The sequence below is a fragment of the Calliopsis andreniformis genome, chromosome 4 (assembly GCF_051401765.1).
Source record: "Calliopsis andreniformis isolate RMS-2024a chromosome 4, iyCalAndr_principal, whole genome shotgun sequence".
Taxonomy (NCBI): domain Eukaryota; kingdom Metazoa; phylum Arthropoda; class Insecta; order Hymenoptera; family Andrenidae; genus Calliopsis; species Calliopsis andreniformis.
In genome coordinates, this window is record NC_135065.1 from 4,237,228 (window position 1) to 4,755,244 (window position 518,017).

The window sequence follows — 518,017 nt, forward strand, 5'->3', positions numbered from 1 at the left end:
GCATTGCGCGCGGTTATAAATTTGCTGAAAGAAAATTTTATTATTAGTGGAAAAATAGGAGACACAGAATTTAACACCATTTGTTTTCCTTCTGAATATTTGCTTTGAAAAGGTTACTTTTCTCTAAAGATAGAATCACTGATCTCTTCGTTTTTGGAAATAGTAAAGTTATGTAGTGTAAGTGAAATAGTTCTTTAAGTTCTTAAATTGTGAACAAAAATTAAAGGAGAATAATTACTGATGGACTATGTAAAAAACTTTTGATATTAGAGTTTTAAATATGTTCTAATTTTGTATTCTAGAAATGAGAAAATTACCAATTTTTTTATAAGCTGTTAGAGTCTATTGCAAAAATGAAAATTATATTACACTAATGCTGTTCATACTTTATATTCAATTACGTAGTTTTTATATTTAGGACTTAATATATACTTAGAATTTGAATCAAAACCCGTTTATAGATGCTATTCCAATGATTTCATAAAGACAAATTATTAAATATTGGTGAAATACTATTAAACTTTTTATAAACGACAATCACGATTTTTCGTCAAATTCATAGCCGCCATTTTGTGTAGTTAGAACAAAGTAAAACGTCAATTACATATTCGAAATGACAAAAGTAACCTTCTACTATTTTTCCTTTCATCTCATCACTAAACGAGTATAAAATCCCATATTACTACTTAAGAAAAATAGAAATTCAATAAAAAAACCGTGAAAAATATTAAAAATAAATATACAAACAAATTGAACACAAATTTAATTTCTACCAGTTCGTGAAAACCCGTTTGAATCATTCTGGAACTATCATGGCGTCGAGTTCTCTTTGGCGCCAATGCCTGCGTCTTTAACTCGAACAAGAGATCTATAACAGAAAAAAAAACGAATTTAAAACAACTATATACAAATAAATGTAAATATAATGCAATTACCTAACAACTGAACTTGAAATATATTGCAGAAAGTTACAATTCAATGTACAAAATGTTAATTGATACGACGTGAACAACAGAGAAAAACTGCAAAAGTTGGTTAAACTTTTTTCAAGATATTAAATAAATTTCTAGCCAAAGGTCTATTAATATTAATTAGAAATAGTAATAGAAAGTAGACGAAGCTACTAATAATAAGTGAATGAAAACAACTACGTTGATAGGTAAATGACATACCTTCATAATTACGAAGATTTGAAAACGTCCGAGCTTCTCAGTTGCCAACGAATAAATGACGCCCTCTTGCCACCGCGAGAGATTAAGTAATGGCTGCTAGGTGGCGGGAGGGGGCAAGTTGCGCGAGTGGCGGGAGTTTATGATTTTAAGAAAATGCAGAGTACAAATGTAGACATCTGGCATTTTCAATTTTAATAGTTCTTTTCCTAATCAAGCTATAAAAAAGACCATAGACATACGAAGACTAACCGATAAGTGTACGAATAACGTATATAATATTATTTTAAAATATTGTTTGTATTGTAATTGTGTATGTTTCCCCTTATAAAAATTGCAATTTTGAGGAATAAAAACTTATTTCTCCATAAAAGTTTATAATTTTGTAAAAGTGTACGTAATATATTTGTTAATCTGTGTGTATTTTTCAAATAACTATTACACATAAATATGATGCGTTCATACTGATTCATACCATTTTGTACTGTTCATTATAAAATTGGAAACACCATTTTCAAGTTGGATATCCACTAACGTTAAAATTATTAACAATACTGTTGAGTCAAAGAATACCTCATTTATGTAATTTGATAAAATGGCAATATTTCAATAACAGTATAAGAAAAAACCTTTTGGTTTTAGGGATGTAAAAGGTCAAAATGCACATTCTGAGATGTATAAATAAATACATAAAATGCAATGAGCTACAGTCTTTCTTTAATGACAGAATAAAGATACTTTGAATTCTTTGAAGATCAGAAACAAGGGTCCGTCTTTAGTTTTATTGGCACACCAGGCAAGCCTGAGACCTGGATATAGTATACAACTTATGTACCCAAGTCTCAAATTTATTTGATATACTGACAAATATACATATGTCTTTTTTTTAATTACACCATCAATATTTGTAGTGTTAGACTAATTTAAGAAATCCAGTCAACTACAAATGCAGGCAAAAACTATGTGACTAGGCTCCTTAAATGAAAAGCAGAATGAGTTAAATGTAAAGAAATGAAATAATAAAGATGAGTTAGTACACAACCATAGTAAAGATACATGAGACATATAACATTCCAAAAGCTTTCCCACTAGGAATTACAAAAACCATAGAAAGAAAAGATTAATGAATAAGACTAATCTTTTCTGTGTGGCTTTTGCAATTCCTTTAGGAACAACTTTTTAAACGTTATATATCTTTGAAATATCTTTATTATGTTTATGTACTAACTAAACTCAAGGTTGCCATAAATCTGTGACAATCTTAATTTATAATAAGAAACCCACTATCAAGCAGTATCAAGTCTACTATGTAAAGTACATTTATCTGAAAGAAAAATCTAAAAAGTAAAAACAAAAAGTTCTGTTACAGCTAACATAAAAGATGATAAACAGACTAGTTGCAACATGAAGTTAGGAAGTGCTATAAATTGTAACTTAAATGAAAATAATGGTAAAAGAAAACAGAATACAAGAACAGTTAATTTTTCTGGTAACACAATGTAAAGCATGGCTTAATGAGGAGAAAAAAAGTATGTCTAAGGAGGAACAAGCATCTCCAGAGAAATAAAACCAGTCTTTTTCATCAAATTTTTATAAACATATGTTTATCTATTTATATTATACATTTTTATTTCAGCTCCTGAGCGATTTAGATCACCAATCAAGAAAGTATAAAATTTGTGATTGTAGCATATAGAGTATATGAATTATTTATATATGTTTTTATTTTATAAGACAGATCCATTATATGAACAAATTCATTTACTACATTGCAATTCATTTTTGAAAACAATTTGATTAAAAAAAGTTAATTTAGTTGAGAAGAAAGAAATCCTAATTATACTCTGAATGCAAAATAATAAAAATTTTTATACATTTATTTACTTTTAATACATAGTAATACAAGCCTGATTAAAGAGCGCTTTTCAATCTTGAAAAATTGATAATTTTGAATAATTTTTGATAAATTCGTACTTAAATTTTCATTTATAACAAATTCCTTAATTTTGTTTTGTATTATTTAACTTTAATTATAGAAAAGTGTAAGACTAACGATTCAATAATAAAATCTATAATAAAATTATTCTCGTATACGCCAGAAATCATTTCATCGATCGATTCTTTACTTTGGTGTAAGATAGCAGCTATCATTTCGTGACTACATATTGAGTTGCGCAGATATTTAATTGTATAATATGTAAATGACTTACCTTTTCTTTGAAATGTTGATTTCAGCTGTTGAATTAGTTCCTGAATTATTGTAGCATCATGATTCTTGACAGTACTTTGATTTGAATATGCGCGACATGTACAGATTTAAACTAGAAAAGTTACCATAAACTATTATACATGTAGAGCTATCACCTCACGCACTTTCCTAGAAATTCTATAGCCATCTAGTGTTAAGATTTATGATTTAATTTTAAAAATTCAAATTATCACCTCCATTATCCTAAATTATTATTTACTTATTTATTTATTTAGTCACTTGTTGGATATTAAATTGAAATTATTAATTCTACTGAATATAGCTTCGTTTTAAATAAGTTTTATCTTTAGCGCCAAATTTGAAATAAAGGAAACAGAATGAAATCGGGTATACGCCGAATGATAAATGTTTAATTGAATTTAATTCAATCTTGTTATTTATTTTCACAAACTGTGAATAGATATAAGATTGTAATTATAAAATAAGTTGCAAGTTATTAGATTATATTTAAAATCTATTTAGCTAATTTTCTCAAGAGCAGAAGTATCAAAATGGATGGGATTTCTTGTATCGAACATACTGAATGACAGAATATATAAAATAGTGTTCATATTTAGACAGTAAAAATATCACATTATTATCACATTTTGGTAATTTAATAAACGCCATTGAAAATTATTTTTATCAGTATCTACTTACCACAAGCTTGTTCATTTGATTTATTGTATTTGGGTATGTAAGAATAATATAATTAAACAGTTGTAATAAAATCAACATTTTATTTGAAAAATTGAGACATACACAGATGCGAAAACAATGGTAGCACATTGGTAGCACCGATAAATAGACGTTGAAACGATAACGTTAGATTTAGAGTGATCTACGCGCGGGCTAATTGCTCCTCCGTTTGAGCAGTCAATTACCAACGACAAGAATGCATACACCATCGGTTTTAATAAAAAGAAATCTCATAAATCTTCCATTTTTATTATATGCTTGGCCGCAACAGGTTTATTTTTTTGATAAATAGATCGAAGCACTTTGTTTTCTCTCACATTCGTCACGTCTTTTTCCCTTTTTGCAAAAGGCAAGGAATTTTGATAAACGAAGAGCATTTTTCCTTGCCTTCGTCGATCATCCCGACAATATACCTAAACTTGGAAAGGTTATATATATATATAATATTATGTATATCATACAAATACGCGTATCGATCTGCGATTCAAAGTTTTTTGTATTTCGCGGAAAAAGATAAGAACAATTTAATTAGCTATCAACTATCCAATCATTTTATTTCCTTCTCTCTCTCTTTTTAAGTCGAATTGTCTTCTTGCCTTGACATTTTCGAAAATTGTTACGCAGAGAGCGTAAGGAGAGAGGCGAAGAGTATAATTTATCTTTGTTCTGATATCAAAGATAGTATACGAAATAATTTCATAAATACATTAGACGCATAATCGAAATAATCGCACTCGCGACACGTCGTAATACAGATAGGTAAAAGGAACTATCGGGAATTTAGTGGACTAACTTTCGTGGCCTCTCCATGGCGTTACGAATTAATTCATTTTTTGATTCTTTACATGCCCAGCAGGATCTTCTAGAGTCTCGATAAAATTACATAGTCCAAGGATCGGAGAACCATAACATGGTTCATAATTTAAAAATAAAAATAGATTAAATGTCCAGAGTAATTTTGAATCGAATATTGAAAACAGTAATTGAAATTCAGTAACTCATTTAAAACAAATTACACTTTTTGCTTTGTTACATAATCACGATAAAGTGTAAAGTAACTGATGAACTATATTGGTATTATTGAGCATTTTTTTGTTATACAAAGGTATATGTTCAAACCCTAAATAATGCAAATTACAGGAACTTTGCCAATTATTCAAATAAGTTTACATTGGGTTTCTTAATGTTCACGAGGAATCATTTTCTTGTCGTTTGTACCATTATTTACAGGATATCCTGTATATATTTGAAAATACTCCCTGTTTACTAACTATGTCTCAGAAATAAACTACGCGCCTGTATCTATGTACTAGGGAAATACAATTTAAAATAAGAGTAGTGAACACATTGTATATTTACAGGCTGTCTCAAAATTAAGAAATACATCTAGTGGAATAAATTCTTTATGTTTAAAGGAATTAAAAAATTCTTCACTATTTTCCAATATGAAATCTTTTCAAATTGATCATAGTTAAAGTCTTTGATGCTGACTTCCGGTGCGCGATATTTAAATAGTTATGGTTTGGAAATGACAAATGTTTATTATTCAGTTTGAAATAAACGGAATATAAAATAAAATTTTCCTGGTACTATATTATAAATCATGTATGCTTTTGCTGATGATTTATTTTTCACGTTTTCTCATTATTTATTTCATACTGTATCTATTTTGGTTTTTCAAACATTACTTGATATTCCTTCAATCATTTCTTAAACTGGAAGTTGAGCTAATAATATTTTAATTTTCTAGAAACTGAAAATACAATTGCACACTGCGAAATAATGAAGAATTTTTTTTATTTCTTTTCTCACAATGAATTTATGTATTTTGAGACATCTTGTGTTTCGTGACAATGATCCGTGAATGCAACATCAAATTGTAAAAATGTCATCTTTACATTTTATCCCAGCGAAGGCAGCATAACATTACAAGAATAATAACTCCCACATTTCATCTAATCCTAATGTTCCTTGAATTCTATCTGACCTAAACACTGTAAACACCTCATAAAAAGGAATCGATAGAATCTAAAGTGATCCCATCGTTGGCACTAGAAATTCCTTCCAGTATCTTTTTCCTCAGCAGTGAATATAAAGATTCACTACTTAGCTGTAGCATTAACTAACAAAACTTCCACCCAAACAGAGACAGCTTCCAATCAAAAATCTGTTAAATCAACGTGAATACGAAACGTGGAAACCTATAGGTACAGCAAGCAATTTCGCAATAAAAATCACAATAAATATTTCATGTACAAATAATGAAGTCCTATTATTTGTCCCAACTAGAACTTCTCTAATATATTACTCCTTCCTTAATATCATTCTTCATCGTTCAATAACTATTCTGCTTCTTGAATTTCAATTACAAAACAGCTCGAAAGAGAAACGTCCGATCCAAATAAACGTAAATCCTATCGAACTAAGAGGCTCTTCGACGCCACGAAGTTAATTCACAAGATCAGATTCTTTTTCTCCAAAGATTGCTTCCCCATGGGAAAAAGCTCGTTCCCGCTGCTATCGCGATCCGCGCAGATTACTTTCTTCGTTCTCGAGGATTATACGGTCCTACGCTTTGGCACAAAGATCGCGTCTGTGAAAACGTCGGTAAAGTGGATTTGAGCTCGACGATTATTCGGTAGAAACTCTACTTTCAGGGACACCGGGCGCTAGGTCGGGTTACGGAGTTGTTTATCCGCTGAATAAGAAGGTTCTCGATTGCGAACCCATTCGACAACCTTTTTCTAAGTTTGCTCCTTTCCAGCGACGCGTTCGGGCCGACTCGAGACCTAACCTAAGGGTCGTGGAACACGCCATCGTGGTCGAGGCAGCCCGATAGAGTCGCGGAGGCTTAATCTTTATATATAATATATAATATATATATATACGATAAAATTCAAAAAATACAACCGTAACTACGTTAAAACGAACGAAAGGACAACAAGATACTTATCCTCGTTACTTTCGAAAACGATTCGTCGAACTTGGAGCGTTTCTTTTTTGCGTTAGCGGTTACCTGGTCCCATAGATAGGATTGAGTAACAAAATGATGGTCGAAAGACTTTCGTTGGAAGAAATATGTAGTGTAGTTGCGAAAGAAGGAAATTCTTTGCGCGGAAATGAAGTGGTAATGTTTTATAATATTTTTTATGCGAAGCTTTTGTCGAGATATTGATTTTGAAAATGGCGTCCAGGCAAGCTAGGAGTCGATATAATTTTTTGTTATATGATTTTAAAGTTCACGAAGGCCGTTATTATTTTTATCCCATATTATCGATTTAGAGTGGAATAAGACTACTCTTATGTTATATGTTTAGCTCTAATGATTTTAAGGTTTTCCTTGTTAATATAGACTGATTTTATGAAGAAGATATAGAATTGTAGTAAGTATAGTACGATAATAAAATTAATTTTCAGGAATAATTCGGTGTAGCAATTTTGAAGATATTTTTAAGTAATTGCTATATTTACAAGAGTACTGCAGTCAATGGTATAAACTAATTTCTATTAAAATTACAAAGCAGTAAAGTTTCACAAGTGTAAACAGTAACTGCCTTTGTAAGGAGTTAGTATGCAATGAATTGTTCATCCGACTTTCGACAATTTGCATACACAAAATAGAACAGCTTTCCAACTGCAAAGTAAACCAAGAACGTATATCATACTCTATTCCTTCTGAATCACCATCTCAAGTTACCTAGTGTTATAAAGAGTTCATTAATATTCTTTATATATGATTCTATTCTACTTTACTTTATATATTCAACTTAATTTTACACAAACAATTTCCTTCTTCTTAATTACACTACTAACTTCCTTCCTACGTGGTAATATTTTACATCACATTTTCTAAATGTGAAGTCGCAACAGATGAGTAAGGAATTTAAAGCTCTCAAAAATTTTGACATGAATACCCAGGAACCGCTATTTTATCACTCGATCCTCGTTTCGACGATCGGCACAATGAATAAACATCTGACAGAGCAACAACCAAATCGAGGAGTTTCCTTTTTTGATCTATCGAAGCAATTAGAGGAGTACCCTACGGTCCACGAATGAGACTCGCGAACGAAACCGATAGACATCAATTACGATAGGAAACGTTAAATGGCGTTAAATGGCCACAGAAACCAATGATCGTCGCTAGAAGACGGTCGAAACTGTTCCACGAGTATTTCAACGGCTAAATGATAAAAAATAACGACTCCCGCGATTCTAACGTGCACCAGGAAGCTGACAGCGAACTATGAGTACACGTTTAGATCTAACTCGAACTGAGTGAAGACGAGAGGATTGGCAATGGACAGTCTAACGTCCACTTCATTCGTTGCTCCACGTTATTTATCGTGGACTATCAACCGTTCGACATGTCCTCGATTTGGCAAATGATCCTTTTTTAAAGTTCGTCTCGGCCAGCGTCATCCCTCTAGGACGCTTTTGAGCAGACCTCTACAACTACAGGTCGATCATTCAAATTTGACAGAGAGAACTTGGACAATTAGAACTTTGATACACGGAAGGATCATGGATCATGGTTAAAGAAATTCTGCTGGTAGATCAATTTTTAAATGCATTGTCTTGTGTGTAAAATATCACGAAAGAAACAGTCTTATATCGTCTCTTACATAATCATTGCTTTTCAAATTATGTTTAAATGAACGATTAATCTTAATGACTAAGTAATCACGAACAGTTATAAATGTAATTAATATAACGATATTGAATTCCTTTCTAGTTGTATCCAGTTAATTAGAGATTAACTGGGTCTAGCAAGTTTGCGTGGTCGACCTATAGTTTCTTAAGTGCAAGAGCATTCTCAGTTTTTCGTAAGGTCGAGAGCAATGCTAAGAGCAAATGTCACGAGCCATCGAACGAAGTGCGAAAATTGATTTAAGGATCCTAAGTCTTTACATACTTACGGATCGTCCCATCATGGGACTATTGCTCTTGAAAGCTCATGACAGTCCTTTGCTCTTGCTACTTAAACACACCCTAGAGAGCAACTAGTTGCACAGGATTGCTCTGGTTCGACTTCGATCTGCTACTCCCGAGACCTCTCTTCAGCTGTTTCCCATCACGTTTTCCTCTCTCACTCAGACACGCAGGGACCCAACCCTAAACACTCTCGTCTATCGCGTCGGAGGTAGCAATTCGCTCTCACTACATCAGTAAAAAATTCTTTAAGCGAGTACAGAGCTTCTATTCGGCGTTCATTCCTGCTCGACGCTAATGTCGACGGTCCTAACCCTAGAGGAGTCCGTGGGAAGCAGCTCAAGACGCTCGGGCTCGACGTCGAGCATGATGATGCACATGAAGCTCTTCCCCGACGCCTGATCTCGCGGGTAGATGGTGACAGGCGCGAACTTGTCTACGGTGCCATCGACATAGGCACGGAGCTTCTTGTACACTTGGGGGAAGTGTCTCCTGAGGGACACGCCCCTCAGCTTCAGCTGCCTCTGGATGTTCGTGAAGCTGATCTCCCTGATCCTCTTCGGGGTGTTCTGTCCGTTATTCCCTGGCAACGAAGTCAGCACCAGCATCTCCGGAGACTCCATCTCCCTAGTAATGTTACAGGGGGACGTGGACTGCTGCCTGCCCTGGGGCGAAGCTGAGGACGAGGACGTGTGGTGTCTGCTGCTCGAGTCCAGGTGGATCTTCGCGCACCTGGACACCAACTGTCGCTCCCACTTCACAGCTCCGCTGGTGGGCACTTCGCTGACCACGCAGACGGCCACGTACAGCACCAGCCTGGTCTCCGGGTTGTAGGACTTGCAGAGCCTTATCACCTCGGCGTACAAGTCGGCGCCCATCTCGCTGGCCAGGAGGTCCGACCACCTGACGTATGTAGGCTCGCCCAGGTCCACGAAGCCGTTGTTGATGAACTTCTCCGCCGTCTCGGGACTGGAGAAGAAGCACTTGACAGCCCCACGACCGTGGGACGCGTAGCCACGCTTCGCCAACGCGGAGATGTGCTTCAGCGTGATGGGGTCTTCTTTAGCGGACGACAACACTTGCTTGCAGAGGCTGCCAGCTCGCGAGTGCAGACAGGTCCTCCGATGACGCTCCCAGTGTGCTTTCCTGCACTCCCTTGAGCAGTACAGGCAGGTGCAGTTGTGACAGCTCTTGTATGTCTTCCTCGCCTCGGCCAGGGTAGTGGAGTTGTTGCACTTGTTGTTGCGACACCGGACCAGCTTCTCCGCGGCTCCCATCAGTCCGTTTGCCTCTTGGTTGTTGTCGAAGGACACTCTTCGGTGACGCAGCGGACCTCTCGACTGTATAGCGGACGTCTTCGAAGGGATGGCGTCGCTACCCTCGCTCTTCCGCCGGACCAGCTCACCCACGTAGTACGAGGCTCGCTCCTCAGAAGCTCCCTGCACGTCCATCACGCTCCTAGCGGACTCTGCGACATAGGTTGCAATTTTTGGGTTCATCGATACACCAAGCGGAGGCATGGACTCGTGCCTGCTACGGTCGTACCGATTTTATCGTTTGGATGATGATGACGCAGACCTTTGAGACTTGTGATGAGCAGTGGCAGTGAATGGTCAGTTTGAGATTTTGAGAGGAAAGTATGGCGGTATATGAATGGAATGTGTTTCTGTTACTTGAAGTGCAAGATTGCGTTTTTATGAACTCATTGTTATAGTGACTGTATTTTGAAGCTGTGTCTGATATAAAAGAGCTTTCTTTGTTCTAGAGGAATATTTTTTGGGCCATCATTTGTTTTTATTAAATTCGTTCGAGTGTGCTCTTGTATAGTATGCTTCATTTAAATTAATTGGCAATGGAATCACTGAAATACTCCTGGCCACAAAAATACTACATGATTTATATTATACTTTTTCGGGTATTATATGATATCTGTATTCCTATGTATGACTAAAATTACTTTTGAGTTTGATTTTATTTAATTTTACTTAAAAGTATAAATACTCAAATGGGCATTTAAAGACGTCAGTAAAATTAATTAATAAAGCAATTAATATCATGTTTCATTGTAAAAAGTAACTTGTGATTATGTAATAACTTATTATATTAATATTATTCTTTTTGAAAATAAAAAACATGTATAACAAGCAATTTATTACTATTTTTCATATTTTTCACTTTCAAAGAGCCCCTTATTTTGTACAAAATTAATAATAAAATTTTAACATGGTAACACAACTGGTAAAATGATTAAATGGTAATAAGTCAAGAGAATATGTCGAGTTTGATCTGAAAGAATTCTAAAAAATTGTATAACAACAGATACAGTCATACAGGATTAATATTGACTAAAGATATAAAAATACTACTTCGTGGGAACAATGCACGTCAACCTGTCCGCTAATATTCTTCAATATTTTATTTCTATTTTATTTTCCCGTCACTGTCACGATCTTAACGTTTTCATGACACATCGACTGAATAACAGGACAAATATATACATTCATATGCTACATCGATTTTACTTCTTCACATGTACTTACACATCGCAAAATGAGCCATTTTCTGCCACTGACCTTTGAAGCGATTACCTCATTCGACAAACACCGAATGATTAGTAAGCACATACGCACAGTGCTCCCATCCATGAACGATATCGGCACGATCGAACGTATCGAAGCAGAATAGAACATGAGAATGTAAGCGATGTGTGTATGGAATGAAAATGATTATACCGTGACATTACCCTGTGACTGCAGTGTTAGTATAGGATCCTCGAGAAGTATCGAGGATCGCTGTGGACCACGAGCTTTCAGTGTGGCTTAATTCAGTTAGAAGCGTGTAGAGTAAACGGAGGATGCCTCCATTTTTACGTATACATAAAAAAAAAAGGAAACAAAGAAAAATATTAAAATAATTGCCCTCCCGAGTGCAGTCATACTTCGTGGTGCGGAGAACGAAGTAAAAAGCCCGTAAAGAACGCAAAGTGTTAGCAATAATGAACCAAAGAAAGACGCAAAGGATATAGAACGAAGACAAAAATCTTGAAAATTGCCTTACGACTGTCGTATTCTCTTATTTTGTTCTACTTTTCGAAATCGTTCGCGTCTTCTGCGTTTTCGGCGTTTTCGGTTGTCGTCATTATTGTAATTAGCTCCGGGTCCCAGATTGGCTAGTTTCGGCACCGCTAAATTCGTCTCTGATCGATAAGCCTCGCATGGAGACGTCTGAATTCAAAGGAGGCGAGACGCTACGAATCCGCCTCCCTGAACTTTAGACGCTGTTTCTTCTCTGCAAAGGTGTAAAACAACGTAAGTGGTAACTGAAAAGATTGCAAATTAAAGGAACGTTAAAGAGACATCGCGACGCGGTCTTTTTCATTCCTTTCCCTTCGACCGACGACCGTGTTTCTTTGCTTTCTGTCGTCGATCATGGTCGATCATGGTCGATTATGAGAGAAGCGATTCAGGGGAAGAGAAATGGGTGGGTGGATGGAGAACGATGCAGATGGGTGAAATGGGAACAAGGTGCAGCGAGGACAAGCGTTCATGGTGCACCGTGTCCTTCGACGGTGCTAGCGATCCGATATTGTTTTTTTTTTATGTGATTTATACTTCGTGGATTTAAAGAATTTAGCGAGTTCATTCTTTGTTCTTGTTATTTTAGAGAGAATTTGTGGAGAATAAATTATTTTTTAGTTGCTTTTAGTCTGAACATTGCTTTTGGAAGTTTACGAGATCTGGTGAACTTTATTTTTTTTTAATTATCGTAGCGAGGTTTTAATATCCTGGAAACTGGGTCATAGTTTACAGTAATTATCAAGCTGCTTGCTTATTTCATCAGTAGACTGCCTTTATTAGGAGGAAATATTATTCCACCCCCGTGGGAGAAATATTCTTCTTCCCTGTTTGGGAATTGGGCAATTAAACGATCAAACTGCACTATACTTACACGAGTTTAATCAGATAAGATATGAAAAATGAATTTTCTTTCAAGAGCAAGTTACACAATATTTAACTTAATCAATATTTAATTGATATGTTATCTATTAGATAGAATATTGCAGTAACAGTTGATAGTGATAAGAGGTAGCAGTATCAAATGCACTATTGCATTTAATCCTTTTACTGTCATATTTTTCTTTGTTCTTATTTATATTAATAGGTAATTATAGTCTATTAATAGTCTAGTAAACTACACTGCCACAGTTTCATCGTTTACCTTTAGTAGATTCTATAATTACAACACTTGTTTGCTTATTAATTTTTTTATAATAAATAAATAGAACAATTTCGCCACGAAATATAAGTCCTACTACATACATGTTCAATGGGGTTCTCTTGAAGTAAGTTATCACAATTTTAGCATTTTATTTGACCTACTTTGAAAATAAAAGTTTCGGATGCTAGTGTGTTCACCAAATGACTTCCTTTTGAAAAACTTATAAAAATTTCTCTGAAAATTCTGAAATTTGTTAAGTATTACAAACAACTTTTGCATTTGTTGTTAAAGAAATAATGCAGTAGCCAAGCATGTTTAAGAATGCATACGTAATAATATACAAAGAGTCAATTATCCTAGAATTAAAAACAACTTTAATTTGAGTAGACTATATTAGGTGCTCTTACATGCCAATTCATTGCTCCTCGATACAATATCTTATCTCAAATCAACGAACACTATCATTAATTGCAAATCTATAAACAACGACATCAGAACTTGTGACTTTAATCTTTTTACAAGATCATTAGGTTAAAAATGTCAATAATATTTTTACGATTCCTGAGAGACTCCTGTCTCAGAAAACAATTATTTACAATTCCAGAAAAGAAAATGATTGATTTCTCGTTTTCATTTATTCTCACTGTAAGTAGAATAAACTACCAAAGTCAGACAGCTTATTTCAGAGACACCCAGTACCTAGCTGTAATTTCGACAGAAGTGCATATGCATATGTGGAACGCGAACACCGTCTTTTCCAATGCGAGGGAAATGGAAGACTGTAGAAAAATAGATGCAAAGTAGAGAGGAAAATAGAGAGAAAGGGTAGAAGTATGTGTGTGTGTATGTGAGGGGCGAGTGGCGACGAGGCGAAGAGAAACGCAAGCGGAGCGTATAATTTCAGGACGAGACAGACGAACGGTGGTCCCATGGTTCGAATGTTAACACGATAATTTCACGCTTGCTGATTAGAAAAATTATGCGAAAACGAAAATAACGGAGGACCGTGTTTCATTTTCAGGCTTGCCAGTAAGTACCATTAATTTTTTCAACTTACTCCACATTTTATGGATCCTTGCGTGTTCGTGATGCCGTGAAAATCGTGTCGCAGTACTTTGCCACATAGAAATCTCTTTGAACCCTTTAAATATCCCAGATTGGCATAACCTTTCGAAGTGACGTATCAAATTTCTCTGTGTTTCTCAAAACCGTTTAAGTGACTCGTTATTTTGCAGATATAAAGGGAAACTGAATATACAAATTTGAAAATAATGATACCATTAATAATAAAAATATAGAATACTACAGAAATAAATAGTTCTAGTTTAAGAGATAATTGGGAAAAAACATTTTTTGTATTAAAATTATAGGTCCTTTATGATTATTGTTACACAGTTAATCCATAGATTCCCATATCTATTTAAGTGTTACTAATAACATAACAAGTGTGAGAACAATTATAATACAATTTTCAAAAAGAAACTACTTAATATATTAACTAAAGGAAAGATAAATGAATCTAAACCAGATTCTAAAATTCTAGCAGTAAAATAATACCCACGGTACTTAAATGAAAACCTGATAAAATTAAACACAACTGTAACAAAGTTATGATACAGTCCATCCCTTCCAAAAATTCAACATCAAAGAGTCACATTCATCAGCAAGCCAACATTATACAAACCTCCATAATTTTCCTCCATAATCTCAATTCTGCAATTTCTAATCAAACGTCCCAGTATTGAACCTCCATAATCATTCAACCACTTTACAAATCTCACACTTGCTTCAATAGCGACACAACTTACAAAAGTACCTTTAGCAAAATATTCCTTATATCATCTCTTTGAAGCATGGTAGAGTTAAGAGCGCGGGCTATTTTTTGCTTAAATCACAGTTTCTCAATAATTAAAATAAATCTACATCGTTGAATTTTATAAGAACAAAAAATCTGTGCAACACGGCCCTTTTATTTTCCAAAATTCTCTGCTTCAAAGAGTTAAACTATCTTCCGGATCATAACTTATAAACCACATTTCCCAACCCGTATCACTCTTGAAGCAATCAAATGAAACCCTTCCACCTACCACTAAACATTATTCCACCTGAACCTCGCCTCAAAAGCCCAGAAATTCGAAGCCAGCATTCGTTAACCATCGAACCACCGTCGCGATGAGGGCACACAAACATACACGCACCACAGCCACGCACAGACACAGACTGCACACAGGTGTACAGAGAGCCGGGCAGGATGCACGAGATTAAGTGTTTAGTGCTCTCTCTCGAGTCCCTCGAGAGGATCCGCCTCAGAACGAAAACTTACATAGTCCTCCTACCTTGGAGGTCTTGGCGTAGGTCGCTGCAGCTCTTCCCGGCTTTTGCACTAGCCTGGCCGACGTTAGTTCGATGTCGCATGGTGGCGGATGTACCGGTTACGACGGGTCCTGGCCCAGGACTCGGGGTACGCGACGCGGATGGCAGTCCGAGGAGGGAGTCAAGGACGTCCTCCAGGGTCGTGGAACCGGGGCTCGGTTTGTTCCGCAGAAGAGCTGCCGTCGCCATCGCCTCGTCCGTATCGCTCTGGCCCGATCCTAATCGGTTTCATGCAGGGGTCAAGAAAGAGACAGAGACGTGTCCGCGTCATCCTCTTGGCCTCGAACGGTTCCGTTCGTTTTATCGTGTACGTAGAACGTCCAGTCTGATCGTCTCGTAGGTCAACGTCTGTCAGAGTCTCTCTGTGACCGTGTTTGCGCACGGTGTCTTAATCTGAGCGGTTGCTTCAAGTAGCTGTCGATTGGGACACTGCGCGATGGGAGATGAGTCCCCTGGTATTGTTGCGTAATTTTTACCTTTTGAGGATTCTTTTTGCTTCTTTGGGTGGAACGGGAATTTTGTGTTTTTATTGGTTTTAGTATTGCTTTGGAGGCTACTGATGTCGTTGGAGGAGGTTTGGTTGTGTTTGATTATTGTGTGGCGTTGCTATTATTGCACAGGTTATATTCTTTTGATGTTTTTTTTTTAATTGAAAAGTAATTTTGTGTTAATGGAGCTTCTGGTATTGTTTTCGAGGCGACTGATGCCATTTATGGAAGTTTGGTCGTGTTTGGAATTGTATGGTGATTCAGCTTCCTTTGTATAGGGCGAACTTTTAGGTATATTCTTTTTGTCTTTATGTTGAGCACTAATTTTGTGTTAATATAGTTGTTTGTATAGATCTAGTATTGTTTTGGGGACTATTGCTGATATTAGTGGAGACATGATCGAGTATATATCGGAATGGAATATTGGAAACTAATCAGTGTTTCGATAGCTGTTAGCTACGCTAATCAGTAATCTGACAGGAATGTAAATTTAGTTGATATAATTTACTATGACCATCTACTCTGAAATGTGGTAATCCAATAATTACATGAGCGTTGGAGTCATGAAACCTGTTCTAAATCTTAGATTGCAATAAGAATTGATGGGAAAATGAAAACTGATGATATATTCTTTCCGTAATATCGATAGTTAATGCAAAAGCAGTTTTTAAAGAAATGGTTCTTTCATGAATTTTGTGACTATTCATGTGATTTTGTTGAAGCACTATGACCAATGATAAATTATCTTGGATTGTTGGATGAAGAATTTTTTTAAAACTGTATTCGCTATAAGCTTGTTACTATTTTTCAGATTTTTACCAGTTTTGTATAAACTTGTTTCTCAGAATAAGTTGCAAAACTGGCAAATAAAGGCTATAATTTAAAAAAAAGATAAAATTTTGGTATTTTGGGAATTTTTTACGTTTTTCAAAAAGGACAAAAAAGAAGTTCTACATTTTTAGTAAAGTTAATGAATTTATGAAGACTTTAGTCTCATATGTATAAGTAAAATTTACTCATTCTACGTAATTCCAAAGTACCACTGAATATAGCAACAACTTTATAACGAAGGAAGCTATAGAAGAATACTTTTTCCAAATGATTATTCTATCATTTTATCTATCATAACAGCTCTAAAATTTAGAACTTATAAAAGTGCATAACTTTTCACAAAATTTTGAAGGATTCTGAAGATAACATACAAACACAAAATCCAACTCCCTTTCTCATTAAATTAATTAATTATTAACAGTTTTAGTATTCCACTTCCATATTTACAATCTAATCGCATCCAAAACAATTTTCCCTTAAATGATCTGCAAATTACCAGTTCCTACAACTCACTGTCTATAACTCAGCTTTTCTACTGTCACAAAACTATGTCACAGCAAAACAAGGACATCTGTACAATAGAGATTGTGCAAACACACAACTGTGTGTAATGTACGCATATTCTGTCGAAAGCTTCAGGTTTCGACATAACGAGTGTCACATGACCATCGATTGCTACTTGAAGCATGTTTTACTGAAAGCATGTGCGTAAGGCTCGTCATACGCGAAAAGGTCGAAAAAACCCTCGGTCGACCATCAACGTTCTAGGGTGCTCGTCACGTGTATTGTGGAGTTTGTCAAGGATTCTCCAACGCGCCACTTTTTGGCAGACGCCTCTTATAGCCTCTCTCACAGCTCCCCTGCGACAGGGACTATATCAAATATTCAGTTTTTCTTCACACGCGTGTGGCCAATTGCGACAGAGACCTAGTCGACTCAGACCTCGATAGACCCATGGACTTACAGCAATTTCGATGCTCCTCTTTGCAAATGTCTTACCTCAATCGAGTCGCAGAGAAGCTATGGCTCGCCTCAAGTGTCCTCACATCGTAATTGCTATAAAACTCCTTTGGATTTTTCTCATAACTTCTCATATTAACCCTTTGACTGCGTCAGGTCTAATCTGCCCAACAATGGAGAAAAACAGTATCTGCTAGATATATTTTACTACTATTTCTCACTTCAATAAGACATAAAATGTTCAAAATTATTCAAAGATGCACAAAACTCGACCTCACATTTTTCTATAATTACTGTCTTTGTCCATATTTGGGCAGTGATACTTTATATAGAAGTTCTATCGTACCCATTGACACCTATAGGCGTCAGTATGTTGGGTCAACTAGATTCCCATAGGCGTTAATAGCAATCACAGGATTAATCGACATGGACTATGTTCAGCCAGAGGCTCACAGTTTCAAGTGAACCTTGAATTGTCGCTTGCCAACACAGGGACTCCTAGATGGTCACCCATCCAGATGTAACTAAGCGAGCCAAGCGCAATTTAACTTCGATGATCCAGCGGGAACTGGTGCTCTCTGCGCGGCAGTGGCCGTTGGCGAACAGGTCTTCCATCTCTTTGAGACGCGCTGTAACGAGCACCCAGGCTTTCCGTCTCAGCGAAAGTTTCAGACAAGGCCGTCATTATGGCGAATCGAGCAAAATTCAAGCACACTATTCGCAGAAATAAAGGACAGACGGCACCCGAACGTTCGATGAGACGCTCGTGTTGGGCAGTACGTCCTCGACGAGTCGCGACGACACGCGTGATTTTGGATTTTTTTCCGTCCAGCAACCCTTCCTTAAGTGATATTCTATGGGTCGTGACGAATCTCTTTTACAGAGGGAGATGGATGAAGTTGGCAACGTTTTAGTGGGTTTGGATAGTCTTGCAGCATTTGAGAATAGTGGAGCTATAAATACGAACGAGGGTTTAGATTGTAGAATATTCTACGCGCGTTAATCTTCGTGAATCTTCGTGAAAGTGGGATTAGAGCATTACTGAGGGTCTACTGAGTCAAATGATACCAAAACGATGCTATTTGAAATATTTTTAACGATGCTTCAGCGTTTTCTCGTTGTAATCACAATGATCAATTTCAGTAACGTGTTCCTCAATAATTATTGTATAGACTACTATTGTGTTTCTACCTTATCCAAAATTAAAAAGAATAAAAAACTAATTCCCAGAAATGATGAAAACACCGCCGAACTTATAACGAAAAAGTCCTGTAACATCTTCAAAAGTAGTCCAAACAATATCATGTTTGACATCATTTTACTCAGGAGAACTTCAACCATTCAAAGACATCACTTTCGCACAGAACACGACATAGATCACTACCACTGCTATCAACTGCTCGACTATTCTCCAGCCCTGGTCGCCCATGCTGAAAACAGTACCATGCCCTAGCAAAACCATTCTACAGGGGACCCTTACCCCTTCTTCGGGTAGTGTATCACTTAACGAGGGATCACTGTACATGCTTGGTTCTCAGACATGTGAGGGGGAGTAGGGCTCGCAATGGGTAATAAAAAATAAATAGAAAAGAAAGGATCGGGTGGGAGGGAGGACCATGGACGCCCTCGATTTTTCTTCACCTCTCGTCTACTTCTCTACGGTTCTACGTGTGTACTCTACGTTGCGGGGCACAGCTACGGGCAGCTAGCAAAGAGGCTCGCTGGGCTAGCCTAGTTCTAAGCGAGCACTTTCCCTCGGCGGGACTCACGAAAGCGCAGAAGGCAAAAACGAAGCCGAACGTGGTTCACTTTGAACCGACGTTCACCAGAATATTCACAACCTCGTTCACTTCGCGCCGGAAGGAACGCCGGAAGAGAGTTTCTTTTCTGCTGTTTTTTTTTCCCTCTCTCGGTTTCACGCTCTATTTCCGGCTGGAAATATCGGGCCGACGCGCTTGTAGCTGTGCGCGAGGCCCGCGGATCACGCGGATGCAAGAGCAAGCTGCGGACATATAATAAAAAAAGAGAGAGAGAGAGAGAGAAAAGAGAGAAAGAGAAAAAAAAGGGAACCGAACGAAAGGCTAAAGCGACGGCGATGGCGAAACAAATACCAGCACTTACCGTGACGACACAAGCAGAACGCATCAAACTAATTAATCGATACACGTACCTATACGGGGCGAGTCATTGTAGCTTAGAGTCTTAAATGACCGCTTTGGTTTTGATATGGTGCAAAAAGTGTCTCAGGGGAGATCTGTTCTGTTCGATGGTGCGCATCCAGCACTTGAAAGTAGCCCTTCTGGGGAGGCTTCGTGGGCTTTGAGATTCCCTTGGTTTAGGATTGTCTTGAGTTCCTTTTTGGGGGGAACTGTGGTGCTTTTATTTGGGGTGCTATTTTTCATTCTGTGGATATTGTGAGTAGGGAGCGAGTTGCAGTTTAAGGACTCTAAGATGACCTTGAATCTAGCTGGAAGTGTACAATTTTATTGAATCTTCGATTCTACTATAAATGTAACAATTTTTCTGTATATTATGTAAAAGGTGATCTGAAAGAATAGAAAACTGTCTGCGAACATTATACTCTGTTTAATATTAGTAGAATGCAAATTAAGTCTCAAGAGGTTGCATGTATTTTACTTTGTCTGTTCCCTGATTATAAATATTTGTATTTAAATAAAGATCAGACACACTGAAGATTTACTGAACATTAGTAGAAATAAATAATTCGAAATATGCAAAGGAATCGGTTTTCAAATGATTACTAAAATAATATTAAAATAAATAAAGCTCATATTTTAATAAATGCTTACTTATTTCTGCCAAATTAAAAACTGTTGGCATTTAAATCACCTTTTACATTTAATCAATCTGAACAATGAAAATTTTTAAACTTTATCTTTCTTGAATTTTGCACAAGGACTACTCTGAATGATTTAATTATTCTTATTTAAATTCAAATTTTATTTTTTATTATCGATTATAATTTAGTCATCATTAATATGGTCAGTAATTATCTAACGTAAATTATTGTTACTCCAATAAAATAGCTACTACCAATTATGCATCATTACCTTTTTACAGCACCGTCAAGAAAAATAAAATTCGTTCAACTCAAGGTCATCTAAAAAATATTAATCACAGTCCTTTTCAGCCACAACTCTGCAAAAGAAAAGCACCATGTTAGAAAAAGGAATTCAAGACAACCTCAACCCTTCAAACACTAACGAACACAATCTATCGCTTTCAAACATTCGATGTGCCCCATTCAATAAAACATTCTATTATCTAAGATAGTTTTCTGCAATATCAAAGGTAAAGAAACTATTTAAAGTACTAAGCTACAGTAATTCCCCCTCTACGTATACTCGACTATTCAGGTACTGAAATCAGGGGGAGTGCTATGTCCAGGGTGAGGTAAGATACTTGATTCGAATCAGAGGGAGCATAAAGATAAGAAATATAGATTGGAATGGTCAGGGGTGGATCAGAAAGAGAGAGAGAGAGAGAAAAGTAAAAGATTCATTACAGAAAAATACTGAAAACGTAGGAAAAAAAGGAACGCAAAACGCAAACAACACAAACGGGGTAATGACAATAATTTATTGTTTGTCAAAGGGTAATTACGCTCTACAAAGAAATGATAAATCGTTGGTGTCTGTGTGTTTGTGTGTATCCGAACAATAAGCACGGAATTACTTAAGAAAAAGGCAAAAAGCACCGGCACGCAGAACCGTCCGGTACGAAAAAGGGGTGGGGGTAAAGAGATCGCGAACGAGACACAAGCGAATGGTTCGAATCGATCGAAAGATCGACAGCGGATGCAACGCGTTCGCGCGTTTGGTGGTCGAGGCAAAACGAGCAGAAAAGAGGGGTGAAAAATAAAACACAGAAAAAACTGAGAATATACGTGCTTACCGACGGTTCTGCGAACACTGCACTCGTAATTGGATGAGTAACAATAATAATGGCATAATAATAATAATAATAATAATAATAATTAATAATAATAAGTAATAATGATAATAATAATAATAGTAATATCAACGCGTTTGCAAGTAATAATGAACGGTGTGTAACGAACAATACGTAACTGTATACATATATATATATTTTTTCGTTACTCTAATATATGTATAGACCGAGGAGCTAGCTAGAAGATAAAATATATAAACGTGGACAACTTTACAGTAAACATACAACGAACGCAAAAAAGTCTACTACTGGTACAGGGTGTAGAAAGGGACTATTCAAGTCCGACAAGACGGGGAGAGTTTCGCACAAGGATTCGTGAAGGCAAAAGTACACGTGGAGAGAGCAGAGAAAAGTGGGGGTTGGATCGGGGGTTGGTTCTCGCAAAACATACTCGTGGCGGGGCAAACCTGAGGGGGAGGGAGGTCTTCTTCGCGGGGTCTTCCAACGACGAGGGGCGGTCGTAACAAAGTAACAAAGTTTTCTACAAAACAGTTCTCGATGGCGAAATAAAAAATAACCAAGTGGTGTGTAAAAACGAACGAGGCTTATAAAAAGTCTACTAGGAGGCCCCTCGACTGCCTCGAGGTCCCGAAAAGTGACGAGGCCGATCGGGGGGTCGTCCGTGGAATGACGAGATATGCGGGCAACGTCGACGAAAATCCAAAAAGCGCGTGGTATGTGTTTTTTTATTTCTGGAACGAATTTTGGTCAGTCTTGGTTTTGACAATTGTGCCTGCAAGACGGGAAGGATGTCCTTTGATTTTCATTAGCTTTATGAATTTATTGCACAAAATATTAGATCATTTTTTAAGATGTAAATAGACGAAGTGACATACTATTTTTACAGGTTGACTCATAGTAGCTTAGGAGTTAAATGACTTTAATTTATTTTTTCTTCTCCAAAGTGCAGAAAAGCTAGTCCTTTGAATAGCTGAATTAAATTTTCTCAAAGTTTCATGTTTGATAAAATATTAAGATCACCTTCATCATTCATTTTCGATTAAGTATAATTTTGAGTTTAGGCAGGTATCATTTTGTGGGTAATACAAAGAAAAATTGAATTATCCTAATTTCATGATTTTGAGACAATTTTATATTTCTTTCGATTTTAGCGTTTTTTAAAATTTCTGCCTATTATTTTTGCATTTTAATTATTTTATATTTCAAAAAGTACTAAACATTTGTATCTAATATTTCACACATAATAGCGATCTGTATACTATCATTTTAGGAATGCTTATGAAAATCCAAGAGAGACTCTTCCCACTCCCTTTACGAGAACTCAAACTAATCAACTCCATTTTCTAATATTTTTCTCAATTTTAGAACACAAATGTTAAAGTATAATATTTGTCACCATAACTTTCTGCGTTTTCCCTTCACTTTACGAAATTAATTAATCTGAGTCCCAACAGCCCCAACTGCTTCGTCTTCTAAAAAATTAAAAAAAAAATTTCAAAGATCGTTCTCGAATTCGTCTTCTGGACTCATCGTCGACGTTCAACAGAGAGAATTTCAAAAAGAAGAGCGTGTAAAAGAAAATTAGCCTGACGTGTGCTTGAGTTCTCTTTCTTTTTCTCGTGGTGGCTAAAAAGTGGATTGATCCAGACCCTCGAGCAGCTGATACGTTTGGCTCCCGGTTCACGAGTAGCAAGCTGACGAAAACGATAAACAGAGAGGAGAGATAGCGGTAATCGACGTGGGCGTGTAACTGTAATCATCTGGAGTTTAGCGACTTGAAATAGAAAGCTAGTCAGATCGAAGAGTCGATATAATGTATCGAGCTGCGTGTGGTAAGGGCTACCCTTCGGGAACCCGTGAGTTTTGCACCTACGCTGACAATGAAAGCACTGCGAGTGAATTTCCCATCGAGGGGGTTGCTATCGTAAGCGATACAAAATCGTAAGCTATATAGTTAAAATCAAAGAGTGGATCGATTCTGCGAGATAGGTCGCATTAAATGTCACTCTTTTCGATTTTAACGAGAAGTTTGTACTGCACCGTTTAAAATTAAGTTTAAGTTTTTTTATAACTGATAATATGTGTATTTCTCTATAGAATAGTTTATAACTATTTCGTTGCTTCCCTTTATTATACTACTATACAAATATTTTACGTGCGTACTGTGTTGAGAGTGTACAGTACTTCATCGCTATAAGCTCGTAGTTAAGGATGGTGTGAAAGGTACATTTCTGTGGAGTGGTTCCATTTTGAATGGTCAACATGTGAATTTGGATGATTTTAGGAAATGGTGGAAATAATGACGAGCTTATAACGAAATTTTATGTAACATGCGAATCTTTGAGCCTTGAATATTGTTCTAAACACGAAATAACAGTACTTGCGTAAGAGACTAAAAGTTAATCTTAATACAACGATAATGTGACGCGAAAATTGATCAGAAAATATCTAATTTTTCTTGCAACGATAATTGTCTTAAGTGATAAATTAGCTTTCTCCTAACGTCTTAACTACCTTAATAATTTGTATGTTAATCTAATTTAACAAAATCTGTGATAGCGTCTTCTTAAGTTGCTCGAAAACGTTCGGACGAAAAAATCGCGTGTTTACTTAATTACAAGGATGCAGTGTAATCCTTTTTTCAAAGTTTTCTGAAAGTAACTTTTTATATAATACAAAAAGGGAAGCAGTATACAGGATGATTCAGTATTTTCGAACATCTCAATATTTTAAAGGATAAATTTGAGCAAAATTTGTACATTTTATAATTTTTAAATTATAGCAGGCTGAAGACAGTGATTGACTTCTTCTTTTTATGAGAACTTTGAAATAATAGAATTATACATTTTCTGGTTATTAATTCATAATAAGCTTCGTTACATACTTTTGAACTTATAGCGAAGATTAGAACACATAGAATACCTAAATATTTCTTTTATTGACAGTAGAAAAATATTTCAAAGAGGTATTTCAACATTAGCACAATTTCTCAATAACGATGAATAAAAATATTTAACATTGGTACCTTATTTGTATTCAGAATTTTCAATCATTCAATCATACAAAAATTTAATAAGTATAAAGTATTCTAGACTGAAATGCTAAAGCACTGCAAATTTCAAACGCAGCATTGTTAACGACATTCATTACATTATCATTCACTGAAGCTAAATGAAATTAGCCAACGATCTTCATTAATTTGTAACAATTCATTGCATGAAGTCGAAACATATTTTCTTCTCGTCTATTTGAAATTTAGCCTTCAAAGCATCGACTACAATTAGAATCACCCTGTACATGCCATTATCCAAAAATTGATTCAATTCTCATCATTCAAAATACCTTTGTGCAACGTGTAAAATAAAAAGTAGCGCGCAATTTGTCCGCGCGAAAATCATATATACAATAAAGCGAAAGCGTTCGCGACAACTGAATTGTATCCTCGCTTTTCAACAAATCAAAGGTGACTTGCTCAAAATTTAAATACTCATGCTTCTTCGTACATACACGTATAACAAGGTACAAAAATAATATTTCCTTACGATCGAAATTGAAATCGATACGACGATCAAGCTCGCGAAGTTTGACCCTAAAAAATAACGATCTCGAAGTCACATGGGAACCGTGAGATCATATTGTCCGTGAGGAAACGAGTTACACTTCGTCGATTGAGAGAGCAGCCGGTGCCAAAGACGCCGATGACAGCGGGCGTAATTGACGCAGTCTGAGCAGACCAGTCTCGAAACTACGTCACAAGAGTTTCCAAGAAGATCGTTCGCTGCTCCCTGCCAAGTCGCGGAGAAAAATCGCGCAGAATTCGAGAACACTTCCGAGAAGTGGTCCAGAAACGATATAAACAAGATCTACGATTTATACACAACCGACACTAGGAATTCGTCGAAAAATTATACAAATTGATCACCCAGTATTTCTTAAGGCTCCCCTAGACAGTGGCATTAACCTTCTTTCATCTTAACTACCACAATATCCTATCATCTATTTTTCAAGAAGCTATATGTAACAAGAGTGAAACACTGATATGATTTATAGAGCCAACACTGGGAATTTGTCAAAAAATTACATACACAAATTGATCGGCCAATATTTATAATTTCTTAAGGCTTCCCTAGACGATATTACCTTTCTTCTATTTTTATTACCACAGCGTTTCATCCCCCATTCTGCAAGAACCTAGAAGCATCCTCCTAGAACTGACAAGAACCAAGGCTCGAACAGCTAAGCCATAGCTGCAGTCTCAAGAACCAAAGAAAGAATTTTAAAACAGTGGACGAGCGTCCCAAGCGTCTGTACCCTAGAGGCAACAATGTGTGTAGCGGTTGCAGGCACCATGTAAATCGTCTTCGTCAGCTTAGATCGATCGTAGCGGCGGAACGACGCGTCGAGGTATCGTCTGGTATCTTTGGAACGCGAGCGATCGTGTTCCCTGTGGCCGAAAGAACAAGTAGAAGAGGAGGTTCGCGACTGTACGTGTTCGCTCGTTTGATCTCGTTTGTTTCTGGCTTTCCGCTAGGCGAGCAACAACTCACCGCGGTGATGGCGTGGCTGTTGCTGCTGCGACTGCGGATGGTGAAGCTGACGATGATGATGGTGATGGTGGTGGTGATAATTGAGTGACGAGGAGGGCGACGGGCATAGGCTGCCGACGCCGCCTAGCTGCTGCTGCTGGTGCTGGCCGTCGTCGCGCGTCGGCGTCAGGTCCAGGAACAGACCGGAAGTCGCGGAGTCGACGCAACTGCAGGACTCGTTTGCCGTGGCGTTGCAGACGGGACAGCAGTCTGTTTCTGTCGCCAGGCTCATCGGCGTCTCTGGCGAGTCCACGGGTCTCGTGCCGACGAACGAGCTCTCCATCCAACACAGCTTCACGCTCCCTTCGAGGAGAAGTTTCATTTCATTAGATGCACCATCGAGAAGCCGCCGGCAACGCCGACTGGCTTCTGCTATCAGCTAGACCCGCAAAGGACTCTTCGCAGGAGGCTCGCGGAACCGAGCGGAAACGTGGTAATGCGAGTATTTGCGTTATGTGGATTATCTACGACTTTTTAGGTTCATGGAATAGACTCAGGAAATGCGTTTTTATATTTGCTATGCGCTCATCTTGTGCTGCAACAGGTTTTGGGAAGGCCCTTTTATTTGCGAAGTTATTTAGAAATTTGATTTTTGCAGAATTACTTAGAAATTTCATTTTGCTAAGTTTCTTAAATAGCGCGTTTTTCAGAAAATTATTTAAAAATTTACAAAGTTGATCAGACATTGAGTTTTTCAATAAATTGCTTAGAAATTTACTTTTGTTGAAGTTTATTAAAAATTGAATTTGTGCAGAAATGGGTGGAAACTTAATTCTGTGGAATTATTTAGAAATTTAGTTGTTTCAAAATTGTCTACAGATCTAATTTTGATAAACTTATTCGTAAATTTAATTCTGCAAACGAACACAGAAATTTAATTTTCACAATAATGCTTAGACTTTAAGTACTCTAGAAATTTCTTAGAAATTTGATTTCTATCAAAGTGTTTAAAAATTTAATTCTGCAGAAATTGCATAGAAATTAAGATGGTACTAAATGATCTAAAGATTCAATTTTTGCAAACATATTTAGAAATTTAATTTTGCAAAAGTACTTTTCGTTAGTTTAATTCTATGAAGCTTCTTAAGAAATTAATTTGTACAAAATTTGTTAGAAATTTAATTCTGTAAATTTATATAAAAATTTAGTTTTTAATAAAAAATCTATAAATTTAACTTTTACAAACTTATTCAGAAAAATAAATAACTGTGTAAAATTATTTGTAGAGAGTGTTTTGTTGAAATTGTATTGAGTCAATATGAAAAGCTCGATTCCATGTAATTTATTTGAAGCAAAATTCTGCAGGACTTTTAGGAGTTTATTCTACATGGTTATTCTACTTGTACTCTTGTTCTGAAAAAGAAATATTTAACTTTATCATGTCTCAATGCAGCTTAATTTTTTGTCAGTAAGTAGTATATATCATTAAAAATATTTGCATAGAATTTTGTAGTCAATGGTAAATTAAAAATATTAGACAAATACAAAGAAAGTGTAATTTCATGAGGGTCCTGCAGAAGAGTAGAAGCTTTTTAGAAATATTTAGAATTAGATATGTATGAATCTACTAAAGATATATTAAAACTGTATCTTATAGATACATATATTAATGAAATTAACTACTTATAGGTAAAAAATTAGTGTGGCTAAATCTTCTGCTGTAATTTTTATTCTAGTTTAAAATTTTTAGAACTGACCTTCTTTCCTGACCTTCTACACGAGGTAGGACTTTACAGAAAAGTCTCAGGTTAAGGTAAACGTAAATGATCAGTCTGTTCAGCTTTTCTGAACAAAGATACTATTAACCAGGATGCTATCTTCGACACTAAATGGCTAGATATTCATTACACTAAAAAAAAGAGCGTTTCTGAATATAAGACCCTGTGACCCGACTTTTTCAACCTTAAGGTGAATAGAACGAGCTTCCAAAGTTTGACCATTTATTTCTGGGGTACTTCGCGAAGTCCCATTTAAGAGAACATAAAAGAACGTTACTATCTCAAAGATATTCTTCTTCTGTTATTCTGTCCACTAAATTATACATGACAATATTCTTTGAGTTTAATATTTCACAAATATAAAAACACATTCCCTTGTTCTCGTCACATCTTTGCCGCTTTTACCACGGTTCAAAGTTATCTAGAACCTCGGCAATCCTCAAGACAACACGATTCAACTCTCAGATTAATTCGTATTAGTGAAGCTGATCACGGAAATATTAATCACAACGCAAACAAGCTGGTATACAGGTTCGACACAGTTCAATTACAGTTGTGACGTTACATACGTTATTGACAAGTCGTACATCATAGAACACGTTGAGTTAGTATCATACAAAACGTAGCGAAACCAAGCGTCCACGCATGTTGGGTTCACGCAAACGTATGTATACAGTGTGTTTGAAATATAGCAGGGCTGAAGATACATGTGCATTCGAATATTGATTCGATGTTCGAAATATGTTCCTTCAGCATTAATGGAAAGTTGATTATCGTCCACTATTGCATGGATAGGTTGTAGAGAACCTGCTTTTCGAATCGTCTTGAGTAGCCTAGTCATGATTGCTTGCACGGTTGGAATGTGATAGAAATAAGTTTCTCTTATTGGAATTTTGAATTCTCGAAACCAGAAGTAATTAGGTACACAGTATTAAATTAGGTGAACAGGACGAGTGAACAAATAGTATATTTGCTTTTCAGCTTAAAATTCAAATACAACTCTGTATCCTAGGTGTTTCTGAAAACAAATATTCAAAACTCTATTTATACTACATAGGCTGATCGAATGCAATGTAGTATTAATTCTTTGGGATATCGAATTTTGAAGTAAAAAAAGATTCAAGTTACACAGACATTTTAATTAAAAAAAAATATATATATATATATATTGATAGGATATATTGTAAAAAACTGCACCTCTATTTTAATATTTTCAAATGGAATGAAAGCATCCCAAGATGCACATACAAGTACTAAATCAAAATATCAAAAGTACACACTGATGGTAGCTAGTTCCAAGTTAGTTTGATTATATAATTTTCAATAATAAACTAATATACCTTCCTTCCACTTAACTAAACTTGAATTCGTGGAATATAAGAAAAGTTCATAAGACAAAGGGTCAACATAGCCCCCATATTTTTCAAACACACTGTGCATGTATGTATCATCGGTGAACAGTTACAGTCCATCCGCTAATGCACCGATGTTGATGCGCCGATGCAAATACATCGAGCAGAGAACAATCGATGAAACAGGCGATCTAGAGGCGTCTGTGTATCGAAGGTAACGACAGCCACGTGTTATCTTCACGCTGTTCGCTCGATGTTTGTTTTAATTCCGTCTTAAGGTCAGCGGAGCGTCGGACAAGTTCGGCCGAGAGCAGCGAAGACAGAGGGGTGGCGATTTAAACGACTCGGAGTGATCTATTTCGGTGGCGCGACGACTACGTGGCTACAAGGCTATCGAAATAGCGACCTGCCGACTCTGCATACTTTCAGAGGCGGATTGAGCGCCGAAGAAGCGACGGAGGTCAGATTGGTCGCGAGGGAGCCGAGGATCTTTCCGCCTTTCGTTGGCCGACCGCTGCTTTTCCTCTGCGACTCGACTCGACCTTGCTCGGATACGTGGCTGCTCGGGACGCGCGATTTAGTGTCAAGGCTGCCCCCTAACGCATTTCGGGAATTTTCGTGGCAACCTAGGTCTCGGTTGATTGGCACTGGGGGCTTGTCGCTGTCGATCGCGCGGGACATCTCCATCGCCGCGACGCTTGCTGTGCTGCTCACGGTATCCTTTCGAGTGACACTGTTAACCCTTTACTACAACGTGCCATATCTGCTATGCGAACACTCTTTTCTTTTGAGGTTTATTGATTTGAGTATTTTTAACCATTAGCTGGTGTAGTCATTTGTTTCCTTTTTTTCGTATTTCACACTCTGCAGGGTGTACGAAATTTGGGAGAGTGGTTCTGTGTAATAAAATAAAGCGAAAATTAAGAGCCACAAAATAGCGTTTGGGTCTTAGTTTTCGAGTTATTGGTTATTAAAGGTTCACCTGAGCGCCTGGAATGCGTCTGACTTTGAGACTTATTCTACTACCAGACGACGCTAGTAGAATGAGTCTGGTCAGACGTATCTCATGTGCGCTTTAGACAATTCTTTAATAATTAATATCTCAGAAATGAAACCTTGAATGTATTTCATTGCTTTATATTTTCGCCTAGTTTTGATGTAAAGAATGACCTTTTCAAATTTCTGACACCTGTTGCCGAACACCGTGCATTTAGCACGAAAGAGTTGAATTAAGAATGGAGCAAGAAATAATTTACTGATATTGATCAACTGAAATATTTCAGGCTTTGTGAAGGAATTGTAGAGACTGTATTACTTCTACACAAACCTGGACAAATTTAATTTCAAATCAAGATATATAATAACTGTTTGAAATAATATTTAGATTTTTTATTTTTAATTGCGTCATTTTAAAATATGGAAAACGTCAATATAATTGAATAAAATATAGTTGTCGTGAATTTCAGGGGAATTTAAATTAAACATTCAGATAATAAAAATGTGTCACTTCAATAGACAAAATGTGCAAACAAAAAGAATAACAAAAATTTATTCATTGCATAATCGATAATTTGCCTGTAGGTAAAGAGAAAATTCAATTTTGCAGTTTGGTATTCTAAACTATTCCAAAAACTAAATTTAGAAAAATCTTCCCTTACAAGAAATACGAATTTCAAAAATTGAAATTATTTTTAACATTAACCATTTCGAATTTTTCTCCAGTCTTCTTACACAATACAACTTTTATAAAAATTAGCAAGTGATTCTACATTTTACAATACTATAAACAGAATAAAATTCTCAAAAAACCTCGCTTGAACAGTGCTCTTCGCGTCAAAAATGACTCGTGCAGTAAGGGGTTAAATCTCGCTCGGACCACCAAATTTGAAACACCCTTCTGAATCTCTAATAAAGAATGAAATTTCTCTCTCTCTCATAGTTCAATCTCCTCTTTCGAGGAACCTCAAGATCAGCGATAAGAATATTTGTTCTACCTCACAGTCGCACCTTTCGTAGGGTTCAACCAGCTCGCAAGACTGCTCGAAAAGTCTGTGACAAGAATCGGTGGTGCTCAGTTCTCTCAAACAGAAATCCATCAATTTCGTGCAAGAACATGTATAATACAAAATTAGAAAGAAATCCCTCGGAGCCGTAGAAAGACAGGAGTCCTTCGATTCAGTGAATACATTATATTCAATCAATAATAACACTAACTCCAAATATAAATATCAGCTAAGACATGACTCTTTCAACTCTGATCAATAAAAGCTAGAGTAAGAATGCCAATTTCAGTGTACTGATTAATTTCTGTGTCTCTCTTTTTAGCTTCACACAGAACAAAACGTAACAATATTAAACTAAAACCATTTATGCTTTTTTAATTAAATAAAATATTTTCAGTTTAATAGTGCTACGCCTTGTTACATGGTGAAAATAAAAGAGTGAGAACAGTAATCGATCAGCACACAGTAATTGATACCCTTAAGGTACGTGTCCACCTGAGAGGAAACTATCGTGTGTTGCTCTTGGGAGTACCCTAAGGTAGTATATTCACTATTAGACACTTTGTTGAGAGTAACTCGCAGTTACCTGCCCAGATAGATATACTGAGAGTACTCCTGAGAGCAATTTACGATAGTTTTCTCTCAGGTGGACACGTAACCTTGTCTCATTTCTTCTGTGAAACCTCTTTCCAGCCACGTACAGTAGATAAAGTTGGGAGCTGTTAAGCTGGAGAGTTAACAGAATGCGAATCCTATTGCTTCGAGCAGAATCCATGATCCATCTATTGTCCACTTTCCCTGACACCAGCTAAATCAGCGTATCCTCTCCTTTAGATAATCCAGCCCCTGTGAGTATCTCCAAAATTAGGGATTCCTCACAAATCCTCAAGTAGAATGACCCCAAGGCAGCTAAGCAGAGCTTGCGAAATGTTGCTCCTCTCCTCGCCAACTCACCAGCTCCCAATGGTACAAATTCCAGAGGAGCGTTCCAACGGAAAAGAATGGCGGAGCTTGCATGTTAACGAAGGAGCCGCGATACTTTGAATAGATCCGACCGTTATGGCAAGCACGTTCAAGTGCAGCATTCGCAGAATGAATGAGCCCGCACACGCAGGCGAGGATCCTAGTTCTCTGTCCATCAAAGGCGGCGGTTAGGTTGAATGAGGGCGGGCTTTCGGTGCAATTTTCGTTAGTAAACAGAGCACTGGGGACAGAGATGGCGGTGCTTTGAACCAGCGACAGAAACGAGCGGGAACAACACGGATCGAGAGAAGAGACGAAGAGAGAGACGTGTTGCGTTTTCTTCCTCGCTATTTGCGAGCATTCGATCGGATTGAGAGAGGCGGAGAGTGATTAAAAAACACCCGAACGAACAAGAGAGAAGAGTAGAGAGAGTAGGCGACTAGGTGGGCGCGCGCGCGCAGAGACAGATGCAGAGGCACAGAGAACACATCAAGATGGGAAAACTCAAAATTACCTTTGTCGTAGAGAGTAAAAGTGGTGATGGTTGGTGGTGGTGGGATGGTTTTTGGCATGGGTTGTTTAGTGCTCACCTCTGGGGCTGGTCGACCTTGCTCCGCCCCTGTCGTCCCAGTCTTCAGGTCGAGGTCGAGGCGACAGCCTGCCACCTCCAGCAACCTCCTGACCGCTTTGCACGTAGTGCACAATGGCCGAGGTTACTTCCTTTATCGAGTTCCTCACTTCTAGCTGCTGATTCGTTGTCTGCTGGTGCTGGTGTTGTTGCTGTTGCTGTTGCTGCGAGGGAAAACGTTGTATCATTTCTTTGTTCACAGATATGCTTGGACTGATGAGGGAGATTACGATTGGGCCTAGGATGTCTATTAGAAAAATGACGATGACAGGGAGGAATGGGAAAATTGAAACTGTGGATTGGTTACTTGATGATCACAAAATTTACGTTTGTCTTTCGCATTAAGCTTGAACAAGCTAAATTCTGTTGGGACAATCCTTGAAGTGCTATGAGAGCCCTGAAGCATCAATTTTTTGGTTCTAAAACTCTATTTAGCAAATTTTATATCTAATCACTTTTTCAGACTACTAAGGTAAAAAATGATCCTTTATGTTCCATTTTAAATGAAGGCAGGAAAGATTTGTTGAGTATATCTACAATTTTGCTTTTGTTGAAAGATCAAATGACTTCTAACTATGATCATACACATATCTTGGGAGAAACTTCAATAGAATTTTGCAATTTCAATTAAAAAAATTTGTAAAGCCAATAAAGATAGTAATTTTTGTGAGGCTTGTTTGATGCTACATTTTAGATTATTAAAGGTACAGGAAAATTTTATATTTATTGTTACTAAGTTTACTGTCCAAGTTATGAAGATTGTAGTGCACAAAGGAGAGCAAACTAGTTCTGTCTTGAATTTTTAATTTTTGTCATTATCTATATTTTATAGTAACTATTACTTGCTTTTCTTCGAAACCGATATACTCTATACAATATTATAATTATTATATTTGATAGAGTTATTAAATATTAGATTGGTTTATTCCAGATACCTTATGTTTTGCACAAGCACTAACTACAGATTTCATTAACAGTGAAAGGAGCACATTCAAATGCTCCAGAATTGTTCATGTTTTTATATAACTGCAATCATGAGATTACACAAGCTACTACTGGATCCTAAAATCATACTTATGAATATCATATCACGAAAGAAACTAGATAAGTATGTCAAAAAACGAAATCTCATAATTTTAACTTTTTTATCTATTTTTTAAATATCTATCAATAACAGGGAAGTAGAAGTTTTATAATATAACGAGTTTTATAGGAAACCAATTTTTCTCTAATGAAATAATCGAGCTTTGTTAATAAAATGGTATCGATTGCCGAGTTAACTTTAGAGAGGGGCGTTTCATGTAACAGTCAATTTGTCGCGGGTTGCAAAGGCCACGAGACGCCAAAACCGAGGATATCTGCCAGAATTTCTAATTATAGAAATCTTGCTGCAGTTGCGCGCTGTCTGCGCAAATTAAAAATAAATTGGACAAAGAGGAAAGCTAAGAGAACGTGGGCGGGGCAAGGGTCAGTCACGGTCGTATCGTAGGTTCGAGGCCAAATTTTGCTTTTCAAATTTACGAATAATTCGATACGAGCGAAAACACCGACCTAAAAATAGCACACTGCTTCGAGTAGTTGCATGTTTAATTTTAAATTACTCATTTAACAATGTGTCCATGGCGCCAGTATCTTCGGAGCAGGTTTTCAGCGAATATCTACAGTAAAGGTAAAAGAAATTTTTACCTCAAAAAGTTCACAAATATTGTAATTTACGAAAATTAATTTAAAATTATTTCCTGAAAATGTTTCGAAAAATTAGCCACATTTGTGTATACCTATTCACTGTAATATACTATATTTATTCTATCAATTTAAAAAATGTCTAATATTCAAATTGCAGCCACTTTTTTATGCTGATAAATGTCAAAAATATTCACCTACTACTACTAATTCTGTTTATAAAAGTAACTTGTTTAAAGCAAACCTCCTAATTATTAACCATGTTATTTGACTCAGAGCCTTTTTAAGCAAAATTCATATTTAACTTATGAATCACGTAATGTTATAGTTATCATTCAATCAAGTAATGTAATATTAATAATAAATAAATCTAAATGTCTTCTTCAATTCTAGACAAAATATTTCATACATACATACTTAATCTATACATATACAACGAGTACAAATTATGTGAAAACAATTCTACCAAGACACTTTCACCACTCTCCACGTCAAAAAATATGCAGAATAACAGAAAAAGGAAACATTTTCCTTGCATTATATCTGCTCTCTGACCTATTCAAATCCTACATGAAGTACTTATCATGTCGTCATAAACTAGAGAATATTAGCCAACTTGTCTCAGATGGAACACCCTGTATATCTATAGTCACCCATTCTTATATCTAATATTTATATACCTGCATAAAGAAACGAGAGATATGATCCCTCCCTGTCCTAGGAAAGCCTTATCCAAGAGACTAAAAGAGCAGTTTGTTATTGATTCCTAGTATTTCGTAGGGCTAATCGCGAACCTAATTTTCTAAGTGGTTCAATAAATTACGAACCTTATTTGCTGCCTGCAACTGGGGAAGAATACCCTGAGCAAGACGTTCGGCCGGTGTTCGTGGGTTGGTTAATCGTTCCTGGGAACGCCAGCCCAAGTACGGCTGCCGATGGTTGAAGGACGACCTCGCCGAACTTGCTGGCGAACTTCCGGCACTGTTCAGCAGACTGGTGCTCCATCTCGAGAATACAGGTGGCGTGGGACTTGGACTTAGAAGGGCACCTGTAAACAAATTCACCGAAAGTGTTATCACAGAGCTGTTATGTGTGCCATATTATGATATAATTATCTTATATTTTTGTAGTGTATGTCACAGGGTACTTGTTCATATTTCTGTGCTCGAATCTGTTTCTGAGCAAAATCAGAACCAATCAAAATCATTTTTAGAAAAAAAATTTTGTTCAAAATATGTTAACCTGCACTATTGCTTACGATTTTTGCGATTTTTAAATTTTTACGATTCGACAACCCCTTATTCAGGGGATGATTATATTCCTTGGATACTACTGAAGTAAAATCGCAGAGAAATCAAAATGTATAAGCTCATGTTTTACCACACTTTTTATTGCATTGACTTTTAGTGAATATTAACACTTTGACGACTGCTTGACGCCATTTTAAATCATTTTCGTAACTAGTCGGTCGTCATAGTGTTAACACAAATATGGAACTCTGAACCTTGACAATTTTTCACTAGTATCCAAATAGTGCAATAAATTCTGTCAGCACCGTAAATTCATCATCTTCAATTTTGCATAAAAGATTTTAGAATAAATTGTAGCTAACACATTTATAAATAGGAATTCTTTTTCCCTTCTTTTCAAGAATTATATTTTTTCGACTTGGGTAGCGATTCTTCACGAGGTGCGATATTTCTTATCAAAGGATTACGTTATTTTCTAATTTTAAGAAGTGCAATTCCATTTCACCTATCAGGGTATAGATTAACAATATTAGATGTATACGTGTATATTCATTAAACAAACAGCATATCTTTCTATTGAATCAGTCAACAGTAATTTTGACATTACACTGAAAAACACACGTTCCCTTTAGCTACTAGGTTCAACAGAGGCAGAAAATAAAATTATCGCACGGAAGTTCTCCGATTGTTTACCGAGGAACGCGGTTGGTATGCGATGCAGGCGAAATCTATAGTTTCAAGTTTAAAGGCTAGAGCACGCATACAGCGATACCGCGTTGGAATCTGGACTCGTTTTACATGCGACGCGTTACTTGATCCGTCTTGGAAATGGATTCAGTGGAAGACTTTGATCGACGTTTTTGTAAGTCGAGTAATATGTTGCTGGGGAAGCTTTCAGCAATGGAATATAAAAGCACGTCAGTTGTCTGACACTGGCGTGATGAGAAGGCACGAGAACGTTCAAATTTAATGATACTAGCCACTGATCCGCGATACACTCTGATATGCTTCTGGTAACGAGTTTTAGTGCTTTCTTTCATTTGGCCTCGATAGTATGGTCGACTTAGGGTTAGGCGCATAATTGCGTTTTGGATTATGGCACAGTGGAACAGTGTTGACGCGAGAAATGTTTGATACTTTCGAGGAGTGACGATGGTGTGAATAATGATTTAAATCCTCGAAATTGTTAGGTAATTCAAATATCTATGTGTCTTCACTGTATTTCGTTCTGAAAGTTCCAGTCAATTTTTGGGAATTTGAAAGGATTCTAGAAAGACAATGAAAAAATATAATATTTTGTATAATAGAAGTATTAATTACTAATAGAAAGAATATTTAAAATTGTAAAAGTAATGATGAAAGTAGGGAACGAATATGTACATACATACATATACATACAGAAAAAATTAAAAAAAGAAAAAGAAGCATTCAAAATTATTTGACACTTGTTCGATCACAAGAAATATACATTTGAAAAAAGTTAAGAACCAGTAATGAATTTCATTAAATGTCAAGTACTGTCATTTGTATTGCGTTAGAATACGTATTTAATTACTAATTCATTAAATATCTTACCAAGCACATTAAATAATATTTATTTTTATCCTTTTTATCCTGACACTTCATAGATCAAAAAACAAAGAGTATCCCATGTTGCTCCTACCATCTTCACCCACATCATGCTTCAATATTCACACCGCCCTGAATGCCAAAACAGAAAAACCACAGGAGCAATCTCTCCGCTGCCGCCAGCTCAATCCAGTCAGGCAGTCAGTCTACCGTCACCAGCGGCTGCCTTTTAAATCTCGTAATTAGGACTCTCCCTTAGTAAACTCTGTTCCCCCGTTAGAAGCGCCCTTGAACGTTCTCAGGGTACCTCAGTACTCAGTAGCTAACCCCCAGCGCGGCAAGCGAAGCGTGGGTTGGCTCTGCACATTCCCTGGTCGTCAGCAGACGACTGGCAGGGCCGAGGAATTAATCGAGTTAACTTGCCCTGCTAAATTTATTAGCCGCTTCCTATTAACCATTACCCGCCGTGCCCAGAGACTATCCGCGACTATGTCGTTCGTAGAGAAGTGGAAACGCGCGTAAATGAAATTGGCCGACACTCTGCTCGCTACGTGCTAATTTCGGACACTCCTTGTCTTTTTAACTGGGAGAACAGGCGCGGCGATACTGCGACGTTTTCTGGGAATCGTGCTCGATTTCGATACGAACGTACAATTTTTTGAAGAACTATTGTTGTTGAGGAGGATCAATGGTATCTTTCGTGCAGTCAAGGGTTCAACAGGGGGACAGCAAGAATTTGCTGACATTGAAGTATACAGGGCAGCCCTGAAAATTGGTGTTGAACTTTGGGGATATGTAAAGCCATGTCTACATTGAGGCAATGATGTGCAACATTTTGTTGCATCTTGCTTGTAACGAGGAACTAAAGGACTAAGCGTGTGCGAACATATGTGCACTTGAACTTCTTATTGGTTTTGTGTCTAGAACCTGTTCTTCAAAAGTATCCTACGTTTTTCTTATTTTTTATATGAGAGGAGACAACATATTTCTTGTTGTTGCCTCAGTGTAGATACATAGCTTCATACTTAACAAAACAGAATTTTTTTAAACAAAAACGTGACACGACGATACACTGGGTAATATGAAACATATCTGGCTAGATATTGAAATAAGATGAAGATAAAAAATAACAAAATCGTAAGGTAAGTGTTCCAATACCTCAACGCAAAGATACCAAATGTCCCAGTAAGTGAACAATCTAAAACTGCATGTTCTGATACTTAAATTATGAGGTTCCAACTACCCAAGCTACTATTTTATGAACCTAGTTCTTGTCTTTAATTAGATATACCTAATATATTAGAATTTAAGTCTAGAGCTGAATAGAATTAAGGTATTTACATATAGGACATGGTCAACTAATGTCCCAGTGGACATTTACTTTATTTGAGTCTTCATTCAATAATTATAAGTGTGGAAAAATTTGTAAAAATAGTACTGGGTATTTACATACTTGAAAATAAAAAATTATCAAAAACTAAATTAAAGGAAGCCCTATGAAGAACGAGAATCACTAGACAAGTATGTCTTAGCAATTTTCAATTTTCTTTAGCATACCAGTCACAGAATTAACCCTCAACTAACACAGTGTCACTATTACAATAGAATATATCTAATACAATATCTACAATAATATTATAAAAAATAATCTATAATAGCACATAGAAAATTCACAAATATTCAGTTAATTAATTTCTGTAATAAAATTCATTGACGAACACTTCTCACGCCACCAAACACTATAGTATACCTAAGTATAAATACAGTGACTTTCCCATAAAAATGAGCAAACAGTTCCCTCTCCTCCATTAACAAATTCAATTCGATTCGCTTTGTATCATCGTCAACCGTCGAAAAATCGAACAAAAACGTAGACTAGATAGAGGAACGTGAAGAGCAAACACAAATAGCGATTCCATGGAAGTAGTTACCTGCAGTTGGTTGTCTGTTGGAAGACGAGGAAAGAGACGATAGAGAAGTAGTTTTCGAGCCCAGAGCACGCCATCCTCCGTGTTGCGACGCGTCCGAGTGCCTCTTCAATCGGAAACCATCGCGAGCCGCGGGAGAATTCTTGTACCAATCGGGGACATTCAGCCGCTGCAGAGATCTCTGCACTCTGAGTTCGTGTTCGCTTGGTACCCGTTCACCAACTTTCTGCAGCTCGTTCTCCGGCGGCTGCAAGCAGAAGGCAACAAGTCAGTAATGATGTACAGTCGACCTCAAGGATTTCTTGTCAACAATAACATTTAGAGACTGCACGTGGAGTGCTCCAACAACGAGTGGTGAAACTATGAGGAATGGAGGATCATTCTACCCTTGAAATTTGGGTTATTATAGTCAGAAAGGGGGAGCTTCTGTTTTTAAGTAGAGAGAACTCTGTTTTTATTGTGGAAAGTAGAAAGTGTTCTCCTTAAGAGGCACTGGTGTAGATAGGAATACAATAGAGTTTTTTTAAATGAATTTTTTAACGTCACATTGACTGCGTCTTGGTTCTCAGCGACGACTATTGTAGATGGAAATAATATGATTGTTAGAGCTTATAGAGTGAGGAGTGTTTTAGAAGTGAAAAGACATTAGATAATTGTTTACTATTGTTGAGGTTGTTGTCTAGAGTTTGACGTATTTGAAATTTAGTACGAGGTTTAGGATATTTAGGACAGTTCAAGAGAATATGTTAAATTTAATTTTGTTGGAAAGGGAGTATCATAAAGAGAAATTTTATGTCATACTTTTTATCTTTTTATGTATGCAAAATTAGCATCTGCACTGCTGTGCATAGCTAATGTGCGAAGTCTTTCGAGAAAAATGCAAATCAGGTACTTCATTCTTAATTTCTGAATAATCTTAATGTGATCAGGAAAATCTCTTCTCATTAATTAAACATTTTACTTATATTTCTGTGACGAAATAAAGAATTATTATACTTAATGAAGTAAAGTATTTGATCAATTCCTGCATCATTTATGAGTAAAATTTTCAAGTCAAATCGCGAGAGAGCTAAAAGTAGAAATTTACATACAACGTTGCAATTAATCTTAGTAATTTCTAGGTTTTTTAAGAACGTGAAAACTCCATTAAGTACAGTCCATACATTAAACGTGAGACTACAGCATGCTAATTACAACTTCCACGTTACGCAATTCGCGATTCGCGTTTTATAACGTAATCATTGTGCATTGATGGGATCCTTTTTTCATAATTGTTGCCAATAACAGTCATGCTTAGCATATAACAGATTAAAACCATTTATTAGCTTGCTAAAACGAATTTTCTTAATTTCAGAGTTTTCAACGTAAACTAATACACGAACAAAAATAACCACTATTAATAAAAATTAAATGTCCTATATGCAGAAATTCTAGAAGCTAAAATAAATAAATTTAACCCCTTTACCTACCCTTAACATATTTACAAATAAAAGGCTGCAATTGAAGAATTCAACAAATTTCAACGTTCTTCATCATTAACAAAATACCTAACTCGTTGGTAGCGTCGATGTTCGATACATATTAATAATTCCAAAGTACTCGAATAATCGATACTTTCTGGACAAATGATGCCAGGGAAATATCGAGGCTGCCTGAAATGCAGTGAGTGCACTGATCGGAAAGCACTTGTTCGGGGAATTACCGCTTAAAAGCGTTTCCCAATGTCATGAAGCTTGCGCATAAGGAGAGGAACACATGGGAAATGATCGATCGATTTCCCTGGCTAAAACGTCGGAGAGAGCTCCTGGCGTGATGAGGAGGCGTCGGATGTATAGTGCAAGCTTCAAAAGCCGGATGAAAAGCGGAAAAAATCGTTCGTAGCATTCGTGTGCTGAGTTTCAGAACAAATCATAGTTTCACGTTCCAATCTTTTTTTCGTGAAAGTTTTTATAGCTCCAACTTCGATATGACTCTAATTTCGGGAAAGTTTTATGAAATTATTATCTCTTGGAATTTTGCATATAATTATGATTATGAGGAAGATGTAAGCTTTTTATTGATGAGGTTACTTCGGTTTCGAGAGTAAGTAGGAACATAGGAAATATTTGAAATTGGTAATATTTTTTGAGTTACGACTGACAGTTTCGAGAAACGGAAGTCTATCTTTGCAGGATGTCCAAATTTAGTGTCTGGTTTACATTAGAGCGCATAGCTCGTCTCGAGTAATCAAGATTTGTTTTCGTTTGCAATACAGCTGCGAAAACAGTTTGCGTTCACTATCGAGCGTTTATCGAGAAGTCTAGATCGTTGTCTTTTCGCGACTTGTGCGAATTGGACACATTCGACATTTTTCAAGCGTTTCTTTTTTTTATTTAAAGAACATAGTATTTGCAAAACTCGTTTTTTCATTACCTATTGTCATCCATTAATATTCATTCAACAATATTATATTAACCCTTCCATTCTCACATGATTTTATTTTGAAATATTTTTGCTTCGTTTTTAATTTCACTGATAAAGTAGTAGTTGAGTGAGATTTCTGAAAATGTATAACTTCCAGAAAGTGTAACACTGCAAAATTTATTGACACTGAAACTTCATATGAGAGATATTCTTTAAGATAATAGAAAAATAGTTACAAAATTGTTGTCAAAAATACACGAACCTTTGATGTTAATTCTTCAATAGAGGCTTGTAATATGTTGCTTTGCAAAGCCATTAACATGTTATATAACCTAACAGTATTCTCAAAATCGATCATGGCTGGGTGCAATTCAATTACAAACTGAACGGAGTTTCCTTCAATTTTATAATCGACTTCCCGTATATCGATATTTAAACCTGATAATTCTGATAATTTGGCATATTCACGATAAAAGATAAAAAGCTTATCTGTAAGAAGCTCAAGTTATTATATCAATTCCACAAAAAGAGTAAATATTTTTTTACAGAATGAGTTGAAAAAGTATCTTGAAGATAAAAGATGGTCGTAGAAGGCAAAGATGTGTATATCAGTAATTAAGCATGAATGACTCTAAATATTCATTTTCTTGAAAGTGAAAGATTCTTATTTATGGACTGATCTGAACATATTCATTCCTCTTACGATAATTTCTATAAAAATAAGTAAAAATGTAAACTTTAATTAGAAAATTATTTACTAATGTGAGTAGTTTATCGAATTAGATACATAGAACATTTCATCCACTAAATAGTCTCTTCTTAATTCTCCACGAGCACCATTTATTACTAAATTACTTCCATTAATGGTCTAGGTGATACACTATTTATTTCCCCAATGATGTGTTCCAACTCACTCATAGTATTCAGCTTACCACCACGAATTATCAACAGCTTATCAACCTAGTAATTAACGCCCAAATGCAGGCTGCAGATAGACTTTAACATTTGTAATATCTCTGAAACAATTATTCAGTTACATTCAAGATCAAATTTCCACAATTCTCGTACTCTGGTAACCAGAATCCTCATTCATTATAAACTTATGTGTAATACCTTTTTTTTGAAACAGAACAAATATTCCAACATTTATTCTAAAATAAAACATACAGTTCTTGAAACGAGAAAGTAATTTTTGCCCCATTGTGTTTTAGTGTCAAACTCTTTTATCTTTTTCGCAGCTGTTAAATGCGCCAATGTCTTCGAAAATATTATAACTGAGGAACGAAACCGTAAAAGAGAAGCTATGGGAGAGTCGGACAGAACCAGCGGACATTTTCTGACGCCGTTGTCCGCGCTCAGTGAAATGCACAACGAGGAGCTTCGAGGTCTCGCGTGAGATTTCCATATGGCATACAAAGACGTTAACGGGACCTAATGCTGTCGTGAAACAAAGAATAGACAGAGAGGAACGTGTGGCTGGCCTACGCGCGTATGCTCCTTCGGTTATTAACGCTCCAACAACGGTTCACCATATGTGTGTTCATGAGAACAGGAGTCGAGTGGACACAAAAAGTATTTTCACTCTCGGAGTCATTGGCTCAATTCACTGGATTTCTCTCCTGTAGTTTCTGTCATATGTCACCTTAAAGCTGTTTGTAGCTTGAAAATTAAATAATAGCTGGAGTATAGTAGAGTGTTATAAGAATACTATTTACTGTTACGATAAATTTTGAAATTACTTTGAATGAATTCTGTTCCTGAAAGACAACGTGACCTAAGTCCTTATTTGTTATATTTCAGGAGAGCCAAAAAACAAATGCGATTACCCATTTCTTAAGATAGTATTTGAAGTAATTTATAGTACTAAATTTTCTTCACTTATAACCTATCTTAATTAAATGTCTGTTATTCTAATAGAAGGAAGAAAATGCAGTAAAAAATGGACTTGGGTTGAATATATGAATTAAATATATTTGGGTTTAATACTTGGGTAGAATGCAGAATTAAAATTATTCTATTCTGAGTATACAGATATTATACTACAGTAGGAACTTCGTTAAACAATTCAAGACCAAAGTCAGAACTAAAGTGTTCCTTTAATATTCAATAATAATAATTCAATTATTATTCAATATATTATTCAATATTCAATAATAATTATTATTCAATAATAATAATATTGTCGTAACTCAAGAACCCGTTTCTTTTTTAATTATGTTATTTTGTAATTGCATAGACTTGCATACAAACCTTAAAGCTTAATCATTGCAACATATGCTTATTATTATAACCAATTAAATTTAAAATCAGAATCTTACATATAATAGTACAATTCCTCATTCTGTGTTTTTGCAACATTTTTGTAACAAAGAAACTGATGTCCTTTAAACTAAAACACTATAAAGAATCTACCCGCTATAAACTCGTCACTCGACAGTAACAACCTTACAGAACACTCAAAACGTGTTATCTTTTCAGGAGTGAAAACAAGAAACCAAGAACTGGAACCAGCAAGCTTAAAACGAGAAAACACTCTACTCCCTAATCTCAGGTCCTTCCTCCCTGTCTACCAATCAGAGCATTTCGAGTTAGGAACTTTCGAAACAGCAACATCCCCTTCAATTTCCTCTTTAACCCCAGCAAGTCTCTGCACCGTAACGACAGACCTTTGATACATTTTCCGATAGATCTGAACCGCAGCGCGGAATTGAAATAAAATGAATTTTTCGCGCGCGCGAAGCGTGAAGCAATCGCGCTGCTCTCGAATAGTAAACAGGCGTTGGATATTTTAAAATTCTAAACGAAAATATGAGAGAAGTGCATCGTACTCGGGAAAGAGGGTCAAGGAGAGGCGGGATGATAGAAACGAGTCTACGCGAGCACAAGAGGCTCTCTTCCGATGATGGAGATAGGGAGAACCGACTGCAACGTCCGATGGGATCGATTCGAACCAGCGGCTCTAGCTTTTAATGAAATTTCTTGTCTCGCGAAGGGACGTCCATTTGTAACATTACCATCGGCCCGTTACGATGCCTAGGCACACCGACGATGAAAAACAGCGTACGATTGCCTTATACCGTGGCCACGTTAAGAAACACAGGGGGGACGTATATATCACGCCCACGCGATATTTTGCAATGAAACTCGGTGTATAATTTAAATGAAGTCCTTGCACGCGATCCTAGGCGATCGGAGTAGGAGAGACTGAGAATATGATGGTGGAAAGTGGCGATCTGGTAACGGTATCTCTTCGCTGTAAGCTCGCTGTTATATTTGCTATAGCTTGGAATTATTCGATGCTAATGAAGTTTGATTTTGGACACCTTAACTTGCATCCTTGATCAGGGAAAGTGGGTTATTAATAAAGGAGTTAATTCTAGAGGTCTATTACTGGTTATAAACTTGTGGCCAGTGAGCTGTGTGTTTATATTGAGGAAACTGTTTGTGGAATTCATTAAGGGTTGATAATCATACTTTTGGTACTACGAGCAGGAACAGCGTCAGTTTGATAGGAATCTTATGGATTTGTACTTTTATTATTGGATGTAATGAGTAGATTGTGAAATTCATATTATTCAATTTTATGTTTTTGGAAACGGGACTAAAGAAAAGGAAGTAAAACAAAGATTTTATCACTTTTTAAATATTGTACAATATTTGCACAGAATGTGCATTTTATACTTTGTTGCACATTTAATCCCCAATAATTGCATAACAATCGCAACCTAGTGATCACTTAAGTGGTGAAATATTTTCTGTTTATTATAAACTAAAGTCACTTAAATTTAATTTTTGAATTTCTTATTACGAACAAAATTTATTTAAACGGAATTATGAAGCAATTTTTGCAACACTAATAAGTCTCATTTTTCTATGAATCGTTTTCGAGATCCCAGATTCTTTTTCATTTAGACAGAATTAAGTCGTATGACATGATTAATAGAGTAATTAAGTCCATAATGTAAGATAATAAATTCTGTTTTTGGTAAAGCTACTTGCAATTAGACTAAATTAATTGAATAATTGCTACACACGTTGCAGATGTTTCAACATGCTGCTCGAGTAAAACTACGTTAGTATTTTAAGGGTTATGAAATATTACTTAACATACAAATGCAAATAGAGTTGTAAAAGTAAGAATGCGGAAAAAACGTTAACTATTTAAACCCAAGTAACAACTCATATAGCACCCTGAGATCTATTGCAAGCTTTTAGTAACCATAAAAGTCACTGATATAATCTCTACACCCTTTCTTCTTGTACTATATGATCCATTAGCAGCTCATATAATTCCCTTATTAACTAGAACATTTAACGACACCAAGACCGCAATCACATTAAAATTCTACAACTTTCACAGATGATTACCGACAAATATAGGCAGTCAATTGCTGATAGAAATGGTATACATGATTTCGAAACTATTTAACAGCTTCCTGTTCAGATTAGAAAGATAGAAGCACCGTAAGCTGAAATGAAAAATTACCTCTATCTAAAATCAGAATCACTGCGAATGTACTGTTAGGAGTTTGCAGCTAATACGAGATGATAGTAGAACTACTAAGTGGCAAGAATAAACCCTTTACTTTACGTCTTACTCCTTGCACTATCTGATAAAATATATTTCAGGTGAGTCCAGAAATATATATATAACATTTTTCATTATTACACCTGTTGTTAAGAGTGCAATAAACTTTAATCATAACAGTTTTCTGCATTCTTTTTAGACCCTTTTCCATACCATGAGGTAAATGTCCCAATACCTAAACGTTTAATACGTCAAATGTCCCAGTAAGTAAACAATCTAAAACTGTATGCTTCGATATTTTAATTGTGAGGTCCCAGAAACTGAGGATACTATCATGAGAGACACAAAAGTGCATGTCTTGTTTGAAAAACACATAACCAACTAACCAGCGTGTGCCACTTCTTCCTACGCCATTTTTCATTTTCGCATGACACCTTGGATTCCAGTTACTTTTCGACTCAAGCAACTCGAAGTCAAGTAACTTGACTTGTGTGAGCACAAACTTAACATCAAGCTACTAGACTACAAGTGGCTTGAGTATACGTAGCTCGACGAATCCGAACAAGGCTTACCATGCTTATTGTACACAGTGTGCACACTTTTCGTGCATTCCTAGTCACGACCAGGACATCATAGCTTCTCGGTAACGCGTCGTTACTCAATGCAACGCTGGTGGAATGCCATTGGCATAAAGGAGGGCCCGCATTTCCGCGTCTCTGAGCAGCGGACAGTGGTCAGCGAGCTTAACGACGCGTTCCAAGTGCAGTGGTAAGCGGTTGCATAATGCCAGCGCGCGTCTCTGGTGTCAGACGCGGGCAGCCACAGCGACAGTAACTTCAATTACGACCCCCGTTCGTCCTAGTCGCCATCACGTGTCCTCCGCGTCTTTTCTCGCGGCTCGGGTATCCGTGTCGTCAATTGACGCAAATTGGGGGAAAGCCGCGCCGAAGACGAGGGCACATCCGCCATTAGGCGGCTAAAGACCTCGAGCCGCTGCTTCTCAAGCGCAGCGCACACGTGCAGCATCCGCGATGCACCGAGGCCTGTCCTGCACTTGCAGACGCCTTGGCTGCAACGCGTTCAAGAGAATATTTTTTCGTTAAGAGCTCTTCTTTGCTTTGGTACTCTTAGAGTTTTAATTTATTATAGGGACTACACGGGGTGATCAGTTTAACTGGAGAATTTTAATCATAGCAGTTTTTTGCATTCTTTTTAGACCCTTTTCCATACCATGAGGTAAATGTCCCGATACCTAAACGTTTATTACGTCAACTGTCCCAGTAAGTAAACAACCTAAAACTGTATGCTCCGATATATTAATTATGAGGTCCCAGAAACTTTAACTGAGTGTTGGCAACATTTATTGTTAATGCTGCCAATACTCATTAGAAGGTTTCCAGTTAAACTGATCGCCATGTGCATGGTGTATGTACAGTTTCTTTTATCGATGCAGAATTTACTATAATTTGCATTTATATTAGGACATTGGAGCGTTTGAGAGTTTGTTGTTTTCTATCTTTGCTTATAAAGGTGTTGATGAACTGTTTTCTTTTTTGTATTTAGATAATCATACTACATAGTTGTAGAATGCTACATCCTTCTTCAGACAATCACTGTAGGAAGATACAGTGGCAGATAAAAGAAGGGTTAACGCAACAGGAGAACACTATAAAGAGAAATAATAGAGCGTATAAACACGAATATATCAAAATAAATGGACGTTAACAATATGAAGCACAATATATTACTAACAATGTACAAATAAACTTATATAAAAAATAATGTGAAGTAAGTAAGTGAAACACACCTTTTAATTACAATAATAAATAATAAGTTTGCTGTGATTAATATCAGTGTACAAAACACTCGCAATTTTTCAGCTCAATCTGTAGTAATTACGCCATCTTTAATACCAAATATTAATGTTTGAATTAATATGTAATTTCCATAATAAATATTAATAAAAGAATAATGTTCATTGAAAGCACCTGTCAACTTCGACTTCCTCTTTTTCGGTTCCCCTGCAAACTCGAAGAATAATCTGCGAATATGTTGTAAAAGAGTCTGCTACGACGGTATTGTTGTTAGGCTAATAGCATCAATTACGCGCTAATGATACACTAAGGTCGTGGCAGCTTTGTACGTACAAGCTAGGCACGAAGTCGGTGTAACTAATTTTACGGACCATTAACGCGAGAGTCTTCTGCGTTCAGAGCAATGGAACATGTTCAAGGAACGATCACAGCCGGTGAAGTAATTAATTTAACGAGAGGAAATGATTTCGATGAGTAACTGATACAGTAAAATAACATTCTATGATCACGAGAGTTTAATAAATATTTCTTCTCAGAGTTTGCAGTTACTCGCTGCACTGGTTACTGTAATTATTGTAAACTGACAAGCTACTTACAATAAGGAAAGTTTAATTAACAATTACTCTTCATTTGAGAGGTAGAGATGAAGTTACCGAAGGTTCGCGAAACATTATTCCACGTGGTTAAAAGTGCTTCAGGGATTTCATAGCAGCAGAATTTTTGTTATGAAAATAACTTTTGAGTTAAATAATAGTTCATGTGGAAGAAAGAATCTCAAGAAGGAAATTACATATTCATGAATGAGATCACCATTGCACTTGTTTATTAGATGCAGTCCTTAAATTGCAGTCCACTTTATGGCTTTGAGTTGCAAAGCAAATGCAAAATATTCCGCTACTCCTGCTAATTGGACTTCCTCTATGGACTTCGAGATAGTGTTACGCACATTCGCAAATTCTTTTTTCTTTTCAAAGAAACGCGAAAGGCAAATAATAAAACCTGTTCAGATTTTCCACTATTGTCTCTCACTCTCGTCCTTGTAAAAAAACTTGAAAAAGTCCTCTGAAATATGAGGTTCGCTAGGAGAGCTCTTCAAGTGTAATATTAATAACTAAATTTACTCTGTACGTGCCAATTAGAAAATTATCCAGTTTCTAATTATACTGAAATTTTTAAAATATTATCAAGTTTCCAAATAATCAACAGTTCAAATTTTCAATTGCATAAATTTAGAAATTTTTGAATTTCTACATGTTCTAATACTCGAGTTGTCAAATCTTCAAATAGTAAGATTTCTAAGTTTCTAAAATTTCAAGTAATAAGACGTTTAAATAAAAATTTTCAAATATTCAAATCTTCAAAATAACAAATATTTAAATATTCAACGTTATATCACTACGAAATTTATTATTACGAAATTATGAGATCGTCAAATTCCTCAGATATTTCAATTTTTAACTTTTAAATATTGGAACATTCAAAGCTTATCATAAATTTTCTAATTTAAAATGCTGAAGATTCAATTTTTTAACTTTCAGATTACCGATGTTTTTTATGTTGTCATTCCAATTGCTGTTTTCCAATTCCTTTAACTCTGTATTTGACTTCTAAGAGCTCAACAAAATAATTCCATCTTGGTCTGGCAACGATTAACCAATGACATACGCAAAAAGAATACTGCTTTTCACTATGATGCATTCACATTTATCTGTCCAGAACCAAACGTGCTAACAACATACATCTAAAGACTTTTAGGTCGCGTGTAAGAAGAAATTCTACAGTGAGCGCGCTTTGTTTAGTTCAATGCAAATGTTATGAGTGCTCAGACAGTCGCTGGTTCTCGTCTACTTCACTCCCATTCACTTCTGCGATGGCTGTGTAATTATGGTAAATACCAGCTTTCTATTTAGAGGTAACTATGGTCTTGAATAACCACGCAATATCCTTTAACGCGTAATACGTAAGGTCGTGAAGGTGGTGACACCAGGGAATCGAACACGACCAGGGATGTATCAAAAGCATCAATCGATTTCTGGCTTGTGCGCAAGCTGACTGCACGCTTGGGATCCTGAATAATGAAACGCCATTGATTCTGAAGTACCTGAAGGTTGATTTAATGATGAGCCTCTGTGCCGCGATGGCTCAAATCGTGAAACGTAGAGGAATGCTTGTAACAGTATGAATGGAGTTATGTAATCGAAACTGGAATTTGAAATATAATTGGAATGAATTATTGAATGTATAAAGTGAAGGTAAAGAACGAATAACGATTTCATTAGTTGTGTTATCGATTTTGTACAATTTTTTGACAGACAAATACCATAGATACTATAAATAGAATATTGTATGTTAAAAATTTGAAAAAGTGATTCTACATACTCAAATAAGACAGCAATGAAAATAGTCGAAATTGCGATTGGGGTTTCGTTTTCGTGTTATAGGCGTAAAGTACAAGTGAAATGTGTCTGACTCGAGACTTATTCTACTGACTTGACTAATGCACATTCGCAGTGGAATAACTCCTTAGTCAGACACATTTCACGCGAATTTTAGACGTTTTTGGAACAACTGATAACTCTGAAATGAGGCTTCAAAAGCAATTTCATTATTCTTGATTTTCGACCTACTTGGACGTGTAAAATCACCCTTTACATTTTCTGACACATATTGTCAAACACTCTGTATAATAACTCTAAGTCACAAAATTTACGTTTGCAATAAACTTGAACAAAATGTGGAAATCGATTATGACGAGAATATTTGAAACATAATATAATTGGCATAGTTTTATGTATTAATGATAAACTAGTAATAGTTTAATGATAATCTGCAAGACTGCTGAAGTAATTAAAATAACTGGATTGAAAGTGATTGTATATAAATTGCTTCATCTCGAGAAATCATTTCTCCAACGACAATAAACTCATCAGGTTCTAAACTTTCTTAGCATATCTGAAGTAACTACTCCAAGTTTTCACAACGAAATCACGAATTTACGATTTTGATAATCAACTTTCTTCTATCGAGTTATGATGGAATTCTATTCAAATAATTTTTCTACGAATATAAGAACTATATTCCCTACTTTTTCAAATTTTCCAATTGATCTATACTATCATACAATCGTATTTGTTTAAAATAATCGTACGAAATATTCTCAAAGAAAATTTGTTCTAAATTAAAGAAACTTTAATTCAGTAGTTCCACGTCTTTACTGTAAGTAACCAAAACCTTCTCGAGTTTGCTGGTTTAACCCTTTCACTAATCACTAAAATACAAAAAAATGGTTTAAAAAATGTTCGATTCCTTAATGATCAAAATAACTTCTATTTGTAACAGACACATCGAAACCACCAAATATTAAAAACGATTTTCGCTCGGCCCATATGTTTCATTCGTGCCCCATGAGAAATCCCCTGGAATCCATTAGGACCAATACTTTCAAGATTACTTCTCATGGGACACGAATAATACATACGCACCAATCAACCAAAGAATTACGAGTCACAACTTTTCAACAAAAATTAGTGCCATTTTTCAAATATCCATAAAATCAACAATTTTCATAACCTTAAAATACCGCTAAAGACTACAGTACCTATATCAAAATTTCATAAAAATTCTTCAAGCTGCTCCAAAAAGTACGATTTCTCGTGGATTGGGCCATTGACGAGTTCCCCTTGGTCAGGTGTCGCGGCGCAGCTCGGCGCCCCTGGTGCATGGGCAGTGCACGTGGCACGGTTGGTTACAGTTACACGTGGGCATGAGAGCTGAAGAGCGCCCACACATCGCGGATTCCCGTTCGTCCTTCAAGTTTCCCGCCTGCCACACACGCGGTGTTCTCGCTTCGACCGTGTCCGCGTGTCTCTCTCCTGTCACTTCGTCATCTTCTCTCTTTCTGACTCTCCTGTCCAGTTCACGTTCCCTTCGCTCGACGCAATCACTCCGCCGTGAACGGCACAAATACGTCGCGGCCCCGCTGCAGAGTCCACTTCAACGCTTTCAACCCACTTCGACGATCGGCCGCGTAATATTTCCCAGATAACGCGGGAATATTGTTTCGGTGAATGGCACCGCTGGGAAAGCGACGATTCCTCGCTGGCTGACCTATCGATCGGCGCGATGCCCCTTAATCGAACACCTCGAGCCCGTCCCCTCGTCAGTTGTCACGATAACGAGGATTAACTGGCACAATTTTGGCCAAGTAGACCAGCCACTTCCTTCTGCGGTCGAGTGGAATGTAGCTGATGTCAGTTAAATGGATTTCGTGGCTTCACTCGTTATAAGCTCGCATTGTTTGGGGGGAATGGATATATTGGTGTTGGGGAGTTTCATTTACGCTGCTGTGTATAAATATGGGGACAGTTTTATGTTATTGGAAATTCATGAAATATCTACAGTTTTTTATTTGTACCAGCTGCTATCAAATATTACTCTCATCGGTATTTGTTAACCTTGTATAATCGTCTGAGATAAGGTTTATAGGTGAAATTATATCATAGAGGTTTACTTGGTGTATTTTATATATTGCAATAATGGGGAAGTGTTTAAATACTTGTGCATGGTGGTGGAGATCTTTGAGTAAATGAGAAACAGTAGATAGATTTGACAAAGAAGTCATGATCGTTGCAAGTTTATTGATGAGTCGCGAGATTGAGGAATATTATAGTGTATTTGTCGTCGAAAATGGCCAATGGCTTATGAAATATTTAAATTTTTACAGAAACAAAATTGCTCCGTTTGCAGTACCTTGTTGAAATATTCAAGATTTGCTGTTATGAAAGTGGTGCAAGTTCAAAATATTTTCTAAAATTTATGTTTTCGTTCTTTTTGTGATCTAGCCCATTTTTATACGACCAGTTAACAAAATAACTTTTTTAAAATTTTGAACTTTAAAATTTTAACAGCAGTTTCATAACAACCAACACATTTAAAACTTTGAAACTTTGAAAACTAGAAATTTAAAAATTTTTTGATTGAAAAATTATATAATTCAGAGGTTTGACTATTTCACTATTGAAGATCTTCAGTATTTAATAATATATCAATTTCAAAATTTGAATATGTCAATATTTACACTGCAAAAAGGTGCCAGTAAATCCCCACTACCCAAGCCATCCAGTCTTTCAGCGTAATCGATTAAACAGAGTCTCATAGTAATTATTTCACGAGCATAATCGCGATGGCCATGTTCATCGGCCGCTGCGCAGGAGCAGGTTCATATCAGAGGGGTAATTGGAATTAAACCCCTCTCGACTATGCGAGTCACTTCTCCCCGATGAAGATTCCCCCCCAGTGTGGCGACGAAAGTAGGTCGAATACATACAAGGGATACAAAAAGCAGTGGGTCGCTGGGACAGCGAGGGTAGCTGCTCGACAAAGGGACGCGCGTCTTTTGAATGCCTTCCAACGTGTCGAGAAAGGGCGTGTCGTTATCTCGACTTCTGCCCGTTCTGAAATTGTTTCAGAGGTAGATGAAATTCAGGCAAGGAAGCGTTTTTATCGTGAATCTTTGATCAAGATTTAAAAAAGCCTGTTATAAATGTACAGCGATCTTATCGCAAAAGGAAAACAATAGTAATTATAATACATTCTCTGGTAAAGAAATTCAAGTTCTAGTTAGAACAAAAATTTACTAAATTGCTTATTTTCCTTTTTCTCTTCGTTTCAATTTTCTCCTTTTTCCTTTATGCATTCTAAATTCAATATTCCTTTAAAAGCAACTTTAAGTTCTCTTGAACGACGACTCTTCGACTCAACGAGGACTCTTGTTACTGTAATACTTGCTTTTCTATTGAGAAAGTACTTTTGAAAAAATCTAAGATTATATTTAATTCATAGTTTCATAAATATTTCCGGATATTTATTATATACATATCGCAGATGTATTTCAAAAGTGACACAACTAGTGATCAAAACGTGATTTTTTAATTACAGCTATACATCAGTTTGGTAAATGCACTTCTATTCATTATAAAAAGTTTCCTAGTTAAACATCAAAATTATAGAATTTATTCAAAGAACTCTTCAAATGTAAATTATAAATTATTTAAATAATAACAAGGTATCTGTCTATATAAGATAACTTTCAGCAAGTAAAACTACTCTTTATTTTATGTCAAACTTATACATTTAGCAAATAATTTTTTCTAAACTCATAAATACTGTTTTGCTCCCCCTAAAAAAACATACTTTTTCAAGCTGTGCTACTTTCAATATACATGTGCCATATATCGAAGCAAGTATCCTAATATATCCAAGTGAGAATGTGTTTGCATTATCCATAAGATAGCCCTACAATTATACAAAAATTGTCTTCCCCTTTCATCGCACGTCAAATCAACTACTTCTTCCATAAAAACCCAAAAACTTATCACCTCATTCACTCTGATAATAATTAGACCCCAATACGATTCTCATCGCGCAATCACGACATCACGAAATGCAGAAACGGTTACGTGAACATCGATATATGTTGTGCTCCTAAATTCTGTCGGACAGACAGCTGTTACACCGTCTAAAAACCTTTCTCCAGATTCCTTTCGCGAGACCGACACGGTGTGCAGAGCCTCGTGCAGGTGCACGAACACGCGAATCGATTCGCGGTGTCACGGAAGGAAAACCTACATGCGGCACGATTTCGTCGCGGCTTTCGGGACGAGATAAATGGCCGCTGGCACCAGGCGGCAGCGTTTCGTAAATAAGCCGGAAATGCTGGCCCACCTTCCCAGCAGCGACCAGGTTCCGTAACACCGACGAAGGACGAGCCATGTATTCATAGAACCGCCGAAAACTTTTACACTCTGTGGTTGGGTGGCTGTTCTTCTTAGCCAGACATTCGCGGTTCTTAAAGGGTAGACGAAAAGTTCGTCTTGTGAAACATTGATACTTCCCTTTCGCAGAGGACTTTCCTTTGGTAAGGGCGGTTTGATGACAAAACTTTTCGATTTTTAGGGAACGTTAATTTCAGAGTGAAGAATAAGGTGTTTATAATGAGAGGGATTTTATGGAGGTTGGTTCTGGAGTTAGAACTTTCTTGGTTGTTTTAAGAGCAGTGAATATATAGCTTTGAAATCAGCTTTTTTTATATTTATATTTTCATAGGTAAATTTCCTTTTTTTGATATTAATTGATACTGGATATTTTTGGGGGATATGTGGTTATTATGCTTTTCGTAGAAGGATATTTCTCTAATGATAGAATAGTTAGCTGTTTTGCTCTTTTGTTGACCATATTTTGTATCAAATTTAGTTACTGAACTTCATAAAATGTTTTACAAAATTTACTAACTGACTTCTGTAAGACATACTACTTAAAATTTGCAGTAAATTCTATCGATTTTATTAGAATTACTAGAATTCTATTAATTTTAGTAGAGCTATATTTTACAAATTTTACAATATTTTTCTTAAAATTGTACATCTGCAAATTTTTAATTTTTATTAATTTTCAAATTCATAAACTTTTATACAAAATGTACTTATACTTCTCTATTATGTTCTTCAGTTCAAAAATGGTAAAACGTTTTTACAGTAGTTTCTTTGGTAACATACTATTATCAACTGTCTGAAAATAATTATCGACTCTAACTTACATTCACATAATAACTAGCGCAGCTCGTTCATTTTTGCAAAAGGTGTAATAATATAAATAATATAAGATAAATTGTTATCATTATCACTAGGATTTTTCCTTGACTAAAAATAAAGAACTTCTGACAAAAATTCAAGAAACTTTCTATGTACATAACCATCTATCCAAACAAGTGCTGTAAACTGTAAGTACTGGCAAATGATGATTGTGCTCAGAGTCCAATTTTCCTTGAGCTTGCTTGATGATACTTTCTATTGAGAACAAACTCCAATTGTCTATCATTACGTCTATCTAGATTGCTTTAACGATTCCTTTCACGGTGCTGCTAAATTCAAGGATTTCCTTTTTTATAGTACAGTAATAGAAGCTGATACAGAAGAGCAATTTTAAGTTAAAGATAGGATAAAAATTAGAACTCTATACTTTTGTAGAAATATACGTGCAGTTTTAAAAACACTAGCTTTAGCACAATGTAATAATTAGGTGTATAAATAATAGGTTGATTGGAAACCACTGTCTGATTCTTAAGTACCAAATCTACTTATTGTTATTAGAGAAAACTAGTTCATGCACAATCATGCTCCATGTCATGTCCTTACATCAACAGTAACTGATCATTGTTCTCCTGAATTATGTATTATATGTTATCAAAAATCTGTATTTTTAACACTCTGATAAAAATAGACATAAGTACATTAACCTCAGCAGCTGTAGCTCTAATAAAAGTGAGCGACTTTTATCGAATCTCATTCCTTGTACTAGAAAAACACTAAAATAAAGACCCAAGTTCTGGTCTAAATTGGTCTAAACAGTGCGTGAGAATTAAAGTCATCGATCGTCGATGAGCCTCGCGAGTTCTTTCCATGAGCGTTTCCTGTTCAAAGGAATTCAGCTTTGGCGTGACAAGCGTCAACGAAAGAGTCTTTTTGCGACACGAACGCAAGTGCCGCGGATACTTGTCCTAACAACCGACACTTTGCTTTCGCTTTGTGCTAAAATCAAGCAGGAGATTAACGCAGCGCATAATGCGAATACTTTCAGGCGAGCGTCATCGTCCGTAAACGTACACGCGGAAGACGCGTCATTATTCAAACGAGCGAAACGTCACTTCTGCCTGATAACCGGCCACAACTTTAATCCGTTCAACTCGAACGATTAATCCCACGATTCTGCAATGACGGTTCGCTCATGTGTACTATTCAATTAATTTGCATAGCTGGAAGTACTAGCTTAAGACGGCAAAGTGTTAGGGGTGCTCAGTTTATTTATTTGATTAGCCAAAGGGACGAAGTACTCTATTGAAAATCCGGATGAAGAAGGTTATAAATCGATTAATAGTGTTTTATAGTTTTATAAGGTTTCTATAAATAATACTGGTCAAGTACAATGCATCTATATGTGCAATAAAAACTGTTTTGCTTGAACACTTTGGGTGCCATGCAATATTCCCTAAAAAGTCTATCATATGCAGTGATTCTAGCTTAAAGTAAAATTGGTTTTAACTCACTTTTATGTTAACCTTACAATGCTCCTCTTTTTGTAGTAAGTTTAATTATGTTTTGTTGGTAGCATTCAGAATTATGTATCTTAATTAATTGTAATCGTAATCATATATGAAAATTAATATTATTCATAATCATAGGGTTCAGTAATTTCAAGTTTTAGCAAATATAGTAATGAATTTTTAACGAAGAAGCCTTATATGTTTTTAACGTTTTGAATTAGTCTAAAAGACTAATTACTAGTTTGTGAAAATGTCTTCTTTCTGAAACTCTTTATATTAATCTTATTTGACTGTCCAGTTTGTACTGTATTGATTCCCTACTCATACTCTTTAGTACTGGCTATCGTTGAATCAAGAAAAATTTCTTCAACATACGTTTCTTCTACATCCTTCACGAAATTTCAAAAATATTAGTGAACCTCTATATCTAATTACTGAATCATGTAATCTGTGGTTCCTATAATTTTCTTCTGCAATTACGTTAGATAACGTCTATGTTAGATAATACACTAGGTAATACCTTTCATACTTTTATTTTTGTTCTAAGGTAATTGAATTAAAATTGAAATAAAATTAATCCGAAATTGAAGTCTTAAAATATGTTTTCATTTAAACTGAAAAAATAATTTCATGCCTTGTTACTATATAATTTATTTTATTTTATCACATTATATTAAATAGTAGAATAAATCACATTAGCAATAGAATTAACCGAAGTGAAATTCATGCATTAAAATATGATTTTATCAAAATTGAAACAATGTTTCTTATTTTATCCGTAATTATACTCAAATTTTGAAACTCTGAATATAAAAGAAACATTTGTCGAGTGATTGTCTGATGCAACAACAGCCATTAATAACAACAGGTGTTTTATAGATAACATCGTTTCCAGAATAATCTGACGAATGGGGTTCGTGATTAAATGGCTTCCTCGTTCTCTGACGTTTTGTGTAACAACTGAAACTTAGAAAAGTCACCAGCGATAGATCAGAACTGAGAAAAGAACGACATTAAACGAGTATAAATACCGAAGTATCGAAGCTAGAAGAAAAACAGGAATCCGAGAAAAAAAGTTTCGCGATATTTATACAACGCAAGGTTTCGGCAGAAACAACCAATCCAGGAGCGAGAACCGGTGTTCGGAATCTCGCGTTCACGTTCATAAATAAATTCGAAACTAGCGACCCAATTCCAGAGACGCGATTATTTATGCAGTACTACAGTCGAGATCTTACCAACTTCATCAGGAGCTCAAGTATAGTGGATGATGAAAAATTGACGCTTACAAGGCTTCAATAATGAAATTGCTGAAATGAAAATGAAGTGATTGTTCCTTGACTTAAAATTCAATCCAAAGATTTTGAAGTAGTTCAGTGACTGAGTCTGTTAAACTCAGCTCATTCATCAGCTCTGTGAAATGTTATGAAAGGTGAAGAGAATTTATGGTGTCTGAAGATCGGAGAATTTTGCTTTGCAAGATTGAGAAAAATATACACGGAATGGTGTCGGTTTTCTTTATCTTCTGAAAACATTATTCGACGTCAGAAAGTCCTTTAAAGTATTGGAAATTTGGGAATAATACTTTAATACTTCTCAATTGTTATATTATAAACTGCTGCTCTCTTTGAAAATTCACTTTGTATCTTCTTATTTTAAAGCTACAAATATAGGATCCCCTACAAAATATTTAACATAAGTATATAAAACACTAAGCTCATCTAATATGCGAGTTCCAAAATTATTCTCAGCTTCAACTCCCAAAGGACCAAGAGAATAACACTCCCTACTTTTCTAACAGAAAGGCACGTAAATTCTTACATCTCTTAATAATTTCCTACTTACATTACCCTACTTTCAATCTGAAACCTTGTTTACCTATCATTCTAAACCTTGAACGTGACATGCCCTTTAAGACCGATTAGGCAAACCCAGTAATACCTCCACTTTAACATCCAGATTTCTGCTCACTTTAACACTCATCAGTTTCCCCACCAGTTCTCAAAGTGAGCCTCGATCCCCTCATATTTCGAATACAGTAAATAAAATCCTCAAAGAGACATCTCGGTACAAAAGGCTATCCACCTATCTCGAACTTCCAAAACACGACACTTCACGTGCACTGACATAACAACATCCCTTCAAGCCAGCTGTATTCAAAACGACACAAAGTAACTTACCCACCCATCGCTAATTCAGAATCCTCGAGCACAGACGCATCCCGAAACCAGGGAAATCATTCGCCTGGGGATCGATCGCGCGTTACTCATTTCCCAACGACGGGGCGGCTAAAAGATTACGGTAATTGCCTTGGAGGCGAGTCAATGGGCCGTTCCGTTATAGACTCGGTCGCCGCTCGCGCGGAGTATTCGTCAGCCTAGGTGCATGAAATGGAATAAAAGGTCGCTGTATAGGTGGATGCATGCCTATAGCCCGAGACACCGAATCGGAAGCACGTGTGTGTGCAGTCCGACACCGAGTTCTCCCGACTCGACTGTCGGTGTTCGATCAATACAGCAAGAGAGAGAGACAGGAGAGGTAGACAGAGGAAGAGGGGACGAGAGAAGAGAATAGGCAGAGATAGGGGGTATTGTTAAACCAGTGGACACCGCACACCACTAGAACGACACTTGAAACCGTCGATTTTGCGCCCCTTCTCGGTCACCTACTGATACCTATCAACATCCACCACCAAAATACCTCCCCACTCTCGACGAGATGAACTGTCTCTCGCTGAAGCAATCCCCAGCGTTGTAACTTCATTCGCTAGAATTACTCTGACGATGTGGAACGACTTTACTGTTAGGACTACGTCGGAGGAATACCTTTTTAGACGGAATAAGTGTCAAAGTTTTGGAGATATTGGTTTCGATAGACGATGAAGACGCCCCAGGCGAGCAGAATGGGGAACCAGATTGTCAGGCTTCCTGACGGTACTCTTTATCAATGCTCGGAGAGTGAACTTGAATCGGGGACTGTTTTAGAGAAGCATTCCGCATGAATTGTTCTTTTTCAGAGACTGCACCGCCCTTGGAGACATCGGGAGTTCTTGGGTCTGGTTTAGCGGAAGACACTCGAGAGTATCGAGGTACAAATTGGCGTAGGAGTCTTTCAGTGTACATGGGTCCTCGTTACCTTCCTGAAGAATACGACTAATTTTATTTTCTTCAATACGAAATAACGTGGAAACATTGTTGGGAACTTATAATAAATCGATTATAGTTTAACAATACAATATCGTTAAGATTTTTGTAAATAACGTTGGTTACAATTGAGGTTACAACTACCGCGACGAGATGTATATTATCTAGCAATAAATATAACTTATGTGTAACATTACATTCTCATTGTCAACAAAAATAAGAGGGATGTATAGAAATTGGTCCTTGGAAAATGCTGCTTCAGGTTTTGACCCTCTGATTGTTTAGCTCGAGAGAGGCATCAGAATATCAAGTACTCCACAGTTTGGTACAAGTGACACTCGGATAGGTCGTTGTTCTAGTTTATCATTTTATATTTACAATTTTGTTTCGATATAAGCTCGTTGAGACTTTCGTATTTTCCTCGAGCTATTTATTGTTTGGATACAACCTCGTGACTTCAAATTAATTAACAGTCGATTCATCTATAGAAACTTCAATTTTTTTTCTTAGGAGTAAGGGATAGTTAAAATAACAATTTTATTCATTTCTTTTCCTATTGTTTTTTATCTAAAATATAAAAAAGACGAAGTGGCTTAATTCTGAGATTATACTAGATTATCAAAGAGTTAAGTAGATCAGTTATTTTGTGGGAAAAGAATAAACCAGAGTTTTTAGATTATCAGATGAGTAAGCCTGGTTTTGCACGAATTTGTCCCTTCGAATAGAAACTGTGATGATCAGTAAGCTATTCTAGATGAAGCTGTTACAAAACTCTTATCAAGGAGATACTCTGCAACTAATAGAATGATAATAGAAAACTGGTCATTGAACACTTAGTTATTAGGACTACGTAATGCTAGCCGTTTAGATGAGATAAACGTTAAAGTTTTGGCGATATTGGTTTCTATAGACACTGGAAACCGGCAAGAGGAGGAGAATGGAGAATGAGATTGTCAAGCCTCCTGACAATACTCTACAGCGACGTTCCGAGAATAGATCGCGAACCATTTTAGAGAAGCATTCCACGTGAATTGTTCTTTTTCAGAGATTGCATCACCCTTGAGGGACAAGACTTCCTGGATCAGTTCTGGCAGAAGATACTCGAGGGTATTGAACCACAAATTGGCATAGAATTCTTTCAGCGTTCCTCGCTCTCCAAGAAGTCTAGTTCTCATTTCCTCCGACACGAAACGTAGCTTTCTTCTTACTACAAGCTCAGGGCTTGGAATCTTACAACTTCGAAAGTTACAAAAAGCAAGAAACTCGTTCCAAAGATCAAGAACCTGGTATTTGGTACCAGCATCTCTAATCTGTCCTCTCAAAGACCAGGACCAGGTACAATGGCTAGCTTTCTGCTAATATTATGTTAATTACGAGACAACTATTTGATAACGACTTCATAACAGCTTCGTCCAAAGTAATTTAGTTAATTTCCATTCCAAAGTACAAATTCCTATACAATCCTTCATTTAATAATATTAAGGACTCTGGTCATCTTAACCACCAAGGCGCCACTTAAGGTCCAAGGCAGTATGCTTAGTAGCAGAATTTTTCATTTAGCACTTTTCATATTTCCATGTCATTTCTGTATAATATTTTGTCTTCTACACTACTTGTACCTCCTCAGATAATTCACGTCAATATTTACCTATAACCAATTCTTAATTCTTCATAACAACCTCACCGAAATATATTACATACTTCTGAAGTATAATCACTCTACGATGTCTCTCTCAGCTTCCCAATAAACTACTTCCAAGAAAGCATGAATGTGCCATGTGAAGCTGCTACGAAGACAACAGTGTAGGGCGAAAACACTATCGACGAGGAGCTGAATGAAAACCCATTCTCCCGTTTAAGCGTCGCTTTCCTTCGATCCGAAAAACCTTACGTAACCTGGTCGTCAAGAGGAAGACAGAAAAAGGAGGAACAGCAGGGGGAAGAACAAAAAGGAAGAGGGTAACAAACGAGCTTGGGGTAGCAGCGAGCACGAAAAAGAGAAAGAAGGAAACTTGGCGGCGCGTCAAGACCTAGAGGGCGCCACAGAGGACCCCAGAAGGAGAGAGAGGAAATATAGAACAGAAATTAATGCTCGACGGGCCTGGCTGCGCTGCCGATGCGGACGGACGGAAGTTGATGAGAGTTACGCAGGGAGAGGGCACGAGGAGGATGGCCGGAACCCCTTTTAGCTCGCCATTCGTTCCACGTTTCCGTTACAGCGTCGCCAGCGAAGACACGCGAGCGTTCGCGCCAGTCGCGCCGTAAAAGAACAGTTTCTGCTATTGTTTATTCATGAACGCTCCGTGCAAGCGTGTCGCTCCTAGCGTGAAAGCACACCGTCGAAGCGCTGCGTTGGCAATTAGACGGATGAATTTAAAAGTAAAACGAATCGGCGATCATCCGATTGCTTTCCCAGATTGTATATTTATTCAGAGGAACTGTGTAATTTAATCGTCCTCGTTATGTCTTCTGTCGGGAGACTTGTTAAAGTCTTTTTGCTTCTGGAGCTCAGATTACGTGCAGAGGAAAATAAGTATTTAGAAGCTACTGTATAGAGAGGCAGAAGAATTCAGTAAAATTGTAAAATCACATTACTGGCATTGCACTTAATACAACACGAGATATTCTAGTTTGCCTGTATAAAGGAGTATTGGCGTAATTCCTTTCGTGTGAAAATCGATCAAAATTGTCACTTCAACTTGGTTAAAATTGTGTTTACATAGACAGCTTCGATCTTCGAACTTCAGGTTGATCAACTCGGCTACACGACCAAAGTTATCTAATGTAAACGTAGCTTTAGCATACGAAAATTGTCACTCGTACAGGATGGTCCATTTAAGTAAGGTCACCTAGATATCTTCTTTTCTAATTATGATGACACACCAAATATTTTACATGGAATTTGAATTATATGGAGGGACCAATATATTGCAAAGAATGTTTTTTTTCAAAGTCTCAAATAAAATAGTTTCAAATTAAATATTTTTTACATTGTCACAATTAGAATAGATATGTAGCTAGCTTTATTTAAGTGGACCACCTTGTATATGAATGATACAAGACAGTGAACGTGTTAAAAGAAATCACCCTTAAAAATTTCCCGCGCATCGCAGTTTAAATCCGCGCCCCACGAAATCGAAGTCGAGGACGCGCTACCTAATTATAATCGCCGCTTAAAATATATGAACCTCCGAAGTATCCACTGGCAGTGTACTCCGAAGCCTTATGGTAGAACGATAATTTCTTTTCGCTCTGTTTATGGCGTTCACCGACCATCGATCGATAGGGAATTGCGTGATGAACTAAAAACGCACTACAACCGTCGGCGACGGTGCGTGGCTTCAGCTCTAAGAGCTGCCTTCAGCATTTCTGACTCGATTCAATTTTCATTCAATGCTCCATGCATCCCTGTCCTACGATCTTGCCCTCTGCCAGTGCGATTACGAAGACAGATGGGGAAACAGCGAACAGAGAGGCAAGGGGAGGAGAGAAAATCGCAATTACGTGTGTGCGTCGAAGAGCAGTGCTGAATGCGCGCAGTCTGTCGAGGGAAAGTGGCATGAGTCGAGGCAACGTGCTTCGGTGGTCTAATTACAGATTCGACGATGCACCGACGGGGGAGGGTCACGTTGTGGTGACCAAAAGAGCGAATTGAAAACTCCTCGAGGGGCTAATTAGAACAAACGCTGAATGCTGGCAAGACGAAGGAAGGAGCGAGGAGCGAGGAAGACTCGCTCGCTCGTTGACAATCTGTTCGCGTGAGCGTGAAGCATGGTGCGCTTTTCGAGAGGAAATGCATAAATCGAGACGAGTGAAAGGGATTCTAAAAGTAAACGAGACTCCACTCCGGCAGATGAATTCGAAATGAAAGTGCTCCCTTTCTGCTTGCAGACGGCCGCGAGTGCGAACCTGATTTCGATGGTCGGGCTCGGGTGCGTCGCGTTTCGATTGGGTCAGGCAGTGTCAAGAAAAGGGGGATTTGAGTTTTGTGTCTTGAAGCTGTGGTTAATGGACTGGGGAAGTATTGTCGATTTTTGTTATTTGAATATTGTGGACCTTATTAATGAAAGGAAAATTTTGTAGTATTGACAATAATTTAGGTTTTAGTAATTGAAGGCTGAGTTCCATTATGTTGCCTTTTTATTTTTGATAGAAAAATTCTCTTTATTTATTAAATTAAAGTGTGATACAGTTATACATACTTTCTGAGCTTTTATGTTTTGTAAATTATTTGATTTATGCACTGCATCTCTTAATAGTTAAATGATGAGCTATAATGGCGTTGGCGTTTTGCTTTGTGGCAGGAAAATTCTCCCTCATTTCAAATTAAAGTGTGGTACATTCGTCCTTTCTCTCTTTTATATTTTATAATAATCATTTTTTATCTTCAATATATGTTATTCTATATTAATAATTCAATACTCCTTTCCCTCTCCAGAATCTCTGCATATTATCTCTCCTTAACTTTTTGTAACTATCATTAGAAGCAAACTATTCTTTTCATTGAAGCAGCAAAAGGTAATGAATGATTTTTTATTTAAAGAAATTCAAGATATTTTTTATCAGTAGAATATTTACAATAAAAAGAGAAAAGGAGTGAAGATAATTTAAAATTGCAGATACTAGTAAATTTGAGGAAGTAAATATTTTAGATAGTAAACAAAGTCAATTATCTACTTGTATTACTCAACTGTGATATGTTCCCTCCTACGCATTAGAATATGATAAGAAAAGTTGAATGACCTGGAGAGTATTCATCACTGATTAAATTATAAGCAAAAAATGCTTAGACAGTATAAGTTTCAAATGAATCTTGCCAGAGATTAATGATTATTGGTTTTTCATGACCAGTCAATGAGTTATTTACTTGTATAACAATAAAACTAATTTTAACTACATTGTTGTATTATTTGTACGTTAATAATGTTTCATGTATGTTTAATGTAATATTAACCATAGTATGCTTTCATTATTGATTTAATAAAATCGTTTCAATATTCACATCAGATATACTACTATTAGACCTATAAATCTATTAAGAGCCATACCCTTATTGATTTTATCATTTAAAAATTTAGACCAAAAATTGAAATCTATTTGTATGTTACTAATACACTAATTCTACGTTTAATTACAAGAAATCATTCCCAGTAAAATTCAAGAAATTTCAAAATCATACAAATAACAAATGCATTTGTATATAACACCTCAATCACGATAAATGAAACAGATCAAAAGGGAAGCTCAGAAGGCAAAGTGCACACCATTTACACCAAGAATATCTTAAAGGCCATTTTCATCACTTGCTTGATTGTTAAGGTGCCCTGCGAATCAAATGATCTGGATTGCTCCCACGACGTCTGTCCATCATCTAATGGACTGCCCCATGAAGCCTAATCTTACAACTATCGCCCCTTATTAAATGTATCTTCCCTTCACATTTCGTTATATCATAATCTCTCTGATGGACAATGAAGAATATTGAAGCCAAAGTAAAAATATGACCAAAATATTTCATGAATTAACTTTAAATCTTGTAGTAATATTCTTCATAAAAAAATAGGAATTTACATAAACATCCACAGTCTACTGCCCACACTGTATACGAGACATCATCACTATTTTATTTTACCCACAATTTGATCACTGACTTCTATTAACGTTTTCTACCTACTTCTCCTTAAAAATACAAAACATTCCTACCAAACATTCTCAAACACCAAGAACCAGCAATTCAAAATTTCAACAAACATCAACAAACATTCCCGCTCAACCAATCACCCCCCAATTCCTATCATACAACGACCTGCGCCAGGGGTCAACCCGAGGGCCCCGCCAATCAAGCGAGTCTGCCAGGTGGAAATCGTGTTCATCTACCTCGAAACGGCACGGAGGATTCGCGATACAGGTCCAGCCGTTTATCGTGGTGGACGTTCAGCGAAATAGAAAATCGAATATCCCAGCGGTCGGTGTTAAATGCAACCGACCTTAACGACGCCAGCAAGACGAGCGCAACGAGAGACGGGAGAGCGTCGAGGTTGTCGCAGTAATTATATCGGCAGCATCATCGTCCCTAGATCGATGCGGCTATCTTTCACGAACAGGCATAATAGAGCCGCTGCCTGACGAGATATAACGACGACCGAGGAGAAAGCGGGACGCTGCCTCTCGGTGGGTCCGCCAATCGCCAAGACTGTTACGCCTCCTCCCTTCGGCTCTCATTGTCGGCGATGCTCTTAAATTCATGTCCCACAGTTCCACCACGACTAGGCTGGTCGACCCCGTTACATCGACGGCGAAGTAGGGAACTAGCCCTCGAGAACTCTTGCTTGGGTGCCTAGTACCTAGGGTTGGGAGCTAGGTCTTGCTTTGTAATATACGGGGTGCGCCGAAAATCGTGGTAGGAATTAAAAAGGGGTGATTTCTAGTGGTGAAATAAGTCGAAAATATGGAGTGACAGCTTTCGATGGGGGGCTTCGTCTTTGATAAAATTGACTGACTTTCTGTTAAGTCTGAGTGTACTTGGGAAGTAACGAGAGTCGGTTGAAGGGAGGTTCTTGCAATTAGCTACTCTGGGAAGTATTTGAAAACAATGTCATGATTTGTAGCAAGATCTTGGTTTGCTTCTTGCTATTCTTGTTACGTCTAATTAGATTTGAGTTATCAATTAGTTTATATTACTGTTTTCATATTATACTGGGTTGTTTTTAGAGATATGAAAAACTTTGTTAACAAGAGTTCTATGGTTTGAAGCTACGACATGACAGTAATCATTTTTTTGTAGGTGGAGGAATTTTGGAGATTTTAAGGTCATCTTTATTTTTATCTGTTATTGAATGACCTTACACTGTAGGTCGTTGGAATCGTCAGGAATAGAAAAGTATAGAAAAATCTTACAAGTAATTTTTTCCCAAAAAAAAAACAGCACTACATAAACAGCACTACAGTTTCAATAAAAATAATTGTTGGGCCAGTTTGTTACCTTCAAAACCCATTTCTCTGTCCACTGTACCCAGAGGCTACAGAAACAAATTTGTCCCACAAAATATGTTACGAAAAATACGAGGAGCTGAAGAAAAACAAAAACTCATCTCAATTTAGTTCCCATTGAAGATTTTACATAGAAGAAGTTATTTTTGTCATGAGGGGATTAGATCAGACATTTTGCAATACAATATAAATCCCAACTATCTGTAAACAAAATTAACACGAATACTAAAAAAGGTAATGTGAAGGATCAAATGCATTACTAAGAAACAAAATCTGAAATATTGTAATGAACCACAGAACCAAAAAACCGTCAAAAAATTGCAAAGTATTAAAGACACATGTTCTCTAAAAACTGACTAAAAAAGCCCAGAGTTTCGGCTCTGCATAAATCCTTCATGATCCCACCGTGATTGCACGAGTCCCAAGTCGCGTAACCTACGTGGAAACTTCTTGTTTAGTTCGAAAGAACACTCATACTCGCCGACAGAACTTTCCAGTGAGACATCGGTGCCTGGGGAGTCCTGATCGCGAACTCCCCTCCATTGGCGCGGCTGGCGAAATATGGAAAAGAGGCATCGAATCTCGTATACACGTGGATAACACCGTGTTTCTGCTATAATCGTGATGCACGTCAACACGTCGGCCGAGGTTGAAAGATAAGCATCGGGGGACCGGAAAAAGTCCCTGTTCTCTTCGATAAGAGAGTCTCGAATCGCTGCGTACTGATCGAGGTGTCTCCGCGAGATTCGAGCTCGGAGCCACAGGCAAAGAGTTAAGGCGCGTGTAAAATGTAAATGCTATGTATCTCTCGATTATCTACCGCGGAGACTTTGACATACCAAAAGTTCGCGCGTACCCGACGATATGAATTATACAAGCTCGTCGGCTTACACATTGTGTTGACCTTGTTGCATTGGATATCGTCTGTTCGCTGGACAGTTGCTCGACCGAACACGATATCGACTTGGTGTGTTGGAAAATGTACGCGTGGCTAGTGAAACAGCTATCTGAATGCGAAAAAATATATTTTGTTTTACAATAGAAGTATATGAATATCTGAAAACAAATTGGATTATTCACTACTGAAACTTCTTTTCATTGTTTTGCTTTGAAATTAACTATTTAACTAAAGAGAAGAGAAGATTCTGAAAATGTATTATAAGTGCTTTAGCTTTATATTACATTATGTAAATTTATCGTGTATTGTAGTTGTCTTGAGAGTTTTTAAGAGAACGTTTAAGGTATTAACTGTTCGCTGATACGTAATCACTTGAAAATTTTTGATTACAGAGACAAAATATTCAATACCATTTTATTTAGAATAATAAAATTACTACTAACGAGACTGGGAAACATTTTTGTGGGAATGGTTCAATACTACGTGTAGTCTATATATAGTCTATAGACATTAATTTTTGCCAGTTATCGAAGAACTGAATATAGCAGTAACCATAAATTGTCTGTGAACTTTTGACCTCGGTGTAACCAAAAGGTACTTTCCACTCGAAAAACTAAGATAACTACCTACACTAAAAAATTGGCAATTCCTGAGAAAATTGACTCGAAACTAATCAAAGTTTTTCACTTTTCCACTTTTCAAAAGTAAAATATGTCATTCTTGGATAAACTCTATGATGGGTAAAACAATTCGACGTCAATATTATCGTTCACTATAAAACAAAACGTGAGCCAACAAGTGGCATTTGAATACCTTAGAATTTAGAGATTGCAAACTTCTGTGTAAAAATTGTTTCATTAAAAATGCTTTTTATAAGCAGATAACATTGCACACAAAGATCTTTAAAGATTTAGGAACTTAATGGCACTAAAAATTACATAATCAAAAGTGGTACAATGTTTGATTTTTTCTCAATCAGGCAGCCTTTTGAGAACATTGTACGAGGTACCTATAGAAGAGCTTATACACGTGTGCCAGTTCGTGTGGCGTGACCCCATAAAAGGGGAAAAGTCACAGTGGGATATACGGGCTACGATTTTTCCTGCATTATTGCGACGTAGCTTGGGAACTGAAGCTGAAGGGAGTCGTGGGACGTCTGCGCGTAGGTACAGATAATAATACAGGCAACGACTTGTTATTCTATGGCTCTGCACGTGAAATGTTGGCCTATGTAAGCTATTATTCGGGGATGGATACTGTTTTGATCAAATTATTTGGAGAAGTTATTTTCTGTTTTACTGAATATAGAAATTGTAGATTTGATGCTGGTATCTGTGTCTGATAGTGGATCTTTGTGTAGTATTTGTTGACTAGATGACACCAAGTAAACACGTTTAGTATCGAATTTAGAAATTAATAAACAGCTTTGGTACTGAAATCGCAAATCAGTTCTTTGATGGAAACTTTTGACACGAAATTCAATCGCAGCACCTTTTGGTTACTTAAGAATGAAAAATGACGAACAATGATTAAGATAATTAGACTGCATAGTGCAAACATGAAAACTTGCAATAGAGTAATTACAGAGGTGTTCAGTTATAATTACACGCTTTTCTGATCCTCACGCGCAACTGTTTGTGAGGAAACAAGCGCAACTGTTTCATGAATTGTTGTAATCAGAAAATAAAAGCATGTGAAAAGGCCTTCAAAATTTTATTACTGATTGTTATGTTTAAATATTGGAATATCTAACAATTTGAATGTTATTGAAAATTTAGGTCAGAAATTGTTTGCCCCGAGGAAATAAAAGAAATGGTTGAAGCTGAGAGGAATTCATAACCAGACATTTCTACATAATATATTGCTAATCATAGTAAACACTAATTGAACAATCTCACTTGTAATCAATATTATCGGCCTTCCAAGGGTCATGAAAATTTTACACGTAAATCCTTGAAACTTAGATATTAAATTGCATTCTCTGTGTAGTGAACAGGTATTACATAATATCAGTTATTTAATTCCTATCTATCTAGTGAATTTGTGAAAATTAGTTTTATGATATAACAAAAGTATACAAATTATTATTTATACAATTAGTAGTATTATATTATAACTAATATTATTATTTTGACAATTATTACTATACAAGAATAGTATTTAATTTAGTTTACTAGCTAACTAGTTAAGCAAATGATTATTTTTAGAATTTTTTTGTTATTTAAGTTATAAAATCTAGCGATATTATTTTCACTTCGTCTATGTAGTATAATATTTATTATTCTTTGGTTTCCATTACGATAGCCAATAGGAATTCTAGAAAAATACTTATACAACAATTATAATAATAATAATGAATTTTATTGTTAGACAACCACGAGAAGTTTCATATACTGAATCTACGAAGGTTAAAGGAGGTCGAGGAGTAAGAGATTCTAGAGTAAAGAATCTGCAAGTGAAGACATCGCAGACGTTTCAACGTCATCAATATTCTATTAAATGGAATCTAGACCAGCATGATATGTGGCACAATCAAACAGGGAGTAATTTCTCGTGTAAAAATAATTGGAACTCATGGAATAAATTTCCTTTGTAAGGAACATACATATGCTTGTACACATGTACCATTAAAAAAGACACACTTTGGAGATTACCTGCATACACGTGTGTTCGCTTAACCCTGAAGTTAATGACTTGACTTATACATTACAATTCTAGGATACATTTCTATTTATAAACTGAATCTGAATTTTATCAGATGTTCTTAGTTGGCGAACAAAGATCTTTCATTCAACAGAATCTCAGAAAGAAAGTTCAGCAGACTCCGATTAGGAGATGCGATTAAAATCTGTGTATAGTTACCACAGCAGCGCAAAATTCAACGTGGTGTTTCTTGTTAGTACATACTCTAAAGTATTTATTTATTAATCATTTTTCTTTGGGTAAGTAGATATTCATTTAGAAGGAACGTTTTGAATAATTACCTTCAATAAATATCATTTTGAAATAATTTAAAGAATATTTAACTCCGGTTACTTGTGCTATTATCTAATGCATTATATAACAATCTTGCAAGAGTTACTTGAATAGATTAGTCGAATAAATAGACAGTATTATTTCGTCACGAATAGCAAGTAGTTATTATTCAGATTATGTAAGATGACAAAGAAATTAATTAATTCGAGTAATAGAGTATTTACTCACTATAAGTTCAATATCATTTTTATTGTTTCCTGAAATTACTGTTCCATTTTCTCCTATGCTAGCTTGACTTCTGGCAAGGCAAACACGAGACGACGATGCAATTATTGACCCCAGAAACGTGCAACACTCAAGTTCATTGCTGCTAAGGAGTCGCGAGACTATAACGTGTAATCTCTACACTCAAAATCATATTGCAAATTTCGCAACTCCCCTCACCTTCAATCTCAATATTATGTATACGCTGTCACCCATAAGTCAAATAAACTCAAGTAGTTTCCATATGCTGATTCACAATATTACCATACAGAAGCAAAAAGGATAAAATCTCGAAATAAAAACAATATGCATTCATTCATTCCTTGTTAACAATCTATGAGAGAGGTTCACAATATTGAAAATAATTTGAGAAAACGTATATCGAATAACGAAACAGTATACCAGAATCCAAATTAATCACGAATGAAAGTAAAATAAATATATATATTTTTTTGTGACAATCCAATGACAACAGCAATCAGTTTCCTCAATTTTTATTTTCCCAACTTTCCCACGCATAAAAATCATTCGAAACTCCGCCAATTGAACTTGAAAACCATCGGCCAATTATTTCGCGCAGATAGTGCGGCTTAATCGAAATCGCCGTGAACCGCGTAAAATTCAATTTTCATCGCGGCGTGGCTGCAAGAAAGTAAATTGATTTCTCCCACTCGCTAGACGGTGTGAATTAAATCGGCTGAACGCGTGGATGAGCCGAAAGATTCACGGAGCGAAATCTATGAAAAGCCACGTCATCCACGTGAAAGTAGGTTTCTACGGTGCTCCTAGATCTTCTCGAAGAGATGCCATCGGCATCGACTTGACAGGCTCACGGAAATTCGCAAAGAAGGATCGACGGTATCGGGCAACTATAATTTTCGCTTCAGCGATACTGTCGATCAATCGCGCTAAAAGGAACCATCGTGTCAAAGTGACTTCCTGCCTATGATGCTGCGGCGTCCCTTTAAAGTCTGGGACTTGGCTGTGCGTTATCTAGCGCAGAACTTTCGTCGAATTGTGGCTCGAATCAAGGAGACAATCGGGGATTAAATGGAGTTAAGATATTATTTCAAGGCAGTGCTTTGTGAAATTGAATTCATGGAAGAATATACTTCGAGGAAAAGTAAGTTTAGATGTTTTGAAGATTAGACGTCACCTGTGTATGAATGCTGGTATTATTTGCAGAATGTTATTGATTCTCAAATTGATCTATACACATTGTTCATTTTACACATTAAAGCTTCAGTCAATATAAATTTGTGCACTTACCATGCTAGTTAAGGATCAATGCTATTATTGTTCGTGTCACTGCAAGTGATATTAATTATGAATAATGCTACTATTTATGTTATATTAATAGTATTCACAATTTTCGATGAAGATTCCCTAGAAAATAGCACTAGAAACTGAGTAAAATAATAAATAAAAAATGAATCTTGTGAATCTAATACTTATAAGCTGAAAATTTAACTAAAATATTATTTCTAACTTTATTTTCTATGCTAAATAGTTTTTAGCCAAATGTATCTATACATACATATTTATATTTTACAATAATTCTTCTCAAAAGTTTGTATAACTTGTCCCAGAAATTGCATTCTACACATTTCACTTATCCTCCATCTATCCAGTATTTTCTACACTATTCATTTCAATAGAAATTATTTGAAGTAACAAACAAATTAAAACAAGTTTTATTTAAAATTAAGATCCTGAACATATTCTAATAACATTCCCAGTGAGCACAACGTTCCCAACAAAATACTAAAATATTCACAAATAATCACAAATAGAGAATTTACATAATTGACGACGACTGACCTCTATCTTCGCTCTATCTACAATTATTCCACGTACCTAATTTTAAACTTTTGTACTTAACTATTTGCTTCGAGTGACACACATGACTGAACATTCCTTCAGAGTTAAAAGAATCCCATTGTACTGACTGTTTTCAACGGTTGGGGTGATACGGAAATCGGAGCCGCGTCAGATCATTTAATCGGCAAATGTCAAAGGTGAAATCACATATTGTATTGTAATCCGAAAGTTCCAGTGGCGTAAGATATGCTTTAAAATGTTGGAATATACATCAACGTGAGGGCTTATATCTCTGATGCGTACATGTGGATAAAATTAATAGAAATCATTCGAAGAAGTTCTATATAAAATGATCATACATATGGTATAGTATTTTCCTACAGTTCAAGTGGACATCCCTGTTAAGAGGATAATTTTTTGCAAGCCAGTGAATTTTTCTTCTCGAAAGCTGAAGAATACCTCATCACATCTTCCAATTACGAAATTCTCAAGTGTAATTAAATTCAATGAATCTGGAATTTGGGTCATTTTTTAACTGAGAATACCATTAATAGATGAAAATGTTATATTTCGCACTAGATTTACTAAGGAAGCCAAAATAGCGTGTTAAAAACAATATTTGGAATAATAGTTTATTTAAAATTCTTGATTATATTTATTTTGGAACTAAGATCATATGATTTAATGATTTAAGATCAAAAAGAATAATTTATCTTAAATATTTCGTGAATTTCTCAAATTTTTATCCAGAAAATGAACATTAATAGTGTAAAAATAATAAAAATTGCCTCATACTTAGAGCAAATACAAAAATTCGATTAAAATGATTATTAATCTTGTATTTTATTTTATATTTATTTTCAAATACTTATATTTCAACAATGCTCAGACTAAGCAGAAAGTACTAACCAACATGTAAGTGCAGGTAATTGAATAAAACTCTAACTCATTCCAAGATAAAATATTCCCCATAAGTGACAATACTCATAAAATGATCCAGCACTTCGCAATATAATTCCGCAAAGCAGTCGGTTGAGCAAGTCTCCAGCAGACGGTTATCTAACACAGATAAATATCCCTATCTACTCGATCTACCCAGAAGATATACCAACAGTTATCAATCCTGTATTAAAATCTATCAAACAGGAAATGAACAGCGTCAGCTGCAGAAAGTAGGAAAAGAAACCTGAAAAGCAACACGTTCGATCGAACACTGATCGCGACGAAGACCTCATTCGGCTTCCCGACCAGCTCCTTATAATTTATTCTGCCATCTGTGCTAACGTCCCACACAGTGCCTCTTAAGTCTACAAACCCGAGTTCAATACTTAACTCGACCGTTGAGAACGAAACCTCATCGCCGATGCTACACCCTCGATACGCTATCAAACCATCGCACCATATTATCCATACCATTTCCAGCAGCAGAGACCATCTCCCGAGCGCACTGTCGCAGTCCATCGCCAGCCACTGTTAGCACCGTACTCATCAAACCTAATCAAATTGACGATTCGAGGAGCCTAGATCGCACAATTATCACCGTCGATGTAAATAGCTCGCGAGAAACGACACGCATCGCGACGCTTGGCGTTCACTGATAAACGTCTGATAAACGTTCACCTGATTAACGCTACTCATTGCCAGACGCAGGAAGGGAGGGCAGTGCTGACCATATGCTGGCAAGGCGACCCGTGGGACATCTAAACCCACCTCCTCATAACCATTAAATCTCCTCGATACTCAACTCAAAGAAACTCAAAGAAACTCAAAGAAATTCAGAGGAACTCAAAGCAGTCTCAACGCTACACCCAAGACACCTACTCCTCTCCTCAGAGGAGCCTCAATCCAAAGCATTGTCCCACAACCCACTGCAGCACAATGCTTCCCAATCTCACCATACAACATATCACACTCCGCAACTTCTCCCTAAATCTCCCTCGTCTCCGTGACACATTAGACAACGCATTACTTAACAGATAACACCCGAGTTTCATCTGCTCCCAAACAGTACCCCACATCCCATCCCTCCCAGGAGACCTGGCTCTCCGCGGATCGACCGTCCAAGTCACGCAGAGCGCGACCCAGACCCAGGAGTACGGTACGAGGACAGATCTGAAGGTAGAGGGACTCACCTTGACGAAATGCAGGTTCTCCTTGTCGAGGAGGAACTCCATGGATTTGTGTGGCCGTTGGTTGATGGTGGACGCGGCGTCGTCGTCGCGGGGGCTCCTATGGGAAGCGGCGACGGGCGACTGGGGTACGTGGAGGGCGTGCTCTGGCCTCGCTCGCGGGGCGGCCGAGGTGTGGTTCAGATTGAGCAGGCTCCTGGTCTTCTTGCCGGCGGCGTTCGCAGAGGCAGTGGTCGTCGTCGACGGCACGGCCTCGTCGAGGTCGGTCTCGAGCAGGCCGACCGGGCGCTCCTGGGCGGCCTGCATCGTGCGGGCTTTCGCCATCTCGATGGCCGCCGGATTTCCAAGGTCCGTGGCCGCGCGTCGGCGCGACGAAGACGCCGCCGCCGCCGACGCACCCGTCGACGGTCTCGAGCCCAGCGCCCCGACGCGGGGCGGCTGTGGAGGCAGGGGCGGCTTGCTGGACACTGGCGCCCTCCCGTTTGCGCTGAAAAAATCAGCTTCGTGAGCACTGCTGGCTGGTCAGGGTTTCAATCGTCTACCCAATGCCTCGTTCAGATGGGGCGACTTGAATTCAGGGAGACAAGTTTCAGAGACTTGGGCAAATTCGTCAAGCGTTGCTTGATTTCACGTGGCTACGATTCGGTTGAGCTTACTTGAAGCAGTGGGTAGCTAAAATGGCGTCGAAGGAGGTTAATAGGATTTTTGTTAGATTCGGAGTTCACGCAATAGAGATTTGTATTGTTAAAGATTAATGTGTTGTGTTTGATGTCAAGGAAAGTTGGAGAACCTAAATTTGATTTAAAGCTTGAAAAGTTATTTTATTCAAGTTTTACTTGTACAGGATGTCCATGTTGAAGCAGTTTGCTTAAATGTCTCCACTGTTTTTAATGACACGAAAATTGTCCATGTTACAATTTGAATGGTTTCGAAGGAGAAATATTAGAAAAGAACAATCTTTTGTGTTGGATCATTTATTTTAATTTTTTAAAATTTCGTGTTATTAAAAACAGAGGAAATATTTAAGTGGCCTGTTTTAGCATGGGCACCCTCTATATTAGATACATTTGAAGTTAAGAAAAATTAAAGGAACTAAACTTCATTTAAACTAGAAATGGCATGCTGGGGTCTTTCATGACCCCAGAAAAATACCTATTTCTGTTACTATACCACAAAATAGTTGCAAATAAAAACGTTCTTTCATATTTTTATTATTTCAATTTTTTGGTCTTCATTTATACACCTAGACGTATTTCAGTAAATTTTTATACATTCTTTTACATGTAAATAATGTGTAAAAATCATGCTAATATTGAAAGACCCTGTGTGTCACGTGGCAAGTCCAAAAAAGTGTGCCATTTCAGGATTGATGAAAGAATATTTCAAGTCAAGTAAAATAACAAGTTCACATTGGTAAAGTAGTTTCAAGTAACTAGAAGCCAAGAAACTTAACTAATAAGAACCAGCACAGAAACTTGAAATTATATTTCAAGAACAATATTCTAAATAACATGTTCATATCGATAAAGTGATTTCAAATTGCACTATTCCAGAAATTTATTTCTGAATTCACATTTATATAATCCTTGTTCACCCTATCAGCATGCTATCTCACAAAATCTCAGTAAATTTTAATGCACAAGTTTCAGCGACATAAGTAATGGTATTGCAAATATATCATAAGATTAGTAACTTTGTCATTCACAAAAATCCACGAATAGAGTAAGTAACAATGTTTCATGTGACTCGTATCATTTTACATATTGTTTACATTGCGCGTTTTTATTCACCGTTATTTATAACAAAGTTTGTCGATGTATATTTTAATGCAATTGCTCACTTAGTTACGTAGTAGATCGTGATAGCTGCCAACGTGTGAGTAGGTTCAGTAGCCTTGTGCAAAATTAGTGTGGATAGAAATTTGTCATTCGTAGACGATGTCTGTTACTAGTCCTTGGTTTGTATTTAAATATATTTTAATTTTTAAACGTTCAATTGATGTACGAATATCATCATTGAATAAAAGACAATTAACAAAACATGACTTTGTTAAAAACAGTAGACAGATTCTCACATACTATGATTTTCCTGATGAATGATTCACGTACATTTGTAATCTAAATTTATAATTTATTGCAGATACATTCAATGACTTCTAGTATGCAATTTAATGTCTGCTAAAGTCAAACTTCAATGAATGATTTCTGACCTACAATAAAATTCAAGGCTGTCTCAACCAGCTATTTTAAATAAACCCCGGAAGTATTAAACTCACTTATAGAAACATAGCCTTGAATGATCTCATATGTCTCCTTATAAGTTAAGAGAAAAGCATAATAACAATATTTCTTTTTAAAAGTAAGATAAAGAAGAAAATGTTTTATGTTTCACGTATTACTATACAAATATACTTTAATGTTAGTAAAATTTATAACAATGTTAGTACAATTTTCCCAGGTCTGACTCAAAATACATGATCTTCGATGACAAGTGTCAGAAATTTTAAATAGTAATTCCACGTGTCAAAATAAATAAAAAATCGGGACCACTAAAGTTGTGTTACAAGTTTCCTTTCAGAATTCTTAATAGTTAAAGATACGCTTAAAATACCTGCACAAGAAATGTGTCTGACTCGACTTATTCTACTGACACTGCTGCATCTAACCTGACTACTGTACATAGACAGTATAAAAAACCTCAAGATAAACAACAGAACCTCCAGCACTTTTCCAACAACTGATGACTCTGACCCAATGCTTTAAACGCAATATTGTGTTCTTAATTTTGTTTCTATCTTACCACATAAAATGACCTCCCAAAATTTCTAACACCTGTTGTGGTACATCCTCTATAACATGTATAGTAACTCGTTACTATAAAACGAAGGATTAAACGGCGATAATTCATTCAACAGTAAGCGTGCATCACACCGACGCCTCTCCATGTAACACTTTCTCGCCCCTCGTCTGCGTTTTGCTCCCATTGGTTTCTGAACCTCGTCAGCGCAGATTCCCAAGCAATATGCATAGACAAATTTCCCTGTTGTAGTGAATTCGTAGCAGTTTCACGCGATTCGGCCATCAATCACGCAGCGGCTCCCGTTACGCGGCGAAGGAAACGCGGAAGCGAGTGCGCAATAACGTACCCTTGCCTTTCAGACTGAACATCTAAATAATCAAGGGTCACTATCCCCTGTCCGCCAAACGAGGCGTTCCAGCTTCAACGACGATCGCTCGACCAAGGGAATCGCTGGAGAAGATTATACCTTAACGTTGTGCTTCGTTTGGAAATGTGCTTCACGGTTGAACAGTGGAGCTGGTAATTGGATAAGCGCCTGCCACGGCTTAATTGGGGTCTGACGAAGGCCAAGGAAACACCTGGAGCTGTGGGATAATTAGCAGCCATGGCGAGGACAATTGCGACCGGTAGATCGGAAGAAAGTTTCGAGATGGTTTGCATCTCTGCTGGTGAATTGTTCGCTTTTGATTTGGTGTCTGAGTTCTGAGGGTGGTGGAGGAGACTCGAAAGAGTCTGAGAAGAGCTTAATCAGGGAAAGCATGCCACTCCTGTTCAAAAGTGTTAGAATATCTTCCATTTTCATTAGACTTTCACTTTGTAATATGAAGTATAAACTGCAGCATCGTAAGTCATTATTTGAAAAAGTTGTAAGGATTTTTAAGACTGTTTACTATTTGGACTTCAGAAAGTTGGGGTTTTTAGAGGATTATTAATAATATTCTGTAATACATCGTACCACCTCAATAATGTTTTTCAATGATAATGTTAGTCATGAATAAGACTGAAATTATTAGAAATGTTATTAAAACTGAAATTGAAGAATATTGGGACAATAATTTTGGAGAGTAGTAGCGATAAAAGCGGGATCACAGCGAGGTTATTTTATAGCACAGTATAATCTTCTAGATAGAGCAAATTTTTTATTCAAGTGGTTGAGACGATTAAGTTATGATGTGTTTCGGGAAATATGAATGTAGGAGTTGATTCTGTTAATTTTTTTGTAGTCTTTGCTTATGTTAGTGAGCTTTTAATCGTGAGACTTAGTTTCAATATAATTTCAAAATACAGAAAGTTATATAGTTTATGGTAAATATTGAGAGAAATATAATTCTTGGTAAAAAAATAATATACGTGTTTCTAAACAGCTTTAATCTTTGAAACTAATAATTCTCATCCTCATCTTTTATACCTCATTTGAAACTTAATATTTCGTGCATTCATCAACCACCCTCGTCTAATTCCTCAAGCATCCCATCGAGTCTTCAGCACACGAAATACCCTATACATTTGACACGTGTCAAACACTCCTTTTTACTTCGTACAAAACAGCAAAATGTCCATCACTGTTACGATGGCAAGGAGTGTGCTTCGCAGAGGTCACTTTCCCGAGAAAGAATCGACGGTTGAATTTTTACAGACGAAGATTCCGACGTTTAAGTGCGCACTTAAGTCTTTGGAGCGAGGAACGTCTGCGGTTGGTCGTACCGTCGCGCAGGATGGAGTGGGTGCTTAAAGTCAGACAGATCCGAATCGAACGATCGCCTCAATTGCTCTCAATCGCCCGCCTCTACCTTTCTTTTTATTCCTCGACGCAGTGGAAAAATCAAATCATGCGTCGTTACGCGCGTCGGGCTCATTCCGCGTCGTTCCTCGAGATTAACTTCTTTGGGAACATGGCAGACGAACCACTCAGACATCAGATCGATCGATGTCTTCTTCTTCTAATTTTCGAAATCAAGAAACCCATGTGCTACACAGATTCATGGGGACGTGACACAAGAATGCCAATAAACTCATTTTATCTTGTTGTTAATTATAATAATATATGCATATCTTTGAATATAGTTTAATAAAATTGTGTGTAATTCTCAGCACAAGGAGTTCATAAATCTTTATTCTGAAGACTGAATCATTTGTGATGGCAAATCAAATGAATTGTTATTACTAATTAAATTTTCCTTATATTAATAATTTTTGTTTAAAATTAAGTATCCATTGCAGATAAAAACTATATACGTATGAAGCTAGATACATCATTAAGGAAATAATATATTATATCGAATAAGTGGATATATTCGTTACAGACTAGCCACAATTGCTCTAATTACCCGTAATTATTCATTTTCCCTCACTCTAGTCTTTCAGAAAACAAATATGACTCATTAACGCATGAATGAGCTTAATTTACCTATTACACGATAAAAATTCATTCCTTTCATAGAATCACGAGTTTATAGTGAATAAATATCTACTATATTTGACAGAAAAATTACTCAACTTTTTCCAACAGTAATTTTGTCTCCAACGAAATGAATCCAACTTTGACAAGTGCACACTACAAAAATCCATAAGGCTGTTAATTTCGCATACATAACGCAATGTTTTCGTGGTAATCGTACAAAATTAGCATTTGACTTTCTTTCCTCTTATCAGATCGATCGATACGGACAGAAATATCGCGGCAGATGCTGCAACGGGACGGCCAGTCATTAACGAGACACTTTTCCATCGATCAGCCGCACAGGCAGACCTTTCATTAAACGACCAGAAAGGAAGACGTTCAAAGATCCCCCAGGAGCTGTGGTTTATTACCAACCCTCCACGAATAGATCTTATTATGTCCAAGCTGAGTAGCTTTGAGATACAAGGAAGCGGGCACCGATACCCTCGCGAGATGTTACAGAACGCTTCGATAATCTTTGATTTATTATGTCTCGCGATGTTTAAGCGGAATTCGATTTAGATTATGCGCTCGGTTAGCCGTCACTGTGCATCCTGAATACCATTCGTTATGCACTGAGCAATTCTGTTTTATGTGATGCTCTGGAGATACTCTGGGCTGTCTGGCAATGGTAGCCCTTTGAAGAAAGTGGAGTTTTCTCTTTTAGCTAGTATGAAGAGATTATCTTCGGAATTATGTCTTTCTAATTTACGCGTGTTTTGCGCTTAGGTTCTGTCTATTTGTGACTTTATAGAAATTTCTAGGGAGTTAACTAGCTAGAATTAAAACTAGCTAGTATGAGGAAAAGAACAATGATCCTTCTGATGTCAATCTTTAGAGTAGCCTAAGTCTGTGGATATAATCTTGCTCCAGTATTCCTAGAAAGAGGATATCGGGATGAAAAATGGTCAGTTCAAGCCTATCTGATAATCTCTGACTCTCGTAATCAAAGAGTGTTTGAGATTTATCTTGCTCCACTATGTTATTTACCATGATGGCTATATTAAAGTGGAATCACTGAGGAGGGATTCTAAAATATATGTTTGAATTATAATTATGTGTTGGAAAAAAAATAGTGATGATCGAATCATTAGTAATCCTACATTGAGTTTCAATTTAGTATTGAATGACTTAACATGAATAGAAATAGTACGAATACTAAACTATCAGTAGTATTTACTGGTTCGAATACTTATGAGATATAATTTTAAGGTTTGAAGATTCGAAATGATTAGTTTTATAAAAATAAGAAGAAAATGAAGAGGATTATCTCACTTAAAAATCATAACTATTACCAGACATCTCTGTATACCATCAAAATTGTAGACACAGATCTTATTTAAAATACAATAAATTACAAAGAAAGACCATAGAAGACCATAGTGAAAATAAAAACATTGCATCGCAAAGATTCGCATAACTCAGTCTATCCCTCGAGTTTTATTCTTGCAGCATAGTCTGAGGTCATATTTATAAACGCGGCTGAAACAATAATGGAGAATCGTCGAGTACCTTCTCTAAAATTAGGAGAAGCTTTCGAAATCGTCGCGCAATCCTGAAAATGCTTTGGAAAAACTCTCTGGAAATGCTCCATCTCTCGATGATAAAAGAAGAAACACTATAAAGCAGACTTAAAAGCTTTAATTCGAAAAACCGTTTCGCTTTTATGTTTACAATGTACCATTTGTATTGTCAAGAAACCAATACATACCGGAAATTGATAAAATTCTTTGAAAAATTTGTGACAAAAATAACTTTTAAGCAATTGTGATCCTGGTATTAGTGGCAAAGGACTTATTTAATGAATTTTGTTTTAAATTTAATTTTATCTTCAACTATCTTCAATGTAAGCTCTAAATTATACAATTCTAAAGAATTTGTTGAATTTATTGACCTCTTTTCACTGTATAAAAGGAAATAGCTAATTTTGATTTGTTACATAATTTCCTGAATGATATTAATACCAAAACGAAATTCTGAAACGTATTATAAATACGAATAAACCTATAATATGAACCACAAATTGTATATTCTTGATTTTTATCTTCAGAATGCTCTTTAGGTTTCTAGAGGTTCCCCTCTTTAGCCCAAAACCCTACATTTACAAAACTTTCAGACGTCCATCCACTATTGTTATCCAGAATGAACTCCCATTTGTCATCGTACATTTAATCTATCCAACCCCAAAGCTTCCTCAAACTGACATTTTCATCAGATCTGCATTAGGACGTGTGCTCCCATCCTCTCCAATTGGAATACCCATCAGCAAGGGGCGAGGGCCGGATTATATTTCTGCATTGCACGATGCGAAATATGCGAACTGAAGGCATGCGCGGCCGAACGTGCCCACGGTTAAATATACACCTATATGCATGTAGGTGTACCGGCCAGAGTAGCCTTATTAATCTTATTTCATTCCAGCACCAGTCCGGAAGTCGTTCGAGGTGGTTCGAGCGCGCAGCTAGCCGCTCGTAGAATTCTGACTTTTTGTTTCGCTGTCGTTACATAAAGGCCATCGACAATGTCCCGTCTTTTATTCCTTCTGTTTTCTCCTCTCGTGTCCGATTGCTTTTTATATGCTCCTCGAACGTTGCTACAAACTACGTCAAACATGCACGCTAGCTTGCTCGCTCGCCGCTAGGGTCGGTCAATTAAGCCCATGCGGGACCTTAAATCATTCCAGAGCTGGCCAACTGCGCGTCTTTATCGAGCTAAAGCTTTGTATCACAGCGAGCTCGTGTAATGCGAGGCTGTGAGTTATGTTATGGAAATTTGAAGAGAAGTGCTGTTCCTTTTTTGCGTGTACCTGTTGATCACTCGAGTCGCAGGTACTTTCTATGGTAGCAACAGCGACTTTGACACACGGTTAGAGAGAACATATTGATATTTGAGTGTAAGAGAATCGTAGTCGATAAAAATGGTTTTATGAGGTTTCAAATAATTGGCGAAGAGAAATATTCTAAATGTAACGTTTAGTTTTTGATAAATTGTTTCTAATCTGTGGAACTCGTCAAGCTAGAACTGTTAATATTTATCTTTGAAAGACAATATTTAAGCAAGAATGCATAACTAAAGTTCCTACATGAAAGAAATTACTAATTGTTCAAATTATTAAGTTTTTAAATTCTCAAATTTACAAAGTGTCGTGTAGTCAAACTTTAAATATTTTATAATGACTTATAATTCAATAATTTGAGTTTCATTACTATTAAGTCTTTTTTAAAGAAGCGAGTACAATATTTATTTAACACAAGCTAGTCACGATTCTCCCTGGCTCCTAAAATTATTATCTCGTTTTCCATCACTTCTATTTTTATTAATACAGTGTTATTTTATTACAGATCCACGTCTCAGTGACAAGTTTATAGTGAGAGACGCGTTTCTGAGATTAATTTACATGCTAATAGACCAATTGAGTCTTGTCAGAGATGTGAGTAACAATGTATAATAAGCGAAATTTATTTGCTATAAATAATTTCTGTAAGCTCATTGCAAGAAATACATCGTGAGGTAATAGTAAATAATAACTGTAATTTGTGTTAGAAAAATTGGAAGTTTGAAAAGAATGTGATCCAGAAGTTATTTAAGATTTAATATAACTGCTAGGTTTCTAAAATCCATTGATTTTCGTTTTTTACTTACATGTCTAAAATCCATCTGATAGCATGAAATTATAGTAAATTGTAATAAATAATAGTCTTATTAATGTAAAAAGTAACATGAATGAAAGTGTATAAAATTTTAAAAAGTATAATAGGAAGTAAACAACATGTAATGATCATCTCAATGAAAATCATCAACTTGCTCGACACTTTGACTGCCACGTCACTCATGCGTAAGTAATAAGTCTTATTTACATAATACTAAATAGTGTTAACTTACACGACTACGGATGAGCTCAAAGAGAATTTTCAGTAAAAATTACTGGGAAAGGAGAACAGTGTGGTGATCGAAGAATTAATGGAAATCAACCTTATTTACATTTATAATTGTTGTGCATATTGCGATAAACATTCTAACGAACACACCGTGGCAGCCAAGATGTTAAGCAATCTTGAAAGTTACTATTTTGTCTTAAAAAAAGATACATGACAAGATTACACAACAGCTCCATTAATGGAGAGTAATTAAAAAAATTCTAAATACAGCCTGAGTAGGGCAAAATTATGTACCATGTAATCAATTCGATAATGCATGAATGAATCAATCATGATGTAGTCATCAAATGTCACTAACTCATCCATCATGAATTACAAAATGACAACACCTTTCATTCACTCGTTGAATTAATACTAATTCATTCTAAATTAAGGAAATAGAAGTTCATGACTCAAGTAACGATAAACAATTGTATGAATTTTTCCCACAGTGCTCAAATAAAAAATACTATTATAACTATTATTAAAAAATACTAACTTCAAATCAGAAATACTTTGCCATCTGTAAGTAGTATAATTTTCATAACAATTAACAGACGGTTCCAAGCGTTTAGCCTGTGGTTACATATTTCATACATAATGAATTAATTATACATGTACAGAACTCCCACAATTATAAATTCTTATTTACAATTAAATAAAGTAGCCAACTCTCAGCACTGAATTAACTCAAACACTTTCAAAGCTATATAAAACTATCAAACTGGTGTGTCTACATCGCTAGCGTAACAAAAAGCAAAGAATCGACGCATTACTTAACGACTTGATAAAATCGTTGAAGTCACGTCTCTAAATATACAGCCACGACAGTTCGAACGAAAACACAAAAGGGAAGTGGATGTATTATTGCTGGAACGCGGCCCATTTTCCGCAGCTTTCGAGACTCGTTCGCTTCCAGGGCGAGAAACGCGGCGAGGATCGTCGCGTGTACGATCGGGTTCTTAAATTACATTATTCGCAGCTTGCGATGATTCATCGGGCCTAACACGCCCGACACGTCGTTGGAGGAGTAAACAGCCGTGGGATATCGGCCTCGTTGCACTTGGCGTTTCGTTAAACAAACCAGCGGGATTGCAAACTTCGAGTGGCCGCGACTCGAGGGAGATAAAGCGATCCCGCGATTGCAGGGAGGATAACAAATTGCCAGGCAAAGAGTCAACGATACGTCGAGGGAACGCGGAGGAGAAGGACAGCGAGTGCTTTTTGTTCTTCCTGCTTTCACTGTTTTTCGGTGCTCTGGCAGAAAATTTGCAGCTCGAAGTTGCCCACGTTCCAATGGCGAAAAAGACTGATTGTGCGATGCAGCTACAAACTTCTCTTTTAAATGGAGCTCGTTTAGGAGCATGTGTATTGGAGGACGATTCTGGTAAAGTTAGTCAAAAGATTTCAGAAAATATTAGCAGATAAAGTGAAAATAATATTGGAATCGTTTGGTGGCAGGCGTGATGAAAATTGAGTTAAGAAGAGAGAAATGAATTTTTGGAGCATAGCGGAATATCAACTATGCTTGCAGAATTTTATGAATTTTCATTGAAATAAAATGCTGGTATACTAATTTGTGTGCTTGTTCAACCAGTTTTTTCATAAATAGAAAAATAGCATTTGTCAAAAAATGTTCAGTCTTCTAAAGTATTTTTGGGACGTTTGAAACAAAATCAACCTTATATTTTTCTAACTAACAATAGGGTTAACTATTATTAAATTTTTAGTGTTTCATTTTCCTTCTATTTCTCCTACCGATACATTTACTCAATTTCACAATATTTTAAAAACAGGGATATAAATAGTAAAATATACATGAAAGAACATAGTATGCATGGTAGTATCCTAGCACTAAGATCCTTCTGGGAATCGTAAAAAAGTGGAATATCGATATCGTTAAAACGCCTACACGTGTGGAGCCCTTTAAAAGGAACAAGTAGAGTCGAGCCGACGCATAAGAAAGATTAGCCGCAAGGAGCAGGCTAAGCTGATTCGACGAAATTTCACGCGATAAAACGAGCGTTTGTAAAAACTAAACAAGAGGGGAACGATCAGACACGGCTGTCGTTCCAAGAAAATGAGTTCGATCGCTGGATAACGCGAGGCAATGAACGATGGGCAGATGGAGAGTCAGACAATCTTTTAAAAGGCTTAAACGCCGATTCCTAAAATCCCCTTTCTTTCGGTGATAAACAGCATTGAAAGGAACAGTCTGTTGGTGGGCAAAGTCAGAACTAAGCTGAGCATTAGTGGTTGAGAAAGACAATACTACAGGTTAGCAGTTTGTATATTCAAACTGTTTCTTAATAATCAAAATTTTCTGTATTAATTTTGTATTATGAACATGTGTTCTATTATACGTATGTGAGCAGGTACCTATGTTTTTAAACTGCAAGAAAAGTTTCTTTAATACATTCTCATCTTACTAAAACTATATATAAAGTCTGTTTTGTAAGACCTAATTAAAATATACTCAAATTTATTGAGATATGACTTCACCCTTAATTCGTTTATGTTTTGTGAGTCACAGCATTTATATTTACTCAAATTTTAATTTTGTAAAATGTATTTGAAAAATCTACATTTATAAGTAATTACACTGACATTCTAAATTGGATTTTCAACCTTTAAAATCTGAAGATTGGGGTTTGCTACGTTTCGCCTAATGAGAAGAACTTTTGAAGCGTAACATTTACTTTTTAATAATTCTTTGCTAGCTTGTAGAACCCATCAACCTCAATGCGTCAATGACCTACTTTAAAAATGTACGAGCAATAGTCGATAAAACACTAGAAAACTTAAATATTATAGAGTTCAAAAATTTGACTATTTGAAAATTTATACTTAGAACTCTGACTACTGGAAAATTTATACTCAAAAATTTAACGATTTAAGTACTTGAATATTAATCAATTTCAATGTCTAGAAACTTCAAAATTTTAAAACCTTAAAATTTAAATAAATCAAAATGTTTTAGTTTGAAGATTTATATAATTGAACATTCGCAAATTTAAGGATTCGAAAATTTCTAAATCTACAAAAACTACAAGAAGATAAGGCGTACGCTAATTATAAACGATATATCCAACAGAAGAGATGTTGAAGAATCCTCAACGAGTTCTACAAACTGCCAAAGACTCTTTAAAAAGTGAGCGTTACACGTCGACAGCTTCCCTCGTTAGTCCTAACGCAATAAATCTCACCCGAATCCTCGCTCAGACCAAATATTCCAAAGCATATGAACCCCACGTAGGACCAAGCCTCATCCCAGAACTTGGCCATCACCGTCAGCGCGCGATAAAGCTCCTAAACACGAGAATGCAATAATACTAAAAGTATGTGGGTCCGCAGCACGTGCGGGCTTCCAAGACACGCGGGCCGTTGCTCCGCTCAGACTTAAGAGGTCAAGACTTAACGAAAACGCCAGGAGAGAATCGTCGTCCCACACAGCCGAAATAAACAGCTATCCTCTAACGATGACCAGGCGCGATCTGCTTACCAGACCCATCGAAGCATGGGAAATGCATCGTTAGGGGGGACACGATACAGGTTAAACGACGGTATTTGGCGTTACAGAATGCAATTAGGTCGGATCGGGTCGAAACGACATGGAACACGGGACGAGAGTGAAATTCGATTAAGCGAGGCGAACTGGTTCCACCGAGGTACGTGGGGGAGACTCTAACTCGAGGAATGATTTGCGGGGCCGACGATCGGGCGTACGCGAACGAGAGTGAAATCCGTATCGATCGGATGAGCGTGAAGCCTGATTAGGAAGAGGAATTAGAACCGATACACGAAGAGAACTGTCCCGCGAAAGCGACACCATTTAGAGACAGAGGGGTGAGGACTGATAACGTGAGAGGATTTGAGAAAGCGACGATTAAACGAGCCAGAAATATTTGTTTATAAAATAACTGAAGCAGACCTTCTTTCGGTATCAGAAAAGAATTATTAGACTGTAGGTGTTTGTACAAATTAGTACTTTTTTCAAATATAATAATGGAGATTTGTTTCATCTTCTAAATAAAGAAATGAATACTTCAATATATTCTACGTTCCTTTGTACGTCTAAATTTCTCACATGCATAAACATCCATAGATTAAACAATTGTAGAGAAACGAAAGAGGTACATGTGTTGATGTGCTACTTATTTTCTTGGAATTGGACTTCACCCCAAACCTTCCACTAGCTCGGGCTTCTTAGAGTTAATGAACTGTCTCGTTGTGATTTTGTAGGGCACTGTGATATCAATAGATTAGAAGCTTGTTAAGCGGAGTCTCGATTAGTCACAGTCTGTTTTACTCAATCAGAATTAGTAATGTTATTCGATGTAATAGTAACGAAAGTACAATAGATCACTGATTTGGACTACGTTATTGAACTTCAACTATGCATTCCTGAAATGAATCCTTCCACTGCTAGCAAAGTCTATCCTTATCAATATGCAATTGTCAGTGTTTTTCGATGCTTCAACTAATACGTATAAAGGTATAGTAAATGGAGCAATAAGCTTATATCGAGGACACAGTGTATAAACGCAGATGACCAAGGAACATTTGAAAGCACCGAGGCTGGCAGCTGTTCGACTCTTGCTGGCGGCCATTACAAAAGCCTCGGTATCACTGACCTCGTTGCTTCCAGCCGCAGAAGAAAAACATACGCTGGCTCGCGAAAGTGCGTGCTCGAACACTTGTAATCGGGAACGTTAATGAACGAGGCATGCGAGTTTAAATAGAGACCTCGAAGCGTTCGTCTGTAATGAGTGCGCTGCGGAAGTTTACGCGAATTTAAAGTTTTGTAAAGACAATTGAAGAAGTGGAACCTAAATAGAGATTTCTTCTTCTATCAGAATACATGGTGATCCATAGTAGCCTTACTATTTAAAAATCTAATAATTTCTTTTCAATATAACGCATTTTAGAAATTTTTATTTAGATAGGGAAAACTTGTTCTTTGAAAATTCATTGCGAAAAAATTCAGGATAGGATAACAGATAAAATAAATTGAACTTTATTTTAAAAATCAATGCTTCATTGTTTAAACATGGGGCAAACGCTGAAAGGAGTGAAGTATTATTAGTTTTGTGGGTGGATTTCTGATATAAAAATAGCGAGAGGGAATAAAATTCAATTATTTTTATACATTCCCTTGTGAATTTTTCCTGGATTAAAAGTGCAAGAGAAAAATTCCCAGAATCAAAAATAAAATTTTTCAACGTATAGTGAAAATGAAGTTATTCAATTTGTAAATGGTAGTCATCTATGGATCAGCTGGTACAGCATGTTGATGTGAAAGTAATGTCAGTTTTCAACAATACCAGAACGCAGTAAATCAGATATTACTTTTTCATCGACACAATATTATATTGTGTATACCCTAGTTCACTTTCGACCTCTTTTACAACACATTAAATTTGTCATAAATGCATATTGCATGTATATAATCAGTCTTCTAATAAAATACGCATAGAGGTATGATGTTGGAAAATCTTGAAAAATTGTCACAACTTATGCTATTATACCACTTCAAGACATTTATATCTATCAAGTATTACATTTACAAACACTTTCGAAACAATCTTTAACAAATTTCGTTTATTTATATCAGTTAAAGTTATTGTCTCCTGACACTACTAACAATAAGTTGACTGCACTAATTGGTAAATGATATTTATATGAAGGTTCTAGCCGTTTAAAGATGAATTTCGATAGTGATAATATAGCTGAAGATATGGATCATCAAAGAGATAATGAATACATCATTGGTGTGCAGGATATTTAAAAATAACTATTGCATAGGTCAAGCTTTGAGATTTGATATCTATTTAGATAAGAAATTTCAGAGATGGAACTTGAAGATAAAAAAAATGTTTACAATAGATATAAAAGAAATTTTGTAAGATAATATAGCCGATAAAAATTGGTTCAATGTCATCAATGTATACTTTAAATTTATTTTTTAAAAGTTTTCTATCACATGTTCATAATTTTGAATTTCTATGATTTGCTAATTAATATAACCTACATTATACTCTTCGAATGACCTAATTATTGGGATGCCAATAGGTTGATAAAAAAGTGAATGGCCTGTGGATCCACATTTATTAACACTTTCGCCACAGTAAACAAGAAACAAGTGCTCGAACAGCAGATATTTAACAGCTCATAATTATAAATAAAAATTTCATTCTCTTCTTTATTATATCTATTATTTAATTTACGGTAGCGATATAAAGTAAAAATTTATACGCCAATATTATTTGATAATAGATAAGCATAACTACATCTGTATATAACAAAGTGAATCGAAGTGATTATAGTAATTATTTGTAATTATTAATCTAGATCAACAAAATAATTGAAAAATATTAAGTTAAAATGACTTTTAAATAAACAAATGATAAAAAATTCAAGATTCGATGAATTCAAATGTATCCCGAAAATGACTGTCTAACACAAATTATCAGTAATGATATAATTAATATCCAAGGCGATCCCACTAAATATTTTAATGATGCAAAAACAATCCTCAGAGACTATAATCACGTAATCGAAGAACCTTTCATAACTCTATACATTGCTAAATATTACTCGAGCTTTGCCAACATGTCTAACACCACATATCTGACAACGAACGATGACATTCTGAAAATTTGTGTTTAATTTATGTATCTTCTCGCAGACAGTCCCGATAAGAGACATTTTAATAGGTGCATACTTCCTTGAGCCACTTTTCCACGAAAATCCTCTGATATGTCAAGGTACAAACACTATTCATGGCAGATTATTGTATCTGAATGATCAAACAACATACTTTAAGATAAAACCATTGACTATGATCAGAGATGTAAGACTTTCACGACGCAGCATTATGCCCAACATCAGTGTGTCATTCTTAATAAAGCTAGTTGCAATGCTTATGAAACGCTGAGAAATTTCTTCTAAAAGGGCACGACTGATACCCAAAAGCCTCAACAGTGAGAACTGCACCGACCATGATATTTGATTTCCGGTAGCCCCGTAACAAGCACTCAGGTTATAAACAGAAGGCTCGACGTGTGCGCGTAACACATTTCATAATCCGACAATTATGTAAGGCATTACGTTGCCCGTTTTCGAATAACATTGTGCACCTTTACGTTCAATAAATCTATTAATAAGCGATCCTAAACCGGCTTTATCGCGCAAATATTTCTCTGACGACGAGTCCCTGTGTATACGGGCCCGATAAACGAGCATTACGTGGGCGTAGGAGATCCAACTCGCGAACCGACACATTTTTCTGCGCTGCTGGAAAGGCAAACGTTTACAAACGAAGCCCTAGAAGCAATGTAAACCGTGATTCACGGATGGCTCTGTATACCTGCGTGAAACCATGTAAACAATTGCTGAGGTCAAAGTCAACGCTATTGGAGCGACGCTGTTAGCAGTAAACAGAAAGAAAGGGGAGCAAATTCTTGGTGGCCTAGAAACTATTAAGATACTCTGTCTAGGAATATTTTTACTTGTCTGGCAAAACTATACTCACGTGTATTCATTTTGCAAATAAGGACAGTTCTGTATTTTGGAGCTGTCTAGAACTTTGTTCATACTAATCAAATTACTTGAAATTAAATAACTCCATATGCTGAAACTACTTTACCAATGTCGATTTGTTATTTGCTTCACTTGAAATTTGAAGGAAGATTAGGAGGATGTTCATTTTATGGACAACTTTCGTTACATTGCTTAAAATTTGGAAGGATATAAGCTGGATAAACTTTAGTCTGTTTTGGTTCTTTTTCAGCTCAAAGCATCTGTATAAATGTGGTGTGTATTGCTCTGCCTTACAACCACAGGACCAAGTAATCTACTACTCCCCCATGATATTCATTTCTTATTATACTTGTTAACTTGTGAACCGGACCATTCCTTCATTAAGAACATGTTCGTTGTATATAGAATTATATAACTGAACATAATTGCAGACAGTTTAATTCGCTTTGCTTTGAGTAAATACTGTATACGTCTCTATACTGTGCAGTAATGGTTACAAAAATTGCACCACCTTGAAACTATCAATATCTTTGGTTTAACTATTCTATGAACAATAACCGCCTCTTATCTTTTCACCCTAAAAGTACGATGTATAAAACAATTGAGAATAACTACCACGTATATAACATGTTTACATATTCTAGGAACTATACTATTAAAAAATGGTGCAATTTTATTAACCACTGCTATATAGTTCTTCAATTTCTACAGACACTGAAATCAAATTCGCACAGCAAACAACTCCATTTTGCTCAATGCGAAAGAATGTTCTCCAAACAAGTTAACAGGTTAAACTGCCGTTACTCCCGAGGATCACCCATTCTCTTGTCAATCCACAAATTCCAGGCCCAGAAAAGCATCAATCTTCATTCTTTTCGAATGGAGGCACAGTGGATTACCCAGCCCTAGGGTCAGCACATTCGCAACTACAAAAGGGCACGCTACTCCTAATCTCGATCCTCCTATACCTATTTGCTTTCAGGCAGAATCAAGCAAGCCTTAACAAACAAAATAATGACTCACCTAACATTGGAGGAACTCCGTTGAACGTCACTGACGCTCCTTTTGCAGCTCACGTCCGTTTTGCCATCCGCGACGTTCTCCTCCCTCTGCCTCTCTTCTTCGGGCGGGTGCAACGGAATTATGATATAATCTGGCTCCTTCTTCTGCTCCTCTGTCACCTTCCCGCGATTCACTTGGTCGTGCGAGTCACTCTTTTTCTGCATCTCTGACCGCGGCACTTTCGATCTACCACTGAACCGCAGCTTGGAGAACCTCTGCAGGAAGCCGCCGAGGCCACCCTTTTTCCTTTCCTCCTTCGCCATGGTGGCGGACGCGTCGGCGACCGTGTTCCTCTGGAACCTCGTCAAGGACGAGTCCTTCTTCGAGGCTGGCGAGACGAGGGACCGCTTGGTCGTCGCCGACATGGTCGCGTCGTCTACCCTGGCCGCAGTTGTTGTTGCCGCCGCGTTCTCCTCGTGACGTTTGTCGCGATCACCGCGATGATTCGTATCAACTGCCACGGCCACTGCTGGATTCCCACTCCCTTGACTGGGCTCCAGGCCGTCGCTATTGCCGCTACTGCTGAGTGGGGGGGAACGAACACCGTGGACAGTGTGTCCCCTCGCTGTTTCCGCTGCCTCCTCCTCCTTCTCCAGCTCGTGCTCTCTCTCTTTCTTCACCACCGTCTGCTCCTCCTCCTCGCCCGTAACCTTCTCCACGGAAGCCTCCTTCTTCTCGGCCTGCTTTTCCACTATGACCCTCCAGAGCCGTTCTCCAGCGGCGTTGCACAACGAAGGACTCTCCTTGCTGACGCTTCCGTCAACCTCCTCTTTGGCTGCCTGCTCCTGGACCTGGTCCTGCTGCAGAAGACGCTCGAGCTTCTCGGGGTAGAAATCGCTGATAAAGGACCTCTTCGGGCAGCCATCGTCCGCTGATTCGAGGAGTTCGTGGGTTCTTGGGGATGATTCTGAGATGCGCGCGTTTTCGAGTACTGGGGATTTGTCTTGAGACGCGTGGATGTTTGCTCCTTCACACGATACGCCCCCCTCTGGGCTGGAGGTTCCTATGGGTTTGGTTTCCAAGCAGGGATAATCTATCTCGTCGTCTACTACGGGATGGGCACTACGATCTTTTCCATAGGCTGAAAATGTATCCGAGTTTTTTTTTATCTGGCCGAAGAGAGTCTCATCTTCTTGCTTCTTCAGCACCTGGCCCAGTTGGCGCATAGGAACCCTGGTGAATGGACCCTTCGAGAACTGTAAAGATAAATCCTCCATGGACTTGGAGTATCTCCTCGTATCCTGATGAGGTTCGCTAAGATGGAGATTCGACGTTGAGCTACTGCTCATGTGTTGCACCATGTCGTTGACCCTGAGTCGCGAAGATCGCCCTGAGAGTGACTCTTCGAGCTCATCGCACGCGTCCATCCTCTGGAAAGCACCTCTGGAGGACTGTAGAGCCTTTATGTAGTCACACTGTACAGCCAGCTCGTAACTGGCGTTATTCAACACTCGCTTCCTTCCACTAGAGCCACTCCTAGGCGACTTTGGCCCTTTCTCACTGTCATTGCTAATTTCCTTGCGAAATCTGCCCGGTCGGAAGTTTCTCTCATCGATCTCGAACTGCTGAGCTAGCTCGTAACTGGCGTTGTTCTTCACCCTTCGCTGTTTCCCAGAGGGAGTCCTCTGAATTCCATCTATCATTGACAGAGAGTTGTTACCATTTGCGAGGGTAGCTTCTTGGATCTCCCGTTTGAACTGCTTAATGGCCTCGTCGACCACGCCATCGATATCGTTCTCTATGGCGATGGCCATGTCGAGCACGCAGTTTCCACGATCTTGAGTCTTCACGGTGGAGGTGACTTGCTTCTTCTCTCGTGGCTTGGTACAGTGGTCACCAACGCAATCTTCCTCTTCGTTTATCGTTTCCTCAATCTGGTCCATCTTGCCGTCCACCAGCGAACTCTGTGAGGCCTGTGTTCGCACCGAGCTCATCAAAGAGCTCTTTATCTGACCGACCTCGTCCTTCTCGCCGTTCTGCCGAACTTCCTCGACGCTATCCAACCGCTTCTTCTCGTGTACGCCCGTGATCTCCGCCATTTCGTGGTCGTGTAAGTTCACTTCAGGGCACGTATCATCGTACTCCGCGGAGACGCCGCAGAGATTCAGGTCGACGGGCACGCTGGCTACCCTCGTGTAATTCTCGAATAGTATCGACGTGGAGACAAAAGACGTTGCCCTTGAGCTGGTGTACCCTGCCAACGACCGTGGACTGTGTGCGGACTCGTCGACGCTGCTAGGCAGACTGGGCGCGCTTTGAGATTTATCCGTGAATCTAAAATTAAAGCACTCCTCCTTGCTCCACCCTTGACGCTGCTGGTGCTGCCGCGGCTCGTGGTGCTCGAAGTCGTCGCGGTGTTGCGACTGTTGATGATGATGGTGATGATGATGATGATGATGATCGGCAACCATGTTGTTGCGACTGTGCGCCATGCTGCCGGCTATATTTAACCTGGTCTGCAGCAGACGAAACGAACTCGACACGGTCGCCTGGCCAGACTTCAGGTCCAACAGCGTGTCCCTCTTCGACTCGACGCCGATCTCTCGCAAATCAATCGTGTTCCTATAGTCCAAGGACGTCGCGTAGTTGCACGTCGGGTCCCCGAACACCATCAGTCGGTCCTCCATTTCGGAGCTCATGCGACTGTCTTTCAGCAGTCGATCCTCGTCCTCGAGATCCTCCTCATCTTCGTAGTCGTCGTACTCTTCATCGTCGTGCCAAAAATCTCTGCTTGGGAGGAGAGAAACAATCGTCGAAATGCATAGAATGTGAAATATTCAGAGGAATGATGGCGTATACTGATATGTACGAATTGGTTAAGAGATGAAGTTTGTTTATTTAAGTACACAAAAGAGGAAGTCCAATTAAGAAATGCCGAGGGCTCTGGTAATTTCAAGTCTTCTCGAAATTAAAAGTAAAAGTCAAGGAGGTCTATTCAGGGTCGTGATTGCAATAACTTGGCCAAAAAACGAGGGTCATGTAGCAAGCTTTAATTCTAAGAGTCGTTGCCAAGGAAATCTAAAGACCTCCGCGCGACGATCACAAAATGTCATTTATCTTTCGCATAATGTTAAAATCATGCAAAAATATCCAATATAAATATGATAACTGTTCTACAAATCATTTATCCTCTCGAATCCAACTTGACAACCTATCTCTGTATAAACTAATACTTCCTTTATCAAAAGCTACGAGCAACGCCTGATTACTATTACCATAAATCCATGCAGGACACTTATCACTAACAGAGCGCAGAATCTTACCTTGAACGATGGCTGTTTCTTCGCACTCTCGACAGGTCCGAGTTGTGTTTCAGGTACAAAGGCGCGAAACCATTGGTCAAACTTCGATGGCCAAACTCGTCCTCCTTCTGACAAGTGTCCAGGCTCTCAAAGCTCCGGTAAGGCCTAATCTTCAGGAAATGATCCGTGGCATTTCCGTATCCGTTTGGCAGGACTTTATCGTAATCCTGCTCGAGACTGTCAGGTGACGTGTTCTCAGGATAAGAGGCGTTCGATCGATTCGAATACTCCAGCGAATCGAAGCTATAACTAGAGGGTGACAGAGTGGCACAGGTCCTCTCCAGCGACTCGAACTGCAGCAAGGAGCTGGACCTCGAGGAGACGGATGATCTCGAGGACCCAGGCGACGCTGGATAATCCTCGAAGGACACTTGGTGATCCCGATCGCTGGTACCATTGTTTCTGCGACGTCTCTTCTTGGGCACCACCGAGTTACACTCACTCCCGCTGCCATCGTGCCTTTCATCTTCGAGGAAATTAACAGGATGATTAATTATGGTACGTGGTGTTTGTTTTTATATGAAGGAGTTGAGTTTCTTAATGGAACTCAAGAGAGGATGTTTTGACGCCTTTTTTGTGCTAATAATTTGATGAGTCAGGAGTGTGAAATTGGAGCAGATATGAAGTGATATGTATATAAAATAGATAATGTAAAATTGGTTTGGTCAATTTCATTGACCTAATTTTTAGAGCAGTGTATAGGTAATTGTTTTGAATAGTCATTTAGTGATTTTAGATATTGGACTAAAACCATAATTACAGTTTTGTACTATGATAAATAATATGAAGTTTAGTCGGATATTAACATTAATGTTAAAATTACTGGTTCGTAAACTGTAATTTTATCAACCTATACAATTAAGTAAACAGGAAAAACGTGTAATCATAATTCTCTGCTTCAATCATCAAACCTCGTGTTCATAATCAGTACTCTATTACTATACGTACTCTACAGGCCGAAAGGTTTCAAGTACTTGCTCCTGTTCGTTCCAGCTACACTATACTTACAGCAAGTACCTGCATTTAACTTGAAGTTATTTTTCAACAACAATTATACCTAGTTTTCCTTATACCACAAGAATCCAATAAAACAGTGCATTTTAATACTACCACTAGACTTGTGTATTTAATACAGTAATCTATTTTCCTAAATTTACAAAATAATTTCAAACTTAGAGCCAGTAGTGTGCACAACGATCACGCTACTCTACAATTCCAAGCTTCGAGCAAGCAGTCTAATGGCCAGAACCTCGTCAACAAATCGTTCCGAGCGCGAAAGCCGTGACCAGATCGAAAGGCAAATTAGGATCGTTAACGAGCCTGTCGCGCGATAACGTCGCGATCGAAGGGCGTCATTTTGGGGCCCCGTGCTCTCGCGTCGGGAGGCGTTATCGCGGGGCCCGTGTCGTGTTGATCACGTGTCGACATCGACGGTCACGAAGTCGACACAACCGGTGACCGCATAACGCCGTAAGCGCTGCTTCCGGTTGAATGAACCGTAGCTTCCTGACGCGGCGCGGGTAGGAGACACCGCGTGAAACTGGTGGCGGGTGAGCGAACACGAGGATTGGCCGACCCCTCCGTCGAAGACCCACATCCGTGACTCGACTTTATAAACTGGGCCGCGAACAGGGGAATCCTCAAACGGCGCGGGTTTTCACCGAGTTTCTAACGCCGCGAGACTGGATGTTGCACGAGGGGGAATTAGTGGGAGAATCTGCTCGCAGATGTGATCTAAAAGAAGTACCTATTTCTTATTACTGTAAGAAAGATAAGGGAGGATACTTTGACTGAGGACAGTGTGTGCATATGTTTTGAGAAAATACAGATTAATTTGGGAGGAATATATATACATAGTAATGTTAAAATGTTTGAAAGCAGTTTAGTAGAATTTTATAGAGTCTAATTAGAAATCATTTATTGTACTTGAGAGGCCTATTGTTATTATTATTCTATTGTAGTTTATATAGAGTGACTCTCAATAATATCTGAATACCATTATAATTGTAACTTCTAAGATGCATCTGTAAAATTACTATGTTCGATTCTTTCAAATGAGGTGGCTAACAAAACAAACTTTTAATCATGAAATCATATGATTTAAAAAACGAAAAATTCATAATCTTTATTAGAATTTTTATCCCTAGTACAGCGATTTTCCTTTTTCGACAAGGAATTCTCTGAGAATTCTGAGACACACCTGAAGAATGTCAATAAACTATTGGATAAGAATCTCATTCTTTTATACAACGTTATCAAAATTAAAAAATAAAAGCAAATAAGATTAAAGTACACAGTTTCATATCGATTTAATCATATAAAGTGTTTACGTATTTACTTGACGATAAAGAATTTTTTTTAATTTTCTACGATACAAACTGTGTATCATGCGAGAAAAATAATGCAAAAGAAGAGCGAATAAAAGATATCTTCTACATAAGTACTAAAACTGATGTTGATTATTAATTTTTGTAAAAAGTATAGCCAGATGAAACTAATTATAATACCATGTTTTTTTTCATATTTTACTTAATATTAATTGCTAATTACTCACGTATTCCTAATTATTATAATTTTCAAAGCATTAAAGATACATTAGTATCAGCTACTTTTAAGTATAGTTCGGCTGCAAGTTTCAGAAATTTAAGAAAATTATTGTACATGTGAAAATAAAACGAAAATTAAAAATCACAAAATTACTTTTGAGATTTCGTTTCCAAATTATTAATTGTTAAAGAAACACGTAAATGGGTCTGACTTGAGAACTTATTCTACTACCAGAGTGTACTGGCCAGCTCAGATACAGCGCGGGACGAATAAGTCAGTAGAATAAGACGAAGTCAGACACATTTCAAGCGCATTTTAGGGGTTTTTCAGCAATTAATAACTTAGAAACAAAGCCTCAAACGCAATTTCATTATTTATCATTTTCATCTGATTTTAGCATCTAGAATCACCCTCTCGAATTTGTTACACCTGTTGTTAAATATTCTAAACATGTTTATTGAAAATTAAAATTATAATTGAGTTTAGAATTTTCTTAAATAATCAGAGTCCAAAATAATTTGTATTGGACAATAATTCGTAACATAAAAATTAATTAATAAAGACACAAGATTATCAATAAAATACGGATGCGTTGATAACGATTTATTACCAAACCCGCTGACACTATAATTTAAAAAACTGAAAACAATTTATAGAACCAACAAAAAGATTTAACGCCTCTCACATTTAATATACCACAAAATTAGTAAGTAAATACTAACTAATTTCACAGTCCAATTTAAATGCCTAATTTATTCTCATGTATCTTAGTTAAAAAAATACAGACCAACATAAAAATTTTATAAAGAGAATAAACAGAATAAAGATCCATAAAAAGTGTGCTTAAGCTTCTTATACAATTTCGCGAATGCTATTCGATTCAATCTCAGCAAGCCCGAAATACTTTGCGAGCCGTAATAGAAACAATTGAATCAACTCCGCGATCCGTTGTCCCGTCGATTTATTTTTGCATGATCGCATGCACGTGGAATTCAACGGAGAGACCATGGTAATCCTATATGAATCACGTTGAAGGTGATCTAATATTAGATACAGCGGAAGAGAATCGTACGTAGAATCGTACTAGACATACACGCACACACTTTTAATGTTGAATGAAAATAAAAATTGCATTCCTTTCTGACTTTCTAGTAAACGTACGATCATAAACTGCACTATGAATTATGATAGACACTGATGTAATATTCTCTTAGCGAGGTAAACTATTATTAGGCACATCGAACTTGTACTTAGTCCTTTGACGTATAACGTTTGTGGGATGTTGGGGTATCTCACGTAAGACATGTTTTCTGAGAAACTTAAAGTGACTTATTAACAACCTGGTTATTTAAAAAGGGAAGCAGTTTCATTTTAAATCATTTTCTCTTGAGCCATTGTGTATATGAAGAGTTACGTGAAAATTTCTTTTAATGAAATCTTGCATCAAGAACTTCACTATAAATTTAATAATACCTGTTTCTTAAATTTATAAATATAATTTTTCTATAAGTGAGTTCAATAATAATTGTCAGCTTAATTACTTTCTTATTCCAAGGGCAGAAAATAATCGACGACTTTCAATAGAAAGAAAAATCTAGAAATAATTTCGAATCAATCGCTTCGACTCACCAGAATTATTAGATATTTCTCTATTTACTAATTAGAGTTATATCACTTATTAAATCATCAATCTACCATTATCATTATTCTTGCGCAAATGAATATGTTTTAAATTCAACTGGTATAATCGAATTATCTAATTAATTATTCCACGTAATTACTTGCCTATTAATTAATTATACCTACCGCCTTCACACACGAAAGACGTACCGCATAAATCTTCGTTTATCAGAACAAACCGTTCTTTCGATGTAAACTAACCAACCATCCACAAAAATTCATAAAAATTTGTTAAATCTCTACCAGAAACTACAATGAAATAACTCATCTTATCTCTTCCCTCGCTTCTGAATTAATTTGAAGCTAAATTATCAGAATACAACGAACAAGTTTCTTCTATAACTCCGAAGCTAACGAGGAGTTTTTAAAATAAAAGAATTAGCCATAATAAGGGAAATACAAGCGAAGATGTTAACCGTAGAAGATTAATGACCAAGTACGGCGGTTACCGTCTAATTACCACAGCAAGTGACTTGGATCCGCTTGGAAGTAAAAGTACACGATCAAAGCACGATCGCCTTTCTGCAATTCTCGTTCGAGTAAACCGCGAATGCCTCGAGAAGTTATCGCAGGGGAGAACTCGTTAACAATTCTTGTACCGACTGAAGGAACGTAGACGAGGAATCGTTTCAGCCTTAACGAATGACCGCTGCGAAAAGAGAAAGCGCGCGAAACTGGTCGCCTGGTAGCTGCAACCAGCCATACTTGCATACAACGCAGTTGCATATGCTGAGGCAGCTATTCGACATCTACAGGGTGTGACAAAAGTAATGAACACGACCTTTAGTCAGTTTTAGATGGAGATTTTTATGGGGGCATCTTTTCATTTGGAATTAAAGGTTGAAATATTTGTATATTTTAATTTGTTGTATTTTAAAGAAGAGAAACGTTCTTTGACTACTTATAAAATATCTCTCTATTTGAAAATAATACTTTTTGCCTTTTTGTAAAAGGTTAGACATTCAAAGAAACGATTTGCTTTTATAATGGATAATTTTGTAAAAAAAAAAAACTGCAAAAATAGAACTTGTAAATAGTAAAATTTGTGAACAATATAATTTATAAAATGTGGAACTTGTAAACAGAACCTACAATTTGTAAAAAAAAAAAGGACTTGTGAAACAATCCACATTTTTAATGTTATTTTGACATCATCTTAATAGTGCACAGAAAGTGCAGTTTCTGTAAAATTCGACTAATTTGAATGAGTTGTAACAAAATTTAGGTTTTCAGTAGACCTAGAATTCAAATAATTTTTGCTTCAATTTTAACCAACTTCGCTTCGCTTTCTAAAAATCAGTGAATAAAATATGAACTCAGAAAAAACCGATTTACTATGAACACGGTGCTTCTCAAACATTAGCACTGAATTATGGGAAATAAAAGCGAGATATACTATCTTTTTCACTGAAGATCAGCGATTTGCAAGATTCTCGCGAAACAGAAGGTAAACTGAAACATAGAAAGTACATGGTCTCTATTCTAACAACAACAAACAATCTAATTAAACATGTAACTGATATGTCATCAAAAGCGATTTATTCTACAGATAATTAAGCAAGTTTTAATTAAAAGCATTCTGCTTGATAATCTATAGTAGAATCAGATACATACCGATCTTGAATGAACTACGAACTGCACGATTTCATTCTTTAAAAGTCAATGAATCGGGGGATCAACTCAAAAGAGAAAGTAGACCGCGTTGAACAATGTTCATTGCCGCGAGGTGCATTCCCTGCGAAGCGAGAACAAGATTTCACAAGATTCATTCCGAAACGGAATACCGTTCACTCATCTTTAATGTCATAAGACTTGCCAGTTCTTTGGGCGTATTGTGGAGGACACATACAGGAAAGACTAATAATTGAAGCTTGATTCTAATGGGTCTAAATAGGAATAGATCTCCTTCTGGCGAGGGAGTAGTTCCCAAGTGTACGTTCACCCTTTTTGTAGAAGTCTTTAAGACAAATATGGGCAATTTACTTTTGGAGGTCTGTGACTAATAGTTAACAAAATACTAACAATGAGCTTCATTGTTTCATGAAACAGCTTGTTTCATGTATGTCATCTTCTTGAAACATTTGAAAAATAGAAATGTTCAAATTTTTAAATTCTCAAATTTATTACAAATGTTCAAATTTCCAAATTTTCAAATTTTCAAACCTTCAAATTTTCAAACCTTCAAATTTTCAAATTTTAAAAATTTCAAATTCTTGGTGTTTAAAATTTTTCAAGTCTTAAATTAGATATATGTTCACATGTTCAAGTTTTCAAATTTTCAAATTTTCAAATTTTCACATTTTTCCATAAATTCTCAAAGTTTCAAAATTTTAAATTACTAAATACTTAGATATGCAAATTCTTAAATGTTTGAATCTTAATCTTCAAATTGTCAAATATTTAACCCTCCATTGCATGAATGAAGAATACCTCAGCTATTGCATGAATAGATATTTTCTTAATTACTACAGTTTCATTAGGAACTGTGCTTAGATATAAAATACATATTTATTAATATTTAAATAAATGAAAAAATTAAAAACGATATCCTCATGAACCTCTCAGACCCAAGTTATACACTAGAGGGTTAAACATTCCAATCTTCAAATTTGTCAAGAAATTAAAGTGCAACTTTAATTAATAGTATCTTGCTAAATATCAGTTACGCACTACCTAAAATAGAGTTATTAGCATACTAGGCCTCATGAGCTCTACAAAGTAGTAAAGGCCTATTAAAAAGTGAGCGTTACACTTGAGGATCTCTCCTTACAAGGTAGTTAAAAGAAAGCTCAATCAAGATAAATAGCAAATTAAGTGAAGAATTGAAGAAGTTACGATCTAGAAATTTTTCTTCCCGACTTCACGCAACGGTACTATTGCAGAGATTCAGTAAAATAACATTTCAATTTCCTACACCAATATTCGGTGGAAACATAAGCACGTCTAAACTTTATGACTTTATGATTTAAAAATTATTAATGTAAAGAAAAGTAACGAAATTTAAGATATAATATTGTTTATGAATTGTTAGAAGATATTATATATACTTATTATTGTGAAAAATTTCACTCGAGAATTGTTTTAGAAAAATCAACTGGTACTTTATAGAACAGAAGTTTTCTAGCTTCTGAAGATACTTGGATAGAAGCCTCTGAATTTTGAATATCAGTATTCAAATCAATATCAGTATCTATTCATAATAGACATTATAGTAAAGCGTATGAATTATAACCAATTATGCGTAAAAATATATTATATAGTGTTTGAATGATCTCACTTGTAATAAATTTTAACATTTCTGTGCCTAAAGTTCATTATTTTATAGAAAATAAATTACACTATATTTTAACTTTTAATTTGTATTATCTCCTAAATAGTATTTGAATTACTTTACATCTTAAAGGGTGTTACTTCGCACCGTTTGCATCATCCTATCAATCAATGAACTTTGCTTCCAATTTCATCGAATACTTCAGCATTTATAAACTAATAAAATCGAGTAGCAGTTACTAGACCAATGTGTACTACGATCGAAATCAATTTCCGTCAGGCTATTTCTCGACGTAATATCGTCGAGCGAGCGCGAAATTGTTTCAGAACGTAATTTGACGCGTGGCAGTTAGCCCATGTTCGGAATTGCTGCCAAATTGACATTCGTCGGTCCAGTCCAAGAACTTCAGTATTTTTAGACCTATTGTTAGGCTATTCAAGGCACACGACTCGAGGCAAAGCGATATTTTGAATCCTTACCTGCCGACCTTTGCTTCGCCCTGATATGGATCACGCTCTCGTTTTCGGAGTCTGAGCCCACCCAGTACGTGGTACCGCTGCGATCGGAGTCGCTTTGCAGATCGTCGGAGGTCTCCTCTAAAATCGTTTCCAAAAAGTCCACCTGCTGCACTAGCACCGTATCTGTAACAATGGAGATTTCGGTAAATTGTATATGTAGTATTAATTGGAACGTTTTGAGCATGGAGAGTTGTTCGTAATTTCATATTAATTAGGCGAGATGTGGTAAGAAAAAGAGTCGCGTTTAATTGCTAGAGATCTCTGTTTTACGCTTATGTAAATGCAACTGGAGTTTTCTACTTCAGGCGTGTTTAAATCTGTATTCAAATGTATATTCAAATGTAACTAGAGACCTCTAATTCTCAGGCATTTATGTAAATGCAACTTTAAATTTCGCGTCTATTTAAATTGAACTAGAAATCTCTATTTCACGGGTACTTCGGTATGTATTCAAATGTGTATTTAAATATAACGAGAGATCTCTATTCCACGTATATTTAAATGTGTATTTATAACTATTATATCAAACTATTATATTTAGCATATTTAGATGTGTATTTAAGTATAACTAGGAATATCTAATTCATATCTATTTAAATATGACTAGAAACCTCTATGTTACTAGTATTTAAATATAATTGGAGATCTCTATTTTATGTGTATTTAGGTGTAACTACAAATCTCTATTTCACGTCTATGTAATTGTATTAGAATATCTATTTAAATTTAAACACACACGCATTAAATGGATCCATACTTCAATTAGTGTAATTTTTAATATATAGTCCTGGAGTATTTAAATGCATTTATTTAAATTGTATACAGAACAAATATATGTCTATAATTTCTCTTCGCAAAGTGAAATTATGTATGTAATAGGACGTCTATCTTCATAGAAAAAACTATTTGTATATTTTGTATTTGCATTTGTACATTTATTTAAATACAAATGTGTAAATAAATATTCTGTCTTTATCCCTAATAAAATTAACAAAATTCCACATATCTATTAATATCGTTTTTGTTAAATTAAAATATACATAAAATTGAAAAAGAAACAAAGAGCTACTAAATAAATACTAATGAATATTCTGAAATGTATTGATTAAGATGTGAAGCATATGCAGTTATTTAATTTTTCAATCATAGTATATCATTTGCGGCACATTTATATCACGTGAAAACATACTGCAATATGTAGTCTGGAATTTATAAAAATATGTACGTTTTTACTATCAGGAAGCTGTGAGTAAGTTTTTTATCGTAACTATTAACGAAATGATGTAACAGTAGCAATCACGCTGCAATAACAGTCATTCTCTTGATAATATATGATTAATGCTACAAAAACTTAGATAATGTAACAATACGAAAAGATTAAGGTCTTGATTTCTCCTTGAACTTCAAGCTCAGAACAATTAATTTTGTAATCTGTCTGTAAAAAAGTACTAAAAACGTGACCTATATCTCAAAAACAAGAAAAATCAGAATTCTGAAGAAGCAAAATCGATAGTTTAAATAAGGATGTATGCAGTTTGAAAACAAGTAAAAACAATTTCAGAAGCTGAATTAAATGATAAAACAAACAAAAATTAGAACTCACAAAATTGTAGCTGCGGTTTTGTATTTTTATCTTCCAGTCATATTTTAAAAACAGTATAATAATGTACAAACTAGTCAAAAAATAGTATACTGAAGATTCTGTTAATAATTATTCCTTGACGATGAACATCTATGGTAGTTACTTTTAAAACTGAAATCATTTTTAAAAGTACTTGGAGACAAACACTAATAACCATTCAACGTTACATTTGATTCATTTGTATCTACAATTTTCAGTATTCTACATATTTTCTGCATGACGAGTCAACTCGTCTTCCTCAGCTAACAGTTCCTTTATCGCCACGCAAAAGCACACAAGTATTCACGTGTAGAAGATCGTTACAGACCATGACTCCAAGTGCAACCTGGTGATATTCTTCGTCGCCTATAAACGACTGCTTTATCATCATATGAACGTAGCTAACAATTACCTAGTTAGTATGTACAACGCACTGCATATACCGCATAGCATTGTGCAGTGACAGCGATGCACGCACTCTTGAACCGTTAATTCAGAAGTTACTCTCGCGGAAAAGTCCACAGTTAGCACGCGTTTTCATTCAGTTTGAAGAACTGTATAGGAACAAGCAACGATAGTAACTTCAGAAGAGGGAACAAAAATTTCTATGTCTTCATATCTATTATTAAACTCACAGCTAAGATATGTGCTTACAACATATGTAGACTACTATTTTCGTACAGAAATATTAACATAATTCAGAATCATTTTGTACACACTAAAAGATCAGCCTCCCTAAACTATTTAATTAAAAACAGACAGTCGATAACTTCATTGATTGTTAAGAAAACATAGTTTGTAACACTTCATTTGGGCTACTCTGAATACGCTAACTCATCAATTCATTTATAGAGGATTATTAAATTTAGTTGTCCAGATTCTAAACATATTGTATTTCTTGTTATTCAAATTAGAGAAACAGAAAAGAAGTTAAACCTGAAATTTAGACACGATGTAAGTAGATAATACAAGAAAGTACATTGTAGTAGTTTTCACGATTATCTGATTTTCTGAAAATACATACATGTGTAACTAAATCTCTGAATCATCGTATAACCAGTTTAAAGACACAGTTTGTTTCAATTGCATAGTACACTCTAGAGTCAGTACATTTACTAATTATAGTCAATATCATTTGAACAGTTGTTCTACTATCGTTTGAAGAGCTCAACAAAAATGACCCGTGTTAAATTCTATCTTTTCCTAGGAAAGCAAAAAAATACTGTAGTATCTTTTATTTTTGTTCAATCGATTAATGTTGTTTTTAACAGAACATTGTTAATGAGATAGGTTTCATTACGTTAAAAATCTTTATTCTAGCCACTAGGATGCGTGCTTATTAAAAAGATTAAAATTCGGCAAAATCTGTGTTTGTTATGAGTTTCTTTTGTATTAAAATAGATTACGATAAAATTCATTATTTTTCACCAAGAATTCCAAAGCAATCACATGAACTGCATTATACAGCAGCGTTCACGTAAATAATTCCTGTTTCAACAAATTGAAATCACTTAAGGAATGCAAGGAAAACTTCATCGGGCAAGTTTCCTAGCAGCTCAGGTAAGTTTGTTTTTCCATATTAGAGCAAATCGTTTCCTTCCATTTTGCTAAGGGGAAGGAATTATACTTAATGACGATTGTGAGAAGAAATCGTCGTGAAGAACGCAGTCTGTCTTGCACGGGCACAGAGGCACGTGCACCGCTATGGAACACGTCGTGGAAGGAAGGGAACCACCTGTTGCGGCAGCCTGTTGCCTATTCGTTCCGCAACTAGCGGACGTGAATAATCCACGGACTTACACAAAAATAATCGCTGATCTACCTCCTCTTGCGAATATACGCATGTACACATTGGTACTGTTTGGAAAAATAAAACGAATAACAATGCTATTTGTAGGTACTCTAAATTAATAGAAAATAGCATTGGAAGCAATTGCTTGAGAAATTTGTCTAAAATGGTATGCACTACTGAAAGCAGGTGAGTTTTAGCTTGAAGAATACAATGAAATGGGGAGAACGAATTGTAATTTAGCTATAGAAAATATATTCACAATTTTAATTATTGATTACTAGTTAATCATGAACCATGTTGAGGAGGCTTTAAGTAGCCCTAGGCTGGAGGCCCACCATTATAGTTGATTCTATATTTTTAATGTAATTTGTACTTTTTGCATAATGAAGACCTACTATTGTTATTATTCATCTATGTATATGATACTAAACGATGCCTTATCTACCCAAATAGAACCACCTTCCTCTAGAATAATGTTTCTTTTTTAGTTTTATAGAATCTTCTATTTCTGCTCTGCATTCCAGCTGCTCCTTAGTTTTGCACCTAATCCCTAATTCCCTCTCCAGGTCCTTAATCTCCTTTCTTAATTCCTTCTCTCGATTCCTAATCCTTCCCTCTTTTATCTTAGTTTTTGGTAACTCATATATGACACTTGTTGTTAGTTAGTTCCTTCTCCCTTTTCCAAGCTTCGCATATAAAATAATTTTTCGAGTAATATGAACACTGTATGTTCTTCCAATACAGATATATGGTACCTTTTTGTAATAAGCTTACATCTAACCTAAGGAATACCTTTCTACAAACGATTCTTGCTTTGTTACCTTCTTTTCGATTCAACGAAGGTATAAATGATATAAAATCGTAGAATAAATAAGAAGAGTTCAAGATACACTGGGAATAATTATGATCTTGCATAAGAAAAATATTGTACAACTACAAGAAAGTAATAACTAAAGTAATAATACTTAATCATTCGTGTATAATGAATGAAAAGACGTCAACTACACTTGCATCATAATTGGAAGAAAATCCTGAGAAATAAACGTGAAAAACAACTCGTCTAATTAGTATTTACAGAATGAGCTAGATTCAGAAGGTAATCTCTCGTTCTTTCAAAGAAACTAATCTACAGGTTGGTTCGTCTAAACCAAGCTACCTAAATATCTCTTCCTATTATGAAGACACAAAAACTATTTGATATGCAATTTGAATAGTATCAAGAGATCAATCCTCCCAAAAGATGACCAATGTATTCTATATAATATATCAATTTTCTACTATCATTAGTCTCTCAATATTTTTTGTTTTCACAACAGGAAGGTACATTCAACTGGCTTGGTTTAAGTGGTCCACACTGTACAGCTACCTAAAAGTCACTTTTTCCCAACAGACAGTGTATTTCTCAGTCATCTTCAAAAATAATCCCCATGCTAGAAGAAACATCAGAAATTCCACGCGATTATGCATAAAAAATCAGCTGCAGCGATCGTTCAACCTACGTAGAACCCAGAATAATTGATATTCCATGAGATCATGCGAGCGGTTTGGTTTCACTCTCACGGCACGCAATTCGCAAATTGTGTTGTATACAAATTTCACGAATAATCAAGACGTCTTCCCCGGCCATGGAAATTGCACGACCGGCGCCCTGGCGCGGGTCGGTTCCAGTTTTTCATTAACTCTCGCACGCTCGCACACGGTTATAGAAAGTAGTTCGCATCGGGTTTAGCCATTAGCGAGCACTCTGTATGCAAACCCGCGCCATTTTCTACCAGATGGAAATCACGGTAATGATACTAGTCCGCCGATGTCTGAAGCGTGGACGAGGAGAAGGACTTCTCAGACTTTGTCGGGAATAATTAGTTTCCTGTCTGACGTGGCTGGCGTCGAGCGAACCGATACCGTAAGAGCTTATCGCCGATGAACAGAGAGGTGCTACGTGCAAGACACGAACGAGGATCTATTGACAAAAAGAATGAGAAATAATGTTTGAAGTGATGAGTCGCTTCAACTTTTTTACTGTCTCTTTTTTTAACTTCTTGTTTCGTGATGCATATGACGGTTGCCCCTCGTTATAAACTCGTTCGTTTATTGACCGTATTTTTATATTATTCAGAGCGAAGGAAATATCTTCGATAAAATCAAGGTGAACTAGTAAAACACGAGTTTACCTAAGGAAGTTGTTCCTCGCTATGAGCTCGTTGTCAGTGAACGGTGAGCCCATGGCGAAGAAACTTTGTATATTCTAGATTTTAGAGAATGTATTATTACTCTGTCAAACCTTAATGTTCAAATGTAAGAACTAAATATGAAAGTATTAATTACTTGAATTTGAAAATTGTGATCTTGTAGTTTTCTAATAATCTTCTTTTTTAATTACAAAAATATTGATCTGTTTGATCGTTAATTACTCTTATGGTTTCTTAAGTTAGATGATTCAGAGATAGCTACTTCCAAAACGTACTTTAGACAGTGTATTATCGCAACCACAATGAATTCGTTTTGCGATTCAACAAACGGAAAAGACTCTTGTTACGTGCCAGACGAAACAACAGAATGAATTAACATGGCAATAATTTAGTGCGTTTACAGAATTACACACCAGATAATTTGTTTTCAGGTATTATTGAAAACGTAAAACGACCAGAAGTGATGAAAGCATGATATTTCTAATGTAGAAACGAAGCACATGGTATTACATATTTTATTTCTCTTCTATTTTCGAATTCATGAATCCTAGATTATCTTTTCAGATTTTCTTTTGCCCTGAATACAGCCAGTCAAAGTTTATATTAATTTATATATCACGTCTATGTTAGATTATTATTCTAGCGTATTATGTACTTATATTGCGAATTTATAATCATTTTGGATAATACAGAATAAAATTTCGTAACACTATTCCTTGCTGTTGTACTTATAAAACAGTACATCACTGTAATTTTCTTGAAGTATAATTGCAACTCAAATAATGTAATACCAAAAAAGATGCTTTTCACTATAATCCAAACAATTATTACAAAGCACACTATAATTTTTAAGCACTTTGAAATTACAAATGAAATTTATTTCTCTCACTGCCATAAATCTCAATACGTCCTAGTAGATTTCACAAAATATTCGTATTGTATGTATCATCGCAACTGAGGGATACACATATTTAAGTAATTACTTCTACACGAAATATCCCTTATACATACAAAATATAGACGAATAAAATAAAGAAATGAAGTAAACGAAATGTACATCATTGAAAAAGGTACCACATTCACCTGTATATATACAGTAATACCATTAACAATCAAGATGTTACAACAACATACCACCTACCACAGTACATACACATTTCTAAATTTCCAAGAAGTCTCCCAAAATCTTCAAAAATTCACAACCTCTGCCCCCCCTGTCGAAATGCTCAAAACAACGTTTTTCTCCAAATATCGTACGAATCTCGGGACGTCACAGTCGCTAGTCCCGTACTGTTAACAAGGAAGAGAAAGTGAAATGGGTACGAACCATTAGCCCGTAGATCCTCGTGCGTCGGCTGGAAATGAGAATGATGTTGCAGCTGGAAGCCATAGGCCGGAAGCCACGGATTCGGTCCGTTCACCAGATCCATGTCAACGGATTCGCCCAAGGTCGGTGGCTCCTCCTCGTCCTCGGTCGGGACGTCGAGGATCGGCGACGAGGACAGCGTCGCTGTCGTCGTCGTCGTAGTCGTCGTTGCCATCGCGTCCAGCTCGTTCGTGCTCATCCCCAACTGGAGGAGACAGAGACGTAGCCAGCTGTGTTCGATGGCTGCCGATCATTAACCGCTTCGCCGAGCTGTGAACCTTCTTTCCGTTTTTCCACGGGGACCCTCATAATCTACCCTCGAAGTACTCCCAGTGGGTCTTCCTTTTCTGCAAGAACGAATACGGGTCTTAATTCATGCACATTCATCAGTGTTAAAGATACGTAACGTCTTTAGTGTAGATTCTAGAGTCTGGAGAGTGTTAAGTGTTAAGAGATCTAGAGGAGTCTGGAGTCTGGAGAGTGTTAAGTGTTAAGAGATCCAGAGGAGTCTAGAGTCTGGAGAGTGTTAAGTGTTAAGAGATCTAGAGGAGTCTAGAGTCTAGAGAGTGTTAAGTGTTGAGGGATCTAGAGGAGTCTAGAGTCTAGAGTCTAGAGAGTGTTAAGTGTTAAGGGACCTAGAGGAGTCTAGAGTCTTGAGTTTAGACTCGAGAATCTAGCTAGAAAGTGTTAAGTGTTAAGAGATCTAGAGGAATCTAGAATTTAGAGTCGAGAGTCTAGAGTCTAGAGTCTAGAGTCTAGAGTCTACAGTTTAGAGAGTGTTAAATATTAAGGGATATTCGGAATAAAGTGGAACTTCAATATTTGCAGATGAACCTCATTTATTCCAGCCTCTAGGTCTAGCTAAGATACTAATCTATTTCAAAAATTTCAGACTTTCAAAGTTTTCAATTTTCAGAAATTGAAATCTTTCGAAGAGTTAAAGCGCGCAGGAAGACTTTAGATATTAATATCTCCTAAATATGGTTTATTTCCCTATAGTCTTCAAATATACATATTCAATCACTGAACATAGGTCAACCCAAACGAATCGCAAACAAAAACAAATATCACACACTGACGTGTGTGTACATGAACACGTACTTTATTATTCTGATCCTTATCAACAACCCCACATTATTGTTATAAAATCTTGCATGCTTTAAATACTACATACTAAGCCTTGCTCCCTTTCTATAGGAACCAAGACGAGAACTGATCCAAAGAGGAAGTTCAGGAAATTACGTAAGCAGGGAATAAAGCACTAGTTACGAGGACACGTTACACGAGGGGCATTAAAATTATCGCGAATACTTTGTTTAAAGTTTATGAACCGTGGCGCTTGGTAGGACTTTCAATGGTTTCCTTCTCGGATTCCATAGTGGCGGGGATTGGCCGCGAGGTAGTATCGCGGAAATTTAACTGGCTGTTTTATAGGTGAAATTTAATGTCGGTTAGAGGAATCACTAACGGAGATAAGTAGCGACAGGGCTGCGTGTAACATCGGTGACGCAATCAGTTCTGCTTTACAATAAATAATGAAACGGTGCGCGCCACGGAATTATTTATACCTATTACCGCGCTTAATGGACCAACTGTTGCAGAGAAGTACGAGATACTACCGTTACTTAAAGAGACTAAATAACGATTTACTATGGCGTCTTAACGGTATTTTCTTTGACTTTAATTTCGAATTCCGTTTCTGCGTTTTGTCTATCCACGGTATTCTCTATTTCATCTATTACATATTCTGTAGCCTGTGGTTTCGAGTCGTTAAGATGTGTATCGTTCTAGTTAAAGGCTGACCTAACGTGCCTGTTCTAGCTGCCTCGTTCTGGAACTACAGAGATTTTGTTTTTCAATGACTCTCGCCATAAATTGCGGGCTAATAACCTGTTCTATGTAACCGTTCACTGTCAATGCTTTATTTATGAGTTTACGACGTATTTATAAGCACCTTCATCATAAGATTATATGTTTATGCAAATTCAGACTCATAGATGTACAATTAACGAAATGGTACTGAATAGAGACGATATAATGCGCAGGTACATACATTCAAGAAACTATAAAGATTTTGCTTTATCTTTTAAGTATTTTACATTAAGTATATTATGTACCTTTTTGAACACTTAAATTCGTCAGAAATGGGTAAACATCCACAGTGCACTCATAAGGTTTACTCCGACTACTTGCATTCTTAATTCATTTGGAGTTCATAAACTGTGTATGATTTTTTCCTTGCATTGTTGAAAGTCAATTACTGTATACTAATTTCAAAATAATTATTATCTAATAACAGTATTCGAAAAGTCTTTTTTTAGAACGATTTCCAACTCAGCATAGAAAAGTCTATATTTCAGGAGTGAGAAAATTCATTTAAAAAATGTTATTACAGAATTTGTCTACAATGCTACTACAATTGAAAGCTAAATTACAGTAGCAAACAAAAGACAGTTTAACTTAACAGAAAATTAAAAGATATGGGAGATGCAAATATACCATAATTTTGCAAACAAGAACTATGGAATATCTGCATTACAACGAATGAAGAGGTTTTGCAACGGAACGTGCAGAACAGTTATACCGGAAATTAAGAAATTATATATGCATTTCATAATCCATATATCCTCTATTAAAACAAGAAAACCTCATATAGATCTCCGTTTTTTAAATTTGATTGAGCTACATGACATTAAACTTCAAAAATTCAATAAGACTATCACATACCAGCAGAAGCCCCATTCACAAAACGTTAAGAAAGACAATATACCTCTCACCTGATTACTAATCACAAAAATCTCAAATAAACCAAAGTAAACAAACAATGACAATCAAAGTCCTGCACGAACAAAATCTAAACTTTGTTTCATTAAAGCTCCAACGCAAAATCCAACAAAAACACCATCAGAAATCATCATCTAAATAGAACTAAGCTACGCGTAATCACAGGACAGTGAACCTATTAAACACCACTTTAAATTGACCCGGCCAGGGCACGCTGCTTAAACAGATAATAATATCAACGATACCCCAAACTCCTATCACATCCAGTCTACAAAGGCCACACAACGCTTCAGTTCAATCCATCCCACAAGTCCACGCTGGAAAGCCTATATATCCAATCATGAAACAATTTGCCCGTGTATCACAGCGAATCCATTGAACCCCAGTTCTCCCCAGTTCAATTGAAAAAACGTTACACGCGCACGGGAAACGCGTAGGTGTAACGTTCCCCCCCAGCCCCGGAGGATCCAATGGTACCGTACAGATGAGAGATACAGGGATTTCAACGGTCCTCGCTCGCAACTATGCTGAAACGAATACATACAGGGTGTTCCTAAACGTGTGAGACGTTTTTGGAGGATAGGTTCTAGACAAGAGGACAATGGAAAAATTGTATGTGCATATATGCTCAGAGACACCCAGTTTTTTAGTTATACGCTATTATGTGTTGCGTAAAACGTTGACCTAGAGTCCGTACAAAATAACAAAGACATGGAACACTTTTAGAGAGTAGGTTATAGGCATAAAGACAATGAAAATAGTTCAAATAGGACATATGCCCAGAAACGCAGAGTTTTGAAAGTTACAGTATATTTAATATTACCTGAAACCTAAAACGTTGGCTCTTTACTTGCCTGCAAAGTGTCATACTCTCTTGAAGGTGCTACTAGGTCTAGAGGTATTTCGGCCTTTTAACCCTTAATTACTATACCTATTAAAACTTATGTAACCACTATTAGTGGTCTTACAGACTGCTAACGTTTATTGCGTTATTATGAATGTACAAGTGCAAATAAAAAATCAAAATCAATTGTTCTTGACAGGCTCGTAAGTGATGCAGGAAGGAAAATAGATATAAATAAGTAATTAGTAGGGGTCTCACAGACCGACAATAGTAGTTAAAGGTTAACCCTCGGACAACTGACCCTGGGTCAGATTTAATCTGAGTATTTTGCGTATATAAAGAATAAAGAATAACTTTTCTGCATTTTGCATTCGTTTTACTGTCTAACTATCCTTTAGATGTATAGTAATACATAATTTTGGCAGAGAAACTATTTTTAAAATATACAGGGTGATCAGTTTAACTGGAAACCTTCTAAGTGTTGGCACTTATTGTAAATGCTGTCAGCATTGTAAGTCTTGCCACCACTCATTTGGTGTTTCCAAATTAAACTGACCACCCTATATATTAATATGGGTCCAATAAGTCCCAGGGTTTGCCTCTTACGTTGGCGTCGAAGGTCGACCATCCAAGAGTTAAATGAATGACTCACGTTCCTGAATCTTAAAGAAAGTATTACACCATACTGTCTACTATCCAACTATCTACTATCCAAGTCCGTATCTACTATCCAAAAACGTCCCACATGTTTGGAAACATCCTGTATATACGAAGAAGGATCCAACGAACGAGCTGTATAGCGTTAAATATTGCCCCGGGGCCGCGGATTTAAACGACGCGCGCGCGGCAGGAATTCTTATGCAACCAGAAGTTACGCATGCGTAATTGGATAAGGATCGAAAGGTTGTCGCCCTTCACGATCCTCTCTCCCTGAAGTGTCCCGCCAGGAAAAGAGGAAACTTTATTGCGGTCGTATCTCTCTCTCCTGGACCAGACCCGAAAAAATAAATGAAAAGAAAAAAGGAACAGTACGCGTGCTCGTAATTTCGAGGACCTCGCTGAAATCCTCACACAACTGTCCACCCACCCAGTTCCCGCTGCATTTTATTATTCCGATCGGCGGAATAATTGACTGGCTGCCCCAGGACCGTTGCCTCGCCGCGACTTCGGTTAACGACCGCGAAATGCTTGAATTTAATACCGCGATTATATTAATTACCCCGGAGGCCTCTGTACTCAACCAGGGAAAAGAAACGGCACTTGCCTGGAGAGTTCAACTTTAGGGTAGAACGAAGCATAAGGGCAGAATTTTATTATTAACTTTTAACTTTTGATGGAGGGCAGAAACTGATTTTTGTGAAGATATTTAAAACAGTAGAAAATTTCTATGTGCAGGGGAAATTATCGAATTTTATGACGTAAACTTTTGAAAATGTGGTTCCTAAAATGTTTAAATTTATGTTCCTCTGCGAACTCCATTTTAGAAAGGAACATGGTAGATAACATGGAAAAGAATGTTAAGCTGAAGTTATTGAAGTACTTCGTAGAAGTTACTAAAGTACTCTAAGAATCCTGAGTTTAATATAATCAGTAGGAGCCAACTTTCTAGATTTAATGGAACTGTTCTTACTATAGTTGAGCTACCTTTGTTAATTTTACAAAGGTTTACAACAGGTCCTACAAGTCTCCCGTACTTAAATTTACTTAGGAGACTTTTGCAAGATCTATAAGACCACATTTTCCTTGCAGTTCTGACGCCCAAAATCTAGAACTAGAAGGTACAAAATTCTCTTGAGAACTGTAATTTTCGCAGACTTAATTCAGAATATTGCAGTCAAATTGTCTCGTTATAACAGAATTCTCACACATTTTAATTCCTTCGACCTACACTATTTATCAGTTAACCAGAAATTATTTGAAACCGATGGCGACCAAGGTTACTCGTCGCGAACTAACTCGAACAGGAGTTGATCTAGAGTCAAGAGCGACGTAAAGTCTCGATGGGGCATGTGATGCAAGAAGGTTCGAATATTTTCTCAAATTGACGTCACTATTTGTTATGTAATGGACACGCGTGCCCTCGATCATGTGATTTATTGTTCTAATTCGATGTGGATCACGGGCTACGCGTATACATGCGAATTCTGTGAACTTGCTTCCTGGTTCAGTGTTGCAACCACTTGTTGAGGATCTCGTGCGCATGCACTGGGGCGCCTCGTGGAGCGGTTGGGAAATTGTTTTCTGCAACCTGATGATTTGTTTATGCTTGTGCTTTATGATTGTTGGTTGCTGAGATTTCAAGGTGACCTTGCTTCTATTCTTTTCTTTCATTGTGTTGACCCTTTGGAGTCGTACATATAATGGAGTATGATTTATGTACTTATCTGAAGATAAAAATGAATTGAACTTGAGAAGGTTTGTATAATGAAAAATAGTTCATGAGAACTGAAACTTCTGCGTTATTTGCATTCTGTTGTTTAGTTATTTGGAATTGTTTGAACAATATAAGCGGTAGAATTAAGAACAAATGAGTTTTAGTTGTTATACCGAATCGACCTTAAAAATATACTTTTCGTTATAAACTCGTCAATGACTAATAAATCTATAACGAAGTATTGCTGCATTTAGAACATTAATTGCAAAAACCACTGTGCTATAGTCTTTCTTCAACTCTTATCCAGATCCCTTAATTTAAAAACAAAGAGGAAAATATCTTTAAAACCTGAACATGAGAATTCAATAATTCTTCGTAAACAAATTTATGACTCATTGAAACTAAAAGCATTTAGATGACTCCATAACTGATGACTTCATTGAAAACTAATTGAGATGGACGTTGCATGATGTCCTACTCTATTTTTATTATTAAATTGTCCCTTCCAAGATGTTAAGATCATCTTCAACTTCTTCAATGAAAATAACACTTTTTCTTTTGCAGATACTTTCGAAACGAGTATTTTATTTGCAATAAATCTCAATATAAATATTAGATAATATTTTCCTGCAATAGACATGTGAACAAAAATATTTTTAAATACATTTGATTGATATTTTTATTATATCAGTCAAATCTGTTTCAAATTTTGTTCAACTTTATACAATATACAATTCGACTAATTTTTAATCAAATCAGTTTTCCTATTCGCGGAATCATTAAACCAGTGCCATCATACAATTTTACTCTTTATTTTTCTTGAACTTTACTAAATTCATAATAAATTTAAAGCCAATTAAAACTTTATCATAGAATGTCCTTACTGCCATTCCCCTACCGTTACTTATCTAAGCAACGATCGATTAGCATACATTTAAAACCGGACGCTAAAGACGTGAGAAACATTAGCCGCGGAGAAGGATTTCAACAAATGTTTTAATTTCAAGTGTCTGCGGTTGAACAACGTTCTGATGTCATTTGTCAGGTGTCCTTGGCACGTGACTTCAAAGAAATGGACAGAAACTGTTCCATTCCACTTACTAACGTCATACAACTAGTTTTCAGAGCACCGAATCCAGCGACAAGTTACTGTTTAATTCAATAATGCATTGTATACATACAATGCAGTAGAAGTGTAAAATTGTCCCTGGATATGTGTCAATAAAAATATTAGACTGTATAAAAAATATATTCGGTGGACCACTTAGTTTCCTCTCATTTTTTTCTCTTTTAGTACGTTTGAAAGTGCTAGTTCAAATTTAAATGGATAATAGAATACATAACATGAAAAAGAAAATTCTAAATCTAAATGAAAGAAATTGCTTATTTAGGAATTATTTAAATTTTCAAATTGTAAAGTATTAGTTTCTTATAGAAGGCTACAATACTGTAAATTATTATACACATATGTATATTGATTATTATTGTATTGTTATATCATGAATGTATTGTAACATATGCGATACTCGACAAAAGAAAATTTGAAAATCGAAAATCGAAAATATTTACAACAAAAATTCTAAAAAAATTATAGAAATGAATGTATTCTCTATTCACTCTCACCAAGTGTTAGAATTTCTACAGAACAAATCACTGAAATCACCAGTATTAACATACGTAAAATTTAGAATGAAAGTAATTTTACAAGTGTGAGTTAATATCAATGTTAAATTTTTTTCTGTCGCTAATTGCTATATAATAAGATAGTATTAGTAGAACTCTAGAAAGAAATTGTAACAGATATTTAAATAATATATTATACTAAATTATGTCATTACATTTCAAACAGACTCACAGTGTGTTAAGTTTTTCGCTCAGATAGCTAACAAAGTTTACATAGATTAATAGATAAAACTCGTGAATATTCTTAATCTATAATGAGGCTAATTTATTCTAAAACCAACCGATATTATCATTAATTAATTTACTTTGCACGTTCAATAGAATACTATAAAAACTTACATTCACTAAATAAAGTCTTTCTAAATGAACCTAAATCCATATTTCTTATCAATTATCTTAATTACACTTTTTCTTTTAATATCTATATTAAATTTACATGAAGTAGCCGTTCTACGTAACTAATATTCATTTTATGTACATATTAATAAAATTATTTCAAGATTAGCAACTTAATTGTATCACAAAACAGCCAAAAAAGAACTTTTCACTGAAAAAAGGATTAAATATTCCACAAAGTAGAATATCCACATTAATTAAAAGAACTTCGTTTTTACTATTTTTGGTAAGAGATTCTACTATCCAATTAACTTTGCACATGGTACTGGAACATCCAACGTATCATCACGAATTTTCTTTCTTTTTGATAAAACGTTGCACAAGAAGTCAACCGTACAATGACCAGAATCCACAATATGTATACGATTTTGCATCAGGTATCACAACCTTTAACACGTTTCTGTGGATACTTTCACTTTACATAACACGCTTTGTGCAGCAGATACGTCTAGCGATCCGGCAACGATCGCCTGATTAACGTTTATTAAAAATAATAATCGTCCATCGCTGTAATAGAGATATCTGATATACGTCATATACAGATTAAAGATATTGTCCTGCTGGAAACTTTTAATTGATGCAACCTTATCATATTAATACAAACTATCACACTAATTGTCATGCGAAAATAAAAAGCCCTGATCCCCTTATCAAGGTCAAGTTTTTAGATGAAACTGTATCTAACATGTATGAAGCAAAGAATACTCATATTTCTTAAGGTATTATCTGAAAATAAGTAAGTATTTTTTGTAGAAAATCTTTTAGAATATTTCTAAATTGTCTAACATTATAAACATCGTTGGAGTTCGAATTTTCTTTTAAAGTGTTTCTCATCATCACAAGCTGAAGAGTTAAGAAATTTTGAATTTTAAAAAGACTCGATATTCATTATTAGAGTTCAAAATATAAAATCTACTGGATCTCTAGTAAAACATAAAACTCAACAAACTTAGAATTTAACGATTTCAAGTCTCAAGTTTTTTGGGCTATTAAAGAAAATTTATTTAGCTACAATTGACTAGCTTCATTGCAAGTGACAGATAAATTTTTACACAAATCTTTTCTTTCATTAGTAGTTACGAAAAGACTAGACGGACAGTTTTATTGAAATCAATATATTCGCTTGATAATATTTCAATGCAACCTCTCTTAAATTTTAATAAAATTCTTTAATATAGTTTTTCGATTTCAGACATGAAAAGTAGCTGAGAAGCAATTTTTTTCGATTCTGCCATGTGTCGCGGTACTAAAATGCGTCAGCTTTTATTAATAATTTCTCGATAACTATGCGGTAAATCGATTTCATATTTTGTACAAGGGTTTCATGTAATCCAAATTGGTGGTCCTCCAAGTCTGAATGAGGTCTTGGGCTTTCGCGTTGAGCTAAGAGCTACCTCAACAAAATGAAATTTTTCGTTTCAAGTATTTCGCTACTTTCCATAAGAACGCTTCAATTATGTACAAATCTCTCAATACACTGAGCGTATTCCATTCTATACATATGTATACAGACCCGTATGTGCACTCATCACGCAACCACAATAAATCTGGAAACCTACACCTAGGGTAAGAGTACCAATTACATACTGTATGGAGGCCGAATACTGTGCCCCCCTTTTATTTTTACACGTAACATTAAATTGAAAATATTAGTTTTGGTCATAAACTCGAGCCTTTAAATTACAAATTCGAATTGAAGACATAACATTACACTTTTAAAACACTGAAAACACGATAAGTATGCAGTAATTTTCACTTAGGATTTGTTCCATGCATTTTTATGTGTGACAGTAATTGGTGCGTGAACTTCTGTTTGTATTTTAATTAATATTTAAAATGTTCCTAATATTTTAGTCATGAAAAAATTCCTATCAATAGAGAAAATACTGACGTTAACGTAAATACGTCGAGAAGTACGAAAAACTGAAACAACATCGTTTAATTCAACAAAAATTGGGACAGATAACCTTAACAAGCACAGTAATTCTGTAACTGAGAGCCAGACTAACCCAAGTCCATTTTTTTCAAAATCGAATTTTTTAGAGGATCTTACTGCTTTTTCTCCATTTTATTAGAATAATAGGTATTTAGTTAAGTTGCGTTATAAATGAAAGAAATTTAAGAGTATAAACTACTTCGAATACTACGTTAAGAAATGTGTAAGATAAATATCCCAGTAGCTGACCATGTTTCAATACCTAAACACAAACGCTAATTTTACTTCATTTTGAGTCTGAATACTAATGTACTTAATAAAAGAACAAAAAATAATATCATAAAATAGTATATTCAGTTACCGAGGTGCATTTCAAGTATTTTGAAAAAGATTGTCCAGTTACTGAGTCATCTGACATCTTAAGCGTCCAGGTACTGCGACATTTACCTCAATCGCATTTATTTTCCAGCTCTCCCGAAAAATAACAAAACAGGCCTTGGGTCGCATCGATTCTCAGGTACAAAATCTGTACATTTACCCTGCAAGTACCAAAATCATTGAAAAACACCTACACTATCCAATCCAACCCTAAAATCGAGCAGAAATACCCGATTGAAAGTCCCGGCAGCGATTTATCGCGTTATCGCGATGGAAGCCATCGGTACGTGACAACAGTAGAAAGAAGAGCAATAAACGACAATGTGTCCCCCTTCCATCCGACATCCGATGAAATAAAACGACTCGCCTGCGCGCACACTTCGCCCGTGACAGCTGTCAAAAGTGGCGAAGCGTCCGCTCGGCGCGCATGCGCGAGGGCGATCATTCAAAGGAACGAGACGGTAAGGACGACGAGGGGGGAGAAGGAGGGAAGGACAGAAAGGGAAGGGGTGCAAGGGAGGTGGACGATCGCGTAAACACGCAAGCGGCACGCTAGGCCGTTACACGAGCGAGAAGGAAGCGACGTTCTCACGGATGGAGGAAGAGGGGAAAGAAGGTTAGAACCGCACGGTGAATTTCTGAGCGCGACGGTGTGGATACCTGTCAGCGCGCATTCCATGGTCCCAAACAGCGTGCACGCTTATGCCAGGCCAGCGGCCCTCCCTGCCCCTTATCCGACTGACACAGTCACACACACTGGCCACGCACACAGACACAGGGGGCGAAACGGTATTTAAAACGCACGCACTTAGCCTCGTCGCGGAAAAAACGCGTCGCTTGCCGCGACGGTGGCCGCCGGTTGATGATCGCGTGTTGCTCGCGGCGCGAACCCAATCATGGCGCTCGGTTCCTACGCGTTCGCCATCCGAGCGACCGTGAACCGGGACGCGCGAGGACGGCGACCGACGAGCGAGGAACCTGGAACACGGGCGACGCGGAACAATGGAACGTGACTTACACCGCGAGGACGGCGGACCGCGCGAGAGCCAGCTTTACACCGCGGGGTAAATACTAGAACAAAACTTGGCCGCTTTCGCCCGCGGTGCGCGGCCGTGCTGGCCAATCCCCACCCGCGCAACGCCGCCACGTGGTACAACGCTCGGCCAATCAGGGGCTGGTTACGCGGGGCCCCCCGGACGTGTTCGTAAAGCCGGCTCGCTACCGATCGGCTTCTTCGCCTCTCTTCTTGTACCGATTTAACATTTAGACGTCACAAAGGAGCTGCGGCCGACGTCTTTTTGCCGATATTCCTGAACCGCTCTTCTCGTCCTTTTACGAGGCGATCGATGGTCCTTTTAGGCCTGTCCCGGCCGGGGAAATTCGGACGTATGATTCGGGTGGGAAAGACTGCGGCATGATTAAATGGAAGATCGACTAAAATATCTTCGCCGAGATAAACGCGAGGGAAACTCGATGGTTTCACTTGTGGCGCTGAGGAGGACTCTGTGATTGCAAGGCAAAACGATGGTGATCGTGTGTTTCTATTTTTGAGGTGGTTTATGATTCAATGTTTTGAGTCATAATAGCGTCTTGTGGACGTAAGGCTTATTATAGGCTCCAGTTCTTTTTGGAAATAGTTCTGCTCTAATTTATGTGTATCAAAAGGGTCAGTTTTATTTCGTAGCCTTTGGCTGAGACGTTGACTCAAATTTTTAGATAATGTGACTTATTGCATTCTGACATGTAGATCTTTATCTATACAGTATTGCCTCGTTATAAACTCGTTACTATTCAACTTATTTCTTGGACCTACTCTCTCAACTGCTTTCACTCTCCCATATAGCACAGATACGTTTCAATACATCTGAAAGACATCCATTAAAGTCTTAGAAATGTCCAAGAGACGTCTTTAACACGTTCGAAGTTACAAATCAGTATGTCTTAAAAAATATTTATAAGACATTTAATACCTTAAACCTCTAAATTACGTCTATGAGACGTTTAGACAAAAAATAGACGTCTTTAAGTCATCCAAAAGCGTAAGTTTCTAAGATGTCTTACACTTTTGGACGAATCGATGCACAGAAAATTAACGTTCATAAGTTTCTAAGATGTCTTATGAACGTTAATTTTCTGAGGTCTTTAAAATGTACACTGTTGGACATTTTTGAGACGTCCAACATAACGTCGTAAGATGTTCAGGTATAAAATGAACATAAAATAGACGTCTTCAAGACGTCGTGTGCTATCTGGGCTCTCATAAGACAGATATAAGTTATTATTTCTTGAATTCAACATAAAAAGACATTTTCTATTCCTCACAAACGTAATAATTATACTGAATTATAAGCTTATAGAAAGTAAATACTGGTTGCAACCTTATATACAAAAGAAACCTAGAAACAAGTCTTAGAACACATTATCTTTAACAACATGACGTCGAACACGCATCATTTTCTCCAAAAAAAAAGCAAGCTATATTATTTCCTCGTTATGACCTTGTCCCTATCCTCGCTTAAAATTACTCTCTCATTTTCTTCCATAAAATTCTTTGACAATAACGAGTCACCAACACATAAAACAATTTTAAATGTCTACATATTTCTTTCCTCTGCAAACATGTACTAAGTCACGAGTTTACAGCGAGTACTTACTATACTTGGTTCAGTCGTAGCGTAGAATTTCCTGAAGATACTGGATTCTGGGCATTCATAAAGTTTCCTCGTGATCGGTCAATTCTCTCGCGTAATCCTCTCTCGCGTACCTTGTTTATCTCGAGATGCAAAGAGACTCACAAAAGCGCTGCACTTCCGCTGGCGTTCCTCGCATTCCTTTGAAGAAGTGCCGCCCACTATAGACAGAAGATTTCAGCGTTATCGCCAAGCAAGTAGTCTGTTATAATATCGTGCATTTGTGTACGAGACACTAACGAGAGTGTGTAACAGCCACTTTGCTTACAAAGGCTCGCGACACGCAAGCAATTTGAGAGATAACTATGTCTCGATGCACAGCCAATACAATCGACTTAATTGATACGACTGATGATTTGTTCCGCGAGTATAGTCTGACGATTGAAAAGGGGCATTAGTCACGGACGGACATTGTACATAATTAGCTTTCTCGACGCAATATTGTGATGAAACAAATCGTAGCTTCAATATGTTTGTAGACAAGTACAGTGCTGTCTATATTCGTTGTAGTCTCGTGACTGCGGGCAATGAGCTTATGAATTGTAGAAATCACATGCTTTTGAGGTCATATAAATTGATCACATATATTTGTGATGTTGTGGAGATAGAAGGAATATCAGTGACATCAAGAATTCGTAAATATAGTGATAAGTTTATGGTGACTAAAAGTGTATTTGCATGGTATAAACTCGTTGTAATTGTTTTATTTGATTCACTTTCCCAATAATGAATAATTAATGACTAAATTAGCCATGGAAAAGTGTCTCTATATGATTATACCGAATAAAGACTCTTGTTACAAAGTCATTATTCCCCTTAACTTGTAGAATTAGTCTCACATTTCTCTTTATTTCTATATTTGATGAAATAAAGATAAATCATTAATGGAAAATTGACCCCAGACAGATGTTATTATAATGAGTTGATAGTATAACATAGTTTTCATTTGATTTTATATAAAGTATTTTCTAAAACTGCGTAAAATTTTTTAATTTCAAAAATTTCTTGTATTTTAGAAAAAGAAAATTAAATTAAGCTTTTTATTATTTTATTTTTATTATTAAATAGTGGGTGTGAATGTCCTACGCGGTGATAAGCAGTGTCACAATGTCATTTACTACAAAACGTACTACAGATATCATCTCTTGAATGAATACTTGTCAAGTAGCATAAAATGTTAAGTCTTAAACCATCTCGACGTAAATATTATTATTTTTACGTGTAATATTATTAAGAGACATGCACGTAATTATCTCGTTAACTGATAAATCGAAAGTGTGAGAAACGACATATCATACATGACTATATTAGATCATATTATAGTCCCTGTTATAGTCTCACGAATCGTTAAGCTCGTTACTCGTTACGAGCTTACGAAGTTATCCTCTATTATATTAGTACATGGAGTATTAAAGTCAATTTGAATGTTATTGATTCGTACTTGTCTCATCAGAAGTAAAGCTAAAAGGAAATGACGTTAGTTCCATGAAACAAAATTAAGAAAATAAAGAAAACGCTAAGTTTGCAATAAGTAACTACAATTTAACGAAGCAAGTCATTATTTTATATAGAAGTAATTATTTTAAATGTAAACGATGAACTCCTACATAAAATACCAATATAAGAGTATATTTATCGACCTACAATAAACAAGCAAATACTGTATATTACAAATATAGTATCTCTCGTTATTAACTCACTGCTATATCCACTATACTTTAGTTATTATTAGAATCAAAAAATATTGTTTGTACATAGTCAGTCATCACTATTAAAATTCTCAGTACGAACTCATCACTGAACTATAAGTCTGTATCAAATAAATACTATATTGCATAATTCAGTTACATATAAGAGAAAGTTTCTATAAAATACATAAGTATTTGGCATTCATTCGAACAGATGCACATGCAGTGATGAATATAATCAAGGAACTGAAAAGCTCAAAAAATAAACCCCAAAGATTACATGAATTAATATTAGACCAGGAAAAGGTATTATATAATAAATAGTCTAAAATTCAAAATAACGGAAGAAAATTTCAGCCAAGTCATGATTTCATCGGATCAATTACCCTAGTCGTCAAAAGAAAGTAACATAAAGTAAACGATAAAATATTGATAGACAGGTTCTATAAACCACAATTAAGGCTCGTTCAGATTAGTCAGGTTCCTCAAATTCAAGCAATCTGAAAGCAAGTAATTCTTGACAACTTGACCAACCTGAACGTGTCACTTTACTTCATTTGAAATATCATCTTAAGCTTCAAATGCAGTTCAGATTCTTTTAATCTTCCCTTGCCTTAAAACTAAATAGACATTGATTCACATCTATGCACTGCCACGCTTGAGATCAAGCATAATAACTTGACTGATCCGAACAAGCTTTCAGCGACTTCAGAATTATAAGTCTCGATCAGGCTTCTTCGGTTTTCAACAACTGCCTCGGCGTCCTGCGAAAATCGAAGAGATAGATCGATCGCTATCGTGATCCAGTCACCGAAACAAACGACAGGCAGCTCTGAATTCGTCTCGGGAAGATCGTGCAATCCATCTACGAGTTCTGTGTCCGACGACGAGTGTGTAACGGGCCAGTGGCCGGTGGAATTAGTTTCTTTTTTTGAGGCAGGTCACTGACACCGAACGGCGATGGATTGACGCGGCGGGGTCAAGTTCTACGGCGCGCTGTCGACAGAGCTTCCTTCGCGTTTAAAGGTATCGCCAGGCATTCCTTGCGGGATATCGCGTTACTCACAGCACCGCGATCAATCGTACGAACTCAGTCTTTGGCTATGCAACGAACGATGCTAGTCGTAAATCGTTGCGAAAGGCGCGAACGGTATTGCACGCGGTAAGCGGTAACTACGCATACACGTTGATACTTAGAAAGGAGGCAAAAGTGTTTTCAACGCGTGCTAAATATTAAATGTGTCAATTATTTCGGTGGCTCTTTGAAGAATATTCTAATTCTATTTGTGGACCGCGTAACGTTTGTGCTGGTAATCATGAAAGTGGTATACAGGGTGTAACGAGTACACGTTGAGATATTTTAAGGGGTGATAGAGGAGCTCAAATGGAACGCAAGATGTCCTATGACATACTGTCCGATCTGCCTCCATTTTGCAATGATAATGCTTTAAAGTTGATGCACGAGTATGCTAAACTAACAATCAGAGGATTCTTGGAATTTTAAAGACACATTGAGAAGCACAAATAGAGCAAAAAAGTCTTAATAATCTTAAAAAAGTTATATGCTGTAGGATTTACATTATAATTTTTGTTAATTTTTTAATTAACGGTATATTTAACAATAAACTAAAAATAAATCATGTGGCACACTGTACACGTGAATGGTATTTCCTCAAATGTGACATAAGGTGGGAAAATATTTGAATTTAAAGTAGGATAAATAAACTCAATTACTGACATCTACTGGATTACTGTTACTTTAAGCCCTAAGATATTTCATTTAAAAAAAAAAACGAATAAACCTTGCGAATTCAAATACAAAAAAGTTTAGCATATACATAAAACTGTAATTTATGCTATACAAAAACAGCATCTAATCTTTTCTTTTATTATTTTCTAAAGATTTAAGTTAATGAATTAAAAGAGTAAAAACTTTGATTTCCGTACTAACTTGTCCTTACTATTACTGTCCTCATTTCCTTATTTCCTTTGCACTCGAAATATTTTTGTTGAACTAATAAAGTGAATAATAGTAGAGGCCTTAAAAGCCACACTAACTTTTCCTCTTCAAATACACATTTTAATGAATAATAAATAACCAAGAAAAGTATGCTTCTGGTTCATAAATAAAAAGCCTGTGGAATAATGTACAATTAATCCTTAACATGACTAGCATTAAGTCTATTACCCTAGGTACTAGAAACATGTAAATCGAAAGCCATCAAATTAATTTACATAATATTAATATTTTCTTAGGTATGATTTCGATTTTAATAATCTTGTACTGTTCTGAATCGATTAAAATACTGAGATCGTAATTCCGCGCAAAGATACAAGAACGGTAAATAGAAAGTGAAGAGTTCTTATTTAAATTTTAGTTAACATACCTCGTCTTTTTTTGTTGCTTCCAATTTTTCAATTCACAAACACCAAAGTTAAATTCTACGTTACTTAATATTTGTCACTCATTAAATCACCAGTGCATCCAATTGTACTTGCTTCATTCGTTGCACTAGAAACCGTATTTAAATTTATATACATGTTAACTATGTTCTTCTAAAATCTTGAAATCGACCACGATTCAATTAAATGCACTAAGATGCGTAAGTAAGTACGTATGTAAAGTACATGACACATGAAAACTGTTCAGCTTAAGGCGCTGCGTAATTTTCTGCAATTAAATGTAATTTAAATAATTTAAGCATTTCATCATGATATAGAAAATATACATTTATTAGATAAAGAATATACTGATTTAATGAATTTATCCAAAGAGCACAATTAAATATTGCACTAATGCGATAAATATGTATCGAGTGTTTGAATGACATTATATATTTTTAGTTATACATTTATTAATTTAAAATCAACATTTCTCTAGTTATTACTGTTGTCCAATTACTATTACTCAAATATTAAATAAAAGAATGTAATAAATCATTGAATTACGACAGTTAATATGATCTATGGCGATTCATAATTGTCTAAAAAATTTTATCATGTTGGCAACTTAAACGGTACAATTGTACAATCGCTGATTCTATGTCTATGTCAATAACCTATCTATAATAATTATAAAAGTACCAAGTATAGTAATTTTCAGTCTGTTCCTCTCAAAACAATTTCCTCCAGAGTCAAAGCGGGAAATGTATAAGTGAATTCCTGATATAAAAACTCAAATAACAGTGTTTATTATAGAGATAGAGGTTAGTAATTAATTATTGAGACACCTTGAAGAACTCCTACTTAATCCTTTTTTCTCAATAGTGCACGATACCTTCGATACATTCAGAATGGATGATTATGCACCTTGAAAAATGGGCGGCGATGACAGCACTCTTCCAGTGTCTGTATCATTCTGCTACTTACATTTCACTATTCAAATAGCGTGATATTACTCAATGAGATGCAATCGTATCCTATACATACATTACATAAAAATAACCTCCCTTGATTGCGATTGATAAACGAATGAAATTTAAATGGAATAATAGTAGATACCAATTGCATCGAAGAATAACTAAAACGATCGAAAAGTAAAAATTTATAATTATAATTTCAACTTGTGTTGTGAAATTTCTTTGATAAGATATATTTAATATAATTGTAGAATTTACGTAGGTCTCTTTATACACACGATTAAAACAGATTTCCAAGGAAAGTTCAAAAACCCATGATACGCAGCGATATAAAAATTATCTTCGCTTCACGTTTAACCTATGACTTTACAAAATCACTTAACCGTTGTCTCTAAAAGTGTTTCGTATTTTGTGGAGAAGAATGAGATATTCCATTTCTCAATGAATCAATTCAAACATGTTATATTCACTAAGTTGTACATTATATCTCTGATTTTGTTCTTCAATTTCTGTGCACAATTGTTATTCAAATCGTGTACAAATAATAAATCTAGATTTAATTTACAGGGACGCGTTTATTGTATTTCTTTCCTTTATTTCAATGAATTTTTCGAGACACGCACGCCTAATTCGACGCTCAATGAGTCTTTCACGTAACCAAACAAGTCACACCTAATCATTATTCACGACGTACATTCATGTGTGTTGAAAATAACACAATGAAGTTACTCGTTCTTCTATTCTATTATACTGGTGGTTCTTTTACGATCATGAAATAAAAAGTTCTCATATCATTTCGAAATAACTGTTTTCCTTCTTTTGTAAAAAGTCATTCAATTGCTTCGTATTGAAGTATGACTTCAGTAAGAAATATTTAGTTTTAAATATTTACCAAATATAAATGTGTAGTTAAGGTAAAAATTATTTTTTTGTTATATCTTGAATTTAGCTAATTCTAAGTTCAAAAATAATAAATATTGAATTATATTTTGATTATTGTTCCTATGACTTGTAGATGTGTATTGTATAGTTTAAGTACGTTTATGGACAAGCACACTCATAGAGTTGACAACCACAGAAATTGTCTTCATTAAGTCGATTAAGTTCAATTAAATGTTCTTTGCGGTCCTTCTTGACCAAGTCCTCCTTTTAGAGGACTGACCTGAAGTCAAAATATCCGGTTGAACGTCACAGTAAAATAATTTTATAATTGTTGCTCCAGAAGAATGCACTTGCACATATTTTCTTGAATAATTATTTGTCTGGATAGTAGAACATCTGAATAGTGGAAATACAGAAATTTTTTATTATTTTGTAATGCATCTGCAAACATGTGCATAACATATTACATACATATTTCTTTGATTATGAATGGTAGCCCGATAACAGCGTGACGAAGTGCACACGCGGATGTGCCGCTAATGGTTTCCCTCGTTACTTAATCACAACATTTTTAATGAAATTATCTTGTGCAAATAACACGTTAACCGTAAGCTCTTCGCCAAATATGTCAGTTGAACGCGTATGTTTAAAATTTCTCACATATATTTTAACTTGGGACGTGTACATCCTCGTCTTTATCGCTTCCTTAAATCAGACTTTAATTTTATCGCCTGTTCTGGATCTCCTTTGATGCTATGTAGAGATATTCCCTATTGTCGGCAGAACTGATTGTTAGGTGAATCTTCGAATAATTTAAGTTTTTAAATATACATTAGAATTGATGAAAAAATTTAGAACATATGAAATAAAAATTCGATGACATTTATAGATCATCCCAGCAGTCGATCACGAAATTTTGTTTTTGCTTAAATCAGTTCTGTAATATACAACGTATTGTTTAAGCCATCAATTTTCATTTTTCTTTTTTATATCATCTAATATTTATTATTATGTAGCACCCTTTATATTCATTTCACTTTTCTAATCATACAATAAAAAGCACAATAGAATAATTGCGTTTATTATACATATTATCAAACTTCAAAATTGTACATTCTGAATTGAAATTCTTTTTCACTTATTATTAAATTAATTTGGCACTTGTTATAACAAAATATCCCCATGAGAATATTAATTGCATCTCTTTTAATGTTTGCCTACTAGTTACCTCCGATTTTCGCTGGTTTTGTTAATTAACATCCAGGGAACCACAGCAAAATGTTCATTGCGACCAATTTCATGGCAAATGCAAGTTCCACTTTGGCTGATGCATGCCCTCCACTATCTAAAATCATATAATACCACACAACTCGTTACGATTTGAATTGTATAACATATAAAGACAAAAGTTACAGTGGTAATCAAAAAGAAATTTAAAAGTTAAAACATGATGAAAATGCCATAAAATTACAAAAACAACCTGTATACATCAATCACTGACAAGTAGTGTTAGGGAATTCCCTTACAAAAAATCAATACTATCAGCATTACAAATAGTACATATTTAAAATTAAGGATTTTATATACATATATAAACTGATATCGATATTATACGCATAAGATAAACGTTTCAATAGTTAACTATGTCCCAGTACCTGAACACTAAAATTAATTTTATTTAATTTTAAGCTTAAATTCCAGCATACCTAATAAAAAAAATACTATCATAAAATAATATATTCAGCTACTAAGACACAATCTATGCGTCAGGACATGCATTCTTAGGTTGTCCACTTACTGAGATCTTTGACATCAAGCGTCCAAGTATTGAGACATTTATCTTTTCGGTACCATCACTGTATCTTTACTTTACAACAAAGTCATTTGATCATGTTAACATGACTGCAAAGCACTAGTGTGAGTCTAGTATTTTTGAATATCTAAAATTTTTTAAGATTGTCTTCCCTTCAAATGTAATTGGTCAAATTGACCCATACTCGATACACAAATAAACAGTGAACAAATGAATTCCAATAAAACTTCCTCTGTGGTACTCCTAGCTAACTCTGTTGAGTTTACAGAAAACCATCAATTGGCCGAGCACGACAACGGTCCCGCTAACGAAGCGAAGAAATTTAGATGCTAGTCTCCTCCTGTCGACGCTTCCTCACCGTAATCGTAATATTGCAGCGGTTCCGTGGTGTCTTCCTCACAATCCTCCGTAACGGATCTGATCTCCATAGCCTCGTTCTTCCCGAGTTCATTGACCTCTGGCTTACCCTCCAACGCAATCGCTGCGTAATCGGACCTCTCCTCTTGGGTGCGCTTCCTGGGGCTCCAACGACCCCTCGCGGAGTCTCTGAGACCGATCTAGAAAAAGGCAGGAAAGGATTCACGTCTAAGTACTAACCGTAATCGTAAAAGCGCTCTTCATCCGAATCGGTCACCGTCTCTTCGTCGTCCTCGTCGTCGTCTTCCACCTCGTCTTCCTCCTCTTTGTCGCCTTGCGCTGCCCCAGCTGTCTCGTCGTTCTCCTCTTCTTCTTCTTCGTCCTCGTCGTAATCGGTATCGTCGTCTATTCGGTTTCTCGGAACCGACCGATATCCCCTGCCGTTTCCCAAGTCATCCGCCAATCTATTTTCGCGCACACCGTACGCCTCTTTGCGGTTGTAGGCTTGCAGGAGTCGACGTCGCGATGAACGCACCGATTCTGGGTAGGGGATTGCATCTGGAAATGGGATAGTAGCTTAGGTTGAATAATTCAGAGACCACGGTGGCTTGACAATTGTTCAAAGACGTATAACTTTACTAATATTTGAAATTTTTGAATTTTCTTCTGTTTTATTTCAGAAATATTGAGATAATTTGAGTAGCTAAGGTAACTAGAAACTTATAAAAGAATTTTTTTACGATACAGAAATATTAAAAATCTTCATGGACCCGTTTTACAAAGGACGTGAGTAAAAATAAAATTACTGATGCAGAGTCAATAGAATGTTTTAGAATCATCACACTGACAGAAAATAAAAAGAGGAATAAGTCGATCCACTTCGAATCTCCCAATAATAATACAATTTAGGAGCAATGCCTTGGAAGTAATCCACGAAAATGAATTTTATTGATGATGGACTCTTTTGAAGGTGAACTCAAGAAATTCCGTCTCAACCCTTAACTGCTCTGGTGGAATATTTTTCCAAACTTTATTACCAATACACTTCACGAATAACAGTTGATAACACTAGTTGCAAAGTGACACAGGAAACAATGTGACTTAAGTGAATGATTACTGGGACTCTCAAAGAGCTATTTGTCACTAAATAAGAAATCTACCAACAAATATATACTATCTGAGGTTTTACTCAACCCTATAAGAGCAATTAAAGGCTAAAAGTATATTTACCATAATTAAGAATTATAAAATGTTCTCAAAGATAAAATTCCAGGAGATTAAATTTATAGAAATGACCTATCTGTACCATTGCATAGTGGAATGTAGAACCAGTACATTTACGACATGTACTATTTTCTACATTTTCTACGCCAAGTGATTACTCAATTGAGCCAATAAAACGTTGTGACGTGGATCGAACAGTCGAAAGTCGTAAACGCAAGTACCTTCAAACCTTTCACGATCGTCGTCCTCGTAGACCTCGTCGAAGTCGGCGCTATTACCGGGATCGGGCTCTCCTTCGAAAGTGAATGTTCCAGAGTTGCTTGAGATACACCCTTCAGTAGAAATGCAAGGTTCTGTGAACCTAGCTGCTCTCATAATTCCGTCGACGATGTTTACCTCGCAGTAACATTTACCGAAGGTGTCTGGGCAGCTGGAAAAGTTCACACCTTTCGTCATGGACGGGGGTGACAGAGTTACTTCCCCAAACAAGCTCACCAAAATGATCCTGGCCCTATGCAGTCTATGGCTGGCTTTCCTCTGTTAAACGCAATGATAAATGGTTAATGTGTTATTCAGAGAAAATAAAAAATGATCATCTAAGTGGAAGATCATCGACTTTTGGACTGATAATAGATATTGAGAAATAATCAGAAGATAGTTAAAATTAGGTAGTTTGACAAAATTTGTGTTTTAGTCGTAGCTCTTTATTCATACCTTAAACATTATTTTATTAATGTCAATATAACTAGTAGATTTTTTGTATGTTATTTCGTTTCACGTGCAGTATTATTGACAATAAATATTGATTTTTTAAGAACTTTTGCAGGAATAAAATAAGTATTTAATCAAATGTGTATTGTTATTCCTGTCCTATGAAAACTCCCCTGGAAAGCAGTAGAAGTAAAGCTTTTTCAGAGAACTTCTCATGGGACATGTATGGTACTTATAACGATGAATATGTTTGACAAGACATTTATATCTCATGAAAAATAGAAGCGAGTAAAATTCTATTATTGTGAATTATTATTTTATATAGCGAATATAACACTGAACTTATGACAAGAAAATTCTAATTTCATTTGATCCTCTAGGACAGACTCGTTCGACTCCAAACCATGTCTCTACAAAATGTCTGTGATGGACCATGTAAAAATCCTAGGACTCAAATTAACTAACTGAACGAATTTGTTCTAGAATAATCCAAAAAATGTGTTTGCTACTATTTACGTTACTTGATCTTGGCACGAAGCAACAGCTACAACGAATCCTGTGCCACAAGTATTGTTACACTTTGGGGACGACCATCGAGACCACAGAGCATTAATTTCTGCCGGAGTTGAAGTCCAGGGCCCGATTTCTTCGCAGAACTGAAAGTTTCAGCGCATTTTGTGAAACTATATCTTTAAATGGCAAAATTAAAAATTCGAGATCCATTTCCTACGAATACCTCCTTAAGGAATTCTTATTGTAAAATGAAAGCAGATTGGACATTATGTCGTAAGACATTTTATATTCCATTAAAGCTCCCCTATCACCCTTTAAAATATTATTACGTATATTGTATATACGTTCTATATTTAATACTTGTCATTATAACGTGTAATAAAATTACTGGTTGTCTCTGATGGCAATTTGAAGCACACTGGGGGATGTGTATTCCTTTTATCGTCGTCGCAGAACACTGTGCGACACCACAAACACCGCGTGGAGAACATAGTGATTCTGGCAAGGGATTTAAAAAGCACGTAGGAAATCCTAAAAGTTACCATATCTCAAATTTATTGAATTTCAGTTTTAAATAAAATGCTATATAGTTTGAAGTATCATAAACCGAGTATTTTACGCAACCTTTCGTTTTATATAAACCTTGACCAGCTATGGGAATGGTACAGTTGCAATTTGGGGCATTTTCACCTAGTAACGTTACATCGCATAATCGCCTATGCACTCTTGCACTTGTGTTTGAATATGGAGTAGCTTCGGTAAAAGTGCATTCGGCTTTTCTCTGACTGGTCAGTTCGGGTGAGCACAAATTCCAGGAGTGGAGTGTCAGACAAGGACAAATACCGAGAAAAAATTCACCTACTCGGGAATTGTCCAATACTTTGGAGTCGGAAGGTATGCTACGTAATTCGACGAACAACTATAAACGATGAATAAGATCATATGTTGCAAGAAACTTTAATCAACTACAAGAGTATAACAATAAAGATTTCCATAATTGGTGTATGTTATAACATGATAATATGAAATAAAACTTGTTTAAGAAAAACTAAGGGATTGAGATGCTTTTTGCTTACAGCACAAAATCCTTCTCCAATTTCTACGAATGCACATTGCTGAAGATGCAATTGTCGTACCCAACGTGTAATGTCGTAATTCGATGATTCGTCTAAATCTTTAGATACGTATAAAAATGGGTCCCAATTGCTACTATCTGTATTGAGTCCATCAACGATTCGACGAGCTTTTCCACGAGACAGAATTAAAACTATTGATATAAACGTAAGTATAAACATAGCCTGTTGACATCATCGATTGATAATGGTACAAAACGCGGAGATAAACAAAGATGTAATTACTTGAAGTCGGTCCATTCTTTACATTCTATTAATATCTATAGTGTAATGTCTGTATTACTAAAATAATTTATTAAATACTAAACATATTTTTAGATGTGATGATTCTATACCACAGTGTCTAGACCATTTTAAGATACATTTTTAAATTGTACTTTAGTACCTAAAATAGATGTTGAGAACAGCTGCTTGGAAGGAGGCCAGCAGTTCTACAAGTGTTCTTAATTATAAAAATATTCTTGCAACGCCAAACATGACTTGATAAGTCATGTGTCAGATGCATAACGTATCATGTGAAATTTTTATTTTTATTTCAATCGCATACAAAACTTAAATATACTTACATCTATCTACAATATACCTTACAAAATGCATTATCTGTACATTTGACATATGACTTCATTAATTTACATTAATTTATCATTGAATATTATGCAGGATATTTTTCAAGATATGTTTTTGTTACAATGTCTGTACGAAGGTTTGCAAGCGTTACAAACTCTGTACTCTTGCAGCCTATAACTGGGCACCTATAAACAGAAAATATCGTTGAAATTATTGCTTGAACGAGAAACAGAATCGAATTAATGTGACACATACCTAGTCTTTTTATTTATTTTTAGTATTTGTGTAATACTTTCTCGATCATAGGTATGTCCACATATACTATTTTTCACAGGATCTACAATTCGTTTTTTAGAAATGGGATCAGTCACATTTATGTAACCTCCTATTAACTGCATTTCTTCATCAGCATCATTCTCTTCACTGTGTATCCTATCTGTATATAAAAAGATACACACATACATACTATTTGTTAATAGTTATAAAATATTTTTGTTAATTGTAGTTATTATCTTGAACTTACCTAGTAATGCATCAACATGTCTATCAAACTCTAAAAGTTTATCATCGTTAGATGCATTTGTATCTATTTCTGATATAGCCGTCTTATATTCCTACAGTTGACAAAATGTGTCAGATTTTTATTATGTTATTACATCAATAAAGAGTGATATAATTACCTGTTTAATTGCCTCAATATCTGCTTCTCTATCATCTTCATCATCACGACACAAATCCAATAGTCGATCTTTTATACTTTCTGCTGACTTTAACTTTTTGTCCTGTATGCAATTATTTTCCACAATATTTCTAAGTTCTTTTAATTTCTTTTTCTTTTCATCAGCAGCTATAGGAATAATATTAAATTGCGAATGACATAAATTATATTTAAATAATATTAAAACTTTAAAAAAGTTGAGAAACTAATTGAAAATATTGAAATTAGTTTACATAATAATAATAAAAAGAAACGTTTATCATCTGAAATCAAATGGAATTATAAATACTTACTATAATAGGAAATAATATTAGCTGCAGTCTTCGTGTAACAATCATATAGTTCCTGAATTACTTGTTGGGACTGTGTCATCTTTAATATTTATTTTTCAATAAGATACTGAATTTTAATTCTAATATCTATGCAATACTGCGAAAATGTATGTGCAATGTGGAATTCATGTACACAAATCAAGTTATAACGTACCACAGATGTATGATCCAGTGAATCTTTTGCCTTACTATTTTCGTGTCACATTTGATTTATTACAAAAGAAGCATCTTGAGCAAGAACTTTATCAAAACATTTTTTTTTTATTATTAACACTTCGATCTTCATTAGTGTAAATTTGATCAAAACATGGGCAGTGAAACGCTATAACCATCTAGCGGCGACTTTTGAATTACAAAAATTCAAAAGTGCATTATTCATTAATTTGTTTATATAGAATGAATTTAGAATCATTGTAGGGACTCCACACATCATTATGCAATGGTAAAAACCCAAAGAAATTATTTATTTATTACAAAATTACAAAAATTGCATTTAAAAAATTTAACGACATATAAATGGACACGTGGCGCCATCTAGCGATCGTATCTAAGAACTAAAATTAGTTTCTGAATGCCACCGATAGATGGCGCCACGGTACAATTATCGCAATTATTTAGATAGTTTTTGCAATAAAAAAACAATTTCTGCTGGCTTTTATAATTATATACTAATGCATAGAATCTATAAAATGATTCTACATCATTAAAATGCCTATAAATTAATCAATAATCGATTTTCCACTTTTTGTAGTTTTTGTACTCCAACTGTTTTTAGCTCAATTTTTCGAGTTTTCTAAACAACAAATAAACAATTTTCCTGAATTTTTATTATTATGCAGTAATATATAGTGTCCTTTCGATGATTCTACATCATCAGATTGTCCGTAAATTAATATATAACTAAGTTTTCAACTGTTGTAATTATAAACATGTAGTTTTGAATTTATATATCGTATTTCTCCCGCCAGTATAAGTAGCCATGTTTATTCATATTGCGCGCGGCGTCATTCCCTCTATGGATGTCACTGGACCAGGACGTGTATCTCACATGTCGTTTTAAACATATTTCATCCTCTTTCTGGCGATTCCTGACTGTTCATAAAGGTATATATTACTAATTTTAGCATATTATAACCTGTTTATTGGAAAATTTAGTTTAATATCGGTAACTTTAATGAATGATATTCGTGTGAAGAAGTGTATACGTAGTCCTCATTCTTCAATCGCACAATCAACCAAAAAATATCCTGTACTCCAATACAAATTCATTGTCGTTGACAGTCTCGACAAAAATGCGTAGAATAATATAAGATTTTATTATTACTGATGGATTTGTGTTAGAGTATAAAATATTTTTTTGACTCTACGATCTCCCGACAATTGCAATCGCCTTGGGCCCATAATTTCCCTCAGTTTAGTAAATTTTAATAGCTTTAGTAAGTTTCAAGTGCTATTTCTATGTCAATATCTAGTGTAGCGTAATATGTAATTAAGGTATTGTCTATTTTTTTAAATTTCGAAATCTTTTATCTTCCTCGAGGCAAATTGTAGTTGATAGAAAACCGTTGACATAAAATGGCGCGAAGATTCAACTGACACTTTCGATAGGTTTGCATAAATTAATAGAATTCATTAATTGATAGTGCATTTTATAAACTATAGTTATGTTTTTATAGTTTTAAAAGCAAAATATTGTTGAAATTTTATATGTTTTATTAAGTTTATTATATTTTTATATTGCATGTAACAGGTAACTGATAGAAGACGCTAAACAAGCGAGATTCGATAGAATCGCAACTCGAACGATACGCTTGCGATTCTCGAAGCTGCGCGCGCAGCCTACTTCGAATGGAGGACGCCGAAGCGCAGAGCTCATCGCAAAGGTAAGCGTTTTTTACTATTCTTTTTAGTATCATTGCAGAATTTATCTGATATTTATGTATTTCGGAAATATAAGATACTTTCATGTTATTACGCATAAAAATTACATGTATCTTTTAATATATCTTCGAATTACATCGAACATTCGTGTCTGTTTCAAACGTTAGTAATGCATGTACCACAAAATACGAATAATTCTGAATAAATCCTGAGAAATATAAACGAAGTAGTTAATCATTTTAATAAAAGACATTGTAATAATAGTTGAAAATATGGGAACAAACAAGTGATTCCAAATTTATAGCTAATGGTGTATATATCGAGTTTATATAAAATATTTACATTTATTTAAATATGCTTATTTTATATTTGCATTTTTTCTTTGTTACAGATTTTTAATTAACCAATTGGATAACCGTTTACGAAGAAATTTTTTTAGGCAGTTTTTGACCGCGTGCAATGCGGTTGTAGATTCTGTTTATTGCGTAATAGGGACAGTCTTTTGTTATTTTGCTGATCAGTGTTACTCTTACAGTAGTATTCCTTCATGCTTCGATTTTTAGATACACGCGATATTAGAATAGATATTTTTGGCGTGTTTTAAACAATTTCCAGAGCATCGGGAGCTCTGATGACGCGAGTAGAGTCAGTGTTGTTCGCTGGTTGGTAATTTCGGACACAAAGAAGACAAATTCCTGTGTTGGAGAATTCGGGCGCCGGAACGCGAAGAATAATGTAATTATCATTTTATTTAATTTGACCTTTAACTCTTGGCATTAGAAGTTAGAGGTCTAAATTTGAAACTTTGAAAAGAGACTTGCTAATATTTGCCATTTTTTTCATTCCAGGCCCAGCAGACACCCCCTGGGTAATTCATCGGGCTGCCTTCATCCCGTGGGTGTTAAGGTAATGCATGTTTTTGCTTCCTCTGGTCACTCAATCATGTCGTAGGACGCAAAGGTCTGAAGCGACACGAGTGACTGGTTGTACTGTTTTTGTTGATTTGACGAGCACAGTGACCGCGGGTATAATTTATACTTTATACCCGTGAGTAGTAACATTTTTTTCTGTGTATTTATTAGCTCAGGCTAGGGACTTCTTGTATAGCGTGTTTCTGAATGAAGTAAATTGTATTTTATAGTATTCACGTTTGAATAGAATTAAAAGGAATATCAGTAAAATATTATGATTTTACAAAGAAATATCAAAACTTAATTTTCTTTCATTAAAGTTCAATTGTTTGAGAGGAATAAGTATGTTCCATTTCATGTACATACAAGAAGGCATTCGCGTCGGTGGATTTCGTTGTCAAGTAACCAACATGAGCAATAACTTTTAAATTTTCTTTTAGAAACTTTACTTGACAAAGGAATTGTCGAAGATTAAGATTCTAAAATTATTAAAGTAAAATTTTTTCTTGCATTATAAAGTGCTTGTTGTTACAGTCTTTTTCCTTGATAAAGAGATTTTCGAGTAGAGTCCTTGTTTTATTGATAAAGAAATCTTCAAGTAGAGTCTTTTTCTTGCTGAAATGAAGAAAGATTAGAATCATTCTCCTTGCTAAAAAATTTTTATAAAGTCGAGTCATTTACATTAAAAATGAAATTAGATCGTTAAACTCTACACTAATAATTGTTTTTAGTTCAGGATTTTCAGGTACAAATCCCGTACCCATTGCCTTCGACTCATTCACGTGCTCAGGTGCTACTTGGATGGGTGGAAGCGATGGGGTACGACGAACTAGTCATAAGATTTAATAATATTTCTTAGCGATTGGCACTGTGTTAGTGTATCGTGCACGACGTATTTTCCACATGATGTATGTGTGTGGTTAGGCAGTGGAATTGCGTCGGTTCGTAATATAATAAATACTTAACAGAATACGTGCAATCAATGTACACGCACTGTATTCAATACAAACAGTCGTAAAAACACACTTTAATTCAAGTGTTTGTATCATAAATCAGTACTAGCTTTCTATTTATTTACACACGCAATGATCAGTAACCTTTGCCAGTCGATTTCAGGAAAATGGTACGTATTTTAAAGTGTGCTTGTTGTGTGCCAAGCTCGGATGACGAAGGCGTCCCGGGACGTTCTTCCTAGTTTAGGCTTTTGCATCCGAGTGTCATGTGTGAGAACCGTGGAGTGAAAGAGACGGGGGTGGGGGGTCGGGGGTGAATGGTGTGATTGTCTTTTTGCCATTTTTTAAATATAGGGCAATAGGATTAATTAGATAGGTAGGTAGTTTATCTTCTGGTGTGAATGGTTAGATTTAAGTAAGTAGGTCCAGGGCAGGTCATCACAGTCTCTCTAATCGGGTAGGTGCGTTTTCGTGTGGTGACTTGTTTCTGGGGTACTCCATTTAAAGAGTTGAAAGTGAAGCTGGCGCGTTGGAGCATGCCATTGCCTCAGTTTTCCATTCTCAGCTCTTTGAATTCAGCGACATTGCACTGGGGTCGCTGAGTCGCGATCGGAAGGATAGGCTCGAACGTTGTGCTCGAGATTCTGCGCGATAACAAGATCAGAGATTCCTTGGGAGCTCTAGAATCCCAAGCAACTGATGATCGTGTTCTCGTGGTATTCCCAAATTTTAGAACTTTTGTTTGTTCTTGTGGCAGGGCATCTCGAGCACCTAGTCTTAAGTTTCAGGTGGGTGGACCGCCCGAAGAAAGAAGTCGAAGAGTCCCTGCAAGATTGGGAAACTACTAATGGCTTGCCATTCTCGAATGGGGAGTCATTTTCGTTGCTACTTTGTCACTGTGCTCGCTTTTTAGCATGAGTATATGCATGGGTGTATTTTTATAGCGTTTCATAATATTTTTTGGCTTATTTGTGAAAGTAATTTTGAAAATGTAATTTGAAAGGAAAACATAATTCTTTTAACATTTAGAAGACTGAATTGGGCCAGGTATGGGTCACCCCAATTCTCTAACAATGAATTAACTTTATTTTGATTTAGATATAATAGCTTCTCTCTGTGAATTAAATGTATGACGTGAATCAATCACATCTTATAGTATTACAATAAGAACAAAGTCCATGTACTAAAGGCGAACATTAAGCAATTTGATTGACTTTTGTTTTTTCAACTAACTTTGACGTTTTAATTTGATTTGAGTTTTAGTGTCAACATCTTCATTATTAAACGCGAGGACGCAATAAAACCACTTTTTATGAAGTCGGTATTTCAGAATGTGATATACAAACTGTCATGATACTGTCACTAGATGCCAGTACATATCTATTTAGGACAAATCTTTGGCTCCTATTGGATCACTGTGGACTGTGGACATGTCCCCCACTCCTATTCCACTACTATACCACATACAATCGCGTGACGCTGTGACGTTGACACGCGATTGATGTTTGGCGTGGGGTGTAATTTAAATGCATAATTTGTAAATTGTGTAGTTACTATCATAGACTGGTGAATCGTGTTTGGGTTTTCAACAGTGTATCAGTGATGCTAGTGCAGTGGATCAAAATACATTGTATCGTAGACTCCTGCCTTTTTAAGGTTATATTATGATACGAGAAGGTTAAGATATACTTTTTGGAACTGGAACTAAATTATGCCAATGTGAAGAACATTTGGCACCTGCATCAGTTCTCCGAGTCATGGCCGATGACAGTATTACAGTGGTCTCGACGTATGAGTATCATATGGTAAATGCAGAAAACGCACAAAACTCTTCTAAAGAAAATCGAATAAAAGGAAGAATGCCGTCTGATCTAAGATTAATAAGTAAAAGTGACTGGGTCACTGTCGGTGTGTTATGTTTCGTTAATCTTATAAATTATATGGACCGTTTTACAGTTGCTGGTGTGTAGCATTTCTCTTCACATGAAGTCATTATGTGTTATATTGTGGAATTATTCAAAGATTAAATAAACTAAACTAAACTAAACAAAGCTATATATAATTTTTATAGGTGTATTAACATCTATAAAAGATGAGTTTCATATTGGCAACGATAAGTCTGGATTACTCCAAACTGCATTTATTTTAACGTATATGCTGTTCGCACCATTATTTGGATATTTGGGTGATCGTTATAACAGAAAAGTTTTGATGAGCCTGGGTGTGTTCATGTGGTGTTTGACAACATTTGTTGGTTCGTTTATGAAGGTAATCTTAACAATGCTATTTGGAGGGAAAACTTCTTTATAGTTCTGCATTCTTGTTATTTAAAAGAACGAATCTATCAAATTTAAAATCTCTATCTTAGCATCTTTTGAAAATGCTGAATTCATAAGGCAACACTCAACTAATATGAACAACATATTTAGTGTATTAGATAGTTGTTCCTTCCACAAAATAATATTTCAACACGATATACATTTCTTAAACTATGCTCATGATGTGCAAAAAGTTCATAAAATTAATATTTTAAAACTATTTCAGTCATATGGATGGTTTCTCTTATTTAGGGCTTTTGTCGGAATAGGTGAAGCTAGTTATTCCACAATTGCTCCAACGATAATAAGTGACTTATTTGTTAAAAATGTAAGGTCTAAAATGCTTGCACTATTCTATTTTGCAATACCAGTTGGAAGGTACTTTACCTTTTATTTTTTACTTAAATGAATTGGAGTATTGTTTGTTACTGTGACAAATGTATTAGTTATATATAGGACTGGCCCAACTAATCTGGGCAATTATATCTAGGTCATAAAACCATGTAGGTCCAATTTTAGATTTGGTTTAATCAGTACTATTTGTCAGTTTAGCGGTACATTCATTGTAGTAACAAATAATATTTCCTCAGCTAAAAATAAATAATACTTAAAGATTGTATATTAATAAATATACTTAATTTACAGTGGCTTAGGATACATAACAGGGGGTGAAACAGCAAGAGCCACTGGTGCATGGCAATGGGGTTTACGTATTACCCCAATGTTAGGTATAATAGCAATTATTTTGTTACTTACAGTAGTAAGAGAACCAATTAGGGGAGAAAGGGAAGGTGGAGTTCATTTGGCAAGCACTGCATGGTCGGATGATGTCAAAGCATTATTAAAAAAGTAAATATTACAGTAAACATTAAACAATTAAGTACGATAGATTTTCATATAATACATAAAATACATTAGAATCTACTGTATCAGGAATTTAGTTTGTAAAATTATTTATAATTCATAATGTCTCTGTATATTTTAGTCCAAGTTTTATGTTTTCTACTGCTGGATTCACATGCGTAGCGTTTGTTACGGGTGCATTGGCTTGGTGGGCTCCAACATATTTACAGTTAGGATTGGCCTTGCATTCTAATAACAACAATGTAAATTCAGATGAGTATGTATTTCTCACTTGACTTCTGGTTATCTGTTAACTGTAATTGTAAACATTCTTATGTTGATAAACATTTTAAATATTTCAGTGTTGCATACACATTTGGATTAATAGGAATGTCATCTGGTTTAATAGGTGTACCGTTAGGTTCATTCCTAGCTCAAAAATTGAGAGTGAAGTGGCAGCAAGCTGATCCTCTAATATGTGCTATAGGACTTTTAATTAGCATGCCATTTTTGTTCTTTGCACTTTTAACTGCCAATACAAATTCTACATTGTGTTACACATTAATATTCTTTGGACAGTTGTCCTTAAATTTAAATTGGTCTATTGTGGCAGATATGTTGTTGGTGTGTAATTTACAAATTTTTATCTTTGTAGATCTATACAATAAGCTAAGATATATTTCTAGATTTTTTAATTTAAATTGTTACAGTATGTAGTGATACCAACAAGGAGATCTACTGGAGAAGCCTTCCAGATACTTATTGCTCATGCATTTGGAGATGCAGGAAGTCCTTATCTTATTGGTTTGGTAAATATCTAAAATCCATACACATGCTAAAATTTTGTTTGTTAATCTTAGCCAAAATGTTTTTCAATTTTAACATAAAATTTGCTACTCTAAATACAGTATCCTAAAATTACTTTTAAAATTCATCAGTAAGAATTATTACATGAATTAGAAATTGTAGTTTAGCTGCTAGCAATTTTAAATGCTTTTACGGTATATCTTGTTTTTCTTTTTTTTAATTTAATTTCAGTATATCGTCGAATTTTATTAGTTATGATTTTTCTGTTATTAAGCATTTAAGAATGTTTTGATTAATTTCAGTTATCAGAAGGATTAAAAACGATTCTTCATACAGACATGGGTATGTGTGAGTCAGTGAATGACATAAAGGCATCGCACCAAATTCAAGATACACTCGTCGAATTTCGCGGGTTACAATACGCAATGTTTCTTACAATGTTCGTAGAAGTTATTGGGAGTTTGTTTTTCTTCATTACAGCATTGTACATACAGAAGGATAAGGCACTAGTTGATCTTGCAATTGCAGGTGTGTGATACTATGTGCAAATATTTAAAAAAATACTTTGTCTTGGCATCTTATTTGCATGTTAGTATGAAAATCGCTACTAATACAGCTTGGTGTTTGATACATGTTTATGTGTACACAGATATTTATACAAGTTTTATACCTTTTTTATTGTCAGGTCTTTTTCATTGTCTTTTATCAAAAACCTTTTTTGCAAGGATAATGTAGATATTTTAAGAATAATAATGCATTATCAGTTTTATATTAAATATGTAGTAGTACATTATTTTCAAGATTATAATTTATTAATAATAAGAGACAAGTAAATTGATGGTAACATTTAAAATGCTCCTGATATGAGTGAACATTGCATTGTTCTTATTTACAAATGATATTTTTTCAATATTGCTCTTATTAATGGCTCTCGCAAATTACCATGTTTATACTTAAGACTCTCAATAGTGTGATTATTTCTGCACAGTGCATGAATTGTTTGCAAGTTTGGAATTAAATCGACAGATTTTGAGGTAAAAAGTAAGAAAATAATACAGTTTTATTATATTTTTGACACATTAAGTGCTACAATTTTTTTCATAAATATAGTGGAATTATAAAATTTGTTACATACTTTATACAGTAGAAAAACATCTGTAAACGTAAAAAATACGTACAACTGAAACACGCTAAGGATAGCGAAGATTATGCACATACACAATGTTTATCTGTTTTCAGCAGTTGAGTACTTAATGATAGTAGATAATGCAAAAAGGAAAATTAAAAGTAATTAACGTGGCCTTTTATTCATCAATTTTTTTAATAGTTTGTGGCCCTCACCTTGATAAATTTGATAATCTGTTAAGGCAACTGTTTAATAATTTTAGTACTATATGAAGAAAAATTTGTAGTGAAGTGAGCTTTGTTACATTATTTAATCAAGTACATTTTCTCTGTTACATTACATTAGAACATTTTGAATAAGAAGGCATTATTATGACTCATACAATACTACTAATACAAAAAATTAAATATAGAGCATAAAAATATTTCTCAAAACAATTGTAAGGGGTATATAACTAATTTTTTCTAAATGTTACAAATACATTCATGTACAGTTTTATTTATTATTGATTCAAACAGGGTTTGCTATTTTAAGACTGAAACATCACTTGTAGCTTATTCTCTTAATAATATTTTGCTTATATTTATATTCTCTTCTATATATTTTATAACATAATTTTGAAACTATCGCTATAGCTTAGATATCTGAATGGTAAACCCTATTTAAAGATATTAAATCATCTATATCATTCAACATACTATTTTACATGGCCTAATATGGAATGTATGTTGAGTCAATTTTGTGTAATTTGCAAACATCTTTCTTGCAGACAAATATCTAGATACTAAGAATAATGGGCAAGCTGAATCAACGCGTTTATAAATCACATCACTGGGCCTTCCTTGATAGTGCTGTACACCCGGTACATACTTTATTTTCATGATTTCATAATTCTTTCTCTTTTTTCCATTTGATACGATAATCAGTTTAATGTTTTCATTTTTAAAGTTAATTTAATAGTTAAAGTCTTTGTTTAAATTTATAAGCATAAACGCGGAAACTAAGAAGTGAAATAATAATACAAACGGAATATTTATTTTCTGTGTATTCATTGATTTCCATAATTTACTGGGAACGCCTTTCTGTTTTTATTGTCTTTTCAACTATCGTTTAATTATCATTTAATTTTACTCCAAAATTATAATATTCATTTTTACTATCTATTGTTATCTTGGTTTTGAAATAATAATAATACAAACGCAATATTTATTTTCTGTGTATTCATTGATTTACATAATTTACTGAGAACGTCTTTCTGTTTTTATTATCTTTTCAACTATCGTTTAATTTCGTTTAATTATCGTTTAATAATCGTTTAATAATCGTTTAATAATCGTTTAATAATCGTTTAATAATCGTTTAATAATCGTTTAATAATCGTTTAATAATCGTTTAATTTTACTCCAAAATTATAGTATCCATTTTTACTATCCATTGTTATCTTGGTTTTGAAATAATAGTACAAACGCATTTTCTGTGTATTCATTGATATACATAATTTATTGAGAACATCTTTCTGGTTTTATTATCTTTTCAACTATCGTTTAATTTCGTTTAATTATCGTTTAATAATCGTTTAATTTTACTCTAAAATTATAATATCTATTTTTACTACCCATTGTTCTTGGTTTTGAAATAATAATACAAACGGAATATTTATTTTCTGTGTATTCATCGATTTACATAATTTACTGAGAACGTCTTTCTGTTTTTATTATTTTTTCAACTATCATATAGTCTTAGTCCTAATATTCAACATTTTTTACAAGAATTTAAAAACGTTAATGAATACAAAATAATTAAATTGATTATCGAATAAATATTTTCTTTTGTTTGTATTGACCTTTATAAATTATAACTTGTTCATATTTCTTATTCATTCCATTTAGTTTTACTCCAAAATTATAATATCCATTTTTACTACCCATTGTTATCTTGGTTTTGTTATTGGTTCCCTTATTCTGTTCTAAAATTGAAAGGTTTCAGCGATAATGCTGGTAATTCGCTGATACTGTTTATTCTTTATTAATTAAGTGGATTAAAATGTTGTGCAAGTATGTGAGATTTTGGTATCGTAATTTCTACAATATGTTTATACTTTGAGTGAGATAAAACTGATGAAGCTTGCCTACTAAAAAATAAATCTTAAACATTTAACATAAACATGATATAAAAATGTCTTGTTTGTGCACGGTAATTAATTGCATGTAAGGTGCTATAGGCAATAGTACCTGTTTAGTACTAACATTTTTATCACAATATTTCATTTTTGTGTTACATTTATAAAAACACTTTATTGTAAGTAAAAACTGATTTCGAATCCATTGATATTTTCACAATGATATTAATAATTCTTTCAAATTATAGTAATAGTTAACTATTTAATTTTTAACATTGAAATATTAACTGTTAATTTTTACAATACTAAGGTTGTAATTTTATGATTCAAGAAGATTCTTAATGTTACAAGAATAAGTTGATAAAGTTTTTCTGTGTTATGTTTTTTCTTTATAAAATTAAATTTTGCAATATTGAAAACGTAGTATTGTCTGTAAGTGTATTTTAATCGTTGTAAATATGAAACTGTGATTTATTCTAAAGCAAAATATTACTTGTCTTTCTCCTGTGGAAATAACATTGTGTTATTATATATTCACAATCATGTTTCATTTTAGGTGGAAGTATATCAGATTCAATGTGTATATGTACTGATGAACCTGAAAACGAGTCACAAGATGAAGCGCACAAACCGTGATTGGGAATTTCCTAGAAATTTCTTTTTTTGATTATTTATCATTAAAAGTGACTCACATAATGTAACGACGAGCGCAACTAACGCCACTGAAAATATTTTTATTGTTTTCATAGATTTACTTGGTTCATAATAACAATATGTCATTGTCACATAGATAAAATGTTCTGGCTACAGAACGTGCAGAAATATCATTAGTTCGTAATATCCGTGGAGAAGTAATTCTGTTAATAATGTACAGAAGTATTAAGCTTAATGGGAAGTATATTTAATAAAAATTATTTAATAAGCAGCTGTATTATAGGAGTTTCACACTATATTTTTATAGTAGATTTCTTCTATCAAAAACACGTTACTTTGTGTAGTATATAAAATAAATCTGTTTTGAATATGTTTTGTAATAATATTAAAAGTTGATTATTACACTTTAGTACTTACAAAATTCAAACTTCAATATTTATTAGCGTTTAAAGCTATATGTATTGCACATGCTAGCATGGAACATATAATTATGTGCCTTGTATATCAAGACAGATAGTACAACTTCTTCATTTGCAATTATTCTTTGAAAAGTACTATAGAAAGTAAAATAAGAAAATTTACTTAGATTTTAGTAAAATATGAAACTATTTAAAAGGAAGAAAATATTAATGAAATTAATTTTGTATCTAGACATTTTTTATATACAATAAAAATTAGAGAGCTGAAACTCTTGTAATATTTATTATTTCCTAAATATTAAGGTACTATGTATTATATACTTCTGAGGGTGTGGATAAATTCCTTCGGACATATTTCTTAAAACCTTTTTATTTATGTGTATATTAGTAAATATAATTATAATATAATAAAATCGAAAAATGAAATGTTCATTTTTAAACACTTATTTCTGTTAATTTAATTTTTAGGATCTTCAATTTTTATTGTATAAGTCTAAGGAAGCTAAAATACATGGCTGATAATGCTCCATTTAGCATTTGTTCTTTGGTAAAGTGCTACTCTCTGATAAAAGGGTCGAACCACGCTATCGACACACTCTCCATTCTCGGTTCAATGAAATATTATTTCATTGTATTTTATTATTTTTAAATTTATGTGTTCACATTATGAGTAACGCTCCAATTTCGGTTCAATCGTGTGTTAGAAGAGTGTAGCTCCAAGAATTGAGCGTGAGCAGACCGTGAGCGTGTCGATGGCGTGGTTTGACCCTAAATGTTACAGCACAGTGATCACAAATCCTAGAAAGAAAATCACATCACGTTTCTTTAAAGTGATTCTTTTCTTGAAGGTAAAGCATTGTTTCACCGTATACCGAGATTGCGTTGACAGTGTTAATATTTGACAAAGATAAGTCGTTCTTCGGGACCGTCTCTAGACAATGCAAAATATACGTAAATAGTGCACGGTAGATCGTTACAGAGAGAATATCATTATCAGACACTTCAACATGTTCGAAAAACCATAAGCTGTTACAAAATCTGTGAGTGTAAACAACAAGTTAAAAAACATTAATTAACGATAAATTAACGGGCATCGATAATACGCGACGCGTAATAAAAGCGTTTCAAAACTTTCAGAATTCAGTGCCTCAAGAGAAGTTCGCTAACAAAAACTATTAGGGACCATCCTTGTTGCCAATGTATCAAGAAAATTTGAAAGTAATAGTGTCGGTTGCATTTCTTACAAGTCGTGTTTATCAGTTTGCAGCGGATGCATCGCGGTATTTCGTGGTAAACAAAACATTGGAAATTCTCGCGCTGAAGGTCCGCAACTAAAAGTTCTAAATAAAGCCTAGAGGCTGCGGAAGCTCCTGGAAGCGTGCTACCAGGCCTGTATTGCATGTGGATAACTTGCATTAGTATAGCAAGAGAGACATGAGTGAAGCTGATTGGCAGATTACGTTTTATAACCGACGCAAATAGGAGTCAGTCAATTTAGATCGGCAATTTTCAAATTTTGCTGGCGGCTGGCTGTTTCAGTGGAAATTGGTTACGAGCACTGTAAGGGTCGTGGTGGTTTTATCGTTTCATCGATTTCACCGGAAGTACCGCGAAATTGCTCGACGTCTGTTGGTACTGTAAACGTCGCGGCAGTTGAATTTTCTTAGAATTTATCGTCAGAACACACGGAATGTTTTGCCGCGAAGGAAGATAAATGGAAGTGTCTGAAACAACACGGAAAACAAGGAAACAGTTTGCTTTGTAGGTAAGACGATATTTTAGCTTTGTTACGTTTTCTGGTTTTTTGAATAATACTATTTGTGGGAGAGTGTACTGCATCGAAGTGGCGCCCGTAAAAATTACTGCCAGTAAATTCAATAGCGTTGTTAATGTTTTACGACAGAAACAGCCTTTTCTTTCTGGTAAATTTAACAAGAAGGTTCAATTCGATGTTTTTTAGTACATAAAGTAGCACGAGAACTTGTTGAGCATTTGACTAGTCTCGATTTTTCTATAGCTCTGCGTCATGTTCTCGTAAATAAAATAGCGACTTTCTGTAATTGTAAGTCTTCGATCGGATTTTTGAAGCAACAAGTGTGAGTGGGAGTGTAGATACATATTTCATTAAAATTGAGAACTGAATCCGTGTGTATTATTGCAATCGATATTTTAAGACGTGGTTTTTTAATTTGGAGATTACTAATTTATAGTGTCGAACTTCTTATTTTTATCGCAGGCAATGATGAATACATTTTTAGTGATGAAAGTTATGATTAATATTTTAAAGAGAATATGAATGACTGATTTTGAAAAAGAGTCATGGAAACATTTGTGCATACATTTGCAAAAATTTAATTTTTATGATGCTTTACTGCTTTTTTCTTCTTATTTTTCTTTCTTATAATTATTTGATATAAATATATATCCATATGCACGTAGATTTAATCTGTCTGGTGAACATGGAGAAATAATACACAAGTTTGAGTATACGTTTTTTTAATTTTCAACAGAGTTTCTTACATAATAGTATAAAATCGATGTTCATGTTAATTAACACTATTATACATTTTTGTACACTGTACGAATTGCTAATGTCAAAATGAAATCTAGAAACGTACAATTCATTCGACAATTATGTCATAAATAATATATGATATCGCTCATTTGCTGCACAGTGACATGGTTAAAAAATCATAATTATTCAATAAATGGAGCAATAGTTTCGTTTCACACAAGATTGATTTTCTAATACTAATAACTCAAAACTAATTATTTTTAGAGTTATATCATTACTGCAGAAACTGAGCAATATATTGTGCTAATCACAAACCATGTGCTATTTTACCTCAGCTTATTGAAATGGGTTATACAAATAATTTGGAGGGATCATTCATTACTGTGTATTATTCAGTAAATATGGAATTCGTGAGATGGATTCTAAAGGATAATATAAAGTGAAAATCAACAGTAACGAAATTAATGATCGTTTCTTGTTTTCCGTGTTATTAATGTTTCCAAATTCAAATGAAACGCGCCTGTGACATAGCAATCCATCTATTAGAACAGAATTCAATGGATCAGTATTTGAGTGCACAGTTAAAAAAAATAAGCTTATCCAAGGTGAATCTCATATATTCTTCTAACTTCAGCTCAATGCTTTTTTTATGGTACTTGAGCACTCACCTACTGACCTATTAAACCTAGGCCGATGATAGACGAATTTTTAGGTCTCAAGTGCACTTCACCCAAATCTTTACACGTTAATAACAAAGCTACGATTACAATTTTATCAGTTTTTATTTTTTTTATATTTTGTAATATAGAATTATTCTTTCTATTTTCATTTATCTATTATCAAATACTTCATCTGTAATATGAAGTATTCTATTCCTTCCAAATAAATAATATTGTTAAGATAATGTAGCAAATAGAGTATTGAATATAACTGTAAAATAATTGGCCTCAATAATAATTAGTAAATTTCATTCGTACAGTGTGGGTCAACTACTAGATGGGAAATTTAATTATCATAAATAATAGAATGTTTACTCATTATAAACTTGCTATTTGATAAATACAATCAATTTGTAGAGTTTAGAAGGTTACGTTAGTCAAATATTAATTACTTTACCGAAAGTAATAGTGAAAGAAAATGAAACAATAATTGCAGAAAATGAGGGAATAATGATAAATTTGTGGAGAAGATATACATATACAAGAAAATATATAGAGTATTTAACGAAGGTGTCAGAAATTTTGAAAGACAATTCTACATGCTAAAATAAAACAGAAATCAAGAATGGCAAAACTGCGTTTTGGGCTTCGTTTCAGAGTTATTAATTATTGTAAAAACGAATAAAATTCGTGTGAAATGTGTCTGACTTTGGACTTATTCTACTGATTTCGCTGGATTTGGCTTGACTAATGCGCGCTGACAGTAGAATAAATCGCAAGTCAGACACATTTCATGCGAATTTTATACGTTTTTACAACAATTAATAACTTTTCAACATTCAAGACGTTATTTTTGAATGTAGAATTAGCTTTTAAAATCTCTGACACTTGTAGTCGAACATTCTGTATATCAAGATATTAAACAGACGATATTTTTTCATCCCTAATGCTTGAAATGTACAGAATGTTCTATTGTAATTAATAAATAGATGAGAAGTAATAAATACAGAAGAAATTAATCAACCCATATCGCACAGAGACGTTTTAAAAACGTCTTATAAACATTCATAAGACATCGTAAAGGCGTCCAAATTACATTTATAAAGACGTAATTCCAGGAAGACAATACTAGGTGAACTTGTAGTATGTCACAGTATTTTTTCAGTTAAATTACACATTTTACAATAATTTAAAAATGATTTAGAAAAACTCCTAAAAGTGACCATGACATCGTTTTCTAAATAATTTTTTAATTATTGTAACATGTGCACATACTATTTAATTTAAAAAATACTGTGGCATGCTACAAGTCGTCTAGTGTTGCCTCACTAGATAAAACATATATCCTTAAAATATCCAAAAGCGTAAGTTCCTAAGTCCACGTATTTTTAAGACGCCTTATGGACGTAAATTTCGGAAGTCTTTAAAACGTACACTGTTGGATGTTTTTAAGACGTTCAAATCATGTCGTAAGACTTTCAGGCATAAAATTAACATAAAATGGACATCTTTAAGACGTCGTTTGCTCTCTAAGAATAGTAGAACATATTTTTAAATTCCTGAATGCTATAATTTCGTTCCAATTGAAGTCTTTAAAAAATCACCGCAGAAAGGTTACGTCGAACGAAAGCAGTCCTTTAAATGAAATGTAAAGTTCAAATGACGGCCATATTCGAGTCGTAATATCTTCCAGGATGGAAGTTCGAGCTTGCTTCTCTTATACGTTACATTTACCCAGGGCGTCCCAGAGCGACGCCTTTAAGATTCCGCCTCATTATCTCCGGTAAAGGAGGTGAAACTCGCGCTGTATAAATTGAAAGTTCCTGGGCAAAAATCGCTTTGCAAATTACTTTCGCGCAAACTGCTGGACGATCGTTAATTCAATTTCATCAAGTGTCTCATTCGATGGGGGAGGAATTCGTGCGAAAACGACGATTCGTAATCGGCCCTCGCGTATCTAACAGTTTCCTATACTTTGCCCTCCCGTCCCGAGGAAATGGGATTCAAATGACATTCAATCTCGAACATGTGGCAAATTATCATTTTTCCAAAATGATGTTTCCTTGGGAGTGTATCATTACTGCGTTGGAGATTTTAAATATTTAGTAATTTTTTGTTTATTTTATTTATTTAAGGTCGCATCAGCTTGCAGAAGCCATTAGCGATCACGTGTGTTATACATTATTCATGTGTGTTTAGTCATTTCTGCTTGCTTCTTATCATTTAATAGTTCTTAACACTATTTCCAGTATTTCTAAGTTGGAGCAAAAAATAATGTATGACTGTAATTAAGCAATATTCATAGATATTTGTTCCTTTGTGAGTATATTTTTTTAGATAGTTGTCGTTGATAAATTTCAGGGTTTCAAATGTAGAGCCTTGGTTTTATGTTTTTACAATATGTTGTATCATTTCTTTTTTCGAGTTCAGTATTGTATTTTTGACAATTCATCGGTTCCATTGTGGAAAGTGATGTATAGTGATATTGATTGATAGATAGATATGAAATTGTCAGCTGTTTTTAGCATGCCATTGTTTTAAAAAAAGAAGTATTACAAAAAAATTGTGAAATATAGGTGAAATATTATGTACTTAATACTGAAGTCCAATACTTTTAAAATTACACAATTTTTATTTAATCATCGAATTGTTGGGACAAAATTTAGAGTATATTACACAGGACAAATGATTAATATTGGATGTCATTTTAAATTGAAAAAATAACTGGGTAAAAAAATAAAAAAGATGATACAGAATATTTTTGTTTTTTAATCCGAGGTAAATGAGTTTGTTCTGATGGTAATACGATATTTATCAGCTTTAAAATATGATTTCAATCAATGATAGTCATATAGATAGATATTAATATACAGACCTGAATGAACAAATGATGCTTCATGTTTCACAGTTTGATATTTACAATTCTAATCTCTTAATAAAATTAAACAAGAATAGGGGAAACACTTGCACTGTTTCAAACATAACACTAAATTTCTATTTTTTATTTCTGTCATAAAATGACATAAAAATTAGAAGAAATAAAAATTCAATTTTCGCTCCATTGAAAGTTATATTTGTAATACTATAAATTACTTTTCTGCTATTTTCTTATTTCAAATGGGAAAGAACATTCTATACATAGACAATAACGTATTGTAGTAAGTTTATGTTAAGTGACAATGCGTCTATCATGCCTAATGGATATTGTGCTCTTGCAATAGCCATTGAAACATAACACTATAGAATAGCACAATCATTTTGGCTCCTCCCTACTAAGTAGTCGAAGCTTAACAATTTGAACAATTGAATCTGAATAGTGAAATGTGCAAGGCAAATAGCAGTGCAAGCTACACAGTAACATGAAATTAGCAAACAGAGTTATACAAGATTCTTCTGAGACGTTACTTGTCGTAACTAGTCTGACTGATTGACATTCATTACATATTTGTGTTTGAAAATTCAACGTGTTTGCTGGTAACAAATTGAAGATAAAGCATACAAAATTTGAAGCGAGGAACTGTTGAATTTGACAACGTATGTTCTAAATGAATATGTTCATTGTTATTAAAACTATAGTAACAGTAGCATTATTATTATTTTTTTATTAAACATTAGTAACTGTATAATACTTATTACATGCAAATTTGAATATTCTTATTCGAAGGTGTATAATTAATTCTTGATACATTTTAATCAACAACATTTTTATATGTTACGAGACGATTCAGATATTTTTTTATTTTTATTTTTGAGATATTTATAAGTCTTCTCGTTTCTAGACAAACATTAAAATCGTTAAAACAAATTTTAATTCATAAACTTCAGTTAATGTATAAGCTCAAGATGTTAAAAAATGTAACATATTTCATCTTGGAGCCACAAATTTACATGCATACTGTTCCATTAGTCTTCATAATGGGGTCATGGTGACCTCGTTTAGCTAACAAACTAATAGTAAATATAAAAAGTAGTTGCAATCTCAATAAAAGGAAATACTAAATAGTTTCTGTGCATTGAACGAGTATTTACAATATGTCCTCAGTGATTTTACGATTCACTGTTTTCATCGCAGACTGTCTAAGGGCTAAGACACAGACAGTTCGAAATCGATTTTACCAGTTGTTTTACCAACTTTTTTCCACATTTCTCATCGTCGCGTGCGAAGTATCCGATAACTCTGTGGCAGTTACCTTTAATTTTGAAATAACATTCGATGGAGCACTCAACACGAGAAAACGGTCGATCTGTTTTTTATCGCCACCCTCGAAGAGTCTGCCTGGTATCTCGTTTAAACCTTATTCCCTCCTGCCATTGACGTAGACGGTGAACCATTTCTAGGTCGACGAGGCTCGAGAGCCTTTTCACGCGTAATATCAGTCTTCCTCTCACCTGCCTCCGGCTGTTTATCTTACGAATCTTTAACGACCCCTCGGTGAACCACAGTCTGACTCTGTTTTTTAACGTCTGGTTAGCCTGTCGGGCTATAACGTGGTCTACACTACTGAAATTCAGGTCTCCATTAGCGAAGTGCTTTGATCTCGAACGTTTTCTTTCGAATCGACCCCAAATGGAACAGTGTACTTTTCTATGACCTGTGGCTTGGGATGGAAACTTAGAAGCTATTCTGATTGATCTACTTTATGAAATAAGAAACGAGGAGAACTTATAATGTTATAAACAGTAAGACTATATAGTGCCTCATAATCAGTGACATGAGAGCAAAGATTATGAAAGAATATGTCGAAAATTTAAAATAAAATTCCGCGTTTGGTATTGTGCTTTGTTTCCTAAAAGAAAATAATTTTCAGTTTTAGTTAAATATACTGTATATTCGTGCATCGAAGTATAGTCTTGAATAGGTAATTGAGGGATAGAGATAGTAGATAAAGCGAGTAATTAGACTATAAATTTGTCTATGTCAAGTGCCTAAATAAATTTGACTGCATATTTTTTAATTTTTTTAACGTGAAGTCATTTTTTGTTGATACCATAGGTCTGAAACGCGTTGCATAATCCTAGAATACTAATAAAACTAAATAAAATACAAATATTATTGTTAATGTATGCATGGTGTATTCTATGTTAATGTTATTTAATCTTTAACAAGAAATTAATATTAATATTCCAGAATTAATATATACTTATTTACCCTGAAATATAGTTCGAACGAAGAGAATATCGCGAATAATTATTTAAGATGCAAATGTACATTATAATATGTAAAATATATTAAAACTAAAAAATTAATAAATTTAAAATACGGAAGTTGCAGAAAATATAAACAGAAAAAACGGTGTATTGTACATTCTGTTTAGAAAACGAGAACAGTAGTTAAAGCTCCAAAAATGGTGCGATAATGAACTTATTAAGGTAGTGCGATAATGTTGCATAGAGTATGTTGTCGTATTCTGAGAAAGAGATTGAGGGTAAAATTTAATTTTAATCAAAATTTAATCAAGAGTCAATATAGTATCATTCTAAATCCAGCTCAGATTTTGATCGAAGTTAACACTGCCTAATTAAAATTTAGTTCTTGCATTTTCCAGTTACTATACATAGGTAAATGTTTTGTAAAATTTAATTGTTATCTGCTGTTGAAAGTTTGTACCAAAGATAACTCGTCTATTTTTAATTCATTTTTAATACAAATCTAAATCTATTTCGAGTTTAATAATCAAAGCCTAGATTCGTCTTGGATACATCTATTTGTAATCAAAATCTGGTGCATACATAATCCAGGTCTAATGTAGTCTAAATCATGATCTAACACAGGCATAATTCAGCTCAGCTGATCCAATTCCAGCAAACATGAACTAGAATAATCTGATCTACATAAACATAAGCGTAACATAGGTAAATCCAACTTGAACCTAAAGTAAATTTCAAACTTCCTTAGATTTGATGAAATTTGAGTTAGACAAATTCTAAATATAAGCATTGAAATTGTACAGTTACAATAAATAACAAGATTTTGAAAATTTAAGAATTAGAAATATTGAATACTTAAAATTTTAAATATTTAAAATGTAAATAGAGAAGTGTGATTATTTGAAAATTATAGGATTTAAAATTTCAGCAGATTTAAACTTTAAATACTTCAAAATTACTTATTCAAAAATGTTTATGTTTAGAACTTTAGTTACTCCTAAGTTTCAATATTTGAGGCTTCCAAAATTTGCAAATTCCAACAATTAAAATATTGAAAATTTATGAATCTCGATACCTGGAAATTTTCAACTTCGAATTCTGTCGCGCTAAAAAAATAAAAAAGTGATGAAAATGTGATGCAAATTACAACCTAAACTGAAAATGATAGCTACAACCAAACACTTCTGCGCGACATCTTGGTCTCGCATTTGTCCTAACACAATGAACTCATCTCATTTTAAAACATTCATCTCCATGATTAAACATTCAATTTCTACACAGCCCTCCCCTAACTTTTCCATTTCTTGCTCTGTCTCCTCTGACATCGAATCCTCGTTTACTTACGCTCGTCACAGCCCCTCCATAATTTCGTTTCAATTCGGACCATCTCCGATGACAAATATTGGTCTCCCTTTGCGAGCGAACGAAATTTAATCCTCGATAAATTTCATCGACGCGTGCGAGCAGAAGAATCGTCTGCGACCCTAGGTCGATCAAACGGATGGCTCGTCTTAACGAAGCGAAATTCATGATCGGTATCGCGACGCTCAAGCTTTCATTGTTTCGACGTCGCTGTTGCTGCTCGACTAAGGGAAACGGCCAGTAGGAAATCGTAAACCCGCGGCCGATCCGCTTGGAATTTATGGCCGATGAGAACGAGGCTGCTTTTATTATAAGACCTACACGGATAAGAGCGTGGAGAGCAGCGCGATGAACGATGAGATCGTCGAACCTATTGACTTCGAATCTGAAGAGAGAAAAATATTTTTCAAGCGTATCACCTCGAAACGAGCAATCCTGCTGTCTCCTGATACCATCGACTCCTGCCAGTTTCTTTATAAAAAAGAGGAGACTTTACAACCCGATTTGTCGTTTAGATTGTTACGTATGGAAAGTGTTTTTCGTTACTGTCCAAAATATTCGAGTCTCTGTCTGTTAACAGAAAACGCCCTAGCACTTTCGACTCTGAGCAGCTGGGTGGCAACGACGATGTACCAACCGTGAGAAATCCCCTTATATGGAAATTTCTAACGAATTCCCACTCATTTTTCAGCCTGTATAAACCCTGAGGTTTTAGCCTTAATAGGTTCAGAACAGTACTGTCACCTTGACAGTCAAATTTGTCAGAGTTGGTTGCTATTCAGTTAGATCGGGCTAAAGTTCCCTTTCGAGTCTACAGTTTAACCTTATAGAATCCACGAGTCGGTATTAATTTTATTTGGCAATTTCTACGACCACTTTGTGAGTCTCCATATCACCAGTGTGTTAACACCAAGCACTAAAATCATACACTTTATGCAACAACACTACACTATACACTTGTACGTAAAGACTGATTTTGGAATATGCTAAAATATTTATTGCAATTTTATTAGATTGTTTTCAAACTATAATTACCTTAAACGATTCCATTCAATGTTGACAGATCTCCCATGATACTACTTAGGCTCTTAAGTTGTATCAATTAATAATTAACAAGTTACGAGGCTTACTAACATTTCCTGCTGAAAATGGGACATTTCTAATCGATCTTTCTCTAATTGTAAGTTGGAAGCATCTCAACTAAAAGCACCGATGCGAGATACTAATGGTTGGCAACAGCGATTGTAAACACGAGAATCTGAGTACTTATTGAAACACTGTTTGTTCTCTAAGTTCCGTCAAAACCAGCTTTACGTTTCCATGCTTTTGTTGACTTATTTTAGTTTATGAGAAATAACACGATTTATCCGCATGGAAAATATGGAACTGGAACAAAAGTACTGTCGTAGAAAAACGTGGTTCGTTGTTTGCACAGCGCGCAGAGGAAATAGTGGAAACGGGTAGCCAGGAGGCGAGAGAGAGAACTAAAGTAGATTAATGAATTCAATTACGAACGGACCTGGGGGTGTTTCACTCTCAAAGATAGGTGTGCCGGTTGGATAGTATTCGGCTAGAAATTAATTAGATACTATATCTCGATAATTAAAAGGCAGTCTCATTGCGGGGAGTTTTCCAATCGGCGAAACAATGCCGTCTATTTACTCGGTAAATGTTAATTTTTCTTCTGCGGTTTCTGGTACGATTCCACTAATTTCATTGACTATCAGTTTGATTTGAAAACACTCCCAGGGTAGCTAGAATAATTCGAAAGCTAAATAGTATGTGCTTCATGTCGTCAAAAGTTGTTCAATTTCTTTTAACATAGATTTGAGATTATGATACATTTATTTAATTTTCTTCGTATTTATTTATCATAATATTCACTGTATTTTAATAATTGATTTATTTAGTATATAATAAGCGAAATAATCAGAGTGATGCGCTTTTCGTATTTGCATTTTTTTCTAATAAATTCTGTTTCGAGTAATTTTTTCTTTGTTGATCAAACATTCTTCAGAGTAGAATTTAAGTGACTAGTATTTAGACAGACAAGTATTTTAATTGAAAAAATAGTTACTTGAAGTGAGTAAATCTCAAGACAATGAACTGATTTCTACTCTAAATACTAACAAGAACGATAAAAAAGTAGATAATAGAAAAGCCTCGGCCTTCGATTGTATGTTAAAGGAAAGAAATTTACTAGATGAAATTTGTTACTTTTTGAACATTCATAAATTTATCACAAAAATATCATTCATACATATAACTCAAAAAAGTATACTACTCTCCTGAGTATCATAATTTATGTTACACTAATTTTCATCAGTCTTTTTGTCTTGTATCTCTGGATACTAGAAATTCACTAGAAATTCACCTGGGTCTCTAAATATTGCTTCGATCGACAATCGTTTTAGAAAAAAGTACATTTCGTCGAGGAAGGTATACAGAATGGTACGTCATTTTTTATCGTGCTCAGGTATATCGTTTTATTTTCCCAGTGATCGACGCGTCGCGTGTTGAGTTACACGGGGGAAGTTCCATTGAAGCGTGAATCTGTTTTTATCGCGCTTTCCTCGGCTATGCAAAACACGGAAGAATACTCCGCCCGAAGTTCACCCGCACTTGAATAGCTGTCGAGAAATTGGTTGAAACCGATGGAGATCTCCATTTCTACCATCAATTCTTCGAGCATAAAGAACCATCGAAGTCTTCGCGAAAGTAATTTCGCAAAAGTTTTCGCAATGTTGGATATTTTAAATAATATCAGCAGAAAGAATAATATGTATATCATGATATAAAATACTTAAATGAGAACATAGAAAGGGTATCTATTTAGAGGACTTTTTTTTCGAGATTGTTAGGGTATTAACTTTTTACATGTAATTAAATTAGGGTAAAATATTACAATATGTATATTACTGAATTTATGAACTGAAAATACACATAAATCTAAATTTAAATTTAGGAAATTTTATGCACAAGGAAAGTAGAGTTTGAATTTATGGTACTATAGTTATTGCATTATGGTATATTCTAATTTAACTATTCTATTGGTTATTATTATTTTATTATCATAATAATAATTGCAAGTGAATACATTATAAACCAGATACATATATAAATTTAATGTTTATTATTTCTCCATGACGCGAAGTTAAATTTACAATAAAAACATTATTAAAGGGGTTCATTTTTGAAATTAAAATTCCAAATGTGTACACATAGATTAAAATACAACATTTATACATAGAATATAATTATCTATACATATACATGCAGGTTTTCATGCTTTAATCTTTAAAAAATAATTTGTATTTAATTATACTTGAAAATTGCATAAAGGAGCTATTTTAAAACGAAAACAGATATGCTTTCGAGGCAGCAGTATTCTCGAAAGCAAAAGGTAAACAATTTTCATGTCAGGTCCACCTGGAATGTAGTCAATCAATGCAGTTTGCGCATTCTAGGTCAATTTAATCCTTTAAATAACTGGACAGGTTGGATACGTTGGTTGAAACTACGGGGAAATCAATCCTCAAAAATACTCAACGTTTTATTTTCTTCCTGACCTTTAATGGTAACCTGTTGCAACTTTTCACACTTGAAATTTGACGAAAATCGACAAATGAATGTTTTAAAATAAAAATGACAAGAAAACAGACACATGAGGAATGCAAGCTAAATTGATTCATTGCATTGCTTAAAATTTTCTCTTTTTTGAAGTCTCAATAAAAAATCAACCATTTATTGTTTACTTATTTCATTTACGCTGCACAGTGTTTGCAATTTTCAATAATAAAACATTGTTACAGTCGCTCAAAATTGTTTACCTTTGGAAATTGAAAATAAATTGATATTTTTTGTATTCCAAAGAAAAACAGAATTTCAACTTTCGACTAGTACTTGTTTACTCGAGTGTTGAACTTGTTTATAGTTATAAATCTTTCATTGGGTTTGTCTGGAAGGAAGGAAGTAAGGAAGTTGTGCATCCACAAAGTCGAAGGCGACAAATTATTTGGTTAAGCCTTACAAACGAGCTGGGATAACTTGCCTTGGTTTTGCTATAATCTCCTTAAAATGGAGGGTACACCAGACACGGTAACTTCGAGCGTTCTTGATCTAATGCTAATCCACTGGTTGCTGCGTTGCTTCGCAGATCTTGATGTTTTTGGTCAACAGGAAAACAATTTTCCTTCGCTTTGATTTATTGAGATTAGGTTTTATGCGTAAATGTTTACATATAAAATGCATTTGGGGAATGCATTAGTAATCTTAAAATATTTCATGGTTTCTTCTCAAATATATTATGGTTTATTTATATTTTCAAAAAATTTCTTCTCCAAAATACATGAATATGTATTATTGTATTTATAGGACAAAAGATAGTGTTATTTTTTCTAAAAATTGATTTCGTAACTGAAATGGTAGTCTGGTAGACACAGAATTGCTTTTTTGTGACATAGTTTGAATATTGTAGAATATGTTCCAGTGGTTAAAAATTAAAAAATGAAGTGACATGTTTGAAACAAAATTTTTAGGGCTGTAAGTTTCAACAAAAACAGTTTTGTGGGAAAAATTGTAACTTTTTCATATTTTGATCGATGTAGCTAAAACTTTAGGTTGATGTTATTAAAATGTATTGTAATTTAAGAAACAAAAACAGTTTTTTAATGCACGTTTCAAAGAAAATATTTATTTGACATATTGAGAAAGGGATATGATTGAATAAGAACAGTGGTGCAATTACATTCACAACAAAATTTATTGACAGAAACAGTACTACAGTTCTCTTTTTAATTTTTTATATGAGTCATTTTGATCCAAAATGACAACCAAGGATTCATTATTTTTTGAAAGATAATATGAGTTTATGGAAGCGTCTTTTTGTAAAAGAATTGCTAATTATAATTACTAAATACTAAATATCGTACTTTTCAGTATGATATTTCCAACAATTACGTTTCCCATGACTCAATTAATTTACTGCGCATTTTTCTTTCGAGAAGTATTCCTTACGGTGTATTTACCGTATACAGCGAACGTAATGAAAAGTTTAATTAAGTCTTGGTTAGTTGAGCTCATTTAAAAGAGCAGAAACTTCGATTCTAAATGAAATAATATTATATTACCGTAGCCACAATTCAGCTGCTTGAAGCGTGCAATAAAAGAATTGAACTCAAGACACATATTCCATTTCCTTTTATTGTACGGGATCTTTTCGCGAAATTGTTGCTCTATTCATAAGAGAACAAATATAAGGTTCACCATGATAACGTTTTATTTTCTGTTTTATTGCTATCTTTACTATTTCAGTTTTCAGTTTATTGTCAATTTTTATTATAGCAGTGAACAAATATGATCACACTCGGGGACTTAATAGGTTCCAGATGTATTTATCTGTCGTGCAACACTCATTGTCACTGCAAACGTAGGTTGGACGCGGAATATCGAAAAGTATTTAATAATTTCGAAAGGATAACAGCATTAAATCATTCAAGCGAATTGCAGATGCACAGAGATGATTAAGGATTATAGATTGGAGGTTATAATTACGCGAAAAATGTCCCCAGAAATCTATGTCGAATCTGTAGCAATTTGTTCGTAATTAATTTGTCATACTTTTTATTTTTCGCGAATATATTGCCTGTAGAAACGATTGCTTTTGAAGTTCCACAAAATAATAGGGTGTGTAGTGAGATGGAATTACATTTTATGCATGTAGGGGTTGATTCAATTAAAACAGAGGAATTTAAGAATGTACACAAGGTTTATAAACGTAACACAATGAACAATTAACATAAGTTTGCGAATTAATCCTAATAAAATGTAGGTACAGACCATTTTTGCAGTTATATAATCCAGATTATTTATTTCTTGTGGTAAATGGCTATTATGGAAACATAACTTTATTCTTTCCATTAATTAATTAATTCATTCATTAATTTAATTCATTCACTTTCCATTTCACTTTTATGAACAATTCTAGAGTTTAGTATGTGGAGAGACCATGTGAATATAAAAATTTTGTTAATTACTTTTTTAATGAGAAATTATGTAAATTTCATGTCATTGATATATCTGATAAATATTCGTTTCTTATACAGGTACCATTTCTCGATTATTTCAGGAACATTCAAAAAAGAAAGAATATTCTAGGGCGAATTTTTCGGTGGTACGCTCTCTTACAAAGCGTTGTAACACGGAAGAAATACGTAGAACGATTTGTCGTAGTTTCTTACCACACTCATTGCTCCCTGTCGAATCGTACCACTCTCAGAGAGCATTAACTGCCCTTCTTTTTGCCGATCGCGACAATAATTCATTGTGTCAGAATGGAACAAGTACGAGCACCGAACCGAACAGGAAAAAAGTGTTCATGGGAGCATTTTTAACGTCGGTGTAAAATCGATAGCGGAATCGCTTTATAAATTTTTCAATCATGCCAGGCGTCACACGTTGTTTACGTCGATTCTCATGAAAGAAACACTGTAACAAAGAAAACGAGCTGGGCAAACGAAATGTGTTATAAACGTATGTGCTAGTTACTATTAAACATTTTTTGGGATAGTCTTTGTTACGTATCTATTGTTACAGATTGAAATTCCGATTTTTGTATTGCAAATTTCTTATTTTGTTAACAGTGAATTTTCATTTTTTTATCTCATTATTGTGATTTTTATTTTTACATTTTTACTCCTTATTTTATCTTATTATCATGCATTTATTACTGTAATTAGTTTATGAGATTGCTAGTAAAATTAGAAAGACGAGTAAAGTAACTTTGTAAATATATAATTAATTTAATTTAATTCAAAGTTAAACTAAGGAACTTAAAAAAGAAGCAAAGTTCTGTACGTAAGGTAAAAGAGTCAGAACAATTAAAATCTTAATTAGTTTTTAGTTCTTTCTATAGTTTTCCTAAGATATGCTTTTGCTACGTCAAAAATGAAAAATACTCTAGAACAGTTTAATTTTTTGATTTTGCATTATTTTTAATTATTAAATCAATCATCGAGCTCTTCGCCAAAATTTATTGATATATTTAGTTATATATGATTAAAAGGAGCAAGCATAATTTGCTAGTATAACAAGGTGCATAACAGAGGGAAAACAGACCTACCAAATCATGAATAATATATTGGGCGGTTAGTAATTGCAACGGTATTGCAACTGTCGTAAAATCGTGACATTTTTCGGTATTAGATACTTAATAATGTTCTGAAGTATCAGATTTAATTACGTTTGCTGTCAATATAAGAGCTAGTAAATCAATAAAAATTGATGAAATTTTATATTAAAAAGTCAATTTCTTAATCTCCTATATGCATGCAGAATAAGCTATGCAAACGAATCAATTTATATCTAGACTTTGATTAGAGATAAAAAAAAGTTATAGAGGGAAAAAGCCAATGGTATAAAGAATTCGATTTTCCTACGATTGCACTGTTCTATAAATTTAATGAAAAATTTTAAAAATGTCAACAGTGAGACTTTTTCTAAAGCGGAACAGTATATTTTTTTATGTTCATTCAATACAACAAATTTATCGTAAAAAAAACGTAAAAAGATTTGCAGTAGTATTATTAAAAAAGACCATTTTTTCTATTCCTAATCAAATTAGAAATATAATTCGTCCTAATTTCGTGACTCTCATAAAAGATTCAAAAATCCATTAGCTCTAACTCTGAAAAATTGAAATTTCACTAAAGACCTCCGACAATCTCTGTATCAAATCACTTCTACGTTGTCAGCAAAAATTCAAATCTGCCATTTGAGGTCACTGATAAATAATCCCGAAAAGTGTCATTAATTTTAACAAATGGAATACGCAGTTGCCTTCAGTGAGCAATTAAATTTCACTTATATTATACATTCAAATCGGAATTGGTAGAATCTCGTTACACGATTTCGAATGCTTCTCGGCTTGTCGATGAAGTTATGATCTCTGCAGTGTCGCGTCACCATTATGCATATCAGATACATTAGAGAACTTTTTTCCCATCTGCGCTCGGAAACGAGGATCTGTCGGGGAAGTTCCTCACTCTAAAAGTCAAAGGTCGTTCGATTCGTGCACGCGTGCAGACTTTCAAAGATCGCTTCGTTGCTTGAAGCCCTCTGTACTGATCGACAACCCCCTGGTTACAGGTAGCCGCGGAAGGGTCGTGAACGAGGCGCCAGCTCTTGCGAGCAGCAAAACGGAGGGAAGAAGGCGAAGAATCAGCTGCAAGAGGGGTCGAAATCAATCGACGAAGGTCACAACTGTTGGAGGATCCATCTTTCGACGTCACAAGAGATATTGCTCCCATGGAACGAGGATGAGCCCGAGTATAAACTCGATGGTAAGTCCGCCCTTTATCGCCTAGCAATTTGAAAAATATTGCTGCGAATAGGTCGTCGATGATCTGTGTCGAAGACACTAGGGGTAGGAAAATAGCAAAGCTTCATTAGCTGGAAAATTTCGTTGGAACGTGGGAAAGAAAAAGTGTCGGGTATTTGGGGAATAATAAAATGGCAAGGGATGTATGTGGGGAAAGGTAGAAGGTAATGTAGAGCTTAAAGCGAGAGAAGAATAGGAGGGTTGAAGGAGGATGAAGTAAGAGGGATTGAAAGTAGGGTGGAGAATGTGGAGAGATATGTAAATACCGAGTTGGTGCATATGGAATTGCCAGTTTTAGATATTCTCGCATTCCAGTTTATTCAGAAGGCACCAATATTTCGTCCCATTACGAGAAAACTTTCACAAGTCAAACACTTTTAACTTTCTTTTAATACTTGCATAGAGAAACTTCTGATACATAGATTTGCCATCATATTGAATTCTAAACGATTGCTGAGTTTTTCAGATAATATAAGTTTCATAATGCGTCAGCTAAGTAATTTCACAAATAGAAAATTTCATCTTGTCCTCCTCAAGAATTTTACATTTTTGACTTGTGGCAGTTTCTTCGTGAAGATATAATTTATTGACTACTTGTGGACCATTTTTGACAAACGTATGCATGAATGGATCTATAATCAAAGAAAAATCATTCAAACTTTCCCTCTCAGAATTACAATTCTTTATGCACCAATTCAGTACTTTATGTACTAGAAATTAAAATCCAGTATAATAATCATATCATTCACTGCCTTTGACATTCACCGAGGCAGGGTAAAACAAAGGAAACAAAGCGAGAGGCTAGGAAAATGTAAGGATAATAAACCAAGAGAAGTAAACGCGACAGGACAAAGGGAAGCGGAATAAGCGAGTACAATGCAAAAGTAGAGACACAGATGGAGAAGTACAAGAGCGCAGGAAGGACAGCTGAAGAAATAAAACACTGAACGAGTAATAGGACTGAACACAACTAAAATAACTTGTCAAAGAACAAACTTCGGTAAAAGAGACTTATACGCTGAAAACAACGGGCTAACGTAAAGAAAAACACAATATACTTCCCAGGGGAGAATAGGTACGAACTAAAAGTAAAAGCGCTCCAAGGAACAAATGATACTCGAAACAAATGAAATATAGAACGAAGCTGAAGACAAATTGCAGGATTACCATCAGGGCAGGCGAAATAGATCCACTGACAAGGAATATTCGGATGAAGGAGTGGGTAACATAAAGAGACCAACAGAAACGGGATAGTACGCAACGCAGATCAGCGAAGCAGGGAACAGTTGAAGAGAATAGAGAGACAGTTGGGACGAGGAGAACGTGGAGAAGAGAGGATGGTGGCGCATGCTCCTCCTCGTTGTGCACGCGTATGCCAGGCAGTTGCCCTCGTCGGCTCCAGGTACAGGCGAAAATCCATATCAGAGCCGTGTAGCGTCTCCTACGGTCATTGACAGACTCCGCGAGGAGGCCAGGACGTCCCGAGCCTTCGCCACGGAGAACGTCTTCCACGCAGCTTCCTCGAGACTAACGCGCCGGTCCTCTGGAGGAACACTTCCTGCTGTCTGGAGCACGTGCCGCTGCCAGTCGCGTGTCACTGCTCACCGGTAGCTAGTTGAGCCGTGATAAACACTTGCTGTTCAAGTTCCCTCGCTCGGCGTTGGACTCTAACAAGAAGAATAATTAAAACTAGGCTGAAGAAGATCCTGAAGAAAGGACACTTTGCCAATTGATGATGAAGTGAAAGTAATCAAAGAACTAGTAGCTTTAAGAAAGTGTTTGTGCCCTTTGAATGATGATCATAGAAATTTCGAGTGATCTAGAATGAAAGAAACAAATCTTTCAAAGGAGATTTATGCTATTGGATCTCAAATAGATATCGTGGTAAATTGAATCTTGGGGAGGATTTTCGTTGTTAGGGCACATGGATTCTCCAGGATTGTATTTTGTAACAATAGTTCAACGTAGTACCAATATTAGATTTTAAATGTGAATCGAAAGGTAGATGGTGATCGACTGTTTGTTTTGAAAGAACTTGGAAAGGCTTAAAGGGATTCGAGACCAGCGTCGTGTTAACATATAGATGAATCCCAAAGTGAGTCTGTAAAGTTTTGAAACTCGTTTACGAAGCTATTAAGTACCAGCACGAAAGGACTCTCCAAGAAAACAAGAAACGATAACCTTTGTCTGGGAACTATCAATTTCAGGAAGAAGAGCGACAGAGAAGGGGAGAAAGTGTTGAAATCAGAACTACACGCGAGAACTCTGGAAAGTTTCAGCGCGCGGTTCCTCCAACTTTCTGATAGTCTTCTCGCATCAAATTGTAACGCAATTGAAGTCGTCGGTAACCCTTTGTTCGTCGCTTACGAAACAGATCTAACGATGGTGGTTTAACGGACAATCTGAGAAACTTCGACTATAACTGGCACGTATCAGTTACTATGATAGCTGGCTTTGCGCTTCGAGCAGTTTGTTTAATAGTTCCCAACTACTGATAATACAGAGAAGCTGAGAAGCTCTTTGACGGGGGATCGTCTGCAAATAGAAGGAATCAGAATTAGCCAGAGGCGAAAACAAATATGCAAAATTCCCCAACAGTATCATTGCTCGAGGTAATACTTCATTAATGAAAGGCTTTCTGAAAACGGGATTAAACGACCTTTATAGAGTCAAAGGGTATTCAAACACTATAATTCAATTTCACTTTCCCTTACATAGGGAAATTACAGTTATTTGTCTGGGAATCCAGTGATTCTTCTTTCAGAAACTAGAGTGGCATCTTCGCGTCAACCTCTGAGGAAGATAAAGACATTTCATGGGACGAAGAGATTTAAAGTTCAGTGAATCCACTATTGACTATTTAACGATAATCTGAGAATACCTTAGTACCGCTGGTGCAGTCGAAATCGAAGTGACCGCTGAGGACCGCTCACGAGGAAGCATCAAGGAGGAGGAATCTGAAGGAGTATGCCTGAGGATTAAACATTCCTTAAGATCCTTTCGCTAATATCCTTGCCTTTGCCGCATGTACCTCGGATATAGGCGGGAAGAGAAAAGGAGTCTCGGAGGATTAACCAGCCCTCTCTTAATGGCAACGGGTATTAAAGGATCACGGGTGTTACACGCAAGATCCCTTGGATGGCTCCCGCCATCTTCGCTCTGCTTTTTGGGAAGGATACGAAGAAAATAATTGCGTGTCAGTAAGGGGCGAGAAGTAGAGGATCGTGAGGATTAAACGTGCGCTGTAGCCACGCAAGGGGAGTGCCATCCCTTTAATCGACGTTTTTAATTGATACCAGAATCGCGACCCTCTGTTTCCACGCATGACTTGACAGGTATCAATGATGATTTATGGGCCTACGAAGGCAAAAAGCAGGGATTAGCGAGGCAAAGGACCAGCGAGCGTAGGGCCAGCCATTGTTTTGATTTTTTTCCCTCCCCTCCCGGGGTCTCTCGAAAGTGAACGAACTCGGGCGAAGAAGGGTGGTGTTTACCTCGCGCGAGGACACGCTTCGCCTCAGTCGGACATGGCCTGGCAACCGAGCAACGAGACCATCCTCAATGTCGCCGATAATTACGTGCTGAACGCTTTAAATTATATTAACAAGCTGAACGAGTCCTTCAATCCGGAGGCTATCAAGTGTTTCGAACTCAAACACCGGGAGGAACTTGAGTGGCTGTCGCTGGGAAAGCAGGAGAAACAGTCGGGATGCGAGATCAGCTGGGATTCTCTGCTGTGTTGGCCCAGAACGCCTCCAGGAACGTTGGCAACATTACCGTGCCTCGAGGAGCTGAATGGTATCCGGTATGACAGCACACGTGAGTGAAGTTGTTATTCGTAGATAATGATATGACAATATTCTGGAAAGAAGGATAGCGTAGGTTGATTGTTATTAATAGATTGTTGATGCTTATGCAAGTTCATATTTTTTTAAACGTAACTGCAAGAATTAATCCTAAATAGAGATTTATTTCATATTCTAAATATTATTTGTACAGTGTATTTTTCATTTTTAGTAAATAAATTGAATTTAAATAGAAGTTCATTTTGCAAAGGATACTTAACTGTTATAAACGTAGTTTTATGCATTACATGTATTCTTTATATTTTGCACATTATATTACCCATAAGCGCATGAGCATTGCAGTTTTATTATCAATAGCTACTATATTCTCATTGTGAGTGTCACTTTGAGTGAAATAAATTGGTACTAACGTTGCTATAATATTTTAGATGGAAAAATATTTTTCTTAACAGATTTAAAGTATTTTCAAACGAATTGGTTTTATTATAAATTCTCACTGTACTTTTACAATAATTCTATTTTTAATTAAGTTTAGGGAAATGTTTGCACTGAATCTAGGAGTACTAAATGATGATTGAACTTTTAAATTCAAGAAATAAAAGTGACTGAATTTTAATTTAAACATAAAATTTAATTGTATGTTTTAATTAGACTGACTTAAATATTCCTTCTTTACAGGATATGTCATTAATAAATATTTTATTTGATTTAGGAAAGTTTCTTTTGTGAGAGTTGGTGAAACTTTGAAATTTTCTTTCTGTTTGAATTTTTACATTTGTTGGAACGTGTAAAGATTACCTTTATTTCTCATAACGAAGGAAATTCAGTAAATTTACATACCAGTACTGTTAATTTCAGTCGTTTACTTTCTGCGAATATTACCCACCTTTTGCAGATATTATTGATTCCTCAGTAAATAAAAAGAATATTACAGAGAATTGCTTAAAACTTCATTTCAAAGCTATTGATAAATTTATTTATAATATTTTAGAATTTGATAATATTCCAAAACAAAAATACTTATTAAAATCCCTTGTTTAAATAATTTTCCTTAATCTCTCGACCCGAATGAAATTGAGTTCACACGTCATAACGTATCCGAGAGAGTTTCAAGAGAAGTGTACCAACGCCCACATTAGAACATAATTATGCATGGAGATAATTAATAGGTCGGTGTACTGAAACCTCACGGTTCATTTTATGAACACTAAGGGGAACGATATCATAATCGACATAATTTCGCTAATTACTACTTAGCGTTGATTTCGTTGACGTTCATTAGGTCGTATTTCCTTAATGCTGCTCGCGCTAGAATTTCTTTGAACGACTTGGGGAACAATTTCCATGTGAGAAGCGATTAAGATAAGAGGCGAATTGTACATTGGAGGGAAGGGTTTGATATCTCCTTTTCCCAAATCATAATGGTCCACTTTCCTGAAGTCGAATCAAGTTGAAAGCAAGGAAAGATTGCGGGGAAAAGATTGGGGTCGCAAATTTAAAGGGGAAAGATTTGAGATGCTCGTAGGCACTTTCACTTTTCAAACACGCATATCAATTCTTCATTGTTAATCCCTTTGACAACAATTATGTTCTACACTTCACTTTTTTCAATATTCCAATACATAAATAATATAACATAATTAAAAATAATGAAACTAAATATTATTTTAAAAAATTATTTTTTATCTTCTCTTTAATTAAACTTGTATTAGTAAGATGTTGATTTTCCTGCTAAAATTATAACTGTTCTCAAATGAAGAGCATGTATCGTTATATAGCTTTGTATTGACAATAACAGCTAACATTTGAAATGCAGTATTAATAGCTAGCTATGCCCATAGTGATTACATTGATCGTCCAGTTATTCACACCCTGGATCATAGTACATTTTTCGTATCTTTTTCACATTTTTCCAATAGAACGCAATATTGATAAAACTTTTGTAAGAATCTAGGGCATATTCTGTATAGGACGTTTCTCGTATACATAAAAAAACAATAACTTACGGATTATTTCAGGACGGATTTTTGAATTCGCGTGTTCAAATTTTCCTAAATATTTGATATTTTTTGTGAAAATTATGTTTGAGAAAAACTGAATAAGCATGAACATTTAATTACTCGACTAGTTTAACAAAAAATTCCTGTATAATTTTTACCATAACATAGAGGATATACTTATGACACTACAAAAATTTCGTCACTCTAATTTCAGTATAGAAATTTTAAAATTGAGTAAAAAGTTGTTGCGCCACAAATGAGTGATCGAGGGATAAATATAAACGATAAAACTAAGGTGAATAAAAAAGAAAATACACTGTAGTAGTTTCTACAATTAGATAGTAATTTGAACACATGTGAGCCAATCTGACTCACTGTATGTAGAAAGGTGATAAGGGAGCTTAAATAGAACAATAAAACTATGCAGTGATCAGGCATTAAAGTATACACGTATTTATATACTCTAAATACGTATTCACATATTTTTAAAAGAATCCAAAGAATCAAAACAGAACACTATCACCGAGTCCATTTCTTTCGTACTTTAGAATCCATTTCCTAAAATTTTTCAATTAGATTCAAGTTGTGTAATTGTAGTGGTCGCAGTAAAATTTTCAGTTTAATGCTAGTCATCCACTTGGTAGTAGAATTTTTAGGATTGTAACTCCTATTGTGGTTTCTGTAACCATCAATAATATTCAACGATAACAAACCATATAAAAAAGCTTTCACTAAGAGATAAACGTTTTAACCAAGTTCCACTAACTATCCAAACACATAAACGGTAGTGTACATCAATTCCAGCAACATGACCAGTAAAGTCTAAAATTAAAGTTACTTTGCATGTAAAAGGCAATGTCATTATTAAACTTTCTCTTCGACTACCACTCTACCCGACGCACTTTGCAAGTCAAAATTACTAGAAACAATAGTTAACTCGAAAATGCAAGTAGAATTACGTTGCGGGTTCCATGTAAACAGTACGTAACTGTTAAACTCTCGCCACCACTCTTCTTATCGGATTTAATTAAGCTGTTAAACGGTTACCTTCGTGGATTCGCTGCGAAAAAGTTCGAAAATTCTGGCAGTCCAAAGTCTTCGTCGCAACCCCCAACGAATACGCTTCATTCTGAGTCGCGTGATTTCATTTATCCACCCTCCTGTGAAATTGAAAAACGCGCAGCTGTGGGAGCCGTGAATGCTTCCGATGAACATCGACGCTTCGTGAATAAATATTGTTTGTAACTATAGGCTGAAATAAAAAAAAAAAAAGAGGGAACAGTAGGGGAGTGGTGGGTTTCGAATTTTAATGGAGATTGAAATGAAAAATTGGGATTATAAAAATATTGAAAAGTTGGGGAAAGAATATTTATAAAATCGTTTGTTATTGATCAATCTCATATACGAAGCTGAAAAGCTAACTCGATGCAAGTCCTAGTAACAGAGGATATCGCGTAACCTGGGGAATAATGGAAATGGAGCACGTGGATACATCCATTTCTGATGTAATTTTTAAACCATATGCGTCCGTGAAATATCAGACTGCTTCTTAGAGGCAACGTATGCATTGTCAATTTTATCATGGGAATGTTTTTCATAAAGTGGGGCGAATATTTCTTAAAAGCATCTACATACAAGGGAGGGTAAATGTATTCACCAAATAGAGGAATTGCGAAACTGGAAACTACTGATATTACTTTTTTCAATATATTCTCTTTTGACCTGAATATATTTTCCATATCTAGCAGTATTTTTTCGGCCTTCAAAAAGATAAGAATTTTTTTATCTTATTTATTCCCCTTCTATCATTCTAGAAATAAATGGATCCACCTTTGTAGCAATAGCTAATATCAATGTATAGTTTATTTTTTGGCATTTTACTATTTGCATTATTGTAATATTTTTAGATCTATGATTAACACTGTGCGCTTAGTATTTTCTGTTCTTGAAATAACTTCAGTGCTTTTGATGCTCTTAATACTCTTAATACTCTTAACACAGTCGTTACTTAATATAATCTCGTGACTCATTACAAGAACAAGCTTAAATAACATATAATATACATTTAGTCTTGCGTCTATTTTGTAGGAAATAAAACTAATTAAGGGAAAGTCAAACACTAATTCCTAGAAATGACAAAAATTTAAGAAATTTCTACAAGCTCACAACGAGTGAATTCTGTATCGTTCGAACTCTCACTGTTCCTTGTATTCTCAGTATTCTTTACAGACCTCTCTATAATTTTAGTACTCTCAACAAAAAATTCTATCTTCAAATACTCTTAATCATACATTCGAATAACTATAGTGTCCAAGTTCCTAAAATGGCTTGGTACACTTTGCCTCCTCCATATTTCTAGCACATCACATACTCTTAGTTTTCTGTACACTCTCAGCTTTTTAGCACACTTATTCCCCCTTATATCCTCCTTCATTTTCTTGGCACTCTTAGCCGTTCTTTCCACCCTCTCAATTTCTCTAGCACTTTTAGCCCCCTCATTCTACTAGCTCTCAAATTCTCATCTTTCACGGATCGACTCCGTCATGAAGTTTGCACTCAATTACACTTTTCGCACACTGTTATCAACGTCCTCTGAGTATGTAATAACATTATCATAAAATTTAATAACTCTCCGTTTTTATACTCGTGAGTATATCTTTAAAAATAAAATCAACTTTTTACCAAATTTGTACTTAAAGGCGAGCTCTAATGACATTACATTACAAACGCTAAACTTATTCTTTTAATAGGAATTTTTTGACGTTTTAAATGTACTTTATTAACGAAGAGAATTTTCGAAATATAACGTTCTCTTTTTAGTCTGTAGAATTCGTCATTTGAAGTTGCTACTTGACCTTACCTTGTTCAGAGATTTGAGAATTTGAAACTTTAGGGATTCAAGGATTTGAAGACATTGAAGGATGTAAGGATAAGGTATGAGGATATAAGGATTTGAAAAGTTGAAAACTTGGACTCGAAGACTGAATATTTCGAAGACTAGAAAATTTAAAAGTTTGAAAGCTTCACAGAGCATCTTTGTTATATCTTTGTCAGAGCAGATACTTATATGTACTCAATACTTCACACAATTCCAAGCGATAACACGTAAGCTTTACATAGGTCATTCACTATTTACGGCATCATACTTGCAATGTTTCCCTAAAACATTTACTGCAATTAGACCATCTATATTTACGAACGTTCGTGCATGGAAAATGTCCATGCAACGCACGCAATGTCATCAGGAATAATGTAAAATAATAAGTGTATCGTTGAATAATGAAATAGCCAGTAGAAAGCAGCGAAATCGCGTGACAGTCGACGCGAGGAGCAAAGACTGCAAGAAGAAAGGAAAGTTCGAACAATTTTATCAGAAGGTTCGCAGAGTTCTGGTTTGAGGCTGCGATTTAAATTCAACAGTTAAATCGAACGCAAAAGAGGATCTCGAAAGCTCGTAATGCTAGTTAAATTCCGCAAGAAGCCACTGAAGGGGGCGAGATACGTAAAGGCAAAGGGAATAACGGTCTCGGGAAAGCTTTAAAATCGCTTGGTCTTTTTTTCTTGGTAATCGATACGGAGGATACGAGGTGGCTCGTAAGCATCGGCACGCTTCTGACGTGAGTAGCTTTCACTTTAATGATCCATTCGTTTCGTTTCACGGAATCCATAAAACAGACGCGCATACGCGTCCATGGGAATATCGAATCTCGATTTATATACATTTGGATCAGGTGTTACTATGTACATACCTGGTTTACGAAACGCGAGTTGTATCGAGGCTCACATTCTATCAGAAACTATGTATAACGTTAAGCATCTTCGACTCTGGTGTCGCGTAACGTTTTAACCCCTCTGTTCCTCTTTCTTTTTTTTTTAGAATATTTTTATGTCTCAAAATTTATTTCTTACGAACTGGAAGCAATGCTGTATGTTTCTGTAATATTTATTAGACGTTACTTTTTCTGTATTATCTAGAATTTTAGATTGAAGATTGAATAAGAGTTGGTGTGACAGAATACCAGTTTTTCAAAATAAAAAGACGTAGTTAATTTTTTGAGCATTGCATTTGGAATTTTAGTATTTGGTCTATTGAATGTGTGGTAGTTGACATTCTCAAGGCTCGAGTCAATTGTATTATTGCTACAAGTAGGTTCATTAGAATATTTAAATATTTCAGTAATATTAGCTAGTAATTATGTTCGAACATTATTTATTTTTTCAATGCTATTGAAGTTTGAATTCACATTCGAACATTCAAATGCAGAAAACTTTGATCTGTATCCCCAGTCATAGGTAGTACCTTCAGCACTCTAAAGCTGCACTGTTCAAACTTAGCTTCACGAGTCGATTAGCACCCTCTACTCTAACTCTATCTACGTTATTAGGAAAATTATGAGATGTAAATCATTCAGTTTGCCTAGACGAGAATAGAAACAGTTTAAACACAGAACTTAGACAAACTGTAGATAGTGAAATTTCATAATTCTGATCTGAATTCTGAGTATTCGAAAAATTCTAATCCTTCTCAATCAGTAGTAGCTGTTCTTATAATTCACTTTTAGCTCCTTCATTTAATATGTTATATTTACACTGCGAATGTTTTGCAAATTTCTCTTTTCGCACACAAAATTAGAGAAATGGAATCTAACAAAAGGCTTTCACCCTACAAAAATTGTAAAGTGTATTTACCTTTCAGTTATTTTTACATTCTTCCATATTATATGGATTCTGTACTGTGTTGCACATTCAAACTTCCAGTAAACGTAGGTATAAAGGTCCATAGTCTAGCTCTATTACTTGCAATCCCGTCGATCGCACTTTTTCACACATTCTTTCAGCAGATTTCCATTCTCGTTTACAAACGCGCGTACACCGAAACCATTACAGACCTGAAAACCAGAGCAAAATAGACAGTCACGTCCCGTCGATGTAAACAAATTTCGTATGCAGAAAAGCATGGTAGGTGTCAGATTTTCACAAAAAATTGTTACCCTGAAAGCAGAAACCCTGCAATCGTATACCCCAAATGAAATCTATATCTCTCTAAAACAACCAAGCACACCTTTTAGGACGCAATTTCACTGAGGCAACACTAGGCGACTTGCAGCATGCCACAATATATTTTTAAAGCTACATACTTATTACATACACATTTTACAGTGACTAAAAACTTATTTAAAAAAATTCTCCTAAACAGAGCCATGACACGGTTTTCTAAATAATTTTTCAATTATTCTAAAATATATGTATAAGTACTATTTAATTTAAAAAAATATTGTAGCATAGTACACAATGCTTAGCGTTGCCTCAATGGAATCACGCCTTTAGTCAACCTCGTCGTAAGCAAAAATTTAAGTGCTGAAACGAAAGCATGCAAATTAGCGTGGCATTTATTCTTGGGCGCAATCATGGAACACAGCAAGGTCGGTGCTGGTATTGGCCTCGGGTTTTCATCGAAGGTTATTACAACCAGCTCGCGGAACGATGCCACCCGTATCAGATATTTGCATTCGAGTGCTCGCCAGGAATATTCTCGCTGCAGTTGCGAGGCTGCTTGGGGAACGGTTCCCCGCGGCGGCTGTTCAATAAGCCCCGTAAGCGACTAGATTTCCTTTTTAATTAGAAAGAAACACCGTCGGACGATGCGAAGTTAATTATGAAAGTGGCGGTTCGCGCAGCTGCCCGCTCGCGGTTTAAGATCAAATTACATTAGTGTCGCGTAATGTCGCCGAAAGCGAATCACCGCCGCGGTGTGCATCATTCTGTTAGCATTACGGGCCTTTGCAAATACGTCGGCCGTCTAGAAAATGAATTCACGAGGGGGATTTGCTGGCTATTAACCCTGTTAACCGCTGTTGGTCTTTCGTGAATTCATTTGCATCTCGATGAACGATATAGCTCTTCCCATTCTACCCAAAAAAGTCGACAATTGTGACTCTGTGTCGTTTTACACGACTTCACTGGTTCCTTTCGCTTCTGTTTTCACAGCGTCACGCGATGCAGCTTTCGTGTTTAATTAAAGAGTTAACGAGGGTAAATATTTTGAGGGGTATTGTGAGGTGTAAAATAGGGGGAAATGTAGCGAGCTATGATGTTGGTCGCAATTTTAACAAATTTAAGGTTATGCCTTATTTAAAATACACTTTAATAATAGGTGAAGAAGAGTATGTGTATTCTTGGAAGAAGTACATATAGGATGTAAAAGAATGAAGTCGTGATGTTGGGAAACTATGTAATCTTACGTCTGACTCACGGAAGAGTCACATTCCGATAAGGGTTGTTTTCGAGAACTGTTCAAAACAACTGAGTAAGCTTAAGCAAATTTTAGTCATGTCGCTTCTTGTTTAGGACTAAGGGTTCATAGTACTATCCCCCACCAAAACCCAAACTCTTTATATATGTCTGTACAGCCAAAAAGAGGAGTATTGTCACTCGTATTCTCCTACACTCCGAACCTTTGTCAGTCCAGCTTGCGAGTCCTTTAATTGTTGTAACCTTACTGAAATATACATTGCTATATAGTTGAATAGCAGACCTTGTATCATTCAGTCGGGTTCCCAACAGTGACATACGTCACAGTTTTAACAAATTTAAGTTTATATCTTAATTAAAATCTACTGGAGCAATAAGTAAAGAGGAGCATATTTTGGGGTAGGAGTATTATTGTCCCCAATAATACTGTAAGTGCAGAAGTATCCAGTCGCGACATGTTACATTTTTAACAAATTTCAGTTTGTGTTTTAATTAAAATCCACTACACTACAATAGATGAAAAGAAGTATGCATATGTATTTATTTTGTAGAGAAATATCTAGTGCAAAAGTATGCAGTTACGACATAGGCCACAATTTCAATAAATTATTTAGATCTTAATTAAAATCTCCTGCAATCATAGGTGAAAAGGAGTAGCAATATTTTAAGGAGAAGTAAGGGATGCAAAAGTATCTAGCCGCGACATAAGTAACATTCTCAACAAATTACAATTTATATCTTAATTAAAAACCACTGCAACAACCTGTGAAGTGGAGTAGAGAAGTCCATGATACAAAATCCTGTATCCAGTTTCTTTCATAACTTAAATGTTTACAACCGCAACAGAAACAACTCACATTCAGAAAGCCATGAATAATCACACTATCGAGATTCGTGTCAGTCTAGCGCGCACGTGTGTACATATGCATAAATTCAAACATATATTCACGATTCTGTATTCGCACGGTACTTCCAAGGGTGAAACGTGCTCGATAAGAAAGTCGATGATAACCATTCTGTCCCTCCCTGGAATCGTGCGATATCCGCACTTTTTGACGAGGCATCGATTGACACTCGAACGAGGGACAATGAGAGAATACCGACCGCGGTGTTCTGTAACCAAGATCTGCTTTTAGCACCCTGTCATCGAACGCATAACAGTGTCGTAAAGCTACGACCAATCGGACAGCCATTACATTATGCTCTTCTTTTATGTATATATGACATGGGAGGCGTTACAGAGTAGCCTATAGAAACCTAACAGGTCTATAAAATCCTCTAAAAAAAGAGGAATGTTTTAGTATTGGTAAAATAGGTAATTTTTCAGCCTTTAAACTGTGAAAAATTTATGTAGAGTACGGTTAAATAGTAGCAATTAGGGGATGATTTCTCAAAAGAAGGTAAAAAAACATATAAAATAACAGTATTTCACTTGAGGCTAATTTTTTGAATAAATTCAGCGTAATATTTGTTATCATGGTAGATTGGGAGAAACATCTGCAATCTACAATACATGATTTGATTTTGCAGTTTTGTGCCAGGGATATGTAGACTTTTACTTTCATAAATGTGGAGAGTAGATTTCCCATAATTAGATCAGTTTTTATCAAACAAAAAACTATTACTTTTTAACTACCAATTCTATACGTAATATATAGGGTGCTCACGGGTTAAACGGGTTAATGGCTGTCTGCCAGCTGTTTGTCTTAAGCATAAAAAGAAACACGATTCCATTGAGAAACAAAAAATTGAACTTTCGTATCTCTTTAACATCTCCACTTATAAAAAAAATTATTGTCACTAGATTATGGCTCTCCCAAAATCACAAGCTAGTTTTATCACCAACAGCAAACGAGTTAAAGTGGACTGTTTTAATTATTTCACTCTGTACACAAAATATATAAAATAACGAAAGAACTTTTGTTTATTAGAGTAACAAGAGAACACTGTTTTATTAGCATAACGAGATGACACTTTTTGTTAGAATAACTATAGGATTCAGTGTATGCAAAAAATGTATATTTTCATTTAAAAAATAATACAGGTCTTATATAAAAATATGATTCTAGAAATATAGTACTCTTAGACCTATTCATTTTGTAACATTTTTTTAAAATTCATTCAGGATGAAATTGTGTCTTAAAAAAATTATATGGATCATTCTTGTATAACTGGAGACCAAACTAACTGTATAAGTCAAGGTGAAATCGTGGGAAAGTAAAGTAATGAGTTTATATTCGAAATGCGTCATGCTGTAAGAGCTAAGTTTAAGTTTTAACCCCTTTTCGAGTTCTATAAACCTGTTAAGTTCCTAACAGTTCAGTATACACAGACTGTCTTACAGGAAGAGCTAGCGAAATGGTGCAGGAGTGGTAGATCCTTTACATTTCTGAATATCGTGAGCCGTCGTTATAAATCGTCCGAAATGCAGGTCGTTATCCAACCAGTGAAACGATTCCATGGAATTACGGAACGATGATGATCGAACCGTTTGTCAATTTCCTGTTGCGCCGCGCGTTTCAGCTGGCCTTTTAAACGAGATAGGTGTGTTCAGAGTATTGATCACCGTTAAGGGCACTTTTGTAGAATTTCTGCTCCGTGTGTTGAGGCCGCTGAGGAACTGTTGATACGAGTTTCAATGGCACGCGTTTCCTTCGTTATTTGGACACAATATGCCAAGTGGCTTGGAAATTGTGGTACACATGAAATGGAAGTGATTTCTGACGAAATAATGAGTTAAAAATATAGAATAAAATGTTTTCAAAGGGGGCTCTGTTTTTGAGGAAATCGAGTTTGATCTAATATTAATTAATCCAATTGATCTTAAGTCTTAAGTAACGAGCAAATTTCGTAATTTCGAGATCTCACATATTGGAATGATCTATTAGATATAAAAATAGTTTGAGAGAAGCTAAAGTATGTTTGAAATAATTAATGACTTTAGTTATTGCATTAGTTTCTTTCATAATAATTTCGAGAAAGTAATTCCATTTTGTGAAAAAATAAATGAATAATTTTAAATTAATTTTCTGGTTTAATTCTTCAACGACGAAGTATTTTTACCTGTATTAACGCTGTGCAAATGGAAATGAAAATTACATCAGCTGAAAGCTTGTGTTTTTTAAGTTAAATAGTAGGTACACATGCATTTTAAAATGTTGGGAATATTAGTAAAATGTTCTTAGATGAAACTGTAGCGCAGTACATACTTCTGCAGTAGTTAATTGTTTTAATTAAAATAGTAGCTTTAATATAAGACAGCTTAGAACTATACTCAAAAACCAAAAAATAGCATACGCATAGAGGAGTATATAACAAAAAACTAATCGAAACAATTCATTATTTATATTACGAAAAAACTATATTTACTTGAATTAAATTTCTTTATAACGTTTTCCAAAATATAAATCCTTTTATTAGGATATAAATATATATAGTTTTATATCTCAATTTGCCTACGTAGCTACTAATTTTTCAACGTCATCGTTAGAAATATTAGCATATCTTAAATCAGAAAACAAACTAATGAATTTCCTTCTGATTCCCCTGCATACCATCGAAGAGAAAACAAATAATTGAAATGGTATAACGATGATACATTATCCTATCAAAGCATTCTATTTATGCTATCAATAAGAGGGGATCCCTGTGGCAACAGAATATATAAATAAATGAATACATCAACGCTCTAACGAAACTTGTCATTTGAGGGGAGAGTTATTGAGAAGGAATTCGCAGCCGTGTCAAAGTTTGATCAATTTCGTGAGTCACTGCAGGTCCACGGTATTTCATTGTTGCTGGTCGACATTGAGTAATGTATAGAAGGTAGTTTAGTTATCTCGAATAAGGGATAGATATACATACTTGTCAGCCTTCAAAAGTTTCCATAATCCCTCATATAATATCGACAAGTCTGCCTCAAATAAAAATATTGAAAAAATCTTTTCGAAATTAATCAGTTCTGAGAACGTTATTTGCAAATTATGAAGATTCCTGGACGTTCAGATTCGCGACAAAGTTTCTTTTATGCGCAAGGAAATTGCGAACTGCCGTCCACGGATATGAAACGCTCCTTGGGTTGCTCGTTTTCTCAAAGGACGTTGCATGAATAAAGTAGATAAATTGATAACGGCCGTGAAAGCACAGGACGCGACGCGTCGATCGCGAGTTTCGAGAACTCTGAACGTTTTGATCGTGTCGGAGTTAATAACTTTATGCGTCGGTGAGAGTAATTAGATTCGTGGGTTATCATGAATAGCTTCCGTGAAGTTTAGCCGCACGCATTCACGCTGCGGTGTAGGTTTCACCGCGAGCTTTCCAATCCCGAAATTTGCACAAGGTAAAAAGGATTATCAACGTCGCATCGGTCAGAAAGTTCGTCTTTGAAAGCCTTCGGGATCCACACCTCAAACAAATGCCTTTAATCCGCTGGAAATTTCGTTAGGTCTGCGCAAATCGCAGAAAATAGGTTTGAAATATTCGAATGGTAGAGTTTGAAATTTTAGTGGTGCGTTGAAAACTAGAAGAGCTAAAGTGTAATAATTATCGATCCAATATATCTATTGTTCATGATTTAACGACATTACAATATTATGTCAAACTTTGTACATTTGAAAATTTGAATAATGTTCGAATGTTTGAAAATTTGCATAGGTACCTGACTGTTTGAATATTTGAAAACTTTGAAGTTTTTTGAAGTGAAATTTGAATTATGTGACAGAAAATATACCTGAAGTAGACATATCTAATTTAACTCGCAACAGCCAGAGAGGAGAAATTGCAAAGTTCTTAACTTATGTATGTCATTTCTCGCTTTAATTAACTTCAACGCTTCTAGCTAAAGAATTATCATACGATAAAGGATTTAAAAACTGTATAAAAAGGAGATATTATTTTTGCTAGTCGTTTGAAGATAACATACCTCTCATAAACCTTGAATAACTCCATCAAGGACAGAGGAACAGCATTGAAAGTCCTTCTCGCTGCATAAATCATCTTTTCTCTGATCTCCATTACAGATAGCAGGTGTTTTTCGATGTAGCTTGCACGTGAGATTCAAAAGCTCCCTTCGCTACCGTGATGAAATTGCAACTCAAAAGAAACTTATGGTAGATTAATATTGACAATTTTTAAAAATTCCTCCGCTACCAAAAAGTTCCTGACAAGGTTCTTGCTCATTCTTGACGGCGTCGTGTCGAATCGATTTTCGATTTAACACTCGTGACAAGACGTAAATCCAATTATGATCATCGGCCTGTGAGGGCCTCCAAGGACACGTTGCAACTCAATTCCTTTCTTTCTTGCCGCCCCGTGTTATCATAATTGACGTTCTTTCCGTTCAACGTCTCCCGACGGGTCCTCGGTGATCCTTCAAAAAAGAGCAACAGTGTCTTGTCCGACACTATAACGTATAACGTTATTACCATTTTTCCATTTATTGTTATGTCCAAATAAAAACAGAAATCTGGTATTATTAGGTTAATCAGTATTAAGTATGGTCAGATATTTCCATCCAAAATTTTCATTTATGCCAGAATTCTTCCTCTGCTGCAATAGTCTTCATTACAAGTTCTTGATAGTATCATTGATAATCCTAGTACTTAATAAATTTTATTTTTAATCGTGTAGATAAACTGTCATTTATATGTGTGTACGTGGCAGCCAATCTGTTTAATCATTTCAGCGCTATATTCTCTATATGAATTTTGATAAATTGTTCACTACAATCTGTGGAATCTTTTATACCTCTATATCTATATGGATACATACATGGCTTGTATGCAGCAATTCAATTCACGCTACGAATTTTATTCGGTCACGGGCCTGAGAGCATCGTTGCTCTTGTGCCTAGAGATAAACACAAAAGCAATGGTCACGAATTGTTTTTGAGCTCTAGATTTGATAAATATTTATTTTATCAGAGTTATGCAGTGTGCTGACGAGGTTAATTCTGAGTTAGTATAACAGCATTATAAGAGTAGTGGCCAGATTTAACTTAGTTAAATGTGATTTTGATGAATAGGAAATAATAGAATACTTCAGTTCTCAATTTTTGCCAGTAAAAATAACAAAAATGCGAGAAACATCCTATGAAAATATGAATATATATTGGAAATAGAGTATTGTATTATTTTTTTACTTAAATTATTTTAAGTTATTTTACTTAAATATAATTTTTTTAATTAAATTATTTTTCGTAGTTAGATAATTGTTTCATTTCGTGAATAAATATATATACGTGTATTTGTACTCTGAAAGATAGGGAACTCCTTCGTAAGTGGTAAACAATTATTATAAAAGTAGGCACTATTTAGAAAGTTACAAAATAAAGTAGTCTTAATATGAACAAAGCAATATTTTATTAAAATGCGTAATAACATTCTTTGACCAACTTTATACACTTACAAAGGGATGATTCTCGTTCTCCTCAACATATAGCGAACTACTTTAGGGGTCATTTCTTCTTATCCCTTTATTTCTTGGTGAAAGTTGTGTATGCGTTACAAAGGATGAAGGATGGCCTGTACTTTTCAAATTGAATAGGAAGGTGTGTTTTATGGCAAGTTTCATAGCCTGGTTGGGGAAAGGTTCTCCCTCGCTGAGAAAAATAAGTTTCAAGGGAAATAAAACTTTTTCGTAATAGGCTTTGTTTGTAAGACAATCAGGTTTAACGATTTTCGCTTCACCCTTACATTTATCTCATTATTCCTATTCAATTGTAATATTTAACACCAAGAGAGGCTTCTGCGTCTATTTTCACTGGAGCTGGAGACTTAGTAATGTGCAATTTTATCACTGTCTTAATTATTCAAATTCTTACATCCTTCATCTACATTTCTGTAACAAACTAAATAACATCGAAAGGTAAAATCATGATCCAGTACAAGAGAGGACACATACGTGGCCGAAATAAATGCACAGTTTAGGGCTTGGGCCCAATAATAGGTTTATGGCAAGACCTGATGATAATAAAATAAATCGATGGTTCTTGAATGACACAAATGCAAGCAGATGCACCATTACTATTTTTCTCCAGATCTTGAAGTAAACGCAAGTAGCGGTAGTGATCATGAAATTCTTTGGTTGAGCCTTACATTTCTTTCTCTCTTAGTTAGTACCATGAGTCCCTAAAGACTAGGAGTGGGCGGATACCTGAAAATTTCAGGTACCCCTGTCTCGGTTCAGATTTTTATGAAAAATTGTGATACTCGAGGATCCGAAATTTTCGAGTGCCTGCAGTCGAAGTCAGGCCAGGTTGGGAACCAGAAAATCTATGACATTCAAGTACCCCAATGTTATATCGCGGATCGGGTGATTCCTCAATCTGATTTTAAACATATTCTTCCAGATTTTTAAATATTTTCATATTTTATTGAAGAATTCTGCGTCATAATATTGGGGTACCCGAATATTATAAATTTTCAGATTCCCAATCGGCCAGAGCACTACCTGAACCCAAAATGTCAGGAACCCTCCTACCCCTACTGAAGTTCCAAATTCTTCTTGATTCATACACAAATTTCATCTGATTTTCAATCGCCACCTAAAAGTCCCTTCTCACAAAACGGGCCACCAAACTGCATCGGTCAGCACCAGACCCCAGAAAATTCTTCTTCCGATGCATAAACCACTCCACTTACTTCCACAGTAGGAACACGCTGGCCAAGCCTCCCTTTGTCAACCCCATGTCCTCTCCCATCCACCCCCATGCCTCCTCCGTCGGTGCACCGACGTGGAAGTACGTCGTGCACTTAGTTCGCGAAAATATGCTGTTGAAAATGGCTTTCCTTTGAAAGTTCGCGGAACGCAATGAGATAGTCCTTTTCTGCGCTGCCACTGGAAACAACGGCCACTTTGTCGAATCCTCTTCCGCCAGGGGGTTCAGAGAGCATCCGCTCTGTTCGAAAGTTTTCGCATCGAAGGAGGCTGCACGCGACCCCCGCGGAAGGGATTCAATAAAGGAGAGCCCTTCAGGTTGCAGCGAACTGTCAGGTGGAACTTGTCGCAATAAAAGACGGAAGTCGGGAGCGGGCGTGCGTGGGAAACAAGATTTTTACGACGATGTTCGTCTCCTTCGTGCCGAGGTCGAGGCAGGATTTACAAGGGGACAGGAATTGTCCTGGGCACCCGTATGTTCATTTGAACTAGGCGACACGAATTGCGCTGGGTAGGGACGTCGGTTTCAAGGGAAGAGAAACGTCAGCAAGTTCGAGCTCATCTTCTCTGTTCTACACGGCTGCCGCGACGAGTACAGTTGATGCATTCTGGGAATTTGCAAAGGGAAAGGAAGTGTACTAGGTGCTAGTATGGTTGCTGGACCTGGAAGAAAAGGCTAGATGGAATTTTTAAGTTTGTTTCCTTGCTTGAGATTGATTGTACGTGATTTCAGCTGTTGTTTTGGAGTGGAACAAAGAATTGTGTGACAGGTTCAGAGGAAAGACAGATATGGAGAGAACATTTCCTTGTTTCCACTTTTTTTCTTTTTGCTTTGTTTTTTTAAGGATAATTTGTGCAAGATCAGTTCTACAAACTTTGTTAATATTAACTATAATATTAACTATATATATTAACTACTAATAATAACTTTGTTAATTGATATCACGTGTATGTAAATATAATTAGAGAATTTGCATGTATGTAAATCTAGTATTTGGAAGAAAAGATAATGATTTGAAATACTTTAAAATTTGTTGTAAGTAGGTCGCAGGTAATCGTATATATTGTTTAATAACATTCATAAGGCAGGAGCTGCATCTGAAATTTTTAGTTGAAAATGTTAATTATTCTAGTATTCGTGGCATTTGGGTTCACATAATTTCTTTATAACCAGAAAAATTCTATTTAAAGTAAAAATACTGTACGCAGAAGGTTCATAAAGACACGATTTAAAACAAGATTATGGCAAGCTAATTTAGAACAAATGTTTTAAGTGGTATACCGTAATATATAATTAAAGTAGAAGTTACGCTCATTTTTATTAAAATTATCTTTGAAAAATGTTGAGTCTACGTCTTCCATTAACGTAGGCAACTATATTCATCAATTATATATTTCAAAGGGAAGTCATTATTTTTTAATTCTGTCTTTCACAAAATTTCTCATAGTAGCATAATGAAAATCACCTTCTATAAAATGGAACGTGTTTAAATAGAAGCAAAAAATGTAATATTCAACATCAAAGAATGCCCGTGTTAATTTCTCCAGCTTCCAAGGTCCACAGACACGTAAAGCATTAATTTTCATTATGCTTCTAATTATGTTTTGGAAATACAAAGCTTCTCAATCGAATTTAGCAGAAATCGTATTTAAAATAGAGCAAGTATAACAAATTCATAAAATTGAAATTAGAATCGTTACATTTATAATTTATACATTTCATAATTTATGAGCATTAATTTAACATTAATGTTAATGTCTCACTGAGCTTCATGTTATTTATTATGCACACTGACAGTGGAGTAAGTCCCAAATCAGACACATTTCAGACGAATTTTGTACGTTTTTGCAACAGTTAATGACTTTGAAACGAAGTCTCAAATGCAATTTTGTTATTCTTGATTTTCGTTCTATTTCTGGCACTATCGATTTCAAAACTTGATACCTTAAATAAACATGAAATAAGCAGCAATAAGGTATCACACCACCTTATAATGTAATACACACTTGGGTAACAAAAATAAAAAATTACTAATTTAATACGTACGTTTGCTTAAGTCTTGAAAAAAAATCCAAAGAAAAGTGAATTTTAATATTATAATTCAAATATTCGGACCCAAAAGTTCGAGTCATTAAACTAAAATAACTATATTTTCGCAAAGATTTAGAAGTTGACCAGAATTGTTGTTCAACAATAAACCAGATTTTCCTTGCAAAGCTATACATTTTTGTTCCCCGTTCAAAAAGATTCATTTGCAACATCCCCTGCAGAGCGTCGACTGAAAGAATTTTAGACGTGGATCAAAGGCCTCGCCGCAAGGAAAACTGAACTGAATTCACGTAGTCAGTTATCCTGGAACGTCGTCAAATTTTTTATCTGCACTGTTACGCTCGAAACGTGAGAAAATCAAGGTTTATTAAAGAACGGAGACGAAAGTTGTATATTGCGTTCTGGCAAGACCACGTGCCAACAATACGCTTCGTGCCTCTCTTCAAAGGTCTCCAGAGATTTAACTGGAATTCGAGAATAGTTGGATTTGCCTGTCTTCGTGTCGAGGGAAACGCATTTCGTTCGCTTGAAACTGGCAAACTGGGAATAGCTTGCGTTGTTCACGTTGTTTTGGAAATGTGATCGATGGTGTAACTTTGGGGTAGTTTTCGAACTTATATGCTAAACAAAATTGCGGACCAAATTGATATTATAAAGTGTGCTTATTGTTGGAGTGAGTTACCTCTGGGGAGGACTGGGATTGTTGGTCTCTTTAGCGATGAAATAATTAGGGATAGAAAAATATTACGTATTAGTCAAGTTGAAATAATTACGGTGCTGAACTGAGGTACATTGAATTAGTGGTTGTTTCATTTTTGTGTTAGAGTTTTAAAAACGGTAGGTAATTATAACTTTGCAGACTGTATTAAATTTTATTTTGTGAAATTAGTTTTATAAACGAAATTTCCCTTTGTCATTTACATTAGCAAACAAGTTTGAATTAAATTAGTACAGTAACTATGTCAATCCATATAGAAAATTAGAACTAAACGAAAATTGATACCTGTTGGTATGTATTGTAATTGAAGAAATTAAAAAATTTTGAAAGTTCTTACTGTTAGAATAATTAATAAAATACAGATCTAAATTTAGAGAAAAACTAATATAAACGAGCCATGGGAAGGGGTACAGATGGTATCACTGAACATAGTGCTCCAATTCAAGAGAGATTTAAAATTTAAAAATGATTAAAATATTTTAAATAAAATTCTTCATTATAATACCGTTGGACATTAAAAACTACATAACATTTTTAATTCTTCTTCAATATTTTTTCTCATTCATACTTTCTTTTGAAGAATGTTTCCCCATCATCTCAAATTACGAAATTATTTAAAATACTCAAATTTTTAAACGTAAAACAAGCATAATATCCTAACAAATAATGCAACTTTAAATTTTATAAAGTCTATAAAAGACAATTTATAAAAGTCATCAGAAAAATGAAAAAAAATATATATATATAACTGACAATCAGTAATTTTTTCAATAATTGATTAATATTTTAATTACTCAAAAAATTCATGAACGACTGTATTCATGTACAGTAATCTGTATACTCGAATTGAATACATTTTGCTTCGAAACCTCGCTTTGACCCACCTTGAACGTTCGTTACCACGAAAATATTGCCCGACCTTTGACAAGTCCTCCATGAAACGCGTTAATACGATTTCATCGGGCTGGAGATTAAAGGGTATCGAAAAAGGGATGGGATAACCGAAAGGTTTCGCGAGGGGAGAATGTTTGAAATATAGCAATCATCGATAGATTCTTTCGATCGCTCGACGGCTGGTTATAATTGAATTTATGCGTAGACCGATGGGGTTGGTCTTTGCTAACGAAGTCGGTCGAAGAGGGTGCACCCTCGGGGGACAGGCAAAGGACATTTTATAGGCGCATGACTTTGGGAAGAACCAGCCGATCGTTGCTTCCAGTTAAATCAATTAAAGCGCTGCCCTTTCCGCGGACTTAACGAAATCATCTGTAGCGAATGCCTGCGTAAAAGTGTGCTTAGAATACCTTGGAACAACTAACGATGTTTTCGCGTCGATTAAACGTCGCGTCGTTGGGCTACTGGAGGCGAAAGGGTAATTAAATTAATACAACGTTAAATAGAAGGTGTCTCAGAACTGGTAATACAAGCGAAAACCTAGAAAACAATGTACATCGTACAAAAAATATTCTACATGAACAAATAATTTTCTACGTGAAAATACAGGGTGTTTCATAAATACGTGTTAATACTTTAGGAGATGAATCTACATACTAAAATAAGTAAAAAATGTTAGATAAACACATGTCCTACATACCTTACTTTTAGAGTTATGTTTGATTAAAAGAAATGTTTGAAAGTGTTCGTGACCCATTAGGTTTTCATCTTTGTGTCCATTTAAAACAATACTTTCATAATAATCGTCACTAAGTTTATATAACATATATTGCTTATTTCAGTGTGTAGATTCAGCTCCCAAAGTGTGGACATCTATTTCTGAAACACATTGTACAAAATAGAATTTCTGATTATCTTGTTTATTTCCAAGAAAATTGAATTGGAACTGTGATCAAATACAAGCGTCACGGAAGTACAATTTTGGGTTGTTGAAGGGTGTACGGGGTGAAGGGAACACTCACGATTTGACCATTGTCTGTTTCTAGGGCAAGTTGGAAGCGTTCCCTTTTCTCTGTTTACTTCCCAAATACCTAAAACTGTTCTTCGGCACACTCGACCTCGGTTAACCCTTACTATGACAGCTGAAATTATTTCACTGAAATGAAATTGCACTCTGTGCATTGTGGAGTCTCGATGTACCCCATTAATAAAAGGTCCTTAACACTAAATAATTTTCTTTTTTCATAAAGGAACATTTATTCCACTACATGGACCGTCAGTATCATTTTCGATTTAGTGAACAGATTATACATAAGTATATCTAAGAATTTAAGTAAGGATCTGTTTTAGGCTTTAAGGAACTCTCTGCTTTGTACACAAGAAAAGAGGACGTCTTTTGCGATTTTTTTTTGTAGAATATTAAAAAGTGGTTACTTCGAAGCTTTGTGGATATACTTGTTATATATTTTGCTTTATTTTAGAATTTTTGCAGCACACAATATCGAGTGTTTCTACACTTTTGGTTGATCCTGTTTTCGTGTGACGCGTCAAGCTGCGTAGGTAATATCTCAGGAACGAAAAAAATTGTATTCTACAATGTCGACCTTTGTTTTTCACTTTGAATCAGCTATTTTTCGCTTATTTCGCCACTTTTGGAATAGCCTGTATAAGAGAGTCATTAGGGAGCATGACGCAAAATTTCGTATTGTTCATCTACATATACATCGATTTATGTATCGATTCATGTATCGTTTATATTACTTTATATCCATTTGTCTACTTAGAGATAATTGGGCATCAACAATGGTTGAGTTTATTCAGCTTTCCTTGTGTTGCAGTTACAGCTCGCATGATGTATGCGCAATTATTTGTTCTCTCGGTGCAGGAAATTCTACTTTAAGCGTGTAATGTGGTGTTTAATTACGAGGCACAGATCTCTTGAAATATGGGACCTCGTGTGCACTGCTTTGCTAAAGTTGTATGGAGTTTTAGTTACTTTTAAGAGGATTCATTTAGTTTTGTGTGTACGTAGGTGTGCACCTGTATGCATGAAATGGCGCAGAATACATTAATGAAAAGACCAACCGACAATATATCATGAAACAGGACTCACTGGCTACTGGGAGTTTAAAATGTAGGATCTGGGTTATTTTTTTTCATTCGTACTTGCATCATCTTGGGGTGTTTCTAGATGCAAGCAGTAATTTTCGTCTCCTTTGCAAAATCTCTTTCTCAACACTAGGAAGCTTAAATTTACTTTTTAAAACAGGGAAAATTAGACATGATACATAATTCATTTATTTACAAGTGTGAACTGGTAGATAATTTTGTGTCTTTTTTAGATTTGTGGGTTTTATTTCGCTCAGTATTCAATTTGCCCATACTTTGATTTTTATTAAAGATGTTTTATTTTTTAAATTTCTATTCCTTAGGATTTTCATGTGAATAAAAATCCTAAGTCATTTTTCCATGTATTAAATTTGTCATTCAGAAAGTAGTTTTAAAAATTTCAATTTAAAAATTTCTTTGATACGTTTACTTAAACTTTAAAAAGGATACAATAAAAATTAATTTTTCCCTTAAATAAAAATTTAAGAATCCAATTTAGGTAAAAAAAATTTCGAACACTGCTTTAATGAAATTGTTCGGAAGAAATCTCAGTGACTTTAGTCCACAAATCGTACGATCGAAGAGAGGAAATCCTCTAGCTCTGCAGCTCGCTCAATCTTCAAGACTAAATGGATATTTTAGAAGTAAGCATAGGAATTTGAGTGATTTTTGTTGCAGAAAAGATTCAGTTTCAAAAATTCAATATAAGGTTCTTTTGCCAGTTCATTTACTTTCTCTGTTTTACATCTACTTACGAAAAAATTATAAAAGCATTTCTGTGATTGTAAGACAAAAAACAACCTATATTACATTTTCAAAAAATTCGAGTTAAGGTTTTAATTGACATCTAGAATATAAGATCTATATTTTTAAAAAGGAAAAAGGACATTAAAAGAATTTTTCACCTAAAAATTAGGTCGTTTTGTCTTACAACCACATATTTATCTTCAAATGCCACGTATCTCTCATATTCGTTATTTTTAAATTTTTACTACGATATTCAACGTAACATATGAGAAAATACATAGTACTGAATTTCCATTCGAAACACAAACAGTTAAAGCGATAGTATGGGTAATATAAGTTAGCAAAATTTAGTGCAAAATGCACGCTACATGATATACGATTAACGACAAAATATTTGAACAGTTCTTTACGTTGTTATCAATTACAACAATTCGCCCTGATACATTGTGAAGAAATATCGTAGAAGTCAATATGGAATATCGAATTTTATTACATCGAATTTGTTACTGCGTGCATGTAGCGAAGGGTGTACTCGTATATCACTGTTTCAACGTTCCTGGAAATCCGAGAAGCGAAATTGAATGAAATATTCTTCAGTAATACAGATACTCGTTTGCACAAAAAAGCCTTTGATTGCTTTTTTTAATCGTTTACACGCGCAAATCGGAAGTGCTTTCGATCTGTAGTATATGGAAGTAATAAAACTCGAATGATAGGAAATTATAGAAGTGTTTGAAAAATACGAAATTCAGATTCAATTAAATTCAATACAGTGAAATTTGTGTACTTTGTGGAATGCAATATTCTTTTTAATCTTATTATAAATCTGTGTAGGACATGATTATGACGAGGATTACGAAAATTCTATATTCTTTAAAATGATGATTTTAAATTTTCATTCGAGAACTTGAAATCGTTTAAATTTAAACGGATTGAAAATTTAATTTAATTTGATTTAATTTTTAAAAAAGACGCTTTTATGAAGCGCAATACAATGCTCATTGACAGTCAATCAAAATATGTTACTCCACCTAGTTAATACAGTAAAATTTTCTTGCGAAATTTTCACATACAAAATGTCTCGCATGACCAACAAATAAAAAGCAATTGAAGTGATCATAAACAATAAAAATAAAGAACTTAAGAAATAGGGTGCACCAAAATGAAAGATACCACACCATTCAATTAAATCGTTTTCTGAGACAAATCCATTTATTTACCTTTGTCAGACTGCAAACTTTTAATGCAGGCAGAAGTTTCTATTTATGCGAGAAGATAATTCAAATAAATAAGGATAATTATAACGCGGCACGGCTAGATGAGATTCACTCTAAGCGAGACAGGTTTAACTGAAACTAAAACTTTCTCATGAGTCAGGTAAAGAACCGTCACCACAAATTTACAACTTGAGATTGCTCAATGAAACATAAATGCAACCACTGAAGTCCTGAACTTTCAGTCTTCACTGAAACAGTATCTTGAGCAAAATTCCATTGTCGACTTTGCAACACTTTGCAAAGAGTTTAGTATCCAAAGAATGACTTCATCTACACCGAGAAAATAAGAGCAATGAGAAAATAAGATACTTCAAAAGCTTGAACAATTTCATTGAAATTGAATTGATATTTGAGATATAGTAAAGGTAAATAGGTCGTTCGAATTCTCATTACATACTTACTGTAATGAGAAATGGCAGGAAATTTATTGAAATTTATGCAAACTCATTAACAGCATTATAATTGTATTCCAGAAGTTTGTAATTGATAGGAGAGGTTTCTTTCAAAATTGTGTACCTGTGAATAAAATTCTGTAATTAGTAGGTAAACATTAAAGTAACACAGACTTGAATATACAGGGTCTTCGACAACAGGTGTCAGCTATTTTAAGGGGTGATTTTACACGACAAAATAAGACGAGAATAAAAACGATAAAACTGCGTTTCAGGCTTCGTTTCAGAGTTATTAATTGTTGAGAAAACGCTTAAAATTTGCACGAAATGTGTCTGACGCGGGACTTGTTCTACTGACTTCGCTGAGTCTGGCCTGGCTAGCACACAGCGACAGTAGAATAAGCCTCAAGTCAGACACATTTCACGCAAATTTTATGTCATCGCGCCAATTAATAACTCTCAAACAAAGTCCAAGACGCAATTTCATCATTCTTGATTTTCATTCTATTTCAACGTGTAGAATTAACCCTTAAAATTTCTAACACCATTAAAAATATACACAATAATAATCCACATGTTTTTGTTTCAAAACTTCTGTCTCTTTGAACCCTTATTTTTAGATGAAAAAATTCTTTTGAAAAAATGCACTTTTATCGTTTTGAAAGCATAGATTCTATATTCTAGATGTCAAATAAAACCTTAACTCAAGTTTTTTGAAAAGGTGACGCAGATCGTTTTGCCTTACAACCACAGAATTGTCAGGTCTGCTCTTGGGCTAAGTCTTACAGTTCGTTATTAACTTCGATGTCCCTACAGATTAATTATATTTGGGCGCAGTGTAATAATTAGATATGTCTATTGAATACATGTGAGGCAGAGCAGAATGGTCCACTAGGTATTTGTTATTTCCTCCATAATAGGGGAATAGATTTCGCTCGGCATATCCTTCGTAATTATCATCCCTTTGTGATCGATGCCATCAGAGCGTTAAATCGGTTTCAGCGCGCTCGTGATACCATCGCGTTTCATGTGACGATTTCCTCGCGCGAAACATCAAACACTTTGCGAACGGCAACGATGAACGATAAGGGTGATCGCGCGTTAAATCGCGCCGCGAAAATTGGGTCGAAACGACATTTCTACTCGTGTTATTTTCCAACTGGGAATTATACTGGATCGAATACTGGAACTGGACCAGTTTACCAGCAGAAGATTCACGATGACGTATTCATTTCGGTAATCCTCAATTATTGTTCAATCTATCGCGCTTTTATCCTCTTTCACTTAATCTCTTCAATTTTGGGAGATTAACTAAACACACCACAAAACACGAAGCATATTTTCTTGCATTGCGTTTTCATTTTTTATTTCACGGAAAAATACAAATTACAGTCGTATCTAGGCTAGTTATTTCTCTAGAAAAAGATCAATTATTTTGAAGGATGTAGGATGTACTTACTAGAATTAAAAGTATCCTAGCAATTGTGAATTACAATTGTAATTTTATTATGTAACAAAATGAAATAAGTTATTTCGCAGTAGTTTTGAAAGACAGAGACTACGTTTACTGAATCCTATTGATAGAAATTGCTTTTAAATTAGATATTGGTAATAAATGAATAATAAAGATCTTTGCCTGATTCAGCTGACGCTGAATTTTGTCTACATATTGAACGTTCTGTTCAACGTGAATGGGATAAAAATATTGCATGCCTGACGGAGCGATAATAATCAATCGACTCTGTTATCTTGCAATCATTTAAATGAAATGGATTTGACTTTATCGCGATTGCGATGCTCTTCCTTTTCTCTTCGTCAAAGCCGTAACTTCGCTCTCGCGTTTCTCCAATACCAGTTCAAATTTTCATATATCGTCTACCATTTCTCGTGGCAGAGGTTCCATAGAAACTGAGAGCAAGCATTTCCTTCTAGCGGTGCTGGTAAATATCTTTCTGAGAGTAGGAGTCGTTTCGTCTGTTAGCGAAAAATAAATCTTGTCAATGCTCTCAACGTTATCCCCCAAAGAGGTGTGATCAAATATTTTACCGCGAGGCCACCCATCGGTTCCCTTAATTCTCTGGGCAACCACTCGGCGAAGCTTGCGACGGGCTTCACCCATAAAGGGTGAAGTAATACTCAGATAAATCTCGACGAGGAAAATCTACCTCTTTGGCTTTGCGTCAATCATAATTGCGGCAAGATTGATCTCGTCCTTTGCTCCCATAATATCTATGACTTATTGTTAGATAATTCGTTAATTTAATTCTTTGCTTGGGGAAATGAGAAATGTACTGTAAATACTTATTTAGCGATAGGTACTTTTTCAATCTACTGTTTTTATTTTTGATTAAAGTAACATTGTATAAATAAAAGATGCTTAGTCTGACCTGTTAAGGGTCAATTATCCAGAGTTACTATAATTCTTCTAATTAACAAGAATCCTTTTAGTCAGTGTTTTTCTCTTCTTCTTAGTGTCCACGAAGTTTCAAGCAATTCTTGATAGAGAAACTCTACAAAATTTATGAAGTATCTTTTATTGGGGTTCGCTATAACCCTCATAGCTATTCCTCTATGAAGTCCATACTAATATGAGACGAGTCTTGTAACTGTATCTATCTGCTGCATAAGAAAATATTTCAGACGAAAGTTATTTGGTCCAACTTTCGCTTGAAACACTTTTTCATGCCACGAATAGTTTAAAGAAGATTCAAGTGGTATAGTTACTAGACTCACCCCCTGTAGGTTCAGGTATTTAAAGTCGTTCGATTCAGCTTCCCTGCTGCTCCAAAATTCCGCTCTAAGGTAGCTCACGATTTTGTGACTTGCCACAGTTAATCCAGTCTATCAAAGGTCTACCTGCATCGGTGAAATGGACAAAAGGGAGAGTCCCATCGTTTCCGGTGAATTAACCGCGTTCGCGGTCGCAGCAGACTGGCACACAGTTTATCCCCACTATCGTCAGTAAATTAACGACAGCACCCAGCCAGAGGCACCGGCTCCACAATAATTATTCGACGAACCTTAATTACGCGGCTGCGTAAGCACGTGTGGTACCGTGTTTACACATTCATTCTCACGCGTGACACGCGTATCGAATGATGCAACGTGGCGGGGGCCTGAAGCAGCGATTAGCTGATTATTATTTCTGCGTGCACTTTCGTTTTGTTGTGCGAACTAATCGAGTTCAAAGCACTATGTGCACTTTCAAATATTGTTGACTTTGAGCATTCTTTTAGCTGGGTCTTTTCACAGTTGAGTTCATAATGTTACTAGTTAGATGCTATGAGCTTGAGAAGAGTTTAATAAGTTTGAGAAATATTGAGGGTTGTAGTAGTTTATTAACTACTAATCACTATCATGGTCAATTGATTCTTCTTTACTTAATTTTTGAAATATAATTCTCAAATTATTAGGGCGAAGTTTCTTGTACAATTCTCATAATTCGAATAACTAAAATTTTAATCGTTCAAATTCCAATCGAAACGAAAACCATGCAAAAATTTGTATAAGAATATGTGAGCAATTAATGGTTATAAGTCTTCGAATTATTACAATTATTATTTGGAATGTTTGTTTTAATTAATTATTCATTTCTAGTAATATTATAGAATTTCAGATATTAACCGACAAAGATATAGTTATAATTTAATTTAATACTTGTAGTTGAAAATATCACTTGTGATAAATGTTCTATGTCATCAGTAACATAAATAACAAAAGGAAATTCTTTCCCATGAATTGATTTATAATAGAAAACATTTGTTTTTGCATTTGTACTTCTTGTCCGCCAACAAAAGACAAATAATACCTTTGTGATTACGGCTTTGAATTGATTTAGAAATATCTATGCCTTACGTACTCAAGATTCCTGTCTGAAACCAGTCATTCTTTCATAATATTTCTGAAAAGACTTAGTGCCTTAAGGGTTTCGCATTATTCGCTGTAAGGGGTTCGTGGACTTGATTAATAAGGAAAAGAATCTCTTTCGCGAGAAAAAAACGGCGGTCGGGCTAAGAAAGCAGGGAAACGTCGAATTAACGAGGAAACACTAAGCTGGGGTTAAAAGGTATGATAAGAAAGCTGAAAGAAAAATGTGAATAAAGGGAGTGAAAAATGTGAAGAACCATATTTTTCTATTTGCACTCGTTCGCTATAGACTAAGATTTGAATATTCAACGTTAAGAAAAATATCTACTATGTTTCGATCCTGTTTTCAACATTATTTGTTAAATATTAACATTAAACAAATCCATAAATTTTTAAACAGAAAAATTTCTAACTTACTGACAGTAGTTTTCTTCGGTTTTCAGTTTTCTTTCTGAATTCTTTCTTAGCTATCAGTTCTAGTGATTATTTCGTTAGAGTTCTGATCGAACTTGAATATTATTGTCAATATTCGAGAATTATAAGATTGCTTCAATTTTTACTTTGTCTTTAACTTTTATATAAACATTCTCCGAAGCAGAATTCAATCTCGTTTCTCTGTTCTTTTTTATTCTTCTTCAGGTCTTTCTAAGAATAATTTTATTAAAATTATGTTCTTACTCACGATCTTCTGCGATCACATTTTAGCACTAATAAATAAAAAAAAAATGAGAAAAATAAATTAGCGAATTTGACACGTGCAAATAGAATTTTATTGAGTACAATTATTTGTATTTTGCATTTATTCTTATTCACCAACTTATCTAATGCATACATTATTTTTAACATTATTTAATCAATAACCAGATATAAAGTACTAATATCAAACCTAGAATTTAATTATTTCAGAAACATTGACGAAACTAAAAGTTAAAACCTTAATCAAACCAGATGACAGAATAATGTGCTAAATGTTAATTTCTTCTTCGTGCACCCTTTTTCTTTTTTCATTTTCATTCCTCTTGCTATAGAGATCTTTGAGGTTTCTTGTGCGAAACAGTGAGATTTTAATCGACAGAATAGGGGGGCCAAAAGGGGGATCCACTCAAGGAGGAGATCCTCCAGAGCTCGCTGAAAGAGTACTTTAGGAAAATGCGGAGAAAGACGGGGAAAGGAGCAGAGAAGTAAAATTAGGATAATAGAAATAGATTCAGTGGGTTGGGGAATGAAAACGGAGAGGTAACGAATGAGGATCGGCAATCCTCTGAAGGAGATAAGACGACAAATTGAAGAGATTTTTGTTTGAAGCTTTTGAATTTAAATGGTTACGTGACAGACGTATGTAATATGAAACTTCACATGAAACAACATTAAGAAGTAGATCACGTAGAAGAACCCTCGTTTAGATTTATATTTACCAAAATCTTGGTGATAATAATTAAACTGTTTGGTGGTAATAGAGTCACGTAACGAAGATAACGTTGCAACTATGTACTGGCCAAAGGTTTGGAATCGTTCTCTAAACTAAGGAAATTAAAGATCATTTTGTTAAGCACAGTAATTTGAGTAACTAAGTAATCAAATAATAAATAACTGTATTAATCTACTCCATTAGATTGAAACAAAGTAGTATTACTATTTTTACAAATATTCGTTTGAAATTAAAAGTAAGAAACTAGAAAGCAGATTTTCATAACTAGGTGGAAATATTAATTCTTAACTAGTAGGAATCTTAGCCTTCATGCAAATTCAATTTTTAATAATAAGAAGTTGTGAATTTTCTCTATACTATATATTATTAATTATTATTTATATATATTTCAGAATCTTATGATTAGTAATATCAAATGAGTTGAGGATCAGGTTATTTTCTGAACAAACTAAGAATCTCATCCCTTTAAGCCAGAAATGAAAACGATAAAGTAAAATCAAAATTACTTATGATATTAAGTAGTTTAAAATATTAGGAAGTTTATAATACAATTGCGTATTAAAATTAAAAAAGTGAAATCTGAAAATTTCAGCATTTATATTAAATTCCCAGCAGATTAGAGCGGCCATATTGTCTGCTTATGTTATATTAAGTTACTAAAATGGTGTTCATTTTCTGCACGCTAATATCTCCACTACATAAAGTGACTTGCAATTTAATTAAAGATCAATTTTGTAACTACTTTTCTTCATGTGTCGGTGTTATTAGACAACAAGCATCTATATTAATATAAGTAAATCAGGCAGGGTTAGACAGAAGCTTCGTTAATTTACTAGTAATTATAGCGATAAACTTTTGATAGATTAACACGTTGACTGTAACTTCAGTACACATAGATATGCGTATGCCAGTGTATGTGAATGATAGTAACAAAAGTTTATAGTGGATACTGCCATATGAATGAGCTAATGAAAATACATTCATACAAACTTTAATTAAACTCAAAATTGCTATGCTCCACTGTGCACGTCCTGATATAGAATTTCTAGCTAATACACTACAACAGTCAAAGTGTTAATAAAGCTTGCCTTGATAATCGATATTTAGCCCGTTCCGTGTCCCGTGGCATTTATCGAATGTCGAGGCTTCATCGAATGGATAAACGTAATTTGAAACGTAAAAAGCAATTTCAAGCTGCAATAAAAACAGGAAAAACATAATCAAAGCTACGAAGAATTTAATGTAACTATCACAATATTGCGGCTTTACTTTCTTCACCAGTTTTTAATATTCTGAGGAAAACTTGAGACTTTTTTCATTCCACAAATTACTTTCCTTATATTTGTCCTTTTTCATTCAATTTCAAATTATTAAAGAAAGTTTTGAATCGTTAAATTAGCTCGAATAATAAAATATAAATTATGCACAATATGGTGTATCTGCTTAATTAGAAGGGATTTAATGATAATATTTTACCATTTCTTTGAATATATATTCAAAATATTTGCCTTACTCGTAAGAAATGTTTATTGGAAGCCTTGTTCAATATTATTAAAATAGTAACAAGTCAAAGTTATTCTGTACCTACACCTTATTCTTTTAAAAGGTTCAGAGATTTAGATATTTGATAACCTTAAAATGTGAAAATTTAAAAATTATATAATTTAGCAATTAGCTATTTAAATGAATATTTAACAATTTTAGTGCTGAAACATTTCAGTACTTAAAAATTGACACATTTAATAAACTACTAATTTAGTCATTTGAAAATTTTCTCACGGATCCCATCAGAAACTTTAAACTCTACAAATCTTTCTCAAATTTCCCCCTTAAAACTAACTCTGCTCCAGTTCGACCTTTTGACTTCTTCCATCACCTATCTCTATCATAAGAAAGTCTCCAGAAACTTTACGTTTAAAGCCTCCATAAAACTTTCAAAATCGGTAAACTTTCGGCGACACCAACGAACAAGCCCAATTGCAGCGTTACATCTAGAATAAACACAGAAGACACGTCCTCCATGCAAAGGGCAAAGGTTACGTCCAGAAAGGGCATCCATCGCCATGATCCCCGCCATCACAATTCCTGCCCCATTTTCAACGACGACCTTCTGCCATGTCGGCAGGAAAACTGTTCGCCTGAGATCTCACTTCTCTCGAGGAGAGGATCGAATTCGAAATCCTCGGGTCGCCTTGGGACAGGAAGTTGCTTGTCCTCGACAACGCCCGATCGAAGGGAAAGAGAAAAGAGAGGCGGTTAAAACAGCGTGGTTAGAGGGAAAAAGGCACCTTTCTCAACACGTTTTGCAGAGGTGTCTTCTTTTGTACGACGATAAGCGTTACGTCGTAAGCCTCAATGATGGATCCTCGAAGAGGATGACGCCTTCGGGAATTCGTTTCCTACGTCGCGTTCGCAATCCCTCTAAGGTTGAGGATAACCTGGTAAATCATCGGCCTCGCGATGAAGGATAAGTGCAACATGATAGGAAGTTAGAGTTCAGTTAATATAAAAGTGGACATCGTGGATGTTAATTTTGAGTTAATCTTGAAGGCAACATTTTTGTGTCTTTTTATTGAATGAAAGAAAGTGGTTTTTGGTTTTCCATTAAAAGTACGTGTGACGTCAAGAGTATACATTGAAAATGTGAAAATATTGGACTCTGAAACTCTAAAGATCGAAAGTTTAGTAACCTAAAATCGAGGACTTGAGAACTCTAAATGAAGAGACTTGTTTCGAGACATGCCTCGAAACAGGCGATGGGTTTGAAACCACTTGGAATTATTTGGAAACTCTTTGCCTTTTTCAGGATCCAATAAGAGACAAAATGGTTCAAAATGGTCTGGTCTCATCACTTGTAGCGAGACAAGTCTCATCGTGAACGAGGTACTTGATAAGAATGTGAAGCTTTGAAAATTTATGACCCTGAAGCTCTGAAACCCAAAAAATTGACCATTCTAAAACTCCGATAGTTCAAACTATAGAGTTTCTGAAATGATGAAACTCTGAATTTCTGAATGTTAAAGATATAGGACTCTAAAACTGCAACTTTGATAATCGAGGATTTTGTACTCTGAAAGTTTGAAAATTTAGGATTATAAAGCCACGAAAATTGGGAGTTTCAAGATTCTGAAGAAAATCTAGAACTTTTAAAATTTTGAAGGCACGTAAAGATCTAGGATTTTTAAATTCTGAAAACAAATGTCTAAATTCTAGATTTTTAAAAATCAAAGATTCTAAAATTATGAAAATTGAAAATATAACTTTAAATTTCTATTAAGTGAAAAAAGAAATATTTACTTTTTCTTTCTAAAAAGTATGCCCATGTGAAATCAAAATTGATTATTGACTAATGTAGAAACTTTTGAAAAGATATTTTATTTTTTATTTAACTTATACGTAAGTAGAGATAAATTCATTCTTTTGTAGAGGATTAATCTTTGTTCTTCAAAATGGTACTACTGTATTTTTCAAACGATCGAAAAAATAATACGTCAAGCTATAAACCACTTACTTTATATTTAGGATTCAAAAATGTTAAAATTACTATGCCACGCGAAAGCGTTTTATATCATGTTTTGAATAGAATCATTCATTGCACAAAAGAATTGTATTTCATCTGAAGCATTACTTCACTTTAATGCTAATTTCAATCTTCACGATAAAAGATGTCTGGAACGCAATAGGACACTTGGTGTTCAGTCAATCTGAAGACGGACACCATTGTCATTAGCTTTGAAATGCTAGTTTCTTAATGATTTTCTTAAGGCATCTCAGCTTTATCCTCGTTTATTGAAGAACGCTTCAAAGATTACTTGTTATTTTTATTGAGAACATGAGATGGAGTTATCCACGCGAATACAGTGTTTCTTTATTATAAGGAAGAAAACGGCTGAGGGATTAACTTGTTCTAGATAACGAGATACATTATCAATTTATCATCATCTCCATCTTCCACATTTCCGATACAGCGACTCACGAATTCATACAGAGAGAATTATTAAATCCAAGTGTTTCAATTGTAAATAATAGTTTACTTTCCACATTAAAATTCGGGTTTATTAATTTTTCCTAAATTTGAAAATTTATTCTCTGAAACTTCTAAATTCTAATAATCATGATATCTCGAATTCTAAGAATCAAGAACTCTTCAGCTTTGAAAATCAAGAATTCTTAAACTCTGAAAGTCGAGAGCTCTCTAACTCTAAAAATCGAGGAACTAAAGTTCCATCCATTTCGATGGAAATCGAGGAACACTAAAGCTAGGAACGCTTAAAAATCTAGGACTTTGAAGCTCTGAGACTTAGAAGTTTAATTTCTCACCTCCAAGATTTTAAACCTCGTCGAGACTTTTTATTACAAATTTCCTGTTACTCTCATAATTTCAGAAATCATTTTCTCATTCTCTTCAATATTGATCAGTACTCGATCCTTTTGAACCTTCGTAGAAATACACATTTAATGTTAAATTAAAGACGAAGCCGTGCAAAATAGCCGACGAGGATATACTTCCCATTGAAATGGTACGTTCATACGATTTAGTGGCGGTCTAATCGTATCAAGGTCTATACGAGCATATATAGGACTGTAACGTCGCTTGTGTCGACGTTGATCCAGATCGAAATCATGGGAGACACGTGTTCTCGAATGTGTGTTACTATCTAACTCGAGCAAACACCCTCTACTTTACTGGATTCACGTGAAACTGTTCTACTTGTGTTGCATACGGAATGAGGAATAATTTGAGAAGTGGGGAATGGATACACCAGCAGTATCCGCACACATGAATACCAAGCCTGTTTCTGGCATTGTATAGATAATTCGAATCCCTTGGGAAGGCTTACTTTGAGGGTCGAAAGGAAACGAGAGGTTTCAAAATCCTGAGTCCCAACAACTTCACTACCTATATTTGTACTTTCCCTATATTTTTTATTTGTATGGATGTACATATCACATGCATACTTAAAAAATGACACGACTCAAAAAATGTGATTTTTGAATTACAGGTATAAATCAGTTTGATAAATACATCTCTATTCACTATAATAAGTTTGTTAGTTAAACATCAAAATTATTAAATTCATTCAAAGAACTCCTAAAATATAAATTACAAATTACTATACAACACAAAACTATTTTTCGGATTATTTATTCAAGTAAAACTACTTTTTATGTGAATATTGTGTATTTATTAAATAAATTTCTCTTAAGCTCGTAAATACTTAATTTTTTGCTTCTCCTGAAAAACATACTTTTTTGAGTTGTGTCACTTTTGAAATACATGTATATGTAAATTATAGATGATTTGTATGACACATGTTGACTCCAAAGATAATCCAATTTTTGCACGTGTTTCGATATTATGTAACTTCTTTTTGAATACTACATTTTAGTAATTGAAATTAATTCTTTACGTACCTATCGAGAGCCTATTATAATAAACTTATTAATTAGGGTTTTTGAAGGTAAAGTGTTGAGACAAATAATGTGGAACTAATTGAAATGTAATTCATATAGTTCGAATTTTATATCTACATATTTGTGGTTATTTCGATTTTTTTCATTCTCTTGTCCTATTTCTAAATATGAAAGTGTGTCAAGTAGAATATAAAAAAATGTATGAAAAGATTAAAGAGCTTTTCTTTTCTTTAGTAGAGTGAACATATACATGAACATTTACGAATATGTAGCACTTAAATAATTTATGCATGCATACTGTAGGGATCATAAATCCAACAGTGCATCGTCACAAGACCATTACCATACCTATTATCACACCATTATAACATCAGAGACAACAGTTTAATTACAACTTCAGTGCGCAATGTATATCTAAGTAGGGTTTGTGCCAACTCGATCTGCTTTTGTTCAGAACGTTAACATCATGAATCATCAACATTGTAATATTCCGCTGTAATTTCAAATTAGAATCTTCAATATGGCATAAATAGTGTATCCATTGATTTCAGAAGACAGTAGCGTAGAAAATGTCTTTAAATGTTTTAATAACATTGAATGAAATCTCTACTTATGATATAATGAATCAAAAACAAACAAATAAATTAGTAATTTTGTATATATTTGTATAGCATCTACACACGCGCAATGCTGATTCAAAAAATAATATAGGACCTTAATAATTATTCCGATATTTAAATTTTTCGAATATATATTTAAATAGGCATTTAAATTTTCAAAGTTGTAAGTAATTGAAGTTTCAAATACTAAAAGATACAAGTATTTAAATTAAAAAATTTTTAAATTTCGTATAATCAGAATTAATAATTTGCAAGTATTTAAATGTTCAAATATTGAAATTTTCGAATACTTATTTAAATATTTAAATAGATATTCAAATTTTCAAAATTATAAATAGTTGAATTTTCAAATACTGAAAGCTTCAAGTATATCAATTTTAAATGCCCTAAAATTTCATGTACCAGCATTTCACATTTACAAATACATTATTCAAATGTTCAAATATTGAAATAGAGTTTTGGAACTATTTTTTGGTTCAAATTTCTGAAACACGTGAGTATTTCCATCACGTTACCCACTCAGTCTCCTCTGAACTGTATTTTTAATAACCCTCAATCTCTACTGTAATTTGTTATTCCCCGTGTCGACACATAAACAGAGCCTCACGTCCGCTTAAAAAGAGAAATTGCTGAGGGATAACATAAGAGAAACTGCATATTTTCGGCGATGATGATGATGCACGGCCACTGCATATTAAGATAATTCGCGCATGCAGGTGATTCACGAATATTTATGATCGCAGCTAATATCGCGCGATCGCGTTCCATTACGTTGATACATACTTTGTACTTGTGAAACTTTTATCGCGCGAATGTTGGACGCCAATCGTCTGAATTTTTCATGTGGCAGTTACCCTCGCGATAAGCACTGCGCGGTATAACAGAAAATATTGTTGACGTGCACAGTACAGTTTTAACGAAGAAACATCGAGAGACGAGAGAGAGATGAACCTTTCTCTCATATTTATTAATTAATTACGTTTGCAATTTTATAGGGACGAAGCTTCAGTCATTTTGTTTCTCGAATGTATCATATTATATTAATTGTATTAATTCCATAGTTAATCTTTTGATCTGTTCTGCTGTTAACTAGTTCTTCTAAACGATTTGTTTTTCTTTTTTACGAAAAATGTTTTCGTCTTCTCTTCCCTTTAAATTTCTTTAAAGAGAGCCTTGTTGACTGAGAAACGAGATCCTTTTTCGAAATGAAGAAAGTAACAAAAAATTCTTGAGGTGGATCATTCTCACATTTACTTCATTAACTTTCGAGATAGAACATATACATATTCAACATAATATTCGAATAAACTTCAATTTTATGTAGAGAAACATAATTCACGTTTCCAAGAAACTTGAGTTTATGATTTCATTGAAGTCTGCAAGATAGAATTTTCATTTTCTACAAAAAAACACTGAATTACAGAAACATTTTCCCGAGAAAAAGGAAGCTATAATAAAACCCAAGTTTATGTTACAAAATTGTGGTTTAAAACTTAGATCCTCAATATTACAAAATTAAAGACACATGGTTCGTACTATTTCGTTTTTAATGACAGATAAATGTAACCCGACAAAAATCGAAGATCTGAGGGGGAGAATTTCGCCCATAAATTACACTCTTCTTATCCAGATTATTATATTTCATTCGTGATTTTTCACGTGATTATGCTCTCCATAAAGAATACCTTGTCTCGAATGAATTGTTGCTCGATAATAGCTTCAGTTTCCAGAACCATGATCTGAAACTGCCTTCAACCTACGCAACGCACGCCATAATTACCATTCTCAGTAGCAACGTAACAGAATAATACCCAGTCCCCTAACTCTATCTATTAACGGAGTTACCCTCGCCCTGAACGACGAAATTAGCGACAGTCTGACTAGACAAACTTAAATATCGGTCGGCGATATCAGCCGACGGGGAGCGCGATAATTAGCGCGGGCTGTTGTACGAGAAAATTTATTAGCTGGAGAACACGCATCGCTGAAAGCGCGATCGCGGAGGTTGAACTGAGAGAGCAGCGAGGTTGGAAAAAATTCCAGCGACCTAGATTTTTAATCGCGAATCGTGACAGGTTTAAACATTGTAAGATAAAGTTAACACCCCTTAGACATTGATTCTCCATTTGCTCTGATTACTTTATTTTCAGGGGAATATTGGGTTTATTAGTTTCACTGCCAAAGATGGCTATCAGCTAGACGATGATATTATCATTGTCCATTTTTAAATTAAGAAGATACAGGGATAATTCGATATAGGTTCGTTAATTACTGAATGACTTTGGAGCGAGGTATAGGGTGTGGAGTTCGGCTCATGCTTATAGTATGTTAGTTCAGTTTTATTATTGATGTTAATAACATACAATATACTTAAATAAAACTTACGTGTAGTAGGATATTACCAACGAGCTTAGAATGAAGAAGTATGTGTATTATGTTGATACAGCTTTGTCTTGTTATAAAAGCAAGAGAAAATATAAAGACAAATTTCTTTTATTTAAATAATAATATATGGTATATTAACAATGAGCTTATAACAAGTGAATATTTGTAAATTCTCTAGAAGAAACTCTTTCAAAGAGAATAATTTCAGAGTATAATGATTATAGTAATTACAACAAAAGAATACTATATTTATTAATTATTTAAAATTTAGCATAAATTTGTACGATAATATTTCTTTGTATTTTATTTTTGATCTTCTGTAAGCACATGATCTCTTAGTGTCTTCTTGCTTCAAAGTTTAGCAGTCACTAGGACTTTTTTTAAATTAGAATCACTCTATCGCTGACTTATCGCAAATTAATCAAGTCTAAAGGGATTTAAAATGATTGAAAGATTTAGTATCCGTACCGAGAAAAAAATTGTTCTAGTTAATCACCGTATCTCGTTTGTAATTGGCAAGGGAAATCGCTTTTGTGAAATCTCTGTTTGCTAACTCATCGTGCCATGTGTCGTGACATGTGTTACGACACATGTGAGAGTAATGATGAGAGCCTTCAAGAGATTAATGGATGTTCCACTGGCAACTGTTTTTTTAACTATAGATAATCAGGAAAGGGATTTATTGAAAAAATATAGTAGAAGAATTAACGTATTCTAGGTAAACAGTGCCTTATCGTTATCTGTAAGTTTCATATTTGAAGTAGGGGAATCTTTTATCTATTGGTAATGAATCTTCAGTGAGTATTTACATGAAACAGAATAATGTGATTGTATCTAAATTTTATGGTGATCTGGCTCTACAATAAGTTAATGGTTGATCAAGTTTGGAAAATTAATTTTACAACATTTTAAGATTTTACCCTAGAAACGTTAAAACCCTAGTACCTTAAATACCTGAAGATCTGAAATTCAGAGAAAACTTCATTGACCAAAAACTAAAAAACTTGAAACTTGGAGAACAAATTACTGCAAGATTCTGCAAAGTCCTGCGAGTTTACAATTCTTTTTGCCTGTCTCGCAAAATACTTTTGCCTGATGTAAACAGAGCTTTTCACTCCTTATTATAAAGGAACGTAAAACACAATATGACGTGTTTACGAGCAGAGCTTTTATTACCGTAATACTGTCATACTGAAACGAACTCTGCGTAAACATCGAACAACATACACCAGTTCTAAAAATTTCCATTAACCCAGGCATCGACATATCCGTTCATTAAAGCTCGAACATCTTACCTTGAATATGTCTGGCTAAATCGTTATGTACTGGACTTGTGTATCTTACACAAAATTGTTTTTGCTGCCATAGAAAATATACTGCGAATAAGAAAACAATTTTTCCTATAAATAGCGATGGCGTGAAACAAGTGACGACTTTATATTTACTCACGGTTTAGCATGCGAAGGGAGACATACTGCCATGAGCTTCTTGATAAAAACGTCAAGCAAAATTATGGAAGAAACTAGATAGTTGATAAGATGAGGCATTGGGAAGATTATGAGTTTCAAAATTTCTAAGAACTTCCTGAAATGAATCCTCTGAGAAGGTTGTGGTAAATTACTGATCCACATCTTTCAGTCCTAGGCGCACTTTAAGTTTGAATTAGCTTCGATTAGAAAATAAACTCAATATTTAATAGTATATGATGATGCACAAAATTTGTTATTTCAGAATTCAAAAAGTTGGTAAATAATGGAAATAAGTTATAATTATTTTAATGGTTAGTGGTTAGCTTTTTGAAGCATAGATGATAATAATGAATTTTATTAATAAAGCTAGTCGCTCATTTGTATTGTCAGACAAGTTTGAAGAATCACAGAAATAAAAATTGTATATGTAAATTAAGTCGCTACCTTCAGATTTATTTATTTCTACTAACAGTTGCAGTAAAAATACTCAACTACTCAAACACTCTTCTTTCGTGTCTCTATCTCATTTCAGGCAAAACAGCTCACATTTATATGACAATTACTCTGACTGAGAAATTCCATAGTCAAGCTTGAAACTCTAACATATTTATTATTAATATTCAATTTTTATTCATTATTCTATACGAAATTTAATCGAATTCAATTTCCCTTAACTCTTATATTTATATTACTCATATCCTACTCAGAATCCTTCCATTTATGGATGCTTAAGTGAATCACTCCGTAAGCAGGATCGCCTTCAAAATTCCGCAGAGGCAAGGTCCTGCAGTTTCTTGCAGTTTCCAGCGTCATAAGTTTTATTTCTGTGTTTCGATTGGATCGAGATTAGATTTTTCGCTATTTTATAGCCTCGTGTGAGGTTTTCACTGCGAAGTAGTATCTACGAATTACCGTATTACTGACTCCCTAATGCTGGTTTTACGACTCCCTAAAGCGCACTTCAGCAGATTTTTCTGCGATGAAGAACGAAATTCGTCATTTAGTCAGCAGGAAACGCGATATTGATCGAGAGATTCCTGTGCAGAATCTTAACAGTGGGGACTCGTTATCGAGCGACAATTGTTATCCTGGAACGTGAACCGCAATACGTTTGGTATGCAGAACCTAGATTTTCGATTTTCCAATACAATGTGATCGAGATTGAATTACATTCATGATATAAGCACAATGTAGATTTACTGAGGAGGAAAAATATCTCATTTTTCTTATAATAATTGAAGAATATTTATTATATGCGCTCTTCGCTGGTTTTGATTTATTCCTTGTGAGAGGTAATTATCTACTGATTTCATTAACCACCTTCATACCAAAATTCGGTAATTTGAAATTGGGAATCTAATAATGACTGCTTCACAAAATTGGATCAATGGTACAACAACCGAAATTTTGACGAGAAAATTCGATAGTAAAATTTGATTTCAGGTAGATACTGTTATAATAGAATTGCAAATTGAGTGACAAAATTATTCATTTAATGTGTCTGAATATAAGTCACTATATTAAAAATCGCAGCTAAAAAATGATGCGATTCATTTTTAATCAATAAATTAACAAATCATACTATAATTAGCTAAATAATTCGTAAATATTTCTTAATTATCAGTTAGTTAGTAGAAATTTTGAAAATCAGTTTTCTCTTAGAAAAAGGCTTGTAAAACTCACCTGCTATTAATATATTATAATCCTACACAGGTTGGCACTCTTTGAGAAGGAATTCAAGATACATAATAGACCACGAACTATATTAAATTATAACATAAATAACAAATTCTATTCCTTGTAAAAAATTGTAAATATTAAATATAGGAAGGTACTATTTGCATAATTTATGGGATGAGCATGAAAATAAAATAAGTTAGAGTTATTACGCAGTAAACTAAAAGCTCGATTTTTGAAAATGATATGTGCCATTGTTTAAATGGACGAAATATAGAAAAAATTTGCAGGCAATAATATTTGCATAATATGACAATGACAAAAGTGTTCGCATTAGTTCTCAATATATGTATATTAAAATAGTCACTCCCAATGCTTCTCTGGACGATAAATAGCGTCACGCGAAATACGATTAATCTCGCGACCATGTCTCGTGCAGAGGTCATTGTTTGACCAGGAGGTGAGGGAATAATGTCATTGAATAGCTGGATTATTCTCATTACTGCTGACAGATCCACGTATAATTCCTTCGGTACCTCCAGTGACAACATCTCAGTATCATTAGCAGAAACTATTCGATACTCCTAAATAGTCATTAACGTTTCTTAGAGATGTACCAACCACTATCGATCACTGTTTTATTAAGCTTTATATCTGGGTAGTTAATGTTTAAGTAGCACAGTTTAATGATATCCTAGAATAGGTTAATACATATAAATATGGGAACTAAAAAGATGAAGAATTGAAACTTCAAAACAATCTAAATCAGCCTTCTACTAACAAAATTCTTCATACACCTATATTTTAAAACCACCTACTTTCAACTACCAGTTTGACATGAAACTAAAAAATACAACAAACCTGGATGTTAAATGTTCAATTGAACAGGAGTTACACATAAAAATTGAAGATAGTGCAAACAAAAGAAAAAAATCCATCATAGCTGTAAAATCACCCAACATTCTGAACGTATGTGAACAAATTCCACAAATCCCTGTACCAACCAAACACGTTCACATTTTGTACGTACCATTCAACCACGTTTCATCAAATCGGATGCCCTTATCATGCACGGTGATCGAAATAATTCGTAATCGAATCGACCGAGCGGCGTCGAATCGTAGCGCAATTGCAATGAAACAAAGCTATTGCTGGTAAGGTCGCGATGAGGATCGTCCTCGTGGCGAATTGGCGCGGTACGAAAAATCGAATTACGCCAGAGGATTCGATGAACGACGGTCCAGGTACGAGGCAATTACAACGCAGCCGGTAATTCGATTTACCATTTTCCTTCGAGGATAAAATTGAACCCGTCGCCAATTACAGGCTGGCTTTTTTGCGTCGCCGTGACGTCATAGACTTCCGCGACAAAGCACAGAAAATAACGAGAGAACAACGAGCAGACGGATCCCGAGAAAAGGACTATTGCTGATTAGAAGTTCGAACATCGAAGCAATGATTGAATCTCAACGTAGACGGAATGGAGTCTTAGCCCTCGAGGAATCCCGAGCTAACATGCCATTATTGATGAATTTCCATTACTATATGATAGGTCGTACTTCAACAATCAATAAATTTAAAAAAAAAGAAGATACATACAGGAGCAGAATTTTTCTTTATTATTTAAGTTTATTTAGGTTAGTTCTGAGGTGTCAGGATATGTTTATAGCTTTCAGATGTGCTTGTGAAATTATTCATAGAAGGGTAGGCAATATTCTATCGTAAGAAGCAAGAATTTTAACTTAGATTTGAGGAATTCGTAATTTGAAAAATTAAACATATTTATAATTTGATAATTTTAATGTTAGAAAATTTGAATATTTGAATCATTTCAATAGTTTAAATAAAATTTCTCGATCCTTCTCTGGGAACGTGACTCTCGAATATACTACAATCCATTCTAAACCCTTTCGATTCGCTCCACCTCACTTGAACCACCTTCAGCACACTCAGATCTACCTGCGAAGGTCCCGAATGGTCCAGCATCGTCAGCTCGGTGTTAGTCCTTAACCATTTATCATTTGCTGTTATCTGGCGGTGTCAGGGAATTGGGGAATCATATCCAGGGAAGATTGATGAATCTAATGTTATTTTTAGTCGTTTTCTACATGGTAGGTGGTACCTCTGAATGGCCTTGAAAATGTAAATTTCTAAGAAGTATCTTGTTAACAGTGATCGAATGAAGAATTTCCATCAAACTTGGAATACAATATTATTTCAAAGTACATAGTATGTTGTACACTTTAGTATGGAAGTAATAAACGTAGAAAAGTAAATTCAAGCAATATGAATTAATAAAAATTTGAAACCATAAATATTTGTATGTTAAAATACAACAATAATAGTATCCACAATAAAACAGTGGATGAATGAGAGAATGCTTTATAAAAAATATTATCCATGTTCATTGTTCCAAATATTCAGCTTAAATAAATATGAGTTATCTTTAAATAGTTGTTTGAAAGCTACAAAAGTTTGCTTGCATGTTTTCAAAGTTTCAGTAGAAACCAGTGTGGCGAGACACGCGAACTCTGCACAATGCAACAGCTAGATTAAGTAGTTTAAGTCCATGTGTGGTCGTACAGTAACAAGTGGATAAAACCCTCTATGGCCAGCCACTACAGCTGTAGTACATGTCTATTTGTGCACAGACGAAAATGCAATAGCTTGTTCACAAAGCGTGTTGTAAATCGTTTGTTTTTGTTATTTATCTGTTTTATACTTTATCGTAAATATAGATTCATTCGTTGTATCTATTTTTTTAAAATTTTTATATTCTAAATGTTCTTTTAAAAAATACTGTATTTGGTCAGTACAAAACCTGAATCATTAAGTTTCATTAATTTTTATGTTAATTTATACTAAAGAAGTACTTGCATTTTTTATATTTCATTCTCGTTAATTTTTATTAACTTTATTATTTAATATTGTCTTTACTAATGTTATTATTTTATACTTTCTTTAGTACCTTTATTATTTTTTAAAATACAGTAATTAACGTATTATACGACATTAAGATAAATTTTAAATATTTTTTCATACAAATTGTGAAGAACATTCTTGTTTGGAATTTGAGAGATTTTCTTATATAAAATTCTGAAAATTCTTTGATTTAAAAATTGAGACACTTTTCTATACAAAAATTTTAAACTCTTTTCTTAAACAAATTTTGAGAAACTATTTTATACAATATTTCAAAAATTCCTTCCTTTAATATTTGAAAATCTTGTTTATACATATAAAATCTGACATAAATTTGTACATAAAATTTAAGAACTTCTCCTGTGTAAAAATTTGAAAAATGTTGGAATAATCTTTCGTTAATATATTAAAGCACGTCGCGATTCATCCAGTACCATTCATCCCTCCATCTTTAACCATTCAAAGACTCCTGACCCTTCACCTCACGCTCCCCCAGACAGTAGGACTTTAATTGCGCTTAGACGTCCATGGCGGCAGTCTTTGTCGTGCGGTTGACAGACACAAATGATAATTGCGCACGTGTATGAGCAATCTCGAGCAGAGTAACTTCATTTTGACGCTCTCTCGGCATGTTCGAGATGGAACGATAAAGCCCAGGCGTTGGGTCTGTGCTCCGCTGTCGCTTGGAAATTAAACGAGTTCGTGGAATTGTCCCTGAACTCGAGAAATGAAACGTTCCCACGACGGGGAGACAGAAGCTGGCCGCGGCTGGGTCCAAGATCGATCGTTAACGCGGAGGAACCAATCCCCTTGTGTCAATGGCATCACAAAACGTGAAAATCAGCCCCGACGTTGGCACTACAGAACACCCTCGTGAACTCGTTATCATATTCACCATATCTTGGAATTATTCAGGTGCATTAAATGAATTCTGTTTTCTTAAGTTCCGTTTCCCTAATGAGATTAAAAAATTCGTAAGATACACTAAGAATATTTTTTAATATTATTTTACCCCTGTTCAGTTCTCTACACTTGGTTCATCAATGTTTTAACATCATAATCTACCTGTGCTACAATTTCTTGTTTTGTTCTAGAAAATATAGTGAAACATCGACTAATGGAATCTTGAATTCTTGCAAACTTTGTTGTTCAGAATTCCGATTATTTAATGTCATAACAATAGGTCTAGAATTTTAATTGAGAGGTGCATAATGATTTAATAGTAGACTGTTTACAATTAAAAAATTAGGGATTGAGATGTTTCAAAATCATTTTATATTATTGCAAATATATAATATTATTCTTTAAAATGTTTGCATGTGTATATATAGGATTTGATCTGATGTCACAAATAGATAAAAGTCATAGTCGATGGGCGAATTATTGCCAGCAGAATGGTGAATCAACTGGATAGTATTTAAAAATATCAACTGACACGCTCCTATCTTGTGTGACCATTTTATAATCGTCCTTCCCACGTGTCATGCGAATTATTGCAGCTTTCACACTGACACGCGATAACTAAATACACCTGTCATCGAGACAGTTAATTGCAAAGTATCGACTCCCCGCATTCAGTCTCGTTAAATTTTGTTCGCCACGTGCGTGTTGCATATTGAATTTTCACGTGCAGATTTCTTTATTCAGTTAGCCACAATTGATAAAGATAGGATAGATATTTAACAGGCAGCAATGAAAATCATTATTATGGTAATTTATGCTGTACTACGCAGGTTTTGAGAAATGAAGCAAAAAATTAATTGTATATTGAAGAAAGTTGAATTCCTTTTTCTTCTCTTGAGAAATAGAATTATTATTTTGTTTCCATCATTTCAGCTTTGTTTTATCTGTATACTAGTTACCTAAAATAAGCTCGTTGCTATTCTACCACGTCTACGTTGATATATTTATTATTTCATTTAACTCCCTTGGAGTTTGCAGGACAACTGACAAAGTTTCTTTCAAACCGAAAGTTTTTAATCGAATCTGCAGATAAATCAGCGGTTTTGATTCGTTATCGCCTATTTCTATCTGGGATGTTCGTGACAGACTTTGATCACAAGCTATTCCGCGTCAAATAAAGCCTGCGGCGAAACCTCAATATGTGTGGTTAGCCATTGTTAACAAAAATTAAAATTTCAGAGATCTTATTTCTCTTTTATTAATATTTTTAATTTAGAATTGATATTTAAGACATCTTATTATCCAATCATTGTCTATTGTATTATAAAATTAAAATTCAAAAGAAGTTATTATTTTAATTGCTAACGACTTAATGTACCTGTAATTAAAATTCAATCTTCTTATATCTATTACAAGTATAGGGTACTATAGAACGACCGAGCTTCTGCTTAAGATATGATATTCTATCTGAATTCATTGGGGACGCAATTCCCTACACATTAACTTTGAATCGTAATTAGCAGGATGCAGCAGCGATTGTTGCTCGATCGTCCGAGTAAAGCTGCTTTAAGCAGAGTTCGTAGCAGGTCAGAGTGAAGCAGCTATTATTATCTAACAATAGGTAAAATATTCCTAATACGTATTCCATTGATTAAGGACTCATTGGTAACTAAAAAGGTATCAATTAAATGAGCACAATTGAGTCAAATATCATTGAGGATGTCATTTATAATTTCATTCATACGCTCTAAGCATGACAGTATCTTCCGAAATATCTTCATTAAATTCACAAATTCATAAGTAATAACAGAGGTCTTGATAATCACATAAACTATGCTTTCACAGAAAATGTATTAAATAATAACAAACAGCAAGAAAACATATGCTTTTGTTCGGTAAATACAATACTAAATAATAAATATAATACTATATAATAACTATAAATTAGACTATACAATAAACTCAGAGTTAGTCCCTAAAATGACAGTAATTAAATCTTTTACCCTATTTTATTAAAATTTTCATTGAAACATTTAGTTTCACTCGAGACTTAAACTATTAGAATTTCAGCAAGCTTCTAATGAACATACTAACTACAACGTTAGCATAATATCGAAGTTCTTTTCCAAAAGTACACAGTTTACATTCAAAACCCCCAGAAGGTAGCTACTAACTACCATCGTATAGTTACCCAATATCAATATTGTTAATGATTATTAGAATCATTAACAATATTGATACAGACTAACGCAAGGGAAAGGTAACAACAGTTTGTTACTCCCTCGAGGAGAACCCAAGGGAGGATAAACAGCTCGTTATCTTCGACTTTAATCACGCTTACATCTGTAGACGTGCCCAGATAATTAATGGACGATCTTGTAGTCCCGTCGACTTAACTCATTCCTAGGAGTTTAATGTGTTTTCAGCCCGACCATCGTTGGAGACGTTCCAACGGTCGTGGATCTTGGTAGTAGAGCCACGAACCTCTGGAATGGTCTAAATTTTTGTGAAATACTGTTATTCGTTTTCGAAATCTTCCTTCGAAAGAATTCATTCTTGTGAAGTACTGTAAACTGCAAAAATTGTGAATTATAAAAATCATTTGCTTGCTTTTCAAGCAAGCATGATAAGATGAGATTGCTTAAGAGGGACAAACCTTCAAAATTTGTTAATTATAGCGAAGTTATACACCTACAGCCAAACGCTCTGTGTACAAGATGTTGAACAACAAGTGTCAGTAATTTTAAGGAATGATTCTATATGTTAGAATAAGATGAAAATGAAGATAGACGAAATTGTGTTTTATGCTTCGTTTCTGAGTTAAATATTGTTAAGAAAAATCACCTAAAATTCGTATGAAATGTGTCCGATTTCGAACTTATTCTACTGGCTTTATTGTGTCTGACTTGGGACTTATTCTACTGGCTTTACTGTGACTAGCTTATTGTTAGAACTTATTCTACTGAATTCTATGTGGCTGACTTGATACTTATTCTACTGAATTCTATGTGGCTGACTTGATACTTATTCTACTGAATTCTATGTGGCTGACTTGATACTTATTCTACTGAATTCTATGTGGCTGACTTGATACTTATTCTACTGAATTCTATGTGGCTGACTTGATACTTAGTCTACTGAATTCTATGTGGCTGACTTAACACTTATTCTACTGAATTCTATGTGGCTGACTTGATACTTATTCTACTGATTTCTTTATGCCTTACTTAGGACTTATTCTACTGATTTCCTGATGTCTGACTTTCGGTTTTCTCTACTACTTTATTTGTGTCTGATTTAGGACTTACTCTACTGATTTCCCTATGCCTGACCTAGTTACTGTAGGCTGTCAATAGAATAAATCCTAAGTGAGACACATTTCACACGAACTTAGGGATTTCCTTAACAGCAATAAATCTGACACAAAGCTCCAAACGTAATTTCATCATTTTCGTTCTATTTTAACATGTACAATCATCTCTTAAAATTTCTGACATCTATTCACTTCTCTACATCAAACCAAATTTGTTCATTTAAACTACAAACGAAAGAAGGAATTTAGAATTATGAACTTTCCCTTTATACTTCGATGGGACTGACAGATGGATCGTTCGTTCTGCTGATCAAGATTGTAGGTTATTTGACGTAGCGAAATACGTGCGCATACTAGATGAATATCGATCGTCACGGGGAAGCTTAAATCAGAGTTGTTCCGCATTACGGAGAATTACGGATTATAAACGGTGGATTGCTCTGACAGCGGAACATGTGCTGGGTATTAATGTATATTTAGCCGTGATTCAGCTGGAAACAATTCCTGTACTCCGTATTGACGGTGATTCCTGTAATTAAGTTTGATTTTTGAACTGTCTAATCTACAGAAAAGTATGATAATTAATCAGAAACATGCAGTTCATACCATGATATATCGACTTTTCATTTTATTCAGTCTTTTATCCTAACTCAAACTACTTTTATTCTCATTTAATTGTGAAAATTTTATCTTATGTACAAAAAAGTGTCAGAAATGAAGGATTATCAATTTTCCATTTAATTGAACACAGTATTTTCTAATACATAAATTCATCATTTAGCACGAATACTATTGAACAATTGTTTACCCTACGTTATCCAATCAAAAATATTTCTCGTCGTTAAAATTGTTTTAACATGTTCTTTTATCCATCAAAATTGTGATGCACCTTCACGCAACCACAATTTTCAAAATTTAGGTATCTCAATTGTAACCAAAAATTTAGAAAATCGAAGGAAGCCGATAACTGAGTAAGCCCTCATTTGGTAGAGAGAAACGCACCTTCGAGTGTCAGAGGAGGGTAGTTCGCGTAGTCGAATGGGGATGGTGAAGGATATAAATCGAAGTTGCAAACGAGATCTCGAGAATGCATTTGAAACTTGGAAATTTATTTTCCCCGAGCACTCTCTGCTGCTCATGAACATCGCTCGTTGGTTTTTCAAAAAACTTTCTCCTGTTTCTCTGAGAATTTCCGCCAACCTCGACTGTCTCGTCGTCGTCGCAACCGCGATCTCCGACCTCGTGCACATGGAAGCGCCCAGGTGCAACGAGGCGGCAACAACGAATTCGAGAGAAACGAGTTAAGCTCACAACCGCCGCGAAGGAAAAACAAACAACCAACTCGTCTGGTAAATTATATTTCTTACTTTAACTCGTTCATCGTAATTCAAGACGGCAGTGATGAGAGTGGCCCAAGTTAAAAATTAAAGAAACTGAATGTACGACTTCTCTATGCTGATTCGCAATGCACTTTTTGGGTAAAATAACGATAATGAATTGAAGTAATGATTCATAGAAATAATAGATTAACTTATATAAAATAAAATTGGGAATTTTGTCTGATTTGCGTGAATAGTGATAAAGTTTAGTAGCTTTAGTAATTCTAGGGAATATGTATTTTGAGTAGTGATTTGTAAAATCATAGATTTCTGAAAGAGATTTATGGCATAAAGGAAGATCTTTTAGACAATTATAATTTTAAAGGAAATTTAAAGTTCTTTTTAATATTGAGAAACTCAAAGGTCGAATTGTCTATAGTAATAATATTAACTTCTAAATGTTAGAAAATGTTAATTTAATAAACATATTCTATGTGTATAAGATGTTCAACAATAGGTGACAAAAATAAGTCCCCTGTCAGACATAGAAAAATCAGTAGAATAAGTCCCAAGTCAGACACAAAAATATCAGTAGAATAGGTCCCAAGCCAGACACAAAGAAATCAGTAGAATAACTCCAAAGTCAGACATATTTTACGTCAATTTTAGGCAGTTTTTAGTAATTAATAATTCTGAAACGAGGTCTTAAAAACATTGTTATCGTCCTTAATTTTCGTGTTATTTTAACATATACAATCGTCCCTTAAAATTTCTGACACCTGTTGTCGAACACTTGTACGTACACCTGGAACTTATTTTATAGGATGGATCTAATTCACGTAAAAAAGAATAATGTAAAGAGTGTCATGCAAAAATTGATTTACAAGCTGCAACTAAGCATTTTACAACTTGCAAATTAAATTATACACGACTCTCTTTACATGATTTTTTTACACAGTTTAGATACATCACGTAAAATGAATCCTAAGTGTACACAAGGTCAATTCTGTTTGAATCTACGCCGATAACTTTGAAACCAACTAAAAAATGAAGCATTAGATATATTTCAATATTTCAGTAATTTAATATCCAAGAGTTTAAATTTGAATCACCGTGTATAACTTGAGCCATTATCATAATCACCATTCAAGCAAGGTCGCCGATACTAACTTCCAAACTGCCTTGTTATTTTCGTAGCTAGAAAAGAAGAAAATTGCATGATCAACTTGAAAGGAATTCTCCTTCCCCTCTTTTCTACACCCACCTCTCACAAAATTTATGATTTGCTGCTTATCGTTTGATGGAATAAAGTCTGTACTCCCTTCTCTTTTATCTTCTTTCGAAAGAACGAAATCTGTAGTTTCATGAAAGTATGGTCGTTAACTCTTTATAGGTCTTATATTTCGTCCTTATTTTGGCTTCATTATTTCTGTGTCCAGGAAAAGAGAAAGTTATGTAATCGAGTTAAAGGAACTGCTGCCTGCACCGAGGAAACTTATTAGTCACTACTTATCATTCTATGAAATGCTATTAACTTTTGTTTAAGCGAAGAAAGGTCGTCTGTCTTAAAAAATTAAAACCACCAATTTTTAACAATACTTTTATATTCCACATTACTTGTTTATTTTAGAAAGGAAAACTTATATCGTTAGATCGTAGAAAATTTCCTGGTTTCAGAAGGATGAACTTTTTACTGTGGCAAAATTAAGATCGTTAGACAGAGATTTTTCTAAGTCTGCAACTTACAAGGATCGCGTGGGATAATGAGTAACGCGTAAAGTTTTAAGAGGTGCTCGTTAATGACGCGCGGCAGTAACTAATCTGGTTTCTGAAAGACAAGCCAAGCATACAAGTAAACCAAACAATTACTTTGAAGCTCAAATTTGACAATATTTAAAAAAGCTTTCGTAGAACATTTATGAAAAACAATATTAACAACATTCTCTATATAAAATGTCGTAATCTACTTTTCTAATAATTATGAAAAGTAAATGAAATATAGTGAAATAGGTATCTAAATAATTTTGGTCGTGTTAAAAAAATGTGTACCTAATATTTAATGTATTACAACAGCTATCTAAACAAAGGTTTGAAATCGTATATTCCTATAGCTTATAAGAAATTCCATTGCGTTTTAAAACATTAAAACAGAATTTAGTTCTGTCACCAATAATGAAGTTTCAATATTTGCATATATGAATGTTTAAATGTTAAAATATTTGAGTATATTCCTCTATTGTATATGAATATTTCAGTTCGAAAAATTGTAAGCTTGAAATGTTAAAACTTTAAAGAAAAACTATGATGATATTACATCCCTTTAATAATAATCTTCAAGAATTACAATTAACGTCTTTCTGCTAATTAGGTATAGTAACTTCATTTTAATCGGATCGTTAGATTTAAATTTCACTTTCAGCGAGGCGTCACTCATTTTAAAGAAAATCTTCGTTATCATAATGTACTGGACTCTTTCAGATAGGAAATTACGATGCCTCGTTCAAAGACGATTGAATTTACTTCCATAAAAGCTCACGTCTGACAAGCGCAACGTACTGAATACTTTTTTTAATTCTTCTACCCTTATTCGCGCGCCTCTATAAACTGCTCTAATACTCAATTGAACGAAATTGCCATTCTCACGATTTTATTCTCGTTCGAATAAAAAGAACGATTTAGCACTGTTACTCCTTTCCTCTTTTCTTTGAACTTTTCTCACTTTCCTGGACACCGATCCGAAGTTTTCCAGCGAGGAAAGTTCTCTTCTCGACTTGAGTCATTTCCTCGCTTCATAATCAGCATTTCAATTAGGGACAACAACGAACTACGGGGGGTTGAAGTTCACGGGAGAAGTAACGACAAGCTGAGTAGAAAAAATTGCGCGTGTCTTAGCTGGCAAACGGAGCGAAATAACTTGTTCACTGAACAAATTAAAACCCACCGCGTGGCCCTGGTCACCCAGACGTTTATTTCCTCTTCCATTAACGATATTTCATCTCACACTCGATTCTGTTCCTAGTTCATATCCACTTGTGAGAAGAATGGAGAACACACCAGCACCTTCGGTGCACTTTAGCTTTCACTAAAATGAATCGAGAGAATTGTAGTACACGAGGTGTAACAAATATAGCCTTCGATATTTTAAGGGGTGGTGGAAGATCCAAATTAGATCACAAAATTTCCTATGATATAATGTCCGATTTGCCTTCCTTTTGCAATAATAATGCCTTAAAGTTAATATACCTATGTGCTAAACTAACCATCAGAGGATTTTGTAATTTTACAGATGTAATGAAGGGCAGAAATAGAACAAAAGGTCTTAATACATTTCGTTGTATCTCTTAGAATTTAATTCTTGTGAAGCTTTAAAAATACAGAATTCGTTTCCTACAGTCTTCTCGGATATTTCAAGCTTTATAAAAGTTAAATCATCAGAGACACCATAAAATGTATTAAGACTTTTTGCTCTGTTTTTGCTCTTCAATATATCTGTAAAATTGCAAAATCCTCTGTTTGTTAATTTAGTATATAAGATATAAGTATATGAGATAATAGTATATAAGATATAAGATTATAAGACATTTGGTGTTCCAATTTAAATCCTCTAACATCCCCTAAAATATCGAAAGCTATATTTGTTACAAATTATATATATTTTATACGAACTGAAGTTTTAATATATGATATAAAAAATGTCTGTGCAAAAATATAAGTTACTCGGGAGAATATTTTTCCACATGTGGCACTCAATTTTTAATGACTCCTTACCAATTTGTAGATCTCATTAAATAGAGTAAGTACACAATCATCCACCTTTGATGACATGTAGACAAAGTTTTATTGTACCTTCTTGAGAAATTTAAAAATTGAAAATTTGAATGTTTGACAAGTAGAATGTTTAAAGTTTAACAGATTTGAAAATTTGAAAATTTGAAAATTTAAAAATTTGAAAATTTGAGAATTTGGAATTTGAATATTTGAAAGTTTTTAAATTGAAGGATCAGGAAATAGGAAAACTAAAAGTTTTAAAACTCGTATAATTTGAAAATCTAAAAAGTTATCTCCCTTGTTGAATTGCAAAGGTTACTTAAAGAAGTCTCAAGGCTACCATTTAAGAAAATAAAGAGTGTCAGCGAGCTATTTATAGTATTTCCGCTGAACATGTCAGCTTTTCCTTGTAACTATGTCACCACCAATTTACTTTTAAATCCGAAAAGAGATTTCATTTGTAACGGATGTTTGCATTACACGAAATAAAATTGACATTTCCAAGCACACGTGTCGTAAAGGGAAAAGGAAAACGAATAAAAATCTGCAAGGAATATTGAAGCACTAAATGCGTGTTCCGATAAAATTTTGTGTAGTTTATTTGATCTTAAATGTACACAATTAAAAAACACAAAAATAGCTCGAATATATAAAAAACGAAATGATTACATCCCTGCTCTTGATAATATTTGAAACACACATAAACATTCTTTGATATATTTGATAATTTATTATATAGAAATTAAAATTCCACATTAATCGATGATACTTGGTAGTATCACAGCGATCTTTACACTGCGTGCGTTTCAAAAGCATTGACTTACAAATATGGATATTAATATTTTATGTTATACATGTTAAATCCGATGAAAAGTGCAGTGAGGCAAAATTGTATAATAACAATAAATAGGGGACGAAATTATGAGGTGAACGCAGAACGAAATAATAAAATATTTCATTTGTATGGAAGCAAATTAATATTCTCTGTTTTTTTGCTATTTATTACATATCACGATAAGTTAGTTTCTTTCATTTTTGTTACGCAAGTATTTTACACAGTTTAGGAAATTTCTAATATAAATTCCAAAACATTTTTTCTCCTTTTTCTACTGGGGTTTAGTAGTTACCAAGTCCATACAAATAGAACCATTACAATAATTTGAAGCGCGAACAAGAACGCTTTTTCTCGTGTACCAGCAACGTTTCCAAGCTTTAACGCATGTAGGAGGAAAACAAGTTGGAATGTCAGTCCAATAAATGCAATGGAAAAAGTAAGAGACTATTTTCTGAATATTTGCTGAAATTACAAGACATTGTCTTCCAGATTCTTTTATCCCTCTACAGAAGAAATTAAAAATTCCTCTATTCTCTTGTCTCAGAATTTTATGGAAAAACATATTTATAAGACGACAGTTCACATTTTTTTATAGCTACAGTGAAATGTGAAAAAATGTACTTAGTATTTAATATCTGCTCTTTGAAGTAACTATAGGGTTTTGATTTTTGATGAGTATTTTATAATTATATAGCTTTCAGTATTAATCTACATACAGGGTGTCCTAAGTTTAAGGTGCCAAACTTTGTCAGTGGGCTCTATAGGTCTAGACAAAACATTGGTTATTTAGCTATTCTTAACTGCGTCTTTGAAATTTCCCATTTTTGCTTATAACTTTTTAATAAAGCACTAAGTAACCTATATTCATATAACACTTTTTCCTTATCTAGACCCATAAAATGTACTGACAAAATTTGGCACCTTATACCTCAGACAATCTGTATATTATTTATCAAGTTATCTTGGACCTCTTGAACCTTCTGTACTTTTTGGGCCCTTTCAATTCCCTTTGAACCCCTTTTACGCCCTCTTGAACTCTTTCAGTCCTTTTCATTTCTTTTTCATCTCTTTCAAGCTTACTCAGTCTTCCTCAATTTCTCTTGTTCTTTCTCAGTCTTCCTTGCAGCCTCTCTAAGTCCTCAGCGTTTTTAGTTCTCTTCAGTCTCTCTCAAACCCAGTCAGCCACCCTTTTGAACACCCTTGAACATTATGGACCTCTGCAATCCATTTTCCTCTGCTTCTTCCCACTGAAACACACATCCACCCTCTTCCACTTCTTCAAAACCGCTCAAACTTACTCCATCTTGCTTCAGCTGGCACACAACTATCTCAAACGACCCGTGCTCGAGTTTCCCATCAAAGCGGAATATCTTAACTTGGGGTTAATCAATCAGTTCGCTTATCAAAGGTAGAGCAACTAAGGTGTCCGATGTAAATTAAGCAACTCGTTTATATGCGACCGTCCAGACTGTAAACGGCCTTTCCATAGTCTTATCGATTACGCAGCCACTGTACTCGTCGGTCCTGAATAATGCAAATGCGACCGACATCCATCCGCGGTCCACGAATATCGCTGGGTGATGAGATCACTGAATATCCGCGATTTCAGCCACGTCTGACATTTATATTTAAATATTGCTCGGAGGTGGAGTATCGATTGAAGAGCTTGACAATTTCAGGGAGAGAAATTCGTTCGATTGAGTCGCGATGAAAAGTCATAAATGAGAAAATATCGCAGTTAGCTTCGCTCGAAATGAGCAGTGATTTCTGAGATTATTTTCTTACGATGCTTTCAGCTGGAAAAATTCGTGCGAGAAAAGCGTTAGCTAAGAGCAGAATGTGATGAATATTTCTTAAAATCGTGGAACAGGCAAATGTAGCAAGTAAAGAGATAGGGGATGGAAGGGTAATTAATTGTTCCATATTGTTGTAGATTAGTTCATACAGGGATGGTGTTATTTCTTTTCCTGCTTTCATCAGACAGGTATGTCATTCCTGTGGGATTGGTGATATATTAAATGAAAATAGTGGAAATGTTTGCACTCCAGGAGTGGATTTATTAATATTTTCCATGGAGTACGTTAAAATATTTCAATAGATTGGACTATAAAGAAGATGCTAAAAATAGTCCATATAATTTTAACTTTGTTAAAGTGACAAAAGGATTATTGGAATTTTTTAATATCAGAAATTTTTCTTAAAATACCAAGTAACTTTTTTAGAAAAACTTTAAGAAAATTCTTTTGTACCTGCTCTTCCAAATCAATTTATATTATCTCAGAGATATTGTAATAAATTTTTCACGTCCTTCCTTTTTTGGGGCACGATCTCTGTGTCAAAAGTTCTAGACAAAATTCAATTATGAAATTTTATTTGCATAAATCTTAAATCACAAAAGTTTGATGGTATATAACTTACAAAAGAAATTAGAGTTGCAGAGGTTCATAAATATGACAAAACGTTTTCCATGTAAATACCATCTAATTTAATTTGCTTTTCTGAATAAAAAGAATTTAGATTATCTTAAGATTAAAATATTTTGTAAAATGATTAAATCGCTATCATACATATTTATAAGTCTTTGTAGAAGTATCTCCTTGATGGCAAACACACGATGTTTCATAAATATCATTTCACATCGATCAGTGACCTAAAACAACTATTGTCTTTTATCTTGAATAACCAACAAAAAGTATCAAAAATTGCTGATTGTTAGTATCACAATTTCCCTTAAAATATCAAACAAATCTGGCAAATTACGTCGTTGAAATTATTTTCATATTGAGTGTTTTCGCCTTTCCCTTGTGAAACATAGTTTAATATCCCAATCTCAAAACTTAAAATAAAAGCCCACTGTGGTACCATAAATGCCTGAAGTTCTCCAATCTCACCTGATCAATAATCCAGTACGACTACAATCGATTACCGCAAATGCAACACCAATTCGACCAACCGCATACATTCTGGAACACCTATGCATAATAGAACCAATATGACTGTTCAGACTGACAATAGACGCATTATACTCGTGCTGGAGAACTATCACAAGTCAAAAACATATAATTCCTGAAACGATCAAAAACGGAATTTCGTTTTACAAAATTCTGTAATTGCAACACTACAATTCATTTACAAATATATGTATGTAGGTATTATTTATAGTTAGAAATGAATTAGTAAATTTATGTATTAGAAGACACCTCATGTAACGAAGTAAAAATTGAAAATTCTTAACTTAAATAAAATAGGATACATAAAACGCAAAATGAGTAAAGCAGAAATTACAAACACATTACAACTTACACTACACAATGTCATAGTCGATCATACTGTACAGAGCTGGTAAGGTTGCACGTGGAAAAAATGGTCCATGGATCCATATGGTCACAGTAGATAAAATCACCTGATTTCACACGCACTTTCAGATCTAGCGTTTTATTGACCAAACTAATCATAACTACTAGCTGAATCAACGTATTCCCTATACATATATGAAAAATTGCTACTATGTCAAAATGTGTCCCCAGTGCAACCTTACCAGCTCTGCACAGTGTCTACTCAGACTTAGAAGACATACTCAGAGTCGCTAACGAGCTAACAGCTAAGTAGATGTTCAGCTAAAACTAAACAGAAAAATTATATTTCATTCCAGATATTGACACAAATTGCGTTTGCCTTTATAGAGAACGCCAGTCGGTGGTGCAGGCTGGATGGAACCTGGAGCAACTACTCGAACTACAGCCTCTGCCGCGACCTTCGTGAGCCTGCCATCGAAGGCGGAGTGGAAATCATCTCGACCACGATCTACTTCATCGGCTACAGCCTCTCTTTGCTCACCCTCATCGTGGCCGTGTCGATATTCCTCTATTGCAAGTAAGATATTCCTATTCAAATCGCCGTGGTTCTGCTCGATAGTGGTGGGAATGGGCAGCGGGTGAGACATGCTAGAAAATTCTTGGGAAAGTATGTTGGGGTAGGTTCTGATACCTCTGTAGGGAAAATGTAGATAGGATTTCTTATTTCATAGATCCTTTACTGGGGCTTAGTTGCTTCTCGAGGTTTGAGAACGCTTGAACGTGTTCTTAAAGTTACTAACAATGAGATTTCATGCTGGCTGAGTTGATACTCAGGAAATGCTAGGTGAACGCACTGTATCTTACGTACCTGTGGTATTTCAAGGAGGTATTCGTACATCACCCTTGTTTACTTAATTTGTGGTATGTTCAAAAGTTTTTTAGATTTTTTGGGGATCTTTTCCAAGTTTTATTCTAGGCGTCTCTTGTGGTGTATTTAAAGTAGCTTAAATACATACTTGTATTATTATAATAGTATGTTTGATACTGTTTTGTAATTTATTTAACTCTTACTAATACGAATGCAGATTCATAATCTTGTCTTAATAGTAACAGAAAATACACGAGAGTATGAGAAACTGGATTATTAACCAACAGAAACTAAATTAAATAGCATTTTAGAATGAAAATTGCGGTGCAAGCGAGGTTGGATTATTTTCTGTTATAACGTGAAAATAAATTATGAATTAAATGCATTGAATGTGGAAATGCTACCTACATGCATTTGTAATTTTTACAGATATTATTATTTTAGAATATTATAGTATCTTCTAATACAAAACACATATAATATCAAATATTAAAAGTAATATGTAGTATTAAATTCAGTAAATATTCTACTTATTTTAATATTAATATCTGTAATAGTTATATTATTAAAATTATATATTAATATCTAAACTAAAACTTTGGTTCCATATTAACAGTATTAAAGTTAAACGGCAAAAAAGTTGCTTCATGAAGGAAAAGATTTTATATTTTCCCTAATTAAATAATGTTTTAGCTCATTTTGAATCCTTAGCTATGAAAACAAATTTAATGAGAATTAAATTAGGAAAACATTTCAATTAATTAGTTCAACTCTAAAAAAGTCGGCCATATGCTACCTCACCATACTACCATTTTCTCCTCTACGTTCATAAACAGATTGAAACAAAATTCTAATTAGCAGTAATGAATCTAGATCTTTTTAAGCATTTGGTTTCTTTAAATAGTTAATACATACAGTGTCAAACCTCCAAAGAGCAGAAAGTGCTTTTCGCTATACATTTTCTACACGAGAGAAAATAACCATTAGTAGTGTTCCTCCAATCGATTAAATCGCTTGTTTAGTGAATTTCACCGCCAGACCCAACATGCAATGCTCCAGGCGCATAATATTACAATTTTATGCTAAAACGAACCACCAGCAACGACTTCGCCTCCGCTTTTAGTCGACAGGAAAAACCTTCCCTGGAGTACATTTCTGTTGGGGCGGACCACTAGTGGTACAAGAATAAAACCCCCTGACGTAGCATTGATAAAAACGGAACGAAATACCTCGGGGGATTGTACTTATGCAATATGCAAAGCGTTTTATCAAGAAAGCGTCTGTCCAGTCCTTGGAAAATAAGAAAGTCGAATGCAGAAAAAATGGTTGACACGTTCCCTATCAATATTTCTTCTGAAAACTTCTATTGGCGCCATCTTCTTAATTACAGGAATATGATAAGCAGTTGAACTGATTGGGGGATGATTATTAGTAATAAATAAATGGGAGCTTTGAAAATTGTGCTTTCTCAAAAAATCGAGGTTGAAGTGTCGTAGATGTGAATCACTTCATTTAATTTTCATTTGAGAATCTATGTGGAGTGAATAACGTTTCATACGAAAATGAAAATTAATTCACTGGATAACCAGACGCATACAAGATAGCAGAAGTGCTAGTACTGTTAATATCCTGTATAGTGTCATCAGAATACTCAGATATTCAAATTCAATTTGTAGTATAAACGTAGATAGCACAGTGCTTCGTGAATATCCTAACGATATCTAACATTTGCATACATAAAACGTATCCATTTTAGATGTTCAAATTAAAGGTCGTCGACCACTTATCAGCACGATGTATAAACTATCAAATTACGATCGACATTATTTATTTATTACTCACGATAACTTTATACGAATTAAAGTTAGAGAAAGACCTGAAAACATATAGGACAATTTTGCAGTAACAAATTCTATCATTTCATCATACGATTCTTTTCACAGATTTAACGATGCAGTTGCAATGTGTAATTGCGCTTTCCTTTTAATTGGAACCTAGCATTTTTTTTTGCACAGCATAATCTTTTGAAAATAAAATACGAAGTGAGGTTACTGAAAGCTGAATATTTTGTTAGAAATTTCATGATTTTTAAACATTTTTAAATACTCAAATGTTTCAACGTTACGTGGTAAATATTTTCTTATCACTTTTTCAATCTCTTTTATCACATTATTTAATGGTTCAGCATTGAAGTTACAAATACATTTTATTTTTTAAAGTGAGCAAGGAGGTCAAAACGTAGAGTCCCTCCACTAAAGATATTTATTTAAAATATCTCTTGAACTAATGATTTTTTTACCACTCTATTAGAATACTTTTTTTAGAAGCCAAAACAGGCTACTTAAATATCTCCTCTGTTTTTAATGACTCGAAAATTGTCTGTTTCATAATTTGAATGATTTCAAGAGAGGAATATCATGGAAAAACAATATTTTGTGTAGGATCATTTTATTTAATTTTTTAAATTTTCATGTTATTACAAAAACAAAGGAGATATTTAGATGACCTGCTTCAGCTGGGACATCTTGTATGCTTTCCCATTGAAAAAAGTAATGTAACTGTTGAGTGCACATCTATTATTCCACTTAAAAAATAGCCCTATAAATATATCTAATAGGTGTTCACTTTTCAAATCATTAATTATCTTCTTCTGACATTGCCTTTAATTATATTGTCAATGAAGTTACGATTTAAAACAATAACGTAAATCATCCTGTATGGTCTTTGTAATGCAAATTTCTCAATATTCATTACAATTGTCAAAAAGAATTAGAGGTAAAGGTGTCTTTTTTTATAATCAGACCTCTAACATACAATTGAATATCGATTCAACCAACTCGAACATGCGTGTGATTCATTCAGAGAACCGATGAAAAGTATCGATAACTGAATTGACCAGCATGCATAGATAACGACACGCTCAAAGCGCGCGACAGCAGTTTCTTCATCGTACAATAACGAACAAGGAAACTGTATTTCGCTCAGCTTTGAACGTCTGATCATTTATTCACCTTCGTTGAAAGTAGAGAACTTGCGTTCTCATGCGAGATATAGAGGACTGAAAACGCTCTAATGCACTCCTCAAGTTGTGCTTAAATATTTTGAAACACTTACTTGTTCCCTGTGGTAGACAATTATGAAGTTTCAATGGAGTGTTGTTTATTTTATAAGCCATCGTTTAATACCATTTATCTCGATGATTAATTGCACGTGGTTTCGTTCAATAATTGATTAGTGAGATCACAGTATATTTATTATTTATTTGTTGTCCAATATTAATTCGAAACTTAATTTAGGTCCCTTAAATAAAGGGACGCAGTATAATATTATGCATATTGTTATACCATATGTGTATAAAATAATATACATATATGTTTCAGAGAAAACTTAACAGTAATTTCCAAATTTATTTTATCGAGATATTGATACAATTTTCGAAAAATTGCAGAACACGTATTCATATTTTGTGAATCAGCCAACCTGATTTTATCAAGACATTAAATTGTTTCAAAAAGAGAATTTATTCATATAAAGGAAATATAATATATATCAAATGAAATGTTAAAACAAAAAACACAGTATATCGCGGAACTTTAGCGTTCTGAGTAAAAATAAAATAATACGATAAAGAGACAGTAGAAAATTTTCAAAAAGTGGGACATTAAACAGATGAATTTAAAGATATGGAAGGCTGAACGTTTAAAACTATGCAACGTTTAACAAATAGAAAGTTTAAAATCTTATTAAAAAAAATTGGAATATTTAAAACAACCCATCCTAGTTATAAATTCATTAATTCAACTAGAGCTTATATTTAGAATATCGAATTCATAACTTCTTTTTTAAAGTAATCCAAAAACCAAAAAAAGTTTTGTCACCCAGCTCTTTTTTAATAAGTATTTTTAATGTATTTGAAAAGAATGGTGTGTATTAGAATATTACAATGTATACCACAGTTAATTATTCAGAAATTAAAAAGTAAATAAGCATTTTTACGAAAATATTAGCATAGAAAGGTTAGAATCCAAAAAGACTCCTATTACCAATAACTTTACAAGGCTAAGGAATGATTCTACATGGCAAAAGAGGTCGACAATCAAGAATAATAAAATTGTGTTTAGAGCTTCGTTTCAAAATTATTAATTATTGTAAGAACATCGAAAGTCGAGTGAAATATGTCTGACTAATGACTCATTCTACTACCAGCATCAGTCAGGTCAGACACAGCCGTCAGTGGTATAACTCCCGAGTTAGACACACATTTCATTCATACTCTAGACGTTTTTCAACAATTAGTAACTCGAACTCTATTTATATACTAATTTCCTATTTATCTACCAATATCCTCAAAAATAACTACAAATCACCTCCACATCATAAACTCATCAAAAAATACTGAATCATTCTCAACAAAACTTGTCTTATTTTTCGTGAAGAATCATCCCCTTACCCCTTACACCACCAATCCTAGAACACCTCGTATAACATATTGCGCAGACCCACCCTAAGAAACCGATAACGTAAAATAACGAAACAGAAGGAAGCAGTTCGAGCGTTCGTCAGGAATAGCTCGCAGATATTGGCCACGAGCAAAGTATCTATACTTCGTTCACTGGGAGAACGCAGTTGTCGGTTGACGAGTTTTCGTACCCTTTGCGCAGTTCACGCCAACGCTCATTAGTTATTGGCTCTGTCACTCCCGAGCACATCCCTACCCATGAACCCCTTGTTGGGCCCTTGGAGGTCCTACCATTTCTAAAGAAAGTCACTTCTTCAAGTGTTAGCGCATAAACGGTGTGAAAGAAATTTTGAGCAAGCAAACGATATTCTTTTAGATTTTAGTTTCCTCCGAAAGTATTAATGCGGCTCTGTTAGCAAATAAAAATCTTCTTGAATATCGTCTCTGTCGACCGAAAACGTACTGGTGCTAGTCAGAATTCTTACTGCGTTACAATACCATAAACGACCCTAGATTTCCCGTGTCATAAACTACCTGGTCGCATCGAACATTTTGTAGGAAATCCAGGAAACAGTTCTACCGTTGCTGTTTCTTTAGAATCAAATAAGCTGTGGATTCTTTACATTGATATCTCAATAAATATTGTTTCTTAATAGATAGAAACATTTGTTTCATTTGGACACTAGGTATACAGAGTAGAAAGAAGCAAGGCGTGTCCTTTTAGGCTCTTGAATCCTTCACCAATCTCAGTGGAAAAGTCAGTCGGGGCAATGGAAGCCATCTGCGTGAAACGACTGCGTTCTCTCAGTGAACGCAGTATAGATAAATTTGTAGGTCAGATGCTAACGAGCGAAGGTCGACGGCGGGAAGGAAGGAGGAAGGGCGAAAGGAAACGCGGCAATTCCGGAAATGCGAACTGAACCAGGAAACGTACCGAATCCTGCACGGAACTGCGGATATTTTATTAAACCTGCTCGGGGATTTGAAACACACACTTCCGTGGCGAATCCGTGGCTCCCAGCGGATGTAAATTATTGACGCCACGATGCACCGTTCCGCCAACGCTATAAGTGGAGCGCGCGGTGTTCCGAGGAAACGAAACGTGTTGCCTTGACTTTGGTTTGCCGCGGCAAACACGAACCAGGTCCAGGGGAAATCGCCTCGACGCCGTGATCTACGGGCGTCTGTTTATGGATGACGCTGTTACTCACGGAATTTTGAGCGCATGCTAATTCATTGGATTCTGAGTTAAGCTTCTGAACGTGCACCAGCAGCCATCTGTATTCAGACACTTATTGAGAGGGTTTCCTAAGGTGGACATGACTGGAAGCTTGAAGTATCTTAGATGTTCGGAGGAAATGGATCGCGGATTTTTAAAGCTTTAGAAAAATTCAATCGTTAAAAATAGAAGCTAATGTGTTGAGACTTTTTGTTGCATCGCTTAAGATTTCATTTTTATAAAGGCTTGAAAAATGGAGATGTTCGGGGGAAATGGATCGTGGGTTTTTAAAGCTTTAGAAAAATTCAGTCATTAAAAATACAAGCTAATGTGTTGAGACTTTTTGTTGTATCGCTTAGGATTTCATTTTTATGGATGCTTCAAAGATATTCAGATATTCGTTGAAAATGGATCACGGATTTTTGATGCTTTGTAAATGATAAATCGTAAGAGATACAGCAAAATGTATTGAGACACTTTTGCTCTATTTTCACTCTTCAATGCATGTGTAGAATTATAGAAATCTCTGATTGTTAGTGTAGCATATACAATAGGATGTTAATTATTCGAATTAACACTACCTTCAAAATTCACAGTCAATTATTTTTACTTTTCTTAAAATATTACTAAGTGATAATTTGAGGTTTAGTTGAGGTCCTTAAATAGTTTCATCGTTAGTACTTTAAATACCTAAAATTGTAAATAAGATCGAGGAAAATCCAGTTCGAATAATCGACATTCTACTGTAGCCATATTAAAGTATTCTTATTGGAAAGTGAAAACAGATTGGACGCTATATCATAAGACAGTTTATGATCCAATTTGGATCTTCTACCATCTCTTAAACTATCGAAGGCAATATTTTTTACATTCTATATAAATTGTATATTGCAAGCTTCAGTTAAAGCATGAACTCAAATTTTTTGAAAATGTAACTTTTACATTTTTTTTACATTTTTTACCGTTTTATTTTGCTGAAGTCTACTATGATATACTTCTTTTCATTAACTTACCTTCTTTCTAACTTCTAATTTAAAAGCTCCTGTTCAGATTTCACATTTTCAATACAAATTATAAAGTAGCTTGAAAATTTAAATATTCCTACGAATTCAATAATCCTTGACGAAAAAATTTACAAGTCACTGGATATTTTAATATCTCGCAAATACATTATGCTGTAATATATTAAAGTAAATATACGAAAAATTCACGTACACAACATATATATAAATATTAATATTACTCATAATATAGATGCTTCATTTTTACAAAAATTAAAACTTTGATTACATATTTGGATATTGAAAATATCATGAATCATAATAACATAAAAATAGACATGACGAATACATTAAAATTTACGAAATTGATTTCCATAAATATACACTTATAACAGATCATGGAATTTTTAATAAATTATATAAATGTATAAATAAGGGACTTTGTTGGCGGTGAAGTTGTCTCTTGTCTATAAATGGTCGATGTTGAATAATTTGATGAATTTCAGCGAGAAATAAAAATAGAGACGAAGTTGACGGAACAAAAAGAGAACATAGAGCTGTTCAAGCACTCCTGGGCAACATTATGCATAACAACCTTTACAAACGAATGCCTGTTAGGTGAATGGGAACACCGTGAATAAGCGACACGTGACGCAAATAGCTAAAGGCGAAACACTCGAGGGCCAGCGGAATCATAAATTTCCACAGACTTTGCTTATTAGAATAACTTGTCTGCTGTTGGTTGAAAGCTTGCAATTGGTTGCAACCGCATAGACTCGTTAATAAAGCGATGAATGGGAAGTAATGTATGGTGCCAAGAATTTAAAGCAGACTATTGTTTCTGGAAGATGAATGTTTACTTTACTTTATGAAATTGTCTCTGCGTGTTCCTGTTTATTCATAAAGGTATTAGAGTAAAACATAAGAGACAGAGATATAATCTCAGATTCTCAGATCTTCGAATTTTCAAAATTTTAAATTTCAGATTCTCAAATTGTTGCACCTTATAAGCTAGGTCTACACTACGTGTTATGTAACAAAGCTGTGGAACTTTTTAGAAAACGAATAAGAGAGATGTATGTCTCTTCTCTACTTTCTAAAAAGTTACATAACTTTGTCATATAACATGTAGTATAAATCTACCTTTAGATATTCAATCGTAGAAGTTTTCAAATTTTCATATGAAGTTTACAATCCTTCGAATCTTCGTTTTTCCGAAACTGAAGGTTAAAAAGTTGAGATTTGAACGTTTGAATACTGAAAGTTGAAAGATTTAGAAAATTGAACATTTAAAAAAATGAAGATTCGAAGAATTGAGAACTTGTAGCCTTGAAAAATTGAGAATTTAAAAATCTAAAAGCTTGAATGGTAGAACATTTTAATATTTGATATTTTGAAAATTCGAAAGCATGAATAACTTGGAAATTAAAATCCTTGCGAAGTTAAAGATTAAGACATTTGAAAAGTTCAGAGTTAGAAAAGCTACAAATTTTAAAAATCGAAGATTTCAAAATTAGAAAACAATCTTCCCATAATATTACTCATCCAATGCACACATATTTCCCTTCTAAAGTACAGCCCCAAACCTCTGAAATACTTGAAAGCTACTTAATTAGCAATAAGCCAGGACTCCTCTACGAAACGCCGTAATATAATACAGTTATGATCATTTCGGCAAATATCTTCAAAGAATGAAGAAGCAAAGGTATCGTGGAGATCGTTTACAGGATTAGCTTCCTGTTCGCTCGTTGAAGCTTACGAAAGAAGTTGCATCGTTCGCCATTCCCCTCTTTCTCTGTATTCCTCAAATTATTCCGTTCCAGGGGACCATTTGAGGGGTTGTTACTGACCTCTTTACTGGAGGCAGAGCCACGTCTGAAATAAATATGCATAGCCACCGGGTTTCCGCTTTGTTTCTGCGCTGCACGTTCGCAGTTTCCCTGCGCAATTCTCTCGAATAATAAATAAACGCGCTACCTCGTACGTTCTCATCGAAAGAATTATCACGGGCTACAGCGGAATGGAATCCCGGGGCGTCGTTTTTCTCATCAGCTTCGTCTGAATAAGAGAGCGGCCCTAACTAACGATTGTCGGTGAAGAATCAGCAATGGCGAACGGTTAAAAAAATAGTAAAAGTAAAAGCAGTGCTGTTCCATTTCTCTTGCGCCTCACATTTATATTTTAACCTTCTAACTGAGTAGTTTCTGGAGCAGGAAATACAATGCATTCAGTGAGTATGTATTTGCATTAATTCGGTAGCATTAAATTTATTTGTATATTCTCAAATTTACGAAATTTTCAAGTCTAACAGTTTCAGAAAATTCAAATACACGGAGTAACTTTAATTGTTAATACTTTGAAAGCTGCTATTCGTATAGTCTTAAAAGAGAATATTAATGTATCAGCCTGATTAAAAATTCCTTGAAAATTCAATATTATATTTGGAAGATCTTCATCAGTCGAATGTTAAATATTACTAGTATATTTAACATTGGATAGTTTTAATCCCTTTTAAAAAAATCACTGAAGCAGTTTACAAAAAATGTATACGAAAGCACACAAGTAATTAATGGTTAATTATTATCGATAAGTATAAATAATCAGCGATATTTAGTATAAATGTAAGCCTCAATGAACAGTCGTAATTTTATATGACATGAATAATTTACAACATATCACAATAAATACAAACAGTTTTCGCTGCTCGTTAACACTGATACACATCAATAATTTACAATTATTTTTGACAAACATCATTAACCATACATCAAGATTTATGAATGCTAATATCGTTGTTCTCGACATACCTATAGAATGTATATTGACGATATTGATACCAATATTTGCATCGACAATTATATTGACGTTTATATTGTTATATTTTTTCTTTAATACAATTAGTCATTTCATACCAACATTTATATCAAAGTGTGTATCGATGTTTGCACCGAACAATGAACAACGAACCTAGAACAATGAAATTCTTGACTTGGATAGTCGAAATCATTTTCCAGGCGGTAACTCGCCAAACGTCGGAATAATTCTGTTTCGTACCACTGAAATTGTTTCGGTAATTGGTAACGACGTTCTACGTCATTTATCTTGCTTCATAAGCGACAAAACTATGGTCCAACAACTTAAAACAGGTAATTGGATACGCTATTCCTCGAAAGCACTTTTGTTTCCTTTATTCTAATCGCGAAATTTCCAACACGGAACAACTCGTTCGCGACGCTTCCGATTTCGCACCTATGTAAACGGACCGTTTCACAAACGTTTCACTGTGTCACGGAAAAGCGAAATTTAAATTCATGAAAGGAAACGCGTGTGAGCAAACAGAGAACAAGAAGAATCGCTGAAACGAAGCGAATTTTACTTCCCATTATAAAAGATTGTAAAATGAGAAAAGAAAAGAGAATTGAATATACTTTCAGGCTGCACCATCTTGCAGGCTTTGAAAAATACTTCAAATGAGTTTACAAGTTTTCTTCTCGGGTAATTAGTGAATCAAATATTGAGTAGAATTTTTTAGGGATTGGTGGATAATATTTCAACTTTATTTTTAAACAGTGTTTATTATTTAAAGCTATAATATAATGAAGTAATACAGAGTTGCTTTCTATGTATTATACATTTTGAAAGCACTTTGTCAGCTAATGGTCAACACAAAATTGTTGGAAAATAAAAAAATCAAAAATTATTGTAGTAACATACGTAACAGTAGATTTTCTGCGCTGCAGCTTGTGACAATTTTAATAATTGTAGAAAATAAACAGAAGTCAACTTTTAGGGAAAAATTTCTTTTTCCTCTGAAACATTTTTGCGTATTTTTAATACTTAGAAAATTAATCGCATGTAGACATCTATTCACATATTATTATAATAAATTAAAATTACAACAAAAACAGTAATAAAAACCAGGAAAAAATAGTTGCGAAAAATGAAAGAAATAGCGACATATCTACAACGAAAAAAATCTGTGTTTAATCGAGAACAGAAAGTAGGAGTAGTTCTCTGAAAGTTATACATTTGAAAATTCCCTGGAAACTCTAGCATCGAAATTCCATTGAAAACGGACCCAATTCTATGGGTGAAACAGTAAGCGATTATTTTCGAGGCATAAAAACGAAAAGGAAAAGCGACCTCCTGATGTTGAGTACACTCTTTTCGAGCGTCACTTTTCCCACGTTATGAACTGAATATAAAATATCTCCGTGGCGCGTGACTTGGAAAAAAGCCTTTCCTCGATAAAAGAGAGCGTATTTGCTCGCGTCTAATTATGCGTATTGTCGAAGTTACTCGAGAATGAGAGCCATGGAGAGCGATACCAACTTCACGTTTAATATTGCCCTACGTGTACAGCGGCATATTGCGCTATTAATAATGAGAAATAGTCGGGAACTGTGCAACAATGGGTAGCATTAATAATGGAATTTTATTACTGTATTCCGTATTGGGTCATGATCATTAATAATCGCATAAATAATACGTATCATCACAAACTGCATCAATGTCTATTTAGTTATCTTTGTGCAGTGAACGATATCACATGTTGTAACTATCAATTATTCTGTTTCACCAGATATTTAACGATTCATGATGTAAAACAATTTTCGTTCTATCATAGATACGAATATGATAAAATATTACATTAAAAAATAATTATATGTTAAACTCTAACAGGTAATATTCTTGATAAAATGTTGTATATAGTTGTAGACATTGTTTATAAATGACGTAAAAATCAGTGCTCACTGTAATTGTAATTTTAAGAACTCATTAAAAACTAACAATTTTCGAACGCCTCAGAGCGTCAACAGTTTACCCTTTTAAAAGAGGAACATTTTTATGGAAGAATATTTTACTGATTAAATAAATTTCTGTTGCAGGGAGCTCAGATGCATCAGGAATAACATACATACAAATTTAATGTTCACCTACATACTCGCAGACCTGATGTGGATCCTGAACAGCATAATGCAGGTATTTCCATTTATTTTTCAGAAGCCCCTTCCCCATTAAAAATTGCTTGCGCCCCTTTATCGGGTTTGTTTGAAACTTTAAAAAGGGACGAACAGTATCTACACAGCGTGAATTCGTTGCACCTAAATGCGTGTAAAAAGCAGAAGCGTGCAAACGAAGTTTCCAACGCGCTGCGGCGCGAAAAACGTCAACGAAAACTAGAACTCCGCCACTTGTTGCTGGAACGTGATACATGTTGCTATTCCTTTTACTTTTAAATGGAAACGAACGCTGATATAATTTATTCCGATGAGAATATAGTACTAATATTTATGGTCAATTGCGGGGGTGGATTAAAAAGATTGTCGACATGAAATTTTCACAAAGTTATTTGAAATTATAATGATACTTTATTATATGATGTAATTATTTTACGAAGTATGTAGAGAGATGAAAAATTTTAAATAATGTTGGTGTATTTTTATTCAACAAAATTTAACTTTGTTTCCACAAACATGAATTTTATTTTTAAAATAAACCTGGAGGATGTGAGAAATATTAACAGATACGAAGTTTTTTGTAATATATTTAAAGAAATATAAAATTAAAGCTTCTAGGCCCTTGCAACATCTGGAAAATTGTTTCAATAGAAAAAAGCTTTTGTGTACTTAATCTGAAAGAGTAAAATACCCAACTTCTTTTTATTATTAGAAATCAGTCATAGAGTTAAAAATTTTTCGTTCTACCTTATCGATTATTGTTAGATAAAAAGATTATACAGTACAGTATACAAATAAAAGTATTTGAATTTTTAAATCAGTTAAAATAATATGTGCAATATTAATAGTATTATACTATAATATTTAAAATAATAGGCTAAGCTGAATGAATATAGGATACATTTAATTTTTCAAATATTTTAACCCCCACAGATCATTTATAAAATATTTTAATATTATAATACTTCTTGTTTTAGTGGCATTCTTTCCGACGATATAACAATCTGAATAATATTCTTTACTTTTACCATAATTTCTACTATTCCATATTAATCTCATAATGTGTATAATATAAAACACTAATAACATCAGAATTCTCTATTATTATGATGTTTTATATTAGATACATGTTCCATATTAAAGCATATAAATCTATAATATAATAAAATACTACAAAATAAAATGATGTAATATTCATATCTAAACTAAATTCATATATACAATCAAACTGCCAAGATAAAATGTCTTTAAAAGACTCAGAATATGGCTTAGAAGACTACAATATAAAAAAAATAATTCCACTTTAACTTAGAAATTTATCATATCCACAAAATTGATTAAAGATTCCATCTTCCAATAAATATGCCCCATAGAAAAGTTGAAATATCCAATTCATCTTTACACTGTCGAGTTCGTGAACTAAATGAACTGTAGTTCCTCTAATTTTGATAATATCCATAATTCTTCGCTGTATTCTGTAGAAAGCCCTCTTAAGCAACAGTCCTTAACAAAGGTAAGCTTTTTCCTCGACATTCGAGGGGATCGTCAGACAGAGAGGCAGCGTAGCAATTTAGTAGTTGGCCACGGGCGGTAAAAGGCCAGTAATGGCGAGCAATTAGCCGGAAAAACGATTCTTTCTGGCACTGAGAGAATTTTTGACCGATGGCGAGCGCGTTTTCCATTAGTTACTAAATCTCGGAGAGCCCTGTTAACGAACCAGCTGAAAGGAAAATTAATTACGGCCGCTGAGTGGCCGACGCGGCTCCGGTTTTTCGATAATTAAAAGAACGACTAGCGCTGCGAAATCGCTGCGCGAATGCATCGCCAATGAAATTGCGCCATACGAAATTCCCTCGGCTCGCAGCTTTCGATAGCTGCTTATTTTTCAATCGTTCACGATTCAGCGTTGAAGGGACAGCTGTCGCGAAAAATTCTGGTTCATTTTCTACTCTTTATCATACGTTTATTTATACTGTTGTTCGTTCGCGTGGAATAAAACCTCTACAAATTTTTTCCAAATTAAAATCAGTTATATAAATTCAAGTAAAATTAATAGTATTTCAGGTATTTTGTACTCTCTAGCATACGTTTATTCACCCTCCCTTTTGTTCGCATAGAATAAAACCTTCAATTTAAGTAGTTGAAATCACCTAAATACTTGTTACTTTGCTAGAAATAGAAAAGTATATCATGTCATTTAAAAATGTAGAGGTGTCTTCCAAAAGTTCGAAAGCACACTACTTACAAAAAATATTACTGTCATATGATAATCCTCTTCACATTATGCAACTTTCGTTTCACAAGTTTCCTCATATCTCTAAAATAACGGAGACACTCCTGGTGGTTGAAGTTATTGCTCCACCCTGCATACTGACTTCTATTGAATCACAGATTTACTCTACGAAAAAATTCAGCTCGATACAGCTCTACCAGTTCCTAATCGAATATTTATTATGCTTCCAGGTCTCCATGCAGCCTGACGTACCAACCTGTGTGACATTTCTCTTCCTGCTGAACTATTTTCAGCTGACCAATTACTTTTGGATGTTCGTGGAGGGTAATTATCCTTGACCTTCCTCGATATTCTCCATTATTCGCTCGCGTGATTCGACATCTGTGAGCTAAAATGCAGGCAAAATCCAGCGTAGTAGGACTCCGTGTAGCCGAACAATAGACTGATAGATGAATTATGCATTAGATAGAGTAAGCGGACCGAATATGGTTTCCTTTCAGGCTTGTATCTGTTCCTGCTGGTCATGAAAACTTTCACTGGCGATAAAATCAAGCTGAGACTGTGCCTCGTCATAGGCTGGGGTGAGACTTTATAATTTTATTTTCCCTATCTTGCGTACATCTTCCAGTTACGTACTGCAAATATATACTGGACTGAAATTCGGTGAAATATTTCGAAAATGAAACGGGAGATTAACAAATTTTAATCTGAATTTTGTCTAATCTTTTTATGCAAAATAGCTCCTCTACCAGTTCAATCGATTATGAACCACTTTTTAAAATATCACTTTAATGAGCAGCTATTGAACATAAATGTGTAGGGTAATTCCAAGTGAGGTGATTCACTTCCTTTTAGTGTACCACTACATAACAAGTGCAATTACTATTGCAAATAAAAAATATATTTTTAAAGAACAATACATATTGCATAATGATATCAGTAATATCTCGTCATAACAATTGAAATATATCTCTAAACATTGTATTTATGCACTGTATTCCGATAAAGTCATTGTTTTTTACTAAAATCTTAGTTAAACATTATAGAATATACAGAAAATTTTCCAGAGTAATCAATTGTAACACAAATAACTTACTTAATTTCTCCATTTTAAACAAATCAAAGAAACGATGTTATGACTTTAATCAATATTAACTAAGATCACAATAGATGGCATAAAATTCAAGTATATCGATTGAGTCATCTCACCAGCAGGATCATTCTCAGAATTACCCTATGAAAATGTTGTTATTTGTTTTTAAAAATTCAGTATCTCTGAAAGCCCACCTTACTAGTTAAAACTAAAAAATAGTATCTATTTAAACAAAATAAAATATCCCGAAAATAATTGTAATTCTGAAACAAGACATTGAATACTCTGATCGATTCAGAATTCTTCTTTCCTCTCTTCAAATCGGTATAAATCCCGAGACCTCATTTCCCCCGCTGACTACGACAGAACTATCCAAGTAGATCATAAAGGAAAGTGGGACACCCTGCATTTACAGCCACCGATTTATCGATTTAATTTCAGGTCTTCCGATCCTCTTTATCGCAGTGTGGAGTATCGCGAAGTGGCTCGATCAAAACATCACGAACCAGGGGAACCAGGCGAACCAGGTAAGGGAGCTTCGTCGATGGTGTGTATACAGGCAGCCTGACACAAAATCTGGCCACGAAAGCAGCGATGCTAGGAAAACAGAGAAAATGCCTTCTACGTAGATCCATTCGAACCTTGCACCCACACGTTTCCCACTCGACTTTATTCATATCCATCGGGCGCCATGTACAAGAGCAGGCGTAGATGGAATGGAAATTGTAAGGATACAACGCAGCGTTGATCCCAGCTCCCAATTTTGTCTCGTGGCTCACGCCCAAACGCTGCCAGAAATACTGCGAGAGTTTCGGGACGCGATCCTTGTTAACGTGCCAGCAGCGTACGTGACGAGGAAGACGAACGAGACTAGATGAAAGAACTTTTACAGAATCTGTTCATATCTCTGGCCGAGGGAAGAGAAAGTTCTTCTTAGCTGTTCGAAGTCACTGAATGAGTCCTCCTATTGTATCCGAAGGGAATGGCAGAGACAGGTCGAGATGAGTATGGAGTTAGCCGCGTGTTTATGGAATAAATTTCGGAGACAGTTCTTGTAAGCTCTTACAGTGAGTCAAGAAGGTATTTGTACAGTCAGTTTGGGTATAATAGTGTCATATATAGAAATAGTAGATTAGTGGGATTGCTTCGTTGAAGGGATTTTTATATTTTTAAATGATTCTGCATCTGAAAGATTTGGGACTGTCCAACGAAGTAATTGAAGTATTTTTGATTTATTATTTCATTTTTATACGTTGCCTGCCACGTTGTTTTTGAGAAAGCAAGATAGGTAACTATGATTTAATAGATTTTTGAGTAATTTTTAACTATCGTATACTTTACAGTATCATAATTTAATTATGTGCAATGTTATCGTTAGGTGGTAGAAAAGTTTTTCAAGAATTACAAATTGAGAACTAAAGGGTCCACAACAGTGAAAAAAGTCTATTCATTCAGTCCTTGTTAATAATTCTTATTATATCTACTAAAAAGTATAGACATAAATAGAATAGGATATACAAAAAATTCGATAGATGTTAGAAGTTTTCAGGGGTTCACTGGCCTTTTATTCGCTACACTAAAATAAAACAAAAATAGAAAATAACGAAATCTTGTCTCAAGCTTCGTTTCTCTTAGTTATAAATTGCCCAAAAAATGTCCAAAATTCGTATGATACATGTCTGACGTGGGACTTATTCTCCTGCGGATGTGCATTAGCAATATAGGTCAGACACAGCGGTATCAGTAGAATAAGTCATGTCAGACACACTTCAGTGCATTTTAAATGTATTTTTAAAGATTAACAGCTCAGAAACGAAGCTTCGAGTGAAACTTAGTCACATTTACTTCCATCGTATTTAAACATTCAAAAACAGCTCTTAAAATTTCTTACACCTTTGATCAAGCACTCTCTGCAAAAAATGGACCTGTTTTCCTATTAATACTCTCCACAGAGCTCTGACCCAATTTAATCTCCTTCTCATTTCCGTCTGCCAGTCCTTTACTGCCTTCCAAAGTGCAAGAAGATGAAATATGAAATAGGGAAACGGTCAAAGGAAGAAGGTGAAGGTACAGTAGATCAACGATCTTGAGTGGCCGAAAGCTTTCACCTCTCCTATAATCGATACGTCCATATGTAAACACAATGAATGAAAGCTTCCCATAGTAGGTACGTCAGTCACCGTGTATTCACTTCTGACAGGTCTTTCCACCGTTCATATGTGGTAAACTATGTGACAGCGTTCTAATTTCGAGCTGAAATTCCTCAGAATTAGATTCCCTTCAACTGTACCATTCTACACTCTTTTTCATATGGATTCGAGGCACTAAGAGTATCAACATTTTCAACGACAAGTCTCAATATTAATTTTACAAAATGGAAACACAAAATATTACTATGGTAGAGTCGTGCTAGGCTATTTAACTATTATAATATTAATTATAGTTGTCATTATATATAGTTGACGTTAATACCTAAGTCTTGAGAAACCTGTGTCTCGAATCCATAAGCCCGCTGTTACTAACGTCGCTACTGAGGAGATTATAACGAGTAAGATCTGTAGCGTTCAGGCTAATCGATGTCTTAACCGTGGCACCGAAACTAGCGCTCGAGTCAACAGTCGCATACAGCGATAAGAAACGATAAGACTGGCCAAATGAGAATCTTGCGAAAGAAAGTCAATGTTTGTGACGGTCGTAAAGCTGGCCTGGTTTCACGAAGATGCAATGGTAATAAATGGTAACCGCGATTCGCAGGAAGTCGGACTGGGGAAGCATTGTCCCTGGATGGTACCGCACCCTTATGACTGGTTTTATCAGGCCCCGGCTATTTTGGTGCTCTGCGTCAACGTGCTGTTCCTTTTCATGATAATGTGGGTGAGTACCTACAGATTTCATTATCGGCGTCGTAATGCTTTTCGAGTAAATACTAATAATGAGAAGGTCGCGTGGTAATGCAATAAATGGTCCTGCCGTAGTTTGTCGATGTAACGTTATCGTAAGGGAGGAAATTAAATCGTGCTGTGGGTTGAAAAGTTAACTAGTCTGGTTGTTTCACGGGGAAATTGATTCTTGGACGATAAGTGGCCTCCTGTGCGATGGGAATCGTACAGTAATGTATTTTGTGTTTACTTCATAGAGAAATTTGTGTTATTTACTTTTCAGTTTGTAATTGGTTTTTAATTGAATAGGGATTAATTTGTGATTAATAAACAAGGATATGGATAGTGATATCAGTAGACTGTGGATCTTTATGCATTTATGGGAAATTTTAATGCGCAAAAAAGTGCAGTATTCTTATAGAATACAAAAATGTACAAAATATCGAAAGCTAAATGTATTTTATAGTATTTTGGGGTTGAAACAAATTCTTAATTAGATTTCACACCTCTGTTTGTGTTTGTGGAAAATGAAATTTGCATAAACAATCGCAGTCTAGATGCAAGTAATTAAATTTGAGATATATTGTTAAACAATTTTCTAGAGTGCAGTATGTGTTTATTTTTGTTTATTGTATAATAGTTCAAAGGTAGAGGCAAATTTTGCTAAATATTAATATGTCGAGTAACTCGACTAACTAATCGGGGAAAAATTATTAAACAACTTTCTACAGTTCAATGTAGTTTATTTTTGTTTACTGTATAATAGTATAAAATCGAAGGCAACATTTGCTAAATAAGAATGTACTGAATAATTTAATTAACAAATTTGAGATAAATTATTGAATACTTTCCTAGAATTCCATATGAATTCATTCTCCTTATGTTACAATATTATAAAAGAAGGAAGTTCATTTATTTTTACATCTTTATACAATGTTTCAATTTTTACACATTTCTTATAAGGGTACAATCGCAATGTTTCAAATTAAATTGTGTAACTCGTAGAATGTTTGTTTTTAAGAAAAGTGATCGACATATAAATATAACAATCTTTGGTAACTATTAGGTGTGTAAATTAATGTAGTGCCTTTAGATTTATCTATTATTTTATAACAGTTTAAAAAGAATATTATCTCTCTTTATATGATTTAATATAATTTATAAAAGATGTTCCATAAATATGTCACATATTTTTCAGTGAATCTTTGTCAGATTTTAGAACTCGTCAAGCCAAATACATCAGTATCGTTTTTCGAAAATACATGACCAATAGTTTAGAAAATATTAGCAAACAGAGTTGCTATGTGTATCTTACTTTTTTAAAAGATTTTAAAAATTGCTTACTTGGAAGCTTAATTAATTAAATATTTAATACGAAATTTAAAAAGTTGGAAGATGAGAAAATTGAAAACATAAAAAATTTGAAAATCAAAAGTTCGACATATTCCTCAAACTAGCAAAAAAAATATAACATCCAATAAAATCCTCATTAATTGAATTATAAATGCTTCGCGATTCACATCATATTTGACTCTTCATCAAAGAGACCCCAAATTGATTTACACACCTTTTTACATTTTACACAAATTTACACAAAATTTACAGATTTACACAAATGAATAGGTACAAGTAGATATTCTCTATAAACCAAATGTTTGCAATTACTTTACGAATTGTAGTCCCTAAATACTGTCTTGTATTAAAACAAAAGATGCATGAAAAATCTTGCAGATCGAAGGAAATCCCGTCACCCTGTATAATTTTAACGAAAACCACCAAGTGATTACAAACTTTCGGCTGGTAGTATAAGTAATCAACAGAGTCTAAGAAACAGGATTCCATTCCACAGGTCAACCGAAAAGGTTTGCCCAGGATTCTCTGTAACCCGATAACGATTCTATATCACAGGTGCTGATAACGAAGCTCTGGTCCGCAACGAACGCAGAGACGCAACAGTATCGGAAAGCGAGCAAGGCTCTGTTGGTGCTGATACCACTGCTAGGAGTGACTTATGTCCTGGTACTGACAGGACCCACCGAGGGTCAGGTTGCTAATGCATTCTCCTATCTCCGCGCCGTGTTGCTTTCTTCCCAGGTAATGCAATCGATCGAAGTATTCTGTTACGAAAACCTGTTGTTCAACAATAAGTTTGAAAGTCTCTAATATTACTCCTTTCTTTGATGAGACGCACTGTGAAGTATTGGCGGAGCGTGGGCTATTGTATAGATGCTCATAACTCTGTAGAAAAGTTGCATCATGCACTCTAGCTTTGATAATATTTACAAGAGGAAATATAGATCATGCTTTGCCAGACTATATTACATAGTGTAAGAAGATATGGATACTTTCAGTCTTATACCACGTGCCTGATGAAAATGAAATTTTATAGGAGAAGAAATAACTGATTATTTTAGCTTTATGTTTTGTATGGGGTAAATGTCTCAGTACTTGGACAGTACTGATGGTTTTATTTAATTTTGAGATTGAATCCTTATGTGCCTAATACATAGCAATACCTATAGAGCAAAAAAAAGTATTACAAAATAGAATATTCAGCTAGATACTGGAATGCAACAAAGTATTGGAATATGCATTTTTAGGTTTGCTTAGTGGGATATATGTACATCTTAGACGTCTGTGTATTGGGACATTTACCTTAGTTATCTGGAATATTTTTACATAAAGAGATTTTGTGGGATTACATAGCTAATACAAATAACTATTAATTACTACCTATTAACTATTATAAACTAAAAACAGCTAACAAGGAACATTACTTTACTGTCATCTTTTGATTTTGATGAAATTTGGTATGCGAATAGAGCATAGAAAAATAATATTTTTCGATTTTGGTATACTAATCGTATACCAAGTTTCATCAAAATCGGAAAATGACACTAAAGAGATGTCCCTTGTAAGTCTGATACGTGATTTCACTTAGTTTTAAATTAAACGTCTAAATAACTTTTTTATTAAAATAATTCGTTCGAGAATTATAAGTAGATGTAAGAACAATCGAAACCTACAATTTGTTAAAAGTGATGATACCTGATGATATCAGAATGAAGGTATCGATATCGTATCGTGCATCCCATATCATTTGGGAAGTACAAAATATCCAAGTTTCCCCAATTCCACAAAATATCCAAAATATCCATTTAACCCCTGTACTTAATTTATTTAAAAATAATACTGAAATTTCTCGTTATAAGCTCGATACGTTCGACACCCTGTCTCCATATGTTCATTCATAACAATCGAAGAAGAGAAAATGTGAGCATGTTATAAATAAAGAACACACATAGGTACTATAAAATATTTTTTTTTTTATAAACTTGATTAATAATATGCGCTACGGCTTCACCGTTATCCTCATCAGTTTATTCTGTTTCATACTAGCTTCCTTCTTGCTTTCATTTTCTTATCTCTCCACTCTCATCATAGAAGAAGTAAAATTAGCCATCGCAGCGGATTAAATTCAGAATTGTCTTTCATTTCGCTATAATTGCCCCTATAAATCGCGAGGCTATAACGAGAAAACGGTATTTGACTTTTCGTGGAATTGTTCTGCAGCCCCTTCTAGTGGTTCCCAGTTCCCTCAATAGTTCCAATAGCTCTCAGTCTAAGAATCCATATTCTGCGTGCATGTGCGCATTAAGATCGCATGCTTCATATTAATATAATAAATTCTTCAGGGTCTCTTCGTCGCGCTATTTTATTGCTTCCTGAATACCGAGGTTCAGAATACGGTGAAGCATCACATTGTGCGATGGACCACGGCTCGCGATCTGGATACCGAAAGAAGGTATAACAATTGGTCACCCCGTTCGAGAACAGAGAGTATAAGGTATTTCATTCCCCTACAATATCATATTTCTACGATTCACACTGCGGCGGGTAACTCTTGCTCGAGAAAAACGTGTGTCGTTCCACTTAAACCCAGATGAATTTTCAGGACTGCTACCTACAAATAACATATCTACATCATCTTCCAGTTTAGACATAAATCTACAGCACACAGTGGTCGAGATATCCAGAAGTCTGGTCATGATGTTACTTCTCCTGTTTCTCATTTATTTCTGTATGAACTTCATAAGTCTACTTCTAGAAGTTATGAACCTTCAACTTTGAGGAGCTTAAGAGGAATTACAAAATTGTCCATAAACTTTTTAATTATTTTTAGCAGTTCTATGAAGTAAAAGCTTACAAATTTTTTGTAACAATAAGTCGTATAGTTATAAACAAAGGAATTAGATTTCTTTTTAAAATTGGGGATAATTAATTAGATCTTCCATTAGCTTTAACTTTCCAAGATTAAACTTCCTTTACATGATAATTACACTTCCCTTATATTAAAAAATTCATGTGTATAACTATTGTAGTCTTTATTGTATTTTATTAGTAAAATTAATATGTCAAGTTATCAATAATCTCTCCCACATTTCCTCACAGCGTTTCCCAATACAAGAAGTAGCAATCATAAAATCCTAACTTGTATTCCCAATACGAGCAGTCATGTTTTTATCTAAATTCAATAAATAAATTTGTTATCAGGAGAATCCTTATAATCATGAATTATAAATATTTAGATAAATATTATGATATTAAAATAAAAATTGAAATATTAATATTTATAAGATAGCATCATTGTTAGACTTCCAGAATTCCCGACCACTATAGGCCACGTATGGATAGCAACTATTAAAACATAATCCTACAATTTTCAGATTATATTGCCCCCCGTCGAACGCCTACAGAAAAAGAGATTCCTCGGTAAGTGAAACGACGACCACGACCGTGATAGGTTTAAATTCAACCACCACGTTCCTAGATAAGTCGAAGAAGGCGATCTCGGAGGATCTCAACGAGTAATGTCTAAGTGACCACTCACCCCTCCCCTATTTTAGACGAATACCGCCGGTTACGATTGCTGAGGATCGATCGAAATTGGAGGGATTACAAGATCGTTGGATATGCGACAATGCTTCAACAAGTTTATTTGGAAATGCCATTGCGTTAGAAAAAAAAAGAGGCGACTCCCTTTCGTTCTTCCATCCCATTCACGCATTCATTCACATGCCTCCATTCTCTTCGCTCTTTTCTCTTTCGCTTAAAAAAACTCGTTTCGTAAGCCAGGGAAAATCGAGCTCCGTTCGAACGTGCTACCTCTCTCAAATTTCCTCGAGTGGGGCCCTGTAAAAAAAAAAAGGAAAAAGGTATGAAACGTTTTTGAAACCATTCGGAGCAGTCTGATTGAAGTATGTTGTTGTTAAAGTTGGAAATCAACCCTCAGCAGGTACTACGAGCATCGGTGACCTTTTGGTGCCATGAAATTGTCGCAAAGAGCTGATTAGGAGGTGTTACAAAAGTTAATTTTAAATATACTAATCTATTTTACATAATTTAACATGTTTAATTATTTTCCTCTCGCTAGGAAAATCTTCCACTTCAGAATCAGAGAAAAAAATGATGAACGATTACAGGTATTACTTTCTTTTATCTAATTTGGTTTTATACATATAAGTGCAAGCATATAGCTTTTTTATTTTATTATTGTTATTGATGATTATTTATTTATTAGTTAAGGTAAACATTTTGGAAAATAAAAAAGCGATACTTTTAATTCTATTGTCAAGAAATAATTTATTTTGTTACTTATAGGTCAAGAAGCACCATAATCTGTACGTCATAAGTTAGATTTAAATCATAAATAAATAAAGAAAAGCTAGTGTACTAAATTTCGAAATAAATGGTTATGGTAAATTATTTAGCGATGAGACTCTTAAAAAACTACATAGTACTTGCTGAGGGTTTAAAAAAAGATATTTTTCTGTATGTACCAACTGGCAAAGTATTTGCAATTATGACTGGGTAAAAAGTGTATACATATATAATATATTTTATCACTGTTGACAAAGGTACTTTAATCCTCTTCCTTGTACGTATATTTTATTGTTTTAGAAAACTACGCTCAATGCCATATAATTATTCGTTGTTTTTTTACCCAGTTCTTTTTGCAATAAAAAATAAAAACATAATGGTGCAAATATATAAAATAATTATACTTTAAAAAATATGCCCATTAATTAATATACAGGGTGTTCGACAATATTTATCAGAAATTCGAAGATATAATTCTACACGTCGAATAGGACAAAAATCAAGAGTAATAAAATTACATTTAAGGCTTCGGTTCAGAGTCATTAATTGTTTAGAAAACACTTAAAATTCATGTGAAATGTGTCTGGCTCGAAACTTATTCTACTACCAATGTGTACTAGCCAAGTCAGACAGCGAATTCAGTAGAATAAGTCTCAAGTCATATATAGTAAAGTCAGTAGAATAAGTTCTAAGTCAGACACATTTCACGTGAATCTTAGGCATTTTCTTAAAAGTAATTAACAATTCTGAAACGAAGCCTCAAATATATTTTGGACATTCTTGATTTGCTTTTTATTTTAGCGTATAGAATCAGCCCTTAAAATTTCTTATACTTGTCATCGAATGTCCTGTATATAAAAAAATCTTCCTTTAGTTATACTAAAAAATGATCTTGAATATTGATGGACGTGAAATTATAAAAAACACAGAAATAAGAAAATGGAACAAAAATGTTGAGTATTCGCACTGAAGAACTTCTTTTGTAAACTTAATCTTAACTGTTGATTTTATATATATTACAACAATATTGAACTATGTTTCAAGAAAATTGTTTACAAATAAAGAAAAATGAAAATAAGAATTAAAAATAGTTAACAATTTTATGATTAAAACATTCTATCGAGATTCAAGAGAATAAATATTCATAGTAACAAACTGTTGATGTTGAAACTTTATTTTAACTTCGTTGCAACTGAGAGAGCTTTATTAAGTATCGAAAATATATTGTAAATATGTATTAACAATCACTTCCATCAGACTCTGGGCATCACTTTCAAGTCATGTACATATCGTTCAATTTTCATTTCTATGCATCGATGATATTCTCGATCGAACTACTATATTTTACATGTATTAAAAATTTATAAAATATGTTACATAAATCCGCGTGTGTACGTGTATGTGCATATCTATAAAGGCTAAAATCTGTACAGTGATTGATTCTAAGTTTAAAGAACAAATTTCGACTAGCCAACAAGCTACCTTTGGATGTGTACAATGATGAAAGAAGAAAAGAAAAAAAGTATAATATTATGTCTAAAAATAACAAAGGAGTTGGTTACTCGGGGTTCAAAATGTTGTCCAAAGATCCAAAAGAAACTACTATTAGCAACTACGAGGTGAAAAACCGTAAAAAGCGTACCTGATGACAAAACTTTATTTTTATGTTCAAGTATAATCAGAGAAACTCATATTTTATACAGATTAAGGTATACAACATAAGTCGATCAGTCAAAAGTTAATACTTAAAAACCTCTTGAGATGATACATTGAGCCAGAAGATTTTAAAGAAATCCAAAGCATACCGAAAATGTTTAGTAGAATTTCTGAAATCATGTTTGCGCACAATATAAAGTTTGTAAAACCGTCTCAATGAACGAACGTCACATTTTACTATACTGACACAATATATGGTGTTGTATAAAAGCCAAAATATATATTTAAAGTGTTATACAAACACACGTACGAAAACCATGACAAGCAAATGATCTTTGGACCTTGTCACCCCTCAATAACACTATGATCTATTTTACTTTGTGTCAGTGACCTGTGAATGTAATTTATTAAACAACTTCGTATATACAAAATTTATATAGAGACAAATTAGAAAAAGATCATAAACGGTATGTACTATTCGGTGTATCGTCATTTCAAATTACCATTCAGTAAATCTATCTTTGATAAAATGCATTCTCACGATATCAGAATGATTGTTTATATTCGTGAGGTGTTAATACTCGTAAAAGATTTTAAGACACTGTGTCCCAACCTTAATGCAATCTAAATTAAGTTAAATTGTACGATGGTAGTAAATCTGTTTAACAGAAACAATTAAATGCTATAAACATTCGAAAAAGGGCTTGGTTTCCTTTTCAGCAAACTTGGTTAAATTCTCTAAAACGTATGTACGTATACATATATTATTGCTGTCACTGAAAAGAAGACTAGTTTGAAGTTTCAATTGTTACTATTATTTTGCTGAGCAAAATAAAAATCGAAAGAAACATTCGTGTAAAATTCTAGTATGATAAAATCGTAAGAAATACATCAAGAAGCGTAATCTTATACATGGAATGTTACTAACAAAAGAACAAAAAGCCTTGAAAAGACGAATGGTTCTACTATGAGATTACGAAATGAATTAACGAATATATTACGAATCTTATGTATATGAATCATCTTTTTTTTTACATTCAGTGATAATTTAATATTACATTAACAACTGTGTACTGTCCATATTGTTACTGTGTCCACGTTTATGTAAGACCTAACAATACTTTGTACAAGTTTTATGATACAAATATATTACGACAAATTCAGTTTAAGTACCATATAACATTATACTTTAGCGTTTACACCTGTCATAGATTAAACCTTCTCTTGTACAAGGCAATGATCTTATTTGTATGTAATATCATTGAAAATGAATTCTGACTGTTCAATATTCAAAGGTTTGTTTTCCATATGGTACTGGGAAAATAGAAATCTACACATTTATGCACCTCCATCGACAAACATACTTCACACCTATTCACTTTGAAGGTATTAACCTCGAAGTATCCTCGTGATTCTGGTATTTTGGTTTCCCATGAGTGAAGGGCAGGTATCTGTATTTGATCATGTGCTGGAAACGATGTAAAAAACAATTATTCTCCGTTATTATTTACCATCAACATTACAATTAATAATTATCTATCTGATTTAACAAATTGCATACAGGTCACAAGATATTTCATACATTAGAATATTATTTATCTATATTTTTATAGATTCAACAATAATTGCAGTCAAAAACGAATTAGAATTTGGCTAATAAAATTTTACTGCATTAAACTAAATAATATATAGATGTATAATTCTGGAAAGTTTATAAATTTAGGTGAAGTATATTTTAAAACATATACTATGATTATTAATACATCAAAACATATGCAGGCTTTAGGAATATATTGCGTAAGCAGTGCACTGTATGTAACATGTTAATATCATTTCTGTAGTTTTGAGATAATATAAATTGATAACAAATTAAGATGGCTAAAATATCGCAGTTTAAAAAATGGTAACTTCTTACCTTTATTTGGCGTTTCATTGTAATGCAAAATAGTGTTATGAAGTACATAACAAGTATAGGCCAGAATACTGGTACATTGAAACAGTCGAACATAGTACATATCATAGCTATAACTGTCGACTTCATCACAGAATACCAGAATTTAAATTCCGGCAATCTCCTAATAAATGGCCTAAATTCTTCATTACATCTTGTAGGTAATTCTGGACCATCACCATCTATTAACAAACTTCTGTTAAGGTGTCTTGAAAGTAGAGTTAATATTTTCAAGTATTCGATTAATCTATAAATACAACTTGTTAAATTTTAAAAATAAAATTCTAACAAAAACTACAAAAACTACTTACCATCAAAATCCATTGCTGGATCTATTTTAGGAGTAAGGAATGCTATAAATAGGTTCAAATGGTAAATTCCTAATGCATATGTGACTATATACCATCCCTGAAAACAGAGAAAAATAAAGAGATATTTTTGATATTCTTCCAGAAACCATGCTACTTAACTAACTAAATATTAATAACCTACTTGTGAAAGAAATATACGTAGAATAAAAAGAAATATTAGCAATAATGCAACTGTCCATCTTGACACTACATGAGGTGTCCATAGATCCAAATATCTTTGATATAACTGTAATACAAACACAATCACAACATTAAAATAATTAAAGAATAAAACATAAGAATTTTATCCCATACCTGTGATATTCTTCCTATAGCTTGACTAACAACATTTCGTCTTGGTGGACCACCCAGATGCTCATCTTGCATCATCTTACCTTCCTGAAAATATATATTAATTAGAAAGGCGATTAAACTTTCTTATAATCAGCCTGATAATTCCCAATTACTATGTGTGTTAACTTTAAAAACAAGATATTTTTAACTGATTAATTAAAGAAAAATAAATCTATTTAAAGTATAAAGATACTACAAAAAGTTTTAGATAAAACTCAACGATTAATGTGATTCTTCAAAAGATGTTAATAAAAATCTGACTGCAACGAAGGTTTAATATTTCAAAATTAAAATATAACATATTTTTACTCACAGACACTATTAAGAATATCTTTTTCCAACAAACTGCAAAATAACTAAATAATTTATTTTAGAATAATTTGCATTAAACTTTAGAAGTTGAAGTATTTAGTGGCAATATGTAAGACAGCAAATGATAATCAGTTTGAACACTTTGAATATTCAAGATGATTCAATTTCATGACCAAATAAAATAATCGACGCATTATTAAAACCAATTATTACAAAGAACTCAAGGTTGCTTCAACATAAGACTTCTCAAGTTTCCAGAGAATAGTTCGAACTTTTCTCAACGATAAATGATAGCACAGAAACAAAATAAAATTTTTTATTCACACTTATCAATTGCACAAGCATGTTTTATAAAATCAAGCAACATCTTTTACGAGATTAATTGATATCCTCACGAGTTCTTGAAGTCATGGGGACAAATTGAACGATATGCACATAACCTCCCCGTCTCGCAATTACTGCCAGCAATCATTTCGAACAGGGCGATCCGATCAAAATAAACTTGAATTTACCTAAGGTATTTGTACGTTTTCAGCCAATCTCCGTGATCAATTCTCGCCGTTTGTTTGATTAAAAAAATATAACACGTCACAACATTAATGGCATACTATGATTAACCGTACTATAGAATACGCAAGGTACTTCCACTTATCTTTTACTATATTGTATTTGACGAGCGGATGACCATTAAATCTGATTCTTATGTAACGAAAGGTACAATCTACAAAGAATTGTGATTGGTATGGCATTCACGTAAAAATCATCGATTTATGTATTGAAATGAATGCAACTGACCCGTTTCGAATTGTTCGTCTTCAATTAAAATGAATGATTTTGCATAAATTAAGTACTAGCAAACATTTGCTCACCATTATCCCGAAATATGTAGATATACGTTAAATTTACTGCATTATCTATGACAATTATAAGTAAATGAGTACGAAATAAGAATTATAAGCTTTATTTCTGGTTCTATGATAATACAATTCACTTTGCGAGTTATTACGAACATTATTCTAAAATTTGCATCTACATATATGCATATGTGTACATTTATTTATCATTTTCATTGAAAATAATAAATTAACATTATGTTATCATTACAGGAACGTAAATTCTATAAGCGTGTAGTGTTAGCAGACACGATGAAAAATGTCGAAAACAAGGAATAAAGAGAAAATATAATACGTAAAACAGTAAACTGGAATAAAAATAAAGACAAATAATGAAGAGATGACAGAACGCAGTAATATCGAATTAATTGCGACCAGAATTAATGAATCGTCGAAATCAGAAATCAACTCGCAGATATGTAACGGAAATATTCAATTTACATTTGAAAATTGTAACCGTTTCTGGCTCCAAATAAGTGCTGCAGCATAAAAAACAGTTGAAATAAATTTACAAATAAATAAATAAATTTAATAAATCACATTCTTCAAAAAAGTCTTTTCTCAAAGAAAGAATTCCCCGAGTTAATGCTCGATCTCATCGAAACTGATAATACAGCTCGGTATTTCAATCTCACAGCTTCTATTCGTTATAAGCTCTCAATTCTTTCATCATAACCGAATTGTAAAGCACCAGAAATACATATGCAAAATTAATCATCGCGACAGCAGCTTATCTTCTCTTCCAACTGGAGAAAACGAGATAAAATAAAAAAGTTAAGAAGGAAAATACAGACGAGCTCATAGCGAAACAATACTGGTAATTTGAAAGGTCTTTAGCGGGGGCCAACGAAAGCTGATGCCTTTTCGAACGAACGTACCTGGGAAACGTTAAAATTTTTATTTTTAGAAGACTCTGAACTGACAAAAGCGCGGCGCCATATTGCGTGCTTGTGTTTGGTTACTGTTCTGGCGCGTGGTCGACAATTGTTATATTTAATTAATTACCATGTCTGATAACCAGGTAGGCCTGATGATTTTAATGAACGTTTTGTTAGCAGCAACGTCTTGCTGTATAAATACGGCGTAACATCTGATTGTTCAATTATACATCGAGTCTAATCGGTCTAACCTTGCGTACTAGGAGCAAAAACCCGAAGCCGGCCCAGGCGACGCGAATTCCGAATACATCAAGCTCAAAGTCGTTGGAAATGTAAGACTGCATGATATTATCTCCCGTGTTTGCGTATACGTTCGGCAATGCTCGATGACCGCCCTTACCGGCTTACTTTCTTTTTTTTTAGGACAGCAATGAAATTCACTTTAGGGTAAAGATGACCACTCAAATGGGTAAACTCAAGAAATCGTATAGCGATCGTGTGGTTAGTCTTTTTTTTGTCAAAACAGACTCATACATTAGTAATTTGAAAATGATACAAATTGATTTTCAGAATAGATACCTTCTTTTGTGAAAAAATTGTACAAGCTTTTTGTAAACTGACTATGCTTTTTTTTGAAAATGTCTACTAGATGTTTTGGACTATGATGTTTGTAGTAGACAATTAGTTAACTTGAAAAATTTTGTTGGTGAAATTTAGTGTTGCACAATATTTTTGCGAAGTAGTGAACTCGCTTATTTTTGGTAGATGAATCTCTGTGTAATAATTTAATTTTTCGATGGTGTTGAATATTTGATGAAACATTGAAGTATTGTATAGTCTAAAATATAACTTGTAGTGAATATTATGTGTTTAAAGTACAAAATTGTATTTCGTTAGAAGAAAGGGATCATGAACTATCAAATTTTATTTAGGGTGTTCCTATGACGTCGCTCAGGTTTCTTTTTGATGGTAAAAGGATTAACGATGATGAAACACCAAAGCAGGTAAATTCAAATTTATAAATAACTTTTAAATTTCAAAAACCTACATGTTTTGCAAGTAATAATAGTATTTGTAAATTAATTTTAATCATTGTAAAATAATCTTACTACACTAGAAAATACAAATTACTTTTTTCAGCTTGAAATGGAAAATGATGATGTTATTGAAGTATATCAAGAACAAACAGGTGGTCACTACTGAAAAAATTAAGTCTATTATTCAGTTTTAATACCTTTTAAAGTGAAAGTGACTATCATAAAGAAATGGACAAATTTATCAGTATGTATATGTATGTTAAAAAAGAAACATTATGTAATTTGGTTTTTTACGTAACATTTTGATGTGCTGTTCTACATTCCTGTAATGAGACAAGATTAAGGACCATCAACAGTCAGTTTCATATAATGTGTAATTCATCCATGGCAAAAGCAAAACAAAAAAACACGAATCATGCCTTAATGTCGCGAGTTTTGTCCATTAGTAATATCTGGCAATGTATCTGCATTTCACAGATTTTTGAATTCTTAGATTTAGGTCGCGGGAATTTCCGAAAGTAAAGTTTTAGTTTTGTTATCGAAGTACGGTAAATATTATATAATGTGAACATGATTTAACAAAATTGTTGCGTTTAAGGTACGTCTATAATAAAAGAAGTAATTGTAATATTTTCCTTCTGCCTTTTCAATATAATTGTAATAGTAACAAAAGTTTCATTGACTTTAAGAATTTTAAGTGACTACGGGTGGAAATAATCATTTCTTCCTTTTTCTTTATTTAACGATCATGGAGTAGTTCATGTTATGTAAGTAATGTGGATGCTTCTAAGAGAACTACTTGTCACTATTATTGTTTATTTTATCGTAGATTTAAAAAAAGATAAGATTGCAAAGTTCTTATCATTTAAACAATTTGCATAGCAATTGAGATATAAAATTTCGACCAAAGACTCGTAAATTTGTAAAGTTATAATGCTTGTACTTTTTATTTAGAAACTTTCAATCTTACATGGGCATCCCCATTACAGAATACTTACTCAATGATTTAATGGGACAAAATATCTACAAATTGTAATAAAACGTATTCTTGTACAGCTAAGTAACACAGTTTTTGTTCTCATTACTGACATGTTATATATTCACTGGAATTTTTCTTTCACCATTGAATATTGTAAGAGTAGTACTTGATTTTTATAGCAGCATTAACATTTTCGGAAGGAATGAAAGAGTTTGATTAATGAACATGTCTATAGTTAGGAGAAATAAGTAAGATATAGTAATAACATTAATTTAGTAGTATTCTCTTTTACAAAACGTAGAGTATGTTGAATGATAAGAATGCTATCATATAACTAGGTTTCCATTCCCATAATGAAGGCATAAAACAATTTTGATATAAATACCATTGTAATAATGATTAGATCTGTGTTTACTGAACTCCAACTATTTCACAATCATGTTTACATCTGCTTCTATCATAAAATACCTGTAATAACTAGCAAGAAAATAAAAATAATTCATTTTTCTCCATTTATTTTGCATATAGCTGAAAAGAATGCAAATTACGAGGAAAGTTTTTCATTTAATAGAATTGCTTTTATTTATACATTGAACAGAATTGATAATTACTAATATGTATTATTTACTTTTTGTAGCACTTCTTTAAAGTGATATTCGTAAATCCTTAACAGTAGAAGCGGACATTCCTAAAAATAGTTGACTACATACAGATTATCTTGCGTTAACTAGTAATTATAGTATGTGGCGTCCTATCATTATTACATATTTACAGTGACCTACATCTAGAAGAAGCAATTTTTTGCCTCAAACAATCATGGTATCACAAAGAACTCCAAATTTTCAAAAAAAAGCTGCTTGTACAAATAGCGTATCATCGAGTATCAAAGTATTCACGATAAAGTGAAATTTTGAGCACATCTTTTTTTATTACGTAAGCGTTCGCATAAATTGCTTCTTCCGAAGCAATAACAATGTATTCGCCACAGCTCGATCTTTTAATTAGTTTTTATGCACCGGTGCGAAGAAATCAGCAAGTAGATAAATAGTTCATTCGATAAAATGAATTCATATAGTTTAATTATACACAGCCCATATAATATATGCATACAGAAAAATAATGCATCAAAATATTGTCTGAATCACGAGTGGTTCAACTGGATCCGTGACAGTTTTTCTACAGTACTTTTGTCAACTGCTGTAAGGAATTCACATATGGTTAAATCAGAACGGAAGCTATTTTTTTTACAAGAGGTCATTTTACAATAACATTCATGCGATTTTTAATAGTAACAATCTCACTTATCGCTACACTGCTGACTCTGATCTTTTTACTTAGCGAGATGTTAATTACAATATCCTGAACATAATCTGCACATCATTTGCATTACATTTAAGAATATTGCTGTACAGAATTGCTTTTTTTGTTAGAATAGTAATTTTGCCAATTTAACGTATACACGAAAATTTTCCCCTTCACCTTTTACTTAATTAAAGATCCATACGTAATCAATCATTTCTTACTTTGCCTGTATCTGCCTCAAATTTAATTAAAATAAAACAGTTCGTCAAATACAACGATAAATCATACAAGACAATTTAGAGTGGAGTACACGGTTCGTTATTTTAAACTTATTCAGAAACAGAGCTCTTATAATGAAGACGTCAGTCTTTGACTTTTTTGTCATGTTTACAAATCCAGCATAACGCACTTTGTACTTTTCAATTTACAATGATGAATAATGCTGATAAGTCAGAAAAATCTATTTCTGAATAGTGTGAAATGTAAACTAAGGCACTGAAATAAGGATTTTTAATAATTGATACAACAGTTATAATATTAAATAATAGAATGTAGGTAACGGATTCTCTTTTTGTATTTTTTTTTCTTTTTATATTTATAAAGACACAATAATTCAATTTTTCTCACAAACAAAATATTTTATTAACGATGTGAAATTATTATATTTTTCAACAACGTAATTTATCTGTTCCTTAGCGTAACTGAACTTTCGATTAAAAAATTCAATCATTTCCATCTCTGAAGTACAAATGCTAGGCACTAGATAAGTACTTTTCTTTTTTTTATTTAAGACGTAATTTATACATATGTATATGCTCTTAAATAAAATGTACAAAGTTGATTCAGAACATACATTTTCTTTTCAGATAGAATCTTTCAGGTGTTGCGAGACTATAAACAATTTTAGTTCAGCTCTCACCTCGTTACTTATTTTTTTTGTTTTTTACATCTTTTTCTTTATAATACTTTCATTCAAATATTGTGTCTACTTACTTGCATCATAATAAATATATAATATCCATAAAGTATTCGAGCGATCTGTGTTAATTCTTAAAGCGCTGTTACTTCTTGGCGAGGCATTGTATGAAGAAATAAATCTGTTGAAAGTCTTCGACTCGATTGAAAAATAATCGGTTTTTGTAACATCGTAGAAATAAGTCACAGTGAATCACGATGCCCTACCCATGTTTTCTTCGTGTGGTCGAACCTATGTGCCAGCCATTGCTGTTCCAATAATTGGTATCTATCTTGACTTAGGTACAAAGGTTTTCCGCGCCTACAATCAAACATTTACAATTAAAATACATTGTAATGTGCTACCAATATGTTAGCAGTTTTTACATATTTAAAAATACAAATCGTGTAGTTTTACTAAAAAGTACAATTATAAAATTAAATCACATACTTCAGATCTCTATCTTCTTCTTCAAACTCATCGAGGTACAAAGATCCCCATAGACAGGCTCGTCGCCCTCGAATTACAATAATGTAAGTCGATGTAACTACTAAATATATGCCAGTTCCACCTCCACAGTCGATTGAATGCTACACAATAATTTACCATATAAGTACACATGATTAAGTATGTTAAATTTAAAAATGAATATAAAAGTGCAATAATTACCTGAACAGCTTCACAGACATTCATCCGTTTACAACAGTTTTGTTTTAGACAAACTATAGTACCGCATAACAAACAGATACTAATCTCTTGCGGAACTGTGTGACATTGTTGACAGTGACGCTCGTGATAATACTAAGAAAGAAAGATGTAACGATTAATGATGTTCGAGCAAAAATAGAAACTATTTAAACTGAAAAGGATAGACGTTTTATGTAGTTCTTACCGTGAAGATTTTCTCGTATTCCCTTGGAAGACTAAGCAACTTTGGTACCTTCCAGGATATGTGTTGCTCCATTATTAAATACCTAGCCGTAGCGCCTCGATTTACATAAGCAAGAAACTGGTCACACCATAGACGAGGTACCGCAACACTCGCTTCGTTATCTTGCCAGTTCAGAGCTACCGTAGAATTGAAGATGTTCCAATCCATGCCCTCCGAGACTAATTCCAAATAATAAACTAATCTCACGAACTCGGTGTGTGGTGTTCTGACCAAAGGCAAAGGTTGCTCGTACAAGTGGTAACGAAGCAAAGCTGCTATTCGTAAAAATGGCAAGCACATAGATTGTATCTGAAACAGAATTAAATACACAGTGAAATGTGTTCGAAGAGCAGATTATGAATTGAATCATCGATAGCTGACAAATGCTAGTTTATATACAGGCTAGATCATTTAAATGAGAACACCTGAATATCTCCGTTATTTATAGTTCTATGAAAAAACTCTTGAAGACAAAATTGCATTGTTATAGCAGTATTATCTTTCCAAGGTTAATTTTTCACGAAAATTTAAGACTATCGGTATTTTTTTAAATAGCACCCTATAATTTTTTCGATATCCTTGTCGAGCATAAAAAGATAAATCCAACAACAACCTCATAAATCATACTATTCTGATCATTCAATTTCGAGAAATTTACATTCAAAAATATTGCTCGTCTTAACAAAGCTACATCAGAGAATACGAGATAAAGAATTACTGCTGAATGCTTCAATAACATCACAGAAATTAAAAAATATACAGAAATCATTAGTAAGGAGACTTAATTATTGCATTAATGCGAATGGTTATCACTTCGAACACACGTAACTTCGTATCATGTAAATAAAGTGGAAATGTCTTGAGTTTGAGTTATCAGAACAGTATGATTTATGAGGTTATTGGATTTATCTTTTTATATTCTACAAGGATATCGAAAAAATTATGGGGTGCCATCGATGACCTTAAATTCTCGTGAAAACATGATTTTGGAAAAATAATAGTGCTATCATTAGTCGTGTCTTTTCAAACAGTGCAACTTTGTTCTGAGGAGTTTTTTCATATAATTATAAATAGTGAAGATATTCAGGTGTTCTCATTTAAATAATCCACCCTGTATAACTAATTTATGAACTTACTTGTTGTTCAATATTGTGCATTTTCACTCTCGCATACGATGTAGACGATGACGTGGATGGTTTGTAGGTATCATCAGCGCGATACAACGGAGTCTCATTAAAGTATTGGATAATTCTATACAAGATAGTTTCCGAGGACATAGGACTGCGTTCGATGAATTCTCTCCTCAAAATTGTCTCTCTTTCTGCTTGAGTGAGACTACAACTTATTTGTAATATCACTTGATAGTATAACAAGTTGTAGATTACTTTCACCACACTTGAGAAATACGCTAAAAATGATAATTATTTGATATATTAGACACTCTGAAAACAAGCAGCGTGAATGGAACACGTATAAATAGGTGCATACTTTGATCCAAGTGCAAGGGAAGTAACAATATGAAATGTATGAGAAGGGCAGTTGGATCTCTAAGAAGCAAAGGAATTTCTCCTTCGTGTAGCGTTAGGGCGAGTGAAGAAGCAGGTCCGGCAGGTATTCCAGACAACTGTTGCCAGGTGTGATAGACTGGCCACGTTGTCAACATTCTTGCGTGCACCGCCAGAACATGAAGAAGCGCAACTGGAAAGCAAGATAAATTGTTATATTATCAAATTTAGCATTTGGTACCATGAAATTATTATCGATAGTAAAATTAATCGACTTACCGATGCAGTCACGCTTTGGCGTTAAAGGTATTGTAGTGGGTGGTGGAACGCACAGAGATCCACCGCGCTGAACGAGTTCAACTTCAAAATTAGTTCGGGCTACAGAAGTTACAAAAACAAGCACATGTTTAGGAGAACAGTTCTTTCGATTAGATGTTAAGTATGTGCCACTTGTCATATCCTCCATGGCCTTTCCCATTGCCCTAGTCAAATTTGTTCGTTCCTAAGTGGTGGAGTTAAAAATATGGATTTAAACGATTGCAAAATCTTAATGACTTCTTTAAACCTTAATATTGTAATTTAAAAAACTTACAGGCATTTGTGGTATCTCTTCCAAGAAATTATTCAGCTCTAAAAGTATCGTCGCAGGAGAGGCATGGCGAGATCGTACCACTGCTGCACACTCTCCCAATTGTGGGGAGAGTGGGAGAACAGAATTAGCTAATTGTCGACAAAGCGGACAGAGATATTCGCCGCTGTCCACTGCAAAGCTCTGCTGTCTTTGTTGGTTACGGAGGGACCGTAAATAGGACTTCAAACAATCTAAATGTAAGTGATGTCCACAGGTCTGAACGTGAACTCCGCCTTCCCAACCCAAATTAACGGACAGCATCCACGAAACCTATAGTGATCAAATAATAATTAATATAACTCAGCTTACACACGTAACATAGCTGTATCGTTGTCAATAAGGAAACTTACAGTATCAAATTGACGGTTCATTATATTCATTCTGCGATTAAAATAGGCACTACGCGTGTCACCCTTTGGTATACGTGGATCTTCGTCGGAAGTAGGTAAGACAAGTCTCTCTGACTGCTGTCGCTCATGACCAATGACACTTGTTACCTAAAAAGGTAAATCAGAATAGAGTATGCGATAAAATATATAAATACGGAAGCAAAAATTTAGTTGAAATAATAGATATTTATTTATTACTTGAACTAATACAACAAGACCCATTGGCGCATCTTCGCTAGTGGGAGTAGTTTGATTGCAAATAACGCAATCATATTCCTTTTTGCTAGTCAGTTTGGTCGTACTGTCGCTGTCACCCCAATCCATATCAAAAGGTCCTACTTCATCTGATAAATGAGAAGAACCCGAATTAGAATTTCTTTGACTAATCAACTTTTCAATATTATAATACTTTTACCATTCATCTTACATGTTTCCATCGCTTTCTCCATAAACTGCTTCTGTTTATTAGCAAATTCAGCCATGAGCTTTTGCTGCCTTTCCTTCGCTCTCTTTCGTCTCTCTTCCCTTTCCTGATGTTCCCTCTCACGCTGCTTATCTTCGCACTCCTGCATGCGTGGCCACAATTTATTCCTGGTTTCTATGATAGCTTCCTTACACATTGGATCTAAATTTGCTATCTTGTTAAGTAACTGCGAAATGAAGAACGGACCGTCACCGATCCTCGATTCTTTTGGTGCAGCTGAACTACTACTACTACTGCTAGCTTCGTTGTCCATTTCATAGCACGATGAACTTTGCTTTGGATTGTAACTATCCGGAACACCAGACAACTGCGAGTGTAATTTCAGCAATAACGAAATTATACTCTCTCCCACTTTCACTGATTGTGGTTGCAATTGACAACCCTAAAACAAGAGACAGTTGGGTAAGTGATGAGGTGAACGTCATATGATATTAAGGAATACATAATATCCTGTAAACAAATTTGAATCATTACTTGAGTATCTCTTCTACTGAATACAAGCGTGTGAGAATTCGATGTGGATGGAACAATTTCTGTTGTTGTCACTCCAGAGGTACTTAATCTCGAGCATGCTGGCTGTGCAGCGACTATTTCATTACCAGCCATCACAGCGGGTCGTTGAGGTGCAGGTGGTAATGCAGGTTGGCCACCAACCATATCTGGACACAATTAACAAAAATTATATTGAGAAGCGCGTCTACATGTCTTTGTCGAAGTGTGGTACATTATTCATTATTTTTTATTGTATTTAGTATTTTTTGTTCCAGGAAAAGATGGCAATATTTTTAATAATTGATGTTTTTTTGGAAATGCTGTTAATTTATGCGGTTTTCTTAAATTTCAGGATAATGTAGTGTATAATGGCATGTTTCATCGGAAAGAAGCCATAACAATACAAAATATACACACATCATTGATAATAAGGATATAGCTACGATTAAGTGGAACAGACTGAAAGTAAGTAACATACTGCTTGGTGAAGGAGGTGATGATTCAAGGGCAAGGGCCATGGTTACTTCAGTGGATGGTGGCAAAGCTCTTTGTAAAGGTATTAAATCATCTTCACTATTACCATCTGATGTAGCAACAATTCCATCTTCAGGTACAATAGACATATGAAATTGGGCTATAAAAGAATAAAAAGAAAAAAAAATCTAGTATCATTACATACTGCATTATAGAAAACCAAATTTTGGTCTACACCGAAATATTCTTCTACATTTGAAAATACTTTAGCTCTATTTAAATTTATATAGAGAATATAATGCATACTACAGCTTGTAATGAAATAAACCAAGTCATATGCAAGGCTTAGATATACATATGTTATGAAAGGATTGCTCTCAACGTACACAAAAACACTATCTTACTTTAAAGGAGATATAAATAATTTTAGTAATTAATATAAACTTTTACATGTAATATTACATACAAATATTTGTAATATTTATATCTGATAATATGATTTATATCTGTTAGATTGAATAGTATGAAAAAAGCTAGAACTTACCATCTGCTCCAGGTAAAGCAGGTAGAGAAGGTAAGGATGGAAGAGTTAAAATTTCAGGCAATTCATCTGAACTTGCCCACTCAAATTCACCTAAAGTAGAATTTAATATGATTCGATATATGATATATTATAAATAGTGAAATATAGAAACTGTTTTGAACTTACTGTCTGAGCTATTTGGCTCTGACTCTTCGACTCGTCGAATAACTCGAGGTATTACTGTCCTCAGATTCACAGACAAATTATCACTTTCATACCAACTAGCCAGATTCATATCTTTAATTACACGAGATGATCCGTCGGCAGAATACTGACATAAAGGATTCATCTGGTAAGAATAGAATAAAAATACAATAGAAATTGGAAATAACAGCGATCAACAATTAATTACTCACAGATTTATCAGGTATTTTCGCAGTAATAACAGCCATCTCTAATAAGTAAATGGTCAGCGCCATTCCATGTTCTGATATGTTATGTCCATACACAGCCTTGTAAAGAATTATGAAAATCATGGCGTGAAAAACTTTCGTGCGTAGGACAATCCGTGGATCGTCGTAATCAGGCGAAACAGGAGCAGGATGTCTAAACGGTGGCCATGGGGTTGCGGTATTTTTCAGTTTACCTGATTGTTTTACGCTGAAAAATTAAAAAGAAATTTTTCATGCTCTATGTGAACTGATTATTCAATAAAATTGTATGACTTACTATTCAGTAAAACGATCCATTGATATCTGAAAATCTCTCCTGTGCATAGCTCTTAACAGAACATGTAAAGGGTCGAACAATTCATCCCAAACACGTGGCTTAGGACCATACATTCCTTGCTGCATGTTTCCACTAGCTTCAAGATTTGGAGCCCTATACTGTGCTATCTGTAAATTATATTGTACTTCATAGTAATAAAGATTCATATTTAATTTAAAGAATATAAGGAATATAAATAAGACATACATCAGCCAATACAGATTCAAAATCCCTATTTTGAGTAGTGCCACAGCGTTCAGGCATCAACTCCATTAACTGACTGTGAGTCTTATCTCCCATGCATAATAAAGTTACCATTTCTAAGCATGACATTTCTGGATCGGATAGACCTATGCAAATATTATATTATAAACATTTTTATATTGAATCTATAGTACAATTAAGGCAACTAAAGTAATTGAAGACACTTACCTAAATTTGTTCGAATATTGACCAATGTAGCTAAAAATGTTAAGCAGCTCTCTAACATAGGAGTATCCTGTTCTCCTTCTACATATTTATATTGGGGTGTATGATATAAACAAAGACTCATCCACTCTTTTACATGGAACCTAATTAAACAAATTAATTATCATCTGTTTTTTACCCTAAATATTACAGAGTTGAGTATGCATGAGATTAAATCTGAAGAATACTAAAAGTACTCATAGATAATTGGAGATTGGACAATAAATAATATTGTCTCAGATTTTATACTCGTTTTATAACGTATTTTATTAACACTACAAGCACTTACTTTTCAATGACTGTGCTCAGAAAGACATCTGGCTGCAATTTAGTTGCACATACTTGCAATAAGTAAAGGTCTGCATCAACCATAGAATTGCAGAAATTGCATTGTATGTATGTCATAGCTTGTCCTTTTATTTGAAGCCCATTACGTACCCACAAGCCATTTAAAATTTCATAAAAGGCAACCTACATAAAAAAATAATTATTTGTATGAAATTATTACAATTTCAAAAGATAGAAAAGTTTCCATATTAATTTAAAAATCATTCGAACAAAGACAGAATTATATTTAAAACTAAGTTGAAAGAAAGATGAGAAGTAAGTGAAAAATTGGAGATAAAAGAGTGACAAGAGTGATAATGCAAAGTGACATATAAGTATGAGTCAAATGCAATGATAAAAGGGTTTGGATGATGCATATATTTCAAGAAAATGTTTGGGAGGAATGGAAAGAAATTCATTATCTTTATTACTTATTTAGAATATTATTTCCTTCGTTACTAAATAAAACTTTCCATTCATTTATTAATTTTTCAACATTATGTTTTTAAAAATTAAACAATTTCGGATAAGGAAATCAAATAATGAATTTCTTCTTGGATCATCTTATATTCCACATCATTAATTATCATATGCCCAACTATAATTTATTTATATTTTTCTATAAAAATTATTTGAACAGTTACATACAATGTATGTACTATTAAACTGTATCATCAATGTACGAAAACCAGCTCATTTCGTATGCACGCTACGTAAGCACCTAACTGTTTTTTTCAAATTGAACATCTCCGTGCTGACACAATTGTAACATCTGTTATAATTGCATTAAAATCTTTATTTTCAACAGATAAAATAAAACATTCGTAAATATCAGAGCATTAAAATTCCGCTAGCGGGAGGGAAGAAAAAAAGACTATTCATTCTTCATAAATTATTGTTATATTATTGTAACAATACAATATGAGGAATAACAATACGATTTATTTCTCTTTGGAGGAAGCATAATCATCATGTGCAAGACAATGAAGATATCAAGTAGATTTTTAATCTAACAAATTTACGAGAACCGTTCCCCCAGTCCGCGCCCCATTCCTAAGCCTCATGGTATTGCCCTCTAAGCCAACCAATCCCGTCACTCGAGGGCATTACAAAACGCTGTGTTGTCAGTTCGCAACGACTCGACGGCCGCCAATGAACGAGGACAACGGGAGGCAAGAGTCAGTCGTGGAAGAGCTGAACGAGATCCTTTCACGTGTGATCGATACATCAGTTATTTTCCCAAAATAGTTCTTGTTCTCTCCACGACACACTCGCGGCCTCCGAATTCTAGTGATATTGACAAAGGACTCTCGAGGAACGATTCAAAAAAAAAGTAAAACAGAACAGGACTTGAAACAGTGATGCACATGTGTTGGTATCGTGAGCTGCTCTCCATTTGAAATTCGGTTCTGTCATCCACGAATTTAAACGAAATCGAGGAAAATGGCCACGGCGAGTTCGAGGATCGTTTACGTGTACCTGATTCTCAGTTTAGGCCAGTTTGCCAACAGTTTCGACGCTATGACACTCATGGACATGAGGGACGTGCTGAGATTCGGCCGTGAAACGATGATGGACATTCTCGAGTCATGGGAACTGATACGCCCTAAAACTCCTGGGGACGAGGAGAATTCATTCCCTTTTGTTTACAGAATGGAGAAAGAGCTGAGGAACAGGATATCGTTAATATCGCGGAAGATTGATACATATCAAGAGAGAATGGAAGTGCGCGTTGATTCGGTCATAGCGAAACTTCTGATCGATCTACAGTTGCAAACGAACTTGGACCAGCAGTTACGTATGATAGATCAACACGTCGCTAAGATCGATGATTTGTATTATAATTTCTTGAAATATAGCGACGCGCCCATGAGATACGAAAAGTACACGCTAGAGGATTTCGCGAGGACTTGTGTTTCCTCCAGATCGGGCGCCCTTCCCGATCTCTTGAAAAGCATTTATCGGCTGCTAGTTCCACAAACCGATACGACTTTTAGTAAAAGTATACTCGTGTTATTGGCGAAGCAATTGCAGGTAAGCAACTATATGTAGAACTGTAAGTGGTCAAAAAATGTTTAGTGCTCTGGCACAAATGCACCAGCAATTGACCAATCGTGGACGTGAAAGAAATGCAGTAGATCAATCGTACGTCGAGTTACTAGGGATGCGTTTGTGAAAGGGCATGGGGGATTTTTTGACCTAATTTTATAGTGAAATATAGGTGTATGTGTAAAGTGAAGTCGTGCAATATTTTTTCGTAGCCTAAATAAAATTATAGGATTTGAAAGTTATGAAAACACAATAGTCCTCAAAAAAATTATGAATTCCTAAACTATATTTTCTACGTTTTTTATTTTCAAATTTTGTCCCAAATAAGAGCTACGAATTTTTGACTGTGATCGTTGAAATCGCCGAAAGATGAAGCGCATATCTCGGTATGCGCAACAAGAACCCTATCTCTATTCTTTAGTAACTATTAAACACAGAGGTATTAGGTGCAGAGGAATATCATGACGATCAAGTGACATCCGACTGTTCAATTTATGAGCATGATAGAACCATAGACAGAACGTAGAAGCAACGATAAATCTACTAATAAAACTAGTAAAATTTGAATTTTTTATGGATTTTAGTGGAAACTGACAATGTTCCACAATAAAGTAAAATTATGAATTATTTTTTGTAGTAATTCAGAGGAAAACAAAAAAATAGGAAAATAGGAAGGCTTCCTCTGTTTTCAAATCTTGCCTAGATAATGTTTTTGAACGTCGCACAATGTGCGATAAGCTGAATGCACGGAACAATAGATTAAAACAAAAAATAAAAGACTGCACTTCATTGTATTCTCTGTACATCGAATGATTATATCTTCTCGTTGTAAACTCGTTATTCCCCTCGTTTTTCAGTAGTTCTCTCATTTTCATTTGCTGTCCATTTTAACAAAATAAAAACGTCGAACTAGATGAATATGTCCTTTAAAGAACGTTTCTAATTTTCTATAAACTCGTTGCCCATGTCGAATTACGAGTTTATATCGATGAATAATACTCTACTGAAGGAATCTTCCTACTTTAAAGAATTGAAAAAATTTAATTTTTCCTTTTTGCATAAAGTGTATTTTGTATTTGTTAAAATTATATGTAATTTTAATTCGACACAACCTACGTCTCCAAAATGCGAACGTATGTACTGAATCAGCAAAAATGTCAAATTAGCAGAAATCATTGTTACTTCTACATATTTAGTGGCATCAATCTTTAATGATGAATTGCAAGATTTATCAAATAGATGTAATATTACAAAAAGACAAAGGACACAAAGCTAGTCGCTTAAATTAACGATTACCTTCGGTTAAGCATAGAGGGAAAATTTACAGGATGACAAAGATCCATAATAATTTAAAAATCAATCTAAGTATTACAGGAAGATATATGCTATAATAAAATTTCAAATTAGTTTTTTTTTTTTTTTTTCAAAGATAGCTTTTTTCAAGATGGCGTGCACAATGTTTTGAAGTGCTTGGACCATTTAATTCTCGCTCGTTGACTTTGCTTAAAAAACTACCTTGTTGAAATATTGAATTTAATTTAAATTAAATAATTGAAAGGCAAATACTGTCTTACTATCGAAAATGTAAAAAAGTTTGAAACTAGAACTTTTCCTTTTAAGATATGCTGGTTTGCCAATTATCGTCTTTTTCCATGAAAATACGGTCAAATCTTACGAAATTTATATTGATTCTAATTTCACTTTTACTAGCGGCTTTACGCGATTTCTCAACTAGCAACAGTGCACATTTCTTTTATCACTATTATACATCGACTTTCTTATTATAAAAATTATAAAATACTGCTAAGAAAAAATTCAGCTCATCATTTTTCCTTTCAAAAGACTGAGAGTCCAATTTGTTTTCGAACATTAAAGCAAAAGGACCTCCCAAACTTGTACTACTTCTTTTTTCTCTCATAAAAACGAATAGGATGAAATCATTCTAAAATTCTAGCATCGTCGCTGCCATCGATCCCCGATGAAAAATAGACCTTATTTCCCAACTAAAAAATATGTGTCATTAACTGAGTCCATATTTGGCTCCTCATTTTCCAGAGAAATTGTGTTTTTAAATTCAAACAATGGGAATGCAATGTTTTATACACTTGATACACGATCAGTTCAATGACGACGAAAGCAAGAATGAAGAGGGGCATGCGCACAGATACCTAACCATTAAGGCTAGTGGATAATTCGAGTAGACAGGGGGGGATAAGAGCGCAAAGTAAAATGACAACGATTGATGCCAAGTTCTCAGTCGAGATCGAACCGAGCGAGAAAACTGTTCGCTTTGCTGCTTTCTCTCGTCGCGTCAAAAGCACGTTTGGCAGTTTGTGTTCCGAGAAACGATCCGTCGAATGTTTGTGCAACAGCGCGTATCGTGACGAGGGCTCAGCTCGAAATTACAGTTCTCAACGATAGAGAATCCACGAACCGTGACCAGCGTAAGAAAAATACCGCTGACAGCCCCTTGGGTTCCAATTTTTCGATCATTTATTGACCTACTGCGACCTCTACATCACTTGACTTTCTACGTGCATAGAAAGCCTTGTAATGATCCCCTTATTTGTCAAATCGATTAACTCCACAGAGCGAAATTATTTATATTTATTTTAGATATGAAAAGTTAAGCATCAGCCAAGTTCTCTGACTCTAAAATCTCAAAATATTCGAAAAGTGGAATTAATCACTTGGGCCTGTGGACGACTCCAAACTAGTTGAATTGAATAGACTTTTTGTTTTATAGTTTTTGAGGTTTTGTACGGTTTTGAGCGCATGCAAAGTTGATATTTACGGAAGATTTTCGACAAGATGATGCTCCGCGATACTACGCTGGAATAACTGTATCGTCTAAAGGTTCTCACATAACCTTTGCCTGTGTTGGATGTTCACGCGTGTATACTGTGCCTCCAAGTGTAAATACAAACGATTCGAATGTTTGAGAACGTTCTACGTATTTCACGAAAAGTTATCTTTGTATTCAAATTTCAAACATCGTTATCTTAGCTCTTTCGGGCGGAAAAAGAAAAATTCAATTCTAATAAGTGGCACGATTTATGACAATTGTAAAATAAAAATAATACGAAACTTGTACCAGTGTATCTATAAAAGTCAATGTCGATTTATGATTAATAGTAATTTGAAATGCAATATCGGTATTTTACTTTGGCTAAGAATGCATCTTCTGTGTATCATCTGATTAAACAAAGAATACACTTTATCATAAAATTGACGCGGAAGGATTGACGTAGGTAGTCCAAGGACAAACATTTTACGTTTCAAGAACTCATTTTCCTTTTTTGATTCAAAGTTCACTAATTCAAAACTGGCATTCAAAACCTAACGTTAAAATGAAAACATAACATTAAAATTGAAACATGACATTAAAATGGAGATATGTTTCATCATCTTAATATTATAACAAGTATTTCATTTTAATTTATGTTCATGCTCTACTTTTTGTCCTTTAAAATCTGTTGTTGCTGAAGTGCACAAAAATCCTCGAGCTAAATATTACATATTAAAATCAGTTATAGAGAAAGTTTAATTCAGAAAAACATAATTTTCTAAAGATAAAAAGAATGAATTTTCATTCAGCCCCTTTAATGTTACCAAATTGATCATTCTTTCGAAAGCAAGTCTTTTTAAACGGAATGAGACTAAAGTATACATGTAATAAGATTCTGATGCATACAAGGAAACCTTAGGCGAGCTTGTTTCTAATACGATCGAAGCAACGTTTTCTCAATAATTTGACCTATCTTGCGTCAAATTTTCCGAGGGAAGGCAATAATTTGCTCCAAAAATGAAACAAAATTGGTAAATTAAAAAAGAAACCAGAACAGAATTATGAAACAACAACTCTGATCAAAAGGATGTAAATCATCGGAAGTGCCAATAATTACCTGCGGATATGACTCACATTTAAATTGATTAAATGTAATTCTCTGAGAGAGCGTTAATCGAAAATCATGATACGAAAATCTCGTGCAAGCAACGCGTAATCTTTCTATGAAGGAAACAAACGATATCATTTTGATTTGACTATTGACGTATCTAGTCTCTAACGTAATCAGCACTTTCGACCCTTATATCAAGCATGCTTTGCATGAGCACTGTCTATGCATATAACGTCTATGCATATAATGCTAAACATGTGTACACGTATATGCATACATTAGACACTGAACAAGTTGAAAAACGTTCCTTCAATATTCAAATATTTCGTCTCCAGAAGTTTCAAAGAGTATAATATTACTGTTTATACATTCTATACTTCAGAGCCAGATCAATGCAAACCTTTTTTTCCAAAACTGAGTTTTATACGTCTACTGTAGTGCATTATCTTTATTTTCTTAGAATAATAGGAATTTATTTACTCCATAAACAAAGAAAATTTGTTTTTCTAATCTCCTGAAAAACAATAAAAGATTTGGGTCAGCTTGGCTCTTGGGTCAAGATCAGAATTACAAAAGCAGCTGTTATGACACTACCCTTCATAGAACACTGCTATCAAATTTTTTCCCCCACATTTATGAGGAAATAAATAAAGCATTCTACGACCGTTTACTTAACATTAATGTTTAGCTGTACCTACATAATCGCGAATTGGAACCCCAGGGGGATAAACAATACACACATTATCGTTCAAATCTATAAATCTGAATATCTACGTGTAGGCATTTTAGATTTAAAATGGATCGAGAGTAGAAACTGTTCATCGTACGTAAACAAAGAACACCGTTGGATTCCTTGAGAGATCAAATAACGAACCAAAAAAAAATGAAAGTCCTTGCATGCCTGATTTTTCTCTCTACGCTAACATGGAGAGTACGAGGCGATTTCGGAAACAACGCTACAGAGATTGATCAAATGAGGCACAAACTTATAGAACATGGAAAGATGCTAGAAAAGGAGCTGTTCAACCCAAGGTTGAACGTGATAGGACTGGAGGAAGAAAAGTATCTGCAACTCATACAGAGTTTCAAGACCTTCGGCAACGAGTTGGAACAGAAGTTTCCTACTGACAGATCTGAATATCTGAATTCGTTGAATTCCGTCTGGCTGTGGGCCCGCACGGAAAACGAATTGAAAGCAATCAATGGCCTGTACAATATCTTCAGGCAGATGCAACGAGAGATTATTGATCAGCAGGCTTATTTTGATCTCCAGAAACTGGCAGATTTTTCAAGAACTATCTTGTATGATCTGAACGCGTCCATGGTGCGCTCGTTGACCCGTATCAATGAATTTATAGTACATGATAAATTGTTCATTTCGGCTTATCAGGTATAATACTGCAGTGAAAAACTCTAAATATCACTTAAATGTACAAAAGATACTTTTTTTAATTCGCTAGAATTTAAAGACTTTTTTGTCTTGAACATAGTAATAACTTAAACTCGTTTTTGTAATTACAGGAAGCATCCTCTCAAATATGTAGCGAAAACCAATCGCTTCAAGAATTGCTCTACAATTTGTATACCACTATTACTCTTTCGGAAATCAAGGGTTACGCCATGATTCAATTTTCCTACTTATTACTGCGGCTATATAATCCAGGTATAATATAACAACAAATGAGCATAATTTGTATAAGTTTGAACTATAGAAATTTCGACTTTCCATTAAACAAATTCTAAGAACATACTTTTTCAGCTGTAACATAAATAAAATATTAAATAAATTTATTATAGGAACTAATTTCACTGAGGAAATGGAACTAATAAAACAGCAATACGCTGTCAGAACATCTGATACTGTAAGAGCCGTGAAAACTGCCATGGCTTTTGCTCCTAAAGATGTTTGGAAATGCGATCCAAGGCAACATAAACTAGGTATGCTAGTAGCCATAGTGTATGTTGTTATTGGTACACCGTCGAGTGACAAACGTCGTTAACCAAATCGACTTTTTGCAGATGAGACTTATACTCAATTGACGCAATTATTCCAAGGATACATTGTAAACGAGGTAGATTTAAATAGAGACTCATCTTGTAGAGAGAACTGTGCTTATTATGGATACTCGAAAGTGCATGGGTGTTACAAGGATCAATTCTGTACACAGCAACGTAGATGCAATGGTAAAATATTAAACTGCGAATACGTTGATTCTGACATGTGGATCTGCCCTTCGGTAAATAGAACTTTTTTTCATATATGCGTCTATGTTGAAGAAGGATTTTACTTGACATAAATCCTTAGGCCAAAAACAGTAGCCGAAGATATGAATACATAGAATACGAAAATGGGGGCGTTTACGGACAGAAGAAGAGTTGTAGTCGAGGAACGACTAAGGTGGACAGCTGGTGGCGTTGGTTGTTCTGGCATTGCAGTTATTGCTTCTGCTACTGTGATGATAATCACGCGAACTCTGACAGATATATCAGTTTGCGGGATGTCGTGTCTGATGTGGCAAACAATAAGTAAATAATTCTACAAAGTGAAATAGAAATTATGATGAGGTCAGTAATAATACATTTTCCATTTACAGGGTTGTGACTGGCATTGCACTAAAGAAAGTAAATCAAGTGATGCATATACAAATACAGGAAGGTGAATTGATGCCACGAGGAAATATCAATAAAACGACTGTCAGCTGGAAACCGATAGAGGCATTTTCTATATTAGATAGTCATGTTAAAAATGGTATTGATTATCATACTTTGGCATGGGAAACAAGAGGCTTGGACTTAGATGATTTAGTACCAGCTCAAGATCATCTTCTAACAGGTACTATATAATGTAATGTATTTAATTTGTAGAAACTCTACAAAATCTTCGTTTCAGGTGTTCGATTTCGAACAATTGGACCACGCTTGAACTTAGAAATAATGGTAACACCATTCAATTTCACAACAGGAAGACTGATACAACCATTGGCAAAGAGTTTCTGGCTCAGCAATGATGTTACTAATAGGTAAAATTTTTTAATTTTTGAATACCTAGTGTAATTGTACATAAACCTATATTTTATTTACAGAATCGAGTTAAAATTAGAAAATCCTGATATACCGACTCGATTATCTCTACCAGCATTACCAGATTCAAAACCAAATCAGTATTTGAACTTTGCGCCAAGCAGTCGTCAAAGTGATGCCGCGCAAAATACAATACCATTCTTTGACATTCAGCCAATAGAAACAAAACCCCCAGTTCCAATATCTGGTGCCGGAATCTTTCATAAAGGCAGAAAAGGGTCGGGTGGATTTGTGGCATTTAAACTAATAACATATGACTTCACTTCACACTTGCAAGTTGACTTGCCACCAGCACCACCGATTATTAATACTTCATTCGTACCACACGAAATAAAAGCAGTATAAATTCACTTCTACAAGCGCGTAATATCAATAATTTCCAATTTATAAATATTTTCGTAAGGTATTTCTACTTTTATATGTTGTTCAGTGTTTTGTGTTGAATGACTTCAATTTCGTCCCCAAGAACAATTTTTTTTGTACTTTTCTGTTAAATAGCGTTTTCCTCATTTTTGTGCCATTTTAGTGTTAGCTATGTACAATATTTGGAATATCTTTTAGTTCAAATTATAATTCTGTTTTTATAAGCTTCTTTTAATTTGAAGTTTTTCTTAAAACATTTCATAGTGAAGGTTTCTTAAATTTATAAACACGATAAATTTCATGTTATAAAATAAAATTTTTAAATACTCATTTTAATAGGCACTTCACATATTTTGGTTGATATTATACCATTAATTGATAATAATATGAGTATTATAAAAAATAATGTAAGACTACTTATTATTGAAGTGTACTTCAAAAGACCCTGTGATTCATTACTCATCAAATAGACATAAATGTATAAGAAAAAATGCACGTAAATGAAAAATAAAATCAATGTATATATGTTTTCGGTGTACCAAATTTCATTAAAAATACTGTTATGGAAATGCTTTATTTGTACTTTGCAAATTTATAGCTCTAACTTTAAAGAAAAAAATACCATTGTTTTGTCATTTAACACGTTCCACGGTATTTTTCAGTAACGAAACTTTTATTTGATAAAAGAATGTATTTTATAATTTTAATTAAAAACAATACGATACAAAGACGTTAAGACTAAAACCGAATATAACTTATTTTTTCATACGTGAATATTGTAATTTCGTTCTAAACATTTTTTAGAGTTCTAACAGAAACTTGAAATTTCATTGCAGTAAAGAACGTGTTAAATATAGTTTTAACCGTTTGCGGTTCTATGTTGAGCCGATCCCATGCCGAGTCTGACTCGACCAAATTCAAAATAAACAAATAAACGGACTAGCTGTTATTAAAGTAAGCAGTTTATCACTAGGACAAAGGCGTAGAGATCAACCTTAACAGCTAGAGGACCTGCGAGATCATGGTGTGACATTCGTAAACAATAGCCTTTGTGAAAACTAAAAACACTGTGGCAAAACATTGTGCTTTATCCCCTTCAAGGAAACCACACTTAAGGTGAAATGGAAGGGAGTTTGGGCCAGTGTTTTGCCTTGTCAAACATTGACGTTTAAGTTATCAGTTTAAAAGGATCCAGAGACATTATAAGTCTTGTCTTAGTTTGTAATCACTGTTAAAGTTCACTATTATTATATATAATCGTTTTAACCAGATACGTGGTTCAGTTATTTAAAAACAATTTAAATTAGAAAGCACTTTCATGCAATGATTGATAACTAAGAATAAATACTTGTCTAGTCCTAACAGTTGGAACGAAACAGCAAAAGTAGTTCGGACCGCAAAGGGTTAATCGACTTAAAAAAATGGACATGCACCTGTTTGACCTCCACCAAAAGAATATAAGAAAATGTACTCACCTGAACTCGTAGTGGATGTATCATTAGAAGATGCAGAATATCCGTTGGAGGTAATAATTCATTAAGTGTAGCTCCTTGTTGACGCACAGCTTGACACATAAATACGGCGAAGTATCGATGCAGTGGAAGATGAAATGATACTTGCAAGCTATCATCCTGTGATAGAAGACAAAGGGAAAGACATTTTAATATCAAGACAATGTAAGGTATGAACAAATATTTAAATACTTACCACGTTTGGATCGGTATAATTCACAGCGTCTAACCAATCTTGTAAAGCTGTTAGGCAAAATGTAAGCACTCTTCGGCTGAGGGTTGCACTTTCAGGGCCACGTAAATGGGAAACTAAAGCCCACATTGGATAAGCACTAGCTTCTAATTCAGCACTGAATGCTGCATAATATGTGTTAGGTTCAAACTCGACGTGTTGATTTAATTCTCGTTGATTCACGTTCATTCCTATAGCAAACGATAGTAACAACTTTAGAAATATTCTTTTTTATACAACGAGCAAATACTCTTTATGAAGAATAAATAATACCTTGAAACATAGATAAGAAGTCAAACCACATTTCTAGAAGTGTATCATCGCTCATAAAGCGCACTGCTACAGGTTTATGCGAAAGAACGTTATTCAAATCTGATACAAGAGGCCAGTAACAGTGTTCTTTCATCACTTGTCGTCCACAATCCACCACATAGTGAAAATTTTTGTCTGGATCTAAACAAGTTAGTAAGTACACATTTAAAATTAAAGCAAACAATTTTATATATTCACCTATAACTTAAAAAAATATTTACCATGTAATGTATTCTGGATCAGAATCTTACTCATCATGTATTTTAAACTAATAACCATTACATGTAAGAGCTTCAATTGGTCCACCATTCTCAATGCTAGACTTTCGTTACTAAAAAGCTGGAATATAACATATAAAAATGTAAAACATAATCTTTTTCTTTTCAACAAAAATGTGACTTTGTCACGACACTCACCTGTACACTAACATGGACCACTCTATTGCTCAAAGTATCAGGATCGATCGAACGTTCAAGCATCATTGAAATTCTACTGTAATGTAACACAAACGCACGAGTAAGTGCTTCTTTATAATCTGGATCTGGCAACATGTTTAGTAGTAGGCAAACTAATTCCTGAGGAAATTCATAAGCAACTGTCCAGAACATTAATTCTTCTAAAAAAGTATTATGTTCCAAAAGTTCTTGCAACGATGCACATTCTAAAATAAGAGATAAAATATTGAGTTCATTAAAACTATGTACACACTAATTAAATGTGTGAAAACTTACCTTTATATTCATCAGGTGGTTCAGGATTTGGTAAAGACTTTACTGCATCTTGGTATATTCTATTACTATCTTGACAATAAATATCATATTCTGCATGTCCAGTAGAGATAGATGGATCCATGAGACCTTTATACTTTTGCGGATTTGTCAGTGCTGATGTCATTACGTGTCTCATCAATGCACCCATCTTGCTTAATTCAAGAAGCATGGTTAAATACACAACTGCATCTTGAATAGCAACCCTATAGTCTGGACCACCTGATTTACTAAAATAGATAAAAACAAATTGTTGTACAAAAAATATTTTTATATACTATAGATATAGTTTACATTTTTTATACTGAATGGTGCACTCCATTTACCAAAATTCACGTAAGTGTTGAATAAGACGAAGAATTAATCTAGGCATCATTGCTTCTGCCACACACAATAAATCTGAAGGAGCAGCTGTTTTATCCACAGCAGCCTTTGGACCATGTTTGTCACAAAATCTATGGAAACAACAAACAATTATATTTTTTGCTAACAAATATAATTTTAGATCTCTTTTTAGAAAAGTTCTTACCCTATTTCTTTCATAACAGATGTATCACCACAATCGCATGCACCACCAGCTTGACTGAGGAACATATTAAAGTCATGACGATAGTGATTGCCTTTTTTAAAGCATTCTGTACACAAGGACATACATGGTGATATACCACAAGTTCGACAGCGGTATGCCACAAAATTAGGTGTCCAAACTAATCCACATGTTGTAGCATTATCATACATTCTCACTGAAATGTTTAAATATCAAACATTTATGAGTTATTAGCATTTAAAGTTGTACTAATAGAATGTACTAACACTTGAAAAAATTATTCAATATTCATCAAGTAATATTGTTTTATAAATCAGTATTTAGTTCTTAAGTTTTTTACTTTTAAATTCAAGGTATTTTATAGACCTTTTGAAACTTCTTGTTCAATCTATTGAACTAATAAACACATTTACTTTTTTATATCTATAATTGTACACATATATATGTTTATTTATTGAATAATCTTACTCATGCCAAATACGCAATTTGTCACATACATATGTTACAAATTTTTTATAATATTTAACATAAAATGTTTCCATCAGTAATGTTGCACAACAATTGAGCAATGTATTCTCACAACCTCATTTCTGACCTAATTAACTTTAATTACGAAACTTTATTTCTAACTACATTAAATATTTTTACTTAATGATATTTTCAAGAGTATCTATTATTATGCATTTCATATATAGAGTGAGACACATAAAGCTTGATAAGCTGTTTTCTTCAGAGCTATTACAGATATCAACATATATGTTTCATGGGCTAATCATTTGAACGATAAAATTTTTGGGAGTGGCATCTAAGGGGGCAAAGGAGATACTTCTTGTTTCTTAAAATGAAACTACTTGCTTTTTACAATGCAGATCTATGCCAAGAGACATATAATATTTGCACCAAAAATTTATGTTTATATTTATACCATTACAAAGACCTATTTGTTAACTTTATATTTTTGTTTGATTAAAGGCTTTTTCCATAACAACAAGAACATTTTAACTAACAGACTTCATTTATTAACGTACTGTCTATAAACTCAATATGAGTATGTATGTATATTTTTTTTCACTCAGCTTATAATACCTTCAAATAAAATAACCGCTACTCATTTATTTACATTACTTTTTAAATTACTGTTATATTGGTTTAATTGAGAATATATTTTCAATATATAATTCATTCTTTGTACCACATTATTCAGTATAATATATCCTCTGTATCTGAGCAAATATTGCATATCTGTCTTCTAAATATTATCATCAAAATATTATTATAATTTTAAAGAATCTAATCAATGTTATTAACTAAACACTTTAAGTTATAAATGAATCACATATGTACCATAATAAATACAAAGGCAAAGTTATTTATTCTATTACAACATATCACTCAATCTTCAAACCCGTGTTTCTCGTAAGCACTAAAAGTGGATATACAATACGCGTACTATAAACCAACAATATCACTGTTTATAACATCTTAAAATAATTCAGTGCATCTATTTAAAGCATACATGTTTTCACAATACCTGTGTCACTGAATTCTTCTGGTGTACGACCACCAGCCATCAACCATCTACACCAGTCGATGGTTTCTGAGTCATCGATACTCTTGCTAGGATTCAAAAGTACATCCAGCAGCTCGTTAAGGTGTTGGGGGCCAGTGTCAAGGGTCTGATTGCTACATTCTGCATGGATGTATGCAGCTGCATCACGTTTGCCCTTGTTCATCAATACTTGGGCCGTGATGCTAGAAGTCGAGGCCATCGCGGAAAGTCTACCCCGCGATTGCGAGGGTGCCACCGATCACGACGCGTATTGCGATACTCTTCGGGGATGATCGACACAGAGGAAACGAACGGGTGGAATGAGTTTGGGATCGGATGATACCGACGTTAAAATCTCAGGGAGTCGACAGGGCTGCCGATAGTTGCCTGACGACCTGCACCTTTTTGCGTCTTTCTCGTGCGGAAGCTTCCAGGAAACCTTTCAAGTAGAGGCGGCCCGCGGACCAAAGGATTCTCAGCAATCTCCATATCAGTGAGCATCTCCCGTCAACTCTGTCTTCCTCATCAATTTTGACAGCATGACGAAAGCACCAAGGGACCGTTAACTTGCACCACTCTCCGGGGACCGCGGCTTATTATCGACCTTCGAGTTTCGTGCTTCGACGAGTACTCGGTACTTGCACAATAATCGTCGTCGACACAACACACATCCGCATTTACGGGACGATAAAACCACTCGATCACCGATCGTTCGACCAATTGACCACAGCGTATATTCTTCTACGGTACGTCTTCTTCCCTCTGATCAAGAATTTATCTATCTTATCGACGGGACAATGACAGAATGCCAACTCCTGGCTTTCAATAAACGTGTTGGGATATTTTTCCTGAATTAAAAGTAAAGCGTGGCTTTTTCTATTTACCATAACGACCGTTAAACAATATGTTGCAAGAAACAAATCAGGGTTGAGGGGATTAAACAATATTAAACATGTGGCTTGAAATGAATTATTTGTTTGCTTTATTTCGTGTGCCAATCATACATTGTTCTTTGGACAAATTGGGTCGTTCTTGAATAAAATACCCTTTACGTTTGGTGCTATTTGTATTAGAAAAATAAAATACTTATTTAATTACTCATATTTGGTATTTATATTGCTACTTTTTGTATATGATTATTGATATTGATTGTTATTACATGTGAAATAAAAAATGGGAACGCAGTTTGAATATCAGGAATTTTGATGAATAGGGTGCAAATAAGTTCTGTTGCTTAGTGTGGTAGCACTGGCCTGCAACTTCTTTTTCGTTCAGCTAATCGAGCGTGTACGTTGCTGTGGTAAACAAAATTGTAAATCGCAGGTAATCTCTTATTTTAAAGTACATCGAACATAAATAAATGTTGAACTATATGTAATTCGTAATAATCTATTTATTCGTGATAATATTTTGTGTTAGGTATAGTGTTGTGAAAAATATTAAGGTGGAAGCGAGTAGTGGGTTAGAATCAATTCAAATTGGTTTTCATTGTCATTGTTTTGTTTATTGAATAAATATCATATTGTTTAAGAGTGACGATTGTTTGTTTGAAATTAAAAATGCCCCTCTGATTGTATTTTTCAAAAATTAATTTTGAAGAATTTAGGTTTGGTCCTTGTTTGTTATAGGTTATGTTTTAGTGTCATTTCAACATACAAAATATTGTTTCATATGGTACCGAATGTAGTTGTGTAAATAGAAAGTAATTTAAAGCTATCTTACTTTTCAGCCATGGTGCGTATGAACGTTCTTAGCGACGCTCTCAAATCCATTAACAATGCTGAAAAGCGTGGAAAAAGGCAGGTGCTCTTAAGGCCTTGTTCGAAAGTAATTATCAAATTTTTGACTGTTATGATGAGGAAAGGTAAGAGACTATATGTTTCTCTGTTTCTTTTTTGAGACATTAAAGTTCAGATTTATCAACTAATATTGTAGTATTATATTTTATATATTTATTTCTGGAATACGTATCATAATATTATTATACCTATTGTTACATTATTTATATTGTATACAGGATACATTGGAGAGTTTGAAATTGTTGATGACCACAGAAGTGGTAAAATAGTAGTAAATCTCAGTGGAAGGTTAAACAAATGTGGAGTTATTTCTCCCAGATTCGATGTTCCAATTAATGACATTGAAAAATGGACCAATAACCTGTTGCCTTCCCGTCAGTTTGGGTATGTATTTAGAAATTTCCACAAGTAACAAATTATTTATACAGTATTACTACAATATATTTGTTGTAGATATGTTGTGTTAACTACCAGTGGAGGAATTATGGATCATGAGGAAGCTAGGAGAAAACATCTTGGAGGAAAAATACTTGGTTTCTTCTTCTAATTTTTATTTAATTCAATAAAAATTTCTTAAGACCAAAAATATTGCCTCTTGTTTTACATCTATTATTAATAAGTCAACTATTTTTATCTTAAATCTTGAGTTAACCCTTTCAGAACTAATAAATTTTATTGTTTTGGATGGTATTTGGGATGTTATTATATTTGAACGTGGTAAAAAATTCTCAAAATCAAAATTGATCTCAAACTGTATTAAAAAACTCGTATACATAGACTATGCCTTTTTTGTATCATGTTTACAAAAGATTGATATAAATAAAAACTTATGATAATTCACAGATTTGTTCATGTGCATTCAAAACAGTAGTTTCATTGTAGAAACTTTGGTTTTTCATTTGACTCATTTTAGAGATAATATGTAACTATTTTGTGATTGCGTTAATTATAATAGAAGCTGTAAAAACATCTTTAGATTCTGAATACGTGAATTTAATAATTTCAAGAACAAATTCGTGAGTTATATAATTCCTTATACTTTATAAAAATTCTAATAAAAGAGAATCACTATATATTACAATCAACAGGTAAAGAAATAACCAATTTCAACACTATAATGAAACTTTCAAAAATAATGCTTAAGTTTCTATACATGTATAATAGAACAGAATAATTTTATACATATTTAATGTCTACTATGCACGAACTTAAGAATTTAAAGAGAAATGTATTAGTAATATACCGTAAAGGCAACGCCATACAATTAACAAGAAGTTTAACCTAAAAACTACTGATATATTAATAAAAAATTAATCAGTTTCCAGCGTAAATCATTTTTATTCAACATTTTTATACAATATCCGCAGCGAATACCAACCACCGTCTACCAAATCGTAGCTCGCTTCTGATTGGTCGCCGCGTCCTTCACCTGATTGGTCGCGCGCGAGTGGGGACGCTCCAGGCATGCGCGTGGCCGCAATTTCAACTTTATGCCTGCTGCGAACGCAGCCGATGACGGTCAGTCAACAAACTTTGTAATTCGAACGAAACTCACGGACAGGTCGGGTCGCGCGTCGCGTCGTCAAAGTTTCCTGTTCTCGTTGCACTCCTCTGAACACACCTTCTCGAGTGCGTTTCCCGTTTCCACCAGTAATCGAGTGAATAAATTTCGAAGAAAACCAACGGCGTTGCCAGGTGTTACCAGGTGAATGTGACCGTTTCGTGCTGCGTTACCTGGGACACTCTCCTGAAGGGACAGGCCTGCAATTTTCACATTCACGTTCATCGAGAAGCAAACTATAATGGGTGTGAATCCTAGCGCATCGGTGGTCGAACCATAACAATCTAAACGTTTCCCAAAGCTTGCTTCGCTTCTTTAAAAACTGTTACATTGTTTGGTGTCACACCTAGGAAAGATCTCAACGTTTCTCAATCCCCACGATCCCCTACACTGTTTACCGATCGTTGCACTCTTGCAGCGACGATAATCCCTATCTCCTCGCGCATCGATCTCACCGCGCGATCCACGCGCACACCTGCACAGACCTCGAGGAAAAAACTATGCGGAGCTCTACGATGAGCCGTAAGAAGGCCTTCGACGATACGTGAAATGTAGCTGGCTGCGGAGGCGAGGGTTAAATGCGTCGATCGAGGAGGAAAAATCGAGACGAGGAAGGATCGACGAATGGGAAACTGTAGTAGGACGCTGCGTGGATCGACTTCTCGTCAGTGGGATCGCGAGTGCAAGTAAGAGGAATGTCGTTCCACAGGTGTAGTCGGTCGTAGCGAGTCCTCGAGTCTTCGAGAGGTGCGCGATCGGGGCTGAACTCGCCACGTGATTACTCGAAAATGCGGAGATCGTGCAGGGATCCTTGGCGTTGGTTCGCGTGACTCGTGACTGCGATTACTGCGACGCGTTCATTGTAGTGAAGCGTGAAGGAAGTGCAAGTGGCGGTCGGGAAGTTTTGCCAAGTAACCATGGAGATGACGTGGGGAAACGCGGCGACGGACCTGTCGGCCTTCCTGACCACGAGGACGCGGATTCTCTTTGCCGCTGTCTATTTCATCTGGATCGCCGGGAGCGCCTGCGCCACTGGTGAGTTTTCGCGCGTTTTCATCCCCTCTGTTTCGTTTTTCTCCCCACCATCTGAGATGGATGGAATTGTTTTTGATTTTTGACAAGACTTTTATTTCATCTGGAATACTCTAGACACACACGATTGACAGTTTCGTCGATCTGACTGAAGACTGATTACAGCTTTAATAGAAGCTTATACAGCGATTGTCTTCTTGTGGATTAGGTAGAAAAAAAGATTGTTCGGTCTGTAATTTGTCTTTAGTCAAACTTACAAAGTTGTTGGTTGCGTGTGATAATGCTTAAAGTAGTTCTTAGCCATCTGTGTTTGTGATATGGGAGATCGTTAGTAAATGATCCTATATAGCACAGAAATATCTTACAAACGTGTTAAGATATCCAGTAAAGTCCTAAAAATGTTCAAAAGACGTGTCTGATGTTTGCTGTTATAAATCAGTATGTTTTTAGGACGTCTTAGGACATTCATAAGATTTTTTAGAGACCATATTACGTCTATAAAACGTTTAGATAAAAAATATATGTTTTTAAGACGTGCAAAAGTGTAAATCTTTAAAACGTCCTATGGACGTAAATTTCGCAAATTTTAAGACGTATGCTGTTGGATATTTTTAAGACGTGCAGACATGAAGTGGACATAAAATAGACGTCTTCAAAACGTTGTGTGCTATTTGATATGAATATAAAGTTGTTATAATACTATGTAAATTGTAGTAGTAATTTTTAACACTGTTTAGATTTATTGAAAAAAGTTGAATTTTAATATAATGGTTGCAATACGAAGATGGAAAATTCAGTTAACTAAAGTTTATAATTAACTAATTTTATTTAGACAAATATCACACAAATCTTGTTTTTATTAGCAATTACGAAAAAGCTATAGGGACAGTTTTATTAAAATTAATACATTCGCTTCACAACATTTCAATATAACTTCATTCAGGTTTTGATACCGTACTTAAATATATTTTTCCTGTTTCAGTCATAAAAAAGTCATAAAAGCAGTTTTTTTTTTATTCTACCATATGTTACGGTATTAAAGTGCGTCAACTTTGATTCATGATTTTTTCATAATTATACGGTAATTCGATTTTATATTTTCTACAAAGGTCTCTTGTAGTCCAAGTCAGTGTTGCTCTTGAACGAAGTCCTTAATTTTTGTATTTAATTAAGGACTACCTTAAGTCTTATGGGGTGCGAATATATTATTGTCACGTAACATATTATAGCAAATTTGTTACACATTATAGCGCAATATGTCTAAAGGTGCGGCTACACTATATGTTATATAACAAAGTTATGTAACATTTAAATAAACAGAAAAGAGAGATGTTATACATATGTCTCTTTTCTATTTTCTAAAATTTTATATAACCTTGTTACACGATATGTAGCGTAGACCCACCTTAAAACAAGGGACTAACCTCGACTCACACTGGATTTGCTATAGCATGGAACCTGAGTCACGTGATGTGCAGTAAGGGTGCAAACACATTACTGTCACGTCACGTGAACTCACGTTATGTATTATAGCAAATTTGTTTCACATTATAGCGAAATAGGTGCAAAACAAGGGAAAAACCTTTGCTCACATTGTGAATTTACTATAATTAATGATATAAAGTAAATTTGCTATAAGTAATGTGGGATTTTTCGTCAGTCTTCATGGCTAACAGTGGTGTATTTGCATTCAAAAGACGGAGAAGAAAATTATTCTAATAGCTGGTTCAGACGATGCAGTTATAAAGCTTAGCAAAATAAGGTAAAACCTCGAATGCTCGTCTCTTACGGTGCATTTTAATAAAGAGGCAATAAAAGAACAACAGGATGATGTGGTTATTGGACCGATTCGGTAAGAACTAAAAGCAACGTTTACACATTTTTATTGAAACAGACAAAGGAAGTAGATATATACATCTACATATACGTGTGAGAGTTGAATTTGTCGTAAATTACAAAATCGTGGGAAATTACCTTATTATCAATTCATTAAATTACAGATAATGAATCAGTTAGAAACCGCAGTACCTTATTTTTCTTCAAAACAAGCGAAATTACATCGAGAAAGGATGTTTTTTAAGGAAAATATAGACGTTTTATAAGAACCCTGCATTTCACGCTGAACAACAGAAAATTATGGATGTGAACATATATACATAGACCTACTTACATACGTAAAGCGATGACATATCTTTAAATTTATATGTATGCCCTACTTATTTTTGCCCTGCTATCGCATCCAAAATGATGTTAGAAGCATAGTTAACAAAAACTTTATTAACTGTACCTTTCAAGAACGAAATTTTTATTTATTTTCGACCAGTAGAAAATATTTTGCAGAAAATTTTTCGAATATTTGAGAAATATTTAATATGAATATTCTTATTTCATTGTTTCAGTAATTAACTCTATCATATATTATTCTTATTATTATTGATTACTTTATAGTATTATCGTATTATAGTTTTATAGTATTTCATCAACATTCGTATAAAATGATCGCATAAAGTTGAATTTGCGCATATTATTTCGTTTCGTGACGATTCAGTGCCTTCAGTATCCCTGAAAAAATTGTTAAGCATCGTGCAATAATCGTCCTTGATTGGGACGTATGTATTTGACTTTCCAGTATTGGGCATTTTAATAAAAACAAGCAAAGTGAATGTGATATAGTGAATTACAAGAATTTATTTGTTAAAAAGGTACGAGAAACATGGTTGCTAAATAACATTTAATACTCATATCTAAATTTACAATTTTGTATTCATTCATATAATTGCGCAGACAAGTTTTTTAATTTCTGAAAAGTTGAACCACCAATCAACTTCGATGATAAAATGAACAATTTTATAAAAAGCGATGTTAACCACAGATTGGTTTTCCAAAGGGCTCAATTATTGATTCTTATCTTCCTATCTTTTTATTATCGATCTTCCTATAATTTAAATTTTTTACGGGAAAGTCACCCTTTAGTGTATTTTTATTCAACTTCTTCAACATTCTACGCTACTACGAGATCGGTTAGCGTGACTTTGTTTCAGCTTGAGTTTTTTTTTCTACGAGGAATAATCGTCGAGCCAAGCTGGTCGGTAATTACCGTCGTTATTACGCGCAAACGGTATTCGCTTTGTCATGAAACTGGCACGAAAGCAGGATACACGTTCGCCATTACGATATCCGTGACAAAGATGAACGTACAACGCTCAGCGACAGGGTTGAGCGTTTTCTAAAACGGGTCAAGCCTAATACGCAGCGATTTAAACACTGGGAACATTGCTGAGTGGAGCAAACAGTGATTTATTGGCGCTGGGCCAAATTGCTTTTACGTACGGAACGATCAGTACTGAACGAATGTTTGTTCCAAGAGAGAATCTCTTCCCGTTCGACCTTAACTTTCATTTTAACTGTCTTATCAGAGCGTGTAATTATGTCGGAGCAATTTGCTTGATTTTTAACGCTGGGATAGGTTGGAGATTTAGGTGCACTATAGTGATTTGCAGATTTTTGAAAATATTAAAATTAATTTATTATTTTATGGTTACATGGTAGTAGGGTCTGTTGAAGTGCATGCTAGGTCTTCTCATAAATTAAGGACAGTTTGGAAACAGTCATAGTAATTTAGTTTTTTAAAGTTAAAGGAAGTTAATGTAACTGTGTAGTGTTTTCGTTTGTTTTCTGTACGTACAGGATGTATCAAATATAGGCTTCGATATTTTAAGGGGTGATAGAAGATCTCAATTGGAACACAAAATATCTTATGACATAGTGTCAGATTTTCCTTCATTTTGTAATAATGCTTTGAAATTAACATATCTATATTCTATTCTAATAATTAGAGAATTTTGCTAGTTTGCAGATAAATTGAGGGACAGCCATAGAGTAAAAAAGTCTTAATATATTTTGTTGTACCTCTTATGGCTTAGTATTTGTAAAGCTTTAAAACTTAGTGATCCATTTTTTATGAACATTTTGGATCTAAAGATCCAGAAGCTTTAAAAGGCTTTATAAAAGTTAAACCGTAAGAGATATTACAAAATGTATTAAGATTTTTTTTCTTTACTTCTGTCCCTCAATTTACATATCTACAAAATGGCAAAATTCTCTGATTGTTAGTTTAGCATGTAGGTACGTTAACTTTAAGACATTGTTATTGCAAAATGACGGCTGATCGAACACTATGTTCTAGGACATTTTGTGATTATTCTGTGCTATATTTGTTACACCCTGTATTTTCAGCCCACAACTTTCAAGGGTTGTTTCACCCCTTAAACTCAAGTTACCACGGCTAAAAAGAATTCCCCTGTTTTTCCTCCTTCACAAACTTGTACAGTTTCATTGAAAATGGAGCATGATACTTCGCAAACATTTCTTGTAAGATTCGTGTGTAACTTGTGCTGTAATTTATAGCAAGCTATTAAAGGAGAGATATGTTGCCTCTTAACACTCAGTATCTATCCAGTTTTTGGACACCAAAATACTGCCATTATAAGTCATACTTTAAACCTTTGTAAATATCCCTCAGGTCATGAGGACCTGAGCAAAATTTCATTTGTTTATTACTCCAAAATGAAGTCTTCAAACCCTGCTTTCCCTACATAAAAAAATTATTTGTACATCTTTAGTCTCCAGAAGTCTGTAGTTTAGGTCAGTTCTGCTTTAATCAGCGTGCAATAAAAGTTTGTGTCCTCAACAACTCAGGTTATAGGAATGACCCTACGGTGACGTTAAAAAAAAATATGGTTGCTTGCTGAGGATTAAGCATGGCAACTTGAATTCAGCTTATTTGACCAATAGACAAAGAAACAGAAACATTATTATGCTGCAAATCACGTTTTTGTCTTTTATTATCCCAACAATGCTGAAAGGGGGTAAAAATTTAGGAAAATAGAGGGCTATTAATGGACACAACGAAAGTTCCATTTGGGGAACAATTTTTACCTATTTGACTACGTATATTTTTCTAAACAGTTTTTTTATATTAAATCAAGTACAGAAATCTGCTAGAAACTTCGCTCGACTAAATATTCTGTTATCGCGTATAATTACGCTTAATTATGGGGGCGATTGTGTGGTCTGGTGATTTATTGGCACTGTATCGATGGGTCAGCGTTCGTAGCGCTTCTGTAGTACAGTGCACTTCATTATGAACGGTATCAAGGGCAGATTGTACGCAACGTTAAGTGGGTTTGTGTTAATGGGCCATAAGTCGTTTTATGGGGTAGAACAGGGGCCAAAACCATCCGCGAATTTATACCTTTTTGTTTCGGGAATCGCCCTCGACCCTTTGAGGCCTCTTCAGTGACAGGGATTATACGGACCACACAATGAGAATAGAATTTTAATTGTAGATTCAATTTATAGAGGCTCTCCTAATCGTTGACGAATTTATTCACGACGAGATTTTAAATATAGGAATGTAATTAAATTATAAAGGTATATTTGTATGGTTTTGGAGCTGGAGAAAAAAATAGTAAAAAATACATCATGGTAGTGTTCGTCATTAATTAATGTTCTATATAAATAGGTATGTGTAAACGAATCTGTGAGTTGTTGTATTCAATGCAAATTTTTGTTCTGAATAATTTAATGTAACTGGCGTAGAAAATATGAGAGTTATTGTGGTCCACTAGTTTTATATTGCTGTTTATATTAGTTTATTATATATTTAATCTTTTGTAGACAATCAATGGTGTTAGTAACACAAGCTGTGATGAATTTTAATTTAAAAGAATTTTAATAAGTATCTTAAGGTTTCTTACATTTTCAAACAATTAAGAATACATAGTAAGGAAAATTACACTTGTACATAAATAGCTCATTGCTCTCATGTGCAATATTATCTGCTTATTTTTACTAAAACTATTTCTACTAATTGTGAACATATCTACTTTAGGACACCTTGAATATAAAGCAAGTATTAATTGCATTCGTATTGGTTTCTGAAATAACATATAATTTAACCAAATAACGTTTATTAATCGACATAATCCATCAGTCACTTCGACTGCTCCACTAATTCGCGTCGACACAAAACCTTGCGTTCTTATCGTTTTGAATATGGTCCATTGTAGTACCTACAAAACATTAAATAATAATTAGGATTGAGGACACGTGCACGCGCTGCGTGCAGTGGCCAAAACAGAGCAAGGGGTGCACAGTAATGAAATTGGGACCGATCCCTGTTTCATAAAGCATCGCATCGATGAACTTGAATCGAGACACTTGCAGGGATTCACACGGAGATTGTCGCCACGCTTTGAACACGGGTAGCCAATAAAAATCTACAAAAATCTCTCCCCTATGGTAGACCGAGAGCGTGTGGCGTAGGAGCCCCTCCCTAATTGAGATTTATTACGACGTTAATCCGTCCAATTGTGTGAACGAAGTTAAACCGTTGACCTCTTCGTCGACGATTGCAAAGGATACAGAGAGCACGTGCCGCGGTGTCGTGTCGTTCCGTGCACAGCGATAAATGTGCACCGCTGTCACGTCAGAAAAATCTGTCTGATGGACGACTTTTGTGCATGACAAAAACGAATTTGTCAGGTGTAGCTTGTTTTAGATGGATCACTTTCAATGTTACTACTGGAACGAGAATGATACATCCTCGTTTAAAAGTATTCGAAAACTTATTTTTAACCCTTAGCATATCAAGTGGGGTCACTTGAAAATTTTAAACCTTCCCTTCTATCAACAAATTTTTAAACGTTTGAAATTCTTGAATATTTAATTTACAAATTTTTCAAAGTCTTTTTATGATGTATATTTTTTTAATTTTCTGAATCCTAGTTCTTAGGAACCTGTATTTAAACTCTAAGCGATTATACCTTGGAATAGAAGTTAATAAACTTTTGCCTTGCAGTATGAATTAATATTACCTAAATAATTTTTTCTTCAGAAAGTAACATTAAGTTGATTTTTCACATATTAATATTAAGTTGTTTTTTATGAATATATATTTCATAATTTTGTAGAAAATTCATGTGCCTAAGGACATTAATTTTTGTAAACTGTTTAAATAACTATCACATAAAAATATAACAAATTTATCGCTGTCCTACAAAATAATATTAGATATCCTTTTATATTCATATTAAAAAAACTGATAAAGAACAGAACTTAAATAGTGATTTAATCCATCTTCCAAATATTATAATGTCTAGATAATCTGTCGTGAATATTTTGCATATTTTTTCATGTTGAAAAATCAACATATTCACTTGCTATTCTTGCAAAAAATTCTCTATTTATCACCTCTGAAATCTAACCATAGAATTCTTCAGGCACCTCCAAAGCTCAACCTTATCAATTTTTCCATCTCATAGCGGAAAAGGGTGCAACTTTCACAGCTGCAGTTCTTCGAATTCGTTCCTTATCTTCCCTTATCTAACAGGGGTGTTAACATGAATGGGTCCCATTGTCGGACGCGAAAATTTAATCAACGATACTCTGCCCTGGTTCCCAAATCGTGGCTAGGCGCCGATTGTTTTAAGCGAAACGAAATCGTTGAAACGAGCACATCTTAATTGTTTTACCCATGCGCAGCGCGAGCTTGAACAATACGAACGAGGAGGTCACGTGCAGTGATACGCATGCAATTAAGATGACACACGGATGTACGCGGTTTAATACTAATTATCGATGGTATGACCTGCAATGAAATCGTTCGTGTATTAAGAATGTATGCACGTGCATGTGTACACGCAACATGAAGCGAATGCGTGAGTCACTCGAGTACGTGCGGTTTTTTTTATGGTGAATGGTAATGGGACTGCATTTCAAGCTGAATCGAGAGAAATAGAATATGTGAAACATTATTTATACAATTAGAATTAAATAGGATCAAAGAAGATATTACGCATATATTACAAAAGTGATACAGTTAAAAACGATGTGTATTTGAGGGGAAGCAAAAAACTGTTTGAGTTTAGAAGAGAATTATTTATTAAATAGTCAAAATTATCTTGCTTGATAAGATAACTTTATGAGTTTAAATAATAGTGATTTTTGTTTAAACTAATAAGTTTGAAAAATAGTTGTGTTACTCGCATTAAATGATTTTACATAATTTGTAATTCATATCTGAAGAGTTCTTCGAATAAATTTTATAATTTTGATCTTTAAGTAGTAAACTTTTTATAATGGATAGGAGTGCATTTATCAAACTAGTTTATATTAGTAATTAAAAAATCAGGTTTCTTGAGTTATGTGACTTTTGAAGTATATGTGGGATATCATAAACTAAAGATTGCTTTTTTGGAAGGGTGTTTTTATTTAGTTTTGTTGAAAATTTAAAAAATGTGGACAGAAATTTGGAGTAATATAGGTAGATACAAACAATATTTTAAGTAGATGAAACATTTATGTTTTATTTAACACATATCTATCTTCATTAGAGTGTCAAAATTATAGGTTTTGGAAAAAGTACACGACTCATAAAAATAATACTAATTTATATTTATACATGTCTTTTCTTTTAAAAGGAATGCTTAAGGGATTATAAACACCTGTATCTTTCAGAAATTTTATTCTTTTACTTACCTATACCGAAGAAAAGATACAATGCTTTTAAAAAATAAAATCTACATAAAGGATAATCGTCCAGGTCATTTAGACCCTTTCGGTAGTTTCAGTGTCAATTCACTAAATGAACCTTTTTCACCCAAGCAGCGATAACATTCAATTTTTGTAAACTCTGAACAGGCTCTATCTGTATTTCACTTTTCCAAAAGGCACGGGTTGTTTAATGCTAGCAGCTGAAGCTTCTCCATTGTCCTCTCCTTCGTCGTTCGCCAATTTACCCTTTACACTAGAACGCATTCATATGCCCTTTGCTCGGCTATATTATGTCGACCATCGACCTGGAAACGCTAGAGAATGCCCGTGCTCGGGACGAGGACACGAAAATCCATGCCAATTTTTCGTATGCAACCGTTTCCGCGATGGGAACTCTTGCTCGCGCGACCGTGCACCTCGCGATCATATTTATGCACGCCTTTCTGTTATCGTGTTAAACCGTCTCAGCCACAAACAGCCGTACGATAATTCTCCGTCGTTCTAAAGCATCGAAACGAGGATAGGATTCTTTTACGACGCTTTCAGATTCGTTGAAACTTTTTCAGGGGGCTCTTTTCAGAGTGAATCGTTTATCACTGGATTTTTCGGAAACACTTTGCCCGCTTTCAGCATTAAGTGTACTTGCATTGTTGAATTATTAAAGACGCCATTGTCTCTCGGGGATTGTGTTTCAGAGAAGAAATTAGCTTAATCTCTTTCCTTTTCATTTTGTGAAGATGTTTCTGCGATGGGGTAGAATCGTTTGAGGAATTTATTCTCTGAGGTGAGAGTTTATAATATTATCTAAATAGTTAGTACTTCGACGAAAATCTTAATGATTATTTTCGATAAAATCCCTTCACTCTTTTATTTAGACAATTATTTAAGATTTAGTTTGAAGTGCAAGTATAAATACAAGATTTAAAATTATGATATACTTAATGTGAACTGTTTTTGTTAAATTTGAATCAAAATATTTGCATTAAATACAGGTGAAATTTAATTTACTACAATTACTAATTTACTACAATTGTTATTATTATTACCAAATTTTATATTAAAATAATAATGTAATAATTACTAAACTTTCGCTCCAGTTCTTTAATATGGTGTTAATATGCATAGTTTATTATGTCGTAAAAAATTTCATTTAGTCGTTTAAAAGCAGTAAGCCTTTCACATGTATAATTGAAGGCGAGAAAACGCAGTTACTATATTTCTTACATAACAAAAGGCATAAAATAATCAAACTTAGAGGTTATTACAAAATTCTTACGCAACTCACTTCGGAAAGTAAATATGCCATGAAATCATACGATAGTTTTCAATTCACAAAAAAGATCGTTTATTTGTCTAACGTAACTAAAGCAATAAAATAAACCATGCATTCAGGAACCTTGTAGGTACTTTCACGTATGAAGAAAGGGAAGAGTCATGTGGCAAGGGGCCATAAAAAGGGAGGGTTCATCGATAATAATTAGCATTTTCGCGCGGCATCGTCCCTTGGCGAGTTCTTATCGAGAGATCTACATACCCCGCTCTAAAAACGCTCGTTTCGCAAACTACTGCCGGTAATGACTTCCCTGCTTTCGTAATGCAAACGATCCCACCCGCGATGAACGATACCGAAGGAACCTCTCCGCCCCCTTGGCCTTAGACGAGAAAACAATGATTAAATTATTATCATCACGCAGGAGTATAAAGTAAGATACATATACTGTGGCGAGCTGGTGTCGTGTTCAGTTTAGATCGACAGGAAGACGAGATATATCCGTGTTTCCAGGTCGCGGCGTGCGATGGTCACTGTGAATCCATGGTCACTGGTTGGATTAATAAAGTGCTGGTCGCTATTGTTTCACAGAAAATACTGGTTCTCGATTTTTCTTATCATAGAATTCTGTTAGCTATTGTTACGGTATATGTATCACTGAAATCAATTTCAGTGTGCAAAGAGCTGAATAGTGGGAGCAAGTTTTGTAAAGAAGTATGGGTAGAAATAAAACATGTCCTAAATAGTGACCACTAAAAAATAATACAAAGTGCTTTTATGTATAATTGTGAAGTGACATGACCTAGGCCACGTGATTCTGTTTTTGAGATTTTACGTTTATAATTTTTAACTTCTGTATTCTCTACTCTACAGTACTCTAGGGAATAATAAAAGGCTACCATAAATTATTTCATGAAAAAATCTAAAACACTATTAGTAACCACTCGAAATTATCTAAGTCACCACTCTCGAAAGCCTGAAAATATGCATTTTTTTCACAATTTTATCAGTAATATCGCCAAGGATCCAGTTGCTGATTAGATCCCAATTCCTGATCAGTTTAGTATTTAAATGCATGCATGAAATTTATTTGGACAAAACTTTGTACCAAAACAGTAGTAAATAATTGTTACCTATTTTTATATTTATACGTGAAACTAGCTATTGCTCCCTTTATGTTTTGCTTTAAGAATTAAATTATGATTTAATTATTATTATTTTCGTTCTATTTTCAATAACAAATTGCAGATGACATAGATTTATATGAACCAAAAACATTTTTCAGAATTTGGTTAACTTTCACGTGAATACTTTAGGAAAATCATGCTCTTACTCTTAAGTAATCAGGAACTGGGTCCTTGTCGGTATTGCGAAAGTGGTGTATGTAAATCAGAAAATCACAAAATTGGTTCCCCAGATAGAACATCGTAATTTTCTCCCTTTTATCGTGCCGACGATAAAAAATCGCCAAAACTGAGTTCATGAAACGACCCTAACATTAATCACCCGGTGGCAACGTAGCCAAAGTCCCCAGTTCGAATCGCTGTGGAATTCGTTCGTGGGCATCGCTCCGACGACGCCTCGACAGGGAAAAAGGGCAGGTAGCCGGGGTTAAAGCGAGAAGAACACTATAGAAAACTGTAGAGTGGAACACGGAGACCAATACGCGACACGAAGGGGGATCTGCTCGAGGGCCAGGTAAAGGCCCTTGTCCTCTATTGTGGCACGGTTCGAGCTGACGCCAGTGATAGATACCTTTCCTGGCATTATGTGCACCCACCCCAGCCTGGTCACCTTTCACTCGTGGTACAGGTTACAGGGAAATGCTTCATTTTTAACCTCGTCTACATCCAAGGCGACTATGGAATCGATAGTGTCGATATCGGCTCGTGAAGTGTGATTACTTATCGATTGACGTCACGAATATTGGCTTGCCTCTTTAGTAACGTTTCCTAGATAATTTTTAGTAACCCTTAGTGTATTGGGAAAAAGATGGAGTCGTTTAGGCTGCTCCACGCATGGTTGTTTGGTTCTGATAGGTAATTGTGAGAAATTTATTATTGAATTTTTAAGCAATTTTAATTCAATCAATTCCTTATTAAAGTAACAGTATAGTGGGGTGAAAAATAGTTAAAATGATTTTAAGAGAGCTTGTAAATTCTTGGTACTTTGTGTTCTTAGAAAGGTACGCAATTTCTTTAGCATCTCTCAATGATAAATTGGTAGTGCACCCTATAGACAATTATAGTTTTTACTATATTATCGTTCTTTGTTTATTTAAATAGGTATTTATAAATATTATTGCATTTCTATTTATGTAGTTAAAATTGGATTACAGCAGATCCCACTTTCTTTACATAATATTTGTTCTTTTTATATTTTTTATTTATTTAATCTATTGTATACTATGTCATCCTATATCAATTATTCTAAAGCTAATTAGGACATAATTTTAGAGTATTACTGTGCATACATCTTCATCATTCTTCAGTACCACCACGTCGTAACAAGTGACCTGTTTCTTCCACTTCAATCACAGCTACCAGTCGTTTCAATAGATACCTATTACATCACCATTTCTCTAATCTGTAACAAGACACTATCAAGCAACGGCATAATACTATCAATATTCATTTCCCAATTGGCCACGACGATAGAGAAAGTGGGACTGCATAATCTAACAGCTAAATTGCCGTTATCTGTCTACTCAGACGCAGCAGCTTGACAATTGCGTCCCCCTCACCTCTCATCTCTCAGCGCCGCTTCTTCGTGCGCTCTAGGAGAGCTTGAATTCTCGAAGGGAGTTCGAACACTTCGACCTCGAGGATCGCGAGCTCCCAACTTCGATAGCTCGCATCCCTCACCTGTCGACACTGCATGGGATCCCTTTTTCCACGAGTGCACGGTTGCTCTCTCGCCACGGGGACCGAGTACGTGTCTGAATGCTCCTACTCGTCGACCGGATGCGTTCCCCCTCTCCACCTCTTTTCATTACTTCGCCGCATCATCTTCATTATCGTCATCTTTCCTCGTTCGGTAGCCTCCGTTCCCTTCCTCCCGCCCCTCGACTCTTTCCATCGTCCCCTGTTCCCTTTCACGCTCAGACGAAGTTTCGTGTTTCCGATTGCTGCATAAGTGGCGGCCAATGAAAGTTGTTCGCCGCGTTCTCTTTCGCCGGATCGACTCGTACGAAACGGGAGCATATGAGAAAAGTTCGCTGGACTGCATGGCAAACTTCTGATCCCTGCTTCTCCAAAACAGAGAAGTTCCCCAAATTGGACAGTTGACGGGGAAGTAGTTGTTTGAGGTGATGTCCTCGACGAAGTAGGTTAGTCTAAGTAGTTAGGGTTGTTTCTGACTGTAGCGAGTTGCAATTATTGAAGGAGATAAGGGAATCCAATAATACCTCAGTAAACAGGTTTGAAGATAAAGGTAGAAATCAATTTTTCTGTAGGATTAACTCTTTACACTCGGTTGTCCCTTCTATGAGGAGACAAAGTGGATAGAAAATTAGGATCTTCGAGTGCAAAGGTCTTAAAACCTAGGCTTAATCTGGCTCCCCCATAGTGTCAACATACCTCATTACCCTTTAGAGAGCTGGGGTGTATCAAATATGGGCTAGTTGACTCAAATATGGCCTACCTCGACCTCCTATATGTAAAATTATTATTTTTAATGCACTCCAAACAGTGACTAATTATCCTATACAATTATATTGAATATTAATAAATCAAGAACCAAAAAACGCAAGAGTATTAGAGCTACGAAGACAGGGGGTTGCATAGTGCATCAACATGCACTGTTCCCCTCTTTAACCAAACACAAATCCATCATCTCTGCTCGAATATAAAGAACAGCAGTGTCTACTAAAAATATTTTAACTCCGTTTTGCGCTAAAACAAGGAACAAAATGTTTAAAATCCTCCGCAGACTCAATTTCAGATTTCTCTGCAGGCACTGTTCTCCTCCATAATTAGGCAGACCTGTAACCAATCCTCATCATCTCCGACCAGGACCATCCACCATTTCCTCAGCCTACTGAAAAGTGTACCGTTCGCCTAAAGGCGTATCCCCCCGACCAAGAAGCGGGATCGAGGAGAGAAAAGACGCACAGTGGTCCCCTTGTCCCCCGTATTGTGTCAGTCGCTCGTTAAAGCGACCTTATCGCGTCGGGGGCAAAAAGTACGGTTTCTTTCGAACGGGTAAAGGGCTCGAGAGGCATCGTTCGCCATAATTCCCATTATTATTCTCCTTAGGGCACTCTATGCCCGCAAAGAGTGGGGGTCACGGCGGCCCCGCCGTCTCTCGTGGTAGCCGGTGCAGAGGCCACTGACCGCCCCCGGCAAGGCTTTCTCATCTTCCACTTCTTCTTTTCGGTTTTGTTCTACGTTCTCATCCCCTCCACTTCCTCCTCGCCCGATGGGGACACACGTGTGCGTGCCTTCGAACGCATCGGCGCACGTAAGCGGACCCGCTGCAGGGCCCCGATCGGGACGAGTTCCTTTATGGAAGAATAGACGACCAACCGGAATGACGGACTATGAGGACGGGTGCACCTTCGACACGATGTTCTTTCGTGCTCTTGGGGTACTAGACGACGTTTATGGGAGCAGAGTATGACAATTCCTCGATATAACACCGTGATTAGCGGAATTGTTTCTTGGATCTTGAAAGACACCTCTTGGGCTTTAGGAACTTCTTGTTGGCGCAGAGTATAGTACACAGTCTAAGGTACAGTTTACAGTAGTTTTCGCTATAGATTTATGAGGGTTGGTGAGTCTATAGAGAGAAACAGTTTTCTGAGATTAATTTGTGTATTGAGTTTGTCTAATCAAACCAGGGTATTATCAGAGATATGAGTGGTAATGTGTAACCAGCGAAATTTGTTTTTTGTCTATATTAAGTTTTTTGTTAGTTTTGTTGTTAGTTTTCGTATCATGATGCAGATTCGTCACTATTCTCACCAGTTTTTGGAATACGAACGTTCCTGTACTTCCTCCTTTGATAAGTCAGAACTGAGTTCCCAGCAAGCTATTTCCTACTCTCTGTAGACTCAGTACTTTTACCCAAGTGCAAGCTTATATCGATTAAATGCTACAAATACTGCAATTGTAATATGTGCATTGATACGTGCATCTCGAATCACGACTTTCAGAGTAACCCGAAGGAAAGACTTCCAACCCAAAAATTCAATCCTTTTCTCGTGGAGTGGCTCGAATAATATGGCGATCTTCCTGCTGCAAGTACCTTTCTCGAGAGGGAACGTTAAAGCTGGAGCCTCAATAGCTGAGGTTCAGCTGATCTAGCATTTACTGGCTGGCCTATCTATTTTGACTTGGAAATGAACGGGAACCGAGAGATCTTTGTTTTGCGCGAACTGGTAACGTATTTCACGAGAATCATGAAGGACTACGCGTCTCGTTCGTCATCCTGCGTAGCTCGGTTGTAGCCTGAAACTTTCGAGGTCTGCCTCTAACGTTTACGAGATGTCTCGAACGTCAGAGAAATAAGGAACAGATAGTCTAGTAGTGACTAAACCAGACGCACGAGCGCAATGACTCGATGCAAAGGAATCCTTTCAAGGTTCGATGGCGAAGCGAACCGTTGCCTGTGATGAGACTTCGCCACGAAGAAATCAAGTGGACACGCGCTGTACTGGGGTCTTAATTGGCGATCGATGCAGATTTCCTCTGGTTGACTCATCGCCATCGCGATGCTCGAAAAATCAAGAAATTCTAGAAGTCTATCGATGATTTATTTTAGCTAGTTATTTAACTTGTTTGCTCAAGTCGGGTTAGTTAACGTTGATATGCGAAACTAGCACCTTTTCGTTTCTACAAGGTCTTGTGGATGGAAACTTACACATACTTTCGTCTCCCTTGCTTTTAACCCTTGGCACACCAAAGCAGGATCACTCAGGGTATAATACTATTTTTCTTACAGAATCAAATTCAAATTTTAATATTTTCAATTCCTTAGACTCCTAGCTGTTTACATTTTTGAACATTCAAATCTTTATTTTACTAATTCTCAACATCCTTTTCTATATTTGTTTTAATCTTTTTCAATTCTAGAAGATCGCTAAATCTGTATTCGAATTTTGAGAGATCTTTTCTTGGTATAAGTTTGGCTTGGAGAGTCAGTTTTAATATTCTAAATTAGGTATTGAAGTAGTAAAGCTGTCAGCAATTTTGACCAGGTCTGAAGGAGTTAATTTAATAATTCAGGAGAGTTAATCTAAAAGGGTGCAACAAATTCTTTAGGAACAATCATCAGAGTCAAAATATTATTACGATGGCGAGCTGCTAACGTCCAACTCTTCACCATAAGACATTTTATACTTTGTAAAAGTCTTTATTTACAAGGATATACAATAGATTGTCCTGTCGTTTTGCACTCACGTACCACGATCGCGTTCACGAGAAAGACTGACAGCTTGACAGCTGTCGATCTTCTTCGATCTTCGATCTTCGACCATCTTCTCGCGAGCACCAGTTGGTCGTGACTGTATACCGGGTGCTCTCAACAATATCTTTACTGATATAACTGAACCATACTCCAAGAGCTATCTAATCACAGGACACAAGACTAAAACAGCAAAGCAAAATAAAACGCTCCAAACGAGACACCTGTAGAGGACCCAGTGTATCTAAACGCTTACAGTCCCAACGCACTTGCATAATTAAAAGGCACATACTCCAGGCGAATTTCCTCCAGAAAAAAAGCACCCCGTCTCGTCAGACTCGGAGGACTCGCGAGCAGCGTTTCCCTCCTTTTCCAGTAAATTGCCTCTTGGTAACGCGCCAATTGTATTCGTTCATCCGCGGGCGGGCTGGCTGCATACCGATGCACGGCTGCAGCAATCGCGAGGAGGATCCTGTAGGTCGGCATCTCGTCGAGCGGAATTTATCGTCCACGTGTTGTCGTTCGTTATGAAACACCCCGAGCCTTTTCTCGAGACGTAGCGTTTTTCGAGGCCCGCCTCGTCGACGCGTGTCCCGTTACGAAATCGCTCCCTTTCTTCCGTAGCTGGCTTCTCGACCTGCCAGCTCGGACGCGTATTGTGTCACCGTCGACGCTGAGCGGCCTTTATTGTTTTAAGGAGCCTTTCAAGCGAGGCAAGCGACACGCGTGTGCACACCGAGCGAGTTTTCCTCTTTCCACGGCTCGTTCTTTCCTCTCCTTTCTTTTTTTTCTCGTCGTTCTCTGAGCGAGTCGCCCCGTAAACAGCGCTTCGAGATATCCGACCACTCTTCCGTGTATTGAAAAGTTCTCAAAGGGCGAAATAGATGCACGGAAAACAGAAGAGAGAAGGACTGGGCGGGGGAGGAGGATCTCTTTCAAACGGTCGCCTCTTGCTCTATAAGCTTCTTTCAGCGAGCGAGGCCCAGGCTATCAAGACAGTCTTAAACAGCTCTGAAATTCATGACTCAAGTACGATGGAGGCCTGCTGGCTAAATCTTCCGCGTTCGCGCATAATGCGACGACTGGATTCCGCTTGGATGGAATCGAATCGTCCCCGCGATCTACCACCTGGCTGGGATGCTGGCTGGAGTGTCGATGTCGCGGAGTGATAATGGAGTACTAGCGTATTGTATGGCGCTATTATCGATAGTGGTAGACTGTTGCGTAGAGGTGTTTCGTAATTTCTGGAGACAACTTTAGGACTGGATTTATTGTTATTGGTGTGGGCGCTTTGTTGTGTAATGAGTCATAGGGGTGCAAAATACTGGGTAGTATTTGAGGTAAATGTCCCAGTAGTCGACCATGTTCCAGGATCTGGATACTAACGCTAATTGTATTTAATTTTGACTTTAAATTGGTAGGTACCTAATAAAAAATAGTACCTATAGAAGAAAAAATATATAATAAAATGGAGTATTCAGCTACTGGAATGTGATCCAAGAATCGGGACATTCATGTTTAGGTTGTTTACTTACTGGGACATGTATCTTGAGTTTTCGGATATTGGGACATTTATCTTACTCAGAAGTGAAAAGTAACGAGTTTATAGAGAATTGAAAGTATATTTTCTCGTTGTAAGTTCATGCTGTAAGCTTACTGACAAATTTGGGGATGTTCTACTGTAGATATGGTTTATTTTTGTTAATGAAGTTGATTTTATTCTGGGAATTAGAATCTAGGATGTGACTAGCTAAAAATTTTAAAAATTAGAAAAATTTGTAAATTTGAATATTTACAAGTTGAGTTACTTGAATATTTGGAATTTACATAATTTGACAATTGAGAAATTTGGAATTTTGAAAATTTTGAAATTATAAGTTTGTGATATTGAAGATTAGAAAATGAAACAATCTCAAAATTTTGAAATCGAATATTTTAAATATTTGAATATTCAAATACTTAAAATTTAAAATACTTAAAATATTTGAATATTCAAATACTTAAAATGCAAATAATTTGAAAATTTGTGAGTGTTCTAGTATTTCAGAATTTTAAAACTTAAAAGTTTTGTTATTTCAATATTTGGACATTTAAATGTCTGAAAATTTCAATTATTCAAGAAAATATTGTACTTATTACAAGTTCGGCAGAAGTAATTAATCTATACAGAATAGAAATAATTTTCGGTTTGTTATGACCAAATATGAGTGTAAAAGAAGATAAACGATCGTTCGATGAATTAAAGGTAAAAACAAGTTTAGAACAAGAAAATGCTCTATTTAAATTTATTATTAACGTCAGCTCAACCATTTTACAACTACATGGTGTATGAATAAAAGATTTGGTGGTGAATGAGCGGGGTCGTAATCACCCCTCTGCGCTAGCTAAAGGTCAAGTCGAGGTTCAGCGACTTTTGATGACTCTGCAAGCTGTGTTAAGGAAGCTCTTGTGTAGCTCGGTTATCCATTAAACATGGCTAAATCTTTGAGAAGCTTTGATTGAATACCTTTTCGTCTGGAATTTTGAAAGTCATGTGAGTGAAAAAGAGTTGAGGGCAACACATAGTAATAAACTTTGTTCAGCTAGTATATTATCGTTTCTTGATATAACTCTTTTAAAAAATAATTAACATCGCTTCAATATCAAAATTGACGTATAGATTAATTACATTACATAGTGATCACAAAAAATAAGGTATACAGGTTTACGAAACAGGTATTAGAAATTTCAGATAAAGTAGGGGTAAGTCTACATGACAAAATAGGATGAAAATCAGGAATGCCAAAATTGCATTTGGGGTTTCACTTCAGACATTAATTTTATTATCACAAAAGCGTCTAAAATTCTCACGAAGCGTGTCCGACTTGAGGCTTATTCTACTACCAGCGAGCATTTAACCAGATCAGACACAGCAAAGTCAGTAGAATAAGCCAGTGAAGTCAGACACAGTTTACGCGAATTTTAGGCATTTTTTCAACACTTAATATCTCGTGAACGAATCCTGAAACGAAATTTAATCTATCTTCATTTTGATCTTATTCTAATCTGTAGATTTCTAGAGTAGCCCCTTAAAATTTCTGACGCTCGTTATCGAGCGCTCTGCATTACAAGCAGAAGTTCTATCCCCAGCAACCGAACTTCAATTTCCATTTAACGGTACACCATTCACTATTCACGATCGTAAGCGATATTCAAAAGCTGTCTGGACTTTGTTCCAGCGATGATCATCGGCATGATGCATGAAAAGTGAAAATGCTCGGTGAATGGACTATAGTACGACGCAGGTTGTGCAGTGCGTACACACATACTCAAGGTCTCTATCAGTAACGGAAATTCTCGGTTACCTGAGCACGACTTAGAAAGGACTCTGGAAGCGTAACAATTTCGCGGGCTCGTTACACTGGTTAAACTATCAACCTAGAATGAACTGACTAGTTAGCTAAACAGACAGCTCGTACTTGAAGAAGGGTGGAATCGACGATCTTCCTCGTGCACTTTTCTCTTCTTGCAGTAAGGCATTATCATACACGGAAGTTAAAACATGAAAGTAGGATCTGAAATTGTTTTCGTTAATTTCGCCAGAGAGTGCAATCGATTATGCAATCGAAGTCTCGGGTGTTGCTGCATTACAACGTAACACCTCGACCATGTCTTTACCGCGAACCACATTTCCTGTACCGACTTTCGACTTTGCAATACAGGGATATATCGTAACTGGAGGCATAACTGCGTGAAGTGGACGATTCTTTGGGATAAAATAAGTGGAAAGTGAGAAATATAGCTATTTCGTATGAGGCTTTGCCTTTGAGAAAAATCATTCAATGCGAAATTGGATAGTTTTCAGGGTAACATTTCGAATATTTTTCAAATTTGGATATGTTGCAGGATTTAGCGATGTTCAGACATGTGTCAAAAGATTATTCAAAATTTTTTAAATTATGAATTTTATAGCTGCTCTAAATAGAGTGCTAATCTTTTTTCAAAAATTCAGAACTCCTGAACTAATAAACGCGACAGAATCAACTTGTGCATACTTAGCACAAAGACAGTATAGTATTAAATGAAAATTATTTCATTAAAAAGAAGTTGTTTTTAACTATTTTTTCTTGCAATCGTTTTAAACAAATGCTTTTTTTTCTAGTGAGAAAATATTTAGAAAGCAGAATATAGCCAAGTGAGTTACTTTTTGAAATTATTCAAGAAAACTAAACTGCTAAATTACTAAAGCAATAAATCCTAATAGACAGTAAATCAGTAAATCCAGTAAAATAGCTGAACCCTCTAATAGATACGTGTTCATCAACATTCAAAGACAATGTATAACAGAGCCTTTATTTCACGTGTTTCACTGTTCTCTAGATGAAGTGTATGAGTTTCCCAGGTACCATCAGAGTTACGAAACATTCAGTAAACTCAACGCAATTCGAATGACGAAGCGGGTACTACCATCCTGTTTCTTGCATTCCACTCTTCCTCCTTTTTAACTCGCAGAGTGAACTACTCGCCGCCAAGTATTTCTCGCTAATCCTTTGCTTCCTCTTCGCGAAGCTGGGGCTTGGAGGCGATAATAGCAAAGCAATGCGTTTATGCATGCACAGAACCCTCATTCGTTAATTTGAAGAATGTTATCGGCATTCTAGATCAGAATTGCTAAATTGTTGCGTCCTTGAGGGAACATTTTCCAAGGGGCGCGGTGAAAGTTCGTCCTTGCTCATTCATTTGGTAAATCCCCAACGGGCTGGTAATACACTTGTGAAACATTGGGTACTCGAGTTGGAGTCTTGTACCGAAGTGCAGGTACAAATTACCCTTGTTCAGAGGATTTGGAGGAAATTTATGGATATATGGAATGCTAGAGAAACAAGGGTATTCTTTTATTCTTACTACGTGTAACAGTGTTGAAGTCAGAGCGTCCTTTCAGGTATTTCTAGAAGCGTAAGTAATTGTTTTCTAATGCTACTTTAAAATATATTAATATTTATAATTAAAAGATACTAGCATAATTTTATTATTTTCGTAAATATTAACCATATCTTGTTTAGGAGCAATATAATCGACTAAGAAATAGTTAGCGTGTTAATAGACATATTAGTATGTATATGAAATTTAGTAACAATTGGTTCTGTGTGTCCCTTGCAGATTTGTTATTAATTAAGCTGGTTGGTAATGAATTTGTGTGTTAGAATGCAAGGTATTTTGGACCAAGGACCATTTGAATTATTCTTGTGTTATCTTTCATAAATGTTAAGAAAAACTGAAAGGTGCCATTTTCATTTAAAGATTTATTAGATTCTCTCTAAGATGATGGACCTGCAATGTAAAAGGCATTCCCTGAACGTGAAAACTCTCTGTAAGAGCCCAATATTACTCTTCTCAAATCATATTAATAGGACTTAAAAGTCGCTCAAGAAATAGTTTATTTTCATTCCAAAACTTCTGATCGAAAATGGCACCAAAATTGCCACCAAATGGCGCCACATTTTTATCCCCAAAGTCAGTTAAAGTCACTCAACAGAACAGGTCCAAGTTCAGAGTCCCTTAGCTCCAATAATCTCATCACGATTTCGCCATTTCTCTCTTTCGCGAGCCGAAACCGTCCCAAATAAAAGAAGTCGAAAAATGGCCCCCAAAGAGAAGCATTCGAGGTTCGCAGGACTCCAGAGGAGATTCCGGGCAAGTCGTTGGGTTAGGTTATGTCTCGTGTAGCGTCGTCTGATAGCAGTTTCTCAGGCCTCGCGGAGTCCCTTCGCGTCCCCTCCACGATCCTTCTGTGCCTCGCGTCGTGGCTCCCCTTTTATTTTTCCTCTTTACCCTTGCCTCGACCTCTCTTTCCACATTTTACCTACTACCATCGGCGAACTTGGCTCCGCAACTTCCCCACTCTCTTCCCCTCCCTTCCCCGCTGACCTTCTCCCCCCTCCTTTCTAGACGTTGCGTTTCTTGGTCTCGTAGAGAGACAGAGGCACGCGTATGTGCGCGCGTGTATCCTACAATTTGCTCGGTCAAGAACGCCGTTTCGGTGGTAATCCCTCGTTCGACAGGAAACAGCCTAGCTGTGTGTGACTAAGAAGAAGAAAGGTGTTCATTAAAGGGTTCTCAGAAGGCCGTTTAATCGCTGACCACTTATAAAACTCGGTTTCGGTCGATTCCAAGTGGTTCAGCGTCCTCTGCGATCGTTGGGAATAGGAATGTACAGGGTGATTCAGAATTATGGGGTATGGACGGAGTTGGGAGCGAGGGTAGAGGAATGTAAATGAAATATTTTCGTTTCAGTGTTAGCTTTAGGAGAGACTCAGTGTTTTACTCATTCATTAGTTACAGGAATGTACAGGGTGGTTCAAAACTGGGTGGTGCTTTGATCGAGAGAATTGTAGATGGTTGTGAAAGAAATATTTTTTGTTTAATAAAAATGTGCCTATTCTTCTGTTACTTTTAGACAAGGAAATTTGAATTTTGAATTTTTATTAAAATTGTTTAAAAAGTCTGAACTTCAGTTTTTTAAATCATATAAGTAAAGATTAAAACAGAATTAGACATTCATTTAATATAAAAATTATCCTTCTTAATAATTGTCATTAACATAGAACATATCAAAAATAATTTGCAACAAAGAAAAATATTTCAATTCTTAAAAAAAGTGGATTTGAAAATTCGCGCTGAGAATGTTTCGATCGACCAAACCTGCGCACGCAGTATGGAATCTAATTTAAAAATTCTCCAGTTGATAAAAACTCTTTATTATCAAAAAGACAGCTTTTTGAATATCCTTTAGACAAAGAACTCTAATAAGATCAGAATAAAAAGAACTAGATAAACATATTACAAATAAATTCTCTGTTTTATTTTCAAATATTTCTAGTCCAAGTAATCAGTACGAATCGAGTGGCCTAAATTGTTTTCAAATTTATCGACACAGTATTAAACCTTAATCCTAAAACACCCTATACCTATATATATTTAATATTCCGATCGCAATCTTGAATAAGACGCAGGATAAAGATAAGAAACTGCAACGTGATTATTCGGTTAATTTAGTTGGAATGTCTAGTAGAATTTGGTGCACCGTTTCATGAATGTTCGTGGCTTCTTTGTGCCGTGCAAAGTATGGGCCGAGCCGAATTTAATTTAACGAGTTGACTGTAGGAAAACTCGTCCATAGTCCTGTGGCTGTAAGAACACTTAAGTCGAACCACGAAGTGGGTAGCGAGCCGTGTGCCAAATTGGACTTTGCTGGTAGACCATCCTTGTGGCATACTGAACGTTCCCCTTCCTTTTTTCTATTAACCCTGTCGAACGAAATTAATCTGATGAATAAATGAAACCGCTTGCGAAAGTACAAAGACGACGTTGAAGACTTTTTCGGTCTGCTTTCTTTAGCGAGAAAATTGAAGTCTAGCTGGGACTTCTTCGAAAATTCTTCAAGCTGACCTAAATACTTGAGAGAATATTTATTTAGGTTCTAATGTACCTATGTAATGTAAAGGTGGATGTTTATTGAAGCATGTATACAATATTGTTTTCTTAAGGGATACTCTACTCCCCGGTTAATTGATCAAGAGCTAGATTCCATAGATTGTAAATTTTAGTTTACAAAAAGAACATTGTTAAATTTCAGAGGATTGAATAGGAAGAAAACTTATCATAGGTTGTGCTCGTAAGATTATAATTTCATTTAAGTAAAATACAAATATAGTGTCCACTTTTTCGATATTACACATTTTTTAGGTATCCTTGCGTAAGTAACAAAATATAATTACCTACTTATTTAAATTTTAATTAATGCCAGTTTGTTACTACTTAATAATACTTAATAATGCAACAATACTTAAATAAATTTATTAATATAACTTTATAATTCTAAAAACATTCTTTATCAAATTATATTTTTGAAATATTCTCTTTATTTATAGTGAGTAACGCTTATTAAAAAATTTGTACAGTGAATTTATGGTCATCTTTTCTACAAATTCTAGCAGCATATACAAAGCATGAAAATGATACTCCTCCACTCTCCGTGACTTGGAGATGGGCCATGAAATTCACTAGCTGTGTTTCCAATCTTCAAAGATAGAAGTTATCGAAAAGGTGAGATTCAGTGTAGTATGCGGTTTCGCGTGCAGAGTCTTCAAGTTTCACGTTTGTCTTTCACGACTGTAGACCTTTGTCACCATGACGTGGACACGACAGGATCTTCTCAAGGCTATAAAATGGGACGGTTCGATTCAGGACGTAATCTTGCGCCACTTGTCTCCCAGTACGTCCTTCAGGCGTCGGTAAAAGCATTGGACAATGCGATGCAAATGCAGTTTGATGTAATGATAGGCTCATTTAGTCTGTTAAGTGGTCGGTGCTTCGAAAGTGACTTGACTTGTATGGATGAAACATTCATCGAAAATGCAGCTCCTAGGTAAATGGTAGATGTTTGAGGAACCTAGGATTTTTGGTGAACCTCGAAAGAGATTCACTGCTAAAACTAATCTGTGGACATGTGTCAAGGCACGAGTATAGTGGACTCATTCTCTGACATAATCTTCAAAGAGAATATTTAAAGAGGCAGAATTTAGCTACTCATTAATTAATCCATATGTAAGTGTATATTTAAAAGAAAAAATGATCAACAAAAATTTCAGAAGATGGGACGTTATGGATTTGTGATTAGTTTCTATAAAGAAATACGTACCTAATAATTTTGATTGCTTTGGTAATCCCAGCATAAAAATAAAATAATTTTTGATGAAATAGAAAGTGTTATATCGTAACCAAAAATTTCAAAGAAAGTCATTAAAGGGGGAAGTATGCTACTAAATTGTCAGACTAGGTGTTCTTAACAAATTTTTATTTCGTAACATATATCAATATTCCACTGCTTTTATTTCTAATAAATTGATCTTTGTTTAGTTTACCATAAAGTAACTTTATTCAATTATTCACAGTTTCTTTCATTTTATTTTTGCTTTAGCATAGATCAAGGGTTTTTCACAGAGTTAGAAGTAAGTTTGAAAGGCGTAACACGGTTTGCCGTTACACATGATTACCTTCTCGTTTTTACATTACTTTTAGTTGCATACAACGCGTTGTAATAACAGTATAACAGAGCAATGAACCAATTCCAATTGATTAAAGTACAGTAACTGTTGTGTATTGAGATGTACTCGGATTAATCATATCGATTAACCTTGTTCAATGCGGAAGGCTAACTTTGGTTTCGAACCTATCGAAATTGTTTTAAAATTCAACCACTACTAAAAGACAATTTTTATGAAGAGACCATAGACAACCTCAAGTTTCTAAGGGAACAATCACGGTCAACCATCACCATTAATTGTTAGCCACTGACCAAATTTTAGACATCAAAATTACAGGTAATTATATCTAAGGAATAACACATAGTAGATAATTTGCAAGTAACTTTATTATTTCTCAGATATAATTACTACACGAAGACCACAGGAGAAGAATTTGATGAGTCCATTTTTGTCCATTGATTATTTTTTTTATGTTACCTGGTAGCAAGAAAGTTGAGATGTCAACTTCCCTTGAAGCTTGAAAGGACATTTCAGGTCAAGTAATATAATACGTTCACATTGGTTATATTGTCTAGAATCACTTGCATTCAAGCTACTTGAATCCAAGTAACTTAACTAATCTGAACATGTCTAGACAAAATAGAAACTTGAAGGGATGTTTCAAGTCATTTAAAGCAACACATTCATATTGGTCAATCTGCTCCAAATCACTTGCATTCAAGCCATTTGAATTCAAGTCATTTGAATTCAAGTCATTTGAATTCAAGTCATTTGAATTCAAGTCATTTGAATTCAAGTCATTTGAATTCAAGTAACTTGACTAATCTGAACATGCCTAGACAAAATAGAAACTTGAAGGGATATTTCAAATCATCTAAAGCAACACATTCAAATTGGCCAAACTGCCCCAAATCCCTTGAATTCAAGTAACTTACCTAATCTGAACATACCTAGACAAAATAGAAACTTGAAGGGATATTTCAAATTATCTAAAGCAACACATTCACATGTGTCAAACTGCTCCAAATCACTTGCATTCAAGCCATTTGAATTCAAGTAACTTGACTAATCTGAACATGCCTAGACAAAATAGAAACTTGAATGGATATTTCAAATCATCTAAAGCAACACATTCAAATTGGCCAAACTGCCACAAATCCCTTGAATTCAAGTAACTTAACTAATCTGAACATGCCTAGACAAAATAGAAACTTGAAGGGACGTTTCAAGTCATTTAAAGCAACACATTCAAATTGGCCAAACTGCCCCAAATCACTTGAATTCAAGTAACTTAACTAATCTGAACAAGGCTTAACTACAGATATTCACTTCCATCAAACTAGACTAATGTACTAAAACGGAAGAAAGATGCGTGACCGAATCCCTATCGCGTTGAAAAAGGACGAGATCTGAAATGCAGTTAAATAATCGTTCGGTCGAGATCAAAACGCACGAAGGTGCTCGTGACTCGTTGGCGCAAAAATGGTAGCGTGTGCCGTGTTTCCTCCCTCCTGTAGGATTTCCCTTTAAAGGGCTTCCTTCCCTATCGGAACACGCGATGCTTACAAATTTACGTCCCATTTACATGTCGTATCTCGCCTGGCCCTCGACAGCTGCTCCGCTCTGGCCACGATTGTTCAATGAACTTTAAGCACCGCTCCACCTCCACTTCACGCTGCATCTATGCCAGCGACCGATGCATTCGCACGTGCATAATGAAATTCGCACTGTTCGCGGGCCCGTATCCATCTTTCGAACCGCGACTTCCGAGTTTCTGATTTCTACAAATTGTTCCGACCCAGCACGTTCCACGTCTGGAGCTTATGAAATTTTAACACATGGGGAAGATTCAATATCAAGAGATTTTAATATCCTTCGGTATTGGGATCGCGGGGAATTGATTTGATTTGATGGATGGGAGTTTTGTATATTGGCAATTTTGGAGGTAATTGTTTGGCATTTTGATAATTGAAAAGTTGGGGTTTGAGGAAGAGTGATTTTAATGTTTGGGAATTGAAGAACTTGTGAATTTAGAATTTTAAAAATTTCAAAGTTAAGAAATGGAAAAATTAGAAATTAAAGTTTTTAAATTTTGTACGTAGAAACTTGAGAATTGAAATTTATAAATTTGTGAATTGAAAAATCAAGTTTCCAGATTTAAAAATTCAGTAAATTAAGAACTGGTAATTTAGAAAATTAAGAACAAAAATTAAAAAATTTGTGAGTATTAGAAATTTAAATATTAGAAATTGGGGGTTAGTATTATAATTTCAAAATTTCAGAATTAAAAGAGGAGCTTCTAATTTCTAAATTTCGTATTTAAATATCAACGAAGAACTTTACGAATTTCGAATTTATATGCTGTTAATTTTAAATTTCAGACTTAATCATTGCTAATTTCTAAATACGAAATTTAGAAATACGAAATTTAGAAATACGAAAATACGAAATTTAGAAATTAGCAATGATTAAGTCTGAAATTTAAAATTAACAGCATATAAATTCGAAATTCGTAAAGTTCTTCGTTGATATTAAAATTATATAAGTATATATAAACTCCTCATAGTTGAAATTTAAAATAGATAATATCTTAATTTATAAATAAAAATTTTTAAATATGTAACTTAAAAGCTTCAATTAAAAAGTCGTGATTTCTTAATTGATTCACCATTTACAAAGGTATACATTTTCGTAACACTACTTTCACAAACGACGAATGGTTCTTGAGAAAGAACGTAGTTTCTAATACACATTATAATTGAAATGTATGCGTGCGTTAATGCGAGAAATTCTTTCCAAGCGTTATCGCGACCGAAAATCGCTAATCACACTTAATGTAATTACAACCTGGCCCTACAACTGATTCTTCTCGCTCATTTAGTCAAGGCCTGCGGCTCATTTGCCAAAGAACAATCCGTCCACGTCCGTTATATGTACATTTTTGCTTGCGTGGATGTGCCGTTAATACCAGGAATGTTCTGTTAGTTTCCCTAGAAGGTACAGTTTGCAATTATTCCAGAACATTTTATGTCCATTCCTTCTTCTGTCTACACCACACTTTGAATTTTCTTCAGTTCTAATACAGTTTCTTATAAAATTTTAAATAAAGTTCGAAAATTTGCTTTCGAAATTTCCATATAAATATGATTGTGTAGAAATATCGAATAATAAATAAATAATAAATGAGTGTATCAATTTTATCAATTGAAGTTTAGTCTAATATGGGTGCAGTTTAGAATTAACAGATTATCTACATGTCTTGTACAGGTATTTATTATAAATAGAATTTTCATTAATTATTGGAGATCATAAAGATTTTTAAGGAAAATAAGAAGGAGAAATATGACTATGTATTGTGCGTACATAGAGTTAGCATATACAGCTCTTTATTATAGGAACAAATATTATACAAATATTGTTTATAAGAAGAAATATTACGGTTTCCTTTTTGGCTCACATTTTATGGAATGAAATTAGTATCTATTTGTTAATGTGTGTTAATACAATTTTCTTGTTACTGCTATTTCAGGTGTAATAGAGGTGCCCTATAATTGTTATAATTTCTGCTTCATGTAAGTAATTTCAAGTTTTCAAATTTTTAAATATTAAACTATTCAAGCTTTCGAATATTTAAACATTCACATTTCCAAGGAAATATCTATATAAATCTTAACAAGTTTGAGTACTTAAATATTCAAATATTCAAGATTCAAATATAATATGTGCCTAAATTAGAATTTTAAGGCATTCAAATTTTCAAGTATTTAATTGAAAAAAGTTGTCAAAGATTTTTTATGTGTTTCAATTTCTGGAATCCAGTTCTTGAAACAAAATTTGAAAAACTCAGTACGCAAGAGTTTCGTGTTTGGACTGAAAAAACCGTAATTGTAACGCAGGTCCTCTGTATTTTTGTTAAATGTTGGGTGTTGTTACATAGTTCCAAATAGCTTTGAAAGAACAGTGTGGTATTGGCTTTAAGAGGGAACGTGTAAAAATCACAAGCTCCAGTGCGCGTGACACGAAGGCACACGTACGGTCATTGTTCAAGGATCGAAGAGTAACTCGTTCACCGGAGCAAAACCTTGAATTAGTACACAAGAAAATCACCGACCATTCAGTGTAAATTCTCACAACCCATGCATTCCCACGACCGAATCTTTGCCCTTTTTTTTTTTTATTAACTTCGGTCTCTGTGATCTTGACTTCCTGCTTGGAACGTCGCGACAAAAAACTTCGCGAAGAAGAGACATTTACTGCATAACGCTGCGTTCGCTCATTACGCTCTTGAAAAATTAGAGCAATGATACTCTCCTTAAGTGGAATTACTTTCAAGAATCTTTTTATTAATTTTATGAGGCTTTTATTCTTTCGATAGCTCTGGTAAAAATTATTCTTAATGTCGTCTTCAGTCGAGTTAATTAAAATCATGAATAACCATGTTAATGAAATTAATGTCTACGTGAGTGACACTGCATATGTGTCATTGTTTGCAAATAAACTTATAGGTAATGAAGATGCAGAGAGGTTGAATGTATGGATAAAGGAAAAATAGGGTTTTCAATGTAAAGACACGTGGAAGTAATTTTATTAATTTAATAATTAAGTCCTTCGATGTAATGTATATGTCTCTTTAATTGTATTAGAGTGAAAGTACTATTTTTGAGATGTAAAATAATATCTATTAGAGAAACGAAATCAAATTAATATGTGAAGATCATTAACACTTTCACTCTAGTTAGCCATCATTCAGGACATTTCCCACGTCCATACAAATATGCATGTAATTTTTCGAAACAATTGTCTTATTCTTAGGAAATTTCCTCGCTCGCACACTTTTATTCTAATGCATCAGAGAACAACAGAATTAGAAACAGTTATCCAAGCGAGAAAGTGACAATTTTTGTGAAGAGATTATCATCGACTATTGCTCCCAAACACAAGACAATCATCATGTTAATTAGCTTCTCTCTGGAAATGATTGTTGAATTTACTACCGCTTCCTTGAGTTCCTCAGTCTAAGCGTTAACAAAACACAAGTTACCAGCGCTTGAATTGACTTCTGTTGTATATTAAACAGGGTGTTTTCTCACCATGACTTTCCACGGAATTATCTGCCAAATTAGTCACTATTCAGATGAAACTACTCTATCACTTGTCCACGAAAGCGCCCACTTCGAGGCAGGTTTATTGACCTATGACATTGTGGGTCTTCCAAGGTTATTTCAGGTCACTGAAGATCGTTCAAAGTCTAGCTTAGGACCGTTCCAATGAAACGTAGGATATAAATCCTTTACTACAGCAAACGAAATAGGTGCTTTAACATTTTCAGTATCAAGCTATAAGTCACCAACAATTCTGTCATATGCACAGTGAAAATGATAGTTATATAGTTAGATTAAATGATAGTTTGTTTAACTTATCTCTATATTAAGTTTATAGTGTTTCTTGTCTCCTAGTAGTCCTATTAATATGAAATTAATGTGTAAAAAAGAAGTAGAAACTATTATTCAGAAAAAGGTATTCAAAATATTAAGGTGCTCAGATTAGGTTAAGTCCTATACCCTAATCAAAAGTATTTCATGCTTCAAATCTACCCCCAACTACTGAAACTAATAAATTAAAAAAAAAGAGAAAGCTACAATAATCCTCAAATCCAATTTCAATAATTAAACTACCATTTAAAAGCAGAACTTCTCCAACAATTTTGCTAAATTCTCCAGCTCCAAACAGTGCGACCAAACAGCAGGACTGATGTCACTCAGCCCCAACCCGACCCTCAGACATAAGAATTCACTCGTTGGCCCGTGAAATTTTAGCATAACGCCAAATAGGATTTATATTACCGCCACAGACCATGTCGATGGTTATGCCCCGCATAATAGCATTGGATTTCTCTTTCGCGGCTTTGGCGTGGAAATTCAGCGAGTTCTCCCGGCCATTGGCAGCTTCAGCCACGGTCGGCTGACTCAGCACGGTCGGCGTTAGACAAAAGGAGGGAGAGTCAATTCTCTCCATTTTTTTTCCAGAGGGTTTGTCTTGAAATAACCACCCGTCGGTGCAGTCGGCAATGAAGTGCACTTATAAACGTAGGCCAAACCGAGGCCAGGAAGCTGGGCGCATATGGTTGCGAGAGAGCGCGGGGCGAATTCGTGGTGCCACGTGTTCGAGGGTCGATGTGCCGCTCGTTTCGATGTCCCCTGATACTCCCTCGGGACGTCAGTGGGAAGGAAAAAGCCAGCATTGGTGTAGGTTCGGCGCGTCCTGTTCTTTATTGAGCGTAAACAATGCGGTGAGAGCGAGAGTGATTTAAATAACCCCCTGGCATAACGAACTCGAGCTGGAGGCTTGGCCTATCATGGTGCACCATGGGGGGCTCGCTGCGACCCTGTATGGGGTTGTTGCGACTAAGTTTTGCGGTGTTTTTAATGATGGGTTGGGATGCAGTTTTGTGAAACTGTGATACTTTAGTATGTGCTTGTTTTCTTTTGGTTCTTAATGGACTAGGTATTTGGAGCTGAATTTTAATAGATACTTTAGTTATTAAAAACGAATAAAAGTATAGAGAAAGACTGAAAATAATTTACCATGTAGTTTCATTAATAAAAAATCGATTTCTTCATGATTTTTCTTCAAGCTTTAAGGAAAGAATTGTTCCCTCTGTGTGGGTAACCTAGATTGCTGAATATGCGAGCGAAATTTTACTTGTTTATTATTCCTAAAGGAAATGTTCGGGGTACCTGCTCCCCCCACCTAAAAAGAATTACTTATACAAGGGTTTTAGTCCCCAAAAGTCGCTGGTCTAGATCAGTCCTGTTTCATTCGAAACACTTGTTTATTATTCCTAAAGGAAATGTTCGGGTACCTGCTCCCCCCACCTATAAAGAATTACTTATACAAGGGTTTTAGTCCCCAAAAGTCGCTGGCCTAGACCAGTCCAGTTTCGATCAGTACGTGATGAAAGTTAAGTTTGTGTCCTCAACGACTTAGATTATCTTCGGCGATGGTCTCTTTGAAAGTAAGTGAATTTGAATTTTTTTCGTCTATTTGTTTTTAGATCTTTACTTAAGCAATAAATATTTCTTCTAACATAAATATTCACTATAAGTGTTTAGAAATATTACGAAATGTTTGAAACTTCAGCATGGTGAAGTTGTGGCCACCTATTTTATGTAACTTTCGATATTTTATACATTTTTACATAAGGTAAATACTCCAGTAGCCAAACCAGTACCCTGTACTTGATCAATAACGCTAATTTTATTTAATTTTAAGCCTGAATTCTAATTTTTAAAAAAGCAGTACTTCTAATAAGAAACAAAAAATATCATAAAGTAGTATATTCAGTCACTGAGACGTAATTCAAGTGTCGAGATATGGTATTTTTCGGTTTTTAATTTACTGGGAAATTTAACACCTTAAGTGTCCAAGTACTGACGAGGAGAACTTTCTAAGTCTAATTCGCATTTTTAATGATTTTTAGCTAGTTTGCAAAGTTCGTCAAGCTGAACGAGTCAATATCCTTCTCAGCTGCAAATGCTCCATAGATTCTAAGATGTTAACGATAGAAATTATTTAATCACAAAATTTGAAGTTCGATTCTCGTCTTAGCAGATTTTGCTACTACCCTTTTTTATTAACTGTAGTAATTGTATTATATTATTTATTTTACTTATTATTTCGATTTTCTATTATTTATGTTAATAACTTGAAACTCTATTAGTCAGTAAAAAGGATATTAGCAAGTTCAGCTGGGCAAATGCTACAAACTGGTCCTCAGCCATCACAAAATGCAAGGTACACTTCAGAAGCTCCCCTTGTGAGACATTTACATTACGTAATTTTTTGCACATTGAAATACCCCATAAATACATAAAAATCCGCAGTTGAACCACAATCAATTACAAGAATACTTACACAAAATAATGAATTACCATCTCCCTCTGATTCCCACCAAATAATCGCACCAGCCCCTTTGACTGTCCCGACACCCAGTGTCAACAGCCTCTACAAAATCGCCCAGCGTCTCCCCTTTCCTAACAGCGTGGACAGGGGCTCAATAAAACGGGGATGCGTGGCAGTATCATCTGCCACGGTTTCATTCCAATTCCGCTCCTCCAGCCGGTTTCTGAATTCTAGTCTCGACCGTGAACCTCGTTCATTTCGGTCGGCCACTGGCAGATAGCCAAATATCTTCGTAACGGTGTCTCAGCGGCCGACGACTCCCCTGCGCAGACGGCGGGCTCTGTCTGTGCAGACGGCCGTACCCTTGCCTCGCGAGTGCAATCGCGTTCAAGTGCATTACATCAGGAGGCCCCAATGCCAATACGCGGCCGCGGCGCGCTGCATTCTCGAAACCAGTTCTTCGCGATAGAGCAGAGCACCGAGCGCGAAGAAGTCGGCTGGCCTAGCCACCGCTGCTAAGATACCCGCGCCATTTCGATTCCCTGCCCCCTTTCTTCGGATCGTTTCAGATTTCGTTCGACGCCGAGTCGAGGGCCCGAGGCATGGCCGATAAGGCTGACTTGCTTGGCCAACTTTCGCCGCGATGGAGTACTCTAGGGTGGGCTATCTGATGGCTGGTGTCCTCGGTAGGTTTGGTCGGGGCAGTTGTGGCAGAGAATTGGTCTTGGTAAATATTGGGTTGATATTGGGTTGGGAAATACTGCGGCGATCTTTTGTTGAAAACTGGACGGGAGCTCGTAGTAGATACTCAAATAGAGAGAGACATAGGGTGACTCGGAATGGGTGATAAATATGAGGAGATGCTGACCTGAGATTCAGCATGGAAAAATGAAGCTGAGAACTTAGAACACAATTTTTTGATATCGTGTTTCATTTTTGTAGAAGCTTGACTTTGAATTCTAGCCGAGGACTAGAGTACTGAAGTACGGTTTCAGGTATTTAAAGGGTAAAAAGTGAGAGGGGAATGCCTTCTAGTAGAGAAAGTCAATGGTCAGACCGTGAGTGTTTCTCTTAGTCCGTGTATCCTTCAAGAGCCCAAAACTGCACTTGCATAGACTTGTACCTGATTGTAATTCAAATTTAATTTGTTTGAATATGGAGCACAATATCAAAATTTTATTCTACACTTTCGACTTATTGTTTTTACCAGTTCTAAGACACCCTGTGTATTAGAGACATTATGAAGGAGAAATGTAAGGAGTTAGCAACTAAATTATTATGAGAAATTAAATATAATAAATTTATTATGTTTACTTTATAAATTCATTACATGTACTACATTTCATTTATAAATTTATTATAGTAAATTATAATATATGTAATAAATTAAAAATTAATTTCAGTAGCGTTTAACTAGAAATAAAATATGAATAAAATAATTTAATCTTGTTTAATTCATTAAATAACATGAAAGGGAACTGCTACACATGGAAAGGATTTAGAAACATATTAGACTGTGGTTAAAATGGATGCATGTTCTGAGGAACTGATGTTCTAACGACAATATCTGAACTTGTCTCGCTCGTAAGATAAATAATTCAGACATAGTCGTCAGAACATAAATTCCACAGAAAATGCACCGACTGTAACCACAGCCTTACTCATTATAAGCTCGTCGACTACGTACTTCGAGCTATATACCCATAACAACAATAATAACAATGGAACAGTATATTTTATTATTTCAATTGTATCTATAAATTTTCAATACAATTAATTCATAAAATAATAAGAATCGCGATTTATCATTTAACAAATTTTTTTAAACGCAATACGTAAAAGTTTCTACCTTTGAGAATCGGAAGGAATAAAATCAGCATGATGATTCTGATTTGTCTTGAAGCTGGTAGATAAATCGGCAAGTCACGGTAATTGCAACGGTTCGATTCTTCAACCGGTTGTGTCTATAAACGAGCAAACAGCACTTGCACGAAGTACTTTGCTCTTTTTTTGCTCATAATGAACCACGGGGAGAACCATTGTGAAGATGAAAGTGCTCTTAATGTAGGTTCACGCTTGTGTGCTTTTAGCACCTGGGTCAGTGCGGCTGCAGCACTACGTATTGCATTTACAAACGTAGAAGAAAAATAGAAATTTCAATATTATGTTAATTAACATCTCTACTAAAAATTATTTCTTTTACAAATTTCGTGTTGTCTAGCAATTCTTTGATCTTCTTTGAAAGTTTACTTCTCGTTCTAAAATTATTATAAGCAAGACAATCTAGCTTAGTAAAAAGTGTTTCACCAAAAGCACAGCATTGCAATAGCTACAACATAGTCGTTCTAAATACAGTTCTTGTTCACCCTTGAAAAATAATAAATATAACATGTAGGTACTTTGATATTTCATATATTTTCGCAAGCCATGTCTGTTCTGTACTAGACTGCTATGCTATACTATATTATACTATACCATATTATAACTAAAAAATTGCTGTGAGTTATAAATGCATAAACATCCGCTGTTTTTTCAATTTATCACTAATACAGCCTTGAAAGAATTTTTAAAGAAACGTAGTCTATGAATGAATCGAAATTTAATTAAGGTTCTTCATACGAGTTCTAGTGTATGTCACATCTGGAGTTTCAAATAGAAGAAGCCTTTCAATATTCAACCTCCCTCTGTTACGATAGAGTGCAACACGTGAAACAATTTGCCTCCACGTTGACATTAACGATCGTTCTTGTATGTGACCGTTTTTGTACCATCGGGGAACCGTGTTCGGGACATGGGGATGCTCGATATTGATTCAGAGCGAAAAAAGAAGCGTCACGATGGCCACGCGATCGCTCTTTGGACCGCTTGGCGGCAGAACACAGCGAAGTCTGCTCTTTGCCAATTCCGATGCAATTTTTCGCTGTGTGCCGCATTCTGCCGCACACAGCAGTTTCTCTCGCCTTCTTCACGACTCGACGAATCGTCTAGGCATTTTGTTTCCTTTCGAGGAAAAAATTGTCAGGGGCCGAGCATCGCGCGAGAATTTGCTCAACAAGCATAACTGTATGAGTAGCACGTAGAATTTTCGATTCAAAGTAGGGATGAGTTAAGTAAAGTAGTCAGAGTTTTGTTTTGCAAATGTAATACATAATTGTATTTGGTTGCTGTGAAATTTCAGAGTACGATAATTATAATAATGTGTTTGAAGCTGGAAATTTTAGTTTTTTGATAGTTTTGAGAAATGTGGTAGTCATAAATTTTGAAGTTGAAGTTTTGCTATGTAGAAATGAAAATGGAAAATTATTGATATTATTTCAGTTTTAAATAGAGATTGAAATTTGTTTGGTATCAACATTTTTTAAATTGTCGAAATTCTTAAGATTCTCAGAACTATTAGAATATTTAGATTTATTCTTGTTTAAGGCTTTGAAGATCTTCTAGATTTTTTAGATTCACAAGATTTTCAAGTTTTTGAAAATTAGAAAGATTTTTAAGAAACTCAAAATTATTGAAATTTAAAAAATTTTAAAGATACTTAAGGAGTTTAAGATTTTTTTTAAAATATAATTTGTAATTTAAAAATAATTTGTAATTTACAAATTAAATAATTTGTAATTTATATTTGTCTTTGATTAGATTCTATAATTTTGACCTTTATCAAGTCAACTTTTTATAGTGAATAGAGGTGCATTTACCAAAAATCACATTTTTTGAATTAGGTCACTCTTGAAGCACAAACATCTGCAGTACATATATTTCTCTTTTCTATTTCTTAAAAAATTATATACCTTTGTTATATAACATCTAGCACAGACGTACCTAAAAGACTCTTCATACCCTTCATATTCTAAAAATCCTGTACACCTCATGTACATAAAAGTCAAGGATATTCTGCCGAAATTCCTGTAAATACATTTGCCCTTTAAATCGATATTTCGATTGCATCCTCAGCCTCTTCCTCCATTCCTCCAAAACGGGGAAAAGGAAAATAAGATTGAGATCGAAAGTCTGCGAACCTCCGGGGCAAGGAACGCTTGAGTTAGATTCCTCAGGGCGATGTTCCTTCCTGGTTAGGAGAAATGCACGAACGACTCGCTCGTCGTGGATTTCGCTTCGATTCGGCCGGTTTCACGCGAGATATCTCGAACGATAACCGGCGTAGGGCCTCCGCAAAATGTTGCGCATTGCGTCTTACAACACGCAGTGCCAGCTATAGCATCCACCCCCACGGGGGTGCGCGGCAACCCCCTCTCTGCAGTTTGCAGGTGGTCAACCTCGTGCTTCTCGCTCGTTTGCCTTTTTCGTGACGCGCAAGCCTTACTCTTCCCCTTGATTGCTTCTAATCTGACGACCTACTGTAGTTCTCCCTTCTTCTACAATGCGAGAAACTGGATCAAGCGTTACTCATTCGAACAGACTAATATCGTTTAGTTTCTGTGGTTTGAAAGCAAGAGAATTGATTTGTGGCTTGCGTTTGATTTTTATTTTACTTTTGTTTAACACTAGAAGTGCATTGTGTACAGTGTATGAGCATTCTTTATGCACATTTTGCCCTTTACAAACTTCATTCTTTTTCTCTGTTAAGGGGGTGGGTATCACGGTCTCGAATTTTTGAAAATCGAGTTCTTTTTTTTTTATTTTCTTAAGTATATTATCCTGAAAAGAAGAAGAGGGACTTTGGTATGGACTAGCAGATTAACTGTATATGTATAGTTTCTATATTACTGATAGGTTTTCTTCCGAAATCTTATTTTTGAAACTAGTTTCCATAATATTTCAAAATCTAGTTGACTAAAATAATAAATGAGAATGGTAGAGGAGCATGTTAACGTAGACAAAGGTTGAATATTTTGGGAGTTTTATGAACGAAAAATTATTCAAACTTTGCATATTCATTTATGCATATCTTGTGAAGATATGGTACTTACATTTCTTTCGTATAAAAGACACAATAAGAATGCAACAGAAATAAAAAGAAAGTATTTTCTTTCCTTTCGAATGGGAGAGAAAAACGATTCTAAATTTCTTTATAGCCCATATAGTGAGGGCACTTTAGAAAATAGAAATTTCTTACAAGAGTTTCCATGATACTGTAATTATATTAAATCATTTTTAGAATTAGAATTACTTTCAATTATATAAATATAAAAAATAAAATACAGTAATATCAGATATATTTTAGTATTTTTTAAAACATTGCAAATTTACTCAATGTGTAGACCCAAAACTTTTGTGGCTGATTGTATAAGACTTCCACACTCCAGGAAGAATTTTGTTTTTATTTTAGGTTTTCTTGCACCACATGTACCGTGGGCCGCGGTTTTGTACAAACTGCTTAACCACAACTCAATTTTACACTCCAAGCCCCTTATTTGCAAGTCTTTTACGAAAACTAAGCTCTTTTAATATGTTCTCTGACAAAAAACAGTGTCAACTTACAACATAAATTATTGATTCAAATTTTTAGAAGCAACATAATAATATAATCAGTTAATCTTATAATCTTGTAATATATAAAAATCATCCAAGATCAAGGACCTTGTATTTCTTTCTTTTTTTTGTTTTAATATTATTATTATTTATTTGAATAATATGTGTATTGAATAATAGGTATTCGTGTCATAAAAATTTCCTGGATTAAAGTAGGTGTATGTTTAATAAATATATTGAATTTAGTATAGTATAATAACTAATTAGTATAATAAGTAATTAGTATAAGAACTGTTATACTGTACTAGTTATACTGTATACTATACAGTAGTATCCTATTGTTATACTGTACATTATACAGTAATATAGTATTATTATATACTATACAATAGCATTCTATTATTATACTGAATAATCCAAAAGAAACATATGAATAAACGTTATTTCTGTAAATCAAATAACTTTTCAGACATTTATAATTGTAGAATATCGTTGAAAATAAACAAAGATTAACCATGATAGTTCCAGCGTTAAAACGAAAAATAGTGACACTAATTGTAACAGATGTAAATTATCTGTATATATTTAGTATAAGTATACATATATGTATATACTATACAGTATAATAATACTATACAGTAAAATATACAGTAACATACTATAGCTATATTTATGTGCACGTAAAATAGGGTCCTCTAGTTAAAATCCGAGTAGGTGACATTTTGAGTGAGCAACTTGATCCAGTAAATGATACTCTTGAGCTCCTTTAGAGTCAGAGGCTCGACTCTGATCTATGCACACGTCTAGGAAAAGCGCTGTCAAACGCTTCGAAGCGACTTTAACGTTTTCCTAACCGAGATATCCGGTTTTCTCGCTGAACGTCGGCGGGAGTGGATTATCCACGCTCTGCACCCGCCCTTGCGCGTAAATGCACATGCCCTCTCGCGTGACAGCTGCACTGCTTAAAATAGGGGTTACCAGCGTGCACCGAGCCTTTTCTATGCCACGATAACGCGAGCATACGTTCGATAGATCGTCGTGTTGAATAAACCTGATTCGCTTTCATGAACGCCACGGGGCTCGTGGGGTGAACGATCATGAATAAGGAAAATTGGGGAAATTGTTTGTTTGGATGGGGTTTGTACTGCTCGTTTCCCTTTTTGTAAAGAGCCTGGCGTGAAATCAGAGTAATGAAAAATGATTTTTTGGGGCGATTTTTGTTTGGTAATGTTAAAACGAGAGATTAGAATTTTTGAAGCATTAAAAATAATTTAATACAAGAAGCTTGCATAAAACATTAATCAACTGTTAAGTAGATATTAGTTCTTATTACTATGTTTTCATTGCTCAATTGTTTGAGTTTGTTTTCTAAACATTTTCCTACTTATTTCTATGTTACTGATCAATTGAGCTAAAATATGTGTAATAAGAGTTACGATATTTTGCTGCAGTACTAAAAAAATATTACTCTTGTTAATGGACATGTCTTATGCTTCTTTACAATATCAAAAAAAAATCAGATGATATGATTACATTTCAGAAAATAAAAATAACTTCGTTTTCTTTATAAAAAATATATTTTAGAAACCTTAAATATGTACTACGTAATTTATTCTTAGCTAAAATCCAACTGATATTAGGTACGTGTTAGTATAATATAAACTTTCTCTTCCAAATTATTCTAACAATGAATGTTAAAAAATCGTAGTCAGTATTAGGATAAACGTCTTAAATATTTTACATTATTAGAATACCTGTCTATAATTTTTAGAATTTTAAAACATTGAATGTTCGTAAGACTGTCTTGTAACACTGCAGAGACAGCTGAGATCGTTTCTATTATTTTTCTCGTCGATCGATATCAGACTGGTTACAACCCCACAAAACACGTCGCCATATGATTAAACATGCACGTTGGTCTGATACGTTGAAGGGTAAATACAACGTGTTTGCCTCGTCCAACCATTTATGTAAATTAAAATTCTTTCAATATACATTTAAAAAATACAATATTAAACACAATTGAAAAATACATTCTCAATATGTATTAAAAAAAATAGCAAAAAAATAGTAAGAAAATATCGAAGCTGTCGATCTAAGGCTTCAAGAAAACGAAACGATTTTGTTTCACGAAGGATAGCTTGAAATTTCGCATTCATTTGATAACATCTGAAGAATCCAATAAGTTTCAAACGCGTCGAAGTGTTTTATGACCAAAAGTTTCTGAACAGAATCGAAGATTCAAAAAAAAGTTTGTATAAAGCACAGGCAGACACGTGAGAATGTAGTATGCGAGATTGGTGAGTTTCTGGGGTCTGCAGAAACAGCCCTCATGTGTGCTCCACTTATTAAAACTCTTGGAGCATCGCTGTTCGAACGGTCGACTACTCTGCAAACTTATTTCAGCCTCCACGCGACGCTTGAAAACTCCATTTATTTCGGTGTCTAAAAAAAGAAAATAAATTGCTCTCATTTCTCCTTCGATTAGGTACTTGTCCCGAAGTAAAGATATACGTTGGTAATTATACGAATTGCTAATTCCATGCAATAATAACGCAACTGCAAATAAATGATTTCTCAGCAGGGGAAGAAAACCACTTTCATTTAGCAAAACTTGTAATTAAGTAATGAAGGAAATGTTTTATAATGTTGGGATAAGAAGTTGTTAGTACTCTCTAATTACTTTCAAGTTTGTAGTCACAACTCATGAATTATAGATATTAGTGAAATTTACTAATATTTCGATAGTATTTAATGATGTTACCACCGTATAGTTGTCAAGAACGCTTACAAATTTATGAAACTTTTTTAATGTATGAAATATGTCTGAGACTAGGAACATGCTTATCTCAATATTTGCAGATTTGTAGTCATGTCATTATTGCTTTGAACCAAGCGATATAAGTACCTACCTAATTATCGAATGAACGCTACTTGGTATTTGCAATCTTATTATGTAATTATTTTCCAAGTTAATTGGTTCGATTTCTTGATAACAAGAATTTCTTTTTATTTTCTAATGAATTTTATAAGAATATTAGTCAGTAAACGATTTACCTAAGTAGTTCTTTCAGAATGAACGATGACATTTATGAGGAATATAGGGATACAGGAAACTTTAAATTCTACTTTAAAGTTTAGTGAATATTAAGCAGTCGTTGTATATTACACTTATTTATGTGGATATATTAAGATCTGAATTTGCATAACCATCTGTAGTCTGTTTATAACTTCTTTGAGAAGTTAATGACTTCAATGTCTATACTGTTCAATACTTTCAAACAATTCTATACTTTAACACTTATAAGTATTTTAGAAAATTAATTAAACCTTTGAGTTTAGTAGTCCAATAGTTTAGTAGTCCAAAACTTTAGTAGTCCAGTAAACCTTTGAGTTTAGTCCAATTTTTCTCATGGAGAAATGCTTTTGGAAAAACCTAATTGTATGTGTATTGAAAATCAATTTATTTGATAAAAATATTTTAATTTTAAAATAGTATACCTAAAATATTTTGTTTCTTTTTTTGGTCATACCTTAATACATTGACTACAATGTCACCCATGGATAACAATTTTTACATCATTGTGAGTATTACATTAATATACTTAATTCTAAATGGTATTAAAAACGAAATTATAGGGACAACTAACTAGAAGAAAGACACTGTAAAATAAATACAAAAATGAATTTAAAATGTTTTTGTTTTTTAAGTTAGAGTCACTACTACTAAAGTGAAAGAATTTTTATTAAATTTAACGTGACAGTCAATGTGTTAAACGTTTAATAATTAATATTTTAGTGACCGACTTCATGTATCCTAGGGACTCCCAATTATTTCTACATGTATTATATATTACTATCAACTGCATAATAGAGTGCACTGTAACACCACTTTATATAAAACAATTTTTTAAAATAATTTTCAAACAACAGTGAAATTAGTGAATCAATTTAACTCAGAAGATATACATTAATAAACATAAGTTTCATTACCGTTTGTAAAATGCATCTGCAAATAAACCTACGCCCTCGTTGAAAGGTGACACGATTGAGAAAAAAAATTTAACAGCTCATTTGCTGCCAAAACGTGTGGGAAAATATATCCATGAGAAAACACAAAGATTTCTCCCTTTCATCATGCAATTGAGTCATCGTGCAAAGAACAATACACGTCTTTTCGAACTCCAGTGTATTTATCGTTCTCGTCCGAGCTGATGCGACTGATTATAGAGTCGAGAGGGAAACCATCGAGCCAGACACTGTCTAAGCTGGTGCTCGAACAAATGATAGACGAGTTATTTTTTTTCCAAGCAGAACATTTCTGAAGCACCCGTGGTTAGGTGAATTATTACCGCGGTACGACCATCGATTATTGTTTCAACGATCGTTAGAATCCATCGATTTTTCTTTCCTCGTTACCTTTCACTGGATCTTATTTAAATGTGAGGGTGATCCCTTTCAACGTGAGCGCTGGCGAAGCGTGTCTTAAAAGGGGAAAGAATTTCTTGGTCGCTGTCGAGTGAGGTCGAATGTGCTCTGGAAGAAAATTCTATCGATTGGAAGTAGGATCGTTGAAATTTATATGCTGACAATTTTTCAGGAATGACCACCTTCCATCAAGGTCTGTCGATTCTCCTTTTTTTGAAAGTAGTGATGGAAGGAATAGAACATTGTGTTTGATGAATTTCTTCCAGTTTCCTGTGATAGTAACCTTTAAAATAATTTATGACAATATTTATTCTGAATAAGCACTAGGACTTCAAAGAGAATAGCATACCACATAGGCAAGAAATGGGTCAGCGTTTTACGCAACATAAAGCAGCATATAACTAAAGAACTATGTGCTTTCAGACATATGTACATTTGGACTTTATTCATCGCTTTGTATCTAGAATCAATCTTTCCAAAAGTGTCTCACATTTTTGTTACTTCTCGCGAGATTTAATCCAGCGTTTTACGCAACACAAAATAGCGTCTAACTACAAAACTAAGCATTTACAGATACATGTTCATAGAAACTTTTTTGTTCCCTAGGTATGTAGAAGCTACCCTTCTAAAATGTCCCATATGTTTAGAACCATCCAGTATTAATTGAGACGTCCCTCATCTCCTCCAAAATAAAATATCTTCTCAACCCTTCGCAGATCCATCGCCCTTGAAATCCCGAGCTCGTCAAAAATTCGTCAATTTCGTCGCGAAGTGGCGGATTCCGGTGTCAACGAGGACCACGGTTCACGGTGGATATGAGCATTATGCTCGAATTTCATGGAGCAACGAGCGTTGAGTCATCAGGTTGAGGCGCGTAATTTACGTGGCGTGCTAGGAGGATGAAGAGGAGAGAAAAGAATGCGAACAGCCGGATGCCGTGGAGCCGAGTCACATGGATGTAAAACCGACACGTGCACCCTCTTTTCAGACACGGTCCGATGCTTTTTAAGATGGGGGCCGAACTTCTGCGGCGAGAAAGTCCACCGCAGAGGAGCCGAGGCCACGTTTCAACGCGTTTCCCTCGATTGTCCTTCCGTTGCAGCATTGATTGTTCTCCAAGCGATAACGAAGCCCTTTCGCACACTGCTTCGACTCTTTGGCGGCTGTAGTGGGACGTGCAGTGTACAGGGTGTTCCAGAACTGATGGTATAAGAGAAAAGGTGATTTTGCATGAAAACATAAGTCGAAAATGTAGAGTAAACTTTTTTGATAGCGTGATTCGTTTCGAGGCAATTTAGTGAGAACTGTACGCGAGCTAAGGGGAACATTCTTGATCTGATCATAGACTGTCTGTATGGTATGCTGGAAGTATTCCCCTTTCTCCGTTTACCCCTCAAGCGCCTGAAGCTGTGGTTCGGTGCACTTGTACTTGGTCCAAATTCGAAGTCAGTTTTCTCGAAAATGAAGGGTGATATCAGAAATTTTTATTCTACATTTTCATCTTATTGTTTCATGTAGAAACACCCTCTTTTCGCTTGTACCATCAGTTCTGAGGTATCCTGTGTACAGGGTGTTTTCAAGCATGTGGGACATTTTTGGAGGATAGGCTCTACATACATAAAAAATGTAAGAAGTTCATGTGAACATGTGTCCAAAAATACTTAGTTTTTTAGTTGTACGTTATTTTGTGTTATATAAAAGGTTGGCTCGAGTCCCGTAAAAAGTGAGAGAAACTTGGGACATTTTTGGATGATCGGTTCTAGGCACAAAGACACTGAGAAAAGTTCTAATGTACATATTCCTGAAAGCAGATAATTCTTTAGTTACATGCTGTTTTATATTGCGCAAAACGCTGGCCCATTTCTTGCTTGCGCGGTGTGGTATCTCCTTAAGGTCCTACTAGGCCCAGTTTAACTAGAAATTCTCTAAGAAGAAACTCTCTAGCATTGTAAGTGCTGCCAACACTCATTAAAGGATATCCAATTAAATTGATCACCCTGTACTCTGATTGTTTAAATGAGTGATACACAATGATAGGTCTTAAAGAAAGTATCACATCGCACACGATATAAAATAGTGATTAATTAAGAAACTAAGTGTCTCTAGACATATGTGCACATGAACTTTTTTCTTTGTTTCGTGTCTAGAATCAATCCTCCAAGAATGTCCCACATGTTTGAAAACATCCTGTATAGTATATAGGGTGAACCAAATTAGGTGACAACTTATAAGAATATAAGTAATTATAAGAATAATTATAAGAAAATCGTCCATTGCGAACGACACATATTAGATTTAGTAAATAATTTTCGTCTAGGCTGATAAACAGATTCTTGCTTTCCCTGAAAAACATACTTTATTGAGTTACGTGACTTTCGAAATACATATCTTCGTAAGTGTTTTAGTTAGAATCTTCATACCTATAAGAGTTATTAACAGTTATTTTTGGACCTCTTCCAACCCCTGATTGTACGTGCTGCAGTATGCACTCAAAGTGTTTAAAAGGAAGCAGCTCTTCAGGGGCGGTGCACGTCGAGATGTGTTTCCAGGGTGATCTGTGTTGGCGCGAGGAATGTGAGAATGCAATCTTAAACCTGGAGTTTAATCTGTACAGATTGAAGCTGGTTAGCTTCTTTGATGGGTTTGGAGGAGACTGAGAGGCTCTTCTTACAGAGACTTTACAGTGGTTTGCTTTCTTAGGCTGTTAAACGTGGATAATGAGCTAACCTATTAAGAATCAATGTTATGGTAATGCAACATTTCGTTTGCAATTATCTTCAATTAATTCACGTTATTGAGTTCTATTTGTTTGTTATATAATTAAGTGATCTTATCATTCAACAATTTGGTACTCTAGTGCGTTCTTTTTGAAAACCTTACACGAAGCTGTATTTATTACTTACTAATTTGTCATTATGAATGCTGTTAATGAATTTTTAATATAATGTTGATAAGTCAGGATGTAGACATTAACAATAACTATTTGGATTTTTCCAAGATGAGAGAAGTTGCTAAAAGAATTAAAACCACGATCAGGTTGAAAAAGACTCAATGAATATAGTAAAGGTAATCTTATCTATAAAAATTGTATTACATCACTAGTTGGCACTTAATTAAAATATTTGAAAATATCTAATGATTGTATAAGATAAAATTATCTTTAGGAATTCTACAAATTTTAAGGGCCTTTCTATATTACTCATATAAAGATTCTTAAAGCTAAAAAAAATTTATTTATTTTCAACGTATCTATTAAAAATTGTTCTAGTAGGAGAAAATTGATGTGTTTAATTTGAATACTACTGTTGAAATTGAATCATTGGTGCGCTAGCACGTCTCGAGATGGAATCACGTATTAAAATCCTTTTCTCTTGATCATTTTTGCAGAGACCCTCCAGGAACCACGTTTCACTACTCAGCCTTCCAGTAGCGGTAATATTCTTAGCGAAAATCGAACGAAATTTCTGCAGTGTCAAGCGAGGGGTAAGTACACGAAATGCACTCGACTCAAACGCTTGAAAAGATTTGACCCGGAAGAGATGATCTGAAATGAATCATAAGAACCCTTTCCCTCAGAAGCGTTCTGTTAATTCTGTGTACCCTGTGAAATAGAACGCTTTACGAATTTCTCGTTCCTTTGAATTTTATATTAAATCTAGGTGTGTAAGAGGAACAGGAAACACGGAATCTTTTTTCTCAATTTATAGTAATTTCATAGAATTATTATTAGTTTTATATTTTGTTGCTTTTATGTGAGACTTTATTTTTAAAGAGATAGAATAATAATAATGACAATAAATAGGAAATGAAAAATATAAATTTTTCTTGAATTTTATGCAAAGTATGATTTTATACTTTATAAAATTTTATATTTATGGAATCACTTTTTTTTCATTTTTGTACTATGATTTTACTGTTTTATTATTTGAAATGGGGACACTTTTACAAAGAAGTCGATCACAGAATTTCTTCTAACAAGCTATACAGTAGTTGTCTTTTCAAAAAGAAAATCAGTGTGAAATTTATATTTTCGAAATATAGGTACATACCTACATTAATGGTGTTTTTTGCAACTTTTTAAATGGTCTTTATTGAACAGCATAAAACACTTTCAAAATTGGGTTTCCATCGTTTATTATACTGATCAATCACTTACAACGCCCACAAAATCTTTTCGTCGTGTATTCTGTGCTAGTTTCGCCTTAAAAATCTCCAAATTTTCAAGCACCTTCGCGACATGTCCCATTGTTCTCATGAAATATCGAGTAACAAGCGGATGAGACGGTGACCAGATGAAGCCTTACAGTCGCGGCCTGGTGCCGTAACATGATAGTATGACCCTGTGCTAATAGTATTAGATCTCCATGAAACGTATATAATACTTCAACCAAATAACAAATACCCATGGTATCCCTGAAAAATATCATTTTGAAACGCGTGAATCGATGACGATCCTCTACAAATAGTCTCAATAAGAGTCTAAGCAATTGACAAGGTTACGCAAGAAGATTATCAACGTCACTGTGATGCAAAGATATTCTATTCAGGCTGAGATCCTTTGAGAAATAAATTGTACAAACAAATGGCAATGATTTGCATAGTTAGACAGGGTTTTGGTATTTATTTTCAATGAACCATGAGAGTTTATTTGAAACAGAGATATGAATATTTTTGTTTCATTAATTATTTAGTCTTCTATTGTTTTTATTCTAGCTTTAAATGAAGTAGTAAACTTGAGGTCTTTTAACAGATGAAAGAGCCAGCTTTGAATGCAAAGTAGTTCATATTTAGATCATCAGTTGATCTCAAGCTTGCAGACATAAATGCATCACCATTCTGTTTTTAGGACATCCTCAGCCAAAGTATAAGTGGTTCAAGGATGGAATACCTCTCAGCAACGAGCTTACTTCGGAGCCTTATTTTCGAATACAAAGTACACGTAGGGAAGATGCAGGAGTGTATCACTGTGTCGCAACGAACGATGTAGGATCTATATTTAGCGAAAGAATTACATTTGCCGTAGCATGTACGTATCAATTATGCTAATCATTTCATTTCTTGGAAGTGCCTTGTGGCTTCTCATAGATTGTTTAATATATAAGGAGAATAGACAAGGAAACTGAACTTAAAAAGTATATGAAGTTCTATTTAGTAAACTGATAAAAAATATTAAAATATGAAAGAAAACTTTTTTTAATTAAAATATTAAAATCTATAAATACCTAGAAGTTTCATTCTCATGAGTTTACTGGTTCAAAAATTATAATTTTGTTCTCGAAAAAGGAGTTAGTGCTATGCTTCATGCAGCTGCATCAATAATTTTCAAAATTTTTTAAATCCTTTGAGATATGTTTAATTATCACTAAGGTTTTCAATATGTCTAAACTTCAGTAAAATCTGAATTGTTACCCCAAAACGTGCTCGACTTCGTGTAGAATGACTTACTAATAGTAAATTGGATAAGATCTGTAACTAAAAAGACTGAGCTCATATTTTATAAGGATGTTAAAGGTTACTATTAATATTCATAAGGTGTTCCACTTGACCCAGTTCATCTAAGTACCGTCGAAATTATCAATAGTATCAGGATATGGGTCAGATAAAAACATTATCAAAAAGGCTATTACCCAATGTGGGTTTGGTATGGTTTCATTCTAGATAAAGATATTGAAAATGTTGGAAAGAATACAGTGATCCAAATTGATCCCAATCGTTTTTAGTTCACTTTATTCTGCAATATAAAATTCAATCATTATTTATACATACATTAAAATTATTCCATAAAGTTACATCCTCTTCAGCATCCATTATGTTTCTTCCATCTTCAACCCCATGCACTGTTCTAGTAATTATTAAATACAAGTATAGTCGAATAAATTTCTACCACATAAAATAGTATAAATTGTATTTCCATATAAAAAATGCATATCTATCTTAGAAACTGTTATTAAAATTCAATAAATTTTATGTAAATTGAATTCTTATTAAAAAGAACCATTAAAGATTACAGTCAAGTTCCAGGTGAAATTATCCTCAGCAATGTATCAATGTTAATATTTTTAATACCTTCGATCTATAATATCTGTTATTCCTTTAATACCCACCCTGAATTTTTCCATATTTTTAACGCTAATAATTTCGACGGTGTATGCCTGGATCAGGTAAACTGGAGCACCTCCTCGATTGAAAATAACACCGTAATATTATCCTCAGATATGGGGGTGTTCGAGGACCTCACAGAGAGAATAGTAACCGTGAAATCTGGCAGTGCAGCCGTTTTAACGCTGCCACCGATAGAAAGCAATCCTGCACCTGACGTTACATGGTTCACGTCCGATGGATCGTTGTTGTACGGTATAAAATATGCGTCTGCTCATCACACGTTGCTCATTCTGAACGCATCTGAGAACGATCAAGGCCTCTACAGGTTCGTATTAAAATATCTACTATTAGCAACACTTGGCAGTAATCTCCTCCTGAAAACATGTTCTTTATGTTGTGCTTGTGTGTTAAATAGGGCCAGAGCTATTAACACGCAACTGGGCAAAGAGGAGAACAGTCCGTTTTTCAAGTTACAAGTTACTGGAGATGCAAACACAGATGTTGCTCCTGCTATTATAGTGAAGCCGCAGGACACTCAGATAATCAAGGATCAGGACGTCACTTATATTCATTGCATAGCAAACGCTAGGTAATTTTTAATTCTGCACCAGGTGGTTCACTTAATGTTTGTCAGGCATCTGCTGATTTAATCAGTTTTGAGCCCTTTCACTTGTGTATGTTTAGTGAGATTTAAGTTTGAAGTGAGCTAATTGTTTCCACAGAGATTTATGAAAAATAGAGTTTTTGTGAAATCCTAACTGGTATAGGAAATTATTTGAAAATTGATTAAAAAATACTTGAATTTTAGGTCGCTTCATGAGTTAAGAACTTTATGGACGAAGGATGGAATCCCTATAGAGAACTCTAGGATAACGTACAGCTTCAATGACTCCTGGAACAGAACTTTGGCGTTAATATTAGCAAATATAACTTACACAGGGGTGTACTCTTGTCATGTGGATTTGAGAACTGGTGGATATCCTACTGTCAATGCTAGCGCGAAAGTTGTTGTTTATGGTAAGAATTAGCTGATTAATTAACATTATTCAAAAGAAATTTGGACATGTCCATGTGAGTGTTCACGTTGTGGTTTAAAAATCTAAATCTGCCAAGGATCTCACAATGCATTGACAATGAAACGACCCTCCTATTGTCCTCTTATTGGAATGTAGGTCGTTATAATCATAGTATGAATCATTAATGACCAAGGTTCTTAGTTGAAGGGCTGATCAATTAAAACATTAAGAGAATGTTCTAATAGTAGTAGGTGTTTCTGTGTCAAATGCAATTAACAAGCTCTCTAAAATTGCATAGAAGGTATTTGTTTAACACACGCATTGAATTTATATTATCTTCTTATAGAAAAACCAACATTTATAACAGAATTAAAACGAGAAACTCTGAGTGATTATGGTTCAACTGTCACTTTACCATGTGATGCTGTTGGTGTTCCTCCACCTAAAATCAGTTGGTTCCGTAATGCTGAGCCAGTGGACCATCTCCTTGGGTCTAGGTGAGAAATATTTATGTATCATTCACAACTGAATATGTATTTAATTTTTAATTGATAAAGTATCCATTTCTAACATATGCAGAGTGTGTCAAAAAGTGTCGCCATAATTTCAGAGGTGAATTTTGCACTCTAAAATAAGAACAAAAATTTCCATGTGGGCACCTTCCACTCGAGTTCGAATATAGATTTCTAAACGTTTTATCATAGACTTTCTCATCCATTAAAAACTACCAAATATTGTTCCAATTTGCTGGCAATCCTCTTTAATACGTTGTCAAAGTACTTCAACCTTATCTAGTAGATAAAATTACTATAAAAATTACTGGAAGATAAAATCGGCTGTAACTGAGAAGCAACGTTGAAATCATGTCTACATGTTTTGGAACACTTTGTAAATATTACAGACTGAGATCAATTTATTTCTAAATAAATAATCATGTTGAATACGATAGTATAACTTTATTTAAATAATATATTATACATTTCTACGCAGGTACGCAATGGAAGAAGATGGCTCACTGACCATAAAAAAATTAACCATGGATGATTCAGGGATGTTTCAGTGTCTTGCTTCTAACGATGCTGGTGAAGCATCCAGTTATACTTGGTTGAAAGCTAAAAGTTAGTATACCTGTAGGATTCTTTATTTACGATAAACATTATAAGCATTTTTTGTTTGTTAGTTAAACGATATTCCTTTGTACTCATGATAAATGACGTGTTTTTTGTGGGGCAGAAGGATTAGAACGCAGACTGAAAAACAGAGTTGTCCGCTGGGCAGCTGGCTACAATGTAGTCAGAGTTCGCCAATCTGATCGCCGTTTTAAGTTCTCTCAGTATCCAGACAGTAAGATTCTGACGCCTCGAAATACCCACCTTTTTAAAATTATTTAGGCACATGCTTGACGAATGCATATCACATCACAATGTTTGCTTTTTCAGCTGTATTCGTGTTTTATCCTGGTAGTTTTAGTGAATAAATCCCCAAAGCACGAGGACTTTTTTTGTGTGCAGAACACATAACTCCTCAAGAAATATTTAGAAATGTCTAAACTCTAAACTGTCCAATGAAATGTAGAAACATTAGTTCTAGCTACAGTTAAATAGTACTTTTTTTCATTAAAGAAATAGATAAAAACAGAATATTTCACTTATTATCTTAGAAAGAGAAAAAACGGTAATATATATGTCCCTCAGGGAATAAATACACATAAATTTGTTTTCAATTTTTGCACGTTTGTACGACACAATTACATTTTTTTACATTTCGAATACGTCTCTTAAAACAGAAGTTTGGAAAATTAGTTATTTGTGTAGTGATGCTATAGAGTATATGTTCTAAGGCTTTAGAAAATGAAGGTTTAGTGATAGATCATTTGTTATTGCGTAACAAGATTCAGGTATGGGTAAATTCAGTGTTTTCCATTATACGATAATAATTACATCCAATAAAGTCATCACTCAATAACTAACAATTACAAAAATTTTGAATATGTTAAAAATTTCGGTCTATCGTTTAATGAAGTATGTTGAAAAAGTGTACGTTGGAAAACACTGAGCTGGGAAAATTTTATATTCTATGACCAATTGTTTGTTTTTCCTTTCCTTTTTTTATGCATGTAATTAATTATAAATGTTGGTAAATGGAGTGATAACATCTTTGCGCAATTTTCAGCATCTGGACCAATCATGGAAAATGGTCCACAGAATTTAACTATATTAGATGGAAAAGATGCAACTCTAACGTGTAATGCTGTGGCAGCTCCAATACCCAATACTACGTGGATTTATAATGGTAAATTATTAACAATGAAAGTTATACAGGGCGTTTCACGCAACTGGGCTAGACTATAGCTCTTAAATGGTAAGAAATAGAAAAAAATGTCATTAGACAAACTTAAACAGTATTGGATGATGTATGTTTCAACGTATGTGTATATAGTGTCTGTATGTAATATTCTTTGTAGAGAATAAAGAAAGGCATTCGATGGTGTACAAAAAATATATATAATAGTTTCGTAGAAAGAAAATAAAGACGACTTTGAAATCTTTGAAACGCTTCCACTTTCAGAGTAAACACATTTTCCGAAACACATATCATCCAATACTGTTTAAGTTTGTCTAATGAAATTTTTTTCTATCTCTTACCGTTTAAGAACTATAGCCTGGCCCAGTTGCGTGAAACACCCTGTATATATTATTCACAGAGTTACTAAATTATTTTAAACGATATACAGATACGGTCCCTGTGGAAATTGCTGGAAGAGTGCAAGTTTTAGATAATGGAGATCTTTTAATTGCCGCTGTAAAGCCAAATGACGCAGGAAAATATACTTGTATTAGAGCTAATGAAGCGGGTTCTGTGAATGGCTCGGCATATTTGTCAGTCCTAGGTAAAGAGTAGTTTTTTAAAACAAAAGATACGTGAAAGAAACTTGTATTGTTTATTTTAAACACCATTCATTTCAGTGCGAACGCAAATAGTTCAACCACCTGTTGATACGTCCGTATTGCTTGGATATACCGCGGAATTGCAGTGCAAAGTTTCCAACGACCCAAGCGTTTTGTACGATATAGCTTGGTTCCACAATTCACAGTGCGTAAATTATTTATCTATCTAATTGAAAACGTAAACGAATTGTTTATTCACAAAAATAAACACGCTATTACAGGGTCATAAACACGCAAGCCAGTCAAAGGGTAAAAATGCGTAACGATGGTACACTGGAGATAGTCGCTGTGCGAGCTTCAGATGTAGGTGAATATATGTGTTCCGTGGTTTCTCCTGGAGGAAATGAAACTCGATCAGCACGTCTTAGCGTAATTGAATTACCGTTCGCGCCGATAAATGTAATGGCCAGTCGAGTTGAGCGGATTTCTCCTCGAACCATAAATGTTAGCTGGGTTCCTGGTTTTGATGGAAATAGCCCTACAAAAAAATTCATTGTTCAGAGGCGAGAGGTTTCTGATCTCGGTAAGCTAGATTATGGAATTAAGATAATAGATTCAAGTATAATAAAAGTACATCTAACTTTGTATATAACTGATTATGCAGGGCCTATACCTGATTCAGCGCTAAACTGGATCAACGAGTGTGAGAATGTTTCTGCGCAAAGTCGTTGGGTATTATTAAATAATTTGAAAGCTGCAGCTGCGTACCAATTTCGAGTAAGCGCAGAAAACAGCGTTGGTGAAGGACCCCCTTCTGATCCTAGTAACATAGTAGTCCTTCCTCAAGAACGTAAGTATCATAGAAACTAAAAATTCTAATGTATTGGATTAATTAATTACTCCAACCTCAATGAGAATTGTTAAATATATTTTAGCTCCAAGTGGACCACCTGTAGGATTTGTTGGTTCTGCTCGGTCATCATCAGAAATAATAACACAGTGGCAATTACCGTTAGAAGAATATCGAAACGGTCATATTTTAGGCTATGTATTAAGATATAGATTGTACGGTTACAACGAGAGTCCTTGGACGATACAAAATATTACTAATGAAGCGCAGAGAAACTATCTGATTACTGATCTCATCACATGGAAAGATTATATTATACAGATAGCAGCGTACAATGATAAAGGTGTTGGGGTATTTACAGAGGGTTTAAAGATAAAAACGAAAGAAGGAGTGCCGGAAGCTCCGCCAACTAATGTAAGAGCGAAAGCCATTAACTCGACAGCAATAAAAGTATGGTGGAAACCACCGAATCCGCAAAAGATAAATGGTATAAATCAGGGTTACAAGCTGCAAGCCTGGATTGGCAATAACTTCACGGAAGCGAATGAATATAAATCAATGACAGTGCCGCCTAGTCTGTTCGATCCTCTCGCGGAACAAAGTGCCATTATGACAGGTTTAAAGAAATATACCGTGTACAATATAACCGTGTTGTGCTTCACTGATCCTGGTGACGGCGAAAGAAGCGCGCCGTTTCGAACTCGTACACGAGAAGACGTGCCTGAAGAAGTGAACAGTTTACAATTTGAAGATATAAGTGATCGAGCGCTCACCGTCAGATGGAGTCCTCCGCAAGAGATCAACGGAATCCTCACTTGTTATCAGTTGAAATACATGATCAAGGATGTACCAGAATCGCTGAAAGCTGAAAATTTCACAGCAGATATTCTCTCAGCGAAAATTGAACACTTGCAAGCAATGACGCATTATAAGTTCGAAGTCATTGCTTGGACTTCAGTGGGTCCTGGGAAGCCACGAACCGCTGTTATTCAATCTGGCGTTGAGCCTGTTCTTCCAGAACCACCTACTAAATTAGCATTGTCCAATATAGACGCGTTTTCTGTAGTTCTGCAATTCACACCGGGTTTCGACGGTAACTCGTCTATAACTAAATGGACAGTGCAAGCACAAACAACACGAAATACTACGTGGTATAATATTTACGAAGTCTCAGATCCTGATGCTAGTACAATCACCGTGGGTGGTTTGATTCCCTTCATGCAATATAAATTAAGATTAATTGCTAACAATGTCGTTGGCGCTTCCGAACCTTCCGAGCCAACGAAAGAGTTCCAAACAATTCAAGCGCCGCCGTCGCATCCCCCTAGGAATGTCACTGTTCGTGCGATGAGTGCTACAGAATTACGTGTCAGATGGATTGTAAGTCTTCATGCTGTGTGAAAACCGTTTTAAGCTTTAAATATTAGGATGTAAACTAAATTTCAGCCCTATTGTGGGTATCTATGTAAGTATTCATAAAAAGCCCATGAGCTTTACATCCTTCGTGACAGCTTTATTTTGTAAATGTAAACAATAAACACATATTAAAATTGCAGAATTATGCGTCATAGTGCTGAAATTTAGCTTATAACCTAATATTAATGACAAATTTTTCAATCTGTTTTATTTACAAACAGCCACTGCAACAAATAGAATGGTACGGTAATCCAAGAGGGTACAATGTTACTTATACCGAAGTAAGAACAAATCAATCAAAAAGTATAACCATAGAGGACCATACTGCTAATTCGTATGTGTTAGAAAATGTGGAAGAATACGCTCTCTATGAAATCGTAATGCAAGCATTTAATGATGTCGGGTCTTCCGCGTTGAGTCCTAAAGCTGTTGAAAGGACTCGTGAATCGGGTAAGCTATAAGAATATCCTTAGTAAGAATAATTAATAGTGGTTGATCATTGATATATTATATTTGTTATTTAGTCCCTTCAATGGGACCCATTAATGTAGAGGCAAATGCGACCTCTTCTACAACTATATTAGTGAAATGGGGCGATGTCCCCATAGAACATCAGAATGGACAAATAGAAGGGTTTAAAGTCTATTATGGTGCAAATGCTAGATCAGCATTCCAGTATAAAAACATTCCTAGCAATACTACATTTACAACGACTTTGACGGAACTTCGAAAATTTGTTCAGTATCATGTACAAGTATTAGCTTATACAAGGCTTGGTGATGGCACATTAAGCACTCCACCAGTTAGAGTACAAACGTTCGAAGATGGTAAAGATTATTTTTATAATTCAATTTGGAATTGTTTTTTTAAAACAGCTAAATAAGTGAACTATTTTAGCTCCTGGACCTCCGTCAAATGTATCATTCCCTGACGTAAGCTTTACAACTGCTCGTATCATTTGGGATACTCCAGAAGATCCAAATGGGGAAATTCTTGCCTATAAAGTGATGTTCCATTTGAATAACAGTCTAGATCACCAATTTTCTAAGGAATTCCCTGCATCAGATAGAACTTTCAGGTACACTGAGCAAAATTTTTAATATTGTTATTGAAATACTTTCAGAATTTATATTTCCATATTTTATATTTTAGAGCTACTGGTTTAGAACCTGAAAAATACTACATGTTCTCTGTAACTGCACAGACAAGACTAGGCTGGGGTAAAACAGCTTATGCTCTTGTTTTCACCACGAATAATAGAGAACGTCCACAAGCACCCTCCATACCGCAAGTGAGCAGATCTCAAGTACAAAGTCGGCAGATAACATTTACTTGGACTCCTGGCCGCGATGGATTTGCTCCATTACGGTGTGTAATCCATATACTAATACCTAATAATATTTTTCAAAGTTTATTATGTATATATTTTTTTTGTTAATTTTCTTTCGTCTATCACAATATACATAAATCTAAAATCATTTTGTAGGTATTACACAGTCCAACAGTCCGAAAATTCAGGTCCATTCCAAACTATTCCTGAAAGAGTGGAACCAACTTTAACGTCTTACACAGCAAACAACTTGAAACCATTCACCTTGTATCAGTTCCGTATACAAGCAACTAATGATATAGGTCCTTCAACTTGGAGTACAGAATCTGTCCAAGTTCAAACGCTACCAGCAGGTACCTAACAATATTTTTGCATTTTATATTAAACTTATTCTATAGTGGCAAAAGATTTAACACCATATAAATTTGCAGCGCCTTCTCGAGGTGTCACTGGATTAAAAGTTGTTCCAATAACAACGTCCAGTATAGAGGTTCATTGGAACGCAATAGATGAAGTATACTGGAGTGGAGATCATGAAACTGGCGGTTATCGTGTCATTTATCAGCCAGTATCTGATTTCCCGACAGCTCTTCAAGACACGCCAAAGGAAGAAATTTTAGGAATAAATGTAATCGATATAATTATAAGCAATTAAGTATAAATTTAAATAGCGATTTTTATAAATCTTGCTTTTTAATTGTAGGCTACGAAAATTGTTTTAAGTGATCTAACTGAAGATAGGTATTATGAAGTAGTGGTGTTACCCTTTAATTCTGAAGGAGAAGGCCCCTCGAGTCCTCCAGTAACTGTATATGTAGGAGAGGCTGTTCCTACAGGAGAACCACAGCACTTAAAAGCAGAACCAATTTCCTCTACAGAAGTTCATTTACGATGGAAACCACCTCAACCTAATATGCAGAATGGAGACTTGCTAGGATATAAAGTACCTTGCATTATTTTTTCACTGTTTCTTACGAATTTGTTGAATTACTATTTACACATATTTTTTATTTCAGATTTTTTATTTGGTTACTGATTCTCCTCAAGAGTTGGAGAACAAGCAAGAAGAGGAGATAGAGGTTGTACCTGCATCATACTTGACGCATAGCTTAGTTTTTCTAGATAAATATACAGAATATCGCATTCAAGTATTGGCGTTCAATCCTGCTGGTGATGGTCCAAGATCACCACCCATTACTGTCAGAACTAAGCAGGTAAATACATTAAATAGATTAATTCTAAACATCAGTTAATTCCTAAAATCACTGAATCGTTGAATTTTATTTACAGGATATACCTGGGCCACCTCATAATCTCCAGTTTTCAGAAATTACAATGACTAGTCTTCGTGTATCTTGGGAAGCTCCAAAATCACGAAACGGTGAAATAATGGGTTATATTGTCACTTATGAAACGGCAGAACAGAATGATCGTAAGTTTCTTAAATTATTTTCGATATCTCGTGTATAATGAATCATTCATGTATTTATCGACGCTGTTTAAGGTTTCAGTAAGCAAGTTAAACAAAAGGTGAATGAAACTAGCTTACTGATACAGCCTTTAGAGGAGGAAGAAACATATACGTTTATGGTTCGAGCACAAACCATTGATTTTGGTCCACCTATATCTGGGAATGTAACAACTGGTCCACAAGAGGGTTCACCAATGGCACCTAGTAGTCTTGCTGTAACTAAAACTGTATCAAGCGTTGAATTACAGTGGGCTAATGGTGCATCTGGGAAAGGGCCAATCCTAGGATATTATATTGAGACACGTAGGAAAGGTGAGCACACTAACGTTTAACACTAAAATTTAAACACAGTAGAAATGAAGGATACAAAAATACAAATATGATTGAAAACATATCGTAAAATTGATTTACAAAATGTTGAGACTTCTCTATATAGAATTTTGATATCTAAATAACTATTTGTTCTGTTATTTCAATTCTATATCATTAATAAAAGATTACAATATAGTATTACTTTCTGTACTAATACTACCTTTTTTGTAACGATATAGCAATGGAAGAGTGGCAGCATTGTAAGTGTCAATGCACGTAAATATATTGAGCGTCAGTTACTGTATTAGATGGTCTCTCGAACAGTAAAATATGATTTGTTAGTGTTAAAATATGGCTTCCTGTTTGTAACAATCTCTGACTATTTTTTTTAGTGGTATTTGTACTATCAATTGCATGATGATGTCATAGCATGACATTTTCCATGAATCATATTAGAAATACATAAAAGGTCTTCTTAACTCTTTGAATGCTGCTATTAATACACTGTAATAAACGAATAGCTAAAGTTTGACTCATTAGATAAACAGTATTCCTACAATCTTAACTTACAAATCCCTATGTCTAATACTTCATTGATACCCTTCAAACATGTAATATAGAACATACATAGTAACTTCGCAAGTTTTCGATTATTATTTTATTAAGCCACAATAAGATTAGAAATAGTAACAAAAGTTTTATAGTGAATATTAATAAAACAAAAGTATTGTACACCAAATTTTTTTAAAAAAGTGAGAATAATAATGAATGGGTTTTTCTTTACTAATAAAAATGTAGTTACAAGAAAACCTGCAGAAGTTTTTGAGTGCGTTTGAAGATTAGAAGTCGAATAAAATAAACGTTATGTGTGCGTATTTGTAATTATAGATGACAGTCGTTGGCAGACAATAGTGCGTAGCAGTAACGGACCACTGACAGAGTATTCTGTATCATATCAAAATCTACTTCCATCGACATCTTATTTATTCAGAGTGATATCGTATAATCGTTACGGGATCAGTTACCCAGCATATTCTACAGAAACGGTAAATAGTTAGTTTTTATAATTTTCCATTCCCAAGAATCATATAATAAATTCTTTTTCTAGATATTAACTCCATCAAAGTTATACCTCGAGTATGCATATTTGCAACATAAACCATTCTACAGACAGACCTGGTTTATGGTCACTTTAGCTGCTACTTCAATTATAATCATTATAATGGTCATAGCGGTGCTATGCGTGAAAAGTAAAAGTTACAAGTATAAACGTAAGTCTTTGCAAGCACAGACTGCGCAATACAAATATGGACTAATACTCAACAGTAATAAAATAAAATATTTCAGAAGAGGCACAAAAAACACTCGAAGAGTCGATGGCAATGGACACAGACGATAGGCAAGAATCTGATTTAGAACTCTATCGGTCCAGGCAAGGAGGAGGTGGTGCAATGAATATGGCAAATGCCTGCGGGACTTTGGGTAAAAGAAATACTTTGGCAAGAAAATCTATGCATCCTCCTCCTCCTACAATGCTAGGAAAATCGCCTCCTAGACCTTCACCGGCGTCAGTCGCATATCACAGCGATGAAGAGAGCCTCAAGGGATACGATGAGAATCCCGACGATAGTAGCGTCACAGAGAAACCTTCTGAAATTAGTTCAACAGATTCACAGGTAAACAGTTTCCTTGATTCCTTAAGAAGCAAATATTTCACACAACAACGTGCTGATTTTTATTTTCTGTCGCAGGGATCTGAAAGTGAGAACGAAAGCGTACACTCGGATCCACATTCCTTTGTAAATCATTACGCCAACGTGAATGACTCGTTAAGGCAGTCATGGAAGCGTCAAAAACCAGTTCGAAATTATTCGTCGTACACGGATTCCGAACCCGAGGGTAGTGCTGTTGTCAGTTTAAACGGAGGACAAATTATTATGAACAATATGGCGAGGTCGAGAGCACCGTTACCTGGCTTCTCGTCGTTCGTATAATTCATTTCTAATGAAAATATAACGCTTTCATTAGGTAGATAGGGTGCCGGTTCAGCATAGCGAGATTTGAAATCGTTATGCGACTATTACGTTACAATGAATCTGTGCTGAGCTAGAATCGGTTTCGGTGTTTTGAAATTATTTAAAGGGACTGTTACTGTGAGGTGGATATCTTGCATTTACTAAGCACATATAACGAGAGACTGGTTGTTATAAAATTTTAATCGTTTCCATAGAATAGCTTGTTAGGATTTGAATAGCTCAGCACTAGAATTCATCTATACAGAGTTAAAGACTTACGTTGAAACACATATCCGTGTGTTTCACGCACGCTGACATTTCGTATAGTAATTTTAATGCTTTTGGCACCATCATATTGTGATACATTGAGATACATATTATTTATACTTCTATATAAGGACTTAATGTGTATAATGAATATTTTTTACTTTTATTAAGTGAATTTTAACCAGAACGTCATGCAGATCTCTCGACTAATGCAATGCTTGCATTTTTTTTTTAAGTATAAGAATTTAATAGTTGTATTCCATGCAGTTTGTTAACATGCCCTTTGAAACTGCAATAGAATATTGATGTTACTAATTAAACAAAGAATAACACCGTAACGAAAACTGCCAGAGAGAACCAGGTAACTACTACAATTAAACAGAAAATATTTTAATACTAAATTAATATCGTAACAGTAATAATTACTAAGAAGTGCAAATTTTATAATACAAGGGAAGGATTTTATTTCTTGTTTAATTCAGATCTTAAAGTATTTATGTTGTGAAAAGCAAATCATAAAATATAATTAGTCGTTTTAGATTTATAAACTATTCACAATCAGGCCTATCATATCAATTGGAAGTAACTTCCATAGATTAAAGATTTCCGAGTCTGATAATGTTACTGTAACGAGTAAGTGGTAAACATAATACGTATGTTTACATTAAATGCGACTGCGTGCATTTCTAATTACTTGTAAGCTGTTTGTTCTTAATATTATAATATATAATGTACATAATTCTTATATTAATTACAAGTTAGCAATACATACTGATGTGACATCTGTACATTTAATCCACAGCGTAGGTAGTATTAGATAAAAATTTATACTAAATAATTTCTAGACGTCATATATTTCTTTTTTTTTTTAAATAGAAGATACTTATCAGCTTTCTTTATTAGTTTTTTAAATCTTGAAAAAGCAATTTGGCTTTAATCTGTTCAATTTTCAACATTGTTCTTAAGTCATTCATAGCATATATCACTTTTACAGTATTGAAAAACATAATTATACACTGATCTACTCAATTTAGAACAGTTACTTTTTTACCACGAAATATTTACTTATTGTAATTACTATTTTATAGGAACAACAAATATTAAGTGCAAAGAACAATTCAGACTGATGATTCCTTTCTTTAGTAACAATTTTATAATAAAAGTTATAGAATAAACATTATAAATGAAATGTTTGCAAATCGTAGAAAATGTAATGTAAGTTCTGAAAAATATTCTTTGACAATATGCGCTAAAACTTAGAAATTTATTATTAAAACTTACGTTGAAAATAGAAATTTTAAATGATGGCAGCTATAGCTCTATACTGTTTTTTAAAAACAGTTGCTTATGATACTGTAAGACGATAAACGAAATGGTTAAATTATCATTGAAATTTTAATGTGTTGGATAATTTCGGTTAATTATAATCTAAAAATCGTGATCATTATGTATCATAAACTAGATGGCAAGTTGCTGATTAATATTGAAAGACAATTATATAGCTTATTTTTATTATTAGAACATTATTTTTTACATTAAAGGACTTGCTTTCTAGTTTCCATTGATTATGTAGCGCTAACTTTACTATCTGTTAGAATCAATCGTTAATTATTACCGTCCTTTGTCATAGTAAAGCATTTTTTATTCTCAGAAATGAGAAGAATAAAAACTGAAACATTTTTACAACACTGCCAATAAACGTTTTTAGTTCAAAAATAAAATTAATTCTATGTATCAATAATATATTTAATCAACGCGCATCTAAAATTATAATGTACGAGATATTTCAAATACATGTTAATCTTTTAATAAAATTTATGCAATTTTATTGGCAATGTCTTTCAGTGACTTTGGCCGATAGTGTTCAGTAGGACTTAAAGAATGTTTGAATTAGAAGTAAAAAGAAGGAAAATACAAACTATAAATATATGTAAAATATAAAGAATAAATACGTTTTAGAAAGAGATTTTTATTTATACAAAAAGCTTTTCACATGCTTCATACCATTTTTTCAGTTTTGGCGGATATTTCTTTGGAAAAACTTGTTTAATTGTACACCATGCAGCAATATCTGCTATATCAAGGTTTTCTTTACCAGACCAATTTGTATTTACTTTATCAGCTATTAACGATAGTATTTCCTGTTTCTTTTGCAATGACTCTTGATAATGTAAAGAATGACATAAATCTAATATTGTGTCGATTGCATTTACTTTTTCTATACAGGTAAAACTTTCATAATTATGTAAACTTAATATCCTACTTATATATCTTAAAAAATTTGTTTCGCCAGTTATATGGTAACTGTGTAGACCAGATACAAGTTGAAGATCTTCGACTGAAAGTAAAACTGTGTATAAGTATAAACTTCAGACTATTAAACAAAGCATTTAATGTGGATATATTTTACCATTTTTCCAGATCAATGTCAAGTTTACAACATTGCTGTTAGGGGAACTTGTAGTTGAATGATGCACTGTAGGTCCTTCTTTACTAACACTTGAGTGAACAAAAGTCTGTACTTTAATGTCTGTATCTTGCCACAGCCTTTGTAATGCTAATATAGAATAGGGAGGTTTTTCTGGATTGGCATTAATGATGAGATTTACATTGATTGGCTCCTAAAAAAAAATGGTGGAGAATTAATTTCATCAAAATTTGTTTTACAAAATTGAAATCTTACATCAGAGAAAAGACATTTGACATTACCTGACTCATGGAACATGTATCCACTACAGCAGTTTGATTTGTTTGTTTCAAGAAGTCACACAGTGTCGATACATGTTTCTTAAGCTCTGCAAGCTGTGCTAATATTTTTTCTTGTCTAATCTCCAGTGTTTTGTACTCTGGTAATGGGCTCTGAAATGAAACATTTCTTTGAAGTACAAAAGGCAATTTTTTTGTTCTTTAAAAGATATTTCTACTGCGCCATACTACCAGTTTCTGGAAGAAAGATATTCATAGAGCAAAGGAAAGTCTTAAAGCAATAGTATTGGAAAAACTGGTAATATGAAATTTAGATGAATTAAATGCCAAAGAGACTATTGTCGTGCCAAATTATCAAGCAAATTTAAATCGATTACAGTTTTATTAGATAGAATAAATGAGAAAACTGACAATGATATGTGTACTATGGAATGAAACACATTCAAATCAGTATTCATTATTATAAATCATTTAAACTCAGTAGTTCTTATTCTAAGATACGAACATATTTCTTTTTAACTCGTGGTCCCAAACCAAAAATATTGTCATTTTCTCTCATATGGAACAGATAACTATGTTTCCTTCCAATACATGAATTTTACTATTTCCAATGAGCATTTTAATAATAAACTTCATATTCATCATCATACATTACTACGTAATGCACTTCTACTTAAATATAATGCTTCTCTCTTAAAAGCTAAAGAATACAAAGAATTAATTCTCAAGTAATGTCAATTCAAACCCTGCAACACACTACAAAAATTTATGACAACACATTTCCTTCAACAAACATCAATTCAATTCAGAAAACATTAGTACTCTCCCCACATAAAAGAGGGACGTGAATTCAGCACGTGAAAAAATTTCGAAAAAAAAAAAGGCGAGTCATAGAATATAGATTTGACAGTTGTCCAGTAACATTATTGTTTAATGGCACAGTAACAGTCACAAGGTGCACACATCTTCCCAGCGGGTTAGGTTCTACGTGTTTGGTTATACAACTGTACTTTGTAGCTTTCAGCTTGCAGTTCTAATTTAGTAAGCCTGCCCTTCTATAATAATTATCGCCGCGTTCCCGCTTATCCTTCGTGCAAGCTGAATTTTTTTCCGTCCCGTGGCCGCGTAGTGTCCTGTTAGACGAAAAATTGGAGGGGCAGGCATCGATCAAGCCTGCAGAACCATATTCCCGGTCGATCGTGATTAGTGCTTGTGGAAATTTTGGGAGGAGTCGTGCACAACAAGCTCGTGGGACAGAGGAAAGAACCGCGGCCACCATGCACGAGAAACGCGTGAGTAAACCGTTCATTCGACTTAATAACGTAGCGGTAAGCGGTTTCTTCGCGTCGCCAGGATAACAGAAATGATGAAAACCTTCAAAAAGCTGATAACCTGCTCAGTGATATCGGGCACGATCTTGCTCACGGCATCCGTATGGTCGTCGTCTGTTGATCGTTCCCCGTGAATATTTCGCATTTCGTACATCGTTTTCGTGTGATGCAACGCGCGGGGCAGAGAAACGATCGGTTTCAAGGAGTACATCGTCATCTCGTCGCGCATTTCGTTCGTTCCGTTGATATTGACCAGAGGATGGAAAAAAAACCGATAATTCGAGTTCACATTCGATCGTCGCACTCTCGTTCGTCTATCGTATTTCTCGATTTTCACTGGACGGCCATTTTTCTTTCATTTTTCCCCCCCTTGCCTCCCTGTCGCGTTTCCGTGTTGCTCACTGACGACGTTCTGACCGCTGATACACAATTCAAAGATGGCGCCTGTGGTTCTCGCTAATTATGTCGTGCCGGGAATTTTCTGCTGGTTTTGACAGATCAGTTTAGAATTTGATTTTCAGTGTTCGTACGAGATGTATTCCAGTGGTGGAATTATTTTTGGTTTTCTCGAATTTTTATTGAGTGTCTCGTCGTTGAGATAATATGGATGATCTAGAATCTAGATACATATGAGCTAATTTGATTGGAGTAGAGTTTGTAATTCAATCAAGTGCGTGATTAGGATGACTGAAGATTATTGTAATAAAGAATTAGTTTCATTATGGTAGCTAGCTTCAATGTCTCTTAGAATTATTCTTAATTCGCGATATTATAGCGAATTTACAATATATCGCTATATGCTTGTTGCATCATCTTCCATTTCCCTCTTAAAATTATTTCACTGTTTTTGGTGAAACGATGAGTTGATACACAAATTACCCTCTAAAACATGTTTTGCGTCGTTATAGATTTATGGTTTATAATGAAAAACATGTTCGAGTAATTAATTTAATTGCTAGTGATTTACTTTGTCTTTGAATAAGAATGAGAGCAAAATTCACCTACTGCAAATGATTCAAAGATGAGCTTATAAAGAGGAATATTTTCCTTCTATAATCAATGATATCTGTTAATATTTCTTCTGAAATGTAACAATTTTCATATAAATAATTCACATTTTATTTCGCAAAATTCGCCCTGTTAGAAATGCAGTATATATTCGCTATAAAATCGCGTTACAATCAGTACTATTGACTCATTGTCTTGCAACTTCGATTCAACGACATAAACATGAGTGACAATCGTATCAATTGACTTCGAAAACGTGTATTTTATATTCTAGAAGCTCGTTTCTCTTAACAAATCACGAGATCCTAGCGAATAACGACAATACAGAACAAAAAACAACGATTAATAACGAGATTCCCAGCCAAATAGAAGTGGTCGCAGAACTCCCGTTTGAATTTCACAGAATGTCATTGTCCAAGCCATAAAGATGTCGCGTTCGTCGCTTGTTTCTCCCGAATGAATGCAAATCTATCCTCAAATAAAACAATAGAGAAAAATCATCCGAAAAATCTTCTTTTCCATTAAAACGAGTATTTTTCATCGTCGCGATGGTACATGTTGAAAAAATATGTACCGACGATACGACCTGCCGCAAATTGAAATTAAGGTGGTGTCCTCTGTCGAAGCTTCTCCCGAACTAAGGTTAGATTTCTCTCTTGCGGGTAACAGCGGATCCGTTCGCTCGAGTGCACGAATTGCCCTCGCGAATCCATCGCGACGAAAAGCATGTCGTATTGAGAAGCAAGGAGCCGTACGAGAATCGAAGAGGCTAAAGAAGTAAAAGGGAGAAGATTTCCATCGGAAGTGCGGTTAGAATCGCGTTTTCCCAACCGCGCATGTCGCCACCTATTGTTGATCTGACAGGATCTCGTATAGTTACGGTGAAAGCGATTGGATCTTCTGTTCGTTTCGCGAGAAACCAAAAAGCGACCTTTCGGCCCCTGGATCGCATGAACCCCGCCGAAACGCCTCCACAGGGGACATAATCGGCCCGTAGATCGCTGTTCCCAGGAAATCCGATTATTTTCTCGAGGATTTCGTCTACTTTTCGAGTAGATGCGTTCGAGGCCAGACATGGCGGCGATTCGATGAGCCAATTGGAGCAGCGCTCTCATACGGGATCAGATATTGTAAATTCCCCTTACATTCGCGTCAGTGTACGATTCTCTGTACTTAGTTTGGTCGTTATCGGTAGGAAAACCGTCTGTTATCGTTACGGTAGGGTGATCGTCGTTCGTCGGCCGTAAAGTAGAAGCCACACGGGACCGTAGCGGGACGTTGATCATGAAAGAATTGTGTTTGGTCACGTGACCGTGGCCGAAAAATGGCGCAAAGATCAGAGTACAAACATGGGTTCCATTTTATTGCTACGGTGTCATTTGTATTTGTTTACAAGCGCGCGTTTCCACAAACCACGTGTTAAGTAAGTGCCATTTCATTGACAGTGCGTGAGGGACAATGACAGGGAGAGGGTCCAAGAGACGGGGCCGACCGCCGAAGTCGGTGGTTATGGAACGGCCGAAAAAGTTTCAGTATCACCTGATGAAGAAGCCCAAGTATTTGCAAAACAAGGGTTCGGAAACGCCAAACTCGCAGCCGAGCACGCCGACACCATCGAGGCCGTCGTCACCAGTTGAGAGCGAGGAGAGCAGACGAAGCACGCGAACCCGAAAGTCGAGGGGGCCGAGGGACAGGCATTCTCGTAAGGGTGGACACTCGAGTTCTGGTGTCTATCACCGCCGAGGTTACAATCCGAACGTCGACTACAACGACTCGGAGTACCACTATGGGTCGGATTTCGGCGACGAGTCCAGCGAGAAGAGCGAGGTCGAGGAGGATCCTCTGCAGAGCGACGTGGACTCATCAGAAAGTATAGAGGAACCAGATCCATCCAGTGATAGTGACTTTTCCTTGTCCAGTTATAGCACTACCAGTGGCACGCCCCGCAAAACACTGCTCAGCCAGCAGAGACCGCCGAGTCCAGAACCTTTGTGGCTGCAGAACAGGGAACTGCCACCGTTGGTCTTACCTAAATCTTCTGACGACCTATTAGTCCCTAAGGAATTTGTTATGCCTTCGTTGTCCATTTACGAAGTATTGAGACACTTCCGCACACTGGTACGACTCTCAGCCTTCAGATTCGAGGATTTCTGTGCTGCCCTTATGTGCGAGGACCAGACCAATCTGTTGGCTGAGATACATATTATGCTTATCAAGGCTCTTCTTAGGGAAGAGGACTCTCAGCAGACGCACTTTGGGCCTCTAGATCAGAAAGACTCTGTGAATGTTAGTTTGTATTTTGTGGATTCTATGACGTGGCCGGAAGTGTTACGGTCTTACGTGGAAAGCGACAAATGCTTTGATCAGAATATTCTAAATATTTTATCAACGTGCGAGTATCCATTTACTGCTGTGGAGGACAGAATTAAGGTGCTGCAATTCTTGACGGACCAGTTTCTAATTACTAATCCAGTAAGGGAAGATCTCCTGCACGAAGGTACTCTAAATGGTATTTCATGTTGTGTTATCTTTATTTTGATAATTTGTGCATATTCATTTGCAGAATTTGTGGAACTATTATTTGGTCAGCAGGACAAATTCTTGTGACCATGCTGAGATATCAATTATTTCTCTGTTTTCTCTTTCTCATTTTTTATAATTTTAAGATATGTTTTGAGTTCTAAAATTATGTTTCATTATTATTTCAATATTTTTATGTATACAATGGTGAATGGTTTCTTCCAGGAAATATGCACTATGATGATCACTGCAGAGTTTGTCATCGTTTGGGGGATTTATTGTGTTGTGAAACCTGTCCAGCTGTGTTTCACTTAGAATGCGTTGAACCTCCATTAGTTGATGTTCCTACTGAAGACTGGCAGTGTAGTACGTGTAAAGCTCACAAAGTCACAGGAGTTGCAGATTGTATACCTGATGTTGAAAAGAATGGTTCCTTATGTCGTCAAGAACATTTAGGATTTGATAGACATGGTAGAAAATATTGGTTTCTTGCAAGGAGAATTTTTGTGTAAGCTATACTTTGTTATACATGCAAAAGTATAATTAAAATAAATAAATTTAGTAAATTAATGCAATATTATGTTTATTACAGTGAAAGTGAAGATGGTGAAGTTTGGTATTACAGTACATCTTTACAATTAGAAGAAGTAATGCTTGCCTTGGATCGTAATGAGATGGAAGTTGCACTTTATAGAGAACTATCAGATTATAAAGATGAAATTGTAAGACAAATGGACCTAACAGAATCAATTACCAATCAATATAAGGGTAATAAGAAGTCGTACTTGGAAGTAGAAAATGGTAAGTTTGTTTACATTACAAATACCTTAGTATTTTGTGTTCTTTCAAATCACAATATTAACGTTTTTTTTAATATTTGATATTTTAGGTCTTATACAAAAACTACAAAAAGAACGCCAGGAGAAACAGGAGAAAGAGGAAGAAGAAAAGAAAGAGAAACAAAGGCAAGAAGCTGAAGAAATGGTACGTAGAATACATGAAGGGACAGATTCTCTTGAAGAACAATTGGCAGCTGTAACGGATCAACAAGAGTCAAAACCATCTGATGAAATAACTACAAGAGAAAATGCTCCTGAAACGGTTGCAGAAAATGTAGAAGTAGATGGTGTAGATGCCGATGATGCAACCAATAAAAGCGTTAAAACGGCTATGTCAGGTTCATCATCCGAAGAAATTGATGAAGAAGCATTAGAAGGAGAAGGTATCTCGAAAATTGGTAAAGATGGTAAGTTGTATAACTATGCATATAAAATAAATGTAATGACTATTAACTAATAATTACTAAATAATTTTACAGGCAAAAAACATACTATTGTGACTAGGTCGAAAACAGGGTCCCTACAGCCTAGAACATTTAATATGGATGATTTGAAAAAGCGTACCACTCCGCAATTATCAAAAGAAGAATTAGAAAAACTAGATAAAAGCTTGAAAGAGGAAGGAGATGGTACTAGATTAACAAGACAGAAAGCCCACCAAATAGCTTCTGGTACACATCTTTTCAAATTGGGAATGGATAATAACTTTAAATCTTATGTTAATCAGTACAGTACCAATCCCATCGCTCTGAACAAAGCCCAACGTAACGAAGAACGTGACAAGAAGAGACATTTGTCCCATAAATTTTCGCTCACGCAGGCTTCTGAATTCAAATGGGTGGGCAGTTTGACGGGAACTCGTGCTCTCTTAGTGAGCACGCTTCGCCAGACAATTCTTCAGCTTGAAAGTAACATCCAAGCGCCATTTATGCATACCAACTGGCCTCTTCTTCGTAAGCCTTGGACAACGGCAGTGGGTGCTTGTGTCAATCCCAGGGATTTTGCACGAGCTCTTATCGTACTGCAAGCATGTATCAAATCGGTAGTGTTTGCTAGTGTGTGGCACGATCAGCTTGGGCACGTGAAATTGCAGAGAGTAACGGCACTAGAGCGAGAAGAGAAAAAGCGTCAGGATAAGAAAGACAAAAAGGAAAAAGAAGACGAAGAGGAACGTAACCGTTTATTTAATTTCGTTAAGTATACGTTGGGTTTGAAACACCAAGTGTGGAAGCAGAAAGGAGAAGAATACCGAGTGCATGGACAAGGTGGTTGGTTGTGGTTGTCTGCTGGCCGTCGCTATAGGTTTTCTGACATGTCGAAGTTGGGGCTACGAGTAGGACCACAGAAAATTATGGTGCAAATTAAGGATCAAGAAGGGTTGAAGATACTAGCTCTAGATCCTCCTACTTACGAATTTTTGATAAAAGAATATTGTTCACCTAAAAAGGAAGAAAACAATGTGGACCTAAAAATTAAAGAAGAAATAAAAGAAGAGGAATCCACAAAAGATACAGTTAATGTGACAATAAAACAAGAATGTAAAACAGAAACTATAAAAACTGAACCGACAGAAGAGAAGACGAATAATGCAGAAGCGGTTACGAAGACAGAAGAAACTACATCAAAAACGGAATCGACGAAGCAGGAAACGAAAGTGAATCTAACATGTATGTATTATGAATGATGTGTATTAGAAAAACGTTCCCGCCAACGTGAAATTTTCATCATTAATTTATTTTCTTCGTATTTATTTACAGTTTTAGCAGGCTCAAAAATTGAAAAAGTTTTTACTCCCATTAAAGAATTCGAAGAAATCGATATTACTAAAGCATTAACTACTAATGGGAGACTTTATTATCCAAAAATTGCTAAAAAGACTAGAATCGATGATTTCTTAGCTCGTAGAACACATTTGAAAATTTTAGAAGAAAGAAAATTATTGCAATCTGTGAGTAAACATTAACTTCTACTTTTGCTTTCCCCGTTATTGTGTTTGCATAAAATTATTATATGATTATATTTTAGGAAAAATCAAAAGAAACACATGGCCAATTGACAAATCAAAAAACTGAAGGAGACAGTGAAGTCGATGTAGAAAATAATGAAGAAAGTGATACAGATGGAGGAGATAATTCTTTGCAAAGTATTCTTTCAGGAAAGCAGCCCAGCAAAACTATGTCTGCATCAGCTAGGGAAATGTTGGCTGCCATTGGAAAACGTATTCAACACGTGAAGTCTCAATACGCGAACATTATGAGGCTCACTAAAAATAGTAGTTGTTACTCACGATATTGTAATATGACGCCTTCAGGAAAGGTTGTGAATGCAGCTCAAACTTTAACATCAACATGTTACTCTCCTATGTGTCTCCAAAAAGCTAGATTGAAACGTGATCTTATCACATTATTAAGAAAAGCTAATGCTTTGAATAATAATCAATCTACAAATTTGTCAGTCAGCACAGCTGCAGCGCAATTACCACAAAGTGGAATAAAGACAGAAGGAAGCGAAGAATCTAAAGATGGAATTAAGAAAGAGTTAGACTCTACGGCAGTTGTAACAACTCACTGTAATGAAGAAACATCAGCTGCTAGTGTAGTGAAAGATGGTGCTTCGCCTCCTGTTAAAAGAATAAAAATTGAACCTAGTCTGGTGAGTTTTGTATTAATTCGATAGAATTTTCATTAAGAAAAAAATTCTAAAATATTTGATTCACTATTTATGATGTATTAATAAAAATTACTTGCAGAATGCCGAGAACAACGCAAATGCTGAACATGTTGATGTAGTAACAACTACAACGAGTAATGTAGTTACTACTACAACAACAGTAACTACAACACAACATACTATAAAAACAGTCGATGGTGTCGTGAAAAGCATGCAAGAAAACACGACATCTCAGAATTCAGTCACATTTTCATCTGAGGTCAAAACGAGGTAAGAAATTGGAGTTACATTCATTAAAGTATTAATAAGTAAAAGAATTTCATCGAATATTTATTTTTTAATAACGTTGACAGTACGGGACAAAAAACCACCATTGTCAATCGAAGAGGAAGAACAGTGCAGAGGAGTACAGTGGCTAAAGAATTGAATGCGGATGGTACAGAAAGAGTTTATAGTGCTACCTCATCCGAAGGCAAGGTTTATTTGAAGAAAGTTGCAATTTCTTTGGCGGATAGAAAAAAGAAACGTACCCCAGTCAAATATCCTTTGTGTTCTACGTTCTGCACGAAAAATAAACATCGTAGTATATTATTGCTGCCACAACATGAACTACGCAAATTGGCTAGAGTTGGTGGACGAGTACAAGTGCAAGGCTTTCATCAAATGGCTAAGGTACTAATTTTATTAAATTTATGCCAACGACAAGGTATCAGTAATATGTTGCATCAATTAATTTGAATTTATTTGGTGAATAGGCGAATTTGTCGGTATGGCCATACCCTTGTCCTAGACCACTATTTAAAACATGTTGGTTGTACCGAACAGTTGGTATAAAATCGTTAGCAGCAGCTGCTCTGCAGTTAAGAATATTATGGGCATGCCTTCGATGGGATGATATGGCTATGAAGCCACTGTCCACTGATGGCAAACACCAAATTACAACAGATACAGAAATTATGTCTTTGGAGATTCTTAAACACCGTCATGTTGGTCAGTTTTTGGATAAAACACAGTACTTACGTAGAAAAGTAGTCATACCTTTGGAGCTTCCGAAACAAGTCAGAGGTTGGTACAATAAATATACTTTATAAAATAATTACGAATTTAATTATAATTATTATTGTTATTCATGGTTCACAGAAGTAACATCCATAAGAAGTGGTCTCAGGAAAAGGAAGCGACCTGAATCACCACAAAGTACTGAGCCACAAGTTGCAGAAGAATGGGTTGATGAAGATAAATTAGAATTATGGGAAATTAAACAGTATGGTGACAGGTACGTTTACTGAAAATTAGTTTTAATAAGTACTTTTTCTAGGCATCTTTTCATTAAATTAAATTTATATTCAAACTGCAGCTGTGCTCAATTTGGCTTCTTATTATACTTTACTGTTATAACTAACTTTCTTTTTTCACAAATTATTTTACCATAATGAACTGAAAATATAGGAAGCGACTATCGAATTCCTGACACTTTCACCTTATAAAATCACTCAAATTCTGACCTATCCTTATTTAACACCATTTGATACTAACCCTCCACTTGATGTGTGTCTTATCCAGGTTAGAGAAGGCTAATGCCCAGATTATTACTAGGAGTCGATCCAGTCAGCCGCAATCAGCAGGCATTGGTGCTAATCGAAGCGCAGGGTCGAACTCTGGTATAAGTGATCAACTTGTCAGCGGTAAAGCAACACCCGAAGAGATTAAAGAAAAGATGGAACAGCAGTTACGCATGCAACGAGCTGCTCATCAACAAAAGCGAGCGCTAGAAACCCTCAAAAGTCCAGCTAATTCTGCTTCGCCCACGCAAATTGTTAAAGTCACTGCTAACTCTACGCATGGTAAGACTCGAATTTAATTAAATTTCATGTAAAATGAACTATAGTTAATTTAAGAGAATTTATTGTGTATTATAGATGGTACAGTGAAATTAGTCTCTAAGGTTGCAATACCAGCAAATCCTAACAGTGGAACGAAATCGCAGTTAACTTCTCTTTTAACAACTCCTACGCAGAATAAGACTTTTATTGGCACAAGGCGTATTTATATGGCGAAATGTAAGTAATAATTTAAATATACATGTAAAGTATAAAGTCTGTTTTAAAAGTAGATATGTAGGTAAAAATTCGATATTTTTTTAATAGCTTCTGATGGAACGACAAAAGTTGTTTCTGGACCTACAAGCATTTTACCGAAAACACAGTTGCAATCTGGAAATCAACAGTCGTTAATTAAAGTTCCTGGTCAAGCAGGTACGTTTAATGCTCAATAAATGTTACTAGAGTAATCGTTGTGTAATTCTGAATGGTTATTAACTCATGTTTATTTTTTATAAAATAAAATAGCACCAGTGCAACAAATTCAGCAAAAGGTACAGATTTTACGAGGGCCAGATGGAAAATTGCAAGTTCGAGGTTTGATGCCTGGTCAGCAGTTAGTTCAAATGCCTGATGGAAAGCTTCATGTATTGAATACTAGTCAAGCCATTGCTACTAATCCTGCACAAACAGGTGGAACGAGTGCAACTACACAGGTATACTAATTATCAAAGTATTGCAAGAAGATCAAGTTAAAAGGCTTTATTTAATTTTTAAAATTGTTCTCCCAGGTAAAAGCCACTACAACAACAAGCACAGCTAAGGTAGCTACAACAGCTAATGCCACAGCTAATAAAACCAGTACGGCCAAAACAACAACGAACGCAACACAACAAGTACAAGCAACTCAGCCGCAGGCACAATCTCAGCAAACTGTGCAGGCAGTACAGCGTCAGACAGCAACCACTGTAGCACTTGCAACTACACCTACTCAACCAACAAAGAACGCTATTGTAGTAGCTAATGCTGGGCAACTTGTACAAGGTGCACAGGTATGTACAGAATATTAACTATAGTTTGGTTGGATATTCTTTAATTATTCATGTTACCAATGAATCAGTAATGATATGTCATATTTTCTCGTGGCTAGGTTATCAGCGGGAACCAAATAGTAGTCACTAATGCCAACTTAGCTCAACAGCTTGCATCGGGCAAGGCTCAATTAACGACAATCGGTGGTCATCAAGTGGTGATTCGTAGTACACCAACAGGCAATCAAATTGTGCATCTAAATTCGACGAATAGTGGTATTATAGTAAAGAATGCGGCAACGCCAACCAAGCAACAAGGTTTGTTATTCTACTAAATGCAAATTTTGAAGGAACGAAATAATTCAGTGGGCAAGCTTTTGAGTGAAGTAATTTTTCTAATTTTTTAGTTCCTGTGTTACAACCTGCTCAAGCGACAACAGGAGCTCAATCAACTGAAACAAGTAATAGTGATACCAGTACTACATCAACGAATGTAACATCGACTACTACAACAGCAACTAATCAGACGTCTACTGCGCCCGCACCTGGAAGCGTGGAAGCATCTTTGTTGGCAGGCCAACCACCTGGCACAGTTATTAAATGCGTTACTGCTCAAGTTATTCAAACTACTCAAGGTCCTCGTATAGTTTTGCAAGGTTTACAGGGTGCTGACTTTACTCCACAACAACTTGCAATGGTGCAACAGCAAGTTAAACAACAGTTGCTTAAAGGTTCGATACTATTTATTTTATTTGTTTTAACTCTTTTCCTTGTGGTTATGAACTTTCTGTTTTTACAAGTTCCAACCTATCTTAATTTAATTTATTTATTTCTACTTATTAAAATATAATAATCTCGTAGATATTAAAATACAGTACATATTGCGGTTTTTCAATTTGCTTATCCTAATGTACACTTTTAAGTTTATGTTAAATTTATCTCGAACTTAATCTACTTGTACTTTAGTTGTTGTTATATATTACTTATCATCTTGGAGAAATTAAATATTAAGATAAACTTCTAACAATGACTGAAAACAGAAATCAAAACTTAGAATCAAAATCAAAATCAAAACCAAAATCGAAATCAAAATCAATGTAAGAATTCCAGTTTTGTAGAATTCTTGTGATGGTTGAAAAAAGACCAAAGTTAAAAACAAAATCAGTATCATCATTAAACATTTAGGACCACTGTTTTACCTTAACCAAAGGTATTATGTATATTAGATAAATATATAAAATGACTGATATATTTATTGTGTGTGTAATTTTTCCAGCTCAAGCAACTACTGGGAAACAAGGAGTCTTAGGGCCTACTAAAATTTATTTGGCAGTTCAACCTGCATTAAACAATCAACAAGCAATTCAGGGTTCTCAGAGTTCTGCCACAGCGAATACTCCTACTACACCAACAAAACCGCAAACTACGCAACAACCAATTGTTTCACCTCCAGCAGCAACTGGTGTGTACCTGTAAAACTATATTTGTATATTTTTGTCACTATTTGGACGAATGCTCAGAAACAAACAGCTAAATATAATTAAAGTGACAATAACACAAATAATTGATTTTACGTGATATATCATCGCTGTATACGTTTCAAATCTGATGAATTTCCTTCTAACTTCAACAGAACCACAAACAGGAACAGAAAGCATTCCAGAACTACCACCAACATCCACTCCAAGTTCTCCTGAAAAACCTAAAGTAGTTGTTCAGCAAGTAGGACAACCAAATGTTCCCACAGAAGAAGAGACTCAGAAAACGAACGTAGCTAATGGTCAGCAGCCTCTGCAGTCTTTAAAAGAAGGAACTGAATCTGCTAATAAGTTCATTCTAACACCTGATTACATTCAACAAAGTTAGTCATTGATCAATAATATTAATTATTTCAATTTGAAAGTTCTTAATGTAATGATTGTTTTTTCAAATTCTAGCAATTAAAAATGCGTTGAAACAGGAGAACCTTAATCCAGAAATAGAGGAAAAACTGTTGCAGTTGCAACGATATCAAGAGAAACAGATGAAGGGTAGTGTTGAGAATTCTGTAGCTACTAATCAAACACATACTACGCCAACCATTACGACTCCACGTGTCCCGTCTCGTAAAAGACCAGCTCCTTCGAACATTCCAACAACGACTACTCCTCCGAATGTACAATCGACAACCAATGATCAAGACTCAGACTGGGCAGAAACGCCTAGGAAGAAGCCAGCACCAAAGCAAGAACCTCGCGAAACGCCTAAGTAGGTTCCTTTATGTCTTTCTTAGAAGATACTGTGATATTTCATTATATATTCGTGATATTTTAACACAACTTATTTTCTGTAGAGTACAAAAAATCGTGGAACAGGCAGAGAATGAATCGCCACCGAAAAATCGAGCAGCCAAGTTGAAAGATAGTCAAGAACTACGGAGAAAGCAACAAGTTCATTCTCGAATGCAAGTTTTATTATTTAGACATAAAGAATTGCTTAAGAAGGATATCCTTAAAAAGAGAGCATTGCTTGAGAAGGAATTACAAATAGATATTCAGGTATGTTACATTATATTTTAATATTTTGAGAATATGACTACACTGCATAAATATTTGGACACTTACATTGTTAGAAATACATGAAATACCTATACTTTCTTATTTATACTAACTGATATTAAATGTTACTCTCATCGGTATTTCTTTTATTGGTAAGTGTCCAAACACTTATACACGGTAGTGTATGTGACTCTGAAGTTACTTGTATTGTTATTTTAATTTTCTAAATTATAGAAGGACTTGTCAGCGGAGTTGGCCTCGAGAACGAAGGCAGAAAGGCATAAACAAGACGAAGTTAAAGTTGGAAGTGCGAAACGCAAAGCGAATGCTCAAGTGGCTCAACAAGTCAGTCCTCCTAATAGAGGTGGAAGGCCAAAGAAATACAAAGCACAAGGGAATGCTGCTACGCCACTCGGGCCTTCGACAGCAGCTGCTACGAATAGAATTAAGAAAGAGAAATTGTATTGCTTATGTAGAACACCTTACGACGAAACAAAGTAAGTGTTTGAAAAATCTTTGTTTATGTTGTTGTGTAACGTTCGTTGACTACAACAATTATTTCGTATTAGATTTTACGTTGGATGCGATCTCTGTAACAATTGGTTTCACGGGGATTGCGTGGGTATCACGGAAGAAATGTGTAAAACACTTTCAGAATTCGTTTGCACTGAGTGTAGGCACGCGAGAGATACGCAAGAGCTGTATTGTCTCTGTAAACAGCCCTACGATGAATCTCAGTACGTGATGCGCAATTACATGTTATTTCTCATGCTCAATTATTGTTATTGAAATTACTGTTTCTTTGGTGCAGGTTTTATATATGCTGTGACAAATGTCAGGATTGGTTCCATGGTCGTTGTGTGGGCATCCTTCAGTCAGAAGCAGACAATATCGATGAATACGTTTGTCCAAATTGCCAGCGAAACTCTTCTGTTAATTTTGCTAATATGAAAAACCTTAATGCAAAAGATCTGGATCTTTTGAAGAAATTAATTAAGCAAATACAGGTAAATTAAATGAAGTAAACGAACATGCAAAATTTTGAGTTGTCAGTTTGATAACACTAATGTAGTAAATATTTATAAATGTTTAGGCACATAAGAGTGCTTGGCCATTCATGGAACCAGTCGATCCTAATGAAGCACCGGACTATTATAAAGTCATAAAGGAACCAATGGGTAAGTGAACTATTAGACAATATCTAAACAATATCTAATATCAATTTAGTTTATCATCTTTGTAAATTTGAAATGTTTCAAATTCTTGAGTTCTACTTGTAAAAATACTTTTGATCTTGAAGCTTTACTATTGTGATATTCATTGCATTTGCAGATTTACAAACAATAGAATTGAGGATAAATGACAAGTTTTACAAAAAGTTAAGTGAATTCATTGGGGACATGACAAAGATTTTTGACAACTGTCGTTATTATAATCCAAAAGAGTCGCCGTTCTTTAAGTGTGCAGAATCCTTAGAAACTTATTTTGTTCACAAGATTAAGAGCTTAAGAGAGAAGTTTTCCGAAGGAAAATAAGGAAATCAAAACAGGGAACTGTAACTATAAAGCGAGTGAAAGTACGGAAGTACGAAGAAATACGATTTAATAATTTGTGGAGTGTTAAAAGGATCGATCTGTGCCAGTACACACGTAGAAAAAGAAACATTCAAAGTAGCCATAAGTATGTAAGAGTAGGACACATAAGTCCGCTATTTATTAGAGTTGTGTGGACAGTTTAATTTGCCTTCGCAAAAGTGAATTTTATTTTAACTATGCCGTACACTGAATTTTGAACCGGAACTTATAATACTCTCTACCATTAGCTAGTAAATTTTTCATTTTTCAGTTAATAAAAACTAATTCAATTACAGTAAAGTTATTCTAATTTATATTTAAACTCATGGTAATACTGTTCTAAGTTCATATCTATACTAATAACTTTTATTATTTATGCGATAAAGTATTGCTTTATTAAATATACAATTTTTATATTGATACTCATCAAAATAACGTAATAGGAACTAATATTTTAACTAAAATTCTAATTAAAACGTAATATATTTACACAAAAAAGTGCAATAAAAATATTTCTTATATTTATTTTATTGAGAAAACCATACACGTTCTGTTTTTCTTCTCAGGGCAGAAGACGATTGTAAGTTATGGTTCAAAATTCAATTCGTTCTGCATGAGCATTACATTATTTATGTACATCTACCGAATACATGTTACGAAGATAATTAACAAATATATCAAATCAGTGCCACTGAGCGTTTAGAATAATGAGTTTTTAGTAACCCAATGCAAAGAAAAGAAATGGAGATTCATCCAGTACATTCATTCGCATGCAGTAAAGAAAAATGGGAAAATGGTCCAATCGTTAACGTCACATTTCATCGAGTGAAAAGGTAAAGGAAAAATGGAAAAAAATCTTTCTCACATAGAAGTAACGACTATTTAGCAAGCGCATAATAAATTGTACAAATTTGATTATTGTGCTCACAAATAACTATTATTATTATTATGTTGTTTTATCACATAAATTTTCTATAAAATTGTTTATAAGTAACAAGTACGATATTAGTTCGTAAGGAAGGTAAGCAGGAAAATATCTGCTGTCTGTACATATTATATATCCAAGTAGAAGTATCCAAAAAAAGATAAGCTATAGAATTTTGGGTTCTGATCTAATAGAAAAGATGTAGTAAAGGAAAAGAATGAACAAAGTCAGTTGAATGACAAACTGATTTCAATGAAAATATTGTTTATATTTTAGCTATTAAACTACCATTTATGGAAATTATTAAATTGTACTAATTGTACATGTATGAGTATGTTCGGTATACATCTATAGTCTCAAAGAAGCGTAAAAAGGCAATATTATTTCGCGAGACGTCTAATAAGAATTATACATACACAAAACGTATAAACACACACGCAGACATATATACTCATCGTAAAGGAACAAGCAAAAGGAAGAAAGGGAAAATTATTTCTAAAAATTTCACTAGGGAAATAGAATGAGTGAAAGTAAATAATGAATATCTGATTCTTAGGTGTCGGAGAACAGAAGCTTATTCTGTGAATTGTAACTTATACACAGATCTTTTCTTTTATGACAGTCGTATTTCCATAAGGGAAACCAAGCCGTTCCTCGACATTAAGAATCAAGAACTGTGGCTTCATGTGTGTACATTAAACTACTTGTATGTTTCTCACAAGTTGGAGACGCGTTCTCTAACGATCGTCAATCATTCGTTCGAGTGAAAAGAGAGTAAGAAAGGAAGCAGATCGCTCAAAGCAGGTTGTACATTTCCGCCAGGGCAACGCTTGTACAGTATTTTTAATTCTCAAAGTTCACAGGAACCTGGCACTGATCTGGTTTTTACCTTCGACTTTCGATTACGATTGCAAAATACAACATATACAGTTCACTACTTTGCCCAGGTTTATACACCGCATTAGCTCTAACGCGTAAGTTCGTTTCGAATAGTCGTATCGATGACATGCGTCTCGTTGACTTTATCAGGAGGAACGGGTCGAAACTACTATGTTTTATGTCTTTGTAATTGTACTTTAAAAATGAACTTTGAAAACCTAGCATATCGACACTCTTAGAAGACTATAAGTTTTCTAACTCTGTTCGCTTAATTCTTTCCCTGTATTTCGTCCTTCTATAATTACTGTACTTGACGAATCCTACAGGTAGTAAAGAATTGAGTGAACATTTTATTTCTCTGGCAAATAGATGGCCCCTCCTCTGACAGATTTACTCTTTGAAAACATACACAGGTCTTGAATTTTTCTGCATTTGCCTCAGAATGTTTCTGACTCGTGTGGACGTTCGAACAAATATTTAATAATAATAAGTATTAATAAGGAATCGCGAATTAAGGTATTTCTACCAGCGAAATTAAGCTACATCAATCTATACGACACCGCGCAATAGTTTTATTGTTTATGTTTCTGAGACAAACGGAAGAAATGAAATTGTATCTCAAAGAGTTAATCCTTTGATGAGATTTTCGCGAGACGCATGTAAGTTTACACTGAAAATGGTTACTTTTGTAATTGTGAATGCGTTTAAGATAATCTTGGTTGGACTACGGTCAGTTTGTCGAGAGAGGATTCTGTTTCTTACGTGAGGAGCGATATATCTGACGACGTGTATCGGAGTAAAGTTTTTTCTGTAAAAAAAATTGTAGAAACACTTTAAGAGACATGTATTAGATATTTAGCCGTGTAAGATTTTTGGCATGCTACCGAAGTGTAAAAATCGGGTGAAGAAATCGCAGCCGTGTAAATTTTTACCGCTGCTCCACATTTCACTTGCCCGCTTTATTAATCATGTAATAAGGTGTTTATTTCTATTAAGAGGAAAAAGCAACAAAGTGTGATTACAATAACTATATTCGTCTATGAATCTAATATTACTAGTTTCTAATAAATATATTTGTACTAATTTTAATCATAAACTTTGTTGTTTTTATTGCACTATAAATATAAGTTAGAGAAGAGCGTAGTATGTTAATTTACCTTTTTTAATTTGTAATTGCTTACAAAAAAATAAACTGCTGTATGACAGTGGCTTCATGAGACTTTAAAAGAAAGTATATTATTACCGTTTCACTTACATTCAAAAAGGAACATGAATTGTGTAAATAGTTACGAGTAGTTTGATGTGATTTTAATGTTATTTTTTTTTTACTATTTGAATGATATAGGCCATAGGCCTAACGAGCTCGTTAAAGTTTAAGCAGTACCTGCATCATCAGTCATTTACTTTCTTCTGTCATGATTTGAAACAAAAGTAAGGATGTGTCACTTGTATGAATGAATTGCATGTCTTTTACTACTATTTTTAATGTTTCTTTACAATCTTTTTCTCATTTAATATGAAAACTGAACACATATGTACGTATGTATAGCAGAATTTCGTAAATACGTTATATCAGTGACAAGAATTTGATACACATAAAAATTTCCATTATGTTGTACAAAAGTATTTTGTATTCCGTTCGAAAGTGTCCACAACCTCGACGTAAGTACAAAGTAAATATATTAAAACAAGCTTTGGGTAATAGAACACACAGCAACAAATTTATGCGTATTAAATATTTGTTGAATAATATGTACAGAACTTCATCACATGCCAAAGGCACCTCTGCCAGGAGAACCCGCGAAACCATATACACTTACGGAAGTTCCTGGGCCAAGAACGGAAATGTTGATGAATGAGTTCTCGAAAATTCAGGTTCATATTCTCACATTTCTTATCTAGGCATTTACTTAAAAATAATGTTTATCATTAAACGAAATCTTGCAGCAAGTAGGCTCCATTCAATATTTTGCAGACTACCAAAGATCAGTTGGAAATTATTTAGCAGATATTGATGGAAATGTTTTCTTAGACATGTATATGCAAATTTCTTCTATTCCCCTGGGATACAATCACCGGTCTATTCTTGGTGCACTGTCGTGTGCAGGAAATCAAGTAAAAATACTTGAGTAAAAGTAGTTAATCAATTACAAGTGATGAAAACTGTTAACGTAATATACTTTTAGCGAATAATGGCAAACAGGCCAGCATTAGGATTGTTTCCTGGCTTAGAATGGCCATGCAAGCTTCAAGATACATTACTTCAACCATGTGTAAGAAATTTTGAAACAATACTATCAGAAAATATTGCAAAGTGTTCTACGATGCTGTTTATAAGCATAGGATCAGTTCTTCCTTAGTTATGGTATGCATTAACGCAACGTTATTTCATCAGGTAGCTCCAAAAGGATTACCCTGTGTCTTCACAGCTATGTGTGGAGCTTGTTCAAATGAATATGCTATACAAGCTGCATTTATAAAATATGCAGAAAGACATCGTAAAGACAAAGATTTCACACAAGAAGAAAAAACGACTGCTCTCTATAATAAACCACCTGGTTGTCCTGAATTATCTATTCTTTCTTTTGAAGGTATTTTAATCTATTATTATATACGATTTCATATTGTAAGTTAATGAAATTTACAAAATTAGGGGCATATCATGGTAGAACATTTGGTGCATTAGCTCTGACTCATTACAAGTACATAGCGAAAATTGATATACCTTCTCTACCATGGCCAATTGCACCTTTTCCGCATTATTTATATCCATTAGATCAACATGAAAAGGAAAATAAGAAGGAGGATGCACTGTGCTTAGAACAAGTAAATATATGTAAGCTTTGAACCAATATTGCTGGTAAAATTGGTAAAATCTATATAAAGATATTTCTTAACAGGTAGAAGATTTAATAGAAAAATTCGAGAAAGAAATGCCAGTAGCTGGTATTATAGTTGAACCAATACAATGTGAAGGAGGGGACAAGCATGCCTCGCCATGTTTCTTCCAAGATTTGCAAGCTATTGCCAAGAAAGTAATTACTTATCGCTTTAATCAGATAAAGTAAAAAAATAATTTATATTCAAAATGTATTGACCTTTTAGAAAAGTATTCCATTAATAATCGATGAAATACAAACGGGAGGTGCTGCAACAGGACGAATGTGGGCACACGAATATTTTGAACTGAATACTCCCCCTGATATTGTTACATTTAGTAAAAAAATGCAAGCAAGTGGTTTCTATCACTCCTCTGAATACATGTAATATACCACTTAAAATTACTCAAGCTATTCATAATTTATGTTCAACACTAGTTTACTGTAATTTATTAAATTCACATAATAAATTGAAATTGTTGGCTATGTAGGCCTGCACATCCGTATAGAATTTTTAATACATGGATGGGTGATCCAGGCAAAATACTAATCTTAGAAGCAATACTACAAACTATTGAAGCAGAAGATTTATTAACACATGTTTGCCATGTTAGCAATTATCTGCTTTGTCAACTTAACACATTACAATATGAATTTCCACAACTTATAAATTCTGTACGAGGAAGAGGCTTCATCATTGCATTTGACATGGCATGTAGGGATACAAGGGATAAACTATTGCATCAATTACGTTGTAAAGGTAAAGAAATTTCTATATTAATATTTTAAAAGCACTTAAAAATTAAGAATCTTTTATGTAGCATTCATCATAATGAATGTATTCATAACAGGTGTTCAGGTGGGTGATTGTGGAGTAAAAACGATCAGATTAAGGCCATGCTTAATATTTGGAGAGTATCATGCTGATGTCTTTTTAGACATTTTACGGGACTGTTTACAAAATTTCTCAGAAAGCTAATAAAATTTTAGATAATTCTGTTGTATATGTATATATATATTTATTAAACATATATTTAAAAAGCATGCATTTCATGAACTCTGTAATTTGTCTGAGCACATCAGAGTCCATTATATACAAAGATATGCAATGACAACACTTGCGTCGCTAAAATTTTAGAATATAAAATATTTCAGAAAGGTGTAGGAAAATGCAGAAAGATACAAAGTAATATTAAAGTCCTACCTGTTATATACACCTCATTGAAATACTTTGAATTTCACATACTATTACAAATATTTAAAGTCTACCTGATCTTACAATTTATTGAATATGTTTAAAATATTGTGTATTATTATTTATATAATAAAATAGGTAGAACTTGAAATATTCATAAACAGAAAAATTAAATTTAAAATAATTTAGTGAAATGTTAATATTAATAGAGAACTTTGATAATTTTTACACTTTCAAATAAATATTTTATAGAAATTTATGAATATCTAATCATTCGTTAAACTGTTTGTATATTTTTTTTGTTACGTTATACGGGCAAGGGAAGGGGGGTCGATAAAAATTCGTATCACGTCCGATATTACCGATTCAGTCTAAAACAAGATTATAATGCCAACGGTGGTAGGAATTAAAATTAGATATGTTACCTACAAGACATTTAAAATTTGAATTATAAATGTTAATAATTTTCACGAGTCACTGTGTATGATTCTTATTAACAATAACTGTAGAAAAAATTCTTGATCTGATGATTATATTAAACAATAATCCCATTTTTCATAACCTAAATCCTCATTTCATCAATCTCGTATTTTTAATTATTGGCAGTATCACAATATGTCGGGATAAAAAAAGAAGAGGGGGTCCAACAATGCAGTCAAATGGTAGGCGATACCCCCACTCTTCTTCTTTCATTCCGACATGCCGCAGTCCTCAGTCTGATCATTGGTTCTCACTTCCCCCTCTTCGAGGCGAGAGTATATAAATACCCCAAGCGGCGGCGCACTTCTCAGTCGTTCCGGTGCCTTCGGAGAGTTCGCGTCGTTGTAATTTTCTACGGGGACTGAAGGTCCTTGGACCACCCTGGTCACCTGGACTATCGTAACCGTTGTACTGTCGTCATCCCTTGGACTGTCTGGCCAGTGAGCACCTTGACCATTCATCATCCTTGACCACTAACAAACACTGTTTAAATTTTAAGTGAAAAGTGAGCTGCTGGCATTAATATGTCGTGTCCGTGTGTGTTTATTTAACTCGTGCTTAGTGTGTCTTTAGTGTGTCTTTAGTGTGTCTTTAGTGTGTCTTTAGTGTGTCTTTAGTGTGTCTTTAGTGTGTCTTTATAAACGAGTAGTATTCTTCTTTGTCTTGCCATTTCGTTGCATCGATCTTACAATCGGTATCAGTTTAGAACCCGAACAATCATTTGAATTTCGAAAATTTTTTAGAAACAAGTCACCCTCAGTTTCGTACCTTCTTTCTAACACAAAAAAAATCGTCGAGAAGACTCAGTTTTGGAATGTGAAAGCAAAGCAAGGCAAGTAGTTTGTTGTATGTAGGAATTATTTTTACAAAGTTACAACAGTTAAAAACTCGGCATTTTTTTCGGTTATGTTCTGTATTTTTTCAGGGATCAAACAGATACCTAATAGAAACTGCGCATTCATCAGAGTCTTTCGTTGAAGAAGCAGGAGATTGGTGTGAATTTGAACCTCCGTGGATGCTAGACACAGTGAACACGGCCACGGCATGCACGGATCGCAGAACAGCGTACAATTATTGGGCAGGCGGACTCGCAGTAAACATGTATTGTAAAAGCAAATGATTTGAAATAATGAAACACATTTACTCCAATCCTATTCCTATACTACCACTTGTAAGAAATAAAGATATACGAAGGTTGTGATTTATTTATACCCTTAAAGTTAAGGTAGAAAGATAGAAAAGACTTTCAATATTTTATTGAGGAACAAGAATTGAGATTAAGGACTTTGATATTATTGTAATGTTGTAGTTGTTACCATCAGGAATACTATGAAACCTGTTGTTCGGCGACGTCATGAGGTGGAAAGGGATTTTTTCGAATTCGAAAAGTTTCCTATCTTTCTTGTAATGTCACCGAGCAACAGGCATCATACCATCCGTGATTCTCATATATAACATAAGTATTTCGACCACTAATTTAGTTTCAAGGTATTTCTAGTTGTACATAATCAATTTTCATTAAGATTAGATTTTTCATTTATTATAAGAGACAGTATGAATTTGGAATATTTCAGAGACAGTAGAGATATATTATGTACAGAATGTTTCTGAACAGTATGGTATAACTTTGAGAGGTGATTCTAGACACTAAAATAAAACGAAAATTAAGAGTAACAGTTTCGTGCTTGAGGCTTCGGATGTTAGTTATAGGTATCTAAAATATCTAGCAGTAGTGGCAGTGTAGCTCTGACGCAAGGCAGGGGAGCTGGGTGTCCAGAACCATCCCTTAAAGTTAAGTAGTGCTGTTCAGAAACAGCCTGCATTTGGAGTATATGTATGAAATATGCACTAAACTGTAGTGGCAGATAAAACTTTGAAATGTTTCATAGTGTATAAAATTCGAGTCGTCAGCAGCCTAGCCTCATATGTCCCTACACAATCCAAAATATCTATACACAGTAAGGCCGTCGTTCGTTACGTAAGCACCTATACCAGTGATGCTCAGAAAGTGTCTGAGAGCTGCCAGCAATACCCCAAACCGCTCGAGCGGCTTACCCATTCCTGGAGGAACAGTCTTTAGAATAGTTTCTACGTACTTGAGCATCTCTGGTCTGAGAGGTAGGACCCTTTAGACATCTCGTTAACAGTATGCTACTCGAGCGTTATATCTCCAGCTTTCCAATGGACGTTACCATCAATATGTAGCGAACGATTGAACATTAAAAAAAAGCCCCTTTTTTGCAACCTTCCTTTGCGAACTTCCTTGCTAACCTTCTTTCAGAGGTTAAACAGATATCGAATGAAAGTATCGCATCTTCAAACATTCGTCGTGTTCGGATAAGAATAAGGTTAGAGGTATAAGAACATCGTTACAAAGTAAATATAGAACTAGAAATGGCAAAATACTTGCATGTAAAGTAAAATAAATATAATTTCAAATATTCAAGTACATTCACTAAAACCCTATTCTCATATTTCAGCTAATTAGAAAGATGGAGTACAATGGGATTTGACTGCATTGACCCCTACACTTCTACTCTATGACGTCACTAGAAGACATTTTGTCCGCCATATTGGCATATTGACGAAACTACTCCTCAGTCGCTCTTGGGATTTCAAAGTGTGCGGATCGAAGTGGTCGTCAGTCGGTTCTTGTGGTACCTTCTCCAAATCCACATCAGACACCCTTGGAACTTTCAGGGTCCGACATTCTGGATCAAGAATCAGACCATTCCCCGCAAGGTGCACCATCATAGGTAAGTTCAAATTTATATTTTCAATGCTAAGTTAAAACAAAACTGTTACATAATTGCTTTAATTATTTCTTTTCTTTGTTTTGCTCAGACAAGATAGCCCAGGTAATCGGTATGCTGGTGGGACAACGAACCTCGATGACGCCAAACGCTTTCCAGGGATTCATCCATACATCCATCTTCTGCCTCACCATTTACACTTCTTCAACCAGAAGAACGTCGTAATTACACCAGGATCATGAGTAAGCTAATACGGCAGTAATCATAGCATAAATGCATAAGCATAAATTTCATATAAATTCATATAAAACTTCATACTCATTAGATTACACAGTACTGTACATTATAATTGTAAAAAATTCTTCCGAGCAATTATTTACGAAAATAAAAATCATTAAAAAAGTAATCTGCGTTTATTGATTTATTAAACATATTCTTAACATAACTCTAACTTTAGTTTCCCGCCAATTTTTGGTATACCTCTTTGCCTATCATGTTCTCCTGATACTTTAGTCGATTTTCGGGCAAACTCTAACTTTAGTTTCCCGCCAATTTTTGGAATACCTCTTTGCCTATCATGTTCTCCTGATACTTTAGTCGATTTTCGGGCAAACTCTAACTTTAGTTTCCCGCCAATTTTTGGAATACCTCTTTGCCTATCATGTTCTCCTGATACTTTTGCGAATTTTCGGCAAACTCTAAGTTTCGTTTCCCGCCAATTTTTGGAATGCCTCTTTGCCTATCATGTTCTCCTGATACTTTAGTCGATTTTCGGGCAAACTCTAACTTTAGTTTCCCGCCAATTTTTGGAATACCTCTTTGCCTATCATGTTCTCCTGATACTTTAGTCGATTTTCGGGCAAACTCTAACTTTAGTTTCCCGCCAATTTTTGGAATACCTCTTTGCCTATCATGTTCTCCTGATACTTTAGTCGATTTTCGGGCAAACTCTAACTTTAGTTTCCCGCCAATTTTTGGAATACCTCTTTGCCTATCATGTTCTCCTGATACTTTTGCGAATTTTCGGCAAACTCTAAGTTTCGTTTCCCGCCAATTTTTGGAATGCCTCTTTGCCTATCATGTTCTCCTGATACTTTAGTCGATTTTCGGGCAAACTCTAACTTTAGTTTCCCGCCAATTTTTGGAATACCTCTTTGCCTATCATGTTCTCCTGATACTTTAGTCGATTTTCGGGCAAACTCTAACTTTAGTTTCCCGCCAATTTTTGGAATACCTCTTTGCCTATCATGTTCTCCTGATACTTTAGTCGATTTTCGGGCAAACTCTAACTTTAGTTTCCCGCCAATTTTTGGAATACCTCTTTGCCTATCATGTTCTCCTGATACTTTTGCGAATTTTCGGCAAACTCTAAGTTTCGTTTCCCGCCAATTTTTGGAATACCTCTTTGCCTATCATGTTCTCCTGATACTTTAGTCGATTTTCGGGCAAACTCTAACTTTAGTTTCCCGCCAATTTTTGGAATACCTCTTTGCCTATCATGTTCTCCTGATACTTTTGCGAATTTTCGGCAAACTCTAAGTTTCGTTTCCCGCCAATTTTTGGAATACCTCTTTGCCTATCATGTTCTCCTGATACTTTAGTCGATTTTCGGGCAAACTCTAACTTTAGTTTCCCGCCAATTTTTGGAATACCTCTTTGCCTATCATGTTCTCCTGATACTTTTGCGAATTTTCGGCAAACTCTAAGTTTCGTTTCCCGCCAATTTTTGGAATGCCTCTTTGCCTATCATGTTCTCCTGATACTTTAGTCGATTTTCGGGCAAACTCTAACTTTAGTTTCCCGCCAATTTTTGGAATACCTCTTTGCCTATCATGTTCTCCTGATACTTTAGTCGATTTTCGGGCAAACTCTAACTTTAGTTTCCCGCCAATTTTTGGAATACCTCTTTGCCTATCATGTTCTCCTGATACTTTAGTCGATTTTCGGGCAAACTCTAACTTTAGTTTCCCGCCAATTTTTGGAATACCTCTTTGCCTATCATGTTCTCCTGATACTTTTGCGAATTTTCGGCAAACTCTAAGTTTCGTTTCCCGCCAATTTTTGGAATACCTCTTTGCCTATCATGTTCTCCTGATACTTTAGTCGATTTTCGGGCAAACTCTAACTTTAGTTTCCCGCCAATTTTTGGAATACCTCTTTGCCTATCATGTTCTCCTGATACTTTAGTCGATTTTCGGGCAAACTGTAACTTTAGTTTCCCGCCAATTTTTGGAATACTTCTTTGCCTATCATGTTCTCCTGATACTTTAGTCGATTTTCGGGCAAACTCTAACTTTAGTTTCCCGCCAATTTTTGGAATACCTCTTTGCCTATCATGTTCTCCTGATACTTTTGCGAATTTTCGGCAAACTCTAAGTTTCGTTTCCCGCCAATTTTTGGAATACCTCTTTGCCTATCATGTTCTCCTGATACTTTAGTCGATTTTCGGGCAAACTCTAACTTTAGTTTCCCGCCAATTTTTGGAATACCTCTTTGCCTATCATGTTCTCCTGATACTTTAGTCGATTTTCGGGCAAACTCTAACTTTAGTTTCCCGCCAATTTTTGGAATACCTCTTTGCCTATCATGTTCTCCTGATACTTTAGTCCATTTTCGGGCAAACTCTAACTTTAGTTTCCCGCCAATTTTTGGAATACCTCTTTGCCTATCATGTTCTCCTGATACTTTAGTCGATTTTCGGGCAAACTCTAACTTTAGTTTCCCGCCAATTTTTGGAATACCTCTTTGCCTATCATGTTCTCCTGATACTTTAGTCGATTTTCGGGCAAACTCTAACTTTAGTTTCCCGCCAATTTTTGGAATACCTCTTTGCCTATCATGTTCTCCTGATACTTTAGTCGATTTTCGGGCAAACTCTAACTTTAGTTTCCCGCCAATTTTTGGAATACCTCTTTGCCTATCATGTTCTCCTGATACTTTTGCGAATTTTCGGCAAACTCTAAGTTTCGTTTCCCGCCAATTTTTGGAATGCCTCTTTGCCTATCATGTTCTCCTGATACTTTAGTCGATTTTCGGGCAAACTCTAACTTTAGTTTCCCGCCAATTTTTGGAATACCTCTTTGCCTATCATGTTCTCCTGATACTTTAGTCGATTTTCGGGCAAACTCTAACTTTAGTTTCCCGCCAATTTTTGGAATACCTCTTTGCCTATCATGTTCTCCTGATACTTTAGTCGATTTTCGGGCAAACTCTAACTTTAGTTTCCCGCCAATTTTTGGAATACCTCTTTGCCTATCATGTTCTCCTGATACTTTTGCGAATTTTCGGCAAACTCTAAGTTTCGTTTCCCGCCAATTTTTGGAATGCCTCTTTGCCTATCATGTTCTCCTGATACTTTAGTCGATTTTCGGGCAAACTCTAACTTTAGTTTCCCGCCAATTTTTGGAATACCTCTTTGCCTATCATGTTCTCCTGATACTTTAGTCGATTTTCGGGCAAACTCTAACTTTAGTTTCCCGCCAATTTTTGGAATACCTCTTTGCCTATCATGTTCTCCTGATACTTTAGTCGATTTTCGGGCAAACTCTAACTTTAGTTTCCCGCCAATTTTTGGAATACCTCTTTGCCTATCATGTTCTCCTGATACTTTAGTCGATTTTCGGGCAAACTCTAACTTTAGTTTCCCGCCAATTTTTGGAATACCTCTTTGCCTATCATGTTCTCCTGATACTTTTGCGAATTTTCGGCAAACTCTAAGTTTCGTTTCCCGCCAATTTTTGGAATGCCTCTTTGCCTATCATGTTCTCCTGATACTTTAGTCGATTTTCGGGCAAACTCTAACTTTAGTTTCCCGCCAATTTTTGGAATACCTCTTTGCCTATCATGTTCTCCTGATACTTTAGTCGATTTTCGGGCAAACTCTAACTTTAGTTTCCCGCCAATTTTTGGAATACCTCTTTGCCTATCATGTTCTCCTGATACTTTAGTCGATTTTCGGGCAAACTCTAACTTTAGTTTCCCGCCAATTTTTGGAATACCTCTTTGCCTATCATGTTCTCCTGATACTTTTGCGAATTTTCGGCAAACTCTAAGTTTCGTTTCCCGCCAATTTTTGGAATGCCTCTTTGCCTATCATGTTCTCCTGATACTTTAGTCGATTTTCGGGCAAACTCTAACTTTAGTTTCCCGCCAATTTTTGGAATACCTCTTTGCCTATCATGTTCTCCTGATACTTTAGTCGATTTTCGGGCAAACTCTAACTTTAGTTTCCCGCCAATTTTTGGAATACCTCTTTGCCTATCATGTTCTCCTGATACTTTAGTCGATTTTCGGGCAAACTCTAACTTTAGTTTCCCGCCAATTTTTGGAATACCTCTTTGCCTATCATGTTCTCCTGATACTTTTGCGAATTTTCGGCAAACTCTAAGTTTCGTTTCCCGCCAATTTTTGGAATGCCTCTTTGCCTATCATGTTCTCCTGATACTTTAGTCGATTTTCGGGCAAACTCTAACTTTAGTTTCCCGCCAATTTTTGGAATACCTCTTTGCCTATCATGTTCTCCTGATACTTTAGTCGATTTTCGGGCAAACTCTAACTTTAGTTTCCCGCCAATTTTTGGAATACCTCTTTGCCTATCATGTTCTCCTGATACTTTAGTCGATTTTCGGGCAAACTCTAACTTTAGTTTCCCGCCAATTTTTGGAATACCTCTTTGCCTATCATGTTCTCCTGATACTTTAGTCGATTTTCGGGCAAACTCTAACTTTAGTTTCCCGCCAATTTTTGGAATACCTCTTTGCCTATCATGTTCTCCTGATACTTTTGCGAATTTTCGGCAAACTCTAAGTTTCGTTTCCCGCCAATTTTTGGAATGCCTCTTTGCCTATCATGTTCTCCTGATACTTTAGTCGATTTTCGGGCAAACTCTAACTTTAGTTTCCCGCCAATTTTTGGAATACCTCTTTGCCTATCATGTTCTCCTGATACTTTAGTCGATTTTCGGGCAAACTCTAACTTTAGTTTCCCGCCAATTTTTGGAATACCTCTTTGCCTATCATGTTCTCCTGATACTTTAGTCGATTTTCGGGCAAACTCTAACTTTAGTTTCCCGCCAATTTTTGGAATACCTCTTTGCCTATCATGTTCTCCTGATACTTTTGCGAATTTTCGGCAAACTCTAAGTTTCGTTTCCCGCCAATTTTTGGAATGCCTCTTTGCCTATCATGTTCTCCTGATACTTTAGTCGATTTTCGGGCAAACTCTAACTTTAGTTTCCCGCCAATTTTTGGAATACCTCTTTGCCTATCATGTTCTCCTGATACTTTAGTCGATTTTCGGGCAAACTCTAACTTTAGTTTCCCGCCAATTTTTGGAATACCTCTTTGCCTATCATGTTCTCCTGATACTTTAGTCGATTTTCGGGCAAACTCTAACTTTAGTTTCCCGCCAATTTTTGGAATACCTCTTTGCCTATCATGTTCTCCTGATACTTTTGCGAATTTTCGGCAAACTCTAAGTTTCGTTTCCCGCCAATTTTTGGAATACCTCTTTGCCTATCATGTTCTCCTGATACTTTTGCGAATTTTCGGCAAACTCTAAGTTTCGTTTCCCGCCAATTTTTGGAATGCCTCTTTGCCTATCATGTTCTCCTGATACTTTTGCGAATTTTCGGCAAACTCTAAGTTTCGTTTCCCGCCAATTTTTGGAATACCTCTTTGCCTATCATGTTCTCCTGATACTTCTGTTCGTTTTCGCCGCAAAATATACTTTGGATAGAAATAAAGGACAGAGTATCAGGAAAATACAATTCTGACAGAGGTCTTGTTAGGAAGTAGGTTTTGGTTATTAAACATATTCTTTGCAATATGCAAATGTTTATGAAATAACAGGATTCGTGACAGATTGAAAAAATTACTGAATGCATATATTCTTTCTCACTGTCGTTTTATTTTTATAAATGAATAACACGATATACATACTATACTATACATGTGAATTCTTAAACTTAAACTATAATTTTTAATCAATCACGTACCTCTTCGAATCACGACAGACACTGATGGGACAGAGGTAGGATCATCGAGACACCTTGCGGCAGCATGGAATTTCTTCGTCGCACCAAAATGCAGGTTTCCCAGGTTACCTCGCATAATGACTGAACAAGCAGGCCGCTCTTGGTAACCGCTTTATGAACGAGGAGAAAGCAACGTGAGCTAAACGAACACAAAAAATGTGAAAAGCAGTTGTACAACAGTTTTCTTTTATATTTATCATAACACACTTAAACTTACACCTTATGTGTAATTAGAGTCTTGGACAGACACTCGACGATGTCGCAGCCTCAAAGTTCCCTGGGTCTCTGACGGCTATGACATGGATCAGGAGCAGGTACCCCACGAACCGACTTACAACCACTTCGATCCGCACACATTGAAATCCCAAGAGCGACTGAGGAGTAGTTTCGCCAATATGCCAATATGGCGGACAAAATGTCTTCTAGTGACGTCATAGAGTAGAAGAGTAGGGATCGCAGGACAATGCAGTCAAATCCCATTGTACTCCATCTTTCTAATTAGCTGAAATATGAGAATTGGGTTTTAGTGAATGTTCTTGAATATTTGAAATTATATTTATTTTACTTCACATGCAGGTATTTTGCCATTTCTAGTTCGATATTTACTTTGTAACGATGTTCTTATACCTCTAACCTTATTCTTATCCGAACATGACGAATGTTTGAAGATGCGATACTTTCATTCGATATCTGTTTAACCTCTGAAAGAAGGTTAGCAAGGAAGGTTGCGAAAAATGGGCTTCTTTTTAATGTTCAATCGTTCGCTACATATTGACGGTAACGCTCATTGGAAAGCTAGAGATATAACGCTCGAGTAGCATACTGTTAACGAGATGTCTAAAGGGTCCTACCTCTCAAACCAGAGATGCTCAAGTACGTAGAAACTATTCTAAAGACTGTTCCTCCAGGAATGGGTAAGCCGCTCGAGCGATTTGGGGTATTGCTGGCAGCTCTCAGACACTTCCTGAGCATCACTGTTATAGGTGGTCACGTAACGAATGACGGCCTTACTGTGTATAGATATTTTGGATTGTGTAGGGACATATGGGGCTAGGCTGCTAACGACTCGAATTTTATACACTATAAAACGTTTCGAAGTTTTAGCTGCCACTACAGTTTAGTGCATATTTCATACATATACTCCAAATGCAGGCTGTTTCTGAACAGCACTACTTAACTTTAAGGGATGGTTCTGGACACCCAGCTCCCCTGCCTTGCGTCAGAGCTACACTGCCACTACTGCTAAATATTTTAGATACCTATAACTAACATCCGAAGCCTCAAGCACGAAACTGTTACTCTTAATTTTCGTTTTATTTTAGTGTCTAGAATCACCTCTCAAAGTTATACCATGCTGTTCAGAAACATTCTGTACATAATATATCTCTACTGTCTCTAAAATATTAAAATTCATACTGCCTTATAATAAATGAAAAATCTAATCTTAAAGAAAATTGATTATGTCCAACTAGAAATACCTTGGAACGAAATTAGTGGTCAAAATACTTATAGATTGGAATCAGGGATGTTATGATGCCTGTTGCTCGGTGACATCACAAAGAAGAGAGGAAACTTTTCGAATTAGGTCGGGATTCATAGCAATCGGAGATTGATGGGGAATCCCCTTTCTACCTCATGACGTCGCCGAACAACAACTTTCGTAGTATTCCCGATAGTAGCAACTAAAACATTACAATAATATCAAAATTCTCAATCTCTATTCCTGTTCCTTAATAAAATATTGCAAGTCCTTTCTATCCTTCTACCTTAGCTTTCAGGGTATAAATAACTCACAACCTTCGTATGTCTTTATTTCTTACAAGTGGAAGTATAGGAATAGGATTGGAGTAAATGTGTTCCATTATTTTAAATCATTTGCTTTTACAATACATGTTTACTGCGAGTCCGTCTGCCCAATAATTGTACGCTGTGCTGCGATCCGTGCATGCAGTGGCCGTATTCACTGTGTCTAGCACCCACGGAGGTTCAAATTCACACCAATCTTCTGCTTCTTCAACGAAAGACTGTGACGAATGCGCAGTTTCTATTAGATATCTGTTTGACCCCTGAAAAAATACAGAACTTAACCGAAAAAAATGCCGAGTTTTTAAACGCTGTAACTTTGTAAAAATAAATTCTACATACAACAAACTACTTGCCTTGCTTTGCGTTCACATTCCAAAACTGAGTCTTCTCGACCATTTTTTTTGTGTTAGAAAGAAAGGTACGAAACTGAGGGTGACTTGTTTCTAACAAATTTTCGAAATTCAAATGATTGTTCGGGTTCTAAACTGATACCGATTGTAAGATCGATGCAACGAAATGGCAAGACAGAGAAGAATACTACTCGTTTATAAAGACACACTAAAGACACACTAAAGACACACTAAAGACACACTAAAGACACACTAAAGACACACTAAAGACACACTAAAGACACACTAAAGACACACTAAAGACACACTAAAGACACACTAAAGACACACTAAAGACACACTAAAGACACACTAAACACACTCTAAGCACACTCTAAGCACGAGTTAAATAAACACACACAGACACGACATATTAATGCCAGCAGCTCACTTTTCACTTTAAATTTAAACAGTATTTGTCAGTGGTCAAGAATGATGAATGGTCAAGGTGCTCACTAGCCAGGTAGTCCAAGGGGTGACGACTGTGCAACGGCTACGATAGTCCACGAGACCAGAGTGGTCCAAGGGCCTTCAGTCCTCGTAGAAAATTACAACGAGGCGCACTCTCCGGAGGCACTGAAACGACTGAGAAATGCGTCGCCGCTTGGGGTATTTATATACTCTCGCCCAGAAGAGGGGGAAGTGGGAACCAATGATCAGACTGAGGACTGCGGCATGTCGGAATGAAAGAAGAAGAGTGGGGGTATGGCCTACCATTGAACTGTATTGCTTGGTGTACTCCCCTCTTCTAGTGTTGTCCCATCATATTGCAATGCTGCTAACGAATGAAATTACGAGATTGAGGAAATGAAGAATAATTCGCGAAAAATTTATGTTTGCCATATAATAATAATCGCAGCAACAATTTCTAATACGTGTATTGTTAAATTTTATTATAAAAGATTCCTTTTATACGAGGATTTCTTAGCAGTTCATGTTCATGAGGGTTAGATTTAATATCACAAACTGCTTTACCGACTTCCTTACAAGGCATGTTATGCAGTTCTAAATAGTACCTAAACTCACTTCTAGAGTGCACTCAGATTTTGCTGCACAAGATGGCTGAAGGGGAATGGGTTGTCGATTCTTCTGCTTCTGCTGTCTGTTGATTTTGATCGATTTTGATTCAACTTTCAGCTCCGAAGCACAATGCATTGTCTTTTAGGTTCTTGATTAAATGACGGAGATCGGTTTATCAGAGTATTATATGAATATATGTACCACGATCAGTGTGATATACACACATATCTGTGGTTAGGAGTCAAATCGTTATGTCACATACATATTTCTATTCCTGACGTGTTTGAGGCTTTGAATTTTAATACTATATTATGAACTTGTGTCTTATTGTAATCTCGTTCCTCAAAGAAATTCCTCTCATTCAATTTGCTTTTGCTGAAAATAGAAATTCTATTTTGTAGCTTATTGGTAACAAATAATAAGTATTTGGCAGAAACATATTCTGTAATAAATTTGTTATTTATATGAATGTTGTAATATGGCTCAGTCAAAGGTATGTCTTCATAAACTGTAATAAGTCATATTTTATAAATATATTTAAATAACAGAGGCCTCTTATATATATATAATTTTTTTTAATAGAAAAATAATAGTTGGTTAATGCCATCATTTGACATAACACCTGTGAAACAGTCACAAACAGTTACATGCACATCACAATCAGTCAAGCGAACATCACAACCAATCAAGCGTGCATCACAAGCATTAGAAAGCACAAAACTTGATACTTCAAACGTATATGAGATAGTTCCTAAAAAAAGAAGTGTCAGTAATTTATCTGCCTTAGTGGAAGCTTGTGCACCAAAGAAACCTTCTGAATTAGTAGTCAGTAGACAAAAACAGCAAGAGATCTCAGATTGGTTACAATTCAAAGTGAGGAAGGGCCAGCCTTGTGCATTAGTTTTATCTGGCCCGTCAGGCTGTGGAAAAACTACAGCAATAAGAATACTTGCTAAAGAAAATGACTTCCATGTCACAGAGTGGATTAATCCTATTGATCAAATCATGGATGAAAATAGTAATCTCATTTCCTTTCTATAAAATTTAGAAAATTGTATGTTTTTACAGAAAGTTGGTAATATTGAAGTACAATGAATATTAATTATTTCTAGATAGGATAATGAGACAAGGAGATAGATTTGGGGATTTCCTAATTAGGGCTACTCGATATACTTCAGTTCTAAGCAGCTATTCTAGTCGTCTCCTCCTTGTTAAAGATTTTCCAAATGTTTTCCTAGATGATAAAAGTAGCTTTTTCTCTCTCCTGGAGTAAGTAAAATTATTCATTTTAAGGGTGCTCTTATTTATATTTAGCAATTCATGAGGCAATGTTTTAATAAACAATTATGAGTATTCTTTCTTTTATTCTGTTTATCAGAGAGTATTTTAATATTGGGAGAGAACCTATAGTTTTTATATGTACAGAAACAGGAAATTCCAAATTAATGCAAACACTATTTCCTTCAAATATAAAAGAAAAATTTGGTATTGATGTAATCAAGTAAGTGCAACATTATATTGTTTCTTTTTTCATAGTTTTTAAATACTTATTAAATTTTTGTAATTTAGTGTAAATGCTGTTACCCAAGCTGCCATGAAAAATGCTTTGAAACGAATAAGTAGTATTTTAAATTCAACAGCTGGTCATATGATATGTGTTACACAACACAAAGTTGATGAAATATTATCTAATAACATAGGAGATATTAGAAATGCTGTCTTAAATCTTATATTCATTTCATTAAAAGGTAAATAAAATGAACTATATTAATAAGTTTGATTTTACTGTAATTATGTTTTACATCAATGTTGGCAGTACCTGAAGAACAGAAAGAAAACAAATTTAATGCACGAGAAGAGAGTTTGGGACTCCTACACGGTGTTGGACGAGTAATTAATCCAAAAAGTGAGTTAACGAAAATACTTTTAAAGATTCATGATTCTAAACAGCAAAATAGTATTCGTGATTAAATAGTCTGACTTTTATAGGAACTCAGGATGGAAGTTCTTGGAAATTTGTTCACGATCCTGATGAAATAGCAGCTTTTTTCCTATCACAAGCAACAGTATTTTTAAACTTTCTCCAAGAAAATTATTTAAATACTATACGCGGAATCGAAGAAGCGAATGTTTGCGCGAACATTTTAAGTTTAGCAGATGTTCTAAATTCTGAATGGCGTGTATGTTTTCCTTCATAAAAGTATTATGCAAAGAGCACTACTATTACATGAATGATATAATATCGATGTTTGCAGGACCCTAATTTAGCCAGAGCTACGTTATCGTTTTGCATCCGAGGTATAATGGTAACTAACGAAAAACCAGTCTCTGGATGGAATCCTGTACGCAAGCCACCGAATGACCGAATCGAAGCGTTAGTATTACATTTACATTTAATCTATGGGCTTACAAACATGGTTTTTGATTAGTTTGTTCATGGGTAACAATATACCTTCAATTTAATTTTATTTTACTTTATTATATATTGATATATAAGGAGCCTCTTTACAAATACAGTATTTGAGGTAAAGTGTTTGCTAATTTTATCCCTTAAAATTATTGTCTTATTTTCTTTCACTATCGCTTTTAATAAGATAAAGGGAAATTACCAACATATGAATTGGTATGAATACATACTTTCAATAAGTTCGTTGTATTCGACTTGCAAACTTACAGCGAATAGATGTATACAAAATTGAATTTATATATTTAACAGCAAGCGATTAATTGTTAAATGGTTATTATTTTACATGGTATTTATGCAATACTATTGTAATTTGTACAGGCGAAGGTGTTTAGCAGCAGCTGAAGTTAGATGGTACGAGTCTATAATCGATCCAAAATCAAAAAATACAGTTGATTCAACTGACATTGATGTAGAATCGATAATTGATTAAAATGACGAAGACTGAGATTATAAAGAAGAAAATTATTGTTATTTATGTAAGATATATTTTCTAATAATTTTATGTAAATGCAAAATATTACATTCAGAAATAGATCCACGCGAAGAATATAAGGAAATATTATTTTTAATGTATTATATCATGTTTGAAATTCTGTATTTATCGTTGTAATCATTTCTGTCATTGTTTAATGTCTTAAATAGTATTTTATTATCGCGAGCAGAAATCTTTTAATACAGCAAACGAATATTGATGTTAATTGATAGATAAAATGAAAAAAAAAATAAAAGAAAAAAAACAAATTTGTTGTTAAATAAGATTTTATAAATTTATACAGTTCATTACAAATATTTTATAATTAAATTTCTGGCAGTTAGAGAAACGAATAATTTAATGTAGAAATATGAACAATTATCTAATTAAGTTTTAAAGCGAGATTGTAATATCAAGTATTTCTTGACAACAAATTTTACAATGGAACTATTTTCGCATAAATAAAAGTTTTAAAAGATTACATTTACTTAACTATATTTGTACATTAATAATTAACCTGTGTACAGCTACTATGTATATTGCGGAGTGCTATCTACAAGATTTTCCTTCAACTAAGAAGGTTCATAGCAAAAATGCAGTAAAGAAGCAGTCTTTTCCGCTTTGAATACCTTACTCTGTGCATCAGTGTTTGTCAAATTGTTTTAGGTTATAACACATGAATCCAAATCATTTATATTGATTGCAGTCTCTTATTTTGAATCCATACGAAAAAATGCATAGAAATTTGAGAAATACTGAGCCACTGTAAGAGCGCCCATTAAGTTATCAGTATTATAAAATCTTAGGTATATTGTAAATTGTATTTAAAAAAGATACTTGTAAATCTAATAAAGGTACATTTCTTCTACCGAGATTGGAATATTTCCTAGCTGACCTATAAATACAAATGAAGACAATTGGTTTGAAAAATTAGCGTGATAAGACCAGAATGAAACATCTATATAGATAGATTTAGTCTGAGAGAAAGTAGTATGAACTACGCCGCCTTCGAAAGATCAACTTCTTCTATTGTTGAAATAAGATTATCCAGGCCAAGCAGGAATCCCTCTTCATGGTTGCCTTGCTCCCATGGTTTTCTGTGTGTCACTCTCTGCCCCTTTGGTAATTCTCGCGTTTTAGCAAAATCGATCAGCCACACACCAACTTTGTCGTTGTCGTAGATCATAAAGATGCTGCTACCAATAATCTGAAAAGAAAATTAGGCGTTATATATTTAATATTTATTCTAGGTTAGAAATTATTTTGGTCGCAGAAGAAAAACTCTTTACGTTACAACGGAATACAACTAATCATAAAATAGTGTTTGTAATTGTTTCTTATACTTTGAAAATTCTTATTACTGATTAGTTTGTTTTTTTACAGTCAATATTTTTACTTTAAAAAATTGATAATCTCAAATTAATCGTAAGTGATTGATCGAAACGTTCTATTCATGTTCTATTTATTTGTGCAATAAAATTGGAGTTAAATTTGTATAGAACATCGAGTATGTAATTGAAAAAGCCACAGAGCCACATCTCTACAAATCCTGCATTTATAATACACTATGGTACATAAGTATTTGGACACTTTCACGTTATTAGAGGTTCATAGAATACCCACATTTTATTTATACTTACTGCTATCAAATGTTATTCTCATTAGTATTTGTAAACCTTATATAATCGTGTAACATAAATTTTGTAGCCAAAACTATATAATAGAATTTTACTTGTATTTTACATATTGCAATAATATTGGAAGTGTCCAAATACTAATGCACGATAGAGTATATTTATATTTTTAAGAGATTCTATATTTTTCTTTAAAAGAAACATAAAAAACGATATGTACCTCATGGGTTTTGAAGTATTCAGACTGCTCGATCTTAGAGCGAAGTTTCTTCAGACGAACAAGGAGCTTTTCACGCGTGGCTTCGCGTGTCCCTAGAAACAATTTCATCGTTTCCAGGACTTCCTCATGGGACTTGACTTTCTTCAAATCGGTGATTGGGGGCCCGCCAGGCAACTTCATAGCTTCGATACGGAATCCATGGCTACAAGTTGAGCTCTGTTGCTCACGGAACTGCATGTACCGTAATTTTGTTACAGCACGTTGCTCGTGTTCTTGTTTCGTCGGCGCATTTGGATCGACTGCGATCATCTTCTGATAGAGATCCGGTCGCGCGGTTGTCTTCGACACCTCGGACTCGAGGAACGTTCTTGTGCCCATTTTTATGTCCATTACGTGAGGGTCGTTGAAGCCGAAAAGCAAATCCTGCAGCTCGATGAATGTTTCACCTTTGTAGTCCACTTCTCGGTAGTATCTGCAAGAAAGGAGACATGTAAGATTCTAATGATTCGACTTCAAATTGATGAAATGCTAGTGGTCAATTTTGGGGGAAGAAAGGTGGAGAATTTTCTACTCATAACATAGGCATGTGAGAAAATATATAGTATTATCTCTGTAAGTTCATCTCACTTATGTAAATGTGGTAAGGCTGATGAGAATCTGGTTTCAGTATCTTTCATCTTTGACTGTAATTATCTCGTACAGTTAGAATCAAATAAGTCGCTAAAAACTAAGGACTCTATATATAAATATATATTTTTTTAAATTAAAATTAATTTCATAAATGTTACATACTTCAAAATCAGTTTTATATGCTATAATAGATATATTTGGCACATTTTAATAAGTACGTTTCAGAGTAGAAATGTTGTAAGTCTTTATGAAAATGCTCCATCTCAAATTACATCTAAATAATTTTTACTTTCCTATATTCCATCTTTTATTATTTCAGAAATATCAGAATCCAAGCATATTGACCATTTAAAGGTTCTTTGCTGGTGTTTGTTAATTGATTCTTAACTCTTAGCCAGTATGATAGTATCTATTACTGTCACTAGACAATCATGTATTATTAAATACATTATTCCTAGTCCACATAGCTATAAACCTGTTAATCTAACAGTGGCAGAACACAATACACTACTTCTTCCTGGCATTGACATCATTCCAGCTGAGAGTTAATTAAATTCATATTCTTCAACTCGTGTAACTTGAACTTTTGCTTACCTTGGTATGCAATCTCGCAATTCCTTATCTTTGCTGAGAGCCTCGTACACGATTCTCTCAGTGTTCTCCGAGCCTCCCGTTTTCCTCTTCCAAACAGTGCCAGGACCAGCAGGCGCGAAGCCATCCGGATGACCAGATAATTGGAACCACGACTTCAATCTATTCTTCAGCAGAACATCGCTGGCTGGAGCAGTTAAATCCAAAGCGTTCTGCAAGAAGACAGAAATACGTTTCATGAAGAAGAATCATGAAATCCTAAATAATTTAAGGGTTTAGATGATGAAGATATTATGTTAGAAAATAGAAATATTAAAGTTAATCTGTCTGCATTTTTTATTGAACAGTAGTACATATTGCTAACATTATTTTCAAGATTCTTTAGTCACTAACATCAAGTTAGTGATGTTACCACACCACACTTACATCAAGATTACACTCATAAGAAGTGGAAATAAATTAACTACAAACTCAATTTACTCAAAACGATGTATTTCTAATATGTCCTCCCTCATCCTCAAAGTCCATCAATTTAAAAAAGATAGTCGGAGGAGTAGTGAGTGTATAACGACAAACTACTGTATTTTTAATTAATGGAAAATTGATTTTTTGATCAAGAATTACTCAGTACTCTCTGATCAACTTCTAAGAGAATGTTTCTTCTGTACCTTCTGATCAATTTCTAGGAGAATATTTCAGAAACAAGCGATAAGTACCAGTGCCAGGAACTTCAGCGATAGATCCTCTTCAGGCATCGTGGCGTCGGATAGAACCAGAGGGAACTGCTCCATTTTCTGCATCGTTGCTGGATCATTGGGAAGCTTAGCTCCAGTCGAGCTGGATCCGACGCTGTTCGACCGATTGGAGCCTGTCGAGGTGCTCCTTCGCCATTGACGGAAGGCGCTGTAAGTGCCACCCGAGGAGGCATCCTTCTGTCTTCGATGCTCCTTGTGGTTCGAGTTATGGTTCAGTCGCGTCTGCTCCTTGCTCGAGGGCTGTAACCAAAGAAATCTACTAAGAATTTAATCCAGCCGACGCCATCACACTCGTACGCAACGATAAAATTGCCACTGCACACGCGGCGTCTATTTTATCTGGATTTGATGGAATATTTCAGAAAGGATTAAAGCTATGAAAAAAATCTTGTTACGAAAATGGACATGATACACTACTATTTCGTATATTACTACTTCATTTTTGTATATCTGTTTACATGTAAAAGGGCTTAAACAGTTCAGAAAAACAGTTCAGAACAGAATCACTGGAAGATAAAACCAACTATAATTGTAGAACAATGTTATATTGGCTAAATATTCATACCACTTTTATTTCTTACTTCTATCAACTAAATTTACCCCAGAAAATTCCTAATATCCCAACATAACCAAATATTCCTACAGAGTAAACAGTAATAAATTATGCTCTAAACTACTGCAATTTAAGTAACCGACTTTAAATCGCCATTACTGACGTCAGTAAATAAAAAAAACATATCCAAGTTTATTCAAAATAAAGTTGCCAATGCTTACAAACATGAATAATTAATACATGACTTGTTTCTATCGTGAGACTGTAACGTCCACATCTTTTAAAACACTCTGTAAACCCCTGCAAACACCATAAACCAGCACATTTAAGGGCGCACCTGTCCCACGAAACAGTGACGAGCACTTCCCTCGCGACACGCTCTTCGCTCCTTACGCAGGTTCATCGAGCAGTTCGTAATCGAGCCCGACACGTGAATTAATTCAAGCAATAACGATTCGTTGTTAGCCGAGTGGAGGTGAGCAGAGCGTGTCGCGTACTCGCGCACGTGAATCAGCCTCATGCAGCGGATTTCGATCCGCTGGGTAAGGGTTGTTTAATTGAGTTTAGCGAGTTAAACGCGCGTGGCTCGTGCTAATTAGCGCGTCGCGGCTGCCACTTGATCTGATTGTAATGCGTCACGTGCGCTCTTTGGACATGTGTATCGAGTGAATGGTCACGATTGGGCTAATATAGACGGTTTACGCGTAACGCTCAGATGATTGCGTTTAAATGGGAGTAAGGCGCGCTGCCCTCGCGGATGGACAATGATCGCTCGTGGATTGAGGCTATTTTCAGGGGAACTCTACGAAGTGTGCACCGAGCTTTGTGTTCTATTTTTTTTAGGTATAGGGAAGGACAATTAAACACTTTCAGAAAGTAGGAAAAAACGTCCCTGCCATGTTATCGAAAAAATAATTCTTGAATATGTGAATATTTTTCTACATCTCTGATATATCTCTCAAACTAATGATTCTTCGAGAAAATAGTTTAATACTTTTTTATAGGGGGCAACGAGATGCAAGGAACAATGCATTAAAAAACATATGGTTATGTTTAGAAAAATTAGGATGACCCATTTTTTTTAAGTAACAAAATTTAATGGTAGTAAAACTTAACATTTTTAATATTAAATAACGCTTTCTGAATAATTTACCAGGCATTAAGTTTGTTGACTGTATGCAACAGATGCTACTGAGTAAGTGCATAATAAATTTTTAATTTTCCTGCTTAAGTAAGTGCATAATAGATTTTTAATTTTCCTGGTTAAGTGATCATTAGTGATCTAGATGATCACTTAATTAGATGATCAGTTAATGAAGTTTTTAATCTTATATGTAACTTGATACTCAAATTATTTAATTAGTATATATCTCAATGTGTTAATATTTATTCTACATTTAAAAATAGCACCAAATATTCCTATAGAGTAAACAGTGATAAATTATGCTCTAAACTACTGCAATTTAAGTAACCGACTTTAAATCACCATTACTGACGTCAGTAAATAAAAAAACATTTACAAGTTTATTCAAAATAAAGTTGCCAATGCTTATAAGAATGAGTAATTAATACGTGACTTGTTTCTATTGTGAGACTTTAATGTTTTTGCCTCAGTAACCCGTTACAAACTGGAATGTAAAACAACCGACGATAAATTTACATATTTTCTTGTATTGAAAAAAACAGAGTTGTCATAGGTCGATTCTCGTTTCGACTTCTTTTCTTGTTCTTCGAAGCGAATTTGAAATAACTATCTTATAAATGTCGAAATATTTTTGGATATATTTTTGGAAATGTTTATTTTGTGATATTTAAAAAAAGAAATCTAATTATAATAAATCACATGCAAAATACACCGATTTTTGACATTAAAATTCCTGTTGAACCGAGCGACTTTAAATATCGTAAAGTCATTTTTAAATCAAGTTTAATCAAGTTCAATAATATTTACTGCAATTCGGTAACGTTACACAATTTACTGCAACTATTGGAAAATCAAGAAATCTTTTTCTTCGCGATTGTACCAATTGTAATTCTGGTGAAATTTCATAATCATTCAGTTTATACTTGATAAAGAAACTTCAGTGTCACAACTGAAAGAAACATTTTGCGCCTTCGTATCCGATAACAAAGGATGCAATTTGTTGCTACGTGAATGGTAATGAATGCTTTCCATCAAGACAACATACGCTCAATTTGCCTCTTTTTTCATTTAATTACAGTTGACACATACACTGGTGTTATTCGATTATAATTAACAGTTAAATTACACTTTGAGGGGAATCTTATTGTATACGACATTTGTAAACAATTTTTTAAATAAAATAAAATGTTGAAATAATATTAATTTTTTTCGCTACTATTTCTCCTTTCTGATCCACATTCTACAACGTTCTGATAATTGAAAAAAATTGACGTATTTATGATACCAGAGTACATCAACTTTTTACAAATCATAGAACTATTTTTTTTCAATTCTGTATGCTAAAATAGGGCGAAAATGAAGAATGATGAAATTACGTTTAGGGCTTCGTTTCACAGTTATTAATTGTTACAAAAACGTCTGAAATTCGTGTAAGGTGCGTCTGACCAGAGACTTGTTTTACTTCCTGCATGCATTAGTCATGTCAGACACAACAAAACTAGTAGAATAAGTCCCGAGTCAGACACATTTCACGCGTGTTTTAAGCGTTTTCAATGTTATCACCTTTGCTGCCGATCTGAAACACGTGATTATCTCAAACTGCCGTCCACAAAGCTTTCATTAATCGAATACAGGTCTGTCACGCGATGGTGCGTGAGCGGTTACTTATGTAACCGCGTCATCACGCGTGAGCGCGTGATCAGCAGCGAAGGTATAACAAAAAGTGCAGGAGCCAGTCTCATTGAAAAAGGTCAAGGGGTTAAACAACGACAAGAAAATCATCTACTACAATTAACATATAACTATTTATCAGACTATTTACTCCAGTAAAATAACTTTTATTAAGTAAAACTACTCTTTATGTCAGTATTATATATTTAATAAACAATTCTCTTCTAACCTCACAAGTAATTTCTTGCATCCCCTAAAAACCATTTTTTTCAGTTGTGTCACTTTTGAAATACATGTCCAACATGTAGATACGTATAAAGTGCAGGTATACATTTACGTTCCTCCGTAATATTGCGTTTACGCAACTTTGGGCCTTAATGGGTTAACGTTCTCTCATACCTGAGCACAGATCCCGAGCAAGCAGTCGTTCGACATCCACGATCCGCGTGCGTTGTGCTTCCCCGTCGAAGGTTGGCTCGTTATTATTGTTATTATTATTATTGGCACGTTATTATCGCTGGAGGCGTGATTCGATGGGCGATTGGGCAGGTGGGTCGGCGTGGAATTCGATTTCGCGATACGCCATTCATTTTAATCCACTCAGCAAGGCCCGAACGTGAGGACATCGCGAAATCGAGCCCGCCGTTTCCCCACCGACGATTTCGTTCGCGGCTTTATCGTCGTTGCGATTCGCACTGCCTCCTATCACGCAGGTGCGCAAGGTCGTTAACAGCGTAACGAGCGGCGTGTGCTCTATCGTGGTAAACAGTGTGGCTCTTTTCTGTTGTTCTAGTGGTATCGAGATATATAGTTATCGCTGACACTATGATATTATAAGTGTAAGGCAGATCGACCTAGGTTACACAGCGATAGCTTATTTTCGAAGTTTCGAAGGCAGTTAGCTAGGGTTATTTTACATTTAAGGGATTTATGGTAGGGACTCAGGGTGTGTGGTCATTGAAGAGGGTGAATGAGACTATACAGTCTCGGCGACCAATGGCTAGTTGCTACGTTGGGCCTGATAGCTATCTGGTGTTGTGTGACTGTTTGGAAGAAGAGTGTTTAGAGATGACAAGCGACCTGACGCTGTATTGTTAAAGAATAGGGATATTGTTCCTAAAGGATCTGGTTGTGGGCTGAGAAAGGCTGTCTTTTGATAAGAGGACTTTGATGAAGCACACTGCACTTACCCCAGAACTGTAGTTCAGGAAAGATATTCCTACACCTCGTGCTATTTTCTAACACACATTTCCAAATAATTGGGTTGAGGTCTTAATTGAGATCTAGAATATGAAATTGATGATTGCAGGAACAAGAGAGGATGTTCAAAGATTTTTTTCACTTAAATCTGTCACCTAGAATTTTCTTTTATAATGTTATCACCTTTGCTGCCGACCTAAAACAAGTGACTATCTTAAACTGCCGATCACAGAGCTCCTGTTAAGCGAGCATAGATCTCTCACGCGATGGTGCGTGATCGGTTACTAATGAAAACTCCTCATCACGCGTTACCGCGTAATCGGCAGCACAGATGCTGTAAAAAGAGCACGAGTGCAAAATCGTCCGTATCTATACAAGATATTTTTCACGAAATTTCTAAATTTCTGGAATGGCAGTTCTGTGAATCAGATTTCGTTTATTTTTATTTTTTTCAAATCGTTTACCTCTGACTCTTTAAACAGACTTGCAGCTTTTTTTCAGAAACATTATTGGCACGGTTTAAAACAAATCCAAAGACTATACACAAGTCATGAAAACATACAAAAACTCACATGAAGAAATATACGACACTGTGTTTTACTGAAACATTAATTTCAGAGGTACATGCATTCTGTCATAAAGTGAATATTTACTTGTCACGCGACAAGTGTAAATAATTTATGAATCTATGTCATTAACAGAATACTTTGTAATTTAAACATTTATTGCGCTTTTAAGCTGCGTGCTGTTCAAGTATGGTTCCTAGGTGTGCTCTGAATCATGTTAATGACGTTAATGAAAACAGCTGTAGTTTCAGTTAATGAGCTAAAGCTACTATTTTTCTACAGAAATAACGAAATGTAGATATTTACGAATTTTCCACACTGAAAGACAGCTGATTTTTCGTCCTAATTATGTATTTGGACGAAAAGAGAGGTTGGAACTTCAATGTACCAATGTTTACACTTTTAGTAATTAAAATTGTTTATTTTTAGTTTAAAAAAAAAAAAAAAAAAAATTACCTACAACAGTCTACCGATAACTTTTTCAAGAACTTCCTCCATTTGCTATAATCTTATCGTCTTCATATTTGTTTTACAAATGAGTAATTTAAAATCATCGTGACTGTGTTTGTAACATTAAAAAGAAATTCTAATTTTGCTAGAAGAACGCCTGCAATGCTTTTTAATTCTTAAAATGCTTTATTCCTTGAATAGGTCTTGTCTCCATCAAGCAATTGCATGTTTTAGGAAGCATGAGTCACTCAAAACTGATTACGACAGTTTCAAACAATAAAACAGTCGTTAGTTAGTCTTATTGCGCCATGTTCCCTTAATTAATTAGGCTCTACCTCTGATTCAACACGAAACACGAGATAAGATTTTCAGCAACTTTTTCACGCTTAACGAATGTTTACATTAAGTTTAATTAAACTCTGAAACAAACACAAAAGATACAAATCTTTCTGGTACGTATTTATATTCTTCCATAGAATTGGTGCAAGAAATATTAATTAATACCTTCTGAAATTTGATACATTTACTTTTTCTAATACATTCACCATACATTCTCATCTATCATTTCGTATACTCCATACTTGTTATGGCGTATTTTAATTTGTTATATAAACGAGGAAGAAGGAAAAAACTTTATTTTATATTATCATAAATTACATTGCATAAATCAAACCTCTCGACAGAGATTACTCAAAGAAAAACGAAAATCTCCTCTCAAAATGCCCAAGAGTAAAACAAATTCTATCCTCGAAAGATTAAATCGCCAACGCTAGCGCTGACAATGTCATCACGAGTACACGGTGCAGCACTTCACCCTTATTGCATCGTCTATTTTTATCGATCGCCGTGTCTCCATCGAAGATAAGGAAATGCAAAGAATATTTCTGGAGAAATGTTTCGCCTGGCAGACGTGACGAATGAATAAATCGCACACCTTCGACCGATTCCTCGGCCTTATCGGGACAGGCAGGAGGAAAACGAAGCTCGTGACTTGCCCGCTCGGCGAGCGGTGTCGCGTTTTACGGAGCATTGACGTCACTGGTGTATTCAGATTGCATTGTTGCAGATAAGTCTCAATCGAGCGCCGCTCCAGTTTTCGCATTTAACAACGACAGCGCAGAGATAAAGAGTGACGGGCTAGCTGCATCCGTTTCGACGAGATTCCTACAGAGAAATTTCTTCCCTGATGATTGACTTTGTATTTTCTAGCACTGTATCTTGCTTAAACTGACATGGCTAAATATATGCACGTAAAATTAATTTGATGAAAATTGAAGTTCGTTAAGAGGGAGATAATCGAATATAAAATGTCCAGGCTGCTCCAGGCTACCTAAAAGCTCCTGTTTTTAATGATATGAATATCGTCCATGACATAATTTGAATGTTTTCGAAGGAGGAATATTATGGAAGAAGAATCTTTTATGTAGGATCATTCTTTTGGTTTTGTAGATTTTTGTTTTGTTAAAAATAAGGGAGATATTTGAGATAACTGCTTTAGCTTGGACATCTTGTATACGTATAATGATTCTGAAATGTGTATTATTTTATTAGAGAAGGTAGTTGGGATAAACTTGACGTATACTCGTTATAGCCTCACTAATGTCTTCGATTTTTAATATTTCCTGAAATTAGATACTGTTTCAGTTTTCCTAGATTTTAGAAATGCATATTTTGTATTGTATAAGCATAAATTTATTCATGGTGACAATTTACGAGATTATAGCGAATAAGGACTGTAATACCAATAGGGTTACTACCTAGAGAAATTTTTTAGACATTAATCATGGATAATACAAGTCTAATTACTCTATAGTAAAATAAAATAAAATAAAGCAACTATAATCTAAATTTGAGTGTAAGTTGCTCATCAAAATAATTTTCACCAGCAACATAAACTTTCAAATTCAAAATCGTTTAACTGATTCCAAGCTCCGCTCGATGAAACGTTAAGTAATGCAAAAAAGAAAAGAATAGGCGAATTTGATCGCAGTCACGCGATGTTTTGTTGAAAGACGAGTCCGCGTTGTCATCAATAAACCGAACGACAACATTTTCATCCGCACTAAATTCCACTAGCCAACGACAATGACCTCGGTCGCGTGCGTCAATGCGCGCAGGAAACGATTTGATAAAAAGGCGACCGTGGCTTCTCTCCTCCGCGAAAGCGACGCGAATCATCGCATCGTCCAAGCGAACGCATTGTCCTCGCCGTCGCGCCTTCCGTGACCTATGTCCATTTTTTGGCCTTTTTCGATACCGCAACCAGTGCCCCTTTTTTCTTATTTTCCACGTGCCACGCCATCTTGTTTTATAGTTTTATTTCCATTCGCGGAAAAGCGACTGCTACTGTTTAATACTTAATCATATTCTTCACGTTTCTGATTTTTGTTACAATTTCTTAGTGAAGCATTTGTGAACTTTCTGGTGTGTGATATTTTGGTCTAGTTTTTTGTCTGTGGAATATATTGGGGAAATTTATATGGAAGAGTGAATGATATTCTGTATACATGTGTCAACTTCTATTAACTTTTTTCTGGTAATATTGTATCGAAATTGATTCGAATGGATCAGTCTTTGTTAAATATTTATTTAATTTAGAGTTGATGTATGAGTGCTTTATTGGATTTGAAATTTCAAAGTGACAACTGGAGGCTATACTTTGATGTACTCTTTTGGTAGACTACATGTTCTTCTTGCTGGAAACTATTTGTACATTCTTATATTATTATGTCAGTTTTTTCTGTTTCTTGTTCTGACTAGATGAAAATATACCTATGCAAAAGTATGCCTATGCTCTACAAGCTCGATGCTGAAGACGAGTTGAAACTATATGAAGTAGGTGAAAACTGTACTGACAGCATTTTCGATTTTATCTCTGCTAAAGATAAAAATATGATTCCAAAAATATTAAGCTTATGACTAAAAGTCTATAAGATAAAATTTATACTCGTATTTCTGACAGAAGACGACTGAACTAAAGGACTTTACGTTTAAAAAGAAGGATATAATAAAGAAGGGTCTATAGATATAAATTATCCTGAGAAATATGATTCCCATTCTTTATAAGATTGTTGCTTTTAACGAGTCTAGACTGTGTAAGTGTACAGATAAAAAAAGAATTGATTTACATAATGTTTCTTCGATCAATCATTTTAAAGCATTTCAGTCTCGATCAGTTACAAAATCTTTATACTATCTGTCCTTAATTATATTTATAGAATAATTTTACTCTGAAGTAGACCCAAAAAATTTCTTCGAAGTTTCTAAATCACTATTATTTTAAATAAAATCGTAATTTACCAATAAAGAATTAACATTTATAAAGACTATTGCCTCCTCCTGTAAATTTACAAATACTGAGGTCACTGAACCTGCAATAAATTACCTAGAATTTCATATCTGTGAAATATAGGACACCATTTTATCCAAAGCTACAACCTCCAGTAAAACTTTCATTTAAAAAAAATATAAACATATCTATGCTTCAGATACCCAAAATATGAATACTATAAAATACAAAATATCTTAGGCCTTCAGCAGAATACAAGACCTTAAAAAAACACTTACAGTACTTCACGTATTTCTTCACGATCGTGCTAAAGCTCGTTTAAATATTGGTGCTCCATCTCGAGAGCCCTCCTCATCGCTATTATTTTAAGAGGGCGTTTATCAATCGCCATAGATCGTGAGAACACACGGCGATCCTTTTCTAATGCTACGATAGAGCCCCCATGTGAAATGAATAAAATACCATTGGACAAGGTTCCTCATCGAATTTGTATGCCGAAGAGTGGCGGATATTCGCGGATGTTCTGCATTGCTAAGATGAAATTCGACATCGCCGACTGAGCGTGTTATTGACACGTTCGAGGCCGCGCGAAATTTAACGCTCACGTTGGAGAGTTGAAAGAAACCAGCCGCCAAAAATATCGTGATACTTGTAGCTTTTATAATTTCACCTTTCGAATTTCAAAGTCAGAATATGTGACGTATGATCGATTGAAGAATATCGTATGCTGCCAGCACAAGTGGATCACGCTGGAGCAATACGATTGGACGAAACCTATACGATTGGTCTCGTTGGCTCTTTTCATTGCGAGCAAGTGATCGAATCAGTGATATGCAATTAGCAACGAAAATATCTTGGGTTTTAGTAGGGATATGTCACTAGTAACATTAACTATAGTACCATTTTTGCTTGTATAAAAAGTCACGTGGAATTTTTGTTAAACTCTTTCCGTAGAATTTTCTTTTGTAATGTTATTACCTTCGCTGCCATTCTGAAATGTGTGACTATCTCAAACTGCCGACAACAGAGCTCTTATTGAATGAACGTAGATCACTCACGCGATGGTGCGTGATCGGTTGCTTGCGAAAGATCCTCAGCACGCGTTACCGCGTAATCGGCAGCGAAGATAATGTAAAAAGTGCACGAGTCAGACTTGTCAAAACATGGCAAGGGGTTAATGAATGTGTTGAAAGGTTACACCTATGTAGGAACCCAAATACAGATGCAGCTAAGGAATTTTTTTAAGAAAAATGTATTAAATGAAGTAAATTAATTAGTTTTTTAATTTCAGATTTGATTGCTAGATATTTAATTTTATTGTAACAATGGTTATTTTGAAACTATGCTAATTTTTATTTGAAAATATTCATGTTTTCAAAATATATGTCAAGCAGACTCGACTATAATTAAAACCAAAATATAATTAGAGAATTGATATGAAGCAGATAATGATAACAGAAAATAAGAAATATTTTGAACACTGGAAAGCAAGTTTACTTCGAGTAAAGTAAGAAGGAAATTAAATGCTAGAACTACGTCAGTAGTATGATGTATGCAACTCGTTATAATGTTTGCTTGGTTGTCACTTCGAGCAAACGAGGGCTCTGAAATGTCGATAAATGGTCCCTCGTAGACGTAACCCCACAGGAAAAAAACAATTTATAAATCAAGCGTGACTTTAATTTATATTATCGTCGGTGGAAATCGATTCGATCGTGCGTTTACAGCTCTTTTTTTAACGAATCGATAGAGGTTAATGAATCGATTACGTTGTTTGAGCTATTGAATTACAGCATTTAATTTATTGGATACTTTATCTCTCAGTATTACAGAAAGAAGAAAATTTTGTTTTCTGTGATTTTTTGCACTCATTATCTTTTAATTTTTAATAAGTAAATCTGTGGTACATTACAAGAAATTAAAAAATATATTCATACAGGAAAATATTTAAATTTTTTATACTAAAATGTATGTATAGACTAGAAACAGGTCCTGTAGTTTTAATAATTTTATTTTTAAGTCTTGCAAGTTTTGCTTCAAACTTTTGGAATACTAATTTTAATAAACATATCTCGTTTTATAAAAGTATTTACAACAAAAAATGTAATAACCAAGAACTCATGCATGGGAGAGTAAAATACAGTAAAAATGGCACGTATATTTTATAACTGATTAAAAATCTTAAAGGTTTCAACCAATTTCTAATTAAAATAAATAGAAGAATCTTAACAAAAAATTTAACTAATTTGTAATAGAATCACAATATAGTATTCTCTCGTTAACTGCAACTCATGGAGTTGTAATTAATAACTGCACTTGCTATCTCAGGGCATGCAGGCGATGCATAAACAGAAAAAAGCTAATGTTAAAATGAATTAAAAATAATCAAAGTTCGTGTATAAGTAATTGTAGCTGCTTCATACATTCATTCCATTCATGACTCTAACGAGCATTGCGAACTTCGTACCATGAACTTGCGAATACCTTGAAGAGGTTGTAAAGATGATTTCGAGTCCGTGGACCCTTATGAATCACAATTATTCACGTGATCTTTATGCGAAAGATGACTTCCATAGAATACTGTATGCGTTTTCTTATTCATGTTACATGACTGTACACTGCAATAGTGCCCATACTGATGATTGATGTTCTCGCGTTATGTAATCGAACCAACCGTTGTTTATCAATAAAACTGTCGTTTTTTTTCGATTATACGACTCTAAACAAATAATTAATCTTGTAATTTCTTAACGAATACTTTGGTAACATCGAACTGTAATTATCTATCGGGTCATTGAGACAAAGTGTGTCGAGTAATATATTCATTAAAAATAAGTATAATTAAATTGACAATCTACATATGTAAATTAATGTAATTGTTTTCAACACTTTACTGTTTTCTAGACAGGTAAGTATTAATCAATATACAACAGTACAATGAATTTCAAAGTATTGTCGAAACAAGGTTTTATTAGTTAAAGAATTACTTTTTTCTTGTTTTTTTTTTTTAAACTTAATTATAGTAACATATGCTTTCTTAAATGAATATTTATGATGCAAAATATGTTACAAACCTCTTTTTTCTTAATTTTGTTAAAATTAGAATATTAGTTTTGACGAAAAGTAAATGAATTTTAATTCTCTGCTAATTAATATGTAAACTGTTGGTATTAGATTACTTTTGTGTTATATAATAAAAATGCAGAGAATTATCTATTACATAAAGAAATAGCGATTCTACGTATTTGGTGTATCAGTAAATAAATAAACACACTGTAACATTTTGATTCTATCACTTAACAAACATTGTACAATTATAATTGTTATGACTATCGATAGAGGATTATACATCACAAAAATTGTACATACAGATTAGATAGAAGTAATCAGTTGAAATCATTATCTTGATCTTTTCCTAGCAAGGTATTTTCGTTGACAATGAAAATCGCATGACTATGACAAATACGAAACAAGTATTTTAATAATAAATTTGTTTTCAACAGGAATTACAAGTGTTCATGAGAAAAGAAAATCAGAAAACACCGATTTCTGAAGAGCCGTTTTTATCTTTTCAGAAAAAAGCAGATAAGAGAACAATAAATGACTAAGAATGTTATTATTGGAAGAATAACAGTTTCACATTTATTTTTAATATCAGTATACGAATTTGTTGTTATATAATATATTTATTACTATAAAAGAAATTTGTGTCGCCTATATTTTCTAATTATTCTCCAAAATTTCTATAAAATTCAAAATTATTTATTTCAAAAAATGTAACACTCGATTTAAATCTCCACTAATTAAGGCAATTGTCTCTATCTTAAAACGTATTCCCAGCTTCCCTCATCAGCGTCAGACACTCGGTTGGCGTCGTCTCAAGCCGGTTGCATTCGAGCAAAACAATGCTTCAGCCAAAATAGCTAACGTTTTAGCGAGCTAAAATATTCATACGAACGTCTGCGCTTTATCAAGCGAATAAACGTGAGCTACGAAGCACATTCACCATGAACATAAACAGTGCGACTTCACGATGCACTAAAACCCCTGCCGCCATTGCAGAGCCTCTCGTCGTAATTTCGCGCTTGGACGAAATCATCCCAGTCATTCGTGTTTATAAACAGTTCAATCAACAAACGGTGAAACGAAGGCCGTTCTAAAAATACTTGGCCATATACGCGTCTCTGGATATCTAATCGATGTCAATTAACATAAATGCTGTCGCAGAAAACTCGCGAGAGTTCTCCAGGGCAGCACGTTTTCTACTTCGTTTTGCGTTAGACTCGATATATCCTCTCCTCGAGGCGCTTATCGACCTTTTTTCGAACGTTTCGTTCTGTTGCCTCGGTGGATCACGGAGGAGAAAAGGGGACTGAATATTTTACGTCTCAGCGTCATCAAAGATCATTGAGATTTCGAAAAGGATACTTTCGTCTCATTGCTATTCTATCTTCCTGCTGGACGAGTGACCCGTGGACCACGTAGGACCAGTTTTTTTTTTAGCAATCTGCTGATGTACCAGAGATCAATGGTCTCTGCACTCGGCTACGTTGATTCGGCGCTCTCGTGGAGCGTTCATAAAACATGAGCCTCGAAGACATTTGTGAGAAAGATTATGCAACTGATAATTCGCATTCTGTATTTACTATTGTATATAGAAACAAAAACGCTGATTTGATTTGTTAGGCTGAAGAAGAATTAGAAATTAATCTTATTGTATTTTGTAATTTTAGAGTCTAATTAGGGGGTCTTTAATGAGACCATGGTGAGATTTTAACGAGAAGATATTGTAGACAGTATTTGGACACTTTATACTAATAATTTATTAGTATGAATAATATACTAATAATTTATTAATATATTAGTATAGTATTAGTATAGATATAATTATTTATTTATACTAATAACTTCTACTGATATGATACGCGATTCTCATCGGTATTTATAAACCTTACACAATAATCGTCTGTGATAAGATGTGTAGCCAAAACTATATTAGAAAATTGTACTTCAATCACATTTTATGTACTTCCAATAATAATATGAGTGTTCAAATACTAATGCACAGTAGTGTACATTCTCATTCAGTAAATTGTTTATCAAAATTATCACGAACGCTGAAGCACAGGTTGCAGAACATATGTCACCTTACTACCATAAATGCACCTTCCGTCTCACCAATTATGTAGACTCAGACGCGCAGAATCCTATCGATGGATTTCTTTGAATCTTTGCTATTGGTTGAATAGGTGATGCATATGTATGTGGTGATATGTAGCAGAAAATATTTTGTTGTCAAGTATATATTTATGGTTCATGCAAGCATTTCTATACGAAACAGTGTGCTCGTGCACGAAACTATGTCACTACTGTGCCCCCAGCTATTTCTCAGACTCCTATCAGGATGCAATGACGCGTCGATAACGATCGTCAAAAGAGGTCAATTGATTCATGGTGATTCAAAACCGATTATGTTGTAACAAGCTTTATAAATGACATTATTCTATGGAGGAAGTATAATAGACAAGAAGCCAGCGATTGAGTAGGAATAAATTAGAGCCAGGAAGTAGCCGCGATTGACTACGAATGGATATCGTGTTAAGGTCGATCCATGGCTGCAAGAGACTGACTAGTGGAACGCTGTTAAGTTATATTGATCATTTCATGTATTTAATAAATAATAAAGTAAGCAAAAAATTTGACTATTTTCATATTGTTAATTATGTAGACATCAATTATAAAACTTTAGGTATTATTTATATTGATTAAAAGATATGTATACATAGGTATTTACTAATACGTAAAATAAATTGAGGATGACGTTTTTTTAGAGTGCTTTCTCGATATAAAATTATTATTGTCTTCATCAATTCGTAGAATGATTGCACATTCATATTTTATCAATTGTCTTCGATAGAATCACTGGAATATGAACTTTAGGAAATCTCGAGTTTATAATGAGTAATCATTTTATTTTATTTCGCTCTTAAAAATTTTAAGGTTGATAAAGAAATTCAAATACAGGGAATATAGAACACAGAAAATATGTTACAAAATAATTAGTTAATGTTCTACAAATGAAAATTTCATTTTTATGTTAGCATAATTATAGTTTGTAATATTATTGCATTATATAAATTGTAACTATAGGGTATTATACATCGAATCAGTAACTTCCAAATCTGTATCATTATTTTTTGCGTAAAAATTATATGGATTACTGTTTATCTATACTCTTAAATTATTTACCATTTAAGTACTACTTTTCTGTATTACTATTGATAAATCATCAGTACACTATTGATTATTTACTTGCTACCTCTTATCACACATATTATAGAGAGGTATTATGACAATTATTTTACTGATTAGACTTTGATCATTACATTCGATACATTTGTAATAATATCAATACTTGCTCGGTTTCTGTGGTGTTGATATCGATCATGTGTTTATCCTGAAAGTATCGATATCAAAAACTGATACATAACCACGCGCCTGGGATTTTCATATCTCTGATTCTTCGCATCCTTAAGTATCTTATTGTCAGTATCGAATTTCTTGGTTATCATCAATATACTTATTCGATATCAGTCCCATCATTATGTACCGATACGTCACAAAACATTTCCACGAATATATTGTATCTGTTCATTGCAATTTATTATCACTTCAACAGAGACGTTGCAAACTTCGTTAATATTCAATTTTATGTTATATATTTCATATACAAACTCATCGTTTAAAATTAGCGCCAGAACAAGAACAGATGTATCTTTAAAATACATTGCAATGCTTCATTCTTTTAATTTAAGAAAAATTATAAATGAAAGAGGCATATTACATAGTTCTTCAAAAAATAATCTATAGCTTCTATTTCAGATATTTATTTAATTATTCTTGATAATAAATTAACTCTTAAGCTTTGATTAAATTAAATTCAACAATTTTGAGACATAACATTTCTGAGGTTGTTGATTAAAGCTGAGAATATAAATAAAATTGTCTAATAGAATGAACGAATAAAATTGTCTAATAAAACTAAGGAATGAAATTGTCTAATAAAACGAATGGACAAAATAAAAAGAGCATATATTGAATTTTACAGTTTAAAAGTAGATACTCATCAACGAACCGCAATGAACTTCATCAGGAGATATATATTCGAACATCATCAACTGAAACATGTTCGAACCGGAAGTAATTTATAACCGTAAAGCGAAAATAACAAACCAAGTCCGATTGTCCGACACGTGGATCGATTTCAAATGGCTTCTTGGTTATTCTTGACGAATTTATTCCAGCCATTTCGATTATTATAATCGCGATGCTTGCATTCCATCAGAGAGTATTATTATCACAGACAAGGAGAACGTAACGATATGAAATCCCAACCTAGGTACTGTATTCTACTATTTTAGCATTGGTAAATTATTTTGAAAGAATAAACCATACACAGATTATGCCAAGAAGTGTTAGAAAATTCGAAGTCAACGAACGCTCGAATAGTGCATGTACTTTTTGTCAACGTGCTTTCTCTATCGATGGTCAAGTGGTAACCTCTAGTAACCTCTATGGTAACCTCTAGGGTTACCATAAACACAGGAAAGGGCGATACTGACGAAGGCGTCCTCACGGCTAAAAAGACGGTCGAAGGACCATTCTTGTACGAGCAGTCATCGCGATTGGTAAAACCTAAGAATAAACCACATATAGTTTTGCTGTTAGCGTAAACGTCTGCAAATTGATTTCTTGTGACCGCCCATCACGCGAATCCTGATTTTCCCTTACAGAAGTGTGATATAAACTGAACAAATTGAAATAGGAGGAAAAAAACAAAATAGAATACTTAAGATAAAACGTAACACCCATTAGTCGAAAGAAATCCTATTGCTGATAAGAAATACACAAATTATAGCGAATCAATACCCTATCCAGAACATACCCTTTTCTTCTTATACGCGATTTTCAAAGCGTACTCGTCTGATATGTTTAAATATTTGCTATCAGTCTATAGAATATTTGAAATACTCACAAGTAAAATTTTATAACTTTTTAAATCATGGTAATATGCCGACAATTTTCAATTTTTTCTAAATTCCCACTGACTACTTATCATTTTGTCCAGTTTCTCTATTAAACTGTTTGGATTGTCATCATTTTGAACGAACATGTTTTTCTACTTTCTACAGTATGCGAGGTCATTCAGAATAAAAAAAGAATTAATTTAGCTATAAATTAGATTGTTAACACGAAGTTAGCGTGTACAGAAAACGAGCAGGTAATATTCTAATAACAATTAGCAGCTCTGTAGGAAGGGCCATCTAGGAAGCAGTAAACAGTAATGCAGAAAATATTTGCAAGAATGTGGTAATGGTGACCCGTGTGGTTATTGAAATTATTACATTCTCCTTGACTGACGTCGTTGGTTATGTAGCGACAGTGGAGTATGCACCTTGAGTTCCTCGCGTTATTTAAGATCTCGGATTTAATACAAAAAGGGACGACTGAATAAGAAAAACGGGAGTCAATATGAAATATTCATCTGTCAGTATTAATAAGATATCAGTTTCTTAATATCAATAAAAAAGGACTGTTCTCGACTTTGTATCAATACAATTAAAACAAGACATGCAATGTCTTCAGAAATCTTCTTCAGTTTCAATTCCCGTTACTTTTCGATACAATTTACTGTAATCAGCGTACATAATTAAATGGCTGCTCAAAAATACAAATAGTTCTTATATAATCAGGGAAACCTCGTTTACCACAGGAGCGTTTCCCTGTAACATCTTTGCAATAAGAGAAACAACGAACCGCATTGTGTTTACGTGCATGCATAATTCATTGAAAAAAAACATGCAGTGGTTTCATTACATTTAAATTAAACATAACCACCAATTTCAATTTAAATGAGACATAATTTAGCGGTTACCTGTGCAGTTACATTATTTTAATCAGTGTTTTAAATGTGACATTCTTAATTGAAGTTATTGGGGAAAGATATAAGTCAGATTTAAAAGATGATCACAAGGAATGTAATAAATTGTTAAAAAAATGATAAAAATTAGCAATATTATGTTATGGTATCCAATTAAAATATCTACGCTATTTTGTATTAAGAAAGTTCTAAGCCACTCACAATTCAACGTGACGAATAAGCAAGAAGCTAACATTGCACAGAAGCTATATGCATAAAAATGCATCTTATGGTATAAATTGAATAAATGATTGCCTTATTTCAGAATTTAATAAAAACCTTGCAAGTCCATTTTTTCAACCTAAGCCCAACATGGTTTATGTCCTTATCCCAAACGTTTCAATTCTCCCATTTTGTCAGTTTAAACTTCATCCATATTTTCAAGTATCTAGATACCTAACCTCACTTCTTTGGCATGCAATATACTTTTAATATTATTTAGAAAATGAAGTAAATTGCAAAAAGATCTTGCGAAGAGTCTGAGACTGCCTTCGCAGCTTTCACCGGATGCAGCAACCGTAGGATATAAAAAGCAGTCCCTGTTCAATTATCCAAGAATGCATTCCTGAGCGAAGAGCAACGCACAGAGCATTATGAAACGATTAAACAACTGCATTCGCTGGAATCTACACGTTTTGTTATTTTTAACCCACCCTGAAGGTACGTCCCTGGCTGGTTCGACCTCCTGTTACGCGAAGCGTATCTTTCACGTCATAGAAATTATTTTATACCATATTCACGCATACGGGTATAGACGCCAGAGTTGTCCGAGTGCTTGGAAACTACATACTCTAGAAACCCGTTTCGTCCAAGTGGGCCGAATTCTCGAATATTAGCGTACCAGTTCGAAAAAGACTGGACGACTAAACTTGATGTCACTTTGCAATAGTACGTACTGCTAATTAGAAGGAAATTTTTGTTTAGACGACTTTGGTTACATTGAAGGAGCTTATGTGGTAACTAGTAGACTGTGGATATTTATGCAAATTCTTATTTTTAAATACAAGATTAGAGAAGTGGAGCCTAAAGACTTATTTCACTGTAAGAATATTATAAAATAAATTTATCTTTCGATAATTTACCTACTTTTCCACATTATATGGATTCTATTCCTTTCTGCAGATTGAAATTTCCTTTAAATGCATAAGGTTTCATAATTTAGTTATTACATTTGTCTTTAAAGTGGGTATTATTTAGAGGTAAATAAAATATACGACTCTATTAAAACAAATGAAATTATCGTTCATATATCCTCTATATGTCTTATGAAGAAATTAATTGCAGTAGATAAACTATGATTTAATAGTAGTTTACTATACACAATAAAATTAGGTATAAAAAGGATGGTTTAGGTTTGAGTTTAATACACTAAATCATGTACATCTCGAAATTATTCAACTTTTACCTAACACAGTTTCTAATATTAACCTTTCACCTGCAACGTGGGTCATTTACGACCCAACCCATTTTTCTTCTTGAATCTTTTTCTGTCTTGTTTGAAAACAAATTAAGATAATATTCAGTAATAGAAACTATTGGATGAAATTCTAAAAATTTGAAAGAATGTTTAAGAATTTGTAGGATTTTTAAAAATACAAATGCATGGAAAAACAGCATGGATTCAGTTTGTAGGCGGCGTCAATAAAAATAAGGTTGAAATTTCCTTAACAAAGGAGATATTTTAGATAATAGATAATAAAATTAGATGAAATAGTTTTATATCCATATAAGAGGTAATATTTGTGTCCCACGAGAAGTCCTCTGAAAAACATTAGAGACAATGCTTTTTAAAGGATTTCTTATGGGATACGAATAGTACATTTGAATAACATAAATATTTGAGTGCAACAAAGACGAACAAGTATATCCTCTAAATTTGGGAAATTTGAAAATACTCAAAGATCTGCGTGCTAAAATCTAAAGGAAGTTGAGCATTGTCTAGATTCAATAAAAATGGAGTAACTTAAAAGCATTGAAGTGGAACAACTAGATTCACGTAACTTGAAATTATTAATGCAGGTTTACGATTCAAGTAAACTAGATAAGCTTGAGTAACTATAATAGTTCGAGTGATCGAGTTGCTCATAGTTTGTTCTCATTCTTCAGATTTTTTTAAATTATTCCAAGTATTTGAGTGCGTTGCTTTGCTTGCTTTTCCTGGATACTCGAGATAAAATATATGCACGTATATTTCTAATACAAACGAGGCTCTTTGTATAATGAAACGTATGTCGAGATTTATTTGCGAGGATATTAATCGTGACTCTTAATTTTAAATTGAACTAATACAAATAAATGCAAAGTGCAATGAGATATCCAAAACATACTTCTTAAATTTTTAATCTGAATCTTTAAATCTTCATTTGAATGACTTTATTAACTCTGGAAGTTAATCTCGAAATTGAAAAATGAAATTTTTTGAATGATAGAATTTTCGTTGCATTTTGCAACAATTTTGAAGTAGAACTAGTTTAAAAATTGTATTATTAATGTACAAAAACTGCTAATAAAGATGGACGACGTTCATCGTTCGAAGATCGAAAGTAATTAATTTATTGAAGAAATATTGTACTCTGAGAATATATCTTAATAAATCCTGAGAATTTTGTATTTTTATCACTTTAATATTTAGCATGGACACCATTGGACACGAATATTACTGGATGCACTTTAATTTTATTGCTTAACATATTCGCACCTTTTTAAATTATTTGTACATTAATCATTATGATAGGTGCTATTTATACATTATACAGACTTCTCGATAAAAGAACTATTCATCGTGAATCATTTGCAATATAGGAGACAGTATTTTCTATTGCCAGAGGCAACTACTTGAAATCTCGAAAAAAATAAGGAAAAATGCAGGCGACTAGTCAGTAAAGTGTTTTATATGTATAATGTGATATTCTGCCTATTAATAGCAGAGGTTTCTACATATCTTTTTACTTTAAAATTACAATAACATTATTACAGTGGCTCCTTTATCGATAATATTGTAATTTTTATGTAATTCAAATGCACTTTAAATTATCTTCGTCAAAATTGCAAGTATTTAAAAATTTGTTATGAAAGAGATGAAGCACAGTCTAAATTTTCAGCACTGCATGACATAATTATAAAAATTGTGAGAAATAACACTTAAAAATTTATTTTGTATTAAATCATTGAATCAACTTAGTCACTTAAAATCGAGTCAATTCTTAACTCACAAATTATAAAACTTGCATCTTTTTTCTAATAGTACAAATAATAAATTATCACTAATTTGTTGTGTAGCATTATTGCTACATATTCATTGAAATTTCACATATTGAGAAATTCGAACAAGGCTTCAATTAACTCTAACAATAGAAGTGATAAATGAAATATGCTTCTAAATCGAGTTTTAAGTCGAAATAAATGATGTTTAGGAAATTTCGCAATTAGACTCCCGAATAGCGGATATGTTCGTTCAAATGAGAACAAATCGAACGAGGTTAATGGCTTGATATGCTTCCTGATCCAGATACAGGTGATCCTTGAATTTGTCAGGAAGCATTGCCTTGAATTTATTCATCATCTGCCTTCCTCGAAGGTCGATCCTGTTCGAACTTTGAAAAGTCCCTCTTAAATCTTTTTTTTTTTTTCTCTTTGAATCAGGTTGAAGTAGAACTGACCGCGATATGGGTGAAGACATTTACGATTAGTTAAAACGAGGTTTTTGCTTGAAACCACACGTGCACGAAAAAAGTGAACGAAAAGCACGTTAAAAAGGCAGGACTGGTCTGCAAGACCCAATTTAATCTTAATAAATCAGATGATTTATGGATTTATGTAATTTTACTTGATTGAAGAAAGTAACATCTCATTCGAGAGAAATTAGTTGCACTGGTTCACTTTTGAATTATTATTTATCTTGTATAATATGGTAATGCAAAAAATTGCTACTCTTAAAGCTAAAATGTGTTAGAAAGTAGGCAGAAAAATAATTTATCGAAACTTAAAATAATTAATTAAATTAAATCTAATAATATGATTATTAACATATGGGTAATGTTCATGTCAAAATTTACAGGCATTATGTTTTATAATAGTGGCCACGTTTTGATTTTAATTCATTTTAAGAGAGGTGAAAAAATGTCGAAACAAAAGTTAATCTTTTAGTAAAGATAATACGTAATCTAATAATAAGATACTCAAACCTTGAATAAACATTTTCAATATTATCTCAAAGAATTTCTTCAAAAAATAAATCTGCTCTAGTCTTCAAAAAAATTAAATTTGAAAATTTCATGGATATCAAATTTAGTTTCACAATGTATGAATTGGCAACTTTTTATCGTCCTGAATGCAAGAAAAAAAAAAGATAAAAAGATCGTAAAGTTAGTAGCGAGTTCAAATAGGAAAATACCATAGCATATAAAATTTCGTCTGCAAAAATAATCTAAATATAGAAGAAGTTTTACCGACTATTTTTCATTTTTTATCTGTACGAAAGGTTGTTCGTGCTCAACTGTAAATGTCTGGAATTTTGTCTGACAATGAAATATGCTCTTGCATACGTATTAAATAACACGTGTCCCATTTCAGGTAGCCCACATAATATGTGCGTGACAAAAGTGCAATGTGGCGTCTAAACATTACGTAAGTAAAGCAAAGCGAACCGTTACGAACGAAGGCGCAACAAACTACAAGATGAAATGTAACGGCGAATTGAACAAGACGATGATATTACCGTTAATTGTGTGTTGAGAATACGGATTACTGTGCCAATTCATGAAAACGAATTAAGACTATCTTCCATTTATTTAATAAAACAAATTTAATACTTTGAAAATGAAAATCTATGGAAAAATATGAAAAATGTAATAAGTGACTCGATGTAATATGCATATAGGGTGTCTTCTTTAACTGAAAATGGTGAAATGTCTCGTAAAAAACAGAAGGTACCGAAGGTATCGTGGCACCTTGTTGAATTTGTTTTAACAAATGCTAATATATTATGATTAAAATCTTCCCCACTATACCACTTATAAAAAGGCTGTTTTCGCCACATAATGCCCTCCTCTATATTAAACACTTTTTGTAAAAACATTTTTCTGATAAAGCATCAAGAGAAAATTTGTAATCATCAAGATGTTTCTCCTGAAGCAAGTTTTACTTAAAACATTTTTTGAAACAAGCCATAGTGTTAAGGATAATTTCGTGCGAAAGTTCAAATGGGTCACACTGTATATATAAACAATATTTTTGCTAAATTATAAAACGTTAAACGTTGTCTTCAATATCACGGGAAAAAAGATCATAAATTTTTAATAAAAACATACAAAGCAATTTTTCACGAAAAAATGTGTTTGCCACCATTTTACTACTTTATCTCATTGCTCGGTCAAAGCAAATAAACTCTATCATAAAACATTGCACTAAACCTGACATTGATGCAAACAACTGCATATTATCGTGACGTAAATTTAATAGAGTATGGATCACTGCCTAATTACACACGTGTACAAGGAAGTAATGGAATTCACTAAGCAAGTAGATAATATCAGTTATACGCTAATAATGATAAATTAAAATAATTATACTTCAACAATCCACGAGTAAATAATAGTAAGGGAAGTTTATTATTTGAATGCTTCTGTGCAATTTGTTACATGCTTTACCCAAACAAGATGTGTTTGAACAGAGTTGGATTCGAATTTTTAGGTTATAAAAATGAACATGTTTGATTACAGAAACACCTCTTCGAGGATTTATGTATTTATTTCAAGTATGAAACACTTGAAGCTCACAGAAATTCGAACAGCAAAGTGAATAGCAATCCTAACCTCTTATTGTTAGTACTAAGGCAGCGATTCATTAATATTTTAAGATTCCTCGAAAATTTCATTCATCAATAACATTTGTGATGAATTCAGAATTTTTTCTTAATGTACAAGAACTGAGTAAATATTGTTCAATTTTCGAAATAAGTGTGATTAAGGAGTTGGCACTAATTGTAAAAGGATTAACATCTATGTGTAAGTGATGTTCAGGCTGTGCATCACATGTCTTTCACGCTTCGATTACAAGGCAATCGATCGCATCGTTGCGTTGTAGCAACGTGAAAGGCACTGAGAAAGGAGGAAAGCAAAGAGCAGAGACCGATTATATAGTAGTGATGGTGCATGAATCTCAATTTGAAACGATTTAAGCTGTGGAACCTACTGTGTATGCAATATACATTGTAGTTTTTAAGTTTAACTCTTATCCAATTGCCTCAATCTTAATACAAAAAGTAAAAAGAATTTAGAATTTGTATATATGAATCTAGTAATTATTTTTTGATAAATTTCTATCGCGAATGAGATTGAAATTCAATGAAACTCACATGACAGATTCAAACGAATTCGAAATTCATGTTACAGACATAAAACGATACAAGAGTCACGTCACAAATTCGAAGAATTCAAATTTCCCGCTACAGAATCGAACTAATTAGAAACTTTCGCCTAGATCCAAACCTATTCAATTTCTGGCATTGGGACAAAACTCGAATATATGTTTAAACTTTATAACTCACTAAACGTCTCAACTCAAAACCAGCAAAAATCCCCTAGCACAACAAAAAGAAACCCATATTCTGATTCCCCTTTTTCTGCATTCCCTTTGTCAACATAACTTTCAAAATGCAGAAATTGAAAACAAAAACTCTTTCCCTGCACTCGAGGCACCATCCATGGCTAAATACTTATTTCTTTCGATCTTCAATTCATAACTCTGAGCCTCTGTACATGGCTGGTAAGTTGGCAATTGGGATGGCTCATAAACCCACCTTTGTCACCAATTAATAGTCTAATTGATTTTACCAAATAACGAAGATTCACATGACCCGATTCTACAGGGTGATCAGTTTAACTGGAAAGTAGGCAGCATTTATTGTAAATGCTGTTAGCATTGTAAGACCTCTTTCACACGGTGATTTATGAATCGCGATTCACGTAGTCAAGGACCCAGTTCCTGATCACTTAAGAAAGAATAAGAAAAGCATGGTCTTCTTAACGTATTCACGAAAAAATTAATCAAATCCAAATAATTATTTATTATTCATATAAATTTATGTCACCTTCAATTTACATTTAACTCACCGACAATCATTTTATCGAAATTATTTTCTATTAATATTATACGTATATTGGTCGCAAGAACATTCTCAGTGGAGTACAGTACTTTCTCATGTGTATTTAGATGCGAGCCATCACCTCGCAAAAAGTGACAAGTTACCTTTACCTCATCGAAACTCGGCGTCGACGAGAATATTGTCGGTGAGATAAAGTAAATGTGCCAATACCTAAACGCTTAAGATGTTAAATATCCTAATAGGTAAACAACCTAAAACTGTATATCCCGATACTTCAATTCTGAGGCTCCAGAAACTGAAGACACTATTTTACGACACTAGTTTTTATTTTAAATTAGTGTCACCTAATACATCAAAATTTAAGCCTCAACTTGAATAAAGTTAACGTTAGCGTTTAGCTATTAGGACATGGTAATTTTTTTTTATTTAACATGCATAGAGTGCAGCCTGGAGCCTTAGCTCATTGCTGCATTATACATCAAGTGATAATTTGCCAAAATTTATTCCAAAACATGGTTTGATACAAGAACGCGAAATTGATTAGGACAACATCAACTACTGGGACATTTAACTTAAAGGTACCCCTCGAATTACACGTACAATCGTCATCCATCATACGTGAGCCACGGTTTACCAATCGCCATGTGAAAGAGGTCCAAATGCCACCGACGCTCATTGAAAGGTCTCCAGCTAAACTGATCACCCTGTATTCGATCAATCAGACGACAATCCACATTTCTCCCGTCTGCCAACTTACCATATACGACGCTTCGCTATTGACAAGACGTACCTTATTGAAGCGAGCCTGCAGAAGCCGCTCATACTGGTCAGCAGCACGTAGACAGAGCCTCGTGGTGAACGCTTCCATTCGTGCTGGCAGGGGCGCGTGGCAAACACTGCTTGACATTATTTCTCCGTTCGAGCTGGCACTCCTCCGGAACAGGCACGCACGCACGCACGTTAAAGCGTGTAGAAACGAAATCGTCAGCCGCTACGCACCGACCGACGCACTCGAGAGTCGAGCTAACCTCAATCGACGCTCGTCCTATTCGTCCACCTTAGGCGTGGCCTCGAAACTCGGCCACAAGTCTTTGGATGCTCTTCGCCAGAAACGATCCCTTCAGCTGCCTTCGGCGCAGCCCTACTAGCTTCTCTCAACTCCGTCGATAGAGGCCACTTTCCAGCGTTGTCGCTTTCACATCGTCCGACTCGCACGCGAAAGACGACGCCTTTGCGCGGCACTTTCGAGCGTCCACTGACTTTTCCAGACTTAACGAGCAATCGATAGATTCTCTCACTCGAGCAGGTTAAATTGTGACACTGGATGGGACGATTCAGGGCGATTCCTCGGCGTTTCGGGAAGCCAAACACCGGAGTCGAGAGAATTCGAAAGAGTGAAGCGTGGGATAGTGCACGATTGCGCGCGCGCGAAGCTTCAACTACCCCTAGAGGGAGTTGGTAACGAAATGCACTTGGAGAGGGTGAAATCCTTGAGTTAATGAAACGGAGGAACGTTTCTTGGAGGAGGTGAAGGAACTGACGCACTCACTGGCTGCCTTCGAGTTTTCTCAATGCACACTGAGCTGCGGAGAGAGCTGCATGTAGTTTTATCGTTTCTCGACGCTCCCCCCACCTAGACGTGTCGACGTCCGGGGCTTGCTCGCGCATACACGCATATAGGATGGGTGTACATGCTGTTTTAAGTCGTGAGCAGGGCTATTATTCGGGTCGCAGCCCCTTTTCGCTTGGTTAGAGTTTTATATGAGAATCTTTTTTATTGTTAGACGAAATCGGGATGGGAGCGAATGAATGTTTTATGAGCTGTGGCTGGGAAATATATGTGACAGATATGGCTAATAAAGTATCGAACACATTTATTTGTGTAATTAATCTAATATTTGAATATATTTAATAGGTTTACTCGAAAGGGTTGACATTTTTATTGATAGTATTTTAAGTGGTAGAGGCCAGAGAGTGATGTATTTTGAAACGAATAATCTGTGGATATAAAGTATGCTTGAAAGTTGTGGCTAATAGATAAAATTTATTTGACAAATACATTTCTCTAAATTTAATGGTGGTTAAATATATATCTGTATTTTAAAAGGCTATCTTGAAAAGTTGCATTTCAAACATTCGAATGAAAAATTGCATTCTGGATCATGTATATTTAATACAGTATTCTAAAATATAGTATAACCTGTCGAATATGTATGTGTGAGATAAATAGATACAAGTCTAGTATATTAATGTACATATATCATAGTTCAATGGAGTTATATTTGAATAATTTTCCATTCGAATAAAAAATTGTTAAATAGAATAGAAGTAGAATTATAATTGGCGCCTCTATGCGATTCTAGACATTATCATTTATCTTTCTGTTTTATTGTTTCCATTGACTATAATAGACGTGATTTTATGCGAATTCTTCTATGTAACTTCGCAACAATAAAATTACGTGTACTCTGTATGTGTATGATTGTATGTACATGTATCGCGTGTAGTGTGTGAAATCACGTCCACTGCAATCACGACCTTATTGCTTTTCTGTTCTCTATTGCAAAATGTAATCACGCGAGATTATGAAAAATGATGAGAACAGTGACAAGCCTTCGTTTGAATTTGACTCGCGCCATACACAAAGAGTCAACGTATTTTTATAGTTACTATGTATTGATTTTATAGTTACTTGCAATATAAGTGTGTTGATTTTGAAACTTTTTTATTGATATTGCGTACATGATTGATTTATATAGAATGTTATCTAGAATTGCGTGAACGCATTTTATATGATAATTGATATCTTCATTTCTTTATCGATACTAGAATAACAGATTCAGTAATTAACTTTTTTTTGGTATCTGTTACGAGTGACATATTTAGAAAACGTTTGAATTTTAAATCAATTTGAGCGATGAAGTTAATTAATTGAGCGTTTGTAAGTGAATATAGTAATTAGGAAAGAAATTCATTAATAAAGTTACTGTAATAACAAATAATTTATATGAATTGAAGTTTTGAGAGAGCATAGAGTAAATTATTAATTGTATATTATAGTAGATGTATTTTTATATTGTTTTATGTGAATAATATTTATTTATAGAGGATTGTAGATCAAGGAATTTTCTTCACCATTATCTATTTTAAACACTATTTGTAGTATTTATCAATTTATTTGGAGCTATTAGTTTTAGTACTTACAATCAGTTTTACTATCTACTATTTATCTAATTAGAAAATTATTCTTTCCACGTGACCTTAAACTTTTTAATCTCAACTTTATCTCCTCGGAAACACGAATATTAATGCTGATACATATTCAAACTTACGTCAATACAGTTTAAATTAGACGCACGCGTTGATGCTCTTATCAATCGCATACTTTGATTGCACCGAAATGACCACCCAAGTCAGTCTCCTTGCTTTATACAGCCTCTTACTCGTTGAAAGTTCTCTTATGTCAATAAATTAGAGTAGTTTATAAAATACTTCAATACTTACAGACTGTTATCTAAAAGAAAAATAGTACACTATATTTAACAGAGGATATACACTTATGTTAGAAATCGAAAAATTATTCTAAAAAGTAGATAGGAGAAAAATATTCAAACGTGAAAGAAACAGAAAAGTGGCAGTGATTGCATACTAGAAACTACTATAAATGGAAAAAATCAAAACCTGGTTTCCAGGTTTTAATATATCTTGTGAGAGTAACCGTTTCTTTAATTTATTGTTAGGAACATTCGATGACGTTTGTTATATTGACAACTGACGACTGACAAGGCTATGAATAAATCAAATGACAGCATTGCATAGATTCCCTTTATTTGCATGCTAATATTTGACCTATGCACTAAATTTATCAAACTATTGCAGAGAAAAAATTATTTTTATTTTTCTATGTAAAATCGAGTGCATAAAATTATTGCATTAAATGAAGGTCGTTACATATATTAGTTAACTTTCAATAATCGAAATATTAAATTTCCTTAATGATAGATGAATAATAGAATTTTAGCGATTTTGTTTAAATAGAATTTTCTTTAAACAATATAATTTGAAATTAATACTATACTTGCAATTTTGCCACTACTACCATCAGCTTATTTCATTTTTACTTTTCACTTTTTAAAGCATCTTCGAAATGTGTTGTTATTAATTACAAGCAATTTTCGTAGTCTTTCATTTTTCACTGTAACAATAATAATTTTTCTAATTTAATTTTCCTTGACATTTTTCTGGAAAACACGATGTCTTAGATTTTCAATCTTCAGCTACATCAGATGCAAGGATACGCGAGAAATATAGAAATAAATATATGAGGTAAATTACATAACTGTCGCGAATTAAACTCGTCGCTTTGTGACTAAGTAGCGATATACATAAAACAGATAAAAATTGTAATTCTCGTTAAAGTCCTTACAATTCTTACTATTACATAATACCGAAGTTATGCATTTTTCCTTGCATGCTTTCAAGGTACAGGATAGACCAAGAAATTGCAAATGAATCATTCAGTGTCGCACAGCGTATATCTTACGATTAATCAAACAATTATTGGAATTAGAATAGACATATTATGATAATTATATAAAGCTGTCAAGGGAATTTGGGACGATTAATTATTACCTAATTAAAATTTTATATATAAGCAAATTAACGTTTTGGCCATGGGCTCATAGTCTTGACTTTAATCGTGGAATCTACAAGTCAATCAGACTATTGAACAGACGATTAGCTTAGCTCGAATATCGCCTTAGTATCAGTAATTTAATCAACAATGTATTTCAACGCGTTTATACGAAGGATTTAGTATGATTAATGGTCAATTAGCAATATAGTAACACTCTGAATAGAATTTTGCAATTCTCAAAATTACTTGTGTGAAAATTAATGTTATATCAGGATTAAGTAAACTTATATTTGTGTATTACGTAAATGCATTGATAAATTTGTTCAGCAGGTAATACTGATATATGTCATTCGTCTCGTGCTATATTAATTATCAATTAATAATGGCAATGGGGAAAGATAAAGTTAAAAATCATTACCTTTTTATCATAGTGCAACAAAAATGGATAAAAAATTTTATTAAACTTAGTAGGTGTAGTTTTTCTTGAATTTTTTATTAAATATAAAAGTAACTATGACTGTCATTGTAGATTGTCAAAAAATGAATGTAAGGACAGCAACTGGAGGCCTTCAATATTAACAAATATAACAAATCCAAATTTATGTTTTCTAATACATAAAACGGATTATGTAGCACTACCATTCTACATTTATCAGAATTTCTATTAAGTTTTGCACAGTGATCCCAGTTTTAGAAAGAATAGTTTTCAATCTATTCTTTCACTAATTTAAACTCTTTTGTTTTATCCCGAAAAACTCTGTTAGAAATTCTTATCAATTTAATTCATAGTTCAGTGAACTATTATTGATACTTATAGGATCATTATTAGGGGCAATGCTTTCCAAGGAACTTCACCTTCACCTTCGCCATAAATGACACAATAAAGCATTAAAAAATAAAATTATGCTGTATAAGTAATTTACAATTTCTTGTGGAATGTTTTAAAATATAATTTCATAATTGTTATTTCCTTTTTTAATTTTAAACTATGAGATACTTGGTCGTCTGATAAAAGTTCCGTTTCCAGTACATACGAGAAGGTTTAATGGTGAATCACGAGCCATGAAAGCGTGTGAAAAGTTACATCGCCTTCCAGAGTCCCGCCATTTTTAATAGTTTCATTTTCCAATGATATCGAATACCGAAGCAAACTAAGGGGATACGCTGCTGACGTAAAACACTTTATCACGGTGAAAGTCAGTGACGTGCGCCACATTTAAGATTCACCGTAAGATTTGGGAAACTACTAGAAACGACTCGTGATGGGGAGAAACTGGTGACTTCGTTTATTTAAACGGAACAATGTCCTGACCCATTTAATTCTGGACAATATTTATATATAATATGAAGAAGTCGTTAATAAATAGTTTATCATTGCTCGTGTATGCTTTAAACTCAATCAGAGTCTTTTATAAGTTATAAGATCATTGCTGGCAATGAACTACAAGATTATAGCGAATAAAAACTGCACAAACTTTTATTAATTCAATTATTTTCGGGACTCATATATTGCACATGTATTTCAAAAGTGACGTAACTCAAAAGGTTTGTTTTTCAGGGGAAGCAATAAACTATTTATGAGCATAGAAGAAAATTATGTACTAAATATACAATATTAATATAAGAAGTAGCTTAATGATAATGAAAGTTATCTTACTTGAATAATTAGTCTATAAATCAGTTATGTGTTACTTGCATTACATAATTCTTTTGTTACTATTTAACCCTTTGCACTCGGTTGCTCCTTCTGAAGGGACAAAATGAATGGAAAAGGAGGACCTTCGAGGGCAAAGGGTTAAATTATTTGTAATTTTCATTTGAAGAGTACTTTGAAGGATTTTACAGTTTTGATCTGTAACTAGTAAACCTTTTGTAATGAATAGAAGATAGAGGCTCATTTACTAAACTGATTCATAGCTATAATTAAAAATTCACGTTTTTTGAGTTGTCTTACTTTTGTAGTACATATGCCATGTATGTGTATGTATGCTACGATCTGAACCCGCTCAATTAAGATAGCCGTAACTTAATCACGACCTTTCTATGTCAGCTTAGCCTATTATCTGTGGATCATGGAATATTCCATAATCTCAGCTCTATCGATTGTCCCAGTATCACGAAGGAAAGTTTTACTTTTTTTGACGCAATATCTGGACTGTGGATGTTTAGCAGCAGCCTCCCTTGGTAGAACTTCTCTACATTTTTATTCATATTATTTGAGCACCTAAAAAGTTTAGCTTATGATAATAGTACTACCGACAATTTGGCAACACCAAGAAACCGGATTATTATAAAATTCGTAATATGTATATCAGGAATTTTTGTGTTTTTGTAGTTCACATTTAATTTATATTTATTGTTGCAGAAGGAAATAATTTTCAACAATTTCTTTAAATATATTTCAAACATTCCTAAAATATTCCACCATAAATAAAGTGTGTTTGTATCCTAAGAGGAGGAGTTTTCAAACCTTTTTTTATCTTTAGGAATAATAGACCATTCTGTTAAAAAAGTGGTACTATTTATTCTGGCACCATCCTATATGAATAAAAACACATACTTATAAATATTATTTAATATTTTTGGTAAGACAATCACCTCAACAATTACCAATCGTTCCATACATTCTTCCAGATTATTTGTGACTAAATAAGGACCCTAATACTTTCAACCGGAAATGTACTTCTAGATAAAGCTATCATTTAGGTACCAAAGAAACATGCCTCAATTCTGTCAGTGTGAAGGGGTCAGACACTTTAACTCGAAACTCAATACGATCCAACAGTTGCATCAGCTGTCCTCCTGAACCCACTGCCCGAAGCCTAATGTTACCATTTTTTGCGAGTTAATAGGTCCTACAAGGAAAGGCACACGCGCACAGGATTTTCCCCTGATTACTAACCATCTGCATAGGATGACGACACTGTCGAAGTTTGCATTGTGCTACCCAGTACTGTACGTGAGAAAATAGAGGCTTGTTTTTTGTCAATCTTAAAATAATACATAGTCGTGTCGACGTGGGTACCATGGCGAGAAGATATCGCTCCAGAGGCATTCTCGAGGCATGTAAAAATCACGTGGGAACGCTATACAAGCGTGTTCATTCAACGGTTATAAATAGCGACGACAGTGCGATAAAAAAACATTGACGTCACGTTTAATGGGTTGATTACAATATGCCTCCAAATTTGACTCTGTCACTTGACGCAAGTGATGCTGATATACGACAGGGAATTAAACTTATTCGAGGGAAAACATTTGGTCGATAGCGTATGTACCTACATGTGGATGTGCAGACGTGATTCCTGGCACGTAGGCTCCTTTACCTATTTCTATGATTTTTCTTTCTATTGTACGTCGATTCGCGATCGCCTGATTCATCCAGGAAATAATGAAGTCGAGTAGAATGTGCAAATCAGTTCTTTGGTCAATTATACGGGGAAAATTACTCCTTTTTTACAGAATGGGATTAGAATATTCGTTTTTATAACTTAATATGTTATTAAGGAACGATGTTATTGAAATGAAAATTATATGGTAAGAAGAGTGCTGATTAATTAATATGAATGCATAGTACAACATTTATTGGTTACTATTATTTGCTAATATTATATTATTATAGATATGGACAGCTAAGATCCATTTTTCTGAGGCTAATTGTAGTTAGTTTTGTTTTGTTAAAGGTGAAAATACCTAGAAATTAGAGGGAGAGTGTGAACCAATTAACAGAAATGCATAGTACAGTATTATATGTAGTACACTTGTTATAAGCTTGGGACTCAATCTCGACATAGCTGCAGCTTAGAAAGCTTATACAGTCTAATTCATATGCTGATATTTTATTCTGGTCTTCTCAAAGATGAACATAGAAAATGGTAGATATTATGCCTTATGCCTTATATAATATTTTATTTTTATGAAACTAGTAGAAGAATATCGACTAACTAACAAAAATGCAACAACTTAGAAAGTTGTCAGAGGTAAATAAATTTTTCGTAACTCATTTGATATATTAGGCAAATCCATTCCACTGTACTAAAGGTGAAAATAAAAATAAGAAAAAATAATTTTAATAAATAAGCAAGACAGTAATGAGCCTACAACGAGAAAATATAATTCGTAAACATTTCACTCTAATATTCTCAGCCCACTATTTACCACACTTTTAATACATTATTTAAAATATCTTAAGCATATTATTACACTTATTCATCAGCGCTCTTATGTATTAATAAAATCAACCACCAACGTAAATCCACAGCTCAACATTTGACTACTGCTTCTACGTCTGCATTATTTGTTAATTTTTCGATTAGCATACAGTTCGACTCGCCCAGACATTATCGTACGAGGACAGTTTCTTGGAATAGCGCACACATTTATCGATTGTCGCATCTGCATCGAACAATTAGGCCCCGCAAGTGCTTCTGGCTCGCACGTGTATCATAGGAATTAGATCTTTCAGGCATGCAATTACTTAGAACTGCTCATGCGGATGGAATGCGGGTTCTTTGCAGGAATGCACAATTGACACAATGTGTACACCCGGATGTTGCCGTATGACGTGGGTAATTCCATTAAAAAGTTTAAACGCTCAAAGATAGAGCTCTTGAGATAAGCGTACGCTCAACTTTTATGGTGACCCCTGACGTCTGCCCCAAATTCATGTTCGTGGCGTCAGAGGATATTTCTTTTCCTGTTTTATTTGAAACTTTTTATGGCCACGCTATAAATCGCGGTAATATTGTAGTATTTTTTACTTATGTAACGTTGGATTATTTTATTCTTATTTATTATGATATATGGCTGTTCTGCGTTGCTGTGTTAACCCACGAAATATCGAATTTCGATTTATGAGTGTGTTATTATTAAAAATAATATAATGATATTTTTATTAGTCAGTAGTTAATAAGAATTTTTGAAATTTTAGGAGTTTAACATTAATTAATTGAAATATTATTCTTGGTGTTCTTAGCAAGTTCAAATAAACAAATATTAATTATAATATGCATGTATACTACTATTTTCAGATCCTATTGAATGATAATTAGGTAATTGATTGACTCTCGCGTTTTAAACGAACTGAGTTATATTTTACTCGTAAACTATTATTCTTATATGTAAATAATTATTTCAATGAATAATTTAGTAATTATGCTAAAAGATTGCTAGAACATGTTAATTTTGTAAAAAATATAAAACGCTCGATTTTTCAAAACTAATTAAATATTTGTGAGTTATTGCACCAATGCAAAGTAGGATTTATATTTGAAAATACTTTTAGGTCTTTCCATACTGTTAAAAATCATTTATGGAATATTTTCTCGCTATAGGCTCCTAGTTTGAAAATTCCAATGAACTTATAACGCGTAACGAATACATGTAGTATCACGAGGTATGCAAGTGAAAAGTTCGAGATCGAGTGAATGAAGTGTGCGAATGAGGAATACAATGAAGTGTAATTAAAGAAAGGGGGATCGTTAAAATGAAAAAAAGAGAAACGCTAACAAAAATTGTCATTCATGTACGAGAGATTGACTTGATCGAACGTAATTGTAATATTACCATAAAGTTTGTTTATCCTTCGTTCTTACATACATTGTTGAATTTCAATTACAGTAGAACCTTGGTTACCCACGTTTCAACAATCATTAGTCTTTTTTGTTAGGAGTTACGTGTATATTATTTACCTAAGCTTCAATTGCTATTAGTTTTTTTGTATTCCATGTTACGTCTATACGGTATAATGACAATAGGAATCTACATATACTAGAACATCGATTGAGATTAGAATTATGGTTTAATAACAGTCTATTAAAAGTAGTGAAATTAGTCATCAAGAGGTTGCTTCGTGTTTAACACACGTATGAAGCTTATTAATCGAGGTGATTCTAGGACAATATTGAGTTTATAGCAGAAACACGTCAAAGTTTTTAAAATTTGTATGCCTTTTAATGAAAAAAAAATTGAGAAGAATTGATTCAATATTAGAGTGGTCATACCAGTTCGAAGCATTTGTTTTATTACTTACAATTAGCAGGGAGGCTAATACCTTGATATAAATTTTTATTGATGAAATTCTTGACGCGCATTGGTTGTAAACTTTTAGAACGTTTCAATGATGTCCATGGTACATTAAATTTTATAGTTTTTTAACTGTCGACCATTGATCTGCTCGAATTGCAAATAATACACGTATTCCTTGCATTATAATTTAACTACTGTTTCGAGGTCGATCACCCTGAGTAACTCGAATGCGATAATCACGTTCTTATGACAGTAAGAATAATAATTAGTATTAAAGACTAACAGTGAGTACACTTATATACATTTCACAGGTATTTTTGTGACAAAAGCATCATTTATAGAAAATACATATTTTCTAAACCAGTTATTACAGTTGAACCTCGATAACTCGAATGTCAAGGGAAGAGGCTAAGATAGTGACTTCGATTTATTAGAGTTTTCGAGCAAGAGAGTAAAGAGAGAAAGAGAAGTCATAGATAATTGCTTAAATAAAGCATTTCAATTGTTGGAATTGAAGTTACTATTCAATTTCATAGTACAAAATTCGAATGACGAGCTTTAAATTATTAAAATAATATTCAAGTAAATATATTATATTTAATAGTAAATAAGAAACCATGTTAAATTCTTTGACTTTTTCAGTAAAATTAATTACTTGAATATGAAGAATATTCCACAAGAAAAAAGAAATAAGAAGGATAGTTCTTATTATAAATCCCCCCTTTTTAATATAATTCAGAAATAGCAAGGAAGCCTGAATCAAAATAAACAAAGGAGAAGGAACAAGAGGTTTTCTTTCCATCAATGTCTGTTTCTTACAGCCTTGCTCGTGACAAAGAGCTTCCATTTACAGTAAGATATCGCGAATGCTTAAAAAACAATGACATGATCGCGATACTCAAACAGGAAAGGAACTTTCGCAATGCGCGTTGATGAGCACAATGAGCAGACCATGGAGGCAAGTCACGCCATACCTGTCGTTGCACCGTAATCTACGCACGATTCGTGGAAGGAGACGACGTTGCATGTCGCCCCTGATCACCCTTTGAGACAATTCTCGGTCGTTGCATCACTTTTTTTGTCGAACCATTTCATTAACTAGTCCGAGTCTTCGTCGTTCACGCGAATTAGTCATCAATGGAGTTCGATTAAGTCATTAAGCCATAACGGCGTTACTACGAATCCATTTTCTTTTATTCTTCGTTTATGATGCCTCATCTTGTTCTCTTTAATGCATGATCGTTTCTTCTTTTGACGTATCGTAACGAGAAATATTACAGGGGATGAGTAAATGTTTAGGTGAATTGAAATACGAGTTGTTAGAATGGGATTAATTCGAATGTAGAAGGAAAGACACTTTGTTGAGTCCTTTTTGTGATTTTCACCATGTGTGAAGTATGTACTGAGTGTTTGACAATATGTGGCAGAAAATTTAGAAGGTGATTAAACACGTCGAAGTAGGACGAAAATCAAGAATAATGAAATTGCATTATTGGTTTTGTTTCAGTTTTTAATTGAAAACGTCTAAAACTCGCGTGAAGTTGTGTCTGACTTAGAGCTGATTCTACTGCTGGTGGGCACTAGTTATGTCAGGCACAGTGAAGTCAGTAGAATAAGTCGCAAGTCAGACAGATTGCAAGCATTTTCTTAACAATTAATAACTCAGAAACGAGAGCTCAAACGCAATTTCGTCTGTCTTCACTTTCATCTTATTTTAGCATGGACAATTGCTTCTTAATTATTTATTATTATTTATGTTAAAAATATAGATTCTACCTTCCAGACCACAAGAAACAGAAGCTCAAAATTCGGAAAAATCTGATTTAATTTTATTGTATAATCAATCACAACTATCAACATAACACACTTACTCCTTCATTAAACACATTTAAAAGGAATCCATGTTTTCTTATTATCTACAAAACTTCATTTTACACAAAATTAGAAACACTGATTTACTTTGCTGATCGAATATCCTACATTAATATATAAAATGATCAACTCTCTCGAGAACTTTGTCTTCAATTCTAAATATCTTATGTTCATACGAGTTGGCGGAAAATTACTTGCAGATAATCAATAATCGCTTACACTCCAGTGTGCATTATCGCGTGAATTGTTCAAACAAAGTAAAAGGAACAGCGTGAAACAGACGCAATGATGCGTGACGAGTATAATTAATTACGAAGATTTTTATCTACCGATTCAATAGTGATAGGCGGTGTAAGTGGGTTTCATGTTGCTTTGATTGCGCATAATTATTTTTATCTTCAAAATTTTAAGGCCATTTTGTAAGAAACATTGTTTCCCCCTTTTGGTTAAAGAAGACAAGATTTTTTAAGGAAAAAGAATTCTAAGATAATTTGAGAGGTGCAGGATTATTATTAAAAATATTGGTTCACAGGGTAATAATATTAGTGTTCTTATAGGCAAAATAACTTCAAGAAACAGAATATTTTTAGGGTGAATTAATAGTCGAATGGTTTTCTAAATATTCAAATTTTTAACTACTCGAATTTTAAGCTGTTGCAACATTTAAGGTTTAAAATATTGATATAGGTACTGAATTACTGATCTATTTAGATTTCCAACTTTCAGATTATTCAAATTTTCAATATCTAAAATTATACCTTCCTTTAGGAAATATTTTTTAGGAAGTTAAACTATCTATTTATATAACTAATAATATAACATACCTACTAGAGACATTAATAAATATTCCACAATATTTTCAAATTTTTTAAAAACCTTTAGTGAGTAAAAAACTTACAATGTATGAAAACTATTCACCTAAGAAGAGTTGATTAATAACGAACTAAGCTCTTATTAAAACATTTCAAGAAATCCTTCTGGCCAACTTAGTACCTAATCATCATCTTAGATCTAATAATTTTTGGCAAACATTTCTTTCACAAATTTTATGTCAAACCTTTGCAAGCGTTTGTGATCATTTATAAAATTATAAAATATGCTTCGGAGCGCAAATGTGATCTTTACAAAAACGAAGTCACGTTTGCGAACATTCGCGAGCGTTTTCCATGGCCAGTGAATATAGAGCCTCAGACGATCAGGTCATCGGTTTATTGTTTTCACTCTATTTCTGTCTGACGTACTTCGATTACAATTGTCAAAGGTAGACACTCGCGACCGCGCTATTAATTTCGATATATGCATATATTCGTGGCGTGACAATGACTCACCTGTTGTATTAAAAACTGCTAGCGACGTTACTACCGCCTTTCCATCACGTTTTCTCTCTCAATTCTACTTATCCCACTTTTCTCGTGAAGCATTCATTGACCGCGTTCATTGAACGTGTTCATTCACTAAAAACGTTTTCATTCTTTCTTCCTTTTTTTTGAAGTTTTATCTGTAAATAGTGGAGAAATGACTGTGAATGGACTAAAATTGAAAAATATTTTTTGGAGTTTCTGGAGTGTTTTGGAGTTTCTGAAGGAATCTAAAATTATGTAGACATAGAAATCTATTCATTTATTATAAATATTTGAATCTTAAGATGACATAATTTGTTCTTGTTTTTATCAGTGTGTATATGGAAATTTAGATAAAAGCAACCCCCTTTGCACCTCTAATTTTTGTTCAAGTTTCTTTCCAAAAATCCCTATTATTTTAACGCTTTGTATGCTCAATTTTTTCAATTTTTTTCCAAAAACTGCCTACTGTTTTAACCCTTTGCACCCCAAATTATTTTTCAATATTATTTCCAATAGCATCCTATTATTTTAAGTCAATTTAGAAATGTTGAATGTAACTCGACTAAGAGAATTTGTAAAGAAAACTGATGTTGATGTATATTCAACATAAAAGTGCAAATGTTAAATGACTATATGGAAAATTCTTTTTGTTGAATGTAGAGTATTCAATGTTATAATATGTTTTCTTTGTAAACTCGCTATCAACACCCTCTTCCTTAAAAAATTATATTATTTTATCCTGCCCTTGCTCTTAGCAGTGTACATGAAAATGGTGTAATCAGTATGCAAACTAATTTAAAAATATAGTCTCCTATTTTTTTAAGCTCAGCGTTGCATCGATTCATGAGTTCATAGCAAATAAATGCGTACACAGATATTAATTTGTGATCCACAGAGATTCTTTCTAGAAAACACCGTTTACAAAGAACCTGCGTTTAAAGTTCTCGATATAAAGTTTGAATATACATGGAAATATTCATTTTAGAGATTTTTTGCTCGATGCAAAAATTCTTGCATATTAGTATATTCTAATTCAGAAGACACAGAGGTTGTTTACTGTATTTTATGCGAGCTCAGTATCTCCAAAATAGGATGATAAAATTCATGACGAAGGTGAATAGTTTAAAATATCAGTAATTTTTCGTTAGGTATTAATATTAATTTAAAATAACTTCAGTTTAAAGCAAAACGCAAATCGCTATTTTAATAAAAAAAGAGAATAAACGTGCAGATTTAAGTGCAACTTGTGCATCGTTTAAAGTCTAAATATCTGCTGTGATAAGAAAAACTTATACCTCCCGTTTATATTCTTGCTACGATATGCTGAGTAAAGCAGCTGATTTGCAATTTCGCATTTTACCTGTCTATCAATGCTTCCATCCTGTCACGTGAGTACGTATGCAGTTAGAAACAGGATGTCATGTGCATTGTCTCTATTAGTGATAAAATGCAGTAAAATGAACTGTGCTGCATTAGCTAACAGTGGGATTTGGTTAGACAGATTGAAATGCACGAGGAAAAGTAAAATTAGGCATCATAAATACAGTTTAACTTATTGTTCGAAGAAATTGGATAGATGCAGTATTTAATTAATTCGTAAATTGTTATTCCACTGCAATTAATGAAATAGCAAATGGTCCATATCAGTACCTCATAGTGAAAGAAAATTTTGTTACATCATTTATTATTATTATATTATAGTAGAATATTGTCTTTTCCAAGAATTAATTTGTCAATAAAAAATAAATATTTTTGAAAAGTCTAAATCTGAATATTCATAAAAATCTCTCTTTTGAGTCATTTGTATGTATATATTATAAAATTAGAATCGATACTATTTATGAATAGATTGCAAATAGTTATGTGAATATCTATTTGCATGGCTAAATAGTACAGTTAAAGAAGTGAAATATAAATGAATATTTGTCTTACCCTCAAAATCATATAGAATATACTTAACTTACAATATTTTGCATATTATATGAATTCTATAGTATTTTGTATATTACTTATGTATGTACTTATGTACCACTACTTACAGCTTAATAAAATGAGCAATTCTTATTTCATTCCAACAGACCTTACTCATTTATTACAATCTCATCACTCTTATATTTTAAAAATATTGCCCAATTTCTGCACAATTTCACTCTTAATAAAAGCAAAAGTATTATCAAGGTATTAATAAAATTGTCATCAGAGACATGTAACATTTCACACTGTGAAAGCTTGTTTAAAAAGTACGTATTCACTCACCACCAGAAATTTACGACCTGCAGCCACTAATGAGGTTGCAGGTTACAGGCTGTAACGAGCACATTCATGGCATTATTTCACGCGCCAGTTTACTGTCGCCTTATCAAAGGAAGAAACTGAGAGAAAGTGAGAAAATATTTTCAGGAAATGGCAAGTGACACTGTGTCACTCAAACAGTAGTTAGCTACATCTCCAATGAAGCAACGTTACAACGAACCGAGCTGAATGCAGATTGCGCAGTTCTAATGGAAGAATCGTTATCACCATGAAATTATCTTCTTCCTTGCATTTCCTTCCTTTTGCCTTATCTAGGAACGTATGATACGCCTACGTGACGTTCGTCAGAAAAGTGGCGTGATTCGCAATAAAAAAGTGCACGTGACGTAGCAGCAATTTTTTATTGAAAATGTCAGCGATCAGCAACATTTTACAACTGTTTCTAATATGTTCGGAAGACTTACATCTTTTATCAGCTGGGATTGATTAAGTTCACTGACTCAGATTTTTGCATGAAAAAATATAAATATGTGTGGAATAATTTAATGCGCGTCATGATGCAATATCAGCATAAAGATTGGTCTTTTTTTAGATTATTTAATTTATGTTTATCTGTCGAGCATCGAGAGAAAATTAATTAGCAAGGTAATTGTGTCAGTTAATAAAGAAAGATAAATGTTTTATAATGTTTCTTACTAAAATGTGTGCCATCTTTACGCCTTTTTTCAAGTGAGTTTCCTTTTATGGTTTTTTTAGATTGAGATTTTGTAAGTTCAATTATACGAATCGAGTTAAATGCTAAGTCCTTGTTAGACAGGAATTTTTTTAAACATCTTTTTGAATATATAGTTAACATTGCAAATTATTTACATAATTCATTAAAGAGTTACATATTACATGATGTGACCGAACAGGTTTTGATATACATATCTATCATTATTAATATTGAAAAACAATTGTATAGATAATATCTACTTAATGTCTCACCGATTTATGATATCCTAACGATCTCTATCGTTTATTTAAATTGATTTTTTCACATTTACATCGGTTTTCCATTTGTATGCCTTTATTTATTCATCTACAATTTCATATATAGGGGATTCGATGACAGGTGTCAGAAATTTTAAAGGCTGATTCTCCATGCTAAAATAAGACGAAAATGAAGACAGGCAAAACTGCGTTTAAGGCTCTGTTTTTGAGTTATTAGTTGCTGAAAAACGTCTAAAATGCGTCTGACTTGGAACTTATTCTACTGATTTCTCTGTGTCTGACGTAACTAGCGCACGCCAGCAGTAGAATCAGCTCCAAGTCAGACACATTTCACGCCAGTTTCAGAGGTTTTTGCAACATTTAATAACTTTAAAACAAAGCTCCAAACTCAATTTTGTCATTCTTGATTTTCGTCATGTTTTGTCATGTGGAATCACGTGTTAAAATTTTTTACAGCTATCGTCAAACATTACGTATAGAGTATTCTATGTAATTGGACCAAACTGGGTTCTTGAAACCATCAAGGTAAAAGCTTAAAATTTAGCTATTTTCTTAAGCCTTCAACATGCTGTATTCCCCCTCCTCATCCCTTATCTATCTCCTAAAGTGTTTTAGAAGCAGGGGTTGAAACTAATCATAAATTAATTGCTAATTAAAAGATTATTTGAATTATTTAAATTAAATTACTTTTAAGTAACTAAAAGATTTTTCATACGTATTATTTAATACAAAATTTAATACAAAATGTTAATTTACAGATGAAGACTCAAAGGTTCCGCATTAGCGTTTGAATGAAAGCTTTTTTCTGTCAACAGTATTTCACTTTTTCATTAACGACATGACCACTATCTAATAATCGTGATTAATTATCTTGGTGGCACCGAATGACACCTTACCATTTATTTTCTTCGGCACATTATTTACAAGTTTTGTTTAGAAAAAAAGTGATTGCGCAACCCTTGACGTAATTATTGTGAATACAAGTACGTAGGAAGGAAGTCATCACCTTCTATGATGATATATCTACCTATCGCGATATAAGCTGATGTAATAATAAACAAAGCTGAAAGCCACAATTTTACTAGTTCGATATGTCAGCAATTTTTTCTATTACTTGCAAGTGCCGATACTGAAACATTAAAATATTCTTTATTGCTATGCTTCATTTTTCAATAAAACGAAAATTTCACTGAAATGGAAATTCATGAAGAAAGCAAATTCATTCTATTTGCTGATGCTACTTACAAGTAGACACGTAATTTGTTTGAATGATGCACTGTGTTCTAGACTACATTTCATAATTATAATTATATTAAATTATTAATATTTATTCCATCTCACTGAACACAGTGCATCACAATAATCATTACGCGACGCAGTTTCTCAGTGGAACGATCGGTCATTAAGAATGACACAGGATGTAGAACTTGACGTGCGAATTGATAATCACTATTTCTTTGGAGGTAATCAAAGTGTCATAACTTTGGAAGATTGAACGATTTAAAGAATTTATAAAGCTTTGTTCAGATTGGTCAAGTTACTTGAATTCAAGTGGTTTGGAGCAATTTGGCCCATGTGAACGAGTTGTTTTAGGTGACTTGAAACATCCATTTAAGTTTCTCGAAAGCTTTTAGCTTCAAAAGTTTCATTTTAGTTTTTAGAAATAATTTCTAAGAGCTAGCTTTTTCTAAGAGACCAGAAAAAATACTGCTATTCTTTTGAGCAAAATATTCATCATAGTACACCTATCAGAATTTTGATAGGATGTCTTCCATCATGTTGCAAATCTCTTTCCTATCTACTAGAATGTGTTTTCACTTAAAAAATCGACAAACGTGATAAAAGCTGTTTTAGTAACGAGCCCTTCAATTTCGAAATTTCATTGCGTCACGTTGCTGAAGGAACGAAAGACTCCTCAAGACTGTACATGTGTACAATGAAACGAACTTTCTTATGTGTTCTATTAATAACGCAGTCGAGGAAAGGCTATTTGTAATTCGATTCGACCAATCAATCGGGCTTAACAAGAACAAATCAGATGCAGGCAGACGCGTAACTGGTTCGGCGTGCGTTTCACGTGGGCCTCGAGTTAAGCGCGAAGAACGCGATTTCAAGCAGCTCCAATTGCGCTCGACGTGCATTATATAAAGTCGTGTTCGTGCTGTTTGCGCGAAGATTTCGTGGACAGAGAGAAGCTTCGAGATACGAAGGGAAGCCTTGAATCGTATTGAATCTGCTATATACATATAACATAATACTTTGACTAAAATCGTGCTCATAGACAAATCGAATTGTCGAATAATTTCGCGAATTATGTAGTGTATATAAAATCTCAATCTATTTCAATCACCTTTTCGGCATTTCCCTGCAAGTTTGACCTTGAATGACCTTCTGCAGATAGTTTTCAAATTCGTTTTAAAATAAGCTACAATACTAGCAAAAAAAAAGAGTATGGTTCCATTTGAAAAAATGGTCGTGACCTTCACCTCACCTTTGCAAGTCCATCGGGAAAAATGAAAGTCCCACCACATGATATTCCCCTCGGTGCTGAACAACTTTCATCTGAAACATTTTTGCGTATAAACAATATTTTTCGAAATATTCGTCTGTAACGCTTTATAATTTCCACCCTGTAGATACTATTGATTTTATAATCCAATTATTATCGCGATTGCTATCGATCTTATAGTAGTCCAAAGTGAAAGAAATAATTTAGTTGCTATGTGTAGAACTTTCTAGGCTTCTTGTCTTAATTTAAGAGGATTTTCAGATTTCGAGGTGATTCCCCTTGTCACGAGGGAGCATTTTTAAAAGAAATTAAAAAGTGCTTTGGTTTGAGACATCTGACGTAGATAGTAGTAAAGGTTATTATTTTATTGGGAAATAATTCAATGCATTAGATACTATGTTAATTTAGTAATTTAATAATATATTATTAAATCGCCAATAACGTGTTTGGATGTATTTCTAGTTTATTGAGCAAGTGTCAGAAATTTTAAGGGATGATTCTATATGCTAAAATAAAAAGAAAATTAAGAACAATGAAAATGCATTTGAGGCTTTGTTTTAGAGTTACTAATTACAAAGGAAACACCTAAAGTATGACGCACACTAGCCAGGTCAGACAGAGCGACGTCAGTAGAATAGGTCCTAAGTCAGACACATTTCTCGCGAGTTTTAGGGTATTTTCTAAACGACCAATAATTCTGAAACAAAGCTTTAAGCACAATAATAATTGTCATTTTTTATTTTCTTCCTATTTTGGCATGTAGAATCATCCTTTGAAATTTCTGATACCTGTTGTGCAACCCTCTCTATGATAGTAAATTAAGGTGAAATGAAAGAAGCACTGTTATCATAATACAGTTTCATATAAACTATTTGTTCCTACTCATATTCCCATATGTAAAACAACAAATTTATTTTAATTATAAATTAGAGAGTTTAAATTAAAGAATTTTTTATATTTCGATATTTTTTTCTCATACTCTTACGACATTTTAATATATTTCAGAGATGAAAAATTCTCATAATTTCGAGGGATACGTATTTCTCGTTCGATATGAATTTCCATCAGAAAAGAAACTTATTTACGCGTTACTTGCTTTACCATGTTCCATGTTTATATCACATTGCATTGAAATTAGACCTCTGAATTCCTTTTTATTAACTAGATTACGTTATCAGTAAAATTGCATCACTTTACACTTGCAGGATCACTCTACACATTTTCCAAAATGTATGCTTCTAAAGTTTTCATTTAAAAAAAATGAAATCGAACATTATCAATGTATCAACATGTTTTAAAAGAACAACAGTGATACCTTATTATCACAGTCGCGTACGTGTGAAGTACAGAATAACCAAGAGACGTAAAGAAAACGAAGAGCTCAAGTTTAACAGTGGTATAAAGTGTGAGATATCCAGTCTAATGAATATTTACTTTAACAATTGAATGACTCACCTGTCAGGATGATAGTAGACAAATGGTAGATCAGTCTGTGTTGTAATTAACTGCGGCAGATGCGTTATTATCACATGCATTACACGCAAAGATATTGTCTATTCTCGATTACCAAGTATAAGTATGTCGACAGACGAACGAGAAATGGGGATACATAATTACATATTGATAGAAGTAAGCCACTGGGATTAGCACAAAAAATACACAGTATTGACACTGTTTGTAAATAGGTAACGTGACCAGAAATATTCTGCGCGACTGTCGTCAGAGCAAGCCACGAGGCCATGTATTGGTACGTGCATTAACCACTGACAAGTTGTAAGCACAGCGAAAGAATGAGAAGTCCCTGCACACACAATTGTCGCAAAGGAGTAGGTTGGTTCAGTAAGGACACTAGATTTTATGGGGCCATCTTAACTGTGACAGCCCCAAAATAGGAAGATCCTTAGGATTTTTGTTTGCAGAAATTGTACATCGTATCATTTCGAAATTTAATGGTACCATCTACTAGTATCTTAAGATTATTTTAAAATTTTTTCAAGCAAAAAGGGCAATTGAATAAAAAGTTCTAGCTTGTCCACCACAAAGCAGCTGTTCTCAATGGCTGCCACAATAACTCCGTAACGACTTGATCAATTCACTTAAGGCACTATAAATAGTTTCCTATTATTCTAATAAATTGAAGAGAAAACAGTAAGACGCTGTAAAACCCAATTCTGAGAAAAAATAAACTTCAGTTAATCTGATTCTTAGGTACAGAAATAATCCCATTAAATTTCGAAACGATATGCTATACAGTTTCTGTAGAAAAAAATCCTAAAAATCGCCCTATTTTCAAGCAATCACAGCAAGATGGTCTCTTAAACTAAGAATATTCTTACACTCACGCGTTAAAATACTTTAGGAAAATGTATGCACTTCGAAACCTTTCCAAACGACGATTGAGGGATAACTGTCCTGAAGTTTATCACAGTCCTTTTACCAAAGGCATAACCTTCCCCCCTCCACAACCAAATCCTCTAGGACCAATGTTTTTATTCTTCAGCAATACGCAGGCCTGGATTAAGAAGGGGGAGGGGTCTAAGGTGGCTATGTCCTAGGTTCTTGTAATACATCTATTACAAATATACACCTTGTAGTTCATATATTATTTACGTTATATAAAATAAATAATTACAATGTAAAATAAAAAGAAAAACCACGTTTTACATATACAGAGAATCGAATTCACGACTACGAAATGTTTAAAACTTTACATGCAAATATTTCACTTATTAAAACCTATTCGAATAAATGCTCAAACTTGTGTCAACTTATTTTCGACAAATATTCACCAAGTAAACGCTCGTAAAAATTAGTTTCTGTCTCATTGTGTCCTCCCCTTGTGAGTAAAAGAACTTCCAACCCCGATTTAGTCTATGGCAATACTAAAATAAATTTTTGCATATACTTAAGAAGGAAACTATTTTCGATTTATTAATGTTTTTTCTGTAAAGTTACATTTACTGTGGAGCTTGTTTATTCTTCACTAAGTGCTCACGAAAATGACGGTTTTAAATAAAATGGCGATACGCGTTATATCATCCACATAAGGCCGCGGGGGAGTATTAATTTAATAAATGCACGCCACTGCACACACCCGTGATTATCTGTCGCGCCAGATGTTCGTGTAACAGGATAAACAAATTGATAGTGAATCGATGACGCTCGTCGGTCCAGTCGCGATATTCGAACTCGTTTCATAATTATCTTTCGTAAACACACCGTGGGCAGAGTCGTTAACCGCTGTCCAGCGTATTTTGAAATGTCGAACGTGCATGGAGAATCGAGTTTACCCATCCAATTAGCGCGCGCGCTAACAGACCTGTGGAATATCACCAATCGAAAGCCGACTTTTCCATTTCTCGAGTGTCTGATTGTGTCTACTGTTTGTCTCTCAGCAAGCAGTAGCATAATGTAAAGGGATTTATGAGGAATGCTATTCAAATTTTTATTTTCAAAGATTACGATAAATCGAATAATTGAAGAAAGTCACAGTTTGTTGAAATGAAGTTGGTATATGTATGTCAATGATTGCATTTTCAAAATGAATTCAAAGGCTGATCTGAATGTAAGAATAAATATATGAGTTACAAGATTCTGGGAGTGATTAGAAGAAATAAAATATTTCTTTCTAAATCTTTTCAGAAACAAATTTATGAAGAATATTATAGTAATAAGATACACCTAGTATGATATTTTTCTCAAGGCACACTCTTACTGAAAATTTGGGTTTTGTAGTCATTATTTTTTGAGATAAAGAAACATATTCTGATAAACTTAAATTTGAAAAGTTTTGTGGAACAATTTTCTAATGGAAGCAATTGTATCAAATTTATAGTAGAAGTAGTTATATCGAATTTCTAATAGAAGTAATTATATCAAACAAAAATTTGAAATGAAAAATTTTCTATTAGAAAATGAAAAAAGAAACAATTTCTCGTAGGCTACTTGTCCTTGTTCAATTAATTTGAAATACATTTTTAATACTTGCTGGTCTCAATTTTCTTCTCATACTACCACTTTTACTGTGTACATACTTTCTATATATACACGCATATACCTTTTTATTTCTATATTTCTATTCACTTTACTTCACTTGTCTTTATCACTTGCAAGAGTTTATATCTGTTTACGACATTTTAAAAGCCTTAACGAGCTACAATAAATTCTTTAATATTTGTTGAGATTTATGAAACTCTGGAATTAATTAAATGAAGATCACTGATAAAAGAACATGTGAATCTGTTGAAGATAACAAGAAACTCGTTTAAGAGTCAATTTCAATTGATTATCACGCGATTGCAATGCATTCGTTATCAATGGCGCCAAGTAAGTAAATAAACTGGTCACCGCATAATAATGTACAATTTATTCGTATACAGAAGAATCGTGTGAAAAATGCAAGGAAATAGTCCACAGAAGACGTCAATGGAAATAGTTAAGAATTAATAATAGGAAATTGATAATTCTAATGAGCTTCCCTTCATTCATTGATGTTTTTCAGAAGTTATAATCGATTGCAAATGCTTTTTCTTTATCGTAAACATAATTCAAGTTTTAATAAAAAGACATTACTGAATCTTTTATTTCTGCATCAAAAAATTACTAGATATTTTATCAATTCTAAAAAATATAACTACTTTTATGGATACATTTTTTCCCAATTCTCTTATTCTTATCATTTATGTAAATTGTCGTCAATGTTTTGTACTTAATTTACAATTGATATTTAACTCTTTATGTACCAAAATTTAAGCATATAGTTCGTGTGTGGAGATCTTTCATAAACGTATACAGGACTATAAAGGAAGTTCAACAACGATATCAGAAATGGTAAGAAATGATGGTTCTTGCCTCAATAATGGTACGTTTACATTAGGTAACTTCTGATTGGCCAACCATCGACTTTGGGTCGATCAAAATTATGGTTCCAACTTGGTTAAAATTGGGTTTACATGAATAACTTTAATCAACTTTTGGTTGATCAACTCAGTTGCCTAATCAAAGGTTGCCTAATGTAAACGTAGCTTACGAGAAAAATCAAAAATGTCAAAATCGTGTTTGAGGTTTCGTTGCCAAATTATTAGTCAGTGATAAAACACTTAAAATACACTTGAAATGTGTCTGATTTCAAACCCATTCTACTGATATCGCTACGCCTGGTCTGGCTTATATGCGTCAGCAGTAGAATAAGTTCAAAGTCAGACGATTCTCGTGCATTTTAGATATGTTGTTCACAATTAGTAATTCAGAAGCAAAGTCTCAAACACAATTTAGTCATTCCTCACTTTCGTCTTATTTCGAAACAAGGAATCACTCTCTAAAATTTCTGACACCTGTTATCGAACACTCTTTACATTTAATTGTTTAAGTCTCCCTAGAATCCAGATTCTACATACATGAGAACATGGCAATGACATTCAAAGAGTTCATATTATAATTCTCTCCATCTTGCATGAATAATTTTTCGTCAAATTTTATACACCAACACTAATGTCGTTTTGTTGCACGTATAGTATATCAGGGTAGCTCGAAAGAAATTGAATTACTAAGCGTTCCATGCATATTTATAACGCAGTAATATTCATACGTCCTCGCAGAGGTCAGCCATTTTTCGGGCAGAAATGAAAATTTGATGTCCCGATGGAACGATTTGTCTGAAAGACGATCGAGGCACTCGATAAACTCGACTCGAAATATACGATGCGGGTTGATCGGGAAATCCTACCAAACGCACGTCAGCAATAGCATTTGCATACCCTTTAAACCACTATCCGAATTGCAAAGTCGATCATTGTTAGTGCAACCCCTTCGTCTACTCGCTGTTTAAAGATCGTCGTGACGACTTGTTTTCTCGTTGCCATGCGGCGAATGTATAATCGCAAATAAATTAACAAGTTATGGCGACCCTCGCGTTACTTCCTCATACTCCTACGATATTATTTATAGCAAACAGAAGGAACTCTTTTTCTGTCTAGTGTTTAAGCGTGCATACGTCAATTGCTTAATGAGTCAGTTGTAGCGACACGCGTTCAGGTATTTAGTAAATCACAGTCTCTCGAGGAAAACAGTTTTGTTTTTGAGAAGGATCAAAATGTCGCTTAAACATTTCACTTTGATAACTTATCGAGCTTCGATAGCTTACGCGACGAACGAAAAGTGAAGCAGTAATTACTGTCTTTTTCTTATGAGCTTGTTGATGTTTCTGCCATTTTGTTTAATATTGATTTCCTCTTCTTTAAGAAGACAAGATAAAAGTGAGTTGTTGTTGTATAAATGGATCTTGAAAAACTGTTCCTTTTAAGCTGTAGGCTTGGCATGATTTGTGAGCTTGCAGGAAGGGATCACTGTGTAACTTGTAATTTATACATATTATATAATTTATACATACTGTAGTATACCACAATGCTACTGTCATAGTGATATTGCAGTAATGTATTGTGTTTTTTTGTTTTATTCCTGACTGTTTTAATCTACTGAACGATGAATTGGGATTTTCGTTTTTTTCTTGAAATTTTAATAGTTGTGTATTTTGTACTTTTTTTAAATTTCAGTAACATATTTCTTTTTGCATGAGAAGTTAGCTTTTCTTAACTCTTAACAAACCCCATTTTGTTTACAATTGATACCTATCTCCCCTTATTATATATCTATTTTCCAAGTTTAAATATAATCACAAAATCAATATTTTAATTCTAAAATCTCTGCTATTTCTATTAATGCAAAATATCTGTATTTCAAATAGTTCTTTCTTTGTGAAACTCTGTATTTCAAATATGAAAGTCAATCTTCTTGATACCTGATACTTCTAGTGTCCTTAGTAGTGATTTTCATTAGCAGTTATTCTCGGTCGAATAAAGGAGCAATATTTCAATTCTAACATTTCAACTATTTCATTTATCATGAAATAACTCTGTTTCAAACAATTATTTCTCCGTGAAACTCTGCATTCCAAATATGCAAATCAATCTTCCTGATACTTGATATTTCTAATATTCCTAGTAGCGATTTTGATTAGCAGTCGTTCTTGGTCAAATAAAGAAGCAATTTATCTGTGTTCTTTGCACAACGTTTCGTAAAATAAGATCCAACGCGGCAGCTGCACCAAGACGAGTGTTGGCGTTGAAGACATCGAAGAGGCGGTAAGTTGGTACTATAACCTTGGATTTGATGGCAAGTAGAAACGAGAAGATCCCGATAAATTTAACGAAATTGCTAGGAAACGAGTATATCCTCCTGCTCGACGTAGGCAAACGAAACTTGTGCGTCACGTTTCCACGTGTATTATTGCTGTCGCATTCTCTGTGCTTCTTCATGGTTGAAATAACAAGAGAGACCCGCGGTAACGCTAATAGGGTCATAAGGCGGACGAATAAATGAAGTTATGCAAATTAAATGAATGGATTTCGTTGTATATTGTGGTTTTTAGAGTTTTTAGCATACTGCAACGTTCCAATGCGTTTCCTGTGACAAATATCTTTGAGTTGTAACATTTGCAACAATAACATTTTGTGGTGCAATATGTTGCTCGTTAAGAAGGGAATAGATCTCGTTAAGTTTCGTGAAGTTGCATATTTTTTACTGTTCTTATGAGGAAAATTAAACAGTTATAGAAAATTATCATAGAAAATAGGTGGTAGTACATAAAACATTCAAAAGTAAATTAATTTTAAGAACAAGAAAGTGACTTTCAATAAAAAAAGAAATAGTTTTGGAACATACAAAGATGATTCTTTGAGTTGTGTTAAATATCACTGACACTGGTGTCACAATTCTTATTACATTTGATAGATGTTTTATCTATTAAGCATAAAGAGCAGAAGACACAAAAGGGGTGAAAAAAGTCCCAATCACTTGCCCAGTGAGAAAAGCTATAAATTTTGTTTAATAACGTAGATTTAGTATTTGACCAAAACTGTAGCTACTATTCTATCAGGACGTATAGTTTACATAGTACATAGTTTCGTAGAAAGTTCGTACTACTTATTGAATACGATGGCAAAATGGAACAGAACGTGTCGACAATTTTCATGCTGCAAAAAGCTACAAAAAATTTCAAAAAGAAGAGTGACAGCATTGAAAATTGCACTTCTGCTTTCACTTAATAACACTCTACTAAAACATGTGCTGTTGGAATATACTTATTATTCTTTTTCTCTGACGAACACGTCTCAATTTAATTAAAACATAGTTAATCACTTGGTTCTTAATCGTGTGACACTCTTTGTGTTTGATGACCTATCGAACACTCTCATTTCGTTACCATCGAAACCGATCACGACGATAACAAAAGGCTCGCCCTACTTCTCAACCAACATTTTAGAATTAGAATTACCCCAAATTCTAAACCTTAACACTTTGGAACACAATGGATTAGCAAATTTCATCTTCGTAGTCGGTATAATAAAACCTCGATTATTGGAACTATTTTTCAGGGATTATTTTAAGGAGCTTTCAGGGGTTATTCTACATGCTAAAATAAGACGAAAACGAAGATAAATGAAATTGCATTTCAGGGTTGTTTTCCAAGTTAATAATTGCTGAAAAAATATTGAAAATACGCGAAAAATGTGTCTGACTTGGGACTTATTCTACTGGCTTCTCTCTGTCTGATTTGGCTAGGTACGTCGATAGTAGAATAAGTCCTAAGTCAGACAAGTTTCATACGAACTTTAGATGCTTTTGCAATAACTGATAACTCTGAATCAAATCTGTGACACATATACACACAAATCTCTATTGATTGACCTTCTAGTGCAGTGCCCTAAATATTATAAAAAAAGAAAACAATATAATATACCAAATTCCATAAGTAAGCTACAAGAAGAGGACGTCTGCTCAAGAGTTCTTAATTTTCTAAAAGATACAAGTCTCTATCACCAAATGTAAAGCTCATATGTGCGAGTTTTACATTAAATGTGATCTACTGACAACCATAAAAAGTGCATAAGATCTTCAGTTAAAACACATTCATAAATGTAACATTCAGTTAAAAAAAATGACTTTGAAACGAACACCAAATGCAATTTTATCATTTTTGATTTTTGTCGTATTCTGTCATTTAACACTTTTTAAAATTTCTGACACTTGTTGTTGAACATCCTATGTATGTAGGATGTTTTTTCCTCCTGAAATATTAAGATAGATGCAACTAGTGTCTTTATTGTCTCAAAATCTAGTATTCCAAAAAGTTAAAATACAAGTATAGATAACTGTAAGAGTATAAGTAGAAAATATATCTACTAATGACTTAAGTTTTACCCTGAATGCAGAAAAGGAAGTTTAATTACAAATTTATAGATATCTCGTAATCAGCAATCGCGGTACAAACCCTTACAACAAAATACAAATCTTCAGCTTTATAGCTTCAAAAGCTTGAGCTTCATACGATATTCGTCTCAAAGACACAATCTTTAAGCTCGACCCTTGAACTTTCGAAGACTGGAGCTTCATAAAGGGTTTTTCGTAAAGAATACTAGATCTTTGAACTGATATAAAGTAAGTTGTACGTAAAGGATTGTGAAAATATTTATTTAAATGTAAAGTACGTTCCGTGCCATTAAGCATGGAAAACAGTATCGCTAAATGTCCTCCATAATTTTTGCATGATATCAATTCGTCTTTGAGATAGTATGATTTAACTCCATTAGACTATTTTTTTTATGGGATCTCGTTCAATCTCGGGTATCGGTCAACAAACCAAAAATAATTGAGGACCTTAAGAACATTACTCGTTGTTAGTAAAATTGACGAAATAGAGCCTCAGTTATGCTAGAATATCCTAAAAGATTGGATTTCTTCTTAGACGCTACCAAACGAAGCTGCAGAGGACATTTAAGCAATACATTGCGATCTAGACTAGAATACCCCCATAAGGGCACTGAATGTATCTTAAATTTAAATGAAGATCTTCACACTACTTTACATACAACTATATCTAAATTTAAGGAATCATCACTCTCAGTGAAACATATTTTAGTTTGCAACACTAACCCCGTACCTCAGAACCAGAGTAACCCAAGTCCTCTTTCATTATTTCCCAAGAGAACCCAAAAGCAAACGCAACGACCCATTGCTTAACACAGTATTCGCAGTAATTCATACTACCAAATTGCCTTCACTCATAACGTAGCTTAACCAAATTCCTATTACTCTAACAAAATGAAGAGAAAGCAATAAGACCCAGTAGAAAACTGAATTCTGAAAAGACTGGACTCGCGTTAGCCTGGCTCTGATATGCAGAACTGTATCTCGCATCCTGCTGGTGAATGGGTTAAAGCCCTTTTCTCCTCACCCAAACCCTTCCTTCTCACGGTGGTCGCTCCTCCTTGCAGCGTTCCGCGAGCCAGGCCTTCTTACCTCATCTTCGTTGCGCGCTGGTCCCACGGGTCTCTCGACAGGACCCATGGGGTACGCGGGACGGGGGACGCGGAATGGCGGATACGCGAACGCGGAGGTCACCATTGACGCAAATCCATCTGACGGACACGTGACCAGCCGCGCTGGAACACAATACCCACTCCGCGCGCCAGCTTTCATTAAAGGTTGTCGCACACTTAACAGCACATGAGCCAGACCAACGTTGACGTATTCGCGTTATTATATTTGTAGCCAGATAGCGAGACCTGATATGTTGGGATTTCATCTGTTTGCGGTAGAGAGATTCTAAAGCTAGGTAAAGCTACGCGGAACAAATGTTGAGCTGAAGTTACTGAAGTTTCTTGGAGAATTTACTTAAGTGGTCTAACAGGCCTGGGTTTAATAGAAACTGTAAGAGTCGACTTTGTAGGTTTAGCAATGCTGGTCTTACTGTAGTCAGGCTACCTTTGTTCATTTTATGGAAGTCTGTAGTAGATCTTACAAAAGTCTGCTTAAGTCTACTTGGGAAACTTCTGCAAGATCTATATGGTCATATTCTTCCATGAACATTTCAGGAATTGCCAGCTATTATTTTACTTAAACTAGGTGATATATGGGTATAGTCTTTTACAAAGTGGTAGACCTCGTTTAGACACTTACACATGGAAGACTACATATCTTAATTTAAAAAAAAAACCTAAAAAGTGACATAGGATTTTGTCATTTGGCTACAAATATTAGGTACTCAGTTCAAATGTAGAGACGTTCATCTATTCCTAAAGCTATGCTTCGTTGAAGAAACAAAGACACTTGTAGAAATATTTTGTTCACATTGAAGTAGCATAATGCAAGAAGTATTTAGGTTGTTTCTATTTCAAAGCGACATTTGTTGCTGGCAGCAGAAACATGAAGGAACCTGGAGAAATGTTTAGCAACAGGCAATGACTTTTTTAAGATAGGAAGAAGTTTCTCCTTGTTGCTTCAGTGAAGGCATAGCTTAACAGCACAGCATCGATGTTATTATGGATAGGTAGACGCACCTAAATATTTCAGCTCTATGGGATGTTTTAGATCTTAATCGACAAAGTTTGCCAACATGTTTCAGAGGTCATTCTGAGTGAATAATGTTACATACATTATTGGTCGATTTGTCTTCATTTTCAAGAGAGAAGAAAGTAGTATAAACTACAAGTAATCAGATGTATTCAAGCTACTTAACTTTTAATTATAATCATTCATTTGGACCTGTATTTAGATAGCTCTAATTAAACTGAGTAATACTTACTTGAACAATTTTTTGAAATTAGATTCTAAACAAATTTAATTATACTAGATCCTAGTAAAATTTAATTACATTAGATTCCAATAAAATCGAATTCGATTAGATTTTCTGGTCTGATTCTGATTTATTAGATTTCTTTATTAGATTCTGAGAAACAATTTATAATACTTTTTTCGGTACACCTTGTATATTTCTTTTGCACAGAAGGACTCTTCAAACATGGCAAAATTTGTCGATTGAGATCTGAAACACTCTGTAGGTATATCTATCTATGAAAATGAGGCAAAATGACCTAAGTCATATATCTTTGCTTTAAAAGTATTAACGCCTAAAGTTTTAAACTTCAACACTGTCTTATGGACTTGTGTCTTCTTGGGCCCTTATTTTAAGTGAAACAATTCTCTAATTGACCTTTCTTCTTCCTGAAAATGTAAATGCCATATTCTAGATTCCAATTAAAGCCTTACCTCCAATTTTTTTAAAATGTGACATAAGTACTTTGCCTTATAGTCACAAATATAACAATGTGAATATGTAAACGTTGGTTTGGTACTGTTAAGTGTGCGACAGCCTTAAATCCTCGTCTTTTCTCTGCACGACCATGTCTACAAGTTCGGTCTGGACGAGGCGACGAGGATAGCTGCGCATAACCGCGGCCCACCCACGCTACCAAATAATGATCAATTAACGACCAACGTATTGGTCATTCGCGGAATACTAATCAACATGCTGCACATTGTTCAATGTAGGTCCGACACTGTAGGAGGTTTGGGAATAGAAATAAAATTTCGAATTTTTGTGAGCTGTTCATGTGAACTGACGAGTTGAAGAACAGTGTAAGTCCAAAATTCGGCATTTTCAAGTAATCTCAAAAGTACCTATGTCTGGACTCTAAAGCCAAAGTATAGATATTAAATCAAAGAGAAAATAATTGGATTTATCACTTAGACCTAGATGTGTAAAGTGCATAGATGTATAAGTTTTGGGACTTGTTCTGTTCTTCAACTCACCTTCAACAGTTCATATGTAAAATAGGAACTTGATTAAGTAAGTCTCAATTGAATGAATAGTTTTAAGAGGACTTAAGTCCAAAAACACGGTAACAGTCTGAAGAAGGAAATAATTCCCGAATTTTTTTCGCATTGACAAACTAATGTAAATTTCAAGGCAAGGTTTTGGCACCTTGGAGACTGCTTCTGTATCTTTTCTACTTCTTTTTGCGACTGATAAACAGGGCAAAACTTTAACATATTACATATCAGCGACAGAATCCTAATTTTCGATTTTTGGTTTTCATTCCCTTCTTCGAATTATCGATTCATATTTTCTTTTTCTTAGTCTTATTTCAATTTAGAGTTACGTTTATTCGGGGCAATGATAATGAGGGCGCAGTAGAACTTTAATTAAAATTTGAACTATGACTTAATAGCAGCCTACTGAAAATAATGAAATTAGTTAACAAGAGGGCCCTCCAAGTTTAATACTCGTTTTACTTTGATTAATCGAGATTCTACTGTATTATGTAAAGCTAGAAAAAGTCACTTGAGACAGAGTAAGTGTAAGAAGAGTACATTGTTTCCTCGATATAGCCTCACTGGTTATTTGCTAGTGAGTTTATAGCATGAGACACTTTCTCATCAACTGAATAGACGTTCTAAATGCTCTAGTGTCTCATTTTGGCCTTATCAAAAATTATAACTAACAGTGCATGCAAATAAAATTCGTCCCCTTTAACTAATTTCAAATTATAGCGAGCGTAACAATAACGTGTAACCATTGTTTAAAAAATAATCCCTTTCTCATCCCAACTCTCCTCTATATACGATGAACTAACATCCTGTAACAAGCATTTTCGAAGAAGAAGAGGATTCACTGACCTGGTCTCTTAGCAGACGCTGATTGGATCGAGTACCTTGGATTCCAAGCGTGATTGATGAACAGTTCTTCACAATGGTTTTCTGTTGATTTTTTTATGGTATTTATCCTGAACAGCCAATAATATAATTCAATTTTATTTTAAGACTGTTCGGTCTGGGGTATGGAATATATTACTTCTGAAATGTCGTTGTGATCTATTCTTATCCTATCGCGTGCACAGGCACGTGATTTTTAGAATCTCTTATGCGTCTAGAGTGTATCTGGGTACACTATGTGAGTCTGGCTGTTTCTTGATTTCTTCTCTATTTCTCTTATAAATAAAAGGTGTTAGTTTCTTTGAATAATTGATGCTGAGGATGTCAACGCCTCTCTTGTCTTCTGTTTATTAAATGGTACTCTTATTATGTATACTGAGTGGATCAGTAAGAATTACAAGATACTTTAAATACCTCCAAATCTTAGTCCCCAAAGTCTCTTCACATCATTCAATTGATTCCACTTGTAAAGCAATTTTCGTGTCCACATGATAATACATTTTGCGTTAAATGACTTTACTTTAAAATTTGTTTCTCTTATCTTCATGATCTCAAAGACATTGGAGAGGGTAATAATTCTTACAGATTCACTCTGTGCATGTGAGTGTAGTAAGTTAATTCTATCCTACATGTTCTAATTGTTGAAGCAGCTTCTCACGAGGCTCACGAAAAATAATTTATTTAACTTTTTCTAATAATTGTATCTCAAATATTCTTCGGTGCGCTGACACTGGCGTCATACTATTCTGTGAAATTACAAGAGAAAATTGATTGCGAAGTTAAGAGCACATATGTAATAGCCAATTTATCGCTAGCTTAAAGGAATTATTATTAACTGTTTCCGATTGTAATAAGAATTTAATGTCACATTTATTGCTGATAGCGGGTGATAGTTACACAATGCAGTTCTGTTATATGGAGCCAGGGTATTCCCCAGAATAAACTAGCACATTAAATCTAAGCTTACGTTATTTCCACCCATATAATAAATCCGTATGTATTATTTTTGGAACTGGCATCCTTTTAAATTAATTATATTGTTATACTTGACCACATAAAATAAATGAAAAATATTTCATTTCAATCAAGAAAATTTTCGAATAGTAGAATATTTGTTTTTCTAGTATTCACCATTTTATACTTTAAATAACAAGAATAGTATAAGTATGAAAAACAATTTCATTAAAAATCTATACGTTTTTAAATTTTTAAACAACTACATTCTACATGATAAAAATTCTATTCGTATAAATATATTGTTTTAATCATATTTTTAATTACTTATACCCATCTTTGTGTCATATATTATTATTAATTTATACCTACTTACTTATTTAAAATATTTGATTAACTACCCATTTTTTATTATTTGTTGTTCTGTTAAATAATTAGAATAATTAATCACATTCTAATTCACTCAGTCCATATAAATGCAAATGTGATGTTATTTTCGTATAACATTATTATTGTGATCAGAATATGTTTTGATCTCCATAAAAGAAGTTTATCATTTCAAGCTAAAAATTTCTTTTATTCAGTGTTGAATACCGAATATTCGAAAAACTCTGTCCTCCTATGGATCGTATATTTTTATTTTTATAAATTGACGACATCTAAATTTAGTGCAGATACTTTTTTGCCCCTTAACTACAACCTGTCGTTGTCTGCTACAATTTTTCAATTACTTTTTTGTTGAAGAATTTGTCTCTTATTTTTAAATATGCATAGACGGTATTTTTCCATTCATTCAGTTAACTTTTAGTTCATTTCAGGAACATTTTGACAGTATTTAAATACGAATAAAATTCTTTTGGAGATTATAAAGTTGAATGCTTCTTAACATTTATCTTCCACTGAAAAAAGGTATGAAATCATTTCTTCACACTATTTTCTGTTATTTCTTATTAATGACTTGTTTCAACGATAAGGGAAAATGGTACTAACTGAATGGAAGAATTATGCTCGATCGAAAAATGTCCGATTTTTAAACTAATGAACCACCTTTTACTATCCATTGTAAGGTAGACAAGAGAAGTTAATACTTGAGAAGGCTGTTGTATTCAGAATTGATGTCTTTGCTTCGAAAAAGAACAATAAAAGAAATTTGATTGTTTTGTATGTATTCAAATTGGAAGATGTGAGAGATTCTTATGGAAAATAATAGAAACAAGGAATAAAAATAGAGACTGTTTCCACAACAGCCTCCTGTTCTGCACCATCTGGCTCATCGTTTCTCTTTTTTCTTGCGATGTGTGACGCACGAACGTGTAAAAACCTAAAATTTATGCGTGGGTATGGATCGTTACTCCTATTTGTCTAAGCTGTTACTCAATGGTTGAAGTTTCGTAATTAATGGAATGCATAAAATTAAGATTCTCTCAGATGGACTCTAGTAAAAAAATAGCATTGTTCTCTCATATTTTTTAATAATGCAAAAATAGCAGCCAAGGAAATGAAATTGCTATTTTTATCAATGCAGACGAGAATTCATTGAGGTAACATCAACCTTTTACAATCTTGATTAGGTAAAATTTTAGATGGTCTATTTTTACATATTAATTAGGATTATTCTTTTTCACAAAAGAAGTTTATAACAAAAATTTAACAACGAGAATAATTGACAAATATCATTATATATAATTTAATAGATATGATCCACAGTCATTCTTAATTTTAAAAACATTTTCGAAACATTTCAAGAATTAATATCCATTTTTTTAGACTTTGTGAAGAGCCTTTTTAGATTTTTCAATATCTCAGAACCAAGAGGATGCAAACAATTATTTAATGCTACAGCCTATTTTTATTCAAATCAGCTAATATATAAAGTTTTGCACATCAAAAGAAGTTAATTAAATTGTAGTTTTTAGACAACTGCAATTTCAATATGGTAATTACAAAACAACGGAGCATTGCTTGAAAAACGTTACGATGTGACTGTTTATTGTTTTCTTCTTTTGAAGAACTATTATAAGAATTTCTCAAGAGTGATAATTAGATAATTAGATTGGTTTGCTTAAGTACCGAAAAGCAATTTTTCGGGTATGTTTCGCAAACGATTCTTTGGCTTCTTTCAGAAGATTTACAATGAGTACAGGTGTCAGAGGACATGGCTGTGATGTCAGAGGAGATATTGCCATACGGAGTTATACACGATCTTCCTTTTACGGAAGCGTGGACAGTCCGGTTTTTGCAAACCACGATAATCAACCGAGCGTGAGAATTTATCGTTCTGAAAAAGGCAACCATCAGCAAACGCTTGAATTCTAAAAGGAGGAATATTGATATCTGACCTATTGGATGCTAATGTTTCATCTTTGGTTGCATCTTCAAAAACTTATTTTTCACTCACTTTGAGATACGATAGCTCGTTTCAACTGATAAAATGCACATTAATTAACTTAATTAAGATGTATGTAGTTATAAATTTTATTTCAGGAGAAAATCACTGATGCATCAAAATAACACCTTTATTTTAAGATATACCCATTTATCAATTAACACGAAACTCATTGTATTGTGTTACTCCTATGAAAAATTTATATTGCTAGTAAAATGAATTTTATTGTACTTTTATTTGTTAGTCTTCATCTGTAAAAATCTATTCTTATCAACTTTTGATCAGTCTTCAGGTCTGTTTCTGCTTAATTTCAGTCACTAATGAAACATCCGCTATTTAAGTCTGTTAATATAACAATAATTTTCTGCAACTTTTATGCAACCAATAATTAATTTATGTAACAAGATTACATTGATACGTTCAGCCTTGATTGCTTTGAAATGCTTAATGCTGACATTTTCTTTACTTATTACTTTGTGTTTATAATTGATTAGTATCCATAAAATGTCCATTGTAAGCTAGATTCTTATCTTATAAGTTACTTAATAACTTATTAGCTAAGTTTGACAATTTATATATAATTATTTTTCTATCGCAAATAATTACATACTAATTTAATCAGTTTTTCAACTGTGCATAAATTTGCACTAATAAATATTCACTTGATTCTGTCTTTATCATCTAATTACTATTGTGAATTATAGTTTCGCGTAAATCATGAGTTTTTACGACTCTGTGTTAGTAAAATTCCATCTTTATTGATTTATACCTAAATGTCATGTTATATTAATTAATACGTAAAGCAATGGACATCATTAATTAAATAACGTTAATCAATTCGTAAAACGTCACTTCAATTTCAGATTTATTGTTTAATATCTACATATTTCATTAAATATGTTTTATAAATACGAAATTAAAATTATATTAAAAATGAATCATTTAATAAAAATTGAAATTAATAAATAACGATCTAGTTTTTAAATTACCCTACTTAGAAAAATATTTGCTTTGATATTTATAAAAATATGTATAATTCCTTGAAATATACTTCACTGTCTTCTATATATCGTAGATTTAAAAATTTGTAAGTTATTACAATAAATTGATATTGGACATTATTCGTAAAAAAATAGTATAAATTATGTCGATGTTATGCGATATTAAAAAACTAAAATCTACTTATATATACAATCTTTCTTACCTATTCACCCAGATCTTAATCTGTATTTACTCGTTTTTAGTATCCATTGGACTCAGTATTTTCAGTACGTATTGTAACATTTTAACTAACTCTTGTTCCTGTTCTCTGTCATCCATAGTCAATAGTGTAAGTTTGCCTAAAGCTTCTTGAATGCTTTGCGAGAAACCAGCGCTCCGAATAATTAATTTTCCCTTCTGATTATTCGCAATCAAAGACCACAACATAGAACCAGCTACTTTAATTTCATTCAGAGAGCCATTCTTAAATACATCGTGCAGAACGTTTATGAATTCCACTGAAATATATCCGTAAAATATAAAATTACTTGAATACTTCATCATATTTAAGCGTTTATAGACATCTTACCTGAACTCAGTAATCGTGGTCTGTTTGTAGTGTTAAATGCTAGATTGCGCAATATGGAAATTGCAAGAATTCTGCTAGATGATGAAGAACATTTTGACAATTGAAATAAAACGTCCAGACCATCGACAGCCTGAAATATTCAAATATTTATAATGTTCATTTAAATATTTATACATTAAACACAAAAAGAAGCATAAAATAAAAATTTATGTTTTATTCACCTTCGGGACACATAGCTGACCCTCTTCGTAATAAGTGAAGTCAATTAAGAATTCTAAGCAGTACAGTTCTATGAGGGACCAGGGTTTTACCCGTTTGGTAGTAATTGGATGTATTTTTGTAAAAAACTGTAGAAGATTACTCTGGAAGATATTATTCAGTTAATACATACTTTTACTATAAAGTTATGTTTAAAACTAATGTTTGACTTACTTTTGATATTGATACTCTACATTCGTGGACATGCACTGCATTTCGAAGAATATGAAACGCAAAATGCAATTTGTGATTATCAAACAGTTGTCCAGCTTTCTCTATCTCTTTACAAATTAATTGTATAATAACATGTATTAAAGCGAGAGTATTGGGAGTCCTTCTGAGTCCTGTTCCTGGTAAGGTGGTCGTTAGGGTTAAAGACTGTGCTGCTGTAAAATGTATACAATTGAATTTGTAGAATTAATTTTATTTTTCTTTGTTAATATAGTATGTATAGCTAAATATGTATGAAACATTTTAGTAGCACCTGTAGTACACCTTGTAGTATAGGTTGCTAGCATTTTTAAAGCAGTGGTAGAAACAGTTTTGTTTAATGCTATCCAAGCCCACAGTTTGTGTAATACATCAGCCAATCCACATTTTGTTAGGATCTCTTTAACTTGCGTACTACCGTACATAAAGTTCATTAACAATATTAAAATACCATTTACGTCATGCAGTAGTGGAGGAGGAATCTGGGCAAAAAAGAGAGGAAAACTTTTTACCACACTCTACGAAGACACTATTGGAAATTCCGTATGACAAGTAAGTATATTTGCACATTATTTCACTAACTATACAATTAAAAAATCACACTGTAATATTAAAAAAACTAACCTTCCTTTCTCTATCCATTTGATTCTTAAAAAGTTCAAAAGGCTGCAAATTTAATCGTACATACAATTCCTTCAATATCATTAGAATTGTTTCAGGTAAATTCTCCTCCAATGCTATCTTTTTAGCTGTATTCGACACGCACAATAAATTGGTAAGTGCGCTTGTAATTAAGTCCTTGTCTTCAATTAATTTGCGATTCTTTTTCGACCTGTTGTAATTATGAGCAATGAACAGATGTAACAAAACAGTACAAAGTTCTTCACCAATTGTGACTTCTTCGATTTCAATGTCACGATTCGCCGTTTTGTCGTAAGTTATAAGAACGTCTTCATTTACACTTGATTTTTTCGAATGTACATTTGCATTTTTTAAAGAGAGCTTATTCACATCTGATATAACTCCTCTTAAATGATTCCTATGGTCAGTCGACGTTTGCGTTAAAGTAGAGTCTATTACTGTTTGCAATGAGACGTTGGTTTTTCCTAAGGACTCTTTCTGAATTTCTTGTGAAAGTAAAAATGCTAAACAACTTATAGCACTCATACGAAGCTCAACGTTAGAATCTTTTATTGCAAAGCAGATGGATGAAAGTACTGTTTCAGGTCCACATAATTCTAAAGCGGCTTGCAGTGATTCAAAATGCTGACTGTCGGTTAACGAGAGTATAGCTATGAAATTGAAAATCTCTGTCCAGAGTTTGTTTCGTAGATACACAAGTTGCGAGGTATCAATACCTATATAAATTGAATTGTAATTTGATTTTGAATAAGATTCCTCAAATAATATTATTCGATGTACGTATTTTTAACTTACGATATAAGTCACTGTTTAAAAAACAAAGTAGAGTATAAATAGAGTCTGGAGAAAAATTGATATTGGAAATGAATTCGTTACTGTTTGTAACACAATTCGTTAAAACTGTGCAGATACTGATATACATCTCCAAAATATCACAATAATGTGTGAAATTTTCTTTAGTTTCAATATCTTTTGGAATTTCGTTGATACATCTGAAAAATTACAAGTATGTGTACAAAATTTAACAAAATATAATAAAAGTGACTGATCTTTCAATTCTCTTTTTTAACTCACCCAAATAAGTATTTGTCTATAGAATATTCATAAATTTGATGCACTACTTCTTGTTTTCCTACGAATACCAAATTATTTAACAATTTACAAGCAGCCGTTATTAGCGACGGTGTTGCTATCAATTGTAGATGATTATTTGTATCTATGGTGCCTGAATCTTTTACTGAAACTGAATAGAACTGTTATTTACATTATGCATTTAAAATAAATTTAAAAACTTGCTTCTAAATTCACAAGAAATTTTAATGATATTGAATATACATACAAGGCTGCAATTCATCCTGACAATTATATAGACATGAAATTGTACGCGGTACCGATGAGATACAGCTTGATTGCATACTGTGAATAGATAGGGCTTTCCCAGTTTCTTGTTCCTGACTATCAATTTTGTCACAATCTAAGGTTGTATACATAAAAATATTCGAGCATAAAATGCTAATTTCGTAATACGTGTTACTCTGTTCTATATAGATTAAAATAGTGTTTGGTTTTAAAGAATCCATCTAAATAAATTAACATTGTAATATGTTATGTTTATGTATTTTGTATTAATTAAAATATTTTATTATTTTTATGACTTGAAATATTTCACTTACATACTGAAAAGTCATGGAGTTGCAATTTTTCACCAAATTGCTGAATGCTATGCATGCCTGTTCTCTAACTATGCACGATTCTTCTCTGCTAGCAATAGATTGAAGTAGTATCTGACACAATTCACTTGGTGCTAATGTAATAGCATTTAAAAGTTGAGAAGCTGTGTGCAAATTATTCACTAAACCAGCTAACAATTGCAAAGCTGATGCTCGAACTAGAGGATCTCGATTTTCCCATAGCATAGGCAACCAGCTCAATGTGCGACCTTCTTCGTACCAGAAAACTGCAAAAGTCTGAGAAAAATTGGTGAAGAGTTAAATATAAATTCAATAAATTAACATATTATATAAAAGTACCTAATAAAATGTATTTACATTTTTATTAAAGTTTATTTGCATCTGATATAACAAATGATTAAGGCATATTATAGAGTTTCTAGTTATCGATAAGCCCATAAAACTGACAGTTCCAGCTCCATGAAAGGAAATAATCAATTCAATTAATGTATTTCCTAATGATATTAACAAATTTTTGTAATTTGTCCATTGACATTTCCCAATTAAATAAGTCAAGCAAGTCAGTAGCCAGTCAAGATATGCTATAAGAAATAAAAATTATAATCCAGTTTAAGTTCAAAAAGTCTGTCTTATGTAATAAATAGTAAATTTACCTAAGTTATAAAAATGCTGTTGGTCTCCAAAACACAAAGTAGAAACAATGAGTTCAATAAAGTGCAGGGAAACATCCTGATCTTCGTTACTAGACTCCTCAGTTTGTTCTATTGCTGAACACGTACGAGCTAATTTTAATATAGATTGATGTACATCTTGATTATCCAGCTCTGAATTTCTAAACAATTCTGCCAGTGATTTCGTTATATTCCTCATTATCTTACTGTTCCATATATTTTTCCCTAATTAGTAAAGAAAAGATGTAAATCATTTGACTTTAATTTATATGAATTTATAATTCTATGAATTATAATAATTATATGAATATTATTTCATATTAAAACATACCATTTCTTGTAATACTAACATAGATCTGTAAGAAATTTAAAACTTCTACAAATAAATCACAATCTTCTTTACTTGCAGGATGTGAAAATAAAAATCGTTCGAACGTTCGTTCCCAAGGTAGTAAGCTTATATCTTTGATTTCCTCGTAGTGTTGTATTTTATACAATTTTATGTACCTGAAAGAATTATACAATCACTAATGAACAGATAATAACTCCTTAAAATACATAGGTATGTTAAAAAAGATATTTACATTGTGAGGTAATCAAGTGCGCACGAAACTGCGTCATGTGTTGTGGAATTCTGTATGTTGTATAATTGTTGTTGACAGTAATAATGAGGAAGACTGAAACGTAAAGACATGAATTCGTTTTCTTGAATTTTTAGTTTTTCTGAAATAGCAGGGTCATTAAGGTCATTCCAATTTTTCCACAGTACATTCAATCCATCGTTCCATTCCCATATCCAGTACTGTTTGATAAATGTCAATGCTAATGGATTTGTACTGTGAAGAACTAGAAAATGGAAACAATAATTACTTCACTTTCTACTTTTAATTAGTTTGAATGTATAATTATTGTACATGAAGTATTTAATAAAATATATTTACCAGACACGTCTGAACGTCTATGCATGCTTACTTTCCAATGAGATTTGCAAAGAAATGGTAATTTCATTTTAGATACGATAATATGAGGTAAAGAAATATTTAACTGATTATAGTTCTCTGTATACTTTTCACTCAATCTCATAATATATTCGTTGTAAAGCAGCAAGCATAAAAGTTGCGAACTTTCGATTCTGACGCATTCATTATTTGGAAATAAAAAGAGACCTAAAATTATCACTTTTTTAGTAAATATCTATAACATTTTTACAGATTTAAAATTAAATTAGTTTTTTAGTTAATGTTTTTTTAATACATACTCCTGACTATGTTTGAAAGAACGTTTATACGATTGGATAAATCACAGCGTATGGAACATTCAGTACACGCTAGTAGATTTAATATAGTGATTATTGGAATTACAGAATCTGGATAATTAGCAAAATCTTTTTCTATCTATAAACAAGGAAAAAATTAATTGCATTTTTATGCAGTTTTCAATCTAAATTAATGAAAAATATTAATGAATGAGTTGTACTGTATTTTTTACTATAAGGATATTTACCAAAGCACTGTCAAATATTTTTAAAATTAAAGATAGTCCATTTTCAGAGATAAACAATTTGTGTAAGGAATTGTCTGAAAGCATAACGCTGATCTGGACTAGCGCAGATTTCCGTATTTTCGGATCAATATTTGGCTCATGCAACATTTCGAGTACGGACAGTAAATTGCTCCTCTGGAAAAAATACATTTTCAAAATGTTTCCAAAAGAAGTCTTTATAGATTCATGAATACGTGAATGTAAAATATAAATAACCTGATAATTGCCTCTCGACTTTTTAATAAAATTTTGATGTTCAAATATACAAAGTGAGCCAAGAGGTAAGCCATGAAGAGACGATAATCGCGGTAATTTTTGAAGAGAATCTTTTTCTTTTCCAAGAAGCCAAATCAGTCGGCAAACAGCTTCTTCTCTAATGTCACCATCTGGTGAGAATAAGTACCTCAAGTTACCTTTTAAAAGCTTTGAAATAAACATATCTGATTAGAATATTGAAATGAACATATATGACTAAAATATTAAAATCATTTAATGAAGAATGTTTATTCTTTATGTTGTAAAACTTATATTACCTCAATGTAAGGTAATTGTATGTTTGAAGAAACATCAGGATCAAAGATTTTTGTTACACACTTGCCCAAAGGAGTAGAAGGGTGTGCATGGCACTGCAAAAGTGGCAGTACTGGAACAATGGCTTCTAATGACTTTAACCATCCAGTTTCTCCCATCTGTACTCTTCCTTTTAGTATATAAATTAATATCTCTTCCGACATTTCTTTTATCTAGCGAAAGAATAAATAATTATTTACAGAATTCGTCACAAATATTTAAGTAAATATTTTTAAGATTTTATCTTACTTTTCTATCATCATTTGTCACACCATGAGAAATTATTTCAGTCAAAACAGATGATTCAAACAAAAATATCAAATTTTCCCAAGACAATCTTTCACTGTTGTAATCTACACCCAGAATACTTTTAACTAAAGTGTGACATTCCAGGTATGTCGCGTATTGGATATCCATATCTCCGTTTGCCAATAAACTTAAGATCAATTTTGTAGCTAACGCGCGATCTTCAGTATTTAGGGAATATCTTGAACATAAGAAACATTAATATTATTATTATTTGTTTGTCTAGGATAATACTAGATCTCTAATTTTCCTATAGAAATACGTACTTATGTATATTCTGCAGAAATCTAATAGCCTTTTTAATAATATAAAAATTTTTGTGGTAGGATAAACTTAATTTTGAAGCATATAAAGTCTTCAAAATATCAGAATGAGACGAGTTAGATGAATTTTTTATTACGGATATTGCTGCTTGCATTGACTTTGCTATCGTCCTTGTTTCGTCAAATAATTTAAGGTATGCAACTTCATCATTACCTTGAAATTGCTATATTAATACAAAGAAAATTTCAATTAAACAGACGTAATTATTTTATTTATTATAAAAATTAGGGACTACTTACTCGACCGTATTCTTGCAATACAGAGTGCAGTCTGGGATATAAAAAATAAATAGGAGCATCCATTATAGCTACACATATTGAAGCTTTGAGAGACTTTGGAAAAACAATGTCTGCTATTTCTAAGGGAACAATGTTGCTTAAAAGTTTCATTGTAATAGTTATAAGGTGTAGATACGTTATCCTGAAGTGGTCTATTGTACTATAATTTCCAAAATATTCTATAACATCTCCCAACATGCTGAATAATGCCTTCATATTTTCAGCCGTTTTCAAAGCCATTTCGTCATTACAAAGCCAAATGTTTGGCATGATACTAGTAATAAGTAATTGCACCAGTTCATATGCCAAATCTGTTATGTATTTAATGTTTCTCAATGGAAATGTTGGGTTAATAGGAACGCTTAACTGAGATATAACATATTTCAAAGTATCGATGCAGAAAGTTGGTATAAGCATTTGTTGGAGTTGTAAAATAGAATCATCTATGTTCTCTGATATACTTTGACTTCTTTCACTCGAACCCTAAATAACAAGCAAAGTCAATAACTGTAAATAATCATGATTGTTTTATAAAATACATACTGTGGATCGATATGCTTGGTAATTTGCTTCTGGGAATCCTCCATCAGGACTATCTCTAGCTTCTGAAGATGAATAAATATTGTTACTCAATTTTTCTGCTAGTAACTGAAAAGAATAATTTTTGTTAATAAATAGTTTTACATTTATAAAATAAACATATTTATTTTAAAATATATGTATATATTTACCTTCTGTTTTTTATTTGCAATACATGGTTCACAGTAATAATAAATGCGCAGTCTCAAAGATCGTGTTAGTTTGTGAAACGTTTTTAATACCATTGGTACAACAGTCCTCAGATTAATATTCAGGGCATTTACGCTAGATTCTAAAATGTTATGTAATATCTGAAATTTGATTTTGTATTACCAGGTTTTACTATTCACTGTAAATATAGAACAAAATTTTAAATTACGTACAGAGACTATTGCTGGTCTTTGGAGAAAAACTTCTGCTGGGAAATCTTGCATCATTACATTTGTTATAAATTGACACGTGTGTAATATAAGATTTGTGTCTAAATTATTGTTTAGAGCATCTTCAACTGCTGCTAAAACACCTCTGTCTGAAGTGACTAAAGGTTGCCACGGCATGACTAACCATTTGATACCACCTTCTGTAGTTTTTGATATTGGTGTCCCATCTCCACAGTCTAATGTTAAATCAAATGGTATTGAACTGTAAGAAAAAATATTAACTATACGATTAATTATACGTAGCTTTAAATTTCAACTTTTTCATTCACTGTTTGCATTTTGGTTTAACATGAAATTATAAAAGTACACATATTCACATGTTTCAGCTCAAAATGTATTATAGTCAAAATATTAACTCTTTTATTATATAATAGCACAGATATTTGTAATATTTTTGTTACCTATCTAAGGCAGATGGGAGAGTAAGCGTACTGCGTGACAAATCACGGTCCACTGTTCCATTTGTTTTATTTCTGCTGTATTCATTGTCTTTAATTCTTGTCCTATGTCCATCATAATCAATAAATCCCATCCTTAAAGAGCTTGGATTCTGTAACACAATATAGAAAAGAATTCTATCAAAAAAGTTTGTTAACGCATAAGAGGAGCAAATTTACCATTTTATTAAAAACTCTTCTTTTTAATTTTCAGACAAATATGTATATAAATATTTAAAATATCAAATTTACTTAGTATTAAAGTAGATTAGTATTAAAGAATTACTACAAACCTTTGTATTTTCAATATCTATCGCTGTTGTTGGCAATACATCTGCACTAACAACTTCTTCAATTTCATTCAATTTGTCATACCATTCTGAGCCCAGCTTTCTCCTCAATTCATGAAGCTCATTTTGGAATCTTAATTTACCAAATGCATTTAAGTAACTCCTGTCATCTGCCTTATAATACACATAATAAGAATTAAAATTAATAAATCAAAGTATAACAAAATATGAATTGCAAAGCAACATAATATAATTAAGTTCTATAAATTTGTTCCAGAAAATAGATACAAATTTTGAACGTTAGAATTACGATAATTTTTGTAAATATCATTTAATTAGAATAAGGGTTAATAAATACCTTCAACAAGCGAAGTAATAAATCTAAAACTTTTTGAGTCTGTGGGTAGGTTTCAAACGAAAACCAATTAAATAATTTCGTTATTAATTCCTTTTTTACAGCGTCGCAGTCGCATCCGAAACCAAGATCGTATTTTGAAATAATGTTGTCTAAAGCTCTCGATCGAATTTCTTCGATGTTATGACCTAGAAACAATTTAATAAAATTGTTACTTCTCATTCACTTTATTTAAGGAATCATATTAATTATATTTACTTAATTTTTTAACATGCATAGCTGATATTCCATTCATGTTTGACATTTCGTTGAAGTAATATCCAAGTGTCACATTTTAGGTTAAAGACTCCAAATCTGTTTGAATATTTCACCGCCAAATGTTGCACGCATTGTGGGTAATTTAAACCTTGTATTTCGTTTTCATGAAAATATCGTCGCTGCACCGAGCTACAAAATATGAATATTTCTTGAATATTACAAAGAAAATTTGTTTTATTTGATGTTATTTTATGCAAAGGAAAAAAACTGCTTGTTTTGTATACAATTAGTATAAAGAGACAATTTAGTAGAGGTTACCTCATAAATCTCTTTTGATTACACTTTGTCTTTATTATTTCGATCTCTGAACTTGCTTTAAATGTGTGAAGGAATTAAAATTCTTCTTTAGACGAAGTTCATTATAACACTGTTCATTACAATTATTTATGTAATATTTTAAAATTGTTTTTTAAACGTTTATTCATCTTACGACGATTATCGACTGCGTAATACTACTAAGTGAATAATTTCAGTTTGTCATTACTGTTGCGGGAATATTTAAAATGATAAAGTGGTACTTAATTAACGCGAAGTTTAGTGGCTTTTTTTTATGGTGTTCAATTTGTATAAATAATTTTAGTCAACTGGAATTATATATTCAATCATTATTTATTCAAAAAATAGGATATACTACACCTTTTCCTTCTTTTTGAAAATTCTTATGAGAGTGATTTTGAACCTGTTAGTAATAACTGGTAGTTAATGTAATGTTTTTTAGTATTTCTGTCTAATGCAAGAAATTATATAAAATTACTTCTATATACGAAAATTTCATTACGTTCTCTCAGAATTTTCATATTAAATAAATTATAAATATTACAGGATTATAACATATCGATGTGAATGTAGCTTTAATATATTTGCATTTGGGCGACATCTGGTAGATAAATTATGAATGCAACTCGGTGCAACGTTGAACGCATGCCCATCTTGCTATTCCATTATTTAAATTTCCCGCGCACGCGCAAATCAACGAAATATTCGTTCAATCGAATTTGATGCAGTATCAACACGATATAATACGACTTTGCAAGGGAAGTAGCAGGCCCACGTTTCATGACTTTTTTAAGGGCGTTTTCACTTACGATTTGTCAAAGAAAGTAGTATTATCAAAATTTTATAGGTCAAAAGAATAACAAATTGTAATTGTTTAAAGTTTTTTCATGCAACTGGAAATAAAGATTATTTTTATACTTACAAATATTTATTCATTTTACACGTTGAACAATAGTATAGTGTTAAATTTGTAGATAACGAATTACTGAATGACAAATTTAGGGAATGTTTTTCAAATGAATTTTGAATAGCTTCGTTTTCTGTCCATTTCTATCCAGTCCCAGATATTGTACAATATTAGGCTTCAGATGAATGTAAATTCACAATTAATACATAATACATACCTATTAAAGTCATAATGAGACTAATATCACATACAATAAAACCACATGTACTCACCTAAATTCTTTATTTTTCTTGATATTTGAAAGTTTATATTTTGGTAATCACACATTGCTTTTTACATTAATTTGCCCAATATTTTTAGAGAATTCAGCCTAATTCATGGAGGATCTAACTTTCTGTAGTATTATTATACGTAGAAGGCATTCAAAAAATTATAGTCATACTCTCACCATTTTTATTATTATTGATGAAATTAGACTCACTGTTGTATCTATGTAACAAAATAATTTTTTAAATTAATAAAACACAACTAGAGTGAGCTACTCTTTTGTATGGCAATTATGAAAATAGTACAAGAAAAACAAAATATAATTGAAAATTTATCAATTATTTTAGATAGATATGCGTTTTAAAAATATACTATAGAATTTGAAATTCTTATCAATCATAGCAACGAATTTCAAAAATGATTAATATAATCAAACTCAAAAATTTGGAACTGAAGTTGATAATTCTATTTTAAAGATTGATCATAGTTGCTATTATCTTGAGTACGTTCATTATATGATCAAATAAAATTAATTAAAATTTGAATACATCAGGATAATGGTAATAAAAAGAAATTTATAACGTCGTCGACTTGTGACTGAATGTTTGTTTATACGATTTTTTTACACATCGATACCATTTTTATACAAAGATTCCATGAATTAGTGTTTTCAATTTTGAATTATAATCAATGGACTGAGAATTCTTTAGAATGTACATCAATTTTTCTATTTCGAGAATTTAGTACTGCAAACTATATGCGACTTTATCTAAATTTCATAGTAATTAAAGTATTTAAAAATCGAAACTTAATATTTTCATATTTAAGATTTGAAATAATATTTAGAATTAACCAATAGTAGATGATTGAGTCTCATCAGCGCAGTGAACTTGGGCCTTCGAATTTCTCGCCTAGTAGTTTTCAATGATTCAAGTTGCAGTTGCAGCACAGATGCAAATTTGCAAATATTTCTTAGTGTGCCATTGACGAAAAAACTTGATACAAGTATTACTGATAAATAATATTACGCGCAGATAAGAATATTGGATCCTTTTCGTAATAAAATTGAGCGAGCATATTTAAGATTTAAGAATGCAAAAAAATCCTAGGAAAACAAAAATTAGTTCGTCACGAGTCGATAACGTTATGGACTTCATAATTTTCTTGAAAGGACCGTTTAATCACCTCACGAAATTTCAAAGATAATAATTCGAAGCGCATGCCTTCCGCTAACGGGGGTTCGTGTGTAGGTATTACAATCGGATTAATCTCACAACACTGATTTACATAATTATTTACACGTCATTTAACTGCATATAAACGTACAAAAGGGTTTAAAACTAATGATCAAATCGTTGATAATCGTATCGGGTGTTTTTTACACGAAGAACGCGTCTATTTTTCGTTCTCATTTCTCCGACAATTTTACGTGTTCGTATTTTGCTTGATTTCCCGCCAATTTATATAAAGCGTTCTCCTAAATTTTTGTTTCAATTCTTGAAGAAACCAATACTGTAAATTTCTATGAAAAAGCTCGCTAAAAATTGTTCGTATGGACAAAACACGATAGTAAAATCTTAATCGTTCTTTTCTAAAAATACATACACAGTTATACCTCGTTCTGTAAATTTCGTTATTACGCCATTTATACTAAAATATAACTAAACAAATGTTTTACAGACAAGATAATACGACTTTCATTAGATTTAAATAAATAAACTTGTGGAAACGATGATGAAGATACGAATATTTTCATCATCGTTTTGATAATAAATAAATTCGTCAATAAATATTAACAAAGATTTGTTCATTATTACGATCTTGCATATGAAACGAATTTTAAAGTGTTTTTGGTTTATTAAGTAATATTTCTTTCTTTAAATTTTCCTCGTATTTTGTTTTTATAAAGAATTCGAGTAATGTGGCATTTCTTCCATAAAACATTAGTCTAATATTTATATTAAACTTGCGTCGAAGATTTCCCAGAGTAATTTTTAAGCTTTATAAATAAGTAGGATTTTAAATGTTTCTTGAGTGTGCAAATCATACATTATAATCGTTTACAATATTGCAAGAAAATGTTCAGAAATTAATTTTCTAGTCCATGAAAATCAGCGAATACCGTGATTATTTATTAATTTATTAAACATGTACTAATACGATAATTATGAGTGACATTTGCACATGTTGCGACTCTTGCAGATTCGGTTCGTATCCATTAATATAATTGGACTTGTATATCAATATTATAAATTAATTCATTTCAGTCGCCGTAGTGTGTTGTATTGCTAGATATAAAATAAATGATAATTTCCTATCCTATTTATTTATTGATCCATATAGAGTTTTAGTAGCAACGTTGTTCTTGAGAAATTCAAAAACATTCGTTCATTCGATGTTACATCATTTACTTTTTTTAGTTTGCTTCTATATGGACGATGCAAAATTTTGCAGTCGAATAAAAAAATTGAACGAACATTTTGTTGTATGGAAGATATGCCACACTTGTTTTTTATCCATTTTAGGCATACTCATTAATTCTTCGTTTATGCCATTCATTACCACTGCAATATCATCTCATTCAAATCATGTGCAAAATCGAATAAATCAGAAATGTAACATTTAATTCACAGTCAGCTGGTTAACTTATATTTATGCATTATTTAATAGAATAAAGTAAATACAGTAATGTACTCATTCTTTTATGTTTTATATCCAAACAAATTACCACTAGAACTATCAAAGCACACAAAATGGCTGGTTGTGGCTCCTTATTACAAGTTGTTCAATTTCATAATTTTCTGTGACTTTATTTGCAATATTTAAATGTTGGTTTCTTCTCTTTTTTTTAAATATATGTTTTCAGTACACCCACATAACATAAAAAGTAGAGATGGGTACATATTCGGTCATTGGTAGTTCTAGTGATACACATTGCCTTCAAAAATTCCATTAAGTAATATCATTTTAAGTATAGAATTTGATTAACAGCAATGTTACTGTTTGGGAACAATTTCATTTCTAGAAAGTGTACTGAACACAGAATTTGAAGCTATAGTCTGAACAAAATCAACTACCTGCTCGAAGTCACCCCTACTCTGATATTCTTTTTTCTCTGAATAGTGGGGGTAGCTTTTAATATGCACGAGTAGTAAATTGATTTCAGACAGACTACGATTCTGCCACGCAAATCAAATACAAAAAGGATGTACAATATGAATATTAAATTCTATTACATATAATTTCATATAAACAATTCTTTGGTTCCTGTATTGCAATGTAATCATCACGAAAGATACATATATGCTAATTCGATCAAGGACACGCACATGTGTCAATCGATAACCCGCTGGTTCCTTTAGCTATTTAATAAATTAATCAGACACTACGACGTTCAATTTCAAACGATCGTAAACCAGTACAAACGTTATTGCTTTCGGAATTCCGTTGTTCTAAATAGCATTACATATATTATCTACGCGTTAAGCAACGAAACGTGTGATTATATGGCGTTAATTACAAACGATGTTAATGATGTCAACGCAACAACGGGTGAATTAATTTTGATGAAGGGGAACTTAAGCCGAACCTTCGAGCTTTATCGTGCTTGCTTTTATTGTAATAAAATTGTAGTTTCTGAATTTCCATTAAACTTATTTTTTATTTGAGGGGACAACTTTGTACACGTTATTAGAATATACATTTTTTTAATGAAGTTAAAATTACTGCACAATTTTATAAAAATCAAAATTTGAAGACATTTCAAATAATATAATTGTAATGATAATTACAATGATTTTATGAGAAGTTACAGATCAATCATTCTATATTTTATTCGAAAAAAATTATGTTTCAAAATCTTAAAAATCTGATTCACAGTCGTTTTTTATTCGTTGTCAAATGTTTCTTCTCAGTACTTAAACTGAATTTAAACTGAATCAATTAGTTGGAAAAGATATTAACAAGATAAATAAAATCACTGAAGATTTATTTTTATTTCTTAAGTAATTATGCTTTAACACAATTTTAGATATGCTTTCAATGATCACATTCATAGACTAATTTATATCTTCTATATAAGAAAATTTCTATGTAAGAAATTCTTATATTTTTTATATAAGAAAATATAAATTGTATAAAAGAAAATTAAGAATAACGAAATCGCGTCTAAAATGCGCGACAATTGTGTCTGACTTGGGAGTTATACTACTGCCAACGACCGTTAGATAAGTCAGACGCAGAGGCATCAGTAGAATGGGTTCCTAAGTCAGACTCATAGCGTATGTACTTTAGACGTTTTCTCAGCAACTAATACTACTTGGAAGCAAAGCTATAAAATTTTAACATTCTTAATTCTTTCTTTTTTGTTATTTAGAATCGCTTCTGATAGTTTCTGACACTTGTTGAACTCACTTTATTTATTTTAATAAAGTAACAAACACCATCTTTCTTTTGTACTCAAAATTACCTAAACACTTCAGCTATTAATAAAAATCTTGTTATGCAACAAAGTAGCAAATTTATGTATAACAATGAACTAAAAAGAATTATCTGATACTAAACATAAATTTTTAATTATTGTTAGCAGTTTACGTCTACAGTGTTTGTACTGAAAAAGTAAGATTTCTATTTCAAAGAAGAGTTTTAGTTTTTGAGTTTTCAAAGAAGAGTCATTTTAAACTAATTGTAAAATTTCTTCAAGGAATATTTGATCTATAGATTAAAATGTATCAAATTCACAAGTATGAATGAATTTTAGCGCACGAAAAGCACCGAAGGATCGCGCAGCGAAGCTCTTAACTGAACACGTTTCAAGGAATCGAAACATACAGCTGCATTTTTTTAGCGATGCATGTATGCATCAGATCGTCAGGAATAGATTATATCTCTTCCTGGTGATACCAGCGACGTATACGTAATATCGATGTTAGTTTCTCACACTTCAGTTTGGTGGGAGGGACAAAAAGTTTTTCCAAATTTCTTCGGCGACACGTGTAAAGCGTTAAATTAAGTTCGTGTCTTTTTTCTACCGCGTCTACATTGCGTTTTTGAAGATATAAGATTGAAATGTCAGGATTTAATTGTAACAATAGAATCACATAATATATTGATGAAATTAATTTGAGAATTGATTGATTGTAGAGAAAGTAGTTTTGATCCCTGTTAGTGAAATTTATAATTTTATATGTGAAATTATAATTTTAGAAAGACTATAGTTTCTGTGTTTAATGATATAACACAATTTTAGAATAATTACGTAGCAAATGTAGATAATTTAAGAAATATCAATTTTTAATTTTTACAGAAACTGTATATTTGATATAGTTTTATAATTGCTTTAATGTTTTTAGAATACTTTTGTAAAACGTAGTTATGACATTGGTTTCAAAACTACTGATTCTGAATTAAAATTAATCAACATTTTAGTATCCAATTAAACTTTCGTTAATACTAAATCATATAATTATTAAATTGTGTATAACGAAGTCAGTATAAAAAGTTCTCAATTATTAGTAAGTTAAATTTGTTCAAACATTATTCAATCGTTTAAAGGATTGAAGTTGAAAAATGTTTATTTTAAACAATAATACTGATATCTGCTAAAAGAATAGTAATAAAAATATAACAATAATTGAAAGAACAATTGACAATCATCTTTAATGTTCTACTTCTCAACAATGAATAAATTTCTTTTCATGTACAAAATTCATACAACCGAATTTTAAATAAAAAATATTTAATTATAACTCTCATATAGCTTCACGCAAATCTTAATCCTCTCAAGGAGCCTCTTCACGTAAATATAACTTACATATTCAATAAATAATATGCAAAACTGTTTTACCTGCACATTAAAAATATTATGAAACATATGCATCAGCTCTCATTGACAGTCAAGCTTAAACAAATTTACATTTAAATAATGTATGGTACAATGGAGACGCGGTAACACATTCTAGACATTTGTGTTCGCCTTTGAACTACGTACTATCAGTTGAGTATGCTCTCAGGTTCGCTCTACGCACAATTATTTATTGCTTTTTGTTGCTCGGCATCACCTTTGCTTTGTGTAAGTAATTAATACGCGCCGGCATTTGTGACGCATACGCTGGATAACCGTAGCCATTTTGTCATAATTCGCATAAAGGAAAGAGCTAGAACGCGTTACAATGTATATCCAGATTAATTCGTCGCGTTACTCGAGTTACAGTATTTACTAAAGTCTTGTCTGAATACGCGTCGCTGTTCCACGCGTATGGAAGTTACCTTGCATAATTTCTGGGTCGCGTTTTCAGCTCGTCGAGTAATTATTTCGTTCCTAGAAATTGTGCGACTTTTTTTTACGGAAAATAACTCCATTATTATCGTACCACGAAATTATAAAGATTATTTTCTGAGGGCATTTTCCGAGGAATAATAATTATAATTATTGTACCAAGGTAGGAAAATTTAAGCCTTAAAAGAAGACTTCTATGTATGTGAATGATAAATATAATTGTTTTATTAAGATAGGAAAATTTCAGTCTCGAGAGAGGTCATAAGTGCCAGGAAAGGAATTTTGCAAGGCTTGCAGAAATATGGTTTGGTCTAACTTGGGGAATTCCCTCTTCAGCAATCTAGCGGAAAAGTTACCAAGTACTGAAGCTCCTATGTAGTTTTTTCATTTTTTTTTTTCTGTGATACTCATGTTGGTACACCTTTTTCATGCAACAGTGATCCTATTTTTGACACTTATTACCTTCTCTGTATCAAAACTTTAATTATTTTCCCCAAAATTTGTTTACAATTGCTTTTACTTGCGAAAATTAGTCACTGGTTTGAGAATATGTTCGCACATTGAGTTATTCGAGTAGCATTCGTTTTCATCGACGATGGTAAAAAATGATTAGTTACGTATTGCTCTTTCCATGACAATAATCAATAATTACTTTTTTGTTAAGAAACTAAAATTAAATAGGGAATTTAATTTAGTGAAAGTTATTGATTGAATTTTAATGGAATTACGATGGATAATAACAGACAATAAAACATTGCTAAGTAGATATAGTACAGGTAATTCGATGTCCTCAGACAATCAGTTAATTTTGATATGATTTTAATAATCATGAAATACTACACGGAATAAGCGTAGACGATTCAAGCAACGACACGGTTCGTTTAATTTCTTCAGGGTTACCAACCGATAAATATGTATACACCTAATTTCTTTTAAGCCAGATACTGTTAACAAAGATGTAATGAATATTATTCACGTGTACATACATCCTTTTCCTTTCAGAATTTTGAATTATTTTTAATTTTTTAAATTTATATCGAATTAAAAAAATACGTTCCTGAAGAGGTTAACATCATTTTAATATCTAGAAACAACGAGTTTTGGTGTTCGTCGCGTCACCGTATTAACCCTTGAACTGCTTTCAGCGTCAGTTGTCGCCACATTTTCTATTATTCATTTTCCCAACAATTGAAATTTGTAACCATATTAAAAAAAAAAAACATTCGTTGGTTCATAATATGGACCGCATTTGATGATCTTCTTAACCCTTCTTAGGCTCACTAGTTCCAAAGCGCTTAATCACACTTAAAAATAATTTATTAAGCCTACGTTAAGAACATTGAAGGTTTAATCTAACCCTTAGCGATGAAACTTACATTCTGGAGGACAATTCTGAATCTCTAAAAAATTCGTACATTTTACTCATTTTTTTTTGCACATTTTTCGGCGTTCTAGAGACCGTTCGTCGACTTTTTCGCATTTTTTTGTGTCCCTTTCGCTTAATGCAAGCTCGTTTCCTCGTGATAAAACGAATTTCCGCGAGATGGAAAGAGTTAAGAAGCGTCTCAGCAGCGGAAGGGTTACAGGCAACGACTAGGATTTTCGTATATGCAGTTAAACAATCGAACTCACGGTGGTCACCGCGTCCTAACGAGCTCCAAGTAACAACGCAATATTTAGGGAATTAATAAGACTCCTGCAGGAAGGGGAGAGAGAGGAGGCCATGTTTGCAGCGGCCATTGGAAAACAGAGTGTAGCAAATTCTCGTTACACGCTCGCCAGATTTTATTCGTTACATCTTATTCGATCTCTGTCCCCACTTGGGGGATTTCCCTTGAAAGGCAACTCTATCCGATACAAACAATCGGTTCGAGTTCAAAGGGAGTGGATTATTTGTCTAGTACACGATATATGTTCCTGACCAGTCCTGAGGCGCGAACACATATCGAGGGTTTACTTCAACGCCACCTGGCGAGCCCACTTCCTCTCTGGCGTTCCCCTGCGCTGTGCTCCTCTCCCTCCACGACGCTTAAACATCTATCGAGGTAAGGAGAAGTGTGGGTAATCACGTCAGGAAACACATACACCGTATACGCTATTATAAAAAATAATAAATATCATTGAAACGTGAATTACACGAAAGGAGACGCGGCGCGTCGAGACGGTAGGAATGATAATCGACGTCGGCGCCCGCGTCTACTCTTTAACAATCGTAGACATCGACAACGATACGATATTTCTCGTGTGTGTGTGGAGTCCTTTTGTGTACGTGTGTAGGTACGTCTGTACGTGCACGTGGTTCTTTTTCTCCTCGAGTTTTCTTGCCCTTTCCCTGCTCCTGTCAAGGAAAATAGAGAAGCAGGGAGAGGCAGAAATTCTCCTCGAAGCTTTTCGGTTGTCTTGTGTGCGCGCGTGCACGCGTGTAAGTGTAGCAGCCGATCGTGTTGCTGTGTGTGTGTGTTTGTGTGCGTGTAGTGATAAATACATTAATACGTAGAGAACTAAGCTATCTATGTCATTTTAAAATACTGTCTGGATTTTTGTCGATAGAGTATCGTCCTCCGGATCAACGTCGCTGTACATCTTGCAACGATCGAGAGGATCATCGTCGATCTGTTTTATATCCTCCCCCTTTTTCGTTCTTCGATCGATCGATCCACGCGATCGTGCAAATTTTTCGTCTTAGCGAAACCTTATCCCCTATTCACCGATTTGTATATGCACGTGTATATGTTATATATAATATATATATATATCTTGTATATACAATATATCAATTTGTATGTATATATTATGTATATAAGATGCGGTAAAGGTGTAATAAATTAATTGTTAATGTTGTTGTTTTTCATTTTTCTTTTTACAACTATACTTACATTGCGACGCGTTTGATAACTCTAATGATATGTATTCGTTTTGAACTATAGCGTTTAGTTTGATACGGCGTTGAAGGTGGTCGTTTCGATCGTGAACGATCGAGAATGATTTCGAGGTTCGATTTGAATCTTTGCACTATTGGGCAGTCTTGTTCTGTAGAGTTTGAGGCATAACACTTCAATTTCACTGAACTCAATTATCTGTTAAAACCAACTCAATATACGTGTGTATAGAATTCCCTCGTTATAAGCTCGCCGCTATATTAATCACATCTTGGAATTATTTGGAATTATTTCTCTCTAAGTCCTTTAAAGATGTATGATAATTTGGGGAAGGAACACATACTTTTTCAATTTATATCACTGTACGCCTCCATCTTTGTTTATACAAATGTTCATGCTGTTGTGTGGCACAACTTTGATTAGTGCTGAGTGTCAATTAATATAATCATTTAGCTATAAACATAGTTTTTGATCAATATCTATCACAATGATATGAAGGTACCTTCTAGAACTGAAACAGTTTCAGTAGCCTTAGATATTTAATTTTTTTAGATTTTGTTACTCGACATTTAATTTGAGGTATAACTCCCAGGTATAACTAGATAACTGAACAATTTGGATATTGTACATACATTTATTATGAAACCAAGGAACTTAGAAGTATACACATACAGTGGAACTTTAGTACAACTGAGAGTAGAACAGAAAAAAGAAAAATTTAGAAAATTAAATACTATATAAACGTTGAATTTTCAGCTTGATCTTAAGCTTAAATAATCGAGGTCTTACTCTGAATGAGCCATGTATCCTGAATACCAAGTTAGGGTTGTGAACCCTGCCAATCAAACAGGTCCGAAGACCTCCTCTGAATTGAGTGGAGTACAATCATCATTTCTGATTGACCAAACCTAATTACCAGGAGACCAATTGTCGAGTTTGCCTATTCGACTAGGCTTAGGAGATGAAGGAGACGACTCAACCCTCACGACCCTCTACAATGAACAGAAGATGCTGTCAACCCTGAGGTCTAGTACCCTTGCTATTACGTAAGCCATAGTTGGACCCTTACAGCTCATAAAATAGCATTTAGTTTCACTTCTTATACTGTTTTTTGGTAAACATTGGTAAACTAGATGAGCGATCTTGGGTTCACTGGGCTTACCAGCTCCACCTCGAGGACGAGCTTTAGATCCTTCCTTTAGAAGATTTAAACGGATTTTTAGTATTTAGTGATTAATTGATCTGATTCTCTGACAGGATCGAAGTGAGCTGCCAATACCTATATGACTTAATCTCAGAAAGGTATTTCTTCTAGAAAGTCGTTTAAGCTGAGCCATAAGCTTCATTTAAAACAAGGTTACTATCTCTGATAAGATGAAAGGTAGCTACAAATATATTTTCAGAACTGTATTCCTCCTATAAACTGGTCAACAGAAATTCACAAGACTATAACGAATAAATGCAATACTATACATCTAATTGTAAGGGTTTGTCGACCTTTTTTTGGCTTGTGGCTCTCTTCTGAACATCGGCCATCTCTGTAATCCCCCTCTTCATTTTTTTCTATCACCATTCTTTTTTATTCCAACTTTTCTTGCTATCATCATTGTTTCTTATCTTCACGTTTTTTATGTCTCCATCTTCTGCCATTCATCTGGTTCCAAAAACGCCGTGTCAGGACTCCTGGTAGCCAGAACAGAAGCCTCAACAACGACTACCAACCAATCTGTCCTAGACACCATCTCCTCAGGATCTTTAAGTTCCATCAAAAAGCTCAAGAATAAGAGACCCATCCCTCTGAGACTAACGAGCCGCGGCAATAAGCAGGGAAGCGAAGCAAATGAGAGGAAAACGGAAGCGAATGGGTCGAATATAATTGGAGCATCATTTGTAGCTTCGCCTGCCCGACCATCTCGTCAGGGGAAATTAATCGAGCCGATACAGGTCGGGGGCAAAAAGAGTCGATGGCGAATCGAGACTGTCACAAAAGAGGGCGGGGAGTACGGGGCTAAACGACGTGGCGGCAGGAGGGAAGGGATTTTATCGACGACCGAATTTACTGCACCGGAGGCTGCGTGCACGGAGATGCAAATTTCGCCGGCTTGCCCTTTAGTGTTTTATCGAATCAATCTTCGGGCGATTAGGCGGACAACGATTTTTAACGGGTCATCGCACAATAGCCTTTTGTGCTCTGTCAAAGGCCAGTGCTTTCTCCCCCCTCTTTCCCCGGGGAGACTCGCGAAAATGCGAGGTGGACAAAAGTGCCATTGCCTCACGGCGCTCTTTCCCTCGGCTTTTTCGATAAAATGTCCCATTGTTGCGTTTCCGTTCTCCTCCCCCTCTGCCTCCCTCGTCATCCTTCGCCCCCGCGAGCCAGCATCCTCGCTTCCATGGTCCACGCTGATGCCCACTTTCTGAGACCACGGTTTTGTTGCCCCGTTTTGGAACGTTTATGGTGCGTGTCGTTGGTCGAGAATAGATTTCGTGGTTTCTCTTTTCTGTTCATTATGCTTTGGGCTTCGATGCCTCCTAATGGAAGTGTTTTACTTTTTTAGTCGACTGATGCTGGAATCGATCGGCGACTGGTTGACAGTTCATGGGTGATAGTGGGTTTGTTGGTTTTGAGTGCTTTGGTGTTAGAAAAATAGGATTCTTCTTTGGTATGGAGAGGATGTTTTGATTGTGTCAGAGTATGAAATATGGCACTTAACTATGGACACTCAATTTTGAGGTACACAGACACTGATTAGAAGCTGTTGGTGTTAAATGGTTTTAAAATTAATGTGACGTTAATTTGACTGTGAAAACGAAGTATGATATGTGTTTCCAACTTTTGTTAGAAAAGAGTCTATTCTGAGTCTATCCATGTGAATAGTTAAGGGATACTGCTCTTTCGTTATGAGGTCGTTGTTATGCTCTGCGTATTTTGGGGTTATTTAGAGCAAACAAGTTTTGGTTTCGTGGGTTTTAATGTGTTTATTTGATTAGGGAAAAACGTGCCTCTAGGGTGTGAGTTTTTGACGCAAATTTGGTTTTTGCTTGTAGGTCTACAGTAACGAAATTCGGTTTCTTAATTTGCAATTTTGTAAGTTTCTGATATACATATGTATATAGACTCTAAAAAGTTTGAAAATATTATACATCGTGTTTAAAATAGTATTAATAATAGAAGATATATATACATATATGTAATTATTTACACGTGGAAATAATTCAGACAAAACTATCAGAGAAAGAATAATAAAAATTAATGGAAACTTTTTGAACTCACAATACATATTTATATAATTTTAAGTTAAAGTATTTTTATATATCCTCTATGAACTTGAAATAGTTTTTCAAATACAACAATTTAATGTAATATCTCTCAACAATAACAAAGGTGTTTGATTATAGCGTTTCAACCTTTTGTACACAATTCGATTTTTGATATGATTTCTTTACAATCTTTTTTCATCCTTGATAAATCTTCTCTCATGTTTAATTCCTTTGTTCTTTTAGTTCCATTTTTAATTTGAAGATTTAGAGCATTGTAAAACGAGTAATTATAAAACTTTCCATTTTTGTGATTCGTTTGATGAGTACTACAGCTTGCTCCCATTTATTTAATACATCAAAATATAATTCGTTAAATCCATATTTAATAAATAAATAAGTTTCTATCGTAATACTTTATTTATTTCAATAATTTTATTAACTCTGCACACTGAAGCGACCCAAAAATCAATATTTCTGACGACGATGAGGGAACTACTGGTTTCCACCAGTGAAATTTTTAACGAAAACTTCAGAGTTCAGTCAAATTGGAGAGATTGGAAAAAAGTTATGAGATCCTATTTTGCTGTTTTTCGTTCTTTTTTCATACGCAAATTGGATTCGTATCGAACCTCGAAATTGTGCTTCGATCTGTTAGACGATTCCCTCGAAAACCTCCACCTTCGTTTACCGATGTCTTTTGGTTTCCTTAATTCGATGCTCTCTATCGAGGATCGATATCGAGAGCATCGAACAGGCAATTGTTGATATGTATCGTTTTCAGCGTTGCTTATTGCTTAACGTATCGCTACGATTTAAGATCTAGACCCCTTAATCCTATTTTTACACGTTTATATCCGCCCACCACCCATATCAAATACTTTACTGGACAAGTGTCCACCTTGGAACATTTGAAACCTCGAATTTAAGACTTCTTGGAAAATGTAGGACATCAAAAAATTTGAAACGCTCGAACTAGGAAACCTCAGTGAATTTCAAGTTTACTAGAAAATTGAAATTTCGAATTTTAATTTAACGACAATTCGAAAATCGAATTTTCGATTTTTCATCATTTTCTCACAATGTGAAATTTTAAACATTATTCTATTATTAAAAAGAGTTGAATAATAGTTGTGACAATAAAAATATAAAATATTGATAATAATCGATGCAAAATCGGAAGCAATTAAAAGGAGCTGAAACTCTATGGAAATTTTAGTATTGTTAAAAATTTAACTATTGTGAACAACAATATTAAATTTGCGATTGCTTTGTGATAACTCAAAGCTGCCTTGATTAATCACTAATTTCAGAGAGTTCGTCATTCTCTATATTAAAAATATTGTCATTCTTCTTTTATGCACTCAAATTAACTTCGTAAAAATAATCAGTAATTTAATTTGAGTATAATTTCTGTTCACATTCTCTTTTTCATGGGACGAAGAAATTTGCAAGATAAAAACGAGGAGATAGCCTCTTCGAAAAATGTTTACGACACGTATCGAAATGCCGATGAAACGTGAAACAGAGTACAGGGTTTCATATTTTGTTTCTCATTTGCACTGAATTGTTCGTCGAAACGTTTCGTCAAAATACCAAGAACGAAAATTCGAAAAGAGATTCTCCTGGTGTTCCATGAATATCAAAACGTCAGCAAATCGTGAGGAGCGCACGATATTGATTGATTTTCTTCGATTTCATTCCATGGATTGTCGGTGAATTGTCTGCGATACTGTTTTGGTTCGACAGTGGTACAAATAAGTCGATTGTTCGGTGAAGCATTACACTCGTCACGATTTAACGACGAAGTGATAAATAATAATTCAGGATACTGTTACTATTAGATGCAAGAATTGATTGTACCGATTATTTCGATTATTTCGATTGATACAGCTAATTTTTATTTCTTCTGAAAACTGTCGATGATTAATAAAGGTGTTGGTTTTGACAGCCTGTGTCATCAGGAAAAGAAACGATTCGACTGTTTTGCATTTTGATAGGATCCCCTTGCGTTTTAGTAAAATATTTGATATATCCTCCCTCCATCGTCAACGACACCTCGGTCCCGACGCATCGTCTTGTAGACAAAACGGAGGGGTTGTGTGTACACGATAAACAAAGTGTATGTACATACGTCATTCATACCTTTTGATCACAGAAGTATTATTTCCAGAAGTCGATCCTAATTTTTCCCCAGACGCACTATTCTAACAGAATCTTCCTTTACTGTTTTATATTCGTCAATAATTTAATATGAAACTTGTCTTGGATTTGTTTGAATCTGTTTGGGTTTGGCAGTTTAAATAAATAGTTCGTAAGTACGTATTATAGTAACTTACAATGTCGATCATACGATTCGTTTGTATTCAGAATATTAGTTAATTGTAGAAATTATGGTACCATATTATTTTCTTTTGTTTACCCCATTTTCAATTTTTATATTTAACACTTATCCAGTATTTGCAGTTTTGATATAAAATGTAAAATATCTAGAGAGTTTGGACATGTGAATTTAATAATTCTTTGTGAAGAAACGAATCACTTGCTGTGTGAAAATCCAGCAGCTCTATTTATTAACTATAGATTCTCAAATTCTATAGGCGTTAATAACAATCAGTGGATTCATTTTTGGTGTTCAAATAAGTTTTGGTTGTTATGGATCGTCTCAATGATAAAATATACAATTTTCCTTAATATATTGTTTAGGTATAAATAACGAATTTTTATTTTTCCATTAAAATTTTCTGAAAATTTTTTCATTATGGTCTTTTAAGTCAAATGATTTCTTCTTAATGAGAAAGATAATATCTAAATTTATTTTTCCTTCGTTAAATGAAATGGTCATAAAAGTCATAAAAAGTGATATTTCCAAAATTTTCCTAGGCATGAGAATGTTATTTACTTTATAATTAATCTGAACTTTTGCAAAAAAGAGACGGGCAAAGTAGTTATTGATATACAGACATAGAAAATTAAATAAATTCCTTTTTTTATTTGATTGATATTATTGTGTAGTAACGATTTCAAATAACAAAAATAATAACAAGATACTTCATTTTATAATCTATTATATTATTTTCAATCTCACTTTTCCTTGAATGCAATAAATTCGCAAAGTTTCTTCTACAAAAAGCAAAAATAGAGGAAGTTTCGATAAAAAACTAAATAAAAAAGTAGTGCAGAGAAGACATAAGAGGAGCAAACTACTTTTTAGTCTTTTCATTAATTTTTTATTCTTCATTTCTTACCGAACTTGATTGCACTGTATCTATGAATCAATAATTCATTTCTTAGTAGCAGAATTTCTTTTCTGATGTAGCAGCAGTAATTTTTTAGCAAAAACAGTGAATGCATAATGAAGCAAAATGAGACACGCTACTGCAGATTTTCTTAAGCTTTTAGCAAATGCAGGGCATTAAAGGCTTGGCAAGTACGGGCACAAAAAGAAAGGGATGAATAAAAACTCAAGGCTTTCGTGTCGATAGAATAAAATGAGATATGTATATGCTATTTTCAATTAAATTTTTTTAATTACTTTTACATAAACTAGATATTCGTATATAACTTCAATTTCGTAAATTTTAAGAAATTATTGAGAATATTGTTTATTCCGAAACTTTTAATTTCCATTTGAAGAATGAAAATATGTAGAGATAATTGTGAACTGAAAATTATTAAGAAACTTCTTGGAAAGCATTGAGCGTAAGAAAATGGGGAATAAATTTTTTAAAGAGAAACAGTTTCATAGAAGCGATCTCAATTTAGTAGTTTAAACTACTACTGTTCATTTTCTTTTTCTTTTCTGTTAATCGAAGTTTCCAGGCAACTCTTTACTTTAAATTGCGATATTTCTTTATTCGCCAAGCCCGAAAACGAGGAAGAAAGAAAGATTAATTTATCGGCAGGGAAATTCACTGGAACTTGCGTCTTTATCTTGAGCTTTTTCTTCTTGTTTCTCAATCAAGTATTTAGCAGAGAAAAAAATACTTAAAACGTTGCTTCTAAAAGGTTTAATCTATAACGAGTTGAGCGGGTTCCATCGACTCTTTGGTCTTCAGCTTTAGCCTATTGCTCGTTGATCGCTGGGAAATATTAATTAAAATTACGAAAATGTTTCATTATTTTTTATAGCAAATTTAACAAACATCTTTTAGTATAAACAAATTGTCGCAGACGATTTATTAAAATTAATAAACGAAGTTCCTTCGTTTTGCTGATTTTGAACATCAAACAAAAATCTTTCAGGTAAAATTTGAATACCTGTCTTCAGGAGGCTGAATATTTGTCTCTTTTGTTATATTAGATTTTGATAAACTATAAAATTCGTTAAACATAACTAAAGAATAACTAACTATTATATAATAAAAAATAGTATTAAAGAATGTTCTATAAATTTACAATATTATAAAACATAATAGTTTTTTATATTTCATATATTATGCAATGCCTAAAGTTTTCTTACTTTGTAAAATTATAACTAAATTGTTGCAAAATATTCTTTTTGTAATTTCAAGCGACAAGGAAACGTAAAACTGACATCTAATTTACTGGAATTCTAAACTACACGATGATTCGTGTCCAACCATCCTTTTTAAATCATTTTCCGTGTCAAGAAATATTCTATTAAATATGTAGGTCTAAGGAGAAATACTGTCCTACAGAAAATAATTAAAAATTTAGTATTAATATTTCCTTCCACGCGCAAAATAACTTTACTCCCAGATTCTATTTTACATGTTGGCATTACTGATTCATTTGGGGGAATTCCCTAACTTCCACTTACACAGAACAGTGAAAACAATTGCTCATCGTTTTATAAACCAGTTCTACAAATTAATTTCTGTAAAAGACAGCAAATTGAAAAAAAAAATCCGACAGTATTTTCCAATCAACCTAACGTAATACACAACACTCGCAGTAGCTAAGTATACAGGCCTTGCCACGAAGAATAAAAGTTCCCTAGAGAAGTTCCTCGACACCGTTCCATTTTTCACGCTCTAACCGTCTAATTCACGACAAATCAAAGTTACGCTCTCGATGCTGGATCGAGAGCAGACTTCCATTTCGTCGCGTGATTTTGTTTCGTGTTTGTTCCCACCAGGGCGAGCTCTCTTCTCTCCTGTTCCGGTTCGAATCTACCCACTGGCGTCGTCTTTTAAATAAATCAAGACCGTTCTCGCGGGACACGGGCGAAGTGTGAGGAAAGGGAAAAAGAAGGCGAAGAAGAGGTGGAGAAAGATACTCGCTGGCTCGAAGGAGCCAACGAAGTGGAGATCGGAGACACATTTTCACCAGGTCCTCGAGAACTTCCTGACGATGTTACTGCGGTTTAGGCAGCGGCGCCTGATAAAAAGAGACTGAAGCCCCTTTGGAATGGATTTCCACGAAAGATAGAGATATTTGCTTCTCCTCTCGGATGGGATTGATCACGCTTTGTCGCTGTTAATAAAGTATACATCTTGGACTATGTATACTTATAGACACACACATAATGTAACGTCACACACGGGCAAGATGTGTAAGCTATGCTAATATAACGTATCTGCAATTTCGAAAGAGTGACACACCGATGTTCTAGATATGTTAAACTGTTTTACTGTTTATAAGAATGTGAAAATGTAACTTTCAGAAAACACTAAATTGATTAAATATGAAATGTGTATATGTTCGCACCACTCATTTGCTTTCCTTTGCAGTCTCTAAAACAAGAGGTTCTCATTATTATTAACACATTGCGGACGAGTGACGCGAACTTGCGTCGAAACGATGTAATTGTGGAACTAAGACGACGCAACTTTGCGTTTTCAACACGTGTTTTGTTTCCACGCACTATGTACTTCTCTCATGCAGTACACACCTCTCTCTAGCATTATGAAGTATACAGTGCAGAAGGTAGGTTAAAAGGCTATAGATCGCCAAGAACAGGTATTTGAATTATTTAAATACCCCGTCTGCAATGTGTTAATAATTATTTCAAAACTAGATTTACACAAGTTACTCATAGCTTCTTATGGGTTGCGAGGCTTGGTAGCGTTCAGTAACATCTTAGCGTCTGATGTCGCGTCAGCCATTTTGAATGATTATCTTTTGCCCAGTGTGACATCACACTCGGGCAGTTATCTTTGCTCAGCGAGCTTGTGGATTTTCTATACAAGCACTATATACATTTTGTGTCTAGTAGTATACATGATTTAGGAGTTTATTGGTCTCAGGGATTGGCACCACTGATTGGATTTAGGTGAGCCTAGGGAAAACCTAGGAAAACCTATGGAAACCTTTTTTCTATTGTTATTTTCTAGTTGAAGTGAGAAATAATAATGATTAAAATTCTAATTAATTGAAAATTGAGGTATTGTGGAAAATTTCACTGTAGCTAGGCCTTCATCTCTTCCTCTGGTGCCAGTTTTAAAGTTAATGATATTCAGCCTCGTGAAACCCTATATGCTCCGCCCAATCAGTTTATTCTCATTACTAAATAATGCAAATAATTACGCTCATGTTTTTTGTTAACAAAGTATGGTAAATGAGCTGTGCTTCCAGGTTCCCGGAACAGTACTCTTGCATTATAAACTCGTTATTACATAAAGTATAATGGATTTATGGAGTATGAGGAACCTGTCCCCGAGACCAATACATAAACTACTAGATTCCTTTCTTGTTAAGGAGATATGAAGAATATTAGACGCTAGTTCCAAAAAAGGTTATGTCATCGGCAAGCTTATAGCGAAAATATACTGTATTGAGATTCTATTACAATCACCAGTCACACTGTTTTCATAAACAGAAGACCACTATTATTAAAAACGAATTGCACATCTACTTTTCTGAAAGCTACAACTGCGCCACGATTTCCAGGCACTTTGCTGTCAAAGTTTCCTAATGACTATCTCCCATTATCGCTCGCTACCATTTCCTTTTATCAACAGCGAAACCAGGATGCGAGCATAATGTAAATCGAGACGGTTCTACCTGCTGGCCGTTTTTTCGCGCGCAACAAATGGGAAAATTAATTCGACGGAACAGGAGAGATACAAGACAGCGCAATTACTTTTAATCAGTTTCCGTAAATCCTTTCGAAAGCTTTTAGGAGTCGATGGAACCACGGGACGGTATGTTTTATGCAAATGCCTCGGGTCGATACAGGTAGCCCCGTAAATCCCTTTCTTCGACGCGCTCCTATTTTCAGAAACGACAACTCTCGCATGTGGTAAAGTTGAGCACCGAGGAAAGGTTTCTCGCGATCACTTCACGCTAGGGAATTTCCATCGAGGCATCACTCGCATTTAAACGAACGATTTCGCGCCGTTCACTCCGCTCGAACGTTACGCGCGAAGGGACCGCAACTTTGTTCCTGACTGTTTTTTTGGTTTTATTCAGAAAAGGGCACACTTTTTTTCGCTGGAATTTGCGGTAGATTTTTTTGAACAGAATTTTTTCACTTTCCTCTTTGCGTTTGTTTCGAACAATTATGAATGCGAATTTGTGGAGTGGACAGTTGGGGGAAGATTAACGATGGGGAAAACGTAGCAACGATTTAGTTTTGTTTTCAAAATTAATGTTTATTGTATGTTTTATGTCAGAAATAATTTTATCCTCAGAAAATCAACAATACGTCACTGGATAGGATTGATTTTGGAAATAAAATTCAAATATTTTCATACTGTATCGTGAATTTTTCCATAATAAATTTTGAGAGTAAATGTTCAAAATCTGAAGTACAAATTTTAGAGATTTCATGTTCGAATAGTGATGGAATTTTATATCAAACCCACCTTTTATACATATGAAGCTTCAGCATTAAATGTACTTATAAGATTTCATTTTTCAGTGGACAAAATAGCTTTACGAGGAACTGTAAGTAACAAAATAGATAGCAAAGGTGTATTAGATTATTTTTTAAGCTTTTTGACAAAAAATTGTTACCTTGGAAAATTTGAAATGGATAAAATAGGCTTCTCTATCTTTCCTCTTAATTTATCAATTTTTGTAGTTATTCATGGACATTTTTTGCACCAAATATTAAAAATTGAATTAATAGATGTGATTGCCCTGCCATATCAACAGGTGATTAAGAATTTAGTTTTTCAAATGAATACAATGGAATCTCATATGCATATTCTTAAGCGATAATAAAGATAATTGCATGAAAATTAAATTATATTACCTTGAAAACTGACTAAACATCTAGGAAAAGTTTTAAAATTCTTAGTCTGTAATTACACAATAATTTTTTATTTTAAATAAAGAATAACTCCAAGTAGGAGTACCCTGTCAAGTATGTACGTATATTTCAACCTATGTTGCAAGGAACATATGCTATAATTGTTTCTAGGACCCATTAATTAGTTACAGCGTACTCCAGTGTATTTTAATGACATATCGTAGATGGAATTCAAAAGTGACACAATTCAAAAACCGAGATTTTTGAAGCTGTAAATGAAGCTATAAACAAGTTTCATAAATCCACCCCTATCCACTATGAAAAGTTTGTTAATTAAAGATCAAAATTATAGAATTGATTCAAAGAACTCTTCAAATGTAAATTACAAATGCAAGTAACACAACCATTGTTACACTAATTATTCAACTAAGTATATACTTACTTTTCATTAAGTAAAACTATGCTTCATGTTAATATCATGAATTCACTAGATTTTCTCCTAAACCTATAAATAATTGTTCGTTTCCCCTCAAAAACATCCTTTTTCGAGTTACCATCACTTTCATAATACATATGCGATATGTTCAGATACACGAAGTCCACTAGGCCCTTATAATAATAATTAGAAAACCCACAGCCCTCAGGATCTAACGCAACGATATCCTCAGGGACACCTGACGCGACCCAGGGCCCAACACAGCCATTACACGATCCAATTTGCCCGAGCCATCAGCGTAGGCGTCGAATGCCCACCCAATCAATGTCTCCCAAGGTAAAAGTGCGTCTGGGATTCTCCCAGGATCGACTCACCGCGGAGAGGACGTCCCTAACGTCGCCCTGCGACGACCAGAGCGTCGTGTTCCCGGAGAAGCGTGAGTCTCGTTAGAGGTGCAACTGGACCGAGGGTCGTCGAGCCGCTCTTCGACCCGACACACGATATGACACGTTAATTTTGCTTTAACGACTAAACGGGAGCCCACGAAAGAGTAAAAAACGAGACGAGGTTCACGGCCTACCCGACCTGCCCGCCCCATATCTTCGCCAGCTCGTTAATGTCTTTGGTTTCGCTCGCCCCGTCCGACTCCATTTGCGGTACGTGCCTCGGCGCTGCGTCAATTTCCTCCTCGGCCCTTCTTACCCACCGATTCGATTCGATTCCGCGAGTTTGCCGAGGAAAAGGAGGAATGGATTCGATTATCCGACCGGTATCGAGCTACAGGCGCCACGCTGTTATCAAAACTTTTCCGGAATGCTTTACGGGGACCTGGGAGACCCTTGAACCTTGATGGGTTCGATTAAGTCGTTCGTTCTGCCACATTTTCTCCAGGACGTCGTGAATTTCGAATGATTCCTTTGAGTTGCCACTTGGAGAGGGTCCAAGCTGAATTTCTGTTTGGACAGGTGTGTTTCTGAGATATTTTTTTAATTGTAATTGTTGGTCGTTTCCTTTGGCTATGTAGAGGCTAGCATTGTTGGAAGTTTTAAGTGTATATAAATGCTTTTGCGTTTTGTTTAACTTAGAGAAAGCTTTTTCCTTAATTTCTGGATTCTTTTTTATACTCACAGGAATAGAAGATTTTTGAAGCATAAAACTTTTTAGTAAATGAATTATATGTGACAGAGTTAGGTCAGAATATTTCATAATTTTGTTAAAAATATTTTGTATTTTCCCCATGTTTAGTTTCAATTTAATATTTTTTACTTCTGCAATATTTACTTTTTGTTTAATATCTGTGGCAATTTTATGTTAGATTATATAATTAGAAGCAATAATTGTAATTTGTGTAATAAATCTTTTACCATACATGATTTTGGTTTCTAGAATTTGATTGTATACACTATTTTCTGTAATGAGAAAAATTAATTTTTGTTATGCTGAAGTTCAAAATTAGAGTAATTGTAATGTATGCACCTTTTTAGTTTGCTGTCATTAATGACTACGTTACACTTCCAGGCTCTGATTATTTTATGACTATTGTAGACTGTTCAACAACAGGTGTCAAGAATATGGAGGAGTGATTTTACACGCCAAAATTACAGTAAACTGAAGTAGTACGAAATTGCATTTGAAGTCTTCTGAATTATTAATTATTCTAAAAACATCATAAGATATTCTTGAAACGTGTCTGCCCTAATTTATTCTACTATCACCACTGCATCTGCCCTGATTCACGAATACTGGCAGTAGAATAAGCCCACAAGTCAGACACGTTAGGTACATCTTCAATCATTAATAATTCAAAAACGAGGCTTCAAACGCGATTTAGTCATTTTCATTTCCGTCTTATTTTGGCACGTAGAATCATCTTTTACAATTTCTGATATTTATCAAACAACAGTTTAGCATATGATATGATTATAATTATACAGAGTTAGGCAACTAAAATAGTCTACCACAATAATTCGCTTGCTATTGATAGCAGAATAAAATTTGCAAGAGGAAATTTGCTCGATTTTAAGAGGACTATACTCTCATGTCAATAATTTATTTTTTATAAATAGAGGTGTACAGAAAAATGTCAACTTCAATATATGAAAGTTATTTCCGCCTTTTAAAATAGAGTCGTATATTTTTGAATACATCGATCAATGCAGGTCGACGTTTTCTAGCAAAGAAGCATTAAGTCTCTACCACATTAAGTTCCTCTTAAAACCAGGCAAGCTACTTCCTACAAATCTTCTTTTATCGTTTAGCAGCAAGCAAGTCATTCAAATAGCCTGCTTTACTAGCCTCTCTCTGTAGCAAGCTGAAGTAGCTGTGCAATTACAAAGTAAACATTCTTTTCTTCAACCAAATATGTTTCCAAAAACTTCTTCCTAGTGTCAAAGAAATGAATGTATCAGCCAAAGTTTAATCACGTTCCCCAGAAATCCTCGTTGAAACGAATTCCCGTCAAAACTGTCTTGAAATTTCCTTCGTCTCCCTTTCTGGTGGAGTTTAATCAGGATGTAATGAGAATCACGAAGCTGAGTGAAACGTGCTCTTCAAAAGTTTCGCGAAGAAAAGTTCCGGCGACGTTTTCCGTTCGCCGATTAATGCCGAAAGGGAAGCGATCGATCCAATGAGTTTGTTCAACAGTCTCTGGATTCTATGGAACGCGAACGTCCTCGTCCTTTCGTAGCACGGTTATTAAAACTTCGAAGAAGGCCATCAGTGCTGCACACCAAAAACCAACGCGTGACGATTTTCAACTTAATTGCACGGATTTTCAGATAATTTGCATTTTAAATCACTTAGTTGAATTTATATCTGTAGTTATAAGGCAAGACGACCTATGTCTCATTGTCAAAGAATTCGAGTTAAGGCTTTAAGCGTCGTTCAGATTAGTCAACTCACTTGAGTTCAAGCCGCTTGTACTCAAGTAGCCTGATTCAAGTTTGTGTTCGCACAAGTTAACCCCTTGACCTATAACAACGAGTCAGACTCGTGCACTTTGTACTGTATCTTCGCTGCCGATTACGCGATAACGCGTGACGAGGATATTTTGCATGTAACCGATCACGCATTATCGCGTGAGGAGTCTATGGCGGCTTAATGGGTGCTCTGCGGTTGGCAGTTTAGGATAGATACCCGTTTCAGATCGGCAGTGAAGGTGATAAAATTACGAAAGAAAATCGTAGGTCAAGGGGTTAAGTTACTTGAGTTCAAGTGGTTCGAATTCAAAAGGAACTTGAATTTAAGCTGTCAGATTAAAATCATAAAAATGGTGTCTATAGAGGTGGTTATGTACTTTTCAAAGAGGACATGCACTTTTGACAGCTTCCTTGGTGTTTACATGCTCCTCGATTTGCTTGAAATTTGCTCTGTATGGTGTAGTATGCACCATGACATACATCAATTAATGTGTATTTCAAGGCAAGGAAAAGTTGAAAAGACGTGAGTTTCGTTTGAAGCTTGAAAGTATATTTCAAGTCAAATAACATAACATGTTCACATTTATCATAGCCTTGAATCACTTGCATTCAAGTAACTTGACTAATCTGAACGTGCCTAAACAACATAGAAACTTGAAGGAATGTTTCAAGTCACCTAAAACAACACGTCCATATTGTTCAAATTGGCCCAAATCACTTGCATTCAAACCACTCAAAGTCAAGTAACTTGATTGATCTGAACGTGCCTCGACGAAATGGAAACTTGAGGGAATGTTTCTGATACCTCTAGAAACTTTAGAAAGCAACCTCAACAATACTAAACAAATATCTACTATTATTTCATTCTTAAAATATTCCTCACTCTGTAATAAGTTCTAACAGTCACATTATTCCCACCTACAGTAGTTATTGCTAATAACCAAGATGCAGTTCATGCAGTGTCAAAAAATTCATTTAAAAAATAAAATGAAAAAGAATTTCTGGAAGTAAAAAAGAAAGAATTCAAAAAGAAAGAATTTCTAAAAAGAATTTCTTGTTGAGTTTGCCTTTACTGCTCTCAACGTCTAACCCAGACTTATTTCAATAGTTCCAGCGTTAATATAAACAGAGAGTTACAAAAATGATCTCAATTTCCTCGCAAAAGAGACCCACTTCGAGTGATCCAATAAAAAAGTTTACTCCAACGAAATAAACAATTGAAAAAGAGGATCTAGTTTATTTCGCAATGACGCTAAAAGTACTCCACGATTGAAATTTAAGCGGAGCATCGTTCCACCCACTCGCCGTGAGATCGTCTTCAGGTTCGTGATTTCGCTCCATCGCGAGAGGCGATTTTTTCGTACGGACGAACGTGTGTCCGACTTGTATTCGCTAATTTCATTAAAGAGAAAAAGGGGTCTAGAGCTCTGATGGCAGCGACAACGTCGTCCGAGAAAATTGAACTTCCCGAAGGAAACGGCGCCGCCGAGCTTCCCACCGATATAATTTTCCTAATGAAATGTTGGGAACAGTTTTAATGTGATTACGATTTGTTGAGGGCAAAGGTACAGCTATTCAATTACGATGCCTCATGGTTCCGAGAGAACGTGCACGAAGGGCCACGAGTGCTGTAATTCGATTACGAACCGCCTCAACTTCCCCCCTTTTGACTTTTAACCCTGTAACTGCGTGATTTCGAGGGAAAGAGAGAACGTGTTAAGTGCGACGAGTTTCACATTAGATTCGGAATTAGCGATTTTAATCAGGTGATATACTTTCAAGGGAATTTAAGGGCTGGTGGACATGTTGTAGAAGAATTAAGGTTATCTTCTTCTTAAGCAAGTTCTTAAAGAGGGAATTTCTTTTTCTCTTTGTAAGAATTCTACTTTTTTACATTTCTCTTTTTTCTATGAAACTGTATATGGTAAATTATTTTCGACCACTCTGCATGCTTTTACTATATGTTGGAGATGCTCTAGGAGAATTGATTTTATCTTCTTTTTAAACAAATCCTTAATGAGGGAATTTCTCTTTCTCTTGGTAAGAAATCGTTTTTACATTTTTTATTAATGAAAGTGTATGATAAATTGTTTTCATAAATTGTATGATTTTACTATATATTGGAAATACCTTAGAAAAACTAATTTTATCTTCTTTCTAAGTAAGTTCTTAAGGAGGGACTCTAAATGAGCCCTTAAGGAGGGAATTTCTTTTTCTCTTAATAAGAAATCGTTTGTACATTTTTTTAATGAAACTATACACGGTAAATTATTTTCAGCTTTTATGTATACTTCTACTACATGTTCAAGTAGCTATAATATTTCTTTAGAGGAGTGTTTTCTACATATGTAGTTTATTTGTATTTGTTCTCAATCACCATGTCCTTTTTTGCTGATTACAATAGTTACAATAGATACCATAGAAAGAAATAAAAGAATCAGAATTACGTGATTAGTTTTTAACTAGTGAAGAATCTTGCCTTTAGTTCTTCAGATTCAATTTGAAGCAATTTTTTTCAAAAGAATTTTTTAGATGCCACAAGTGTGTTCGAATTTTAATTTCCTTTTTATAAACCAGACCTATTTTATGAAGCTTGTATCCCTTAATTTTTTGTAGCTACTTTAGAGATGAAAGATGATTTTTCATGTTTTTGTTTTTTAAGACAAAATTCGCGCAGGGAAATAGTCAATATCATTTTTGGAATTTATATATTTCTCAAATTTTCCACTTTTTTCTGTACTTTTTAAAAAAGAATGTATCTCGTGATAAAATATCATTGCAATTTTTACTGACTTCGAAACATAGTTCATAAAGTATTATAAAATCAAAAACACAAATGAAAATAATTTTTGAGTGACTTGTGAAAATATGTCGATCAAATTCCGATTCTGACAGCTTAAATGTCATTACAAAAGGCAATTTCCATCCACTGTTACGAGCCATACATAACAAAATTTCTGCACATTTATTGCACATTATTATTATAATATTTCTCCCCAATTTTCTCGTACAAACATTTTCATAAAGGATCGCCTCTATAAATGATAAATACACCAGCTTGATGAAAAAAATAAATATTCAATGGTGCAAATAAATTTCCATTTCGAACGATTGCATAAGCGGATTATTTCTTATAGCATAAAATACTTATGAATAATCATTGGAACAAACAATTTTTACGTTAAATCAGTAATTTTCCATTAGTGCAAAATTTATCAGAAAATATATCAGAAAATGTTCCACGTTTCTTTGACTATTCGACGAGCAACTGACCGTTAAGATTCAATGAATGCACGCGTTGCTCGTGAATTTTGTTATCGATTTCGAGGAAAATTACCAATGGATCCGTTCATGCAAATCCATCGGTTTACCGCGAAAACGAACGAACTCCTGCGCTGTGTCCACTTAGGGAATAATTTTCTTCGAATCGCTTTCGTTTGTTCGGAGCCCGTGCTTACATAGTCAACGAACGAACGAGGTAAAAATGGGACAAAGTGAGTGGTAATAAAATGCGATTCCGTAAACGTTGGAGAAGCATGCGAAAATCGAGCCACTTTTAGGGAGAATTCTTGGAATCTAACTTGTGTGATTAAATAATAAATGGTTTTATCAAGTTTAATTTAAATATTAAATAAATGATTTTATTATAACAGAGATACGTATAGACATGTTAACTTTGAACTAACTAGGCTATTTGAACAATTTTATTACTTGCTCAAAGTATCAGTTACTGCCATTTAACCACCTACATGTAGCTACTTCATACTTTATAAAAAGAATTCAGTTCTCCTATTTTTTTTTAATAGGCCTAACAAACAAGTTAAATAAGTAACAAAAAATAGCTAAAATTTAAATCAATTTATCGAACACATTTGTTTTTTGGAATGAACATTTACAATAACATATTGCCCTCTTCACCCAAAATAAAACAAGATAATAATTCAATAGAATAACGTAACGTGATTAGAACAACCCAGAAGTGAAATGTTTCATTAAAGCAACGTTCATCCTCAATTGGTGAGAGCCTAGTATCCATCAAACTAAAATAAGAAAGAAGCAAACAAAGCAGAAACCTCAAACAGTTTTTCAAAGGACGTTCATCTCTCACAAAGTCCATTTACGCAACCCACCCCAGACACTGTCAGTCCCTAGAAAACACTGTGTTGCATTATTAATATCGCGGTGCTCGCGAAACCGATCAAGAATTCATAAAGGCTGGACGCACGAAGCATCGTGGCAGCTCTGAAGTATTTAGTTTTCAATGGACCCGTTTCCAAGCCGAGTTCATCCCTCATTCACCGAATTCGAGTCTCTCGCTCCCTCGATCAAACAATCCCAAAAATCCTCCCCATGCTGGCATTCAAATCAAAGCAAAGGGGAAGAGCTCTTGCGAGTCTGTGTTACCAGCTCCTCCAACTCGCGAGTGCTGCCCTTGATTCGCTGCAAAAAGAACCACACATCTCGCAGTTTCGCGAGGAAACGATTGTAACGTTCGATAAGTCGAATTCTCAAGCTGTATCGCGGCACTGGCGACATGTTAAAAGCCTTCACAGCAAACGCGAATTTTTCGTGATATCCTCTTTGCACAAATATGGATTTCAATATCTATTGTTTCAATTCGTGGGGAATTTTTCGTTGCATCTTCTTCGCATCAATTCCAATTCGAATGTCTGTTTTCTCAATGCCTCAATTTTCTCAATACCGACTCATGAGGCGTGTCTTGACCCTGCATCGTGTATGGAGTCCATTAGTTGTATAAATCCAATAAACAAGAAAGATTCGTTACACGATTCTCGAAAGAGCGCAGCGATACATTGCTTCCTTGCGGTCCTGAACTCCCCTGGAAGTGCTTTTCGAACAAAATAACAACTTGGACCAGCGTAAACTTCGAAAGAGGAGAGGGTGGCTATAGGTCGAGAGCTGGGCCAGCTAGAGCGTGTGTCTCGCGAAACTTTGCGCTGTGGAAAAACGTTGTCGCGCCTTGCGTTCTTCTCTGTTTTACTTGACAAAAGTTCTTCCACGACACGTTCGAGAGTTTAGCGGGTTAGGGGAGAAAAATTGGGAAATAGGGAGCGTGGAAGGCTGTGGGGCTCTGACGCAGGACTCTTTTTCGTTGGCTAAGAGTGGGTTGGCACTGCGCCTTGTCTTGGCTTGGTTCGATCCTATGGCTTTCTTATGCATTTTGACAAGTTGATTCACTGTATGACTGGGTTTAAAATGGGCGAGATAAGGGGAGATTAAACGAGGCTAGAGGGCGTGTCTTAACCTTGCTATTTCTCCTGAAAATCTTATGCAGAATAGTGTTTAAAATAGACACTCGTTATGAGAAAACATGGATGGATCATCGAGACAATAGTGTAGATATAAAAGAACATTGTTTTGATGAATTATGACTTTTTGAAAACTTGTAATTTTACATATAATATAATTACATGTTTTTGATAATAATATATAATATTATATATATATTTTGTTACATAAACATATAACAAAAAACCTTTTGAAAACTGTACAAATAGTTTTGCCAGATAAAGTGTTCTGCAATACCATGTTCAAAATTATACAAATACTTGACTTTCTGATTAATAGACTGTGGATGTTTAAACAGTTTCATATTTTTCACAGCTAAATAAATGAAAGCTGAATACTAATTTACTTCATCTTTCGAACACTATAATTTGCATCTTAGTTTTCATATTTTCTATGTTTTTGAATATTATACGTATTCTGTTTCTTTTTACACATTCCAAATTTCAAGTTCAAATCTCAAGAGTTAAATTTTAGGTCCAAAAATGAAACAGATTGGAGAGAAAACTACGCTGCAGTAGTTTTTAAATGTGACTGATTCTTGTCTTTTGCTACTCACGCCATTTTTCACGTGAAGATTACTATTAATAATTAATAGTAATTAACAGTAAATCTGAATTAACCGAAAACTGGCTTCTTTACGCCCTCATGCTCCCTATTAATTCGGATAATCGAGGCTCCACTGTGTTTCGATCCTAGATAAGAGTGTCGTTAAAGGCTATTAATTCAAACCTGAGCAATTTACGTAATTGCTCCACAGTTATCTCATACGGCCACGAAAACGCAGAGAAACAAGCGATTAAATCGACCTGAATTTAGAATATAGATTCCTCGCTCCGCTTGAATTCTCGGTGAATTTGAAATAAATAAAAAACAGAGGGAAATAGTTCCATCTACTGGTACGTCTAATTAATACCAGTCACGTGACGCTTAAGGCACGCGAGTTAATCTCGAACAGCGGAAATGAAAGGGGGGAGAAAAAAAGCGAGAAAAAAATTTGGCGCCGACGACGAACGTAATTAACGTATGACGAAAAGACGTTTCTTTTACGAAAATGTCGGCGGGATCAAAGGGGCCGACTGCGAGGAAAATTGCTATTCGCGTTCCAGGGGTTTCAAGTCCCGCGAACACTGAGCTCCCGACAAGTCCCTGGGAAAAAAGCCCTTTGGCTCGCGTTTAACTTTCTTGTTTGCCCTTTTCTCGCCGAGACACAGAGTTTTGTCCCTTCCCGCGAAAACTGGGCGCACTCGCTCGTGACAAAGTCCCCCTTTCCCGATTCCTTCTTTGACTTAAGCTCGTCTGTATGTAGTAATTGTAGCTTTGTAGTCTAGCAGTGTATATTACGAGTGAAGTTAATTTATCGAGGACCAATATTGAATTGAAGCAACATTTTGTAGTATCGATGATTTGGCTAATTTTCTTCAGTTGTTTTACGTTATTGGTTTCTGTTTCTCTTGTCCTTTTTTTCTTCACATCTTTCGCTTTTTCTTTCTATTTTTGGTCGCATTGACTACTTGGTTATTAGCTAGTGTGAATTGTTTTGTTATTTTGGACATTAGCTGTATTTTAAAAACTTGACTTAGTTACTTATATTATCTGTTTGCAGATTATCTTTAAGTAGTAGCTTGATTTTAAAAATATTTATTTTTGTAGGGTTAAATATACAAAATTAATCAAGACTGAAGTGTTCTGTCACTAAAATTTTCAAATATTCAAATGTGGAGTCAAGAATCTTGGCCTATGAACGATTCATGTACCAGAAAATTCAGAGTTAATATTTTCAACTATCATTGTAACGTGTTTCATTTTCTTCACACACAGAGTCTTCTAAACAATTCTAATTGACACTTCGCATAATTCTTCCGAGGCAACACTTGCAGACGACAAGGAAAATGAATCAAACGCCTTTCAACTTGCAGAACTGGCTTCGTTTTCAGCTCCTGCGAAAAGAATCGCGTGTCGAGCATGAACTCACCGTCCGTTTATCATTTCGAACGATAACAGTCGGTATTATGCCAAGCAATTTGTCTCCCGTAACTATTTAACGCGTTGGCTGCGGAGTGATTTGCGAAGAGCAAGGCAGACGGCGAACGAGCACTGGAGAATTGCCAAAAACCTGAGAACAGTTATCGCTGACAATGAAGGGTGGGCAGTAAATGTCAACACTTCCGCGAGGATAGTATTTAGGCGAAGTTGGATGTTTCAATTTTCTATTTCCTCGGCGCGCCGATCTCGTCGAAGAATTCTGCATCGACATGCAACTTCCACCCACGCTAGGGTGCTCGTCTATGCATATGTCTGTGCTCGTGCCTAATTCTGCAGCTTTGGATTGAAATCAAAAAGGTCAGAAAGGGAATTTTTTGTACATAGACTGAAACAATATTTTTTTATTCAAGTTTGGTTGTTAATAGACAGCGAATTTTAATGCAAATTCGTATTTTTAAGAATATGACTAAAGAAATGGAATTTAAATTGAAATTTTATGCACCCTCAAAAATAATATTGTAACGTGTACTTTGGATATTTGATGTACTTTTGCAAATTATGTGTATTTTGTATTATCTGGGAAAATTAAATTTATTATTAATACAGGAGCTTTCGCCGTATATTTATTTAATGTGTAATATTAAAAAAAAGTATTACAGTCGTAATAAAAATTCTTTTCTTAAGAATGATTTTAACTGGAAGGTACAAAAAATAGGTACGAACACAGAAATATAGAGAAGTACCCTAGTTTTATCTATGTGATCATTCGATAGATATTCATCTTGAAACAAATATGGAGTAGGGTGAAACAAATGTGACTGTTATGTTGGATTTGTAGTTGAAGTGGCAAAAAAATTGGAAGAATTTAAGGCATATAATTAGTTGACTTAATTATTAGAAAAAGCAGGACTTGAGTTTCTGTATAAATTGACTAATAACTAGGTACCTCAAACTGTTTGATTTTGACAGAATACTATATGTAATATTTAAACTAGGCACGTAGTTCTTGAAATAGTATCCTACATTTCATGAATACGTACATTTGCAATTTATTGGATTGATACATAACTACATGCCATATTATTTCCTCACTCTTTCTCTATGCAATTATTAATATTCATCGAAATATGTTATTATAACATATGTGTCACTATTCCAAGCAGAAGCAAGAAACTATAATTATATTACAACATAAAAAACGTGACATGGCACGAATTTATGTATCAATATATCTTGCTAACTGAAGCAACGATAAATCGTTTCGTATTTTCACTAAAGTTGTCAAAGAAAGATAAGATATTCGATTATTCTGGTCAAACAAAAAAAAATAGAAATCAATTATACGATAATACACTAACGACACATTAAATTAACAGATATCATTCTACTGCACAGTCGGAAGTAACAAGAGAAAACCTCGATTAATGGACTGAATCAGAGGTAGTTATTTCATATCGAAGCTAACGATACAAATTCGCCGAGTTACGCGAGCCATTGTTCGAAGCTCTTCGTCAGCGGCTGACCAGGCGTGTTGTTATCGAAGATAACAAACGTCCGTTCTCGTGGGACGATTGCTGCCTTATTATTATCTCAGGAGACTCGAGTCGTTTCCCGTACACCAACAAACTAGGTATCGCATACTAATAGCCGATTAATGGAAAATCGATCCAGAATTTTACTGTACCCGCAGCGACCCGATTAAATATAGAGAGCGACGGTAATGGCCGCGAAAGTTTATTTTCACGTTCGCCTAGCCTTTACAGCGGTCCCCCAATAACGTGCACACCACCACTGAAAAACTTTTCACGCATTAGGTGCCGCTACAGTGGGCACAGTTGGTACAGGGTTTATTAAATTCAGCTAAGGTAGTTTTTGATTTCTGATGACGCTCGTATTAGACACAGGTTTTTTTTATGTGGTGGTTGAAATTAAAGACAGTGGAAATTAAAGGATTATGGATAATCCTTAGAGGTGGAGGAATTTAGGAAATATGCAGAATTAAGAATTATGGGAACGAGGGATGCAGGGAAATTGTGGGAATGGAAAAATTGAGGAAAATCATGAAATGGAATAGAATTAAGGAAAAATAGTGGAAATAAAGAAAATTATGGTTACGTGGAAAATGAGGAATCGTGAAAAAGGGGAAAGGTGCAAAAAGGATTATGAAAATGAGAAAAGTCTTTAGAATCGTGGAAATGGGGTAATTAAATTTTCGAAAAATTGTAAGGTTAAGAGAAATAATGAAGCTGGGAAAATGAAGAAAGATTTAGAAAGTAGTATAAATTAAGAAAAACTTTTAAAAATCATATAATTAGGGGAGATTAAGAAGAATAATAAATATCGGAGAAATGGTAGAAAGAAATTTTTAGAGATTGTCGAAAAATAATAATACAACTTGCGAGAATCGCCAAAAATTGATATTAATTTAAATTTAAATGTAATAAACTCAAGTTAAAAATTTCAGGTTTATACGTAGTTCTTCATATTTTTTATCAAAATTGTGTCAAGGATGTAATAAAATAAAGTAATGGGTACAGAGAAAGTTTCTCTTTCCTTTCTGACAAACTGTTTCCTTACCAGATAAGACAGGCAAGTAGAAGCGCACAGTATATGATCAGACGCTGATAAATAGTACAGCATATTATTACGTTCCTCTCCTTAACTTTGAAACAGTATCAGTCAGTGAAGCAATCTATAATAATACTGCTCATAATATTTTAAATATATTAATGCAAAAACTGTTTTTTTCTTTGCCCAGAAAATTTGAAAATTTAATATTTCTTATTTTTCCTCTATTTTGACCATACAAGTACATATAATCACTTTAATGGTCAAAACGTGGATTACAAATATACACATTGGTAAAATATAGGATATTTTATAAAATATGCACCTGGATAAAAAAATTTAATTATATAATATTCTGTGAAAATCAAATGATTTAAGTGAAAGAAGAATTTTGTATTTTATGCATGTGTTGCATACAAAATGGAAACTTGAAATAAATATTTGAACCAAAGTGACAAGCAGATATTTCTAAGGTATTGGATTGATAAATTATTAATTGCTTTTTTATCAACAGCTACATGTCTGTAATATTTATTTCCTAGTAGTAGAAACGACAGGGGTTTCTCAAAGGTACAAACTCATTGAAGAATGAGATTGACCGAGTTCCGCGAATTTACTCTACAGTTTTTGCTGTTAGCCCTGTAATTTGACTTCAACCGTAACTTCGTCGCAACGACGAGCTTCAATTAAAAATGGAGAAGGTAGAACTACCTAACCGTGTCACTTCGGGCACTCTTGTCTGCCGCCTTGCAATTGGTTAATAATTGAAGCAACGTCGGCAACCTGGAGAGCTATTTTATTACATTTTCATGTCTAAACGTTTTGTCTCAGCTTCACTCGATATTTAATTAAAAAATGAGTGTCAAGTATACATAATCTGAAATTTGCTGTTTTTAATAAGAAGTGTGAACCCTTTTGATATTAATAAGCTTTTGTCCACGTTTAAATTAATTAATTTTTGTTATATAGTTAAGTACTTGTTATGTATCATTTGTTACATAACTAATTGTATAGTTAATGACTTCAATTGCATCTGCTAATGTTGGGCACTACGAAATTGTAAGTATCCAAGATTTAGCGTAGTGTCTTTCAGAAATTTCGATGAAACTTCTTTCAGTTTAAGGATGCGACAAAATGTTTAAACTTTTAAATTTTTCAATTCTCAAAATTACAAATTTTTACTTTACATGTTTTTAAACTCTCAAATTTAAAATTTTCAAAATTAAAAAATGTTTGAAGTCTCAAATTATGAAATTATTCTATATTCAAATTTTTAAATCTTGTAAGTCTCGAAATTAAAAATTTTCAAATTATTAAAGTTTCCACTCTTTAACTTTTCAAAATTTTAAACTTTCGAATTCCCATGTTTTCAAATTTTGAAGTTTTTTAAATGTCAATCTTTTGAATTTCTCACTGACGAATTTTCAAATTTTTCAAGTTTAACAATCTATAAGTTTTCAAATTTCTAAATTCTTTGATCTCCAGATTTATAAGCTCTCAAATTTTCAATCTCCGAATTTTTGAACCACCAAATTTCCAACTTTTCCAACAAACTTCAACTTTTAAATGACACAATTTTGCAAGCCACAAATTCTTAAACTCTCAAACTTTCAACTCGACTTCATTTCCAGGGAACATCTACCTATTCCAGTATCTAGATCCCAATTTCTAGAACAAAAAGCAAAGAAACGACCTAACATCTCGATAAACACACCACAAATGACGCTCTAACGCTTCATAAATCTCTCTCACCACTTCTCCACAAAGTAACTTCACAGATCCCAACATAGCGAAAACGGGCTCAAAGTTCCCAATAAAAAGACCCAAAACCCCTCGAAGACAAGGGAAAGGCGTCAACTGAGTCTCAGCAGGATCGAAGTAAAGGGCAGAGTCGAGGCACTGCGCGTTACTGAAGACGAGGAAGAAAGCGTACGAAAGTTGAAAGTTGAACGTAGTGCGAAACCTGGAGAAGTGCTAAGTAACAAGAGGTCGGAAACAAGGATAGGGGAACGCGCAAAAACGGCGGAGTAACTAGCGCGAGAAAGGAGGGGCCAAGATCAAAAGTGGGGCTTTATTACAGGCTGGACTGCTGGAAAGGGGATAGGTGGTCGACTTCGCGATAGATCGAGAGACAAAAAGAGAAGCCTGGAACGAAAAATAAAGCAGAGAAGCAGGATGGGGTGGATGGAGGGCGAGAAAGGGGGCGAAAGGGAAGCTGAACGCATGCGAAATATCAAAGATCTGGAATCTAAAGGATTCCAGCGCAGGGAAAATCTGAATGCAAGCAATAGTGGAACGAGAAGCAAAAAGAGGGAAATATGGTCGGAGTAATGGGAGGGTGGAAAAATTCTGAAGACGACGAATGAGAATATAAAGAAATTTGTTTAGAAAGAAATGGGAAAGCATTGCGAAACTAAATTTCTATTTGAAGTAATTGGGTTTGTTACGGCTCCTCTTTTAGATATTGCTCTTGGCGAGGAAATTGCCACCAGTCGAGGGCTGAATATTCTTGGAAAGGGTGAAAAGAAAATTTCTATTCGCTGAAGTATTTAATTTAGAGAAAAATCTATTTTTGTGAAGTTAAGAATTAGGGAAAATTATTTTACTAATTTTACTAATGAGAGCATTTGTTACCAAATTATTGGTAATAAACAATTGCATTGTCTTTTGGCTTATAATTAATACGAAAACATATTGAAAATCATATTGTTATGTGGCATGATATAAATATTATAATTACAGTGCAATATGTAGACATAAGTATATCTGTTAGATATAGAAGAATAAAGTTGCAATAAAATCAATATATTAGACAATTAAATAAACTCCACACAGTTAAATTAAAAACAGTAATTTTTCACTTATAAGTTTCTTCATCCAATGAAAAATAGAATCAATTAATAAAATGTAGGATTGGATCCTCTTAACCGTATTCAATTAAAATTGATTTCTAAATCTCTAAAAGTCAAAATTAAAAGTGTCAGATTAACAATCATACAAGTATCAATATATTATATTTCACATTTATGTATCAAATTTTATAATTTCCCTGGATCACAATAGTTATAATAAAATGAAACAGAAACTCCAATGCGACAATATAATTGAAAACGCACAGACTAATGTATTAAAGACAGCATCTCGTAATAAATTCAATTACGAATCCTTTATCTCATAGAATTCCAGCCCAACGTCTGAGCCAGCGAAATTAACCGATAAATTAACATGGACCCGCGTTAGAAAACGCGATAGTCTGCCTTAGATTCAGCAGTTAGTTTGCATTACAGAAGCTCCTGTGACCCCGAGCGAATATAAAAGCTTTCGTTTCAATTTGAACCTTCAATTAGGAGAGCCGAAACCATCCTTTAAAGGTCTCCACGGGATTCCTTGAGAAGATGGTCTAAATTTTCTCGAACTTTGAGGAAAGTTCGCCTTTCCACACATTAATTCTTTGATTGCAGCGCGATTCAAATGGAAACATCGTTGTGTACCTTTTTCCTGGGTTTGCTTTTCTATTCTTGTTGAAATTAAAAAATTGGAAAGATGGCATTTAGGTATTTAGAGTTCTCGTATTTTTTACACTGTGCCCTCTTGTGTTTTACATTATGTGAGGTGTTCTCAAATTTTTTGTACACATTTTTGCAGCACAGTCACCAAGTCGTAGTTCTAGCTTTCAAAAAATTTCATTGGACTAATTTAACTCTAGAACGACGTCTTCTATTTTTTAGAAAGAATTTTGATATTTAAAATAATATGTATTATTTTTCTAAAAATTCTTTTTCCATTGTTTTTTGAATATCTTAAGAAGAAAAATAGTTATACAGTCTAATTTCTATCTAAAGTAAAAAAAGGAAAAGAAAATTTTTAAGTTACTTTGAAGTGCATACTACATACATCTTCAAGTTTTAAGTTTTGTGGGGTTATCAACGATTTTAGGGTGTCCTTCTAAGATTAAGTCACTTTACTAAATAGAAGAAAGAATCATTAGAATTTCGAATGAGTGATCGAGGGCTGAGCTAATTTTAATACCAGTTAAAATATGGGAGAGATAAAAACATATAATTCCATAAAAAAGCGAATATTAATAATCTCGACTCTTTATCTATCTGGATCATCTGAATTCCTCTGCAAATCAGAATTCAATGCAAAAACCCAGGTGTACAAATGTTGTGACTCACCTTGTGCCCATCGATTTTTCGTTAAAAAAGGATAGTTATTAAACATTTCGAAATTTTGGGGCAGAGTGTGTCACGTTCAGAATGACTTTGTAAAACGTATGCTACCAGTCACGAGTTATTAACTTCTGTCGCTCGAAATTACTTTGTCTCTGTATTTAAATTAGCTCTATGAATGGTCGCGTGTCGAGCTGATAGCGAATGTCCTTCTTGGTTAGTTTGCTATAACTCTTTTGAACTACCGCGATCACGATTTCTTTCATTACAAAAGAAAGTCTTTTATATGCAATCTTAGATGAAGTATCATTAATAATATTACCACTTTGGTAATTGATAATATTAATAATACAATCGCTATGTTTGCCAAATTGTTAAGCTTGGTACGTAATTGATATATTTGAAAAACTAATTTTTATTTACGACAAACTCGAATAAATTATTATTGATAAAATAGCATTGAAGTTGAATCATTATTGCTAAATTAGCAATTGATATCTATATTTCTGTTAATATTAAAAATTATAACAGTAATTTGTTATGAGTAATTCTCTCGTTGGAAACAAGTAATTTGGAATATCTAGTTTTTATTCATCACTGGTCCATTATTAATAATTTTGTAATATTAAAGTTGGATCAACGTCGTTAGACTAACTCATGCTAATATTAAAAATTGTATCTTTAACTTTTGATCAGTAACTGCTTCCTCAAATGGGCACAATATTTGCAACAATTATTTTCGTCTGCCACTAACTGCGTTATACTTTGCAAATTAGGTTACCTTCTTTCCTCTGTTCATTAACGTTAATTTTTTCGAATTACGCGTGCCCCGTGTATTTAATTAACCCGGCCCCAATAATTAGGAAATTCAGAAACCCTCAAACTACTTCCAAGTTTAACCCCATTTTAAACTCTGGATGCAGCCCACAACTGCAACCGCTGGATTTTAATAACAGAGTGCCGACACGATCCCGAAATCTGTAATTTTTTAAATTGGCCACCAGGAAACGACAAACTCCTGGAAAATTGAGAGGAAAATTGGATCCACAGATTGCTTGTCATTATTCTCTTTTACAATTCAATCTAGAGGGCGCTAAAAAAAACGTGGGACATTTTTAACGAGTAGATAATAGACTCCAAAAAAAAACGAAAAAAGTTTGTATATCAGACAACGCTTAGTTATTTAGTTAAACACTATTTTCTAGTTTGTACGTACTAGTTTGTAAGGAGATATCTCTTTTAAGAGCGCAGGGGGTAAAATAGTGTTTAATTAAAAAACCAAGTGTTTCAGGACACACATGCACCTGGACTTTTTTCATTATCCTCCTGTTTTAAATGTACTCATGAGAAAGGTTTTAAATTTTTGTTACTTTGTGAGCGTTCTGAGGCAGTATCTTAGACGGTGATATTAGCATACAAACTTTCCCTAGTTTTGAGGTCTGCAAGTAGTCGTATGAAAGTTTCCCACATTTTTGTTAACACTGTATTTCTATGACATCTTTCGTTATGTTAAATTTTTTACAAAATATGCTATTGAAGGAAGCAATGTCTATATGTGAGAAGAAGAAAGGACACGTTTCGACTGACAGATATTAGATACATTGTCAGCTCGATGGGATTAAGATTGGATCGAGCAGCCTACTAAATTATCAGCGGTCGTTTCATTAATCTTGTTTGCGGATCATTTTTGCACACGGCTGGAGCGTAAATTAAATTCAATGCGCCAAGCCTGGTAAATAGGATCGTTAAATAATTCACGCGCTCTGTTACGTTGATATTCAGTTCCCGCTCTCATAATTCATTTCCTCGCTTTACATCGCCCACCGCCACCCTCTGGGACACGGTCCAAAACTTCAACCCCTCTGTCACTCTGAAATTAGCTGATCAATGCATTTCCACCTGGACTCGATGGCTCGATACTTCCTCCAGTTTGCAATATTTTTTAAGCCTTCAAGACATTCAATATCTACTGTTTCCTCGTTATAGACACCTAATTGTTTTTATTGTAGATATTTTGAAGTTGTTTAGAACAAATAAGTTTTGTATTACTTATTATGCATTGTCATTATTATATTTGATGAAAGGAAAGTAGACAATTGATTGAAATAGGGTGATATTGAATACGTTTCCTGTGGTAGAAATTCGTCAATAGATTGTGGTGCAGAATATTTTACGATGTTTTCGTTTCATGAAATATTTAAAACACAAATATTGAATTTCTGAGGCTGTCAAAGTTTGAATTTTTGAAAATCACTAGAAATTTTAAAGTTTTTAAATTTTAAAATTCTCGAATTTTGAGCTCCCAAATTTCAAAGCTTCTAAATTGTCGAATAATTTAAAGTATAAATTTTCAATTTTTCAAACTCCCCAATTTTGAACTTTCAAAAACTGTTGACATTAAAGGATTGCTTCGACTAAACATCCAAACATTTGAAATTATCAAATATTAAAATTTTTAATATTCAATGTTGGAAGCTTCTAAGTTTCCAAATCGAATATTTAAGCTCCTAGATATTCAAAGCTACCAAATTTTCCAATACTAAAACCACAAACTTTCAATTTCTCAAACTTCCCTACACAAAACCACAAAAATTGTCAACAAATTTTTTAAGACTCTCTACACATTTACTCTCATTCCTTGTGTACCAATTCTCGAAACTCCATTCAAGTTCCCAGCAAACGACGTAAAGGCAATTCGACCAGAGTACAATAACGTAGACCATAGGAATACTGCCTTCTCTACTGCAGGCAATACGAATCCTACCTCAAGGAACTCTGAGGAAAAGCTCGCGCAGCCATAAGCAAAGCTTAATTCCCTTTAATAGGACATCGTCAGAAGCCACACACAGTTTGGTAACACAGCAAACGCAAGATTCCAGTCCGCGGAGATGAAGTTACACGCGCGTGTTTCCAAAAACGTGGAGGACAACTGTGGGTCAAAAGAACGAGGGATAATGAGATCCAGGGACTAAGTGTAACGCGATAACGTCGTGCAGCTTTCTTCCGCGTTCTTTCCCTTTGAGCAGGCAGAGGGCAAAGGGGTGGAAACGTTAAACGAAGAGAAACGACGGGGATTGGAAGAGGACAAGGGGCTTTAATGCACTGAATTAATTCAGCAGCTTGTACTGGGCGTCGCTACAAAGTAGCATTTTTCCCGCGGTTTCTCACGGCCCTGCTAATCCTCCTTTTTCTGCCTGCCCTCCTTGGACAGACTTTGCGACAGGAGATGAAATTTATTCGTTCAGCGACGTATACGAGACTCGGCCTTTTTGGTTAATAAGACACGATTCGCCTTTGCTTTCTACTGACTCCACGTATACAGGGACACGCTGCAGACCCCTGAATAAACTAATCACTTGGTCTCTGTTGGAATTTCACCCTTGAAATACTATCCCTTAGGAAAGGGTCGGTTTTTGACTGAGGAATCTCGGCGAGCTATTGTTGGATGACTTCACTATGACTTCGTTTGTGTACCAGTGGCCGACTTGGGAAGAGTTTCGGTGAAATTGAGATGAGATATGAGATAGGAGTATTTTTTAATTATGTCTCTGGAATGTTTGGAAAAGTTTGATCTAATGAGGAATTATATAGTGATCGGTCATTTGTGTGTTTGTTGAAAAATTTGTCTGTTTGAACTACTAGTGAAGTTCAGAACTGGATGAAGTACGTTAGTAAAGAATCTAATAATTGAATTATTAAAGTGGAGAATCTAGTAATTGAATTGTTAAGGTAAAGTACTTAGTGTAATTGAACTGTTAAGGTAAAGTACTTAGTGTAATTGAACTGTTAAGGTAAAGTACCCAGTGTAATTGAACTGTTAAGGTAAAGTATCTAGTGTAATTGAACTGTTAAGGTAAAGTACCTAGTGTAATTGAATTGTCAAGGTAAAGTACCTAGTGTAATTGAACTGTTAAGGTAAAGTACCTAGTGTAATTGAATTGTCAAGGTAAAGTACCTAGTGTAATTGAATTTTTAAGGTAAAGTACCCAGTGTAATTGAATTGTTAAGGTAAAGTACCCAGTGTAATTGAATTGTTAAGGTAAAGTACCTACTGTAATTGAATTGTTAAAGTAAAGTACCTAGTGTAATTGAATATTAAGATAAAGTACCTAGCAAATAATTGAATTGTTAAGGTAAACTACTTAGTAAGTAATTGAATCAGTAAGGTAAGATCCTCAATGAAGTATATAGTAATGGAATGACTAAGGGAAAAAGTTCAGTACTTATTTAGTAAAGTAGCTAGTTCAATGAATAAAACATCTAATACAGAAGCCAGTAATGGAATTACTAAGATAAAGTACCTAGTAATTGCAATATTAACATAAATCATCCAGTAATACCATTCCATATGTCATAATATTAATGAGTATCAGCCAATAATTTTCGTTTTTTAGTCTCAAATATATTTCATATTTTATCTCAAATTAAACCTCGGAATACTACGAAACATTTTTCAATTCAACAAACGGGAAGGAACATTTCATCTGTCTGTATTCTTTATTAGTAAAACACAAGAAATATTGCACCGAAATATTTTTTCATTCTTCCTATTCTAACTTTTCTGCGCTCTGGAAACTCATGCTAGATTAAAAAAAATGTCTGCTTTAAGATCTTATCTTGTAGGGAGACCAACTCCTGCACGTTTATATAATTTGCACACGATATTAATTAACAAATTACTATCACGATAATTTTTTTCTAGAAATCACAGAAGATTTATTTCTATTCAATTTAATCTTTTTATTATTATCGTTTTAATTTTTGACTGAAAGTCACTTATCTTAAAAGAAGTCTCACTCAAAAGCTAAAAATTAATACAATTAATTTTGATAGAACGATTCATTAATATCAAAATCCAGTAAAAATTAAATAAAGCTTAACGTTTCTTCCCGATAAACATTTTTAGGCAAACCGATTTAGTAAGCATTGCTTCAATTTTTAAATTATAATTATTAACTTAAAACGAAATTTTCCAACATACTTTTTTCTATCTGAAATGTAAGTTTCCAAAGATCGTAGAAGATACTTTAAAAATTTTGCGTCGTCGTAGTTTAATCAGCGATCATATCGAAAAAATTCACTGGCAGAACTTTTCAAAATTTCTACATTTCAATGAATTTGTAACTAAGGGTCCATTTGAACAGGAAGCAGCTCATCTAGCAATGAGCGTCAAATAAGAAACGTTATCACGTTTAATTTATAACACGGTCGGGGTACACAAAGTTTTCGTCTGTAATCCTCTGAACGATGCAAGGCTGCGTCGAAATTGCGACTTAAGTAAACTTAGTTGAATCTCGGTCGGATCAAAGCTGGTTACCAGTGTCTGCAAAGACTAAGATCAAGGTTTGCTCCTTGCTCTGATTAGGTGAGCGGTAGATCGGTTAAGTTGTTAAATTAGCGTCTGCTCGGAGCTTATATTTGCATATGGCCTTGATCACCATTCGCAAATAACTATAAGCGCGAGCAGTTCGTTGACATATGTATAATTGATCTTTCAAAGTGATTTTAATTTTCAATTTATAGTATGGATTCCTGTTTCCTCATTGGCTAGTTAGTTACAGTCATTTCACTATGTTAGTTTATTTATTTTTATTTAACTATTGTTGAGTTACATAATTCTACTTCATTTCTGTGACACAGTTTAATCTGAAATCATTTTTCTTCTAAGATTAATCTAAGAAACTCCACAAATTATCTTAATTTCTTGTAATAATTTTACATACATGACTCACGAAGTTATTTAACAAAAATTTTCGTATTTCCATAATCAAAAATATTGAACATATTTTACTCTTTAAATTAAAATTAAGAGAATCTTACTGTTACATTTAGGAAATGTATGATATTTTAGCTTAGGTAGACTCAACAATAGCACAGTCAATTGGTAAATAAAATGTTCAAAATTATTTCCCATAACGAAGGTTAATTTTTTAAACAAAAATTGATGTTTAAATGTAAAAATTTCACGTTGTTCGTTTCTAGAATTTCAATGTTACAAATGCTAGTTTCAGCACTGACTTTTCATAGATATTGTAATATGATTTATTACACAAATTACAGAATGATTTTTGTAAAATACTTTCATCTTTGCATTTTTATTTCATTTTTTAGCTTTTAACCACATATTTTTAGTACTCTGTAGCCCTTACATATTATCATCAATTATTTATCATTTTCGTTAATACACTATTTCAACGTACTTTAATTCCACTTTATACTGTATATGAGATTATTTATCAAATACATATTTGACCATTGTTTCCTTAGAGCAACAAACGTAATAAAGTTTCATTAATAATAATGTTACACCCAATCCCTAAACAGTTATTAGTTCTTTAAACATTTAGAATAGATTGTATACGTATACCGTATGTATATCACATGATACAAAAACTTTCCTGCTTATATCACATTCTTTTGATATGTATGCGTTACTACAGTGTATCTCATTGTCAGGTTCCCCATCATGCTCGCAAATTGTTTGAAAACGAGGTAATATAATTTGATGAGAAAATGTGGCAGTTGACATAGTAGCTTTGAAATAGTAGAGGAAATAACTTCCTGGAATTGTAATACAGAAAAATGTGTCCCTCTGCAGTTTTATGCTTCACGCGTATGTAAATTGAAAACGCTTTTAGAAGTTTAGTATTCACGAATACTCTAAAATCAAAAAGAGAATACGAAATAAGAAATGTTTCCATCTTCCTTTTCGATAAATAAGAAAACTCGCAAGTTGTCAAGTTAAATTATCACGAATTCATTTAATATTTAACTCACGTGTGTTTTATATACGCATAACTGGCCTATTATTAACTGTTTACACCAACAGTCAACAAATAAAAAACAAGAGACAAAGTGGACACTAGGTTCATCCTAGTCCCTCACTTTTCTCCAAACAAATCAATAAATTTCTGTTTCATCACGCTAAATTGGTCGAAAACAGAAAAATTCTATAACCCTTTCTGTACTAGAGCAAAATTACTTACTTGAACGTTTTGCTCCAGACAGCCTTCAACTTCTTAGGTGTAAACTACTTCTTGAAACCGAGCGACAAGTTATTTTCCTCAAAGAGAGTTTCAACGTCTTTCAGTTTTCTTATCTCCAAAAATCTCAGGAAAATAGTTAGGAAATTCTGTCGCGACCGATTCAGGAGGATTTCCTCTTTAGGTCCGCGAAGGAACTTGACGCAGGTGACGAACAGGCTGCGAGGCGGACTTGGAGCGGACTCGAAGCGGATGTTTTCGCCCCCACCCCACAGTTCTACGTTCTGGCGCTACTATCGAGCGCTCTGTGATCGAAATTTAACTTCTGTCGAGAGCTGTATTTATTGTACACGATGACAGGACGCACCGATGCTGCGAATTGCACTTTTTCTGTGAATTTAATGGACGCATGACTCACTTTTACACTGACGCGAGTTATTTACTGTAATTTCACTTTCTCTCACGTTAAGAAAACACTTGTGTTTCTATCTTCTTCAGTCGTTGGAGTATTTAAGAGTTTTCCCCTCCCCCGACCACCCTCTTCACAGAAAAAAGGAACTATAAATTCGGAAGGAAAATTTCTGTTTACAGAACTATTGAAGTATTGGGATTCGACGTAGAATCGAGGTTTACATAAATAACACTACTTGGACACTTGGCGACACATAACATTGATAATTTAAATGATAATTAAAATCGAAGAAATTTACTCTTGAACCAAGCAAATCTTTCGCAGAGAAGTGTTATTGAAGGAAAACGTGTTCTCAATACAGTGTTAATTATTTTTCTCTTTCTGTCTGTTACCAGACATCGTGACGCTTATATCGAATCCCAACAGTATTATGACAAACACGTCGGCTAGAAATTATTAAAGAATGTGTTAGCTGATATCGAAATTAAAAGTGATGGTAAAGCTATGTACTAGAAGTTACGTTACAGATTTATATTAATAAATCAAATAAATAAAGTAAAAATTAAGATTGAAGACGTTTGACTAGCGAGATTTTTTTCACGGGGTGCGATATAAAAAATGTCACGAAATTAGAGCACTGTACGGTGTATAAACTCGCTGACTGATCTCACTGAATGAAACTGTTCACACGAGCACTCGCGACTTAATTAACTCCTCTCTGTTATGCTTGCACTATTTATGCCCATTGCGGCCCATGAAGCTCAGGGCAAGTGGAGGGGGAGTGCTGTGCAGTAATTGGGTCTCTTACAGAGTGTTGTCCCCCTCCACGAGCTGTAGTATATTACAGGTAGAAGAACAGAGTGGGGAAAGGGCCTTTTTTGCAAGAGAGGCTTCAATAGTGCCAACACCAGGAATTATTGAATATTGAATAGCGATATTAATTTCAAGAACTAGTGGGGATATGGAGATGTAGTAGACTATGTAGAATTTGAATTCTACTAGACTGTGTAGAATTTGATTTTGAATTTTGATTGGTAACTCCATGCTTTGTGGATATTACCAGCGGAATTTTTGTTACACAGCACGTGCATTGGTTGATATTTTTGCAGTCCAATTTTGATTACGATAAATTCAATTTGGAATGAAATTAATTTGAGATTTATTTAGGATTCATTTTTCTGTTTATTTAATTTAGTTTCGTTTCCCTTCCATTGTTTTATGAACTCATGCTGTTTAAATGTTTCTGATGATTATGATTCGATGTAAATATCTGTGCAAGTTTTTAGAATTTCATTTATTTTTGTGCATATATCTGATTTGTATAAATAATTTTAGTTCTTGCGTAATGTGACTTTGTATTATAGAATAATGTTTCGAAAAGTAACTTTTGAGTTACTGTAGCATTTATATTCTAGGATTCTATACTCAATATTTTAATTTTGCCGACTAGAATATAAATTTTTTCTAGATGTGACATAGGTCGGTTTGTCTTACAGTAAATTAATTATGGTTTTCATTACACTATTAACTAAGCCTGCTAAATGCATTATGTACAGTTATGTATAAAAAGGAGAATGAGATCAATCACTTCATTAATAGAAAATAATTTTATGGTAGTACCTTTCTCGTGATAAACTTATCATCACTTTCACTTACTTTCACCTTTAATACAATTAAAATAAAATATTGTGAAACAAATTAATTTCAGAAACATATTGCCAAAATTCTCTGTAAAATCGTTCATTGTACCAAGTTTACAGTTTACAGCGAATAAATATAGTAAATCTCACGTAGTTGTGAGTTAATCAATTCGATTAAATATAGATTATTATATTCTCTTCGTTAAAATGATATCAAATATTACACAAATCGGATTGGTTTTAACAAAATCGACTTAAAGTTATGTAAACCCTTATAAATTCATCACAAATAATGCAAATTATGTCACGTTTGATATTATTTCATCAAGAGAAGTAATTAGCCGTAGTGTCACCAAAATGATCCACTTTCCAATAATTAATTAATATCGTCATCAAAATGATTCATTTTGCAGTAATTGATTAGCTTATACTGTTATCAAAACAATCCATTTTACAACAATAATACCTTAAAATTAATATTCTAAAACTCTAGTTTTAAGGGTATTATATTCAAAAATATATTGATGAGCACTGATACAGAAAAGGTCTTGTCCCATCTTTTTTCTTTATTTGAAAATTTACGTTCAAATCAATAATAATGTATTATCAAGTAGTACAAGATGGAGATTGATCAGCCATTTCCTCATAGATCATTTTGCATTCCATTTGAATTCCTCTACTACCTCTTAGAGTATTTCAATATACATTGTTTACACATTGTACATTATACACATAAGAGGATCTAAACGAATATGCTGTATGTGCTCCAAAAAATCTTGAACCTCTTTTTGAAAATAGCTCACATGAAGACTCTACGAGAAGACTTCCTTGAATTTTCATGGAATTATATAAAATATGTATGGAGATCGTATAATGATGTAGTATAAAATATTCTTCATCAACGAATTTCTTATAAACAATTAAAGTATACACTGCAAACATTTGTTTTCAAATTAAGCTGAAGCTGTGATCACCGAAATTCGATAGACGAGTGCAAAGTTTGCTCGATTCATAAGCAAAAAGTCGGGAGTATGCATCGTCATCATTAAACTGTGGATTTTTATATATTTACGGAAATTTGAAACGTGTAAAAAGAAAATGTGCAAAAATACAGAAGATATAACAAATAGAATGGAAATTATAGTATTTGTAAAATGCAGCAACTTTTTATATCGGTTCTATTTCTTTAACTGTGTTTATTCAAATATGAAATTGCATAAAAATCCACAGTCTAGTCGTCATATAATCTCCACAGATATTCTATATTGGAGAATCCAGATTGTCATCGTAGTATCACTTTAAACCTCAACTTTTTTACGATTACGAGTTCCTCAAGGCACTGCATTCTGTTATAGTTGAACTGGAAACATAGTATGGTCGTAAAATTAATCAAACGGTAACATGAACAACTTTAGAACACTATACCAGTAAAGTTATAGAAATATAGGAAAATGAGGACTTCGGCTTCTTAAGGTAGGTGTACACTATATATTATTTAACAAAGTTATATAATCTTGTAGAAAATAAAAAAGAGAGATACGTATGCCTCTCTTCTGTTTTCTAAAAAATTATACAACATTGTTATATAACATGTAGTGTAGACCCACCTTAACCCCTTCTTGCACAATTAGCACCATCTAATAGAGGTAAATAAATAATATCAGTAAATCCTGCTCTTGTAAAGGTGGATCTACACTACATGGTACATAATAAAGTTGTATAACTTTTTAGAAAACAGAAGAGAAACATATCTATCTGTCTTCTCTATTTGCTACAAAATTATATAACCTTGTTATATAATATGCAGTGTAGACCCACCTTTACAAGACCACAATGTGCTGTTATAATATTTTTTTTCCTTCATAAGTAATACTACCACACGATGCTCCCACAAGAGAGACATATCTATCTGTCTGTTCTATTTTCTACAAAATTATATAACCTTGTTATATAATATGCAGTGTACACCCACCTTTACAAGACCACAATGTGCTGTTATAATATTTTTTTTCCTTCATAAGTGATACTACCACACGATGCTTCCACAAGAGAGACATATCTATCTGTCTTTTCTATTTTCTACAAAATTATATAACCTTGTTATATAATATGCAGTGTAGACCCACCTTTACAAGACCACAATGTGCTGTTATAATATTTTTTTTTCCTTCATAAGTAATACTACCACACGATGCTTCCACAAGAGAGACATATCTATCTGTCTTTTCTATTTTCCACAAAATTATATAACCTTGTTATATAATATGCAGTGTAGACCCACCTTTACAAGACCACAATGTGCTGTTATAATATTTTTTTTCCTTCATAAGTAATACTACCACACGATGCTTCCACAAGAGGGACATATCTATCTGTCTTTTCTATTTTCTACAAAATTATATAACCTTGTTATATGATATGCAGTGTACACCCACCTTTACAAGACCACAATGTACTGTTATTATTATTTTCCTCCATAAGTGATACTACCACACGATGCTTCCACCACACTAGATTTCTAGCCAACCTGTCCAACTACCTAATTTTACTCAACATCTTCCACACCCGACAGTTGCCACGATCAGTTAAGTTTCCGCGACACCGACGAGTTCGAAGCATCCAGGAAAGGCAGGCCAGATATTTATCACCGTCCTGAACTTTATGTTCCAACAGAAACGAACGTCGCTCCGATCATAAAAGCCAGGCGCGAAGAGCTCCCATCCGCGGTGTATTTTACGCGCGTTCAGTTTTCCATGTAAACAAATTTTCTGCTAGGGGAATTTACGTCACGCCGCTCACGGTCCTGCATTAACGGGATCCCCCGTAACGTCAAAGCGAGATACAAGGAATTTGCATTTACACCCGTCGCCATACGTCACCGAACGAACAAATTCGTTGCGTCGGAAAATAAAGCAAGACATCGGGCGATAAATTCGGAAGTGGTTCAAGAAACGTATAAATTTACGACGCGCAAGCTCGGAAATTATGCCAGTTCCTTCTCGGGAATTTATGCACGCAGCGTTCATAAAACACGCCAACACTGTATAAATCGCGTCTGAAGCTTTTTATCATCGTGTTCGATCGGGCACTATCTCTCAATATTTATAACGATAGTATCGCGGGATAGAAACGGTAACGCGATGCTACGATGCAACCAGGCTCGATCCACGTTTTACATCGAATTAAATTGACGTCGGAGAGAAAGTCAACTGCGAATTTTTTTCTTGCAATTTATTGCAGGATTCTGTGCTCTGCGATGGATATCTTTTATGTTGTGGTTTATTGTGATCGAAGTTTTTCATTTAGGAATACGATAATGAACGTGTTTCTTGCTGGCTTCATGGTATCATTACTGTGGATTATTATGCAATTTTATATTTTTATAAGCAGAGTTAAAAAAGTGGAACCTAGATAAAAGGGTGTTTCGTATTTCAAATTTAACTTTTTTATTCTGATATATGTGAGAATATAAAGTTGTGACATTATATTGAAAAATATATTTTAGTTCTTTGACAAATGCTGAAACTTGACATTCCCTGTTTTATTCGTGGATTTTTTGATTGTGAATAATATACTTGAACTAGGCGAGAATGGTGTCTGACTTGGGACCTATTCTACTGTCGCCAGTCGTGCAGTAGTCAGGTCAGACGCAGCGGTGCCAGTAGAGTCAGTCCTTTGGTCAGACACATTTTAAATCTATTTTTAAGCATTTTTTCAATAATTAATAACTAAACTTTTCTTTTATTTTAGTATGTAGAATCACTTCTTGAAATATCTTTTACCTATATGTGCT

At 34.5% G+C, this 518,017-nt stretch overlaps 17 protein-coding genes and 3 long non-coding RNA genes across 58 annotated transcripts; 10 read left to right on the forward strand and 10 right to left on the reverse strand.

Annotated features, from left to right (window-relative positions):
* Positions 1–8,651: 8,651 nt before the first annotated feature.
* LOC143178352 (uncharacterized) lies at positions 8,652–124,704 on the reverse strand. Of its 6 annotated transcripts, none has more exons than XM_076376945.1 (12): positions 124,690–124,704; positions 111,602–111,987; positions 104,634–104,795; positions 96,618–97,122; positions 93,316–96,081; positions 75,598–76,081; positions 39,535–39,778; positions 35,612–35,832; positions 33,064–33,265; positions 26,399–26,740; positions 15,603–15,857; positions 8,652–10,516 (listed from the first exon to the last, which is right to left on the reverse strand). In XM_076376945.1, exons 2-12 carry the CDS (start codon positions 111,837–111,839, stop codon positions 9,327–9,329), a joined length of 6,609 nt encoding a protein of 2,202 aa, XP_076233060.1. In that variant the 5' UTR covers positions 111,840–111,987; positions 124,690–124,704; the 3' UTR covers positions 8,652–9,326. The 6 variants fall into 6 exon arrangements, with proteins under 6 accessions (XP_076233060.1, XP_076233058.1, XP_076233061.1 ...); XM_076376943.1 differs by lacking the exon at positions 124,690–124,704 and adding an exon at positions 122,696–122,970; XM_076376949.1 differs by lacking the exon at positions 124,690–124,704 and adding an exon at positions 122,696–122,970 and having other exon boundaries at positions 10,378–10,516; positions 15,590–15,857.
* Positions 124,705–130,907: 6,203 nt separating this feature from the next.
* On the reverse strand, positions 130,908–136,067 carry LOC143178264 (uncharacterized). Of its 6 annotated transcripts, none has more exons than XM_076376799.1 (6): positions 135,661–136,067; positions 135,281–135,415; positions 134,270–134,585; positions 133,102–133,382; positions 132,826–133,024; positions 130,908–131,999 (listed from the first exon to the last, which is right to left on the reverse strand). In XM_076376799.1, exons 3-6 carry the CDS (start codon positions 134,502–134,504, stop codon positions 131,908–131,910), a joined length of 807 nt encoding a protein of 268 aa, XP_076232914.1. In that variant the 5' UTR covers positions 134,505–134,585; positions 135,281–135,415; positions 135,661–136,067; the 3' UTR covers positions 130,908–131,907. The 6 variants fall into 6 exon arrangements, with proteins under 6 accessions (XP_076232914.1, XP_076232916.1, XP_076232917.1 ...); XM_076376801.1 differs by lacking the exon at positions 135,661–136,067 and having other exon boundaries at positions 134,270–134,341; positions 134,445–134,585; positions 135,281–135,579; XM_076376802.1 differs by lacking the exon at positions 135,661–136,067 and having other exon boundaries at positions 134,270–134,341; positions 134,445–134,585; positions 135,276–135,579.
* A 138-nt stretch (positions 136,068–136,205) lies between these two features.
* LOC143178266 (uncharacterized) lies at positions 136,206–138,323 on the reverse strand. 2 transcript variants are annotated; one of them, XM_076376805.1, is made up of 6 exons: positions 138,177–138,323; positions 137,984–138,062; positions 137,653–137,819; positions 137,496–137,586; positions 137,228–137,408; positions 136,206–137,157 (listed from the first exon to the last, which is right to left on the reverse strand). In XM_076376805.1, the coding sequence occupies exons 2-6, from the start codon at positions 138,060–138,062 to the stop codon at positions 137,058–137,060; spliced, it is 618 nt and encodes a 205-aa protein (XP_076232920.1). In that variant the 5' UTR covers positions 138,177–138,323; the 3' UTR covers positions 136,206–137,057. The 2 variants fall into 2 exon arrangements, with proteins under 2 accessions (XP_076232920.1, XP_076232919.1); XM_076376804.1 differs by having other exon boundaries at positions 137,984–138,323.
* A 5,016-nt stretch (positions 138,324–143,339) lies between these two features.
* Spin (lysolipid transporter protein spinster) lies at positions 143,340–150,315 on the forward strand. 3 transcript variants are annotated; one of them, XM_076376111.1, is made up of 10 exons: positions 143,340–143,729; positions 143,839–144,035; positions 144,312–144,463; positions 144,731–144,934; positions 145,071–145,205; positions 145,291–145,552; positions 145,639–145,737; positions 146,038–146,263; positions 147,631–147,723; positions 149,537–150,315. In XM_076376111.1, the coding sequence occupies exons 1-9, from the start codon at positions 143,525–143,527 to the stop codon at positions 147,681–147,683; spliced, it is 1,533 nt and encodes a 510-aa protein (XP_076232226.1). In that variant the 5' UTR covers positions 143,340–143,524; the 3' UTR covers positions 147,684–147,723; positions 149,537–150,315. The 3 variants fall into 3 exon arrangements, with proteins under 3 accessions (XP_076232226.1, XP_076232225.1, XP_076232228.1); XM_076376110.1 differs by lacking the exon at positions 147,631–147,723; XM_076376113.1 differs by lacking the exons at positions 143,340–143,729; positions 147,631–147,723 and having other exon boundaries at positions 143,897–144,035; positions 144,338–144,463.
* Positions 150,316–169,933: 19,618 nt separating this feature from the next.
* On the forward strand, positions 169,934–252,970 carry Dh44-r1 (Diuretic hormone 44 receptor 1). 6 transcript variants are annotated; one of them, XM_076376403.1, is made up of 11 exons: positions 169,934–171,933; positions 229,621–229,810; positions 241,670–241,763; positions 244,205–244,298; positions 244,475–244,555; positions 245,509–245,594; positions 247,822–247,941; positions 249,855–250,040; positions 251,642–251,793; positions 252,674–252,719; positions 252,854–252,970. In XM_076376403.1, exons 1-11 carry the CDS (start codon positions 171,642–171,644, stop codon positions 252,878–252,880), a joined length of 1,368 nt encoding a protein of 455 aa, XP_076232518.1. In that variant the 5' UTR covers positions 169,934–171,641; the 3' UTR covers positions 252,881–252,970. The 6 variants fall into 6 exon arrangements, with proteins under 6 accessions (XP_076232518.1, XP_076232520.1, XP_076232519.1 ...); XM_076376405.1 differs by having other exon boundaries at positions 251,642–251,751; XM_076376404.1 differs by having other exon boundaries at positions 251,642–251,751; positions 252,778–252,894.
* Positions 252,919–260,009, reverse strand: LOC143178013 (protein RER1). 5 transcript variants are annotated; one of them, XM_076376409.1, is made up of 8 exons: positions 258,743–259,072; positions 258,232–258,274; positions 257,880–257,963; positions 257,707–257,811; positions 257,526–257,622; positions 257,179–257,396; positions 256,658–256,731; positions 252,919–253,139 (listed from the first exon to the last, which is right to left on the reverse strand). In XM_076376409.1, exons 3-8 carry the CDS (start codon positions 257,952–257,954, stop codon positions 253,118–253,120), a joined length of 591 nt encoding a protein of 196 aa, XP_076232524.1. In that variant the 5' UTR covers positions 257,955–257,963; positions 258,232–258,274; positions 258,743–259,072; the 3' UTR covers positions 252,919–253,117. The 5 variants fall into 5 exon arrangements, with proteins under 5 accessions (XP_076232524.1, XP_076232525.1, XP_076232522.1 ...); XM_076376410.1 differs by lacking the exons at positions 258,232–258,274; positions 258,743–259,072 and adding an exon at positions 260,002–260,009; XM_076376407.1 differs by lacking the exon at positions 258,232–258,274 and having other exon boundaries at positions 258,743–259,070.
* Positions 259,995–261,673, forward strand: LOC143178014 (small ubiquitin-related modifier). The gene is made up of 5 exons (XM_076376413.1): positions 259,995–260,144; positions 260,265–260,333; positions 260,425–260,502; positions 260,934–261,005; positions 261,142–261,673. Exons 1-5 carry the CDS (start codon positions 260,130–260,132, stop codon positions 261,202–261,204), a joined length of 297 nt encoding a protein of 98 aa, XP_076232528.1. The 5' UTR covers positions 259,995–260,129; the 3' UTR covers positions 261,205–261,673.
* An 888-nt stretch (positions 261,674–262,561) lies between these two features.
* Positions 262,562–286,318, reverse strand: Ubr3 (Ubr3 ubiquitin ligase). 5 transcript variants are annotated; one of them, XM_076376396.1, is made up of 29 exons: positions 285,559–286,318; positions 284,010–284,223; positions 283,807–283,935; positions 283,445–283,710; positions 283,130–283,374; positions 282,935–283,052; positions 282,675–282,854; positions 282,366–282,592; positions 282,134–282,289; positions 271,229–271,410; positions 270,904–271,043; positions 270,679–270,821; positions 270,433–270,599; positions 270,120–270,363; positions 269,890–270,034; positions 269,725–269,814; positions 269,185–269,340; positions 268,689–268,873; positions 268,146–268,596; positions 267,929–268,074; positions 267,692–267,838; positions 267,303–267,611; positions 266,990–267,212; positions 266,694–266,903; positions 266,342–266,613; positions 265,167–265,514; positions 264,944–265,075; positions 264,725–264,864; positions 262,562–264,595 (listed from the first exon to the last, which is right to left on the reverse strand). In XM_076376396.1, the coding sequence occupies exons 1-29, from the start codon at positions 285,794–285,796 to the stop codon at positions 264,478–264,480; spliced, it is 5,721 nt and encodes a 1,906-aa protein (XP_076232511.1). In that variant the 5' UTR covers positions 285,797–286,318; the 3' UTR covers positions 262,562–264,477. The 5 variants fall into 5 exon arrangements, with proteins under 5 accessions (XP_076232511.1, XP_076232512.1, XP_076232510.1 ...); XM_076376397.1 differs by having other exon boundaries at positions 269,287–269,340; positions 269,890–270,052; XM_076376395.1 differs by having other exon boundaries at positions 268,158–268,596; positions 269,890–270,052.
* On the forward strand, positions 272,437–281,187 carry Orion (chemokine-like protein orion). 2 transcript variants are annotated; one of them, XM_076376400.1, is made up of 9 exons: positions 275,572–275,759; positions 277,995–278,604; positions 278,736–278,877; positions 279,012–279,152; positions 279,234–279,451; positions 279,520–279,740; positions 279,809–280,047; positions 280,105–280,234; positions 280,298–281,187. In XM_076376400.1, the coding sequence occupies exons 2-9, from the start codon at positions 278,098–278,100 to the stop codon at positions 280,638–280,640; spliced, it is 1,941 nt and encodes a 646-aa protein (XP_076232515.1). In that variant the 5' UTR covers positions 275,572–275,759; positions 277,995–278,097; the 3' UTR covers positions 280,641–281,187. The 2 variants fall into 2 exon arrangements, with proteins under 2 accessions (XP_076232514.1, XP_076232515.1); XM_076376399.1 differs by lacking the exons at positions 275,572–275,759; positions 277,995–278,604 and adding an exon at positions 272,437–273,300.
* Positions 286,319–286,767: 449 nt separating the features above from the next.
* LOC143177857 (small ribosomal subunit protein uS8A) lies at positions 286,768–287,961 on the forward strand. Its single transcript, XM_076376114.1, has 4 exons — positions 286,768–286,899; positions 287,306–287,440; positions 287,594–287,759; positions 287,829–287,961. Exons 2-4 carry the CDS (start codon positions 287,308–287,310, stop codon positions 287,920–287,922), a joined length of 393 nt encoding a protein of 130 aa, XP_076232229.1. The 5' UTR covers positions 286,768–286,899; positions 287,306–287,307; the 3' UTR covers positions 287,923–287,961.
* Positions 287,962–289,853: 1,892 nt separating this feature from the next.
* Positions 289,854–352,474, forward strand: Sdk (sidekick cell adhesion molecule). Its single transcript, XM_076376977.1, has 30 exons — positions 289,854–289,971; positions 336,373–336,468; positions 337,832–338,011; positions 339,199–339,412; positions 339,503–339,676; positions 339,896–340,104; positions 340,450–340,600; positions 341,094–341,221; positions 341,337–341,447; positions 342,276–342,395; positions 342,838–342,993; positions 343,070–343,196; positions 343,273–343,574; positions 343,656–343,841; positions 343,927–345,221; positions 345,479–345,707; positions 345,782–346,084; positions 346,155–346,335; positions 346,410–346,625; positions 346,744–346,940; positions 347,019–347,215; positions 347,291–347,530; positions 347,604–347,801; positions 347,878–348,019; positions 348,092–348,370; positions 348,610–348,630; positions 349,259–349,416; positions 349,479–349,641; positions 349,718–350,046; positions 350,122–352,474. The coding sequence occupies exons 1-30, from the start codon at positions 289,854–289,856 to the stop codon at positions 350,362–350,364; spliced, it is 6,663 nt and encodes a 2,220-aa protein (XP_076233092.1). The 3' UTR covers positions 350,365–352,474.
* Positions 352,475–352,601: 127 nt separating this feature from the next.
* On the reverse strand, positions 352,602–355,085 carry LOC143178371 (putative aminoacyl tRNA synthase complex-interacting multifunctional protein 2). 3 transcript variants are annotated; one of them, XM_076376978.1, is made up of 4 exons: positions 354,733–355,085; positions 353,362–353,511; positions 353,063–353,273; positions 352,602–352,990 (listed from the first exon to the last, which is right to left on the reverse strand). In XM_076376978.1, the coding sequence occupies exons 1-4, from the start codon at positions 354,916–354,918 to the stop codon at positions 352,626–352,628; spliced, it is 912 nt and encodes a 303-aa protein (XP_076233093.1). In that variant the 5' UTR covers positions 354,919–355,085; the 3' UTR covers positions 352,602–352,625. The 3 variants fall into 3 exon arrangements, with proteins under 3 accessions (XP_076233093.1, XP_076233094.1, XP_076233095.1); XM_076376979.1 differs by having other exon boundaries at positions 354,751–355,082; XM_076376980.1 differs by lacking the exon at positions 354,733–355,085 and adding an exon at positions 353,864–354,347.
* Positions 354,370–372,032, forward strand: E(bx) (nucleosome-remodeling factor subunit NURF301 E(bx)). Of its 6 annotated transcripts, XR_013001774.1 has the most exons (29): positions 354,370–354,650; positions 357,143–358,206; positions 358,443–358,725; positions 358,810–359,018; positions 359,107–359,463; positions 359,536–360,723; positions 360,814–361,004; positions 361,082–361,708; positions 361,806–361,996; positions 362,080–362,398; positions 362,482–362,791; positions 362,867–363,002; positions 363,290–363,570; positions 363,646–363,786; positions 363,874–363,981; positions 364,075–364,262; positions 364,338–364,598; positions 364,697–364,895; positions 364,985–365,308; positions 365,854–366,039; positions 366,211–366,438; positions 366,515–366,824; positions 366,910–367,114; positions 367,349–367,611; positions 367,684–367,851; positions 367,926–368,121; positions 368,208–368,292; positions 368,447–368,794; positions 369,255–372,032. XR_013001774.1 is itself a non-coding variant. In XM_076376972.1 (28 exons), exons 2-28 carry the CDS (start codon positions 357,156–357,158, stop codon positions 368,647–368,649), a joined length of 8,208 nt encoding a protein of 2,735 aa, XP_076233087.1. In that variant the 5' UTR covers positions 354,370–354,650; positions 357,143–357,155; the 3' UTR covers positions 368,650–372,032. The 6 variants fall into 6 exon arrangements, 5 of the variants coding, with proteins under 5 accessions (XP_076233087.1, XP_076233091.1, XP_076233090.1 ...); XM_076376972.1 differs by having other exon boundaries at positions 368,447–372,032; XM_076376976.1 differs by having other exon boundaries at positions 366,211–366,357; positions 368,447–372,032.
* A 70-nt stretch (positions 372,033–372,102) lies between these two features.
* Positions 372,103–374,538, forward strand: LOC143178149 (4-aminobutyrate aminotransferase, mitochondrial). Its single transcript, XM_076376647.1, has 9 exons — positions 372,103–372,154; positions 372,252–372,367; positions 372,440–372,607; positions 372,679–372,765; positions 372,888–373,083; positions 373,146–373,318; positions 373,598–373,755; positions 373,863–374,131; positions 374,223–374,538. Exons 1-9 carry the CDS (start codon positions 372,103–372,105, stop codon positions 374,348–374,350), a joined length of 1,347 nt encoding a protein of 448 aa, XP_076232762.1. The 3' UTR covers positions 374,351–374,538.
* Positions 374,539–375,378: 840 nt separating this feature from the next.
* Positions 375,379–378,194, forward strand: LOC143177989 (uncharacterized). Of its 3 annotated transcripts, none has more exons than XR_013001692.1 (4): positions 375,379–375,878; positions 375,972–377,394; positions 377,527–377,802; positions 377,891–378,194. It is a non-coding gene; the product is annotated as an uncharacterized LOC143177989 (long non-coding RNA). The 3 variants fall into 3 exon arrangements; XR_013001691.1 differs by having other exon boundaries at positions 375,379–375,551; positions 375,790–375,878; positions 375,972–377,802; XR_013001690.1 differs by having other exon boundaries at positions 375,972–377,802.
* A 5,576-nt stretch (positions 378,195–383,770) lies between these two features.
* LOC143178342 (uncharacterized) lies at positions 383,771–384,763 on the reverse strand. Its single transcript, XR_013001765.1, has 3 exons — positions 384,685–384,763; positions 384,051–384,335; positions 383,771–383,972 (listed from the first exon to the last, which is right to left on the reverse strand). It is a non-coding gene; the product is annotated as an uncharacterized LOC143178342 (long non-coding RNA).
* Positions 384,764–387,114: 2,351 nt separating this feature from the next.
* Positions 387,115–390,024, forward strand: Rad17 (Rad17 checkpoint clamp loader component). Its single transcript, XM_076376213.1, has 9 exons — positions 387,115–387,541; positions 387,631–388,066; positions 388,161–388,317; positions 388,427–388,549; positions 388,618–388,796; positions 388,865–388,954; positions 389,038–389,228; positions 389,304–389,422; positions 389,834–390,024. The coding sequence occupies exons 1-9, from the start codon at positions 387,527–387,529 to the stop codon at positions 389,943–389,945; spliced, it is 1,422 nt and encodes a 473-aa protein (XP_076232328.1). The 5' UTR covers positions 387,115–387,526; the 3' UTR covers positions 389,946–390,024.
* A 108-nt stretch (positions 390,025–390,132) lies between these two features.
* Positions 390,133–420,597, reverse strand: Ip3k1 (inositol-trisphosphate 3-kinase-like protein). 3 transcript variants are annotated; one of them, XM_076376215.1, is made up of 5 exons: positions 419,566–420,597; positions 393,779–394,073; positions 393,066–393,274; positions 391,842–392,313; positions 390,133–391,194 (listed from the first exon to the last, which is right to left on the reverse strand). In XM_076376215.1, exons 1-5 carry the CDS (start codon positions 419,595–419,597, stop codon positions 390,985–390,987), a joined length of 1,218 nt encoding a protein of 405 aa, XP_076232330.1. In that variant the 5' UTR covers positions 419,598–420,597; the 3' UTR covers positions 390,133–390,984. The 3 variants fall into 3 exon arrangements, with proteins under 3 accessions (XP_076232330.1, XP_076232329.1, XP_076232331.1); XM_076376214.1 differs by having other exon boundaries at positions 393,779–394,057; positions 419,566–420,595; XM_076376216.1 differs by lacking the exon at positions 419,566–420,597 and adding an exon at positions 397,585–397,705 and having other exon boundaries at positions 393,779–394,057.
* A 1,362-nt stretch (positions 420,598–421,959) lies between these two features.
* Positions 421,960–440,061, reverse strand: LOC143177907 (uncharacterized). Its single transcript, XR_013001677.1, has 4 exons — positions 439,864–440,061; positions 438,391–438,461; positions 432,639–432,808; positions 421,960–422,289 (listed from the first exon to the last, which is right to left on the reverse strand). It is a non-coding gene; the product is annotated as an uncharacterized LOC143177907 (long non-coding RNA).
* A 16,234-nt stretch (positions 440,062–456,295) lies between these two features.
* Ana3 (rotatin homolog anastral spindle 3) lies at positions 456,296–467,475 on the reverse strand. Its single transcript, XM_076376217.1, is given in 32 exon segments — positions 456,296–456,798; positions 456,870–456,999; positions 457,091–457,231; positions 457,302–457,513; positions 457,612–457,819; positions 457,962–458,695; positions 458,775–458,971; positions 459,054–459,222; positions 459,319–459,559; positions 459,653–459,946; positions 460,028–460,251; positions 460,324–460,566; positions 460,673–460,848; positions 460,926–461,187; positions 461,283–461,507; positions 461,600–461,735; positions 461,845–462,018; positions 462,100–462,306; positions 462,417–462,626; positions 462,703–462,940; positions 463,026–463,246; positions 463,323–463,844; positions 463,905–464,009; positions 464,093–464,251; positions 464,324–464,582; positions 464,782–464,930; positions 465,111–465,281; positions 465,466–465,650; positions 465,721–465,769; positions 465,771–465,812; positions 465,814–465,909; positions 467,236–467,475. Coding segments are annotated over 31 exon segments (6,591 nt in total). The 5' UTR covers positions 465,853–465,909; positions 467,236–467,475; the 3' UTR covers positions 456,296–456,529.
* Between the last annotated feature and the right edge of the window lie 50,542 nt (positions 467,476–518,017).

Bases quoted from the DNA above. Each gene is read 5' to 3' on its own strand.
- Spin (XM_076376110.1), top strand. From the start codon at position 143,525: ATGGCCGATGACAGTATTACAGTGGTCTCGACGTATGAGTATCATATG. The intron at 144,036-144,311 runs GTAATCTTAACA...AAACTATTTCAG, and splicing joins TTGTTGGTTCGTTTATGAAG to TCATATGGATGGTTTCTCTT. The intron at 145,553-145,638 runs GTGTGTAATTTA...AAATTGTTACAG, and splicing joins TTGTGGCAGATATGTTGTTG to TATGTAGTGATACCAACAAG.
- Ubr3 (XM_076376393.1), bottom strand. From the start codon at position 285,796: ATGGCCTCGACTTCTAGCATCACGGCCCAAGTATTGATGAACAAGGGC. The intron at 267,839-267,928 runs GTAATAAATAAA...TTACCTTTTTAG, and splicing joins GTCTTGTTGTATTAGTTCAA to GTAACAAGTGTCATTGGTCA. The intron at 266,614-266,693 runs GTATGCACCTAT...TATCATTTTTAG, and splicing joins TCCCTTGCACTTGGATCAAA to CGTATTTCTCAAGTGTGGTG.
- LOC143178014 (XM_076376413.1), top strand. The intron at 260,503-260,933 runs GTTAGTCTTTTT...AATTTTATTTAG, and splicing joins AATCGTATAGCGATCGTGTG to GGTGTTCCTATGACGTCGCT. The intron at 261,006-261,141 runs GTAAATTCAAAT...TACTTTTTTCAG, and splicing joins ATGATGAAACACCAAAGCAG to CTTGAAATGGAAAATGATGA.
- Ip3k1 (XM_076376214.1), bottom strand. From the start codon at position 419,682: ATGTCAAGCAGTGTTTGCCACGCGCCCCTGCCAGCACGAATGGAAGCG. The intron at 393,275-393,778 runs GTACTTATCGCT...GTCTTCTTGCAG, and splicing joins CGCTGAAGTTCCTGGCACTG to AACGCTTTGGATTTAACTGC. The intron at 392,314-393,065 runs GTAAGCAAAAGT...CCTTTCTTGCAG, and splicing joins TTGCGAGATTGCATACCAAG to ATACTACCGAGAAGTGGACT.
- Dh44-r1 (XM_076376401.1), top strand. From the start codon at position 171,642: ATGGCCTGGCAACCGAGCAACGAGACCATCCTCAATGTCGCCGATAAT. The intron at 245,595-247,821 runs GTAAGGGAGCTT...CGCGATTCGCAG, and splicing joins AGGGGAACCAGGCGAACCAG to GAAGTCGGACTGGGGAAGCA. The intron at 251,794-252,673 runs GTATTTCATTCC...TACAATTTTCAG, and splicing joins TCGAGAACAGAGAGTATAAG to ATTATATTGCCCCCCGTCGA.
- LOC143177857 (XM_076376114.1), top strand. From the start codon at position 287,308: ATGGTGCGTATGAACGTTCTTAGCGACGCTCTCAAATCCATTAACAAT. The intron at 287,441-287,593 runs GTAAGAGACTAT...TATTGTATACAG, and splicing joins GACTGTTATGATGAGGAAAG to GATACATTGGAGAGTTTGAA. The intron at 287,760-287,828 runs GTATGTATTTAG...TATTTGTTGTAG, and splicing joins TTGCCTTCCCGTCAGTTTGG to ATATGTTGTGTTAACTACCA.
- LOC143178266 (XM_076376805.1), bottom strand. From the start codon at position 138,062: ATGACACAGTCCCAACAAGTAATTCAGGAACTATATGATTGTTACACG. The intron at 137,409-137,495 runs GTAAGTTCAAGA...TTTTATATACAG, and splicing joins ACATGTTGATGCATTACTAG to ATAGGATACACAGTGAAGAG. The intron at 137,158-137,227 runs GTATGTGTCACA...TTCTGTTTATAG, and splicing joins AAAATAAATAAAAAGACTAG to GTGCCCAGTTATAGGCTGCA.
- Sdk (XM_076376977.1), top strand. From the start codon at position 289,854: ATGGAGATGACGTGGGGAAACGCGGCGACGGACCTGTCGGCCTTCCTG. The intron at 336,469-337,831 runs GTAAGTACACGA...TTCTGTTTTTAG, and splicing joins TCTGCAGTGTCAAGCGAGGG to GACATCCTCAGCCAAAGTAT. The intron at 340,601-341,093 runs GTGAGAAATATT...ATTTCTACGCAG, and splicing joins GACCATCTCCTTGGGTCTAG to GTACGCAATGGAAGAAGATG.
- LOC143178149 (XM_076376647.1), top strand. From the start codon at position 372,103: ATGTTGTACAAAAGTATTTTGTATTCCGTTCGAAAGTGTCCACAACCT. The intron at 372,155-372,251 runs GTAAGTACAAAG...TAATATGTACAG, and splicing joins AAAGTGTCCACAACCTCGAC to AACTTCATCACATGCCAAAG. The intron at 374,132-374,222 runs GTAAAGAAATTT...TATTCATAACAG, and splicing joins GCATCAATTACGTTGTAAAG to GTGTTCAGGTGGGTGATTGT.
- Orion (XM_076376399.1), top strand. From the start codon at position 272,710: ATGGCCACGGCGAGTTCGAGGATCGTTTACGTGTACCTGATTCTCAGT. The intron at 273,301-278,735 runs GTAAGCAACTAT...TTGTAATTACAG, and splicing joins TATTGGCGAAGCAATTGCAG to GAAGCATCCTCTCAAATATG. The intron at 279,741-279,808 runs GTAAATAATTCT...TTCCATTTACAG, and splicing joins TCTGATGTGGCAAACAATAA to GGTTGTGACTGGCATTGCAC.
- LOC143178264 (XM_076376799.1), bottom strand. From the start codon at position 134,504: ATGACGAAAGGTGTGAACTTTTCCAGCTGCCCAGACACCTTCGGTAAA. The intron at 133,025-133,101 runs GTGACCGATTCG...GCCTTTTTCTAG, and splicing joins ACGAGGACGACGAAGAGACG to ATCGGTCTCAGAGACTCCGC. The intron at 132,000-132,825 runs GTGAGGAAGCGT...ATATGATTTTAG, and splicing joins GCTGCAATATTACGATTACG to ATAGTGGAGGGCATGCATCA.
- Rad17 (XM_076376213.1), top strand. The intron at 388,318-388,426 runs GTAAGTAAAATT...TCTGTTTATCAG, and splicing joins AGCTTTTTCTCTCTCCTGGA to AGAGTATTTTAATATTGGGA. The intron at 389,423-389,833 runs GTTAGTATTACA...TAATTTGTACAG, and splicing joins CCGAATGACCGAATCGAAGC to GCGAAGGTGTTTAGCAGCAG.
- LOC143178371 (XM_076376978.1), bottom strand. From the start codon at position 354,918: ATGCGCGACGAGATGACGATGTACTCCTTGAAACCGATCGTTTCTCTG. The intron at 353,274-353,361 runs GTAATGTCAAAT...ATTTTTTTTTAG, and splicing joins ATACATGTTCCATGAGTCAG to GAGCCAATCAATGTAAATCT. The intron at 352,991-353,062 runs GTAAAATATATC...TTTTACTTTCAG, and splicing joins GACATTGATCTGGAAAAATG to TCGAAGATCTTCAACTTGTA.
- LOC143178013 (XM_076376410.1), bottom strand. From the start codon at position 257,954: ATGATGCAAGATGAGCATCTGGGTGGTCCACCAAGACGAAATGTTGTT. The intron at 257,812-257,879 runs GTATGGGATAAA...TTTGTATTACAG, and splicing joins CTATAGGAAGAATATCACAG to TTATATCAAAGATATTTGGA. The intron at 256,732-257,178 runs GTAAGAAGTTAC...CATCGTTTCCAG, and splicing joins CAATGAAACGCCAAATAAAG to CACATGATCAAATACAGATA.
- LOC143178352 (XM_076376945.1), bottom strand. From the start codon at position 111,839: ATGAGCACGAACGAGCTGGACGCGATGGCAACGACGACTACGACGACG. The intron at 97,123-104,633 runs GTAAGGATTCAA...ATTTCCTCGAAG, and splicing joins GGCGAAGCAAAGGTCGGCAG to ATGAAAGGCACGATGGCAGC. The intron at 96,082-96,617 runs GTAAGATTCTGC...CCTCCCAAGCAG, and splicing joins AGAAACAGCCATCGTTCAAG to AGATTTTTGGCACGACGATG.